General features: G+C 31.8%; 75 protein-coding genes, 3 long non-coding RNA genes and 1 other non-coding gene across 190 annotated transcripts; 40 read left to right on the plus strand and 39 right to left on the minus strand.

The window, feature by feature from the left end:
• The first annotated feature begins 2,466 nt into the window (after nucleotides 1–2,466).
• On the plus strand, nucleotides 2,467–16,179 carry LOC124430757 (nonribosomal peptide synthetase 30-like). The gene is made up of 17 exons (XM_046977755.1): nucleotides 2,467–2,776; nucleotides 2,996–3,124; nucleotides 3,515–3,722; nucleotides 3,781–4,256; nucleotides 4,614–4,791; nucleotides 4,884–5,105; nucleotides 5,204–5,433; nucleotides 5,502–5,654; nucleotides 10,943–11,011; nucleotides 11,182–11,310; nucleotides 12,896–13,024; nucleotides 13,964–14,171; nucleotides 14,237–14,712; nucleotides 15,053–15,230; nucleotides 15,306–15,527; nucleotides 15,600–15,829; nucleotides 15,911–16,179. Exons 1-17 carry the CDS (start codon nucleotides 2,753–2,755, stop codon nucleotides 16,067–16,069), a joined length of 3,420 nt encoding a protein of 1,139 aa, XP_046833711.1. The 5' UTR covers nucleotides 2,467–2,752; the 3' UTR covers nucleotides 16,070–16,179.
• On the minus strand, nucleotides 6,472–9,403 carry LOC124430919. 3 transcript variants are annotated; one of them, XR_006943878.1, is made up of 3 exons: nucleotides 9,102–9,403; nucleotides 7,294–8,822; nucleotides 6,472–7,020 (listed from the first exon to the last, which is right to left on the minus strand). It is a non-coding gene; the product is annotated as an uncharacterized LOC124430919 (long non-coding RNA). The 3 variants fall into 3 exon arrangements; XR_006943877.1 differs by having other exon boundaries at nucleotides 9,060–9,403; XR_006943876.1 differs by lacking the exon at nucleotides 9,102–9,403 and having other exon boundaries at nucleotides 7,294–8,374; nucleotides 8,560–9,049.
• A 136-nt stretch (nucleotides 16,180–16,315) lies between the features above and the next one.
• LOC124430758 lies at nucleotides 16,316–27,426 on the plus strand. Its single transcript, XM_046977756.1, has 16 exons — nucleotides 16,316–18,059; nucleotides 18,229–18,357; nucleotides 18,874–19,081; nucleotides 19,147–19,622; nucleotides 19,864–20,041; nucleotides 20,140–20,358; nucleotides 20,431–20,660; nucleotides 20,741–20,896; nucleotides 24,062–24,142; nucleotides 24,315–24,443; nucleotides 25,118–25,325; nucleotides 25,393–25,868; nucleotides 26,167–26,344; nucleotides 26,423–26,644; nucleotides 26,743–26,972; nucleotides 27,049–27,426. The coding sequence occupies exons 1-16, from the start codon at nucleotides 18,039–18,041 to the stop codon at nucleotides 27,208–27,210; spliced, it is 3,303 nt and encodes a 1,100-aa protein (XP_046833712.1). The 5' UTR covers nucleotides 16,316–18,038; the 3' UTR covers nucleotides 27,211–27,426.
• Nucleotides 27,427–29,613: 2,187 nt separating this feature from the next.
• On the plus strand, nucleotides 29,614–33,881 carry LOC124430553 (4-coumarate--CoA ligase 1-like). Its single transcript, XM_046977323.1, has 8 exons — nucleotides 29,614–29,836; nucleotides 30,006–30,134; nucleotides 30,975–31,182; nucleotides 31,274–31,749; nucleotides 32,070–32,247; nucleotides 32,818–33,039; nucleotides 33,126–33,355; nucleotides 33,427–33,881. The coding sequence occupies exons 1-8, from the start codon at nucleotides 29,813–29,815 to the stop codon at nucleotides 33,586–33,588; spliced, it is 1,629 nt and encodes a 542-aa protein (XP_046833279.1). The 5' UTR covers nucleotides 29,614–29,812; the 3' UTR covers nucleotides 33,589–33,881.
• LOC124430558 (zinc carboxypeptidase-like) lies at nucleotides 33,665–36,172 on the minus strand. Its single transcript, XM_046977329.1, has 7 exons — nucleotides 36,023–36,172; nucleotides 35,735–35,886; nucleotides 35,116–35,640; nucleotides 34,927–35,014; nucleotides 34,647–34,849; nucleotides 34,374–34,458; nucleotides 33,665–34,275 (listed from the first exon to the last, which is right to left on the minus strand). Exons 2-7 carry the CDS (start codon nucleotides 35,873–35,875, stop codon nucleotides 34,082–34,084), a joined length of 1,236 nt encoding a protein of 411 aa, XP_046833285.1. The 5' UTR covers nucleotides 35,876–35,886; nucleotides 36,023–36,172; the 3' UTR covers nucleotides 33,665–34,081.
• A 260-nt stretch (nucleotides 36,173–36,432) lies between these two features.
• LOC124430557 (zinc carboxypeptidase-like) lies at nucleotides 36,433–43,453 on the minus strand. 2 transcript variants are annotated; one of them, XM_046977327.1, is made up of 5 exons: nucleotides 42,942–43,453; nucleotides 39,991–40,709; nucleotides 38,361–38,448; nucleotides 37,982–38,269; nucleotides 36,433–37,385 (listed from the first exon to the last, which is right to left on the minus strand). In XM_046977327.1, the coding sequence occupies exons 2-5, from the start codon at nucleotides 40,363–40,365 to the stop codon at nucleotides 37,183–37,185; spliced, it is 954 nt and encodes a 317-aa protein (XP_046833283.1). In that variant the 5' UTR covers nucleotides 40,366–40,709; nucleotides 42,942–43,453; the 3' UTR covers nucleotides 36,433–37,182. The 2 variants fall into 2 exon arrangements, with proteins under 2 accessions (XP_046833283.1, XP_046833282.1); XM_046977326.1 differs by lacking the exon at nucleotides 42,942–43,453 and adding an exon at nucleotides 39,126–39,434 and having other exon boundaries at nucleotides 39,991–40,898.
• A 131-nt stretch (nucleotides 43,454–43,584) lies between these two features.
• Nucleotides 43,585–53,850, plus strand: LOC124430552 (acetyl-coenzyme A synthetase). The gene is made up of 11 exons (XM_046977322.1): nucleotides 43,585–44,091; nucleotides 44,925–45,140; nucleotides 47,109–47,304; nucleotides 47,405–47,636; nucleotides 47,775–47,892; nucleotides 47,976–48,168; nucleotides 48,244–48,399; nucleotides 48,559–48,726; nucleotides 48,834–49,023; nucleotides 50,832–51,077; nucleotides 51,280–53,850. The coding sequence occupies exons 1-11, from the start codon at nucleotides 44,003–44,005 to the stop codon at nucleotides 51,474–51,476; spliced, it is 2,001 nt and encodes a 666-aa protein (XP_046833278.1). The 5' UTR covers nucleotides 43,585–44,002; the 3' UTR covers nucleotides 51,477–53,850.
• LOC124430556 (enolase-like) lies at nucleotides 49,030–50,824 on the minus strand. Its single transcript, XM_046977325.1, has 3 exons — nucleotides 50,127–50,824; nucleotides 49,702–50,072; nucleotides 49,030–49,624 (listed from the first exon to the last, which is right to left on the minus strand). Exons 1-3 carry the CDS (start codon nucleotides 50,519–50,521, stop codon nucleotides 49,080–49,082), a joined length of 1,311 nt encoding a protein of 436 aa, XP_046833281.1. The 5' UTR covers nucleotides 50,522–50,824; the 3' UTR covers nucleotides 49,030–49,079.
• A 480-nt stretch (nucleotides 53,851–54,330) lies between the features above and the next one.
• Nucleotides 54,331–56,681, plus strand: LOC124430559 (inositol monophosphatase 1). Its single transcript, XM_046977330.1, has 6 exons — nucleotides 54,331–54,653; nucleotides 55,088–55,221; nucleotides 55,532–55,791; nucleotides 55,932–56,037; nucleotides 56,117–56,268; nucleotides 56,342–56,681. Exons 1-6 carry the CDS (start codon nucleotides 54,594–54,596, stop codon nucleotides 56,446–56,448), a joined length of 819 nt encoding a protein of 272 aa, XP_046833286.1. The 5' UTR covers nucleotides 54,331–54,593; the 3' UTR covers nucleotides 56,449–56,681.
• LOC124430551 (serine/threonine-protein kinase PRP4 homolog) lies at nucleotides 56,500–67,454 on the minus strand. Of its 12 annotated transcripts, none has more exons than XR_006943798.1 (14): nucleotides 66,488–67,454; nucleotides 65,851–66,021; nucleotides 65,524–65,773; nucleotides 64,923–65,443; nucleotides 64,146–64,845; nucleotides 63,650–64,000; nucleotides 63,485–63,570; nucleotides 62,273–62,419; nucleotides 62,032–62,185; nucleotides 61,659–61,911; nucleotides 59,940–60,178; nucleotides 59,547–59,747; nucleotides 57,835–57,909; nucleotides 56,500–57,406 (listed from the first exon to the last, which is right to left on the minus strand). XR_006943798.1 is itself a non-coding variant. In XM_046977321.1 (13 exons), exons 1-12 carry the CDS (start codon nucleotides 66,490–66,492, stop codon nucleotides 59,547–59,549), a joined length of 3,078 nt encoding a protein of 1,025 aa, XP_046833277.1. In that variant the 5' UTR covers nucleotides 66,493–67,454; the 3' UTR covers nucleotides 57,457–57,909. The 12 variants fall into 12 exon arrangements, 4 of the variants coding, with proteins under 4 accessions (XP_046833277.1, XP_046833276.1, XP_046833275.1 ...); XR_006943794.1 differs by having other exon boundaries at nucleotides 58,819–59,747; XR_006943799.1 differs by lacking the exon at nucleotides 56,500–57,406 and adding an exon at nucleotides 58,819–58,892 and having other exon boundaries at nucleotides 57,457–57,909.
• A 145-nt stretch (nucleotides 67,455–67,599) lies between these two features.
• Nucleotides 67,600–155,013, minus strand: LOC124430547 (titin). 14 transcript variants are annotated; one of them, XM_046977291.1, is made up of 80 exons: nucleotides 154,631–155,013; nucleotides 154,306–154,502; nucleotides 144,553–144,595; nucleotides 144,203–144,477; nucleotides 143,914–144,122; nucleotides 143,591–143,812; nucleotides 143,155–143,501; nucleotides 142,728–143,076; nucleotides 142,428–142,666; nucleotides 142,001–142,230; nucleotides 141,741–141,884; nucleotides 141,400–141,660; nucleotides 141,183–141,326; nucleotides 140,816–141,088; nucleotides 140,191–140,736; nucleotides 139,636–140,113; nucleotides 138,953–139,533; nucleotides 138,309–138,851; nucleotides 137,977–138,231; nucleotides 137,748–137,891; nucleotides 136,938–137,339; nucleotides 136,105–136,506; nucleotides 135,652–135,874; nucleotides 135,402–135,574; nucleotides 134,749–134,888; nucleotides 134,100–134,616; nucleotides 133,879–134,022; nucleotides 133,551–133,805; nucleotides 130,756–133,457; nucleotides 129,660–130,662; nucleotides 129,185–129,583; nucleotides 128,561–129,080; nucleotides 128,308–128,479; nucleotides 128,001–128,187; nucleotides 125,935–126,274; nucleotides 125,097–125,844; nucleotides 124,666–125,004; nucleotides 124,432–124,588; nucleotides 124,172–124,338; nucleotides 123,931–124,060; nucleotides 112,406–119,158; nucleotides 111,260–112,032; nucleotides 110,712–111,171; nucleotides 110,527–110,627; nucleotides 110,329–110,426; nucleotides 110,025–110,245; nucleotides 109,467–109,541; nucleotides 107,630–107,734; nucleotides 107,360–107,548; nucleotides 107,082–107,289; nucleotides 106,880–106,949; nucleotides 105,927–106,793; nucleotides 105,734–105,800; nucleotides 105,262–105,315; nucleotides 94,647–103,592; nucleotides 84,153–93,914; nucleotides 83,680–83,705; nucleotides 77,174–83,576; nucleotides 76,793–76,840; nucleotides 76,594–76,704; nucleotides 76,358–76,510; nucleotides 75,432–75,795; nucleotides 75,034–75,349; nucleotides 74,663–74,951; nucleotides 74,189–74,321; nucleotides 73,628–74,064; nucleotides 73,237–73,509; nucleotides 72,750–73,131; nucleotides 72,211–72,656; nucleotides 71,955–72,096; nucleotides 71,558–71,827; nucleotides 71,027–71,472; nucleotides 70,644–70,946; nucleotides 70,400–70,554; nucleotides 70,170–70,320; nucleotides 69,934–70,011; nucleotides 69,674–69,778; nucleotides 69,390–69,587; nucleotides 68,984–69,289; nucleotides 67,600–68,911 (listed from the first exon to the last, which is right to left on the minus strand). In XM_046977291.1, exons 2-80 carry the CDS (start codon nucleotides 154,382–154,384, stop codon nucleotides 68,709–68,711), a joined length of 54,969 nt encoding a protein of 18,322 aa, XP_046833247.1. In that variant the 5' UTR covers nucleotides 154,385–154,502; nucleotides 154,631–155,013; the 3' UTR covers nucleotides 67,600–68,708. The 14 variants fall into 14 exon arrangements, with proteins under 14 accessions (XP_046833247.1, XP_046833252.1, XP_046833253.1 ...); XM_046977296.1 differs by lacking the exons at nucleotides 154,306–154,502; nucleotides 154,631–155,013 and adding an exon at nucleotides 149,351–149,902 and having other exon boundaries at nucleotides 84,153–89,205; nucleotides 90,478–93,914; XM_046977297.1 differs by lacking the exons at nucleotides 154,306–154,502; nucleotides 154,631–155,013 and adding an exon at nucleotides 149,351–149,902 and having other exon boundaries at nucleotides 84,153–89,196; nucleotides 90,469–93,914.
• Nucleotides 151,480–152,454, minus strand: LOC124430563. Its single transcript, XR_006943803.1, has 2 exons — nucleotides 152,342–152,454; nucleotides 151,480–152,189 (listed from the first exon to the last, which is right to left on the minus strand). It is a non-coding gene; the product is annotated as an uncharacterized LOC124430563 (long non-coding RNA).
• A 1,435-nt stretch (nucleotides 155,014–156,448) lies between the features above and the next one.
• LOC124430549 (titin) lies at nucleotides 156,449–194,466 on the minus strand. 10 transcript variants are annotated; one of them, XM_046977314.1, is made up of 49 exons: nucleotides 193,842–194,461; nucleotides 193,117–193,303; nucleotides 192,042–192,234; nucleotides 191,569–191,682; nucleotides 191,274–191,448; nucleotides 191,088–191,188; nucleotides 190,803–191,012; nucleotides 190,537–190,722; nucleotides 190,324–190,438; nucleotides 190,001–190,242; nucleotides 189,813–189,935; nucleotides 189,491–189,682; nucleotides 189,184–189,392; nucleotides 187,077–187,614; nucleotides 186,816–187,003; nucleotides 186,577–186,727; nucleotides 186,268–186,496; nucleotides 185,951–186,189; nucleotides 177,008–177,130; nucleotides 176,740–176,918; nucleotides 176,420–176,667; nucleotides 176,082–176,338; nucleotides 175,799–175,990; nucleotides 175,470–175,652; nucleotides 174,769–175,377; nucleotides 174,511–174,687; nucleotides 174,241–174,424; nucleotides 173,591–174,168; nucleotides 172,602–173,429; nucleotides 172,147–172,531; nucleotides 171,738–172,040; nucleotides 171,486–171,652; nucleotides 170,846–171,130; nucleotides 170,596–170,776; nucleotides 170,283–170,500; nucleotides 169,895–170,179; nucleotides 169,155–169,329; nucleotides 167,048–167,388; nucleotides 166,758–166,986; nucleotides 166,299–166,496; nucleotides 166,015–166,218; nucleotides 165,765–165,928; nucleotides 161,902–162,124; nucleotides 160,270–161,097; nucleotides 159,615–159,800; nucleotides 158,934–159,461; nucleotides 158,323–158,420; nucleotides 158,066–158,246; nucleotides 156,449–157,986 (listed from the first exon to the last, which is right to left on the minus strand). In XM_046977314.1, the coding sequence occupies exons 2-49, from the start codon at nucleotides 193,299–193,301 to the stop codon at nucleotides 157,877–157,879; spliced, it is 12,237 nt and encodes a 4,078-aa protein (XP_046833270.1). In that variant the 5' UTR covers nucleotides 193,302–193,303; nucleotides 193,842–194,461; the 3' UTR covers nucleotides 156,449–157,876. The 10 variants fall into 10 exon arrangements, 9 of the variants coding, with proteins under 9 accessions (XP_046833270.1, XP_046833261.1, XP_046833263.1 ...); XM_046977305.1 differs by lacking the exon at nucleotides 193,842–194,461 and adding an exon at nucleotides 162,521–165,625 and having other exon boundaries at nucleotides 193,117–193,316; XM_046977307.1 differs by lacking the exon at nucleotides 193,842–194,461 and adding an exon at nucleotides 162,521–165,625 and having other exon boundaries at nucleotides 170,283–170,479.
• Nucleotides 194,467–195,866: 1,400 nt separating this feature from the next.
• LOC124430555 (mitochondrial import inner membrane translocase subunit TIM44) lies at nucleotides 195,867–199,156 on the minus strand. Its single transcript, XM_046977324.1, has 7 exons — nucleotides 199,020–199,156; nucleotides 198,409–198,567; nucleotides 198,094–198,339; nucleotides 197,795–197,999; nucleotides 197,571–197,722; nucleotides 197,062–197,425; nucleotides 195,867–196,984 (listed from the first exon to the last, which is right to left on the minus strand). The coding sequence occupies exons 1-7, from the start codon at nucleotides 199,020–199,022 to the stop codon at nucleotides 196,737–196,739; spliced, it is 1,377 nt and encodes a 458-aa protein (XP_046833280.1). The 5' UTR covers nucleotides 199,023–199,156; the 3' UTR covers nucleotides 195,867–196,736.
• LOC124430560 (exocyst complex component 4) lies at nucleotides 199,155–201,127 on the plus strand. Of its 3 annotated transcripts, none has more exons than XM_046977332.1 (5): nucleotides 199,155–199,246; nucleotides 199,449–199,506; nucleotides 199,577–199,738; nucleotides 199,834–200,003; nucleotides 200,958–201,127. In XM_046977332.1, exons 2-5 carry the CDS (start codon nucleotides 199,450–199,452, stop codon nucleotides 201,007–201,009), a joined length of 441 nt encoding a protein of 146 aa, XP_046833288.1. In that variant the 5' UTR covers nucleotides 199,155–199,246; nucleotide 199,449; the 3' UTR covers nucleotides 201,010–201,127. The 3 variants fall into 3 exon arrangements, with proteins under 3 accessions (XP_046833288.1, XP_046833287.1, XP_046833289.1); XM_046977331.1 differs by having other exon boundaries at nucleotides 199,183–199,246; nucleotides 199,430–199,506; XM_046977333.1 differs by adding an exon at nucleotides 200,088–200,188 and having other exon boundaries at nucleotides 199,186–199,506.
• A 275-nt stretch (nucleotides 201,128–201,402) lies between these two features.
• LOC124430562 lies at nucleotides 201,403–202,777 on the plus strand. Its single transcript, XR_006943802.1, has 2 exons — nucleotides 201,403–202,348; nucleotides 202,409–202,777. It is a non-coding gene; the product is annotated as an uncharacterized LOC124430562 (long non-coding RNA).
• LOC124430550 (guanine nucleotide exchange factor subunit Rich) lies at nucleotides 202,511–209,990 on the minus strand. 2 transcript variants are annotated; one of them, XM_046977316.1, is made up of 17 exons: nucleotides 209,751–209,990; nucleotides 209,504–209,643; nucleotides 209,254–209,361; nucleotides 209,024–209,179; nucleotides 208,640–208,954; nucleotides 208,461–208,552; nucleotides 208,107–208,380; nucleotides 207,853–208,005; nucleotides 207,583–207,783; nucleotides 207,159–207,522; nucleotides 206,876–207,081; nucleotides 206,474–206,815; nucleotides 205,891–206,380; nucleotides 205,517–205,805; nucleotides 204,933–205,405; nucleotides 204,460–204,820; nucleotides 202,511–204,381 (listed from the first exon to the last, which is right to left on the minus strand). In XM_046977316.1, exons 2-17 carry the CDS (start codon nucleotides 209,636–209,638, stop codon nucleotides 204,054–204,056), a joined length of 4,287 nt encoding a protein of 1,428 aa, XP_046833272.1. In that variant the 5' UTR covers nucleotides 209,639–209,643; nucleotides 209,751–209,990; the 3' UTR covers nucleotides 202,511–204,053. The 2 variants fall into 2 exon arrangements, with proteins under 2 accessions (XP_046833272.1, XP_046833271.1); XM_046977315.1 differs by having other exon boundaries at nucleotides 209,504–209,990.
• Nucleotides 209,991–210,469: 479 nt separating this feature from the next.
• LOC124430783 (la-related protein 6) lies at nucleotides 210,470–216,194 on the minus strand. Of its 2 annotated transcripts, XM_046977814.1 has the most exons (7): nucleotides 215,976–216,194; nucleotides 214,804–215,912; nucleotides 213,780–214,676; nucleotides 211,874–213,444; nucleotides 211,461–211,782; nucleotides 211,103–211,372; nucleotides 210,470–210,970 (listed from the first exon to the last, which is right to left on the minus strand). In XM_046977814.1, the coding sequence occupies exons 4-7, from the start codon at nucleotides 212,642–212,644 to the stop codon at nucleotides 210,810–210,812; spliced, it is 1,524 nt and encodes a 507-aa protein (XP_046833770.1). In that variant the 5' UTR covers nucleotides 212,645–213,444; nucleotides 213,780–214,676; nucleotides 214,804–215,912; nucleotides 215,976–216,194; the 3' UTR covers nucleotides 210,470–210,809. The 2 variants fall into 2 exon arrangements, with proteins under 2 accessions (XP_046833770.1, XP_046833769.1); XM_046977813.1 differs by having other exon boundaries at nucleotides 210,470–211,372.
• Nucleotides 216,195–217,343: 1,149 nt separating this feature from the next.
• Nucleotides 217,344–226,054, plus strand: LOC124430780. 6 transcript variants are annotated; one of them, XM_046977802.1, is made up of 11 exons: nucleotides 217,354–217,857; nucleotides 217,964–218,240; nucleotides 218,323–218,465; nucleotides 218,576–218,599; nucleotides 219,165–222,328; nucleotides 222,403–222,928; nucleotides 223,109–223,312; nucleotides 223,414–223,422; nucleotides 223,617–223,743; nucleotides 223,863–223,934; nucleotides 224,008–226,054. In XM_046977802.1, the coding sequence occupies exons 2-11, from the start codon at nucleotides 218,153–218,155 to the stop codon at nucleotides 224,538–224,540; spliced, it is 4,890 nt and encodes a 1,629-aa protein (XP_046833758.1). In that variant the 5' UTR covers nucleotides 217,354–217,857; nucleotides 217,964–218,152; the 3' UTR covers nucleotides 224,541–226,054. The 6 variants fall into 6 exon arrangements, 5 of the variants coding, with proteins under 5 accessions (XP_046833761.1, XP_046833758.1, XP_046833756.1 ...); XM_046977800.1 differs by having other exon boundaries at nucleotides 217,354–218,240; XM_046977804.1 differs by lacking the exon at nucleotides 218,576–218,599 and having other exon boundaries at nucleotides 217,354–218,240.
• Nucleotides 225,773–228,293, minus strand: LOC124430784 (WD repeat-containing protein 13-like). 2 transcript variants are annotated; one of them, XM_046977816.1, is made up of 4 exons: nucleotides 227,706–228,293; nucleotides 226,957–227,605; nucleotides 226,598–226,890; nucleotides 225,773–226,527 (listed from the first exon to the last, which is right to left on the minus strand). In XM_046977816.1, the coding sequence occupies exons 2-4, from the start codon at nucleotides 227,482–227,484 to the stop codon at nucleotides 226,281–226,283; spliced, it is 1,068 nt and encodes a 355-aa protein (XP_046833772.1). In that variant the 5' UTR covers nucleotides 227,485–227,605; nucleotides 227,706–228,293; the 3' UTR covers nucleotides 225,773–226,280. The 2 variants fall into 2 exon arrangements, with proteins under 2 accessions (XP_046833772.1, XP_046833771.1); XM_046977815.1 differs by having other exon boundaries at nucleotides 226,957–227,624.
• Nucleotides 228,294–229,034: 741 nt separating this feature from the next.
• On the minus strand, nucleotides 229,035–240,018 carry LOC124430781 (protein lingerer). Of its 5 annotated transcripts, none has more exons than XM_046977807.1 (15): nucleotides 239,898–240,018; nucleotides 238,071–238,273; nucleotides 237,410–237,773; nucleotides 236,992–237,255; nucleotides 236,729–236,922; nucleotides 236,402–236,644; nucleotides 235,998–236,315; nucleotides 235,448–235,876; nucleotides 235,144–235,368; nucleotides 234,847–235,054; nucleotides 234,566–234,765; nucleotides 233,313–233,522; nucleotides 233,055–233,177; nucleotides 232,709–232,984; nucleotides 229,035–232,560 (listed from the first exon to the last, which is right to left on the minus strand). In XM_046977807.1, the coding sequence occupies exons 2-15, from the start codon at nucleotides 238,203–238,205 to the stop codon at nucleotides 232,312–232,314; spliced, it is 3,438 nt and encodes a 1,145-aa protein (XP_046833763.1). In that variant the 5' UTR covers nucleotides 238,206–238,273; nucleotides 239,898–240,018; the 3' UTR covers nucleotides 229,035–232,311. The 5 variants fall into 5 exon arrangements, with proteins under 5 accessions (XP_046833763.1, XP_046833764.1, XP_046833766.1 ...); XM_046977808.1 differs by having other exon boundaries at nucleotides 239,767–239,905; XM_046977810.1 differs by lacking the exon at nucleotides 239,898–240,018 and adding an exon at nucleotides 239,434–239,891 and having other exon boundaries at nucleotides 233,313–233,483.
• A 398-nt stretch (nucleotides 240,019–240,416) lies between these two features.
• Nucleotides 240,417–243,927, plus strand: LOC124430782 (exocyst complex component 7). Its single transcript, XM_046977812.1, has 6 exons — nucleotides 240,417–241,020; nucleotides 241,104–241,642; nucleotides 241,734–242,288; nucleotides 242,366–242,606; nucleotides 242,679–242,948; nucleotides 243,028–243,927. The coding sequence occupies exons 1-6, from the start codon at nucleotides 240,792–240,794 to the stop codon at nucleotides 243,297–243,299; spliced, it is 2,106 nt and encodes a 701-aa protein (XP_046833768.1). The 5' UTR covers nucleotides 240,417–240,791; the 3' UTR covers nucleotides 243,300–243,927.
• On the minus strand, nucleotides 243,344–247,175 carry LOC124430785 (ras-related protein Rac1). Its single transcript, XM_046977817.1, has 3 exons — nucleotides 246,218–247,175; nucleotides 245,283–245,670; nucleotides 243,344–245,177 (listed from the first exon to the last, which is right to left on the minus strand). Exons 1-3 carry the CDS (start codon nucleotides 246,250–246,252, stop codon nucleotides 245,022–245,024), a joined length of 579 nt encoding a protein of 192 aa, XP_046833773.1. The 5' UTR covers nucleotides 246,253–247,175; the 3' UTR covers nucleotides 243,344–245,021.
• A 3,871-nt stretch (nucleotides 247,176–251,046) lies between these two features.
• Nucleotides 251,047–263,011, minus strand: LOC124430759 (E3 ubiquitin-protein ligase TRIM71-like). The gene is made up of 8 exons (XM_046977757.1): nucleotides 261,787–263,011; nucleotides 259,008–259,238; nucleotides 258,768–258,953; nucleotides 258,263–258,583; nucleotides 257,370–257,684; nucleotides 256,958–257,248; nucleotides 255,823–256,389; nucleotides 251,047–255,695 (listed from the first exon to the last, which is right to left on the minus strand). The coding sequence occupies exons 2-8, from the start codon at nucleotides 259,182–259,184 to the stop codon at nucleotides 255,114–255,116; spliced, it is 2,439 nt and encodes an 812-aa protein (XP_046833713.1). The 5' UTR covers nucleotides 259,185–259,238; nucleotides 261,787–263,011; the 3' UTR covers nucleotides 251,047–255,113.
• A 4,040-nt stretch (nucleotides 263,012–267,051) lies between these two features.
• Nucleotides 267,052–270,400, minus strand: LOC124430639 (DNA replication licensing factor MCM4). The gene is made up of 6 exons (XM_046977515.1): nucleotides 270,164–270,400; nucleotides 269,663–269,982; nucleotides 268,061–269,557; nucleotides 267,588–267,988; nucleotides 267,288–267,498; nucleotides 267,052–267,207 (listed from the first exon to the last, which is right to left on the minus strand). Exons 1-6 carry the CDS (start codon nucleotides 270,228–270,230, stop codon nucleotides 267,112–267,114), a joined length of 2,592 nt encoding a protein of 863 aa, XP_046833471.1. The 5' UTR covers nucleotides 270,231–270,400; the 3' UTR covers nucleotides 267,052–267,111.
• A 625-nt stretch (nucleotides 270,401–271,025) lies between these two features.
• On the plus strand, nucleotides 271,026–277,966 carry LOC124430858 (retinoblastoma-like protein 2). 4 transcript variants are annotated; one of them, XM_046978003.1, is made up of 10 exons: nucleotides 271,153–271,289; nucleotides 271,594–271,672; nucleotides 271,744–272,125; nucleotides 272,199–272,495; nucleotides 272,994–273,095; nucleotides 273,422–273,519; nucleotides 273,600–273,986; nucleotides 274,064–274,500; nucleotides 274,580–275,510; nucleotides 275,669–277,966. In XM_046978003.1, the coding sequence occupies exons 2-10, from the start codon at nucleotides 271,628–271,630 to the stop codon at nucleotides 275,852–275,854; spliced, it is 2,865 nt and encodes a 954-aa protein (XP_046833959.1). In that variant the 5' UTR covers nucleotides 271,153–271,289; nucleotides 271,594–271,627; the 3' UTR covers nucleotides 275,855–277,966. The 4 variants fall into 4 exon arrangements, with proteins under 4 accessions (XP_046833956.1, XP_046833957.1, XP_046833958.1 ...); XM_046978000.1 differs by having other exon boundaries at nucleotides 271,026–271,289; nucleotides 271,594–272,125; XM_046978001.1 differs by having other exon boundaries at nucleotides 271,026–271,289; nucleotides 271,594–272,125; nucleotides 272,997–273,095.
• Nucleotides 277,967–278,195: 229 nt separating this feature from the next.
• LOC124430861 lies at nucleotides 278,196–279,560 on the plus strand. The gene is made up of 3 exons (XM_046978011.1): nucleotides 278,196–278,455; nucleotides 278,547–279,126; nucleotides 279,192–279,560. Exons 1-3 carry the CDS (start codon nucleotides 278,316–278,318, stop codon nucleotides 279,546–279,548), a joined length of 1,077 nt encoding a protein of 358 aa, XP_046833967.1. The 5' UTR covers nucleotides 278,196–278,315; the 3' UTR covers nucleotides 279,549–279,560.
• An 8-nt stretch (nucleotides 279,561–279,568) lies between these two features.
• Nucleotides 279,569–284,123, minus strand: LOC124430860 ((Lyso)-N-acylphosphatidylethanolamine lipase). 4 transcript variants are annotated; one of them, XM_046978007.1, is made up of 7 exons: nucleotides 283,933–284,067; nucleotides 282,529–282,703; nucleotides 281,773–281,849; nucleotides 281,499–281,705; nucleotides 281,018–281,347; nucleotides 280,837–280,954; nucleotides 279,569–280,752 (listed from the first exon to the last, which is right to left on the minus strand). In XM_046978007.1, exons 2-7 carry the CDS (start codon nucleotides 282,630–282,632, stop codon nucleotides 280,326–280,328), a joined length of 1,263 nt encoding a protein of 420 aa, XP_046833963.1. In that variant the 5' UTR covers nucleotides 282,633–282,703; nucleotides 283,933–284,067; the 3' UTR covers nucleotides 279,569–280,325. The 4 variants fall into 4 exon arrangements, with proteins under 4 accessions (XP_046833963.1, XP_046833965.1, XP_046833962.1 ...); XM_046978009.1 differs by having other exon boundaries at nucleotides 282,529–282,700; nucleotides 283,933–284,043; XM_046978006.1 differs by lacking the exon at nucleotides 282,529–282,703 and having other exon boundaries at nucleotides 283,933–284,123.
• Nucleotides 284,124–285,199: 1,076 nt separating this feature from the next.
• LOC124430859 (synaptic vesicle membrane protein VAT-1 homolog-like) lies at nucleotides 285,200–300,493 on the plus strand. 3 transcript variants are annotated; one of them, XM_046978004.1, is made up of 8 exons: nucleotides 285,200–285,358; nucleotides 285,623–285,965; nucleotides 293,353–293,482; nucleotides 293,591–293,806; nucleotides 295,171–295,319; nucleotides 295,399–295,558; nucleotides 295,649–296,075; nucleotides 296,152–300,493. In XM_046978004.1, the coding sequence occupies exons 2-8, from the start codon at nucleotides 285,661–285,663 to the stop codon at nucleotides 296,175–296,177; spliced, it is 1,413 nt and encodes a 470-aa protein (XP_046833960.1). In that variant the 5' UTR covers nucleotides 285,200–285,358; nucleotides 285,623–285,660; the 3' UTR covers nucleotides 296,178–300,493. The 3 variants fall into 3 exon arrangements, 2 of the variants coding, with proteins under 2 accessions (XP_046833960.1, XP_046833961.1); XM_046978005.1 differs by having other exon boundaries at nucleotides 285,205–285,358; nucleotides 285,620–285,965; XR_006943871.1 differs by having other exon boundaries at nucleotides 285,278–285,965; nucleotides 296,152–296,554; nucleotides 296,723–300,493.
• LOC124430857 (CD109 antigen) lies at nucleotides 299,033–307,109 on the minus strand. 2 transcript variants are annotated; one of them, XM_046977997.1, is made up of 5 exons: nucleotides 306,902–307,109; nucleotides 306,687–306,809; nucleotides 302,584–306,619; nucleotides 302,305–302,498; nucleotides 299,033–302,197 (listed from the first exon to the last, which is right to left on the minus strand). In XM_046977997.1, exons 2-5 carry the CDS (start codon nucleotides 306,803–306,805, stop codon nucleotides 301,714–301,716), a joined length of 4,833 nt encoding a protein of 1,610 aa, XP_046833953.1. In that variant the 5' UTR covers nucleotides 306,806–306,809; nucleotides 306,902–307,109; the 3' UTR covers nucleotides 299,033–301,713. The 2 variants fall into 2 exon arrangements, with proteins under 2 accessions (XP_046833953.1, XP_046833954.1); XM_046977998.1 differs by having other exon boundaries at nucleotides 306,885–307,109.
• Nucleotides 307,110–307,327: 218 nt separating this feature from the next.
• Nucleotides 307,328–308,384, plus strand: LOC124430903 (ubiquitin-conjugating enzyme E2 T-like). Of its 6 annotated transcripts, none has more exons than XM_046978128.1 (2): nucleotides 307,328–307,633; nucleotides 307,831–308,384. In XM_046978128.1, the coding sequence occupies exon 2, from the start codon at nucleotides 307,847–307,849 to the stop codon at nucleotides 308,333–308,335; it is 489 nt and encodes a 162-aa protein (XP_046834084.1). In that variant the 5' UTR covers nucleotides 307,328–307,633; nucleotides 307,831–307,846; the 3' UTR covers nucleotides 308,336–308,384. The 6 variants fall into 6 exon arrangements, with proteins under 6 accessions (XP_046834084.1, XP_046834086.1, XP_046834082.1 ...); XM_046978130.1 differs by having other exon boundaries at nucleotides 307,328–307,536; XM_046978126.1 differs by having other exon boundaries at nucleotides 307,329–307,759.
• A 106-nt stretch (nucleotides 308,385–308,490) lies between these two features.
• On the minus strand, nucleotides 308,491–311,982 carry LOC124430902. 5 transcript variants are annotated; one of them, XM_046978122.1, is made up of 4 exons: nucleotides 311,874–311,982; nucleotides 310,764–311,254; nucleotides 309,887–310,679; nucleotides 308,491–309,801 (listed from the first exon to the last, which is right to left on the minus strand). In XM_046978122.1, the coding sequence occupies exons 2-4, from the start codon at nucleotides 311,230–311,232 to the stop codon at nucleotides 309,585–309,587; spliced, it is 1,479 nt and encodes a 492-aa protein (XP_046834078.1). In that variant the 5' UTR covers nucleotides 311,233–311,254; nucleotides 311,874–311,982; the 3' UTR covers nucleotides 308,491–309,584. The 5 variants fall into 5 exon arrangements, with proteins under 5 accessions (XP_046834078.1, XP_046834079.1, XP_046834076.1 ...); XM_046978123.1 differs by having other exon boundaries at nucleotides 309,887–310,259; nucleotides 310,347–310,679; nucleotides 310,764–311,884; XM_046978120.1 differs by having other exon boundaries at nucleotides 311,558–311,879.
• A 34-nt stretch (nucleotides 311,983–312,016) lies between these two features.
• Nucleotides 312,017–316,069, plus strand: LOC124430901. Its single transcript, XM_046978118.1, has 11 exons — nucleotides 312,017–312,153; nucleotides 313,561–313,675; nucleotides 313,744–313,847; nucleotides 313,920–313,991; nucleotides 314,062–314,162; nucleotides 314,248–314,351; nucleotides 314,442–314,683; nucleotides 314,776–314,951; nucleotides 315,298–315,442; nucleotides 315,515–315,714; nucleotides 315,798–316,069. The coding sequence occupies exons 1-11, from the start codon at nucleotides 312,049–312,051 to the stop codon at nucleotides 316,042–316,044; spliced, it is 1,611 nt and encodes a 536-aa protein (XP_046834074.1). The 5' UTR covers nucleotides 312,017–312,048; the 3' UTR covers nucleotides 316,045–316,069.
• A 69-nt stretch (nucleotides 316,070–316,138) lies between these two features.
• Nucleotides 316,139–317,505, minus strand: LOC124430905 (60S ribosomal protein L18). The gene is made up of 4 exons (XM_046978132.1): nucleotides 317,414–317,505; nucleotides 317,188–317,274; nucleotides 316,547–316,753; nucleotides 316,139–316,458 (listed from the first exon to the last, which is right to left on the minus strand). The coding sequence occupies exons 1-4, from the start codon at nucleotides 317,414–317,416 to the stop codon at nucleotides 316,189–316,191; spliced, it is 567 nt and encodes a 188-aa protein (XP_046834088.1). The 5' UTR covers nucleotides 317,417–317,505; the 3' UTR covers nucleotides 316,139–316,188.
• Nucleotides 317,506–318,654: 1,149 nt separating this feature from the next.
• LOC124430904 (60S ribosomal protein L18-like) lies at nucleotides 318,655–319,883 on the minus strand. Its single transcript, XM_046978131.1, has 3 exons — nucleotides 319,691–319,883; nucleotides 319,050–319,256; nucleotides 318,655–318,944 (listed from the first exon to the last, which is right to left on the minus strand). The coding sequence occupies exons 2-3, from the start codon at nucleotides 319,188–319,190 to the stop codon at nucleotides 318,675–318,677; spliced, it is 411 nt and encodes a 136-aa protein (XP_046834087.1). The 5' UTR covers nucleotides 319,191–319,256; nucleotides 319,691–319,883; the 3' UTR covers nucleotides 318,655–318,674.
• Nucleotides 319,884–320,547: 664 nt separating this feature from the next.
• On the plus strand, nucleotides 320,548–330,116 carry LOC124430906 (sphingosine kinase 2-like). 2 transcript variants are annotated; one of them, XM_046978135.1, is made up of 7 exons: nucleotides 320,548–321,980; nucleotides 326,328–326,679; nucleotides 327,464–327,835; nucleotides 328,025–328,188; nucleotides 328,269–328,367; nucleotides 328,459–328,598; nucleotides 328,669–330,116. In XM_046978135.1, the coding sequence occupies exons 1-7, from the start codon at nucleotides 321,443–321,445 to the stop codon at nucleotides 328,855–328,857; spliced, it is 1,854 nt and encodes a 617-aa protein (XP_046834091.1). In that variant the 5' UTR covers nucleotides 320,548–321,442; the 3' UTR covers nucleotides 328,858–330,116. The 2 variants fall into 2 exon arrangements, with proteins under 2 accessions (XP_046834091.1, XP_046834090.1); XM_046978134.1 differs by having other exon boundaries at nucleotides 320,549–321,980; nucleotides 327,938–328,188.
• Nucleotides 330,117–331,347: 1,231 nt separating this feature from the next.
• LOC124430907 (ankyrin repeat domain-containing protein 54) lies at nucleotides 331,348–333,380 on the minus strand. Of its 2 annotated transcripts, XM_046978137.1 has the most exons (4): nucleotides 333,234–333,380; nucleotides 332,823–333,141; nucleotides 332,449–332,717; nucleotides 331,348–332,382 (listed from the first exon to the last, which is right to left on the minus strand). In XM_046978137.1, exons 2-4 carry the CDS (start codon nucleotides 333,132–333,134, stop codon nucleotides 331,941–331,943), a joined length of 1,023 nt encoding a protein of 340 aa, XP_046834093.1. In that variant the 5' UTR covers nucleotides 333,135–333,141; nucleotides 333,234–333,380; the 3' UTR covers nucleotides 331,348–331,940. The 2 variants fall into 2 exon arrangements, with proteins under 2 accessions (XP_046834093.1, XP_046834092.1); XM_046978136.1 differs by having other exon boundaries at nucleotides 332,823–333,372.
• A 242-nt stretch (nucleotides 333,381–333,622) lies between these two features.
• Nucleotides 333,623–342,228, plus strand: LOC124430604 (cell division cycle and apoptosis regulator protein 1-like). Of its 2 annotated transcripts, none has more exons than XM_046977438.1 (15): nucleotides 333,623–333,851; nucleotides 334,404–334,531; nucleotides 334,598–334,869; nucleotides 334,938–335,177; nucleotides 335,299–335,562; nucleotides 335,657–335,882; nucleotides 335,950–336,227; nucleotides 337,033–337,288; nucleotides 338,231–338,296; nucleotides 338,389–338,595; nucleotides 338,776–338,955; nucleotides 339,052–339,402; nucleotides 339,494–339,851; nucleotides 339,935–340,278; nucleotides 340,355–342,228. In XM_046977438.1, the coding sequence occupies exons 1-15, from the start codon at nucleotides 333,794–333,796 to the stop codon at nucleotides 340,631–340,633; spliced, it is 3,507 nt and encodes a 1,168-aa protein (XP_046833394.1). In that variant the 5' UTR covers nucleotides 333,623–333,793; the 3' UTR covers nucleotides 340,634–342,228. The 2 variants fall into 2 exon arrangements, with proteins under 2 accessions (XP_046833394.1, XP_046833395.1); XM_046977439.1 differs by having other exon boundaries at nucleotides 338,389–338,589.
• Nucleotides 342,128–347,265, minus strand: LOC124430605 (transcription elongation factor SPT5-like). The gene is made up of 11 exons (XM_046977440.1): nucleotides 346,696–347,265; nucleotides 346,522–346,610; nucleotides 346,195–346,450; nucleotides 345,875–346,107; nucleotides 345,297–345,795; nucleotides 344,856–345,207; nucleotides 344,196–344,782; nucleotides 343,731–344,089; nucleotides 343,249–343,650; nucleotides 342,982–343,157; nucleotides 342,128–342,907 (listed from the first exon to the last, which is right to left on the minus strand). The coding sequence occupies exons 1-11, from the start codon at nucleotides 346,863–346,865 to the stop codon at nucleotides 342,671–342,673; spliced, it is 3,360 nt and encodes a 1,119-aa protein (XP_046833396.1). The 5' UTR covers nucleotides 346,866–347,265; the 3' UTR covers nucleotides 342,128–342,670.
• Nucleotides 347,266–347,692: 427 nt separating this feature from the next.
• LOC124430606 (arfaptin-2) lies at nucleotides 347,693–350,593 on the plus strand. The gene is made up of 6 exons (XM_046977442.1): nucleotides 347,693–347,913; nucleotides 348,194–348,399; nucleotides 348,535–348,702; nucleotides 348,918–349,239; nucleotides 349,340–349,517; nucleotides 349,591–350,593. Exons 2-6 carry the CDS (start codon nucleotides 348,198–348,200, stop codon nucleotides 349,741–349,743), a joined length of 1,023 nt encoding a protein of 340 aa, XP_046833398.1. The 5' UTR covers nucleotides 347,693–347,913; nucleotides 348,194–348,197; the 3' UTR covers nucleotides 349,744–350,593.
• Nucleotides 350,594–351,896: 1,303 nt separating this feature from the next.
• Nucleotides 351,897–353,549, minus strand: LOC124430571 (mitochondrial import inner membrane translocase subunit Tim10 B-like). 2 transcript variants are annotated; one of them, XM_046977349.1, is made up of 4 exons: nucleotides 353,283–353,549; nucleotides 352,956–352,998; nucleotides 352,781–352,876; nucleotides 351,897–352,689 (listed from the first exon to the last, which is right to left on the minus strand). In XM_046977349.1, the coding sequence occupies exons 2-4, from the start codon at nucleotides 352,977–352,979 to the stop codon at nucleotides 352,510–352,512; spliced, it is 300 nt and encodes a 99-aa protein (XP_046833305.1). In that variant the 5' UTR covers nucleotides 352,980–352,998; nucleotides 353,283–353,549; the 3' UTR covers nucleotides 351,897–352,509. The 2 variants fall into 2 exon arrangements, with proteins under 2 accessions (XP_046833305.1, XP_046833306.1); XM_046977350.1 differs by lacking the exon at nucleotides 353,283–353,549 and adding an exon at nucleotides 353,107–353,275.
• Nucleotides 353,550–354,488: 939 nt separating this feature from the next.
• Nucleotides 354,489–355,534, plus strand: LOC124430917 (60S ribosomal protein L36-like). Of its 3 annotated transcripts, none has more exons than XM_046978158.1 (4): nucleotides 354,489–354,595; nucleotides 354,935–355,061; nucleotides 355,137–355,271; nucleotides 355,381–355,534. In XM_046978158.1, exons 2-4 carry the CDS (start codon nucleotides 354,936–354,938, stop codon nucleotides 355,459–355,461), a joined length of 342 nt encoding a protein of 113 aa, XP_046834114.1. In that variant the 5' UTR covers nucleotides 354,489–354,595; nucleotide 354,935; the 3' UTR covers nucleotides 355,462–355,534. The 3 variants fall into 3 exon arrangements, with proteins under 3 accessions (XP_046834114.1, XP_046834115.1, XP_046834113.1); XM_046978159.1 differs by having other exon boundaries at nucleotides 354,592–354,681; XM_046978157.1 differs by lacking the exon at nucleotides 354,489–354,595 and adding an exon at nucleotides 354,609–354,749.
• A 528-nt stretch (nucleotides 355,535–356,062) lies between these two features.
• Nucleotides 356,063–359,624, plus strand: LOC124430915 (folliculin). Of its 3 annotated transcripts, none has more exons than XM_046978153.1 (8): nucleotides 356,063–356,530; nucleotides 356,750–357,153; nucleotides 357,225–357,330; nucleotides 358,176–358,450; nucleotides 358,509–358,621; nucleotides 358,699–359,025; nucleotides 359,115–359,349; nucleotides 359,433–359,624. In XM_046978153.1, exons 2-8 carry the CDS (start codon nucleotides 356,849–356,851, stop codon nucleotides 359,572–359,574), a joined length of 1,503 nt encoding a protein of 500 aa, XP_046834109.1. In that variant the 5' UTR covers nucleotides 356,063–356,530; nucleotides 356,750–356,848; the 3' UTR covers nucleotides 359,575–359,624. The 3 variants fall into 3 exon arrangements, with proteins under 3 accessions (XP_046834109.1, XP_046834110.1, XP_046834111.1); XM_046978154.1 differs by having other exon boundaries at nucleotides 356,799–357,153; XM_046978155.1 differs by lacking the exon at nucleotides 356,063–356,530 and adding an exon at nucleotides 356,575–356,683 and having other exon boundaries at nucleotides 356,799–357,153.
• Nucleotides 359,625–360,557: 933 nt separating this feature from the next.
• On the plus strand, nucleotides 360,558–365,166 carry LOC124430912 (eukaryotic translation initiation factor 3 subunit C-like). The gene is made up of 15 exons (XM_046978146.1): nucleotides 360,558–360,702; nucleotides 360,925–361,027; nucleotides 361,094–361,226; nucleotides 361,347–361,631; nucleotides 361,710–361,807; nucleotides 361,900–362,027; nucleotides 362,096–362,506; nucleotides 362,580–362,789; nucleotides 362,865–363,018; nucleotides 363,270–363,485; nucleotides 363,560–363,839; nucleotides 363,920–364,113; nucleotides 364,216–364,419; nucleotides 364,499–364,637; nucleotides 364,752–365,166. The coding sequence occupies exons 2-15, from the start codon at nucleotides 360,935–360,937 to the stop codon at nucleotides 364,883–364,885; spliced, it is 2,679 nt and encodes an 892-aa protein (XP_046834102.1). The 5' UTR covers nucleotides 360,558–360,702; nucleotides 360,925–360,934; the 3' UTR covers nucleotides 364,886–365,166.
• Nucleotides 365,167–365,317: 151 nt separating this feature from the next.
• On the plus strand, nucleotides 365,318–369,975 carry LOC124430913 (eukaryotic translation initiation factor 3 subunit C-like). 2 transcript variants are annotated; one of them, XM_046978147.1, is made up of 15 exons: nucleotides 365,318–365,465; nucleotides 365,872–365,974; nucleotides 366,041–366,173; nucleotides 366,294–366,578; nucleotides 366,657–366,754; nucleotides 366,847–366,974; nucleotides 367,042–367,452; nucleotides 367,526–367,735; nucleotides 367,811–367,964; nucleotides 368,216–368,431; nucleotides 368,506–368,785; nucleotides 368,866–369,059; nucleotides 369,162–369,365; nucleotides 369,447–369,585; nucleotides 369,700–369,975. In XM_046978147.1, the coding sequence occupies exons 2-15, from the start codon at nucleotides 365,882–365,884 to the stop codon at nucleotides 369,831–369,833; spliced, it is 2,679 nt and encodes an 892-aa protein (XP_046834103.1). In that variant the 5' UTR covers nucleotides 365,318–365,465; nucleotides 365,872–365,881; the 3' UTR covers nucleotides 369,834–369,975. The 2 variants fall into 2 exon arrangements, with proteins under 2 accessions (XP_046834103.1, XP_046834104.1); XM_046978148.1 differs by having other exon boundaries at nucleotides 365,359–365,451.
• On the minus strand, nucleotides 369,883–373,220 carry LOC124430914 (vacuolar protein sorting-associated protein 33B). Of its 3 annotated transcripts, none has more exons than XM_046978152.1 (7): nucleotides 373,205–373,220; nucleotides 371,969–372,280; nucleotides 371,669–371,889; nucleotides 371,094–371,600; nucleotides 370,777–371,007; nucleotides 370,390–370,715; nucleotides 369,883–370,308 (listed from the first exon to the last, which is right to left on the minus strand). In XM_046978152.1, exons 2-7 carry the CDS (start codon nucleotides 372,124–372,126, stop codon nucleotides 370,045–370,047), a joined length of 1,707 nt encoding a protein of 568 aa, XP_046834108.1. In that variant the 5' UTR covers nucleotides 372,127–372,280; nucleotides 373,205–373,220; the 3' UTR covers nucleotides 369,883–370,044. The 3 variants fall into 3 exon arrangements, with proteins under 3 accessions (XP_046834108.1, XP_046834105.1, XP_046834106.1); XM_046978149.1 differs by lacking the exon at nucleotides 373,205–373,220 and adding an exon at nucleotides 372,376–372,516; XM_046978150.1 differs by lacking the exon at nucleotides 373,205–373,220 and adding an exon at nucleotides 372,376–372,512 and having other exon boundaries at nucleotides 371,969–372,229.
• Nucleotides 372,873–378,460, plus strand: LOC124430911. Of its 2 annotated transcripts, XM_046978145.1 has the most exons (11): nucleotides 372,873–373,002; nucleotides 373,209–373,462; nucleotides 373,757–373,875; nucleotides 373,949–374,194; nucleotides 374,295–374,416; nucleotides 374,481–375,881; nucleotides 375,961–376,167; nucleotides 376,229–376,338; nucleotides 376,414–376,628; nucleotides 376,701–376,960; nucleotides 377,043–378,460. In XM_046978145.1, the coding sequence occupies exons 2-11, from the start codon at nucleotides 373,301–373,303 to the stop codon at nucleotides 377,126–377,128; spliced, it is 2,928 nt and encodes a 975-aa protein (XP_046834101.1). In that variant the 5' UTR covers nucleotides 372,873–373,002; nucleotides 373,209–373,300; the 3' UTR covers nucleotides 377,129–378,460. The 2 variants fall into 2 exon arrangements, 1 of the variants encoding a protein (XP_046834101.1); XR_006943875.1 differs by lacking the exons at nucleotides 372,873–373,002; nucleotides 377,043–378,460 and having other exon boundaries at nucleotides 373,285–373,462; nucleotides 376,481–376,628; nucleotides 376,701–376,842.
• Nucleotides 378,461–378,735: 275 nt separating this feature from the next.
• On the minus strand, nucleotides 378,736–381,194 carry LOC124430916 (sorting nexin-30-like). Its single transcript, XM_046978156.1, has 7 exons — nucleotides 380,824–381,194; nucleotides 380,424–380,579; nucleotides 380,180–380,290; nucleotides 379,924–380,088; nucleotides 379,644–379,839; nucleotides 379,270–379,544; nucleotides 378,736–379,155 (listed from the first exon to the last, which is right to left on the minus strand). Exons 1-7 carry the CDS (start codon nucleotides 380,986–380,988, stop codon nucleotides 378,796–378,798), a joined length of 1,428 nt encoding a protein of 475 aa, XP_046834112.1. The 5' UTR covers nucleotides 380,989–381,194; the 3' UTR covers nucleotides 378,736–378,795.
• Nucleotides 381,195–382,354: 1,160 nt separating this feature from the next.
• On the plus strand, nucleotides 382,355–390,988 carry LOC124430664 (DNA-binding protein RFX2). Of its 6 annotated transcripts, none has more exons than XM_046977576.1 (17): nucleotides 382,355–382,377; nucleotides 382,558–382,786; nucleotides 384,544–384,834; nucleotides 385,127–385,319; nucleotides 385,650–385,694; nucleotides 386,037–386,142; nucleotides 386,214–386,313; nucleotides 386,395–386,556; nucleotides 388,259–388,390; nucleotides 388,671–388,852; nucleotides 388,940–389,410; nucleotides 389,571–389,692; nucleotides 389,778–389,875; nucleotides 389,991–390,146; nucleotides 390,239–390,595; nucleotides 390,689–390,740; nucleotides 390,824–390,988. In XM_046977576.1, the coding sequence occupies exons 1-17, from the start codon at nucleotides 382,370–382,372 to the stop codon at nucleotides 390,865–390,867; spliced, it is 2,748 nt and encodes a 915-aa protein (XP_046833532.1). In that variant the 5' UTR covers nucleotides 382,355–382,369; the 3' UTR covers nucleotides 390,868–390,988. The 6 variants fall into 6 exon arrangements, with proteins under 6 accessions (XP_046833532.1, XP_046833533.1, XP_046833534.1 ...); XM_046977577.1 differs by having other exon boundaries at nucleotides 385,139–385,319; XM_046977578.1 differs by lacking the exon at nucleotides 385,650–385,694.
• A 4,384-nt stretch (nucleotides 390,989–395,372) lies between these two features.
• Nucleotides 395,373–398,638, plus strand: LOC124430665 (traB domain-containing protein). Its single transcript, XM_046977583.1, has 8 exons — nucleotides 395,373–395,509; nucleotides 396,172–396,517; nucleotides 396,967–397,172; nucleotides 397,249–397,363; nucleotides 397,443–397,579; nucleotides 397,663–398,072; nucleotides 398,168–398,303; nucleotides 398,445–398,638. The coding sequence occupies exons 2-8, from the start codon at nucleotides 396,202–396,204 to the stop codon at nucleotides 398,490–398,492; spliced, it is 1,368 nt and encodes a 455-aa protein (XP_046833539.1). The 5' UTR covers nucleotides 395,373–395,509; nucleotides 396,172–396,201; the 3' UTR covers nucleotides 398,493–398,638.
• On the plus strand, nucleotides 398,495–399,253 carry LOC124430771 (histone-lysine N-methyltransferase SETMAR). The gene has a single exon (XM_046977778.1). It carries the CDS (start codon nucleotides 398,495–398,497, stop codon nucleotides 399,251–399,253), a length of 759 nt encoding a protein of 252 aa, XP_046833734.1.
• A 1,262-nt stretch (nucleotides 399,254–400,515) lies between these two features.
• LOC124430682 (holocytochrome c-type synthase) lies at nucleotides 400,516–402,539 on the minus strand. Its single transcript, XM_046977611.1, has 4 exons — nucleotides 402,174–402,539; nucleotides 401,589–401,871; nucleotides 401,101–401,456; nucleotides 400,516–401,016 (listed from the first exon to the last, which is right to left on the minus strand). The coding sequence occupies exons 2-4, from the start codon at nucleotides 401,817–401,819 to the stop codon at nucleotides 400,776–400,778; spliced, it is 828 nt and encodes a 275-aa protein (XP_046833567.1). The 5' UTR covers nucleotides 401,820–401,871; nucleotides 402,174–402,539; the 3' UTR covers nucleotides 400,516–400,775.
• Nucleotides 402,540–402,614: 75 nt separating this feature from the next.
• LOC124430683 (leucine-rich repeat-containing protein 34-like) lies at nucleotides 402,615–404,790 on the plus strand. Its single transcript, XM_046977612.1, has 8 exons — nucleotides 402,615–402,949; nucleotides 403,069–403,187; nucleotides 403,275–403,407; nucleotides 403,467–403,601; nucleotides 403,681–403,914; nucleotides 403,988–404,217; nucleotides 404,332–404,497; nucleotides 404,558–404,790. Exons 1-8 carry the CDS (start codon nucleotides 402,947–402,949, stop codon nucleotides 404,780–404,782), a joined length of 1,245 nt encoding a protein of 414 aa, XP_046833568.1. The 5' UTR covers nucleotides 402,615–402,946; the 3' UTR covers nucleotides 404,783–404,790.
• On the minus strand, nucleotides 404,790–409,514 carry LOC124430680 (MATH and LRR domain-containing protein PFE0570w). 2 transcript variants are annotated; one of them, XM_046977609.1, is made up of 11 exons: nucleotides 409,178–409,514; nucleotides 408,807–409,092; nucleotides 408,235–408,700; nucleotides 407,402–407,445; nucleotides 406,761–407,325; nucleotides 406,337–406,649; nucleotides 406,087–406,260; nucleotides 405,758–406,025; nucleotides 405,490–405,642; nucleotides 405,250–405,392; nucleotides 404,790–405,157 (listed from the first exon to the last, which is right to left on the minus strand). In XM_046977609.1, exons 1-11 carry the CDS (start codon nucleotides 409,393–409,395, stop codon nucleotides 404,938–404,940), a joined length of 2,850 nt encoding a protein of 949 aa, XP_046833565.1. In that variant the 5' UTR covers nucleotides 409,396–409,514; the 3' UTR covers nucleotides 404,790–404,937. The 2 variants fall into 2 exon arrangements, with proteins under 2 accessions (XP_046833565.1, XP_046833564.1); XM_046977608.1 differs by having other exon boundaries at nucleotides 407,402–408,700.
• A 210-nt stretch (nucleotides 409,515–409,724) lies between these two features.
• LOC124430681 (PCI domain-containing protein 2) lies at nucleotides 409,725–411,439 on the plus strand. The gene is made up of 5 exons (XM_046977610.1): nucleotides 409,725–409,885; nucleotides 409,970–410,011; nucleotides 410,087–410,208; nucleotides 410,298–410,779; nucleotides 410,858–411,439. The coding sequence occupies exons 1-5, from the start codon at nucleotides 409,865–409,867 to the stop codon at nucleotides 411,370–411,372; spliced, it is 1,182 nt and encodes a 393-aa protein (XP_046833566.1). The 5' UTR covers nucleotides 409,725–409,864; the 3' UTR covers nucleotides 411,373–411,439.
• A 310-nt stretch (nucleotides 411,440–411,749) lies between these two features.
• On the plus strand, nucleotides 411,750–423,502 carry LOC124430615 (epidermal growth factor receptor substrate 15-like 1). 5 transcript variants are annotated; one of them, XM_046977451.1, is made up of 14 exons: nucleotides 411,750–412,031; nucleotides 412,511–412,555; nucleotides 412,664–412,897; nucleotides 412,976–413,248; nucleotides 413,550–413,765; nucleotides 413,848–414,008; nucleotides 414,075–414,234; nucleotides 416,568–416,813; nucleotides 417,180–417,242; nucleotides 418,004–418,347; nucleotides 418,466–418,661; nucleotides 418,774–418,896; nucleotides 418,966–419,292; nucleotides 420,111–423,502. In XM_046977451.1, exons 1-14 carry the CDS (start codon nucleotides 412,005–412,007, stop codon nucleotides 420,762–420,764), a joined length of 3,069 nt encoding a protein of 1,022 aa, XP_046833407.1. In that variant the 5' UTR covers nucleotides 411,750–412,004; the 3' UTR covers nucleotides 420,765–423,502. The 5 variants fall into 5 exon arrangements, with proteins under 5 accessions (XP_046833407.1, XP_046833409.1, XP_046833408.1 ...); XM_046977453.1 differs by lacking the exon at nucleotides 420,111–423,502 and adding an exon at nucleotides 419,731–419,872; XM_046977452.1 differs by lacking the exon at nucleotides 417,180–417,242 and having other exon boundaries at nucleotides 411,751–412,031.
• LOC124430617 (Ig-like V-type domain-containing protein FAM187A) lies at nucleotides 414,241–416,560 on the minus strand. Its single transcript, XM_046977459.1, has 6 exons — nucleotides 415,753–416,560; nucleotides 415,363–415,651; nucleotides 415,070–415,230; nucleotides 414,820–415,001; nucleotides 414,587–414,736; nucleotides 414,241–414,515 (listed from the first exon to the last, which is right to left on the minus strand). The coding sequence occupies exons 1-6, from the start codon at nucleotides 415,765–415,767 to the stop codon at nucleotides 414,344–414,346; spliced, it is 969 nt and encodes a 322-aa protein (XP_046833415.1). The 5' UTR covers nucleotides 415,768–416,560; the 3' UTR covers nucleotides 414,241–414,343.
• Nucleotides 423,503–424,417: 915 nt separating the features above from the next.
• LOC124430616 (DNA polymerase subunit gamma-2, mitochondrial) lies at nucleotides 424,418–425,648 on the plus strand. Of its 2 annotated transcripts, XM_046977458.1 has the most exons (3): nucleotides 424,418–424,634; nucleotides 424,722–425,101; nucleotides 425,180–425,648. In XM_046977458.1, the coding sequence occupies exons 1-3, from the start codon at nucleotides 424,553–424,555 to the stop codon at nucleotides 425,621–425,623; spliced, it is 906 nt and encodes a 301-aa protein (XP_046833414.1). In that variant the 5' UTR covers nucleotides 424,418–424,552; the 3' UTR covers nucleotides 425,624–425,648. The 2 variants fall into 2 exon arrangements, with proteins under 2 accessions (XP_046833414.1, XP_046833413.1); XM_046977457.1 differs by having other exon boundaries at nucleotides 424,418–425,101.
• Nucleotides 425,649–425,778: 130 nt separating this feature from the next.
• Nucleotides 425,779–427,470, minus strand: LOC124430618 (ER lumen protein-retaining receptor). Its single transcript, XM_046977460.1, has 3 exons — nucleotides 427,263–427,470; nucleotides 426,929–427,118; nucleotides 425,779–426,788 (listed from the first exon to the last, which is right to left on the minus strand). Exons 1-3 carry the CDS (start codon nucleotides 427,351–427,353, stop codon nucleotides 426,431–426,433), a joined length of 639 nt encoding a protein of 212 aa, XP_046833416.1. The 5' UTR covers nucleotides 427,354–427,470; the 3' UTR covers nucleotides 425,779–426,430.
• A 492-nt stretch (nucleotides 427,471–427,962) lies between these two features.
• On the plus strand, nucleotides 427,963–429,431 carry LOC124430613. The gene is made up of 5 exons (XM_046977450.1): nucleotides 427,963–428,208; nucleotides 428,321–428,516; nucleotides 428,602–428,731; nucleotides 428,802–429,035; nucleotides 429,113–429,431. The coding sequence occupies exons 1-5, from the start codon at nucleotides 428,090–428,092 to the stop codon at nucleotides 429,244–429,246; spliced, it is 813 nt and encodes a 270-aa protein (XP_046833406.1). The 5' UTR covers nucleotides 427,963–428,089; the 3' UTR covers nucleotides 429,247–429,431.
• A 1,175-nt stretch (nucleotides 429,432–430,606) lies between these two features.
• Trnai-uau lies at nucleotides 430,607–430,700 on the plus strand. The gene is made up of 2 exons: nucleotides 430,607–430,644; nucleotides 430,665–430,700. It is a non-coding gene; the product is annotated as a tRNA-Ile (tRNA).
• A 343-nt stretch (nucleotides 430,701–431,043) lies between these two features.
• On the minus strand, nucleotides 431,044–432,308 carry LOC124430585 (probable 28S ribosomal protein S16, mitochondrial). 2 transcript variants are annotated; one of them, XM_046977381.1, is made up of 3 exons: nucleotides 432,041–432,308; nucleotides 431,598–431,729; nucleotides 431,044–431,391 (listed from the first exon to the last, which is right to left on the minus strand). In XM_046977381.1, the coding sequence occupies exons 2-3, from the start codon at nucleotides 431,718–431,720 to the stop codon at nucleotides 431,116–431,118; spliced, it is 399 nt and encodes a 132-aa protein (XP_046833337.1). In that variant the 5' UTR covers nucleotides 431,721–431,729; nucleotides 432,041–432,308; the 3' UTR covers nucleotides 431,044–431,115. The 2 variants fall into 2 exon arrangements, with proteins under 2 accessions (XP_046833337.1, XP_046833336.1); XM_046977380.1 differs by lacking the exon at nucleotides 432,041–432,308 and having other exon boundaries at nucleotides 431,598–432,034.
• A 386-nt stretch (nucleotides 432,309–432,694) lies between these two features.
• On the plus strand, nucleotides 432,695–438,155 carry LOC124430580 (tetratricopeptide repeat protein 37). Its single transcript, XM_046977372.1, has 13 exons — nucleotides 432,695–433,135; nucleotides 433,221–433,591; nucleotides 433,705–434,114; nucleotides 434,305–434,772; nucleotides 434,865–435,019; nucleotides 435,097–435,232; nucleotides 435,447–435,814; nucleotides 435,978–436,297; nucleotides 436,406–436,705; nucleotides 436,810–437,067; nucleotides 437,133–437,516; nucleotides 437,596–437,866; nucleotides 437,947–438,155. The coding sequence occupies exons 1-13, from the start codon at nucleotides 432,807–432,809 to the stop codon at nucleotides 438,086–438,088; spliced, it is 3,912 nt and encodes a 1,303-aa protein (XP_046833328.1). The 5' UTR covers nucleotides 432,695–432,806; the 3' UTR covers nucleotides 438,089–438,155.
• Nucleotides 438,156–438,234: 79 nt separating this feature from the next.
• LOC124430581 (tyrosine-protein kinase hopscotch) lies at nucleotides 438,235–443,954 on the plus strand. 3 transcript variants are annotated; one of them, XM_046977373.1, is made up of 13 exons: nucleotides 438,235–439,198; nucleotides 439,283–439,581; nucleotides 439,748–440,107; nucleotides 440,235–440,438; nucleotides 440,541–440,818; nucleotides 440,963–441,290; nucleotides 441,361–441,520; nucleotides 441,605–441,726; nucleotides 441,829–441,982; nucleotides 442,065–442,392; nucleotides 442,462–442,916; nucleotides 443,018–443,355; nucleotides 443,480–443,954. In XM_046977373.1, exons 1-13 carry the CDS (start codon nucleotides 439,097–439,099, stop codon nucleotides 443,835–443,837), a joined length of 3,486 nt encoding a protein of 1,161 aa, XP_046833329.1. In that variant the 5' UTR covers nucleotides 438,235–439,096; the 3' UTR covers nucleotides 443,838–443,954. The 3 variants fall into 3 exon arrangements, with proteins under 3 accessions (XP_046833329.1, XP_046833330.1, XP_046833331.1); XM_046977374.1 differs by having other exon boundaries at nucleotides 439,184–439,198; nucleotides 439,283–439,394; XM_046977375.1 differs by lacking the exon at nucleotides 438,235–439,198 and having other exon boundaries at nucleotides 439,425–439,564.
• Nucleotides 443,955–444,234: 280 nt separating this feature from the next.
• LOC124430583 (peptide-N(4)-(N-acetyl-beta-glucosaminyl)asparagine amidase) lies at nucleotides 444,235–446,950 on the minus strand. Its single transcript, XM_046977376.1, has 7 exons — nucleotides 446,759–446,950; nucleotides 446,404–446,671; nucleotides 446,027–446,334; nucleotides 445,707–445,934; nucleotides 445,456–445,630; nucleotides 444,933–445,352; nucleotides 444,235–444,850 (listed from the first exon to the last, which is right to left on the minus strand). The coding sequence occupies exons 2-7, from the start codon at nucleotides 446,623–446,625 to the stop codon at nucleotides 444,269–444,271; spliced, it is 1,935 nt and encodes a 644-aa protein (XP_046833332.1). The 5' UTR covers nucleotides 446,626–446,671; nucleotides 446,759–446,950; the 3' UTR covers nucleotides 444,235–444,268.
• Nucleotides 446,951–447,168: 218 nt separating this feature from the next.
• On the plus strand, nucleotides 447,169–447,996 carry LOC124430584 (nuclear nucleic acid-binding protein C1D-like). 2 transcript variants are annotated; one of them, XM_046977377.1, is made up of 3 exons: nucleotides 447,169–447,286; nucleotides 447,345–447,583; nucleotides 447,666–447,996. In XM_046977377.1, the coding sequence occupies exons 2-3, from the start codon at nucleotides 447,370–447,372 to the stop codon at nucleotides 447,884–447,886; spliced, it is 435 nt and encodes a 144-aa protein (XP_046833333.1). In that variant the 5' UTR covers nucleotides 447,169–447,286; nucleotides 447,345–447,369; the 3' UTR covers nucleotides 447,887–447,996. The 2 variants fall into 2 exon arrangements, with proteins under 2 accessions (XP_046833333.1, XP_046833334.1); XM_046977378.1 differs by having other exon boundaries at nucleotides 447,202–447,291.
• A 965-nt stretch (nucleotides 447,997–448,961) lies between these two features.
• Nucleotides 448,962–451,261, plus strand: LOC124430575 (probable actin-related protein 2/3 complex subunit 2). Its single transcript, XM_046977356.1, has 7 exons — nucleotides 448,962–449,166; nucleotides 449,612–449,705; nucleotides 449,860–449,959; nucleotides 450,102–450,303; nucleotides 450,389–450,609; nucleotides 450,692–450,893; nucleotides 450,973–451,261. The coding sequence occupies exons 1-7, from the start codon at nucleotides 449,093–449,095 to the stop codon at nucleotides 450,998–451,000; spliced, it is 921 nt and encodes a 306-aa protein (XP_046833312.1). The 5' UTR covers nucleotides 448,962–449,092; the 3' UTR covers nucleotides 451,001–451,261.
• A 566-nt stretch (nucleotides 451,262–451,827) lies between these two features.
• On the plus strand, nucleotides 451,828–455,081 carry LOC124430527 (transmembrane inner ear expressed protein). 2 transcript variants are annotated; one of them, XM_046977231.1, is made up of 3 exons: nucleotides 451,828–452,199; nucleotides 452,270–452,645; nucleotides 452,772–455,081. In XM_046977231.1, exons 2-3 carry the CDS (start codon nucleotides 452,288–452,290, stop codon nucleotides 452,918–452,920), a joined length of 507 nt encoding a protein of 168 aa, XP_046833187.1. In that variant the 5' UTR covers nucleotides 451,828–452,199; nucleotides 452,270–452,287; the 3' UTR covers nucleotides 452,921–455,081. The 2 variants fall into 2 exon arrangements, with proteins under 2 accessions (XP_046833187.1, XP_046833186.1); XM_046977230.1 differs by having other exon boundaries at nucleotides 452,300–452,645.
• Nucleotides 453,135–456,758, minus strand: LOC124430523. The gene has a single exon (XM_046977226.1). The coding sequence runs from the start codon at nucleotides 456,756–456,758 to the stop codon at nucleotides 455,811–455,813; it is 948 nt and encodes a 315-aa protein (XP_046833182.1). The 3' UTR covers nucleotides 453,135–455,810.
• Nucleotides 456,759–456,764: 6 nt separating this feature from the next.
• Nucleotides 456,765–466,688, minus strand: LOC124430522 (S-adenosylmethionine decarboxylase proenzyme). Its single transcript, XM_046977224.1, has 6 exons — nucleotides 466,342–466,688; nucleotides 461,445–461,531; nucleotides 458,230–458,356; nucleotides 457,506–457,608; nucleotides 457,143–457,426; nucleotides 456,765–457,067 (listed from the first exon to the last, which is right to left on the minus strand). The coding sequence occupies exons 1-6, from the start codon at nucleotides 466,470–466,472 to the stop codon at nucleotides 456,765–456,767; spliced, it is 1,035 nt and encodes a 344-aa protein (XP_046833180.1). The 5' UTR covers nucleotides 466,473–466,688.
• Nucleotides 466,689–468,814: 2,126 nt separating this feature from the next.
• Nucleotides 468,815–470,386, minus strand: LOC124430521 (DNA/RNA-binding protein KIN17). Its single transcript, XM_046977223.1, has 2 exons — nucleotides 469,766–470,386; nucleotides 468,815–469,672 (listed from the first exon to the last, which is right to left on the minus strand). Exons 1-2 carry the CDS (start codon nucleotides 470,169–470,171, stop codon nucleotides 468,912–468,914), a joined length of 1,167 nt encoding a protein of 388 aa, XP_046833179.1. The 5' UTR covers nucleotides 470,172–470,386; the 3' UTR covers nucleotides 468,815–468,911.
• A 129-nt stretch (nucleotides 470,387–470,515) lies between these two features.
• LOC124430526 lies at nucleotides 470,516–472,182 on the minus strand. The gene is made up of 5 exons (XM_046977229.1): nucleotides 471,532–472,182; nucleotides 471,333–471,436; nucleotides 471,059–471,157; nucleotides 470,874–470,993; nucleotides 470,516–470,808 (listed from the first exon to the last, which is right to left on the minus strand). The coding sequence occupies exons 1-5, from the start codon at nucleotides 471,814–471,816 to the stop codon at nucleotides 470,694–470,696; spliced, it is 723 nt and encodes a 240-aa protein (XP_046833185.1). The 5' UTR covers nucleotides 471,817–472,182; the 3' UTR covers nucleotides 470,516–470,693.
• Nucleotides 472,183–472,192: 10 nt separating this feature from the next.
• On the minus strand, nucleotides 472,193–473,557 carry LOC124430525 (spermatogenesis-associated protein 17-like). 3 transcript variants are annotated; one of them, XM_046977228.1, is made up of 4 exons: nucleotides 472,934–473,557; nucleotides 472,795–472,876; nucleotides 472,435–472,693; nucleotides 472,193–472,364 (listed from the first exon to the last, which is right to left on the minus strand). In XM_046977228.1, exons 1-4 carry the CDS (start codon nucleotides 473,182–473,184, stop codon nucleotides 472,225–472,227), a joined length of 732 nt encoding a protein of 243 aa, XP_046833184.1. In that variant the 5' UTR covers nucleotides 473,185–473,557; the 3' UTR covers nucleotides 472,193–472,224. The 3 variants fall into 3 exon arrangements, 1 of the variants encoding a protein (XP_046833184.1); XR_006943787.1 differs by lacking the exon at nucleotides 472,435–472,693 and having other exon boundaries at nucleotides 473,414–473,553; XR_006943788.1 differs by lacking the exon at nucleotides 472,435–472,693 and having other exon boundaries at nucleotides 473,355–473,553.
• A 39-nt stretch (nucleotides 473,558–473,596) lies between these two features.
• On the plus strand, nucleotides 473,597–474,396 carry LOC124430528 (chromosome transmission fidelity protein 8 homolog). Its single transcript, XM_046977232.1, has 2 exons — nucleotides 473,597–473,777; nucleotides 473,863–474,396. The coding sequence occupies exons 1-2, from the start codon at nucleotides 473,758–473,760 to the stop codon at nucleotides 474,188–474,190; spliced, it is 348 nt and encodes a 115-aa protein (XP_046833188.1). The 5' UTR covers nucleotides 473,597–473,757; the 3' UTR covers nucleotides 474,191–474,396.
• Nucleotides 474,227–475,001, minus strand: LOC124430529 (small nuclear ribonucleoprotein F). The gene is made up of 2 exons (XM_046977233.1): nucleotides 474,876–475,001; nucleotides 474,227–474,683 (listed from the first exon to the last, which is right to left on the minus strand). Exon 2 carries the CDS (start codon nucleotides 474,662–474,664, stop codon nucleotides 474,398–474,400), a length of 267 nt encoding a protein of 88 aa, XP_046833189.1. The 5' UTR covers nucleotides 474,665–474,683; nucleotides 474,876–475,001; the 3' UTR covers nucleotides 474,227–474,397.
• A 114-nt stretch (nucleotides 475,002–475,115) lies between these two features.
• On the plus strand, nucleotides 475,116–476,433 carry LOC124430524 (leukocyte receptor cluster member 1 homolog). Its single transcript, XM_046977227.1, has 3 exons — nucleotides 475,116–475,287; nucleotides 475,380–475,479; nucleotides 475,563–476,433. The coding sequence occupies exons 1-3, from the start codon at nucleotides 475,265–475,267 to the stop codon at nucleotides 476,361–476,363; spliced, it is 924 nt and encodes a 307-aa protein (XP_046833183.1). The 5' UTR covers nucleotides 475,116–475,264; the 3' UTR covers nucleotides 476,364–476,433.
• Nucleotides 476,434–476,661: 228 nt separating this feature from the next.
• Nucleotides 476,662–487,131, plus strand: LOC124430620 (zinc finger protein 852-like). 7 transcript variants are annotated; one of them, XM_046977471.1, is made up of 13 exons: nucleotides 476,662–476,851; nucleotides 477,379–477,535; nucleotides 477,623–477,993; nucleotides 478,105–478,212; nucleotides 478,281–478,486; nucleotides 478,594–478,769; nucleotides 478,842–479,294; nucleotides 479,390–479,596; nucleotides 479,671–481,226; nucleotides 481,352–481,456; nucleotides 481,550–481,603; nucleotides 486,435–486,530; nucleotides 486,790–487,131. In XM_046977471.1, the coding sequence occupies exons 2-9, from the start codon at nucleotides 477,424–477,426 to the stop codon at nucleotides 480,027–480,029; spliced, it is 1,992 nt and encodes a 663-aa protein (XP_046833427.1). In that variant the 5' UTR covers nucleotides 476,662–476,851; nucleotides 477,379–477,423; the 3' UTR covers nucleotides 480,030–481,226; nucleotides 481,352–481,456; nucleotides 481,550–481,603; nucleotides 486,435–486,530; nucleotides 486,790–487,131. The 7 variants fall into 7 exon arrangements, with proteins under 7 accessions (XP_046833427.1, XP_046833423.1, XP_046833422.1 ...); XM_046977467.1 differs by adding an exon at nucleotides 476,935–477,106 and having other exon boundaries at nucleotides 476,663–476,851; nucleotides 477,379–477,993; XM_046977466.1 differs by adding an exon at nucleotides 476,938–477,106 and having other exon boundaries at nucleotides 476,663–476,851; nucleotides 477,379–477,993.
• On the minus strand, nucleotides 481,883–487,101 carry LOC124430619 (trimethylguanosine synthase). 3 transcript variants are annotated; one of them, XM_046977462.1, is made up of 8 exons: nucleotides 486,970–487,101; nucleotides 486,389–486,524; nucleotides 484,352–486,195; nucleotides 484,030–484,276; nucleotides 483,310–483,880; nucleotides 483,066–483,197; nucleotides 482,702–483,000; nucleotides 481,883–482,624 (listed from the first exon to the last, which is right to left on the minus strand). In XM_046977462.1, the coding sequence occupies exons 1-8, from the start codon at nucleotides 487,077–487,079 to the stop codon at nucleotides 482,514–482,516; spliced, it is 3,450 nt and encodes a 1,149-aa protein (XP_046833418.1). In that variant the 5' UTR covers nucleotides 487,080–487,101; the 3' UTR covers nucleotides 481,883–482,513. The 3 variants fall into 3 exon arrangements, with proteins under 3 accessions (XP_046833418.1, XP_046833419.1, XP_046833417.1); XM_046977463.1 differs by having other exon boundaries at nucleotides 482,702–482,889; nucleotides 483,310–483,916; XM_046977461.1 differs by having other exon boundaries at nucleotides 483,310–483,916.
• A 1,498-nt stretch (nucleotides 487,132–488,629) lies between the features above and the next one.
• On the plus strand, nucleotides 488,630–497,712 carry LOC124430621 (zygotic gap protein knirps-like). 6 transcript variants are annotated; one of them, XM_046977473.1, is made up of 4 exons: nucleotides 488,630–489,502; nucleotides 492,385–492,819; nucleotides 495,271–495,348; nucleotides 495,566–497,712. In XM_046977473.1, the coding sequence occupies exons 2-4, from the start codon at nucleotides 492,655–492,657 to the stop codon at nucleotides 496,829–496,831; spliced, it is 1,509 nt and encodes a 502-aa protein (XP_046833429.1). In that variant the 5' UTR covers nucleotides 488,630–489,502; nucleotides 492,385–492,654; the 3' UTR covers nucleotides 496,832–497,712. The 6 variants fall into 6 exon arrangements, with proteins under 6 accessions (XP_046833429.1, XP_046833428.1, XP_046833431.1 ...); XM_046977472.1 differs by lacking the exon at nucleotides 488,630–489,502 and adding an exon at nucleotides 489,511–490,675; XM_046977475.1 differs by lacking the exon at nucleotides 488,630–489,502 and adding an exon at nucleotides 490,745–491,312.
• Nucleotides 497,713–497,856: the final 144 nt, after the last annotated feature.

A 497,856-nucleotide genomic window follows, 5' to 3' on the forward strand; every position in this document is an offset into this window, starting at 1 on the left:
GAGTAATTATTTCAGAGCATGGATCAATTACATATCTGCTTGTGAAAGCATGACTTAGCTACATATCTGAAAGTAATTATATTGTAGCGTTCTCTCAAATAAAAACAAAAGGCAGCTGTTCATTCGATAATAAAACTATTGCTAGTTGCTCTCGAGAGTATTTTTTGCTAATTAGACAGTAGTCACAGTAATTGTGATTACTCATTGTGAGTAATTATCTCATGATTCAGCTACATATCTGAGAACGTTTGTGTTGTAATATTTTTTCAAATCGAAACAAAAGAATGTTACTATCAAAGAGTTTCTCTTGATGATTACGAATTAGTTTCGTGAGAAAACTACAAAATAGAAATGTCCGCTGGAATAGAACGGACGGAATATGATATATATGACATATAGGCATGAATACATTGGCAAGTAACTTGGGAAATTTCTTGCAAGGGCAACTTTTATGTAAATATTTATGGAAACCATTCTTTATAATAATTCGTGAGAGTGATTTACGTTTGGCAACATCGAAAAGAAAGTACATACTTTCTGTGAATATCGATCAGAATTATTATGACGTACATTCGTTGAAATGGTACAGCATTATATTCAATTGCTATTTTATATTAATTGATAGGATTAATTCGTCGAATCGTGGAAAAAAGAAAAAAGAAATAGCGTACACGTTGCACTTGCAACATTATGAAGAATACTATTTTGTCGATTTTCAATTACAATCATTTGTAACTTACAATTTCACGTATAGAGTCTCTGATCACATCGCCATTACGTGCGATTTGTTTACATCTTCTGATTCATGCGGTTGAACGGACTAGAATAGTTTAATCGTTTTAAGGTCGATTAACACAGTTCAGTTCAATCTCCGTTACGTCCTCATTCCAATCGAAATTTGGGTCACAGTGATTTTAATACTCACTTACTTACGCGTTCACAGATTTCTATTAAGTTTCAGTTCGATCAGCAATCAGAAAAATATTTTCTCTACGAGATCGTCGTCAACGATGATTTTTGACGGAATTGTAATAAAGTTTTTTCTTTTTTTTTTTTTTTTTATGAACAACGGAGATCTTCTATTTTTACGCTCATCCCCACTTTAAATGCTCTCCAGATTATACAAGATATGATCTTTAAATAATATCAATACACGTAAATATTATCTTTCATTTAAACGTATAACATTTAAATTGTTATTTTTAATAAAATTTAATTGTAATCAGTCAACCCTAACGTTTTTTTTCTTCTTTTTCTTTTTCTTTGTGAAACGCATCTTGGACATCCAAATTTCTCCCTTTAAATAAATCTCCGAAAATACTTTATGCAAACACAAATTTTCACAAACGTTTCTTTCACGAGAACGTTCTTTATTTTCTGACATGATTATAATTTCACAAAAAATGATAGGGTTAACTAATCATAAAAATCTTATTAAAATGATTCCTTGAAACAAATAATATCTATATGCATGAAGCTGATAGTGGTAAGGTAAAGCGATTTTTCGTTAACAAGCAAGATAAATGAAACATTGTTATCATGATCTAATAATACAATATTTACTCTTCTCTGTCTTTCCTTTATATTGCACCATAAACAAAAAGTTACAAAAATTTCATTAGTCATTTAAGAGCAATTTTTTTGACGGCTATCCATTTTGAAAGATCTGGGACATAGAGAAAATATGATCGGTGATTGAATTTATATTGAACGAAAATATGTAAATAGGTAAGAAGATTTTAATTAGATAAAATAATATTAAAGTTATTGTACCCGAACCATCGAAATGGAAACTGAATTGGAATATACTAATTGATCTTTTTTTAACTTATAATTTTTGGTCTATGGACAGAGAAGATTTTCGATAGAATCGGATCTGCATAATCTGATTGACAGTAGATATGTGTGAATATAAAAAGTAAACCTGTAAAAACTGTAACTATGACTGTGAACTGACGGTATTGATTCGAGATTGAACCACAATGTGTGAATCGACCTTTAACGTAGATATTGTCTCGTCTAGTAGATGTCTCGTCTAATAAAGTCAATAGAATTTAATTTTATCTTCTCCTGAACTACGACACGATGAAAGTATCATAAAAAAAAGAAATAATAATATATATATATATATATATATATATATTATGAAAAAGATACTGAACTCATTAAGACATGTGTTTCTTTAAATCAAATCATTGGTCATCGTAAAGAAGAATTGAACAAAACATCTTCTTGAAAAGCAAAATTTCCTAGAAGATGATTTGCAAATTTATATAAAAATTCCTGATTGTTAAACTCTATTAAATTATCATAGATATTACGTTATCAAAGAAAAATATAGCCTGGATAGATATTAATTAATAATTACGTCGGCAGATAATTTATATTTTTATTATTTTTTAGAAACTTCAAGATCTAGTGAATGTTATTTTTATAAAAGCATACAGCTGTTTTTATAATTCTTATGATTTCGATACGAAAGTAGTAACTATCTATTAGAATGAATGAAAAGTCATAGTTAATTTCCACATGACGTAAAGTTTACTTGTAAACGAAATAAATGGAAGGGGATAGAAAATAGGAGAATAGTCCAGTCACTCTTATACTTACTATAAGAATAAAGACAACGTGTTCCTCTCTGCAGTCGTTATTCACATCACGTAGAATATTGTTCTAATATCAAACGTTGAGATCGTTTAATGGAACGGTAGTATAGTATAAAAAATTTATCATTGGTAAAAAGTATATAATCATGGTCGCCGATAAATCAATAACCGTAAGCCTCCAACCGTTCTTTTTTTGTTGGTGCATTTAAACAACTTTTAGTTTCTAAATGATCTTAAATTTTGAATAAGATCGTTGATCGTTAATAAATTTGTTCTGTTAAAGTGCGAATGAATGATGTTTAACGAGCTAAGTGAAATAATCGGTTAAGATAAAATTTGTAAGTAAACCATAGTGTCAACATATCAATCATTTACATTGATTATTTTAGAATGCTTCCAATTTCATTATAAAGGATAATATATTGAAAGGCAAAGATGAACCTTTATCCACGGAATATACGAACGTCGGAAAATTACTCTTGGATAAAATGAAGGCTAGACCCGACTTTGTTGGTCAAGTAAGAATTTTAATGATGCGTCATTATATAATTTTTTATTACCGGATTATCGGTTACATAATGTATAATGTAACATTTATCGTTGTATCCATGATTTGATAATTTGAATAATTTATAAAAAGTAGATAGAAATCTCAGATATTATAACAAGTATCCAAAGGATAAAAAATATGATTTACATAGGTGCCTTCTAAAGAAACTACATATATGTATATATATGTATATATGGAATTACATATGTACTTGTTAAAGGTTTAGATAATATTTCTTCCGTTCTTCCGTTTTTCGTCGTCTAGACACGCTATATACGATCTAATTTTTTCTACATAACTTTGTTAACGATATTTATTGATGAAAATATTGATAGATCGTTAATATCAATCCAAACAGTTGGACATTATCACCGAAAAGACGTATACCTTTGCGGAAATGTTTGATCGAACTGTAAAATGTGCGCTTTGGTTGCGTCAGCAAAGAATCAAAGCTAATGACGTGATCGCCGTATGCGCTCCCAATATTATGGACAGTTTTGCACCATTCTTCGCTACCTTCTGCGTGGGAGCAATCTTTACTCCCTGGAACCCCGCAATGGATATACGTGAGCCTTCTTTTATTTTCAATTCAAGCATATTTCGTCTTAACATGATCATTTTCAGGTGAGGCACGTTACTTTATAAAATTGTCCGGTGCAAAAATTGTTTTCGCGGACGAAAATTCGGTAAGGACGATATTAGAAGCGGCAAAACTCGATAATAACAATATCAAGGTCGTCGTCTTTGGTAAAGCCTCGAATGTCTTGTCTTTCTCGAAAGTACTCGAAGAACATACCAAGTCCGAAGTGGAGAATTTTGAATGTGCACAAATCGATAATATTCACGATACAGCGGCACTTCTTTATTCATCCGGCACAACTGGTCTTCCTAAAGGAGTTACAATCTCGCATTTCGCTCTTTTGTGTAATTTAATCATGAGTAATAATTTCGGTACAGATGGAATTCCATTTTGGGTATCGTCATACTTTTGGATCAGTGGAGTTTTATTAACCATGAGTTGTATAGTTAATTATTGTCAGAGATTACTTTATTCTAAATTCGAAGAGGAAATGACGTGTAAAATTATAGAAAAATATAAGGTAACATCATATAAATATATAATTTAATGTTATGTAAAATTATTAATAGAAATAATTAATATCGTGTTTGAAGATAGATGACGTTTCATACATTGCTAATGGTATCTTAGGTTCTTCTAGAAACATCGTCTAATTAAATAACATTTTGTGCTCTTTACGAAATGCAATCCATTTGTAGGGAACTGTAATACAGAGAAATTTGTATTATAGGCGTTTGTAAGTAAACTTCCTTATTGGTACGAGTAATAATAATAATAATAATAATATGTTATCTATTTTCATAAGCACACAAAGACCCTATTAATTCAATATTTATAGAAGAATCTTAAATGAAGAGACGAATCTTTGTTTTTACAGGTTACATGGCTGTTTTTGTCACCTAGCATGATAAATAGATTATTGAAAACGGAATATTTTAAAAAGTACGATGTGTCCAGTATTAGAAAAGTATGCGTTGGTGGAGCTATATTTACCGCAGAAAGTCAAATTAAGCTCCAGGAATGCTTGTCAAATGGCGATGTCATACAAATGTATGGTAAGCCGAAGAATATATATGTCCGATATTTTGATACGTCTGTTAGAACTTGTAAACGAAATCTGTTAATAGAACCGTTCAAACATTCTTAGGAATGACCGAACTTTGTGGCATTGTAACGAGTCAAAGGCCGAATCACAAAGCAGGTAGCATTGGAATGGTAACAGATAACGCACAAATCAAGATTATCGACATAGCGACAGGAAATGCATTAGGACCAAACAAGACGGGTGAACTTTTGACAAAATCAATAAAGATGACGAAGGGTTATTACAATAATCCACAGGCAACCAAGGATACGATCGATGCTGATGGTAAAAGAATAGAAAAAAAAAAAAGAAAAAAGTGATAAAGATGGTCTATTAGAGTAACTCGTTTAATCGTTTAATCAAATTATTAATCTTAACAACAGGATGGTTGCATACCGGTGATCTCGCGTATTACGACGAGAACGGCGAACTTTTCATTATCGACAGACTGAAGGAGACAATGAAGTACAGAGGTTTTCAAATCTCACCATCCGAAATTGAGAATCTTTTGCAATCTCATCCCGATGTTGTTGAGGTTGCTGTTGTTGGTGTTCCTCATCTTCAGGACGATGAGCATCCCGTCGCTTTTATTGCCAAAGTTCCTGGTTCGAAGGTACGATTTTATAGAAAAAATTGAATGATTGAAAACCTCACGAGAGTTATTTATTACATTCTGTCCAGGTATCCGAACAAGAGTTTCAAAAATTTGTGGCAAATAATATGACGGAATCCTATCATTTACGAGGAGGTGTGAAATTTTTAGAAAAAATGCCGCACACACCTTCTGGAAAAATAGCCAGGAAAGATCTTAAAGTAATGGCTAAAAGTTACCAGGCCAAATGAATGTTGAAATATTTTCTATTTTATAAGTGATAATGATAATGATAATGATAAATGAGTTCTTGTAAGATATTAATTATTATAAGGTATTATTATGTTATTTGTAGAGAATAGTATTTGTATAGAAAGTATTTATTATATATATATATATATATATATATATATATATATATATATATATATATATACAAATAACGGTGTCTCATTGAAAACGGAATATTTTAATAGTTTCCGCGTTTGTCAAGTCCGAGTGACAAGACATAGATGTAGATACTTGTTTTATAATTAGATCAAATATTTTTCATTATCAATCGATTACCGGGGGACATAGTAGAAATAGACCATTCGAATAGAAGGATTGGAAATGGTTGTAATATGGGGAATTGCGGTATTTTATTTTCAAGTCTAGAGTTTGACTTTGACTTAAATGCGTTTCATGTAGTCACTGGGTATGTGTAATTTGTTTCAGATATGATAAAGACTGTTACGTATGTGATTTATGTTCAATGTAAAACCTACAAGTCATTCCTTTCATTGTTGATTAGATTTACATGTAAATCTAATTACATGTAAATCGTTTAATCATCGTCGTGTACACAGAACAGTACATTCAAAGTTATAATTATCTTAATATTTTCTTTTTTTTGTATTTTTCTTTGTACATTATTTGTTTTCATCATTTATGTACTAAATATTCTTGTAGAACATATTTAATTGCATTTTCATTTTTTTCAAACCTTAATTTTCGAATATTTTTAATTTTTTATATTTTACATTTTGTTAATATTTTACAATTTGTTTAATTTTTCAGTTTGTTATTTTGGAAACATAAAGACAAAAAAATGCAATTTGTTGTTACGTAACCTCTTATCTTATCACCGTTCTATATCGATACGGACAGTTAAAGAACAAATACTAATTTATAAGGATATGCACTCAACGATAATTCGTAATAATAATAAGCAACGATACGAGGATATGCAACAATTACTAGTAGCATTTAATGACTAGTAACATTATATAAGTTATTACTACTGTAGACATCTACTTATTAGTAATATTGTATTATGTGGCACCTAAACAACAGGTGAAAACAAAGTTTCGAAAAGATGAATCATGATATTTTGGGCAGGTGTTCATTCGTTAGCCAGCCTTATCTGTGTTTGGTAACATAATCATCGGATGTTCCTCGCTTTCATTCACTAGACCGCAAAAGAGAATTTCTTGCCAATTCATCTTTATTTCAACGTCATGGTTAATAAGAGAGAATATATATGTGTTTTTATATCTGGCTCCATGCCGTTTAGGATAGAGTCTGCTCGTTAGGTTTACGAGCATGATGACGAATTCTCGAGGAGACCTGGAACGAGACGTACTCTTTAGTCATAGAGGTGCCATCTGACATGAAAACTCTGAATCATCATAATTTGCTTGATTTAATCGATAAAAATAAAAATAAAGCGTATGTTAACTTCAGCGACAAAATATGAACTACAAGCGCAACCAAGAAACCATGCGTCTATCGTATCTGATGTATAACCTTGTGTTGTTTATACAATAAATGGTTTAGTGTAGATAACTTAGTAGGTTATGAACTTTTCAGTCCCTCATATCTTTTATTGTGATAACATACGTTTGGATTGCGTCTGGTTGCAGTGATGATCCGTGCTACATACGGAATCGGTCCTGTTGCTCCTGAAAATATTATAAATTGGTGCTCTTATGCGATTAGATCTTTCTTTTATTTTTCATCAAACAGTTCTATAGCAAGCAATTTCGACCTTTTCTTCTTCATTTTTACTTTAAATAACTATAAATCTCCTTGTTGACGCACACGTGCGTCTCTCCATTGTTCCCAGTACTTTCTCTTAAGGATCATATAACACCATTGGAAACAGTTATCCTTGGGAACCTATCGACTATTAGCTAAACAAAACGCATAGATAAAAAACACATGGCCACCTTTGCCTAGGCATTCTTAGTAAAGTATTTGGGTTTCGATAATATGTCAACCCGGCCAATAAATAAACAGTAAAAGTAGAAGCCTAGGCTCGATGAGTTAAGGATTGTCACTGGCCTAGCCTTGAAATATCCATTGACATCCTATAATCTTCAACTACGTCATTAGCCTTGATTCTTTGTTGACGTAACCAAAGCGCACATTTTACAGTCAGATCAAACAAAAAGTATATGTCTCTTTGGTGATAACGTCTATCTGTTATTATGAATGACTTATTCATTTCATTAATAAACGATGTAGAAAAAATTATTGTTAATAAGACCTTTTCGATCTTATCGATATGGCGATAAAAAAGAATTATTAAGAAGTATATTCTACGTCTTTGTAAACGACACGTGCAAAAATGTGAATTGCTGCGCTTCACTCCAGTAAAATTTTTCAAGAACGAAAATATATTGAATATACACAATTTTGTCACGAGTTTTCTCATTCATTATAAATTATTTATTGTCCTTCGTTATATTTCGTAAAACTAATTGCACATTACTGAAATAGTGTGCGTGCGTGCATGTATCTTCGTACATGTGTCTGTGTACATGCGATGTTATGACACTTTATTCGATTTTAGCTCTTTAAGATTCTTACATACCTGACCAACAAAGTCGGGTCTGGTCTTCATTTTATCCAAGAGTAATTTTCCGACGTTCGTATATTCACTGGATAAAGTTTCATCTTTGCCTTTCAATATATTATCCTTTATAACAAAATCGATATCACTTTGAAATAATTGATTCAATAATTGAAATGATAATGTCTTTTAGCTTACTAAACGGTGTTCTTTTCTTTTAACTGGACATATTTAATGATCAAAGATTTTTCTTAAAGTTAGGATCGCATAGAAAATGAAACGTAATTGAAAAATTTTTCATGAACGCTTACGTTTATCAATTTATTGATCTCCATGATTAGCGATTGTATACTTTCCACCGGACATATCTTCACTCAGCTATGTTGTAATATTTTTAAACTGTTCACAAAATCGGGCGTTTTTTCTTTTTTTCTTAAGAATACACTACTGAATTTATATTTTTGTCACTAATCACTGCTATCTACCATTCGTAAAGATCTATATATACCTTTTAATTGTTATTTTTTTAAAAACGCTGTATCTTCCCACGACAAGGCTATTTTTTTTTCGACATCTGTAAATACAAAAATGAAAATTACGTGACATGAATCATTAATTAATCTAATTATACTACTAATGAAAGAATGAGTTATATCTTTAAAGACATATTTTGTTATGTCTAAATGTCAGCGAGCCAAATTTATGATAAAAAAAATCTAAATTATATAAATAATTTAAGATGTAACGAAAATATGTCGTGAACATTTTATTTCATAACATGAAACTATTCTAATCTGTAAATTTGAGATACTCGTCAAGTTGTAAATGTTGAAATGCAAATAAATATTTTTACTCCAAAGATCGCTTTTATCGTCTTTAACTCGAAGTGATTTCAGCAACATATACGGACAAAATATGAATTGCAAGCGTGAACGGGAACATCATACGCTTATCGTATCGATGTATAAGCTTGTATAAATTATATCATTCTCACAAGTAACATAAAAATCGTGTTCGTGAAACACGTTATACTACTTGAGTAATTTAATGGACTGTGAACTCAATCTCTTATATTTACATGTTTCTTTGAATGAATGATGGAGTCTTTGATGAATTATACATGTTAGACACGATCGTTAGCACCGATACTAAGTGCACTAGGTGAATAAAGAATTAAACTATTACAGAGTATATAATAAGAAAAATTTAACTCCTGTCCATTTCTAATGCTTTATATATGCATATATATATATATATATATTTTTTTTTTTTTTGGTAATATATTTTTTCTATTCAGTGATATCCAAAAAGAATGTTTCGATATAAAGCAGCATCGTTTGAATGGAGAAATAAAATGATGTAGAAGTTTTATTGTTCAAAATCTCATCATTTTTAGATACGAAAGAGTCTTTTGAAATATATATGATTCAAATTACTTTCATTATCAACGGGATGAACTTTCGTGTGAACTAATAGACGCAAGAAACAGTGATACGCCATCAGACACTAGAATAATTTATTCATTCATCAGTTATCTTTTATACACACGTGTATAGTTCCATTATTTTACATATAAGTCAATTAGAAGAAAAAACAAATAAGTTATTCACGAAATTAATAATCCATCAAACCGAATTCCAAAAATTCAATAATTATGCGAGTTTCGTTTCGCTTTCATTAGTTATCGAGAAAAATATCGAATAGAATATATTTTTGTACGATGAACCGATAATTATATTTAACATATTTTCTTTTGAATGTAAAAGAAAATATATTTTTTATATTTATATATACGTATATATGTATACATATTTTAGACGATGCTTTGCGCGTGAAATGCTTTGAGCGAGTCGGTCTATCCGCTCCTCGTATCGGTCCACTTAAGAATTTTCCAAGGTTTCTTTTTAATGGATACGAATATGCGTGAGCATATGCGTGTGCACGCGAGTGAAGCCTGGTTATCGAAGAAAAGGACAAAGTGGAAGGCGAATATGACGATCGACATAGAACAGTTTCAAATCAGATACGAAGCAACTAAGACGCGAGTTAAGACTATCTTTATATTTCTGTATAGCTTTTCTTAACTTTTTCTTCGATAAATCTGTTATTTTATTAAAATCACGGATATCGTATATACATATTCGCATTTACAACTTGTGTAGTTTGAATTTATATTTTTCATTACTATTTTATGTTACTACTTATTCTGCAATTTTTCTTTATATATATATATATATATATATATATATATATATCAAGTTCATCGACATATATGCTAATAGACGAAAATATGAGGGAAATGTCTAAAAGTTGACGATTTCTTTTTCCTTTTCGTCAGAATTTATCAATCATTAACTTAAAATTATTGATATTATGATTATTAATAGCCTTGATTAGATTAACATTTATAACACTTTTCTTTCTGTATTTACACGTGTTTTGAAAAAGAATAACTTTATCCTGATATATGTTATATCATTTGGAAGAAATATCTTATTTGAATTTACGCACTATGTAAACGTGAATATGGTAGTGGTAGAAGATAATTCAGTTACTTTAATGGATTATCTAGGAAAAACAAAGCAGTTAGAATTTCTTTAACAGTTACAAATCATATTTCGTGGAATAAAGTATTAATCTCAAAAGCATACGTTCTTTTCTTTTCTTCTAGATTGCCAAAGGACATTATAGTAGACCAGGGTAAAGGTATATCCGATGGAAAGTCTACAATCGATAATCATGACGGTCGATGAATTGATAAACGTAAGCATTCAAGAAAATTTTTCAATTAAGTTTCATTTTTTATGCGATTTTAATTTGATAAATATATCCAGTTAAAATGAAGAAATAACTTTTAGCAAGCTGAGAGACATAATCGATTAGAGTACGTTTGTTAAGTGGACGTAATCAATCATTTTAATTGAATATTTTAGAACGATTCCGATTTCATTATGGAAGATAACATATTGAAAGGCAAAGAAGAATCTTTATCTACGGAATATACAAATATCGGAAAATTACTGTTAGACAGAATGGAGGCAAAAGCCGATTTTGTTGGTCAGGTATGTAAAAATATCAAAAATATAAAGATATCCAGCTAATAGCTGGAATCAAATAAAGTTATTGTATAATGATAAAAATTTCACGACTTGATCGTATATCGTTTATTAATCAAATGTATCAATTAAAGCATTAACAGTTAATATCAATTGAAACAGATAAACTGAACTATGAGTTTAATTTATTTCATGACTGCACGTATATTGCATATTGAACCCGTAACTAACAGGTCAGTTTAGAGAGAAGTTTAACCCTAAATTGTCCTTGTATTTCAACTTATCTTTTTTTTCTTTTTCTTTTGTATATTATTAAAAAAAAAAAAGATGTTTAATAATGTTTATTAATGTTTAATGAAAAAGGTAACGGTAGTTTTAGGATCATTTAGGATCATTTAGTAATAGCGTTATTAGATTATTTAATTAAAAGTTGTTATTAATCTGTATTTAATTTTTGTTAGAATTACAAAATATAAGAGAAATTTAATTATCAACTTATAATTAATTGTGTAACTAATTATAAGTAATAATTATTTAACTATTTAAATAATCTTGATATAGAAAAATTATCATAATATTTCGCAATACTTTTTCACAATATTACACTATTTCATTTTGATTTTTTGTGCCTCCTGCTAGTACAAATTAAGTGAAAAATAAATATTAAATGTACTTTTATTTTGTAAATTGCTTCGTTCAAATATTCGATCCGCGATTGGTACAGTTCCTACAATTAATACGATGTTTCATTCTAAATCAACGAGAGAAAAGTTTTCCCATCAAAGTATGATATACACTATAGTGAATTAAAATTTATATTCATATCTATTCGTTTCGATAATATTTTTAAGCTTTACAGTAGAATAATAATCAATAATAAATTTTTTAATTCTACGCTATTTATTTTGCAGTTCTTAACATATATTTGCCCAATTGACGTTTATATAGATAGTTGAAAATATGAAAAAGATGATATTCTTTGTCAGCAATTATCAATTATTAATTCATTTTTAAGTATTATTAGGCCGATTAGAAGAATATTCATGTCGTGTGTTTTGGAGAATTTTAAAATGTTTTAGAAAAGAATTTATTTATCATGAAAGATATTACATTGTCGTTAAAGAGAAATAAACGGGCGAACATTCTTGTGGGTTTCTATGCTATATAAACGTGGGAATGATAGTAGTAGGAGATAATTCATTTATCGTGAAAACGACACTTAGTAATGTCGGGAAAAAGTAACAGTTGCAATTCATATCTCGTGAAATGCAGTACTAATCGTAAAAGCGCACTTTAACCATCCTTATCAATTCTAAGATCTACATAAATCACGGTGTATATTTGAGTCTATCTCCAGTCGAAAGTGTATAATCGGATCATCATGGCCAGTAAATTAATAAATGTATGTGTCCAAGAAATTTTTCAATAAATTTTATTTTCTATGCGATCCAAATTAGATCGTGTACGGTTAAATATAATAATCAATAAAAATAATCTAATAATGCATAGCAAGCAATGAGAGACATAAACGATTGTGATAGATTTATAAGTGGATGTATCTTAAATAAATCATTTCAATCGATTATTTCAGAGTGACACCGATTTCATTAAGGAAAGTAAAGTATTGAAAGGCAAAGAAGAACCTTTATCTACGGAATACACTAACATCGGAAAGTTACTTTTGGACCGAATGAAAGCTAAACCCGACTTTGTTGGTCAAGTAAGTAATGATCATAACGAGCTAATAACTCGTATCAAATAATATGTAACTATCTATAAATAATGTCGGCATTGTAATTCTAGTTGTGCAAATTGTACCGATGAAAAACCTTGAAAATAGAGATAACTTGAGATCACAGTGAATCATTTCTTGAACAAGAATAATGCTATTGAAACGATAAGAAGCCACATTTTTCCGTTCGTCAATTTACATTTTTATTCGTGTTATTTTAACAGATCGCAAAAAGAAAATTGTGGAAGATAGGAAATCGAAATTCCACAAAATGCAAGAACAATTAAAAAAACTTATTAGGTACTCCTTAACGGTATTCCTTAACTTGTGAAATTTTTTTAACATGAAGGATATCGTGGCTATATTCAATTTCTAACTATGTCCGACATATCAGGTTGACGACGTAGCCCTACAAGAAGAAATATTACGACGTGCATATCCGGCTTTTTTCACATCGGATGACCATACACTCTTCGGTAATTTCTTTGTAGTTTAATGGGCGATTTCGTATCAAAATGGCACATTATTACTTTACATGTCTTATATAATCATGTCTTATATAAATATATTCAGATTGCAGTGTGATTTTGTCTATGGAGACATTGTGGAACTTATCCTCTTTATTCTAAATCAGTAAAGGAGAGAAGCTTTGAAGATTTACGAGTAGTATAGTTTGGTCGAATGTCGAAATATATCTCTTCCGTGGGTTTTTCGAAAATGTCTATAGGAAATCGTAGTGAGAGATAAAATTAGAAAATTAGGGAGAAAATTAGAAGCGCTCGGCGGTTCGAAATCTTGAATAGACTCTTGATTCTATTATATGGGTGTAAATTCATAATGTTCAGTTCCATTTACCTGCTCTAATTCTTTTTACATCGTTTATTACAAAATATATAATTAATCGATAGTTAATATCAATCGTAACAGATAGACGTTATCACCGAGGAGACATATACTTTTGCCGAAATGTTTGATCGAACTGTAAAATGTGCACTATGGTTGCGTCAACAAGGAATCAAAGCTAACGATGTGGTCGCCGTATGCGCTCCCAATATTATGGACAGTTTTGCACCATTCTTCGCTACCTTTTGCGTGGGAGCAATCTTTACTGCATGGAACGTCGCAATGGATATACGTAAGTACCTTTTAATTTTCCAAGTACTTTCAGAAGCAATTTCATCCTTATTTAATAATCCTTAGGAGAGGCAAGATATCTTATGAAATTATCAGGTGCAAAAATTGTTTTTGCGGACGAAAGTGCGGTAGACATAATGCTGGAAGCGGCGAAACTGGAGAATTACGATATCAAGGTCGTCGTCTTTGGTAAGGCTTCCAATGCTTTGCCCTTCTCGAAAGTACTTGAAGGTCATAGCAAGTCCGACTTGGAGAATTTTGAATGTACGAGCATCGATAACGTTCAGAATACTGCGGGACTTCTCTATTCTTCTGGTACAACCGGTCTACCCAAAGGAGTTGAAATTTCACATTTTGCTCTTTTAAGTAATGTACTCTTACCGGGCGATTTCAATACGGAAGGAATTCCACTCTGGCTGTCACCATACTTTTGGATGACCGGAGTATTGTTAACGTTGAGTTCTGTGGTTAATTATTGCAGAAGACTCCTTTATCCTACATTCGAAGAGGAGATGACGTGTAAAATCATAGAAAAGTATAAGGTAAGCCAAGAAATTGCAATGTAATGTAAATTTATTAACACGGGAATAGTTAATATCCCGTATGAAGTATGAAGATGGGTCTATAGTTTTGATATATTGCCAATGGTATTGGCTACAAAATCGACAAGTTCAACAAACAAGATTTGAATTCTTTAAGATATACAATTAATGTGTACGCAACTGTTATGCTGAAAAACTCCTTCAAAAAGTGTTTGAAAGTTTTTTCTTTTTTTTTTTACCATTAACAAAGTCAAAATTTAAGATGTATAGCCTGTTTTCAGGAATTCTACTAATATCTATATACCTATCCTATATGAAAATGTAAAAGGTTGGTTTGTAGGTAACATGGATGTTCTTGTCACCTAGCATGGCGAACAGAATAATAAAATCAGGGTTTTTTGAGAAGTACAACGTGTCTAGTATTTCCAAATTGAATCTTAGTGGTGCTGTATTTACAGCAAAAAGTCAAATTAAACTTAAAGAATGCTTTCCAAGTGCCGACGTCATACAAATTTTTGGTAAGATTTCAGAAAATTTCTTGGCAAGTTTTATCGTAAACGATGTTGTTAGCAGAATCATTAAAATTTGTTTAGGAATGACCGAATTTTGTGGCATTATAACGACTCAAGAGCCACATCACAAAGCAGGTAGCATTGGAACGGTACGAAGGAATGCTCAAATCAAAATCATCGATTTAAAAAGTAAATGCGCATTGGGCCCAAACCAGACAGGTGAACTTTTGGGAAAATCGTTAACTATGATGAAGGGTTATTACAACAATCCTCAGGCAACGAAAGATGCGATCGATGACGACGGTAAAGAGATAAATATTATTTATTAGAGAAACTCGTTTAATCGTCTATTCTAATCATACGTCTAAACGATAGGATGGTTGCATACCGGTGATCTTGCGTATTACGAGGAGAACGGTGAAGTATTCATCGTCGATAGACTGAAGGAGACAATGAAGTACAGAGGAATTCAAATCTCTCCAACCGAAATTGAGAATCTTTTGCAAACTCATCCCGATGTAATCGAAGTTGCGGTCGTGGCCATTCCCCATATTCTAGATGATGAGCATCCTATCGCTTTTGTTACCAAAGTTCCCGGTTCGAAGGTACGATCCCATAGAAAAAAAAAAAAATATAAAAATCCTGATGAGAGTTTAGTTATTTATTAAATTCTACCGAACATTCAGGTGTCTGAACGTGACCTTGAAGGATTGGTAGCGAAAAATATGACAGATCCCTATCATTTACGAGGTGGTGTGAAATTTTTAGAAAAAATGCCTTATACGGGCTCTAGGAAAATATCCAGGAAAAATCTTAAAGCAATGGCTAAAAGCTATCAGTCCTAATGATCATTTTCGGGAAATGTTCTAATGGATAATTTAGAATTTCTAATAAATAGAGTCTTATAAAATATAATATTGTTATACGAAATGTAATATAATATCTATGGAAATTATTTATTCATTATTTTTTATATAAATATCAATGTCCCATTAAAATGTCGAATATCTTAATACTTTCCTTGCGCGTAACGTTCACATGACATAGAAATGGGTTTGGATATTTGTTTTAAAGTAATTATTTATCTCTGCTGATAAATATTTAACAGTATTCTCATATTGTCAGTCAATTTTCTTAAACCTATATTTTCCAAAAGTTTTAAACCTTTTTATTATATTTTTTTTGCCTTTTAATTTTCGTTGGTAGCATAAGGAAAGAATGTTACATAGAAATTAGTCACCTTAGGAAAGTTATTACCAATAAATAACTTCATTTAGAGGACGATAAGAAAAAGAGGCTTTATCACTAATTTTTTTAGATGTTTAAGCATTTTAAAAATTCAAAGAATATATCAGATTTATGCACGTTACATATACAAATATATAAGAAATTTAAATACGAATAATACTTAATATTATTTATTACTAAACTTTTTACAATTAATCTTATCGATTATTGTTTGAACAGTAATAAATTGCAAGCCTTTTCTTTAAATAATTGATAATATTTGATTCATGCAATTTTTTTGTGAAAATAATTTTATGTGTCAAGAACGATTGCTCATCTCAAACGATATAATAGGTGTGTAATAGCATTTTTATGGTATAAATAAATGTTTCGATATAAAGGAGCACCGTTTAAATGGAAGAAATACAATTAATGAAAAATTTCTCATCGTTTATAATGATCAATATTTTCAGATACAAAAGAATCCGCTGAATGCAGACCATTTTTATAAGTTAATAGCTCATTCATTACATACACTTATTGCAATCTAATTTTTTTTGACTTCACATAGGCAAACACGCGTAAGAAATAATGCTGTACTATGAGTCACTGAAATAATGGAAACAATTTGCGTTCATTTTAAATCATCATTTAACTGTTACCCGTGTATCATTCCTACTCATCATGAGCCGAATAAGAGAGAAAACAAAATAATCAAAACAAATGCGAAGATATTAAAGTCTTTTTTTTTTTTTTTATATATATAAGAAAGAAAAGATAATGAATGTGGTCAATGGTTCATCATGTAGAGAGATATACTTAAAAGATATAAATTTTTTGTATGTTTATTGGATCCTAGTGGATGACTAGTGGAGGCAAAAACTTTCGTTATTCTCTATTTATAATTGATGGATTCATTTTTTTTTTTTTTTTTTTTTTTTTTTTATATGAATACTGTTAATGATGTTCGTAAGCCCATGATTTTAAAGTAAATACTTCTTTATGTTTCCCCATTTACATATTTGACGCTTACTTTAAATCTAATCATTTCGACAGATTTTTAAGCTTTAAGATAGAATTCTTATAATTGGTCCCATAATACGTTTTTTGATATTCATTTGTCAGTTGTTATTGTATATTGGTTTCGTCGACCCAATATAATATAATATATAATAGAACAATAGATAAAAATACGGAAAAGATATGTTTTTTATCAGCAATTATTAAATCATTAACTTATGTTTGTTCGTAATGCCGATTAGGTCAACATTCATAACATGCGTTATGTAAAGAACTTCACTTATCATGAAAGATATTCTATCGCCTTTAAATAATAATAACAGGCGAACTGTTTTTTTCTTTCCTACGCTATATAAAATTTTAAATTAAAGTGATAGGGGATAATTCAATTACTGGAATGTATTTTTGAAGAAAAAAGGAAACCAGTTGTCACTTCAACCATTTCAACTTCTATCTAGCGGAACTAAGTACTAATCGAGAAGGCGCGTTTGATTGTTCTTGTCGTTTATGCGATCAACAAGAGTATAATTGAGTGCATCTTTAGTAAAAAGTATATAAACAACAATTATGGCCTGTGAATTGATAAATGTAAGTGTCCAAGAAATTTTTCAATAAATTTTATTTTCCATGTGCGATCCAAATTTTGAGTAAGATTTTTGATCGTGTGCAGTTAAATATGTGCAATTAAAATAATTTAATAACGCGTAGCAAACAGAAAGTCGCATCTTAAATCAATCATTTCAATCGATTATTTCAGAGTAACAATGATTTCATTATAAAAGATAATATATTGAAAGGCAAAGAGGAACCTTTATCTACGGAATACACGAACATTGGACAATTACTTTTGGACAGAATGAAGGCTAAACCTGACTTGATTGGTCAAGTAAGTAAAGATCTCAACGAACTCATAGCTGGAATCAAATGAAATATCATTATCACACACAATTTCGGTATTCTCATATTAGTTGCACAAATTAGTTGGAAAATTAGAAAATTAGAGAGAAAATTAGAAGTGCTTGGCGGTTCGAAAGCTTGAATAGACTCTTGATCCTATTACATGGGTGTTAATATAAATTAAGTATTATTTCTTGGGTAATCATAATATTAATAATAATAATAATAATAATAATAATAATAATAATAACAACAACAATAATAATAATAGTAAGGACGATGATGAAAAAGATAATATTATAATGATAATGTTAATAACAATAATAAACGTAATAACATAGTAATACATGTCAAGAAGTGGAATGAAACATAACACTCCGCAAATTTTGTTACCGTATTATGGATGAAACTCATAATGTTTAGTTCCATTTACCTGCTCTAATTCTTTTTACATCGTTTATTACAAAATATATAATTAATCGATAGTTAATATCAATCGTAACAGATAGACGTTATCACCGAGGAGACATATACTTTTGCCGAAATGTTTGATCGAACTGTAAAATGTGCACTATGGTTGCGTCAACAAGGAATCAAAGCTAACGATGTGGTCGCCGTATGCGCTCCCAATATTATGGACAGTTTTGCACCATTCTTCGCTACCTTCTGCGTGGGAGCAATCTTTACTGCATGGAACGTCGCAATGGATATACGTAAGTACCTTTTAATTTTCCAAGTACTTTCAGAAGAAATTTCATCCTTATTTAATAATCCTTAGGAGAGGCAAGACATTTTATGAAATTATCAGGTGCAAAAATTGCTTTTACTGACGAAAGTGCGGTAGACATAATGCTGGAAGCGGCGAAACTCGAGAATTACGATATCAAGATTGTCGTACTCGATAAGGCTTTAAATGCTTTGTCCTTTTCGAAAGTACTTGAAGGTCATAGCAAGTTCGATGTGGAGAATTTTGAATGTGCGCAAATCGATAACTTCCATAATACAGCTGCACTTCTTTTTTCGTCTGGTACTACTGGGAATCCTAAAGGAGTTAGAATCTCGCATTTCTTTCTATTGAATTATCTACTCTTGCCGAACGATTTCAATGTCATAGGAGTTCCATTCTGGCTGTCGCAATACTTTTGGATTAGTGGAATTTTGTTAACATTCAATTCTGTGGTGAATTATAACAGAAGACTACTTTATCCTGCATTCGAAGAGGAGATGATATGTAAAATCATAGAAAAATATAAGGTAAGACCAATAGCCGTAATGTGATAATTAATGATGTAAAATTATTAACCGGAATTATAAATATCCCATCTGGAGATGGACGACAGTTCATACATTGTTTATGGTATTGGCTACAAATACCGAATAAGTAACATTTGAAAATCTTCATGATGTGTTATAAGTAATACGATGTGTTGCAGGGATACGGCAATTAATGTTTATATATGTATCTTAAATGATAATATAAATTATTGTTTTACAGGTAACATGGATTTTCTTGTCTCCCAGCATGGCAAATAGAATATTGAAATCAGGCTATCTTAAGAAATACGACGTCTCCAGTATTAGAAAAGTATGCGTTGGTGGAGCTATATTTACCGCAGAAAGTCAAATTAAGCTCCAGGAATGCTTGTCAAATGGCGATGTCATACAAATGTACGGTAAGCCGAACAATATATATATATGTTCGATATTTTGATACGTCTGTTAGAACTTGCAAACGAAATTTCTTTAAAAGACATCATTTAAATTTTCTTAGGATTGACTGAAGTTGGCCTTATAACAGTTCAAAAGCCACATCACAAAGCAGGTAGCGTTGGAACGGTACGAAGGAATGCTCAAATCAAAATCGTCGATTTAAAAAGTAAATGCGCATTGGGCCCAAACCAGACAGGTGAACTTTTTGGAAAATCGTTAACTATGATGAAGGGTTATTACAACAATCCTCAGGCAACGAAAGATGCGATCGATGACGACGGTAAAGAGATAAATATTATTTATTAGAGAAACCCGTTTAATCGTCTATTCTAATCATACGTCTAAACGATAGGATGGTTTCATACCGGTGATCTTGCGTATTACGACGAGAACGGTGAAGTTTTCATCGTCGATAGACTGAAGGAGACAATGAAGTACAGAGGAATTCAAATCTCTCCAACCGAAATTGAGAATCTTTTGCAATCTCATCCCGATGTTGTTGAGGTTGCTGTTGTTGGTGTTCCTCATCTTCAGGACGATGAGCATCCTATCGCTTTTGTTACCAAAGTTCCCGGTTCGAAGGTACGATCCCATAGAACAAAAAGAAATATAAAAATCCTGATGAGAGTTTAGTTATTTATTAAATTCTGTCCAACATTCAGGTGTCTGAACGTGAGCTTCAAGAATTGGTAGCGAAAAATATGACAGATCCCTATCATTTACGAGGTGGTGTGAAATTTTTAGAAAAAATGCCTTATACGGGTTCTAGGAAAATATCCAGGAAAAATCTTAAAGCAATGGCTAAAAGCTATGAGTCCTAATGATTATTTTCAACGAATGTTCTAATGGATAATGCAGAATGTGCAATAAATGGAGTCTTCTAAAATATAATATTGCTTTATGACATTTAAAATAATATGTAATGAAAGTATTTATTGGTACACAAATATCAATGTCTGATTAAAATGTCGAACATTTTAAAACTTTCATCGTACGTAACATTCCGGTGATGTTGATGTGGACATGGATATTCGTTTAAGACTAAGGATTTAAAAATAATTTTAAAATTGTCTAAAGGATTAGTAAAATATTATTACTGATTTTTTGTTCACTTTTTTGAAAGAATCTCGAAAGGTGAAAGAAAGGTCATTATTGTGACTTAAGTGACCATGTGTAAACAATGTCATGTGAAAAGAAAGAATTATCATTTGAATAATTATATTCAGTACTAATTTTATATAAAATTATACTATTTCGTTTTAATCCTCTTTTTGTCGCTCCTACGAATTCATTAAACAATGAAATATTGAAATTGCTTTTATTTGGTTAATTGTTTAGTCCAAATATTTGATTAGCGACTGGTAAATACAATGTTTTTTATTTCTTTTAAATCATCGACAGGAATGGTTTGCAGAAAAAATATGATATACAGGATAATGCATTAAAATTTATGTTCATTTTAATATTTTTTCATGTTATTCTAGGTATTTATATTTCATTTATTTAACTTATTTATATATTATTTAATAGCTTATAAATATTATTTTTTCATTTCTTTTCTTTTTCTTTTTCTTTTTGAATTGCTTGCTTTGCCAGTTTGTAATTTGGCTATATAAGGAAAGAATATAAAAGAGACTAATTAGATAATTTATTATCGCCTATTCTCTTGATAAGAAAGAACCTTCCAATATTATCTCCTTTATTTCTAAAACTAAGAAATATGAAAACGTCAGCAATGTTTACCTTATCTAAACAAGAAACTGCTTAGCTCACAACGCATAACGTATTCTTAATTTCATAAATATGAAAAATCAAATATAGGACAAATGCAAATAGAAAAATACGAGGAATTATTAACGTCCACGTCAACGATAGAATGATCACTATGGTATAGTAAAAATCTAAGGGAACGGTTAAAACCTTAAGAACAAAGAAAAAACCAGATAGAACCAATGATATTTAGTTATTAATGATACAAATCTTTTTTCAGGATACTGTTCTTTTCATGCTTTTCGAGATTTTACTACGCATTCACTTAATATTTTATCGTCCTGTCTTTTCTTTAAAATTACTTGCCATCACTTGGCTGCACTTTGATGACACATAAGTTTCACACTTCACTTTGCACTTTGTAATCATTTATTATTTACCTCACTCATTTAATCGCACAAATTCGTCATACTTCGTGTTATACTGACAATTGCGATATTTCGAGCTCATTTGTCCTCACTTTCGCATTCACTTTGATCGTTCGCTCGCTTAGACGACCCAGAGTTTAATGTGATCGGCTAAAGCCGCCTGAAAGTATTCATAGAACCTTCTGGCTGGCCTATTTCACACGTTGCGTTTCGATCTTCTCCCAGAACACGGGTCACTCTCTATAGAAACCTACATACGGAGTTGCTAACTTAAAAACTGTACCTACCTCCGGTCTTCTTATGGGCACCAAAACGAAGTCTGCGGACTTTCGAATTTTCGTATAAACACGTTATTGGTTCCGAACGATATCTTAAATGGAGCAGAACCGATACTACGGTGTTGCATAATACTCAAATATTGTTGCACTTAACCTACATGACGATGCCACTTTTTCCTATTCGAACGCGAAGCTTTGTTAATAACGATATAAGCGTCCGATTCGACCTATTCGTTCTTTCTTGGAGTTCCTGTCGCGATCAGCAATTTAAAAAATTACCCATAATCGTGCGACATAAATAAAGTTCTTCGGTTCGATACTATTCCTTGCGGGTTTTCCGAAAAGTGTTGTCTGTCTATTAAGACGTGCATCGATTCCGCTCATCGAAGTCGTTCTCGTCGGGTATAAAGCCACGCGAACTTCGACAAGCTATCTACACTACACTACTAAGATATAGATGTAACTCATTGACGGGAGTGATCTGAGTGAGATCATGATCTAAGTGAGTCCGCCCTGATTAATTAATCTGGCTTATCCTGGATATCCAATATTCTTTTTCCAGGAATATCTCAGACTTGCTCGCACGAACTAATCTCGCGGCATTTCCTAATAATTTCCTTGGTTACCACCATGAGTCCCACATCATCCCCTATTTTACGCTAAACAATACGCTTTTGCGAATTATACATCCGTCGTCTTTTCCTGAGTTTAGGAATCTTTTTCAAAGATCGTGAACCGATACTGGTGTGCTGGCTCTAACTCACGACAGTGATAACTCACTGGCTGCATCCACTACGATTGATATGATATGATCTTCGGATACTGAAGTATTTCTATATTTTTAGATCTCCCGCTATTACCGCCTTTGCTGCTACAAATCACGTGATTTTTAATCTTTTTTTAAAACAGGAACGCGTAATCCCCAGGTACATTTCAGCGAAAATATTTCGATCCTTCCACTTTCACGTTGGCCTCTTAGTGCCAACGTGATTCGCCCCACCACAATTATAGTATTGTCACTTTATCCTTCCTTTCTCCGCGATTACAACGGTTTCACCCAACGTATCCTTCTCGACGCTCACTCGTTATAACTCTTTGCGAGGTTGGAGCAATGGTTCTCTCTGAATTTCTTCATCGTACCGCCGCTGTCATTTCTTCTTAAAACCTCATACGCTCCTAAATGGCACGAAGAAGATCTTCTGTCCGTGGTCCTTAAGATCATGCAAGATATCTGAGTCGCTTATCGGATATTCGTTGGGAATATCGTCGTATATCGGATATGAGCTTGTTCTTCTCATTTTATTAAAGTTGGTTTCCCAAGGTAACATCCGCGCGCCGCGAATATGTCCTCGGAGTGATGAAACATTTTGTTTAGGTGGCGCAATAGATCGTCCGTCGATAATAATACAAATATCACTATTGAATGTTTATCGTTAATCGTGAAACAATCGATAATTGTTGGGTGATAAATCAGCGTGATCTCATCAATATTTATACCTCATAATTCGTGGAGTGGGATTCTAATTTCAAAAAGGAACTTCGATCTTTGTGATCGTTTATGAGATAGGCTATAGATATTAAAGTAAGACTGAATATACCTCTAGTTGAAAATATACAATCGACAAACATGGATCGTAAATTGATAAACGTAAGTGACAAAATAATTTCATTATATTTTATTTTCTCCGCGATCCAAAATTTGAGAAAGATTTGATCCTTACACGTGATGTTAAAATAAATTAATAACCAGCTGAGAGACACGAATGATTAAGATACATTTACAATTAGACTAAATAAATCATTTCAATCGATTATTTCAGAGTAAGACCGATTTCATTAAGGAAGGTAATGTATTCAAAGGCAAAGAAGTACCTTTTTCTACGGAATACACGAACATTGGACAATTACTTTTGGACAGAATGAAAGATAAACCGGACTTTGTCGGTCAGGTAAGTAAATGATCATAACGAGCTAAATAACTCGTAAATCAAATAAAGTGCCACTATGCATAAACAATATTGGTATTATTATACTAGTTACAAAAATTGTACCGATGAACCTTGAAAGTTTGTATGAAGATGAGAATAGATCGAGACAATAACGTATCACAAGTAATGCTATTGAAACGATAAAAAGCTACATTTTTCTCTTTATCAATCTGCATTGTGAATCATGTCATTCACCGAGATGTAGAATGTACACACAGGTTGCCCCTTTCTAACGTCTCTGATATTTTGACAGATTACAAAAAGAGAATTGCGAAAGGTAGGAAAACGATATTACAAGACCCTTGGCCCTACTCAGAGTAACAATCTACTTACATGGATAGTCATAATAATAATAATAATAATAATAATAATAGTAATAATAACAATGGCGTCGTTGATGATGAAGATAATAGTATAATAATGCTAATGTTAATAGGGAAAATAAAAAAAAATAATAGTAAATATCGGGAGATATTTGTGATGCAACAAACGTAACATTTTGCGAATTATTGTGTAGTCCTATCGATAAGCAATGTTAAACTCGTACTGGTTTCATTTCATGGTCTAATTCTTTTTACGTCGTTCATTACAAAATATATAATTAATATCAAGTTAGTTAATATCAATCGTAACAGATAGACGTTATCACCGAGGAGACATATACTTTTGGCGAAATGTTTGATCGAACTGTAAAATGTGCACTATGGTTGCGTCAACAAGGAATCAAAGCTAACGATGTGGTCGCCGTATGCACTCCTTACATTATGGACAGTTTTACACCAATTTTCGCTAGTTTCTGCGTGGCAGCAATTTTTACATCCTGGAATTACTCAACGGACATAGGTAAATATTTTTCTATTATCGAAGTAATTTCTAAACGAATCTTGTCTTTATCTAATCTTTCTTTTAGGAGAGGCAAGATATCTTATGAAATTATCAGGTGCAAAAATTGTTTTTGCGGACGAAAGTTCGGTAGGCATAATGCTGGAAGCGGCGAAACTCGAAAATCACGATATCAAGGTAGTCGTTTTCGGTAAGGCTTCGAATGCTTTGCCCTTTGCAAAAGTACTCGAAGGTCATAACAAATCCGACGTGGAGAAATTTGAATGTACGCAAGTCGGCAACATTCAAGATACAGCAGCTATTCTCTATACATCTGGTACAACTGGCCTTCCTAAAGGAGTTAAGATTTCACATTCCGCTCTTTTATGTAATGCACTCTTACCAAGTTATATCAAAGGCGATATAGTTCCACTTTGGATGACGCCATACTTTTGGATTAGTGGAGTTTTATTAACCTTGAGTTCTGTAGTGAACCATACCAGAAGACTCCTTTATCCTTCATTCGATGAGGAAATGACGTGTAAAATTATAGAAAAGTATAAGGTGAGATTAGAAGGCGTTATTTATTATTAAATTATTAATAGCAATAGTTATCGCGTATGAAGTAATACGAAAAAGGTTTAACCCTTTCTTGGGTCCGACTATCAAGAGCATCTAAATTCCTCCTCATATGCAGGCTAAACGCGTTTGTACAGAACTTTCATTTATTTACAGAAATCCGTTTACATGGGTTTCAAAATTTCTTTCCTAATACCTAAACGATATACGTTTATTTAACGGAGCAATATAATTAATATACATATATGTATTTTATATGATAATAAAAATCAGTGGTTTATAGGTTACATGGGTCTTCATGTCTCCTAGCATGGCGAATAGATTAATAAAATCAGGTTATTATAACAAATACGACGTATCCAGTGCTATGTATCTATGTGTTAGTGGTTGTATATTTAGCGCAAGAAGTCAAGCTCATCTTCAAGAATGCTTTCCAAATGGCCACGTTATACAAATATACGGTAAGGCGAGGAAAATACGGGCGATATTTCGATAGATGTAAACTAAGTCTTTCAATAGTATCATTAAAATTATTTTAGGAATAACCGAGCTTGGCGGCACTGTAACGTCTCAAAAGCTACATCACAAAGCAGGTAGCGTTGGAGAGATAGCAAAAAACGTTCAAATCAAGATCGTCGACACAGAAACTAAAAGTACATTAGGTCCAAATAAGATAGGTGAAATCTTTATAAAATCGTTAAATATGATGAAGGGTTATTATAATAATCCCCAGGCAACGAAAGATGCGATCGATAAAGATGGTAAACAAAAAAAAAAAAAAAGAGAGAGAGATAAATATTATTTATTAAAGAAACTCATTTAGTTATCTATCCTGATCATTCGTCTATAATAACGATAGGATGGTTCCATACTGGTGATCTTGCGTATTACGACGAGGACGGTGAATTTTTCATCGTCGATAGACTAAAGGAGACAATGAAGTACAGAGGAATTCATATCTCTCCATCCCAAATTGAGAAACTTTTGCAAACTCATCCTGATGTAATCGAGGTTGCAGTTGTGGGTGTGCCCCATCTTCTAGACAATGAGCATCCCATCGCTTTTGTTACCAAAGTTCCCGGTTCGAAGGTACGATTCTATAGAAAAAATATCAATATCCTGATGAGAATTTAGTTATTCGTTGAACTCTCTATCCAACATTTAGTTATCCGAACGAGACCTTCAAGAAATGGTGGAAAAAAATATGGCAGATTTCAATCATTTACGAGGCGGTGTGAAATTTTTAGAAAAAATGCCTTATACGGGCTCTAGGAAAATTTCCAGGAAGGACCTTAAAGCAATGGCTAAAAGTTATCAGGTCGAATGATTATTTTTAACGAATTTTGTGATCACTTATTTAGAATGTGAAATAAATTGTTTCTTCTAAAATATGATATTACTATGGGAAATGTGGTATAATATGTATGGAAAATATTCATTCGTTATTGATATATAAATGTCCAATGCTTCCCCATTAAAATGCCGAAAATCTTCATATTTTCCTCTACGTAAAGTTCCGATGAAATATATGCGGATGTGTATATTTGTTTTAGACTATTTATTTATTTCCGAACATATATGCGTTAAATTTACATAATCCTTGACATTGCAAATAAAATGACTTGTTAATGATAACGGACAAACTTTCTTTTTTACTCTAAATCATTGCCGAAGAATGTTCGTCATATTTAATATATAAGATAGTACATTGAAATTTACGTTTTTAATATTTTTTCATGCTTTTCTAGGTATTTATATCTTTTATTTAACTTATTTATACATTACTTTTAAATGTATTTAATAGTTTATCAATATGATCAATATTAAATAGCTCGTCTCAACAGCTTATCTATATTATTTTTTTTTCCGTTTTCTTTTGACATGTTCACCTTATCAGTTTATAATTTTAGCAGTATAAGAAAAGAATTTCAAGTAGGGACTACTGAGATTAGATAATTTATTATCGCCTACTCTTTTGATAAGAAGCAACCTTCCAATATTATCTTCTTTATTTCTAAAACTACGGAATATGAAAACATCGCTTATGTTCGCCTTATCTAAATAAGAAACTACTTAGCTCACAACGCATAACGTATTCTTTCAGTTATGCATAAATATGAAAAATCAAGCATAGGACAAATGTAAATAGAAAAATACGAGGAATTATTAACATCTACGCCAACGATAGAATGATCACTATGGTATAGTAAAAGTCTAAGGGAACTGTTAAAAACTTGAGAATAGGGGAAAAAAATATATCGACTGGATAATTTGGTAACTTTGAGAGGAACTTAAGGCTGTTCACTATCAAAGCGTATATGTGACACATCAGCGACAGGTATAGACAAAAATTATCAACTACGAAACCAAGAATGATTGATGTTTTCGTCTAATTGCCAATGGCTCTTTTTCTATTTCCCATCTGGTATTATTATTTCCCTTCAAACAGAGATATCTAATGGATTTTATTAATTTTATGCAAAAAGTGCGCAGCCCCCTTTTACAAACTTTCCCGAACATTGAAATATTTTTTGACGCTGCAGTTTTCCATTCGAAAGAATTTACTTGTTCCCGAGTTTCGAGCTCGATTTTGAAAGGGTCCTTCTTTCAACGACTCTACAAATAGATTTTTGGCATGCATTAAATCCTCATCACATAAATTGGATGCCTGAGAAGAAACCGCGTCATAATCACCATTGTTTTCAATATGAAATTTCTTCGCGGAATGCTGAGGGTTTTTTACTTTTCATGAATCACGAATACGACGTTTTCTATTATCGTTCTAATACCATTGTTTTTAGATACGAAGGAATCTTTGAAATATATGATTCAGATCACTTTTGTAATCAATGACTCATTTATTACATACACTTAATACGATCTGATTTTTTTCCCCTTCAGGTAGACGAGCACGCTTAAAGAATAATGCTATCCTATCAGTTACAAGAATAATTGAATCAATATTACGTTCTCTCTATATTATCTTTTAACTGATACATGTGTATTGTTTCACTGATTTACTCATAACCTGAATAAGAAATAAGAGGGAAGAGAGTAATAAAGTTTCTTTCAGAAAAATGAATAGTCGATCAATTATCGAGAATTACTCTAGTTACGTTTCACTTTTATCGAGACGCTTATTGAATAAACGCAAAATATATTGTTATTTACTGAGTATGTGTATCTTCGTACGATAAATCGACTATATTTACTATCTTTTCTTTTTAAGATAAAAGAAAATCTATATTATTTAACCTTAGATAAATATATATTGTTTAAACATTCTTGAAAACTTATCTTTAATACGTCCAGATTTATTTTTATGTGATTAAGGACATATGTATGTACACGATCATCTAAGTCGACAAATTTACAACTGGGCATGAACAGATCATTAAGTTGTAAAATAAAATCTTTACAATTGACTTTCACATATTACGCTGTTTATTTTGCTTGTCTTCTTATCGTACATTCGTTTCGTTGATACATATATACATATATACATATATACATATATATATATATATATATATATATATATATATATATATATATATATATATAGGTAGACCTAAATGCGATAAAAATTCATATTTTTCTTACCATGAATAATAGCTTTATTGTGAAGGATGTTGACATCTTTAATGGATAAAGTTGAAAAATTTAAATTACTATGTGACGTAGACGTGAACATAGTGGTAGTAGGAGATAAGGGAATAATCCCCAATCATTTGTCTTAGATATTTTCTAGAAGAAGAAAGTTACCTTGATTTTGTCAACAGTCGAAACTTTGAATTCGTAGGATACGGTTCTAATATCAAAAGACCACTTAAATCCTTTTTTTTTCTCTTTCAGATCGCTTGGAGAGATTATAGTGCAACTAATATAGTATTATAGTAGTAGAAAAATTTATATTATAATCGATAATCATGGTGGTCGATAAATTAATAAACGTAAGTCGAATTTCATTTTTTAAGTAATCTAAATTTTGAAGATCATCAATCATTAAGTGTGATTAAGTTAAAATGTACATATATATATATAACGGAGTTAAGAGACACGATCGTCTCAGATTAATTTTCAAATAAATCTTTCCTTTATAATGCTAAAAGATTATTTCAGGATACGTCCAATTTTATTACAAAAGATAATATATTGAAAGGCATAGAAAAACCTGTATCCTTGGAATATACAAACATCGGAAAGTTGTTGTTGGATCGAATGAAGGCTAAACCCGACTTTGTCGGTCAGGTACATAAGAATCTCAAATAGCTAATAGTTTGGATAAAGTAAAATGTCATCGTACTAACATCACGCGTACGCATACAATGTTTTTTAATGTTTATTAAATTAATCGCATGAAATATTATAAAGGGTGATCCATTTAAATAAAACCATCTAAATATCTCGTCAAATTGCGATCATGTAAAAAATATTTTTTACGTAATATGAATGGTATCAAAGACTCAATAAGAATATTTTTTCTTGAAGATCATTTTCTCAAAGTTATCAATGTTTTTTTGTATACAACTATATATATATATATATATATATATATATATATATATATTTTTTTTTTGCATATATCAGTTGATTAAAAAATACGTTAGGACATATATAATAACTAAAGTTTTATGTAAAATGTATATCTAGCGAGATCGCAAAAAAACATCGATAACCTTGAAAACATAAAAAAAATGAACTTTGAAAAAAGATATTCTTATCGATCCTTCGATAAACATTATTGACATTATGTTAAAGAGATTTTTTGCATCCTCACAATTCGATGAGATATTTAGATACTTACTTACTTACTTAAATAGATCACTCTCTATAGCATTGGAAATTTTATAAAAATGAGATAACTCAGGATAAAAGCGTATCATTCATTGAACTTGAATAATGTTACTGATACAAAAAGTAATAATCTAGATTTCCGTCGTTTACAAAGACATAGAATATATTTTTTAACAATATTCTTTTGTTATATATTGATAAAGGAAAATTCCATTTACATTAATTTTTTGTACATTTATTTGTTACTTATTTTTGTTAACGAAATTGATAAGTCATTAATATCAAACGGAACAGATTGATGTGATTACCGAGGAGACGTATACTTTTGCTGAAATGTTTGATCGTACTGTAAAATGTGCTCTATGGTTGCGTCAACAAGGAATCAAAGCTAACGATGTGATCGCCGTATGCGCTCCCAATATTATGGACAGTTTTGCTCCAATTTTTGCTAGTTTCAGTCTGGCAGCAATTTCTACTTCTTGGAACACTGAAATGGATATAAGTACACGCGCTGCTCCTCTTCAATTTTCTCAATCATTAAAAAAAAAAAAAAAAAAGAAAAAATAATCGAAATTACCAAATATCATTTTCAGGAGAGGCACGTTTTTTCATGAAATTATCCAATCCAAAGGTCGTTTTTACGGAAGAAAATTTGGTTGAAACATTAATCGAGGCAGCGAAACTCGAGAATCACGATATCAAAATTGTTGTCTTTGGTAAGACTTCGAATGCTATTCCTTTTTCGAAGGTACTTGAGGATCATAAGAAATCCGACGTGGATAATTTTGAATGTAGTCCAGTCGATAACGTTTACGATACAGCGATAATCGCTTACTCATCCGGTACGACTGGACTTCCTAAAGGAGTACAAATTTCCCATTACGCTTGTTTGTATCAAGCTGTCTTTACCGAAGATACGAAAATTTGTAATATTCGATTATGGATGACACCGTATTTTTGGATCACTGGAATATTGTTAACGTTGAAATCCACGATTAATTATTACAAAAGGTTCCTTTATCCTAAATTCGAAGAGGAGATGATGTGTAAAATCATAGAAAAGTATAAGGTAAGATCATAAAATATAATGTAATGTAAAATAATTAATGTGAATAATTAATATCGTGTCAGAAGATATTCGACGCTTTACATTTTCATGATCGTATCTATTGCAAAGGCCATCGAAGCTCCTTGTGATATGCAAACCTTTAGCACAGAACTTTAATACAGAGAAATCTGTTTATAGTTTCTTTACTAATAGCAAAGAAATATTATGCATTGACTATTTTTAGGCGTCCTATAATTAATACTTACGTATATATATATATATATATATGTATATATATGTATGTATCTTGAACGAAAAAATAAATAATTGAATTGACACAGGTGGCATGGCTGTTTCTATCACCTAGCATGGCGAATAGAATAATGAAATCAGGATATCTTAAAAAGTACGACTTGTCTACCATTGAAAATATCTTTATAACTGGTGGTATATTTAACGCGGAAAGTCAAAGAACGCTTAAGGAATACTTGATTAATGCAACGATAACGCAACTGTACGGTAAGAGGAAAATAATAAATTCGACCTGTTTTGGCCTGTCTACAAAATGATCGTTTTAAAAGAATCTGTTACATTCACGATACGACGTTTATTGATCGAAATGCTTAACTTAATTACATACATTATAATGGTCAAAGTTCTATAATTGAATACCGCAAGGTGTTGCTATTTAAATGTGTGACCATAAAAAATATTGATATATCATGAAATGAGTTAATTTACTCTAATGTAAAATTCAATATAACATACTGTACAGATTTGTTGAAAATAATAATTTTACGCTCTATCTAATAATAACTTGCAATATAAAACATATTATTATAAAGCATATTATTATAAAACACAATAAACAATAAAATTTACTAAAATTAAACGATATTGACGAAACATTTATTTTTACATGGTGGAATTTTAAAAAAAGATCTGCAGATAAGATAATAGTATCCCTACGTTTCTCATTTTTTGCAGACACACACAAAAGTAGAACTACGTTACTTACGGTATTTAACCCAAGATTTTGAAATGAAGTACGTCTCGAAAATGTCGATAAAATTATTTAAATTTTCTTAGGATCGACAGAAATGTGTAGTTCTATGATGATTCAAAAGCCATATCACAAACTTGAGTCAATTGGTACGGTATCTAAGAACGTTCAAGTCAAGATCATCGATGTAGAAACCGGAAATACATTGGGTCCAAATAAGACTGGTGAACTTTTAGGAAAATCGCTAATAATGACCAAGGGTTATTATAATAATCCACAGGCGACCAAAGAGGCGATCGATGCTGATGGTAAGAGAAAAAAAGAAACACGATCAATTAGAGAAACATGGCTGCTCGTTCTATCGTTTAATCTAATTATTCGTTGTAAACGACAGGATGGTTTCACACCGGTGATCTCGCCTATTACGATGAGGAAGGCCAATTTTTCTTTGTTGATAGACTGAAAGAAATGATAAAGTACAGAGGTTATCAAGTTTCGCCTTGCGAGATTGAGAATCTCTTGCAAACTCATCCCGACGTTGTCGAGACTGCGGTTGTGGGTGTTCCTAATCTGCAGGACGATGAGCATCCCGTCGCTTTTGTCATCAAAGTTCCCGGTTCGAAGGTATGATTGTATTTGAAGCTATTCGATAGAAAATTAAACGAGCCATTTGACAAATTCTAATTAACATATAGGTAACCGAACGAGAACTTCAAGAATTGGTGGCGAAAAATATGACTGAACGTAATCATTTACGCGCGGGTGTGATATTTTTAGAAAAAATGCCTTATACACCTTCTGAAAAAATATCTAGAAGAGAGCTCAAAGCCATCGCTAAAAGGCATTTCTGCAAATGATTGTTATCGCTGAAATTGTCGGTGGTGGAAATTTCTATGGGATTAGAGAGTGCATACAAAAATTTATGACGATATATTGTATTATTGTGTTATTACACGTAGACTTTTCTTCATTTATTTATTATCTATACAATAATATCGTTATAATGTTTAACGTGAGATTGAATTTGGCGAAAATGACCTTAATTTGGAAGGGCAGCAAAAAGGATAACTATATCAAAATGCGTTCGTGTTCTCTCTTTTTTTTTTTGTTTGTTTTTTTTTTTGTTTTTTGTTGTTGTTTTTTTCTCAAGTACAAAGAACGTAAGAGAAACGAAATAAGGGAGAAAAAAGAAATAAAAAATAAAGGAAGCGTTCATCGATATCTTACAGTCAAATCTATACTAATTTTCAGACGAATTACGCTACGTCATATTAACATAATGTAGTTTGTACTGGAATATTTACACTAACGATATTTATGCATTACATCAAGTTTTTTTTCTTCATTGGCTCATTTATAACCTCGTGCAGCCACTTCTTTGAACATAGTTACCAAAGAGTCCATAATTTCTTCTCCCGTGGGAATGATTTGATTTGCCGGAAGTAAAAATCCGTATCTTCCGGTATCACGCAATTCATAGGTGTAGGCGATTTGTTTGTGCAGAGTTCCTTTGATCCAATCTACGCTACTTCCGGTAGCGATGTCTATAAATGACAAGAATAATGTTAAGAGAAATACAGAATGAAATAGAAGAAAATTGAAATAGAATGAAAAATTGAAAAAAATTTCTTCTTGCACTTACATATAGTTTCGGCAACATTTCCAGTTTGATAAGAGGTTCCATACCTTTTAGCAAGCGCATTTATCGACTTTTTACCGATCGCCAACTGTCATACAGAAAATAAGAAAATGAGAAAATCGAAAAAAAGAGAAGAAAACAAATAAACAATCGGAAGTCAATTAAACAATCGTCGGTTTATAATATCTCTCTTTCTAATAATTGTGCTCAACAGAGAAAAAAGAAGAAGGGGAAAAAAAAGAAAAAGAAAGAAAAAGAAAGAAAAAGTTTCCTTACCAAGTCGTCGTAATTTTCAAGATGTTCCCTCGTGTGACCGTAAGGGAAGAGTAATAATTGCGAGTAACTATGAAAAGAGATGAACGCGAAGAACTTGTCAGATATCGATCGTAAGTATTGGGACAGAGTCTTTGTTTCGATTTCCGAGAATGCGGAACTTCCAGCGTATGTCTCCGAGCAAGCATTCGAACTTGAGCCACCGGCTAAAAAAATGATAAGCTAAATGATTAAATATTCCTTCGTTTTCCTTCTTAGAAATTAAATTTCTTTTTATATTAACTGTTCCATTTGTATCCCCAGTTTCTATTTGGATCGGAACCGTAGCAGAAGAACGAGTAAGGTTTGCGCGTTTTTCTCCACAAACGATTCTGCAAAACAAATTTAAAATGTATTAATAATTCAATCTATCATCTAAATTCATTGCAATATCTTATATTACAAAAATAAATAGCATATGTAAATAACGTACTTTGGTATGCGTGTAGGCATAACCATCGGGATTGACGCTCGGGAAGATATACCAGTCATGTGCTTCGGCAAGTGAACTAATTTCTGGATCAGCACTGTTCAACAAACGATCGATAATATACAAAACGGTGGCAGGTGATATCCACTCTCTCGCGTGAATTCCACCCTCAATTACTATGCCAGATTTGTTTTGGCCGAAACTCAATTTCACTCCTTTGATTTGACGACCCTCATAACTTGATCCACCTATAATGACCTTGACGTTGTCAGGATAATCTTTAGCGAGATTGTCCAAATGTGCGTAAATTTCATCGATCGTGTGATACGTGTTAAGGCTAAAGCCATCTAAACTGGCTAACTGTCCCTTCGGCATCTCGGAATCGATCAAGTCTTGAACGTTGTCGATGAATTTCTTGTAGGGTGTACCAAGAACATTCATCAGATCGAAGAAATCTGCTAACTTGTTTGGTGCTACCATGATGTCCACAGTCATGTTCACCGCAGATAATGTTTTCCAAAGTGAGAACTATAGAGAGAAAAAAGAAAAGATATTATTTTAAAATATTGAAATCAAACTATAATTTTTAGCGATCTATTTTAACGATCTAGAATTAACTTACGCCATCGTAATCCTCGATCTGACTAAGAATTTCCAATTGTGATTCCGTTGATGGAAGAACACTGAAGACTTGGTAATTTTCGTAGGACGCCTTTTGGGCTGCCACCAAGGCGACCAACGACAGAATAAGGAGTTTATACATGATTGAAAGCTCTGTGAAAAGAAAGAAAGAAAGAAAGAAAGAAAGAAAAAAAGTAAAGAAATAATAAGATTAATAACGTTGTCCGTGCATTTATACAAATTAATAGTTTTAAAGGAAGGATCATGAAACAATTCGTTTTTGTCTTACCCACTTTGAGAACTAATCAAGTCTGTGTCTGTTCGATAATCTGACCTGCTATTTAAACCAAGAGTAACACCTGCACACGGCACCAAGATATATATCGGTGATCATTCTTTTATACTTCATTTAAAAAATGACATCGATCGATTTGTGAATCTTCTCTTATCATTCGCGGGGTTTCTAGAACGAATTATTTATCTAGTCGATCGGAACAATCGAGGAAGAATTATCCAATTGATGAGGATTGTGATTTTTAAGGTCAACATAATAAAATTTCTTTCAATATCGATCAATACCATCAATTTAAGACTACGAAAACATAAGATTTTTCTTCCTTTTTATTTACTTTTCTTTTTTCTTTTTTTATCTCTTTTGTTACGAGAATAAAAAGACGAGAATAAAGAATAAAAAGAAAATGGAGATTAGCCGAGTATGTATTTTCCGTCGTTAATATTGTTATCGGTCATTTTTACAAAAAACTCGTCGCATTGATGATCGATCGGCTTTTTTTGTTTACAATGTCGTTAGTTAATTACTTTCTAATCTATTGAAAAGATTTCTATTTATTTTAAACGTGATTACTTATCACACACACACACACAGATTAACGATTCTTCACGTGATTCTTCGGTTGGAGAGAATCTTAATTGGTAATGAAAATTTACCGAATAAAATAATTTCTTTGGAAGAATCAAATAAAACGGATTAATTAGAAATATTCAGGTCATGTTACTCTTGATAACGCATTTCGTGGATATATAACGACCGATATAAATCTATAAGATTATTAGGAATAATTCGGAGCGGATGATATGATATATTAGAATGTAATCTATTTATTATTAGATATACTAAGTATTTTAGTTCATTTTTTAATTAAATCCATTTCTTAATTAAGGACACTTATCTTACCACTCGATTTTATAATCAAAACAGCTCGATAATATTTTAACAGTCGACGATCGATGATGCCATTATTTACATTTGGCTTTTATACACATAATATTATTGTTGATATTCACATAATGTTTTGTTACTTATAATATATCATTGATAATATTAAAAGACAAAAGTGATTTAATAAATGCGATATTAAATGTAAAAGAAAGAAATTTATAAATAAAATTTCTTTTCAATTGTATGGCAAGAACGTTAAAGTGAATTAATTATGGTCGTGATCCATATCCAAGATCCAATGCTTTTTGAAACATGCCGATCAAGGAATCCATCGTTTCCTCTCCCGTAGGAATGATTTGATTAGCTGGTAACAAAAAACCGTATCGGCCTTTATCACGAAGCTCGTACGTGTAAGTTATACGAGGACCAATCGCGGCACGAACCCAATCCATCGAACTACCAGCTGCTGGATCTATGAATAAATCAATAAAAGCAAATGAATAAATCAATGAGCAAATTTTTTATATACTGCGATAGTATATGATTTTTGTTTTGTTTTGTTTTTCAGATTCGTTCGCGGACGAACATACATTGTTTCGCCTTGAGTCTCTTTCTACACGGTGCTTTTTTTCTTTTTTTTTTCGTTTTCCTTTTTATTAACACGGCTCATTATTAACACGGCTTTTTTATTCTTATTTTGTTTTCTTCCTTTTTTTTCCTTAATCATATATCACTTGCGATCTTACACGATCGCAAATAATTAACTAATATACATACACGCTAATAATTAACTTTTTTGAAAAAATATTTTTTCTTTCGTGTTTTTGTTAAATAAAATGTTATAAGTTAACACATTTCCATATTTTAAATTGCCATTTATATAGCTTGCACAAGTGTGTTAATTTAACCTAAATTTTATACTCTTTTTAAGTTAATTAGGAATTTCAACACGGATATATACGATCTTTTTTCTCTTTGTCTTTCGTTCTTTATTTTTTTTTCTTTTTTCTTTCCTTTACACAGTACGGATCAATCGTGCAAAATAAAGATCCAATTGTGAGTACTTACAAATAACATCGACTACGTTTCCAACGGTGTAATCGATACCGTATCTCTTGGATAGAGCCTTGACGGAGAACTTTCCTATTTCCATAAGATCGTCGTAATTGTCGATTCTTTCGTTGCTATGACCGAACGGTATAAGCAACAATTGGCTGAAACTATGGAAGGCTAGATAAGCCGTCAATTTTTCCGGTATACTTTTCAGAAACCTTGACATCGACTTCGATTCGATTTCAGAGAATGCTTTGGGTCCTGGATATGTTTCAGCGCAGGGATTAGAACTTGTTCCTATTTCTACGCGATCAATTGGAAATAAAATAATATAAAGAAATAGTATACGATTTTCTCTATGAATTTATTCGACGATTTATTATTTAAGATATACCTGCCCAATGAGATTCCCAATTTCGATTGAGATCAACGCCTTTACATCTCAGCCCGTATCGTTTCAAATTCTTCCTCCACAATCGATTCTAAAAAAGAAAAAAAAAAAAAAAAAAAAGAAATATCTGTGTCGTTTGTACTTCGCTCTTGGATTATTTTTTCTCTTTCTTTTTAGCCTTTTCAAATTCGAAATCTTATCGCGCTCATCGTGGTCATTTGATTAAACATTACATCTTGATTTAGAATTTCATCGATTGTAAATATTTAATTGTAAATATTTGACATAGTAGGCGTAAGAAAGAGAGAAAAAAAGGAGAAATTAATTTCCTTCAAAGTCTACTTCGAATCGATTGACCTTTGAATTTTAATTAAATCTCGATTAAGAAATGCTTATCATTAAAACGATTACGTACGATCAAAGGAAAGAAAAGGCTTATTTGGTTATCGATCGATCGATCAATCATTGCATACGATCGTACATAAGCGACAATCAATAGAGACTTTATCCAATGTCTCTCAACGGGTTTTCTATTTTTTCTTTTCTTTCATACTTTCTTTTCTTCTTATTCTTTTAAGTCGAACGATTGCACTCATATCCTTTCGTTGATAAAAATGTGTACGTTTGTTTACGACTATTAATAAGGTTAAAAAAAAGATAATTGATTGATGAAATCGATAAAGATCCTGATACCGATTTACAATACGTTTATCTTTATCCGATCTTTTTGTTCGTTTAATCGATAACAAGACCGAGATTTATTCTTACCGTAGTATGTGAATATTCGTAACCATCTGGATTGAAAATTGGGAATATATACCAAACATAGGACTCCGCCAAAGTCCTAATAGCAGGATCTTCGTTGAATATCAATTCGTTTGCCACGTATGTAGTTGTGGCTACCGATATCCATTCCCTCGCGTGAATTCCACTTTCCAAGAAGATCGACGTATTTTGATTAGGATTAAAACGAAGCATTAAACCTTTTATAGGCCTTCCAAGGGTACTGACTCCACCGTTCACAATTTTAACGATTTTAGAATGTTCCTGAGCGAGACTTTCCATCCATTGATATATCTATGTTGAGGCAAATACAGATTTTCACAAAAAAAAAAAAAAAAAAAAAAAAGAAAAAAACCAAAAAATTTCCCAATTTTTATAAGATTTTAGTTGAATCAATCTAGCAAGGTTTTCAAGTTTAATGGATCTATCACGTTTTATTACTATACAACGGATTAGTGAGAATTCAAAAAGCAGCTCCAGCTTAGAAGAATATTTAATAAATTATCTTTCTGTTTTAATATAAATATTCTATCGAAACTTGAAATTTATATAAAAGTTGTAAAACAATATAACATAGCATAATCTGAAATTAAATAGACAATTTTATGATTACAAGGAACACGAATTATTTCAAATTTATCTCAATTCGTCATTTTATTATTAGAATAATTCCCAAGTAAACGACGTCTTATTTCATAAGGTAATAATTAATGTTCTTTGAAAAGAAAAAATAAATTTTTTATATACATTTGCGACCGTGTTATAAACAATTAAACATTAAAGTAAATTTGAAAAAAAATCTCCCTAGTGGTAATTAAGAAAGATACTAGAAAGAAAATAATTTTCATACCACGTCGAGCCTATAATAAGCTGTCCAATCAAAAGTGCGTCTCCCATCGACGTTCGGATTCTCTTCGTCGATATAACGTTGAAGATCGTCCATCATTAACGTGGCTGACATTTTGTTACTGTTAACGATCTTTTCAAACTCATCGATTCTTTTTGGAGCAACGACGATTAACGAGGAATCATTCATCCTCGTTAAATTCCAAAAATTATAACCCTCGTCTTCTTGCATATTCGTTAAGGCATTCAAACTATCGTAATTATCAACATGGACCTTGTAGAGTTTATGACCGTCGTAACGTATCTTTTCCGATGCAGAGATACTCGCGAGAAAAAGGAAAACGTATAACCGGTTCATCGTCGTTATCCTCATCGTCATAAATAGTTTTCCAAATGATTAAATCGTTTCTTTGAAAATCCTTCGATCTCAGTCAAATTCATTGATTGCCTGTATTACCGTTTGACTTCTTACATTTTAAATCTATCACTGTTCTCGTCTACAAAATCTACGAAAAACCGGAAATTATATTTTCTCTCTCAAAGTGCGTTCTGGCGCGATTCAACGTGGAATGGAAAATCTTTCGTCGATTCCTCGAGTGGCTTTATATGTACTCCAGGACGACTCCTCTTCTCATAACCACGATAGAAAAAAAGAAAGAAAAAAAAAAAAGAAAGAAAAAAAAAAGCAAGAAGAAGAGAAGAGCTATCGCATACGTGAGATACCTGTTAATTAAAAAGGAAGAGAAAAAAAGTTATATAGCGGCAGTCGACAATACTTTATATGCAGAATGTGTTATGAGAACAACGAGCTTGCGAGGCAAACGACGAAACGCGAATAGTCAAAGACCTGCTCGGATGCACTGCTCGAATATTATACCAAAGAAGTCGTCCGAGGTCATTTTTCGTATTTATATTTATCTTGTTTATACCTCGTTAATGCGTAATCCCTGTGTCAAATTTTACGATGATACATATTGGTCTATTCGACTTTGACATTTTTCCTTTTTTAGTTTATTTCTTCGTATCCTTTAAAATCATATTTATTTCATCATAATAAATATTTTCCTTTAATTATAAAAATATTTTATACTGTATAAAAGTACTTTATATAGTGAAATTGACTGGTCGATTAGAAATGTGAATGTTTGTTTTTTGAAATGATCAGTAATTTGCAAGTTAATTAACAAAGAATTCTTTAGAACGTCCTTCCTCATACTGTTGTTGAATATATTCCCTTCTTAAGTCATTCTTATTTCCGATTATTGCATCTAAGTGTTTTGCTTGGAAGCCAATCGATATTGATGAAATTAAACGTTAAGTATACCTCTTACGCTTTTATGGAATATTCATTGTCTTCGTTATTTTACGCGATTACTGCCATACGCATATTTCTTTTTTCTTTTTTTTTTCTTTCTTTTTTTTTTTTAAGCTTAGCGCGAAAAATATTTTAACGGAAACATTGAAATTAAATATAAAATTATAAAAATATATAAAATTTATTTAAAGAAAAATATCAGCTTGTTTATGATTGTGTTAAAAGATTATAAAAAATATTGTGTGTTAAATATTTGAATTACGGTATTTATGTGAAAAGAAATAATATTTCACGTTTAAACCCCTTGAGTATGATTACTTGTTGTACATAATACGTCGATAATATGTGTGCTTTGATATAACACTGATCGATTATAAAGATTCGACTTATCGATCGAATAATTTCTTTCATTAGCGACCGTAGATAACATTACCGACTTTATTGATAGGATCGGCAAGATATCTTTAATTAATACTTCAGTGCACGCTAATTGTACTTAATAATGAACTGGACGTACGTATGCTTTGACGTTGACAAAACTTTTGATACTTAGCTCGCGAGTTGTGTCGAGCTAAATATAGGAAAGAAATATAAATAAATGCACATGTTGGAATAATGAAAATAAAAAATATTGTTTAACGATATAATTATATTTGAAAAATTTGGAAACAAGAATATAAACGTAACGATGCTTACGTCACAAATTTTTTATAAATTTTAATGAGTGACTAAAGTCATCAATAAGAAACGACTTATGCGATGATTAATGTTAAGGCTGTTTGTTCTTTTTTTTTTCTTCTTTTTTTTTTCTTTTTTTTTCTCCTCTTTTTTACTATACAACTATTTTGTCGTTTCATTTAGCTTTCAAGTATGTATTAAATAACATTCGTGCTTTGTTAAAAAAGCAAAAAAGAAAAGGAAAAAAAAGAGAAAGTCAGAACTTCTACCTTTTGGGTATTTTTATTAATCCAAGCTACTTTATCTTAATCGTAGATCAAGGTCTTTTAATCGATATCGTGATCATTAATAAAACAAAAGAACTACACTAGAATGTATACGTATACGAGGTACGTTTCAGGAGTAACAGAGTCCTTGATTTGTCACTGAATTACAATCGTATAAGTTAATGCAAAATCATATCGATATACCATAGAAGGATAGTATATTTATTTGTAACTTTTTATCCGAATGATAAAAATTTATATTATTTACAAACATAAATATGAAAGTGATATTTTAATATTGATTAAAATAGTATGCTGATTCGTGATATAGTATAATAAAATAGATGAATGAATGGAGCGATAAAAAGGATGAAAGAAAAGCAAAAGAAAGAATATTCAAAATAGAATTAGAAAGTATGCGCGTTTATCGATCCTCTTTATGTTCAAGGGTGCATCAAAAGACAAAGGGGCCACGGGATGGTTCGGTGTAATTCACAAATTGACTCTTTTATTCGTCCTCTTAATACCGGATTATCGTTCTATTTTACTTTATTTATGCTCTTTTTTATTTTAATAATATCGTAGTAATTCTTTTTTTTTCCTTCTTCTTTATTTTTTTCTTTTTCTGTTTCTGTTTTTTTCTTTTTCTCTCTTTTTTCCTTTTTTCTTTTTACTTTAACTATAATCGTTACTTACGTAAAATTAGATACGAATGAATATTTCTTCTAATCTTTGTCCGTTTGTAGGTGGAATATGTTATCGTATAATTTAAATAACTTATTACACAATATATTTATCTTTCTTGTTGCGAAATAATACCACGATCCTATGATAAATGTCATTTGAATATGAGTTTTCACGTTTGCAAATAAATTTATAGAGTTCCCCATGAAAACGCAAATAAGATTGTATAAATCTTCTTTGAAAAAAATGTCACGAAGAAAAGTGCAGTAAAATGGAGGCATGCGCATTTATTCGAAAGATATTAATTTTTGTCATGACGTAAAAATACGCATTGACATCTAATTAGATGGGCGATTTTTAATAAAAACAAAAAAAAAAGCGTAAAGATTTAGCGTAAAAAAATATGTTACGATATTATACGATATTATTAAGGAGAAAATAGTAAAAAAGAAAAAAATAGCTCGTGAAAGAAATAATTAGACAGATAAAAAGGTAATCGTTCGTAGGTTGGAATATCCGAGAGGACAATTTTTGCACGCTCCTGACATTTTCGCTGATCCCTTCCTCGAGCTCCCCCACTTTGCTTCGCGATGCGGCCTTCAACAACGACGAGTTCTCTCTCTCTCCTGTTTAGCGTGACGGAATCAGTCGTGGTTTATCAACCGAGCCGGTTAAGTCTGAGAAAGTCTGAGAATTGTAGATGGTTAAAAGCCGTGCGCATTCTTCTCCTTTTCGTTCGTAATTTCGATCTTATCCTTATTATATCTGTCCTAAATCTTATTCGATCATAACTAAACTACGACTCAATTGAGATCTTTTCAAATTCGACACGACTATCTTTTCTTTCATCTATTATCATATTGATCGGCAGATGAATTTTCATTAAGTATTTCGGCGTTTAACATTTATTAATTATTTATAACTCGATTAAGAACGAACGAAAAAGAAAATAAAGAAAGAATCGAAGATATTCCTATGAAGATAATCTTTTAATCAAGAAATATCAAAGAAGGTACAGGTCTAAGACAGGGAAAAAGATCGCGTTACGTTGGAAGATAGGAATTATTTCAAAAATGGCAGACAGGATATACCATCCGAATCGTGACCTGGCGCGAAATGCTTACTGTTCGAGTATGGAACAATACAGGCAGATGTATAACAAGTGAGTGAGAACAGCTTTATTATATTCAACATTTCGTTTCTATAACGAAGGATCCCCCAATGGGTGGTGAATATGAGGTAGGGTCAAGGATGAGAGAGAATAAGGGATGCCAGAGGAACTCGATCGAACTCGATGGCTCTTATGGATTTTAAAGGCGCATGCGCAATTCGATTCTAGGCCACGTCTCTTTGTTTCAAATTTTATAAATATGATTTATTATCGATGTTTTTTTCCATTTTCCATTCCTATCTATTTTTCTTTTATTTATTTCTATTTGTGCATAATTTTTCTTCTTTTTTTTTTTTTTTTTTTTCTCTAAAGAGGAAAAATAATAAGAGTATTAAGTCATTTGTATATAATGTTTAGTTTCAAATTCAGATAAAATAGCATTATCAAAAAGAAAGATAGCCATAGAAAGATCTCTTAGATAAATTTTTGTTTTATATTCTATTAGATTACTTATGGAAACAATCAAATGTAAAGTTTGATCTTAGATAAAATAAGGGTTAATTATTGTTTCATCGTTACAATTTTTTGTGAAAATTATATGTAAAGGATAAGGTGTGTATCGTAGGAAAATAATTTGTATAATTCTTTTCTATTTAATGTCCATATCTCCCAAATAAGGAATCTATGAAAATAGAAATTTGTTATCGATCCGATAGATGCGACACTGTGAAGAAGAGAGTATCTGTTCCAAGTATCATAGATATACTGATTTATTTACATAGGTTTATTATCGATAGATCGATCTACCGTCATAAAGTTTCGAATAATTTCATTATGTTGGATTATATTTCAAATAAATGTATTTATTAAAGATATTTTTTTAGCTCTGTGAAAAATCCGGTCAAGTTCTGGAGCGAGATCGCGAACAAATTTTATTGGGAAACACCGGCGACTGATGACAAATTCTATTCATATAACTTCGATACATCCAAAGGCGAAATATTTATTAAATGGATGGAAGGCGCCAAAACCAATATCAGTTTCAACCTACTCGACAAGAACGTGAACGATGGCAAGGGCGATGAAATAGCATTTCATTGGTAAGATCATTGTCTCACGACATTTTCAAAGCCTATTCTCGATTCTTTGTAAATAGAAAAATCGGCAAAAAGTTCATTGACCTCCTTCGTTATCTCTTGATAAATCGAATAAAAGAACTTCGAAATGTAAAGAAAAAAGGAAAAGAATTTGTTGCTAGAAAAAATAATCGAAAGACGTTAAGCCCGTTTACGGAAGCAAGAAGATAAGTAACGTGATGTCCAATATATTATAAATACCAAATGGTTAGACACGAACTTTATGGAAAACAAAAAGGTTCCCAATTATTATAACCGAGGTAAGATACATATCATATGTATATACCGATCGAATGTTCGAACGATGTCAAATGTGTGAATCCTTGTTTGTACCTATCTTCGTGCTTTATTGTCATGTAAAATATATTCGCTGTTGTTAGATGCAAGTCACTCGAATATTCTACGAAAAGAAAATTCTTCTTTTTTTTTTTTTTTTTTTTTTTTTTTCTTTTCTCGCTAATATATTCCAAATATTAAAACTTCGAATATTTCAACGTAATGTAAATTAAAACGAAGATTAGATCGATAGTATGTAATTAAGAAAATATATGTTTCGCGCGTTCGCGTTGGTAAGTTTGAAAGAAAACAAAAACAGAAATAAAAAGGAAAAAACAATTCGACTCGAATATTATCAGTTTGTTCGTTCTAACTTAAAAAATTTCATAAAGCTAATTGGTTCCAAGAGTATGGTACGATTATATAACATTGTATGATTATTATACAATCCGTTGATTTCACAACGTTGAAATCTTGTATCCTGTATCATAACTTTTTTTTTCGAGACCCTATCTATTATTTTGTTCTCCCGAAGATTACCATACATCGAAAAGGATCATAAAAAATTCATGATCTCGACTTTAAATAAACTGATTAAATCTTACGAACGTGACCTATTTTATTTTTTCAAATAATAAAATAATACTCATATTATGACAATAAGATATATATTTCTATTTCTCATGATGTCTTCATTGTTTTCAAGCACGTTTAACGATAGATAAAGGTAAAAAAAAAAAAAGAAATAATGAAAAATCATCCGTACAACATGGTTATTGTCGCTAGTTACAAAAATATATTTCAATGTAATTCATAATAGATTAACGATATGTGATATAACAACGTTCATTAAAAATACAACATCACGAAAGCTTCTGATAGTAGTAAGGACGAATATTACAAAAAAAAAAAAAAAGAAAAAAAAAAAAAGTAATAATACAATTTTAATTGGATTTGTTTAAATTTTAAGAAGATATCCACGCTTTCTCATTTATTTCCTCTTTCTTAAATAAAAGATAAAAGATAATAACGTTCTCTAACAATAAATTTACCTAATATATCTTATATGATATATCAATAGATAATTGCAATTCAAATTCGTGAAGTTTGATAATTTGTCATTTAAGATTTTCATCTAAACTTTTTGATCGACGATGGTCAATGTCAAATTCATTGTTTTTTTACAGTCTTTAGTCAGAATATATATATTATTTTGACGATACTACTTATATGCTTGCGTAATTTGTGACGTCGTCGATGTATTACAACAATCGAACGAACTACTTCGACGATGAATAAGTAAAAATGACCAAATGACATAAATTTATATATGTTCGATAGATAGAAATAATGTTTACCGTTAAAGTCTTACAGTGAAAAATAAAGTTCGTACGATCCTATTACTGAGTCGATTTTTAAATATGTTTATAATGAGCCAACTTGATCTTTGACTCTATTACATCAATATGACGAAACTGAATTCATTAGAGCAGAACTATCGATAAATATTAATGCAAATATTGATTAGATTAATAATAAATTAATAATTATTTATTTATTTTTCTTCTTCTTTTTTTTGGTATTTTTGCGTTCTTTTTGTTTTTTTCTTTTTTACTTATATATGTATATATATATATATATGATATATTATCGCAGGGAAGGTAACGATCCGAACGACCATTCGAAGATATCCTATAGAAAGTTGCTAGCAAAGGTATGCAAATTTGCAAACGTTCTAAGGTCGAAGGGAGTGACAAAGGGAGACAGAGTGGTCATTTATATGCCAATGATTCTCGAGCTTCCTATCGCGATGTTGGCTTGCACAAGAATCGGTGCGGTTCACTGCGTAGTCGTGAGTAACTCGATCGATCTTAAATAAATAATAGGAATTTATCCATAGTCTCAAGTTGATCCTTAAGTTTTCCCTTGAACGAACTCATTAAGATAATTAGTTCGCAGGATACTCGTCCGATGCCTTGGCAGAACGTATATTAGATGCCAAAGCGAAGATTCTCATAACTGTTAATCTAGCCAAGAGGGGAGAAAAATTATTGTTTCCTAAATATATTTGCGACAGTGCTATGGAAAAAGTTGCATCGCATGGCCACAATGTCGAGACATGCATAGTAGTTTCTCATTCGACCAGATTGACCAACAAACGTCCTAGTTTGGACGAAAATGGCAGTAAGCAGTAATTCTTTCATTTTCTTTCGAATGAATATATATTCATTTATCGATTGCTTAAAACCAAAAAAAAAAGAAAAATAAAAAAATAAAAAAAGAAGCATAACGAAAGAAATTAATTTTTCGTTTAATTGAAAGCTGGATCCTGGAATTCCGAACGTGACTGTTGTTGGCACGTAGAAATGGAGAAAGTGGAAAGTAAATGCGAGCCAGTGTGGATGGACGCGGAAGATCCACTTTTCATTCTCTATACCAGGTAGTAAATAAATAAATGTTTACTTTTATTATCGGATCATACCGATGAAGATAACTCATTTAACGTTTATGATCATTATATAGCGGTTCTACTGGTAAACCAAAAGGAGTCCTTCATACAATAGCAGGTTACATGATTTACGCGGCAACGACGTTCAAATATGTCTTTGATTATCATCCTGGAGATATCTATTGGTGTACCGCAGATATCGGTTGGATTACTGGTCACACTTACGTCGTTTATGGCCCACTGGCTAATAGTGCGACCTCGGTCCTAGTGAGTAAAACCATAAAACTGTTAACGTTTCGAGCGATTAAGAATCTTATTTAAGTTGTAACGTTTAACGAACAGTTCGAAGGTACACCGTTCTATCCCGAAAACGATCGATACTGGATGATCGTAGACAAGTACAAGGTCACTCAATTTTATACGTCTCCAACCGCGATCAGATCGCTCATAAAGTTTGGGGACGAGTTCGTAAAGAAGCATAATTTGTCCAGTTTGAAGGTAAACTATAATATACCTATATAATCTAACGTTTTCTGATACACTTAACGGTATCAACATGTATCAACGTTTTTAATCCTGACGTATTAGATAACATCGATAAAGTTTAAAATATCTATCCAGTTGCGAGAGAGATAAAAGCGAAAAGCTTTTTTGCAGGTTCTCGGCTCGGTCGGCGAGCCGATTAATTCCGAAGCTTGGTTGTGGTTATACAACTTGGTTGGTCATGGCAAGTGTAGTATCGTCGATACATTCTGGCAAACGGAAACTGGTGGTCACGTCATCACACCATTACCAGGTGCGACCCCAATGAAGCCAGGATCAGCGGTACGAAATTGAGAATGTTCATTGATTTTAATTAAAACACTTGAAAATGCTAAATTGAAAAATAGACAGAGATCATTTTTAAAATTGCACAATCGCGTTCGCGACAGACCTTTCCCTTCTTTGGAGTACTACCGGAATTATTGGATGAAGATGGTCATGTGATCGAGGGCGAAGGAGAAGGATATCTCGTTTTTCGACAACCTTGGCCAGGCATGATGAGAAGTCTCTTTGGGAATCATCAACGTTTTCAAAACACCTACTTCGATAGATTTCACGGATATTATTGCACGGGCGATGGTAAGTCAATACGGTCGGTTATTTCAAAATGAATATCAATCAATATTATCAAATGGTTATTTGGCTAGGGGATTTCTGAAATTGGACCCGGCGTATTTTGCATCCTTTCCAAGTTCTTCCTCGATTCTAATGATCTGATTGTATTTGGCTGTTCTTTCGCTTCTACACGGTGCTCCTCCCTTAAATTGACCAGCGGACAAGCCTACGGCCAGATCAGCTACGAAATTGTCCTCCGTTTCGCATTGTTCAGCCGTGATGACATATCCCCAACCATTGATTTTTGCCATTCTGGCACAATTGATTACCTCGGTGACTGTACCGATTTGTGACATTCTTAGAACAAGACAATTAGCCATCTGTCGTTCTACCGCTTCCTCGATTCTTTCTATATTCATGGCTGTTAAATCGTCCGATACCACTTGGATTTCTTGATCGGCTAAAGTCAACCAGCCCTCCCAATCTTCCTGATCGAAGGGATCTTCGATCGAGACGATCGATGGATACTCGGTGAGATAATCTACATATTGTTCCTTCAATGCTTCGGCTTCCATATAATCCTCGGGATCAGATTCTTCAGTTTTGAAGGCTAAATCGTAACCTCCTACGAAGAGAATGAAATAAAAGAGTAAAGAAAATTATAGAAATAAATTTGAAGTAAATACGTTCATCGAAATTAACCTTCTTTATAAAATGCACTAGCCGCCATATCTAATGCGATCTTTATCCTTCCTTCGTATCCAGCGTCCTTTATCGATTCGTCTATAAGAGTCAGAGCATCCTTGTCGTCTTCGAGAAGTGGCGCGAAAGCACCATCGTCGCTAACAGAAAGTGGTAATTGTACTTCTTGGCTCTCAGCAATTTTCCTCTCCAAAACGCGATAGACCTCGTTGCCCATCTTCATAGCGTCGACAAAACTTCCAGCTCCTACCGGTAGGATCATAAATTTTTCACAGGGTATACTATTACCGGCGAGTCTACCACCACTGATCATGTTGAAACATGGTACTGGCAAATAGAGATCACTATTCTCTGCTAATTCAGCTATGTACCTATAAAATCATTTTGATTATATAAAATCAAATATTGATAAGAAAAATTCTTACCTATAAATCGGAAGACCTTTCTTTGCTGCACCAGCTTTGCAGCATGACAAAGAGACACCCAAGGTTGAATTAGAACCCAATTTTGATTTATTCTCAGTACCATCTAATCTGTTTAAAAAACTATCAATCTCCATTTGTTGACAAACTTCTAATTTCGATTTTAATAATTGCGGTGCTATCACGTTGTTGATTATGTCGACGGCCTTAAAGACCGAGCGACCATGATAAGCAGCCTCATTTCCATCTCTGATTTCTTGTGCTTGGTTAGGATTTATTACCAATGTACTAGGTACAGACGATCTGAACAGACCAATGTCCGTAATCAGATCTACCTCTAAAGTAGGATCTCCTCTTGAGTCGAATATCTGACGAGCCTTCAACTTCTGAATCGGCATCTTATTTTTATTCTTAACCTTCGAATCCTCACGTCTTTAAATAATAATCGATCGTTATGGTACGAGCACAGTGTATCAGACACTTTTGATAATTTTCGTAATTGATCTGAATGAAATGTGAATTTTTTGGAATGATCACATGTTATCAATTAAAAACATCTTTTTTTTTTCTTGTAATTTAAAGAGAAAACGCGTTGGATCGAATGGCAGATTCCGTTAACAATTGACTGTCAAAATGAGTTTGTTTTAATTGCTTAGAAAAGTTTATAGCAATTCGAATTCTATTGAGTATTTTGATTTTTTCTTATAGGTGCCAGACGAGACGCAGATGGTTATCTATGGGTAATTGGCCGTATTGATGACATGTTGAATGTTTCTGGGCATCTCATGTCTACGGCAGAAGTAGAAAGTGTTTTAACAAGTCATTCGTCGATTGCCGAAGCCGCCGTAGTTAGCAAAAATCATCCTGTGAAAGGTCAATGTCTTTATTGTTTCATTACACCTAATGAAGGTATCAAATTTGAAAAGAAATTACAGGACGAAATTAAGCAAAGAGGTGAGTTACTCGTAATATTCTTATTGTCTTCCTTTTTCTTCTCTTTCATTTCTTTTTTCCTTTTTCCATCATTAAAACGATAAAAATTATTCTCCATATTATTTACTATGTATATACATTCAAGTTATCATTTGATTTTTTTCATGCCATATTTCTATATATACATATGTAAGTAATAATAGAACGCACATTCTTTAAACAGTGCGAGAAAAGATTGGACCTTTCGCCCAACCGGATGTTATTCAACATGCACCTGGCTTGCCAAAAACGAGATCAGGTAAAATTATGAGGCGTATATTAAGGAAGATCGCGGCTGGTGACAGAAACGTCGGTGACATATCAACTCTCGCCGACGAGGCCATCGTTGATCTTCTTTTCCAACTTAGACCACAAGTCTAAACGAACCAAAAATTATATATATATATATATATATATATATATAATTATTATTATATATATGTATATAATAAGCTTTTCTGTTTATCTGCTGTTTTTCAGTCGTGGCAACGAATATATATATATAATATGTGTGTGTATATATATGATATATTATATAGTCTTTAGTAAGCTTTTTCTTGTCTGCTGTTTTTCAATCGTGGCAACGAAGACTATATAATATATATATATATATATATATATATTAATTATATATTCGTTGCCACAATTGAAAAACAGCAGAAAAACAAATAAAGCTTACTAAAAATATTTATGAAAGCTTATACAACAAATATTGTTGAAGCTTATAGAACATTTTTACAATTCTTCGTTTATCCTTTTTTTTTGTTACTAATAGTTGAACTATTATTATTGTATTATATTATTATTGTTGTTATTATTATTATTATTATTATCGGACTTCAGGTATAGATATATATATATATATTGTACTATCTCGACGATTGGAATTTATTCTCAAAAAATAATGTTTTGTTCTCTCTTTTAATTTAAAAAAAAAGTAAAAACGATCATTGTTATTTTCGGATGGTATTTTTTCTACTATTATTATTATATCCTAAACATATAGATATTTTTATTGAACATCGTTATTATTATTATTATTATTATTATCATCATTGTCGTTATTATCATTGATTTTCGTTATTAATATTCTAATTTATTAAGAAGATTTAAAAGAATCTCCACGTAGTATTCTTTTCACATCTTATATTAAAATGTTGTGCTCTTTAAAAAAAAAGTCTTCTTTCGCACATTTAATAAAGCAGTCCGTTAAAAGTTCAACTTTTTATTACTTACTGAAACCAAATAGAAATACGGTTGTCATAGATATGATTCTTTCTGCAGCAATAAAAATACACTAGAGAAAAAAGAAACAACGACAACAATAACATATATAAAATGTCGTAAAAAAGTATTTAAACGTCGTTTTAACAGAATTTATCGAAGTATCGATAAAGTCGATCCGCTTCTCTTTTGTGCTTTACGATTGAGAAAGAAAATAAATGAAGAAAATTTTATAGCGAGCCAGCGATTATATTGAATCGGTAGAATGCCTATCTACTCGATTGAAAGAACGGAAATGTACAACGATGAGATATAGTAATCGATCGACAATTCATTCGACGCTTATTACTTTTATGAAGAACGCAAATAGAAAGAAAACAAATTATTTATATATATGTGTGTATATATATATATATATAATATAAGTATATATATATATAATATATGTGTATATATATAATATATAGACCTCGTAATGATAACCATAATTTTTAAGCCTCTTACAATAATTTACCAACAAACAAAAGTCATAATAAGAAAGAATAAAAATTTATTAGTTTTTAATCGGTAATAAATTATAATAATAGTAATAATTGCCAAACATTTCTTTTTCGGTAAAAAAAGCAAGATGATCTTGACTTTTTGAAATGGAACCATTATATTTCTCCTTTTTTTTTTTTACAATAGAATATAGTACAATAAAACAAATTCAATGAATACACACAATGTTATTTTAAGTTTACATTACTATTCAAAATAAACAATTTTTAATTTAATGACACATAATTCTCCGTTATTGAATGAATTCATTAGAATCTTAAATAATAAGCAAACGTAACAATATACTAGCTAAAGTAGATATTCAGATTATATTTCAACTTTGCAACTCTTTTTATAAATTATTATGTGTAACATCAATTATATTGCAATGTTTTACATCCGTAGAACGTTAGATTGTTCTCGTAAATATACGGAATAATTAAATAATCAATTAAAATATCATTTGTAACACCAAGCGTTAATATTTACATTTAGTCAATTGTTATTGTAATTTATTGGCAGTTAGAAGCTATTAAATTTCTATTTTTGTTTTTTTGTCAGATTATTGTTAATCATAGTTACCGTTGCGAGGAATATTTTGTATATATGTATATATGTGTGTATATATATATATATATATATATATATATGCACATTTGCATATACACACTTGTGCGAATATTGCGCGCTATTGCAAATTAAGAGAGAAAAAGCATTCAAATGTTTATCGTAATATAAGCGTCCGTGATACGTGATGCCTGTACTTATGTACGTTAGAAAACAAAGTAAAAGCGATCTTAGGCTAAAGAAAAATAATAATGCCTCGTGTTCCTTCGAGGCGTGTCCGATACATATCATTTTTTGCGGAACAAAATCAACTTTAGGTGTGATAATTAAAATACATGTATTAATGTATATATCGTAATGATCGAAGAGAGAACATAAAAGAAAGAGAGAGAGAGAGAGAGAGAGAGAGAGAGAGAGAGAGAGAGAATGAGTATCTCCTTTTCGAAAGAAAATATATTTAGAAAGTCTGAAGTGTTACTTTAGTTAATAATGTAATAAATTACTTCCTCAAATTTCACGTATTACACTTCGGCCGTGGCAATACGTACACGTATATAAACATATATATACATAAAAGAAGAAACAAAAAAGAATATATATTATTCTATATGTATATAGAATATATATATATATAGACTATATTAAAAATTGCAAAGCTATGTATATGTATATGTGTTAAAAGTGATAATAATATTGTTCTGTTAAACAAACGACGTTTTCTTCCGTTAATCCTTTGATACATTCCCTCTCTTATCATTAGTTAAACTTTCATGAGATAGTATATACTACGTAATAGAAATTGTGTCATTCCGTTAAAGAATATTTTAAACAGATAAATATATATTTAGTCGATGAATATGTATCAGAAATAAAAAAAATCGTTTGAAACATCGGGTCAATCGCGCAAGTGCGATTATTGGAATATCATTGGCGCCACAGTCGCTATAGATGCGACTTCAGGAGTGGGTGAAACAACAAAATGAGGATCGTTCTTCGGCAACAGCTGACGAAAATTATGTCAGTTGATAGCTATTACTAGTAGTGGTTGTGTTGGAGGACCTTTTTTCTTCTTTCATGTTCTTAATACGATGACAAACTAAGAAAAGTGTCAAAGCGATTCTATCAGGAATATTTCGAGATTCTTATTTGCTCTATCGATTTATTAAAATGTCTGACATCGAGGAATATTATGTGGAAATTCTTCGACTGGTTAAAGAAGCCGGTTCGGTAAGAAATTAAAGCCAGTTAAAGGATATCCTTAATTAAAAATTCAATTATCTTGGTTACTCAAGATCCAATGTATACATAGATCTTAACTTGATCATTTAAAAATCTCTCATGAATGGAATATCCAAGTGACGATTATTATCTGTTTATTATCCAATCGATAGATAGCCTTCAATTTAATTTTAGCGACTTAGCTATATAGAACACTTGTTTAGCTTCTCCGAAGGAAGATTTGTTCATGGTCAGAATAAATTCTTTTTTAATCCTTTTTTTTCTTTTTATTAATTTTGCAAAATATTATCGTTAAATCGTAATAAGATTTGACAATTGTCGAAAGTTTATGGAGAAAAGAAAGAAAAAAAAAAAAAAAAAAAAAAATATAAATAAAAAAGAAAAGCCACATAAAGAAATGTAAATGAAATCATATACCTTAGATCGTGAGAGAGAAGATATATCAATGCAAAGATGCAATGACAAAATCATGCGATGTGGATCTCGTTACTGAGTGGGATCAAAAGGTCGAGAAACTTCTCATGGATGGCATATCTTCAAAGTTTCCAGATCACAAGTACGTACGATACTTATTTCATTTTGATCAACTTGTTTTTCTTCTTTAAAACGATCTCACGGTAATCGTGATTCAGCTGATCTTTCTTTAATGCCCATCGACATGCATTTCTCCTCCTTAAAATGATAAATAGATTTAACGATCAATTAAATCAAAGGGTAACTTACGATTTCAATAAAAATTCATTTATGGTAATCGATAGAGCTTTCCGTTATAAACTCTACGATGATTTTTTACGGACAATCTAGTTAAACAATATTTGTTCATTTAAACGTTAAATTAAAATGCATATACGTATACTTGTTTTCAGATTCATTGGCGAGGAATCTACGTCTTTGGGTAAAAAAGCAGAATTAACGGACGCGCCAACATGGATCATAGATCCGATTGACGGAACTATGAATTTCGTTCATGGTTTACCGCACACATGCATATCGGTTGGCTTGCATATAGGAAAGGTTGCGGAAATCGGTGTTGTTTATAATCCTATTTTAGAACAGTTATTCACAGCTCGCAGAGGCAAAGGTGCTTTTTTGAATGGTGCCCCGATACGAGTTTCTGGCCAGAAAGGTGATCTATTTATGATTGAATCTAAAAAAAACAGTTCTCATGGTGTACAACATAGCTTGCATATATATAGTAAAATCATCATTAGAATTTTTCATACCTTTCTTTTATTTTCACTCATTAAAGACGTTACAATTTTTTAGAGTTACGTAAAGCCTTGATCATGGTAGAGATGGGTACAAGTAGAGATCCCAAGAAAATGAAAGTCGTCTTTCAAAATATTAATATTCTGATACCACAGATCCACGGGTAAAATGAAAAAGAACATTTCCCTCTTGAGAAACATTTAATAGTATTTAAACAATTAATTGACGAATTTCTTCTTTAGAATGAGAGCGTTAGGATCGGCGGCTTTGAATATGTGTATGGTGGCACTTGGTGGTGCCGATGTTTGCTTTGAATATGGAATTCATGCTTGGGACATTGCGGCTGGTGATCTTATCGTCAGAGAAGCAGGAGGCGTTTGTATAGATCCAGCAGGTGTATGATTGTTTAATAATTTTCTTAAACATCATGCCCACGAGAATTCTCTACATAAATGTTTTTCCATCAGGAGGACCATTTGATGTTATGAGCAGAAGAGTATTATGTGCATCATCCATGGAATTAGCTCAAGAATTGTGTAAACAACTTGTACAGTATTATCCGGAACGAGATTGAAAATTCATATAACATAGTGATTATTCCTTTCGTCTTGTATTTACTTGTTCGGTTGTACTTATACCAAAGACTCCAATCGTGTGTGTGTGTGTGTGTGTGCGTGCGTATGTTTGTATAGTATATATATATATATATACATATATGTACTATACATATCTCTTACAAATTATGTTTTATAATGCGGCATTGATAGAAATGAAAATAAAGAAAGATTGTTCTAAATATTATACCAAGCTCCGTTTTCTTCCTTTAGTTTATTTTATCGATTGGTCCTTCGTGATTACTTATCTATGACGATATTAAGATAATGAAAGAACAATTTTTAAATCGTATAATATATAAACTATATTTTTGCGTTATTACATTTCTTACACAAAATTAATAGATAATATTTCATTATACCAAAATTTCAACATCTCGCTGTGATTGTATTATACTAATATATTTATTGTATATTATAAGTTTTATTAAAAGTACATACGTATGTTAACACATAATATCTTTCATTGTATGTTTCTTCAGTATTATATGTATTGTTATACTCTTTTGAGATCTTTAATTAATTATCTGAAAACTCAAAGTCATAATGATTAGAATATATATTAAAATCTTCATTATTGCTTATCATATTATAAAAATAATGAATTGTAAAAACGCTATATCTCTATAATTTTTTATTTTTAACATTTTTACGATATATACTTTACCTGCATACATACTTACAGTTTTGCTCTTCTTGATAAGTCTTTAAGACAAACCTTGTATATTGGCTCATAATTAGTTCAATCTTTGATGATCCATTCTTTGATGACTCGACGATGATATCTTGTTTAAGCAGGTTTGATGAGACGGAGCAGAGAGTATCTATGCGTTGTTTTTACCATTCCTTTGGGACACCTTTCATCATTCCTTCTCAGCATCTGATCTCTTCCGTTGCCTCCCCTCCTCACAGGGAGGGCTATAAGTGAAACATCACCAAATTGTCAATTAGAAAAGCATATGCTAAAGTTGATATTGAATATATTCTTTTATTTCTGTATATATGTATATTGAAATGTGCTTAAAATTTCTACTTGTCCTCCTCATACACAAATTTCATGTTTTTGATTACATTTAATACGCGAGGGCTTTTATTATTGTTATTAATATTATCATTATTATTATTTTTATTATTATTGTTATTGTTATTAATATTATTATTATCATTATTATTATTATTATTATTATTATTATTATGATAATGTTTATCGTCGTTAGAAAAATTATGAAGAAAACTCTTTGTGTAAAGTACACACAACACTGTTTATAATTGTCAATAAACTATATACGATATGTTACAAGAATCGGATATACTAAATATCCCATAAGGCAGTCCCCTATGAATACCTTGCAACGGGATCAGCACTAAAGGCCCTTGAAAGGTCCGCTTGCACATAAAGATGATTCGAATTGAAGATTCATCTGAAACATAAGCATCCTCGTACAGTTTTCTCTTATTAAAAATTATTCCATGAACCATTTAAACAGCACTGAAAGTCTGCCCTATTTTACATTAAGTAATAACTTTAAATAAAGTATTGGCTAAAGAATTTTAATTCTTAGAACTATAATGTTATTATACAGAGATGTGTATATCCTGTGATATAATTATGTTTCTAAAGTATCCTACAGTATGAAATATATATACATATATATTATATATATATATATATACGTGTGTGCGTGTGTGTTTGATTAACTTTTATAACTGTTTACTGAGCTCAAATGAAAAATATTTTTTCGATTCGCGTCTTATATGCATGCGAGCGATATCGTTTACAATCATATATTCATCTACATTTATCTTATGCGAGTTATTAAAGATCGGCTAACATAATATGATAAATCTATTACGTCGTTCCGTTAAAATAAAATTTGTATGCTTATAGTTCATTAATACGATAGGACACACGTAAATCATTTGTAGCTAACGCTTGAAACGCAATAAACTCGTACGTGATAGTGACTGAAAATATAAAATGCAGGGCTCTCTCCACTTTCTGTTAAGCATTTGTATTTTTATTTCAATAGTTGACCTACTTATTATACAATTTTTTTTCTCTTCAGATTATACACAAAGTTTCTTTGTCGCTAAGTTTCTAATAGCGAATGCCATTTTTGTGCATCGCTGACGTAAAAGAACAAAAAAGACCGTTCCTGAACTGTGTGATAAAATTTTGGAGTCTTACAATCTCTTGTTATGAAATAACAAATATTCAGTACTAAATATTTAATGTTAATGTATTTTATAATAATTTATAAGAGATACTATCCGTAAGGAAGTCGCGCTTTAAATCGAAAAAGTGAAAAAAAAAGAAAATTACCACATACCACCATAATGCTAAGTATCGATGGCCAGTTCATGCTGAAAGAGGCGGTCACTTTTTCCAGTCTGACTCATTCACCTAAGAACAACGTTACTTTTAGGTACCAAGTATTTATAAGATTGATAAGAATATATCATTTTTTTCTTTTTTCCCTTTTCTTTTTCTTTTTAACGTGAGCTCATTACTTTTGAATTCACAATGATTATTACTTGAAGACAAAAATAAAAAGGCATATAACCTAATTACGTATTTAAGTAATACGTCATGAAATTCTGTGAATACGTTTAAATAGTAAAATTCTATGTTCCCGCTAAAATTGCTTATACAACAGATATTAGGAAGTAATTTACTTCCTTACGAAAATTGATTATGTCTTATAAAAAATATTGCACTCTATTGACCTGTAATAGTTCTTAACAACCTAATTAATACGTTATTTCAGATTGATAGAGTACAACGTTGCAATACGATGATACATGCATTATAAATATTTACTGCTTTATGCTCTTCGTTGTCTTGATTGAGTTACACTTGAAACTATGCGCCGCCTCTTTCTGCTAAAACCAATACAGACAGTTCATGTAAGACAGACACCATTTTGGCTAGCAATATCCGTATTTAATATTTGATAATATTCGGTGAATGCGGATTATCGTTAGCGGTGTCTCATTTCAAATTCACAAATTTACGTTAATAATTTTTCTGTTGTACAAGGACCCTAGGCAGGGTTACCTAAATTTTTTCTTGTATAAAAGGGTGTGCCAGAGCATGGTTCACAGTGATTCTTTTCCCTGCATCCAACATCAACGTGCGTTCTAGCAGATCTTTCAGCTGACCAACTTTCCGACTTTGTTCGGGTGGTAATGAATTCCCACCAAGTTCTGCATTAAGATCACGAGTTGCCGGAAGAGTGGACATTACGACGATTTTTTCCTAAAAATAAATACGTTGAACTATCTCATATATTGTAGAAACACTACAAGACATAATGGAAGAAACTTCTTTGGGAGCTACTTTGTGCAGATGCAGATTAGAAAAATATTATTTTACGAATAAAAATAGAGCTTACCACCCACATGAGAAAACGTAAACGTAATCGTAGAGAAAAATTGTACAGCGACTTACCCGCTCAGTAACTTTATCAACCTCATGATAAAGAAAATTGCAGTTAGAGTCAAAATGTTGATCCTTGAAGGTTCCTTTCCTTATTAGTTTATTAGGCATCTTGCCCTTTAGATCCATGAAAAACTTTAACATCTGATTGTTTGTTTTTCCCGAAAACATTATTTTTCCAGTGTATAATTCATATATTGTGCATCCAACGGACCACATGTCAATGCCAAAATCATATGGTATACCAAGAACTAAAAAAAAGCAATATTATTTCTGATACATAACAAAAATTCTATAGCACCAAACATTTTTCTAATATAAAGATCTATAGTCCGTTTAACGCACAGTGTTTCGCACATATATGGCCGTTTGGGACAACAATCATAACTTTGTACAAAGTTTTTTGTTTTTTTCTTTTTCGCCCCTCCCCCCCCACCCACCCACCCACCCTTTAACATGAAAAACATTACATTTATTTGTTATATTTAATCGAATTCAAAACAATGATCTGACAATGATCTCATACTAAACTAAGTTCATATATGTTTATAGTTTCTCTTTGTTAAATTTAATGTTTTTTGTCCTGTATTTTAATATGGATTTATGGATCATAAATATATTTAACAAATTTCGAGATTAATTAAGAAACTTCATTTTAAATTGTTAAAATGTATAATTAAAATCCTTGATCTAAGTCTATACGGCGGTCGTAGTGGGTCCTCGAGAGTGAACATGTCAATAAAGATTTCGATTATCTTTTTTATCTTGAATAAAGAAATTTGACATTAAAGTTCAGTGTATTCAAGATTAGTATACAAAAACTCATGGAGATATTTTTTTTAAAAGTCACCTCAAAACTTATAGAAATTCTATATAAAAAATTAAGAAAATTTGTTATTATTCTATTAAAATTACTCATGAATTTTAAAGGAACACTACAGTATTAACTACAGTTTATAAAAATCAAACCAAAGAGACAAATATTACTGTCTCAGATATGAAAAAAAAAAAAAAAATGTCCCTTTCTTTTTACATTAAACTTCACTCTTCAATTTTAACGAATAGATTAATATATTCTGTAAAAGTTATTATATTACGTTACTAATATTTTACGATCTAAGATTTTTTCAGATTTTACATTTGAAATCTTTGATTTTGGTGCATTGAGTGAAACACTGTGCAACAAACCGAGTCAGTAAAAGTACACAAAATATTCGCGTGCCAAATACATGATAGATGCAAGTGATTTCAGCTATTAGCTGGTGGATGATAATTAATTATTAAATTCAGGAGTAAATTTACTTACATATAATAGGTCATTGTTAGGTTTGCTTCAACTTTCTATCCGAAAAGTGTTACGGTATTTAAAAAGGATTTGTAAATATACTCCTGTCCCAATTAGCTATGGTTGTTTGCCTCTACTGACTCGATTCTTTGAGTGAACTATAATTTTGATGTTTTTTTTTCTAATATTACTGTATCAAAGTTTTATTCTTATTTCATTATTTGGAAAGTTAGAAATTTTTATGAAAAAGAAAATAACTATATGACACTATAATAATCTACCTTCTCTCACAAATTATAACAATATTTTCTCCATTGTCACTCTGTCTTAAGATGATCACGCATTATAAGGTTACCTGTCTATCCAGATAATTTTATTCGTACACTGACTTTTATAATTTATTTTCATTCATATAAAAATAAGAAATAATCAACTAATATACTTACTAATTTCAGGAGCACGATAAAATCTTGATACAAGATATGGTGTTATCTCATTTTCATGAGCGTGAGAGGCAGAACCAAAATCACAAAGTTTCAATACCAGTTTACTTTCACTGACTAGAATATTATCTGGTTTAATGTCAGCGTGTAAAATATTTGCTCGTTTTAATAATTTTAATGCAAGGAAAAGCTGTTGTGTATACGACCTGACTGCTTTGACATGCAGACCAACATCTTTACCATATTTTTTCAATACCTATGTAATAAAAAAGAAAAAACAATATATATATATATACACATATATGTACACACACGCATATACAAATTATCTACATACAATAATTATATTTGTACAGTGCTTTTTTCATATACATACCTCTCTTAAATTCATAGCTAATGGTTCAAATACCATACATAAATGATTTTTATGAAAGAAATGCCTAAATAATCTCAAACAATGAAATCGGTCCTCTGGATCTGCATCGTTAAGTTTCCGAAGTATTTCTAGTTCTTTGAGACCAGTACGATGCCTGTGAAAACCACAAAAATAGTCTGACAAAGTTGTCTTTATGATTATATAAAATTTATGTATATTATAAAGTAAATAAATTTCTTACATAATTTCATTGTTCCGGATTATTTTCACCGCAACATCTAAATTGCCTCGAGCACTGTCTCTAGCCCTTACGACATTGCTAAAAACCCCTTGTCCTGTATAACCATAAACAACATATCGCGAATCTAAAGTCTCACCAACCCGAACGCTAAAATTGATATTATGTTATTCGTTTAATTTAAACATGATTAATATTAACATAAGAAATTGATATGTGACAGATTGAAAATCATAGTGGTGTGAGTTGCACATAAAACAGTGTTTTAAAAAATTCCATATACACACACACACACACACATATATATATATATATATATATATGTTGATGTAGAAATATATTCATTAGTTCAGAAAAATATTGAAAAATGTCCGCATATGAAAATAGAAGTACAAGCAAATTTTATCTTTAAATATATTATTATTTATTCTAAAAGATAATAATCTGAATAATCATTTATGGTCACAAAGAATATATGGTGGTGGACTTACATTAATATGATCCTAAACAATTTGTTCTTTTTGTTTAGTAACAAAAAAAAAAAAACTGTTATTCTTGGTAAAGAATAAAGTCACATATTAATTAACTGTTAACAGATGATGCTTTTGACACTAAACCTACCAACAATTTATATATATATATATATATCTATTTCTACTGTTTTCTACATTTCTTCTTATTTTTACAATTATATTTTTTTTCGATTAGATGCAGTTTATAGTCAATTTAGTACGGAAAATAAACAAAAGTAATTTTTAGATTAATAATAACAACAAAAAGATTTATTTCTTTTAGTTAAACTTAGACAAGAAGAGAAATGATTAATACAGAACAGTTCTATAGTTTCTTTCGCGTAAAAATAAATAATAAGTATCCCACTTTTGTCCATCACATTTTTTATAAATTATAGATCGTTCCATTACACATTGTCCACAAACGTATTTCTTATATTTGAAACAGATTTGTGTCACTTTACTTTCGTTATAATATCTTATTTGATATGAGATATATTTATCTCAGAAAAATTATAAAAAAAAAAGTTGTAAAATTAAATGACAAAGTCGATAACATCGAATGCAAAATATTTAATCATTTAACGCTATGGTAGGTTTAATGTTCAGATTTGAAAATTTAGTATTATCTCAAAGTTTTAAAATTTGTACTTACAAGACTATGATTCTCAACCCGCGATATTATAAGTAATAAATGTCTTACCGATAATATCCTTCCGCATCATCCCAATTATCTGTTAAACTAGGGTTGTCAGGACCACCTAAACGTTTTCCTTCAACGGTAGGACTCTAGAAAGGTTTAAAAATAAAGATAATTGTAGGGTGATTATAATATAATAAATAAAATATTTCTATAAAGCATACACACATTAAAATCACCGATATTATCCGCTTCAGCAAACATATCCCATTCATTCGTTTTCTTTGTACTTTGTTTTTCATCTTGCTTAACTTTCTCTGCATTTTGTATGTTTTCAGGCTTCTCAGATTCTTCAGGTAATGCATCCTCAAATCTAGACTTTCTTTTCTTAACTGGCTGTGGTGACTTTGGTTTTTCAGGCAGTGGCGGAGTATGGCTTTCAGAAGTAGATTCATTATTGTTTGAAGGTATCTCTGGTGATTTTTGAGATGTATTCGAATGACTTTCAGACGGAGGAGTTCCAGTGACAGCTGTTACATCAGCAGACATATTTGAATCTTCATATGGTCCACTTAATCGCTAAATAGAAAAAAGAGAAAAAAAAGGGGGGAAAAAAAAAAAAAAAAAAAAACAAAAAGAAACACACACAAATAAGATATTGCGCAAAATAAGTAAAGAACGTTTTATAAAACTTAAAAATGAATACATAATGAATTAATAATACCTTGAGTAACTCTCCTCTCTGTTTTCTCCTACGTTCAATAATAGCTTCCTCATCTTCCTCTTCCTCAATGTCAATATCCTTGATATCTTCTTCGCTAGAACTGTCAAAACGTTCGACTTTTAGGCCTTCCGACAAAGAGTCTTTGTACTTATCACTTCTTTCCTTTTTACCATTCTTCTCTCTATCCCTTTCATGATCTCGTATGTGTTTTTCCCTACCCCTTCGACTTCGAGATAAAGAACGCGATCTTTTATAACGATCGTTGCGATCTCTGTCCATTCTATTTCTAATGGGACTACGAGATCTTCTCGTACTTCTAGATCGTTCTCTAATCTTCTCATGATTCCGACTATCGCGGCGATCCCTTGTGTCCATACGATCACGACTGGCTTGCCTATCCCTGTTGGCATGACGATCTCGACTAGTATGTCGTTCTCTGCTATCTCTTTTATCACGACTGGAATGACGATCTTTACTTAATGGTCTGTCTCGATTATAACGATCGCGACTAGTATGTCGATCTCGGCTTGATTGTCGATCTCGACTACTTTGACGGTCCCGATTGTCTCCTCTATCACGACTATCACGCCTCGATGAAATATGTTTAATATCCACTTTAGCATCTTGACACTTAGAATCGTTATGAGATCTAGATAAATGTCGACTCAAATCTCGTTTTCTGTCCACTCGTTCCTCCTCCCTGCGATAAAAATAATAACGATGAGAGTAATAATAATAATAATAACAAGAATGTTTAAATCAAACGATATAGCTCACCTTCGATCGTGCTCTCTTTTGCGCGATTCATCCCTTCTACTACTAGTAGTATCTTTACGTTTCTCTTCTTCTATCCTTTTTCTAGAATCCTCTTTTCTCGAATCTTCCTTATGCCTTTCATTAGCTTTTCGTTTCTCATCCCTTCTCACATCATCCCTTTTTATTTCTTCTCTTGGCCGAGTCTTATCCTCTCTTCTTCTGTCAGAATCTCTTCTCTTATCTTTGTGGTCCTCTCTGGTTCTTCGATCTCTACTCATATCAACTACAACGCGTCTTTCAGGTTTCGATATTTTTTTACGTTCCCTACTTCCTGACTTACTTCTAGGTCGTTTTTTATGGAGTATATTGTCATCTTCACTATCATCTTCTACGAGTATTACATCTGGAGTTTCTGCCTTTGTTTCTTCATCCTCCTCTCCTCCTTCTTCTTCTTCTTCCTCCTCCTCCTCCTCTTCCGGTTCCTTATCTTCCTTTTCCGACTCATCTGACAAATATTGAACTAAACATGCTTGTAATCGCTCCTATGAATAAATTGTAATATTTTAAAGAAAGATCTATCTAACTCCATTATTTCAACTATTTCAAATCGTTGTGTACATACCTTCTGTTTCATTAATTCTTCCAAATCAATATCATCTTCAATAATAGTACAATCTACCTCATCAGAATCAAGATCTATTAATTTCTCATCTTCGCTTTCTTCTGTAGAAACTATTTCTAATAATGAATTTTTGACCTTGCCATTAAGACCAATTTCTTTCTGATTAATACGAGATGGTGCTTTCTCATCCAATGAACCATTTTCAATTTCTTTCTCTTTACGCGGTCTTTTATGTTTCTTGTGCTTTTTCCTATAAATTCATTTAATGCAATATTTTACTTTTAATATCCATTAAAAAGAAACTATTCATATTTATCATTTAAATACCTTTCTTGCCTATCTATCCTTCCATCTTCTTTCTCTATCACTCTATCCTTTTTATGTTTGTGGTGCTTGTGTTTTCTTTTCTTCTTTTTCCTTTGATCACCAAGCATATCTGATTCTGAGTCTATGCCAACGATTTCTCTTTTTGAATCTAAACCTTCTATATCTGATGAGCTAAAATATATTGTTTACATATTATAAGCTTTGATATAAAATGAATCTTCAATATTACGATTAAATTCATTATCGATAAAAAGTTGCATATGCTAAAATACAATGGACATTAAAATAAGATTTAAAATATCTATCAATGGAATTTAGCTTTATTAGTTTCGAATTGTACAAGTGAAGGATATGAAGGTTACAAACAATGAATTCTAGGTTATTATCGAATAAATATTCAGGAAAAATTTCTTCTGAAATTATTTCTTCATACAATAAAAATATTATATAATTGATATGTGTAATTTAAATATATGAAATTTTTAATGATGGCTAATTCGTAAAAATCTAAAAACAAACATTTCTCACACGACAGTGATGTAAACAGAATGGCTGATATTCATCATTCTATGTTGTACAAATTAATTGTTTGAAAAATTTACGAAAATTCTATATAACGTAAAGAAAGCGCACTTACCCCATGTTGATATTATATAAATTATAAATAATGAAAATATTATGGAATCACTGCACTTGATAATACGCATACGTTCATTCTTTAACAAGAAGCCATTTTGTATTATCGATTCTTCTGTTTGCTGTATCTCGAATGAGATTTTGATTATCGATATAATTTTATTTCGATTATTGCAATAGAGATTCCATATATGTAATAAGAAGACTACATTACCAATTAAATCGGGAAAAGGCTGAAAATATCACGGTATAAATGATATTATTTTCTCTGTTGGCAAAAAACTTTGTTCGTTATGCGTATGCGCGACAATTCCCTAAATGAAATAAAGTGGGGATGGTAACTCATGTCCTAACACACGCTATGTAGAGGTTAAAGCAATCAAAAATTGATTAATTTAATATATTCTTAAAAATTTTTAACAATTTTTCTCTTCCATTGTTAGAATATATTGTAGTATTATTAAAAGATGAAAAAATTCTGCTATCCTACTCTTTTATGTATGTCTAAAATAGTTATATAATTCAGTTTCATATTTAACCGCCTCTAGACAATACTTTGCGCACAATTCCATTTCCACTTTATGAGACTACAATATAAGTTTATTATGTGTATGTAGGATATTCAGATTTCTAAGGTAAAAACTTTAACACTAGAATTACCAATCAATACAAAAAATGACTGGTTTCAATCGTTTTTATAAAAATTTTTTTTGTCCTCTCTTATTTTTTAAATACATTACATATTTCTGTATACATTGAGATAATTTGAGGCAATTGATAAATCGAGATCTTCATCATTCTATTTTTAACCCTACAATAACATTTTAAATGTTTCTTAATTCGCGTTGATAATATATTCAAAAAAAAAAAAAAAAGGGTAATTTTACAAAATCCTTTAATACGTAATGGTTTTATATCTTTTGGATGTTTCACTGATTTTATATAATTTTGTTCAAATCTCACGTAGCAAAAGAAGTAGTTTTTCTACTTGTGAAATAATGTCTATAAATATTTTTTTTTATTCTTAATTAATCGAACAAGAAGGAAGGTTCTGGGATTATCGATAATAATAATAATAATAATAATAATAAAAAAAGAAAAAAAGAATTGAGATATATTTATAATTTGTCATAATTTAATTCGTAAAATATTTTACAATGTAATTACGAGCAATGCGACACGTCGCTGGTATATCAGTGATATTGTTTTGCACCTATATTTATTACGTCTCACGATAATACCAACGAGGCATGACATTTCTCTCGTTTAATTCGACTGTTACGATCAGTCCTTTAAAATGTCGATTCGATAATCGACGATAATCAATAATTATTTAATAAACCTATCGGCAATGATAACAAATAATATTATAAATATAGATTATAGATTAATAATAAATACTTAAAGTAATCCTCCCAAAAACTTTAAATAAGTGAGTGAACATTGCCTACCGCTTGCAACATTCTTGGCCGGAGACATAGAGGGAGGAGTGGGTAGGAAAGGTAAGGAAAAAGGGAAAAAGGATAGTTCGATATTCAACCGTTCAACTATCGTATCATTCGTATCACATCTTTCTATAAGAGGAGTTCTTTTTAAAGGTTAATTCCATGCTATCGTCTAATCGCCTAGTCATTCTCCTTTTAAAATATTATTTCGTCGTTCTTTTTCTTTTTTTCTCATTTTGATAAACGTTTTCTCCTTTCTTGTCAGACTCGTGAATGTGACTATTTTTCGTTCAACCTGACGATCTTTCGGAAAAAGATTATTTACAAAATTCTGATAATTGCATTTCTTTCGAAAAATCTTACTTCGTTAGAAAATAACGATGTAATCCCTATATTCTGACTAGTTTCTACATTCGTCCAGTCTCCTGTTTTAATTCACAAAACAACAAAGAAAAGAAAGTTAACCTATCATGCTTTTATGGAAGATCTATAAGTGACATTGTTGGTTAGCTTTTAAGAAAGCCCATAGATTCTCCTTCGTTTTTATCTCTTTCTTTTCATTCATTTCTATGATCAAAAAAAGATATATCCCCTCTCCTTTCTAACCTTGACATATTAGGTTTTTTCTCTCTTTTTTTTTTTTTTTTTTTCTTTTTTTCTTTTTTTCTTTTTTTTCTTCCTTGCATTTGATGAGAAAATAAGCATCAGATGCGGTCTTGATAAGCGATAAATTCTCGTAGAAATAATAGGATAACCGTTTAGAAATTGTAGAAATGCTTATTCGAATAGTTTCTTAGCATAATGCCAAATGCGGAAAAAGTATTCATCTCTTCTAAGAAGTCTTCCTCTCGCGTAAGAATGAATATCAGCATCCATGTTATGCTCTCGGAGCCAGGAACTTGTATTTTCCGTGCTAAAACTCACAGACGCAGTTTCACCTTTGTCTGTGACTTCTGCAATAGGCTCCACCACTGATAATTCTAAGATAAAGAAGATTACGTATATGAGCTTATGAAAAGTAAATATTAAAATGCTTTATATACATGTCATACCTGAAGTTGGTAGTATCTTGAAAGGTTCATCTGATTCCAATGGTTCACTTAGACCAACCTCGTTTCTAGCATAGATTCTCACAAGATACTCGTGATTTTCTTGAAGGTCTTTTATATTTATCTTTTGTATATCAGCCTTGACTCGTCCTACCTCAATCCACATAGTCTTTTTAGCATCCCTCATAACAATTCTATACCCTTCTAAAGGTGCACCACCGTCAGATTCTGGTCTACCCCATTCTATAACCACTGTATTTGCAGCTATTTGTCTGATTTCTAATGGGGCGGTAGGTGCTGATGGTACAGCTAATAGGAGTAGAAATATAGTTAGAATGGTGTTTAAATCTGTCTCATTAAATTAATTGTATAGTTATATAATCATCATTAATATCATAGATATACATACTAGCGTGTGTCTTAAGAGTAACTGGCTCTGAATTCGTAGGTATACTGAGACCCATACAATTTTCAGCAAATACTCTAAATAAAAATTCACTTTCCTTCAAATTTTCAATGCAATATTGGTGAGTTGTAGCATCTAAAGTAACGACCTTTATCCATCGTGCACCTTTGCCAATTAATGGTCGTTTTTCGATAATGTAGCCTGTTTGTTATTTGAAAACGAAGTATATATTATATGCATATAATATTATTTTTTAATAAACTAGAGAGTTAACCGATTAGTTTTACCTGTAAGTTCAGTTCCTCCATTATTAGCTGGCGGAAACCATGTAAGTGTTACACTCTTACTTGTAAAGTTTATTACTCGAACATTGAGCGGACTAGATGGTGGAGCTAAAAATACAGAATATATATATTTATTGAATTGTTCTGTAAATTTATTTCTTATTACTAATTATCATTAAAATTTGCAGTTAGGATTGTATTGAACAAATTATTAATATCAAGCTTATTATGCACATATTAGAACAATCTCGATCTCTACTTACTTTTACTTATAACAATTTTTGATGGTGGAAATATGCCTAGTAAAGCATATAAGCTGCTATCTGTAAGCTTTGTTATTTCTAAGCAAAAGCATAAGCATTAAAATAGCAAAATTTTAAGAAATAATAATAAGTAGTATTTTTTTTTTTTTTTTTTTTTTTTTTTTTTTATAAGCATAGCAATGATTTTTTAAATTCTTTTTTATTAATTCGTTTATTTTGTACATATTAATACTTACTTGCTCGCTTTCCAGCTATAATTGGTTCCTCTGAAATATATGGTTCACCCATTCCAATTTTATTTTTTGCTGTTATTCTAAAATCGTATGACATATCGGTTTTTAGGTTTGATACATTTATGTTTGTTACATCAGCCTTCGTGTTGCCCACCTATAATTCAATTATTATTTTTCATTTTATTCAATATTTTGGAGATAAATATTTGGCATTCTTTAATTCATGTATATACCTTCTGCCATGCTTTCTTTGTTGACTCTGTTATTTCAATGATATAATCTGTAATTGGCGAGCCACCATCATTTTCTGGAACTTGCCATTTTATTGTGAAAGATGTTTTGGTCATGCCAGAAGTCTCTAAAGGCCCTCTCGGTGGTCCAGGTGGACCTATAATGATAAAACAGAATATAGAAAAGTTGAATATAATAATATAGATATACATTAAGTATTATCTAATATAAAATAAGAGTATGTACCATAAGACATTCTTGTCTTTACTGGCTCAGATTCCAATGGTTCCGATGCGCCTACAATATTCTTTGCAATTACTCTGAACATGTATTCTACTTCTAATTGTAATTTTTGTACACAGAAACTTTCTATGTCTTTATCAACATCAGCTACTTTTATCCAATTCATCTTAGCTGTTTCACATTTCTCAATAGTATATTTTTCTATTTCAATACCACCATCATCAATTGGTGCTTTCCATTCAATTGTAATACGATCTTGCCTGATTTCTTTTGTTATTATTGGCCCTTGAGGTTTATCTGGTTTATCTGGAAAGGAAATAATTTTATGTATATGTAAAACATGATTGATTTGAAAGAGATTTAAGTCATTTATCATTTTAACTTACCTATAACCTTGAGCTGAATATCTATAGAAGAACTACCAGCTTCATTAGTTGCTTCTGCTGTGTAAGTACCAGTATCTTCTCTCATGATAGAGCTGATAGAAATAGTTGAAATTTTCTCTACAGTATGAGTTGATACTCGCTTATCGATTATCTTTTGACTATTCTTCGACCATGTTATATCCGGTGTGGGGAAACCACTGGTTTCAACATCAATTTTCCATTCAGAACTTACAGGTAATTTCTGATTTATCAATGTTTCATCAACGATCAATTTTGGTGACTCTTGTATTTTCAATTGACATGTGGTTTCTGCTGTACCAGCTTCATTTTCTGCTTTTACAGTGAATGTTGCTGAAGATGTCTCTGTTGTTTCCAAGATTATATATTTTGCTACACGATTTTCATAAGTTATATTAGTATCAGCAAATAGTTGATTATTCTTGAACCTAATCGAACAATTCAAATAATAAATAAGTATAAATATATTATGAATATTTCTATGTAACATATAATATAAATGAAATTATATACCATGTGATTTCTGGTGTTGGTGATCCTCCAATGATACAAGAAAGTGTTACAGTTTCTTTTAAACCTACATTTATACTTTTTAGTGGCTCCAATATAATCGGTGGCTCTAATCTTGATGGCTTTGAAATTTTTATATATTGTGTTTCTGAAGATGGTTCACTAAGGCCTACTTTATTAACAGCTGTTACACGGAAAGTATATTCTTTATTAGTTGTTAATTTTGTTACCGTATGACTCGTTTCAATGATTTTTTCTGTGACTTTGGTCCATCTAAAAATAAGCAATATGTTTTTGTAAAAATTAAAACAAAAAATTATGGATTATATAAACATTAATATACAGAATAATCTATTTTTTTCTTTTTTTTTTTTTTTTTCTTTTTTCTTTTAAGACTTACGAAGTTTCAGTCTTTTCGTGGTATTCTAATATGTATTCTGTGATTGGCAAGTTTCCATCTGATTCTGGCTTTTTCCAATGCAATGTAATGCTTTCATTTGTTAATTCTAAAGGCTCTGGAGTACCTGGCTTGCTAGGTGGTTCTGAATAAAAAAATGTTATTTTTAATAACATATAGATAATCAATATCTATGATAATCTCAAATTTATAGCAATATGAAAGTCCATTATTATTTGTATTAAAGCTTTTTACTTACGTGCAATTGCAACAGTTATTACTATAGAAGCATCACCATGTGGATTGAAGAGTCTCAAGTTGTAATCACCAATGTCTTCTTCCTGCACTTTTGTAATAGTTAAGACAGCAGATTCCTCATCTATCGAAGGAGTGATTCTCTTAGATTTTGTAACAATGCGACCATCAACAGTCCATTCATCTGTTGGCATTGGTGTTGCTGTGAATTTGACGATAATTTCGATGTCATCATCTTTGTTCACTGTGTATTTTGTCTGAGTATCTGGGTTAATTTTCGGAGGTGTTTCTATGACTTCAACTTTTAATCTTGATGATGTTTTTACATTCGTTACAACAGCTGTATATTCTGCAATATCTTCTGTTGTACATTTCTTCACAATGAGTTTCTTTATATTACCCTCATCAATAATAATATATTTTTCTGATTCTCTAATGATTTCTCCTTTTCTATAAATACAATTTATATATCATTTTATTATAATTACAAAATATGTAAAATTTATGTATAATATATGAAGAGGAAATATTTGTTATATATACCTTAACCATGTGACTGGAATATTTGATTGAGATATTTCGATTAAGAAGGAAGCGTCTTCATTCACTGGTACCAATGTAACATCTGGTAATTTGGCAATAAAATCTACACCAGGTTCTTCAACAGTTAATTTAGCTGAAGATGTTTGTTCTCCAACTTGACAAGAGTAGACACCTGCATCTTCAGGTTCTGAATCGTAAATCTTCAATTTTTGCCTCTTGCCATCGATAGAAAGTTGCACATGTTCAGAAAACTGTAATTCCTGATTATCCTTAAACCAACGCACTAATGCATCACCTTTGGTTAATTCGATGTCGAAAATTGCTTTCTCTCCTCTAGCTATTGTCACATCGTGCATCTTAGTAATGATTTCTGGTGGTAATTCTGAAATATATCAAGTGAAGAATGTCTTATTATACTGCTCTTTATAAGTATTTATAAAATAATAATTACTAAATTTTTTTAAAGAAATATGCAAATAATACGTACCAACAACAGTAACTTCAGCTGTACATTGTTGATTAAGCAATGTACATGTATATTCTCCTTCATCATGCACTGATGTACTTCTGATAAGTAATTTTCTTATGGTGCCTTCTTTTACAAATTCTAATTTTTCATTGGTACTTGGTTTCAGTGGTACTCCATCTTTATACCATTCAACATCTACAGTCTCAGATGTTATTTCAACTTCTAATATTGCTATTTCACGTTCCTTGACCTCGAAGTCTTGTAACTTTCTTGTAAATTCAGGTTTAGCAGCTGGAAGAAAGGATTGTTTCAATTAGATTGAAGATATTCAATTAGATTGAAGATATTCAATTCAATGAATATTCAATTGCAAATATAATATAATGATAATATAATTAAGTAAACTTACGTTTCACAGTAACAGTGCTAGACGTTGTCTGATTTTTGACAGTACACTTGTATGTACCTTCATCTATTGCATTTGTCTTTTTGATGACTAACTTATGTACTCGCCCTTCCTGAATAATTTCACGATGATCCATACCACTGATTTCTTTTTCATTATGCCACCACGTAGTGGATACTGTATGAGAGGTTTCACATATAAGTTCCAACATTTTATATTCGTCAACAGTGACTTTTTCTTTTAATTTCTTTGTAAATGTGACTTTATCGACGTCCACCGTAACTTTAGCTCCATGTGAAGCCTTTCCAATCGAATTACTAGCAACACATTTATAATCACCAGCATCTGTCTCTGAGTCAGCATTTCTAATCTCAAGAACAATGTTTTCTCCGTCGTAGCTTCTTATTATGTTTGGTGATTTTTCTAATGGCTCATTATTTCTATGATAAAAGTTAAGTAGTAAAATTTATATATATATATATATATATATATATATATATATACACACACAATGTTATATATGAAAGATAATAAAAAGTAATATAAAATTAGCAATATAGTTACCTTAACCAAGTTATTTCTGGAATAGGATTTCCAGTAACTTTTGCAACGAGTTTGAACGTACCCTTTTCAGGTACTGTAAGTTCTTGGAATCTTTCAGTGAATAATGGTGGCTCAGGAGCACCACTTGGTATTTCTATAAATTGTGCAGATCTTTTAGGTACAATTTTAATACTTTCTTAATAAATAACAGAATTAAAAGGTGAATAAAAATATCAGCAGAAATAAATACATTTCATACCCTTAGAAGATAAGATAGAGAACTCTTCTTTTTGCTGTTCAATGTTAATAAGCAAGAAAGGCTTGAGATGTGGAATCACTGAAATACATATTAGTAAAGCATTTGGTAGTGTTAGTGCAAAGTGCTCATCATCAGTGTAATCAAATGGTTAACAAATTTTTATTGTTAAAAATTGTAAAATAAGAAGCATAAAGAGTCATAGAAAGTTTATGAATAGTAACAAAGTGTTATCTTACTTTCAACCACCAATGTTGATTGAGTCTCAGCTTTGCCAAAATTATTAGTAGCTACAACAGAATATTCTCCCGTATCTTCTAATTGTGGCTGGATTATAGTCAATGTATTTATATGACCATCTTGCTGTGGTGTTAGATCTTTAAGTGGCTTTCCATTTTTATACCATACTACTTTTGGTGCTGGATTACCAACAATTTGAGTAGATAACATAACAGTTTCTCCTTCTCGTACAACATACGATTGTAATGGTTCTAATATTTCTGGTGGTTCCTGATTGCTAGTTTTCACCTGTAGTTACAGTATGTGTAGTGATGTTTCATGTATTCCAGCATTTTAATTGCTATAAAAGATTTAATAACTTGTTACTTACTTTTAAAGGTATTTCGATGGTAGCTTCACCCTCTCTATTCTTAGCAACGATTTTATAATTTCCTTCCTGTTTCTTCTGAACTTTGGAAATTTTAACTACACTACAATACATGTGCATATCACTTTCGCTTGCAATGATGATATTTTCCTTGGTAGTAAGTTGTGTGTCCTTATAATACCATATGATTTCAGGTTCTGGTACGGCTACCAGACGACTTTCAAGTATCACATCATCACCTTCATCAACATATTTTGCTTTAGGTTTTCGAGAGAAAGTTGGTGGAATTCCTTCGAGAATGTCAACCAGAGAAGATTCTCTATATAGAAAATGAGATAATCAATTAGTATTTCATTTACTTATTATCATTATTATTAAAAATTATTAATAAATCTTAATACCTTGACAAACTTTTTCTGGATGGTCCAGTTAAATCTGATCCATGGTCAGATAAAGGAGCTTCTACTACTAATTCCGTTGTGCTAGATGCAAATCCTGCAGTATTCTTGGCAACGCAAGTAAAGGTACCTGCATCTTCAGGGAACACTTCTCTGATAATCAAAGTTGCTACATTATCATCATCATAATAAATTTGGAAGTCTGGCGATGGTTTAATAATGGCTGTTTGACGGAACCAAGTTATTTGAGGTCTTGGCACACCTTCTACTTGACATTCGAATTGTACTGTATATCCATCTGGTGTATGAATTGGTTGTAATTTCTCAATAAATCTTGGAGCAGATGCCTTCTCTCCCGGTGCTGGTTCTAAACAAATATTATAAATCATATGTATTTTTTATGCATTATGTTGTCTGATACGGCTATAATTTCTTCTTGCATAATGACTTTGAATTTGTTAATGTTTATATAGATAAAAACTTGAAAGTTTTTATGCAAAATTCTTGCTATTACAAGATAAATTAAGGGCTGCAACATGTTTCCTCGTTGAACCTATTCATTGGCTTATCATGTTAGATGGGGTTCTCACGCTTTGCTGCAGAGATCTTGGTAGTTTCTTTTTTGCTGCAGAAACAGTTGATCGAAAGTTCTTTATTCACAATTTGATCTGTTTCGATTGAGAATGGCATTATGACGAGGAATGTTAAAATGTCGATCGAATAATCTTTAAGAATTACTATTCTTAAAAAAATATTTTTACTATAAACGCACAGTATACTGCGGTTCATTGCTCCATTATTAGCTAAATAGTGTCAAGTTATTCAAACCCGCAATAAATGTAATTTTTGTTTACATGTCAGTATTATCTATCTATCGTAATTTAAAAATTGTCAGGTTGTTTTGGCCCAGTTTATATAATAAAACTTACTTTCAAATACAGGCAATTTGTCGATCTTTTCATGTAATTTACGTTGTAAATATAACGTATAATGTACTTCATCTAACAGATATTGCGCTGGCACCCATCCTTTTTCTTCCGTTAAGTTTTTCTTTACGAACCACCAGTCTTGATTTGTATGATCTAAAAAAGACAATAAACAAATTTATGACAGGCGCGTATGACTTTTATTATATATTAATCAGTAATAAATATATAATACTTACCGATTATATATACTTTTTCACCCTCAACAAGATTAATTGCTTCATCTGTTTCAGCTACGTATGAACAAATTGAGTACATCGTATCGCCATCACGAACAACATATTCCACTTCTATAAAAATTATATAATATTTTATAAAAAGAAAAAAAAAAACGAAATAATTATCTGTATGAGTATATTAATACATGCTTATAGTTACCTTCTTCGAAAATATCTTCTTCTCTGGTGATGCTAAGTGTTGCTTCTTCTGTAATTTACATTTAATGTGAAATATTTAAAAAGATTAATGAATTGATATTAAATGTAGTTAACCAACTGTTAATTATTATAATGATGATGATAGCAATGTTCTTATTGTTTTTTTTACTTTTCAAACCGATATGCTTTTCATCGCAGGTTTTTAGTATAAGGATCGAATGAAATTTTGGATACCTAAAGAAGGAATGATGTACTCGCTGTTAACTGGAAATGAAATATGCTAAAAATAACAAATATATGTATAATGAAATTGAAAGTATATTATATGAAAATTAGAATGTTAACTGCAGAAGCAAATAATATAAGTAGATTATTATCAAACCTTCTTCGTAAGTAGATGGTCGTCTTTTAGCTTTTAATTTCAAAGCCAAGGTTTCATCTGTTTCCTCATAAGAATATTTTCGTTCACGTTTCAATTTCATTTTAACATCCGCTTCTTCGAATTCTTCTACAGAGTATGGACGAGGTTGTTTCTTTACTTTCCTCCTCAAAGGAAGTTTCAGTTCATCGGTTTCAAGTTCTTCGATACTATATTGTTCTCTATCTTCTTCATCAGATTCATCAATGATTTCTTCTATGATAGGACCAGAGTCATCTTCAACTTCTTGAATAAGTCGTATTGTTTCTTCTCCAGTTTCTTCTGAATATGTCATTTCACGTTTTTTCGGTTTTAGGCGAACTTTACCGGACATCGAAATATCTTCTTCTTCATACGTGTTCAATGAGATTTTAAACTCTTGCTCAACATCTTCTTTAGTTTTCGTTCGACGTGGTCTGAATGTCACATTTTCTATTTCAGTAACTTCTTTAATGTCGGTTCTCGGTTTCCTTTTTGGACGTAATTTACGTAATGTAACATCTTCATACAATTCTTCAATTGGTTTAGGTGCTTGTTTCGGCGGTTTACGTTTGAACGTGAATTCTCCGATCAATTCTTCTTCCTCTGGTACTTCGATTTCTTCCGTTCGTTGGATCGTTAATTCATCTGCTCCAACTTCTTCTACTTTAGGTTTAACTTCTTTCTTTTTCTTTAACGTTATATCAGTACGTACTTCATCCTTTTCTATTGGTTTCTCAACTTTCTTTATAATAACCTCAGTTTCTTCAACATCTTCGCTTACAGGCAATTTTTTCTTTGGTTTTCTCTTCAAAGTAATCTCCTCTACAGTTTCATCATCTTTTTCTTTTTCTACAACAATAGGCTTCTTGATTGTAATCTCATCCGCTGCTTCTTCAGTTACTGGTTTCTTCTTTGGTTTTTTCTTTATGGCCACTTCTTCGGTTACCTCTTCAGGAACCTTTTCTTCTTTTTTAGGTTCTGGTTTTTTCAAGACAACTTCATCAGTTACTTCTTCAGGCACAGGCTCCTTCTTTGGTTTCTTCTTTAACGTAATTTCTTCTACTACTTCTTCCTTTTCCTCTTCCACAACAACAGGCTTCTTGATTGTAACCTCATCCGCTGCTTCTTCAGTTACTGGTTTCTTCTTTGGTTTTTTCTTTATGGCCACTTCTTCGGTTACCTCTTCAGGAGCCTTTTCTTCTTTTTTAGGTTCTGGTTTTTTCAAGACAACTTCCTCAGTTACTTCTTCAGGCACAGGTTCCTTCTTTGGTTTCTTCTTTAACGTAATTTCTTCTACTACTTCTTCCTTTTCCTCTTCCACAACAACAGGCTTCTTGATTGTAACCTCATCCGCTGCTTCTTCAGTTACTGGTTTCTTCTTTGGTTTTTTCTTTATGGCCACTTCTTCGGTTACCTCTTCCGGAACCTTTTCTTCTTTTTTAGGTTCTGGTTTTTTCAAGACAACTTCATCAGTTACTTCTTCAGGCACAGGCTCCTTCTTTGGTTTCTTCTTTAACGTAATTTCTTCTACTACTTCTTCCTTTTCTTCTTCCACAACAACAGGCTTCTTGATTGTAACCTCATCCGCCGCTTCTTCAGTTACTGGTTTCTTCTTTGGTTTTTTCTTTATGGCCACTTCTTCAGTTACCTCTTCAGGAGCCTTTTCTTCTTTTTTAGGTTCTGGTTTTTTCAAGACAACTTCCTCAGTTACTTCTTCAGGCACAGGTTCCTTCTTTGGTTTCTTCTTTAACGTAATTTCTTCTACTACTTCTTCCTTTTCCTCTTCCACAACAACAGGCTTCTTGATTGTAACCTCATCCGCCGCTTCTTCAGTTACTGGTTTCTTCTTTGGTTTTTTCTTTATGGCCACTTCTTCGGTTACCTCTTCAGGACCCTTTTCTTCTTTTTTAGGTTCTAGTTTTTTCAAGACAACTTCTTCAGTTACTTCTTCAGGCACAGGCTCTTTCTTTGGTTTTTTCTTTAATGTAATTTCTTCTACCACTTCTTCCTTTTCCTCTTCCACAACAACAGGCTTTTTGATTGTAACCTCATCCGCTGCTTCTTCAGTTACTGGTTTCTTCTTTGGTTTTTTCTTTATGGCCACTTCTTCAGTTACCTCTTCAGGAGCCTTTTCTTCTTTTTTAGGTTCTGGTTTTTTCAAGACAACTTCCTCAGTTACTTCTTCAGGCACAGGCTCTTTCTTTGGTTTCTTCTTTAACTTAATTTCCTCTACGACTTCTTCCTTTTCCTCTTCCACAACAACAGGTTTCTTGATTATGACCTCATCAGCAGCTTCTTCAGTTACAGGTTTCTTCTTTGGTTTTTTCTTTATGGCCACTTCCTCAGTTACCTCTTCAGGAGCCTTTTCTTCTTTTTTAGGTTCTGGTTTTTTCAAGACAACTTCCTCAGTTACTTCTTCAGGCACAGGCTCTTTCTTTGGTTTCTTCTTTAACTTAATTTCCTCTACGACTTCTTCCTTTTCCTCTTCCACAACAACAGGTTTCTTGATTATGACCTCATCAGCAGCTTCTTCAGTCACAGGTTTCTTCTTTGGTTTTTTCTTTATGGCCACTTCTTCAGTTACCTCTTCAGGAGCCTTTTCTTCTTTTTTAGGTTCTGGTTTTTTCAAGACAACTTCCTCAGTTACTTCTTCAGGCACAGGCTCTTTCTTTGGTTTCTTCTTTAACTTAATTTCCTCTACGACTTCTTCCTTTTCCTCTTCCACAACAATAGGTTTTTTGATTATGACCTCATCCGCAGCTTCTTCAGTTACAGGTTTCTTCTTTGGTTTTTTCTTTATTGCTACCTCTTCAGATATTACTTCTGGAGTTTTTTCTTCTTCTTTAGGTTTTTTCAAAACTATTTCTTCAGCCATTTCTTCCAGAGCCGGCTTTTCTTTTGGTTTCTTCTTCAATGTAACTTCCTCTGTTATCTCTTCTTTTTCCTCTTCGACAACAACAGGTTTTTTAATCGTTACTTCTTCCTGTAAATCTTCTTCTGCGGGCTTCTTTTTAGGTTTCTTTAGCTTGGCTTTAGGCTTTACAATAATCTCTTCTGTTTCGTCCTCAGGAAGTTTAGGGCCAATTTCCTTTTCTTTACTGGGGAATTGCTCTGTACCTTCATCTTCTGGCTTTTCTTTCTTCCAACCTTTTAATTTTATAGTTTCTGGTTTTTCTTCTGGTTTTTCTTTTTGTGGTATTCGGAACTTTACTTCCGGTTCTTCTTCTGGCTCTGGAGATTTCGGTTTTCCTGGGATTAATGGGATTTGTTCGATTTCTTGATCAGGTTTCTTTCGTTCCTCTTTAACATAAGGCTTTGGTGTAGGTTCTGGTTGAGGTTCTTCCGGTTTTTCAACTTCTTCAGGTACATACTTTTCGAGCTCTGGCCTGTCAAATTCAGTAGGTTTAAATTCTTCGGGCTCAAGTTTCATTTTAGGCTTTCGTTTCTTTTCTTTAGGTTCTTTTGTCTCTGTATCTTCTTTTACTGGTTTCTTTGGAGTCTCTTCGATTTCTTCTATTTCTTTAACGGGTATTTTCTTTAATTTAATCTCTTCTGGTTGTGGTTCTTCCTGTGCAGGAACCTTACCTTTTTGTATAACCAATTTTTGTGGTTTCTCTGGTTCCTCCGTCTTTTTCTTAGGCTTACGTTCATATACTGACTTATCTTCTATTTCCTCTAAAGGAATCTCCTTTAATTTCTCAAATTCCTTATCCAGTTTTTCTAATTCCGTAATTTCTTTTTCTGGTAATTTCGGTTTTTTATATTTTATCTTTAATATCTTTAATGCTTCTTCTGTATTTCTCGATAGAATACCAACTTGAACAGGATTTTCCTCAAGAAGCGTAAGCTTTGGTTTTTGCAATTCTGGTGGATAGTCACCAATAAATGTGATCCAACTGCGTAATAAAACTTTTGGAATTTTTGCTACTGTACTATCCTTTTTCTTTGGCACTGCTACTTTTTTCAATTTTATTGAGCCGAATTGTACGACATCTTGTGGCTCCATGTATTTCAATTTTGTTGGTTTTATTTCCTTTCTTTCTATTTTTTGTGGTACTAATTTTTGAAGCTCTGGAGGTAGCGGTTTTTTCTCTTTCTTCTTCTTCGTCGGTTCCCATTGTATCTTTTCTGGCATGGGTTCTAATACAGGTCTTTCATATTCTGGTTCTACCCACTCTTCTATTTCATCTTTCTTAGGAATTTTCTTTTTCTTCTTTTTAGCAACAGATTTCTCCTTTACTTCCTCCTTTACAATCTTTTCTTCTTCTTTCTCTATTTCTTTTGGTTTTTCTGGTTGGACTGTTATAACTTGTTTATCGACTGATTTAGGGAGATCTTCTTTTATAGGAATAACATCCGGTTTTTCTTCTTTCTCGGGTAGTGAAATTTTCTTTTTAGGTGCCTCCTTTACAGAAACTTCTGTTACTTCAGGCCTTTCCTCTGGTTTTTCTTCAATCGGAAGTCCTTTTTCTCTCTTTGGTTTCTCCTCTGTTGGTATTTCACTTGTCCTTGTATCCGGAAACACTTCTGTCGTTTGTATACTTTCTTGCATTATGATTGTTGACTTCGGTTTTTCTTCGATTCGTTTATCCAGTTTAAGCTCTTCTACAGTATCCTCTTGTTGTTCTTCCTTCTGCTTCTTGGGAAACTTCTGAACATGTGTTTTTGTTACTTTAACTTTTTCCTCTTTCTTCAATATTGGATGAGCTTGATCTGTTTGCGCATGTTCTTCAGGTAATTCTTGTGAAGTTATTTCTGTCGTTATTTCTGTTATCTCAATGCCTTCTATAGGAATAACTTCAGGCGTTGCTTTTTCTGGTTTTGCTTTTTTCAATTCTATTTCTTGAATTGTTTCTTCCGGTTTCTCCTCTTCTTTTTCCACAGCTTTCTTTTCATCTAATGGAGTAGGGAGTATTTTTTTAGCTTTTTTCTTGGCAACTTTTTCAGAAGAAATGTCTTCTATTGCCTTCTCCGGTTGTTCTTTGACTTCTTTAACTTTCGATTTCTTGGGTGCTGTTTCAGTAGAAACCTTTGTAGTCTTTGCAATTTCTTTTGCTTCTCCTTCTTCAATAACAGAAACCTGCTCTTCCTTTGATTTTTCTATTTGGAGTGGAACTTCACTAATTTCTAATACATCTTCTTGCGTTTCCTTTGGAACCTTCATTACTAAAATCTTATCCACTTTAATTTTTTCTTCAATAATTTCTTCTGTTTTTGCAACATCTTTCTTAACTTTTAATTCTGGAATTTGTTGGGTCGTATCTTCTGATATTGTTTCGGTTACTTGTATGCTGTCTTCTGTTGTAATGGTAGGAGAAATTTTTTCCTTTTCTGGTTTTTTCGAAACTATTTCTTCAACCCGTTCCTCTACTATTTGTTCTTGTATATCATCTGCTTTCTTCTTTTTCTTTGGTGCTCTTTTAATAGTAATATCGGTTACCTTGACTTTTTCTTCCTTAAGCTCAGTTTGTGTTGCTTCCTCTGGGGAAATTGTTTCTTCCTGTGGTAGCTCTTCTATATAAGATCCTGTTATTATTTCTATTATTTGTATACCTTCCTTTGACACAATTTCCTCCAATGCTTTTGCAGTGATAGGTTTTTGCATAACGATTTCTTCAATTCGTTCTTCAGGTATTCCAGATTCTGTAATCGTGCTCTTTTTCTTTTTTATTACTTTTTTCGATGGTGTTTCAGTGATCTCTATTATCTGTTGCTCCTCCATAATTTTGGCTTCATCAGCTGTTTTTTCTATTACTTCCTGGGTAACAATGATGGACTCATCTTTCTTTGCTGGTTTTTGCTTTTTAATTACTTTCTTCGTTGGAGTTTCAATAACTTCAACTATTTGTTCCATAGCTTTCTTTTCTTCTTCTACGATGGGCTTAGCCTTTTCCTCCTTTGGTTTTTCTATAACAAACTCTTCTATCACTTCCTCTGGAATACCATCGTCTTTTATAACAGTTGTTTTCTTCCTAATGATTTTCTTCGAAGGTGTTTCTACAATTTCTACAATACCTTTCTTTTCTATGGTCGATATTTTTTCTAATGGTTTTTCCAAAATCTCTTCAATAACCTGTTCTTCTTTCTCTTTTGATTTTGGTTTAACTTTCTTTCTTATAATTTTACGCGTTGGAGATTCTATTATTTCCTCCTCTTCTATGATAAGAGTTTCTTCTTTCGTTTGAGGAGCTTCTATTTTAATTTCTGTAATTTGAGCACTTTCCGTTACATCCGTGACAGGTTGAACTTTTTCTTTCTTTGGTTTTTCTATTATTAATTCTTCAACGATTTCCTCCGTGACTTCATCGATTACTTTCTGTGGCTTTTTCTTCTTTTTAACAACTTTTTTAGTAGGAGTTTCTTCGATAATTTCTTCCTGAATTTCCTGTTATTTTACAAATATAATATAACATTAATATTGTTTAAAAATTTTTTATATATATATATATATATATATACAATTATGTTTTTATGTCAGTTTATCTCACCTCTTCTGTTGTCTTCTCTACAATATCTGTAAAATAAAAGTAATTATATTAATGCATGTAATAAATATTAAATAATTAGCTCAGTAATTTTATTCTGTGAAAATTTTAATGTCACTATTTTTAAGGTGTAAGTAAATATATCGTTACGTTCTTTCATTTTTCACTGCTAATATAATAAATAGAAATAAATATTTTAATCGTAAATATATATGAATTTAATTTAATGTTAATTTTAAATACTATTTTAGTATGATATTTCCGTTTAAATTACTGATACAACCAATCCCAGGTAAATCTCAGCCTATATTGTCTGCATGAATGAATAAGATAGTAAATGTTGTTATATGCGTATGCTTGTGTTGTATTTTTTTTTAAATATTTTACGAACAGATGCGTAATATATATATATATATATATTACATATATATATATAGCTTTTTAGGATTGACAATATTATGTAAAAATGGGCTTACCTCCTGATACGATTTCATCAGTTTTAGGTTTTAACGGTCTTGTGTATTTTGGTCTATCGTGTGTTTCTGGTGTAGTGTCTTCTATATCATCAGTTAAAGCTGTTAAGAGTGGTACAGTTTTGTCTTTATTTAACGTGTCTTTATGTTCCACTAAAGTGATAATATCTGCAACTTCCATTATTTCATCCTTACCTAACGGGATGCCATTTACTTTTTCCTCTTTTTCTGATAAATCATCAACCTTTTTCTTTTTCTTCCTTACCACTACCTTTTCTACAATTTCTTCTGTAATTGTATCTTCCACTTGTTCAGTTTCTTTGGGTTTTTCTTCTTCAGTAGGAACTTTCTCTACCATAACGACAGTCTGTTCTTTTTCTACTGGAGATAAATCCGGTTTTGTCTCATCATCAACCATTTTTTCCGGGACAGCTTTCTTCTTAGGTTTTTTCTGCTTCGTTTTACGTATTGTTATATCTTCATCTATTTCATCTTTCGGATGTTCAGGAAGAGCTTCGGCTTTTATACTCGGGAATTTTTCCGGGACTTCATCTTCTGGCTTTTCTTTCTTCCAACCTTTTAATTTTATAGTTTCTGGTTCTTCTTCTGGTTTTTCTTTTTGTGGTATTCGGAACTTTACTTCCGGTTCTTCTTCTGGCTCTGGAGGTTTCGGTTTTCCTGGGATTAATGGGATTTGTTCGATTTCTTGATCAGGTTTCTTTCGTTCCTCTTTAACATAAGGCTTTGGTGTAGGTTCTGGTTGAGGCTCTTCTGGTTTTTCAACTTCTTCAGGTACATACTTTTCGAGCTCTGGCCTATCAAATTCAGTAGGTTTAAATTCTTCATGTTCAAGTTTCATTTTGGGCTTTCGTTTCTTTTCTTTAGGTTCTTTTGTCTCTGTAGTTTCTTTTACTGGTTTCTTTGGAGTCTCTTCGATTTCTTCTATTTCTTTAACGGGTATTTTCTTTAATTTGATCTCTTCAGGTTGTGGTTCGTCCTGTGCAGGAACCTTACCTTTTTGTATAACCAATTTTTGTGGTTTCTCAGGTTCCTCCGTCTTTTTCTTAGGCTTACGCTCATATACTGACTTATCTTCTATTTCCTCTAAAGGAATCTCCTTTAATTTCTCAAATTCCTTATCCAGTTTTTCTAATTCCGTTATTTCTTTTTCTGGTAATTTCGGTTTTTTAATCTTTTTCTTTAATACTTTAAGTGCTTCTTCCGCATTCCTTGAAAGAATACCAACTTGAACAGGATTTTCTTCAAGAAGCGTAAGCTTTGGTTTTTGCAATTCTGGTGGATAGTCACCAATAAATGTGATCCAACTGCGTAATAAAACTTTTGGAATTTTTGCTACTGTACTATCCTTTTTCTTTGGCACTGCTACTTTTTTCAATTTTATTGAGCCGAATTGTACGACATCTTGTGGCTCCATGTATTTCAATTTTGTTGGTTTTATTTCCTTTCTTTCTATTTTTTGTGGTACTAATTTTTGAAGCTCTGGAGGTAGCGGTTTTTTCTCTTTCTTCTTCTTCGTCGGTTCCCATTGTATCTTTTCTGGCATGGGTTCTAACACAGGTCTTTCATATTCTGGTTCTACCCACTCTTCTATTTCATCTTTCTTAGGAATTTTCTTTTTCTTCTTTTTAGCAACAGGTTTCTCCTTTACTTCCTCTGGTACACTTAATTCTTCTTCTTTCTTAATGTCTTCAGATTTATCTAAGATTACTGTAATATCTTTTGGACTTTCCTCTCGGGTAGGAATCTGTTCTATCAAATGCTTATCAGGTGATTCATCTGGAGGAGCTTTTTTCTTAGGTTTTTTCAACTTCGTTTTACGTATTGTTATATCTTCATCTACTTCATCTTTTGGATGTTCAGGAAGAGCTTCGGCTTTTATACTCGGGAATTTTTCCGAGACTTCATCTTCTGGCTTTTCTTTCTTCCAACCTTTTAATTTTATAGTTTCTGGTTCTTCTTCTGGTTTTTCTTTTTGTGGTATTCGGAACTTTACTTCCGGTTCTTCTTCTGGCTCTGGAGGTTTCGGTTTTCCTGGGATTAATGGGATTTGTTCGATTTCTTGATCAGGTTTCTTTCGTTCCTCTTTAACATAAGGCTTTGGTGTAGGTTCTGGTTGAGGCTCTTCTGGTTTTTCAACTTCTTCAGGTACATACTTTTCGAGCTCTGGCCTATCAAATTCAGTAGGTTTAAATTCTTCATGTTCAAGTTTCATTTTGGGCTTTCGTTTCTTTTCTTTAGGTTCTTTTGTCTCTGTAGTTTCTTTTACTGGTTTCTTTGGAGTCTCTTCGATTTCTTCTATTTCTTTAACGGGTATTTTCTTTAATTTAATCTCTTCTGGTTGTGGTTCTTCCTGTGCAGGAACCTTACCTTTTTGTATAACCAATTTTTGTGGTTTCTCAGGTTCCTCCGTCTTTTTCTTAGGCTTACGCTCATATACTGACTTATCTTCTATTTCCTCTAAAGGAATCTCCTTCAATTTCTCAAATTCCTTATCCAGTTTTTCTAATTCCGTTATTTCTTTTTCTGGTAATTTCGGTTTTTTAATCTTTTTCTTTAATACTTTAAGTGCTTCTTCCGCATTCCTTGAAAGAATACCAACTTGAACAGGATTTTCTTCAAGAAGCGTAAGCTTTGGTTTTTGCAATTCTGGTGGATAGTCACCAATAAACGTAATTCTGCTACGCAATAAAACCTTTGGTATTTTTGCTACTTTAGGTTCTTTCTTCTTTGGTACTGTAACTTTCCGCAATTTTATTGTACCAATTTGAACAACTTCTTCAGGTTTCGAATATTGCAGTTTTGTCGGTTTTATTTCTTTTCTTTCTATTTTTTGTGGTATCAATTTCTGTAACTCTGGAGAAAGTGGCTTCTTTTCTTTCTTCTTTTTTGGAACCCTCTCTATTTTCTCCGGTAATGGCTCTAAAATCGGTTTTTCATATTCCGGTTCTACCCACTCCTCTATATCATCCTTCTTAGGAACTTTCTTCTTCTTCTTCTTTAAACGAGGAACTTCATCTACGTCCTTTTGTATAGACACCTCCGCATTTACATCAACGGCTTCTGTAATATGAACTTCCGAAATTTTTACAGATTCGTCTACATCGGTAATAGGTATAAGCCGTTCTTCTTTTGGCTTTTCTATTACGATCTCTTCCACTACTTCCTCAGGTACACCAGCTTCAGTGATTCTTGTCTTTTTCTTTTTGATTACTTTCTTCAATGGCGTCTCAGTAATTTCTACGATCTGCTGTTCCTCCATGATCTTTGTTTCATCTCCAGTTTTCTCTATAATCTCTTCTGTTATCACAGTTGGTTCACCTTTCTTTGTTGGCTTCTTTTTCCTCTTTATTATTTTCTTTGTTGGTGTTTCCGTCACTTCGATTACTTCTGGCTTTTCTTCTTTAGCTTCCTCTAACTCTTCCAAAAGTGGTTTTGCCTGTTCTTCCTTTGGTTTCTCTATGACGATCTCTTCCACTACTTCCTCAGGCACACCAGCTTCAGTGATTCTTGTCTTTTTCTTTTTGATTACTTTCTTCAATGGCGTCTCAGTAATTTCCACAATTTGTTGTTCTTCCATGATCTTTGTTTCATCTCCAGTTTTCTCTATAATCTCTTCTGTTATCACAGTTGGTTCACCTTTCTTTGTTGGCTTCTTTTTCCTCTTTATTATTTTCTTTGTTGGTGTTTCCGTCACTTCGATTACTTCTGGCTTTTCTTCTTTAGCTTCCTCTAACTCTTCCAAAAGTGGTTTTGCCTGTTCTTCCTTTGGTTTCTCTATGACGATCTCTTCCACTACTTCCTCAGGCACACCAGCTTCAGTGATTCTTGTCTTTTTCTTTTTGATTACTTTCTTCAATGGCGTCTCAGTAATTTCCACAATTTGTTGTTCTTCCATGATCTTTGTTTCATCTCCAGTTTTCTCTATAATCTCTTCTGTTATCACAGTTGCATCCCCTTTCTTTGTTGGCTTCTTTTTCCTCTTTATTATTTTCTTTGTTGGCGTTTCTGTCACTTCTATTATTTCTGGCTTTTCTTCTTTAGCTTCCTCTAATTCTTCCAAAAGTGGTTTTGCCTGTTCTTCCTTTGGTTTCTCTATGACGATCTCTTCCACTACCTCCTCAGGTACACCAGCTTTAGTGATTCTTGACTTTTTCTTTTTGATTATCTTCTTCAATGGCGTCTCAGTAATTTCCACAATTTGTTGTTCTTCCATGATCTTTGTTTCATCTCCAGTTTTCTCTATAATCTCTTCTGTTATCACAGTTGGTTCACCTTTCTTTGTTGGCTTCTTTTTCCTCTTTATTATTTTCTTTGTTGGCGTTTCTGTCACTTCTATTATTTCTGGCTTTTCTTCTTTAGCTTCCTCTAACTCTTCCAAAAGTGGTTTTGCCTGTTCTTCCTTTGGTTTCTCTATGACGATCTCTTCCACTACCTCCTCAGGTACTCCAGCTTTAGTGATTCTTGTCTTTTTCTTTTTGATTATCTTCTTCAATGGCGTCTCAGTAACTTCCACAATTTGTTGTTCTTCCATGATCTTTGTTTCATCTCCAGTTTTCTCTATAATCTCTTCTGTTATCACAGTTGGTTCACCTTTCTTTGTTGGCTTCTTTTTCCTCTTTATTATTTTCTTTGTTGGCGTTTCTGTTACTTCGATTACTTCTGGCTTTTCTTCTTTAGCTTCCACTAACTCTTCCAAAAGTGGTTTTGCCTGTTCTTCCTTTGGTTTTTCTATGACCAATTCTTCTATCACTTCCTCAGGTACACCAGCTTCAGTGATTCTTGTCTTTTTCTTTTTGATTACTTTCTTCAATGGCGTCTCAGTAATTTCCACAATTTGTCGCTCTTCCATGATTTTAGTTTCATCTCCAGTTTTCTCTATAATCTCTTCTGTTATCACAGTTGGTTCACCTTTCTTTGTTGGCTTCTTTTTCCTCTTTATTATTTTCTTTGTTGGCGTTTCTGTTACTTCGATTACTTCTGGCTTTTCTTCTTTAGCTTCCACTAACTCTTCCAAAAGTGGTTTTGCCTGTTCTTCCTTTGGTTTCTCTATGACGATCTCTTCCACTACTTCCTCAGGCACACCAGCTTCAGTGATTCTTGTCTTTTTCTTTTTGATTACTTTCTTCAATGGCGTCTCAGTAATTTCCACAATTTGTTGCTCTTCCATGATTTTAGTTTCATCTCCAGTTTTCTCTATAATCTCTTGTGTTATCACAGTTGCCTCCCCTTTCTTTGTTGGCTTCTTCTTCCTTTTAATTATTTTCTTTGTTGGCGTTTCTGTCACTTCGATTACTTCTGGCTTTTCTTCTTTAGCTTCCTCTAACTCTTCCAAAAGTGGTTTTGCCTGTTCTTCCTTTGGTTTTTCTATGACCAATTCTTCTATCACTTCCTCAGGTACACCAGCTTCAGTGATTCTTGTCTTTTTCTTTTTGATTACTTTCTTCAATGGCGTCTCAGTAATTTCCACAATTTGTTGTTCTTCCATGATCTTAGTTTCATCTCCAGTTTTCTCTATAATCTCTTCTGTTATCACAGTTGCATCCCCTTTCTTTGTTGGCTTCTTTTTCCTCTTTATTATTTTCTTTGTTGGCGTTTCTGTTACTTCAATTACTTCTGGCTTTTCTTCTTTAGCTTCTTCTAACTCTTCCAAAAGTGGTTTTGCCTGTTCTTCCTTTGGTTTCTCTATGACGATCTCTTCCACTACTTCCTCAGGCACACCAGCTTCAGTGATTCTTGTCTTTTTCTTTTTGATTACTTTCTTCAATGGCGTCTCAGTAATTTCCACAATTTGTTGTTCCTCCATGATCTTAGTTTCATCTCCAGTTTTCTCTATAATCTCTTCTGTTATCACAGTTGCCTCCCCTTTCTTTGTTGGCTTCTTCTTCCTTTTAATTATTTTCTTTGTTGGCGTTTCTGTCACTTCGATTACTTCTGGCTTTTCTTCTTTAGCTTCCTCTAACTCTTCCAAAAGTGGTTTTGCCTGTTCTTCATTTGGTTTTTCTATGACCAATTCTTCTATCACTTCCTCAGGTACACCAGCTTCAGTGATTCTTGTCTTCTTCTTTTTGATTACTTTCTTCAATGGCGTCTCAGTAATTTCCACAATTTGTTGCTCTTCCATGATTTTAGTTTCATCTCCAGTTTTCTCTATAATCTCTTGTGTTATCACAGTTGCCTCCCCTTTCTTTGTTGGCTTCTTTTTCCTTTTTATTATTTTCTTTGTTGGCGTTTCTGTTACTTCAATTACTTCTGCCTTTTCTTCTTTAGCTTCCTCTAACACTTCCAAAAGTGGTTTTGCCTGTTCTTCCTTTGGTTTTTCTATGACCAATTCTTCTATCACTTCCTCAGGTACACCAGCTTCAGTGATTCTTGTCTTCTTCTTTTTGATTACTTTCTTCAATGGCGTCTCAGTAATTTCCACAATTTGTTGCTCTTCCATGATTTTAGTTTCATCTCCAGTTTTCTCTATAATCTCTTGTGTTATCACAGTTGCCTCCCCTTTCTTTGTTGGTTTCTTTTTCCTTTTTATTATTTTCTTTGTTGGCGTTTCTGTTACTTCAATTACTTCTGGCTTTTCTTCTTTAGCTTCCTCTAACACTTCCAAAAGTGGTTTTGCCTGTTCTTCCTTTGGTTTCTCTATGACGATCTCTTCCAGTACTTCCTCAGGCACACCAGCTTCAGTGATTCTTGTCTTCTTCTTTTTGATTACTTTCTTCAATGGCGTCTCAGTAATTTCCACAATTTGTTGCTCTTCCATGATTTTAGTTTCATCTCCAGTTTTCTCTATAATCTCTTGTGTTATCACAGTTGCCTCCCCTTTCTTTGTTGGTTTCTTTTTCCTTTTTATTATTTTCTTTGTTGGCGTTTCTGTTACTTCAATTACTTCTGGCTTTTCTTCTTTAGCTTCTTCTAACTCTTCCAAAAGTGGTTTTGCCTGTTCTTCCTTTGGTTTCTCTATGACGATCTCTTCCACTACTTCCTCAGGCACACCAGCTTCAGTGATTCTTGTCTTTTTCTTTTTGATTACTTTCTTCAATGGCGTCTCAGTAATTTCCACAATTTGTTGTTCCTCCATGATCTTAGTTTCATCTCCAGTTTTCTCTATAATCTCTTCTGTTATCACAGTTGCCTCCCCTTTCTTTGTTGGCTTCTTTTTCTTCTTTATTATTTTCTTTGTTGGTGTTTCCGTCACTTCGATTACTTCTGGCTTTTCTTCTTTAGCTTCCTCTAACTCTTCCAAAAGTGGTTTTGCCTGTTCTCCCTTTGGTTTCTCTATGACGATCTCTTCCACTACCTCCTCAGGTACACCAGCTTTAGTGATTCTTGTCTTTTTCTTTTTGATTATCTTCTTCAATGGCGTCTCAGTAATTTCCACAATTTGTTGTTCCTCCATGATCTTTGTTTCATCTCCAGTTTTCTCTATGATCTCTTCTGTTATCACAGTTGCCTCCCCTTTCTTTGTTGGCTTCTTTTTCCTTTTTATTATTTTCTTTGTTGGCGTTTCTGTTACTTCAATTACTTCTGGCTTTTCTTCTTTAGCTTCCTCTAACTCTTCAAAAAGTGGTTTTGCCTGTTCTTCCTTTGGTTTCTCTATGACGATCTCTTCCACTACCTCCTCAGGCACACCAGCTTCAGTGATTCTTGTCTTTTTCTTTTTGATTACTTTCTTCAATGGCGTCTCAGTAATTTCCACAATTTGTTGTTCTTCCATGATCTTAGTTTCATCTCCAGTTTTCTCTATAATCTCTTCTGTTATCACAGTTGGTTCACCTTTCTTTGTTGGCTTCATTTTCCTCTTTATTATTTTCTTTGTTGGCGTTTCTGTCACTTCTATTATTTCTGGCTTTTCTTCTTTAGCTTCCTCTAACTCTTCCAAAAGTGGTTTTGCCTGTTCTTCCTTTGGTTTCTCTATGACGATCTCTTCCACTACCTCCTCAGGTACACCAGCTTTAGTGATTCTTGTCTTTTTCTTTTTGATAATCTTCTTCAATGGCGTCTCAGTAATTTCCACAATTTGTTGTTCTTCCATGATCTTTGTCTCATCTCCAGTTTTCTCTATAATCTCTTCTGTTATCACAGTTGGTTCACCTTTCTTTGTTGGCTTCTTTTTCCTCTTTATTATTTTCTTTGTTGGCGTTTCTGTCACTTCTATTATTTCTGGCTTTTCTTCTTTAGCTTCCTCTAACTCTTCCAAAAGTGGTTTTGCCTGTTCTTCCTTTGGTTTCTCTATGACGATCTCTTCCACTACCTCCTCAGGTACACCAGCTTTAGTGATTCTTGTCTTTTTCTTTTTGATTATCTTCTTCAATGGCGTCTCAGTAATTTCCACAATTTGTTGTTCTTCCATGATCTTTGTCTCATCTCCAGTTTTCTCTATAATCTCTTCTGTTATCACAGTTGGTTCACCTTTCTTTGTTGGCTTCTTTTTCCTCTTTATTATTTTCTTTGTTGGCGTTTCTGTTACTTCAATTACTTCTGGCTTTTCTTCTTTAGCTTCCTCTAACTCTTCCAAAAGTGGTTTTGCCTGTTCTTCCTTTGGTTTCTCTATGACGATCTCTTCCACTACCTCCTCAGGTACACCAGCTTCAGTGATTCTTGTCTTTTTCTTTTTGATTAACTTCTTCAATGGCGTCTCAGTAATTTCCACAATTTGTTGTTCCTCCATGATCTTTGTTTCATCTCCAGTTTTCTCTATGATCTCTTCTGTTATCACAGTTGGCTCCCCTTTCTTTGTTGGCTTCTTTTTCCTTTTTATGATTTTCTTAGTTGGCGTTTCCGTCACTTCGATTACTTCCGGCTTTTCTTCTATCGGCCACTCTAATTCTTCAAGGATTTGTTGGGCACGTTCTTTCTTCGGTTTTTTTATGACTATTTCTTCTACCACCTCTTCTGGTACCCCAGCTTCAGTGATTCTTGTCTTTTTCTTTTTGATTACTTTCTTCAACGGTGTCTCAGTTATTTCAATTATCTTTTGATCTTCCATAATCTTTTTCTCCTCTGTCGTTTTCTTTACGGTTTCTTTTGTTATAGTCGTAGGTTGATCTTTCTTAGTTATCTTCTTTGTTATTACTCTTGTTGTAGGAGTGTCTAGAATTTCTATTATTTCTTCAGGAATTTCTTTTACTTGTTCTACTGTTATTGCCTGTGTTACTTGTACGCTTTCTTTAGTTCCAATGGTCTCAGTAACTCTTTTCTTTTTTGGTTTGATTGGAATTGTTTCCTTTATTGTCTCTTCTTCTTGGTTTATCTCAGTAGCTGTCCTAAATGGTTTCTCTATTAGCTCTTCTGTCGTTATTTCTTCTACGAAGCGTTCTTTCTTTTCTTTTCTTTTAGGTACTTTCCTTTGCTTATCCGGTTGTTTATCTTCTTCAAGTGGAGTTTCCTCTATTTCCTCTATTTTTGTTGGTACTATTTCTTCCTGATCTACAATGTCTGTTATTTCTTCTATTGACATAAATTGTTTTTTCGGTATCTGTGGTAAGGTCGATTTAATGTTGTCCAATTCTTCTTCGATAACGACAACATTTTCTTCTTCTTTTCCCAATGGTTTCTTCTTTCGTATAATTGTTTTCTTTGTTTTAATAGCTGCAGTATCTTCGTCCTTGCTGCCTCGCCTAAATTTCGTTGTGTATTCTTCTGTCACCTCAGTATCAGATTCGTACGATGGTTGTTGTGTTAAATCGTGTTTTGTTTTGTGTGGTAATGTGATTGTGGTGTCATGTTGCACTGGTGCTTCTGTTGTTTCTGAAATGTATACAGAACAGGTGTGATATGATAAAAATGTAGTAGTGAGTTGACAATTTGTTGATTACTTTATTTGGTTTGACTTCTATGCTCCATCGACACATTGCTGGATATTGACTGGATTAATTTTAAAGGTACTTTATATTTTAATATTATTCTCCAGTATAATATATAATGATTTAATTGGAAATAAATATCTATTGATGACATTATATGTGTATCTGTATTACATTGTTGAACAGACAATGTATACAGATATAAATGAGCTGGTTTAATGGAGTATGATATCGGTTACTTTTGTAATGAAATATATTTGTGATTAGTGGTACATTTGTATACTTGTGTTGTATAGTGTTTGTTCTCAGACCGATTATCAGAATGTATTATCTGTTTGTGAATTTTCACCCCGTTTCTTGACCTCCATTTGACTTTATGTAAAATCGATTTTCTACTTACCTATTTATCACGATTGCTTGCTACTTAGATACCTACGCATTATTTTCATTTTTTATTTGACGTTATAATTTTACACAGTTATAGTTTTTTTTTTTTTTTTTTTTTTTTTTTTTTTTTTTTTATTCATCAATGTAATTTATTAACATTCTAAATAGTTTGAGGGTAAAAATCTTTTTCCGGTTCATTTGTTAGATATAGTTTCAATTGGTCATTTCTGAATGTTGTCACGTCCATTGGTCAGCAGTTGTCATATAGATTTACTATGATAATACTCACCTATTATATTTTTCAGATGATCAGCTTCAATTGAGACATTTGCTACCTTTGTAAATGGCATTACGGATTCAAGCAAGACTGATTCACATTCTCCGACATTTTCCAATTCTGTGACAATGATACTTTTCTTTGGTTCTTCAAGCTCATGTGCTTTTTTACTTTCCGGCTTTGTAATTTTAAACTCCGTAGCTGTATCTTCAACATGAATTTCAGTTTTTAGAGCAACTTCTGTTTTCACAACGTCAGGTAATGCACTAACTTCCTTTATCATTTCTTTAACTTCTTGTTTACTTTCTTTTTCAGTTGTCAAAATTTGTGTTACTTCAAAACTTTCGGACGTACGGAAAGTAACCTCAGCTGTCGCCAGTGATATCGTTTTGTCGATAACAAGATTACGTTCACTTTCCTGTGGGACCATTTGCATTTCTTCGAAACTTTCATAAGGTATCTGTTCAGGTATTATAGTTTTAGCCTCCGGTATGGTACTTTCAGCAAGACTTTCTGTCGTTGATGATGTTATGACTTGAGATTTTTGAGCAACTTGTATGCCAAATAAACTAGGTTGAGCAGTTTGCTTCATTGGTTCTTCTGGAGTTGGAAGACCTTTCTCTATTTCACTGGTCGCAACTTCTGAAATTGATAGTGAACTTAATTCTTCTAATTGCGGTTTACCCTTTTGTTCTTCTGGTAGTTTTGCCTTTTCTAATTGATCTACATTTGTTACTGTCAATACTTCAGATATTTCTGCGGCCTCGACACTTAACATATTTGGAAATGCCTTACGTTCCGTGGGTACATCTGGACTTGGCAAAGTTTTTTCTGCTTCACTGAAAATAACTTCAGAGACTACGAGCGAACTTAATTCATCTACTTCTGGTTTTCTTCTCTGGCTTTCAGGTTTCTCCAGTTTCGGCATTTCTTCTACATTGGAGACCGTCAAGATTTCAGTTTTTTCGGCTACTTCTCTGGTAAGTAACTTTGTTTTTGCTATCTTTTCATCAGGTTTTTCTGGACTTATTAAAGTTTCCTCTGATTCATTTGACACTATTTGACATACGGATACTGATGTTAATTCTTCGAAATGAGGTTTACCTTTTTGCTCTTTTGGCATTTCAGGTTTTCCCATTTCTTCGACATTACTCACGGATAGAACTTGACTGGTTTCGGCAACTTCTCTGCCGGAGAGTAAAGATGTTGCCATAAACTTGTTCGGTACTTCTGGACTTGGTAAGACATCTTCAGTTTCATGAGAAACTACTTGGGAAACTAATAGAGAGGACAATTCCTCTAACTGAGGCTTTCCTTTTTGTTCTTCCGGTTTAATTAATTTAGAAAGTTCTTCTGCAGTTGTCATGGTTAATACCTGACTTGTCTCTGCCACATCTCTGCCAAATAAACTTGGCTGTGCTGTTTTCTCCGCAGGCTTTTCTATTACCGCCAATACGTCTTCCATTTCGTTAGACAATATTTGCGAGATAGTTAGAGGTGACAATTCTTCAAAACTTGGACTACCTTTTTGTTCATCGGGTATTTTGGATTCAACCAATTGTTCTGCACTGGACACAGTCATCACTTGCATCGTTTGGGCTACATCTCGGCCAAAAATATTTGCTTGCGCCTCTCTTTCAGTAGGAACTTCTGGACTAGGCATCGTTTCTTCTATTTCCTGAGATATTATTTGGGATATCGTTAATGAAGATAACTCTTCTAAACCTGGTTTACCTTTGTGCTTTTCGGGCTCTTTGGATGATATTAATTCCTCGGTGCTTGCCATAGTAAATACTTGACTAATTTGAGCGATATCTCTACCAAGCAAACTAGGTTGGGCGACTTTTTCCAAAGGCATTTCTGCAGTAGGCAAAGTTTTTTCAGCTTCGTTCAAAACTATTTGTGATACAGTTAAAGGCGTTAATTCCTCCAAGCCCGCTTTACCTTTTTCTTCTTTCGGTACTTGTGTACTTAGATCTTGGGTTTCGGTGCTAATCATTACTTCGGTTGTTTCGGCTGCCTCCCTACCTGAAATATTTAAGTGAGCCGTTTGGTCCTTTGGAACTTCTTTCTGTAATAATGCATCTTCTGTTTCATTTAAGATTATCTCAGAAACAGATACGCTTGACAATTCTTCAACTTCTACTTTTGTTTGTTTTTCTTCGAATTTAATATGTTCTGTTATGTCTTCAGCACTTCCTACAGTTAAAACTTGTAAGGTTTCAATAGCCTCTTTACTCAACAAGTTCGCAAGTGCCTGTTGTTCCTTTGGAACGGTTGATACAGGCAAGATCTCTTCGGTCTCATTTGATATAATCTCAGTAACTGTAACCGTACTTAAACCTTCCAAATGAGGTTTTCCTTTTTGTTCAGTTGGTTTAAAATCTTTCCCTTCGAATGTATCCTCTCGTTCACCTAATGTTGTTTCCGTTTCAATAACGGCCTCGATAGGAATTTGTGATAAAGTTGCTTGAGAGGAAATCGTTTGCTCTTTGGGAATCTCTTCTACGCTTTGCATACCCTCTATCAAAGATTTTTCTACCGTCTCAAACAGTCCAATTTCAGTTGTAGCTTTCACTTCTTGTCGCTTAGGAATGACATTAAACACGCCTTCCTTATCTTCGGTAATAATTTCGGAAATCTGCAAAGGTTTGTTCTGTTGGAAATCAATGTCTGCCTTTTGCATCGATGGTTTGAAAATACCCTCAAAAGTTTTCTCACTTTCTTCGATCAAATTCTGTTCTACGATAATACTTTCAAATGTATCACGATGTGCTGTTGCCTTTTGCGGTGTCACACCACGATGATCAGTGCCTTTTTCAGGGATATTAACTTGCGATTCTACGAGAGTTGTTTCAATCGTACCATGTTCTGTAATGATCGTGGAAGAAGCTGTTTGCGAAGAGGCAAGTTCTTTTGTTTCTAAAGATGTTTCAAGCTCGGCCGAAGTAACCTCGGTAATCGAAATACTGTGGCCCTCCTCAAATACGGTATCGGCAATACTAGAAATTGTTTTAGGATATTTATCGAAGATACCTTCACTTTCCGCACTAGGAATATCTTCAATGATTAGTGGCTCTAATGCATCTTGTTTTGAATGGGCTTTCATTTCAGTTTTCTCAAATGGTTTTACAGAACCAGTACTCTGTTCTATTAACAATTCCGATGTTTCAGCAACATCCATTCCAATTTTCGTTAATTTTATTTGTGCAGTACTATGCGTATATTCTGGTATTGTCATGATGTCTTCCTTATCTTGTGTTAACACAGTGCCAATTATTATACTTTTTTCTTCGACGAAACCAATTTCCGCGCTGCGCTGTTTATCAAATTCTAATTTATCCGAAAGTACAGCGCTTTGTTCTTGGGGAATCGTTTCGTTAATATTTATAGATTCCAAAATAGATTGGGTAGGATGTGCTTCCGATAAAGCTGGTTTAATTGCTTCGGGTAATGTACCAAGGCCTTCGCGTAAATTGACTTCAAGGTGTTCCGCAACTTCTTTAGCATCTAACGTAGGTACTGCCGTTTTCTCCGAAGGCTTCTTCTCTAGAAGAAGTTCTGATTCCACATCCTGTGCAATAGTAGCTTCTGTGATCGCTATGAATCTATTATCATCTAGAGCAACGCGTGCCTTAGTCGATGTTAATGGCACTTTCTCTACCGTGTCTATTTCTTTCTCAGCTAAAATCTCTTCGGTCAATTGAATCGTTTCGTAAGGCTTTTGTCCAATTTGAGCGGTAGCCGACGACGGCTTGACTATGTCCAATTTACCTGTGCTCAAATCAGTTACAATTTCAGTCTTTTCAGCGACCTCGTGTCCTGTAATAATAACTGGTACGGCTTCTTGACTTCTATCTTGAAAAGTGGTAAGAGTATCTTCTTTGTCCGATATATTGACTTCCGTGACAGTTGTAACACGTTTACCTTCTTCTATAGACATATGAATTTCGTGAGGTGTTGGTTTGAATTTTCCTTCGAAGGGTGCTTCTTGATCTTGAGGGATATCCTGAGTTATTAATAAACTCTGTTGCACTTCTTGCGTAGCGATTGCAGTTTTTGCGTCTGGTTTCTTTATATCGACTTCACCAACGGAATCCTCAGTAGTTATCGTAGTTGTTTCTGCGATTCCATGAATCGAATCTATTCCAGGAAGAGCTGAATGCCTCGATGGTTGTCCTTCGGGTACATAAATAGATTCTTTTTCAACGGTCGTCATTTGAGATATGGTGACACTTGTTCTATCATATTCCAAACCTATGCTTGCAGTTTTATTTTCTGGCATTAATATTGGTAGAAATTGATCTTCACTTTCTTGAACAATTGGTTGTGATTCGATTAGCGGTATCAAAGGTATGTGTTCCGATTTCACCGTTGATGTAGATAATATTTCTTTAGTTAATTCTGCCGTGGTATAGTCCAAAATTTGCATCATCGTTTCAGCTACCGTATGACCCTCCACGTAAGATTTTCCTGCTTTTCTAACTTCAGGAATTTCTCCTGGCTTGTATTCACTTTCTTTATCTTCGGTAACAACCGTAGATATTTGTATACTTTTTTCCTCTACCAGAGCCAAATCTGCTGTTGCTTGCATAGGCAATTTATCCCTGGAGAATGGTGCTTCAGATTCAGTCGCTTGTATCTCCGATGTTACTATTGTTTCTAAAGGAACATTCGAAGGCGTTGCAATAACTGATAATACTTTCGAATCTTCTACTTTTCCCACACTCAGATCTACAGTAATTTCTTCTTTTTCGGCGATTGGGTGACCAAATATTTGAAATTCAGCCTTCTTTTCGGCCGGTTTCTCAGAAATTTCAAGAATAGCTTCTTTGTGCGCCGCGATTTCTGTACTTTCTGTTACAGAAATTAATTCATTTATTCCCACTACTGCCTTATTACCTATAATAGGCTTTTCTTGAAATTCTTTTTCAGTCTCTGAGATAATTGTTTCCGTTTGGATAATACTTTCAAACGGTAAACGTTCTTCTTTGGCGGCTGCCGTAGTAAGAGCTGAGATATCGAAAGTTCCTGGATGAGTGGTTGGCGTAATTTCTTCCTGTTGGGCAACTTTATGAGCATCGAAAGTAGCTATTGCCTTCTCACCTTCAATAGGTGCTGCCGGTATATAATCCTTTTCTTTATCAGACGTTATAGTTTCTAATATAGTGACGCCGTAATCTTCGTCAAAGGTAACATTGATCATTTTATCCTCTGGTTTGACGAACGTAGGAAGAGGTTGTTCTAAATCACCGGTTGATATTTCCGACGTGATTAAACTACGAAAAGTAACGTGATCTGTGGTAGCTGTAGCAGATAATATTTCTGCTCTTTTGAAATCACCAATGTTATCTGTAGCAGTTGTTTCGCTTGTTTCAGCTACCATGTGCGTGGGTATATCGAACATTACAGATTTCGATTCTGGCTTTTCTTCTTTGGGTAATGTGCTTTCCTTATCTCCAGGAATTACCGAAGAAACAATTACACCCTCGCCCATTATAAATTCCAGATTAGCTTTTCTATCGAATGGTTGACTTTCAGACAACGGAGCTTCTTTTTCTGTGGTCTCAACTTGTTCAGAAATGGTAGTTTCAAACGGTAAAAAGGTTGTCTGTGATTGTGCGATTTTTGCAGGTTCAATCGGTAATTGAGATAAATCAGTATCGCTTATTATTTCGAATTTAGATGCCACAATTTGTGTTATAATATCTACGTTTGCTTCCACGCCTTTTGGTTTAGAATCTTTAGTAAATTCTCCTTCTTTTTCTTCAGGATGTGTCATGACAATTTCAAGACCCTCTCCCTCTTCGAAAGTCACTCCCACTTTTTTGCTTTCTGGTTTCAGGTCCACTTGCAATGGTGATTCTTTTTCCGACACTGATACTTCAGTTTGTTCTACAATATTTAAACCACTTTGTTGCTGAGTTGCACTTTCTTCTTTCGGTTTTTCTTCCTTAAGAATGTTAACGTTACTAGCGACAATGGTTTCTTGCATTTCTGCTACTTCGTGTGTAACGCTAATGTTCATAGATACTTTACGCTCTTTTGGTACTTCTTCGATCGATAACTTTTCTTCATTTAACATGGCCGTAATTTCACTAACCATTAACGTATCCGGCCTTGTACAAAATTCTACATCTGCGCTTTGTTCGATAGGACGTACGTCCATTTCTCTTGGCTTCCCTGTTTCTGCTATGTTGGTTTCTGTTACAATCAGTTCTTCTAAAGCCTCCTGTTGCTGAATTGCTTTTCCTGTTTTCGGTGTCTCGTCAATTATAGAACCAGTAGATTGTTGTATTAAAGTTTCTGATTGTGATGCTATGGTATGACCTGTTATGGATGTTTGAACGGTATAATCCTTGGGCTTTTCCATAGGAGCATATGCCATCTCTTTATCGTGCGTAACGATTTCAAGAATGCTTAATCCGCTTTTCGCTTCGGTGTAATCTACATTTGCAATTTTCTGTTCTGGTTTTACATCGACATTATAAATATCCTCTTTCTCCGCAGTTTCTTGTATCGCTACGTAAATACTTTCAAGAGGAATTCGAGATTCCTCGGCTGTTCTTGAAGCGGGTCTCTCGTGTGGAACAAATTCATTTGTAGGAGATTCAGTTCTTACTTCCTCTGATACAGGGGCGTTATGTGTTATAAAATCTGTTGTAGCAAATGCTCCTTTGACATTAGATACTGCAGTGTATTCGGCTTCTTTTTCACTAGCTATGACCATGGTAGTATGAACGCTTTCTATTTCATCGATTGCTACTTCAGCCTTTTTCATATCAACAGCTTTGTCTTCTTTAACAGGAGCCAATCCTTCAGCCGGGACTGTTTCTTTTACTATTGTTTCTTGCAAGCTTACCGCGCCAATTGCAGCCACTGCTGACGATGGAACTTCTTTGATAACTTCACCTACGTTATCTTCAGGATGAGTTTCCTCGATTTGTAGAGATATTACTGGATGAGTTGGCACGGTTTTACCACGATGAGACTCTGGTAATTCGAATACCTTTAATTCAGCTTCCTTCTCTATCGAAGTGGTTTGGAACACTTCTACGCCCCGTATTGCGTCGTACGAGGTTGAAATTGTACGCTCCTCAGGTTTTACAACTTCTTCCAACTTTGATTCCTTATCGTGCGTAAGAGTCTCGTGTACCATTTTAGCTTCTGTTAACTCGACAGATACGCTGCCACTTTCCGATACGTACTTTAACTCATCTTTAAAATCTGATGGATAATCGGCTGTTTGAACTTGAGATACCTGTAAATATTCTTCCGGTCTAACTGAAGTTTCTGCTAAAAATGCTGTTGGTTTGTGATCGCTAGTGTATGGCCCCTCTGATTCTTGCACCATCGTGCTTGTGACAGAACCTATTTCTAATGTAGAGATTGATGTTTCAGCAAGCTTAGTAGCTGGCTTCTCATCTGGTTGATAATCTTGTTCTTTTTCCGAAGTAATTGTTTCGACTGTCGTAGCTGATGTAATCTCGATAACGCTCAGATCCGCTTTTACAGTTTTACTTTCTTCTACTTTTAGATCCGTTTCTCTCTGTTGCGTATCAACGGTAGATACTGTGACTCCTTCCAACAAAGTGATTTTATCCGTTGCTTCGAAAGTGTCCGCTTTACGATCGGGAACAAAAATACCCTCGCTTTCCTGAATTAGATTTTGTTGAACGATAGCGGTCTCATTGTCATAAGAAATACCGATCTGAGCTTTTTGACTAGGTGGCAATTTACCTGGCACATACTCGCCCTCCTTTTCAGGAGCATGTAATTCCTCTGTGACTCTTTGCTTCTGTGCAATGACCGATTGTATTGCGACTTCTGTAGGTACTATTAATTCTGGATAATATTTTCCAGGCTTATCTTCGGCACATACTTCCTCTATGATCAATGGTTCGGTAGCGGTAACGTTCACCCTAGGTTTCGTAGGAACAGTTTTAATAGGTTCGAGTTTGTCTTCTGCCAAACCTTCTTGAACCTCGTAGACGGAAAGTCCTACTTGAGGCAAGAAATTATCCTCGGCTTTCACCGCGAGTGGCGAAACAAAATCTTCCGTAGGTACTTCGTTCTGACTGACCATTGTTTCAGAAATCGTTGTAGCTTCTTGTAACGTCAAACTAGTATCGGCTCTTCTCGAAACTTCTGGTTTACTCAACGTAAGATCCAACAAATCGGCATCGTTAGTTAATATTTCACTTACTAATAAACTTTCGGATGGCGTAACGCCTGGAGTAGCCGCATAAATATTTGGTTTAAACGTATCTAAAAATTCGCTAGCCGTAGCCTGAATATTAGTTTCCGTGATAGAGTAAGGTTCCACGGTTGAAACTGAAACTGATGCTTTTTGTCCAACTGGTTTTCTCACATCAACGCTATCAATTTCTTTTTCTTGTACAGGTTGGAGGTGTTCTGTTAGCGCACTAACCGTATCTACAGCTAATTGAGCTTTCTCGACTTTGGGTTTACCAGGAGCCTGTTCAACGGTACGATTGAAAGGAATTACTTCGTAAAGTTGACCAGGTACGTTTAATACGACAGAAGGCATGGATTTATCTCGTTTTATTTCGAATTCTTCTACTTCTTCCAATTGAATTTCGTCCTCCCCGATAGCCGGTCTCTTTGCTTTTAATTGTTTGCGCTTGCGAATTATTTCTTCCTCTATCACTTCTTCTTCTATCTCTTTTTTCTCCTCCTCTTTTTTCTCTTTCACTTTTTTCACAATATCTATTTCTTCTTTTGGAATCAGTCTGCCCTTTGAATCCCTTTCAATGACAATAATTTCTTCTTCTATGTCCTCTTTCTTCTTCTCCTTTTCAATCTCTTGGATTTCCTCGATTTCTAATACCTGAACCCCCTCATCCCTATCCTGCGGTTTATCTTCAATGCGATCCTTCGGTTTTCTATCTTTTCGCTTGCGTAGTGTTGTGTGTGCCTGCCGTGTGTCCTCGTATTCTGCGGAAAGTATGTGAGATTTTTTGTGTAAGACGCGATGTGTTGCAAGTGTTACCGCTACTTCTGCTATTTTTTTTTTCTTTCTTTTTTTCTTTTTTTTTTTTTCTTTTTTTTCGTTTTTTACTAGCTTTAGTAACTCCTTCCTTCCGCCTACTTTTACCTATATATACACTCTTGCAGATTTCATGCGACGAATCAGATAGTTATGCTAAAAACTCTTTCGATCCATTTTACATGAGTCATGCCTCTGCTTTCTCGGAAATATTACTAGTCTTTATCTATAAGTACAAATAATATAAATTGATGTGTTTGCAAAGAGTAGTGTATCGTGGACATGGTTCATGTAAAATAAATCTTTTTCATACAAGATCGTGCTTCAACGAAACGGGATACAACCTACACGAGCTAAAAAAAAAAAAAAACCAACGAACAGTAAAAACGAACAAAAACGTGTAATTTGTGTTTTATGCTGTTTAATCGTCTTCCAACGATGTCGTATTTTTTGTTTCGAAATATGTCTTTATGTGTTTAACGATATTGTGATGATTTATTCGAATTTAATGAAATTTCTGAGTTTGGTTTTTAGTAATATTACGACATTTTTGGAATATTGTGCTGTGTCATTCATTGTCAGGCATGTGTCATGCGTTGCTTGAGAAACATGTAGTGTAAGTGTAGAAATAGAAGATTGTGTAGAAAGAAAAGATGAAAGTTCTTAAAGAAGTCAAACCAACATAGACACCAACGGAATAATATCAATGTTATATATTACACAGTTATTTGCAAATTACCCTTGCTATTAACGCTCGCTAATTATTTATTTGATTTAATCAATACTATCATAGAAAAAAAACACACCAAATGCTGTGAATATATAACTTAATAAGTAATATTTTCGGAGTAATTATCACTTTGGAATGATATTTCTTTTTTTTTTTCTCTTTTATAAGAACAGTTGCGTGTAATAAAATATTATGTTACGTTGCAAGTTAATTTTAGGATTAAAGAAATTCATGAAAAAGATCACTAGAAAGCAATGATAATTATCGACAATTGCATTTACTACTTACATCGATTTATGTCTCAGCATGGCGAAGCTCTGATTTTAAAGCTGCAATACTCGAGGCGTGATTGGGGTTATAGTTTTGGGAGATAATTAAAATGTGGATATGGGAAGTTACTGCGCGTGGAAAGCATAGCGGCTTAAGCAGAAATCAATTGCACTGCTTTTTTTGATTCGATCAAGTAAAGCTTCATGCATCTGAAAGAATAAAAAGATCAAACGTAGAAAGCGTATCGTAGAATGATGGCAATTTTCTGTTTAACTGGTTAATAATAAATGATTCATGAATGTTACTATTTTTATTTCATAAAAAATAAATCCATCTTTTCTCTTTTCTCTTTCTCTCTTTTTTTTTTCTTTTTTTTTTTTTTTTTTTTTTAAAGAGATACGATGGATAAAATATGGATATATCGATAGCGAAATTAATACCATCGTCCAAACTTCATTAATCATAATTGTTCATCGATTATTCGTAATAATAGACGTGATATCAATTACACAAAAAAAATGAGAAATGACGGCGTAACTAATGAATAATTTATCTATTCTTTCATCAAATGTAGATATTATTAATTAACCCATGCATCGTAACTCGTTCTATCAAACCTTTAATTTCTTGAATATCCTGCACGTGAATGGCTTTCCTCTCGTCTCTTCTTTCTGTAATCAAAAATGTTCGTCGTTGCTGTTGCATTTTGGGAAGAGAAAAAGAACAAACAAATGAAATGCAGGCAAGTTATGGCACATATATGAAAAATAATATTTATTCAGCGATGATAAATATTGTACAATGTATTAAAAAAAAAAAAAAAATCAACAACAATATCAAGTATTTGTTTTCACGTTAGGAAGCATCACTCTATAATATCAAAATTGTTAATGCTTAATTTAATTTAATACACCCAGCTCTGGCTTATTATTATAATAATAATCGAACGAAATTCATAAATAATAAACGCTTATGCTAAGCCACCACTCAAATAAATTGGAAAAATCAGATCGTTGACAGCCATTTACAGTTCGGTGTAATTTTGAATTATTTGTTAAAAATGTCACACACCACGCAATCTCGACTTACCCATGATATGGACTTCTGTTTTATGGACGGCATCGATTCTTTCCATAACGCGTTGCTCGGTTTCAACCTGAAGGCATTTCATTATAATGATCGAAAAAGGGATCTAAATGTTAGGATAGGGACGTTAAAAAAAAAAAGAAAAGAAAAAAAGAATGAAAAAGAGGGAGATCACTACTGGCTTTCTAAGCCGTACCTCAGCCACTTCTGTGACCTCCCAAGCACGTGGACGGAAGTCTTCGGGTACAAAGTGCGTAATGACCTCTTCCACCGTGGCATGTTGTAATTCGATCATTCTCATAAAAGCCCTGAAGCCAATAGTTGCGGCTACGATGCTCTCGTCGGTAGTCGTTTCCTCGGTTAATACTTGACTGATAAGAGGCCCATGACCTTCGCGTTCAACTAATTGGACTAGAGCGTTTTGAGCGTCCGGTGTTCTCAAGGCTGGGAACTTGTCGGTTGTGTAGAGACTCTCATTTATTTCCGTAACCGAAACACCCTGTCGTACAAGATAACCGATGGTAGCCAATTCGCGTAAAGGACTTTCACCGGGTCCAAATTCCTTAGCCTGAAGCACCTCAAGGATCTCCTCGACTTCTCGCGCGATGTGCTCTCTTTCTTTTTCAAGGATCTCTTCCACAGTTATCTCTTCACGAATTCTTATCTTCTGTTCACCTTTCTTCTTTTTCTTTGGCTTCTCTTCGATGATCTCTTCGGTTTTCACCAGCGTTACCTCAACTTGTCCATGGCCGATCACCTTCTTTGCTTTCTTTTGCTTCGTTTCCGTACGAACTTCCGATACAGAAAATGTCTCCAATGCCTCTGATGTTACCTCGCTCGCACGATCGACTGTTTTCTCTACTTTGAAATCAGTAGCAACGTCTTCTGGTCTTATTTCCGAAACGACAATCATACTCTCACGTTCCTCGATTACCGGCTTTGCTTTTTCTTTAGTCGACGATACCATTTCTCGTGATTTTCGGTCATCGATCTTCTTCAACGAAGGCGTAGCTTCGGTTATCACGGGTTCCTGAATAGGAACGATCTTCTTAGCCCGAGAAACCTACAAGAGCGAAAATAATATTTCACGTTTAATGAATATTCCTCTTATCTCTAACGAGTTTTCTTTTAACGATGTATTTTTGTTACCTCTTTTGTCTTCTCTTCAAAGGTCGTTGCACTTTCGAGTATTTGGGTTTCTTCGATATCGGCAATTTTTCTAAAGGAATAACAACACGAAGAAGTGAATGAAATCAAGGGTTCAATGGTTTCAGACAATTTTTCTTTTTTTTTTTTTTTTTTTTTTTTTTTTTTTTTTTTTTTTTTTTTTTCATTTGAACACCATACTTACTTATCTTCAGGCTGTTCTTTGCTTATCGGCTCCTCTTTAACGATCTCTTTCTTATCGACTTTTACACGCTCTGTCTTGATTTTTTCTTTCAGTTCTTTTGCCTTCTTCAATTCCGGTTTCTTCTTTTTGTGTACTTCTTTCTTCTGTTTAACCTCTACCACCTCTTCAGCTTCATCCTCCGACATCGGCTTCCAGTCGGTTCCAGTGCCTGTACACAACTCGTTATTAACTTTCCACGATTATTCTTATTATAGATTTTTCAGATCAACAAATCTTACCAGTTACGCGTAATTTGGCCTTTGTTACCGTCAGACCAATCTCACTTGTAGCTTTACAAACATAAACAGCTTCGTCTTCTCGAGTAGCTTTCAAAATATTAAGCGAAGTTTTCTTCTCATTGTCGAGGATACGGATTTTGATATTATCCGTATTCATTATCAATTTATCATTTTTGTACCAAACAACGTCTGCGTATCAAAATAATTCGTATTGTTAATAAATATAAGAATTTTTCGTTAATCATTATTTGTTGATTATAAAGTTATTACCTGGAACAGGATTACCGGAATATATGCATTCGAACACGACCTTTTCTCCTTCATTTACATAAGCGTCTGTTATTTCTTGAATAAATCGTGGTATGGATTGCGTGGCTGTAATAAAAGTATGTAATTTATATGCGAATATCCAAGATCATATCGAATGCTAATCAACGTTCATTCTTTACCTGATTGTAATTGTGATGATCGCGTGATTGGCATGATCCCAATGTCAGTAATCTGATTAGATGAAAAACACAAACGTACACACAAAAAATCGTGCAAAAAGTAATTAGATAGATATTAATATTTCTTTGTGTTAGTGATGAGAAGAATATACCTGACATTGTCCCTCTTTCATCCTCACTATGATGTTCGTATGATACTTCGGATGTGGAGACGTTACTGGCTAAACCAAGATTTCCACTGCACTGACTTTCGAGAAGCAAAAATTCTTGTAATTCCTCTTGACTATCCGCGGTATGTAATTGCTGAAATGCTTCTAATTCAATTTCTCTGGGTTCTAAAGGATACATTCTTGAATCCATAGTTAAATTTCCAAAATGACGTTCTTTGGACCATCTTGGTACTGGTATTCTAGATTTCGGATAAGTATGGTATTTTCTTGAATGTTCGTACTTCACATCGTTATCTGTTATTTCCTTCCTCGTACTTGCTTCTTGTATACCAGTTTTGAAAAATCGAGCATCTGATTTACTTTGACCGCTAGTCGACGATGCTTCGCTGTTTTCTTCGATGGGCGATAAATAAAACGTTGCTTCTGGTACGTTTAAAAATGTACGCTCGGAGTTTAAACCGAGTTGACCTTGAATTTTTCTTTCTGATTTCGTCGGAGGGAATTCATCGAAGTCTAATGTGATTTTTAGTTTACCTCTTTTCATATCCTTTGTTTCGTTAAGATTTTTATCCATGACAACTTCATCGACGTGAACTTCGCCTCTTTTTGTTTTATCGCTATGTTGTTTTATTACTTGTGTAAACGATTTCTCATTATACATTTGTTTAGGTGAGAAAGATAATCTAGTCGGCGATGAAGAGTGTGACTTGGACGTAACTCTGTTGGATCTTTGCTTGTTAACCTCTTTATCGCACCTACTCGATGAATCTATAATGCTGGAATGTTTGCCTCTCAATGGTGATAATACTCGCGTTTTTATGTTTATATCAGATAAATCATGGGTCTTTGTGGTGGATCTATCTGGTGAATGTCTCAATTTTTCAGGAATGTCGCTTTTGGTTACGTTAACGTTAGATCTCTGTGGACTACAAACTTTGCTTGATATTTTTTCTAAACTATCGTGTTCAACTTTCGTCGAAATTTTTAACGAATTAGACTTTCCTTTCTTTCCTTCTTTTGTCGTTGCGTTAAATGACTTATTACTCGTTTCTTTTCTATCACGTTTGGTATCAGATTTGAAGTTTTTAACTTGAGTTTCGGATTCATCGCTGAACCCAGAAATTTCTGTATCAGTTTTTGATAACTTTCTTTTCCATTCTTCCTTATTATTCCGTGGGACAGTTTTTACATTCATAGAACATTCAGAACTTTCCAAATAGGTGTTATCTAGATCAATGCTTTCAATTTCAATGGATTCCGTATATTTGTTGGAAAAGTAAAATTTCTTCGAAATTTCAATCGTGTTTTTATGATTGTTGACGGTTTTCATCAAGGTACTTTCATTAATCCTTATTGAATTATCTTTTTCTCCAAGATTTGTGTTTTTCGTACTATGATCGTTCAGGCTATCGATCGAGAAACTATACTCGGCTTCACTCAGCATGCAATTAGACATGTCCAGTTGATGCATTTTTTCTCGATTCTTACCTTTAAGAGCTTCTTGCATCTCCTCCATTTGGGTCACCCATTCTGGTTTCCTATATTCTTTTGTCCCGAGGATACCTAACAATGAATATACAATTATATCAAATGTAATCCCTTTGGTCCCTTTCAGTCCCAGATATTTAAAGCAATGCCGGTTGAAAATTATTTAATCTAATATTTTAAGCAGGAACACACGCATTATGGCTACGCATTAATTCGTTATAGAGCAAAATATTCTACAATAAATAAATAAATAAATAAATAAATAAATAAATAATTAACGACCCTTGCTTAAAAACCTTTTTTGGGACTCAAAGGGTTTGATAGTTTGTATGAATTTATCTAAGAATGAAATATCAAAATAATGTGCATAGAGGATGTGAATAGTGTTCAGTGTGATCGAATTATTGTGATGATTCAGATAGGATTTTTAGGATAATTAAAAGTCGATAAATATTCCACCTCAAGCGCAGAGCTGAAAAGAACTAGGATATAAATTAGCAAATTTTGAAAAATCTTTCAAAAGGTTAATGATCTCTTTGATTCGACTACAATAATTACCTTCTACGGACAAATACGTCATTGTGGTAGATACTCCAAGAGGATTATGCGCTTCAAATACAATTTCACCGGTGTCATCTGGATAAGTTTCTGCGATTGTTAGTACCGAAGTTCCATCTTCAAAATCTTCAATTTGAAATTCTTGAGACGATACGATTTCCACTCCTTGTTTGTACCACTTTCCTTCTGGCTTCGGCTTCCCTTTGACCTTTACTTCCAATCTATGAAAAAGCGAATGAATCAAATCAAAGTTGTTTTCATCGTTTTTTCATTTTTTTTTTTTTTGTTCGTTTATCTTCATTACCTGGTTAATTCTCCATCTTTGGTAGGAATTAACTGAGGAAGTTTCTTTATTATTTCTGGAGCAGACTCCTCTGTATCAGTATCGAAGAGAGGCGTCTCCTGAAAATAATTTTTATACATTAAAATATATATATATATATATATATATATATATTTTTTTTTTCTTTTTTATTATCATTATTATCACTATTATTACTACCTTTGGCGATAATAGGTCTTCTTCCGAACCACTTTGTCCTGTGGTAAGAGACGTTGCAACGATCGACGATGCAATCTCTGAATCTGGTACGTACTCATATGCTGTAAATATATTAAATAAATTTTATTTCGAGATCTGATTTTTAATGATTGATCGATGAAATAATTAAATATAAATTAATTAACCTTCGACGACAAGCGACGATGTACAGACAGCCTCACCAATAGGATTTACAGCACGACACGTATATTGACCTGCATCCTCGGGGAATACCTCCGTAATTGCAAGACTACATACACCTTCGGTGTCTTGCAAAATAGTTATTTCTTTGCCTTCTTTGATCAGTTTGTCATCGTGATACCATTCGACTTTTGGCGTTGGTTTACCTTCTACGACACACGTTAGATTTACGCTCTCACCATCCATCACTCTAACAGGTGATAATCTTTTCACGAATGTTGGTGATATTAATTCAGTAGCTTCCTCCCACGTTGTGTCGAGAAGATTAACGGTAGCCGTGCACGTAACTGATCCACCTACGTTCTCAGCACGACAGGTGTACGTACCTGCGAATTCTGGTTTGATCTCTTTCACCAGTAATACCGATCTATTTTCCTTCGTAACTATTCTCATCTGTGCCGTAGACTGTTAAACGAAACAAATTAAACATTATACCATTTAGTGTTTTATTATTTTTATTAATGTCATATAAAAAGAAATTTGATTTAATTACTTCGAGGGGACGACTTTCGTAGAACCACTGAAAGGAGGCTGTTGGATAAGAATCTACTCGTGCTTCCATGATCACAACTTCTCCTTCTGTGACTATTTGCGGTTGTATAGGTTCAATAAATCGTGGAGCTTTCACCTCGTCTAATTTGTCTTCGCGTTCTTTTACGGTAACCGAACCGGAACTTCGAGCTTCTCCAGCAGGATTTTGTACTCTTATCTCATATTTTCCGCCGTCTGTTTTAACGGGTGAAGGTATCAACAGTTCTGCACTATTTTCATAAATCTTTATCACACGGTTTTCGCCAGGTGTAATTTCGATTCCGTTGCGATACCATTTTACTTCTGGTCTCGGCTTGCTTTCGAAGTCAGCCGTTAACTTTAGAGGTTTACCCCGTTCTGCCACCAATGCTGGCAAAGGCTTTATTATTGTAGGAGCTTGCATTACCTCTGGTTTGGAAATTTTAACGATATTGCTTATAACCAGATTGGCTCTGCATTCTGCCCGACCGAATTTGTTTACGGCACGTACGCGATAAGTTATTTCATCTTGTGGCGTAGGTTCAAGGATAGTTAATTTAGCTTCTCCTGTTTCCGGATTAAACGTTATTTCCGTTCCTTTTTTTGGTATAATTTCGTTGTCACCACTATACCATTTTACTTCGGGGACCGGCGTACCAGTAACAACGCATTCGAGCGTTGCTGGTTTATGTTCTTCGACCATAAGTGGCTTGATTGGAGTAGAGAAGTGAGGAGCAACACCTTCCTCTTCTTTTTCTATTAAAAATATTTTTTAGCTAATTAATAATCCTGTTATAACATTAGCATGCATAGGAAACACGATAAAATTCGTTTAATAAAAAACTTATAACATGCAGGTATTTTATATTTTTTACATCTAATTTCATAGATCAGGATTATTAGAAAAATGAGGATATATTATTTATAAATATATATGTTTTGTTTTAAAAATATATGTAAAAATATAAATACATAAGGAGAAAACAGTTTATTTTTATAAAAAAAAAGAAAAAAAAAAAAATATGTAAACCTATTCCAATATTAGCGAGTGGAAGTGTTAATATTAACGCAGGTATTTGAGGCGAGCAAAAAAATACACAAATCACACCATCTTTGATAATATTACTACCAAAGATAACGAGATTCACTGTAGACGTTGCAACTCCTGCCGGATTCGATGCTCTGCAAGAATACATTCCTGCATCTTCTTCTTTCACCTTGGTAATTTCCAAAGTAGCCGTTGTTTCAAATATCGTCATAATATATTTTTCACTTGCATGAAGTTCTTGCTCATTTCTATACCAAGAAATTTCGGGGACTGGATTACCAACAACGGTGCACGTAAATTTAGCGGGTTGTTCAAGTTCCGCAACAATTGGTTGTAGCTTCTGGATGAACCTTGGCGCAATTGTTTTATCTTTATCTATAATTGGTATATCGACTTGTGTATGTTGTCTACGTCTTCGCTTAGTTTCTTCTGTAACACGTTCCTGAATTACTTTTTCGACTTTGTAATCATCTTGGACAATTTCTTCCGGTTTCTTATCGGTTTTGATTATCTTTTCTTTACGAGTTATTTGGAAATCTTGAACAGAAGTAACAATGTCTTCTGCAATTACTTGCTTCTCCTCGACAATTACAGGAGTAATATCTTCTTTAGGTTTATCTTTCTTCTTAGGCTTCTTCAATACCAAATCGGTGCTAATTTCTTCCGTTTCTTCGGGTTTCTCAGGAGCTACTTCTAATTTTATTGGTTCTGTTTTAGATTTCTCTTTCTTTTCTGGTTTCATCTTTATCGTCTCAACAGTTACTTCCTCTACCACATCTTCTCTTTCTACGGCTTTCATAATTGGTTTTTGTTCTTCAGGTTTCAATTTCTTCGTTACATCTTCTACACTTTCGATGACCTTTTCAATAATATCCAACGATTTTTCATCTTTTTTTGTTTCCTCTGGTTTCCGTTTTATTTTTCTCCAGGAAATTTCAGTCTTTTCAACAACGTCTACATCTTCCTTTTTCTCCTCTCGTATTTGTTCGACCTGTAGAATCTCTTCGGTTTTCTTCTCAGGTTTCCTAGCTTTTCGCCATGGCATTACCTTTTTCTCAGTAACTTCTATTTTCTTTTCTTCTGATACTTCCGTAACCTTTTCAGGAAGTGGTTTAGGCATTATGACTTCTCTTTCTTCAATTACAGTTGCTTCTTTCAATTCAGATATTTCTTTTTCTTCGTGTATTTCTGTTATCATCTGTTCTTGATCAATTGGTACTACAGTAACCTCTTCTTTAAAATCAACCACTTTCTTCGCTTTACGAGTCCGTCGCCAGGGTAAAATACTAATTTCATCTGGTTTCTCTTCATCAGGTTTTTCAACAACAGCGACAGGAATAATCTCGTCAGGCTTGGCTACTTCGGATTTCTTTTCTTTTATGAGAGGTTTCAACTTTACCTCTTCTGGTACTTCTACTTTAGCTTCCTTCTTCTCTATAGGCTTCAATGTTATCTCTTCCTTCGTTTCTTCATCTTTAGGAATTCGTTTAACAGGTTTCAGTTTAACTTCCTCTGGTTTAACTTCCTCTGGAACCTTTTCCTTCCTCACAGGTTTAAGTTTAACTTCTTCTGGTACTTTTTCTTCTGCTTTTTTCCTGTCTATTGGTTTTAAAGTTATCTCTTCTTTTGTTTCTTCCTCTTTGGGAATTCGTTTAACAGGTTTCAATGTCACTTCCTCTGGTTTCACCTCTTCAGGGACCTTTTCCTTTCTCACAGGTTTAAGTTTAACTTCTTCTGGAGCCTCTATTTCTGGTTTTTTCCTGTCTATAGGTTTTAAAGTTATCTCTTCTTTTGTTTCTTCCTCTTTGGGAATTCGTTTAACAGGTTTCAATTTAACTTCCTCTGGTTCCACCTCTTCTGGGACCTTTTCTTTTCTGACCGGTTTCAATTTAACTTCCTCTGGTTTAATCTCCTCTGGAACCATTTCTTTTCTTACAGGTTTAAGTTTAACTTCTTCTGGTGCTTTTTCTTCTGGTTTTTTCCTGTCTATTGGTTTTAAAGTTATCTCTTCTTTTGTTTCTTCCTCTTTGGGAATTCGTTTAACAGGTTTCAATGTCACTTCCTCTGGTTTCACCTCTTCAGGGACCTTTTCCTTTCTCACAGGTTTAAGTTTAACTTCTTCTGGAGCCTCTATTTCTGGTTTTTTCCTGTCTATAGGTTTTAAAGTTATCTCTTCTTTTGTTTCTTCCTCTTTGGGAATTCGTTTAACAGGTTTCAATTTAACTTCCTCTGGTTTCACCTCTTCTGGGACCTTTTCTTTTCTGACCGGTTTCAATTTAACTTCCTCTGGTTTAATCTCCTCTGGAACCATTTCTTTTCTTACAGGTTTAAGTTTAACTTCTTCTGGTGCTTTTTCTTCTGGTTTTTTCCTGTCTATTGGTTTTAAAGTTATCTCTTCTTTTGTTTCTTCCTCTTTGGGAATTCGTTTAACAGGTTTCAATGTCACTTCCTCTGGTTTCACCTCTTCAGGGACCTTTTCCTTTCTCACAGGTTTAAGTTTAACTTCTTCTGGAGCCTCTATTTCTGGTTTTTTCCTGTCTATAGGTTTTAAAGTTATCTCTTCTTTTGTTTCTTCCTCTTTGGGAATTCGTTTAACAGGTTTCAATTTAACTTCCTCTGGTTTCATCTCTTCTGGGACCTTTTCTTTTCTGACCGGTTTCAATTTAACTTCCTCTGGTTTAATCTCCTCTGGAACCATTTCTTTTCTCACAGGTTTAAGTTTAACTTCTTCTGGTGCTTTTTCTTCTGGTTTTTTCCTGTCTATAGGCTTCAAAGTTATTTCCTCTTTTGTTTCTTCTTCTTTGGGAATTCGTTTAACAGGTTTCAATGTCACTTCCTCTGGTTTCACCTCTTCTGGGACCTTTTCCTTTCTCACAGGTTTAAGTTTAACTTCTTCTGGAGCCTCTATTTCTGGTTTTTTCCTGTCTATAGGTTTTAAAGTTATCTCTTCTTTTGTTTCTTCCTCTTTGGGAATTCGTTTAACAGGTTTCAATTTAACTTCCTCTGGTTTCATCTCTTCTGGGACCTTTTCTTTTCTCACCGGTTTCAATTTAACTTCCTCTGGTTTAATCTCCTCTGGAACTATTTCTTTTCTCACAGGTTTAAGTTTAACTTCTTCTGGTGCTTTTTCTTCTGGTTTTTTCCTGTCTATAGGCTTCAAAGTTATTTCCTCTTTTGTTTCTTCTTCTTTGGGAATTCGTTTAACAGGTTTCAATGTCACTTCCTCTGGTTTCACCTCTTCTGAGACCTTTTCCTTCCTCACAGGTTTAAGTTTAACTTCTTCTGGTGCTTTTTCTTCTGGTTTTTTCCTGTCTATAGGCTTCAAAGTTATTTCCTCTTTTGTTTCTTCCTCTTTGGGAATTCGTTTAACAGGTTTCAATGTCACTTCCTCTGGTTTCACCTCTTCTGGGACCTTTTCCTTCCTCACAGGTTTAAGTTTAACTTCTTCTGGTGCTTTTTCTTCTGGTTTTTTCCTGTCTATAGGCTTCAAAGTTATTTCCTCTTTTGTTTCTTCTTCTTTGGGAATTCGTTTAACAGGTTTCAATGTCACTTCCTCTGGTTTCACCTCTTCTGGGACCTTTTCCTTTCTCACAGGTTTAAGTTTAACTTCTTCTGGAGCCTCTACTTCTGGTTTTTTCCTGTCTATAGGTTTTAAAGTTATCTCTTCTTTTGTTTCTTCCTCTTTGGGAATTCGTTTAACAGGTTTCAATTTAACTTCCTCTGGTTTCACCTCTTCTGGGACCTTTTCTTTTCTGACCGGTTTCAATTTAACTTTCTCTGGTTTAATCTCCTCTGGAACCATTTCCTTTCTCACAGGTTTAAGTTTAACTTCTTCTGGAGCCTCTACTTCTGGTTTTTTCCTGTCTATAGGTTTTAAAGTTATCTCTTCTTTTGTTTCTTCTTCTTTGGGAATTCGTTTAACAGGTTTCAATGTCACTTCCTCTGGTTTCACCTCTTCAGGGACCTTTTCCTTTCTCACAGGTTTAAGTTTAACTTCTTCTGGTGCTTTTTCTTCTGGTTTTTTCCTGCCTATAGGCTTCAAAGTTATTTCCTCTTTTGTTTCTTCTTCTTTGGGAATTCTTTTAACAGGTTTCAATGTCGCTTCCTCTGGTTTAACCTCTTCTGGGACCTTTCGTTTCGTGACCAACGTAATCTTTGTCTTATCTGGAATTTCTTCAATTTGCTTCCTCGTTTCAGTTTTTAATGTTTCTTTGTCTTGCTCTTTAGGAATGTGTTCAACTGGAATTTCAATTTCAGGTTTACTGTCTGGTATTATTTTTGTCGAAAGTTTTCTTCCACGCCTCCAAGGAAGCTCGGTCTTTTCTTCGATCTTTTCTCCATTTACAAGCTGTTCCGATCTTTCTGGTTTCAATTGTTCTTGCGAAATTGGAGCGACGGGCTTAAGCGTTGGTTTCTCCATTTCCTCTTGTTCAAGTGGTCGGCTACTACGTCTAGTAGGTTTTAAGCTTAACGTTCTAAAGTCTTCGATTACCTGTTCGTCTTTTCTAATTATTTGTTTCGTTTCTTCTACTTTTGAAGGAATCTGTTCAGTTTCCGGTAATTCCGGTACAAGAGGTTTTGTTTTTACTGTACGACGCCAAGGCGCACTAGAAGAATCCAGAGGTGCTTCCTCGAGAGTTTCCTGAGGTCTAATTGGCATGGTAATTTCTGTTTTCTTTTTTGGCTGTTTCTTTTCTTCTTCTTTTTCTTCTGGCTTTTGTCGTATAACAGGTTTCAATATTACTTCCTCCTGTACTTTTTCTTCCTCCACTTCTTTTTTCTTTGCAATTGTACGACTCAATTTTTTATCACGGAGCCAAGGAACTTGAGATATTTCCTCGCTAGGACTTTCCTGCTCTTTAGGTACATCTTCCTTCTTTGGCTTTTTACCTCGAATCCATGGAACAGCCGTCTCTTTTTGAGTGACTTGTTCAGTCTCTTCTATCTTATCAGTTGTTATTTTAGTATGATCTTCTTCTTCAACGTAAGGTGCTTTGTCTAATGGTTTCTTTCCTCTTATCCATGGTACTGGCGTTTCTTCCTTAACTTCCTTCTTTACACTTTCTATGTCTCTGTCAATTTGAAGAGTAGTTATATCTTCTTTTTCCTCGAATGGCATCTTTTCTTTTGATTTTTTAATACCCCTTGACCACGGTACAGCTTTTTCAGTTTTATATTGTTCTACCGTAGTATCTTTTTGAATATTTAAAAATTTGCTGTCTTCCCGCTCTTCGACATATTCTGTAGTTTTGTCTTCTATCGTTTTCGTGATTTTCTCTGTCGTTTCCTTCTTTTCTGGCTTTATTGATTTTAATGGAACTTCTTCGAGGGTTTCTTTTATTACTTCCTTTTTGTCTACCTTTGTCTTCTTTAATGTTACCCTTTCTTCCGTCCAAGGCTTCGTTTCGGCTACCTGAGGTATTTTATCTGTCTTTTTAATTTTAGATTCAGTTTGAACACTGATTTTCGTATCAGAAGTGACAGTCAATCTTGTTGCATCCTCTTCCTCGGTATATGGACCAGTTTCTTCTGTTGTTAATTTCTTTTCGATTGTTTTATCTTTTATGCTTGGTTTCTTGATATCAATCGTTTCCTTTTTCGGAGACTTCAAATCGACCTTTTCGACTTCCTCTTTAGGAATGTCTTTTTTATCTGGTCTTGCTTTTTTCAACGTGATTTTTTCTTCGGTCCAAGGTTTACCTTCAACTTCTTCCTTATCTATTTTTTTTGTTTCTTTTACGTCAGTAGATACGCGAAGTAATTTGATACTCTCTTCATCACGATATTCATCCTTTCGAATGTCTTCCTTAGTAGTTATTTCTGTAGTCGTTTTAGTGACTGGCTTGAGATCAACTTCTTCGAGTATTGATTTCTGCACTTCCGTTTTAACAGGTTTAGTCGGTTTAAGTTCAACAGTTTCTGGTGTTTCTTTGATTAATGCTTTTCTTTCGACCTTAGCTTTCTTTAAAGTAACTTTTTCTTCCGTCCAAGGTTTAGCTTCTTCTACTTTTTCAGCAACAATTTTTTCTTTCGTAATTCTCTTCTCTTCGGATATCTTAGATACATCTAAAAGTGTGGTGTCTTCTTGTTCCACGTATTCGACTTTATCATCTTTCTTCATAACTGTCTTTTCCGTTTTAGCTGGCTTTAATTCGATTTCAATCGTTTCCTTCGAAACTGGCTTTTTAACAGGTTCGCTTTTCTTAAGAGTAATTTTTTCTTCGGTCCATGGCTTAGGTTTTTCTTCGTCTTTCCTGAGAACCGATTCATCCACCCTGCGTGATAGTTTTAAACGTTTAGCATCTTCTTCCTCAACGTACACATCTTTTGAAACTTCATCGGCATATGAAGTGTCAGAGATCTCTTTTCTAATTAACGTTACATCTTTGGTTACTGGTTTCAATGTTATCGTTTCCTGACTAGGTCGTCTTATCTCTATTTTATCAATCTTCGTAGGCTTGAGTTCGACTTGTTCCAATTTTTCTTTCGGAATGTCACGCGTTGTTTGTGGGGTCTTTTTCAAGACGATTTGTTCTTCCGTCCAAGGTTTCTTTTTACTCTCAACCGATTCTAATTTGTCCAATGATACATCTCTAGATTTTGGTTTTTCCCTCCTCCAGGGAGTAACATTCGTAGGTCGAGGTCGATGACTTACTCGACCTCTTCGCCAAGGTAATGATTCATCTCCGGGTTGAAGAGGTAAACCCTCTTCATCCAGAAGCAATGGTTTCAATATTACATCCTTCCCTTTTTCTAGACCATCAAAAATTTTCTCCCCAGCTTTTAAACCTGGGCCCGATTCGGCAGGGACCTCGTAATAAGTCCCTTTCCGTTCTGAAAGGTCAGAGTCAATTCATGATTGTGTTTCGAGTAAACGATTGAAGATTCAACACTCTTAGCACACTGATGCATTTTCAACAAAAAATTTGCAATGCTAATCATAGCTTTAAATAATAATATTTATATTATGCGTCAAAGTTTTATTTAACAACACAAAGCATATAAAAACGGAATATAAATGAAAAATTTTGGCTAACGATGAAATCATTCCTCTGCAGTATAATATTTTGTAACTTTATGTGTTCTCAAATTAACACGCAGATAAAAGAACGAATACGTTCGAAAAGTCATGCATTGTAATTTTGGACACCAGGAGCAAGGTATTGAGCCAAATTAAGTACGCAAGAGAGAGAGAGAGAGAGAGAGAGAGAGAGAGAGAGAGAGAGAGAGAAAGAAAGAGAGATCAAGGCAAATCGCCAAAATGTCGACCTTCGACCACCAGATTTTAATTAAAATACTTCAAACAAGTATCGTACACCATTGATCTAAAGGTGAAAACGATAAAGTAAGATGATGCAGCGTTTTAAAGCGAAGGTAAGAACGAATAGGAGTAGGGAAAATAAGGAACGAATAGATTATGTTTCTTCGGCTACAACAAAGAAATAAAAGTGACAGAAGTGAAAGTGGTGGGAGGTAGTCATGATGCATAAGCGATGTTTGCAAGATCCGAAGGTTGGACAAATCTGAGAAATAGTAGTGGGGAGATCCGACGTACGATGACGTCTTACGCACACCTCTGCCTCCAACATTAGGCTACCCTTAATAGTCATCTACTGGAAGGCGAAGATGAAGAAGCGTAAGAACACTCGCAAGGATAAGAAGAAAAAGAATAACGATTTTTAATGCCTATTCTTTTTACGCTCGCTTTATACACTCTTTTAAATTTCTTTTTGATACTTTTTTAAGGTGTTCTCTGTGTGTGTATGTGTTTAAAATTGTGCTTCGTTAATAATATCAACGAGTGTATTGTGTTTAAGTGTGAATGAAAAACAATTGTGACAGTTTTGACAGCTTTGGCCGTCTTCGATCAAACCGCACGTCATTTATTTCTTCTTTTTTTTTTTTTTTCGTACTCGGTTTGATCGAAGTACGGCCGTAATTGAACTGGACACGTCTGTTCTTGTTTTGTGAGAAACCGTTGCGAAGATAGTGCATCGATTTTGAGACGAATTTCGTGCTCTTATACAACGTGGTGCTATACGGAATAATATATAAAAGTGATCGCAATTTCTCTGATTGTCAGAGTTTGTTAACAGAAAGTTGACGAATCGTTTGGTTATCCAAAAAATTGTAATATACGTGGTCAGTGCTTATCATTTCATACTTCTTTTATTTTTCTTTCAAAAAACATTGTTTGATATATTGTCGTTAAAGCGATTAAACGATGAAGCGCCTCTAACGCGTCTCGTTTCGCGAATTCCGTGAACGGGGGCAGTGATCTACTATATTCTACCGTGTGACACATGATATTTATTGGATGAATCATTTACGATTGGAGTGGTCATGTATAAAAATAAAAATAAAGTCAGCAGTCAACGTCTAGCAGTGCGTCGTTGCCCCTGACCCTGTTATCCTTGTCTCAACACCCACTTGAAACTTTCTGTTTTATGATATCATCGTATTTTTCTATTTTATTCTATTAATTACTAAATAATCAATTTAATAATCATGTTTTATTCGAATTATCGAATTATGTTTATAACGAATTTGTCGATTTATAATATTAGAGAAGTAATATACGCTTTAGATTGAATTGATTTCTCGTTATTTCCTCGTTAAGAGGTTCTCGAAAATACGAATCATAATATCATCATCTAAGGACCTCCTCGAGGTAGGCAAAGAGAGATTCCTCGAATGCGTACTAATGTCTAACCAGAAATAATTTGCTCCCGCAGAGTACGCTGACACGCGCTCTCCCGTATTATTTCTGGCTACGTTGAATCACTGACAGCTGGTAGAGCCGAAATAGTCTGCTTCGTCGGCCTGCTCCCTCCCATAGCGCGTCCGTTGCCGATGGTGCTTGGAGATCGAAGACACGAAGACACGAAGATGAAGAAAATAAGGTCCTCGATGAGATGATTCATCATCGAGTTGTTATTACTTTTCTTTACGTTGACGAATACAAAATCTTGGCACATATTTTGTTTTTCAGGTGGTTGCCGTTTCAAGGTCGTCGATAGAAAAATTTCGACTTTCTTCTTTCGAATTCTGGCCCGCATTAGTTTGAAAATATTTAGAGCTTCGCAGCTTTCTCTTGCGATATATTAGAAATTTGTCAATGAAATTGATCGTTCCTTTTGAGAATATTCTCTTTGGATGTTTCTTTCCTTATCTTTTTTTTTCTGTTTTTTTTTTTTTTTTTTTTTATTTAGAATAAGAAATAGAACGTTGCATGAAGGAATGCGAAAGAGAACGATGTCGTTCCATTCACGGTACATGGCAATGCGTTATATCCGGCTAATATTCCAAGCATTGAAACGCAAGACGAACGGATTACATATCCAACTGAAATACTTGCATACCATTAGATCCGTAACATTGCCTTCGCAAGAAGATATCTTTTTGTAAAGATCGGCGATTCGTAGCTGATAGAAGATAGAAATATGATTTGGCTAGACGTAGCCAAAGTCAGATATATAATCCGTTATAGATATGTTAGAGAGAAAAAGCAGGCGAGTGCTAGAGCAGGAGAGCTCTCATGAATTTACAGAGTCTTCGTAGAGTTTCGTATCGGTGGCCAAATATAGTTAGGTAATGTAATACACGTCACGTGGTCAGAAATAGCCGAAGAAGAGGGCCTAGGAGGGTGTGCACACGGCACTGACGTGTCCGCTTGCCTCTCCTTTTGAAACGACCGAAAGAGTAGAAACTACTGAGGAAAATACGTTTTATCTTAAGGCGAGCTCTCTTCACGCTCGTTAAACTAGCTACCGGGGGAAAGCCGATACTTAGAATGTTAAAATTCTCTTCTAACGAACGTTCCAATATGGCCGTACATTTTCACGATTCGAATAATCCTGAAAATCTTAAGAACAATTTTACAAGCTGTTCTCTGAAATAAACTAATCACTTTTCTTTCTCTGTCATAAGCTATGATAAACTGGAATTACCTATTGGAACTAAATTATGTTGTTTCTATTCTATTTTCTCCCCTTTTTATTTTTCTTACGGTCCGCGTACCACGCCTGCTTTTTTCTCCTCCCCCCCCCCCCACCCACCCACCCCCGCTTACGTTATATTTCGTGTATATACACGACGAAAAAAACGCGCTGTGTAACTTTATCTTTTTTTCCTTTCTCTGATTAAAATGCGCTTTATCGCTCTCTTAATCGCGTTAATTTCCTTAATTAATTTATACATTGGTCTAGCGGCAACGTCCGCCGAATCGATAACAAACCAGACGTGGACGTATTTTCAATTCGTTTTTATTAGACTTTTCCATTGTACAATAATAAATAATCGATTAGTAAAATGTTAGCTAATAACTTGACAACGGAGTGCATAGAGAAACGCTTTCAATTCTTTTTTTTTTTTTTTCTTTTTTTTTTTTTTTCTTTTGTTCTTTTTTTGAGGGAGGGCGGGGTTTTCATCATTAGCGCGATTGTAGTTATTCTTGCTTAGTGATGTTTATCGCACGAACGAAAAAACGATTTACACATTTCTATGTCTATATACGTATAATTATCTTCTAACATTATATGTATCTAAGTTGAGAAACATTGACAAGATGCTACATCGAACGAGTAAACGAGTTTATTATAATTCAACGTTGTTTTCATCGACGTTATTTTCGACGTTACTTAACATATATTTTCCTTCCCATTCTTCTGATCCTTCCAATTCCTTCCATCTTTCTCTGTATATTTATCATTTTTCATATTTACAAAGTATAGTATTTAGATTCTATCGATCTATCGACAGTTCGAAGCACCACCTATACAAGTCATCTTTCTTTTCATTTTTTTGTTTCGTTTACTTTCCTTTTTATTTTTTTAACATAGGACACGAAGACGTACGTAGGGTGAGTCTCGCTCGTTAATTAACACCTTTTTTCACCCTACGTTCGTCCTGTCAAAGAAAAAAATCAAAATATTTGGAATTCTTTGCTACAATCCTTTGCACGTTTCGTCTCATCCTTTTTCTAAGCACCATCTTCGCGATACCTTCTCCGTTTGAAAACAATTCTCCGTTTTTTTTTTTTCCTTTTCTTTCTTTTGTTTCTAATTGGTCAGACTTGAGAAAGAAAATAGAAAAAAAAAAATAAAAAATAAAAAAAAAAAAGATAAACAATTCATCGTAACCTCCATTTTAATCATTTGCCACTTAGCTCGTTTCACTCGCTCGTCTACTTTCAAACACGACGAGTTAGTATGAACTCCCCGGATTGTGCGAGAATTTTAATTAAATGGATAAGGGATGAGAAGAGTATTTACGGACTCGTGTGGAGGGTTCAAAAGGAGAATGGGTTATATGGTTTTAGAATAACGCAGTAAAAAGCGAAAAAAGAAATATACGCACGATACCATTTCATGGATCGTGACGCACATAGAAATCCATATTGCATTTAAGACAATAGCACGATCAACCGAGAGAATAAGGAGAATCCTACATGAGTATATTTTATCAAAGATTAATCACGCAAGACTACGATTCTATCATCTCACTTGTCATATGGATTTCTTTGGCAGTTCTCTAGAGGTACGTTTTCGTCAATCCAATCGCGTTTCGTGTTAGCAATTGAATTTGTACTTTTTTTCAGTTCTTACTTTTGACGATGAGTTTCGCAGAGGTTTCTACGGTACCGGCTGAGGTCGTAGCTCTGCAGCTGAAAGTGCCAGTGTCCTCTTCGTAAGTTGTTGCAATTAACAGTACAGCATTGTTGCCCTCGTGAATCATCTGGAAACGTAACAACGTTTTTTCGTTAGCCTACTGATTTGATATTGTTGATAATCTCGTAAATAAAAAATCGACAAATAAAAGGTGAATAGAGATCTCAATAGATCTTACCTGAAAATCGGGCGACTGTGGTATAAGGGCACCTTCCCTGTACCATTGAATCGTTGGCTTTGGTTTCGCTGGAGTAACCTGAGTTTTAAATTGTGCTGGTTGTCCCTCCGAAACTATTTGATCTTTCAGCGGCGATAATTTTGGCAAAACATCAGCCGCATCTGGGGCTAAACGAAAGTATATGTATTTAAAATTTTCTGTATCTTCCATATTTTCTATATTGATGTAAACTTAATTCATTTCTTCTTCAATGATCTTACCAAGAACTCTCAAATTTGCTGAAGTAGTAACATCGCCGGCAGGATTTTTGGCAATACATTTATAAACACCTTCGTCCTCGGGAAAGGCCTCTGTGATTTTCAAAGTACAAAGATCACCATCTTTTTGCATTTGGAAATACTTTGATGGCTTGATAACCTATAAATGTCAAAATATACATTCGAATGTCCTTAAAAAATTCTTAAAAAAATTACATTTATTTTACTTGAATTTACCTTATCGCCTTTCTTCCATTGAACAGTAGGTACAGGCTTTCCTGTTATTTTGCAAGCGAACGCTACGGACGTTCCTTCTTTAATCGTTTGATCTTTAAGAGGTTCCAGAACAGAAGGTGCCTTCTCTACACCAGGCGTTGTTGGTTTTGCGGTCTTTGTTGGGGACTGAGGTCCACGAACCGTGCATTCGGCGTCGCAACGTGCCTCGCCGGCACTGTTGATAGCAACGCATTCGTATTTACCTGAATCATCTGGTATAGTTTCCAAAATAAGAAGAGTGTAAATGTTATCCTCTTCCAAAGTTTTGTAACGGATATCAGCCGTCACTTTTTTGCCGTTCTAAGAAAAAAAAAAAAAAACAAATAAAATTATCAAATAATTGTTTCTTCCTTCATATAAAAAACAATTAAAATTAAATTGCCGATAATAACCTTCAACCAGTAAACGTCCAAAGGTTTGGTGCCAGTGACTTTGGCATCAAAACGGGCCAATTGTCCAGTTGTTACCGAAGTATTTTGTATGGTAGATAGAAAACTAGGTGGTACGACTCCACCTCTTCCAGGTTGTCTTCTACGTTCCTCGACAACGAGATTGGCACTGCATTTAGCTTTGCCTCCACGATTTTCAGCGATAACGGAAAACACTGCAGAATCTTCCATGAAGACCTGACGAATAATTAAAACCGACTTGGTGCTGAACGTGTAGATTTGAAGATCCGGTGAGTTCTGGATCGGGAAGTCTTCTCTGTACCATTTTATGGTTGGTAATGGATCTCCATCGAATTCGACCTCGAATCTCGCTTGTTCTTGTTCAAAGGCTCTGCATGGTTGAATCTTCTTCGTGAAAACTGGCGGTTTCGCCGGTTTCATTTGTCCTTGGACCACGCGTTCTTGTGTCTTGGCCTTGTGCTCGACTTCCGTCGTTTCAGTAGCTGTTATTTTCCTTGTTATTTCTAAGTCACCCTTTACCTCTTTCTGGGTCTGTTTTTGTTTTGCCACGTGAACCTCCCGTCCATGAACCAAAGATTCAGAAGGTTCCGGGGGAGGTCTTCCTGTGCCCTTTAAACGCTCAGTGTCGATATCTACCTCAGTTACATGCGGCTTTTTCGCGAATTTAGGTTGTGGTGGTGGTGGTGGTGTCACTTGAGTTGTTTCTTGTATTTTCGTGTCTTGCGTTTCTCTGGAGTAATCAAAAAATTTGTTTCATTGTTAGAAACATTCAGAAAAGAGAGGTCGAAGAATTTGACGAAAAACTTTCGATTATACTTACAGACTTTCCTGATATTTCTGAGCCATTCCTTTAGCCACGGAATGAGATACCACTTTGTCACCAGGAATGGCGAACTGATGGGAAGTTTCTCTCAATCTAGATTCCTTCAACACTTGCTCCTCTTCCAAGCTCATCAACTTTTGATAATAGTCCTCGTTCTTTTTGTTCTTTACCGATTTCTGCCATTCGGCTTCAGGTTCTTTAAAGACCTTTTGCCCAAGATGTTCGGTCGCAATCTCAATGCCTTGAGAAACGGTTTGGTGACGTTCCTCGAACACACGCTCGAGTTCTGTGTTCTGTCTCTCCGACTGGTATTGGGTTAGCCCATAATCGTACCAAGCTAGGGAAGAAATAGGTTAGACCTTCGTTCTTACGTTGTCGCAAAAACGACAACGTATGCCGATTAAATAATTGTAGCTTCGTCTCGTTGATGGTACCGATAACTCTCGCAGATACAACGCATTCTTTGCTTTAAATTCGGATAGCGATGATCTATTTAGTTTTTTTCCGTTGAAGATTTATAAACATAATTAACGCCTTTTTGTTTGTTTTTTTTTTTTTTTTTTCATCAAATAACGTTGTATCTCTACGAGTGATTCATCGGGTTTATCGAGAAAATCAGAATAAATACGACACAGTACTTCATTGGCGATGCAACACATTTCTATGTTTCCAATGTAGGTAGGAAACAAATATTTCAAATTCGAAATAATCGGAGACATAGGTGGACATTCAAAAGTTCATTCAAGTTAGAATACATGGTTAACACAATTTGAGCAAAATCTTTCTTTCTTTCTTTCTTTTTTTTCTTTTCTTTCTTTTTTTCTTTTCTTTCTTTTTTGCATTTTTAATAACGTCAATAACATCGTACACTTAAATCGATCATTCTGTATCCTTCGTCTTGAGTGAAGGTTTCGTGACCTCGATTTCCCAAAGGCGTATCATGGAAAGTGAAAGTGCAATTTTCGTTAATTAAATATATACGTAATTCGTACCACCATTCATTGAACACATTATTGAGACACGTAATAAGAACATGTAGAGAAAGAAAAATGGATTTGAATTTAACGTTATTAGATAGTTTTTTAGGAGATGGACCAACGAGGAATCAATTTTAGCAAAGTAAAAATAAAACACATGTGAGCATAGAACTAAATCTAAAATAATAAAAATGAAATTAGAGAGAACACGATAATTGGACACACTGAGGAATACGGAGCTCTGCTTGAACATGATTAGAAAAAAATATTTTGCCAAAATACGCGAATTTATAAATAAAACGTAAATAAATTTACGTAATGATCGAAAAAGGGATGATTTGATTAGAGCTAAAAAAAACCGTCTTCTCCAGTGTAACGTAGATTGGTGGAAAACGCGGAGAAAAATACGGCTGACATACTTTTCTCCGTGTTATATTTTCTGTAACATCACGCACATTCGTGAAACATAATCTGTGTAGTGGTAATAAATAAATAATACGAATGCTCTATCCATGACTTATCATACCTGAATTGCGTTTATCCTTCGCGTTATGCGTAATTCGAAGGTGTCATTGCTCGAAATTCTCGTCCGATTTCCAAAGCCCAAAGAAATAGAAGAAGCTGGTAGCGTGAAGGTGGCGAGGTTTGTCATACAGATTAGGAAATATGATGAATCGGAATGGGAATAGGAGAGAGCTAGGCTTGACTGTGTTCCAATTGTCTCAAGTGTCTTTTGTGCTCGATTGAGAGAAAAATGTATGTGTCGTATCGATATATTTATGTACTGTGTTGCGATTGTACGCATTGTACCTTTCTGTTGCGATCATTTTTTATTGATCGCGTGCAAGGTTTGCATCTATTGCATTTGCGTGTTGTATTATTGTTCGATATGCTAAGTATTGTTCAGTTTGCTACATGCATTCTTTGTCGAAAGCTTCCTCGGACAAACGACATAACGAATAATAATAATCGTAGAGAAAAACAAAATATCAAAATATAGTTTTCATATAAAAATACTGATAAGACAAAGAATGCAATATTGCATATTTGTAAGAGTGTTTCCACTGTAAGAGTGTGACAACTTACGTCTAGGTGAATTCTTCAATACCCCACGATAGTCGTCGCTTCGCTGCTTAACCGTTAAGAAAGTTTCTGTACGTGATTCCCCAACGGAACTTCTTGCGATTACTTCGACCTTTCCATGATCGTACTGTCTAGTCTTTGGTATATCAAGATGATACATGCCGTCGTAGGTTAATTTGTAACGCGATCCCTGCAACACGATATTAACACTCCGTATGACTAGAATATCATAATATCGCAATCTAACCAATTGACAAAAATAATAAAAAAAAAAAAAAAAAAGAGAAAAAAAAAAAGAAAAAATGCATACATTAACGACAGTGTGTCCATTGAGTATCCACATAACTCGTGGTCTTGGGTGGCCTGTAACGCGACAGCAAAATCTGGACCAATCGCCTTCTTCAACGGTAACTGGTTCTGGTTTGCTCACAAACACTGGTGGTGCACGTACTTTTTCTTCTTCGCCCTCCTCTTCGGGAACACTATGAAAAGAAATCAATCGATATTAAATACAAACGAATATTATTGAAGTAAACAGTACATCTATTCTCATGAGAACTTACATCTGCCATGCGGCTTCCATTTCTCGTATTTTTTCAATACTCTTCATGCCCTTTGGTAATTGAGACTCGTAAATGATACCAGGTTTTCCTGCGGTTCGAATTATCGCTCTAGTTTCATCCATTCCATACAAGTTAGTCGCTCTGCAGAGATACTCTCCGCTATCTTCCGGATACACCCAACCAAAGTTCATAGCAACGTAACCGAAGTCGTATATCGGTGTAAATCTGTTCTTTTGTGGAAGTGGTTTGCCATTGAAGAACCATTCAACCTTCATATTTGGATCACCTACTGGTGCCAATTGACATTCGAATTTAGTGCTGTTCATTTCGACAAGTTCCGTTTGATCCTGAATTTGTGTAACGAAACGCGGTGGTTGTTTCTTATCGGCATCATAGAGATCATCTTCGGTCAGATGAACTTCGGATGTATATTTTTTAATAGTCGCTTCCATTTGCATCAAAGCTTCCGATTTCTTCATGCCTTTTGGTACCTGGTTCTGGAGGATGATACTTGGAAGTTCTGAAGAAAGATTTTATACAGGTAATTATATTTTGACGATTATTAATAAATATGAACTGAAAAAAAAAGAAAAGAAAAAAAAAAAAAAAAAGAAGATTTCATACTTTTGCAAGATACAGATGCCTTAGTGGTATCTTCTCCAAGATCATTGATGGCCTTACATACGTATTCACCAGAATCTTCAGGATATACATATAAAATGTCCATGGATACGAAGCCCATATCATATACAGTTCTATATCTATGCCCTGCAGGAATAATTTTTCCATTCCTATACCATTCGATGCGTAAATTAGGGTCATCTTTTGGTTCCACTCGGCACTCGAACCTAACTGGTTCTGATTCGTCGACTGTAGCCGACTGAATTTGAGTAATAAAACGAGGAGGTTCCCGTGGTGCTTCTTCGACAGGTGGTTCGCTGATAGGTCCACGTTCTAACTCCTTTAATTTTTCACCGCTCATACCTGATGGTAGTTGTGAATCGAAATCTATTGTCTTTTTAGCTGTAAATAGAAAATAGACGGTATGAAGTTTAAATCTTGTGTCTTTTAAATATAAAAATATGTATTTTTTACGTACATTTACACGTTATGGTTGCTTTTGTAGTCGCAGTACCCCATTTATTCGTAGCTCTGCACACGTATTCGCCGCTGTCTCTCGCATACGTATAAGACATGTCCAGTGAAATAAATCCAAAGTCATTAATTTGATGTACGCGAGAACCAGTTGCGAAAGGTCGACCATTGTGGTACCATTCAACGCGCATCGTCGGATCACCGACCGGTTCGACTCTACAATCGAAGTGACTTGGGCCAGATTCCTCGACCTCGATATCTTTTAATTCAACTATGAATCTCGGTGGATTAGGAGTTTCCTCTTCCGCAAGGATTTCATCTTTCTTGTAGAGGGATTCTTCTAGTTTTTGAATACTTTCGGTACCGGTCTTGAAATTGCTAGGCAATTGTGGTTCTAAAATAATACCTTGACGACCACGAACTTGCAACTTACAGGACACCGTAGCTTCTCCGTGACGATTGGTTGCCTTACACGTGTAAAGGCCAGAATCTCGTTGATAGCAATTGGCCACTTCCAAAATGACAAAACCAAAATCATGAATGGTTTTTACTCTGGTACCAGCTAGAAGAGGCTTTCCATTATGGAACCATTCAACTCTCATGCTAGAATCGTTGATAGGTACGAGTCTGCATTCGAAATGAGCTAAGGAATTCTCTGCAAGCGTTAAATCCGATGGAGTAGTGATGAATTCTGGTGGTTTTCCTGTATCATCATCGGGACTTGGTTGCCCAGGTTCGTTTCCAAGACCTTCGAGTTCAGCTATCTTATCTATTGTACTCTCCATGCCTTTTGGCAATTGTGATTCAAGAATTATACTGCGTTTTCCCGTGCACTTCATAGTACAAGTGGTTACTGCTTCACCGTAATCGTTAATTGCTCGACAACTATATTCTCCGGAATCTTCAGGGTAAATTGGTGAGATCTCCAAAATAACGAAACCGAAATCACAGAATGTTCGAAAGCGTGAACCTGTTCGAAGCGGTTTACCGTTCCAGAACCATTCGACCTATAAACACAGTTTTTATTTATTATAAAAGTTAAATAATAAAAAGTATATTTATATCTTATATTTGAAATTATATTTGAAAATATATTTTACCTTTAATCTTGGATCATCCGTAGGTGTAAGTCTGGCTTCAAAGTGAGCACTTTCTCCTTCCCGAAGACCATCGATGTTGCTTAAAGGTACAGTAAAAACTGGAGCTTTTCCACGTTCTTCAACTGTTTTCTCGTCTCTAGTACGAATCATAGAGTCCTCGAGGGTTTGGATTTTCTCTAAACCACCTTCCATTCCTTTTGGTAATTGGGATTCCAGAATAAGGCTGGATTTTGAAAAACATTTCAATGTCGCTTTAGTCGTATCTTCGCCGTACTTGTTGAAGGCTCTGCATTCGTATACACCGGAATTTTCTTCGTAACAATAAAGTATGTCGAGAATGACGATACCGAAGTCATGGAAAGTTCTATAACGATGACCGTGAGGTAGCTTTTTACCATTGTAATACCATTCAACTTTCAAGTCTGGATCATTAACAGGAGTCAGTCTGGCTTCGAAATGAGCAGATTGTCCTTCCACGAGTTTTGTTATGTCTGCAATTTGCGTGATGAACTTGGGTGGTTCGGCAACAGGAGTAGTTGGAGTAGTCGGTTGTTCACCGCCGTAGCTTTCAAGCTCGCGAATTCTAGCGAGAGAATCAGGTTGAAGAGAATCTAGGTATACTCCACTTTTTCCGAAACATTTAATGGTCGCTTTCGTATAATCTTCGCCATATTTGTTGCTAGCTTTGCACACGTATTCTCCGGTGTCATGCGACATAACCCCAGCGATGTCCATAACGACGAATCCAAAATCGGAAACCATTTTGAAACGAGAAGAGTGTCTAAGGGGCTGTCCATTGTGGAACCATTCGACCTTCATATGTGGATCGCCCACAGGAATAAGAGTACACTCGAAATGTACCGATTGTCCATCTTTAAGACCTTCCAAGGACTGTATATGAGTGGTGAATTTTGGTTTTTGTCCCTTCGACTTGTCTACGCATTCGAGTTGAACGCTTATCTCTGCTTTACCCCATTTGTTCGTTGCTCTACAAGAATAGGTGCCCGAATCTTCAATTTTAGTACCAAGGACTTCCAATACGACCATACCAAAGGCGTAAACGGTTCTAGTACGATGACTAGCTTCTAATGATTTTCCATTATAGAACCATTCAACCACCATAGTCTGATCGCCGGTTGGTGTAAGCGATGCCTCGAAATGAGCTATCTCACCTTCCGATAGATTGGTCAGGTTCTCGAATTGTGAGGTGAAAACGGGAGGATGTCCCTCTTCGCTTTCAGGCAAAGCACCATCCTGCCGTTTCAGAGATTCCTCGAGGTCTTGAATAGCTTCCAGACCTTCCTTGCCCTTTGGATGTTGAGATTTTTCGATAATACTTTCTTTAGTCGAACAATATACGGTCGTAGATGTAAACGCTTCTCCAGCTTTGTTATATGCTTTACAAGTGTAAATACCAGAATCTCTATCGTAAACATCCGTAAGATCCAAGGTAACAAATCCAAAGTCGCTGGTCATTTTAAAACGAGCTCCATGCTCCAAAGCTTTACCATTGAAATACCATTCGATTTTCAAATCAGGATCATCCTTAGGTTCGACCTGTCCTTCCAAATGAAGAGGTTCAGATTCTCCTAACTTGAATTCCGGTTGAAGAGGTACGGTCCAAATTGGTTTCGGATATTCATGTTCCGGTTTATCATCCGGTCTTCTATATTTCGATAGATAAGCGTCCTCGGCTTCTTTAACTTTTTCCAATCCAGCTTCACCTTGCGGATGTTGAGTCTGCAGGTAAATACTTTGTTTGCTGATGCATTTCAGGGTACCTGATGTCTGTGCTGTTCCCTTGGAATTCGTTGCCTTAACCGTCACGATGCCTGAATCCTCTTCGTAGCTATGCGTAATATCGAGTGCAACATATCCAAAATCGTAAGTCGACTTGAATCGTGCACCGGTTGGTAGTGGCTTCCCATTCATGAACCATTCAATTTTCATAGTTGGATCCTTTGATGGTTCCACGTTACACTCGAAGTGAACGTTATCACCTTCAACACATTCTACATTGTTCAAGTGAGTTATGAAAACTGGCTCTTCGTACACGGGTTCTGGTTGCTCGGTAGTACCGATTTGTGGTTGTTCAAGAGCATCAATTTTGGGTAATGCGTCCGGATGAAGAGTATCACCAAGAAGCCAGTGGCGATCCACAATTTTCAAGCTACACGTAGACACTGCTTCTCCAAGTAGATTTGTAGCTTTGCAGGTGTAAATGGCTGAATCGTCTGGTCTTAGACCGTTGATGGACAGTGTGACTAAGCCAAAATCAAAGGTACTACGTAACCTTGTACCAGTTTGTAGGGATATACCATTTTTGAACCATTCTACTCGCAAATTAGGATCAGCTCTTGGCTCTACTTGAGCTTCAAGATAAACATGTTGTCCTTCGACCAACTTATCATAACTTTCCAGATGTTTCGTGAATACCGGTGCTTGTTGAGGTGTTGTATCAACGAACATCTCTGGTACTTTATTCATTTCCGCTTCCTTCAGTTGAATCTTTTGCCATGCATCCGGTTGTATACTTTGAGCATCGATCGCAGACCGTGCTTTAACTTTGAGAGAAATCGATGAAACGGCTTCTCCGCTTTTATTAATAGCTTTACAAGTGTACACTCCAGAATCTTCTGGTATGACTTTCAATATGTCCAATGTTACATAACCAAAATCATGATTGACATGGAAGCGAGATCCTGTAATTTATAACAAAAATTACGGGTTTAAATTAATCGAAGCTCAACCATGGAAATAATCTAATGTATCTTGATTGAGGATTTAAAACCTACCCATTTTCAACTCGATCCCGTTCATATACCATTCAAATCTCAAACTAGCATCACCCACGGGAACGACTCTACATTCGTATCTGGCAAGCTGACCCTCCCAGAGTTCCGTAGGTCCAGTTAATAACTGAGTAAAGATAGGTTTGTCGAAAACCTTATCTGGTTCCTCCGCTCGGCTAGGTCCTTTATCGGCTTCTAATTGAGCAATTCTACGCTGTGCTTCAGGATGTTGGGTATCCAATTGAATACTGGCTTTAGCTAAATACATATTAATAATTAAATATCCGATTTATATTCGTAAGATAGGATAAAATTTGGAAAAAGAACTAACTCTTAATTTTCATCGATGCTGTAGTAACTGCTTCTCCAAGCGGATTGGAAGCACGGCACATGTAGACACCTTCGTCTTCATCGCGAACATGCGTAATATCCAAAGCCACGTATCCAAAATCATGAACCTTCGTTATACGGGAGCCTGTAATAGATCGAAAAATTATTCGTAGTATCAAGGATTAAAGTAATAGTCCGAAGTTAAGAAAATTACTCTCGTACTTGTTTCCAAAGGTACTTCATTTCTGAACCATTCCACTTTTAGAGTAGGATCGCCAACAGGTATGAGTCTACATTCGAAGTGAGCTGTATGGCCTTCGGGTATAGCATCGATATTTTGCAAGGGCTGCGTGAAAACGGGTCGTTGTCTCGTTTGTGGTTCTGGTATGTCTGGCCTTTTCCATGGTTGTTGAGCTTCGAGTTCGCGAATCTTGTCCATTCCTTCTGGTCGTTGAGAATCCAAAATGATATTGTCACGCGGTATCACCTTAAGTTCGATGGAAGATACGCATTGTCCAAGGGCATTTATAGCTTTCACAGAATATTGTCCTGCATCTTCGGGTACTGTGTGACTGATGTCCAATGCCACATATCCAAAATCAAAGGTCATGTGGAAACGAGATGCCGATGGTAATGGCTTGCCATTGTGGAAGAATTCGATTCGAAGATTGGCATCGTGAAGTGGTTCCACTTGGCATTCAAAGTGAGCTGTCTGACCTTCGTAAACTTCAGTAGTGCCCTAAAAAAATAATCATCCATTTGCATTTAGACGATTTGTGCTATTGTTCTTTTCTTTTTTTTTTTTTTTTCTTTTTTTTTCTTCTTTTTTTTTGTCATTGTCGTAATTCTTTGTAATAATGAGTTTTTGTACCCTGAGCTCAGAAACAAATCTCGGTGGTGTTAATGGAGGTTCCTCTACTTCTAATCGAGCAGGATGACCTTGAGCTTCAAGTTCACGAATCTTCTCGAGACCATCCGGATGTTGTGTGTCCAAAAGTATACTGCGACGAGCTAAAAGAATACAAAAATTCAAAATAATTTATTAAGTTATTAAATGTTTCGTCTTAATAGGAATTAAAATGTTAAAAATTTTTTAAATTCTTGATTTTTTACGAGGGGCTACTAACTTGAAGAAATTTTGTTCCTGTTATCATCGAAATCTAGTATGCCGCATATGAGAATGTTTGTTAGAATCATGCAATGTCATTCTAGTTTGAGGAGAACATATTTTCGTACCAAATGATTTTTTACAATTACATGTGCTTGGTTCGATGAATTTGCAAGGTACTAAGTAACAATTCTTTCGTGTATTTTGATTAGTACCAATGGATTTTTTAAAGCTTTCATGAAACTTGTATCGAGATGAGGAAAAACGTGGAAACTCATTTTTGTGAGTTGAGTGGAATGGTTTTTTCTGGAGGTGGAATTCAGGAGGACGATGTTTATTTGATTTTGCTAATGCACAAAAATAGATAAGAGATTAAGCTCTTCGAAAAAATGCATTCACTGAAATAAAATACTTACAGCCAACTTTAATCGTGCACGTATTCACTGCTTCTCCAGCCAAATTCGTTGCTTTGCACATATAAGTTCCTGAATCTTCTGGATAAGTATACAAAATATCGAGAGCGACATAACCAAAATCGTGTGTGGTACGGAAGCGATGACCAGTCCTTACGGCAACTCCGTTTACGAACCTAGAATAGAATATTATTTAGATTTATTATATTATAATAAAATAAATCGCAGTGTAAAAAATATTTTTAAAAAATACCATTCGATCTTCAAATTCGGATCGTTGATCGGTTCGACGCGACATTCCAAATGAGCGTGTTCACCTTCCTTCAAATGATCCAGGTTGTTTAATGGCGTTAAAAATACGGGTTTTTGATGAACCACTTCCTTTTCGACTTCTTCTTTAATTTCAACGGTTTCCAATTCTCGTATCTTTTGTAAACGTTGAGCATCTAGGGTATCCAGGAAGAGACCTTGCTTAGCTGTAAATAAGAAAATTTCAACTTTAAGAATAATATCTTCGATATTTCATTTTAATTTCAATTTTGGTAGACGTCTATGATTATGTACTTGTCAATTTCTCTGACAGTTCCTTTGACATATGTTTTTCGTTTGTTTTGAAATACATTCATACCATTAGGTATTATGTGACATGTACTGTATATTAATAAAATAATGTAAAATAGAATAATTCTCTTCTCTTTTGACTTACAGTCTACGCTGATGACGCACGTGGTGACAGCTTCACCAACAGCATTTCTGGCTTTACACATATACGTGCCAGAATCTTCAGGATAAGCGTAAAGAATATCCAGAGCGACGTATCCAAAGTCGTAAGTGGTCTTAAATTTGTGTCCTTGAGGTACGGGCCTTCCATCTCTGAACCATTCAACGATCATCGTGGGATCATTAACTGGCGTCAATGTTGCTTCGAGATGAGCGTTCTTCCCTTCAGGTAAGTGTTCAATATTCTTCAATGGTCTTCCAAATTTAGGCTTCTCAGCGATTATGAAATCTTCTTCCTCGGTACGTTTGTAACGAGAATCATCTTCGAGATATTGTATCTTCTTAAGAGCACTTTCGTGTTGGGTTTCGCGGATTATAGAGGAGCGTGCTGAAAAGTAGCGCATCGTGTTACATTGGAGGATATGAAAAAGACCTCCTCTATATACATTTGTAGAAAGTCATTCGCGTATGTGGAATGATGCTTGCAAGCAATGAACAAAAAGAAGACATATATGCACAACAAGACAAGGAAAGATCATCACTTAATGACTAAACCGAAAAAAAGAAAGGGAATCTATACAAGAGAAATCCACCTACTGTCCCCGCATACAGTCTCAACAAGAAATCTTCGCTGCATCGGCACAAATCTATTGATAACTCATATCCAATTATAATTTGTAACAATGAGTCGAAGATCGATGTTGGAAAAGGAAAATACATATCGGAAAGAGACAGAAGCATAAGCTAGTACCTATCGATGCAAAGTACATTATCGTGTATCATTGATATTCGATCGTACGTTTCGATTATTTTACTCACATTTTACATCAAGATTTATCGAGCTCTTGGCCGTTCCCAGTTTATTGGTGGCCTGGCAGGTGTATGTGCCCGAATCCTCAGCATAAACTGTCAGAACGTCCAAAGATGCGAAGCCAAAGTCACAAGCTGTTCTATACCTGTGACCGGTGGATAGTGGTTTACCATTGTGGAACCACTCCACCTTCATGTTCGGATCAGGATAGGGTTCTATGCGGCATTCATAATGTGCACTTTGTCCTTCGACTAACTTCGAAGGCCCATTCAATTGAACCGTAAATGAAGGCTTCTCTTTCACCACTATCTCTTCTTCCTCGCGACGTTGATATTTGCTGGTATCTTCCAGGGCTTGGAGTTTGGATAAGGCACTTTCGTGTTGCGACTCGAATTGCAGGGCTGCTTTTGCTGTGTCGTGGAAGAGTTTGTCAGTGTAATAGTGCCATGAAGTAACATCATGTTTTACTTTTTTATATGAAAATTATTGTTCCGAGAGAGTGTGTCAGTGTTCGATTCGACAAAATTGCTAAACTAGTATTGTATTGATAGATCAAAGTGATAAGTAAAAAATGATATGTGAATGGTATCACATATTTACGAGGATTTCACCCAAAAAAAAAGAAAGAAAAAAAAAGAAAGAAAAAAAAAGAAAAAAAAAAAATAGCAGCAATATTTGTACTACGTTGAAAATAGAAAATTACTTTTGCAAGGTAAGCGTTCCTTTAAACAGCAAAAGCTTAGCAAACATCGAGCTGTAATAATTACTTTACTAATAAAGCTATTAAAGTTTCTGTTTTTACCCAGTTCTTTACTTACATTGAACGAAAAGTGTCGCTGAAGTTACGGCTTCTCCTAGATCGTTTGTTGCACGGCAAGTGTAAGTACCTGAATCTTCAGGATTGACATACTTCATGTTCAAAGCGACATATCCAAAATCATGCATTGTCGTTACGCGATTTGCTATAAAAATGAGATTTTTATGTAATACACGATTGAACATGAAAGGAAGTAATGATCTTTTGTATCTGGAGTATCTTTAACTTACAAGCAGCAATAGGTACACCATTACGAAGCCATTCTACTTTGAGCTTGGAATCACCAACTGGAATAACACGTGCTTCAAAATGAGCCGCTTGATTCTCAGCCACACGCAAATCTTTGATCGGCATTGTGAAAACTGGTGCTTGCGTAACCGTTTCTTCTTGTACAGTTTTACGTTGATAACGAGAGGTATCTTCGAGGTAACGAAGTCTCTCTAAAGCTTCTTCGTTATGTGACTCCATGTAAATTGATTTTTTCGCTAGCAAATATTATGACTTAAATGATAGATTCTCAGGAAAAGAAAAAACTATTTGAAAATAAACGATATAAACTTACAATGTACTACAGCAGTTGCTGAAGTAATAGCCTCTCCGATGATGTTCTTGGCACGGCAAGTGTATGTACCAGAATCATCTGGATATGCATACATGATATCGAGTGCAACGAAACCAAAACTGTTGGTTTCTACGAATCTTGAACCAGCCTTGACAGGCGTATTATTATGGAACCATTCAACTTTCATCGTTGTATCCGACACAGGAATGAGTCTGCACTCGAAATGAGCTCTTTGTCCCTCTTTGATTTCCACATTGTTTAAGGAAGTGGTAAAGATTGGTGCCTGCGTTGTTGTTTCCTCGATCACTTCCTGCCGATGATATTTGGAACGATCTTCAAGATAATGAATCTGCTCGAGGCCACTTTCGTTTCGTGTATCTGTTAGAATTTGTGCCGTGGAGCGGCAAGATAATGTGCAAGAAACTTCGTCGCTACCAACGAGATTGACGGCTCGGCAAGTATACGTTCCAGAATCTTCGGCAATTAAATCGATTACATCCAATGCAACGTAACCAAAATCGTGAATTGGACGGAATCGGTGTCCTATAAATAGAAAAATACAAAATAAATCAATTGTACATATTTAAACAATAGTCTAATTGTAAAGTATTCCTTTAATTAAAAAAAGAAAAGTGATATTTTACCTATTGTAACTGGACGACCGTTCTTATACCATTCAACTTTCAAGTTAGAGTCCGTTACAGGTTCAAGCTTACATTCGAAATGAGCGTGTTGTCCTTCCCTAAGATTTTCTTGATTCTTTGGACTAGTAATGAATTTGGGCTTTACGGTTACAACTTCGTCAACCAACTCGTGTCTTTTGTATCTTGAAGCATCTTCCAAGTACTGTATTCTTTCTAAGCCTTCTGGATGTTGAGACTCCAGTAAGAGATCCTTCTTCGCATGTACTCGTACCGAACACGAAGTGACAGCTTCGCCTAATTGATTAGTTGCTTGGCAAGTATAAACCCCAGAGTCTTCGGGATAAACACCAAGTATATCCAAAGCCACATAATCGAATTCATAAGATGGCCTAAATCGGTGTCCAGTTTTGACTGGTCTTCCATTAACAAACCATTCTACTCTCATGGTTGCATCACCGACTGGTTGAAGGCGACACTCGAGATGGACATTCGTTAATTCTACAGTTTCGATGTTATGAAGTGCTCGAGTAAATTGAGGTGCCTGCATTACTGTAACTTCTTCTTGCTGAGTCTTACGATATCTAATAAAAAAAAGAAAAAGAAAAAAAAAAGAAAAAGAAAAAAACAGATTTAATCATTATGTTTGATTTAATCATTATACGCTTGATCACAGTTTTACTAACTTTGAAGAATCCTCCAGCATTTGAATTTGCTCAAGCGACTGTTCGTTTTGCGTTTCTGTTACAACATCGGATCTACCGATGACTCTGACACAAGCAGAAGTATGTGCAGTACCAAGATGATTGGTAGCCCTAACAGTATATTCTCCTGAATCATAAATCGTTGAATGTACAATATCCAGGGCGACGAATCCAAAGTCGTAATATGTTCTGAATCTTGAACCAACTGTTACAGGTCGTCCATTTTGGAACCATTCGACTCTCATAGTTGGATCTCCCATTGGTTCTAGGCGGCACTCCAAATGAATATTTTTCCCTTCGCTAACTGGCTTTGGATCGCTCAATGGTTGTACGAAAATAGGTTTAGATTTAGATATTTCTTCGATGTGATATTGTGGCTCGACGAATTTAGATTCTTCGAGACGTTGAGTTTTTTCAAAGGTACCGCGATGCATACTGCTGGTATCTACGCTTGACCGTGCTAAAGAAAGAATAAAAATGCATGTAAATAGTTAATTGAAATAAAATTTAAGATCGATAAAAGGAAATGATACTCACTCTCGACGATCATAGTCGCTGAAAGTTGAGCTTCGCCAAGAGCGTTTCTCGCAACCACGGTATATGTACCAGCATCTTCAGGTCGAACTTGAAGAATATCGATCGCTACGTATCCAAAATCGTGATAGGTTTGAATTCTATTAGCAGCAGTAATGGATTTGCCATTATGATACCATTCGATTTTCATAGTCAGATCACTTTGAGGTTCGACTCGGGCTTCAAAGTGCGCGCGCTGACCTTCGACGATCTTATTGGTCCCTTTCAAAGTACCTAAGAAACGTGGTGCTTGCTTCACCTGTACTTCCTCTTGCACTTGACGCATATATTTGCTCGAATCCTCAAGCGTTTGAATTCTCTGTAAGCCGGTAGGATGTTGACTGTCATAGATGACATCGTTCTTGCTAATAACACTTAATTGAGCGGTGGTATGGGCCTCGCCAACTCTGTTATAAGCACGGCATGTATAAACGCCAACGTCGTGAATCGTGACGTATTTAATGGTAAGTGCAACGTAGCCGAAATTAAAGAATGTTGTAATTCGTGAACCTAATTGAAAGAAAAGTAACAATATGTTAAAGTATTTTTACAAATTTAATATGAAAAAAATATGGAAAGAAATGCTTACTGGCTTCTACAGGGCGTCCATCTTTGAGCCATTCAACGCGTAAATCAGCGTCACCAACTGGCTCTAAACGGGCTTCGAAATGAGCAAAGCCGCCTTCTCGTATTCCATTTTGATCCTTAATAGGCGATTTAAATTCCGGTGGGCTAGTCGGTTCAGGCTGTTCTTGCACATATTTTTGGTGAATAGCCTGTTGGTAAGCTTCCAACTCCTCGGCAGCTTCAATATATCTCTGTTGCTCAGGAATACCTAAATCTGTCGTAACACTTGTTCTTGCTGTAATGTTCAAATGAAAATAGTTGAAAATAATTCCTGTTACCTTAAACTATTTTACATTATTCTTATTTAATTATCAATCCCGATAACTTACCAAAGACACGGAGAGTCGCGGAGCTGATAGCCTCTCCCAAACGATTCACAGCTTTAACTGTATAAGAACCTGCATCTTCAGCCCGTAGGTGCAATATGTTAAGTGAGACGTATCCGAAGTTGAAGATGGTTGTGATTCTTGAACCTAAAACGAATAAATATAACAAATTTAAATTTGATACATAAATATTATTAAAATTCTTTTCTTCTTTACTCACTAGCTGTGATTGGTCTACCATCCTTGTACCACTCCACTTTCATGGTAGGATCGCTAACAGGTGTCAACTGCGCCTCAAAATGAGCGTTACGACCTTCCTGTAGCTCACCAAGATCCTGGAGTGGTCGGATGAAGACCGGTCGTTGTGAAGATGATATCTCCTCCACGCTCTCCTGCCTTTGATATTTGCTATAATCTTCGAGCTGTTGGATATATTGAAGACTGTCGGGGTGTTGGCTGGCTTGCTCGATCGTAGCGCGTGCTAAAACGAATCAATTGTCAACATTAATTCAAAGTTCGTAAGGTGCAATTTATTTTAAATAATCGAAGATATATACTCACGTGTCACGCTAAGAGTGGCACGAGATTCAGCAACTCCGGTAGAGCTAACGACGCGACATAGATATTCACCGCTATCTTGAAGAACTATACTGATAAGATCGAGAGAAATAAAGCCGAATCGAAAGATGGATGTAGCGCGTGAGCCTATGGATATAATTCGAATATATGATATTTTTGATCGATGGCACAGATTTACCATAGCATAAAGTTATATATATATATATATATATATATATATATATATATATATATATACTTACTTGCGTCGAGAGCTCTTCCGTTAACATACCACTCAACCCTCATAGTGGGGTCGCCCACCGGTTCGATTCTGGCCTCGAAGTGAATACGTCCACCTTCAATTTGATGCACATCTCTTAATGGTATAATAAAACGTGGTGGTGGATAAATTTTATCTTCTTCAGGAGGAGGCAAATATGGTTTGGCTCGTTCTACGTGTCTTAGGTAGATCACTTCGGGGCCAGGTGTTGGTCTGAAAGTTTTATTAACGTTTTTAGTTTTAATAAACTGCCCAATTATTGAAATTTATACGTGAAAGATTTTTTATCAAAGATATACCTTTCTCTCCTTTATATATCTTTAGTCGGCATTAGGAAAGACATTTTGTAAGAGGAAAGCTTAAAATGATTAAGAGGGATTACTCTAAGATTAGTCTAATTAATAACTTACTCTGGTTCGATGATTTTTGTCGGTCGGGGTAAATTCAAGCGTCTTGGTTCTGGTGCGGCTCCCTTCGGTGTTTCAACGAAAAGCCGTGCTCGGGTTGCAGTGGAGCCAGCCACATTTTGTGCGGTACATTGATACCATGCGGCATCAGAGAATTTAGCGCAAGGTATATCCAAAGTCGATGCTCCACTGCCATCCATCGATATGCGCACGTCTGGACCCGGTGCAATTGGTACACCATCCTATGCGAATTGTACGAAACATTAAAACTCTCTTCATCGGTTCAAGATAATGTTATTTTACCTTCTGCCAGGTGATTCGTGGAACAGGAGTACCAACCGCACGTGCCGTAAATACTACAGGTTCACCCTCTTTAACATTAGTAGCCGTAAAACGTTCGACAAATTTTGGTGCAACAACTTGTTCCTTCTCGATGACGTTGAGATTACATTGAAAAGACGTTTCACCAGCTTTGTTTCTAGCAATGCAAGTAACGACACCGGCGTCAGACCGACTCACGTTGGTGATCATCAGCGAATTATTGCCCGATTCGTTAACAAGAATTTTATGAGTTAAATCGTTGGCTACTTGTTGTCCATTGATGTACCATGTTACTTCTGGATATGGTCGACCCGTTACACGACAATCAAACCTAAACGTTGATATATTTTAACGATTGAATATTTATTTTATCGAAACCATGAGAAATCTTAACGCAGCTCCTTCTTACCTTGTCATCTTTCCTTCGGTAGCTTCTCGGTCAGCGCAAGTACGAACGAAATTAGGCGGAAGTACTTTACCAGTTTCGGATTCTGATGACGAAGAATCTATTTGTTGGCTTTTCGCAATCTCTCTTTGTTGCATCTGATGAACCGCTTGATCGACTTGATCACTAGATTCAACAGCTAGATATGCCGAGCTTACTGTGCAACCTTGTTGATTTTCAGATAATAAAGTATAGTGGCCACTATCTTCCGGTAGTGCGACCCTGATTTTCAAAGTCGCTTGCTGATTCGAATAACTCATTTCCACGCGTTGTGAGTCGCGGATCCTCTGGCCATTTTTGAACCAAGTCAACTAGAAAGATCGAAAACAATATACTTTATAGTTTTGTTTTTTTACTTTTATCATAGCCTTATGCTATAGTAAAATTCTTTCAAGATTACCCTTGGTTTTGGATTTCCGGTTATTTTAGCAGTAAAAACGGCATTAGATCCTTCAATGAGCTTCGAATTTCTTGGTTTTTGAACGATTTGCGCTGGTGCGACCGGACCCAGACTGCGATCAATTACCGTAGAAATCTGCGAGTCTGATTCGCCTACAAAACGACGCGTAATCGATTCTCGGAATTCCGTCTCGCGCAACAATCTATATTCGAAAGTATCCACCTGCAATTATGAGACGGATATTTAATTAACGATTCGATTATCCTATCATATTGTTAAATATATTAGAAAAAGAGAAAAAAGGCAAACGTATGACTAATTACCTTAAAGTCCTCAATGCTAGACGTTCCATTGACATAACTTCGCTTGTCGTACATTTGCTGATAACTACGTTGCTGATAAGTCTGGCTACCAGTTTTTTGTTCGGTCGTTTGGAAGGTTTGAGCAAATTCCTTTTTATAACTACCTAATTGTTGTTGAGGCGGAGGTCCGAATCCTTCCGGTTGAATATACACCGAGCAGATCGCTTCTCCTAAAATTTTCATCGAACGTTCCGATTGAAATAATGATTTGGCAAATGTCACAAATGTTTTCCAAATTTTTTCAACCTACCGTATTGATTTTTGGCACTACATGTATATTCACCCTCATCTCCTGGACCTATCTGATTGATTTGTAACGTAACCATACCGGTCTTATCGTCGTAAGACATCCGAATTTTTCGTGATTCCAATAAAGGAGCACCCTTGTGTGTCCAAGAAACGTTCGGTTTTGGATTTCCACGTACGCATCCTTCGAAAATGGCATTTCCACCTTGGGCGAATCTTGCATTTTTAAAGATCTGCTCGAAAACCGGAGGCGACGGATCGCCTGGTCTGCCGGTGAATCTACAAATGTAGATAATAAAACAAATTTATTTCATAAAAATCTTTCTAGCTAACTTTAATGATGATCAAACTTACGTTGGTATCGTTGGCGTCGTTTGCATCACTATTTCCCCTTGGACTGGAAAAACAAAAACGATATAATTGGTTAATTTTATAACGTGCAAAATCTTGCCCATTGAAATCGGCCTTCAATATGTTTCGCTTATTTGCACTAGTCTAGAACAAAATGTAATCTTATTCCATCCAACTAGGGTAGAACGAATCGAGGAAACGAAGCGTTTACGCCGTTTTTCCTGTTATCGTCACGCACCAAGGCGACCATACGTTTTGATGGGAATGCTTGACGCCACGCAATTAAGCCAATTTGCTCATTAGATTTGAAAGCACACATCGTGAAACAAATTGGACTACCCTGGCCACAAGTACCATAACAAGACAAATTAAAATCGGTTAAAAGTATCGTCAATTTATCTGCATCAACATCTTTGAAATAAATCCAGTTATTATTAACGCACGTTTAATAAGTTTCTTAATTGCCTTTTGAAAACAATAACGATTAGAAAGACAATATTATTATTCATAAAACTATTTTGAGGTGCAATAAAATTACTTAATCTCTCTGTAATTGATATCCTTTTCTATATCTCATATCTAAATGATGAACGATCATCACTTTAAGAAATAAAAAACCATTTAATGCCAATTGTGTACTGAATCCAAATCACTAATTCTATTTCAAGAATTTGTTCTCGTGATTCACAGAAAATCATTATAATCTGTTCAATGACCTTCGTAATCTTGAATGATCGATACGAAACGAATGTGCAATAAGACACACGTTTCACGTTTCATTTCCCTATCATTTTCGAAGGTCAAGTATGTATGTCTCTTGCAAGAAAAAATAAGGACAAGTAGGGTGCTAAAGTGCTCTAATAAAAAAAAAAAAAATGTCGTCTTCAAGAGAATGAGCGAGAGATAGAGAAGAGAGAGAGAGAGGGGGGGGAGGGAGGGAGGGAGGGAGGGAGAGAAAGAGAGAGGAATGTATCACAGTTGAACAAGCGCGGTATCCTATTTTTGTATCCAGATGGGGATCGCGTTACCCTGGGCCATTTTAGGAGCAACCATCTTTGCGCTGCGCGGCACCCAGCGCCGAGACGCGATGCGACGCTACGTGTCTATGCCGGATGGTTGCGTACCTCGACCAATCATGTTCTCCGTTACGCAAAGCCAGTCACTGACCAAAATAAAATAGCTCATAGCGTTGATCTCTCTTCCATCCCTACTTTGCATACGTATTTTCTTATGTACTTGCAATAACTCTTTTAGTATATCATCGATGATGCAAAATTCAATACTAATATTTTCTCTTATTCTTCTAGTTATATGAATCTCTTCAGAATAATAAACATGCATATATATCTTTTACCTATATACATAAACATATATCTTTAACCCAGCACGCCTAAAATGATTTTTATTTCATTTCTGGGTCGAATACATTTCTTTTCTAAAAAAACCATTGTATCAGAAGTCATTTTTCACGTTTCTTAAAATATCAGTAATAACAGATGTGAGTGTTATTCACAATCTTGGTAACGACGTCGGCTACAATACAGTCAAATTTTATTTCTGCATATGAATCATAGATATGGCAGCGAAGTATGTACTTTTCCTGGAATATGGTGAAGGTTTTGGCAATGATTATATTTGCATCGCACCATACAACGGAATCAGTAAACATAATTGGGTACTTTGTAGTCTTATTTTTTGGAACACAGCCAATGTTTCAACCAATGCGAATTCTCAAAAAGTTATACTTTCATTATACTATGACTACAAACTGGCTGGTATACGAATTCTTTGGAAAGGTCCTCAATCGGGTATACAAAAAGGTCGAATGCATCAATTATCCCTAACTAAGAGAAACAGATAATTTAGTTATCAACAATCGTCCGAGTATATTATCCTTCAATGAAAGATCTTTTGCGTTTGCTTCGTTCCCTTTTTATTTTTTCCATAGCGTTGAAAAAAACTTCAAAGGGAAGGTGACTTGGTGGGACAAGAATTTTTGGAAGACCAGGATAAAAATAGCGCATAGTTATAATTAAACTTTGCAGTAGTAACTCCTTAGATCTAAAATAGATTATCTCTTAGAGCAATATCGTTAGAAAGAGATCAAACGAAAAAATGAAACTAGGAAGAAAATATAATGAAATTCGTGACAGTAAACTAAGATGGAAATTCTTCGAAGGATATCCTGGATGATATAATGTATCAACAAGTTGCACACACAAGTTGCTTCTGAAACATTTGACGAACTTGTAGACGGAAATCAATCCATGCTAAAAAAGCATTAATCTCTCATCTTTTTAATCAAAATTGCGAGAAAATAAAAGAGAGAGAGCGAGAGAGCGAGAGAGCGAGAGAGCGAGAGAGAGAGAGAGAGAAGGACGTATCACGGTTGAATAAGTTTGGTATCCTATTTTTGTATCCAGATGGGGATCGCGTTACCCTGTGCCATTTTAGGAGCAATTATCTCCTCAATGTGCAGCGCCCAGTGACGCGACGAGATGCAACTCTACGTGTCTATGCGAAAAGGTACCTACACTTTGACCAATCGTCTAGCGTGTCGTGCAAAATTTATGGCTAAGCAAAATCAAATAATCTCTACCTCTTATTATTTCTTTCTTTTATCGATAGTTTGTAGGTGCAATCTTTACTTCAATTTTTTTTTCGCTTTATATTAGACTACGATACTTCTTGTCAATGTTTGGATTGCTTATCGTTTATGACATGCTGACGATGACAGGTTGTATTCTGTTCGATCAGCTGTTTCAGATTACTACGGTATAAAATTCTTCTTTAGTTATGTATCATGAATTTTCGCTGATCAATCGTTTTTATATATTCCTGACGATTTTTTTGATGCATAACATTCACAAAATAAATGTCAGGTATAATTTTGAGATAACATGAGGTATAAATACTTGAAAAAAAAAAATTAAAAAAAAAAAAGAAAAAAGAAAGAACGATAGGGAATTATTATAAATTAGAATTAGAATTGACAGATGCTGTGAAAGATCTTTCAACATAATACGTTAAACGCTTCAATAAATATATAGATTGATGTTACTTTTGAGAATCAATGCCAAATTGAAGACAAGTTCGCTTATTCAGCCAAGTAAAAATTCCGATGTTGGCACCATACAAGCAAATGTCGGATGCAATTTTTTTTAGATACAGCAACGTATTATCGTACGTTGACATTTTATTAAACAATTGAAAGATTAATTGTCTCGCAGGCGCGATCATTTCATTTAGTCTGTTACGAATAAGAATTAGTCGCGGCAATTAGCTAAACCACTTTAAGTAGACTTTCTTGAGAATAAATTACAAATGCTGTGATCTGCAGTTTAGCCAAAATTTTCCAAGGAATATTAATTGTCATTCCTAGTGAGCTTAAAAAGATATGCGTCATTAGTGCAAAAAGTGCAAGTGACGAACGATTGTCTTGCAATTAATCATAATTATTAAAATCTATTTCAAGTATATCTTGAAAAATGATTTTAACATCGTTTATAGACCGAATGAATTTTTCTTACGAAACCATAAATGATTTTTCTTAGCGAATCATAAATGATTTACATGTTTCTTAAAATATCTGTATGAAACTTAACATCTGTAGTAGGTGTTATTCTCAATTCTAGTAACAACTCTTTCCCCCCCCCCTCTCTCTCTCTCTCTCTTTCTAACTACAATACGGTCGAATTTTATTTCGGCACATGATTCACGGACACCGCAAGGAAAGACACATTTTTTCCGGGTAATGGTGAAAATTTTGGCATCGATTTCACTTGCATCGAATAATGCAACAAGATTGGTAAATGTAAATATAATGATACCTGAGGACATTTTGATTCGAGCTTTGTAATTTCGTTTTTTGGAGTATCGCCAATATCTTCTGTCAGTACGAATTTCCCCAGAAGTTTTAATATCTCTATATAACTATAATTTCGGTATATAACTATAAATTATGCTGTCGTATGTATGAAATGGATTTTTGGAAAATTCCTCGATCAAATATTTGAATACGTTGAACGGTATTAAACTTAGAAACAAATGATGTCGAATGAGATGCGCAATTGCAAATTGCTATTAAAAATCCTATTTTTATAAATTTTTCGATATATTCACATACAGGTATGATGTCGATGTCATCGAGTTGTCTTATTTTAATAAAAATGACATCTTCATTCGAATGACAGATACAGATGTCAAATGCAAAGCAATAACTCATAGTTCAAACTTCTTTTTTCTGGATCTTTTAAGAATGCATTCCAGCGCAATTTTTTTTCTTTTTTCCTTTTTTTTTTGTTTTTTTTTTTCTTTTTTTTTTTTTTTTGAGAAACATCAAACCCTCTAAGGAGGGCGACTTAGTAAGTTAGAGGGCAACGCGTGCAGGAATTTTCAAAAGACGTGCGTCGAAAGTGCGGTTAGCTATCTTTAGATCTCGCAGAGGCGGTGCTCTCGCTCGAAAATAGAATATCTTTCAGGGGGATATTTCTACAAAGAAATTGAGAATTAAAATGCTAGAAGGATTAAAAAAAAAAAAAAGAAAAGAAAGCGGAAAGATGTAGTTACATATCTATTTCCTATAACAAATCGATAGGTTAAAAAACATGATCAATTTTCGAGACAGGGAGCTATAAAGTTTGTCATGTAACAGTAACAGAAATACAACGCACATTATGCAATAAAATTCTAATTGATTGAACTCTCAATTTTAAACTACGCACTTATCCTTTTGGCTAAATTTTTAACTATTTCGTCTCGTATTTTCAAATAATGATGAAATTCCAAAAAAACAACTGACCTCTCTGCTGACTGGTGATCTGTTGCCGAGTGACCTGTCGTTCGGTTCTTTGTTGAGTGTATTGTTGCTGTTGTTGCTGCTGCTGTTGCTGTTGCTGTTGCTGTTGCTGTTGCTGTTGCTGTTGCTGTTGTCGCTTCATTTTGAATTGAACGTTCGATATTGGCCTTTGACGATTATAAAATCGTTACAAGAGGGGTTCAGTATTCTGACCCCTGAGCTGTTGTTGATCGATAGGTTCGAAAACTTCTTCAAATTCGTATCTCCGAGAATGAGGAATTAAGGGCGTAAAACACTCAACAACAAAAATTCTATATCACTCGCGTGTACGATCTCTTGGATCGAATTCTTCGTTGTAATATATATATATAAATATAAATATATATATATATATATATATATATATATCGAAATATCGAAATATCGAAGCGCTTCCTTTATTTTTTTTCGCTAAAATATCTGTCTCTTCTATTTGCGGCTCACTCCAGTCGGCAGAAGTCAAGTCATCTTCAAAACTCTATCCCCGAGACTCTTTAAACCAAGACGTCGGTCGAATGCGAATTGCCGGCGGAGACGACTTCGAAAAACGAAGGCAGTCTTCTCGAAAAGTGGGGGTAGCGAAGGCGACTCCGAGGGTGGGGACGTCTCGCGTCCCGACGCTTCTTCAGACGCGGAAAATGATGACGAGAGATGAGTGACGAAGTTTCGGCCGCGTCGTTGAGATCATTCTCTTACATCCATGTTTCAATTTTCCCATTTGAAATTACTTTCTTTTATAATGTAAAACTCTCTGTAGAGGAATGTAACATTCGACAGTGATCATTCAATGGCGTTATATGAATAAAGGGCAGCTTCAAAGTTAAAACATTCGAATATTTTCTATATATTTATTTTGTCGTGAAATTAATCGAGATGGTAAATCGAATGTGGATTATACACATTAATCATTTTCGAAAGAATCATCGAAAGAACGCATACAAATTGACAAACGGTGCAAAGTATGGCAGATATTTCTATCGTAGTTCGTTAAAGCCACTAACGTATAGAAGTCATTTTTAATCCTACATTGTTTATTCAACTAACTCGTATTCAATAATTATGAATTAATGGGATTAATCAATCGAGAGCTAACTCGAGAGCAAAGTACCGGATAAATAATAGATGATCTTAAATGAAGAATATCGTGGAATAAAAATAACCGATCTTCGCGTGTCTGATTAGAGTTATAAAAAATGTGCCTTGGCTCTTCGTAACTAGACGTAGGAGGGCTACAAGCGTGTTTCAACCTTCGAAGAAATTCGGGCTTGTTTCTATGTGTAAAATCGTTGTAATAATAAACGAATGACATTGACTTTTTTTCTCGAAAGTTGCATGAGCTCTTTCGTATATCGATTCAACTAAGCCGTTTCATTTCTTTGCGTAAGAAAGAACAAACGGATGCTTTGTTATCTTTTTTTTTTTTTTCTTTTCGATCGAATTGTTTTGATAAGATTTGATTATATTACAGCATCGTTTCGCCTTACCTATCCACATATGTTTCGTGAGAAATCTCTACGTTGCACTTGTAATTTTCTTTGCTTTATTTATCCGATATAAACGACGATAAGGATTAACTATAGTAGGAAAAAGAAAGAAAACAATTAAATTGATTAATACATTAATAAATGCATTTTCATGAATTTCAAATTATTCATAGAAAGATCCTGATTTCTTTTCACTAATTCTTATGTTTTCGATGTAAAAGTAATTGGAGTGTATCGCGTGTATACCTCCTTACTCGAATTATAAACATACGTTTTGTTAAATTCGGCAAAGGAGATATCTATGAGCCAACATGACACGATACGATAAAACGACGCGCGGCTCACGCAGTTCTCGTACTCACTGACAGCCACCCACGCGTCTACGCATTTTCTCCCCCTCCCCTCCCCTCCCCTCCCCTCCTCCTTCACCTCCTCCTCCTCCTCTTCCTCCTTCTTCTTACTCCTTTTCCCGCTTCTCTAAACTTACTCTCGCTCTCGCTTTCTTTTTTTAACAATATGTTACATTTATTCATTTTTATTATTTCATTATTTACTAATTTATATCAAATGTTCATCATTCTTAATATCATTTAATTTAATTGAACGATATTTTCTCAAACATCTTTATTCAAGTTAAAAAGCTTCAATTTACAGAACAAATTTATAATGCACTTCTTTCTAAATTTTCTCTCTCCTACATTTGTTTTTCTTCGAAAATGCCCCATTTCCTTCTATCTTTATACACGTTAGACTAGTACAATATTTACACACACGCACTCACAACCTTCTATAGACTGTATTTATATCTTTTCCCCGGCTTCTACTTCTCTCCCTTCTTCTTATTCTCAACTCTCTCCTTATCTTTTGAGACACATTTTACATATAACATGGACACGAACATATCGTCGGCAAGAACTTGTCTGGTATCACACCTGTCCGCAATCGTAACCATCCTTTCTCGTAATATCGATTACAATCATTATTTCATCTACAGTTGACATTTATATTTATTTCTAATAAATGTGAAAAAAAAAAATAAGAAAGAAGAAGAGGAAGAAGAAAAAGTCATTGGAATTTAATGATACGAATTTATTGACCTTCGGACAACCTTGAACGAGAAGAATTTGAATAAAATTTAGGTCTACTAGATTTCAAATTTCGGCTCATAATTATTTCTACTTTTATAGACGAATTTAAGCGCGTCAATCTGAAAAAAGTCAAATCCTTGACATAGTTTCTACCGATTTTGTTGTATAAAACTGGAACATCAACGTGAGATTTGTTAACAGATGACCTGATTGTACGGCACATCGGCATCGCTAGGTAAGCAGAAACAAATTAAAGGAAAAAATAATAAAAAGGCAGAAAGAGAAAATAATAAAATGAAACAAAGAAAAAATAAGAAAGAAAAAAATGCAAGAAATATTGAAAATAATATAAATCAATTAAGTTCAACTCGTATATATCGTACGTAGGCTTGGTTGGCCAAGTTTAGCCATGAACAACCCCTGATGAAAGAGTTTCGAGAGCTCGCCGACGCATTTTGCGGCGACATGTCGCTGACTCGGTCTGCTCTAAACTCGTTCGACGACAACGACGACGACAAGAAGGAGGGAAGCGAGTAATAATACTCGTAAGTGAGTACGAACTTGTTGGACGATGCGACGAAGTATCCTTTTAATTCGTTACGAATCACCAGTCGAGTGCGTTTCCTTCTTTTTTTCTTTACATCTAACGTCGTGTTACTCTTAATGTCCTTCCTTTCGAGTACTATCCGAATATCGAGCATTGATTTTTAAAATCAAAGCGCGCACGTCGCTTCGTAGCACATTTAATCAATACGAGTTCGACATTGTTTCTCTCTTCTTTTTTTTATTTGTATTCTTCTTTACTTTTTCATCTTGTAATATGATAAATATTCGTTCTCACAAAAAGTGTTACACTTTACGTTCTTTCGAATTACGTTTCGGAAATTTTATCGTTTCGTTCAATCAATTTTTGATATTTCCTCAAATTGATAGGACATTTTAGATAAAAAAAAAAAGTCAGAATAATTAAGCCAGTTGACAGATCGTTCCTGTATCATGTGAGACTTATGTAGGTATAGGAACGATCTTATCCAACCGTTAGCATTCCGCATCCCGACGAATCGGAGCGAGACACGCGCTGGTCCTCGCAAACTCGCACGGTAAGCGTAACTTACATATGTATGGTGCCAACGATACTGCTCCATGCTTTATGTATACTTTCTCACACGTATATGTATATATATATATATATGTGTGTGTGTATATACATATATTTATTTATTCATTTAGTTATTTATTTATATATACAGAATGAACCATTTAATCCTAGTAACCTCAAATATTATTACACATCATCTCTCCGATAAAATAATTACTCGATCGTAAAAATAATCGATGACATTCTTTAGGATATCAAAATTCAATCGTTAAGCGAGTTCACATCGGAAAAAAAATTATTATTTCTTCGCACTTCAGAAAAAAATTATATATATATATATATATATATATATATATATATATATATATATATATATATATATTCTTCGTTCGATATGATTTAAGAAGAAGAAGAAAAGTTGTTAAGGAAAAACAATCATCGAACGATATTCCAATAAAGTAACTCAGAAATTTGAAATGATTATATCGTGCAAGTAAACATATGGTACAGCCTAACCGCGGTTTAAACTGCACTCGTACGAAACCTCGCTCGTGAGTTGTAGGTCAGATCCAGTCGCGCGAGCGTGTAATTCAGACATTATGCTGGACGGAATCGTTGTACAATACCTTCGGTTTCGTGTTACGAGGTAAAAGAAGGAGAGAGAGAGAGAGAGAGAGAGAGAGAAAAGTCCACCTTACGCTATACCTGTTAGATGTTTCGCAATACATACGACAAAATCCAAGTGGTGGGTAAATAAAATGATTGGTATTAGATTTTCATGGTTATTTCGAGCAATCATCGTAAAATGCAAACTTAAAAGAGCGTCCTCGTTGAAAGCTCTCTACCGAAGAAAATTTCAGTAGGATCAACGAAAGGTGGGTCGAGTATGAATCATCGTTTCACGAAGGTAGAGCAAAGCGCTACCAACGAGCTTCTATTTCGAGATTCGTGAAATATTCGTCGGCATTACTAATCGTGCTTCATCGTGTCTATGATTCAACTCTCCTCTTAAAATCATCGGGCAAGGCTTGAACGCTCATATTGTCCACCTGCTGGTAGACCAATCGACGAGAGCGTGGAATTCTATTTTCGCGGTTCACGGACAACGACGAGTAATCACTGCTAAAACCCTGAATGTGTCCAACCAATCTTTCTTCTTTTTAGATATTTACAATGATATGTATATATACGTGAATCTACATACGTAGATACTTATAATACGTAATATTATACAAAAATGTACTTTACCGTTTGACTCGATCCTGCGAAATAACTGCGTATGCAAATCATCCTCATTCTCGTCGTCCTGATTGAGGTCGCAATACATCCCGTTTCTCTCGATATCAGAAAAGTCAAGACGTTTTGGCTTAGCGTACGGTTCTCCTGTCCTCTCCTCGTACTCGTATTCACCGGCACGATTTTCAAGATAACTGCCGTCCTCGCAGCTGCAAAAGCAATTCCGCTTGGTAAACGCACGCCCAAACCTATCGATCGCATTAAAAAAAAAGAAGAAAAAAAAAAAAAGAAAAAACAGAACATAACGATATTTGACTCTAGCTATATTTCCATCTACCTGTAACTAGGTGCCAGTGCAAATTCGTAAATCGATGCGTGTCGATGATTAGTTAGGCTGAGCTTGATTTCTTCTTGAGGTAGAAAGAGATCCTTCAATGCTACGTACCTCGGTGAACATTCCAATAATTCTTCATCGACGGATCGTTCTCGATTGCTCGTGTCATATTGCAAGGATACACCTGAAATCGCGTTTAACGTGGAATAAGGGAAGATTTCTATTTTATTTTCCTTTTTTCCTCTCTTTTTTTCTTTTCCCTTTTATCTTTTTTTTCTTCTTTTGTCTTTTTTTCCTTCCATGCGAATTTGTTCGTTGTTTTTTTTTTTGCCTCGGTAGAAGGCACCAACGAAAAGTAAACAAGCGAATCGTTAAGCGCGTTCCTCTCTCTCTCTCTCTCTCTTTATCTGTCTTCCTCCTCTACTCGTGTTTAAATCGTTACTCGCTTAAGTAAATAATTTCTTTCGAGGTAGACGACGAGAGGAAGGATGACGTCATCGATGCCGAAACATCGTATTATTCGTTTCCGATCAAAAATCTTTCGTGCAGAACGAATAACAACGCGCTCGAGGTAAGTTGAGCAGAGAAACGTCCAAGTCGACTCGCTCAAGTCGCAATAAACTTACGACGCTTCTAAAGTTCCTCCCGCGAAAATCTCCTCGATCGACATTGCTATTTCTGGCTGTTCCCCGCGTACCAAACCCCCCGGAGATCCTCTATCGTTTCTTTCATTGCGACTCTTTGCTCAAAAATTAAAATTATTTAGAATGTGATAACACGCTCATCGAGACAGTCGGTGATTCTTAAACTCGACTCTTTCGCAAAATTTTAACGATTTATATACGTAATTGCCTGCGATCAAATAAATACGAAATTCGTTTGAACAACAGAACAAATAAACGAAAAATTTTATTTGCAATTTTCTCCTTTCCTTCAAATTTTTTCGTATGTTTGACGCAATGGATTTCACGAAGAATCCATTTTTTCCTTCTTAATTCTCGAAAAAAAAATGAGAAAAAAAAGAAATAAATAAGATAAACATCTTTGAACAATCGTTATATAGCTTGTTTTCCTTCGTTTATTCTTAGATCGGCAAGTCAACATTTCCCTCCGCACTTCCGATTTACCTTGCCGTCTATTTTCATACCTTCCGTTCAGAATTCGTCTACTCCTCGGAAAAAATTTATATCCAAAATAATCCGACTACTTTTTTTCGCCTTTATATCATATAAATTACATTTGCCATGCAACAAAAATGACACGACTGTTATTTTAATAATGTTTCTTTTAATAATGTTGTTTTATCGCATAAAAAATATACTATGTCACTTTTGTTGCAATCGAACGAATAGTTAAATTAAATAATACCTAGTGCAAGTATGTAAGTACGTGCAATAGGTTACCCATTACCATTAATGATAAGTTAGTAATCTCCAAGTGTTAGTAATGATTCACAGTCTCGATTTTGATGGTGCTCAATGATTATCATTTATTATACGTATGATCGTGCATATTTAATTAAAACTATTTTCTCTACAGAAAATTATTCTACATATTCCCAGAACATTCAACTTAATTTGCTATTTTTGACTTTCGATAAATCGTACCTTATCGCTTCTTTCGATTGTGTACATGCAAGACATATGAATATCCATCGCAGACATAACTACATGTAAGTACATGGTTCGTGATTTTTTTTCTTTTTTTTCTTTTTTTCTTTTTTTTCTTTTTTTTTTTTTTTTTTCCTTTTTTTTTTGATACGGAAAGAGCGACAGCAGGGCGGGAAAGAGAAAAATAAATGGTTACACCATAAAACCCAGCTTTTATATTGCAGAGGAAGCACACGTTTATTTACACAGTATATCAATAGCGTTGACGATGATAAGAACATTAACAATGATCTGTTTATGTTTTCGCGAATGCGTTATGACAATCTTGTGTTTCGCCTTCGCTATAAATTCATTTATGTATTTAATCGGAAGAAATTAATGAATATATCGTGGAAACACCAAAAAATTAAAAACATGAGGAACGCAACATATGTCGATCCTCGATAAACCGATTCATTCTTATTTATGCAAGAAAATAACAAATAGTAGTAGTCTTATCGTTCGTCTAGATTTTAAGTAACAAAATGTGACTAGCATTTTTATTCTCGAACAAAAGACTTACTTAGATAAATAAATAGATTTGCTTAATGATTTAAGAAATGTAAATGAACGCTTTTTCAAAATCTTCTCTCTTTTTCTTTTTCTTTTTTTTTTCTTTTTTATTTTATTATTTATTTATTTATTTTTTGTTTTTTTTTTTTTTTTTTTTTGTGAATCTCTGATCGTTTTCTTCTTCTTCTCGTTTCATCTTACAAATATAGAAATATACTCGTAGAATTTCTTTAGCTGCATCTTTTTTATACATACGTGTTACTGTGTAAGTTTGTCGATCTCACGAGAATATAAGATAATTTTTCAAGAAAAATAGAAACAAAGAAAACTATAATTCTAATCTATGACAGGGTGGATGAAAAAAAAAGTTAGGAAAACGATCATGTGCTAAAGAGAAAGTAATAAAGAACTGAGAAAAGAGATAGGGAGAGGGAGAGGGAGAGGAAGAGAGATTGAGATAGGTAGAGAGAAAGAAAGAAAGAAAGAAAGAGAGCAAGAAAGAAAAAGTGCGAGAGAAATACGCAAGAGAAAAGAAGATAGCCTATCGAAGCGATTTTTTTTTTTTTCGAAAGTCTTTAGTGTCAGCAACGACAAAAATGCATTGAAAAGAGTTCATGACGCGACTACAAAAAAAATTCACCACCACTTTTCGAAATCACTCGGATTTTTCTCGTCCTCTCACTGATGATTGACTAGAACTCCTCGTCCATATTGCGAAATATTAATAAAATATACAAAACAATCATACTTTTTGAAGTTAAACGAATTGAATGATTTTTGGATTTGACGTTAATTTCGTTTTCTTTACAATCTTTCGAAATGAATAAAATATCATATAATATGACATTGAAACTATTTTTTTGGATTTTCATTTTTTTGGAGTTTCATGAAAGATTTAAATAAATGACGATTCGAAGTCCATAGACGACAGAAAGTTAGACATTTTCCACCACCCTCATGATATAAGCTGTACCATTTTTTGCTGTATCTTCGTGTTCTGTTTATTTTTTTTTTTTGTTTTTTTATTTTGATTTTTCCCTTTTTTTTTTGTTTTTTTTTTTAATATACTACCACCTTTTCATCATCATTAAATAGGTGCGTATATTGATCGTCTGTTACCTGGAACCTGCAAGGTAGCGGAAGTTACAGTGGATCCTAAACCATTTGTGGCAGTACAAGCGTAAGTCCCGGCATCGTCTGAAAAATGTAATATTATAAAAAAAAAAAGTAATGCACAAGATTCGTTCAAGAAAAAAAGTTCCAATTAATAACGCACCAGGAAAAGCATGAGCGATAGTTAGACGACAAACACCATTTCTGTAATGTATCTCAAAATTGGAAGAATTTTCAATAATTCTACCATCCTTCGACCACAAGATATTTGGTTGTGGTTCTGCCTGGACAATGCACTCGAATCTCGCGGTTTGTCCACTCACAACAGCGATATCTCTCAGAGGCTAAAATCAATTATACCAAATTTCACCTTCAAACGATCTCGTTTCAATGAAGCAACAAGTCCAAAGGATAATTTACCGTGATAAAGAGAGGAGCCTTCTTTGGTAATATTTCAAGATAAGGCTGGATCACTTCTTTAGTAGATGCGACTCCGTTACTCGTTGGCCATGGCGAACCTGTTAAATTAAACATGACTAAAATAAAAGAAAAAATAAATGAGTATAACTTAACAACGATACCACTTTCTAGATGGACAGCCTCAGAAGTTAACGGATAAAGCAATGATAGATAAATTGCTTAAAGAAAAACCGACTTTTCATGGGAAATCACAAATTCCATGCCTAAATAATAATGCATAAAGTTAGTCAATATTGAGTTTCTCTCTTCGTAAAGCCACTAAGCAAATTTTCTGATGTTCTTGCAAATGCAAGATGCCCTGCTAAACCAATGACCAATTCTCATGCAAAGAGAAATTAGTTTTGTAACGTTTTAACGCTATGAAACGTTCCAGTGGTATTTCGAAATATTCGAAATATATGCGTGTATAGTGCAATGCCTCAAGCGAATTCCAGTGAACAAAATCAGCAAAAGTGCAAATGCATGAAATCAAGCAGAAAATGTCTCTGAAATGGCAATAGATATGATCGAACATAACAGTACAAGGCAAGGTGTCGAAGGCAGGTATATACCTGCAGAATCCACGTTGCTAGGTGGTCCAGTGGCGCTACTGTATCGGGGAGAGAGACTCGGCAAGCTTGGACTGAGGGAAAGCGGACTAGGCGTGGTGTAATCCCATCTGGACGGTGACGGTGAACAAGGTATAACGAGACTCGGTGGTGGTGGCATAGTGTCTCCACCAACGCCAGGATATCTTCTTCTAGCGTTCTTCGTATCCTCGGCTTCAGAAAATTCGCTCTCGGACGTTGGTTCCCATTTTACTGTTTTCGAAGGGCCAAACTTAGTCGTAGCAGATTTAGTCGAACGAGTCGAGGACGACGACGTAGTCGTCCCCTTTTTCGCATAACCGTTTTCCTTCTTGGTGGTAAATTCATGAACGATAGGCACCTCGATGTCGCTAGCTCGTCTTTGACCCTGAATCGTTTTATTGGTACTAGTGATGGTCTTCTTACCCTCGCCAGGTAAAACGATTCCAAATTCATAGCCGAAGTCATACTTGAAATATATTAGTCCAGTATCCGGATCGATTTGCTTCATCCCTGTAGTCGTTGAGTGACGATAAACTTATATATAGTTGTACTAATTCGTCTTTGAAATTTATTACAATACTTCGTAACATTAACAATTAACATTAACTCTAGAGTGAAATATATTTTATGTCTTTTATGTAAAAGTCATATGTCTGTGTTTACCGTGTTCAGCAACTCGAGATTCTTCTCTATACGTCCGCGGCTCGTCACTGTCGCTAACGCGACTCTCAGCAGGATGTTTTAGGATTGGTTTACCTTGCTTCAGATCCGACTGGATGTCACTTACGAACTTTTCGGTCTTGGATTTGAAGGTACTCGTCATATCGCTCATGTGACGTGACGCCACGTCTACGGATGTTTCAGATTTTTCGTGTTACGGGATATGAGCTTGTCAGCAAATTTTTAAAAAGACAAAAAACAAGGAACGTGTAAATGGAGAAAAAAGAAAGATAAAAAGAAACAGAAGAAATAAGAAGATGAGGATAGAAAAAATAGAAAATAAGCTGAAGTGAATAATGACATAATGCAATAATAAAAGAAATTTAAAAAATTAAAAGACAATAAGGTGTAACGTGTTGTTGTTGTTGATGATGATGATGATGAAAAATGTGTAAGAAAATAAAAGAACACGCAATTATTTTTACATAAAAGCGACATCACTATCTACGAGTGTAGTAATTACAATTTTTGTATCCGTCCTCCAATCAACGTCATATTTTACAGTACTGTACAAACTGAAATAATTTGGCTATTGAGAAAAATGATTTTTGCACCGAATATAAAAGTGAAGTAAAAAAATCTTATGAAATGCCCTTACGATTGGCAGCTTTTTTGACGTCGTTCCTGGATACGAAACCGAATTCAGGAGGTGAGCCAGGCTGCAAAACTTGTTCGTCTTGCCTCGAAAATGGCGGCTGTTGAAACTTCTGTGCCTCGAACTTGCTTGTTTTGATCTCATCGCGTAGCTGAGTCATCGACGTTTGTCTTTTCATCGGTGGTGGACCGGTATCAAATTCCAATGGTGAAACCACGTGTTCTTGTCTAACCGGAAGGCTGCTCGATCTAATACTTTTCCCAGATGGAGGTTGAACTCTTCTGTATCTTGGATCCTCCGAGTCGCTATCTGCAGGTGCCCACTTTGGTCTAATTCTGCTGGAATCAACGTCACTCTCGTAATCGGACTCTCTGAATTGGCCCTGTACAAACTTCTTAGGAGTCGGTACGCGATAATAGGATTTCTGTTGTTTTTGCGTTTTCGTTGAATCGACAGGACCAAGATCGCTTGTCGTTTTCTGTCCATCACCGAACTTGATGACCCGACTAGTCTGTTCAACTGTGACGATTCTTCTGCTATTTTCCGTTGATTCATCCATTCGAACTGTTTTCCTAGTTTCCGTACCAATTGCGTTATGATAAGGCATTCCCGCGCGTGCTTCGTAATACGTTTCTTGACCATGAGGTGGAGCGTAAGCGATTTCAGGTGGAGAACCAGGTAATAAAACTTGCTTTATCTTGGTCGGTGTAACGATCGATCTATCTTCTATCCGACTTTCTTGCTCGACCTCTTTCATCGATGTTCTTTGATCAAAGCCCGATGACGTTTCTTCGATTCTTTTTTCTGATGGCGTTGCCACGATCGGTTTTCCTACGTAGAAAATATTTCCCGGGTGACCTCGATCAAAAGAGGATTCGATAAAAGAAAGAAGGTCATACTTTTGGACATTATTTGGACCATTTTCACGTCTGCTCTTCTATTGGTTTTGCACCCTTAACAGCATCGTACAGCCATTGCGTATGATTTCAAGTTATACGATATAATTCTTTTGGGAGAATTAAATCCCGCAACGATGAAGTTAATTATTGACAGAAGAGAACACGAAGAGAAGAAAGCAGGAAAAGAGCGATGAAATTGGATATACATGTTTGAAGCCTTAGAAAGAAAAGCTGGGGGTTAACTAACGTACGTACTTAGAGTAGCCAAGAAGTAAAGATAGAGAGACAAGCGAAGCAGGAAGATAGGAGAACTTGTCTCGCGAGGTTTACAACGAGAGGAGAAGAAAGCTTGCCGGGAGGTCTACTTGTTGTAAGCTGGAAAAAAGTTGCAAAGTAAGACTCCTATTAGGGTCAACTTCTAATTATTTTTCACCTGTACGATCGATTCACTTTATATCCTGATTGAACAACCTACCCGATTATATTTTAAAAGGATTATCCCATCACCATCCTTAGTATTATAATTTACGGAATAAAGAAGTCAAAGGAAGTAGAAAATATCAAATCTAGTGCATAGAGTGCTACTTCTATGTCAAGAAATATCTACATCAGAGCAATTATAGACACGTATGTATAGGTACATTCAGAATGGTACTATCGTAAAGTTATATATATATATATATATATATCTTTATCGTATTGGACAAGTAAATTATTATTTGAATTTAAAAAATACCTGAACCAGTTAAGGTAGATTTCACTGGTTTGAAAGAACGATCATCGGTCTCGGTACCGCGGGGTTTCCAGACAGACGAGATTCTACCATCGTAATCGCTTTCGTAATCACTCTCACGAAATTCGCCCTTGACAAATTTGGAAGGGCTTGGAGAGGGTGCCTGAACTTTCCGCGTTGTATCCATTTTCCGATGCGAAGAGAGATCCGTAGTATAAACTGTCTCCTGTAGAAAAATAATATATTTGAGGTAAGAAATAAATCCCCGAAAATAAATCCACGATCATTCTCTAATTAGCAAAATCTTAACTCTCATTTCATCTATGCAAAGCTCAAGACGATCGACCAAAAAGAAAAAAAAAAACGAAAAAGAAATGATCTAAACACAGGTTAACATTAGCTTTCTATTTGTGTGCACTAAGAATACTCTTGAGGTAAAGCATATCTTTCATGCACAAAAACATCACTCCAAAACAGTAATACTGTAAATATTTCTTTTAATGTTAATCAATTGATATCTTGGGATTTAATTGTTAATTGCTTATTGAGGAGATACAAAATATACATCTACATATTTGGACAAGGAACACGCAAAACAAAAAGACGCAGAAACACGTCGAACCTTCGCAGTTTTTAACTTAGTGGGCTCGGTTCCACTCGATGAAGAATATGTCTTCTCGATAAATGACGTTCGCTGTTCGACGGCAGGTTTTTGGCTTGATAAGGAACTAGGAGATGGAGAAGTAATAGTTGGAACGAAAGACGATACTTCCTTCTTATGTTGTTCGTGACTGTGATAACTTTTACTTTCAAAGTATTCAGATTTGCTCTCGGAATAGGACGTACGAGATTCTATGTGCGAGCTTGCCGAACTGGTAGAACCATCGTGCTTTCCAAAACTTTTTTGAATGGTAATATTTGAAGCTTTTTGTTGTAACGGCTCATCCGTATCCGCCATATAACCACTCTCTTGTTGGAAGGTTTTCACCTTAAACTTTGGAGACTCTGGTTTCTTCGTTGGTGGAGACTTAGGTGCTTGAGATTTGCTGGTTGGTTGAACGTAAATTGGTGGAGAACCTGGCTTTAGAACGACTTGAGGAGGAGAGGCTTGAGTTTGACTAGGCTGATAATTTGGCTGCTGTTTCGTTTCCTTTTCGTGTCGTTTGAAAATTGTTTTCTTATACATTTTCTGTTGAGTTTCTTCGGTTAATATGGATTTGGACGGACCTGAGAATTCTACCGGAGGAATATCAAATTTGGAAGGAGGTAATGGTTCCGGTTCCGTTGATCTTGGTCTAGTGGTTTGTTTAGGAACCGGAGCTTGTACTCTACGATAACGTGGCTCCTCGCTGTCGCTTTCGTAAGGTCGCCATTTTGGCTTCACATGAATTTCTATGTCCGACTCGTAATCACTTCCGAAAGTTCCCTTAACAAATTTAGTTGGCGTTACAGGTGGCAAAAGTTTCGTGGTTGGTTTAGTTACCGCCGGCGATGGAGATGGTTTGAACGGGAAAGGTTCTAAATTATCCAAAAGAGATTGTTTCGCAGGAATAGGCGGCGGAGTGATTCGTACATCTTTAGGTGGTAGAACCGGTGGTGGTGGTGGTGGTGGTTCTTCCTTTTTTTGCGAAACTGGTGGTGGTATAGTTCTAATAGCACCCGGTGGAATTTTAGCTGGCTTAGTCTCTAATGACATTTCTAGCGTTTTCTCGATCTTCTCTATTTTTTTCTCCTTTATCGTCGGTGGTGGCACATAGCCAATTTCCGGCGGTGGGCCAGGTTCCAAAATAACCGAATCATACGAATGAGATTCGGTTGTCATGGAAGAAGATTCCTGCGGTAGGACAAATATTTTCTTCGGTGGTTCGACACTTTTTACTAATCCAGGTGCTTTTAAATCCGTTTCCACTGGCCAAGGACTTTTTAATGAAAACTCTTCGATTGTTTTTTCGGAACTTGCCTGTTTCTGCACGTCGTATTCCGATGTATACTTCTCATGCATCGATTTTTCTTGAATCGTATTAATGGCATGATCGACTTTAATAGTTTCAGCCTTATAAATAATCGGTTTTACCTTGGGCGGCGAAGGTGCCCTTTCTATAACTTTCTCCATCGATTCCTGTTTCGTACTCCAAGAACGTTTTTCTAAGGTACTCGAAGACTCCATACTTGTCTTTTTAAAACCTCCGTCTGACGTGTGTTCAGTTTCCTGTTTAAATTCTTTCGTCGAGCTCTTATAATCTTCTCCAGGGAATTGTTTAGGCATAGTCGTAGTAGAATCACTCGGTGGTGGCCAAGATTTTCGTGTGGCGTCTGTACATTTTTTTGCCCATGACTTTTCCATCGCTAAACCGTCGGCAGAAGGTCGCGGTGAGGTTGATCGTAATATCTCTTGATGACTGGATGCGGCAGAGTGACATCTGTACTCGGAAATATCCGTAGATACATGTGATCTAGTTTCTATATCCGATGACGACGACCAGGGTCTTGGAGGTGATGGTGGTCTAACACTCGGTGCTGGAACGAACTTTGGTGCTTCGATTTTTTCTTCCTTCAAGGTCTTACTGTCCTTTTTCTCATGAACATCTTTCTTAATGCATATCTCTTCAATGACTTCCTTTTTTTCAAGCTCAAATGGTGGGGGTGGCATTGTAGAGGGCTTCCTCGTAATCTTAGGACTCTCTAAAACTTTTTGAGGAGTTATAGGAAATATTTTCACACCACCAACCGGTGCGTCTATAGGAGATAAAGTTTTTTCAAAAGATTCTTGAAGTTGCTTCGCCTTGAGTGGTACCTCAGGGCTCTTTTTTTTAATCTCTTCGGGCTTAGGCATGTATCCTATTTCCGGTGGTGGTTCCGGTACCAGATTGAATCCTTCCGTCATTGTTTCAGTACTTTCAGATTGAGTTTTTAATCTTGAAATCGTTTCGATTATCGGTGCTCCCGATACAGCGATATCTTCCAAAAGTGTCTTTTTCGTCTCTAACGGTGGTAATTTGTATTCCTCGTATGGAAAATCAAATAATTTATTATCTACTCCGCGCGACGAGGATCCGTATTCCAACTTGGTAAAAATATCTTGGACAGATTTCTTAGTCGTTTGAAAGTCCGTCGGCTTCGGTTCAGGCTTTTTTATCTCCTGAAAAGCGGTGGATCGTTCGTAATTTTGCGTTAGCTTTCCAACCTTTACTTCGTGACCCTTTCCATCGGCATCATCTATCAACTTAATCATTTCTTTTGGCCTCTTCGGTACACTCTCACTTTCCTTCGTAATAGATTCAAAGAAACTTAATGCATCTTTTCTCGCGATAGTCGAAGTTTCTATATTCTCGTTTTCGATTTTCGTCGCTTCTTCCACGGTCACAGACTTTGGCTCGATAAATTTAGAACTGATTTCTTCTTGGGTAACTTGCTTTACCGTGGTCGTTAGCTCGGGACGAGCTCTCGGTTCGATTATCGGCGGAGTTTTATGTTCTAACTTCATGTGGAACTTTTGCTCCGATTTAGTCTCGGTTTGATGAGTTTCAAACGTTGACGAGATCGTTTCCGATCGACAACTTTTCATCTCTGGCTCTTCGATTACTTGGGTCGTACGGATTGTGGATAAGGTAGATGCTGGAGCTGGACTTGGAATAGTTTTTAAAATAGAACTTGGCTGGATCGTTGTCGCTGCTACTTGCTCTGTCTTCAAAGTTGCTGACGGTACATCGAACTTTTTTACGTCAGGCTACGTACAAGTATATACATTTTTTTTATATAATTAACTCTTATACTTATGTAAACAATTTTCATTCAGGATTTTAATATATTGTCCCTAATATATATACATATATATCGCATAATCCTGTGAGAAAAGCAACACTTACTTGGATAATCTTTTTATCTTGAACATTCTCATAAATAACCGTCTTGTGAACTTCCGTCATAGTGTCGGGTGTAGGTTCGAACACAGCAAAATCTGCTATACTTTGAGCTTCACCGCCAGCATTAGTCGCACGTACCATATATTTTCCAGCATGTACTTTCTCAGCTGAAAATATAGATAATACGTATAATATTTGACAAAATGAATTTGGCTAGCACAACAATTTGAGAATTATAATTATCACAATTTACCTTTATCGATCTGCAATATGTAACAGTTGCCTTGTTGTCTTATTCTCAATGCGGGTGGTTGTTCTTTGACAGGAACGTCATCTTTGTACCAAATAACTGTAGGCTCTGGAGTACCAGTGATTTCAACTTCCATAAGAACACGATCGCCACGTTTCACAACTTGTGCTTGTAATCGTCTACCGAATACAGGTGGGAAGATTGTTTCTGAAATATCATTATACTCGTTATTCTTCATACGTCGACGATGATTTTTAATGAAGTATCATTATTATCGGATTACCCACTTTTGACCACCAGATCAGCAGTACTGCTCGCTGATCCACATTCATTGCTGGCAGTGCAAGTGTAACGTCCGGCATTTTTCACGTTGACATTTTTCAACTCTAAGCGTACGTGATTATGAGCATAACTCGTCTTGGCACCGTCCTTAGGCTGTAACTCCTGTCCGTTCTTTGACCAAGAAATATTCGGTTGCGGATAGCCTATATAAATCAATGACCGAACATAGTTATTAATAACCCGATGATCATTGAACGACGAAAAGAAATGAAAATGAATTCCTTTTATAAAATCTTTCACGACTTGTTATAATTTGAGGCCGCATTTCATAATAAGTGATTACAAATTTCGAGCAAAGTGCAATGGCCACGAGATTTGCCAAAGAAAAAGAGAGAAAAAAAAAAAATAATAATAATAATAACATGCAATTCACAACAAGTTAGCATCAAATGTATTCTTCTTACCATCAACTATTCCTTCGACGACAACATCAGCGCCTTGATCCACGATCATTCCTGTTAACGGCGAAACGAATCTCGGTGCTGTTGATTTCCTAGTTGGCTTTTGAACTTGCATAGTCTTCCCATCACGTTTTATACCTTCCTCGCCTTGAGATACCACAACAGTCTTCTCCTGTCGAATTTCACCTGGCTGATCTTGAACAATCTTTTCGAACTCCTCGACTTTCTGTGACTGATGAACAATACATTCTTCATATAGACATTGCGAAAGATTTCTGAAGAAGATATATTACCTGAACAACGGGAGGAGCACCATTTTCAGAAGTTGACTGTTCGGTACTGTGAACAGTACTTTTCACGGTAACGCTGGTAGGTTCCTGTCCGGGTGTTGCCGTTGACGAGGACATCATCGATGATATAAACTCCTTCTTCGTGGACGTATGAGTTGTCGTAGATTCCGTAATGGTTTGTGACATTTTAGTTAGAATTTGACTGCCTAATCCTCCTTCGTCCGACATCTTTTCAGCCGAGAAATGTTTGTCGCTACTACTTGCCGCGTGCATGTCTTCGACAGGTTTTACTTCGACTAACTCAAGTACTCTTTCTACACCTTCCTCCTTTTTCGGCTCGATATCTAACAAGGATGATTAATCGAGTTGTCTATCATTAGACACTTCGTGTTTTTTTTATTAGTAATCGGCCTTCGTATAGACATCGCCCACATTTCGATTGAAAAATTACTCGTAATATCACGTGACGATACGTGCATAAACAACAATCAAAATTTCTCAAGATATTTATATATTATCTGAATTCTACATTGATCGATCTGTAATATATCAATCGTTATTTGTTATTTGACAGGGAATCTATTATATATGGATCGATTCTTTTAAATCATGAATGTATTAATAGTTGGCACGATTAAACGTGTGCTCAAACTCAAATGTGGAATTTGTCGAGGTTGCGCAATTCAAATATCACCGATATACGGAAAAGTATTTCATAATTGAGAAAGATAACTTTGAAAATTGTTACAAACAATGAGCAAATGCGAATAGTTTAAGAGCTTGCTACATAATCCTTCCGATCTTCTCTGATTTCTGGTTTATTGCTATTTGAGTGAAACCAAATGCCTTGGCCAGTTACCAAAATGCATGCGGTTAAACTCTTAAAGATCAGGGAATGCATTTCGATGTATCTAGATCACAAATGCAAACCTGACCTGTCCTGGATAAGCTAAATTAATCATGGACATCCTGTAGGCGTTGATTTATATTACTGATTTTTTATTGGAATGCCTAAAATATATTTGATAAATCCTAAACAAAGAATTTACCGATTCTTTTTGTCTTGATATTCTTTATCAAGGTTCAATGTAGTGTCGTTCGTAAAGTGTCTTAATAGAAGCTTGACTCCCAGAAGAAGGAGCAGTTAAATTCTCGGCGTTAGCGACTCTAGACTAAGCTACGTACTGGGTATTCGTGCCGACAAAAATAACACGGTTTCTACATGTATAATATACGTGTACGTGTACGAAAGAGAAAGAAAGAGAGACGAAGAGACGCTCGAAAAGCGTGGACTGACTTAACTTGCAAACGTACATACATATACATATATATATATATATATATATATATATATATATATATATATATATATATATATAAAAGAAAAAAAATACGGAACTGTCTTACGTTATAAGAAGATAAATCAATTGGTATATATTGTTCCGGCGTTATAATAATTAAATTTGAAATAGCTACATAGTGAGCGACAAAATTTGTAACAGTTTTGGAATTATAAGAAATCTACTTATAGTCATGACTCAAAGTAATGTCTCATAGCGGCGATGGAAAAGATACGGAAAAGAAGAATTTCTTCAACTGCACCCACGGTTAAAAATAAATTCGTCGTTTGAAGAGCGCATGCGCTATGCTCGCTCACCCACAATATTGGAATCATCCAATATTGTTGAGCAATAAAAATTGACCGGGTTCTTATTCCATCAAACGGACAAGTAAACGTAATTATTCGTACGAGGCAATCGATCGTACGCAAAAAATCGAATCGTACGGCGAATCAAAAATAGTGCGAACCTATCAAATTTCAAAAGGGTAGGCAGCTGTGTCACGATGTCATATAGTTCTCGGGCGTTAAATCGGACTTTTGCCTCGCCGATACTCGTGAATGAAATTTTCAGTAAGAAGCTGTTGCTCAGAAATAAGAGTATTAATAACTCGTGGCACCATTGCCCATATCGTTGTTATTTTGGCATCGCCATTCGATGAGGGTGCAATAGACTCGATAATAAAATAGAAATAAAATAGGGAAAAAAAAAGAAAAGAAAAAATAGGATAGATTGGATATATAAAAGAAACGATTTAAGATGAAACTCACCGATTTCTAATTTGGCGTTACAGGTCGCTTTACCGGCGGTGTTCTCCGCCACGCAAGATATTGTCCCAGCATGCGAACTTCCGGTTTCTGGTATCGTCAGTACCTGCCGATCGCCACTAACGGAGACCAAGAAATCTTTTCCATGGACCGGTCGATCGTTGAACAACCACTGAATCTAAATGTCGAGTAGAAATTTATTCTTTTTTGCCTTGTTTTCTCTTTCTTATTCGTTTTTCCTATTATTTTCTTATCTTTTTTCTTTTTTCTCCTTATGTTCTCAATCAACGAATCATCTTCCCGATGATTCGCACGACGACGCGTCGTACGAACTTCTGCCGAGTTTTTCCGCTCGCGAACGCGCTCGCAGATTTTCAAACGTGATACATTGTACGAGGTTTAAATATAACCCGGTAGCACGAAATTACTCTTTGGTCGGTTACCTCTTAACAGGCTGGCCAACTTTTGAAGGCTAGTCGATTCGAGATATCGAAGAAAAGATTTCATTGCGAACAAGTTCGGTTTCTTTGGAGGATCCGCGCGCTAGCTTGACCTTCGACCATCGATTAGTATCGCTTATAACGTTGGTCATAAGTGATCGTCTGTTATCGTTAATTCTTAATCGTTAATTGAACGAACGAGAGACTAGAAATTATTCGACGTTCAATGATCATCCTACATTTTCATCCGAATCATTTATTATTATCTATTAACTGATAAAAATGATAATATATAAAGTCTACCTTAGGAGCAGGTTTTCCAATAGCAATGCATTCAAATTTTGTAGATACTCCTTCTGGTACGAGCCTACTGGTAAATCGTTCTTTGAAACTCGGTGGTATCAATTTCTCTTCCATTTTGACAAATTCTTCTTTTTTCCTGAAGTCACTCAACGATCGTACGACCAATCTGGCAAAAGCCTTAGCCTCTCCGCAAATATTCGTAGCCTTGACCACATAATTACCTTTATCTTCTGGAATGGCTGATAAAATCTTCATCATAATCGTACCATCCTCCTTTTGTTTTATCTATCAAAATAAAACAATAATATTAATCAGCAAATTGAGATAAAAGAATTAAATGGAATAAAAAAAAAAAAAAAATATATATATATATATATTAAGAACTGACCAAGATTCTCTTGTCTGCTATGATTTCATTGTTGTCAAAGTACCATTTGACTTCTGGCTTCGGTTCACCAGTCACTGCACATTCGAAACTCACATCCTCACCTTCGGCCACCAAAGAATCAGTCGGCAATTTCACAAATTTTGGTGGTGAATTAGGTATTGCTGATTCGGAAGCTTGTTTGTCCTTTGAATCCACGTCTTCTGAATGACGAGAAATTGCTAATTCAATAATTCAGGCCTTTGATTAAATCAGATCCCACCCAAATTAAATTAGATCCTACCATATTTCATGACACTTTGCAAGCTCAACTTACGTATAACTTTTAATGTACACTGACTAGACGTTTCACCGCCAGAATTAATGGCGACCACCCTGTATACTCCGGCATCATCTACGAAAGCTTCATGGATAATCAAGGAGCACTTGTCGCCTTGAAATAGTAATTGAAAATCTGCCGATTCCTTCACGGGCTTATCATTGTGATACCAGATTACCTAGAGCAATCAAGTTTCGTTAAGTATCAAAAGAGTATCAAAATCAATAGACAGGGACAGACAATTCACCTCGGGTTCAGGTTGCCCAACTATAACACAATCCAACCTGACCGTATGCCCTTCGAGAACTTCATGATCCTTCAGACGAAGTTGAATTTTCGGTTCTGTGGGCTCCATGTCACTGCAGGCGAATTCGGAATCGCTGGTTTCACGAGGAAGACGTCCTTTCACTGATACATTGCACGATACACTAGCTTCGCCTACATCATTTTTAGCTATCACCGTATAACATCCAGCATCTTTCGGAAAAGCTTCCGAAATTATCAAACTTGTTCGACCACTCTCTGTTTGAATCTGAAAGGATTATTTCGAAATGTCATTGCTTCGAATGATTTAGAAAAGCGTTTCTCAACTTAGAATATTGTTAAATCTTTTAATGGACCACGAAATGATAACTACTATCTTAGGTAAAAGCGGGGATATATTATCGCATATATCATTAAAATAATATAATAGAATGACTCCAATCTATCAGGTTCTTCAAAATGTTATATTATAAATATTTGAGCCGCGGTACCATTACAAACAAATGTATTGGGCCGCGGTATCATTACAGACAAATGTATTGGGCCGCATGGTAAAAAGAAATGCTGATATAGATAACAAGTAACAGAAGGAAAGTAAACTTTATTGATGAAGAAATAATTACTTTCGTGTGAATGGTCTCGTCTATCGGCTTTCCATCGTGGGTCCAAGATAATCGTGGTATTGGATTACCGGTAGCTTCACATTCTAGTTTTACTCTCTGTCCTGCTCTCGCCATTGCGTTCGATAATGGTGTCAAGAAATAAGGTTTCTCCGTAGACGTTTCCATTGCTATAACAACGTCAATATATTTATATTTGAATGTGGCAGGCGAAATCGTATTATAAAAATAGTATGATTGTAAATTATTGCTTACATTCTACGTCAAGGACAGCAGAAGTAGACACTTGTCCAAGCCGATTGGTGGCTTTGCAGGTATAGATAGCTCTATCGTCTAAGAAAACTTCTTCGAAACTCAGACAAGCTTCACCATTGTTATATGTTATAATGTAATCAGGCGAATTATCAATATTAGTTTCGTTTTTGTACCACTGAACTGTTGGTAATGGATTTCCTTCTACCGTACATTCCAATCGATGAGAAGAACTTTCAATTGCCACCGATGGTTGTAATTCTTTAACGAAGACTGGAGGACTGGGTTGCTCCTCTGGTGCTGTTTCTATAGAAACGCGAAGAGATAAAAATGCAAAAGAGAACACTTGTATATTTTCCTTCGACTCATAGATTGAATTCAATAATCGAATATTAATAATTAATTTTATTACCCTTGACCGTTAGCGTTGCTGATGTTTCAGCAGATCCAAGATTATTGAACGCCTTGCAAGTAAACCTTGCTGAATCCTCGGCAAATGTTTCTTCGATTGTAAGGGTAGAAATTCCTTGATGGAAGGTGGTGAGATAATCAGGATTATTTAAAATGGATATTCCATCCTTGTACCAAACCACTTCTGGTATGGGATATCCGATCAAGCGGCATTCGAAAGTAAACCTTTCGCCCTCTTGAACAGTTGCATCATTCAAAGGAATAGTAAATTCAGGAGATACCTTTTGCTCAACCTCATGTACGATCGATTTATGGGATTCTTCGGTTATTTGCTTTGGTGGGCTTGGCTCTTTTTGCACAATGGGTACGATCTTCTCTACTTCCATCTAAAATCCAATTAAACAATCAAATTCATAATAAAATAATTCGTCCGTAAAAATCAACAGGATACTTTACCTTTTGTAAAATATGAATCTCCTTTTTCGTTACGGCCGAAGTATGACTCTCGTGGATATATCTCTCATCGGTACTCTCAAATTTATCCGTCTGAGCGGATACAGAAAATGATGGCGGCTGTGTTATGATCTTCTGAGCTTCGAGTTTAGCAAGCTTTTCCTCTTTCAATCTCTTTGCTTCCATCTCGGCACGTTCCAATGTCTCTGCAGCAATTTTCTCTGCCATCTTCCTTGCATTTTCAGCCTCATTTCTGGCTGCCTCGGCGGCTGCCATTTCTCTCTTAACAGCATGCAATTTCTCATCAGCTTCCAACTTTTCCATTCTTAGCTTTTCCCTCAGGTCTTCGGCATTTTGTAAATTCTGCACTAAGGTACGCAATTCCGATGAAATAACGGCGAACGAATCTAACATCTGCCGATTCTCAACTATAACTTCATTAAACTGTGGCAACCTATCGGTACCAAAAATAATCGTAGACAATTCCTTCAATCTTTCGATTCTATTTTCTTGATTCTGTTCACCTGGTTTCAAATAATTATCGATCTCTTGTAACAAATCAGTAGCATCTTTTGGAACTTTCACGCTAGTGGCTTTCCTAGCAATAACTATCAAGAGTTTACCACCCTCTCTATACCATTCTTTGGCCTCTTCTAAAAGTTCGAAATACTGAATACACAAGACCATTCGCTTTTTGGAATTTTCCATACGCGACTTCAGATCCCTCCATTTTTCCTTCAAAGATGTCAAATCATTTCTCACATGTGGTGCTGAACTCACTATGGTATCCTCTGTCGTTCTTACAAAGACGTCTATTCTTTGTTCCAAAATCTATAAAATTATAAATAAATGTCTAAAAACGTTGATTATCTCTTGGATATTATTGTCTTACCCTTAATTTAAAATTCCCATCGTCAATCATAGCAGCAGCAAAGAGATCACTTGTCATAATTAACTATGAAATTATTCCTTATCAATTTAATCCAACTTACCGTCATAGTTGCCTCGAACTGACTAAAAGCAGCGGCCGCTGCTTTGGCAGCTTGTAAATTCTCATTGGATCTCCCGTCGACAATTTGCAATTGATCGTTCAAATCACGTAAATCCGAGTCGATACGCGAGAGATCCTCGCCAAAGATACAGATCCGACGATGCTCCTCGATGCGCGTTAATGTTTCAACCGTGAATATTTGGAATGGCGAGGCAACGTTATCCAAGGCCTGCCTCAGTTTCTCGATATCCTGTGAAGCAGCGTCCGGTGGTTCTAATTGTTTTATTGTAACGACGACTGCTTCAATCTCTGTTTGAATATGCTTCAAGGACTCCGTAATCGTTCGTTTCATCATTTCAAGATCGTTCACAGCTCCGTCGACGTCGTACGACTTGGAGAATGACGTTATATAATCGACTTTTGTTTTAGCCTCGTCCATCTTGTGTTCCACCTCGTGAAGGCATTCAAATATTGAAATCAGAGACATCAACAGATCTTTGTAATTTTTAGCCGTAGAATGTAGTTTCTCGTACATCTGCGATAATCTTTCCGACATTTCTTGATCGATTTGCATCTGACCTAGCAAGGTAATAACGCGAAATATGAACAAAAGGGATGAAAAATGAATCAAGTATTACAAGATCGGTATACCTTTTTCAACCAGATTATCGATACTTTTGATTCTTGCATCTAATTCGTCGACAGCTTTGTTTAGTTCGGGTAGTATACGTCGTCTCGATCCTTCCAAATCACGAAGTATTGAATCAACTCGTATCGACTGACAAGTTATAACCGGATACAACTGTTCGCCGAACTTGGAAACCCACTCTAACGTCTGAAATTTTGTTAAAAAAAAAAAAAAGCCTTTTAGCTAAGTATCGAACAAAATGAATAAGACCAAAAAACAAGGGATCAACCAACCCTAGTACTTTCTTCGATTTTTCGTTCATGCTCGATTCGTCGTTCCCTCAATATTTTAATAGTCGTCTGCCATTTCTCCCAAGATTCGGTAATAGTCAATTGTCTGTTCGCAAATTTCTCCAACAACGTCTCCACACACAAGCATGCCCTTGGTATATCCAAATAGGGATCATTGGTCTAAAAAAAAATATGACATTTTATCGATATATTGATAAAATTGAACTAGATCATTCATTATTTTTTTAACGTAAAAATTACCTTGGCAGCTTCGTCTAGAAAAACTTTACCACTATTAGAAAGTCTCAAATAGACTGGCTGAAGAGCTTTCCATTTAGATTTCAAATCCTCGATTTTCGTTTCGTTCAGAACATCAGCGTTGCTCTTCAGATCGTTCTCCAATGATTCTATTTTGTTCCTAAGTTCGTCGACGATCTCATGGAACTGTACATAAAGAAAGCCAAGATCTATTCTATGAGCAACTATATTCTTCGTTTTTGCCCAAGAATTTTGCAGCTCGATGATTTTCGTTTGAAATTCTCGCCTTTGCGCTTCATCCAATCGCTCACGTATCGGAATTACTTCAAATTCCAAATGTTCCACCTCGTTCGTTCGTTTCTCCAAATCGTCCAAAAGCTGACTATGAAGCCGATAGAAATCCTTAGCCATTGGCAGATCGCTACCCATATCCTGATGACCTTGAAGAAATGCTTCGGCAATGTTGGTCAACCAAATGTGCAATTCCTCGTGTTTCTCCAAGAAAACATTTATCATTCTGGATATCTCGAGATTCTCTTCTTCGTGAGCCGTGCATCGTTCTAACAAACGTATCTTTCGACTCTCCAGCTCCTCGACCGTACGTTTCACGCCCTGAAGTAACAAATACGAAGGCACGAATGAGATAGATCCATTAAATAGACGATATATAATTAGCCATTTAGAGAATAATCGCGTGACTTAACCTCAGCTCCGGGCGCTCCTCTTCCCGTGATATCTAGCAAGGCGTATCCTTCCATCAAAGGTTTCGAGGTAACGTCCTCGATCGTGCTAACCGTCTGAGCATGAAAGCGTGCTAATCGTGTTGAAAACGGTGGATGTTCCGTTGTCACCAGTTGAATCTCCAATTGATCCAATTTCGTGATAGCCTGAGATATAGAGATCAAAATGATCATTTTCGTTCTGTTACTATTAATACGTGCTAGATATAATAAAGAATGGGTTAAGGGGTCATAGAATTGGTAAACTAAGTCAACAGGATGATATCGTTTTAAAGAACAATTTAGGTACACACCGATCGTGCGGCCTCGAAAAAGGCCACAGCTCTGTTCAACAGTGTCTCGTACTGATCCAAATCGTTGACATAATCGGCTGCTGCGCCGAGTATAGCGTATGCTTGCTCGGTCGCCTGCTCGCCGGCAAAGTGTCCCGATGACACCAATCGTTCGGTCGATTTCGTAATCTTGATCGATCGGTCTTGAAACTCCTATGAAAAGATAAATAAATCATTTGCTAGCTTTTAACGCTTTTAACGAACAATTTTCATCGAGATTTATCTTTATTCGCTGAACATTTACTTTCGCCTCGGCCTGCAATTTCTTCAATTCGAAAAGAAGCAATTCTGCGCTAGACGAGGAATCACCGAGTTGATCACAGGTGCTTGACAATGCAGCTATTCTATCGTTAAGAATTTCTTCGAGATCCCGAAGATCGGTCGCCAACAGAGCAAGCGCAAGGCACTGCTCCAATTGGGTTTTTCTACTACGAAAGGAAGCTTCGATCAATCGTCTTTTGTCATGAAGATCCTCCAACCATCTTTCGACCTTCAACACGGCTGAAATTAAACAATCATATTTTCCACTCCTCTTTGCCCTTTCGAGTTAATCAACATTGTTTTTTTTTATCATTTATCTACCATGATCAGCCTCGATCTTAATTTTATCGGGTCTGGAATCCAAAGTACCCTCGTTCGCAATCTCCTTCAATTTATCCAACAATATTTTCCCTTCTTGCAACGCGCCCATCAATGCTTCGAGCATAGTCTTTCGGAGATCGTGTATCTTCGACAGGAAGTTTTTCACCGCTTCGATCTCGATCGGTAATAGAGTATCGTTACATGCCATTTCAAGAGCCCTCATGCTTTCTCCGCATTCTTCGGCACGGCTGTAACATAGAAGGTAACAAATTACCTTGTTCTCCCAAGGATTTTGATTAATCGATATTCGTTTTACCAACCATTGAAAGAGCACGTTGGAATCAAGAATCTGTTTTCGTCGTTCCAACAAATCATTCACATCACGCCATGCTTGGCCCAACGTTTCGGCCATAGCGGCATAAACTTCCGCCCTTGGTCTTTGTGTCGAAATCAATTGATCGGCTTGACGCAATAATTCTTCCACCGGACTTTGTTTGCTCTTCAAATAGACACAAAAAAAGAATAAACGATAACACGATTTTTCAAACTCGACATTTTGTATGTCTATTTCTCTTTTGTCTATCTTACCTGCAATCGCAAAAGAACTTCATTGTGAGCGTTCGACAATTCCGTGGCTTCTTTCACCGATGAACCAAGTTTCGTTAATTCTGGTTGTACCTCCAAGACTTTCAATCGTAGCCATTCTCCACTCTAAATAAATTAAGGAAAAAAAGAAAAGAAAATGAAAATTATTTTACGCAAATTGCTGACGGAATTTCACTTTTGTTTTTTACGTATCGCTTTACATGACATGTTTACGTAACGATCGTGTCGTCAACATCTCTAAGAAGAAAACAAAATTAAATGTCAATACCGATCATCGAAAATACCTTGTAAAGTATAATCATCCTAGTCTCGAGAGAGTAATATAAATAAATTATATATATTCTTATACATATATATATACGCATATATATATACGCATATATATATACGCATGTACCTCTGTGTATACAAAATTATTATACTCGTTCTTCCGGAAATCTCTGTTCGTAAAAAGTTTTCATTGAAATAACAACAGCATGGCGATGAAATCCTTCATGAAATAATCGTAAATGAATAGTTTTGAACAAAATCTGACTAGATCTATTTTGATTGCCCCGAACAGACAACGTTAAGACAAGCCGGTTGTTTGATTATTCAACAACCGAAATACCACTCGTCCTAGTTTTTTTTCTCTCCCCCATTCAACGATGCTCAATAACGAGCCAGAAGCATGAATAAATCTTTAACTTTCTATTCTTCCGCGATGTTAGATCTGAATGATAAACGAATGAAACGTTGGCATAGATAGAAATAAAACCTTTCCGAGACGAAGGCTTCCTTTAATGCAACAAGATTTACGATTTACGATTTATGCGTGCGTAGCATGATATAATCACCGGTTCGTTGCGAACGAACGAACACCAAAAAGAAAGTGGCACTATTTAAATTGAAGGGTACGGGTTCGCGAACGGCAAGTGCCATTTATGTAAATTTTCCTGTCGATTATGAAAAAGGCTCCTTGTCGTTGAGGTGACGAATAATACCTTTGACAATCGCTTTGTATGTTTTACAAACATTTGCATATATATATATATATATATATATATATATATATATATATATATATATATATATATATATATATATATATATATATATAGTGACTCGCAAAGAATTGATCATTTGTTCTCTTGTGATTATTGTAGATGCATACATTTTTCTTAATAATTATATGATACTCATTTTCCACAATTTATTTATAGTTTCTCTGTGGTTACTCTTTTTATTATAAAAAGAAAAAAGAAAAACAGTTCGTATAATTATAAACATCACATAATCGATTTTCTGAGTCAGTCTATATATCCATACGTACGCTTACGCACTGTGTCTCGTGCGAAATTTTATTATACACGTACGACATTGGTACTCCTTTGGTGATGACATCACGTCCCTCCTTATATTTCTAAGTTTATTTGTAGCGAGTCGTCGTCGCGCCATTCTAAATCCTTCCTTTATATTCACGTACGCTAATACTTACACTTCCACCTTCTCTCCCTGTCTCTCTCTCTCTCTCTCTCTCTCTCTCTCTCAATTTATAAAACCAACAATTGTTTGACGATGTTCCATCATCTTCTCTATTAGATTTTTCATCTCGATTCTTATAAGAATATTATTAAATTGTTATTGTTATTTTGTTTTATGAATTATTATCATTATTATTATTATTATTATTAGAGAGGAAAGCAATGATAACCAATTTACTTGGACAGAGTATAAAAATAAATCAGCATCGTTTATCTGTCCTGTATGTTCCATTAATTTCATTTCCGACAGTAGCCGCTAATCAAGTAGCAATTAATTAAGATATCTAATGTCCTATGATATGTTCTATAAATAACGAAAATACGATGTTCTTCTCTGACCATACCTGCGTGTTCACGTAAGAAAAAAGATTAAAGAAGAAAAGGGAAAAGAGAGACGTGAAAAGAGGCGGCCCCGCACGAAAATGGAGATTGAGGAGATAGAGCCGGTAAATTTACGCTCGTAAATTTTTTTCCTAGCCTCGCTGATTCAACGGGATAGATTCTAATCACTTACACATCATGTCTACATAATTACGAAATGATTCTATACCATTTCTAAAACGCGAGAAGGCGATTATTGATGATCTCGATTATACAAATCTTACGAATCTACATGCTAGGTGCTTATATAGGGTGTTCGTGTTATTCATCATCTAACATTTTCTTCATGGTCTACGTATAGTGCGAAACATAAATAAAATGTAATCAAAAAAGAAAAAGATATTTTAACATTTTTAATCCTAACAAGTTTTCAATTGATCTTCTTTGTAGAAGAAAAATTTCTCAAGAAATTTATTAGACTCTAAAGAAGAAATTGTAAATCTCCTATCATGGAAACAACGATCCTCTGTATTATGCAATAACTAGGATCCATTAATTACGAGTTTGTCTTATCGGTCAAGTCACCGACCGGTTTGTTAGCTCGACGAGGAAGATAACTTCTTACTTTTCCCTCTTTTATTGATTAAACAGGACTAAGATTTCGAAACGACAAATTTTTTTTCATCGATTAATTGCATGCTTTCGATTATTTTTCGAAAAATATTAGATTGCAATAATTAATAAATAAAAAAAAGAAAAAAGAAACATTCAGTATTTCTTATATGTAGACATGCGTATAATATTCGTCAGAAGATTACTTAGTCCGATGAAACTGAAACGAAGGAAAGGAACGTCAATCGAATCGGTGAATTTCCGGAGCACCCAGCGACGAATCTAAATGCGACGTCGGCAGCAAAATCGGGAAGAGTTAAACGAGAGCGAGAGAGAGAGAGAGAGAGAGAGAGAGAGAGAGAGAGAGAGACTCGCGGGCAACCCTCCATACTCAAAGGCAGAAAGAGAAAGACGTAAAGTACGAAACGAGGGAGATCGGCTGCGAGAGTTCATCGACCTCATCCGGAGGTTCTACCGTAGAAAAGCGAGATATGCTTTCCATTTTCATCTTTGGCGATAGGCCAAAGCTTCGCTCTTGGTGCCGATCTCGTCTCTCCCCGTCCTGTCATTCGTCAACGGTACACCCTTTCTCTTTACGAATTACAAACACATGAAAAAGCATCGATCGGATTACGATCAATCATCGAACCAAATCATTCGTCCGAACGATTCAGGATTTATACAGAAGAAATATTATCAATAATATGTCGAGATGCGATTAAATAAAACAAAATTTGAACGAAATATTCCCAAATGATAGATCATTTTTCTTTTCTATTTCATTTGGAATAGGATTTGGAAAGAATTCTCGCATGTCCGATCCAACCGTGACGGTCGCGAGATCGCGTGACACGTTTCGACGAGTGTTATTTCGTTTTTTCTCATTTTGCTCACGTACCGAAGAAATTACAGTAATTTCTCTTTAAACATAAGCGTGGGCGACGAAAAGAAAGTCGACAATTTTCTATAAAAGTTTTATATAAATATAAATATTAATGAGAAAAAGAGAGTTAACGAACAAACAAATAATTGAATTCGTTCGATTAATCTCGGATGACGAAGATATCGAAGGTAACCCATATACAATCCAGGAACACTTCGATATAACAATGACAATGAAAAGGGATTCCATGCGAACGGAGTGAAAGTGACTTTTGCAGTCGAGTTAAATTGCATGCGCCTGCCTAAAGTCACGCTTACGTGTATCTACACAAACATACAAACACATAAACACACACATACGTATGTAGGTGCACATATGTATATGCACATATACACATGAATGCAGAGAGAAAGAGACACGGGCGTGTTACAAATGTAGGAATGCACGCGAGATTCTTAAAGAACGACAACCTCCTGCGAACGATGGAAGAACGGACAGCGTGTACACGAAGTCGTGACCATATTCGGAACGTAGAAATTAGGCCAACGTGCATTGATTGTGAGAGGAGTCTCATACGAGACTCCAAGGATTTTATGAAAAGACTCCGCAAGCGTTAAAATCTCCGGACTCTATCATTCGTCGCATATGCCGTCGCATAAAAAATCACCTGAAATATATAGATATGCGAAGATATCAATTTCTTAAAAGATCTAGATTGGATTTAGGTATTATATTCGTTACATAACGGCTATCACTGTTTCTAATTCGTTCATCAGACTGAATATAACAAAAAGACTGAATATTAAAACAAATCTTGTCCTGTTTTATTTCATAAGACATCTCCTTATCTTATCTTCTTTAACAATCGAGTAAATTCGTCGATACGATACCAAGATCTTATCGCGTGATGTTAAAAAAGAAAAAGATAAAATAATAAACGTAATAAAGAAATCAAAAAGTAAAATCGATCGGTAGGAGGATCCTTTGAAAGTGGCTGTACCACTTTCGCGTAGTCCCGTCTTTGGACAAACCCTCTCTTTTATTCTTTTTCATTTCTTTTTTTTTTTTTTTTCTTTTTTTTTTTATTCTTTTCTTTTTCCTATTCCATTCCCTCTTCTTGGGTAGGCGGGAGTCAGTGTCGTAAGGTCGTAGATACGATAGACATTGGCGTTGTGTAGAAGGATCACGCCCGGCGCAGCTCGTATAATACCGGTTTGTTAGATTACACGAGAACGTGCAGGAGATCTCCCTGGCAGAAGAGTAAGAAAGAAAGAGGGAAGAGAGGGAGAACCTCTCTTCTCTTTCGACCTGTTACACGTGAACCGTTCTGTCGTTCTCTCTGGTCTGTCTTTCACGGAACGTGGCCCCGTGAGCGTGCGTCCGAGCGCTCGCGCACCTACTCCATGTACGTCCCTCATTCTCTCGTTCCTCACTCATTTACGTATACGTAGGTATATAGATGTAGGGTTATGTACAAGATCAGAAAGAGTAGGTAATCGAGAATATGAGATACAAAAGTGTATCGTTTTACGAGAAATTTATACCAAGGTTGATTCTGTAAGAGGATAGAGAGAAAGAGGGACTAATACATTGAGTACATGTTCACTTAACGCAAAACGAATACTCTCCTTGATATTAGAAGATTTTCAAGACCACATTTTTATATGTATATTAGATCCTCGTGAAGATCGAAGTCTTAGGCGGGTGAGACTGCGGTAAGTGTCAGGCCACTTATTTTTTATGGAAAACCCGATGGGGGCTCATTAATCGTTTGCGCCGGTCGACCAACCGCAAACTGATCCTTTGAAGAAAAAAACAAAAAAAAAAAAAAAACAAAGAAAAAACAAAAAAAAAACGAGAAAAAAAGAAAAATAGCCGCATAACGCGTCTTCTGCTACGTGGCACTGACGATGAGAAACTTTCGAAGAGGAACCCGCGCGTACGAAGCGGTTAAATTTATCCTTCGTAGAGTTTCGGCGAATTCGTTTTGCTCGGTGGATACCTAAAACGCTTACAGTTTCGAGAGGACTCGGAAATAGCTATAGACTCTCGTGGAGCAACTCGGCTCCCGAAATATCTAACACTATGAACTTCGTATAACGTTCTCGTATGTACGTACATAATGTATGTCTCTACATGATGCACCGGTACACGTCAAACGCCTTTCATGTTCCTCAACGGGCATAGAATATATTTTCGACGCAAGCTCCCTTTGCACTTTTTTACCATGCAATACGGTAGTCGTTGGCTTTGTCGTTTCAAATAGCGCCATTCGAGTGATCGATCTAACGATCGATCTCGATTATTTCCTTTTGAATCAGTTCCATTGATCGGCTAACGATTAACTGAACGACGATCGGAACGATCGATTTATTAATAATTGTTACTTAATTTAATTGACCATTTGTTTGATATCGATATCAATTTCCTGCTAAATCAAAGATATGACGTTTCATCGATCCTTACCTGAAGCAACGCGATCACCAGACGCGTTTCTCCACTTTGCACAGCTATCGTACTTATGGTCGTTGTAGGTGTACTCCCGTTGGTAGTCTGCTGCTGCGTATTTTCTTTATTCTCTGCAATAGTTTGCGAATCCTCGCCAGACCCTTCTGGACTCTTGTCCATCTCCATCGAATTGTGTCCGTCCACCATTTTCGCTAATCTCGTCTTTTTCGCGTGATAAATAGAAATATATGAATCGTGCATCGATTTAGGTTAATCGTCTTTGACGCAGTTAATTGGAAGACATTGAAAGTTGCCGGTTAAGGTTAAGGACGAACGATAACTATCAGGCGATATGCCAGAAAAACTACACTGAGAGTCCTCGAACTCTCGTGGATATATCTCTTTCACGCTTCGTATCTTACGCACGTGATCTTACCACTTTATATACTACTTTACTACTATTCTACCTAGATAAATTCGTTTGTGTTATTTTTAATGAACGTACGAAAATGTAGTAATCTAATTAGAAAAAAAAAGAAAAAGAAAGAAAAAAAAGAAAACCTATTGAACGTGTACGTAAGTGTGGTGTCCTGTAATGGTGTGTTATCGGAGACTTTAATGCCCGCACCATTTAAATCTCATGATCGAGAATAGTTAAAGCTTACGAACGAATCTAATCGTCTATGAATTCGCTCTATATTTTCTTTGAGGAGATTCAATATGACGTCCTCGACTCGGTTCCAGAACGATTAACATTAATTTTGGCGGTCAGCCAAGTCGCGTTCGCGCGAATTCCGGGGATACACAGGCACGTCTTATGTACGCACGTCCTCCTCGCCTACAAAAGAATGTTCTTCGTGTAGAATATATAATGCGGTATCCCTTAATCATAGCGTTTAAAATAGATAGACACCAAATCCTTGCCGACTTTTTAAATCTCACGATCTTTCTCATTTTTCAATTTAGAATTATCATCTTTTTCGTGAATGACGAAACGAAGGCGTTACTTCTTCCTCTTCTTCTTGTTCTTCTTCTTCTTCTTCTCGTGATGTAATCGATGTGTCAGTAATGAGATTAATGAAAAAACTCGATAAAAGCTCGCTACCCGACAGACTCGCTATGTTTATACATTATGGGTATCTTTATAGAGTGACGTCACCGACACGGACGAACGAATGGGAGGATAAAACCGGACTGACTGGTGGCGTTCTCCGAACGAGAAGTACACCACATCGAAAGCAGTGTGATCGGACGACGGCGATCGCTTGAAAAAATCATGCTTCCTGTACTCGATCGTTCTATTGATATTTTGACAATAAAAAAAAAAAAAGAAAAAGAAAAAAGGAAAATAAATGGATACATATAAAGGAACTCTGACGAGGTCGTATGCCGACTTATCGTTATACGTTAACGAACGCTTTTCTGTTTAACGACCGGAACGTTACATCGGATGCATACAAGTAATTGCACGTAATCTAATAATTAATATTCATGGGGCGTCACTGATTAATTAAAACCGTTGTCTCATTATGCTCGGCACATGTAAGAAGTTCTTCAACCGATCAGGAACTGTCGGTTTAACAATAATGCTTCTTTTCGATCTTTTTTGCTTCTTTATCGCATTAATATATTTATTATAGAAAAATTATATATATATATATATATATATATATATATATATATATAAAATTTATCGAATAATGAATCCCATTGAACGCGAGCTCAATTGTTGAGATTTAACATCAAACGATTTGACGTTATGTAATTTGTTAAACAATGCTAACAATATGTTACTCATTTCTCAGAAAATGTAAATAGTTATTTGTTTCTCTGGCAAAGGAAGACGAGTCCTTGAATAAAAATGACGAGATGTAACACGTGATCGTTTTAGCGTGACATTGGTTAGACCTGATATAAAAATTCAGTGATAATTCATACGTGCTTCATCGTTAATTTTTTAAAAACGATGAAAGAAATATTGCGAATAATGATAAGATCAATGTCACGATGTCGTTTTTAATGTTTCCTATATAAAAAAGAAAAAAAAAAAAAAAAAGAACAATATTTTTGAAAAGATGGTCTATGTCTTTTGAAAACAAAATAAAAATATGTATGACAGCACGGTATATTTATATTATAATAATGATATTTATAAATATTCGATAATCCCTAAAAATTCAAGTCGTAAAAACGTAATCAGTTGCTTCGATATGAATGAATGTGATTAATAATTTTCGAAAGATAAAAAAAATCTCTTCCAATCGAGTCGACGATTTTCGTTTTTCTAAATTATTGAAATCAATTCAATGTCAGAAAGAGGCGGACAATCACCTAAATCGATCCACGTTCAAGCAACAACGTCGACACTCGTGTGACACATGTCACGAACATATCACGTCACCAACAGGTCTAGCACGGACGCCGAGCTGAACCGAGACTAAAGATTCTAAACTTTTCGAACGACTTCAAGCCCCTATTGTCGTGAGCCGAGCGCTCTCGATCGTAGCCGATTATCATCGAAGGTTACCTATCACGGCCGAAGAAATACGACGGCTTAATGGCGGCGATTTTAAATTTACATGCGCCTTTAGCGCTTTCCTTTCGATCATAGAGTGATGCACTTACCTTCGATCAACATGCAATAAATCTCAAATATCGTGCAATAATCAATGAAAATCTTGATTTATTCGACACGTGATACTTTATTTACAGAAAAAAAAAGAAAAAAAAAAAAAACCATGCAATGCATACCATACGTGGAACCTTATTTTGAGAATAAAATTCTGATTGATTCTTTAACGAGGAGTTAAATAATAAAAACATTCGATATGTTTATATATTAATAATGTATATTTTACTTCGATTCTATTTGTCGATATCTTATCTGTGATGTTAAAATTGTGAACAAGAAGAAACATAAAATGCGTCACACATCAGTCAGCTTGGATTAGCTAGAGGCAGGCGATGTCGATTCTCATTTGCCAAAGCTACGGCAGTTATTTCAGCGAACTTTGATAAACCGGAGGCTGTGTCGTAACGAGCGAAACAAGCAGCTTCGTGAGTGCAACTGCAGTTGCAGCAGCCGACCGACGAACTTCTCTCGTCATTTTGCGTGATATCGTCGATCGAACGACTCACCTTCCTTGCGTTTTCCAAAAACTCCTCTCCCTCGATCTCATTTTTATCGCGTTTTGTCGGTGACATCTCGATACCACTGTCTTCGTGATGTCTCGTATAAGTTTTCGTTATCGAACAAACGTTTTTCGTTTCCTTACTAATCCTATGCGATTTTTCTTCGTCCGTTGTAATCTTCTTGATCATCTTAGTATAAATCGGTGTTCTCTTCGAAGATTCGTCTTTCGAAGATTCAGACAAATCTATAAAAGATTATAATAATATAAAATGAAAAATTAAGAGAGTTTATAAAATAAATCGACACACGAAATCAAACGTACCTTTCATAGAAATGGGATCAATTTCAGGATCGATACCATTCAATGTTTTATTCGGATCTTCAATTATTACATGATGAGAATCGTGCATCTCTTTAACATCCACGTTTTGCATATGATCTTCCAACGTATTTGAGGTAACTTTATAAGACGCCAAGCCCAAGTGAGTGTCGTGTGAGACACGTAAAGTAGTCGTTTCCGTGACTTCCTTTACGATCTTTCCAGATCTCTCCTGCGATAAATCGAGAGATATTTTTCTTTAAAATTATTCCCGAAGCTAGTGAAGTAAAAATAGAAAGGCCTAAGATTTACCTCCGTGGTCTTCTCAATGGAAACGACTTTCCCTAACGGTACCAACTCATTTTTTTCTTCGACTTTGGTATTTTGCATCAATACGTCAGACTTTTCAACTTTCACAGGAATTATTATTTCCGGCTCTTTCGTCGGCTCTTCCGGCTTCCACCTAAATGAAACATCATCAAAATATATACACCAAGATATATATTAATATCTTATGAATAAATGAGAAAAATCATAATGTTCATTTTTACCAAGCTAAAGTAGAAGAAGCAGTTGGTATTATTGATGAAACTACAATGTCTTCGCATTCCGGAGATGTCACGAAAGATTCGCTTCGCGATCTCGCCGTAGGCGTGATCGAACATTCCGTAGCTGTCACGTAACCATCTACATTGACATCCTCGTTCGTGCTCTCTTCGTGTAACTTTTCAACATCCTCCTAAGAAAAAGATAATATTTAAATTAATTGAAAGCTAATTATTACATAATTCTTTAATTTACATTACACTTACAATGTCTTGCTTTTCTTCGGCAGCATCGGTCATCGATGAGCTGTTTGAAACAACCTCGCTCGAAGCCATCATCGATGGGAAGCTACCAGAAGGAATTGATGAAACTGCTGACGAAGTTTTAGTATCTTCAACATGCGAAACGATCGGTCCAGGCAATAATCCAAAATTAGAAGAAGAAGTTAAAGTGGACACATCGGTAGCACCGATCGACGATGAAGCAGAATCGTTCGAATAAACAAATGTAGGAGTTATTTCGCTAATTGATGCAGTAATCGAAGAAATTGTCGTTGTCGTTATGGGTTTAGGTAAAACAACAGGAGACGTAGTGCATGCTAAAGTCGTCGTTGTCGGTGTTAGGGTAGAAGAGATCGATAAAGCCGAGCTAGGGATCGGTACCGGCTGAGTCCTCGCTCCAGCTTCGCACAATTTTGCATCCAGCTTCTCGGCTAACCGGGTTACTTCTGCCAATTTCGCAGATATCGCTTCGACCGCTGTTAGATTAGCGGCTTTGCCCGAAGCATCCTCGGCTTCGGACATTCTAGAAAGTGATAAATATGATGTTTAATACTTAGCCTGGTATAAAAAGATTTTACTACGTCTCGTACCTTACTTCGTAACGTTTAGAAAAAGAGAAAAATAATAGGGAAGAAAAAGAGAGAGAAATATTTTCGAGTTATTTTTCAATCAGCCGATAAGCATATAAACCAAGGAAATATTAATTATTACCTATGGTTAATGGTTTATAGTTTGTAAAAGTTATAAAACGAATTGAGCACTGAAGAAATAAATTCGAATAAAATTCGACACCGATTGATCTGTTTTCATTGACAAAATTAGATACGCGAGTACCTTCTAAGATAAAACGTCAAATTTTAGTGATTGCGTAAGAACGACGACAGTGACAGCGCGCCGTGATGGCGCGTCGTCGGCCAGATGGTCTTTCAATGTGGGACGAAGTTCTAATTTCGGGGATAGCAGATACACCGTCTGTAGCATCGAGTACCAGGATCATGCGCCATTTTTAATCTATACGCCATAAGTTTCTTCTATTCGAATATAAAAAAAAAAAAATATTTAAAAATGATTTTAATACTCTAACGCCGACATAGTTTTGATCAATAGAGTTTCTTCGATTCGTGGAAAAGTGCCAATCGGATTTTCCAAACACGAAACGTGGGTGAGAGAATGATGATATAATCTATCCACGTTGAACAATTTATATCAGAGATCTGGAATTAATGTCAGTACATATTTTGGTATGATTGAAATCATACAGGCGGTAAATATATTCGTACAAGACATTTGATCAACAATTGGTAAACAATATGATATATCTTAGAAACGGCAAGCTAGGACAAAGTCTAACAATAAGCAACACTTTGCGGAGTTATTTTTTGACCATGACCGTCTATGAAATAAGACTTTTACTTCTATGAATACTGTTCTTGAAATGTGTTAAAGACACACGACCGTCCCATATTCGTCGCGCCAAGAACACATATGAGAGAAGCATCAAAGACGAGTACACGTGTTTGATCTGATTCGCTTTCACATTTCTACGAATTCGAATATAATCGGACGATTAAATAATATTATTCAACAAGTTTATAATCATTTTCTATAGATCATATCGATAAGACATTCAAAGGATAAAAAAGAAATGAGAAGAACAAAGAAATGCCTTTCGTTAGGTCTGATATAACTCACATGAACCGCTCATAAGATGTTGCTATCCCTTCGACGAACAACCATGAACTGACACGCCGCCTCTATTAAAAACGGAGCTAACCGCCAACTTAGCCCCCCCCCCCTTTCTTGCCCCTTACAATTTATATTCAACTTTATCTCCCCTGGCACTTTAGTTTACGGAAAGCCACGTACCACGACGAGTGAAATATACCTTATGTTTATTGAGTTAACCCAATTGCACGATCTCCTCTCTCGGGCTTTCATTTTTTTTTTTTTTTTTTTTTTTTTTTTTTTTCTTTTTTTTCCATACAACACCAAAATACCGATCGCTGTAATGTTTTCACCTTGATGAATTATTTTCTTTAAATAATAACTTAACGATTAATTTTATTAATCGTCGATCCGTCGTCGTACTTGCCGTTGATGGTATACGGGTTCCTTTAATCTGGTCCTCAAAAGACGTCCTAGTCTCACCATGCGGCCAACGTCCAACAATAGTTTTTCTCGATCACCCAAGATATCCCTTATCTCAGCTCTAGCACGACACTCGCTAGCGAAATCTTCATTTTTTCTCGCTCGTTTTAAGGACCCAACGATTTCAATCAAATCCCGCAATTTTGAACAATGCTAAAATTTTGTAAAATTGTATATAAGAAAAACATTCGTGATAACTCAAATTTTTGCCTTGTCATGGATTACTCCATCAGCAAAACATATTTACGTACATCCTCAACGCTTCTATGAAAAACGGCACATACTCGTAGCCTAGTTAGTTGCTCTTGACCAGCTGAACGTAACTGTTTCCATGTTTGACGTAATCTTGAAAACAAGTGAACGTTGTTGTCCAATGATAATCTGCAAGACAATCTTAACACTCGTGCTCCGTTTACCAATTGACAACCGTACTCATAAGTTCCCTGTAAAAAAAAAAAAAAAAAAAAAGGAATAAAATAAAAAAGAAATCAAAAGATAAGATAAAATCATTTAGCATACGCTTATTTTTCTTATTTCGTTTTCTTTTTTGTTATACCTATAGAGTAAACTTGCCTTCGCAGTTTCCTGAAAGGACTGATGTTTTTCTTTTTGCAATTGTATTTCGCTAGTACTACATCCAACCTCCATAAGATTGTGAAAGAGAACGTTGAACAAATCGTTCAACCATTTAACAGCCTAATAAGTAACAATCCAAAAAAATTTAGAAATAGGATTTTCGTTCGAATTAATTTTTTTTTTACCTGTTCGGCGTCGTTCTCATAAGTATATATTAAGGAGATTTGTTTCAAAGTCAGCTTCTGCAATTCTACGCTATCATTAAAGATATTCTTCCTAGCGATCGTAGCATCCAAAATATCGCGTACATTGACAATGTCCTCGCCATAATCAACATGAATATCTCTTCCCAGGGCATCTTTAACAGGCATCGATAAGATGTCTGAAAGTTTCTCGCCCTCTTTCACAAGTTCCTGTTCTAACACTTCTACAAAATACACCGAGTAATATAGTTGAAATTCCATACATTGCATCGAACCATTATTGTATCATATAATATCATACTTACCCAAGGCTAATTGATTATTTTCCAGCATGAGTAGTTTCAAGCTAGCTTGAGAAAAATCATGAGTCGTATTTGTCATCACCAATCTGTCAAAAACTTCGCTCGTCTTATCGAAGTACTAAAAATGACAAAGAGTCTTTTCTTTCTTTTTCAATGTATTTTCTTTGTTTTTTTTTTTTTTTTTTTTTTTTTTTTTTTTTCTTTTTCTACACTTACCTCAGATACAAGCCTAAAGAATCTCTGACAGGTAATGAGAACGTTCCTTCGTCTTTCCAATCTAGATGCAAAGCTTCGACAAACAAAATCCATGAAATCCTTTTGAGACTTCAAATCCTCCGGTAAATGACCTGTCGGCAAACAGTCAATCTTATGAAGCAACTCAGCGTAACGACCATACGTCTCCTAAAAAAATATCAAAGGAACATTATCATGAAAAATGTTTTTACATAACTATAATAGAATCATTTTCATGGCTATCTTACTCGACATTTTAATTCTAATTGCTCGTGTTGCCGTCTAAGCTCGTCCGAAGATATCACGTCAAAGCCAACTTGATAGGAACAGTTCAACATGGCATCAGCCGGTCCCAAAATCCACTCTGTTACTTGTGAAACACCTTTTTCGAGGTCGTCTATTACCTTCACAGTGTCCAAACTTCTTTCCATTTGAGTCCAACAATTTTCAATGTCTACCTGTATAAATAATGAATGTAATAGAAATTTAAAATCTAGATTTACATATATCTATATATGTCGCAAACGAGTTACCTGTTTTAATTCAATGGAATCAAGAAGTCCATGTATCCGTTTAACCGTGTCCAAAGAATCTCTTGACGAATCTCTACTCATAGTGTTGACTAAACTCCTACCTATGAATATAAAAAGAGAAAATTTTCTGTCTAGATCTCCTTATATAATACGTAACTCCGATGATTTATTTAATGTTTAATAAACCTGAGTTAAGGATACGAGAAGCAACAGACGTAAGTTCCATTCCGATTTCCCAATAAGATTCTAAATCATCATCCGATTGCCTCATGCGAATCCCATCGAGGCTACTCAATCGTTCATGCAAATTCGACATTTTCGATAATAATTCTAAGCCATCCTTCGTGTATTCTTCGACTTTCTATAAAGTAATCGATAAATTAAATTAAGCAATAATGTAATAAGAGTTTATTTAAAAACAAAAAAATATTCGATAACTCTTATCGAAAACTTTCTATATGTACAATAAAATAGATCGTACCAAACGTTTTCGAATCCATTCCGTGTGATCGTAAAACTTGTTGCCGCACAATTCATATGGTAATTGAGAAAATTCAATAAACGCGTGAAGTCTTTCGACGGTAACATACATCGGCTGAAAAAAATAGCAAAAGAATTATTTTAAAAATTCCCAAGAGCAGCAAGTACTCGAATTAATCGAAATCGATGAAAAAACAAAAATATCGTAAAACAAAAAAAAAAACAAAGCATAAATCAGATCTCGTTCCTTGTCAAGATTAATCGAAAGTGTATCGAATTATTCTGTCAGTTCGAAAGCCCTTTCTAGCTCATAGAATGAACTGACAAATTATAATTTTCGATGTTTATAACGATCAAATAGGTTGAACAACCTTAAAGCGAGGAAATAATTACTTGTACGGATAAACATGGAGTTAACTATTAGTAGGAGGTTGATTAGTAAAAAAGTTGTTCTTTCAGAGAAAATATACAGACCTCGCTGTCCTTATAGGACTTGGTACAACTGTCGACACGCTTGTCCCAGAACCCATCTGGACGTATAACGAACACGGAAGTTGCACGACTTCCTAGAAGCATCACCGATAACCTGATGCAGGATCTTGCAACTCGCCATGCTCGATAGCGTGCGTCTATGATCAATACCAGACCACCTTTCTTCGTCCCTTCGCTGTATATAATTGGAAAATTACAGTGCGTCAAAAGTAGATACACATCCGATGACAGAGAAATTATTTTAATAATTACATAGAAATATGTCACCGATATCTCTAACTTTTGAGTATAATGTAGAAATGTAAGTATTGGTTTTACAATGAATATTTAACTTTTTCCTATACATATCTATGTATAATTACCTCTCGGTCCTAATTTCCGAAGTATTGACATTTTAACTTTTATATACATTGGATGTCGCTCAGGTTTGACTTAGGCTTATCTACGGACGACGTGATTATATTATATATAATCGTGTCGCAATGTGTTTATATCTCGCGTTTCATTTTCTGATTCACATAGGGAGATGAGAAAAGAATGCAACTTAGCTATTCTCAACTGATCAAAAATGTAACAAATGTAACAATCAATTGAAAAATTGGTTTGGGATTGATTTTTAGTTAAGATTTATTACTGCAATTAATTGCTAACCTGGCGCAATCCAAATCAATTGAAATCATGCTTCAAATTAAACATAAACTAATTGAAATTAAATAAAAACTCGTTTAATTGTGATTTTAGTTTTGGATTAAATGTAATTTTGGATTGTTTCGATTAGATTTGATTTAAAATTGAGTTGCGTCAGGCTAGTAATTAACTGAGGCAATAAAGTTTAATTACAAACGAAAACAAAAGATATTTTCATGTATATCTTGAAAATTAAGACCAAGTGGCAGTTACATGTACAGAAAAAAAAATTGTTCAGAATCATCGCTCCGACAACATATTCAAAAATCGAAGTGTACGTATTTCTATATGCAATAATAGTCGTCATTATTTGTCTTTTTTTCTTTTTTTTTTTTTTTTTAACAAATGATCGATATTATTTATCGATTACCTGAAAATCGACAAGAAGTATAAGATGATCGATTCCAAGCGTGGTTTCGTTGTCGGCTGAAGTTCAGATGGGACGTTGACCACTATCAAAGGTCGTCCCTCGCGATCACGTCCACCAGGAAGATAAGCGAGCTTTGACTCGAGGGCCACAAGGACATCTGCCGCCTCCAGACCCTTCGTTGGCATTTCTTCAATAATAATGAAATTCTCGATTCAAGAAGAAAAAAAAAGGAAAGAAGAAAAAATCACAAGAAATCCACACATATTGAAAACGCAGAAGGAGAAATGTTACTCTAAAAAATAATCGATTTCGCATGGAATGATACCGCTGAAAGGCAGTCGAATGGTCTCTTTCTGTAGCAGCACGTTGACATACTTCAAATACACTCACTCGCGACCACAAGAAGAAAGTATCGGAAAGTATGTTAGGAGGTACCTATCTATATCAGTGAACCGTCTGCAAATTGATCGTCAAGCATGTATAAAGCTTGTAACGCGATTCACGATCTGTGTAAACGCTCGGCTATGTCACGCTCGGCAAACTTGATGCTCGATCAACGATCGAGTTCAACCAAAGTAAAAAATGAACTCTACATAGCACCGTAGTCGAATTAAAAATGATGAACGTACCTGTGAAGTTTTCGCGAAGAGATAACCAATACATTTCCTTCCATTTTCGTTTTTGTTTAAAATATGAAGAAAAAATGAATATAAAATCTAACGTACCTGATAGCTCGTCGACGTAAAAAACGTTCGATCCAAAATACCCACACCAGAATGATACATTTCACTATCCCTGAACGGATATTTCAAAGAAAATTCGTTGGTTAAAAGGTTCGAAAGGATCACCGGCAGCTGTTAACGCCTACGTGCACCTGCAGGTGCACGTGGTTCATGAATGCTCGAATGCTCCCGCGCTCACACACTTTAACCGCTCTTTTCTAATGCACTTTGAGATAGGGTAATTAAGTGGAAAAAAAAAAAAAGAAAAAAGGAGAGAAACTCGATCAAGGAAACGAACATCGAATGTTTTTTTTTTTTTCCTTCGAAGGAGAAATCCGTCCTATCGAGGATGGTTTCGCGGTAGTTAGCTCGGCAAGTCACGAGCGTGAAATAATGCGTTGCGCGAGGTAACAGCGAGAGAAAAGTGGAAGGGGTTAAAGGAGAGCCCCAGCTGCGACACACAACTTTGAAGGTGCAGCAACGACCGAGAACGGATGCTGTGTAGGGAAACCGAAAGCTATCTCTCTCTCAAGCTCCATTCAGATCCAACGGTACTCTGGCACCGATTGACCGTCTACACCTTTCCTACCTTCTTTTCCTTGTTCTCCTCCTCCTCCTCCTCCTCCTCCTCCTCCTCATCTTCGTTCTCCTCCTCCTCCTCCACCTCCTCGTCATCCTTTCTTCTTCCTTTGAACAGGGTGCGCTGAAATTGTATGCAAATAAAAGGAGAATGATACACAACGGTATATCGATACGCAGGTATATACAAGACGAACCATGTTCTTCGCTTATTTTTTTTCCTTTCTTTCACATTCTTTTGAATGAAAATCTTCTTATTTAAAATTCGATCCTATGTATGTTTTTTATGTCCTTTTTTATGTCGATCATTATCGCGTTTCCATCCAACGTGTATGTATTCATTTGACGATCAAATTGATTTATTTAAGAAAATACAAAAAGATACATGATCTTGCAAGATTAAGGAAAATTTTAATTTTAATTAAAATTTTAATTATCCATGCTGGTACCAATTAAATATCGTAAGATCGTTAAATACGATAAAAAGGATGGAAATGAAGTTTTAATACATCGAAAACAATATTTGAAATACGCTATCGCTATTACAAAAGACCTTTCATTCAGAAATAACTCTTGAAAGTTACAATGAACTTTGATGCCGGATAACGATTTGTACGTGAAAGTTTCTCCGAGCTAATGTCCTGGATCAGATCAACTTGATATCTCGAATGGAGAATGTGTTATTACGCTGTTAAATTCTATACTATTGTGATTCTTTCTTTTTCTGTTTTTTTCTTTTTTCTTTTTTCTACAGAAAATCACGTCAGAACTTGATGAAATAAAATTTTGTTCTTTTTATTTTTCTTTTTTCGTTCATACATAGCTGTAAAATCGGCACGTGATTTTGATCGGAAGCATCCATACATGACCATTAAGAACTATCGAAACAGGTTCCCACGATATCTACGAAACCTCCAAATTCTGACGTAATATACGCGCATACCTTAACGCCATTTCGAATCCTATAAGACTTCTTTTAACGAATCGATCTAAGAAAAAATCTCTAAGACTATGTCTTTTTACAGATAACGTTCCGATAGTAACAAATTTACGATACATTTCAATCTCTGTATGATAAGAATTTATTTTTATATCCTAGATTTTTCATTTCTATTTCAATATTTGCAGATAGAAATCTCAAGGTCGCTGATATAATCGCCAAATGAGATCCAACGTAGATGTTAAAGAATCGACAAGGAAGAACAAAAAAAAAAAATAGAAAAATGATCAACGAATTAATTTATAAGTTTAAAAAAAAAAAAAAAAAGAAAAGAAAATTCACGTATATACTATGAATTTACAGAATTATAATAAGATAATGTAATTTTAAGTTCCATACAGATTGTGTATACGTGTATTCTGTAACAATGGAAATTTTATATTTGTAATTATATCGAATGTTGGGATATGTATTTGTGATATTAATATTTATCAAATAATGACATTTTATTTCAGCTTGTGATAATAGATAATTTTAATCTGTTTCCCATGGTTTTTCAAAATAAATTAACACTGTTGCAAAGAAGTTAGATACTGTACATCGTGGAATATAAATAATATCTTGTAAATATGTACACACTTAAATAGCAAATAGTTCATATCTAATTACATGTTTAACTAAATTTAATACAATCGTCTTACTATTTCATATTATCGCAATATACAAAATTAAATGTTGAACTTGTTCAACGTGTCTATCTATAGCTGTTAGTATAACAAAGGTTAAAAAACATCATGGATCTAACAAAGTAGTCTATTGTTTATTATAGATATTCTTAATGAAAGCAATCGCATATATACAGAGATCATACAACTAAAATTTGTAAGGTATGTATACAAAATTATGTTACATGAATGTATACACATCTCTACCATGTTATATGGTATAGTTTTAAAATAATAGGCATACATCGGTGCTCAATTATTCATTTTTCATGTTAATGTCCATGTTAACTTTCGATCGATTCTTTCAATTATTTTCAAATGATAGAATTATATTCTTCACGTAAAAATTACACGTACCGTGTAAGAGATACCTCTCTCTCTTGATCTTCTTTTTTTTTTTTAAGAAGCAAGAAAAGAATTTTTGTTTTAAATGATGTCTTTTTATATGACGGTACTTTTTTAATCCGACATTATATGAAGAAATATTTGATAATTGTAACTATAACAGTCAGCTTATTTAGGAGAAAATGATTCCAACCATTATGTGCTGTTCCATTGTAGAAAAAAAACAAAGAAACGTCTAAAACAACTTTTAATCGCTTTTGACATCAATTATCCGGAAATAAAATATGAATTTAATCTAGAACCAGTGCACTATACAAATTGCTTGACGCTCGAACAGCTAATTTCAAGTAAACGCCAAGCAGCTTTTGGATTGAGTTCCGTTGGATCGCGACATAATACCCAAATGTAATTGAAACGCATCACTCTTTCAGGATCTCCTTCAATTATGTTATTATCTTTATCTCTTATACATAGTATCTGTTGGCTGAGAAACGTTATCAATAAAACTGGACCTTGTTCCATCATCTTACCCATTAAAAGATCTACATTTTCAATGTCTGAAAATAAATAATATTTAAATTTGAAAACTACTCGTCTTGTATTGAAATATACTTTATAATAATAATGATCATACCTAAGATTTTATTGTCTAAATGATATCCCAATTTTTGTACTTGCATAATAGGTTGCGATATTACATTAAACGCGGCCTCGTGACACCAATCTTTTAAAATTTCAAGATCCCCTCTAACCATAGCTTCAAGTATATTTGGTATAATATCTACCTCGCAATCTCTTAAAAATTGATTTTTATCAAAGCTTGGATCCAGCTTACAAATTTCCGTTAATGTCTCCGACAAATCTGTCTTTTGGAACATACCACCAACCATATAGCTAACTTTTTCGGTAAAAAATCTGGAAGCACGAATTACAGGATTGTCCGATTCTTCATACTTGATTTTCCAATCCAATACTTTATTCATATATGGATTGTTATCCTTGTAGAAAAATAAAATGCAAAAAAAAGTTAATTAAATATGAAATTGATGTGATTAATTAAAAACAAAAGAAAAAAGAAAAAGAAAAAAAAAAGAAAGAAAAAGGGAAATAAATAAAAAATTATTAAGTTAAATGAGAAGGTACCTTAAAATTTTGCCAAGACTGAAAAAATTTAGAATCTTTATGCAATTCAACTCCTCGTGCATCCATATTAGGTTGAAACTGCTTTTCATCTAAAGATATATCTACTATTTCTTTTCTTTTTCTTAATTTAGTAAGTGGTACGTAAACTCTTCCTGTATCGAACAATAAAACGATAAATGCCTGTATATCTAAATACATGTATTAATATATAATCAATATAAAACCTTGCATTCCTTGATGATCTAACTCTTTTCTTACAACCTCTGCTGTCTGTGAGATAGTTTGGAAAGCTCCTGTTTTTCCAAGTGCTTGACTTTTTTCCGAAATCGTTTCTGCTGCCCCTTTCGCCGATTTAGTTATTTCCTCACCCAATTGTCCTGCCTTTTTGCCTAATTCAGATTTACTTGCTTCCTCAATAACTTCTTGTACCTATAATAAGAGAATATCAACGTCGATACGATAAAATTACAAAATAATACATTGATACTGTTATCAGGGGTTCATTAATTGTATATATACATACTTTTTCTTTTAGACTGTCCAATTTTTCTTTTATGGCTTCGGATCCTTTGGAGGCTTCAGATTCAACTGCTTGAAATTTTTGTCTCGCTGAACGCAACGCCTCTGACTGTTCTAATTTCTCTGCTTCTTCACGAAATTTCTTTAATGATTCTTTCATCTCTTTATTTTTCTGCATTTCTTGTTTAATATTTTCAACAAATTGAGTAAAGAAACTGGGTCTTCGTGCTGGATTTGAATATGAACGAATCTAAATAAACATAATATATTGTTAGTTATATAGGAAAATGGCTTTGGTAATAGAGAAGAAAAAACTCACTGATAAACTTTGTATATCTGGTAAATGAAAACAGGTTGTTCGTAACAATGGATGGCGCGATGAAGAATGTTCTCTCGAGCCATTTCTAAATCTCCTCTGTGATTGTGTGGACCGAGCAATACCTATTAAATTAATCCTGCATGTCACGAAATTCTGAAACTATTAATGAAAAATTCTTACTACAAATTTCTTATAAACTATAATTATTTATAGATAATTCATTTGTATCATATACATGCATATACATAAATATTTCCCAATTCTTACTAAGAAGCATAACACAGGGATATACGTGTGTATGTATATATATATATATATATATGTATATGTATATATATGTATATCCATGTAATTAAAAAATTATCAGCAATATTTAGAAAGCATGAAAAACTATGTTTTTTTAATGGAATATAATATGACGCAATAAAATAAGTGAGTGCCACGAGAGGCATTCGACAAATTTAACCTCACTTTCATTATAAAAAGCCGATCTTTTCCATCTATAAACTCATGAATATAATTAATTCGTAGAAAAATACATTGAATACACGGGTATTATCATGCTCTTATTTTATGAAATAAACGTTCAGTTAGAAATAAAAATTATTTACCATTTTACAAACGATTTATCAATTTTAGCTTAAGCAAAAGTCTTAATCATAATCACGAAGCGAGACTGTAGAGATTTCCTCGAATCTACCGCTAGGCGTAGTTCTGTAATATTATAGCCATTTGTCCGTCTTGGTTACTTTTGGTTATTCCCGATTCTTTTAAAGTTTACGAAAAAGCAAGTGAAAACAAGTGTGACATTTGATAGACGTCTTTTCAAAAATGATAGGTGTTCATTTGAATGTTAAAACTAACTGCATATAAGTATAAGATACTAATATATGAATAGATAATTTTTATACTATTAACAAATATTATGTTATTTCCAATGAAATATAACCAAAATGAGTATAACCTTTTAGTTTCATGATAAACACGAGGGTTTATACAATTTATTTCTTGTTACAATCAGATTTTGTTTGATATCACAGAATGAATGCAAGTGCACCCATTAAACCTCCACGTGGAATTAAACCCACTAAAGAAACGGTAAATTTAATAATTATAACAAAAAAAAACATTCATAAAAATGAAGCAAATATATCTACATATTTTATAGAGCGGTTTACTAATCTCAGTAATACGAGCACTTTCTGCTTCTGAAACAAATGAACAAAGAGAGATTGAGAAAGCTAAATTAGAAAAAGAATATAAGCGAAGTGATCAAAGATTAGACGAATTAGTTTCATTGCATGAGCAAGATCTTATGGAGGTTATGCAAGTAAGTCGTATTAGTTAATTATAAATTGGCATAATTCATTATTTCTTCATTAATTCATCATGTATTCATTGATTATTTATTACTTATTTATTTAGATATTTAGTACTCTATCTGAAAGAGTTACTGCAGCAAGAGAGAAAATTCATGCTGTAAAAGAAAATTTAAATGCTTGTAAACAATTATTAAGCTGTAAACGTGAGGAATTACTTAATTTATGGCTAGAAGGAATAGAACATAAACATGTATTACAACTTTTAGAAGAAGCGTAAGTATCTGTAATTATTTCATGTATATATAAAACATATAATAATATACTTCAATAATATTATAATGAATCATTTTTCGACAGATCCACTTCACCAGAAAAATACAATTTAGAATAAAACAGTATAAAATACTATTTTTAGATATTAAAGAATTCAACGAGGGAAATAATTGTACAGTTAAAATGTAAATGTATAATTATATTAGTACATAATAAATTATTAATATATAATTATATTAACAATTATATATTATCAATATATAGTTTGTGTGTGTGTGTGATACATCATCTCTAAAATGAATAATGCTCTTTCACTGTATTTTATACTGTGTTTTATATCAACAACTACATGACATATAAAAGAACTTACTTACACAATATTTTTCTATAGTGCTGCATATTTTATTTATCTCTTCATTTTTTTTCTTTTTTTTTTTTTCTCATGTGTATTAAACTATATATATATTATTAGATTTCAAAAGTTATCAAAAAGGAGAATAAATTTACAAACAGATTTATAAAAGTACTTTATAAAAAATTTCCTTTCATTTATTTATTTGTTCAACTTATATGACATTTCCAAACTAAAACTTGAAGCTTTAAGTAAATGAAAGAAAATTAGATTAATTTTTATTTTCTTATCATATATCATTCCTATCATATATAATAATAAAATATTGACAAAAAAATGTTTCTATATAAAAAAGAATTATATATATATATATAGGTGAAAGTTCAGACTTTTCGTATACGTAATGCCAAACATATTACTAAACCTAATCCAGCAAACAATGCAGAGAAATATATGAAACGTTTTGTCTTCTTCGGTTTATCATCCTACAATAATACAATAATTTTTATCATTACTTTTGAAACTTAAATATTGTCACACAAAAAATATCTCTTTTATTTTAATACATACTTTTGGAACTAAAGCGTATAATTCTTTTATAGCTTTCTCCATATCATCTACTTCAATAAGAGTTTCCGTTATACCTATGGATAAAACTGAAGTAACAGTTAGTAGTTCATCTACTTCAATGTAAAAATTCTTCGTTGACGTCATAAGTTTTAATCGAATGTAATTAATATACATATTAATAAAATTCAATTGTTTGTTATTATTTTCAATCATTTTAATGACATCTTCAAATCTGTAAAATATAATTAATATTGGTTATTATTAGAAAAGAAGCGATGATTTAAAAAATTAAAATACTTGTTTTGCATCACTAATTTTATGTGGAGATTATTTTTTGATGCAATTTTTAGTCGATTTAACAATTCTTCTGCCAGATTTTCATCAGCACCTATTATTTAAACATACAAATATTTATAGGTTCATATATTTATCTATACATCTGTGACATTAGTAATGAATAAAACATCAAATACCTAAATGTATAAAATCTTGTTTAGTTAGCATATGCAGTTCATTACTCGATATATTTCGTTTTTGACATTCCTTTAATAAATTACCAGCCCCTACATTACGTAAAATTAATTCTGTCTGTTTTGTATACGATGGATTAACACGAAATGGGTCTATGTTATAAAACTGTAATGTCATTTTTATAACAAATTTTAATTAGGTTAATGATTATTTATAACGTTATTTAATAACGAAGTTTATTTAATATGTACACATGAATATATGTATGTATATATGTCTTCTTTTTTAACCGGTATGCTGCTACTTATGCGAACATTCGCATATTTATATACAAACGCCAAGGTTATTCACTACCTGTTGTTCAAAACGTGTGTGACTTCAGCGACAGGTATGGACAAAATATGAACTACGAAGAATAAGAGAAGCGAAGAATGGTATTCCCATCATGCATCTATTGTATCGATGTATAAGCTTGTTCGGTTATGTTCATGTGTTTAGAGTAGATTGTGAGCTCACTCTTTTTAGTCTCTCATATGTATATAATAATATGAAGTGAATTCCTACAGAGAAAACCATGACAAAATAGCGCTGGGAAAAAGATCTCTGGGAGATAATGAACTCGTGTTTTGATCTTTATTAAAAATAATATATAATAATTATTAATTTTGAACAAAATAATCGACAAATGTATATACCTTATATATATATATATATATATATATATTTATTATTTATATATATATATATGCTGCTGTGCCCTATTCTAACAAAGATTACCGCGAAATTCACATCAGCCATCAGTTAAGGAAATAAATATAAGAGATCGGATAGTTATACCTTACCAAATTATCAAATAAAAAAAGAATAATTTAGTCCATTATTTTCGTTTACATCGATACAATAAAAAAAAAAAAAAAAAAACCATAATCATTTTTAGCGCCGAGAATCTAAGGTAGATTTTTCCTAAATTATGAATTTAGATGCTTCCCAATGTACTACACATTGGTTGTAGAATCTTTATCTTTTTAGTAAATGATTAAAAAACCAGGGATTAATAAAGCAGCCTTAAATGGAAGTACCAATTGTTTATAAACAAAGTATAGATTGCAATAAATGTTGTGAAAATATAACGTGTATTTATGGATATCTATATTACAGCATGTATAAATAACTTATTAATATTTTACATTATTTTATATTCATTGATATTATTGCAATATTAGCTCATGTAAAATGCTGATAAAAATTCCATTTATATTTAGTTATAATAATAATTAGACAAGTGTTTTACACTTTGCATCTTTCTCATTTACCGTACAACAGACATATCAATGTAATAGTCTTTTTTTCTTTTGTTACAAAAAAAAAAAAAAAATTAATATCACATTTTACAACATATTACAAAATAATGATCATTGACACAGTATTGATAGATCTTCTCCTGTAATTATTCTTGAAAAGAAGATTATTTATTGATGTTATTTTCAATTGTACTAATTTAATCATTATAGCATGGTATAGCATAGTAATTATAGTAATAATCCATATAAACTGCATACATTACAATTCCTGTAAACAAATACATTAATTTCTTTCTAAAATTGTAAGTATTATATTTTTTTTTTCTTTTTCATGTTAAGCAAACCCTTTTTCATACGTATATATCATGCATATCTTTTGTCAAATTAAAAAGTTTGAATAACATAAATATTTCCTATGTGAGGATATATATTAATGAGGTACTCCTGTTATTATATATTCTCAAAATATCAATGGTAAATTTATATAGTCAATAGTTTTAATTTTATAAAGAAAATCTATGAATTTGAATAGTTCAATTCATAAAAATGAGTTTTAAAAGTTTGTATATAAGAAATGTCCAAAACAAAAAATTGTATAATACAGGTACAATGTGACAAATCTATAGAGATCATCATATGTATCTTTTGCTTCATAATTATATCAAGGTCAACGTAGTATTGCTACATTCTTAACTAAATATGAAATATTAAAAGAAAAATTTCAATTGAAATTGATTTCTTTTTAAATATAAATGTTTGCAATCTCTAAATGATTATACGATTGTTATACTAAATATGTTTGCACTCCTATTTCCCAGTCTTTAATGTAACAATATTTAATATACCAATTCTGAGAAATGAAATTGCTTCCTTATATTAAATACTGAATGAAAGCTATATCTAATTTCCTTCTATAAAACAAACGTACAACTTATTGTATTTATCTATCTTACTAATGTCTTCTATGATAAATTTCATGTTGCGTACAATGAAAATATGTATTGTAAAAGTGATTATTTTTGAGGTATTTAAGATTTACATTGATTTGTATTAAAATCTATATTTGAAATAATAGTTTCGCCAATTTCTTTTTCAACAGATTCATGACAATTATATATGTAAGAAATTAGTTTAGATGCAAAAAAATTCAAATTATATATTCAGAGATCCTATTTCAAAAAGATTTTTAATTACTTCAGTAATTAATTAACACCTAGATTTTTCTTTTTTCTTCTTCAATAGAACTTGTTTAATTCAAACATTATTAAAGACATATCCCCATAATTTCAGAATAGAATTTCTGAGTTTCAATTATAATAAACTATGGAGATCTATGAACATTCTAATGGTATTAGTTTAACAGATTATACAAGTAGATTGTTCAGAGGAACGCTCTATAGTATTGAGATTATTATAATTTTCTCGAAATCCAGTTTCCTCTACGCATACAGATGATTCACGCGATCGTTCTTCCTCCAATGGAGTACTAGCAGATGCATGACTAATAGAAGAGTGTCGAGAACGAGATGGATTACCGCGTTGATTATTGTTGACAGTCGGAACTGGCCCGGGTGAAGGATTTTCTGGTATTTGCTCTTGTTCCTGCTGTTGTTTATTCAATACTAATCTACACAAAAGTGATATTTGTCCTTGTATACTTGATATAAATGGTCTATACCCCAAACTGTAAAAATAATAAAGAAATTTCTTCTATCTCCTTTTTTGTTCATATAATATAATAATTAATTACAGACCGACGTACCATTCTGATTGAGACCATCTAGTAAGAGTCAAAAGTCCATCTCTCAAATTCGTTATAGATTCAAGGGTTTGCATTGGTGCGTGTGCTGCTCTTACAGTTCTTGACATAGCTGGTGCATCTCTTAAAACCACAGCCAATATCGCTGCCCATCCTAAACAACCACCTTCAAGGAACAATTGTAAGAGATACCTAAGTTGTACTTCTGCTCTGCTAACTGGGGCACAATGCGAAGCTAAATGAATTTCTGTTGGTTCTATTGGTTCCGAAGATACCCAACACACTGTACCCACACCAGTTCCCACAATGGATTCGGCATCATCACGCCAGATTGTACTAGCGTCACTAATTACGCTACTCGTATCTAAAATAATAAATTATTCAAATAAATATTACTACTTATTAGTTATATAATCTTTTTACACACACACACACACAGAGACATCTTTTTATTTGCATGAAAAACTTAATATTACCATGCAACATATTTGGAGTTAATTTCGCTTCAGTGGCAGGAAATTGTGTTTCTAAGCTAGCAACAGGAGACACCAAGCTAGTGTAAGGAGGTCTGCCACTAGGTAAACTTGTATATCCACTATCTGGTAAATCAATAGCAAAATTTGGGGTCACTGTTTCATCTTCAGGACTTTCAAGATTTATAGATCTTATTGATCGTAACGATGTCAAGCTGGATCTTCTAAATCTTTGTAAATTAGGAAGCGACAAAATTGGATACGGATATGCAAAATCTTCATGTACTGCTTTCAAAGCAGCAATAAAGTCATCAATCTTAGCTGCTCTATCGCGTTCTCTACCAAGCCATGTTACCAGATGAAAATCTAAATGGGCAGCAAATCTTCCCAAATCTAGTAATCTGCGAGCTGAAAGTAATCGACGAGCATGACGCTGTAAGATAACATCAATGAAGAATTCTTCGGCTGAACTTTCTCTGTAAATTAAAATAAAAAATAGTACGTTTCAATCAATACCGGTATTACGGTTAAAAAAGAAAAAAAAAAAAAAAAAGAAATAGATCTTAATTAACTCATTTCAGACTTACTTGGTATCAGACTTTTCGATTTTAACAGTTGGTACAGATTTTTTTCGTCTCATCACAACATTCCTAGTCTTTTCTAACATAGACGATGGTGCAATATCTTTAGCCATTGATTCAGATTGTACTTTTGGTGTTGCTGTAGTACTGTAGCTACGACTCCTAGATACTTGCATGGTTCCTAATACGAGAGACAAGTCGTCTTCATGAGGTGATAAAGGAGGAGTTTGTGTATGCCCTCCTAACTTAGTTGTACCACCCCAAGATGTACGAGGCGACTCCACATCATTTGGGTCTTTAAGATAATTATGATAGATATTAGATAAATATGTAATATTTAATATATAATTTTTTAATAAAATTTCTCATTTATTTATTACCAATGGCTCTTAAAAAACGAACAAGATCTTTTGAGAGTTCCCATCTTCCTTGTTCTAAAGCAGCATCCAATAATAAAGTAGCATGTTGCCTACTAACGGCTGATGGCTCGAGATTTTGTAATATGATTAAATAGCTCGCAGCAGTGTCAAGTTGTTGTCTTTGTAAACAATCTTGTAATAGTTTCTTAGGTGGTCCAGCGACAGAAAATAAATATGGCCAAAGTGCGATTTCAGTTTTTCTTGCACATTGCACAACTGCTCTTGCCCATACTCCCGGAAATTCTCGGATGAATTCTACTACGGATGGTAGTTGAGCATCTGGAATTGGTTCTTTGCTCGTTGCTTCCTCTTCAAGTACTTCATGAAGTAATAATTCTAAGGAATGTGGGAAATATGGCAGTGCAGAACAAGAACGTGCTATTTCCCATGCATGATATCCTAAATTTCTATGAATGAGTTGTCGCAATATTTGGTGAAGATAAACTTGACTCTAAAATATGAAAATGATGTTAGATAAAATAGTTCAAAATCGTAAAAGTATATACGTGTGTGCGTGTGTGCGTGTGTATGCGTATATATATACCGTTAATTCCAATAAACTAAAAGGCAGTGAGAAGGGAGAATTAGTATCAGATGTAAACAGCACAGTGTCATTTTCAGCTCCTAATAAGATTGCATCCTCGAATAATATAGCCAGTGGATAAATACACAAGTGAAAAGGCAGCATTATTCGTTTACTCATAAATGTATGTGTTTTTTCTTGGTGATTTCTTGGAAATAACGGAAGCCAGACACGCATGCCATGAGCACCACAAAACAACCATAATGCTTCAGTTAAATGAGGCTTGTCCCTTCTTGACCGCCATGGAACCCATACATTTTCGACGCACGAAGCTAACACCGTTGGAGGACTACACGTGAAAAGCTGTAAAAGAAATTAAGTTAATTATCAATTTTCCAATAATCGCCAATGATAAATACTCACAACATCTGGATTATCGGTGCAATGTTCCCGCTGAACCATCAAAAGTCGTCCAGAAACATTGAGTAAGAGACTTTCAGGATGTGGATGACTCCCAGCTGTTTCTGCACGAATTGTTGTTAATGTTGCACTTACAACACAAGCAGGATGCACACAAAGTCCACTAATATCCACGGTTTGTATTCTAGTTAATTCTATATCTTCCATTTCTTTAACAATAATTACATTTCGTTGATATTCATTCCTTACATAAACTTTACGATATAGATTTTTTACCTCAACTTACCTCCATTTCCATCCAATATTATATCATAAATACTAATCTGTGCATTAGCACAAAATGTCAGAAGCCTTTCTTTAAGTGTATTGAGTAATAATACTTGAGATGGCATTCTAATACTCTTTACATAATTGTTATCGAGACGAGTATCACGTGGATACATCCTAATCTCATCTCTATCATCCAAAAGGGAATAACTACTTGCTATCAAAAAACCACGATGCCATAATAATCCACCAGTTACTATGAAATCCCTTTCTTGGCTTTCATTACCAAAAAGTTTCCATTTACGAGATGGTAAAGAATAATGAGCTAAGCCTGTTCTACCAGCTACAGCAATACTTAAACCTTCGTTGTCAATTGCAGTATACTATAGAATATAATATATTAGCAGCTTATTATAATATTTATTAATTAATTATGGACTTACTCTTATTGGCCAATTAGAACCAGTATAAGCACTTGGAATTGGAACGACTAACCACTGTTTGCATCCAGCAAGGGTCTGAGTTACAATGTCACCAGGACATTCATTTGAAATATGAAAATTGGATGTGGTGGCGGATATACCACCACCAAGATTTAAATAAAGTCTGTCTTCACCTTGTAAGTATAAATGTCCATGGTGACCCTTCCAAAAAGAAAGAATTATCATAAAGAAGTAACTTTTTTATAATTACATTTATAAATTTGACATTACCATACATGGATTAACCGTGAGAGGACTTTTTACAAAATCTAATTGTATAAGCGAACGCCATGAGTGCGTCGGTTCATTGCCATTTTCTTCCATTAATAATGGTCCTGGTGATTCTCTTAACATCCACAATTGGTAGCCTTCTGCTGACCATTCCTAAGAAAAAAAAAAAAAAAAAAAGAAAAATTAAAGAATGATACGCAACCAAACTTTGGTATTACATTACTATTAGCATATTGTTATCTATTTTCATTTACCATTGTATGAATATGTAAAGGATTATCACGCGTTAAATCTACCCGCAAACCATAATCCCATTTCAAACTGCATAATAAAAGAGCACCAAAAGTACTCCAGATTGCTAAGCCACCACCTTCCCAGGCTAGAGCTATAGCACAACTATCAGGAGTCCATCTTAGACATCTAACGCAACCCGGTCTCCCAGGATAATCTTTTGAAGAGAGACTTAGCGTATGCGATACTTCCAATGCTCCTGTTGTTTCATCAATATAATAAACGATACCCTCCGAGCTGTTAAAAATATAATACAAAAGTTATATTTTTGTGGACATATACAGTATATCTGATGTTGAAGTATAAGAGATGCTTACTTTCCTCTTCCAAATGCAATTAAACGATACTTATGATTCACAGCTGCACAAGTGGCATCATCTACATCCTTGGCCCAAATTCCTTGAACTTGCTAAAATATATTTGCATGAAATATTACAAGATATTACTGTTGAATGTAAGTTTAATAATACATTAATTATCGAACATATTAACTGACATTTGGGTCAAATTTTAACGAATGAGCTGTTAAGAATGCTGCTTTTCCAGTGCTAAGAACAATAGCGAATCCACCAACTAAAGGAGAATATTCAATATCCATAACATAAGCATTGTTTTCAGTAAGGGGTACAGCTGTAGTGGATATTTGTTGATCTACGCTAAATGGTATTCTACGTAAATCAAGTGTATAATCCCGATTTACTGTCCCATCCCATTTATGCCGTATTACATGACTTGTTTTTGTGGCAACCATGAGTTCATCACGTATACATACTAAAGAACTAATTCCACCATCTATCCAGGCAGACTTTTCCTGAAAATAAAAATTGTCCGTTTTTTAATCATTGCGAATATTATATTTAATTATAATCAATATACTTACAAATGATAAAACTAAAGATGGGATCACTTCTTTAATGAAAAGTTCAGCGCTATCACGTTTTAGGCTTGTAACGGGAGAATCTCTTTGCTCGTAAAGACTTTTTCCTTCTGGACCTTTGTCTGACAATCGATAAAACAGCAGGTAACTGTCTGAGGTCTATAGAAATAATCACAAATGATTAACACTTTTACCTCAATTTACATCAATACTTTTAACCTGATTTTACTTACTGCAATGACTAACATACTGGAATCTGGTCTCCATTGTACCAAGATATTTTCTCCGTGTTTTTTTAATGAATCTGCAGTTCGCCTTATAAATACAATAGGTATACAAGGCTACAAAAGAGCGTTTAATTACTTTGTTAAAGAAAAAGTAAAATAAAGTAAAATATCAAATGACATAATGAGTTTCTATTGTTGGGATAATTTTCATAATATAATTACATATATATGATTTGTATTAAATGTCAAATCGTACCTTGCAGTACCAGATGGTAAGAAAGTCTGTCGTTAATATGGCAAAAAGTATTTTGTCTCTATTACAAACAATGGCCTTTATTTTATCTGGTTCCGTACAATTTAGGACTCGTGGCCATCCAATAGGAAAAAACATGTTTTCTAAAAGAGAATTTATTCCGTTACCTTCACATTTCTTTTTCTTATTCTTCCTTTTTATGACTTCGTTCGTTAATCCTTACTAATTTAACAAGTAAACATATCCTAACCTTAATATCACGAGCATAGATGCGACAGAAACGGGTCATGCTAGGTTCGTATACATGCACGAATGCGCAAGAATTTCACTACACAATTTTATTCGCAGAAGACTTCTACCTCGTATTAATACGTATTTACGTACATAGATTCGAAAGTACATAATCCTATTTCCCTTACAATCATATATTCTTATTACTTATATATTTATCATATTTATATGGTATATAAAATAAATATTATTATGTGTATTATATATAACGTAAAATTTCAATGTACATACATTATATATTTATTGTTTCTTTTTATACATATTATTAATAATATTGTATTTCGTTATCTTTCATATAAAATATATATCTTTATATATCTTTTATAAAAAAAAAAAGATACGTAAAGGAGCTTTATTTTTTATTTAACTTTCATATAAATATAAATTGAATCGATCTGGAAATATTATAAAGATATATATATATATATATATATATATATATATAAATGTACAAAATGGATTAATAAAAATAAAAAATTAATATTTACTATAATGGTATAGAGAATAATTTGATTGAATAATTACATGTTTAGTTTTAATATGTCAAATAAAATAAATTAAAAGATTGTAATAACAATATAATGAAAAGATCAATGATCTAACAATATGAATGGTTCAGTGAATATATTTAACAAGTGCATCATTTTACGTCATATTTAATAAATTAATTCTGTAATATATCGTATTTGAAACTTTGTTTTTTTTTTTTTTTTCTTTAATTGTCAAATTTTTGTACTTATTTCATTGGGGATTTTTCATATCATACATTCAATATACATATACATAAAATATAGACAAACTTTTATCATTTGAATTCAAATATATAGCTGATATAACAAATTTTACAATTGAAATGTTTTCCAATTTTCTTATATCGTACAAGAGAAAAAGTGGGAAAATATAACGATATCAGATTTTCTAAACGCATAATAATTTTCATTTCTAGTAGAATATCCTGTTTAAGGATGATTGGAGATCACTATAACGCGGAAAAAATCACGTCGTAAAAAGGAAATATTTAACATGCTGGTTCCATAGTCGGTGCGATAGGATTCATTCTAGGAGGTCGGCCAAAGCCACGCGTTCCATCAGGACCAGAAGGCATCCTCGTTACATTTTCAGGCAAGTGTGTCATGGCCAAGCCATTGTTATTCCTTGATCGGCAAAAGTTATTTTGCTCTGAAATCGAAGAACATAAAGATAGTCTTCTCACCCCCGGATCGAAACCCGAATCTCGACTACAAGTGGATAGTCTACGGAAAAATGGGCCACAGTCCACTGAACCTCGGCGACTAGGATTGTAACAAGTACCGTTGCACTCGTTGCTAGAAGCTGAACCGCCGGAGCAACAGGAGAAACGTCGGTTTTGTTGATAATAATAACCTGGAGGATAAATTATGGGACAACAACCAGTCTCGGAGGCGGATGAGCAGGAAGAATATCGTCTACCGTAGTTGCTAGCATCTGAACAATTTGAACCAGAACTAGAAGATAAACGGCGAAAAACAAAGCCGTTTTCTGATCCTGAAATTGAACAGGAAGACAATCTGCGCGATAACCATGCATCTGGTGACGGTGGACCTGAAATGTAAAGATTTATTTTATATTTTGGGATAAATTATTAGATCGATGATCATCGATATCAATGTACGAATCAATAATAACTTACCTTGGAAAGGATGGCCAGGATAAACGTGATATATAGGATATCCATGAACAGCCCTTTTGTATTTTGCTTTTCCATCTTCAGCCTCGGATCCACTAGCGCAACTCGATGAATTATAAGTATCTTCTTTAGTCAATTTCGTGACGATTGTCTTCTTCGTTAGCTGTTGTTTTCTTTTCTTGTCGGACTGTTGTAATTCGAATATTTTCGCATCTCCTAAATTCATTTCTAATGCCAATCTGGCCGATGCCGAATCCGTAAATTCAATCATGGCACATTCCTCGGTTGGCTTCAGTTCTTGTCTCTTTGAGATTGCCTGTCGGACCTAAACGTATATCGAATTTCTTTATGGTGTATTTGATTCGAGAGAAAAAAAAAAAATTACTTTTCATTTCAATTAAACATAAATACAATACCTCGGCAGGTGCAGGATGTCCAGGCTTGAGTACTCTGATGAGTGCGATCTCACCACATGGTTTAAAGATTTCGGCTACCGATTCGACAGAAAGTCTTTCAAGGGGAAGTCTAGCTGCTAAAATCGTTCTAGAGGGTGTCGTTTGATCGAACGCTGGTAAAGGATTTAGCCTACGTAATTTCGTACCCTGAGGATTAACTTGCAATTTGGTAGACTTTGCCAAAGCAGCACCAACAACCCTCCAATCTTTAGTAAGATGTTTTACTCTTTTAAAGCTCGAGACGAGTTTCAACGAGACGTAACCCTCCTTATTTCTCTTTACGTGCTTCAAAAGAAAAGCATCCTTGACAATGTTTTCATCAGCGAAATAAGATTCTACCTGAGTGCAGATCTTCTCGCTTAACTCGTCGCTAGGCAAGACAAAATTATCAAGCTGATCTTGAACAGTAGACTCCTTATTGCTCGATGTTACGATTTTCTGTTTGCCTAATTCTTTCTGAGCGACGTCGTCCAAAGAATCTATGCCCGAGTCTTGTTCACCGTTTTGTTGCTTCACGATAGCCTCGGTCGATTTTCCTTCGCTATCAGATGTCATGCTGTCTGATTGATCGGCTTCCTCATCCTTCGAACCTCTTCTATCGAAAGAAAGACTAACATCGCTGTCAACGGAAGAGATACTGTCCCTTGTATCGGACTTTTTCATCGGCGGTGGCGAGAACGTCAAGTTACCGACTATATCTCTGGATTCCTGTTGAACTTCTAGCTCGTCCATCTTTCCAATTAGCAAAATGCTTATATATTTGTTTGTTGTATATCGTAAGACTTAGCCGAGCAATGGTTTCTCATCGAGTTATCGGGCGAAGCCCTTCAAGACGAGTAAAACTTTACGAGATTTTTGTTCTTTTTTCTTTCCTCTTTAAATGACGTTCAACCTTTATCTTCTACGTAACTTTAACGTTTAACATTATTCCTTATACTATCGTGGAGATCGTTATCAATGAAATTCGTCTAATATCGATCATCGACAGATGATCCACTTGATAAGATGGAGATGATGTAAAGGAATGAACGTCGATGCGACAAGATTTCTTAAAGGAATCTGTGCTCTCTTATGAGCAGTAGCGCGACTTTAAAGGGAGGACCACTGAGAGGCGACAAGGACAACCTGAGAAGGGGGATGGGTGGAAATTAAGGGAAAAAGAACGAGGAACGAATCTTCCCCTCCTTGTTCGCAGGCGAATGCGTGTGCTCCTTTTTAGACTGTAGGGAGGGAGGAAAGTAAGGGGAACGTTGCGCGATCCGTGACAGTTCGAGCGACAGTGGCCTTCCATAAGACATCTCCACTTGTTTAAATACTTTCGCTTGTTCCCGCGCATGCTCGCACGCGCACAATGTGGCAATCGTAGTCTACGCGATGGTAAAGCTACCCTGAGGTCATGACCTTCCTAAATGACGCCGAAGAACGGAAGACTCGGTAGCAGTCGAAAGCGTCCAACCGGACCTCGATAGACACCTGGATACGTCATACCGATCAAGATTTATCGATATCTAGTTTAATAATTTTCTTATGTCCTGAAAAAAAAAAAAACAAAAGAGTGATTTCAAAATTTCACGTTTGTCCTTATAATCACACAATGTATGATTCGTCTATAGGCAAAGATTTTTTATACACATTGCAGAGAGAGAGAGAGAGAGAGAGAGAGAGAGAGAGAGAGAGAGAGAGAGAGAGAGAGATACGTTTTGCATAGAAATCATGAAAAACGATATAAATAGAAATAGTTTTCTGTCCGATATATATGTATGAAAATTGTAAAATCGTATATTGACTTCTTGTCGTATCTTGCGGAAGCAAGAGGAAAGAGAACACGACAGCAGGAAGGAAAGATGTTTTTATGGTGGTGGTGAACCTTGATAATCTCGAAGAGGGGCCCCCCGGGCTTATTCACAAACACTTCGTGCATTGCATTCGGACACTACCAGCATAATAAGATATAGGTCAAGTGCGGCCGGTACGATGTATGCCCATACGTGCGGTAAGAAAGGACAGAGATACACAAGATTCATCGTATCACTATCGAAAGGGTTCTTTCTTTCCTTCTCTTCTTTTTTTCTTTTCCACTCTACCATCCAGATACGTATAACTTTCTGTACATTATAATATAACATATTATATTCAATAAAACGTAATAACATGAATTCCTTAATAAAATTTATTCTGTTATATATTATATTATAATTAAATCAAACGGCTTTTCTTTATTGGATACTTGTTTATATTAACGCACGAGTAAAATCACTCGTTGTTGTTGTTGTGTTGTGACGTTCGTATTATTTTAATAATACCATATTTAATGTCGTAATCTCTATAACGATGCCCACAAAATCTTTTTACTTTTTCATACTTATAATCTTTATGTTTTATGTCTATAATCAATAAGTCACTTTGTTACTTAATGAGTCATATCTTTGGAAAGCAAGCAATAAGGTTAAATTGAGTCACGGGTTATGACCTGTTACGTTGAAATTATTTTAATAAGCAAAAAGAATACTCGTGAAATAAGAGCAGTATCCTACAAAAATTGGCTTTAACATTTACGTAAAAGCATTTGACTCATCGATATGTGTTCTCCCTCTTATGTGTATGGCTTCGTATATTACGTAAGAGTTATTCCGAAGGATCGAAGCACTAAAATGTGAATTCTTTATTTCGTTTGAAATTTATTCCTTATTTCGATAATATTATTTCAGATCTATATCGTTTTGTCCTCGTGCGTATTTTTGTCGAAATTATCCTTTATAAGGACCTGTTTAAAAAGAAGAAAAAAGAAAAGTAATCACGATGGAATTAATAATCGTGAGGGAATTGATGTTACTGAAAATTAAAATATACGAAAATCGTCTTGCAAATTTAATAGAAATTCTCGGAAGTACCATTTACGTGTAGAATTAATTTTCTCTCTCTCTCTCTCTCTCTCGTACGTATGTCCTTGCGTATCTTTTCTCAGTCCTTTTTATTCAACAAGGTCTGCATTTATAGCAGACAAGTGCACGAGTTGAATCGTTGAAGGAGAGTCCGTGGAGATGACCTCGCACTTCACCATCTCGCATCATTGGCTACGCAACCTCCTCTGTCTCGTCGTAACATAATACAATATCCGCCATCGCGATAGATCAGGTAGAAATAGATGCAGTCTTGCTGTTCAGTGATCAGAGTCATTGACCATCTCTACTGAAATTATTTAAATCATGAACGTTCGATCTCGATCCTTATTAATTCTACATACTGATTACAAAATAATACTTTCTTATATTCTTTATTAAATATTAATTATTAATATTTAAACTTTTCTTTTGTGCGATTATTTATTTATAAAAATATGCGAACGTTTGATTAATTTTCAAATTAGCTTCTCCATTTTTTCTTTTCTTTTTTTTCTTTTTTCTTTTTTTTTTTTGTAATCATCCATCAAAGATGCGCAAACTTTATAGATATAGTGCAAAAGTTGATAAACGCCAGTCAAGACAACGTAATTCGTTACGCATTCTCTCTCTCTCTTTCTCTTTTATTGTTAATACGCATGTGGCTCTCGGAGGGCGGCAATTCCCTGCGGCAATTTTCACTACTTCAGGACACCATCTCTTATTCTCTTTGCCGGAGATAGGAGTTACGATCGGAACTAGGTCAGGGCAGCCTGCTAAATGACCGAATCAATTTTATTATAAAACTTATCAAATATGGCTCATATCATGCACAAATTTATTTTGATTGTTAAAATGTGTTTTAACGTTCACATTTATTAATACTTATTCAGATTATACTTCATTGACAGTAATGTTTTAAAATCTTCTTATTCCTTTTCTTATCTTTTGCTTCTTGTTTTCATTTCCTTTTCTTTTTTTCTTCTTCTTTTTCTTCTTACATGGCTAATACATAATTGTTAATCGTTTTACTTATATATGATAAAACTGTTAATTTTGTAAATTTACTTGCGTATCATTTAAAGCGCATTTAGCATATAGAAATCTTGATAATTTTTATCCTAAAATTTTCAAATTAATTTTACCGAATGTATAATATATTATATTTTATTTATAAAAATTACCTTCAGACGTATGCTCATTAATAGAGAACCACTGAAGCTGTGTGAGTCAAGCTAAGTCAGGTACAGAATAAGGCCCTGGGGTGATTCGCCTGGATGACCATGACCATATTACCGGGCAGAGACCTCCAATACCATCGAACGTCTTTAATTCCAGCAATTATCTTTGAAACGATTAGTGGTATTTACGTTCGTAACGTTCACTATAACTTTGTTAACTTTTTTAAAGAGTCTTAAAAATAAAAGATCGTATAAAATTACAATAATTAAAAATTCATAAATTGTACTACATACGCATATTTCATATAAGGCGGGATAGTTTTCTATTGGACAAAATATTATTGTTAAACGTTAAAGTTACGTAAAGAAGTTAAAGTAAGTAATTGCATGAGAATATTTAATGTAATTCTGAAAACAAATATAAAAATCTTGCAAAATTACTTACAAATCTTATTAATAATCCGAAATATTAACATACAGTTGTATGTATGTCGCGTTACTTCGTATAACGGATATGCATAAGTATTACCTATGTGACCTCTTCAATGAAAAGAGGAACTACGTTGAAACGACGATGATGATAATTGTCGATAAAATAGAAATCATACATACGAAGAGTCCATTCTCTTGAAGTATTCTTAAAATTATCAGTATCAATAAAATTACCGACCGTTCTACATGTCGATAAGTTATCGATAAGAATAAATACTTTTATACGTTTCGCGAGAGGGTACATAAAATACTCAGTTTGATTTTCGCGCCATTATTTTTCGCTCCCTCTCCACTGCTCAATTCTTTTATCAAAACAATTTAATAATCCGTTAAAAGGTTCATCTAATCACAAAACGAATATATCAATGGAAACAACAATCCCGCGATATTTAAGATAACTATTTTCATTAATTTTGAGATAAGACGATGAATTTATAAAAGCTTTGTTTTTCTTTCAAAATATGAAGCTTTCTAATTACAACGTTATACATGAGCAAAGAAGAATTAAATGTCACGTGACACACAGGTCCGTACTCTTAAATTTGGATCACAATACATACATATTGGACAATGATGCTAAATTTGTTCGAAAGAAATTATTTTACGGCATATATATTTGATAGTTGAAATAGAAGAAACCCATAAAGAATTTTACAAGGATGCTTTGATTGACTAAATATACAAGAAAAAGGTGTGCAGCAGATATATATATATGTGTGTGTGTGTGTGTGTGTGTATATATATATAGAGAGAGAGAGAAAAGAGCGCGTTTTTCAACATCATACAAGAAAAAGAAAAGTGAGTGAAAAAAAAGTCTTTATATCAGCGAAGAAAAGAAGAAGACAAAAAGATTGCTTATATAAATTATCTTGTAGATAAAGAAAGACGTATAGAAAGGAAAAAAGGAGAGATCGTAGAAAGAAATTTGATTTGGAGAAGAAAGAAGGAAGACAGATGGAGAGAGTGTTCATTCGTGTGTATCGCATATATTAAAGTTAAGTGTAATGTTATATGTATGTATCAACGTGTATCATACATACGCAAGTATGGTAGTGTAGTGTCAAGGGTCAGGGAAAGAGATACGAGTAAGAAACAGTATCAAGGGACGACGGACGAGTGAGAGGTAGTGAGTTAGAGATAGAGGGTGAAGGAGAGGAGAGAGAGAGAGAGAGAGAGAGAGAGAGAGGAGAGATAGGGACGGAGAAGGGAGGATGGTGGGGCGGAAATTGGAGTGGGTTTTATAAGTGCGGTGATTTCATACGCCTACCTTTCCAAGTAACCCATTTTATCGCTGTCTCGCTCTTCCATCTCAGTTTTCCGTGACTCTCTCGTTTAGTGGTATCCGCTACGCGGATACATGTCATATCCATGAGCCAAGTTGCCTTCTTGAAAGGTGCATGTCTACATTCCATGTGTCGACACGCTGCATTTCCGCGGCTAAAATCGCAAGCGCATACAACGATAGATCGTACTATACATTAAGGGAGACTCGTTTACAGCGCAGGTACTACCAGCGGATACGACGATTTTAGAATCGGTCGCGAGAAGTAGAGGAAGAAGACGCGATATGTGTGTCATGTAATTGGAACGTAATAGCTTCCAAAAGCTTTTCGATTGAATGGACGTAGAAGTAGAACGTTCAATATGACCTAGGTGACTTAGAACGACTTAAAAAGCCTCGGTGCGCAATGCGACATTTACGTAAAATATATTGGCTATTTTGGGTGGGTCTACCGACTCTCACAGCATATCCCGTGTCAACGCCGTATTTAACAGGTGAAATATTCTAGATTTCGAACCTAGAGACAGATCCGCATAGAAATCTAACGACTTTATACCATTCCTATACCTTTTATAGATTTTCACAACGATCAAGGATCATTACAATGGGAACGTTATTGGATAAGATATACAATTACTCTCTTAAGTTTAACCGTCGCTGCATTTACTCTGGCTGGATGTCTATGCTGCAGGAGACCACGTCGTACTATAGGATTTCAGGTAATGCAACTTTTTCCCTTTCAATACTACAATATCTATGACAAAGTAAAGAAAATCTCTACGATCTATTATAGTCTTAACAAAATGTTTTGAATTTCTTTTTCTTATAGGACAAAGCAGGAAAATGTAAACAGGTAACTTTAAAAATGCAGGTTTCACATATCATAGTTTGTGTATGTCCTCTTTTAGAAGCTATTATTATAGGTACTCCCGTAAACTGCTTCGTTTGGATTCCATTCCTAAGAAATCAGATTAGAATTGAAAAGAGAGTAATATACTATAAAAAAAAAAAAAAAAAAAGACCATATGATTTACGCGTATTTAATAAATGTTTAGGATGGCTAACTATATTTTTGGTAGTACTTTGGAGCGATAAATTATCAAGCTGCATTGATACCTAATATATTTTAACATGACAATCTTGCTGAATTATTTTTATAGGATGCATAAGTAGGAAGATGATATGCTTATAATTGCATTAAAATTCTTTCCCTCCTATTCAAGCATTGTGTATGTTAAATACTAGATTAAATGTAATATAAATTACAGTTCATTAAAAAACATTAAATCAATCATACGCGTAATAATTTACATTGCATATTACCGTGTAAGCACAATGTCTTCTTACATTGTTATTTGACAAAGTTTTTTTTTTTTTTGTATAAAATGTAATAGTGAAGAGTAATATTCTTATTTCAGGAATTCAAGAATGGAAGTAGCACCGGTCCAGAGTTACCGTTTGAACAATCAATAGAAGGTTTAGCCATTGATGTTCCACGAATGATAGCATTAACCGACAGAGTACAATTTGAACCTCTACCCGTAGATCGAATTATATCAGGACCAAAGGTTCCTTCTCCAACAAAACCATCTTCCATTTCACATTTGTCTTTTACGGGAGAATACAATGAAGATAATGCTACATTACAAGAGCCTTGTAGAGATTGGTTTGAAGCGGAGGACCTTTATGTACCTAGGGAAAAATTAAAATATTTGAGAGAACTAGGACGTGGCTGGTTTGGCAAAGTTGTGGAAGGCCGAGCAGATTTAGATAAATCAAAAGGAGCTCTAAAAAGTGGAGGAGTTGTTGTAAGAATTCTGGCAGAAGAAGCTACAATGAAAGAGAAAGCTTGGTTCCTAGGAGAGGCTACACCGTATCTTAAATTACACCATCAAAATGTTTTAGCATTACTTGGCTTTTGTTTAGAAACTGATCCATACTTGTTACTCTTTGAATCTTGTCCTGCTGGTGATCTTAAAGGCTTTTTATTATCGAATCATGATAAAAAGTCTCAAGAGGCACTAATAAAAGAAAATATTCCTACTAGAATGGCACTGGAAATAGCTGCTGGCTTACAACATATGCATAATCATGGTTTTGCACATACTGACTTGTCTGCAAGAAATTGTTTGGTTGCTTCTGATTTATCTGCAAAATTAGGAGATTATGGGACTGGCGTTGAAAAATATCCTGAAGATTATTACATAGTTGGAGATCGTGCTTTGCCCATTAGATGGTCTGCACCTGAAAGTTTAGACTGTACAGATACTACTATCGAAACTCGACAAATTACATTGCAAGCGAATATATGGAGTTACGCTGTCCTGTTATGGGAAATTATTAATTGGGGTAATAGGCCTTATGATAATATGTGTGACGAGGAAGTTATACAGATGCTTTTATCTCTTAAAACTGATTTTTCACTAAATAATGTACAGCCATTGCATAACTGTCCTGAAAATAGTCCCTCCAATATATTACACGTAATACGCACGTGTCTGAATACAGATGCTAAAAAGAGGCCTTCTTTACGTGACATAAGACAAAGCTTACTTACTGAACATATAGAAGATTTTGAGCAATGGGAAAATTTACAAACGAATACAACAATCAATCATACACGTAGTGCCAGTTTACAAAATCTTCGTGGCAGTATTGATTCTGATCATTGGACAAGCATGATGGAGGAGAAACCATTAGAAACATTACAATCTTCTTTTCGACTTGGACCAGATGAACCAGTTAAAAGTGTCATTGATATGGAAAGTTTATTTAATACAGCACAAGAATCAGGATCTGAAACTGAAGAAGAAAGTTGGAAGGGAAGAATCGAACGAGGAGTTTATACGGAAAAAGTAAAACAAAAATCTAAATCTGTAACTGATCTTATGGTACTTGTACATATTGATCCTGAATCAGATGGAGAATTTTCTATGGGCACACAGATGACAGAGAAAACTCTTAAGAAAAGATTATCCACCACTGGCAGCGACAGTGATATAACGCGTACCATGATTGTGGATGAATTTGACGAAGTATTAAGAAAATTACGAAATCCTATACAAAGTGATGTTTCTAATAAAACTAAATCAATGAACAATTCAGAAAAACCAAAACTTTTGACGTTAACTATGGATCAGGAACAAACACCAATCTTAAGGTTGTCTCTGGATTCTAAAGAAGGTTCTGTCCTTAATAAAAATTCTTCCGTTTTAAATGCAAGTCCAGATAATGTACGTAGCGAGGAACATATATTAAGACTATTATCGAAAGGTGATCCAGATCTTCCCCTTCTTCGTTATGTTCCTGATAGCAAGTTTTCTTGTGAAATTTTGGAGAGTACCAATGAAACTCAATCTGATAACACTTCCATTAATATGAATCTTGAAAATAATGAATCTTGCTTTTCTAACAATTTCTCGTTTCAAAACCTTGATACTAATCAGAATAACTTGGTAGATGTTCTTCTTTGGAATCATGCACTTGACTCTGCTTTGGAACATAAGATACCAGGATTTTCAGATGAAGCTGAATTTAAAGAATTTATAGAACCTTCTATAAATCAAGAGAATAATACTACTTTGGAACTTTCTACGTCTGCCAATGTTACAGATAATAGTGAACAATTTGATAAAGAAACTTCTGTCTACAGTCTTAATGATTTCTCAAATACTGAGGATATAGGAATCGTTCGAAAAGTTTTGATAAACGAATATGAAGAAAGAAAACATTTATCTACTCCTGACGATGAGCAAAGTTCAGATTCTGGCTTTAGAGACAAAGAATCCTGTGAAGAAGAAGAAAGTATGTGTCCACCTTGTGATCAAACGAGCTCTCGTGACACGTCTGTTATACATGTGCCTACGTGCACCGAAGATGAACAGTTGCAGGTTTTATTAGAACTTGATACTATTTTAGATGCTGAATATTACTCGATACTTCCTGAATCTGATAACTCTCTAGTGACGAATAATACAAATGGTAAAGCAGAATATGACAATCCAAATATACAAGATATCAAGGTTCAAAATACCAGCAGTATTTTATCAAACGAAATTACTACAAATACATGTCTAGAACAAGATGAAGAAGTTGAGGGTCAATATTTAAATAAGAATGATCGAATGGAAGATGAAAATATAAAACTGACAAGTAATATGCAAAATGGAGATTTTGTGGCGTCATCTAGTAATTACTGTGATGATACTAATACTTATATAACAGAAAATTCCAAAGAGAGCAAGATTTCTTCCTTCGATGGAAAAATAACGCATGCAGATACAGAAAATTATATGCAAGATGATAATGGGCATGAAAATGAAGAGGAAGATAGTTCTACAATGAGCTTATGCAGTGATAACTCTTATGTATCTTTTGGTATGGAGGAAGAATTTGTTACAGCTATTAGAAACGAGCTTAGAGAAAAACTTCCACGTGCACAGATGCCCGTCGTGGAACCGTCCGAACCTCGCGATGAAGAGATCTCCCCTATATCTAGCGATATTGAGAACAAACGTTGGGACGACGATGAGAATGAAGAATCACCAGATCGAAACACTAGTAGTGTAGATATTTCTATCAGGTAAATAGAATATATTTATATTGATTATTATTAATAAATATAAGATTTATACGTTTACAATATATTCTATGTAGGTATAATCTTTATGGAACACCACTCAGTCCCATTTTAGAAGAACGAGAAAGCACTGTTACTTCTGAGTCTTTGCTATCAAATTCTAGAGACGCATCCATTGTATCTAAAGAATCAGTACCATCTGAAGATGTATTATTAGTCGATACTAGAACAAATAAAATGATATTATTGGAGGGATCAAGAGAAAGGCAACTGCAAGATGACGATCGGGATACAACAAATGGAGATATTTCTGAAGAAGAAAATGTTGAATATAGTTCATCATCGATATACACATCAGAGGACAAACCTCATGGTATGATCGCTACTGGAGGAGCACCGTTACCAAGTCCTGAAGAAGAAACGAAATGGCAACAATTACCTTCCTCTTTTCCATTACCTTTACCATTACCTTTACAAGATGATTTAATGTCTACAAGTTTTGCTACAGAACGTGATTGGGATAGTCAAGACGACGATGAAGTAGGAGATGAAGAGGGGGAAGATGAAGATAACAGTTCTAGTTCGGGTGAATTTGTTTGGAAAGTTTGTACCTTTTTTCCAATATATGTGTGTGTATATATATATATATATATATATATATATATATACATATATATATATATATATGTATATATGTATATATGTATATATATCTTAATGTAAAAATTATATAGTCTAGTTAAGAACGTATAACTTACGTCAATACGATTTGAATTGTTATAGCGATACAGTGAGCCTCATGCGGAACAAATACAAATCAAAAGTACTTTGAGCAATGACAAAGTAGAAGTAGAACAGGCTGACTTAAGAGAAGAAGTTGACGCAGAAGATGAAGAAGAAGAAGAATTCACACCATCGGCTTGGAATGCAACATTAGCACCACATAGGTCTGCGTTAAGGTCTCCAGATAAAACATTAAAGAGCGGAGTAAGTTTCACACATTGTCAAAATTAATTGCGTAAATAAACGCTAGTCATAGATATTATTTTACACGAAATATTATTCTTCTTTCTTACATCTGCTGCTAGGACGAATTGGTAGGTGTGTCAATCATTTAAACACAGAACAAAGCATGTCTTTTAATCTCCTTCTCGTGACCCTTTCTCTTGCAGATTTAATTTGAGGTATTTAGCGCATATACTTATTTGCTACACATGCTAGACTTATACTAAATGTAGATGTAATTTAATAACTTTTTTCTACAACTTTACCAATAATATAAATTATTTAGGATCAAAAGAAGAGTGTATGGTTCAAGAAGCAACGCTATCATTGTGTGTATGAGTATCCAAAAGAAACATTAGCTAATGACATCCAAGGTCAAGCTACCACTACATGGGAACCAACTTCGTATACAGGTAAATTTTTTTTTTTTTTTTTTATTTTATATTACAAGATAAAATCAATGTAAATAAAATTTAAGATTAAGATATATAAATATTTTCCAATCCATCGAAACAATGTAATTATTGTACAGATTGGGAGGAACTAATGAATGAGCCAAGATTAGATATGTATCCCTTGGATTACGAGGATATAAATCGAGCTGGTATGCATGAAATGAATTATTACATTGGTTGTGTAGAAAAATTTTATGGATTTATAAATTTCTCCCTTTATAGGAAATGAAGAATTTTATGTGAGTAGTTCAAATCGTCCGTTTCAATTTCCAACCAGCGACAGTAAATATGTTAGTCAATTCTTTCCTGGCGCTTGTTCCGCATCAGTAAATGAAGAAGAACAAGACGAAGTAGACTGCAATCAGGAAGAAGAAAGTACTAATGGCCAGACAAATGAGCATGAACATATTAAACAATATCAACTAGGAGAATTAAGGCATACCAGAGACCGCCTAAAATTAAATTTATTAGCAGGAAATAATGCAGTAGATACGACTTTTGTTCCTCTAAAACAAGTATATGAAGATAAGGAAGATCTATTAAGAACTGAAAAAGAGCATACGTTAGATTTGCTGGAAAATATGAAAGTAACGGAAGACCAATGTAATTTGTCAAATTTGGTAGATGACAATACTTCGCCAAAGGTGCCTCAGGAGGATTTTCAATGTGAGATAGATAATGATCCAATTTCGCCAAAAATTTATCAAAATGACAATGAAAAGAAAATTGAGTCTGCTAATAATGTAGCGTTCTAACGCTTGACTGAAGCAATTTATAGTGCACAATGATATTTTGAGGAAATCAGTTTAATTGAAGTCCGTCCGAAACAATTCATTGTGGAAGTGCAGTGGTGCAATTGGTGCCGACGAGATTGATATTGTCGCAATATCGATATTTTATGACTGTATATATAAAAATTAGTATTAAAATGTAAATGTAACAAAAGCAATGTACAGTATACACCGATGGGCTTTTGGATTGATTCGGATATAGGATACTTGAGAAAAAAAAGAAAGAAACGAAATGTAGTTGCAGGTAATCGATACTGTGACTATAAACTCTGCCAAATGATACAGTAAAATTCCAAAGTACTGTAACATTTGACCAGTGGACAGCTCTTTAGCCTTTCATTCATCGAGCAATTTTGTGCCTATTTTATAAGTATCATTTCTATTTGTTTCAGTCTTGACATTACAGGCTTTAAATTTCAATAGGAAAAATTATAATATTATCGAGTAACAATGATAGTCAAAAAAGGGCTATTCAGTGCTTATGTACAGTATACATAAATCATTTGCATACTTAAGCGAGTGTTATATAATGGAATTAACATTTAAATTCAAGATTTTGTGCAATAATGATCATGTGTAGTTAAAAAATTGCTGAACATAGTTTGTTATTAGAAAGAAATATAAAATTTTGTTAGAATTTATCAACATATGTAGTTGCATGATTGCATACATATAATGTACAAAGAGAAAATGTGTTATAATATGTTTATAAGGTGCTGTAGCATAATATCAAATGTGTTGCGCGAATTAATATTACTGGCTTTATATCCACAGTATTTCATATCAGCGACAGATTTGTTTATGTTATGACAGAATTATCATAAGTAACTTTGTAATACATGTAAATATTTATATATTTAGATGATAGTCTAATAGTTGATTAATTGATGTGATATAAATCTTGTGTTGTCAATATTTTGCTAATACATGATTTAATATCAATCATCTTTAAATAATATAAATGATAAAAATTATGTTTGAACGTACAATTAATCAACTAATGGACGATAGTCTTTACCAACAATAGCAGCCTAATGAAAATTTCACTACACTTTACCCAGTCAATCACAATCAATGCTCATTTATCTATTTATCGCCACTCTTATGTTTTTCTTGATATTATTATTTTTAGGGTAAAGTATTTCTTTTAACCATCACAGCATTGCAAAAAGAATTATACCATGACTTAACGCTTATTTTTAGCAACGGCAAAATATTATTATATTTGACAAATCAGTTTATACAAAACCACGTGATAGTGTTAATCTCTATGTATTATTAATAGATCTGTGATGAGAACGAGATATATAGTTGTATTTCGATCAATTTTGTAACGAATCTCAGAAAAGTATTGCATAAAGTGTAAATTAATAGTAAACTATTTTAGGTGAAAAACATTTTGAAGGATCCTGTCATCCTTGCTTATTTTCTTTTGTATATAATTACAATGTTTAAAAATAAATTATCTACTACTCTAAGTTTTTCACTGTTTGAGTTAGTTGTACTTTTAATCAAATACTGTACATATTTTGAGACATATATATATATATATACATATATCCGTAGTACTATATATATATATATATATACATACAATTATTAATACTTATTTAGCAAGCAATAAATTGCTCTTTCTCCCATCAGTTTTATATTGCAATGTATTAATAATTAAACAGAAATCAAAATTAATTAAGTGAATAATGACTACAAATGGCGTTGGTGATTGCGCCATAAAATAACAAGTCCTTGATGATCTCCAGAAGCGAGAAATGATTCGTCATAATTAAACGAAAGAGCAAGTACAGGTCTTGCATGACCATGAAGTAGATTTACTCTTGCAGCTTTACCATCTTTGGAAGAATCAAAAAGATGAATTGCACCATCTTCTGAACCAGTTGCTATTAAACAAGCTCCCATTTGGGGACAAAATGTAGATCTTATACAATGAAGTCTGCAATAATTAATATGGAATAATTAATATTGTAATATTGACAAAAGAAAAAATTACTTGAGTAGAATACCTGTGTTTAATAGGATACTTTTTCAATAATTTCAGAGAACCCTGATTATCAGCAACGCGATACAATAATACTGCATTGCAAGCGGTACTTGCTAAAAAGACTGGCCATGGTATTTCTTTCGAATGCCAAGAACGCCAAGAGAGACTGGTTACCATGCTATTTAATTTCTGAACTCTTTGCAATTTTGAAAGCCTTCCTGTCCTAGCCTCTAATTGTAATGAAGTAATAGTACCTCTATCGCTTCCTGCCCATATCAATGAGCCACCACTTTCTTCACAAGTTAATGATAAAATCTTAAATAAAAATAATTAATATGTTAACGTTCTAATAATCAAAAATAAAAGATTATAATAATATACCTTCTCCCCAAGTTTGCATGAACCACCACGTGTATAGATTCCTGTTGATACATTTAAAATTTGTATCAACCCGTGTGAATTACCAGTAACTACTAAATTATTATTAGCTGGTATAAATGCACAACAAAAAATTTCGGCGTTTTGTGGATCTTTAACCACTCGTAAACACTTAGGTTCTGCATGTACTTTCCAAAGACGAATAGTAGCATCCAGAGAGGATGATACTATCAGATCATTGCTGATACTCCAATCAAAAGCTGTAACTCCTTTCTGATGACCTTCAAGCACAGCAAATACTTGTGGTGGTGTGTTAACAACTTCGCATATCGATAGAGTTCCATCTAAAGATGCACATCCTAATTTGGATCTATCATTATTGGCAAATTTAAGCATTATTACAGCTGCAGTATGTTGATCGAAAGCATGATGAACTCCAGCAAAAGCAAAATTCTCTGCTGTTGATTTCTTTTGAACAAAATGAGATTTTGGTACATTCTCTGAAGTTTCTTCTTGTAAAGAATTGTTCATAATGTTATTTTGATCAATATTCTCTCCATATCGTTTATATAATAAATCTGAACGTAACTTCAAGTACTGTGTACGAATATCGTCCTCTTTAAATGGTTTTTCTCTCAATAATTGATTTCGTCTACGAATATAAAGCATGCCTATAATTGTGAAAAAAAAAAATAACATTATGATGTATACAATTAAATAATTTATTCAAAGCACTTAGGAATATTACCTACCTAATGTAGGCAATTTATTTGCACGTTGTGCATTGTATTTGGCATCTAGGGCAAACACTTGTTGATACCACGTACTAGACATTTTGTTTGTTGAAATAGAATGTTTATAAACTGTTTGTATTTCGGCGCATATTACTGACGAAGAAGACTGAAGAATAATGACGCTCCTCAAGGATGTTTAATTACGCACTTACTTAGCCAGAAACCTCGCCATTGAGGTTATATATTATATCATTGATATTGTATTTGTATTCGATTTTCTTACAATTATAATTAAAACACAAACATTTATAAAAGGCCATAAAAACGGCTATGGAAAGCAATCTTTCCAAGAATTTTAATTAAAAACAGTATAAAAGTTTTTCGAATATAATAGTATCTTTTAACAAATTAGAATGACATTTATCATTCGTTTTCGACCATCTTCAATTACGTTTACCAACTCAATTGACAACGGTACTGTCGTCTGTAATTATTATGCAATTTTTAAAAGTGATTAAAAAGCCATGTATAAAATTCGTAATAAAAACATTTTGATCCTCTATAGAACGATCCCGTTTGTTTCTATAATCGGATAGAATTAGGGAAAAAAAAAACAAAACAAAAAAAAACAAAACAAACAAAAAGAAAAACAAAACAAAAAAGAAAAGAATGGAATTGGTTTTAAAAAATGTTAACGTCTGTTGGGGATCTTATAAAAAAAACAAACGTTAGAGACAGTATTGCAACAGTCCGTTATAGCTTTTATTCTCGACTGCTGCGAAACATGGTCATTTATATATCCTTTTAATTGCATGATCGAATAATAACAGGAATAATTGTTTACACAGAGGTGTACTGCTCAATTACTATTATTAAAGGATAAATATATTAATATGCTCACAGAATTTTACAAGTTCTCCATTAGTGAGGCTATTAATAATCCGATGCCGTTAGGGTGTGTTCCTTAATATGTATATGTATTTATAAATCGTAAAGAATGCACAAAATACTACGTACTTAGTACTGATAAAATTATAAAGTTCAAAATGTCTTCCAAGCACAGCAGGTACTTGAATTACAAGATTTCTTTAATACATTTATTCTTATATATTCATATTTATACACAGTAGTAGCTATTATTATTTTTAATAATTATATAATAGTTAGCAGTAGTGGCGTAATGCATTTTGCATTCTCGGTCGATCGGTTAATATTTGACAAAAATACAAAAATTATGAATTGTATAATAATTATTACGAGAACAAACGTGCTTACTCTGAAGTTTATCCTTGTTTTTTTTTTTTTCCTTTTTCATTTTTCCCTTTAATCATTTTGTTTAGTGGCTTCTTTTCAATCTTTACCATAACAATATCCATCTTCTTTTTTTTTTTTTTTCATTTTTCATTATAATCACATTTATCGTATTTCTTCCTAAGTATATCCATGTGTACAGAAAAAAAGTTTGAAATAACTAAAGCCTATGCTAAGATAAAACAAGAACATAAACATTTTCCCGCTTTTTTTTTTTCTCTCATTACTGCAAATGCTTTCTTTGTAGTGTCCGCTGAACAATATACAAAGAACAACGAACACGTGATCAACGTCCCCCTTTTCTTAACGTTCTTAATGTGTACCTATAACCAGTGGCGTTGTTTATCATTTCTCGGAGGATTCTTGTGAAATTGAATCGTCTACATTTTTTTTTTTTCTCAAAATTTCTCAGTACAAATGGTATATTTTTGAGAGCAAGGAAGCTAGCCTACATTTGGTCTTCCAATATTCTCAAATATATCCTATTCATACCGCTTATGTATATTACCGCTTGTGACGGCTAACGAGAGAGGAAAAGATAGAAAATGAGAGAGACAGAGAGAGAGAGAGAGAGAGAGAGAGAGAGAGAGAGAGAGAGAGAGAGAGAGAGAGATAGAGAGAGAGATAGAGAGAGAGAGATAGAGAGAAAGTTTACTTACAACTATTTGTTTCTCGTTTATGTCAGCGGTACTTAATAAAGCTTTGACAACCGTTTTTTTATCTTTCATCTTTTTTCTTTGTTAATAGTAAAAGAGAATTTATATCCCACTTATGGTACATGATAACCACGCACAAATCGTAAAAATTCTCACAGCACCACATGTGGAACGTTCTACATGCATAAATAGCATCGTTCATTTTCATGGGAAGAATATTGGCAATGATTTTCTATTTCATAATGCAAAGATGTAAACTATAACTTCTAAAGCGTGCATTGGTCACCAAATAATCTCTCTTTCAAATTTCCCTCCTTTTAAAGATCGTTCACGTGATCTCTCTCCAACTCGCGTAATTTGAAATATGATCGATACTCTTGGAACAAACAGATGATCGGTTCTCTTTCTTCGTATCAAATAGATAGACTGGCAGACTGGTTATATGACTAAAAATACATTGAAGTATCTACTTTCCTTTGTCAGTGAAAGACGACAAATTATCATAGATTTGTTCTAGTCAATTACTTCAGCACGTAATATCGGGTGAATCTAAGTATATCGTATACTAAATAACTATAATTGCGTGACGTGCTTCCTTCTTATCAATTGAAATGCAAAAATTGCCTTTTATTCTGTTTATCCGATAATATTATCAGACCTACAATTCCAAATAAAATGTGCGAACGAGATATAAACAATAGATTTTTCAATTAACGATCTTTCACAATCGTTCACAACGTGCTAAATTGAAAATTTAGAGAATGGCTTGCAATATAAATATGTATAATAAGAAATCGTATAAATTTTCTTCCTTATAATTAAAGAGCTCTATTAAATAATGATTTAATGATATAATGCATTTTAAAGTTGTTTTAACTTTTTACGAGTTAAAATTTCTATAATATGTTTACAAAACGAATCATATTTTTTTGTTCTTTTTAATTTTTTTTTTTTTACCTTTTTATATGCTTTTTTATTTTTTTATATGCTTATAAAATAATTCGCAAAATCTTGCCAAATATAATAGTAATATGTAAATAAAGAGTTATTTGTGCTGAATATTAAATCTTCTTCATTATTACTTTGTGGATGATAAATCAATGAAGAAACATAACGATCATCGAATTTCATGTAACGATCACGTTTAAAGGATATAAGTAATATTATTATGAATAATTATCGTTTTAACTCTCTAGAAAGAAATCTTAATAGAGTCTCTACGATCAGAAGGAAACAGGGCTGCATTTCGATTTGATTAAAGATACAATAAGAAATTTGTTGATATCTCCTAATATCCCTTGATACTTGTACAGGCATATCTAAAATTTCTTAATTTGATTTTTTATAAATATAAAATAATTTTATACAATTATTTCAGATAATATAATCATAAGAGATTACCTTTTTGGTTCGGGAACTTTTGTTCTATACCTTATAACAAAAAGTAATGTTCACCTACTTTAATCACTCGAATTAGCGATCCAAGTGAACAGAACACTCTGTATAGGTACAAATAATTGCTCTGATATAATCCCTGCTTATATTTCATGTACCAAAAAGTGAAAATATTATAATCATAAATGTTTATGTACTTAAAATTTTCTCGATACATACAAACACTGCAATTTACAGAAACACATCTTTACATTATTTCATGAAAGGGTGCTTTGTGTTTTTTTCTTTTTTTTTTTCTCGTTTTTTTTTTTTCCTTTTTCTTTTTCTTCGTGTAAAGGAGCACGTTAGATGTTAGCCAAAATGCCTACATTTTACAAAAAACTATCACTTTTTGCAGTCGATGCGGTATATTCGCAATTGCACTGTAGTGTACTGAAGCATATACAGGAGCTGATACAGCAGCCGTTAGCTTTTATGGTTTTTCTTTTTCTTTCACACAAGCGCTACGCTATTCACACACTCAATAGTAGGTTTACTAGTGGTACAAACCACACGAAGCCTGCTCGCGCTTTTATCCTGCGTTCGTGATAAAGACAAGTAACCAGACAAGTTCTCGAAATTATCACTCACGCTACCAGTCTATTTGGCACGAGTGCAACTTCCGTTAGGAAGAATTATACAATTCATTTGCTTTTATAATAAACATTGTTTAACTTCAAAAACATCATATAACATATCAATATATGCTTTTCAAGCATAAGATGTACTAGTAGTAGACGAAACAAAAACTTCCCTCTTACACATTTCATTATATGAAACACAAAATCAAGATAATATAACAAAATAATCATTGTTAATATTTGGAACGTCACGATTTTGAAATAAAAAACTGAAATTAATATTCAGTATGAGAATCACTTTTAAGGGAAGTTGACTTTGATAGAATAATCTTAAAAGACATTTAAGATTCTTTTCTCAGTGTAAGAGAAACAACAAATATTGTTTAATCCTTCCAACGATTAAGACCCACTCTTTAGTCCATACTGATTTATAGCCAAAATGTATAACCTGATGGGGAAAAAAAAAAAAAAAATAAAAAAAAAAAAAAAAAAGAGATCTTTTGTCCTTATTCTCATGTATCGCGTAAACCCTTTATATCAACGTCCATGTTTTACACCACCATATCTCACAATGGCGAATGTTTATTTTTCTAAAACGGTTGTTACATTGCTCCTTTCTTCTTTATCCCGTTCAAAGATATTTTAATTGCTTCCAGCCCAATAGCTAGGACTGTAACCAGGCTTAGCTTGAGCTTTGTTCTGTGAACTTGTATTGGACCTTTGACCTGTGCTATTGGTACCATCCTGATGAAGTGGTTGATGTAATTGATGAGGCATCGTTGGTATAAATAAGTGCGGCGTGCCGTATCCTCCAGGCAATCCTGCATTTTGGCTACCAGTAATACCAAATGGCGGTGGAGTCGCAGAATGGAAAGCTTGTTTTTCATATGACTGTAATTTGTTTGTTGTTATTATACAAAATATTATTTTTATACTATCAGATCAATATTACACGTACACACGCACGTACACAGAAAAAGGATTAACTCCTGAATATTATTTATTTATATCAGAATTAAGAGTTAACATTGTTACTTACATTTACTTTGCTAAGTGCTACGTGACTCTTTGCATACATCGTTGCACTAATATCAGTCGCAGATGATCCACCAGTATTGGTATTTCCTGTAGAAGTACCAGTTTTGCCCGCCTGTGTACCAGTATAATTACTCCCAGCAGCTTTATACTCTCCGGATGGCCCTGCGGATGCTAAAGCATCGTAACTTGCACCACCGCCATAACCAGACCCATAACTTCCTGGTTTAGCGCTGTACGCTCCGCTATTTGTACCAGCATTTCCAGCAGTTGCTATCTGCTATGGTAAATTATATTAATAATATTTTAAATAAAATCAATTATAATATACATCATTCAAAGAATCTTACGGGATAAATAGCAGGAGTTCCATATTGAAAACCTCCTGGCATTATGCCTCCGCTATATGTGAAATATGCGTAACCTGGAGGAAGTGTTGGATTCATCATAGGTTGTTGATGCTGTGTAGCAGTCTGCAAATATTGTAAGTACAGAAATACCGCCTTGTTGTCCGAAGATGCAAGTTCATTAATAAAAGTATCACAATTAAATCAAGCTGTTGCAAAAGTACTATTAAATACACTATTAAATAGGTATTTAAATCTTACCTGTTGCGACATAGTGGAAGGAACCGGTGACGCATTACTATCATTTCTGGCAAACCTAGCGTCGCTAATACTGGTATAAGCTCCTTGGACACCTTGCACTCCTTGAACACCTTGTACACCAGACAACGCATCACCTCGTGCCCCACCAAGACTGGTTGCTGGTCCAGTCGTCTGATAGCCCAGAGCCGCGTCATAGTAACCAGTAGTTGGCTGCAGGTTAGTCAGGGAGGCCAAACACAAAACTACATGCATACACTGTGTACTTCAAATACAAGGACGCTAACTAAGTTCTAAGATCTACATGTACTGGAAAAGGATGGATAATGTACGGTAAATTGTGACCATGTTTCATAGTTAAACTTACTTCAAGTAAGTATTTCTTATTATAATTTAAATTAAGTGCCTGATCATAACTATGAAACAAAGTACAATGCCCACTTGCTGGAATTATGATGTCTATTTTCATACAGTTCGAAATACATGACATCAGATACTGAGCAAATGAAATTAGTTAGAAGTGAACAAAAAAAAAAAAAAAAAAAACAAAAAAAAAAAAAAAAAAAAGGAAGATAATTAAGCTATGCCATGTCTGCGATCAAGATCACTTTTCTTTTTTCTCTTTTTAGCATAACTAACTATGCTCTCAATAATATAATTTTGCACTTTTTATTATACCTTTTATACCTTTTTCAATTGATCGTAGACGATTTTCTTAAGTATGCTACCGAATAAAAATTTAAAGGAGTAGAGGTGATCTCAATAAAGTACTGCTTGTCTTATATGCGAGATGATGCTCTTCCAGAATAGGATATTAAATTTAAAAATTTAAAAATTCAACACTAAGAATTTCATCAACATAGTGATTGAATTGCGAGCAACTACCAAGCATTTAAAAAATGATTGAGTTGGCATTCTGTAAATAAAGTAAAGAGTGATAACATGATATAGAATGTGATTAAGAGCACCCTAACTGAAAATTGTCATAATGCATGTGTCAATATTGTCTTCTTTCAAAAATGATTCATAACTCATGTTGGTGAAGATAAAAACTGATAAAAGGAACGTGTGCTGCATCAATGTACATTACTCTAAAAAAGCAATTCAATTCATTCAAGTAAAGACGCTAGCTTTATATAGGATATATATATATAAATATACATATACATATATATATATATATATATACACACACACTTGAATGAACTGTACGGATGTTCATGTAAGGCAAGTTAATAAATCAGGCAACAACTGACCATATGTGGTATTCTTTGTTGCATAAGTTGTAAGTCTTCGTAGCTGTACATTGGTTGCTGAAATGTATATGGCACTCCCTGACCCATAATGTACTGGTGACTAAGCATCGGTGCCATACTGCCTGCTGCTCCTCCGCCTGTTATATTGCCAGTGCCACTACTACCCGTTACGACGCCACTCGATGTACTTTTTGGTACAGCTGATAAAAGAAGAATATTCATGTATAAACAATTATTAAAATTGTAAAATTTATAGTTATACAAAGCATATTATAACTTACCATTCGAACTAGTCACTTTCGTTTGAGAACTATTCACTGAAGCTGAGCTAAGCCCTAATGTAGTTGTCGTCGTCGTAGCAAGAGAATTGTTAGAAGTCGTTGTACTACTTTCATATTGAGAATCTTTTGTTGTATTACTATTCAGCTTATGGTTGTGAGATGCAGTTTGTGGTTGACTTGTGTAATTTCCATACGCACTCGCATAAACCTGCATAATGTGAATTTTAAAAGTTTTATTCATTTATAACTTTAACTTTTAAGCTTGGCCTGTAAACTCGACAGAAGGATAAAACTTACAGATTGTGCTGCACTTTGATAAGGTCCAGTTGTCTGAGTAATAGGTGAACTAAATGTAGTAGCAGATGGTTGATAAGCTTGAGGAGTAGATTGAAATGAAGAAGATCCTTGGTAACCACTTGTTTGGTATCCAGCATTACTATTTGATACTGTATTTGTAGCTACAGAAGATGGTTGATATTGAGAGGTTGTTGTGGATGCATAACCACTCGTTGATTGATATACCTGATATAATAAATATATAAAATTAGTATATAATATGTAAAAATATGTTATATATATATATATATTATATTGAAGTTACCTGATTGGTAGTAGTTGGCTGATTGTAAACAGAAGCTGCAGATGTTGATGCAGAAGGAGATGCTTGACTAAAGTTTGAAGAATTTGATTGTGGGAATGATGATGAAGAATTATAACTTGTTTGTGAAACTGTCGCCGTTGCAGAATACGTATTGGCGTTTGTGACTGAAACAGTCTGGAAAGACTGTCCTGATTGCGTATTTGTAGAATATGTGTTATAACTGCTTTGTGTGGCACTAGACGGTTGAAATGATGTCTTTTGTGATTGATACGTCGCTGCGCCGTACGTAGCTGCATTTCCTGGAGAAACTTGCGATGTGAAATCCTGTTTGGTTATATCCAAAGTTTGACCAGTAGTTCCACGTCCCGCAAAAGTTTGAGAATTTATTGAATGATCATTTGATACTGGTAAACTGTCACTGCTCGATAACTAAAAAAAAAAAATAAGCCATGTAATTAAAGAGTTAAATAATTATGCATATATGTAAATGTAAATTTAAATCATTATGCAATGATTAAAGAAATAATTAAATACAAATATATTAATTTACCATTTGAGAAGTGGCATTAAATGGTGTTGTGGAAGTCTGTGTGGTTTCAATATCAATGGAACTATTTGTCCCAGCTGTGTTTACAGTATTTGTGGTAGATGGAACGTCAACATTAGAGATGGTATTATTACTTGAATTATATTTTTCATTAGCTGAACCATCAAGCGAGCTTGAATCACTTCCAAATTCAAGTGCGCCAAACTGAACATCGAGAAATCCGATGCCACTGTTGACTGCATCGCCCGGCATTTCTACCGCACTAGATGGTATTTTAGACGGAGGTGGTACTCTTGGACGTTGTTTCGATTGTCTTTGGGGCTATAATGTTAAATATTATAGATTTGTTAATATTTATTTAATTTATGCTTCAAAAATAATTGATTATTAATTTACCAGTCAAGTACCTGATTTGTTATTGAAGATGGAAATGAAGACTGTCCTGCTGTTTTTAGATTTTCACTAGTTTGTTGAGTTAGCTGTGTCAAATATTGAGTTTGTGCAGCAGTTAATACACCACCACTAATAGCATTTGGTTGTTGTGAAAGTTGCATTGTTGGTAAGCTCAGCACCGTTTGTTGCTGTTGAGCTTGTTGTGGAATTAATGCTTGTTGTTGTATCGTTGGTATTTCGGATAATTTTGATATTTCCTTACGAATAATAAATTAGATAGCATTATTATCAAATAATATTGAAAGCATTGCATGTCATATTCCCATCATAATTTTACTCACTTCTTGTTGCAATAGTCCCAGGTTAACAGTCTGATTTGACTGTATCGTTTGTAAATCTGAAGTCTTTGGTTCATCATGTACAGGAGCTTGTTCAGTTAAAGACGTACTTGGTGTAAAAACTTTTGTATCTGCTAATGATCCTGTATATTCCTCATTGTCCCAATCTTCTGTTGATTCATAATTGTTCCAAGCTTCTGCATTAAGATTTTTAATAATGATTAAATTGAATTTTCATTATAGACAAATATGTTAGAAATACTTACCCATTTTTGGTTCCTGAATGCTTTGTTGCTGTTCTTCGCTACCTGCCCAAGTGTCAATTGGTCGACTGAAACTATGAGTCGAAGAAGTTGAAGCAGGATCATTACGATTCGCAAATGTTCGTGGTCCAAGACCTCTTCCACCTCCACGACCTCCACGTCCTGATCTACCAGGACCTCCTCGTCCTCTTCTACTGCCACTGTAGCTGCCATCTCGAGCGCTCTCTTCCATGTTTCTTTCATTTTCTTTATTTTCACGACCACGCCCTAATCATAATTTAGAAATCTTTAATAAATTTTCTATTCCTGTTTGAAGAATTGGTCGATTTATTGTCCAACACAAAAAAGAAAAAGAAAAGAAGAAGAAAAAAAAAAAAGAAGAGATAAGTGGTCCCAATTATCGTGCTTGTTTTAAACTCACATTCACGGTTGTCATGATTCGCACGACCTCGCATTCGTGGTGGTCCACCACTTCGTTGATTACGTCTTTCTTCCCAATCACCGCCATCATTTTGACCACCCGGTTGATCAGCAGTTTGCTTTGAGCCACTTGGTTGACGAGGCTTCTTTTTTTTGACTTCCCATTCTGTTTTAACACCTTCCAAGAGATCAATGGCTGCACGATTCAAATCTCCATCGCTATCGTGCAAAGCCATAATGACTTCATCTTCGGAACGACACGTTAAATCCATAACTTCTTTGATCCGTTCTTTAAATACTGGATCTTCAACCCCTCCCATGCGAGTGTCAATGATCTGTGCATGCCGGACCTGAACAGTGTTTGGCTGAAAAAAGAATAAAAATGCCATAGTATTTAAAACAAAATACTTATTAAATCTAAGAAGTTTTTGTTTTAATAAAAGTTTTGTTATTAATAATTTAATACAATTTTTTAATTATCATTATCATCCTACATTATATTTAATTTACATATAATTTTCTAAGTAGTAAATTTAATTTTGTTCCTTTTTTTGTTTTATTATTTGTTTTCTATATACACAATACTTTTATACATGTAAATAAAAACACTGATATAAGCCAATTACTTTCAGCATCAAAATAACAATATATTTATTACTAACCTGCACTTTATCATGTTTTGTTGAATCTGATGATTTAGTTTGGTGATGGTCTGACTTTCCATGTTGCTGTGATAATTTGTTTTTATTAGTGCCTCTCCCACTGGAGGACACTGATGTTTTATTACTTGAACTCATTGCCAAATATAGCTCCACACACTATCTCTCACTCACCTATCACTCTATATACACTCTCTATTTACAATCTGTAACAAAAAAGAACAATATACAGAATACCCATATGAGGAAAGATATTATACAGCCATATTGTATATGTTCTAAATAATTATTCAGAAGAAACATCCCTCAACGTTATCAAATTAATAATAATAGATTGTCGTTATTTGAATAGAACAATTGCTTGAAATAACAACAATATCATTTTAATTTATCTAATAAATAATGCATCATAATAATCAGAAATAAATAAATGGATATGTAGCATAATAAGTATATATATAGATATAAATAGATATTAAATAATATTATTTAAATACATCTATGTGTGTGTGTGTGTGTGTGTGTGTGTATGTATAAGATGTAGAGAATAGATACTTTTTTAAACCATTATTAAATATGCCAAAAATTAATAAATAAATATATTTAACAAATTATAATTCTGTGATAGGATACAATGCGTAGTAATTTTCTATAATAATGAACTACATTCATCATAACTATACAAATGTAATGTATACATGAATAAAATAAGAGTTATAAGTCTATGTTATAAACGACAAATAAAAATAATATCTAATGTAACACTTAAACAAAGATGAACAAATATATATATATATATATATATATATATATATATATATATACATATATATATATAAATATATATATATACACACTGCAATAGAAAAATGTTTCAAAACAAAACTGGCTTCGCATGCTATAATTTAGAAAAATATAAACTGATAAGTCGCTGAGACAAGTTCTATACTTAAAGTTTCAATCATGGATTGAAATATATCCGAAAAAGAAAAAACTCGAATGATAGTCTTGATTAAAACAATTTCGCAAGGTAATATTAGAGGTATTGGGATAATAAAGATTTGCAATAAATTCATTCGTTAAATGCTTAAACCATAGAAGGTTAGGACAGCCAAATAATATTCATCTTGGAACAAATCTCAAAGAGTAAAATATTATATAATCAAGGAATAAAATTTGAAGGAACAATGGAACGATCAACATGTGCGTTCAAATGGCCAGTAACACGATCATATTGTAGAAATATCCTTAAGATTCTTCTCTAAGATGATGGGGCATCCTGTAGAGAAGTCGAATGGTACTAAGAGTATGAAAATTTGAAAGAATATTACGAAACACTGATTTATCACGATTAACGGAAGAATACCAGAAGAAAAAGATTTTGACATAAGTGGCGATTATGCGAGAACGATTACGAGGAATAGCACAAAAGACATTCCGTCTGGTACATCCTCGACTTGGGGGCAGCAGCTTGTGGAAGAACTCTCACTCAAGACTGTAGTAGAGACGGGCACAAACGTTTTCATTAAGACCGTAAATTCCGCAACGGCGACAACGAAGTCATACGCTTTTAGTAGACCATGTGCACGGGAGACGCCATTTCTGGATCTGCGAGGAAGGCTTGTCAACCATCGTCGCATCGAAGCATCGATGGATTGCCCGTAAGAAGGTTCAGTCTAAATATTTGCGTGTAACTCACGGTTATTACGAAGGTCGTTCGCGTCCTTGGGGGCGCGTGCAAAGGCAGAAATAAGCGGAATTCACGACGCCTCGGCTTTTTCGGCCGCGGCGCGCGAAAAAACACGAAAAAAACAACGAATTCACTCGTACCTGGTTAGTGCGCTCAAAACGCAGCTCGGTCACGTGACCGCGGTTCCCCCCCCTCTTTCGTCGAGCAGCACCACCTTTGCCTAGGAGGTTTCGTATGACAGAGCATGCCTGACCAATTTCGACTAGTATGATTATGTTTGCTAACTTACGTTATCGAAATGTTCCTATATCATTTGGCTCTTGATATTTTCAATGTCCAATCGAAACTTCGTACTGTCCCATGGAAAGGTTCAACGTCGAGGAAGACATTAAAATTGTTCTTTCCATTGAGAGATCGTATTTAGAAAAATACCTAATGAAAAATTCATTCATTTATCAACAATGCCTTTTCCTTTCTCCTTTCTTTTCTCGAGCTTTGTCGAGTTCCTCTAGTATCTTTCAATCGATCTTATATGTTACTTGCACTGAAAAAATTAACCAATCAACAGGTGTCTTGTAAATTTATCCAATCATATTAATTTTATATAAATCTCTTTTTCTGATTCGTCAAAATGTTTGTTAAACGAGGTATAAGGTCAATCACCTTGTCACTGCTATCTTAAAATTGATTCAATATTTCTTTGATTTTGGTTGGAAGAAAATCGAAAGAGGAGAGCATGTTTCATTTGAAACATGCCTGAAAGTGCATTCCGTTTAATAAAACTTGGCGCATTAACGCATTGGCGCTGACAGTAACGTTTAGTTTCGTGAATGCAGTATGACGTGTTTTATATACCGTCTGAAAACAGAGGAGATCTGATGCAAACGGTAATATGAATCTGATATGGGAGGTCTCATTTATATCTTTTAATCAGGAAGAATGCTTATAAATAATAACAACGACGACGACGACAACAACAGCAACAACAACGATATAATCTGTCAACATAATCTTAGAAAAACAACAATATCAAAATGCATACCACTTTAAATGATACTTCTGAACGAAGATTTGAAATACAATGTAAATTGGAATCAGAGATTGCAGCTTTAGAAGCATTAAAAGAAGCAGAAGAACGAAGTCGAAAACTGACAAGTGGTGTTCTTGGAATACTTTCCTCTTTGGAACAACGTTTGGCTACTTTACGGCGTACCATACTTCCTGTTTATAATGAAACTGGAAATTTACAGTCTCAACAACATAGTACGTATGCCCTTTGAAATTCAATAAATATTTTTATTCTTTATTGTCCATATCTGTAATGTTTCTATTTGTATTTATTATAGATATCGAAAAAACACTTAGTATATTGGATCATGCTATTGGATATTATGGCGTATGTCAAGAAGTTGAAAAGTCAATACGTAATGGACCTAGCAGTTCAGCAGGTTTAAGCAATTTTCTTGATGCTATGAATCGTTTGTACAATGCTCAACGATATTTTCAAAAGAATAATCCAAGTTCTGTGGAATTGGAGAATGTTACATGTTTATTTGCCATTGGATCAGAAGCTTTGTACACAGAATTTCATGACATCTTGACCAGACAAAGTAAACCCATATTACCAATTGTTCTTTTGGATCTCATTGGTTCTGACGAGGATACGAGCGGAGAAGATGCCCCACAGTCATTATGTCAATTGCCAGAAGCTGTCATGGATGACTTACTTAAAATTGCTGGTTGGTTAGAAGAAAGAGGTCAACATAAACATGCAAAAATTTATGCTTCTGTACGTTCTAGTATTGTCCTTCGATCTTTACAGTTACTTAAAGAACATCAAAGAAGTGCAAGCGGAGGAAGCACACATGCAGGCAGTCCAATGCCGGTAAATTCTTTAATATATAAAGTTATTATGTCTTTAAAATCTACTGACTACTGTATAAAATAATTATCAATTATCTTTAAATGCTTTTCAGAAAGCCAAATTTGCCAATCGTCATTCGAGTGGTACTCAAGAAACAACAGGAAGGTGGGCATCGCGAAAATTACAACATGCACTTGAAAAGAAAGCAAGTAAAATGTTATTTAGAGCATCACAAACTACTGGATTTGGTCTATCTTTAACTGCATCAAGGAAACCACAGCCACAACTATTATCTGGATATTCAATAGAGGATGTAGCACCGGATGAGCAGGAAATGGAAAATTATCTTCTATTAACCGCAGGTCTTCATAAACTTATGCAAGCAGAACGCTCGTTGGTTAGTAGAATTCTGCCACCTTCTTTACAACTTCAAGTACTCGAAGCTACGGTACGCAATGCTATGGATCTTGTGGCTCATGATGGAGAAAGTATCGCAACAAGGGCTAAACGTTGTATCGCAAGACGTGATTTTTCTGCAGTTCTGGTGGTTTTTCCAATTTTGAAACATCTTGGAGAACTTAAGCCAGACTTGGAGAGGGCAGTAGAAGGATGTGATTATGCACTTAGATCTAAATTTGCCTCTGTACTCAATGCATTGAACGGAACAGTATGTTGAAATATCTTAAAAGTATCCTTAATATGCTATCAAGAGCTCTTGTACTAATGAATGAGAATATTTTTCAGGGAGCTAAAGCTTTAGAAGATTTTGCAGAAAGTGTTAGAAATGAATCTAGTGCGATTTTACCTAAAGATGGTACCGTGGCGGAGGGTACAAGCAACGTCTTAGTTTTTCTAGAACAATTAGCTGAATATGCGGACACTGCAGGAACAGTCCTTCGACGTAACGCAGATGTGGAATCTGTTGTTCCATCTTCTGCGAAACAAACAGAGAATGCACATAAAATTGTACTTGGCATTTACATTAGTCAGTATTATTCTAATTTTAATTGCAACAACTAAACGATTAAACATAATTAATGACTTTACATTATTACAGAAAAGGTTTTAGCACAATTGAACTTAGCATTAGTCAGCAAAAGTGATGCGTCGTATTCTGATCCTTCATTGCGAGCGCTTTTTCGTTTAAACAATCATAATTATGTTGTAAATGCTTTACGCCGCAGTTCTCTAATGGAACTTTTGCTATTAGCAGAACCAACCATCGAACAAACTTACGTTGATTTACTTGTCAAAGATAAGGCCAATTATGTCTCTACAACGCTTGTTAAGGCTCGAGGTTTTCTTGAACATTCATTCGATGAGCCAGGTTCATTATAATTTAACATATAAATTAATAACTCTGATTTCATAGATCTGATTAAATTACAATTTGTTTCTCTTTACAGAACCTGGTTCTAAAATACTCAAAGAGAAGTTTTTAGGATTTACAAGGGAATTGGAAGAACTTGCCAAGTGTCAACGCTCTTATTCTGTACCTGATGGACGTTTACGCGAAGAAATACGCAAAGAACTTGAACAAGCTATCGTTCCCTTGTACAATGCTTTCTATAACAAGTATCGTGGAGTATCTTTTTCAAAAAATCCAGGAAAATACATCAAGTATACACCAGAACAAGTTAAATCTCTAATAAATACTTTCTTTGATGTATCGGCATAAAATAGGATTACAAAGATCATAGTTTAACAAGAAAAATAGAAAGATGCTTAATAAACACCCATTTAATAAAGCATATTTAGTTACAGTATTTATGGTTTTTTTCTTTTACTTTTTCCTTCCATGGACCGAATCCTAATTCTCCACCTGACAGAGATTGCACAGGTTGGTGGACTTTTCACGACGTTCGAATAGATAGATCTTGATCCAGCCGTTTTATATATATTTATAATATATATATAAAAAAACAAGTAACGTTCGATTTAGATTCGATCAGTGACTTATACACATAAGTGATAATAATAGGAATACATTTGAACTTCAGCATTTATGTACAATTATTATTTGCTATAGATTTGTTTTTTGTTTTTTTTTTTTCTTTTTTTTTTTTTTTGTTTTCTTTTTCTATGCTTACACATTCGTGCTCCCTTTTTATCACACAACTAACATACCTGCCATACACTCAATCATTTATACTGCATTTTATTTTGCATACACTTGTCCTCTGCTTCTTTCATTTAATTGTATGTATCTCTAATGTTTGGCTGGTATGCAAAACAGCCCACATCAAGACAATGTACTGTGCGTACTAATAACGGATTCTACAGTAAAACTGTAAAAAAAAAAAAAAGAAAAAAGAAAAAAAAAGAACAGCACAAGGAAGCAGAGAATGTAATAAATCGATTTTACATACATACTCATATCATATACACCAAAAACTTACACAATTGTCTGTTTTAAACTCTGGTATGTATAGAGAAATGTTGATCAGTTTAATTAAAAAGGTGTGGCATCTTCCATGGTTTGCAATTGCATATGGTATCACGATTACATAGCAATTCAAGCTCATATATATATATATATGGGATATATATACATATATATATATATATAGAGAGAGAGAGTTCTGACTTTATATATATATACAAAACCTTCATGAATTTAAGATATCATTTTAAAAATATTTTCTTACGGCTAATTATTTTTCAATGCAATAATATTCAAAATTTGACTAAAACAACGTATAAAGTGAGAAACCAATCTAGCTAAATTTATGTAGCAGTAACACATATCTATGATCCATGGATCATGCTAACGTATCTCCTCTTATAAAGATAAAATTCTAAATTTTTTTCTTTTATGTGTATATACAGCTGCAAACTATACATGGATCACTCTCCCGTTTGATTAAGCTGATTAGTATTCGATTTCTGGGCTCTTGTACAATTACATAGCAATGTTTGTATTTTACCCTTTATATATAATTATTAATCATAATATTAATAACACACTTTAGCATACTGTACAGAATCAGTTCTTCTTTCGGCATCTTTTATTATACTTTGTTTATCTAGAATAGCCAGCCTACTTATTCTTCTCTTTGTTATGAGATTAAAGCTTAGACTGGAAATTTATGTGTGATCGGCACAAGTGCTTTGATCTGTTCAATTTCAGTACCAGAGATAACAGCATAAGTTTGCATTTCCAATTAATGTAAATTTTGTCCACAATGGTAGTTTAATCTTTTAATGTAAGAATCACCAAATTGATATTTGTGCGTTTTCATGGCAGTTGTTGTCAGTCTATGAGAGCTGGACACAAACTGCACTATGGGGTCGAAGATCGGTAACTTGTAGTGATTCAATTAAAATTGACAGGCTGGAGATGAAATGGTAATATGCTCGATTGAACTCCAGACCATTAGGCAAAGGATAACAATTAATATTATAGAAGGAAACATCTGCGTTTTGGTTTAACCTGAAGAACAGGACATAAAACAGCACGAATTGCTTCATCAAAAACAGTCTTCAAACCCTTCTGCGTTAAAGCAGAACACTCTAAATATTTAACAGCGCCTATCTCTTTCGCCATTGCCAAACCCTAAAAATAATGATATCAACGTGATAATAATAATAATACATGCCAACTGATCAAGCATTCAAAATATTTTAAACTCATGCTAGAAGTTCAATAAATGTTACAAACCTGAGGATAAGTAATAGGTGCCAATTTCTTATCTTTAAGACGCTCGATAGTTTCTTTGTCCTCACGTAGATCCAATTTAGTGCCTACCAAAATAATTGGAGTGGCAGGACAGTGATGACGTACCTCTGGATACCATTTAGCACGAACATTCTCAAAACTTGCAGGATTTACCAACGAGAAACAAATCAAAAATACATCTGTCTGTGGATAGGATAATGGTCTTAATCTGTCATAATCTTCCTGACCAGCAGTATCCCATAGACCTAGGTTAATGGGCTTTCCATCCACCATCACGTTTGCAGAATAGTTGTCAAATACCGTTGGGATATATTCTCCCGGGAATGCATTGGTGGTATAACTTATCAAGAGGCACGTTTTACCCACAGCTCTGTAGTTGTACAAGTACAATGATTATTATTTGTTTCATTGATTTCAAAATAAAATGTATATTAAATGATAATATGGGTCCCATGATATTTCAAGAAATCAAATATTCTAATGTTTTTCCAATAATTCTCTTTTTGAAAGGAATAACGCTTAAATGACAAATTTGAAGAAATCATAATTGTATTAAACACTACATTGTCTCGAGCGAAATGCCAAATAAGCGATTTGTCCTCGATACGTAATCTATAGGCGTGATACACATTTCGCTTAGAAATTTTTTCATTCGATGGAATAGGAATCCGACCGAACAATTTTATTTATAAAACGTAAAAGACGTCTTCAACGAGCTCACGGGCGTGGTGAACTCATGAAACACATTGAAAAATGGGCTTTTAGAATTTCGAGGTGAACAAGCTGGAGAGAGGCTGAGCCACTGAGGTAACAACTCATCGTCATCGTTTATGGGTTTGACCTGTTTGTTATTACCCTTTGTAATAACGACCTTACGACCCATTTTTTTGATTCCGTTTGAAAAGATATATACGTACCCGTCACCGACAACCACGCACTTGATAGCCTGCATCCTGGAGCCTGGAAACGTCCGTAATGTGCGCGAGAATACGTAAAGTCGCGCGACGATTATTCTTTACCCGGTACCTCCGTATACGTATACGTGCATAAATGTGTGCGTGCGTGTGTGTGTGTCGTGCGTACGCGTACGTACGTACGGAAGGATAGAGATAGATAGATATATATATATATATGTTGTATATATATATATGTGTGTATATATATATGTGTATATATATATATATATAGAGAGAGAGAGAGAGAGAGAGAGAGAACCTTGTTGAGAACGAGATATAGGAAGAAAAGGGAAAAGAGAAGGAGAACGATGAGTTATAACATTACGGAAAAAAGTACGAACAAAGCAAGACGATATATAAAACGTATGATGAAATAGAAGTAACGCAACTAGCCAAAATTGAAACGTTCTGAAAATATAGTCTAGTTGAGGTTCGAAACGTTAGTGAATACGATGAAGCTTCTCCGAAGGAGGGGTAGCGATCCAGGAGAACGGAGGGGGAAGCAGAGAGTGAGAAAGAGAAGTAGTAACGCACACGAGGTTATAAGAAGATTGGACAGAGAGATAGAGAGGGGGAAAGAGGGAGCGAGAGAGAGAGAGAGTAGTATGATGAGCTAAGACTATGGAGAGGAAAACTATCCAACCTGACGAGGATCGCAGCGGGAGATATCGTGATCACAAATCTCTTTCTTGACTTATCACCAATACAGATACAGCTTTCTATTTCAAATCTTATTTTTCTTTTTCTTTCTCTCTCTTTTATGAGTTCAAAAACGACACGACCGGAAATTTGTCAATGAGTAATCGCAGCTTTTTTTTTTATAATCGTCATGGCGGAAATTACTGAGAAACGATGACATTCATGAACATTGTTCTTTCGATAGAAAACATTGCTGACTCACGTCACTGAATATCATGATATACCTTAAATTATTTCACTTTTGCGTGTTTACGAAACTATTATATTTCAAAACTGTTGAAGATTTGGTTTCAATGATATTCTATTTTTAACTTTTACCAAGGTTTTTTTGCGATAATAATTGTTTATAATCTATGGACTTGTAATTGCCGAGTATCATTTGTTATTTCACTTTCCCGCGCTTTCTCAGTAGCATTCTGTAGCAACAACCTTGCGGAAGTTTATGGCGGCAAATTCAAATCGTATCTTACGTAGTGACTTGAATTTTTAACTTATTTTTTTTTTTTGTTAAATGTCTTGTTTCTTGTTTCATCTTACCAATTAAGTTACGCTTTTAAATCATAGAAAAAATTATATATATATTTTTTTGTACACATTTATATATATATATATATATATTTTTTTTTTGTTATGAAAACACTGATGAAAAGTAGGATATTAAAGTACATCGTGCATATATATCAGAAAATTTTTTCGCGCATCTTTATTATTCTCTGAATATTATTACAATATTGTTAAAGGCATGCCACTCATTTGTTTTGTGCATGTGTTTTTTTTTTTTTATGTAATGCATATTTCGATACGCATCAATTAGATAATAAATATGATTGAAACCACAAGCTTGGAATGATTATAAATGATAAGCCAATAATAACGATAACAATGATAACAATGAAAAAGAATTAGAAGGAAAACTAATGGAAAATCATTAGAAGGAAAAGAAGTAATAGAATAGTAATAGAAGCGATAAAAGTAACGATAATATATAATAATTATTGTGCATTCGCACAGGTATACATATAATATATATTCATTTTATTTTTATAAATAATGGATATGGCCGCAAATCAAATACTAGGAACTTTCTTCGAAATTTTTTAATGTCGTCTTACTTCCTGTAATTAAATCGTCAGAATCATTCGCAGGTACTCTTAATATCTATGACGATAAGCAAGTAATATTCTATTTCTTTTTAACGATTGTTCATTCGAATAAATATAAATGACCAAATAAATACGAATTATAAAGTAATCACAGTACTAATATGAAAAATTTCGTAGAATATAAAAAATATCAATAAAATTCCAGCGTATATATCGTAACGTTCATTAAAGCATTTTTTTTTTTTTTAGAGCAAAAAGAATTTTATTAATATTTTTCTATATAGGAAATTTTTATTGCTTTAATTACATTGAAAAAGCACCAATTGTATAATTTTACAATTCAACAAATTGTGATCAGTGAAGTTGTGAAAAAGTAATGATATTAATTGCAATTAGGATTGTATTAATATAATCGTCCTAAAACAAGATTGAAAGAAATATCGAATATAAGAAATCTGATATATAATCGCGCGCATGTTAGAATATATATTAACAATAATAATAACGGAGTAACGCTGTTGACTTTCTTGAGAATAAGTTTGAAAAAAAAGCATGAAGTGCTATGACGACAGTCTGAAAATCTTTATGATTTTCATTTATTTTTTAAAAGTAACATCGTATGAGCAGAATTTTTTCTTTTTTTTTTATCTTTTTTTTTTTTTTTTTTTTTTTTTACTTAAAAATATCTTTTTGTGTAAGCCTTTTAAAAAAGGCGCAAACACTTTTGCTATATTAACATCAAGTCGTTTACTTTTTCTTCGTGATCTATCAAATTTTAAATTAACTTCCTTTAAATAGAAGTTAACTTTCTCCTTTTCGTAACATTTCATTTTCTTTATGTCTTTACTCGATCGTGCGAATAGAGTCTCAATAAAATTAAAAGACAACGATTTTTTTCATAAAAATCGCCGTCTACATAACGCTTGATACAACACTTGAATTTTTTTTTTTCTATTATATAGAAATAAATATTATAGATATCGATTCATTAAATTTTGCTTGCAGACATTTCTAAAATACATTTACAGGAACTTATTTCATTAAAGTATTCATGATTCAGCAGCACTAAAACGCTGTTGTTCCTTATTAAATTATTTTCATTCATTTTGGAAAAGTTCCCAAAATATTCGTTGAAATCATCGTACTTTTTTTATACTGTTTAACGATCTCCAATATACACGTTTAGAGAAAGACATTTACAAGAGAGTATTTAGATGCATATTTATAAGAAAAATATAAGATAAGCATGCCTCGGCAGTCAAATCAATAACATTTTCATTCATTCGCTTTCATTTTTTCTTCGTTTCTACGTGTAAAATATTTTTCTTATGATTCTAACGTCACATACGTTTCTCGTTTTTATTCAAAATTTTCTTTTACATAAAATCTTTTAACCATCCATCGATTAAAATATATGGCGCGCATTTCGACTTTCATTCGGCAGGTTATAACTCATTCGCATCCTACCCATCTGTGATGAGTCTCATATATTAAATGAAATAATAAATAAAAAAATATTATTCGAACAATTATAAATATTTGCTTGAATTGAGAAAAAAGAAAAAGTACAGGTTGCCTTTGCACTTGCTATGTAAAGTGTATAATTTTTTTTTAATTTCATTTAATATCTAATACTTTATATATATATATATATATATATATATATATATATATAAAGTATTATATATATATATATAAATATATATTATATTATTAATATATATTATTTATATATATATATATAAAGTATTTTATATATATATATATATATATATAAAATTTCTATGTATATATATATATATATAGAAATATAGAAAGATATATATATATATATATATATATATAGAGAGAGAGAGAAATTTGGCAAGAAACATCCTTTTTTTGGCCTTAATCAAACGTGCTAATCGAATTAAGATCTAATCGATATAAATAACTTGATTAGCCCCTTCGATACTATAGTCAACTTTAAAAGTCGAAGCTATAAAATATATATGTATATATACAGCCGATCGAAGTAGAAGAATTATATTATTGAAAAACATTTCCCGGTTTTATAACAATGACAAAACCAAGAGGAAAGAAATGCAGAGCAATTATTTGTGACAAAAACGTATAAAGACATTATATTATGCGAGCTACTATAAATAATATTTAATCTAATATAATTAAGTATTATTAAGTATCATTTAATTATATTAGATGAAGTATTATCTAAGAAAGTATTTTTTTACATGCTATGTTTGCTCTCGAGCTGTCATATAAATACTTTACGGCGAACAACAGCAGTATCGAAGAGGTTAATAGTAATCTTTCCTTTCATATTTTTTTTTCTATTTCTGTTTTTTCTTTTTTGTGTTCTATTTCTTAATCAACAATGTAAATACTGATCATCGGTTTTACATACATTCATTCCTTGGTTTTCGCGGCAATTTATTTCAATTTCAACGCAACTTGAAAATCTTTATCTTATTTATATACATGCATTGGATATATTATATATCAGTAAACCACAAATTCTTATTCGATTGTATTAATCACATCATTTTGATCATTTTTTTGTTCTACTTGGAAAGCGTATTAAATTCGTTCGAAAGAATGAGATAAAAAAATGTATACATCGGCATTTTTGTTCAAGTATATTATATTTGACATTTGCTTATACGCTCACCGCAAGTAAAGCAAAAAATGATTAAAATGGGAAAACCTAATAAATATTTGCTCATGGTTGATATATAACATAGATCAATAAATAAGACATAAGGGATTTTCAAGAAAAATATATTTTTTTGAGTGCGTAAAGTAAATACGCGCGCGCACGAGGGATAAATATATTTCTAATAAAATTATTGAAAACTATATATCAGTCAAAACTTAATTTTAGAAATATTCTTTTGTTATACTCGCTTTGTTAAACTCCAATTGTATACCTTGATTTGATTATTGGGCACTCTTGCAGAGTGGATTAAGCGAGATCAAAATCGAAAAACATTAATATAGACGTGTTTTTATTTCTCTATGTAACAACCAATCTAACTTGAGAATACATCTATAGAAACTGATATATATGTTTAAAAGCGATAGTACAAAGAGAAATAAAAAGCGCTTAATAAGTGCCCCGTGTTATCGGATTTATCTTATTTATTCTTTAGAGTCTCCTAAGTGACTTTTGATCACATGTCTTTTATATTTATTACTGGATTTCGAAAAATTCGTACAATGAGATTTCTTATTTTATTATGAATAATCGTCAGGCGCAAGTAATAAAATCGTAAAAATGAAACTGTGTCGGGTCGTGCATGGAAGTATTATTTTTCTGTCTCACTTTCGGAATAAACGTTCAAACAGAAATTTCATTTTAATGCATTCCTCGCACACTGAATCTCATTTTCATATAAAGTATTATTTTTCTCTGCGACAGGGAAAGTGCAAGGAAACAATCGTTGGTATCACTAATGCATGCTTTATGATAATGTTTACAACACTTTAAGCCGTATACCGATAATGATACTTGTACGGCATAATGAGGAGGAGTCAGGATTGCACAATTCAGCTTTCTTTAATTGCACAAATTTATTTTGCAATTGGGTGGTTAAATGTAGGCATTATCGTGAAAAATAATAAAGAGAAAAGCAACATATAAGCAAAAAGGAAAATTATAATGATCATACAGATAATTTATTAAAAAAAAAGATAATTAATACACAAAGATACATTTGATACAAAAATTAATTGTAAAGAATACATGTTTAGTAAGGGAAATTATTATGGAGTTAATGAAAATAATGATCGCAATAAAATGAAAATAAACCGAAATCTTGAAAAATTATCATTTTTTCTTTATTCCTGCCTTTGTTTTTCAATGCGGAATAAACTTATTTTTTTTTGTTATATTGCACGTTTTATAGAAAAAATAGAAAATTTGTATACATTTGTTAAACTCTAAATATTCACACGTTTCGGGTTTTTTGACCGTATCGGCATCGATCGAGGACACTGCATCTGTTGATAAAAAAAATGCGAATCGGTCGCAAATAAAAATACGATTCCATTGTTTTATCAGCAGATTTAGCATCCTCGGTTGACGCTGATACGGACAAAAGTCTGAACCGCGTAAATTTACTGTAACGTGCACCGTTTTCGGTACTTGAATTTAAAAGTGACATTTCAAAAATTAATTAAAAATGAAAGTATTAAACAAAACTTTTAAAATTTCGTGTCACCAATTAAAAATTTTTTTTCACTTGATTTTAGAAATATCACATAGTTCAAAGTAAATTTTAAAGTCTTTCTTTGTTCTTAAGACCTGCAAAAATTTTTTGTGCAAAAAATCGTTTCTTTATATAACAAAAGAAAAAGAAAATATTTTTATAAATAATATATCACAAATTGTCAATAAATTAAAAAGGAATATAAACATTACATATAACGATCACGAGTAAAGAAATATTAAAATCAATGATAAGATACATACACAACATTTTTTTTTTTTAATACTGTAGCGGTTTTAGTATAGCGCATAAATATAATTTTTATTATAACCAAAAAAAAAAAAAAAATAACGAAACATGCACTAGAACAGATTATGATTGCTTGAAAAGATTATGATTTTGCTCAAATGTAATATGATTGGTTAAATGTTTTTTTTTTTTTTTTTTTTTTTTTTTTTTTTACAAAAAGTAATAAGAAACTCGTCTATGCATAACGGGTCAACTTAGTTGAGCGTCCTTAATTTATGAAGTCCGTTGTGTATTTAAGAATATAATGCAAATGGATTAAACATAAAACAATTACACAAATAATATGATTACCCATATACATAATGCTAATTAAAAAAAAAAGAAATATCGAAATAATATATAAGCAAACGAGATAATGTGATAACCTTTTTTTCCACCCTCTTTTTTCTTTTTTTTTTCTAATTTCATCTTGCTTTTTATCTTTTTTTTTTTTCGTTCTATGTTATTCCTAATTTCACACAACGTATGTTATACAACATATCAACAGAAGAATACCGGACTTTTCTTTCTCATTTTTTACTTTTTTTTTTTTTTATTATTTTCTTTTATTTTTTTTTATTTTATTTTTCTTTTTTTTTTATTTTTTATTTTTTTTTTTTTCTTAAATCAGTCTTACTTCAGTCTTATGCTGGTGTGAAATATAATCGATGACTTGACCTTTGATGATTACAAATTAAAGCAAATGTTAATTCTATTTCAGAGGCCTCTTGTCATATTTTGTTCTTTTTTCATTTCTTTCTAGGTTCTTTTTTTTTCAACGAAGATTATTAATTATATACTTACGACAGACGCAGTTTCGTTTCTTTTTCTCATTGTCCGGTATGATATTAATAATCAATAAAAAATTTCGACTCTAAGAGTTTCGATCTTTAAAAGATCGTGCATGCATAAGTGAAATTAACACAAATTGTTGACAAATCGCATGAAGTACAGCAAAATGTGCTTGATATGTAGGAGATTAATTTTTGTTAATCGTGTCACTACTATAAATTTTACGAAATGAATGTAGCAAGAAATTGTGAACGATCGAAATAAAATCTTCTATTTTCTAAATATTTGGGATAAGAGTAATAAGTAGATATACAATCTCTCGATCTTATTTCATCACAATTTCCTATTTAAATTATTTTTCATAGTTTACAATGCGCATCATTGATTTAAGCAAATAATTAAAAATATTTTTGCAAATATATAACTTACGATATGCGGAATGAAAAGAAGTCATTTAATTCGGAGATATCGATAAAATAAGATCGAGAGATCGTACATTTACTTATTACTCTTATCCCAAATATTTAGAAAATATCAATAAAAAAATGTTATTTCAATTATGAAGTAACATACATAAATATTTAAATGAAACTTTCTTCCTTGAAGGTCGTCATTAAACATATATTGCACAACGCATTATTTCAAATGCATTGTATGTTCGTTATTGTTCTATAAATAAAGGACGTCTCATCGTTATACGACTACATTGAAAACAAACAATAATCATTATCTCATGTAAAATTTTTGTTATCCTTCTCTTGCATCTAAATATCTATTCTCCAACCTTCTCTTATGATAATCTTTATGATGTAAAAGAAGAACAAAATATTCAAAACAATAAAAGTTTCCTTAACTCTTTTTATGATAATATAAAAAGATAAGCAACATATCGTTTATGTGTCGTTTTCCAGTTAAAATGTGCTCTTTTTGCTATAAAAGTAGGCAAATAAAAATTTGATTCCTATTACTTACGATTACGTAAAAATTTAATTTGTTTGAAATACGAATTAAAAAATAACGAAAATATCCGAAACATATGAAACAATCAGCTTTCTTCAATAAGTAAATAATTGGAATCGAATGACTTTTATAGTAAAATATGTAAAAAAAAAAAAAAAAAAAAGAAGAGAACAAAAAGAAAATACGCAAAATAATAACGATTATTTCTTTATGTTATTCTCTTTTTTATCATAAGAAGGTTTGAGAAGAACTTATTGTTTTGAATATTTTATCACTCTTTGACATATTTTGTGATATTTTCATATCTTTTTAATATATTTGATCGGAGTTCTAAGACCCGATTGTGCACGCTTTAAAACAATATATATATATATATATATATATATCTGTTTGTGTTTGTGTGTGTGTGTGTGTGTTTGTGTTTGTGTGTGTGTATATATATATATATATATGTATATAGGAAGCATAATAAACCGGCTAATAGCATATTTTTCGAACACTCTGAAACCGAAGATTAGTTTTCTTTTCTCTCTATTTTTTTTGTACTCGTATCTTGGCACCGAAAGTGAGGAAGGAACATCCATGTATTCCCGTATCATATTATATACAATTAGTACGAAAATATTGCTTCTAATGTCTCGCGAATGAACAAAAACGCGGTCCTTTTGTATCCTCTTTTGGATATTTATGATATATATATCTAATATATGTATATGTGTGTATATATATATATATAGAGAAAGAGAGAAATATACGTAAGAATATCTACACTTTGTGTTTGATACTCGTGTTTCATCAAAATTCATTTTAATACAACATGGCCCGATTGTTACCGAAATCTACGACTGCGATTCTACCATCTGGACATAACGCAACACCAGATGGTCTGTCTACTTCACCTAATCCTGTACCGAAATTGCCAATTGTAAATTTATAGGCTCCAGAAGAATTAAATACCTGTATTCTGTTATTTCTTGAATCAGAAATAATGATGTTACCGTCATCATCTATGGCCATGCCTTGTGGTCTGAGGAATGGTTTTTGACCTCTGATGTTTTCACAATTGAGAATGCGAGAGTTCATGAAGTCAATATCGATGATAAGAATACGATGATTGTTGAAATCCGTACAGACAACGTTGCCTTCCGGATTGAAAGCTATTCCACGAGGCGAGTCGAAGTATTTCCACATGCTAGGATTCGTTTCGTGTCCAAATTTACGAAGAAAAACACCTTCCGGACTGAACATTTGCAGACGATGATTTCTTGAATCGGAAATAACTATTAGACAATCGGAATTTACTGCCACACCCCATGGGTAGTTAAATTGACCGCATAGACTTCCTCTCTCGCCAAAGCTCGTTATATAGTGACCTTCCATCGTTACGATCTAGAATAGTGAAGTGAGCATGCGAGCGTGCATATGTGTTTGAGTTTTAGAGATCTTCTCTATATGTAAATACAGTATAGTTAACATACTGTACTTTGATATTATTGTACGATAAAATTTATGGTACCTGGACACGATGATTATCTTTATCAGTAACAACGATACGTCGACGTGCATCGACTGCTACACCAGCAGGTCGATCAAATTGTCCAGGACCAGTACCGTATGTACCAAATCTTCTGACTAAGGTACCGTCCAATCGATAAATTTGTATACGATTATTAGATCTATCAGCTAGGATTATGTTTCCCTCCTTGTCGCATGTAACACCCCAAGGTCTGCAGAGACTATCTCTAGGATCGCCATTATTTGCAATTATTTGCGGTGGGCGGTTAGGAGTATTTGATCCAAACCAAACCGTCACAGGATAATCATTCATTGGTATTGGCCTTCCTCGTGCTATAGGAACTATAGTGTTTGAAGGCGATCGAGGAAACGGTGATGACGGTGGTAACATTTGTGAATTTCCACGGCCTTTCAAAGATCGGCGATCACCTATGTGACCTGGATTGTTCACTACTATCGAGCCCAGGTTTATAAGGCTCTGAATCGTGTTAGTTGATGATCCAGTAAATGTTATCCAGGGTTCTTGTGCCGGGGGTAAATTGTGCCGAATCTGACGAACTTTATGCATCTGAAGGAACGATAAAATCTATGATTAATAATATGCTACAATATTATCTCTGTTGTGCCGCAAATCATCAAATTGAACAAAGATATCAGAAACATAAGGTGTATCGCATGTGCATTTCTGACGAACAACATTTTAAATATTACTTTGACTTCGAATTTTAACCAACACGTGTCGCTATATAAACATCGTTCAACTCCAACTTGTAACATCACGCAAAGAATTTCCAAGTGGATGATGAGAGAGAGAGAGAGAGAGAGAGAGAGAGAGAGAGAAACTCGTCGGAAAAAGCTGTTTTCAGTTACCAATGGAATTTCAAACGGTCTAAAGAAAAATCACGAGCATTATGTAGTTTTTATACAAATATTAATAAATCTATCTATAAAACTTTTCTATTTCCGAATTGGAGTATCTCATAATCGTTGCTAAGATCCTCACAACCTATCCTCGAAACTTACGTTCCTACGTAATGATTTTCATGGGCACAACATCTTTATATTATTTTATACATTATAATATCAGTTTTTAATTATTATATATATTTGTTATTTCCTAAATTATTTTTTAATACCTCTGATGCCGCCATATCCTTGCTGATTATCAATTCTCTTGGATTATTGCCCATTGTATAGGTTTCAACCGCTGTGCTAAGTTTCTTCATGGTTTTAGTCAATTGAACTATCCCAACTCTCAGTCCATCGTCTCTCGCTTTCAATGCCGAGAATTTTAATAATTTTGCCTCTTCGATTCTCTGTAACAATTCCCTTTCACGTGCCTCTAAAGCACTTGTTATTTTTTTTACGCATTGTATCACGTCAGCTGTTGCCTGTCTCGCTTTTCTTTCTAGCAGCTCAGCAGCCATCTATTACAATGAAAATAATAAAGTTCTAATCAAATTCGATTCGAGTACTTTTTCATTAATAATTCAATGTTAGGAATTAAAACAATTTATAACTATAATTTTTATTATAGATTGTACATACCTGACATGAGTTCAAATCTTGTCTCATAGTATTAATTCCACCTCGGGCTTCGTTCATTATTCGATTAACTTCCGCTGTGGCACTTTCCATCGCTTCCGCCACATTTATCGTCACGTGTCCATTGTGATAGACGCCACATTCTCCGCAATAGGATTGACTACAAGTTTGACAGTAAAATTTGTGTGCTGCATGAATTTCGCAATGGACTACTGGCCTTCTTTGAAAATGTGGCACGGGCATCAGCGCTAAATTCGAAGTTTCTTGTACATTTTGGATTGTGTTTCGCTCTGGTATCGAATTAAAGTCCAAGTGATCCTGCACAAAAAATCGTTATTCGTTATTTCATTATGAATATGCTAACAATAAGTAATGCAGGCATATAGTATAATTTGATAATTTTCTTTCAAAGAATCATTATTCACATCTATTCGATATACGAACACGTATATTCAAGTATTATCTTGTTTAATACATGTCATTCATTATATTACTTTTTTCTTAAAGATTTTAATTGCTTCTACAAATTTCTATGATCTTCATTGAGCAAAGTCAATGATCGATCAGAGACTTCAAGATATCATCTAGTTATGAAATGCCTTAACTACCAATTTCAGAACCGCCCCTAGCGATAGGCTATCTTTCTTAAACTCATGCATATCGGCATGCCATCTATCGGCGATATTTTCCAATCGACTTTGTAAACGCACTACTCTGATGATATGTTACATGCCACACATACAAGTATGGAAGACAGACTGTATATAAAAATTTGAATCATCAATTGATTTGTAAATAATTCTTTGCAAAAGAATTCATGAACTATTCCGTATAATTGGTATTTTTTGATAAGGAAAATTTAAAAAAAAAAAGAAAAAAAAATTGTTCCAACGCACCACTTCCACCAAAATGTTGCTAAGCGAAAGACATAGTTCTAAGTAAGAGGAGTTTCCCCTTACCGATTGACGTCCTATCAAGCATGATTCGCAGGACCCATCTGGGCAGTCTCTACATCTATTTGTGAGGTCTCTTGATACAGGAAAACTAACGTTGTTAGAGATAGGACTGACGTTATAATTATCACCATTTACAACCTGTAAAAGGCTACTAATCAACGAGTCGACGTTTAAATCATCCGGTGACTGGCTGTTGTACCCTTGAGAAGTTGAACTACTTCCTGATGATGTACCTGCTGGACTTTCCGAACCGGACTGAAACTAACATAAATAGTTTGTATTATAAAAAGGAAAAAGAAATGTTATGTTTAAAAATGTTAAAAAATCGTTTGTTTGGCAATTTTAAAATAATAATGAGCTATCATTTGTTGTCTTTTCTTTCTTCAAAAAGTTAGCTAAAAGATTAATTAACTTTTTCTTAATGCGTTTAAAGTTTCTTATATACCAGACATAATGCATTCATGTCGACGTTGCGTTCCTGCGACTGTTGTTGTATTTGTTGTGCTTGCTGCTGCTGTAGTTGTTGCTGTGGTAGTAGTTGTTGCTGTGGTAGTAGTTGCTGTTGCTGTGGTAGTGGTTGTTGCTGTGGTAGTGGTTGTTGCTGTTGCTGTGGTAGTGGTTGTTGCTGTTGCTGTGGTAGTGGTTGTTGCTGTTGCTGCTGCTGCTGCTGCTGTTGCTGCTGCTGTTGCTGTAGTTGCTGTTGTCGTTGTTGTGGTTGCTGTTGTCGTTGGTGTTGCTGTTGTCGTTGATGTTGCTGTTGTCGTTGATGTTGCTGTTGTTGTCGTCGTCGTTGTTGTTGTTGATCCCGTTGATATCTTCCAAAAAAGTTCATGCCACGATTGTAATTCTGACTACGTTTCATCTTGATAGATTAATAAATCTGCAATAATTTTTTTTCTCGTTGCTTTCCTCAGATCTGAAACATTAGAGGGACAGTATTGTGATTTTTTATTTCCATTTTCCTTTTAACGCATTCAAAGAAAAGAATTCATTATTGTTTCCTCAGGACCATATGACAAATGCATTAATTCATTGTTTATCCGATAAGAAAATAAGTAAACAAAAGAATACTCGATTAAAACGTAAAATATAGAAACGTCAACATTTGAAAAGATATATCTTGATATCACATGGATACTGTTTGTTCCAGTTTTGAAATCGGGACAGCTATACGCAGCTGGTTCAAGGCCACTGTCTGTGTATCTACTCGTGCAACAAGGAAGCAGAATACCCTTCTGCTCTTGGGATCGAGAAATAGGGTCCCGCTTCCACTCATGGGACCCCACGGAAATCAATAACCACGGGAAATCGGCGTAGATACATATATATCCCTTTCGCGAACGAAAGACTCCGTGGTCCCTTTCTCGTCCCTCAGCTGCTGCTCGAATCTATCCAGAGATTGGTATATATCCGGAAACGATGTTTTGTCTTTTACACGAATAAAATAATAATTACATCAATTTTCAACGATCCAATTTGTTTGAAAATTTTACTTCTGATTTCCTTACTATAATAACAATCTATATAAACTGATAGGATTTAGAACGAAACGAAATTTTCCCTTTCCCCCCTCATTGAATGAAAATAAAACAAGCCGATATGAATGATACAAATAGAAATAAATCTTTCTGGACCTTGATCTTGTAGATCTTACCAATTAGACCGATCGCTGCAAAACATCAATTGTCGAATTGGTCGACTTATCGAAGATTCTTTATCAAAGAATATTTTCCTTCTACTTTTAATTAGATCGAATCGGCGAATTATTATATTTATCATTTATTATTAATCGATTTAAAATCGAACGAGGATTATAAAATATTAATTAATTACTTTACATGTGATCCGTTATAGACAATAATAAATTTCACTTTTCATGATTCATCCAAGTAATTTCTCTCTCTCTCTCTCTCTCTCTCTCTCTCTCTCTCTCTCTCTCTCTCTCTCTCTCTCGTTTTAATAATTCCGATAAAAGCGACCGAAATAAAAAGTAAGAAGAAGTAAGAAAAAGAAATAGCAATGCGATTTTTCATGAAAAATTAAGAAAAAAAAGATAGAAGAGCAGCGAAGAGGAGTATAAGTTGGAAGAAACAAGAAGAAAAAAGAATTATTCATTTTCCGGATACTTCGTGGCACTTCGAGGGTGGTATCCTTGAAATCGCCATGGCGACCAAGGTCAGACCTGCTTTTCCTCTCGAGGGTCAGAAAGGAGGAGAAAGTAAAAGGTCCGATACCTACGCAGAGGGTCGGTGGTGGCGGTGGGTGGTTTTGAAGGCATGCGAGCGCGCATGAACCACTTGGTTCCTCGCATTTACGCGCAAAAAGAGAGAGAGAGAGAGGAAGGAAGAGAGAGGGAAGGAGAGAGGGAGAGAACGCCCACGCGCGCGAACCTTGTGGCGCACGTGCGCCTATGTACCACTACCACCATTGAAAGTAACCATCGTCGACCCGTTCGTACAAAGGTACATTTTCTATGTGAATTCGTGAAAAGAAAACCCGAAGGAAAAAAGAAGGGGAGAGGGAGAGAGGAAGAGGGAGAGGGAGAGGGAGAGAGAGATAAAAAGATAAAAACTCTAACGGAATTTTACGATACCGAGTAGCCAAAACTTCTTTTTGCAGAAAGATTTTTATATCGTAAATGATATAAAAAAAATTATTATACTTGTACATTTTGAAAATTTACACATTAATCCTTTAATTTTGTATCATCTATATATCCATTTCCTTTAATCTACTCGGCAAGTTCGTTTGAATGATTTTGGAACGTTTCCAACTCCAAAGAACTTTCCAAGAAAAAGTTCGAATTTTGTTTGAAGAAACAATTGGTTAACATGAAAACCTATTCGTTGTTCGACAAGATCAAATATCAAAATATTAAGATAGTGTCCTTTAAAGGTATAAAGAAAACAAATTCAAATTTCAACGAGAAAGGATCGTTTCGATATCGAATAATTTAAAGATCGCATTTTAACGTCTTATCTGTACGTAAAACATATGTATGTACTTGACTCTATTCATTTTCGATTTTTGTTTTTTTAAGCGAACATAATGTTACAGAAACAACAATGATAAAGTTGGTAATTTTCGTGAATTAGTTGATGTAACATCGCACGTTGACGAATGGCTTTTAAATTTCTTACAGTTATTCGAATTTCAATATAATTCGATAAATATACCTTAGGACACAAAAAACTACGTTTGCAATAAAAGCTGAAAATTATTTTCTCACTCACTCACTCTCTCTCTCTCTCTCTCTCTCTCTTTATTAAATTTCTATCGAATCAGTTGCCATACGTTTGACAAGGACTTTCATAAAATTATCGTATATCATTGTATAGCTTCGAAATAAATTTGTAAAACAATGAACATTTTTAAATGATATTATATCGATAGAAGAATTGATATTTCTATATTTACTGATATGATATATTTTTTTTCTATTTTTTTTTTTTTTATATAAATACCTTATAGATTTATAGAAGACTTCATAACACACTAACCGTTTCGTCCTGATGTCGAGCACCGTCTAACTTCAGCAGCATAAACATTTGATGTTGACGACACCGATGATCTTGTATATATGTTATCGTACTTATAAACAGATATTTACATATATACATATAGTGCGAACGCGTTTCTCTTAACACAATCTTAGATAGCAATTGTGGAGAAAAAAAAAGAGGCCTTGCGTTTTTGACGGCAACAAAAATACTGATCTTTTTCTCAATTTTGCTACTTGTTTCCTTTCCTCCACGTGTATTTCACAAAATACAAGAAGATCTTGCACCTCTCGAGCTTTCCGTCCGCACTAAAGTCGAATTCGTCTACTACAGTAGTTTTAACCGAGCTTGAAGACCCGCGTCCCCCACTACTCAATTCCCGTTCAACCAATCGGAGCCGCGCAAGCGCATCCCCTTCTTTCTCGCCCTCTTTGTCTCTCTCCCTTCTCTATATATGCGTATACCTAATCCACACCCCCATTGTGCTATGTTCGCCACTGTCAGGCCACCGAATTCCTCGAAATCTCTTTGACTCTTTCTTTCTATACTTCTTTTACTCTTTCTTTTTCTCTTTTTATTTATCATCACATTGACAATGTTAAATGAGTCCAACAATTTGCATTATGTACGTAACATTCCTCAATTGACCTGCCACGAGATTTCTTATTTAATATATATGGTTATATTCAATTGACTTTTCTTTTGCAATTCGGACTGAGGATATCTTTTCCATGTACGAGCTGTTTTATTTATATCCCATGGACGCATCGCTTGCTCGCTAACCCTTATGTATTGACCTTGAGAAGGATTCCACGAACTGATATTTTTTTCTGATCTCATCCCATGAACCCTTCGTCGTATTTCGATAAAATCACACTTGCCGTTCTTTCTCCATCCTAATAAATACGATCAAATTGATATCCAATGATAGATATATAAACATATAATGTATCGGTCAGAATATCAAAAAATCTCTTTTCTATGAAATTTTATGAAAAGCGTCAATACTTATTCTTCTATCTGCCGAATCTTCGCTCATTAAGCACAAATATATTTTTGTTTTATTTTTTAATCGTTCCCCAATACTTATCAATCCTCGTCCTTGATCCTTTGATTTGTTTCAAGATCTGTAAAATTTTATAAAGACATTGAAATGTATCGTTTTACGTGGACGCTCGAGAGTAGGAATTTAATTTACAATTCTCTCGATTACGTCGGAGATGCAAGTCACCCCTCTAACCCCTTTCACATCGCCATTCGCCATGCGGCTTTACGATAGAGCGCTTGCGTCAGGATATCATGAATGGAAGCGTCGCTCAATGCAGCCTCGGACGTTATACTTTTATTTGCTTCTCGTGGAATGCTGCGGTTTTTCTTTAAAACGGCCGAACTTCGTCCAAAGTCAATTCGATAAATCACATTTCTTCATTTTTACAAGTCTACTCATTCGAATATATACATCAAGTAAATTTTATTAAATATTGGCTTTGATATATATATATAGTCAATATACATACATATATATATATATATATACATATATGTACGTTATATATATATATATATATAATGTAAAAATTCTTAAAATTCCTTTTTATCATCAATTTCGAACATTATAGTACGACTCGTATCTGTATTAGAACTTCTTTCCTTTCTACGATCTCTTATTGAACTTAATCGACGAATCGACGTTAGAAAAAATGATTCTAATAGTAAGACGTATAATTTTATGAATGGACTTGTACATGTGTCACGGCCACGTGGTGGGGTGGTACTGTGTACCGCTTTAACGATCGAGCCGTGTGAAACACATTCTTTCCCTGCTTTCTATCTATCGCGTCAGTCCTTCTCCATATTCCTCTCCACCCCTTATTACTTGCTACCAACCACTAGGTGCGCGTGGGTGAGCACGCGCGCGCACGCGACATCAGATACAGGTGGTGAACTTCCGTACGCCGACGATATAAACCTATGTGTATGTACATGTATGTGTATGTATTCTCATCTCTATGCACAGAAACGCAGAGAGCTCTCACGAAGCTGCATCAATAAACGTAATCAGACGTACACTCACTTCTCTCTCTCTCTCTCTCTCTCTCTCTCTCTAGCTCTCTCTCCCTCTCTCTCTCTCCCTCCCTCCCTCCTTCTCTCTCTCTCTCTCTCACTCTCCCACCCTCTTATTCTCTCGATAGGGAGATAAAAATTTTTCCAAAAGAGAATATTCATTCTAAATCCTGTGACTCTTTTCTGACAAATATTCTTATATAATTGCTCTTAAGTTTCAACATCTTCAGAAGAAAAATTTTTATAAAAATTCTTATAAAATTCTTACTTCCGATACATCTTATCGAAAAAATTAACTGGTGAAAGTATCTGTAAAAGATAAGATAACGTTTTAATAATTTTGTTTAAGCGAGATAACATAGTACTACTCTAACAAGATATATTTTTTCTTTGTATATATCGTTTGTAACAATCAAGAAAAATATTATATATATATATACGTGTGTGTGTGTGTGTGTATGTATAAATAAAAGTTGAAAAAGAAATATTATCAGATAAGAAAATCTTGTTTTTGTTCTTTGACAATTGAACGAGCATTTTCATATTGTACGATAATTATGTTTCTAAGGAATAAAGGGAGATTGGTAATGTTGTAACCAAATGCTATTAAAAATCATCGTAAAAGATTCATCTACTCAATATCATCAAAATACCAATTAACGTATAGATATATTTATATATTATATCGAACACAGTAATATCTTGTAAAGTAAAAAGAGAAAAGAAAGAAAGAAAGAAAGAAAGTGTATGTGTGTGTGTGTTAGGTACGTGCGTTGTACGTCGTCGCGTATCTCAATGATAGGGTAAAGGAGGGGCAAAAGGGAATGGGAACGTCGATGAACGAATATCCTTACCCCCTCTTTCTCTCCCTGATACGTGGGTGCTCCCAAGGTCACCGCAAGTGCAAAACTACGTAGTACGACGCCTCCGTCGCGACGCCCGCGCATGAAACGTGGGCGCCGCGTGTATACATATAGATCTCTCTACAGGTCGTTTCGTTTCAACAGCACCACTTTTACGTTTAAGCCCTAAGAGTTAAGAACGTATATCAATTTTATTGTTTGTTTTTCGCAAAACAATTATTTTTTATTTTTTTTTTTTTTTTTTTTTTTTTTTTAAACATGATCTTGCTAAATTCTCAATTCGGGTGATTTAGAAAGAGTAATTCTCTTGACAAAAATCTAACTGAAATTTCTTAAAGGGAAAAGTCTTAAAGAAAATCTGTAAGTACACGAGTGTAAAAATAAATAAGTATTAAGAATATGTATATGTGAGAAAATGATAAATTTATAATATACATACATAAATACATCGTAACGTTGGAACGTTGACTTCCCAAGATAAAAACAAAAGTAAATTGGAACGAGCGGTAGATCGGTCGGATAATAAAATGATAAGATGATCCCACTTTTCCAACAGATTCCATATCTCGCAAGACGGGGGTTGGAATTCCTTAACACATTTAGCTCATTGTAAGTCTGCGTTACAAAAGATCTACGATTAAAATGTCTACTTTAAGCTTGGTGTCAACTTTCGTAAGAACAAAAATATTTGAATCATCGACTAGATTAAAGATTTTCATTAATTATTATACCATTTAAATTTAACAATATAGAATTTACCTTTTCGTAGATAAAAAAAAATATTAAAATCTTCTCTTGTTATTTTCTATAAGGGAACGAGAATTATGTTTCGTTAGTTTTCTAAATAATACTTGAAACGGATTTACAGAATTTTGAAAAATCCCTGTTGCTAGGCCGTTTCACCGTATTATCGATGTACCTCATTGTTCCTATTGACATAGCACGAGTGCTGAAAAAAGGGAAGGGATTTTCGATAAACGTTGTAAATTCTGCAACGACCAGTTCTTTTTTCTTTCTTTTTCAATTTTGCACGTGTTGAATTTTTGAAAAAACACGAATACAAGACTTTTACATGAAACTACGAAATCTTTCATAATATTTGTATCCATTGATAATAATTTTTCTGTTAATCCGTAACAATAATAATAATAATGTGTATGGTAAATAAAATTTTGGCACGTTCAAAGTTTCTAATTCATTAATATTTTTATCAGGATTTTTAGAAAAATAAAAAACGCTTCTCGCGTACATACATTTTATTTTCTTCGTACATTGTACGGTCTCCAAAAATACGAACAATGATCCTTTACTGGAAATTGCCTGCGCCACGGGGTGCTTTACCTATTTTTCCTTTGTTCCTAGATTTTCGAGATATTATTGTACACCTGGCATACCCTCAGTGTACAAACTTTCTTTTTTTACTTCGTTGAATATACGCATAAATGTTATTTCGTAACTACATACTTTTTCTAACGTATTGACTTGTCAACCAACGACTTGTTAATATAATACGTGCACTTAAAAGAATATATGATTTTTTTCAGACTCCTCATTTATAAATAAAATAACAAAAACGTAGTTTTTAAATTTCATTTTCTGCTATCTTAAATAGCAGAAAAATTTCTAAATTACACACAAAGGCGTGTATTCTATGAGTGAAAAGTCCACGGAGAAATGTACGGGTTGTCCTTGAAAAAGAAAATGATTAGTTTTAAGAAAAATTTTACCTGACAAGTTGATTTACAATCTTTCAAAAACCTTTCAAGAGGATTAAAATTTCTCTAACTGACAAACGTTTCCCTTAAACTTTCACAAATTTAAATGTACCTTTAACGTGACAAGTAAAACACCAAAAAGACTATTCTGAAATAATTTTGTAAAATTTAATACAAAGTTCGTTCAAATTGTTGCTAACTTTCGAATTACAATTGTTAAATAAAACGATTAAATTTTTTAATAATCATTAAATGATATTAATATTTAATAAATATTCTTCTATATTGTTAGTTTCACGGGGGGAAAAAAAAAAACTATACCTAGAATGATAATTTTTCCCATAATGTTTTCAGGTACTGTACAAGTTTCAGATAAATGTAAATCCGTACAATATCCAAAAATTTTTCAAAACTGCATATCTGAATAGAAAAGTAAAGCTTTAATTTAAAATGTTCTGCTTCTTTCCATTCTTACTTGTAACGTTTATTTTAGATTTATAATCTAAAGCCTAAGGTCTAAAATAAACGAGAGTTTAACTGCATGTTAGAAAAAAGAAAAAGAAAATGAAAAAGAAAAGGCGAAAAAAATTAGAAAAAAAAGTTTATTAGAAGAATATATCATATTATAAAGGAATCTTAGAAAAATGTTAACATATACGAATTGCATTTTTGCCAACAACAATTAAAACCCCGTCATCCTGTAAATCTTTCAAAGCATCTTCAAACATCTCACGTGTCACCAACTAAAAATTGATAAGTAACACATATGTCATATAAAATGTCGTATAAATATGATAAAAAGAAATCTATAAAATATACTTACCACGTCTGATGCCCCTCTCAGTTCAGTAAAAATTTTCTGATAATTAAGCATAGATGTTTTACTTTTCGATTGAATTAATTTTTTCAAAGCCTCGATTAATTCGAATTTTCGTTTTCTGGCTGCTGAAGAAATTCCAGTAGTTAATATACCGATGTCAATTTTACCGCTTAAAGGATCGATAGCTGATTGTTTTAAAGCTTCCCGATGTAATCTATTTTAAATATAAATGTTTATTTAATAATCATTATTAGTATAATCCATATTTCGAACATAATGAATTTATTAATCCTTAATTCTAACCTCCAGGCTTCTTCTACATCTTCTATTTCTACAACATTGCTAAATCGCATTTTCGCATGAGCTTCGGATAATCGTATTAAAGATTCTAATTGTCTCGGATACGCAGTAATTTGTCCACGACCACTACCTACTCTCCTCATATCAACATAAGCTTGAATCAATCTCTGTTGGCTCTCCTCGTTGAGAGTTGGATGAATGTGTTCCTTAGCAAATGCTATGTAATCACGAAGTATGCTCATATCTATGATTTCATCTTCATCCTCTAATTCTGTTTTATAATAAAGAGATACCAAATGGCGTGCCAATTTCCTATCGAAAATTTCACTTTGAGGATCTAACATAAGAAAGATCAAATCGAAACGAGACATTAACGTATGAGGTAACATCACATTCTCTATGACCTGAAAGTAAAAACTCCATTAATTATTATACTATACGGTAACTATAATATATAGATATATAAATATATTCACAGTTTTATTTTTATTCCATTGTGATCCACAGGGATTTGCAGCAGCTAAAATACTTGTTCTTGCATTTAATTGACAAATAATGCCTGCTTTGGCAATGCTTAAGGTTTGCTGTTCCATAACTTCGTGCAAAATAGAACGAGTACTATCGTTCATTTTATCAAATTCATCTATGCAACATATCCCATTATCTGCCAATACCAGAGCTCCAGTTTGTAATACTAACTGTCTAGTTTCTGGATCTTTAGTTACATAAGCTGTTAAACCAACGGCACTAGAACCTTTACCGCTGCTGTATTGTGAACGTGGGACCAAGTTGAAAACAAATTGTAATAACTGTGATTTGCTGGTACCAGGATCACCGCAGAGTAATATATTTATTTCCGAACGAAAATGTTTCCTTCTGATGATACCTTCACCTTTCTTCGTGCCCCCAAAAAGTTGAAGTAATATACCTTTCTTCACATCTTCATTTTCATAAATACTTGGCGCTATATGCCTGGCTAATCTCTCATAAACATCTTCCTTCTGCGACAATAATTCTAAAAGTTCTACTCTCTCAGGCGGAAATGCGTGATCTTTACCTTCTTGCTGATCGTACAATCTTTTTGAATCATGTTTCCTAAAATGAACAACATCAATGTGTGTCTTATAAACGGCACGGACATTAGACTGTCTTGGATTAACGCGTAATGGCTGTGCACGATATATTCCTGTAACATATACTCTATCGCCAGGAGAAACGGCATCAACTAAATCATTATGTGCAAAAATGATAACAGTATGAGGAGTATGTCCAGCAGGCATATCATCAGGCGATTCTTGTAACTTAATCATTTGCTTGTCAGAGAAGTGGCTGCGATTGTGTATCAATGTAAAACAATAATTATTGTTACATTTTGTACAAGCTGTAGGCTCGACTATACGACCTCTGTCCATTTCTACTAAAGTTGAGAATCCACATATGATACATTCAAAGAATGCTTCTCTCATCTCTGGCATGATATTAGATGTTCTAATTACCATACCGGAAACAGTAATTAATTGATCTATATCTTCTGGATTGAGCAAGCGCATACTTTTAGTTCTACTAACGTTAAACGGCCGTACTTGTATCTGATGTTCTAAAACCGCTGCTGGATATCTCTCGAAGAACATTTCATTGGCTGCCATATCCATAGTAGGTATGACTTCTTGTGGATAGCATATTAATTGCCGATATAATTGTTCATCAAAAATCTCCAGGTGCGCACAATTTATATTCAAATATGGTTCCTCTAACGTATGAATTTCTTCGAGCTTTTGTAAATATAATGGCTCTGTTAAGTTCATGTTTTCTGGTAACTCATCATTTTCAGCCTCTGGATCGATAAAGCGAAGCACGAAACGTTTGAATTGCTCTTTACAACGATTTACCACCACATTTGTACCCCATATTACTAATTGTGGACCTGCATTTTCACTTTCTGATGTACCTGGAATATTTGGTTCCTCAGGTATCTAAATAAAAAACATATTGTTTCAAAAAAACAAAAAAAAAAAAAAGATATTGTTTCATTGTTAATATTTAAATAATAATTGCAAAGTAAATATTTATTAATTTACCGGTTCAGATAAATTAACTTGGCGCATATGCTTGTCTGTTCTGATATCTGTTCTTTGCCGAATAGGCGTTCCTCTTACGCTACTTCGTGGAGTACGAATAGATCCTAAAGAACTAGGTGTACCATAATTCAATGGAGATGATAAATCTATTTCACTCATCCCTGGAGCAAGTGGACTCGTTTGTTGTGCTGCATTTGGAGAAGATGCAGGTATTTGAGAGCCACCTTCTGATGATCCAGCGATCGTCTCTTGAATACGACGACTTCCCCATCGTAGTGGAGTTTCTACTGTATTGTTGCTAGGTCTTTTTTGTGGAGTTCCTGTTTAATGGAATTTTTATTATGAATTGTTTTCTTTCGAAAGAGAGGATATACAGTAAAATAGAAAATCTAACTAAAATTCAAATTAATATTTTAAACCTTTTCAGAAACAACAAATGTGCGATTAAAAAAATATATTTTATAAAATAATAATATATAATAATTGTATTCGTTACAAAACCTCTAACAGAACCGCTATCATTGCTTGCTGATCGGTTGGAACGAGGTGGGCCTAAAGGGCTTGACATTATGTAATTCCTGTCTTCGAATTATAAGTAGCTATTAAACAACGAAGAAATCTTTAATTAGAGTAATATTAAAATATAAATACTTGAAATAGGTTATAAACACTAGATTCAATCTACGTATATAGCTCAATCTTTTCCCGGCAAAAATTTCCGTCCGTTAGAGCCAGAAAACAGTAGGTTATTGCAAAATAACCTATCATATAAAACAGGCACGCTGATTGGTCGAACAGGAAGACTGATAAAGTAAAATTATTTTAAAGTTTTACCGCGTTATAGCACAGAGATATCTATCAGACATTTTGATTAGCTCTCTTAGCATTTGCAATTAATCCAAATGATAGTTAATAAAAAAATTCGTAAAATACTAATGATGATTCTAATAAAGTTAATTTTACAATAAATATTATTCTTCTGTTTTATATATTGAACTATATTTGTTCTCAAGATAGAAGAAGTACATATGAGGAAGCGCATGCGTTAATAATATTACACACATAAATATATTAATCTTCTAATTCGTTGTTTCCATCTTACAACTTACGCATACACGCAAACGAAGAGATAAATGTGTTCTGTTTGTGAACTTAAGGAAAATCTTTCTTTCTCATTCGATCAATAATCGATGTTATGGAAGGAAAAAGAAAGTGAAAATGGATTAATATTAGATTCTAGTTATTTTTTGTATCTTGAGATTATTTAGTATAAGCTACGTAAGTGTATAGACCCATCCTTGAGAATTTTTTTCTCCTAATTGCCTCTCTACGTTTCCCGCCAACATGGCAAATATGGCGGCGCTCGTGTAGTTTCCCGCCAAGGAACAGCTTTAGTAGAGCCATTCTCGTATGGCGCAGATAACCGATACTTGTGTTTAATTTGTCCATATTATTTTAAAGTAATTGTTCATAATATTCTCCGTGCAAAATGGGAGAGTCGGAAGATATGGAGGATTCAACTTATAGTAGACATCAAGATTTATGTCAGAAATTAAATATGGATGCAACTGCTGCTTCGGAAGCTTGGAGATCTTACGAAACTATTCGACAAAATTATACGTTAGAGGTGATTTTAACATTGATCTAATTAAAGAAGAGATTTATTCTTAATAAAAACTAAACAAAATATATTTCTTCTATCTTCCAAGCATATGACCAAATAAATCTTCTTTTATTTAAATTTCAAATTGTTTCAAAGCTGATAATAATCTGTTTCTCATCATATATGTTATTTTATTTCTATTAAATATTTTTACACGAATATCAAGAATTTACACAACAAAATCAATATTATTTAAGCTATCTATGTCATGTAAGTAAATTTAAAATAAATGGTAACTATATATATTTAATAATTGTCACATTTTCAGGGTGATCAGCTTCATTGGATAGGATGTGCTTTATATGTGGCATGCAGAAAATCTTCTACACCTATGGTTGGAAGAACAGGTAGTAGCGTAGAAGGAAATTGTGTATCTTTAACTCGGCTTCTACAATTATGCAATCTACCATTAATACAGTTCTTTACAAAAAGCAAATCTTGGGCAGACATGGCTAACATGCCTCAAGATTTCCGAGAAAAAATTGAGAAACTTGAGGGGAACTTTTCAGTTTCTATGGTGATTTTTAAAAAGTATCAACCAATTTTTACGGATATATTTAAAGACCCATCTGATGACATTTCAAGACCATCCAGATCAAGAAGAAATAAAACATATCCTTGTACACCATCTAGAGTTTTTGAATTTTGTTGGACATTATTTATTTGTATAAAAGGAGCATTCCCCGATATTTCTGATGATTTAGTTAATTCCTATCATTTACTTTTGGCTTGTTGCGATCTTATATATGCCAATGCTTTAATGGCAAATAGAAAAGATCTTTTAAATCCTAATTTTCCTGGTAAGATAAAGTCTTATTTTTAATATTTCAAAGTAAAGTCGATGAATATCTTAATACATGCATCTTGTTACAGGTTTGCCATCAAATTTCAATGATGAAAATTATGTGCCACCGCAAAATCCAAATTGCATTATTAACTTGTTATGTGAGCGTCATGAAGCTGTTTCTGTTGAAGCTAAATGTATCAAAGAATATCACTTGAAGAATCATGTTAATAAATTATTTAATGAGAGAATTCTTCGTGGAGATCAATCAAATTTTTCTGGCATTTTAGAAGCTTTGAATTTTGATGGCAATAGTAAAGCTGTCAATAAAGCATATGAGCAACATGTGTTGAGTGTTGGAGACTTTGATGAAAGAATATTTCTAGGTAAAATTTCTTCAATTTTATTGAATGCTTATTAAATATTTCATTTTAACACATATATTTATATATGGCATAAATAATGAAGCTTTTGCATGTACTTACTGTTCTCTTTTGTTGTTATTAGTTTTTGTTTTTTTTTTTTTCTTTTTCTTTTCTTTTCTTTCTTTCTTTTTTTTTTTTTCCTTTTTTCTTTTCAATTACAATGCTTTTGCAGCTCATACTGTAGTATTTAAAGCATGCTGACACGTTTCACATTTTCTATTTAAACTTATAGTAGATGTTATTTTGTTAAACAACGCGCATACACATCTATATTACTTAATTCATCTTTTTTTGTTTCATTGAATATCATTTAAAATCTATACATTTCTTTGTTTTTTACTATTACATTCAATCCAAAGAGATTGTCATTAGCTCTCTGTTTTTATCTTATCTTTCAATAATTTTCATTTCTTGCTGTTAACCAATTTGTGTCTGCTTTGCCTTGGCTGTGGTTTGCAGCAGAGTGGAGGCGAGTGAGGCTAGGCGGAATATCAAGCTTGGAAATAGTTGGAGGAGATATTATTTGTCGTACTAAATTTGCAAAACCTATGCCTGTAAAAGGTAGGTTTATAACTTTTTTTTTATTATTTCTGACGTTCAATTGGAAACAAATTATGGTATGTTACTAATACTATATTTTTGATTACATATACATGCATATATATATATATATATATATATATATATGTATATAGAGAATATATAGGGTAGTTAATCGCATAGTTGTAGACTTACCTTTTTAAATTAGACACTTTATTATAATCGCTTTATCATTGTTTTCTTAAATTATGAAAATGGCCAAGCAAATTAATTTACACATACCATTACCTATATTTTATAAATATGTTAAGATACAGAAATATTTAAACAAAGGAATCTATTTACAGGTCAAGATGCTGGTGATAATATTGGTTCACCTGCACAGAGTAGTAGTAATAGCGATGTTCATGATCAATTTCAATCAAAACGAGATCATTATGCAGGGGTAAGTTAATGGTAATTTCATTAAAATTATATTTAAGTATTATACGCTATAATTGTATGAATATATTTTTATCCTTACAGCAAATACAACATCTAGCTCCTCCAACTCCATTAACAGGTCGCAAATATCTGAAACCAAAGGATGTATCAAATGTAACTCCAGTCTTTACTGCTACTCAAAGTGTAATCCGTCTTCAGGCCATGTTAGCTGGTCAATCTTCACCAAGCACGAATTTATTACAAATATTCAATAATTGCACCCAAGATGTCAGAACATTTGTAACAACGAAAGTAAAAGAGATAGGTGAATTATTTTGTGCCAATTACACCAAAAGTTCAGATACTAGTGAAAGTTCGACTCTAGATTTTGGAAGGAAACGTCTTTATTTAGGACAAACTCTCTTCTATAAATTTTTAGAGATGATTCTTAATGATGAAAAACGTAAAAAGCCTAATTATGATATTACGGTAAGTCTAAAATATATTCCTAGAGAGATATAAACCATGATTGTATGTATGAAAAATATTTTACATATTTATTTCAGAATTTACTTATGAACGAAAGATTTATACGATGTTTATTTGCTTGCTGCTTAGAAATAGTTATTTACTCATACAAAAGTAACGATAAGGTCTTTCCATGGATATTGAAGGCCTTGGACTTAGAAGCTTATTATTTCTATAAAGTTATAGAAATCATAGTACGAGCAGAAGAACAATTACCACGCGATGTTGTAAAGCATTTAAGTCAAATAGAAGAAAGAATATTAGAAGCCCTAGCTTGGCAAAAAAATAGTCCGTTATGGCAGGCCATTGAATCTACCATTGGTGAAGTACCTAGTTGTGAAGATGTTTCTCTACCTGGTACGTTAGAAACAGTTGATCCAAATACTGCGGGGCAACCAGTGCTAAGAAGAATTGCTTTGGATCGTGGACACCACCATGATATACAACAAAGTCCAATTTCTTCCGCATCTGAGAGGTTTTTAATTATATTCTTGTTGTTATTGCCCACTTGATATGCCAAATACTTGTATTTCAAATAATTCTAAATATTTCAGATTTCAATCGCCAATAACGGCATCTGGCATAGCTAAAAAACGTTTATTTCCTGATACCAGAACTAGTGGGCAAAGTGTTTTACGTGTTTCTTCTAAAGTCGTATTTGATGGTAATTCTCGAATACTTCTAGCATTACCCGATCAACTTACGGTACCAAGGACATCTACTTCACAGACAACAACTAATTTATCACAAATCACACCAGCTACTAGGGAAATTGGAAAACCAAAAAAAACCGGCTCCGTTGCGTTATTCTTTAGAAAATTCTATAATCTCGCATGTGTACGTATGCAGGATCTCTGTAATTCCTTAGATATTACAGATGTAGACTTACAGAAAAAAATATGGACAATCTTTGAATATTCGATAAAGGAGCGCACAGAGTTAATGAGAGATCGACACCTCGATCAAATTCTTATGTGTGCAGTTTATGTGATATGTAAATTAGTTAAAATGGAGAAAAATTCTTTCACCGAAATTATGCGATGTTATCGTTTACAACCGCAAGCAGAGTCTCACATATATAGGTCAGTACTTATTTGTAAGGGACCCCAAGAAATAAGATCAAATATTGAAGCATCAGGAAGTAATGAAGTTCCAACCGATGAGGAAGCTAATGTGGCACCTCCGACGCCAACAAATATGGCAGGAACATCGCAAGATTTTGGAACAGAAAGACGTGGAGATCTAATTAAATTCTATAATACAGTATATGTGCCGCAAGTTAAGGAAGTTGCAAATAAATTAGGATTGGCACGTGGAAGTACTCAAACTCTTACTCTAAGCCCATTACCTAAAAGTAAAGTTCGTGCTAATTCTCCAGTAAGACGTGTTACAGACAGTATTTCGACACGTACGCTTGATCCAAAAGCAATCAGTGCATCACCCGCGCCACAATTAAGCTATTGTTTTAGTCGCAGTCCGGCTAAGGTATGTTTTTAATATACCATCATAAGTATAATCTTCATAAGTATGAAATAATTTATAATGTCTTGTATTTCTTTTTTTTTTTTTTCTTTCTTTCTTTCTTTCCTCCTTTTTCTTTTTTTTTTTTCTCTTTTTTTTTCTTCCCCCATTTTTTCTTTTAGGACTTAGAAGCTATTAATAAAATGATGATTTCTGTGAGTGCAAAAAAAAGCGTCGGGAAACGACTTTTATCAGACGATACTACTGATGTAGAAATGGTAGAGGGACCCTCTCCGATAAAAAAGTCGACGACTGTTGTCAGAAAACTAGAAAACATTATGGACGAGCGTCGTACAAAAAACCAATAATTCGTTTAGTTCGAAATAATCTTTACGATTTAAGTGAGAGTATACAAAGTGAAAATTCGAAGAGAAGTTTTTTTGTAAAATTTTATTTTTATAGATTAAGTTAAAATATCGGAGATATTACGATTAACAGATCTATTGTCTTTTCTTTTTCTTTCTTTCTTTTCTTTTCTTTTTTTTTTTTTTTTTTTTTTTTTGGATCTGATATTGTGACTTCTGTTAATCAATCTTGAAAAATCTATGAACAAAGAAAAAAAGAATGAACGTCAGATATATGCATCAGCAACGTAACACATATGTCATATATTGGTTTTAAGAGAGATAAGTGTCATTTGTCACTGTCAAATTAAAGCTATTAAAGAAGGTGCAATAGTAGTTACTGCTATACCAATACAGAGAAGATCGAAATGCAATATCTGTTTTTGGCTATGTAGCATGAAATAAATTCTAATTATTCTTTTGTCAGATAGTATCATCAGGAATAAAAACAAAAGTTTTTCAATCTAACGTATGGAATCGTTTTTTTTTTTTTTTTTTTTTCTCTCTTCAACTTTAACAAACTTTTCAATTTTGCATGTTACGCAAAGTACAGTTCGTACATTCATCATATATAAAATTCTTTTATATAGAACTATTGCTATTAATTTTGAATGTGCATAGTTCATTAAACGATTGTGTTAATTACACAATTATGATTTTTAAGATGTTTTCTATTTCACAAAATATTGTAATTGCGCCCTTAGCATTTTATAATAATTTTAGGAAAATATCATCTTCATCTCTGTATTGATATCAAAAAAGATGCATGCTATCATTCATAGTAATAGAAAAACTAATAACTCTTGCTTGTTAAAAATCAAGTAAGAATGAAAATATTTTTCTACAGAAATTACGATATATTATTATTCGACAAATTATGTTGTTATGTGACTTCTCATCGATATCAAAAATTAGTATAAATAGGGCTTTGTCATTTACATCTCATAATAGTCATTACTTGTTATTGTCAATATTATTGACTAATTATACTTTGACTGAACAATTTGTTATCTTTACTTAGATAAACGTCGTACATCTAAATTTATATAACTGTTACTTGCTTTAGCTATGTAAAATTGTAATATTAATTTTACCAAAATATTTGAGCATATCAAGAGTAAGACAAATCAAGTTATATATATATATATATATATGTACAATACACGTGTATGTATGTGTGTATCTGCTACGTACGTATGACATCTGTATCTTTGCTGCTCTGGTATGTATGTGTGTATGTGTGTGTGTGTGTGTGTGTGTGTGTGTGTGTGTGTGTGTGTGTGTGTGTGTGTGTGTGTGTGTGTGTTGATATATATATATATATATATAATTTGACTAATTACATTTATTTTCTTTTAGGCGTAAGTATCAATTTAAATTGATTATTTCAGAATTAAAGAATTATAATTTCTACTACCAATGTACTTTCAGTTTGGAGTGTCGTAAGTTAGATAATTATTATGTGTACTATGAAATTTAGTCTATTTTGTCGATTAAACTCCAAGCGGTTTTTCATTATTTTTTTTTTTTTTTTTATTTTTTTTAATTTTATTTAGTTCTAAGCAATTTCAAATTTGACAACTTGATCTCATGAGCCTGTCATTTAATATTAAATATAAGGTATATAGAACGCAAGTTGTAAGATACAAAAGATCAACTAAAATTGTAAAAAATCATTTCTTCACCTACGAAAAAAATTTGTAATTTAAGTTAGAAATGAAATACCTTCATTTGAGAATAATGTTTAATTTTTAGTAAAACAAATTTTTAATATGCGCAATGACTATTCAATGTATGTAATCTTAGGAGAGTGAAAGTACTATCTGGAAACAAATATTAACGTGCGAGTTACTTTCTGTCATTTCTGGTATAGTTTCTATTTACAAGCTTTGAGAATGAAAAAAAAAGTAATATAATATATTTGATTTATAAATATAATGCACGCTACCTGCGATTTTGTTACAGCGATTATGACAGTTCCTCTAACCATTTTTTAAGTTCTGTAAAAATTCAACATTCTATTAATCACAACTTTTAATATATATGTACATATATAATATTCTATCAAGTAAATTAGTTGAAAAAGATCGAAGCTCTGTTTCAGTTTTATATATATATATATATGTATATAAAAAATTTTTTGTTTATCCTTCGCCATTTAAATCATATCTCGTTCCTAAATACATCGATTTATATCGATATATCGATCCTAACAGATCGATTTCAATCTTGAATATCCTCTGACGACAAAACAGACGAACTACTTTTAAAAATGCTCCTCTGATAATAGTCTTCACGCGCATGTATACGCGTATATATATATATATATATATATATATATATATAAAAAGCTTCTCTACATAGTTCAAAATAGTTGAAATATTTATCGTTCTTTAATCGTATGTAGAATATAATTTAGTAAAAAATGTCAAGAAACATACGAATTAGTATAACTCCTCATACAGTGTGTAGATCCATTTGTTCTAGTGATACAATTTACAAAAGTTATGTAGCAAGAGAAAGTAAATTAATATCAAAGTTACTCAATAGAAGTGAACCTAAAAGGTAGAAATTAAGTGTACATGTCGGTGGAACTATTTACATAAGTAAAAATATTTATTAATTAATTTCTAAGAATCTTCGTTTGATCTCGCAGAAAGTGGTATAATAATAATACACCTGCTTCTTTGAATCCTTACACAAGCTCTCAGAAGAAACAACAATCCTCGATATACGTAAAGAGAAGGATAGACGTACTTAACAAATTGTTTATGAAACATATAACTGAGTTAATGTCAACTAGTGAACTTGCATCTGAATTGTACGACCGTGGTGTTGAAGTAACATATGTGAGTATGACTTCAGATTATAAAATTCTTAACGTGTTTTGGACATTTGAGAAGGAGGATGATAAGAATTGGCCAAGAACAATCGAAGAAGTATTGGATAAATATTCATTTATTTTACGTCATGAACTATCACAACTCCGTGTGATCAATTATGTACCCATTATAAAATTCGTTAAAGATATAATGGTTTCTAGAATAAGAAACGTTGAAAAAAGATTTGCAATGTTTGATTTTGATAAAGATCATATAGAAACTGATGATACAATTATACAATCAGACATTACTAATGATAATAAAACTGATAATTGTACTGATAAAATTCAAATTATATTACCACAAATGAAGCATGATGTTCTAGGATTGGATCACCATGGAATCATGTTAAAGGTATGATCAATTAGATATGATCAAATAGACAATTAAATTCATATTATTGATTTATTCATTTGTAGATTAAAAACTCTATTTATAAATTAAAAAATCAGACAAGTAAAGAAAAGATATTAAATAGAGAATCAGAACAAATGATGGATCCTTTGTCTACTTCTCTTGATAACAAAGATACTCTTAGTTACAAAAATCAACAAGAATTATTTATTGAATTCTTGAAGAAGAGAAAAATAGAGGAGAGACGAAAATATAGCTTTAAAAACCCTAAAAAAGTGGTAAAAAATCCATTTTTAACACATGATGATGATCATGATGATGATGATGATGATGATAAAAATACAGAAACATACTTTGACGACAACTTTGAAAGTACCTACAATAAATTTGATGAATATGATTTTGAAAAAGAAAAATTTTAATAGAATAATCAATCAATGAATTAATTGATACATTCTTTTATTATTTTATATAAATATAATACTTAAGTGGAACATTTTAATTATTTATACATAATAATTTAATTACATTATATAAATCTGTTAATCAACTATTATACAATCAAAGAATACGAAAATCTTATTATCTAATAATCTTAGAATATTTTTATTGATTTAATTGTACTTTGATTAATATTGTTAAAATTATGTTCCACATAGCATATAATGTAGTTGTACATGTACAAAGTATTATTCCTTTGGTAATTCTTTTCTGTTGGAAAATTTCAATTGTTAAAAATTGCTATACAGTAGATAAAACAAAAAATATTTAATGCAATAAATGTTATCGATATATTACACATGGATAGAAAGAAACTATCTTGTTCGGAGAACTTTTAATTTCTCCTGAATGTATAATTTTTGACGAGAGCAAAATCAATTAAATTACAATTCCTTTTTTTATCATATTGTCAAAATAGAAAAATAAACATCAAAATACGTATAGATTAACAGTGCTTTAATACAGAAATATAATTAGAGGAATTTTTGAAAAATGGTATTATATATATATATATATATATATATATATATATATAACTGTTTAATAACATTCAAATGCTAAATATACTATATATCTGTGCATATTGTTTCTTTTTTTTTTTTAAATATTACATGTTAATACATGCAGTTCATGTACAATTCATATATGCATGTGTACATAATTATAAAATTCTATTTTATAAAATAATAAAATATACATTAACTAGACCTTGGACGTTGTGCATCTAATTCTTGTTCTTCATCTATTCTTTGAGGTTCAGACGTATTACTTTCAATTTTCGATAAATCATTATTTTCTATTGCATATTTTAAACTTGCATGTATATGCGAATTTAATAAGGACTGAGTTGAATCGCTTAAAGTACATGCTTCCAATACGTATTTATTAAAAATGTCACTCTTATCGGCATAAACATGATGTCCTGCTCCTGTTATAACTTGTACATTAACGTACGATGACAAACGAGATTGTTTGATAGCCTCACCAGCCGAATTATCTACCCAAGAACGGCTACCGTATAATAATGTTATCGGAATTTCTGGATTTAATTTATCCATTCGTTTCACAATAGGATTCTTTGCCCAACCAAAACCTTGCATCATGGCATGAAAAGCACTTTCGCCACTAGAGAGTTTGAAAAATGATAATTATTTAATAATTATTACAATAGTAAATATGGATTTTTATAAAAAAAAAAAAACAACTTACGATGGAGTTTGGGCATTGCATTGATGTATATATTGTGAAATTACTCCTGTATCATCTTTCAAAAATGAAGAGAATTTCTTAACTATGTCTGGCCTAGTTTTTTCAATAAGCCATTGTCCTGAAGTGCAATAAGTGATTATTAGGTTAAAATTTGTATATTTTATAAGTAAATGATACTAACCAAATGGACCTGCGACTCTTACTGCCCAAAGAGGATTTAAGGGCTGTACTACAAAAGCTATGGCTTTAACCCAAAGAGGAACATTTGCTTTTATTGCTACTTCCGAAGGTCTCTCTGGGAATCCCCAAGGATCCGCAAGAATCAAGTGTTTTACTCTTTCTGGATGTTGCATAGTATAGGATGCAGCTAGGAAACCACCCATTGAATGTCCTAACAATACAAATTTTTCTAATTGCATTTCTCTCCTCCATTCTTCAATAGAACGAACTAACTGTTCCTCTGCTTCTTTTGCTTCTGAACTAAAAACTGGCCTACTACTCCTACCAAAACCTATGGAAATTATTATACTTGCTTTATTTATATTACAACATTATTTGATTATCATAAAATTAAGATAAAAATGAATGATGTTCAAATTCTATGCGTTAATTTTAAATGATTTAGCATATGTAATATACATTATTATAATATCTATAATTACCTAAAAGATCTATAGCATATACTGGTCTTTGCGATGCAAGTGCATCAAAATTTAAGCACCAAAGAGCTACACCTGCACCCAAACCATGTAAGAGAACAATAGGGGTTTTGGCCGATTCTTCGTTCAAAGATATAGTCCATATTTTATCGGCTGTACCAACTACGGGACCAATATCTACATACCATCCTCGGTATGCTGTTTTTAAACCTATTAAACATAAAATACTTCTTCGAATAAATTATTTTATTCTAATTGTAAATTTTATCGTTCTTACAAGAAAGTATCTTTTTCTCTGCAGCACGTAACATGGTTGAGGATGATCCTGACCAGCTAAACCATCCCCAAAACCAACTAATAAAGAAAACAAAATTAAATTATATAATTTGTTGGCAAAAGAACTTTTTGGGCATATGTATATGAGAGGAAGTGGCATATCTATGTATAAATTTAAATTTCGATATTTAACTTATAACCCAATAACAAATATTTAAAAAATTTTTAAGTTAAATATATTACAAAGATCTAACCTAAAAACATATCAATTGTTACTAATGTCTTTCTTATTGAACGTCGATTATATACACTTCAACAATATTAATAAAAAGTCGACAGAACACGTGCGTGTAAAAAGTTCTCACCTTTATCTTCATATTTTGAAAATATAACGTAAGTAAGAATTATTGATATAATTCTTACTTTATAATCTTATAATATACGTAAATTATTTGATATTAAGATTATCTCTAATCGTCGATCATATTTTAATCGTATTTTATTAATGGGGAAATCGATATTTTGCCATACTTATTCTGAAATTTTTGATATCTAATAGGTAGATTGAAAATTATAATTAAATGATGCGAGGTGTACTGATTGATGATGTAATATAAAATTTATTGCGTGATTTTGTGCAAACGTGTGTCGTATATATCAACATAGTATACAACTAAACGTGATAAGGTCGTATACAAAGAAACATTCAGATTTTGACAGATCATAGAAAACAAAACAGCATGATTGTTTCGCTCACCTTTTAGACTTGACAACTTCATGATCAGCCATAAGGTTATTAGTTGTATAATAATCGTTTGTCTCTATTCCTATAGATGATACTTTATCAATAAAAGCGTGCATAAACCTAACGCGTGTATATTTGACTCTATTATCTAGTAGCTGAACACACTATACAAATCGTACGTCGTCTGCTGAAAAACAAATAAGTGGGAGAATCAGCTGATCGCTCATTGGTAGGATCAGAAAGACATATATATCATTACACGAAAAAAATTCGCCTTTACTCTTTAGAAAATAAACTGAAAATATTTTTATCTTTGTAACAGTCATTTTCTTTATACGAAATGGATAATGCTTTTTCACGGAAGAGAACATAACCTTGATATTTTGTAAGGATAGGAAAAACTTTGCTTAGGTTTTAAATTTTTGTCAAATAACTAATGTTATTTGACAAAATGTTATTAACAATGTACATATATATATATATATATATACATATACATATGTAAGTAATTATTTTTTGAAAAGAAATATAAATGTGATTTTAACACGTAATAAATTTACGCGATAATTGCAACGCCATTGCGAATGGTTACCTTCACCGTGACACACATTCACATTTTCAATGTTATTACTAGGTAATACCGCCAATTCACCAATTGTTATTTTTTTATATTTTTTTTTTTTTTTTTTTACTAAATGATCTGCATTTACACGTACACAAAAGCATTGAACGAACTCGATCGAAAAACTTACTCGATTTTACAAATGACCGTATACGAACAAAAGTTAATTTCGAGGAAATTCTTATCAATTGATCTTAGAATGATAATATTGTCCGATTGTAATTATTATATTTGTGTGAAAATGATATCCGCATGTACAAGTTAAATTATGACACAACCTTTGCTTTTAATCATTGATAAGAAAGTCTAAGCTCAAAGGTCATATCTTCGTACAATCGACTCTTGAAATAAAATAAGAGGAATTTGATATCATCGTGTACGTTTTATCGGTATCATATTGAAAATCGTTTCTTGGTATTATTCAAAAAAATCTAGATTCGTAAGCGCGCCTTCAATATTTACCGTACATCATCGAACATGCCCGAAATCTACCGAGTACAACTTTGAAGAAATTTCATGATTTACATATATTTATAATACATCTCATAATAATAATTATTGTAATTATTGTTATTATTATGCATAAATTTTTTGTATATCCATCGAGATCTCTATTTAGTTTTACCTATTCCATTAGTCCTTCAATGCATATTATATTATCTTGATATTATTCCCAAAATAGATATACTTTTTGAAATAAAATTTTTTATTATAAATTATGTTTTTTTATGTTACTTTTTTTATATTGTTGATATATAAATGTATATGTATATAAAAGAAAAGGAAGAGCTTACCCACACTCTGATCCCACTAATTTGAGCTCTGGCAGTATACTTTTTGCTCTTGCACGACGCGAGCTATTCGTTTCAATCACCACATCCTCATTGTAGACATGCACGATTCTCATTATTTCGCTCAATCGTTTTGCGGTTTCAAAAATGTTCATACATTTATCGGTATTACAAAGTCTAACAGGTATCGTACGTGATACGAAATATATATATGTATATAAATATATATTTATATATATATTGGTTATTTGGATACATATATATATATATATATGTATCCGAATTTTATCGTTTTGTCTAAAGAAAGTAATATTACAAATACACTTATATTTCGTAATAAAATTCGAAAACAAAGAATTGCTAGCTTTGTTCAGTTATGGCGTTTATGTTTGTAACATATACGATATATAACCTATAAAAAAGAAAAATAACGTTTAGAATTATGACGCATTCCTAACATAAGAATAAATTTATCTACTGACATTATCTGTTCTTTGTTAGGACGTACAAAAGTTAGCTCGACTAAAAATTGAATATTTCTTTTTCTATAAATGCAATTTTGGTAACGAATATTTAATTCAACAAAAATTACATATACATGTATGTATATATATATATATATACTTCATGAATTATAAAGTATTAATATTGAGTTTTCATACGCATGCTCAGTAAGGAGAATGTTCTATCGACAAAACAACGATCGAAGTAAACTTGACATGGTCATATGATTCTTGTCTAGCCAATTGATTTATCATCTGAATGAACATTTAAAAAATTTACATCGACAATTGTGTCACGTATTTGACAAATAGTTGTAATCGAGGAGGTTTTCATTAAATGTTTAATATCAATGAATAAACATTTATAAGAAAAGCGACAATATTAATTAAAATTGTCTAGAAAATCATATACAGAAAAAGATTTTAATATGAACAACGACTGAAAAATAAGATGCATAGCATTGACAAAGGGTAATTATTATCAATCGACTGTGAACTACTTTTCCGTGGTTCTCACTTCAATTTTCTTTCGTTACGTTGTAGCGTTTAAGGTTATCAAACGATATGACGATAGAGACGTAACTCGAAGAACCAATAAAGAAACAGAGAAAGGCGTTAGCCGTAACAGGAGGAACCAATTAGGAAGCAGGAAAAGGCATCAGGCGCAATGTAACTGGTCAATAACGTGGGACGATCGTTGTAGCGAAGGGATTCGATAGGACGAAGGAGATTCTTCGTTCGGATTGGTTGATGCGTTGCTAGGCAACAGAAACGTCGTCGCGTCACCGGGCGGCTAAGCAGGACAGCCGGCCGGCCGGCCGGCGTACCCGGCGGCCGAACTCGCACGAAGCGTTTCTTTCGGAGTAGCAGAAACCGCGCAGAACGTCGTTGGCTCTCGTTGAGTGCGAACGCGCGCTTGTTAATTGGTGCGTAATATAGGTCTTTTTTTTAATACACCTACAACGCCGTCAGGATAATAGTATTCTTTTCGCGTAGATATATATCTTACTCTTTATCACTCTTTCTCTCTTTCTCTTTTTCTCTCTTTCTCTCTCTCTCTCTCTCTCTCTCTTTTTCTCTTTCTCTCTTTCTCTCATAAAGAAGAATATATATCGAGACACGCTTCTTTCGAAAAAGAAAAGAAAGATTTAACAAATAAGGAGGAACATCCGAGTCTTCTTTCTCAGTAGGGTAGTAAATTGGAAGAGAGAAAGTAACAAGGAGAAAAATGGCAGAGGACAAGAACGAGACAAGCCCGAACGCTGAGGGTGAAAACCCGCCACAGGAAGCAACACCGCCCGCAAAACAGGAAAAAGAGGAGCCTAAGGAAACGAAGGAGGAAGAGAAAAAGGCCGAGGAGAATGGCGAGGGTGAAAAGGCGAGAGAGAATGGCGAGGAAAAGCCGACGCCAGAGCCTAAGGATATGCGAGCCATCGTGCTCAACGGTTTCGGCGGACTCAAAAGTGTGAAAGCTCTGAGAAAGCCCGAACCCACCCTTAGCGAAGGAGAAGTTCTTATACGCGTCAAGGCATGGTAAGTTATTGTTCATTTTCTTTATATACTATCTTTTTTACTATATCTTTATGCACGTATTCCTCTGTATTGTATTATGAAAGATATCCACAATCGTTCGTTCGTAGAAACCTTTGTTCATACATAGGTTTAAGAATTTTACGTTTTCAAAATTAATCGAACGGAATAATAGTGAATTTTGTTCAAGGACATTGACGTGATTACGTCGTTGCAGGATTTCAGGTTACGTTCGGTAATTTATAAATAACGATCTCAATTTTCTTACACGACGAATTTCATCTGGATAATTTTTCATAGTTTTGTAAGAAACTAGACGAGGATCGCATTACTTTTGAAATGCATTGAATCGTGCAACGAATCGCGATTTGAATTTTGGTAGGATCTCTAAGAATTGTCTAACGTATTTGATAGAAAAACGATGAAAGATAATCGAACGCGTTTGTAGCCACCGTCGTGTGACTATGTACGAGGTTTCTTTGACCTTGGCCATGGAGCCGGCTTCTATCTCTCGAAAGCTTATACGCTCTTGGGAGCGTGGCACACCCACTCTCTCTCTCTCTCTCTCTCCCTCTCTCTCTCTCTCTCTCTCTCTCTCTCTCTCTCTCTCTCTCTCTCTCTCTCTCTCTTCGTCGATGGTGTTGTACGCGCTGCCGCGGCCGGGGAGATCGTCAACGCCGTATTCAAAGGCGTGCGAGAGAGGACCTTTTCACGCGTGAGTCACGTTTCATAAAGGCGATTGGCATTGATGAGAAAATAGCCCCTCTATAGAAAGACATAATGCCGTTGCTGCCGATGCTGGCTCGAATAAATTCGTGTGTATGGCGATGCCCTTCCGGACACGCCACGCCATGCCACCGGCAGCCGCCTTTCGACGATTCCAAACGTATGATGGACGCTCCTCGAATAAAATAAAGTATAAATTCTCTCTACCATATCGACGAACGTCCTTTCATCCTAGTCTTTTCTTCTTTCCTCAAACTCCCCTTAAGATTTCCATTGAAATTTCGAGTCATATATATTTTTTTAATTTTTTTTTTTTTTAATTAACTAGCTACTTTAATATTTAATAAATATCACGGCTGCAATTTCAGTTAAAATTCAACGTTGAAGAGAAATCTTCGAAAAGAGGGATGATTTATTTTTATATCGTCGTATATGTATCGTCGACCGTCGAGGATGTTTTTTTCTTTTCCTTCTTTTTTCTGTCTTAAATAAACTTGGTTAGTCGTTTGAAAGGAAATGAAAGGAGCAGAAAGGGAGAGAGAGAGAGAGAGAGAGAGAGAAAACGTTATGAAAGGCAGAGTGAAAATCCTAACGACAAGTACTCGCTCATATTAAACCGGAGGGAGCAGTACAACTCTTGGATACTGAATGGCATCCGTTCAGTTTCCTATAATGCGATATTAAAGCCTCATTAACTTGATAAGCCGAAGTAAGTCGAAGACATAATACTGCCTTTCATCTTTCTAATTCGTAAAGATTAAAATAAACAATCTGAGGTTTCAAATATATTTTCAGATATATGTTTTTCTTCTTCTTTTTTTAGAACATCTTGCTTACAATCATAACTCAATGATCATCGCAATTGTTTTAATAATTATAATTAATATGCTTGTAAGCACGTATGCGATGACAGAATATATTTAGATCGATCGATACCATATACGAGGGATAAGATCGAGTTTTTCCTATAAAAAGATAAACTTTCATTTGGTATTATCCCGTAAAAAAAAGGGCAGACAAATTTTCGGTCATCCTATGGGTGACAGAGGCTCTCCGTATCTTTCTAAATGTGTGTGGGGTCTGTCTGTGTGTATTGTGCGCTCGTGTACCGATAGATCTATGGGATGTCCGTATTGATCGAACCACACCCGTGCTTCCTGCACCCCCTTCTCACGCACGCGGTATATACACGCACACGCGTGCGCAAGAGAAATCTTCCAACGAAACGCCATGACAGTTTCACGAAAGAGAACACGAATTTTACTACCCGCATATTAGATTTTCCTCTCCATCGTTCTTCATATTAGCTATGAGACAAACGGTTCTTTTTTTTTTTTCTTTTCTTTTTTCTTCTTTTTCCCCATTATATTATCTTTTTTATCGGTGTTTACAAAGAAAAAAAAAAATATATATATGAAAGAAGAGAGAAAAGATACATATATAGATAAGAAAAGTACGAGATGAATAAATATTTCTTCGAAAATAGGCCCCCGACAAGATCGCGTTTTCTGATCGTTTTTATATCTTTTTTTTCTTAATTAAATCGAAAAGGCGTCATCGTATATTCAGTCTTATTTCGTGATCCGATAGAGTACTTTGAAAGGATTCTTATACTTATATAAATAACATTGCGAGAGTAAATACGCGATCGAAGCGTATTTATTGCGACGAATGTTCATTACAGGGGTAAACGACGAGGTCAAGCAATTTTTCCGTTAAATCCCCTTCGTCTTCGATTTATCTCGAGTAATATCCAACGACGACGATATTACTCTCTCGCCACACCCAGTGCCGAGGGAACTAAAAGTGAGGGATGATCAATGTATTTCTAAATAATTATATATTGAAAGGAATACTTTATATAATAAATAGAGGAGGAGAGGATTAATAATTTTGGTCAGAAAAAGAAAAAAAAGTTTTTCGAATACTGTAAATAGAATTGGATCTACGTATATGGGGTATTTCATTTTTATCGATTCATTGTAAATGGAATTGAAAAATAATATCGAGACTAATGTGAAACAAGATCATTGGCATTAATGATTCGAAATCATGAACGTGAGAGAACAATTAAATTTGAAAAAAAATCTTGGAAATATTTCTTGTATTATCATAAATAATTTCTGTTTCTATAGATCGAATAAAATGAGCCATTCTATATATGTATGTATGTATCTTATATTCTCCGATATTCCGTTTCTGCATGCATGAGTCAATTAATTGTTCTTCTATTCGAGGTTATCGTGCAGGTTACGGAACGCTTGCTCTCTTTCTCTCTCTCACACACACACACACACACACACACACACACACACACTCTCTCTCTCTCTCTCTCTTCGTTATTGTACTCCTCTTTTTTATCTCTTTCCTTTTTTTTCCTTGCTAATAATAAATGATATTAGCCACTCTTACGCATCGTATATACTCGATACAGCCAAGTGACTCAGATCTTATCAATTACATTATCTCTTAGAAAATGATTAATCCAAAAAGAAGGAAGTATATTTTACGCATGCAATTTAATACGAGCGTGGTGTTGTTTAATGAAGAGGAAAAGAATACGTTAAAAACTTATCAAGAATCCTTCGAACTGATATACCGAAACACGTAATTTTTTTGTCTTATACATAGATTATGACTAATCGATAGTATTAATTATTATCAAATGAAATGACTCGTTATTTATTATTTGTTTGATTCAATATTGAAATGATTTTATACACGAAATTCGTTCGATCTAAAATGGACGAGGACATATGTATTATATATATGCATGTATTTGAAAAAGAATTCATTCGAAATGGTCTAGTAGATTGTTACTGACTCATCCTGTGTATATTTTCTCTCTTTCTCTCTTTCTCGTTGCTTCCACTCTCGGAAGTTGGAAACAAACTACATACATATATATACAATATATATATATATATATACCTACACTCGCGACATATGAGTCAGAAAAAGAACATCGTGCGTGTTCAGCCGCGCAGCTGCTGTCTTACCGTTTCGATTCTTTGTTTTCCGCGTAACGGCGTCGCCTCGTCGCGCCATCCTGTGTATTATGTTGTGTTCGATATTTTGCAGCTCGTTATAATTTTTTTTATTTATCTTTCTTTTAATTCTTCTTTATTTTTTTTTACAAAATCTCGCTCAACTATAATAGCAATTGTTTTATTGTATACGCTTCCATAGAATTATAATTATTCATTAATAACCCCTTCTTACCTTTCGCCTTCTTTAATTTCACCGTCTCCGTTTTCTTTTCAATCTCTTCGACACACATGCACACGATAAATGCATAACGAGAGAATAAAATGCAGAGATCGCTTATAGAGCGATAAAAATTAACAAAGAACTATTCCTCTCTCTCTCTCTCTCTCTCTCTCTCTCTCTCTCTATTTCTCTCTATTTCTCTCTTTCTCGATCTCTCGTATCGTTTGAAAACAATTGATAACTCTCCGAGATGCTGTCGACGAGGTCATTTATCGTACGCTCGCGAATTATTATTACTGAGGCCAAGAACTTTTTATGTACGCATATTTATGTAAGTAGTTGACGCATGAAAAAAAGATTTGCGCCTTTGAGAAAGTTTCTTTTTTTGTCACAACATTTTCCTTTGTTCCAATCGAATTTGTTAACCTTTCAACGTTTCTCACAGTCAAATACTGCAAAAATAAAATAATGATATTTTTACTAAATATCTAGTATAAATAATTTTAATTGTAGTCTCTGGTAGGATAATTGCTGACAATAGAAAAGCCGCTTATATATAAGTACTTTCGTAATGTCAGTGAAAATACATTGTATATGCATGTAAACAGTACGTACATGTATATATATGTACATACATACATAATATAAATGACAAAGTGATTAATCCTTATTGTCATCTTTTCTGCTCGGTTAATCCGTAATATCGAGCGATAATTCTTATCGCGAGGCTTTTTTACGTCCAACCTCTTTTGTATTTTCGCTTTTATTTTTATTACTTTCAATACATTTGCGCTATCGTCGATATTTATGTTAGACGACGAATCGCATAACATTCGTATTCTTTCGATCTTTCTGTTGTTCTTTTTTTCTTTCTGTAAATTCGTACATCAAAAAAGAGGAGAATGTTAAAATATTCTTATTTCAAAGTCAGTATATCTTGTTTATATACTCTGTGTGAATGTATGTGTATATTTATATATATATATATATATATTACGTAAAATAAATAAGAAAGTTGGAACAACAGACGGTTGGTTGGTATTTAAAAGTTCGACAACAAAGTTCTAATGCGGTCGATTATATACTTAAGATATATGACATCTCCGAGATGAACGTAACTGTTCGTTAAATGTTATCAAGCGAACAAATGTTTTCAATCATGTCGTTTTTGTCTTTAGAAATATTCAATAATTCAGTTTTTCAATAATTTAAATAAAAGTTAATTGTAAACCTTAAAAACCGATACTTTTTTAATCATTTCGATATCTGTACAAAAGCACCACGAGTTTATGATCCCTGTATACTAAGAAATAATAATAACAGAATGTCGATCTTTCTGAGAATTGTTGTAGATAACGATAAAGAGATAAAAGAGAATTGATCTTGTCTGGTAAAAAATGAAAATGATCCAATGAACTATTCGTTCTTCAACGAATAATAATCTATTTACTCCTCGTAAAAACTTTTCGGAGGGATGCAATATGGCTTGGTCGATTAAATAATTGTTTTTTTTTTCCGCTGATAATCCCGACGGAATCGTACGTAATAATAGTGGCCACGCGTATACACGGACATTTTTGCTGGGGGCCTAATTGTTGGGGTCTCTCTCTCTCTCTCTCTGTCTCTCTCTTACTCTCTCATCGAGTCACGCGAGATTCGCGCTTTTGATTTCGCTTTATGACTTCGCTGGCGCCCGAGTGTCTTCTTCGTTGATCGATCGATATAAATAAGATGGTTTCGTATTTCTATACACGTGGACGAGAAATGTTATATCTGTCAACGTTAACATCTGACATGGAGTAAAAAAACCGAAGATATTTTCATTTTAATCAAAAGAAAAAGAAAGAAAGGAAAAAATTTTCTATTCGTATTATAAAAGTTAAAGTTCAAGGAAATTATTTAACCCGTTTATGACGTTTCATTCGAGGGTTGGTAGAGAATATATATCGAAAGGAACGAAGATATGTTTAATTATGACCCTCCAATGCGGTGCATGCGTCATCATCAATGTCGTCGTTTTCGCGTCGTCGTCGTCATCGTCGTCGTCATCGTCATCGTCGTCGTCATATCTTTATAATACGATCGTTTTCCCATCAAGAACGAAGAAAATCCTTTCCGAAGCTTCAAATAGTTTCTACAATATTTATTTTTTTAAAACATTTTGCAATAATATATTTACACATATCGGCCGTCAAACGATCCACGAGAAATTCGTGTCATGAAAGCAGCTTTGAAATTTAGCGCGATTATCTGTTCGCGAACGATAATGGCAATTGGGTCGAAGCGTTGGATGGAATTTCATTATGTTAAATCGTCTTCGTATTATCTTATTAGGCCGAGGAATGCTTCCGTTCTTTTGTAACCATCTACTGACTCTTTTAAGTATGAATTACGAAAGGATCATCCATTGTTTTTCTAAAGAGGACATCCATGGCGGATAAATCATTTTAAAGACCTCCTTGATAAACTAACAATAAGAGATGAAATTTAGAAAAAAAAAAGTTAAAAAAGAATTTCATGTACTTTCATAAACGTAAATATTTTATTTGTTGTCCACCAAATTGTGTGTTTGTAATTCACAACTTCCTTTGCGCCACAAGAATCATGTAGGCAAAATAACAAGGACGTTTGGACTTACTCCGCTTTTTTGTTTCCCTATCAAAGAAGAATATCCTATTAAAATGACAAGAGTTAAAAGAGATTCTTTTTATCGTAAGCAAGTAAAACCTTTATCCATATACATATGTAGATTGTATGGAAAAAAAAAAAAATCATAATTTAATTCCGAGTAGATAGAGAGGTGGAAGCGGTCAGAAGTGTCGCATTATTTATTTAGTTCCCTGGCAATGCGTATCTTTCCGTTAAGCATATAGTCGTTCAATAGTCGCGTCGACATAGGGAGCGAGCGTCCAAGTTGCGTGAGACGCCAGGCGTCGGTCTAGGCATCCTGGCGCCTTCGGTGTATACCCTTCGTTCTTTGTCGAAACTACATAGCGTGGTGTGTTTCACGTGGCGAAACGATCATGGTACCCCTACTACTATTACAACTACTACTACTATTACCGCTATGAACGGTACCACGTTTATGAGACAGTACCAGCCTTAAGCGCTTTCTATTTCAAGTATCTTATCCGCTCATCTTTATTCTCTTCCTCTCTTCCTCTCTCTTTCTCTCTCTCTCTCTCTCTCTCTCTCTCTCTCTCTATCTATCTATCTATCTATCTATCTATCTATCTATCTCTATCTCTATCTCTATCTCTATCTTCCTTTCCCCACCCCCTGCAAATCTTTCTTTTTTTTTCTTTACATGTTTACTAATAAACTACAACAAATAAATATTTAATATAAATTTACGAAATATTGAAAATCACAAATGTATCATTGAGACATCAATGAAAAGGGACAATTATATATCTTTATTCTGATCTCAATAAGTAATTATACTTGGTTACAGCGGTCTAAACTTTCAAGATTTAATGGCACGACAAGGTGCGATCGATTCACCCCCAAAAACACCCTTCATTATGGGATCAGAGTGTGCTGGAGATATCGAACAAGTTGGCGAGGGAGTCGAGAATTTTAAAGTAAGCATTTCCAAGTATTTAATAATACAAGCGCATGCACACGCGCGCGCGCACGTGATTATCGTGCTATTATATTCAGAACTGTTTTCATTTCTTTCTCTCTTTCAGGTTGGTGACAGAGTCGTTGCATTACCTGATCATAAAGCGTGGGCCGAATTAGTAGCTGTTCCAGCGACATCCGTTTTTGCATTGCCAACTGGCATGAGTTATTTGGATGCGGCTGCTACTACTATGAATTACACCGTAGCGTACATCTTACTCTTCGAATTGGCCAATCTAACGCCTGGAAAGTCGCTTTTGTTACACAGTGCCGGTGGTGGCGTTGTAAGTATTTCTCATTATCGTAATCAACTGTATTTAAATATGCTCTCGGTCAAATTTCGGAGAAAACCAATTAGTCCGGTACAATGACAATAAGTTTCTGACTGATGAACTAGTAGGAAAAAGTACAATTATATTGAATTTTTCTTTTGAATTTGGATTACAAATCATTAGAAACTGGAAGACAAAAACCAATATTTAAAAGGAAAGAAAAACAGAAAATATATATAACTAAATCTAATTCTTGCAATCGGAATAGTTCCTCTCTTACCCTTTGTCTATTTAGCCCTCTTTTTCTCTCTCTCTCTCGCTCTCTCTCTCTCTCTCTCTCTCTCTCTCTCCCTCTCTAGCTCTCTCTCTAGCTCTTCTAGCCCTAGACATTAGGGAAGGAGAGGATAGAAACGTCGGGATCAATACGACTCAACAGGTTATACCCGAGGCCAACTATGGAGGCAACGTAGTAGTAGTAGTCGCATACTGCTAGAAGTCGAGAAGATGAAATCTATGGGGGATGCTGGCCGAGATCGTACGGGGTGTGAGGGTTGCCAGGCAACCCTTCGCTCTCTCATCGACCACTGTCGTGGGCCGCGCCCGTCTGAGACCGCACCACCACTATCGCACCACGTGTTACTTTTAAGTCTCCTTCACAACGCTTTTATCGTCCACGTGTACATGTCTTCTTCATTTCAGCTACATAAAACATTGAAAATCATTTATTAGTTGTTTAATAGATTCCATTTATAAGAATTGTCGAATTAATTGAATACAAAATTATATATTGTTCATAAAAATATTTATATTTTCTTTTTTTTCTTCTTTTTTGTCACAGTATAATTTGCATTTACAGCAACAACGTTAAAATCAATAATTTTATCATTGCTAATGAATCTTTTTATAATCCGAGACTTTTTCAAAATATTCTTAAGTGCATTATCCCTTTCTTTTAATGAGCGTTTCTATGGGGTTGACCAGTGATGCGCAATTGAGAGCAGGCTACTTAAAATTCTGGGTTGCGGGTTCTTCCTTTCCTTTCCTTTCCTTCCCGCCCCTCTCTCTCTCTCTCTCTCTTCGTTTTTTTTCTGTCTCATTCTTCCTCAAGTCCCTTGGCCTCGGTTTAGCTCCTCGCATCGGTTGTCGGCGGGTATCGAATTCTCGAGAAGGGCGGGAGCAACAGAAAGCGAAGAGCTCCTCGATTCTTGGAAATAATGAATGCTTGTTCTGTTGAGAAAACCTGAAACAGCTTCACTAAATATTTTATTGTCCGTTGTTTTTTCACCGATTTATATCGAGTTCCATGAGCTGAGTACAGAACTTTTTTATCTATTAAAAAGTTTCCTATCTAATGGATTACGATGATTAAATTTTAGGGTCAAGCTGTGATCCAACTTGCTAAGACTGTGAAAGATGTAACCATTTTTGGTGTCTGCAGCAAGTCAAAGCACGAGGCTCTTAAATCATCCGGCACTATAGATTATTTGCTAGAAAGAGGCACAGATTATAGTAACGAAGTCAGAAAGTAAGAAGATCTATACAAGATGAATTATCATGAATTATCATATTAGAGGTGAAAAAAATGTATTACTTGTTTTCTTCAGAATTTCATCCGAAGGCGTAGATATTGTCTTGGATTGTTTATGCGGCGAGGAATGTAACAAGGGATATGCCCTCTTGAAACCTATGGGAAAATATATTCTTTATGGTTCTAGTAACGTCGTAACCGGCGAAACAAAAAGCTTTTTCTCGGCGGCACGATCGGTTTGTAATATTTTCTTTTGAAATAGATTTAGAATTTAGAGGTAGTAGACAGATAGAATTTTCAATTAATATATTGTATTATTTTTATAGTGGTGGCAGGTAGACAAAGTTTCTCCCATAAAGTTATTCGACGAGAATAAAACGTTGTCCGGCTTGAATCTTCGTCATTTAATGTATCAACACGGTGGCCACGCATATGTCCGTCGGGCTGTTAATCAAGTATTCTCATTGTGGACTGAGGGTAAAATAAAGCCCGTGATGGATTCAACATGGGCTCTTGAGGACGTGCCCGAAGCAATGCAGAAGATGCACGATCGAAAGAATATAGGAAAAATCGTACTCGATCCGAGCTTGGAGCCCAAACCAAAACCAGCTACGCCAGCGAAAGGAAAAGCAAAAGACAAGAAGACTACCAATCAAGAAGAAAAGAAAGCATCGAGCGTGGAATCCGAGGAAGGCGAAAAGAAGAAAGAGCCTGAATTGACAAACGGAACATCTGAGGATAAGTCTGATAGTGGTGAGTAATCGTAAATTCTTTTTAAAAACAAATCGGGAACAATCAAATGAACGCAAACGTATCCTTACTTTTTCAGACTCGAAGGAAAAAGAATCAAGCTGAATTGTCGGCGCTAGCTAATCATAATAATAAAAAAGAAAAAAAAAAAAAGAAAAAAAAAAGAAAAAAAAAAAAGAAAAAAATTGTCATTTATGAGAAGCAAGAACTTTCACCGATGTATCAAGAAACCCATATTGTTACTGTCTGACGAAAAAAAAAAAAAAGAAAAAAAAAAAGAAAAAAAAATAATTTAATTCGACTTCTATATTACTTGCATGCAGTTTGATGAAACGATATAACGTAATCGGAGATTATGATTCTTGAGCCCAAGACTTAGAAACAAAAAGAGTAAGTTTTCTCAATTAAAGAAAAGGATTGATAGTAGATGTAAGTTGTTAACGAATCGTCGGACATTATCAATTTTCATTATAATAGTTTAGGTAAGTCATTTTTTATAAGTTATGTTCGAACTGACAGATATGAAATTATTTACATTATTTCTTTTTTATATATATATATATTCTTTTTTATATTTTTTTTTATTTTTATTTTCTTTTTTTTTTTTTTTTTTTTTTTTTTTTTTTTTTTTTTTTTTTTTTTTATTAAAGAAAAAGGACTCTGCTTAATATATCTGCTCTATTAAACATTGAAAGTTCACAAGGCTAATAACTGATACAGAAACATCAACCAACAATCACCTAATTATATCGGAAAAAAAGTATAAAATGGGAACAACAAAAATAGAAATATCATTTTGACGCGGTCCACTAGTAGTTTACAATTGCTAGATATATTATCTTTATCCTTTAACACTGGCCGAACAGTTTAGTTCGTACAGCACAACGTAGCCATTAGTTATTCGTGAAAAGAAGAGGTCATTTGATAACCTGAATCATCTCTGTGATTATTTTAGTATGTTCGTGTAATGTATGTTATGCGTACTTACCAAAATACTCCAGGTCTCTCATAGTTATAAAAATGGAATTCATTAGGAACATAAATATTCTAATCTTATGTCTATTATCGACTGTCCAGAAATGAAATAATATAGTAGTCAGTCTTAGTATTTTATATCGTTTTTATATTCTGATACAATTTCTACGTGATTTTTTATGTATAATTTTAATTTAATGGGATATGTTTATTTATTCTGATTTGTTGAGAGACCCATATGAAGTTACATTGAAGGAAAAATAATAACACTGAGTTAGTTACATTATATATTCATGCCAATTTTTTCGCTCTAATATTATTATATTGACCATGGTATTGTAAACAAGGAAACAAACAAAAAGAAAAACTTATTTATCTTTTATTATGTCTTATTATCTATTTTATTATTTATTGATAAACGAAAATGCACGATTGTCTGAATATTTGTAAAAAAAAGATTATTAAATTTTGATAATGTCTCGAAATCTTTAAAATATATCCGCTGGTGCAACCGTATATCAAATTGACTGCTACTGGAGAGTTGAAAAAAGGAAAAGAAAAAACACGAGAAGTCACATAAATCATTTTTCAAATAAATTGTGGTAACTTTTGCAACGATTTTTCAACGACCTATTTTTGATAATAATTTTTAAATGCCTGCGTTTTTTGAACGAAATACAGATCAATAAATCCGAGCTCAGACGCTCATAAAGTATTGAAACGGAAGTCTTAGAGTTGCCTTTCATCAATTTCATTCGTATCAGTCAGGATATGTAGTTTTTGTACCAATACAAGTATTGTATCATCAATACTAATTTAGATTTACTATTCAGAATGTTACTTGCTAGCTAGAAATTTCTCGATCTATTTAATAAGATGAAAAAAAAAATGAAAAGAAATACTGCTTTATAATATGCAATAATAATAATAATAATAATAATAATAATAATAATAATAATAATAATAATAATACACGATAATACGAAAAAAAATTAATTGAAAATACTTCATTATTTTATGCAAATCTTTCAATTTCAAATAAATTTCTCATTACTTGACGAATAATTAGGAAACTTGTAGATTTTCGAAATAGATATTTAGTGACAAATTTGTTGCCGTTAAGCGCGCAAGGGACGACGTATTCGTCAAAATGAGAGAAAGAGAGAGCGAGAGAGAGAGAGAGAGAGAGACATTTCTTCGAACGAGAAAAAGAAAAAAAATCTGTGTACAGCGAGAATGTTCATGAAATTGTATGATTTGTCGATCCTTTAAAGCTTTTCCGAAAAGCTTTAAATTATAGCCAGCTTGCTTTTATTTAACGAAACGTACGGCCTTTAATGTTTACGTAAGGATACTTGCTATTGTAAGATCTATTACGAATGAAAAAATCCTCGTAATGATATTAAAAAATAGAAAAGAAAAGAAAAAGAAAAAATTAAAAAAAAAGAAAAGAAAAAAGTTAAAAAAAAATAAACCAAGAAAGGGAAAGATTTAGGTTCGTCGAAGAGTTTCTCGAACGAAGTGTTACTCTAATTGAAAAAAAGGAACACGTTTGATGGAAAAAAAAAAAAAAAAAGAAACAAAACAAAAAAATGCATATCTTTCCGAAGCGTTTCGAACCATTTCATTCGATTGGTTCCGCTCTAGGATTTGATACTAATCACTGTATACCAAGATAATCTGTATTATACTAATCGCTATCGGAAAATTACGAGTTTATATACCGAGGATATTGTTCCCACTTTCATCGCTAGAAATAGGGAAACGTAATAGTGACTAAAGAAAAGAAAAAAAAAAAAAATGTTTTCTAGTATCAATACTGCCGTATCAAAAAATCTCTTGGTCCAAAATTACATCGTATATTATATATTATCAATTACCATTACTCGTGAGAAAAAGTGTGTATCGAGATTAGGGATGAAAAAGAGGAGAAGAAAACAAAAGAGCTAAGAAACTTTAAATATGGGTGCATATTTTGAGAAGTCTTTAAAAAAAAAAAAAAAAAAAAAAAAAAAAAAAGAAAAAAAGAAAAAAAAAATAAGAGAAGAATACATCCGTTTCGACGTGACGCAACGATGTTACGCGATATATTCATACGAAAAAGAAAATACCAACAACAACATGATGTAATATTATCGCATAAACAAAACGTATGAAAAATACACACATCACATTGTATATTTTACGTAAGGCTTTAAATGTTTAATCAAATAACTATTATATTATAATATATCTATATATTTGTATCGATGGTTTTTCCCGCCCTATTTGATTTTAGAGTTTAGGTCTGTATGTCACGAGAGAACGTCAAAATGCGAGTGTTTAGTGGCACACTGAGGAACCCCCCCTCCCCGAATAAAAAGAAAAACTTTTTTCGATGAATAACAATGAATTGTAATATTGTAATTACAATGTTTGTTGTGAGCGATTTGGTGATGAACGGTAATTAGGACAAAACTTAATGAACTTCGCGCGTTATGAATCCTCAGACTGGGCTAAGCAAAGCAGTAGTAACGTTTTGGAAGCTTTAGAAGCTTCTCGCTAGATGTCGTTCATAATTCTCATTGAAAATACGCGCGAATTATGAACAAGATCTATCCTCTTCGACTTGCGCTCGATTATTTCGTCGACCGAAGGACGATCAAAATTTCCTTTCTCATCTTTCTTGCTTTTTTCCCCCTTTTTTTTTTTTTTGTTTCTAAACTTCTTCGGAATTATAATCGAGCGCAAGTTAATTAGAATCAACAATAGAAAGTAGTTGGATAATTGATTAAAAATACAGATACGCATTTGAAAACAGATAACCGAACTGGATTATTGGTAATCTGCTTTCATTTTCATCGTAGAATCACTTGTAAAGACTTTTTTAGACATTCTTCAAAAATTTCATCATTTCATTTATCTAGATATTATTTTTAATATGATTGATATGTCGGAACGTATATATGTTGTCGAGCATAGTCCTTCTAGGAAAATCCGTACCAAGGACATAGAAATTTGCTATGCTCCAGTAATGATTTGTCCTTTAAACCATTCAATATAAACAATAAGGGGTTCATCAGCGATAGGTCTTGTATTATTTAAGAAAATTTCGTTGAATAGGGCGCGATGCGTATATTTTATCTCAAGAGAAAAAGAGAAAGAGATAGCAACATCGAAGAGAGAGTATAGGACCTACGATTTCGCAAACGTGATACATTATAATTATGTGTAAAATTGTAAAATTCGTCGCGATAGTACGGGCAGAATTAACGTGCATTCTTTTTCCCTGAATGATTATTATCCTTCTTTATCCGCCATAATAATTTCTCCAAACGATAGAAACGCACTCAGCAAGGGAAACGCGTTTATCGCCCGTTCGTCGCAAGCTTGATATATAGATTGTATTTTTGGCTTATTATTGTAAGACTGACTATGTTGCTATATTAAAGATTGCTTCAAAAATATTTACGGCCTTTTCCCTCCATCAAATTCACCTCGTCGCTATTCTTCCTATCAAAAGACAAAATCAACAATGTTGGAAAGACATATGGAAGATGAATTCTTTAATATACGTGAAGACAGATTTCGAATTCGATTTTAATTTATTTTTATAAATGTTATAAAACATAAAAATATTTTTAATGTGTATTAAATGCTACTTCTTTTTATTAAGTTCTATCGCCTCGACAATGGAAATTATACATATAGTTCAGGACGGTTCCTTTTTTTCATTAAGATTTAAACTATCTTTGTACCTCTGATTACCATTATATATGCGTGTATATATATATATATATACACACATATATACACGCATATATATATATATATATATATATGTAATATAAAAAGAACTGATGTCCTGTTGAACACATATATATAGCACAAATTATTTAAAATATAAGCTATATTATAACAGACTTGCATGGACGGCATTTGAAAGATTATGCAGATCGAGAATCTGCTTTAAAGACTTGCAATGAGTCTACATTTCATACGACATTAAGACCTGCAACTTATATTTGTGATGTGCATCAATAAATATCTCTATCCCTGTATGCATACATCTTATTGGATAATAAGCCTTAATATTGTATATCAGTAGACCATCGCAATTTAATATAAGAGAAGTATGCCATATATGATAATTATTATAATATAATATAATACTTAAAATATAAATCTAATTATTAAAATATATCTCTTATGCTTATCTAAAACAATGAAATATGTTAATACGTATGTCTTGTTCTTTTGCCCAAATATTTCCTTGGATATGAACGAACATACATATAACAGGACGGTATCGTTTTCTTTTATCTCTTTGTGCTTTGGAACAGCATCTTTTTATGCTCCAATATACTATATACAGATCTTTGAGAAATATTATTTTTACACAAACTAAAACTATGTGCAAAAAGTGTGTTTAAATATGTGTTTAAATTACATATGTTAAATCAATGGGAATACTTTTACATAAAACATGAGTTAATAATCAAGTAATAAAAAATTGTAAATGATAACATGATAACATGTGACAAATGATAATTTGTCATGTTATCACTTGTAATTCTGTAATTGCAAGAAAAAATAAATAATACTTGCGTTTATATTATTTGTATCATCGAAATATTTTGTAAATTTTTCTATCGTGGTATGGTTATTTGAAAATTATAGAAGAAAACTATCCTACGTTGAATTCTTGTGTTCGATAGTATCTCATTATAGTTATTAAAATAGTTGTAATAAAGATAAGATTTGTTGAAGACACCAAAATAGTAGCAGTATTGTAAATGGGACAATACGGACATTGCGAACTACCACACACCTCACAGATGTTTAGAGTGTAAGTTGGTAAAGCATCAAATATAGATTCATTGAACCGTTCTGGAGCATAATAATCATAGACTCTGATGGGAAGATATCGTGACATGTTTGCAACTGGATACCATCTTTCTATTGTAAAATTAATACAAGTTTCTTCCTGATCTAAATAATCAAAATAGAATAAGACTTTTCTGCCTTGAAACCGTGCTCTTTGTAAGTTCCTTACTTTCCTTGATAATACATATTTATCAAGATTTTGTTGTTGAATTATGTAACCAGTTGGAATGGCTACGTCCAAAACTGCCATTCCAGAGCGGGATGATTCATCAATGTTTGTCCACCTATATATGGAAATTATATATTTATCAAGAATGATTTTCAATAATATAAAATATATACATTTTTCTTTAATTAATTATAATACGTAGAAAATCCATTTCTAAATTACCTCTGACAACTGAGATATGAAATGTGAGATTGATTTCTACCATGGAAATTAGCTCTGGTTATTAAATCAAATGCCTGCACAGGTGGCTGAGTCTGAAATCTTTTAATGTCAACATTATATTGCACTGACATTTGCAATATTGCATATCCAGCACCCTTCGCTTGCACTTTTACGGTTCCCCATGCTTCAGGTATCTACAAAAAAAAAAAAAAAAAAAAATACATTAAATATAAAAATTAATTATTGTGCGATGTATGTTACTGTCCAAAATATACATGCCTCGATAGATTGAAGTCTTGCAAGATTGCTTGGATTTACAGATAATATTTGTGTCTTCCCAGGTAAAGCTGTAGCTTCTATTGTTACATTTAATGAACTAACATCCCTAATTCTAGATCGGACGGTATAATCCATTAAAGCTTTCATAGCCCACGCGGTATCTTGCGTGGAAGCCCATCCACCATCTGTCAATCTCTGTGCATTTAGCCATTTTACTATTGGTTCTATCATTACCTCTTGTCTTGCGACATAGACAAGAAGTGCATATGCTGTTGTTTCTATATTTTCTGCATCATACTTGTAAGGTAAACGTGGGAGGAGGAATGGTTTTTGATTTTCCAATTTTTGTGGCGGAGGTGGAACAGGTTCTCTGCCCCAATAAGTTAAACCACCTTCTCTACGTGCGTGCCTAGTCAAAATATTAAATGCTTGTTCTGCTGTAGAAGCTTTCGCCATTAATAATGCATATGATACGATAGCAACGTCGTATGGTTTGCCCTTTTCTTCTAAAAGTTTCATATTTCTCTCTAACCATTTAATGGCATTTGCAGAAGCTAAAGCTACTTGAGAACCCAAACCACCTGTCAAATCTCTTACAGTTTCCAATGTAATAAGCACATGAGCAGTAAGACTAATATTTCTGAACCTTATTATATCACTATTATAATTGAGAGAGCTATTCATTTTTCGATCTGGTAACCATGTCACTTCGTAAAATGATCCTTCTGGAGTTTGATGCTTTAATACCCAAGAAACAGCTTGTGTGATTACATCGGGATCTATGTATAGATAGTTTTCCCATTCATAAAAACTTGCTTCTTGAAAGATGCGCGCACAATAAGCAGTGAGCCATACACTAGATGCAGATTGGTTCCAATCACTGCGAAAAAGGCTAAAAGATCCGTCAGGATTCATAAACGAAAGCTGGCGTTGATATCCAATGTTCATATAATAAAAGCTTTCCTTCTCTTGCGTTCTATTGCGTTGATTGACTAGACGCATATACAATGTCGTATACATATTAGCGGCAAAACTGAACATATTCTGTTCAGCACAATCCATTGGAAGATCTATAAGACTTGTAGCATTGACAGGCATTGTTGGAAATATAGGTCCAACCACATCCCCAACTACACTTATGGTTGCCTTGTTTGATCCAAACACGTAATAACGATTTTCATCATAAGATATAATTGGTGTTTCTGTAATGTTAACGTGCATGTATTGGAATACATACGCTCTGTTACTTAAATCAAGGAGAATAGATTGATGTCTATGTTGAGGTAGGCCATCAGCTTCTACATGTAAGGTGCGTGTAACCGAATCACGTCCTATTAATGTCGTTGCATAAATATGTATTTTAATGTCACCCAGTCTTACTGGAACAATTGGTAGATATACAACGGTTGCATCTTGAGCATGTATCCATAAAAAGAATTGATGTTCTCCAAAAGAAGTGCGTGGTTTATATGACTGAACAATCCCATTATCTTCAACGTGAACAAATTTGTAATCTTTAGATCCTGTTAAAACAACTGTTGCCTCGATATCGCCACGCATATAATTAAAAACGGACACTCTTATGCCAATCTGTTCGCCTTGTTTACTGTGCGTTGGCATCTCTACATTAATATAAAATGGCAGAATTCCTGTATATTCCAATGCTTTAGGTAACATTCCAAAACCTTTGCTCGGAGACATGCCAAAAACTGTGACCATCCAATGAACCGGTCTGCGTGGCACATCTATGTTGAAAATTTGTCTACCATGTGGTCCTATGTTTATATCTTTCCAAAGCCAAACATTTTCATATTGTCTTTGAATCCTATTAAAACGCCACTTTCTAAACTCTAAAATATCAGTTGCATTGCCATGCTGACAGCGTGCTTCATCTGTACCATCTTCACAATCAAACATCCCATCGCACTTTTTTTCTAATTTATAACAACGGCCCGAGAGGCACTCTCCATATCCTTGGGTTCTATTGCAATGATCTGGACGTCTATAGATCAGTGCATCTGTAAAAACAACTAATCCAATATATTCGAAAGTGCGATTTACATCTATCCCAAATGTAGAGGATGGAAAATAAACCATTTCATCAGGATCTCCGCCATGAAGCAACCAAGTATGAGAGTATGTTCCATTCGTATCTTCGTCAAAGTGTGCCATCTTCGATATAACATTTGCATAAGTTAATTCATTACCAGCTTGCATAGTGTAAAAGGATCGATCGATACCCGAAAGCGCAACATATGCTCCTGGCTCTCCATAAATGGCAACTTCCACATTTTCACCTGTACGTGCTTTTTTGTTATTAATAAATACTGTAAAATTATTACGAGAGATGCCATTTACAGGGAAAGTTAAAGAATCTGCAACAACATCCCCATAATGGCCAACATAATATACAACTGCAGTTGCAACAGGAGCCATTTCAGGGCTTAATGGAATTGCAAAAGTTTTTATATTATGCTGCATGTATTCTTGCCCACTTAGAAGTATTGTTCCTTTAGCCATGATAATATAATTAAAATAATCTATATGAAAGTTTGTCTGTACATGAAATATTATGTATTCTCCAACTTTAGCTTTTTCAGTTGACGTTATTATTTTTATATGTTTCTGATTTGGAGATTCATGTGCGAATAATAATAATTCCGATTGAGCTCTAAATCCTTCGCCATCGGTAAAATAAGCAGATATTTTCATAGAAGTGATATCATTGAGCATTTGTTGAGTTTGTTCCGCATTTTGTGGATATCCAATTTGTTCTCTGAGATCTATTTTTGTAGACCAAATACCCTCGTACTCTGAAGAAGGTTTCAGATATTGTGAATCCATAGATCTTCGTCCACCAGACTTTATCTCAACTTCTCCGCGTATTTCCATTGTTGCTCCTTTAAGTTGAGTAACTCGTAATGCTGAATTGTCGTGAAAAGATGCAACTAAATGCACGGTAAAAGGCATAGCTGGCTTGAATACCTGTGGAGTGCCACCTAGAAAATATACTTTTATGGTTGAATTAAATATCCTAGCCATAGAATAACCAACAACAATTTCATCTAAAAATCTTTCTCCAACTGTCGCAACAATGCTCACTTCCATTCCATCCAAAGATGGAGCAAAATTAAGTAATTCTGCCATTGGATATTGAAAATGATATGTTCCATTAAAAAATCTCATTACAGGCACTTTCTCCTCATAAATGTTTGGTTGTTTAAACCATGCGGGATAATATTCATTAAAATTAAAATATCTTTCAATAGGCTCTATTTGCGTTGATGAACTTCCAGTTCTATCTATAGGTTTGAAAGAGGCCTTTAGCGTTAAATTTCCTTTTACAGGTGCTCCAGATGTATAATTTGCTTGAACAATGCCATGAATGTATGGATCATTTTCGAAAAAAAATGCTGGCATCGTGACATTAACTTCGAAGCGTGTTTGATAATATTCTTCTACCAAAAATCTTTTCTCTTCTACTTGTCCTTGAGCTATAACTTGTATGATCCATTCTCCAAAAACTGGTTGATCTGACAACTGGTACGATAAAGAGACAGTTCCTAAATTACTTTGTCTGCTCAGCCAACGTCTCATAATACGTCTATGTGGATCTAGCATATAGACATCGATAGGACTATTAAATGCTTTTAATTCGGTGTCAATAGGTACGGCTCTAAACCGTATTGTTTCTCCCTGCATATATACTGGCTTATCTAGCTGGATGAAAATTGTCATAGATCTTTGGGAAAAAATAAGTTTAGTTTCATTTAAAAAGGCTTGACCTCCGGTCAAACTATTATATAATCCTTCGATGCGTAAGTTATAATCCCCTTGTACGGAAGTAAGTGGCATACGCATTAATAATGTTTCTGGTATACCCTCTTTAACTTCTTGATGATCAGCTGCAATTTCTACTCCATTACGTTGTATAGAAGAACGTATGACCATTGGTAGTGAACTATGTAAAACACTTACAGCTATTCGATAAATCTGCCCTGGGCGTACCATACGCGATGCCACCACAAAATATGTGCTGAAAACAAACAATATAAATATCTTGATGATACTATAATATTTTATAACAATTGTACAATACTCACGCATCTTTTATTATTATATTTTCATTTTTGTTTCCACTAAGCCATGGAGACCGAGTTGTTTCTAAAGTTTCTTGACAATTACCACCGAGCACAGTTAATAATAGAATCAAAAGCCACATATTTCTAAAATGAACAAATAATGTATATAAATTTATGAATTCCTTTGGTATAGTTTATTGTTCTATAAAAATAATTTACGTTCATAATCATATAACCTTTGAAAAGTAATTCATGAAATAATTTTTATATATATTATTTTATATCCCGTGTGCAACAAATCACAGAAATAATACAATAGGTAGATAATAGGTTTAACAAAGTTATTGTAATAAAGTAACAGCGAAACTTAACCGTTCATTAGATAAAACAAAAGTAAGATAGTTTATGGTCAACGCCCAAAGTTCTTACTAATCCAATTAATACTTCGTAAACAGATGTCGTTATAATGTCTCTAGTGTGGCGGACACACCATTGTCGATAAAGCAGGAAACTTTATGCCAAGAAAAAGATTATTTAAGTTTAAAATTTCGCGCCAACTACAGTAGCACCAAAAAAACGATGTCGCGATAAAGTACGAATTAGGTCTGTAGCTCTTTTGTTCTGATTAATTATAAATTTTCCTCTATATCTGATCTAAAAAAAAAAAAAAAAAAAAAAAAGAAAAAACAAACAAAATGAAAGGCATTATTAATGCAATTTAATTGCCGCAGCCGTGCTAGCGATCAAGCTTATTCACGCAATAAGCGACAGTTACAGTTCTCATAGAAACCTTTACGATACGGTCCTGAGCATTTATATACATCAACCGAAATATGAAATTTTATCGTTAGAAAGTTTGTTGTCGAAGAAGGTAACGTTTGTGTTACACTATACATAAATATTAACAAGACAAGAGATAGTTATAAAGTTACGCATTATAATTAAGAATTGTACAATCAAGTACAAGAGTGAGTAAAATAATCAACATAAACACGAAATATCAAATAATTTATTATAAGTTTTATCTTCATTAGAAGGCATAAAAAGCAATTTAAATCATTAGCATAGAAATAAATAAATTGTGGATGAATTAGGTAAATTATTTAATTATTTAAAAATATATATATATATATATTTATTTTTTTTTTTTTTTAATTGTTAGTAGGAGGTATATAGAAAAAATGCAGAAAGCACACAGAGTAAGAAGAGAAATAGCTCGTTTAATGGTGAAGCCACCAGAAGGGGTGTCTTGTTATATAAAAGAAGATTCAACAGAATATATATTAGTTACTATCATTGGTCCTGCTGGATGTGCATATGAAGCTGGTGTTTTTGAATTAGATGTCGAATTACCAGAACGATATCCCTTTGAACCACCACATGTGAAATTTCGCACACCCATTTATCATCCAAATATTGATAATAATGGACGTATATGCTTAGATCTATTAAGAATGCCACCTAAAGGTGGTTGGAAACCAACTATAAGTTTAGAAAATCTTTTAACTGCTATTCGATCGTTACTTGTACATCCAAATATTAATGATCCACTTATGACAGAAATTGCAGACGAATATCGTTATAATAGATTTGAATTTGAGTATAAAGCTCGTAACTTTCAAGGTGAATCCAAAAGGAAAAGAGATATAAATTCAATAAATGTCTGCTAATCCATTAATGGAATTAATAAAGTATTATGGATTTATTTTTATATTTTTATATGTATGTAAAATTGCAGATTCCTTGTCCCTTTCTAATGAAATATTCAAGTTAGAAATATTTTCTTTTACAATATATTATATTTTTCTTATTAAATGTATTACAATTTTTAAAAAGTTTGTATATGTATATGTATTTTTATAAAACATTTTCACATTGTATGTCAATAAATTTGTTAATTAACAATACATCTGTCAAGATACAATAAGCTTTTTTTTTTTTTTATAATTTAAACCTTTTACGATTAGGCACACGACGAAGGCAATTTTTTATGATCAAATATCTTACGCTCCATTATTACATATAAATTTATAGCTGCAACAATGATTTATACAACCAGTAAGAAATAATGGATAACACAGATTTGTTCGTCTTCGACAAATATTACGTCGAAACGATTAACTGTTATTAATGTATGTTATAAACGAAGAATTTCTCCTTTTTTCTTTTTTTCCTTTTTTTTTTCTTTTTTTTTTCTTTTTTTTTTTTCCCCTTTTTTTTACCAAAATCTTATTGTTTCGTTTGGAATTGTCACGAATTTATGATGAATTCGTATCAAACATAGAAACATATATGTGAACTTAAAGTAGACTATGATTATTATTAAATTATTGATTTACTGATTGATAATACTATAAATTAGAAGATATTTACAGAAAAAAATGTAGTAAGAAAAGGCATTATATCAATGACTATCTAGTAAGATTTGTAATATTTTTGCACAAATAATTATTTACCAAAATATATAAACCTTCGACATAAACATTTTATATGTTATATAAAGAGATCACAATTTCATTTCCCTTAATATAAGTAAAGGCAACATACACTCAAAATAATAATGAAGTAAATTATTAACCTAAATTATATATAATTCCAAGCTAATAATTAAAAATGACTTATAATAGAAATGTATATAGATAAAATTTAACGCATAGACGATTATATCCTTCAAACATATAAATGAAAATATTCACACTTTAATTACCCTGCTTCCAATTAGAAAATATATGAACTTTCACATGAGAATATTATGCATTATACGCCAGATAGATACAAAGTTCAAGCTATTTTTGGAAAGCTAACATATTCGTAAGAAATGTTTAGAACATATTTATGAAATATCATTTTCTAACACTCATATTGAGTGATTTGAAGCATAACTTGATGCATAAGTAAATTTTATGTGTATTTGTGCTATTATTGCATGACCATGTAAATTTCCTCTTGGGAAGAATTTTCTACTTCAAGATGATAAGAAGTGATGAGTTTTGGTCTAGGTGACATTGGAACATACTCAGAATGATCTATTATTGGTTGCTGTGAATGGATTATTTTATCTTCCGAAAGTGGTGTGATATCATTCGGAGTAACAGATCTAGTATCTCCTTCAGAATCTAAACCATCTTCACTAATGCTACAAAAAATTTTTATACCATAAATTTCACTGAAAATAATGGAAATATTCCAGACGGAATACAATACTGTTTAATAAAACGAACCTGCCATTTCTTGTAGACGCAGATCCGCACCGCTGACGAGGTGGCAACGGTGGCGGTTGCAATTGAAGATTGTGAGAGCTAAAAATAAGTTCTTCCGGATCTTCATAAAAATTTGAAGTTACCGATACAATTCTGGAACAATTGGTATTATCAATAATTTCTTCATAAACACCAGAAGCCACAGAAACATTGGAAATTCTTCTATGCGATGAAGTATCTAAGTCTTTTATACTTGATACAATATCAGGGATACTAGTTGGTTTTTGTTGATAAACATTATCTACAACTCTAGTGACTATAGGTTGTTTCTCATTCATAACTTTATCAAGGTTATGACCATTTGTCATATCGTTTAAAGATTTAACATCATTTCCTGAACGAGAAGATAAAAGTAATCCTAGGCCTGCATTAATGAGACTAAATGCAATTTTACTCTTTAATGCTGGAAAAGTTGTTGTACCTTCTTCACAATGTCCTGATATTCTAAGATCACCTTCGCTTAAACTTAATGGTCTTTTATCGATATGTTTGTGCTTTGGACCACGGCCCTGAGTCACTAAATCCTGTAACAATTTGCTAGCCTTCAAACAAAATACATGAAGTTCTCCAACTCCAGCATTGAACTCTTTAGTGGTATGAATGACACATATACGTTTTACATCTTCCGGACGACCAGCTGTAGTTAAATGAAATTGCTTCATTTCTTTCCACTTCAGATTTTGTATTATTTCACCTGAATGAATATCTTTGATAAATACCCCCATTTGACTGGCTACTAAGTCTCCATATAAGCCTATGGAAAATTGAAATATTTAAATATAATATAATATAATATAATATAAATACAAATAATAAAAATAAGAATTATTAAAATCACCAGTTAAACCTGCCAATCTGGAATGTGCATTATCTACTATAGATATATTATAGAATCCATCCATTAATCTGTGTTTCCTTGGTTTTAATAATTGACGAATATTTGACATCCAACGCTGTGTCTCTGTTTCAGAGTTCCCAGATAAATACAATAATGGTTTTCTCTCTTTATTTAAGAATATGCCAAATGCAAACTGTTTGGATTTCGAGTGAGTACGATATACAATGGCATCATAAGGTATTACAATTGAGTTGTCCTTTTCATTCTGCGAAATCCCACCACTACTTATACCATAATCTAATTGTATTTCTATTCCTAAACCTGGTCCCAATTTTTTGACAGTACACCAATGTCTTTTCCAAACTTTCCATGGCGCTAAAGATCTTTTCCTCACTTTTTGTGTTACACATCTTGTTCCTGATAACTTAGCATCCAAAAAGCCACCACATATCTCGGTATCTTCTGCCATATATTATAAGTAATAATGTTCCCTAATAATTTAGATAATAAAAATAACTTAATGACCGCTTATTGATTGACAAGATCATTAAAATAGTGATAGTCTTTCATTCAAATTTTAACATCTCTTCTATTTTTCAAACGAACAGAAAATATTTACAAACTGTGAAAATGAAAGTATTTCAAACGAACAGAGAAAAATAAGAAACTTTTAACGATAAACAGTCATTAAATGATCTACAGATAGAGAAAGAGAAAGAGAAAACAAAAAACGAGAGAAGGAGAGAAGAAATAGAGGAAACTTTCACAAATCTTTTAATTACGTTACACCTCACAATTCTTATTAATTTCTATATGATCAAAATTGAAATAAATCATCGTCGTCGATTAAAGAATTATAAAATTGGCATTCGTTGAAGTCTCTTCGATATATCACAAAATACGATCACTTTGAACTAGGAATGCCGATTTTAAATCGATCTCTCCAAAATCGATCTTTTGCGTCACGATTTTCGATATTTTCAATCGATTCCGAAAACTAAAATCGATTTAAATATTGTATAAATCGATTTTCTATTTAAAGAAAAACAATTTTGGTATTGACAATATAAGCGTATAGTGTAAATTGAAAATTTCAGAACACACCCATACTTTTTTTCTTATCTTATGAATCGTAATGTTGGCCTCCCTGTCGCAAAAGGTTCATTGCCTAGTTGATATATCGACTTCCTTCCGGTGAAAAAAATTACTTGATTTCTTTTTTCTTGCCGATGTTACATTATATCTATATTATTATTCGTTTTAAATTCAACAAATTTCAGATCTGATGTCAGCTAGTACATTTGATACAATTTTGATGAAAAACTACTGGAAAAAAGTACCTAGAAGAACAAGAAGGAAACCAGAATGCTATATATATATATATATATATGTATGTATATATATGTATATATCGATTTTAAAAAGTATGTGGAGATTAGAAAACTATATGAAAAAGATTGGAAAAATTGTAATCCTTTGAAACAGAGAGATGGGCAACTCATTTGTTGCCGCGGACCACACAGTACACGACTACGCATAACAAAAAAGAAAAGAAAAAAGGATCGATTTATTACAAATTTATTTGAACGTACTCCGAGCGTACTATGTGACAAACTTCGTAGAAATGAGTAAATGAGGGAAATGCTTTAATTTCTATCCTATGCGATAATATCATTAAAAATTTCCATAAATGTTGTACCATGTAATTTAAATCAAATTGCAATAATATTACTTTATAGGTGGACCATCAATATTGTAAAATTCTCGGAATTATTTATGAGTTATTATTACATTTTGTTTGTGATAAATTCATAAATCGTGCAAATATATCATGAATGATGTTTTTATTCATTCGATTGGCCATATAAGTATTCTTCCGTCATCAACATTAATATTAATCAAGGAAAGGCGCAAATGTTTTATCCTTTTTTAGAGATTGAATAAATTAAAGGTATAGCAAAGTCGATGACGTTGCAGGAAAAACATTCGCTATTATTACACATGTAACCCATATAATTTGTTACTCCTGGCAACCGATTGGACAACGAACACTTAAAATACTCACGTTAATGTTCGATTTTGTTAATACGCAAGTATTTCTTATCAGAACCGATATCTTCATCTCTAATTATCATTAATAGATAAATTATTTATATTATGCATGTCATAATAATTTCTTTACTTTAATCCTTGAACTTAATAATTATTGGGAATTATTTATCGTAAAATTAGAATACTCTCGTCGTTGTTTGCTTCGTTCACGAAGAAGACAAATATAATATCTATGTACGTGACTTTAAAAAAGAAAAATAATATCGTTGCTCTTTCACGCTGTAATTATATACACGCCACGCAAATATTTGACTCGCAATAGTATAATTTATTCGAAATAGTTTGCGTGTCCTCACTGTCACCGACATCTCCAGTCCCGTCATACTAATAGCCTTAGAGTTCCCCCGATATAATGATCGTAAAATTCCTAATAAATAAACCTTAGAGTTCTGTCTTGTATTTGCCGTTGAATAGCATTAAGTTATTCTCGCTCGTAGCTTACTACAGGACTGTATTCCTCGTGGAAACCTTTTATAAATAATTACAACAGCTGAAAGTTTACAATTATAGTTGAATAATAAAAAAGAGACCTAATCTAAAGTCACGAAATTGTTACGTTCATCAATATTTTCATTTCTTTTTCCAAAATGTTGCGCCGTAAAAGGGTATACGTTTGATTTGATTTTTATTTCCCTTCTATTCTCTTCATTTTAATTAATATCCCTTTATATAATTTATACCATAGGGTTCCAGAAAGGTGATTAGAAAAATGGCAAAAAAAACAATACCGACGGCACTTCAGACTGACGTTACTAATGACGATGAGTGGGCTAAAATCTTAACTAAAAAGGGCTTGTTAGGAAAGTACAATTATTATGGAAAATTTTTATCATCGTTATTATTCAACTGAATTTTCTTTTTCTTACAGTAGTCGATATCTATGCCGCCTGGAGCGGACCATGCACAGGTATGGTGAGCACATTAAAAAAAATAAAAATGGAAATTGGCGGCGATGCTTTAAATTATGCTACGGTAATTTCACCAACTATCATCTATTATCGAAGTTTCTAATAACGATTAATAAAATAATAAATAACGTTATAGGCAAGATGCGATGATATAACGGATCTTCAGCGTTTTAAAGAAAAAAGCGAACCCATTTGGATGTTTATTCGTGTAAACAAATGCGTCTACCTAATTTCATTGAAGAAAAAAAAATAATAAATATTTATTGTTATATTTTCAGGATGGCATGATGATTAATTTAATGTTTGGCGCACATTGTCCACAACTGGTGAAAATGTTGACCACCGAATTTCAACGAATTCAAAATAGAGAGGAATCGGAGTAAGTTTGCATTATGTTCTATATTAATATTTACAGTTCTAGATTAATTATCTACCTATGTATTCATTTATTTCCAAATATATAGATTCTCTATATCTGTGAATGAATGTAGCCCAGAAGAAAATATACGAATGCGCATCGCTGAAGAAGTCCGAATAGCCAAGGAAACAGAGAAGAAAGCTCAAAAAGGTTTTAAAAGCATTGCTATATTTTGCGACAGATTAATTTTTATTATTATCTAATATTTACGCAAACATTTGAATAATGGATCTTTTATAGAAGCAGAAGCCAAAGAGAAATATGAAGCAGAAATGGATCATTTAACTAATTCGTTAATCGATGAAACTTGTCTCTTATTGTATCCGTGGATATTTAAGGATGAAGAAGGACATAAAAGGGATAAAAAATGTAGCCCACCGTATCTGGAATTAATTGAAGAAATTTTACCAGGAAATTATACTGTAGAACAGGAGATACGAAAGAGATTGAATGAAGATATCCTTGATAAAATGTTTCACGAGGTTTCTTCATTGAGCTTTTTCTTTTCAATTTCGGCAATATGTTTTCCTTTTTTCAACGAGTAATACTTAATTAAATACTTTATTCTTTTTAGTCCGATTATGTACTTACGGATCACGAAAGACAATTAATTTTAGACGGTAAATGTATGCTTATGCGTTTGAGAAGAAATGAATCTACGAATGAATTGGACGTTCATCAGCATTTGCTTACATTACTCTTCGGAGAAGCAGTATTAATTTCGGCGGATCAGTGCTTCACGGATGAGACGTACATAAATCACTCTTAACGAGAGACAACTATATTTGAACTCTTTCCCGTCCTAATGGTTATAGGCATAGATATCCCGTTGGTCGGAATTCTTTTCTAGAATTTCTAATTGTTGAAACCTTAATACCAGGTGGTCTAAAGTTCTTTTTTCTTTTTAATATTTCATGTGTATAACATATAAAAATGTACAGACCATAACGATAAAAGGGTCTTGCATAGATTTATTCAGATATAGGCTCGTAAAGATAAAGGTGCCTTATTAAAACTATTTTAGATCTCGAGAGGAAAGAGTACACTTTACAAATGACTTTATATGTTTTTGACAATAAAATTATTTCTTTAATAGCTATTGTGGACGACATCGACCAGCATTAATATCGTCTGAAATGGAAAATGAATCGTTTCCCGTTGCATGGACTCCACCAAATGCCAGAAACAAGGCAACTGTATTTCGTTTGATCTTCAGCAAATACACAAATACTAGATACCCAGTAAGTAAACGTTCAATTTCGAATATACTACTGCAAAAGAAATTAAAATATGTATCATGAAAAATTCCATAGTACGAGGATAAGATAAAAAGAGAACCGATAATCATTTTCAAATACGACAGTACGAGGAAAAACGAGTTGAAAATGGTTTTGGAAATGTATACTGACGATATCATAGATTTTGGAGTTTTTGACTGTGATAAACCTTCAAATATAAAGATGATAGCTAAATCTATCAAGGAATTTGAATTTAGTACTTTAGAAAGAACTGGGTAAATTTACAGATATTGTACATTATACATTAGATCTATATCAAATATATACAAACTTAGAAATTCTATCTTATTCTCAACAGTTACGAAGTATTTATATGTACTGTCAAGAAAATAGGACGTGAAGCATTTTTGGCATTTGCCGGTATTGGTCCTTTCTATGTTAGTGATAATCACGAAAGTGCAATAGAAGAATCAAAATTATATTTTCCAATCGTTAGTGCGTTAGAAGAAATACAGTCTGACGACGAGGATAAACTAGAAGATGCAATAAATAATGCAGTTACGGCAGAAAGTACTGATTTAGATTGTAGTGTGAAAAAGGAATAAACAGAAAAAATACATGAAAACAAAAGTTTAACTCCCTATGTTTCATTCCATTTTATAAAAAAAAATTTTTTAATTCCAAATAAGCCATTTAAGATATTTTCCATGAATTTAATGGTAAAATAAATGATGACATACATTAAGAATTTATTTCTTATAACCGCAGCTACGTCTACGGCCTCTAGCTCTCTCGAACTTCCTTCCTTTTGAAAGTACCAAAGGTTTGGTATGCGAGTGTGGAACACCTGGTGCTGGACCAAAGTGTTTCACAGCTTCGCGTGCATTACGTCGACCTTGCATCAAAACTGTTTTCTTTCCAGTGGGGGAACGAAGAGCCAGTTGATCAAAAGTAATTATTTCACCACCAGCCTTCAAGATACGGCCTCTAGCCTTTTCAGTAATACGTAATGCACAAACCTGAGATGTACAAGTAATATATGTCATTAATTAAATATAATAACTACTAGCTGTGTATAGAAAAAGTTACAAGGGTTACGTGACATACCGTTAATTTTGGAACTTCAAAAATTCTAGCATCATCAGTAACAGTTCCAACGACTACTGCAATGGAGTTTTCACGGCCAGTCTTCTTCATAAATCGGACTATACGGGCTAAGGAAATTGGAGGGCGATGAATCTTGCTCATAAATAGACGTTTCAGAATTATTTGGTTGAATTTTGCATTGGTTCTACGTGCCAAAAATCGATATAGCTAGAAAACAATAGAAAAGCACATTTATAAAAAAATCTGGATAATTAAACATTCCTTTGATTTTATATAAACATATCGTATGATCATATATTATGTATCTATGTATCAACTAATATAATTGTCTTTTTGTTTATGCCAAAAGACAGAATAGGAAAGTTGACTAATTTTTATAGCGAACTTACAAAATTGAATTAGTCTGTATTTGCAAAGACTAACACAGAGTGCTGCTCGCAATATTAGATGATATATTGGAGAAGAAAAAAGAAACATCTTGTCAGATAAATGACATGCTCTGGATTAACCTCAAAATGAAACGTAATCTAACTAATAAAAGGGCAATGTAAGATTTTCACACGAAATATTTTTCGTTCGGAAATTTAATGAAAGAAACGGAAAAAATCATGCGTCAAAAAGTAGTAAATAAAGTAACTTACTTTTACAAGAAGTCGTAAATAAACATCTTGCGACTTCGGTTCCGTTCGTCGGACCTTTCTATCGTGCTTGTGGTTAATGTCGATACCCTAAAATAAAAATAATTCTCGTAAAATCATGCTCACTCATTCTTCATCTATGGAAGAATTATATTTTTTATCGACTCTTTTACAAATGGGGCATTTCATTTGATTTTACGAGCAAAAGAAAATTCCCACAATATCTCACCATTATGACAAACCGGAAGAGAAACCATCTAGTCCAGATGCAACCCAAAGGAACGTGAAAAAAACGGAAAATATAGAGGACGCTGTTGATCAATCACTATTTTAAAATCACTATTTACCTGTAAATAATAATGAAGTGGATTCAATCTTTTAAATAATATAACCAAATATTTAGAACAGAAATTTTCGTACATTATTTTAAGATAAACTAATCACAACATATAAGGAAGCATGATTTTATAGAATATTAAAAATTTCAAAAAGATATCAAATACAAAGTATTATATTATCGGCCGCAAATAAAGTCAAATCAATACTCTACACTCTATAGTAAAGATATTAAATAAGATTTACATTATAAAATATATTATTTGCTAAAAAATTAATAAGAATTAAGAATTATTAGGAAGAAGCATAATTCATAATTTATTTTTCTTTAGAAAAACAAGTCGAGAAGTATAGAAGAAGTAAAAAGAAAACAGGAGCCAGAAAATTATAACAAGCCATAACTATCGTCTTAGATAAGTATAAACAGGGTTTTAATTTATACTGTAAGATGGAGCTGCAACTGACCATAAAGTGAGATATAATTACACTGATAATCTGACCCATATATGGAGGACAAGATAACTATGCTACTTGCAATGAAGAAAGTTTACTCGTGACTAATGCACTGCATATGGTAAATTGTATTTTTCTTGTCTTTCAAATGTTATCATTTATCATAAATCATACATCTGTGTTACTTTTCATATACTGTAACTTCAGAGAATTCATCTGCTCAACATCGAGCCAGAGTATGCTTTTAATTCCTAATAGTTAATCAATTTGAAGGAATGATATATTGAAATGCTCTAATAATTTTTGCAAAGATTCATATATAGAGTACTTATTTTTTTCTGAAAGAGACTTGTCACAAGATGATTATAGATTTTTTTTGAAAAAATGAAAATTAAAAAGGACATTCAATTTTTAACGAAAAAAAATTCATTTTTTCACATTGCATAATTACTTTTCTTCATAATATCAGAATTAGAAATGCATTTTCAAATCTACTGATTATTATATTAGAGACTTCCAAGAATATAAGGGACTTTCTTTAAGTAAAAATTACCCATTCTGCATAAGCGACTGCTGTTCTAAATATCTAGGGTATAGTGCATCCCGAGTGCACACCTTGAAATTATTTTAAGATGTACAATAGGGTTAGCATATGTTCCATGAATTTAATGGTACAATAAATGATGACATATATTAAAAATTTATTTCTTATAACCACAGCTACGTCTACGGCCTCTAGCTCTCTCAAATTTCCTTCCTTTTGAAAGTACCAAAGGTTTGGTATGCGAGTGTGGAACACCTGGTGCTGGACCAAAGTGTTTCACAGCTTCGCGTGCATTACGTCGACCTTGCATCAAAACTGTTTTCTTTCCAGTGGGGGAACGAAGAGCCAGTTGATCAAAAGTAATTATTTCACCACCAGCCTTCAAGATACGGCCTCTAGCCTTTTCAGTAATACGTAGTGCACAAACCTGAGACGTACAATTAATATATGTCATTAATATATGTATGTTATTAATTAAATGTAATAAATACTAGCTGAGTATAGAAAAAGTTACAAGGGTTAAGTGACATACCGTTAATTTTGGAACTTCAAAAATTCTAGCATCATCAGTAACAGTTCCAACGACTACTGCAATGGAGTTTTCACGGCCAGTCTTCTTCATAAATCGGACTATACGGGCTAAGGAAATTGGAGGGCGATGAATCTTGCTCATAAATAGACGTTTCAGAATTATTTGGTTGAATTTTGCATTGGTTCTACGTGCCAAAAATCGATATAGCTAGAAAACAACAGAAAAGCACATTTATAAAAAAATCTGGATAATTAAACATTCCTTTGATTTTATATAAACATATCGTATGATCATATATTATGTATCTATGTATCAACTAATATAATTGTCTTTTTGTTTATGCCAAAAGACAGAATAGGAAAGTTGACTAATTTTTATAGCGAACTTACAAAATTGAATTAGTCTGTATTTGCAAAGACTAACACAGAGTGCTGCTCGCAATATTAGATGATATATTGGAGAAGAAAAAAGAAACATCTTGTCAGATAAATGACATGCTCCGGATTAACCTCAAAATGAAACGTAATCTAACTAATAAAAGGGCAATGTAAGCTTTTCACACGAAATATTTTTCGTTCGGAAATTTAATGAAAGAAACGGAAAAAATCATGCGTCAAAAAGTAGTAAATAAAGTAACTTACTTTTACAAGAAGTCGTAAATAAACATCTTGCGACTTCGGTTCCGTTCGTCGGACCTTTCTATCGTGCTTGTGGTTAATGTCGATACCCTAAAATAAAAATAATTCTCGTAAAATCATGCTCACTCATTCTTCATCTATGGAAGAATTATATTTTTTATCGACTCTTTTACAAATGGGGCATTTCATTTGATTTTACGAGCAAAAGAAAATTCCCACGTTAACTCACCATTATGAAAACCGGAAGAGAAACCACCTAGCCCGGAAGCGCCGTACGGACATGAAAAAACAAAACATATAGAGGGTGCTGTTGATCAATGTTTTTGAAATCTCTATTTATCGATAAATTTTGATCTACCTTAAAATCACTATTTACCTGTAAATTTTAATTTACCTTAAATTTAAATTTAAGTGAATTTAATCTTTTAAGTAACATAAGCGAACATTCAGAATAGAAATTTTCGTACATTGTTTTACTATAAATTAATCAAAAGGAATAATGAAACATAATCACTTACAAAAATTTAGGAGATACGAAATATAGTAAACTACATTATCAAAAGCAAATAAAGTCAAATCCATTCAATAGCGCACTCTACAGTAAAGATACTAAGTTATAAGACTTGAATTATAAAAACGATTATCTTTTGAATACATAACAAGTATTAAGAAAAATTAGAAAGATTCATCATCCATTTAAGTTTTTTCGAAAAACGAAGTCAGTATATAAAGAAAAAAACATAAGACAGAGAAAAATATGTCAAACCATTGCTATCTTCTTAGATAAGGATAAAGAGGCTTTTGATAGATACCATAAGGTGGCGCTGCAAGTGACCCTAAAGTGATATTATCCCAATTACGGGAATAGTCTGGGCTGAGCTCAGTTAGTGGTTGGATGTTCGAATGTTTATGTCTGAAACTAGATACCAAAACGAAGGGGTGCATTGCTCATTCGAATAACTTAATGCAAACTACTTTGAAGTAAACTTGACACGAAAGGAAAGTGATAGTGAATTTACCGCGGAAAAAATATTTTACGTATCGATCACTACCGACAAATAAACAAAGATTTGATCATGTTAAAACGTCAGCAATTAAATCCAGTTTCGCGGTACGATGACAAAGTGGCTGTTTTTCGCGAAAGAGGACGGTACTTGCTCACGTTCTTCTCTTGCAATTAACAGAAAATGGAACAGATGTTTGAAAAAGAATAAAAGGAGAACTAACATATAGATTCTTTTTCGCATGCACGTGCTCCAACACTTAACAACTCTATCGCTTAATTCGCGCTTCCATCTCCATATCCTCTTCTCCCACTTCTCCAACTCTCATACGGAGTACGATTGTCGCGTTCAACTCGTCCAATATCGTAATCCGCAGCAGCAGTTGCAGTAACAGCAGCAACACGGGTGACGTTCTTTGGCGTTCAAAGAAAATCAAGAATGATTCTGCTCGTAATTTTAAGCTAATAATTTCGATCTATGCATGTGTTACCTAAAGGGAAAGAAGAAAAATTAAGGATAGAAGGATAATGAAATGAAGGGTATAAGTTTCTCAAGGAAAACTTTATTTGCTTAATCTATTTCGCGATCTGTACAAAGAAAATCATTGCCAAAGAAGGAAGAATAACATGAGTGGAACGTGTCTTTCGGTTACCCTTCAAATTCGTTGAAGAAAAGAAGAAGAAAAAAGATATTATTTCAGTGCACACACACACATAGACACATTTATAGACACATATGTTGTGCTCTCGAGATGGAGGAAGAAAATCAGGTAACTTCGAGTGCCGTTCTCGAGGAGACCTTCTACGTGACATCGAAGAAAAACACCTATTACAAAGTGAAGCTTAGTGAAAAAGGCTTGAGCTTGCAAAAAGACAGTAATGGCTCGACGAAGATCGAAACGATTCCGTTAAATGATATCATCGGGTGCAGGTGCATGAGATCTAAGCGAAGGAGCGCAGCTGGAAGTTGCGCTTGTCGTCCGGGTGCTTCGAGAATGCAGCTCAAACTGGTCGAGTCTATGGATGCTTTCCAATCATCCTATGACGAGTATGATACCTCTGCTTATCTCTATATATACGCGTATACTCTGAAAAAGGTACGAATGAAAGGAATCCGTAGACGCGAGAGAACAACGATTACCCTCAGATTTCGTAGTTTTGACAAGTATGAAGATAATCTAAGGGAGGCAAGTAGATGGCGATTGGCGATTAAGTGTTTAGTCACGAAGCTACCAGTCCCAAAAAATCTCATGAGTCCAAGTCATGGAAATCTCGAAGCTTTACTCGGCGGTAAGTATTTTTTATTTCTTTCCTCCTTCATTTCCTTCCTTCTATCCTTCCACCCTATCTACATTACTTTTCTTTCCTAGGTTTATATATCTTTCGCACATTTTTTAACTATAAAATTTAGACAATATTTTTTATGATTTTGTTAATGAAGGAAAAGCGAAACTTGAGAATTGAAAGATAGATTATGTAATAAGCCAATCGTCATCTTTATCTTCTTTACGTCTTTTTTTTTTTAAATAATTTCATATTCGCGGTGGTTTTCTGATTGGTGGATTCAACATTTCAAAACAAGAAATAAAACATTGCTTATCTTCCTGATATCCAATAGAAATCTTATATTTCATTTTATTATCTTATATTAATTTCTATTTATTTTGACGTGTTAACGACGAGATCAAGCAATTAATTGATCGAAAATGTTCTGCTGTACGAGATCTTAGGCATGTGTGATTGAATACAGCCAGTGACGGATTTAATCTTTAAGGAGCCTAAGGTATTACAAATTTTTGGCCTCCCGTTAACATAAATTAGTTATGCACAATATACATTTTTTCGCTGTAATTGTTCATGCGAACGATGAAATGAAAAAATACACTGCTCAAATTTGATTATAATCGCGTATATAGAAATAAGAATTATATACCGGACATCAGATATTAAATTAAATTAATTATAATTAATATAAATTTATATTGTCACGCTGGGTTCCTCCGTTTTACGAGTCCCGAAGCAACCTCGTCTATTGCTTCTGCATAAATCCGCCACTGAATATAGTTGCAACTGTGAAGTCTCAATGGACGGATATCTATTATAGTTTGATATTATATAGTATAAGAAAATGTTTTTATTACGATATTCTGTATGAAATATAATAAGTCAAATGTCCGTTGAAATTTCATAACAAATAACATGGATTACGAATAAACACAACAGTTTCTTACATTTCGCAAGTAATATGACTCATGTTCCTTTTTTTTTTTCCCCACATCTTTATTTTCCTTATTCTATAATTTTTCTCTCTCATAGTGAATAATTTTGTTTATCCATTTTCTCATCAGTATCATTTAATGGACTTTCGTTATATAACAACCGTTTATAATGGTTATCATGTATTTACAAGTATTCTTTTTTGTTAATCCAGCAATATTGATAGATGATGAAAAAAAATGATAATGTTTAAACAATTTTCTATCAAAGATATCGACGATGTAGTTGATATGAATATTTAAATATCATTAATTATAAATCTTTTCTGATAATAATCTCGAATGCATAGCAGGATAAAGTAGAGAGAAAGAGAGAGAGAGGGAGAGAGAGAGAAAAAAGAATCTAAATTTTAAATTAAATACAAATTTAATATTCCACAAATAATCGTTGATCTATTGTTGAATATTGATACGAAAAAAATTGTGAAAAAAATTGTGAATTGAAGAAAAAGGTTTTTCATGTTCATCGCAGAGTAGTATTTAATAAACACATTAATGTAAATATATCGAGGAATTTTGTCGTTATAACTTGGCGATAAAATATTTCCTGGCATCGTGGTAGTCTTCGTATAAAGCGGACTGCCAAGTTCATTGTTTTTCGACGCTCTCGAATGTTTACGGCTTTATTGTTGGCATGCTCTTTCTCTCGTAGTATTTTTCATATAGTCAAGCTCGACGATTAATGATCCTGTTGATATTGAATTGACGTAAGAGCCAAATTAAAAGATCAATTAATTAAAAAAGTTGAAAGGGAAGAAAGAGTAAGTGTGTGTATTTGTGTATGAGAGAAAGAGAGAGAGAGAGAGAGAGACAAATCGTGGAACAATTAGCCAGTACACATTTTGGATTTTTTTTCATTGATTCCATTATTACTTTTTGAAGTTCTGATAATTTATTGACAAACGTTTATACGTATGTAATTTTTAATTTATAAAAACCAAATATAATCTATTACTTCAATTCGTCCATTATTTTATACTATTCTTTATATTCATGACGTTACATTCATATTCGAATTCATTGATTACAGCATATATATGTATATAAATATATGTACACACTTGATGATATGTATGTTTGGTATAAAATTTCTGCAACTCATCCACTTCCACATATTTCGTAATTTTATAAAAACATGTCAGAAAAAAAACAAATGATACAAGTTATACTCTGAGTATACATATTAAATACTTAAATAAAAAAAAAGTCCTTTCTTTCTTTCTGTTTTTGCGAGAAAACATTAAGAATTTAATGATTGATAAATTTGCATAAAACAACTTTTTCTACTTAATATATTCGGTTTAAATACATATTTTATTTCACTGTGGCTTCATTTTTATTACTTTTCTCTCTCTCTCTCTCTCTCTCTCTCTCAATCTTTTTTCGTTTATATATGTTTTCATTAGAGCAGCGATAAACATGCATTATACCTTCCGATCGACAATTTTTAACGAGCATACATTAACAGTGTAATCGAGATTATGTAATGTAAGCGTTTATACCTTTTACGTAGGCAACTCAATAAGAATTAACATTCGGTACACTACGCAGTAAAGTATTTTGTACATACTAATATTTTTTTTTTTTTATAAATACACAAATGTATTTTTTTGTTTCATGTTCATTAATACGGATCATTGGCGTCGAATAGCATACGACTATTTTAAAGTAATAGCATTTTAGTAAATAAAGTAATATCGATCAAATTTCTGAGAATTTTTGTTGCAACATTCAATCTAGAAAGATTATGTCTTATATATATACATATGTACACAAACATCTCCTTCTTTCCTTTGTCCTATATCTGATTTCATACGTTAAATAACTATATAAGATCATTTCTGGAAAGGAAATTGCTTCGTGATATCATATAAAAGCGCCTTTTTTCGTTACAAATGATGTCTTATGAAATATCAGGAAAACAATATAATGATTATTGTTAAAAATTAGTATAATGGCATTAAATTCTCTTCCTTTCTCTCTCTCTCTCTATCTTTCGCATCAATGACGGTATTGGCTCAGTATTAATTCTAGATCCTACGTCCTTACACAAATCTTTGTTTTTAAATAAAATTATTCCCATAACAATTGTTTCGTGAATTTGATAAATATCAAAAGAATACATCATATCTATTTTTTTTTATTCTTTTGTTTGTTTGTTTTTTTATTTTTAACCATAGACTGGTTTTTAAGTGCATACATAACGTTATAATAATGTAATCTATAAATTTAATCGTATAATTTATAAATATAATTTTATATTCGTACAATTTAATATTATATTATTGAAAAAAATTGCAAGAAACTATCGATAATTATTTTCCATTAATCAGAACAAATATAACTGGAGATTTGATCGAGCACGAGGTCTTATCGTTACATCGTGAATACTCCTTGTGTATTTACAATGGCATTGATCACTATTAATTTTTTAGATTAATCGAAAAAAATATTCCTACAGATGTGAGATAAAGATTCAAGAAACCGATTTGATAGGATCCGTTTTGATTTTTATTATTTATATGTGATATAGTAGATGTCGATCTTCGACAGCAAGATTATCATGATTAAAATCTTTTTGAACAGGTGTTTGTTCTTTTCTTTTTGAAAATATTTCAAAGAAAAAATAACTATAATGAGAACATTCGAACTATAAATAAGTTGTTTTTTATCATTCTGGACTTTTGACTATATAATATACATAAGTAGGTAACTAAGGAAAATGTTGAATTTTTAGAATAAACTTGTTTGGCTACTTTATTTTTCATGCTTATTGCTTAACGTTCTATCAAGTTATTGTCTTAAAACGAATAGTTAAAACTATAATTATTTATGTCTTCCACTTCCTTCCTTCTCTTCCTCTCCGTCCCTCTTTCTCTTTCTCTCTCTTCTCTGCTCTGCTTATACTTATTTCAATATTTCGATGAATATTCGTTCATTCTTTCATGGACGCAACGACACGTGCGAAATTGGAATTTATAATGTGCGCATATTCATAATTGATCTTTTACTAATGATAATGGCCTCTCGCCATTTACTTGAAATAAAATGTATCTAATTACATTACAATATTTATTAATATATCCGACATATATATATATATATATATATAATAATAATAATAATATTTCCAGGTAAAAAACAAAACATTTTATCTTAACAAAGAAAAAGATGAAAAGAGCAAAGTCCTTAGTTTCGTAATGCGAGTATAGAATACCCAGCATATTTGCCGATTTATTCATCGATCTCTTGTTCAGTAACAAGATCGTTAAGATAGATAGCGGCTAGATTAAATTAATTAACATGTGCGCAATAGGAACTCGAATAAACAAAAGAATATGTGCAATTCTTTGTGTTGCAGCATGCCCAGGCGAGAATCGAAAGCTATTAGTTCTAATAAATCCAAAGTCTGGTCCTGGAAGAGGCAGGGAAGTTTTTCAAAAAAGAATTCATCCTGTACTTTCCGAAGCTGAAAGACCGTACGACATCCACATCACAAAATGTTCGAATTATGCGCGTGAATTCGTCCGTTCGAAGGACATATATCAATGGAACGGTTTGCTAACAGTTGGCGGCGATGGAATTGTCTTTGAGGTTGTCAATGGTCTCTTCCAAAGGCCCGATTGGGAGAAGGCACTCAATGAACTACCCCTCGGTGTTATACCCTGTGGTTCCGGTAATGGTCTGGCGAAATCTATTGCATATTCTAAACAGTAGGTTCTTATCCTCTTCTTTCATCAAAAACACTATCTATTTATCTGTCTCTTTCATTCATCTCATTTCACTTTATATTATCTTAATACGAATTATAATACATTGAACTTGTTCCTTATTTTTCTTTACTTCGCCTTCACAATTATAAATTATTTTGCTTTAACGATTGATAAGGGCAATTTACCGAACTCGTTTTCTTTTTTAAATAAAAAACATAACAATACGACGATTACTATTGTTCTGGAAAATGTTAAATGAAGAAAAAGATAAATATGTAATATTGCGCGCGGTTTTTTTTTCAACTTATACTGCTCTTAATGCATAAGTCGAATTCTTGAACATACATATATTTCTGCACTAGAGTGGCTTATCTTGGACCTTGAATTTGATATTCTAGTAATAGATAACAATCCTAATTGTAATACCATTGTTTTTTTCTCATTGGTAGTAAGACCTATTATATAACACATCATATTTCTCTTTGAGTGCCATCTATGTAAACATTATAAACGGTAGTTGTGTTATATTCTTTTATTGTAAAAAAAACTATTACTTCAAAATCAGCTTTTATATATATACATGTGTGTGTGTATGTGTGTGTGTGTGAAATTCTCTATTTAAACTTACATACAACTACAATATATTTAGAAATTTATTTTATAAATCACATTCAGAAATTAATTTATAAATCATATTTATTACTGCATTCTATGATACTTCCACTTCTACATTATATATATATATGTATAAATAATATATACGTATGTTTTCTTGTATTTTCAGGGAACCATATGATTACAATCCTTTATTAGTTAGCGCCTTGTCCGTAGTAAAATGTAAGAAGGCTCCTATGGATATAGTACGTATTGAAACACGAAGCAAAATATTGTTTTCATTCTTGTCAGTCGGATGGGGCTTGCTCTCAGATATTGATATTGAAAGTGAGCGACTTCGTGCTATAGGTGGACAAAGATTCACTATTTGGAGTGTAGCACGTTTAATAGGACTAAGAACATATAAGGGAAAAATATCATATTTGCCTTGTGACAAAGTACTGCCTGTGGAAGTTGTTGGCAATGGTAAAGTTTGCCATACAGATTGTACAAGCGATGGAAAGATAACTCATTCTAGAAGTTATGGAGATGAATTAGATCGGTACTTTCTAATTTTCTATGTATTATAAATTATTGGAAACATACAATTTCCTATTCAATTTCAAAATATGAAGTTATATTTTTTAATAAAAATATTCTACAGGTATGGTAATATAGTTGAATCAAAAAGTTTCCACGATGCCTGTGACGATAGTAGTAATGAATTAGATTTACCTCTTAATGGTTATAGAGATGATGAAGTTATAACAGAAAATATAACTCTTGAAACTGAAATTGAAGGAAGACAAAGGTTGGACAGTTTCTATTCTGCGACCTCGGCAAAATCTACATACTTTAGTACTGGTTCTATATCAAGTTATCATAGTATAGATGATGGTGATACAAGGGGGCCTGGTATATCATTTTTTATGTTATATTATTATTTTATGTAGCGTTTTAACTTATGAATAAAGTTGTAAAAACCACATCCATAGACACAGAGAATATAACGACAAGTCAAGTTATGTACGGTCCATCGTCGACGCTTCCAGCTCTAACAGCGGAACTACCTGATTCTTGGGTTCAAGATCAAGGTAAAAATATCTTATATATTTTTATATCTTTTTAAATCTAATAAGAACTTTATATGAATAAATAATTAAATCTTCGTTTAATATGTTACAGGAGAATTTATAATGGTACATGCAGCTTATCAATCTCATTTAGGTCAAGATTATTTTTTTGCACCACGTGCAAAATTAGCAGATGGTATTATATGGCTTTTGATAGTTAAAGCTGGTATTACTAGAACAAACTTGTTACAGGTAAGCTTATAAATATGTATTTATCATTTGCAATAAATTTTGTTATAAAATAAAATTTTTTATTTGTCAGTTCTTGTTAGGTTTAAGTACTGGGACTCATGTAAACTGTTCTGGTGTTGACATGATACCTGTTAAGGCTTTTCGAATAGAACCAGCAGAAGGAGTAAGTGGCCATTTAACAGTGGATGGTGAAGAAGTTGATTATGGTCCATTACAAGCTGAGATATTTCCTTCATTAGCAACAGTAATGACACCTTGACAAGGGTAATTATATTAGCAGAAGCAATCAAATAGTACAATCTTAAAATCATAGACTCAAAGTTTTAGAAAAAAAATTTGTTATAAATCGCACACTATCATATCATTAATCAATAAGTATTTTCAAGTTTGCATATGGAAAGTCTAGGATATAATTTCCTATTCCTAGTATTTTAAAATGTAATCTATAATAATTTATTACTGTTAATATAATTTAAAAACTATATATTCCAGTAATTTTACTGTTATGGATTATGTGGATTTTCTATATATTTCTCTTTATTTTATAAATGTTCTTTCAAGTTCGTCTGATTTTCAATATGGATTTCCTATATAATATATTATATATACCGAGATTGACTTATATTTTACACTAAAACACATAGTATTTAAATAATAGCTTTAACAGATGGAATATTTTACGAAATGTTTTTCTTTAAAAACTATGAAAGAATATAAATATGTTATAATGATAGTATACAAAAAGATTTTTTAATTGATATCATCAAAATTATTTGCTTATTTACAGCTTATTATAATGTATTCGATTATTCTAGCATATTGTACAATCTGTTATTAACAATTTTAAGGGTGGAAGTATTAGGAAGTTTGACATTGCTAGCATGCAAAATTTATTATGTATTATAGAAGGGAATTCTCTCAAGACCTGAAATACATAAAATATTATATAAGGTGCTCTTCCGACATTCTACATATGCTAAAATTTGTCAAATTAAGTGATAGTAGTTTAAAAATTTGTACAGTAAAATATAGTTACTAATGGCACAGAATTTTTTATATTTGTTGAAACCAATTATGTTATTTTCATATATATATATGTTCTATAAATTCATCTTAAAACACTTTATTAATTAATTTTTTTATCAAACATATCAGAAGTTGATGTTTATCCTATTTCTTTTCAGATAGGGATATACTTTTGCCAAATTATAATTGTTATTTTATTTATTTTTCTATTGCTCTCTATAGTAGAGTCAACAATTGTCATATATACATATATATAAAATCTAAAATTTTTTCTAAAGACCATAGAGTATAAGAAGACTATAAGAACAATGATAGTGCTTAACTATCGTCTTTTTTTTATCCTATTATGCTATTTACTCATCTTGCCTATTTAGGATGATGTGATTTCGTAAAATAAATAATGGTGCCAATAAAATTGTTGACAAATAATTAATAATTAAAATGCAAAAATTGCTTGTTGCCTTTAATTAATAATTAAAACCTTTACAAAAATTGCTTGTTGCCTTTATTTGTTGTAATAAGGTATTTTTAGATTTTTACAAGAGCTACAAGTTTTACACATTTACATGTTAAAACTACATACTATATGAACATATTATATCACTGTACATGCATTTGAAAATATAGAATCTTATGATATGTTAATAATTTAAGAAACAGATTATGAATTACGAGTTCTAATGAAAATTTGTTTAAAATACTATGAAATAGTGATTTTAAATAATCTTCTTGTTGATGTAATATATACAATATGAAAAGAATATAATGTTGTGCTAATTATTTCTACTTCGTTATTAAAGATTAGAAGTAATAAGATAATCAAATATATCGACAAAAATTAATGACATGCGATTAATTAAATAGCTAGGCAATTTTAAACTAAATAAATTCCAGCAATTTAATGTTTCATAAATATTTAAAACATATTATATTTTAATTCAACTCTTTGAAAACTAACGCGTTTTAAATGAAAGAAATATATTTCTCTATATTATATTCCTATATCATTTATTTTATATACGACTTTTTTTTATATCTCTACACAATAAAATCCATAATATTAATAATTATTTTGATTAAGGTTACACTGCAATATGAAAATATAATGTGCATTTTTAGGCAATTATCTCTATAGTTTATATTCTTTCTATAAATTGAAAAATTGTTTGTTATTAAGTTGTTTCTAATTTGTTTCCATTTTTACATTGGAAACATAAAATAAAAACAGCAGTATAACCTCAATAGTTTTATTTTCCCATATAATTATATATGTTTTGTTAATATATATATATATATATATATATATATATATATATATATATATATATATATATATATATATATATATAAACAAACACTATATGTACACACTTATTTTCATAAAAAAAAAAAAAAATAAAAAAAAATAAAAAAAATAAAAAATATATGTATATTTTTTATTATATATTATAAGTTATAATAGAGATGCTCTATGTTAATACAATCAGTATGTACAGAAGATGTAAAGATATTACATCAGTTATTTACACACTTATATGTAAGTAGAAAATATTGAAGTATGTATCTTTGAAAAATGAAAATTACAATCTTGAGTTTTAATATTCAATAGCAAAACGGTATAATGTATATAACAAATTTTTCTTCACAAGCATATATTTTATAAATGTTCTTCTAAAACATTATGAATAATGTTGTATAGCTGAAAGATAATTTATCTTTTACCTTCGATTATTAAAAATTTTTATTTAGAAAAAAATGTTAATTATGATATACATTGTGTTTAAGTACCTGGTCTTGTCAAATTGATTAAAAGATTAATAATTACGACCTCATAACATTATAATAAGTGTAATATAGTTTTTAATACAAAATGAAATAAAGTAATTGAAAATTATAAATGACAAAAGATATGACATTTTTAAATCCTCTACTTTTCGTTTCTATATCAATGAAGCAAGTTATATTTAACGTTGAATACTAAATTTTTAAGTATATAGATTTCATAAGTAGTACATTTTTAATTAAATTTATACAAGTGTTGAAAATGCAATAAGTTATTTATAACCAAAATTTAGTAATTGACTAGACCAGGACTGTAGGATCACAAGGATTAAAATAAATTACAACATACGTGTATATGATCGATTATAATAAACAACAAAAAAGTTAATGAGTTCTTTGAGATATTAAACATAACACTATAGTTATTATTAATTCTCATAACTGTCTTTTTTATAAAATGTATAGCATTCCTATTGCATTAATATACTATGTATAATTTGATCGGTAATATTCACAGTATATTAATGCGAATAGTTAATTTGTAATACTAAGAGAATTTATGTTAGCCAATAAATCTTTGACATCATCCTGTACTTGATCAGATGTATTAGATAGCGAAAGACGAGAACAAAAGCTACTAAGCGTTTCGACCTGTTCAGACATGTCTTTTTGTTTTTGTACATACACCATTAGCATACCAATTATATTGTGTACTTCTTCTTTAATTTTTAACATATCTTCTTGAAGAGGTTTTCCATATTCTTGCAACATTCTTAATTTCTTCTGTGCTATTCGTAATGGACTACAACCATATTTATCCAAAGAGTGTACATTTGTTCCAGCCTTTAAAAGCAATGTCACTACTGATATTTTACTTGTGACTGCTGCTAGGTGAAGTGGAGTATTACCTATGATATCACGTTTATTAGGATCTGCACCATGTTCCAAAAGCAGATGAACTATTGCTTCGAAGCCTCTGTAAATGAAAATATTCAGAAATCATTTTTACATATCATCTTGTTTAGGGGCAGATATAATTTACCTGCAAGAGGCTAAATGAAGAGGTGTGCGTCCTTGTTCGTCGCGACTATCGGGTGAAACACCAGTATTTAACAGTCTTCTCATTAATTCAATATTATTTGTATAAGCTGCGAGTCGCATTTTACGTTCCAAAAAAGTTTCTCGGAATTCTTTCCAACCAGAATAATACTGATCAGTACGAAAATGTAACGATCTCATCTTTCTTGGAATAACTTTGATACCTCTTAATTCTTTAGCAGAAACACATCTACTTGTAGGAGGTCTAAATCCCTAAAATAGTTATATTGCACATTGAGTATAAAGTGAACAATCATAATGGTGTCATTTCACATTACCTAACTTCATTGTTCTCAATAATAAAAAAGGAACCCTTACCTGAGATGGATATACAACGAGTTCTCCTGATGTACTGGCACCCGAATTTTGACTTAAATCATAGTCATAATTCCCAAATCCTGTACACAATGAAGAAATCGGTAAACTCAAATCCATTGACCAGGTTGGACTTAATCCTATCCGAGAAGTATTCTGTCCGTTTTCTTGTCCTTGATTTTGGCTGCTATTCATACTAGCAACGGTTGTAGAAGTATTACAACTTATTTGGCCACTTGTAAGATTTTCGTGTTGAACAATTAAACTGTCGTTTGAATCATTACCAGTCTCAACACCAGAATCTACCGACGTCATATTGCATCTAAATGTTTTACAACTTGAATTGCGTTTCACAAGAGAGAGAGAAAGATGGATACACGATGTTTATCAAACTCGATCTATATACATATATACCTGAGTATTTGGATGTCTATACCAAAATAATAACAGATACGAAAAGACTCTCACATCAGCTGGTGTGTACTATACTTGATCGTATTGTTACCTACGGATCACAGAGAGCCTCACAGTTGCTTATAGTAATACGCATCAAATAAGCATGGTGTAGATACTTGCGCACGCAACGCAGTATGGCTATTGAAACGATGTGGCGCCATCTTCTTTTATGGGTATAGAACTACGCTTTATATTTTTTATCATTGGTGCTTTCTTTGAATTGAATATCAAAGAACGATTTTATTGGTCCTTATACATCTACACGATCGACTAAGCTTAACATTCGTGTATTCAGAAATCAATGAATAGACAGACCCTAGAACTTTACACAACTTTAACCAAACAGAAATAATATCTGTGAAAGATTACATAAGTATACAGTGTGATTTGAAATCTTGTAAAATTTATATTCAATGATTGTAATATCCAAAAATATGGCGCCCGAGTGAAGGACGCTCAATTGAGAATACGAAGTATTAAAAAATTTATAGAAATAAAGTGATAAACTTTCGAGAGAAATGAGTAATCTTTCACCATTCGGTGGTGGAAAGAATCCACCTTGGGTTCGTAATACAGGTAAGATATTATTATATACTAATATAAAGTAGAGGAAATTGCATGTCGTTCGTATGAAGAACACGATGTTGCCAAATTTTTGTTAAAATTTATACAAATTAAGAAAACTAGTTAAAATATCTTTTTCAATATATTGTCATGAAATAATCATTTATACTCATATGTAGAGAACATCATTTTATTTAAAGACTGTACATTTTATTAATATTTTGAAATAATTATTTTGAGTTTGAGATGATATTAAAATCTATCAAAATGGATGGCTCCATTATTTTGTTATAGTGATATGAATAGTATAGTATAGTATTCTAAAAGCTTCTTTTTGATATCTCTTGCATGAATTAAATTAGAAATATATCAATTTCAATTGTAATAATGTGAAAGATCTTATTAATAATCAATCCATATTGAATTTATAATGAATTATATACTTCGTAATTTGTTCCATTAAATAAAATTTATTTTAGTACTTTGATTATATAACGAATATCAAGTACTATTTTACATTCATATTATATTATATTATATTTTATATTGGATTTGCGTTCATAGGACAAGGTATTCAAAATATTCAACAGCAAATGTTAGGTCAGGCAATGGGTACTATCGGTGGACAACCTATGGTTCAATACCAGCAACAAACACAGCAAGTGTATCAACAAAGCTTGGGTTTACAACAGGTCAATACAACATTTTATATTGTTAGTGATTAACAATATTGAATTTATAAATGTTTTGTTCTATAGCCCAATATAACGATGGCTTCAATGGCTACTCTTGGTTCTAATTTACCATCTGGAATAGCTGGACAATTATATCCACAAGTTGCTACTGTTTCTTATCCAACGCCAAGAGCTTTAAATACGAATGCATTTCAGCCATCAGTAGCTGGTGTGCCCCAGCAAGTGCAACAAAATGTACCTTCGTCGTCGCCAAAACAAAGAGTCTTTACAGGAATAGTTACTAAAGTACACGATAATTTTGGTTTTGTCGATGAAGATGTATTCTTTCAAACAAGGTGATTAAAGAAAATAATCAATTTGTATTGATATCATTCAAATTCATTTTTAATGATTTGTGTTTCAGTGCTTGCGTAAAAGGTTCCAATCCAATAGTAGGAGATCGTGTACTTGTAGAAGCATCTTACAATTCTTCTATGCCATTCAAATGGAACGCAACTAGAATACAAGTATTACCAATGGGAAATAATAATAATAATACTAATACACAGCAGACAAATCAAGCTAATCGACAACAACAACAAGTAAATCGGCCATCGGGAACTTATAATGCAGTGCCTCCTCCTACAGAAAATGCAAATAATAGGTAAATTTAAACTATAGCATAAAGGCAAATTCAAAATGATATCTATTTTTAAAGAAGTATGAATATATTTTATTGTAAATTACTTTATTTATATTTTGAAAAATAATTTCGTGATTGAAAGGTTTACAACTACTACAACAAATACAAATACGACTAGTAATCGTAACAAAGTTGGGAGAGTTAGGGAGAGATCACCCCGTGAACGTAGGAATGAAGAGGAAGAGATTGAAAGAAAACGACGTCGAGAGGAAAGAATAAGAGAACGTGAGAAAAAAGAAGAACGTAGTCCGTCAAGAACTAGAAGAAGTAAATCTCCTAGACCTCGTAGACGTACCAGAGTAGTGCCACGGTACATGGTGCAAATACCAAAAATCGCGCTCGATTTGTTAGTAACCTTTATGTTATCATTTCTTATCTCCACGTATTCACAATTACGATTTATCTTAAACGATATTATTGTTTATTATTTATTATTACAGACCTGAAGCAGATGTCCTTGAAATAAGAAGACGTTATCAAAACATGTATATTCCCAGTGATTTCTTTTCTACTAACTTTAGATGGGTTGATGCTTTCCCACCACATATGCCATTCACTCTTAACAAACCTTGCTCTTTTCATGTTATGCATAAGGATGTAGATTCATGTATAGAAAATACTGCAGTACTAGAGCCTTCAGATGCTGATTATCTTTTTTCTGCAAAGGTTCGTTCAATTATATGAATTAATTACTTAACGATTCATTTGTCTTATATTATATTTTATCCCACAGGTGATGCTTATATCAATGCCTGCCATGGAAGAAATTTATAAAAGATGTTGCGGAGTCTCGGAGGATAGAGACCCAGATCGTGATTATATACATCCTACTCGCCTTATAAATTTTTTAGTAGGATTACGAGGTAAAAATGAAACAATGGCCATTGGTGGGCCATGGAGTCCTTCCTTGGATGGACCAAATCCCGAAAAGGATCCTTCTGTTTTGATCAGGACGGCTGTCAGAACCTGTAAAGCACTTACAGGCATAGATTTGTCCAGCTGCACTCAGTGGTACGATTTTGTAAATATTGGTATTCTTTTATGTAACGTACGTTTGAATTACAGTTATAGATCTTTTTTCTTTTCTTTTTTTTTTCTCTCTCTCTCTTTCTCTCTCTCTCTCTCTCTCTCTCTTTTTAAAAGCTCTCTCATTATCAAAGAGCAATGTGATGTTAACAAATTTTTCTGCCCGTTAAAATGCACTATTGAAATGTTCGGTTATTGAATTTCTATAAGCCATTATTATAGTAAATTTCGATTTAAATTTCTTTTGATAATCAGTGTCATGTTGCCTTTTTATGACCTCGGACTTTTATAGTTCGCAAAATTACATTGTACATAGTTTTCTTGAGTGAGAAGCTGCTAAAATTTAATTAGCACGGAGTAACGTTAAGATGCGTCTACGACAAGGATATACCATTCGTGATCGAAAAAAAAAAAAAAGAAAAAGAAATATAGATTTTAATGAGTTTCTCACTTGATAAACTAAGATTGTAGCTAAATCTCTACATAGGAGGTACGTATTTATTTTATGCACGACCGGCCAACGAAGATTGCTGTGCACTGGATCCTGTTTCAAGCACCCCAACGATGATATACGAGCAGTCGCGGCAGACAAATCATCACTATTGTTCTATTACTGTTGTGATCTACTCAGTTGTGCTTTCTCAAAATGGTCTACGTTGTACGCTGTGCGTGGCTTTGTATGCAGTGCGTGGGCTTAACGAACAAGCGAACGATCACTTAGCATATAAGGCAAGGCTAAGCAGCATTAATCTGAGTTGACGTTTGGGTATTGTTTTTCCTTGCGGCACAGGTACCGCTTCCTGGAACTCTACTACAGACGTGCAGAAACGACCCACAAGTCAGGGCGAGTGGTGCCCTCGCGCGTTGAAACCGTGATACTATTTCTCCCAGATGTATGGAGCTGTGTGCCTACCAGATTGGAGTGGGATGGGCTACAACTCAACTATAAGAAACAACTGGAGCGAAAATTGCTGCGTGCTGCCTCTAACCCCGACGATTCGGATGCTGCCAATGACACTGATGAGGCTGCCGTCGCTGATCAAAAGGCACTGCCAACATCATCCCATATTACTTTTACCTTTTTATTACCTTATTATGTATACATGCAGCTGTTTCCTACTACTAAACTGAATTTTCAGTAGGTGATACTTGTCCATCGATCCAATTTATCTTTCAACTTCTATCAAGATTCTACATTCCCTAACAATTAATTTTACTGCTTAGAAATTGAAACATTCGTTATTTAGCAAAAGACTTATCATAGATAACTTCTATACTTTAAAGAAAGGTACTGTGTTGAGAAGTTAGTAATTTTATGTTATAATATTTTTCTGTTTAGTTCCTTAATATTCGATGTAAATAGGAATATTTGACATTATTTTCAGTAAAATATATTCATAAAAAAAAAATATTATTTAACTTTACCATAAGTATAAGAAATCAAATTCTATTTAGAAATAGTAGCGTAGCATAGTTTCTGGCAGTCTTCTTCAAGTCTTTATGTTATCAAATATTTTTATTAGGTCAGGTACAAAAATGATCGATGGGTAATGTATTGCAAATTCTCCCTTAGCCATTGGCAGTTTCATTGCATTAACAAGAGACGCAAGCAAGCCTAGCTCGGAGAAGAGCACAGCTGAGCCATTCCTATCCCTGATACCTTCACCTCTGTCATTGATAAATTATTCATTCATTTCATTTGCTCATCGTTATATACTACTACATTTTTGGTATTATCCATAACCTATCAACGACACAGACACCAGAGCCAGGACACTATGAGAATCTAGCAGTTATTTAAGTCATACTTGAGGAACATCGTGAATGAAGAAAGGTGTATCATTACTATGTGAGAAAGTGATTAAACGAAGAATGGCGAAAGAATGAAGAGGGAGTGGTTTCGTTTCGTTATAGGGGCTGCTTCTGTTCTGTAGATTCCTATCAAGCTTTTTTACTTCTGTAAGCTAATATAGTTTTTCTGTTTTCAGGATGATATGGCAACAGAAAAGAAAGATCCAACCCACTATTCTCAATTGGATCCAAAATCTATGAATGTATGGTATTATTTTATAAAATCATTTCTATATCTAGTATTTATTCATTAATATATGTATATACATGTTTATGTATTTTTTTATTTACAAAGGTGAACGATTTACGTCAAGAATTGGTTGCACGAAATTTAAATTCTAAAGGTCTAAAGTCACAATTGCTTGCACGTCTTCTAAAGGCTATGAAGTTGGAACAGGCTAAAGAGGAAGGACGTCAAGATGATGTAGAAGATAATGAAGATACATCACCACCTCCAAAAGAAGATGATGAAAAGAAATTCAAGGAAAATAAAGATGTAAAGGTTGAACATAAAGTGAACATAAATATATTACATATAACAACATATATATATAATATATATATATATTTGAATGTGTGTGTGTGTGTGTGTGTGTGTGTTATAAGTATTTACAAAAGATTAAGTAGCCATTTTTATTATCATTGAAGTATGTTGAGGTGTTAGTATATATGTAATTTACAGCATGATGAAGATAAAAGAAAACTATACGAACGCGAACGAATTATACTTGAAAAAAGGTATACACTACCAGAGTCTTCTCACATTATTGTGCATCCGTCTAGATCAGCGAAAAATGGAAAATTCGATTGTACTGTAATGTCATTGAGTGTTTTACTTGATTACAGACCAGAGGACACGAAGGTATTATATTTTTCTTGTGTTATTTATGTTTACTGTTGTTCGATCATACATTAATCATATACGAATTTGATTAATTTCTTCCTGGCATTTTTACAGGAACATTCGTTCGAGGTGTCTTTATTTGCCGAGTTATTTAATGAAATGTTAATGCGAGATTTTGGTTTTCGCATATATCGATCATTATGTAATTTGCCTGAAAGACCTAAGGAAAAAGACGAGGATAAAAAGAAAGATAAAAAAGAAGATAAGAGGGACGAGAAGAAAGATGATAGAAGACGTGAAGATGATCGAAAATGTAATAAGAAAGAGGAAAGGAGAGACGAAAAAAAGAGAGAAGGGAGTAAAGATAAAAAAGATGATAAAGAAGCAAAGAACAAAACTGATGACAAGGATCGGGAGAAGGAAAAAAATGACGACGACGACGACGATGATTACGAGGAATCTGAGGTATTTAAAGAAAAAAGCCGTTAATTAATTTATGACTAATTAATTTGTTGACTTAACGTTTACTTGAAATAAAATAACAACTATTTCGTAGGATGACGATTCAATTAAGGACGGTAAGAAAGATAGAGACAAAGACGGGAAAAAAAGAAAAACAAAACTTTACACATATGATCCTTATTTACTTTTATCCTTTGTATATTTTGATCAAACACATTGTGGATATATATTTGATAAGGATATAGAAGAGCTTATTTATACTTTGGGATTGAATCTGTCTCGAGCACAGGTTCGTAAATTAGTACAGAAAGTGGTTACTAGAGATTCTTTGCATTATCGCAAATTAACGGATAGAGCAAAGGATGACAACGGAAAGGATGAGAAGGATGTAGATAAAAGTGACAATGGAAAGGCTCAGAACGAAGAAGAATTATTGCGTTCGTTAGCTCTTGGTAAGTTTGATAATATTCCAAAGAATATTTCTAAGAATATCTTGCAGTTTTTAAATAACAAAAAGTTCTTCTATCGTTTTTAGGAAACAAAAAATTATTACCTGTATTCGTGTCAAGTGGGCCACCTTCTAAAAGAGCTAGAAGAGATGATAAATCTACAGGAATAACTGAAGAAGAATCGATACCAGAAGGATTTGTTATATATAAAGGTTCTTTATTAGACGTTGAGAAATTAGTTGGTCAATTGAAAAGATCAGAAAAAGCTCGTTTAGATACAGAAAATCGTATGATAGAATTGCAAACTGAATTAGGGATTGTTAATGAAAAGTCATTAAAACAAGCAAACAATTTGAAAGGTTTGTCCGAAGATTTAAAGATTTACAAAGATAAATTAAGATGTACGGATGAAAAACTTAAGAAAGTTTCGGTAAGTTCTATTAAAATTTGATAAGTTAAAACGAATAGAAATATAGTATTAAATAATATTTAAAATATCTTTACAGACTGAATGCCATAATTATTTAACTGCAGTAAAAAATATGTATCATATAGCTTCAAAAATGGTGCAGGGTGATAGCAAGAAAGTGGAAATTGTAGAAATACAAGATGAAAAAATTGTAGCGGAAGTTAATGGCTCTGAGATAGAAAATAAATGCAAAACTGATACACGATGGGGTGATAGTAAAGTTATAATAAAGGATGAAACTGATAAAGATAGAAAATGTGACAACAAAATTTCTATTAAAAAAGAAATAATGGAAACCGACAAAGAAAAGAAATAAATGGATGTTGATATTCATAGTGGTATACACAAATAAATACATTGGGACATTTTCATAATAAAATATGATCGTGTTCAGCATTGTTAGAAAGCAACTGTAATATTAGTTTTTTCACATGTGAAAGTCAGTGAACAAAAATTCGATTTTTATAACATTTTGCACCAAGTGGGAAAACAGAAAAACTCGTTATGCTGGTAGATTAATATAATGAGTCAAATGTTTGTTGATGAAAATGATAACAGACGATATATACCATACCTATGCGTTATTGTTTTAAATAAATCTTATCGATATATATGTAAGAAATAAATTCTTGGGAATATTAATATAAATTGGATCCACCATAAAATGTGGTAACAAAGGATTAATTTGCAAAAGTGTATTTACATGTAATCTCATAATTTATCAGCTATATATATAATACGAAAATATTAAGTTACCGATCAATTGTAAAAATTAACTAAAATTTCACATGAAATAGAAACTTTTAATGTTTTATGTTAAATATTACTTTTTTATACTGTTTTTCTCACACACAGCATATTTTTCTAATGCAGTGGAGAAATAACCTGATATATTTTCCATAAAATTTCTTTCTTGGTATGTACTTTTCAAAGTGATTACTGATTGTTGTTACTGTAATATATTAACATTGCTTTCTAAGCATGATATTATATATATCAATTATGTGGTGTATATATATAACAAAATATAAAAATGATTAACCGGTTTTTACAATATCAATGAAACTACATATTATGGTTATATACGATTAGTAAATATAATTTTAACATTATGCATCGTCAAACATATGGATTGTATATAAGAAATCTGTCACCTAAATTTTTATAAATCAGCTGTATGCATGAATAATCTTGAATTCGTAAGTGGACATGAGAATTAAACTAAATACGTTACAGGAAACATATTCAATAACTAATATTTCATCTTTGGACGCGTCCTTTTACCATTTAAATGGACAAATCTTTTCGTGTAGCTTAAATTTTGTTAGTCCCGCAAATACAATAACTATATCGTAATATAAACAGATAATATGTGAGTTATGTCATATAATATATGCAATATTGTATTTCACTTATTGAATATCTCTTCGAACGATATTATACATCATAGAAATATTTCTTTCCCCAAAGCACATAACGTACAGCACATACTGTAGTATTTTGTACATACCTGTGTTACTTGGAAAAACTCTAATGCAAGTAGCAGATATTACCATAAGTTGAAATCATATTACATACGAAGAAAATAAACTTATACTTAAGCAATGATATGAAGTCTATAAAAATTACTCACGCGTAAGTATACTATTAAATAAACGGTAATAAAAAAATTAAATAAGTAAATAATTATACCTATGTTATACTATCTTTCTGTATTTATTATACTTTTTTTTCCCGAAGGAAGACAATTTTCTTATACTATTAAGCTACCTTAGATATCAAGTTGGAACAGAGATTGAAAACATACAAATAAAAGAACATTTGTTTTATTAGCATGTTATATTTAAGACTATGAATGTAAACGTATTTACAAATGTACAAATTTAGAGTAAATTGATTAATATTATTGAAGTACGTATTCATCATCTCCTGCTTATAATATATATTTCTATATTATTCTTTTACTGAATTATAGATGCCAAGTGATTCTATTAGCAAATTATACCGTTGGATTAAAACAAAAATAATTGCTTTTAGTAATAACAATTAAAATGTTAAGTATTTAAAAGATAAAACTACCTGAAATATTTACATCAATTATATAATTTCTTTTAATTTTATTTAATTTTTTTTGAAAAAGTACATGTATTTATCTACATGTATAGAATATTACATGATTGGTGAACTTATATTACATGATTGGTCAATTATTACAAACTACAGTATATACCAACAATTAAATATCAGAAATTATAAATATACTTTTAATGATTCAATAATATCTTCAATCTTTATAACAAGAAATATTTTTAAGTATGTATAATTTACAAACGTATAGAGACAAATGAAAGAATTACGAGGATTTCATTTTACACAAGAATCGTAAATGCAACATCTTTACCTCGTCAGTATTCAATTTCACGACACCTTCTTGATTGTCGATCGAAAGTAAGGTACCTATGGCTTCTCGCTCTTCGCCTATAATAACTTTCACTCGGTCGCCTCTCGAAGGTACTACTGGTTCCAATTGATCGCAGACCAAATTTACGACTCTGTCTTCCACAGGTAGAAACACAGCACACATACCGGCCTGGTTGATAAGAAATTATTTGAATAATTCAACTTTTATTAAATATTACGAATGAAAATGTTTTATATACTCACAGAAATTCCTCGTATAACACCTTGCTGTCCTGCTAGTGCAGGATCTGGATGAGAACCCCGAATACGTACTTCTATGTCTGTTGTGTGCCATTCGGTGTGATTGATGATTCCCGACGTAACTCCAGTATCTAAACCTGCACCAGGAGTTTGAGGATTATACGGACTTCCAGGGACTCCTGTAACGGACAAAAAAATGTATAATTTAATGGAACAGGAAATTTGTGACATCTAGGACGTATTAAATAAAATATATATTGTATATTTTACCTGGTGTCATGGGACTATAACCCATTGGCGATGGAGTAGCAAATGCTCCATGAGGACTTGTAGTATATCCAGTCCCATTTGGAGACGGTGTAGCGACATAGCCTGCAGGACTTGGACTCGCAGTCGTACTTCCCGCAGGACTTGGACTAGGTTGATATGAGCTGAAACTTTGTTCGGATCCATACATAGTACCAGGTGTTTGAGGTGTGAATGGACCACCGGTAGGAGGATAGCCAGGTCCATATCCAGGTGAACCGGCTTCTTCCATATTGTAACCATCGAAGTCGTTTGTTCTTGCTGGTGTATTAGTGACTGTAGGATCCCAAGCACCTGACTGACCAGGTGTCCGTGATCCATCATGAGATGGCGTCATAGAACCATAATGAGGAGTACGTGATCCATCTGTAATAGAAATATAATCAATCATTTCTAAATATTAGATGTCTGAAAAAATTTCAAACGTAATTATGAACGAGACTCACTTTCGTACATAGGCGTCTGAGATCCATGCATAGGAGTTTTGGATCCATCTCTCGCGTACATTGGTGTTTGTCCACCAGCCGTGTACGCTGGTGTACGACTGTAACTGCTGAAACCACCGTCTTTTGTTGGTACTCCAACGTTTGCAATGTGAGACCTGTCCACGGATATCGTTTGACACGTCGAATGTAGTTCTACACGCGCAGTAGTTTCTGTAGCATCTTTAACTATGCCTACGTTTCCTTTATACGGTCCGCCAGTTATTTTTATAGTCGTTCCTATTAACTCTCTGTCTCTCCTTATACCTCCACCGCGACCTCTACCTCTACCACCGCCACCTCCTCCTCGTCCCATACCTCCTCTATAAAAAAAAAAAAAAAAAAAAAAAAAAAAAAAATTGTACATTTATCGTGTATTGAAAATATATTAAATAAATAGAAAGGAGACAACAAAAATATGATACTAACCCGCTCGGATGCATTGGTGAAGCAATTCTTGGTGACATGAAACCTGAGATTGGAGATATAGATGTAATAGCTGATTTGTTCCCACCAGAAAGTTGTAGATGCCTCGTTTTACAAACGAATATGCCTCCATTATCAACAAACATTCTTGAATGTAAAAATGCAAAACTTCTATAAAGATGTTTTATTTCACCACCTCTTCCTGCGTGTGGCCCATCAACTACTTTGACAATATCTTTTTTTTGTATAGGATTTTGTTGAGAGTCCAAAGCTACCGCATTTCTATTCTCTCGACGCTTCGTAAGTCCTTGTGGTCTAGCTTCAATCACTTTGCCATGCATAGAAAGAATATGAAAATTTTCACGCTCAAGACGAACTATAACACCGACCGTTTGAGCATCAAGTTGAACTAAATCACCCCATTGAAACTGGCCTAAACTATCGACACCAGTTGCCATATCCGAACATAATTGTAAATCTCTTGGAAGAACTTCCAGTTCATGCATCGATAAATCAGAGAACAAAACTATTCTATTTTGTTCGACTCTAACGATTAAACCTGTGTCACCTTCGTATCGTCCCGCTACTACCTGTAAATTGAAACATACTGATTATATTTTACTGATATTTCACTGATACAAAAGATACAAAAGATTTTCTTACTTTCACATGATCACCCATTGTAAAGTGTTTTCTTAATTCTGTTGATTGAAATTCTAGAGCCTCCTTTAGCTCTTCGTGTTTTGGCATGACCATTATCATGTTTCCATCTATCGAAACGATCTTGCCTTGCAAGTTTATCAATTCACCTTCGCATACTTCTACATTATCACCATTACTGAAGGAATGTACCACTCCTTGATCCTCTTTTCCAGCGGGTACTCCTGTTGTTGGAGTTCCACTTAAATCTATCTCGATGCCTTCGGGTGCTTCCTCAAATCTCTCTAACTCGGAAAGAGTTGGCTTTACACCTTCTGCTATAATAGCACTTGTAGTGAAATTTTTATAAAGAAATCTGGAAAAAAAAAAAAAAAAATCATTATTTTAAAGAAGAGGTAATGTAATATTGGAGGTGATAGTAACTAGAAAAATGTATGTACTTACCCCTTTCTACTATATCTATTGCCTTCAAAAATTAAAAAATCTCCATCGCTAGTAACTTCTCCTCCGATAGCTCGAATAGCTTCGGGATCGAATGGTTTAGCAGGTGGTCTTCTCTTCTTTTTTCTCTTCAAAGCTTCAGATTCGCTTTGTGCCGTTCTTAAAGCACCACGGGGCCGGGTATAATCTATTCTTGGCAGTAACTTTAAGTGCACTTGATTTTGTGCTAAGTCAACATAATCTACCTGTGCTATATCATCTTTATAAATTCCTCTTTTCAATCTGACCCATTGTTTAGCCTTTAATCCTGTTTGTTCTTTCACAACTCTTAATACATCAGTCATTTCTTTAATTGGTACCATCTGCTGTTTCCATATACCCATTCTTAAATTTCCTACATTTTCAATAGCAGCTTTTATGTGTGGTTGTTTGTAAGCTTCTATATAAATATAACCTTTTACACCTTCAGGTACAACAACTGACTTGATTTGAAGTGGTTCTCCTACAAGAAAAATATGAACAAAATTCATTGAGAAATACAGTTAATTATATTAAAATAGAAAATGAAGAATATATAGTACCAGAGAACTGATATGTAATAAATTTTCGCATTAATAAAAGTACAGTTGCTCTTTCTTCTCCAATACGGCATTTTATCATCCAGAGATTTGGATCTTTAACTCCAGGAAGTAAAGTTTGTTGAGTAATTTCATCGCTCATCTCTTCACCTCCATCACCAAAGTGTCGAGCAGCTGCAGATTCATCTGCATACTTTTTCCTCAAATATTCTTCTATTTCATCTTCTTTTTGAGAACTGATATAAATTAGTTTTAATGAGGAATGAGTATTATTTATAAAATATATATTATCATTTTCTAATATATTAAATATTAAAACTTACTCCCATAGATTAGTACCTCTACGTCTTCCTTCAATTTCCCTTGCAGTAGGTCCTAATTCATCTACTTCATTCCCTACAATACCAATTTCTTGAGCTCCTTCTTCCCACTCTTCGTCATCTTCAACTTCATCATCTACTTCAGCTTCATCAATGATAAATCCACCAAATCTATCTTTCTTTTTTTTCTTCCTAGGTCTATCATCGTCTTCTTCCTCTTCCTCTTCATCATACTCGCTACTGCCATCCAGATCTTCACCTATAATCATAGAATATTATTATTAATTTCATTTGTTATACAATATATTGCAAGTATTCAAAGTATTTTACCTTCTGGTTCTTCTTCTGGTTCCACTGCTTCTTCGTCACCAGATTTAACCTCCTCAGCTTCATCAGCTTTTGCATCTTCATCTTCTGACCTAAATATTCATACATGATAAATAGAAAAGAAATTAAAACAAAACATATGAATTTCCCATAAGAAAGAAGTAAAACACTGTTTACCCTGATCCTGATTTAGACCGTGATCGAGACCTAGAGGGACTTCTCGAAGGTGATCTGGAAGGGCTTCTACTGCATGAAATACTACGATTTTCATCTTGATCGCTTTCACTACCTCCACCCCCACGATCACTTTCATTATCGGAAAAATTACTTCCCTCTGACTCGGACATATTTTGTTTTTATTAAGAAAACGTAATTTTCACCTTAGGTTAATCTCTTGTTTGTATTTCATATGCGCAGCATAAAAGAACCTCGACGAGAAAAGGAAACAACTTTGGACCGGGTGTCCACAATAGAAAAAAAATGGAAAAAAATTGCCTGATAACATGTATAAAATCTTATCGATAAACAATACTGTACTCTCTTGAACATTAAATAATACGTATGATAACTACAACAAACGATCTCGAATAAGTTGCTGGATACTTGACGGACACCGTCTATTGCAAGCACTTCCGTATCACGTGGCAAAAGACTGCCAGAATAAGGGAAAAGAAAGAAAAAAACGCGTATCACATGTTCTTAAGAATCCTTTCATAACGTGAACGTTTACTTGCATCAACTGCAAGTTGTTATAAGCGGCGGCACATCATTGGCGGGACCAAGTGATCCCATCAAAAATTCGTGTGAATGCGACACAAAAATAACTGGGTAAAATTCATTTTTAAAAACTTTTTAATTAAACTATTATATCATAATGAGATTATATCATTAATAGATAAAGAAAGATGTAATTAATATTTTAGATAATTTTATATAACAATTGTCTTTTAATCGATTCTTTATTAAGTTCAATAAAATAGAAAATTATACTAAAATCATATGTGGAGGAAAGTCCAAATCGATTGAGATCGATATAACTGGCAGGCTTACCAACTTTTATAATTGATATAATCTTACTATTATAAAATATAATATTTTATATTTCAATATTAAATATGAATAATTCTTTAATTTACAATAGTCTATAATTTTTAATCTGTTAATGAAATAGTACTTTTATTCTAGTTGTCCATTAGCAAGATGCGTTTTTACTTCGTGGCGTCTCCGCTATGAATGGTTCAGTATTTACATTTATTTCGTTCATGTTTCGCTCTTAATTCGTTGCCAATCGCTTGAAATAGTTTAATGGTGGAAATGTGTACGTAGATTGTCAGTAAAGAATTAAAAATTTTTTATAATTCTGAAAATAATCACAAATAACAAAAAAAAAATTTCGTAAGTATTCCATTATGCATTATGTGAACTAATTTTCCATCTAAATAACATAAATTATTAATTCAAAATTACAATTCAAAATAATCAAATATAATTTTAAACAAATGTTAAAAATGTTTTTTAAAAACTCTTTGTGATTATCATTTTACTCGATAAATTTTGTTTCTTTTAGAATAGAATTTACATATAGAATGATAGAATTAATAGCATAGTGAAAAATTGATTATTTGATTATGACATGGATAATTCTATAAATTAACTATTTATATATTTTTTTAAGTGAGATGTCACAGATTACTGTAACATCAAGTGTAATGGAAAGAAGCATTCATGAAATGTTAAAAGATGCTCCTTCTTTGAATGAAAGCGATAGTGCTGTTCATTCTGGAACACCTCCACCACATGTTCCAAATAATTGTAGTGGAGACAATTTACCGAGACCAGCTACCATAAATTTAACTGTAGGTAGCTCCGTACCACAGACATGTATGTATATATTATCTATTATAATATTTTTATAACACTAATTATTTAAATGTATTATAGTAAATGATTATTAATTACATGAAGATAGTCTTAATATTTTATTTAGAAATAAATTTGAAACTAATACTTTAACAGCAGTGAATGTATCTCCAAATACACCTATCCAAAACGGAGATACACAAACAATGCGTACGGCTCAAAGCAAAATTGAAAGTATTAAAAATTGGAGTATTTCTACATATAAATGTACTAAACAACTTATGTATGAAAAACTTGGGAAAACATCACGTACCGTTGATTCTGGTAAGTTTTTCTCAATTAATTAAATTAATACAATTTGTACAAATTTTTAAATATTGTTTTAAATAATTTCTTTTGAAGTATTTCTTTTTTACATGTAAGTTATTTACAAATTATTTTAATATAATACAATTTGTGTGTTATTTACAATAACATTAAACTGTAAGATGTATTAAAATGTATTATAAAATATAATTTTATCGATTGAATATTTCTAGAACTTGAGAGTCAAATTGAATTATTGCGAGACACTCAAAGGAAATATTGCAATATTTTAAGATTATCTCGGGCTTTAGCCTCTCACTTCCATCATGTGGTACAAACTCAACATGCTTTAGGAGAAGCATTTTCTGAATTAGCACAAAAATCACCTGAATTACAAGAAGAATTTTTGTATAATTCAGAAACACAAAGAAATTTGACTAAAAATGGGGAAACGCTACTGGGGGCTTTGAATTTCTTTGTATCTTCTGTAAATACTCTTTGCAATAAGACTATTGAAGATACTTTACTGACAGTACGTCAGTATGAAATAGCACGGTAAGGGAGATGACATTTTAAAACAAATATTATTACATTAAAATAAAACTGCAAAATAATATGTATCTGTATATAGTTAATGTGCTTTATTATGCAACAGGATTGAGTATGATGCATACAGAACAGATCTTGAAACACTAGCACAGGCTATAAAGTCAGATGGAAATAATGCAGCAAGATTAGAAGAAGCACAGTTAAATTATGAAGAACACAAACAAAATTTTGAAAAATTACGTTCTGATGTTTCAATTAAATTAAAATTTTTAGATGAAAATAGAGTATGTACGAATTTATTAAATATTTAATCATATATTTATTATACATTATTATATAAATCTTTTTTTCTTTCAGATTAAAGTAATGCATAAACAGTTACTCTTATTTCATAATGCAGTATCTGCTTATTTCTCTGGGAATCAAACTGCATTGGAAGCAACACTTAAACAATTTAATATTAAAGTTAAATCTCCAAATTCATCTTTACCATCATGGTTAGAACAGTAGTCTTTGATAATGTGTATTTGAAGAATCATGAAGAATATAAGAGAATGCATTCGTCCATACGAATCTCCTTTAACACAACATACAGTAAAGGTAGGATTCCTAAATATCAGGATAGTTACTCGTACATATTGAGCTGCCGAATACTTTATCAGTTTAAATCATTTATAAATCAGGAAAATGTATTATATGATGTAAAAATGACAGACTGAATTGTATTGATTATAGTTTCTCTCTACTAAGTCATAAAAAAAATCACATTTAGTGTCTATCTTTTTGAAAATAAGTATCCCGCCTATTTTTCTTATTAATGGAGATATCAAAACTGATATTTACAATCACGTATATTCTCCTTAATGAAAGAAGTTGCTGGATATTTGTCTTCAAAAAGGCATTAAGTACTACTAGTATTAATCCTAAAAACTCCAGGAATTTTTCTATTATTAACTTATTTATTTATTTAATATATTTTTTATTTATCTGATGTGTATTACACATACAATTATATAATGACATAATAAAAAATGATATATTTAACCAAAACTTTTCCATATTAATTTAAAATTAATATTTTATTACGTTTTTGGAGTTTGTAGGGTTAATTATAGAATTGCTTGGGCAGTGCTTAAAATAATAAGAAAAAGATCTGTTAAAGGATCATGACAAATATTTAATGCTTTTAACTTTTTTAAGTCAATATATGTTTAATTTTGTATGTCTTCAACTTCTTAATGAAATTTTCATGTATATAAAAATTATTCTGATAAATTAATATATATAAAATTTATAAAATGTGTTAGAAGTAATATTAAATAGCTTGTTAACATTTTATTTTTTCAGTTCGTATAATAGAAAGAAATTATATAAGAAGTAATATATATATATATATATATATATATATATATATATATATATATATATATATATATATATATATATTACTATTTACAGGGGAATAACTATCAATTAGTTAATAACATTATCATAAATATTATGTGATTCAATCTAAATAATTTGATTTTCATTAAAAAAAATACACTCCAAGTTGTTATAAAATGACAATCTCAATCAATAAATTCCAATATACTTTGAATAATAATAAAATACAAACATTTTTTTCTAACATATTTATTATTTATGAAATTCATAGAATTATTATCGATTAAAATGTTGAAAAAGTAACTTTGATAAATTTTTTGAAGTACAACATGAATATCTTCCTAAGTATCTCTATCATAAAAAAGTAATTGTATGTAAATAAATATTGAATAATTAATTTCTTTTTTACATGTTGAAAGGAGATCTAATAAATAATTTATTTTACAAGCTAGTCAAATTTAGTTTTATTTTAATACTAAAGCGATATACTTACATTAACGTATTTAATTTTATTTTTTACAATTTTGCATAATTATTTATAATATGAGTAACTCAAAATATAATACAATTTTATCATTATATTTTAAGAAAATCATTCTGGTAATATAACATTAAATTGTTATGCTTCGTGTTATATTCCTGTATGTTTGATTATTTGCACATGCTTTAATGTAGATATTGACATAGAAAAGTAAAATTTGTTTTATTAGAGAAGATTATCTTATGATCATTAATGCAATATTAAAAATTTCTCAAGTTGAATCTTCTGAAGCAAATATGATATATAATGACTACATCAAGTATGTAAAATGTATGTAAGCCAATGTTATACAAAATGTGTAAAAGACGTACACAGTGTTTGATAATTGATTATGAAAGATCTTAATTATAAGTAGTCTATAATTCTGCTTTAGTATATTATATTATAGATATTTTATTTAATATGTTTTATGCTTATTCAATGTGGAAAATGTGAAAAAAGAACGTTTTAATATTAATAATAATTTAATTATTGTTAAAACCATTCCAGGTATAAATTTTTAAATTATCTATAGTTTAGGAGATATGTAAAAGTTGCTATATATAAATGCATATGAAACCAGTTACTAGCTAATAAATTACTAGCTAACTGTATGAAATAATTTACATGAAAACAATATACGGCTTAATAATTTTTTTATGTCTAAGAAGAAATGTAGTTTGTGTAAAGCGTGTTTCAGATTCAGTAATTGCCTCTTTTTTTGCTTCAAATTACACATTGTGAAATAAAATTGTTGTTTATAGCCTCTATTTTAGTTTATTAAATTTTCATAAAACAAATGCAATTATATTTTATTGACAATTATATATAAGAAGCATGTTCTATTTTACGATATCATATCAGTTCAACTTGTGTTTTTCATGTCTGAACTACAGTTATATAATATAATTATTTGCATATAAACAAAACTATATTTTAATAGTTTTCTCAAAATTTGAAGTACCAAAAGAGATAATTATCAAATTTGAAACTTTCTATCTAGTATGTTCCTAATTATAATGTTATTGTGTGTGTATATTATGTGTATACAAATTCTTAATAAATCAATGCTTATATAATCTGTAATTTTTTTGAAATATTACAGTCATAATAATCTGATAAGTTTGTTATTATACTATAATTGTTACTGATGTATATGATGATTAATCTTAAATTTAATTTTAATTAGAATGCATATTACTATATAAGTACGGTGATGTATTTTAAATTCCATAGATATTTTTCCTATTCAAAGTAATGAAATTTTTGTTTTATTTAAATTTGATATTAAAGATGTAAGTAAAGATGTGGATACATATGATAGATAAAGAAAGTACAATTTTTTATACAAATAAATATATTATTATAATTTATCTTATAGTTGTTCCTACTTTCTGTTCATCTTCTGATTGTGCCATTATTGTTGCTTGATTGTTATTCATTTCTTCTATTCTTTTACGAACTAGAATAGGTTGGATTTCCATATATAATTCCATAATTTTGTGATTTGCATGTATATGCTTCTCTGTACAAGTTTTTATACATAAATCCTGTAAATAAAGAATGTTTTCAACATATTTTTGAAGATTTTACATATTACAACATGATTAAATTTTTAGAATAAACTACTGTTAATTGTACCTCGTTAGAAGTTATTTCTCTAGTAAGGAATGTATCAGCACATCTCTTGAAGCAAGTCTCTGATATTTGATTATATACAAGAAGAAAGTCTCGAAACTATGGAAAAAAAGAAAATATAAGAAAATTTTTGTATACTTCCTTTTATTCTATAAAGTATAATTAAAAAACAAGTTACATTTCTCAATTGAAGAAGATCCATTTTAAAGTTTGATGATAAACTAAATTATTAAATTATTATATTAGTGAAAGATATTCAAATTTAAATGTCTCAATTCATATATATATATATATAAATAAGTGCTTTTATAATAGACATATAAACCTACAGGGATTATACATAATAATTTCTTTTGTTTAAAGACGCGAATAATATGATTTTTTATAGCGAACTTAAATTAATATATTTACAAGACAAATGAATTGGTCAAAGATATAATGCAGAATAAACGAAGAAATAACAAAATATTTATAAAAACGAAAAACAATTACAAATAAAACCTACAATTATTTAATCTTAGACGCGACACTAAATATACGATCTTCTTTTTTATACAATATTCGTAATGGTTGATTCTCAGCACGGTTATCAGAAGACGTTCACTGGTTCTAATGTCATTAATGTCTCTCCAGGAACTAAATTGGAAGATTAAAATTCCATAAGGATGTAAAATGTAAGCATAAAGAAATCGACTAATCTCAATCGAGTATTACACTTTCCGTAACCCTTCCACTTTCGTCCATAAAATTTGAAACGCAATGCCGAAAAATTCCGTAATAAAAGTTTTACGGTAGGCGCTTTCTGGACAGCCAATTATAAATCATCATAAAATACGCGCTTTAATTTGAAATTTAACACCAGAAGTTAATGAGGTTATATGTCAACAGTATTTATTTAGAGAAATGAGCGATCATAATCAATATTGTAATATGTTTGATAATTTTGAAAATGAAGTACTTGAAAATGAAACTGTTAAAGAAAATGATGAACTACTCATTGATCATCGGTGAAAGCATATAATAGTCACTGAAGTTTAACTGGTCTTCCCAACCATTTTTCGGATAATCCTCCTCGTCCTCATGAATCTGATGGATCAACGAGAAGTTCGACGCTGGAAAATTTTTGCTGAAGTTAATTGTCAATCAATTAGAAAGATTACCACAGCTTGAAAAACAAAAAAGGCAGCAAGCAATTATACAAATTTTATATGAATCTTATAACTCTTGAGTAAGTGAAAATGACGCCAAAGCTATGAACCATTTTGATATTTTAGATAGCACACTATTGTATGTTGTACCGTTGCATTTTATATTTTACATTTTATATTCAAGATTTAATCGTAACAAATCTTTTTTCTAATTCTTATTACAGATTTTGTTCAGGCCGATATTCAATTAAGAAAAAAAATATAACTATAATACCTTAATTAAACATGATACGTTTACGACATGAGATATTTCTTCTTATTAAATATAAATGATTCTAATATTCATACATCTAAATAAATTTCATATTAACGTAAAATTTGTAATTTAATACAAGATTGTTAATAAATTATAAAATAGAAGCGTATTGATTATTTAATTGAATGACAAAATACATTAACATTTCTAGGACAAATAAGTTTGTAAATGGGAGGGAAATTTTTCGTGTTCACTATTGGTTAAATTTTACGTACAACTGTGTCATGAACTATATCTTTTAGTGTATGATAACCTTACGTTGCCATCGTAACGCTGTGTTACGAAACGTACAAAATGTTACGTTACTGTTACAGTTAGTGTAGTGGAAGGTGTATGTGGCCAGCATAAAAGGAAGTAAGTTCCACTTCGACCAACTTCGATTAACTTTGATCAATTATTAACTCAATTAGCAATGTAGTCAATAGAAAAAACTTTTAATTGTATGTCTTTCTTAGCTTATATTTTCGTGATATCAATAACTATTCAAAAATTGTATATATATGGAAATGTACATATGTATTCTCTAAGTTTATTTTAATTAATATTTTTTTGTTCTATAAAACTATTCTATATTCGTTATAAAAGTTTTTATTTGTTGTTAATTAACATCAATTAAAAATAGAGACATATTGATTAGTTTTATTGTTTATATTACATTATTGATTATCACGTAACCTATATATTATTGGATAGGATGGCTCCAAGATATGAATTAGCTGTTGGCCTCAACAGAGGCCACAAAACTACTACCATCAGAGTGGCAAAAAGCAAAACAGAGAAAGAAAAAACTGTTATACTTCGACCATCTAGATTAAAGGGGGTATGAAATATAAAAATAAATATTGATACATTAATTAATAAACTTATATAACTAATAATTAATATATAATTTCAGAGGCAAACAAAGCACAGCAAATTTGTAAGAGACTTAATACGTGAAGTAACCGGACATGCTCCATATGAAAAGCGCGCAATGGAATTGTTGAAAGTATCGAAAGATAAACGTGCTTTAAAGTTTCTGAAAAGAAGAGTAAGAAATGATACTATTATATTTGTCCAGAAAATATACTATATTCCTTATGTGAAATATATATTAATCTATAAAGTATATGTTTCTCTACTTTCATTTTCTATTTCAGTTGGGTACACATATCCGAGCAAAAAGGAAGCGTGAAGAACTTGGAAATATTCTTGTACAAATGAGAAAAGCACATCATTAATTTTCTTAAATTAATGTATCTCGTATGAATATTATTAAAATGTATTCATTAAAAAGAAATCCTTAATTTAAAATTTTATCTTATTACCGTTGTAAACGAACATTCTTTAATTTTAATTTAAAATAAGTGATTTTACAATTTTTTATGTTTATTTAATTTATTATGATAAATTATGATACGCATGATATCAAAAGTTTAAACAATTTATGTAATTATTGAATATTTACGCAAACAGTCAGATAATTTGGGTTATCTGTAATGACGCTATATATTTTCTCTCAAATAATCGAATATTCTAATAAACTATTATGAAATATTTAATATTTTATTTCTATGAATATCAAGATCAAACAAGAAAACAATAAAAGTAGAGGATGAATCAAGCAGATTAGGAATGTCTTGCTCTAAGACAATAATTTTTGATGGTATTTTAATTCTTTTTTTAAATTGACAAAAATTTTATAAAATATGTATATTAATTACATCAAAAATTCTATATATTCAATGATATGTATGTGTTTTCTACAGGCACAGAGTCAAATACAGATAGATCAAAAGATTATAAAACACGTAGAACGATGCTGCCATCTAAAATTTTACTAATATTAAATTAAGAAATTTATAGCATATACACACATTTCTTATATTTTCACAAATCAGACCTCCAAACTATTATTTGTGGGTATAATCTGCTACGACTAAGTCAATTTATACATTATTACGTTTTATCTACGGAATTTGATAGATTATGTATTTATATTTTAATAATCGTAAGGAATTAGACGAATTTAATACTTCGCTTAAAAAATTTTGGAATGTTTCAAAACTTGAATTTGTTGACTTCAACTTTCATTGTTATGTAAAATAGTGATATTAAAATTAAAAAACACGTTAAATTTACTCGGAATTTGACAATAACAATAAAAAAGTTTCAATTAAAAAGTTACGAGTGTAGTTGTGTTTAATATAATCACGTGTTCTACTTCGGTATCAGTTTCGTTGTATCACGTGAAAGAGGTCAAAAAATAAATTTCATTTTAATCTTCTCTTATCAATGACAAAGAAATAGGTATGTATGTTTATCAATATATTTTTCTCACTTCCAGTATCCCTGAGATGAGATTTTACTCTAAATAAATTTAAAAAAAGCATTATGAATGATTGTTTATGAATGATTTGTTTAATAAAATATTATATTTCAATAATTTATCAAGTGTCTCAGGTAACTTTAAGACTTTTTGAATTATTATCACATTTATGCGCCTAAATATTTGAATATAATTTACAGGTAATGTTAAATATTATAAAGTATCATAAAAAAAGTATTTATAACCTAGGTATAACTAAGGTGAATCGTAAAATCTAAAATTTAGATTTTAATAAAGCGATGAATGCCGCTATTGCCTTATGTACATTTTGTGAAATACATGGACCTAAAGTAATATTTACCACTCAAACATATCGCAATTATGACAATCAAACTACAGAGAAGTTAAAGTTTTATGGACCAAAAGAAATATTAAAACAAGCGCAAACAACAATAGATGAAGGACAACAAGAATGCGAAGGCTGTCAGAGTATTAACAATTTAAAATACTTGAGTAATGAGCATGATACCAGAACATCCTTTTTATCTGCTCAACAACCATTGACTCAAGATATTGAAATTTTATTAAAACATGCATGCATCAGGTAGTTTGTATTCACTGTATTTTTATTATCATTTAAAGTATATTTGTATTATAAATATTATATTTTACTAGGAGTCTTAGTTGTGAGGTACATCCAGGGAAAGAAGGTGTTTGCTATTTTGGAGATGAATACAGAGGGCATGTTTTAAGTCGTACTTTTACATTAAAAGATGCCCAGGTGAATTATACAACGAAAAAGCATGTTTGGTAGCTATTACAACAAATTATTCAAATCATTTTAATATTAGAGTTTTTTATATTATAATCTGTTAAAAGTTAAATTATATATACAAGATATAACAAAACTATGTGGCAAAACATCAGGAATAGATTTTTTTTTATATGTAGAAAAGAAGAATGAATTCTATCAGCATGAGTCTAAAAATGCTTACTTTTTGAGTTATAATACTTCCAATTATGATCTCAGTGTATTGTTATTCGTCAAATTATGAACTAAATGCATTGCATGTAAACGCGAATGTGTTTATTTGAGTACTTACATTATCTCATCAATACATTAGAATGAATAATACACATTCAATACATAAAACTCCAACAACACTTAGCAAACTTCAAAGCCAGGAATTCAATGAGATGATTCAAGCTGATGTCTGCATTCAAGCATGAGCTGGACATATAAAATATTTGATGTAAAAAAATGTTATTAGAGTATATCATAATTCCAGTAAATAAACATAATTGGAGTATACTAAGATCATATTTGAAAGTCTTATAATTCAGAAATCAAGAATTCCTAAACCCATATTAATAAAACCTATTTTTCTTCTTTATACCTGAAGGAATCTATACCTGAAATTTTGCTAGTTTGGTTACACTCTGTATATTAAAAATAATATTTTATTTGAAGATTTTATTTCATTTTTCTTAATCATCAATAGAAACATTTACTAACTCTGATAAAGCTTAGATACGTTAATAGTAAAGTGTAATAAATAGAATAAATATGAATATATTGATATATAAAATTTTCTCTAATATATCCAGATTTAATTACTTTTACAGGCAAGAGGCTTTCGCAGATGGTGCAGCTTTATTGTTTTCATGAGGGACAAGCAATTTTTATTGAACATGTGGCCATTTTTAATTGATAATCTAAGAGAGGTCATTAGAGAATTACAGGACTGTGCAGAAAGAAAATACAATATTGAAGAAGCTGAATGTCCACAAAGGACGATGCGTTTGACTACAACGAATAGCAGCTCAGGCTCCTGTCATAATTCAACAAAACAAGTTAGAGCACTTAGCAGTATAACAAATGAGAAGCATGTTTATGTCAGGTATAAGAAATACTTTATATTGCACAGAGTACAGATATATATTTTTAGATTTTTGTAGAATCCACATGTGGCTTGTATGGATCCTTAGTGCAGGCGCTAGACATTTTATAGAAATTTTACCAATGAGTTTACTAGATAAAGAACTTAATTACAATTTAGAACATCGTATAGGTTAGTATAACAGATGAAAAAAATGTAGTTAAAACATATATGTACATTATTCAATTAAATTATATCATATTTTTTAGAAACTGAAGAAGGATTCACTTTGGTTAATACAAAATTACCTGTAAATTTGAACTTAAGTACAGAAGAATCTCAAACATCAGAATATTCTGAGATTTCAGATAATGCTGCTATTCTTATTTTAAGAAATTTAAAAAAAATACTTAGCAAAGATCAATTCAGACAATTATTATACTCCAGTTTAACTGGCATTCAAATTTTGGTGAGAGGTCCAAAAACTCCAAGAATTGAATTGTTACATGGATTAAGTTCGCTGGTACCAAGAGCATGTAGAAGAGTACATGCACAAGCAGTAGAATATCTGGATCTAAATAAATATAATTTTATTGGTACATAAAATTTGTAATTATTGTAATTTAAGATATTGCAAATTTCTTGATACATAGAGGAATTAGGTACATAAAAAATAATTCTTCAGGAGTGGACACATCGGTAGCTGTACCTTTACCATCTCCAAACGTATGTAGATTGGATATTATAGCTGATGAACATAAAGTTGAAAATACACCATCGCATATAGTTAAATGGACTGGTTTACTCCCATTAAAACTTCCTACATTATTAGTAAAACTTGAAAAGTCGTTGGAAGATGAAAAACTTGGAAATTCTGTTCTTAAGGCACACTTTATTGCTTTACAGAAAGAATGGGCAAAGTAAGAAAACACAAATTATTAAGTATATATAAACTAAATATAAACTTTTCTCTCTTTTATATATAAATTTGAATTTATTACAGTATAGCCAGGGTTGTTCATGCGATGCGAGGCAGAGGTCATCGTGGAGATCTTTCTGGTCTCATGCTTAGTTTAGGAGCTGGTCCTCATGATAAACAACTGTTAGATGCATGGTCTATGGGTTTACCATCAAATCCTGCATAATTTATTTTTTGAAATTGTATGGGTTGTAGTATACCATTGGGGTACAAACACATTGTGTTGTTTCTTACACAAATCCTTTCCTAATTTTCGTGTTCTTACAGTAAATTATTATATATCAACTTCTTTTTATCTTATATGATCTTAAAATATTGATTAAGTAAAGATTTATTATCTTGCAAATTATAAGGTTAAGAACAATATTTATTATAAAAAAAAAAAAATGAAATTGAAAACAAAAAGAGGAAGCCATTAAAATAACTATGCTGGTTAATTTAAATATGGTAATAACAAAAATAAACTTAAGAAATAAAATCATTTTTTAATAAAAAGTCGAGATTAAAATATTTTAATAAACTACAAATATAAACTATATACATTAATGATCCTTATCTTTAGAAATTAAAAATGATTTTTGAGTCTTTTTTGGTTTTACCTCTCTAAATTGTGATATTTCAGGAGAAAATGATATATATAAAGTTTGAGCAACAGGAACTTATGCCACATTTGAGTTAGTTTTGATATTTTAGTGATATCTTGTTAGGTTTAAACATAATCGTATTCCGCTATTTGAAAAGTATTATTGAATATTTTTGAAGTAAAGACAATGCCTTAGACGTATAATTATAATATTTGTGCATTACTGCCAAAAGTATACAACAAAAATACTACTTATGTAACATTATATGACCTTGAAACCATTCAACTTTTTTTCCAACATTTTTCGTATTATCAATATTCAAAGGAGTTTATTAAATTGAATCACTTTGTATTTACATGTATATGAGTATGTAAAAAATGAAAATAAAAGATAATATCGTTTCATGTCATACATATTTTTATTATAAAAATTTTATTGTATAGTCGCACAGAGGCATATTTATTTTATATTGTTATGTTATTATGGTGTTTTCGCATTTTCTCTTTTTGTAAATAGCTATTATAACACCAAACACAAAAAATATTTAAATTTTGCGGTTTTGTGGTTCACTTTGAAACACTTGATGGCGCTGGAAATCATACCTGTAAAAATAGATTTTATTTCTCTTATGTTCCTTGTGGTGCATATGTGTTACGGAAAAGTGTGATTACTCTTTTATAATTTTTATGAACGTTAGTACGTAACTACAGGTAAATTTAACAATTTATCAATATATTGATAATATACTGATATTTTAACTGTTTTTTTCTATTCTTTTTCTTTTTTTTTTTCATAGAAAATATTGATGCGAATATTGAAAATATATTATGAATATATATAGTGTCATTATCAGTAAATAATAAAAGGAATATAACTTTAAAGACTAAAGAAATATTAGCATATATAATTAAAACATATTGTATTGATTATAGATCTACAAAAATGAGTCGATTTTTCGCAAATGGTTCAGATTCTGAATCTGATAGCACATCTGAAGAAGAGCAGGTTCAAAGAGTACCAACTACAGCATTTACTGTAAGTATAAGTTTTTGTTTGATATTTTATTTTATAGTAGTTATTTTCTAATACATTTTACCTCAGTTTAGCGATGAAGAAGAAGAAACAAAGCGTGTTGTACGTTCAACTAAGGAAAAAAGATATGAAGAAATTGCTAATCTTATTAAACTCATAAGAAACTATAAAAAGATCAAAGATATGAGTAGTATGCTTTCTAGTAAGTACTTTTTATTCTATAAATATAGAAATCTAAGTTATTAAAGATATTATAATTATTCTATAAAAGAAGAATTATAATTCATATCATACTCATATAATTGTGTTATTTTTTCTTAAGGTTTCGAAGATTTGATGCGAGCTTATCAAAAAGCTTTGCCTGTAATAGCAAAAGAAGAAAGTGGTCAGACACCACGTTTTTATATTAGATGTTTAGTAGAGATGGAAGATTTCATCAATGAAGTATGGGAAGATCGTGAAGGACGTAGAAATATGTCTAAAAACAATTCTAAATCGTTAACTTCTCTACGTCAAAAGCTTCGTAAATACAATAAAGACTTTGAAGAAGACATTGGAAAATTTAGAGAAAATCCAGATCAAGATGATGACGAAGATGATGATAAAGGTTCATTTCATAAGACTTTTCTAAGTTTATTATATTTAATTAAATTTAATCAAATATAATTATTACAAAAAATTATAGGTGAAGAAGCTGTGGAATCGGAAGAAGAAGAAGACAGTGCTCTAGTATTCAAAAAGGGTAGTTCAGAAGTTAGTGAACCTGACATATCTAAATTTAAGGTAATTTATTTTTAACAATATACGGAGCTAAGATATAAAATTACATATTTAAGAATGTGATCAAAATACAATTTTTGTTTACAATAATATAGAAGAGTATGGCTGATGGTGAGGATGGTAGTGAGAGTGAAACTGATTGGGGCAGTGATTCAGAGAGTGAGAGTACAAGTAGCGACGATGAGGGTCAATATCAAAATTACCGAGAACGATTTATTAAGAAGTAAGCAATGATTATCATATTCTCTTTAATTGATAGTTACAATGCAATATTATATTTTAATGTTTTAGAGCTGCAGATAAAGAAGATGATGAAGATAAAGTAAAACGAAAAGAACAGAGAAAAGAGCGTAAAGAAAAAGAACGAAAGAAGAAGAAAGATGAAGATGATGGAGAAGGAGAATGGGAGACAGTCAAGGGTGGTGTTGCCATTCCTTCAGAAAAGCCAAAAATGTTTGCAAAAGATGCCGAAATAAATATATCTGCTGTTTTAAAGAAACTTTCCGAAGTAATTGCAGCACGTGGGAAAAAACGTACAGATCGACGTGAACAAATAGAATTATTACATGAGTTACAGTCTATTGCTGATGCCCATAACCTTGGACCAGCTGTAGCAGTTAAAATTAAATTTTCCATTGTTTCATCTATTTTTGATTATAATCCTAAAGTATCTGATGCAATGAAGCCGGAATATTGGTCTAAGTGAGTACATTTCTTATTAGGAAATCTTTCAAGATGCATTGATTTATTAATATTCAAATTATTCTACATATAGAATATTAGAGCGTATTACAGAAATGCTTGACATGTTATTGAGTACATCAGATATGATGATCTCAGAAACTGTCTCAGAAGATGCAGAAGAATATGAAAATGCTCCATATAAATTACATGGTTGTGTTTTAACATTGGTAGAAAGACTTGATGAAGAATTTACCAAACTATTGAAAGAATGTGATCCACACAGCAATGAATATGTAGAAAGGTAATTGTGATGAGCTTAATGCAATAATAAATACTCATTTTCAAATATGAATGTTTTTAAGATGTATCATTATAGATTGAAGGACGAAAAACAAGTTGCATCAATTATAGACAAAGTTCAGGAATATCTTGAAAGACAAGGAACTGTGTCAGAACTTTGTCGAGTTTATTTACGTAAAATTGAACACTTGTATTATAAATTTGATCCGAATGTTCTTAAGCAAAAGGAGGTATGTTATGGACATTATTAATTTAAATGTTACAACGTTATATTATGATGTATCATAAGTAGGACTGGTATCTGCAATACTTTGAATCCCTTTAAATCTGTATCATAGATATGGTAAAAATTTCGTTATTAAAATCATTATTAATGTAATAATCCAAGTGATTAAAGTTAGATGTTCTACCTTGTATATAGATATAAAGTATTTCAGGTCCTATCATTAATCATAAATTTTTAATGAATCAATTCTCTTAGGGAGAACTTGGATCGGAGGTAATGACATCAGTACAAGTGATGGAGAAACTTTGCAGATATATTTATGCTCATGATAATACTGATAGGCTGAGGACACGAGCCATTCTTTCACATATTTATCATCATGCACATCACGATAATTGGTTTCGTGCTAGAGATCTTATGTTAATGTCACATTTACAAGAAACGATTCAACATTCCGATCCAGCTACTCAGGTGATTATAAGTATTAATATAAAATCTATTAATTAAAAATTATTCTTACAATAGTAGACAACTTTTATTTCCAGATATTACATAATCGTACAATGGCACATCTGGGATTGTGTGCTTTTCGTCATGCAAATATTAAAGATGCACATAATTGTCTCGTTGATCTTATGGTGACTGGAAAAGTGAAGGAACTTTTAGCACAAGGTTTGCTTCCACAGCGACAGCATGAACGAAGCAAGGAACAAGAAAAAATAGAAAAGCAAAGACAAATGCCATTTCATATGCATATTAATTTAGAACTTTTAGAATGTGTTTATCTTGTCTCTGCAATGCTTATCGAAATTCCTTATATGGCTGGTACGTTTATATATTCTACATTAATGTTTTTTCTTCTTATAAAAAATTATTATTTAATTTGATAACTCATTTATATTTAGCACATGAGTTTGATGCAAGAAGAAGAATGATATCAAAAACTTTTTATCAACAATTGAGATCAAGCGAACGCCAATCATTGGTTGGACCACCAGAATCTATGAGAGAACATGTTGTTGCAGCAGCAAAAGCAATGCGTAATGGAAATTGGTCTGCCTGCAATAATTTCATCATTAATGAGAAAATGAATGCAAAGGTAATTTCATCGTTATGATTTGACTATTATGAATTATATGTTATCTTTCTCTCTCTCCCTCTCTTTGCTTGTTTATTTATTTATTTATTTTTTTTTTTATAGGTTTGGGATTTATTTTATCAGGCTGATAAAGTACGCACAATGCTTACTAGATTAATAAAAGAAGAATCATTGAGAACTTATTTATTTACATATTCACATGTTTATGATTCTATTTCAATGCCTAAACTCGCAGAAATGTTCGAATTAAAACGATCAGTTGCTCATTCCATTATTAGTAAGATGATTATTAACGAAGAGTTAATGGTATAATAAAAATATTCATTTTTTATATTTCATAAAATAATATAAAATATATATTAAATTATAATTCATACTTTTGTAGGCTTCTTTGGATGATCCAACAGAAACTGTTGTAATGCATCGAAGTGAACCTAGTCGTTTACAATCACTTGCATTACAACTTAGTGACAAAGTAAATAATTTCGTAGATTCTAATGAACGTATTTTTGAAATGAAACAAGGTAATGTAACTAAAGATAGCAAATATATTGTCTACATATTCTAGCATCTATATACATATATAATTGTATATTAATTAAGAATGCAGAAGTTAATGTAAATACGTATTATTTCAGGCAACTTCTTTTCGAGAGGAAATCAAGGAAACTTTCGTGATCGTCAAAATTATAATCGGCAAGGACAAGATTGGGGAAGACAGAGACGCGATCGTGATCGTGATCGTAATCGAGAAGAAAACCGAAATTATTGAAATGATTATAAAATTATGTACTTTCTTTTCTTTTATATGTACCCGCTTATAGATTATTAAGGGTTGTTAATGTAGCGAGCTGTGACATACTCTTGAGAGAGATCATTATGTATAAATACTATTTATCTGATATTATATAATCTTGAAACTATTCAACTTTTTCCGAACATTTTTTGTATTATCAATATTCAAAGGAATTTATCAAATTGAAACACTTTGTATTTACATGTACATGAGTATGTAAAAAATGAAAATATAAGATAATATCGTTTCATATCATACATATTTTTATTATAAAAATATTATTGTATTGTTTCACAGCGGTATATTTATTTTATATTGTTATGTTATTATGATGTTTTCGCATTTTTTCTTTTTTTAAATAGCTATTATAACACCAAACACAAAAAATATTTAAATTTTGCGGTTTTGTAGTTCACTTTGAAGCACTTGATGGCGCTGGAAATCATACCTGTGAAAACAGATTTTATTTCCCTTATGTTGCTTGTTGCACATATGTGTTGCGGAAAAGTGTGGTTACTCTTTTATAATTTTTAACAACGTTAGTACGTATCCATAGGTAAATTTGACTATTAATATATTGATAAATTATAAATATACATATATTATGTTTATATTTATATTACAAATATGTTTTATATTTATTTTTACAAGAAATTATACATTTTTATATAACCTACTATAACTAAATCATGATACCATGCTTTTGTATTACATTTACGATTTGTACTATAATTTTGACTGTTGTACCATATGTGTTTTAAATGATATTTTAACTGGTTTTTTCTTTTCTTTTCTTTTCTTTTTTTTTTTTTTTTTTTTTTTATAGAAAATATTGATGCGAATATTGAAAATAAATTATGGATATATATAGTGTCATTATCAGTAAATAATAAAAGGAATATAACTTTAAAGACTAAAGAAATATTAGCATATATAATTAAAACATATTGTATTGATTATAGATCTACAAAAATGAGTCGATTTTTTGCTAATGGTTCAGATTCTGAATCTGATAGCACATCTGAAGAAGAGCAGGTTCAAAGAGTACCAACTACAGCATTTACTGTAAGTATAAGTTTTTGTTTGATATTTTATTTTATAGTAGTTATTATCTAATACATTTTACCTCAGTTTAGCGATGAAGAAGAAGAAACAAAGCGTGTTGTACGTTCAACTAAGGAAAAAAGATATGAAGAAATTGCTAATCTTATTAAACTCATAAGGAACTATAAAAAGATCAAAGATATGAGTAGTATGCTTTCTAGTAAGTACTTTTTATTCTATAAATATAGAAATCTAAGTTATTAAAGATATTATAATTATTTTATAAAAGAAGAATTATAATTCATATCATACTCATATAATTGTGTTATTTTTTCTTAAGGTTTCGAAGATTTGATGCGAGCTTATCAAAAAGCTTTGCCTGTAATAGCAAAAGAAGAAAGTGGTCAGACACCACGTTTTTATATTAGATGTTTAGTAGAGATGGAAGATTTCATCAATGAAGTATGGGAAGATCGTGAAGGACGTAGAAATATGTCTAAAAACAATTCTAAATCGTTAACTTCTCTACGTCAAAAGCTTCGTAAATACAATAAAGACTTTGAAGAAGATATTGGAAAATTTAGAGAAAATCCAGATCAAGATGATGATGAAGATGATGATAAAGGTTCATTTCATAAGACTTTTCTAAGTTTATTATATTTAATTAAATTTAATCAAATATAATTATTACAAAAAATTATAGGTGAAGAAGCTGTGGAATCGGAAGAAGAAGAAGACAGTGCTCTAGTATTCAAAAAGGGTAGTTCAGAAGTTAGTGAACCTGACATATCTAAATTTAAGGTAATTTATTTTTAACAATATACAGAGCTAAGATATAAAATTACATATTTAAGAATGTGATCAAAATACAATTTTTGTTTACAATAATATAGAAGAGTATGGCTGATGGTGAGGATGGTAGTGAGAGTGAAACTGATTGGGGCAGTGATTCAGAGAGTGAAAGTACAAGTAGCGACGATGAGGGACAATATCAAAATTACCGAGAACGATTTATTAAGAAGTAATCAATGATTATCATATTCTTTTAATTGATAGTTACAATGCAATCTTATATTTTAATGTTTTAGAGCTGCAGATAAAGAAGATGATGAAGATAAAGTAAAACGAAAAGAACAGAGAAAAGAACGTAAAGAAAAAGAACGAAAGAAGAAGAAAGATGAAGATGATGGAGAAGGAGAATGGGAGACAGTCAAGGGTGGTGTTGCCATTCCTTCAGAAAAGCCAAAAATGTTTGCAAAAGATGCCGAAATAAATATATCTGCTGTTTTAAAGAAACTTTCCGAAGTAATTGCAGCTCGTGGGAAAAAACGTACAGATCGACGTGAACAAATAGAATTATTACATGAGTTACAGTCTATTGCTGATGCCCATAACCTTGGACCAGCTGTAGCAGTTAAAATTAAATTTTCCATTGTTTCATCTATTTTTGATTATAATCCTAAAGTATCTGATGCAATGAAGCCGGAATATTGGTCTAAGTGAGTACATTTCTTATTAGAAAATCTTTCAAGATGCATTGATTTATTAATATTCAAATTATTCTACATGTAGAATATTAGAGCGTATTACAGAAATGCTTGACATGTTATTGAGTACATCAGATATGATGATCTCAGAAACTGTCTCAGAAGATGCAGAAGAATATGAAAATGCTCCATATAAATTACATGGTTGTGTTTTAACATTGGTAGAAAGACTTGATGAAGAATTTACCAAACTATTGAAAGAATGTGATCCACATAGCAATGAATATGTAGAAAGGTAATTGTGATGAGCTTAATGTAATAATAAATACTCATTTTCAAATATGAATGTTTTTAAGATGTATCATTATAGATTGAAGGACGAAAAACAAGTTGCATCAATTATAGACAAAGTTCAGGAATATCTTGAAAGACAAGGAACTGTGTCAGAACTTTGTCGAGTTTATTTACGTAAAATTGAACACTTGTATTATAAATTTGATCCGAATGTTCTTAAGCAAAAGGAGGTATGTTATGGACATTATTAATTTAAATGTTACAACGTTATATTATGATGTATCATAAGTAGGACTGGTATCTGCAATACTTTGAATCCCTTTAAATCTGTATCATAGATATGGTAAAAATTTCGTTATTAAAATCATTATTAATGTAATAATCCAAGTGATTAAAGTTAGATGTTCTACCTTGTATATAGATATAAAGTATTTCAGGTCCTATCATTAATCATAAATTTTTAATGAATCAATTCTCTTAGGGAGAACTTGGATCGGAGGTAATGACATCAGTACAAGTGATGGAGAAACTTTGCAGATATATTTATGCTCATGATAATACTGATAGGCTGAGGACACGAGCCATTCTTTCACATATTTATCATCATGCACATCACGATAATTGGTTTCGTGCTAGAGATCTTATGTTAATGTCACATTTACAAGAAACGATTCAACATTCCGATCCAGCTACTCAGGTGATTATAAGTATTAATATAAAATCTATTAATTAAAAATTATTCTTACAATAGTAGACAACTTTTATTTCCAGATATTACATAATCGTACAATGGCACATCTGGGATTGTGTGCTTTTCGTCATGCAAATATTAAAGATGCACATAATTGTCTCGTTGATCTTATGGTGACTGGAAAAGTGAAGGAACTTTTAGCACAAGGTTTGCTTCCACAGCGACAGCATGAACGAAGCAAGGAACAAGAAAAAATAGAAAAGCAAAGACAAATGCCATTTCATATGCATATTAATTTAGAACTTTTAGAATGTGTTTATCTTGTCTCTGCAATGCTTATCGAAATTCCTTATATGGCTGGTACGTTTATATATTCTACATTAATGTTTTTTCTTCTTATAAAAAATTATTATTTAATTTGATAACTCATTTATATTTAGCACATGAGTTTGATGCAAGAAGAAGAATGATATCAAAAACTTTTTATCAACAATTGAGATCAAGCGAACGCCAATCATTGGTTGGACCACCAGAATCTATGAGAGAACATGTTGTTGCAGCAGCAAAAGCAATGCGTAATGGAAATTGGTCTGCCTGCAATAATTTCATCATTAATGAGAAAATGAATGCAAAGGTAATTTCATCGTTACTATTTGACTATTATAAATTATATGTTATCTTTCTCTCTCTCCCTCTCTTTGCTTGTTTATTTATTTATTTATTTTTTTTTTTATAGGTTTGGGATTTATTTTATCAGGCTGATAAAGTACGCACAATGCTTACGAGATTAATAAAAGAAGAATCATTGAGAACTTATTTATTTACATATTCGCATGTTTATGATTCTATTTCAATGCCTAAACTCGCAGAAATGTTCGAATTAAAACGATCAGTTGCTCATTCCATTATTAGTAAGATGATTATTAACGAAGAGTTAATGGTATATTAAAAATATTCATTTTTTATATTTCATAAAATAATATAAAATATATATTAAATTATAATTCATTCACTTTTGTAGGCTTCTTTGGATGATCCAACAGAAACTGTTGTAATGCATCGAAGTGAACCTAGTCGTTTACAATCACTTGCATTACAACTTAGTGACAAAGTAAATAATTTCGTAGATTCTAATGAACGTATTTTTGAAATGAAACAAGGTAATGTAACTAAAGATAGCAAATATATTGTCTACATATTCTAGCATCTATATACATATATAATTGTGTATTAATTAAGAATGCAGAAGTTAATGTAAATACGTATTATTTCAGGCAACTTCTTTTCGAGAGGAAATCAAGGAAACTTTCGTGATCGTCAAAATTATAATCGACAAGGACAAGATTGGGGAAGACAGAGACGCGATCGTGATCGTGATCGTAATCGAGAAGAAAACCGAAATTATTGAAATGATAAATAGTTCCAAAAAAAAAAAAAAAAATAAAAATAAACAAATGTTTAACATGTAATGTTATTATTATATTGCTACATTCGCTTATAATATGACATTACTTATACATAAGATAAATAAAGCAAATCACGTCACATTACTTTCCAGAAATTCTTTATATAAAACTAATAAAAAATATTCAAACTAAATATAATTTTACATGATCATTTTATATTTCTTGTATCTTTTCTATAAGTTTATTACCAGTTATTATACTATCACTTACGAGAACAAGTTTAATACCCATCGATTTTTCTATAAGTCTGCATGCAGCTATTTCTGCATTAGAGATACCTCCAATAATACAAATTACAATTATTTTTGGTGACAGTATACCACGCTGACCATTCATAACAGAATCTGGTAACTTCAATATTTCATCAAAATTTTTGCTTTCTTTTTCTTGATTAACGACAATATTTAAAATTTGTGCCTAAAGAGGAGAAATTAATTACTATAATTTTTTAAGGCCTATTACTAATTGAAATATTTAAACAACAAACATAATACTAACTATAAGTGGTATGTAAGCATTATGAAAAACATAGCTGGGACATGTAGAACCTTTTGATTCAATATGTTTTGTATTATTTGGTAAAAGTTTCAAACGTTGTACATTACTAGTCCATTCATTACTTTGATCTGTTAATCTATTAATACCACTTTCTGTTTTAATTTTCAATAAACCAACATTCTGCAATTTATAAAATAATGGAATATTTTTGTAACCATGGGCATGAAGGTGTAATTTCTGAATGGATTGTAAATCTGAAGAAGCAATGCCATCATTACAAATGGATAAGAGACACAAAAGACGTAAACATTTCAATGGATTTTCATCTAGAAAAGAAAAAATACTTTTAATTTTGTTATACAGGATTAAAGCTTTTATACTTATTACCTATATTTCTCTCAATATAGTTCAAACACTCTTTCCTTCCTTTACGTTCAAGTATCAATTTTTCAATGCTTTGTAACGTTTGAAACTCAGATCCTAATGTGTCTACAATTGTTCGACAAGCTGATATATGAAAAACTAATTGTTGTGTCATATCTCTTGATTTTTGTAATTTTGTTGTTATATATTGTCCCATTTCAGCAAGTTTCATTGTTTCTATTGCCTCCTGTTCAGCTATTATCAAACAGATAGTAGATATCATTATTGACGTGAAAATAATAGAATTCATAAGATCAATAGATGTTAAATAGAAAAAGTACATTTGAGTGATTTGGTTTTTTCATGTAATATTGGGAAGACATTACTACAGGGTATATCACGAACTTCTCCATATATTTGGTCTTTATCAGGATCTAACTTTCTTTGTGTTTTACCAGTATATATCACACCCACATTTATGTCAAAAACTTCATTTAATAAACTTGAGTATGTTACTGGTGTCAACAGTGTAGTAACTTTATCGTAACTTCTATCCATTAAAATAAAAGCACCAATTTCATTTTCCGTTTTACAAGATTTTACAGACTGTTTTATGGATTCAATAAATCTTAAAATTTGTTGACTATATTTTCCAAAAGACAATATAAGTTTGGGTGAACCAAGCACAAGATATAATGACCACAAATTACGTGCCATTGCAGGTAGAAGAGTCCCATCTTTATAATAATATAAGTCCGTAAATAATGAATTTTCAAATGATAAAATATTTCCATCTAATCGTATTAACTCATAACTTAATGGATATATTGTAATTAATCCACTGAGTCCTAAACAAATATCAAATAAATAATGTAGACAGTAAGTTTTAAACTATAATATATAATAAAAAACTGACCTTCTTCTTCTATTAATGTATGCAATACAGTAGGAATAAATGGTACAACTAATAAATGATGACAGACCTGTACATGGGATGTAATATGAGATATTTCTGATTGAATTTGATCCAGTACTCTTTTACAAGAAGTTAAATTACTAGACACTAGAAATATACGTTGACTATTTGACAGTTTTAATCCTTGCTCCAACTTATATATTTTGTCAACTTCATATCGTCTATATATATATATAAAATAACATAAGAATAATTTATTATTAATAAATAAATATAATAAAATCAATGTGTGTAACTCACTTGAGTGTGGTGACTCCTATAAAGCTATCAAGTATTTTTATAAGTTTCTGTTCTATTATTAAATCTTTTGTACCAGGAATTATATCTAATATTTCAATAAATTTTCGTTGACTAATTTGTTGCAAAGCATTAAGTCTATCGTGTATTGTTATATCCATGATTATAAATATTTGTTTTTAAATATTAATTATTTATTCATATCATAAGTAATAATCTTAATATATCTCATCTCTATGGTTTTTTTTTATTATGTTTGTATATCTGCATGCAAATGCAGAATAGATAAATATTTATGGATTATTATATTGTAATCTACAAATCATAACAAATATATATAGATATATATATATATATGTTCTGATAAATATATTATTCGTATAAAAATTAAAATGACATTATGTACCAACCATATATATTATACATATACATATATATACATCTTAGCAAATTCCAGCAAGTACCATGTATGTTAGGTATATGCACACATGAATTTTAATCATGCAAACTGATATTAAAAGTATCATGTCCACTAGTATAAATCTATAGAAACTATTGGTAATACTGTAATTAATATGTACTAGTGTTGTGCTATATTTCATTCAATTTATAACTAAGAATTAAAATTGAGATATCCAATTATCAATTGATGCGAAATGAGAGTAATTTTATTAGATTAGTTCGTCAATGATTCATGAAGTGCTATGGAGTAATTCGTCAATGGTAAAATTAATCATTGACGAATCTCTTCGTAGATACCCTGTGAATCATTGACGAACTACTCTACAGACACTTTGTAACCATTGAATCGTTTTATTTTATGTATAATTACAAAGTAGAATCATTGATTATCCATTTTGTAGAATTATTTTCATTTCGCTTATCGTTTTGCTCAATTTTTGAATGGTGATAAGAAAACGACAAAAATATATATGAAAAAACAATAATTTTACAACGATTAAAACTTCAATTGTTAATCATTAATCGAACTAATGGTTAAATTATTAATTTAATCGTATCATATGATTAACATTGGTGTAAGTAAAACTTTAATCGTTAATGGCAATTGATAATTGAATATTTCATTTGTAAACTTTAATTGTAAATTGGATTAAACATTCTCCAACGCTGATATGCACTCTCTGGTGTAAAATATAAATCAAAAAAGTTAAATAATTCCATTAGTTATGCAATAAATGATAAACTTAAGTAATAATTATAAAAGAAGTATTCTCTTACTTAGGGCACAAAAAATACAAGTATTCAGATGTGCATTGATACAAGAAAACTTATCTTTCGAAACTTGCGCACAACGTTGATAAAGGTTATTTAAAAATGGCGGACGCATGGTCTTCCGACACTACCTCAGATTGTTGTATTGAATGTTTCTCTGATATTATGTCCGAAAAATCAGAATACGTTATCGTCGGTCAAAAACCTTGTTCATCTCATCGTCGAAGTAAAAGACATTTCTTGCAAAAATTATTTGTAAGAGAAGTAGGTATCTTAACCTTTAAATTTTTAGTACATTACTATGATTGACAGATATGAAAATCTTGTCATGACTCTTTACTTGAAAAATCTAACTTCAAATTATCAAATATTCTTTAATTAAAATGTAAATGAAATATAAATTAATTTTAATTTGTACATTTTTTTGAATGACATTGAACTTTGTATGTTTGTATTTGAAGTTTGTTTTTTCAAACTATAAAGTATATATATGATATGTGCGATATTTCCTTCTCAGGAATACATAAAAGACAAATATCTCAATATATTTTCTTATAGATCAGAGGTTGTTTGTCATTGCATAGCTATGCTTCTGAAGAAAGACTGTTCGCAACTGTACCCTCTTGGAGACACTTGCCTCTTTTGCATGTCATCCCAAAATCAGCTCTCGAAGCAGGGTATATATTTAATTTAATATAATTTTGATGTATAATTATAAAATATAAGTAATAAAGATTCACTTTATTTAAGGCATATTGTTATGGGATTGACACAGTGCGGTCAATTTTTGTTAACATATACATATATGTTGGATGTTAGTGATAATACTTCTTTGTATAAATATTTGTTACATTGGTGGGCATTTACGCCAAATCGTGTAGCTCGTAAAGTGGCAGAAGTTACACTTTTTGGAAATTATACTATTTATAGAGAGCTTAGTATAGTAATATCGCAATGGCCAATGGAACGAAATAAACTAGTAATACATGGTCTTTGGTAAGTGTTAATTTATATTTCTTTGTATACTGTTTTTATATATATATATATATATATATATATATATATATACAATATATAGAGATTAATATATTTGTAGCCAACATTGGTTACATCTACAACCTACGGATAGAGCATACTTAACAATAACTACAGTACCTTCTCTTGACAACTGTAGAGATTGTTTAAAAGTTGCTGCGTCATATGAAGAAGAAGGAGAAGGTAAGAAATTGCCTTTCATATTGTTTTAGATATATATTATAAATATGCTTTTATATGTTTATAGACTTAGCTGAAAATTGGGATGGATGTGTACGCTGTAACTGTTTGCAACATGGACTCACTGTTCACACAACTTACGAAGTTATGTCACCATACCCAAGATTTCGAGCTTCTGTGTGTTTAAATTATTGGAATTATGTAGTGGTTAATACAGGAAATTTTTTACATGTGCTTAGGGTAGATTTGGACATTCCAAAGCACAAAAATCAGAAGACATTTGATAAACAAGACACTGTAGTTCCAGATACTGTGCCACTAGAGATGAGTGATATTGAAGAGATAGATTTTTCAAAGACAGAATCTTATGGAAATTCCCATGACAAAGTAGGTACTTTAGAGTGTTCAATCAATAAGTCTCCTCGACTGGAGCCTGCTATTGATCATGAGTTTATAGATGAGTTGAGTAAGTTAGATGATAGATTAGGGCGTGAATTACCATTAAATACCTCAAGCAGTAATCAAAGCAACTGTGTCTGTGATATAAGTAAATCTACTGATGCTTTAAGTATTAAATTATGTGAGTGTTCAGATACCATTGAATGTAAGTGTCAAAATCAAAGTCCTGTTTCTCGCATTGAACAACAAGCTATATCGGTTAGGGATAAAATCTTGCAGGACTTTTGTGAAGACATGTCTCAAGAACTTAATATTGGTAGTGACCTAATTACTTTAGTGAAGCATCCATCGTGTTCTCCAAGATCAACACCCCAAAGGCTTCCTCCTGATCTCAGAGCTATGGCGTGGTCATCGCCTATTTTTACACCACCTTCGGATATTCTAAGAACGCGTAATTCGGAATCTAGTCATAAAAGTACAGGAGTATCAAAGAATATACGTAATCAACGAGCTAATTCTCCACAACCTGGTGCTTCACAAGATAACAATGTAACTTCTATAAATTCTCCGCTTCATTCCATTTCTATAAGTCCATCTTCATCACATTCTTCCCGTTTGATGTCACCTCCCACAACAAGATTTCTTCATCATCCCACTTCGCGTAAACAAACAAACATGCACTCTCCTCCTCCAATTATTAATTCAACACAATCCAGGACAAGAGCTACGCACAAACTTATTCTTGAAGCAGAAAAAGCATATGAATTTACTGATGAAGCACAAGAAACTTGTGAAAAGTTAAGTTCATTCAGAAAGCGCAGACTCGCAGATAAAAAATATGAGTTTTGTGATGAGATAGAAGATGCAGAAAATATAGTTCCTTTTAAACACATACGTGACCAATTCAAGCATCGTGCCTGTTCCATACATCAAATATCTTCCTCTCCAACAATGTCCCCTGTATTGTCTAATGGTAAACGGCATTGGGTAGATTCTGATCAAAGTGAGACTGATGAATTCAATACACCTCAAGATATTTTATGCAATGATTTATCACCTGTTGAAACAAGTAAATTGATGTATTATTACTTTATCATTTTTAATTATTAATGTGATGTATTAATTAATTCGTATATTGTATATAACAGATGAGAAAAATGTATTACGTCCACTGAATCAAAATCAATTAACAAATGGAAGTGTACAGAGGGACCGATTTGGGAAATTCTGTTCAAATTCACCATTGGTTCCTAAAATTAATTTACAATATCCTTCTATAAAGTGTACTGCACATTTTAGAAGAAGTTATATAGAACTGGATGATGAAATGATATCTGTTATTACTGATGTTGAAGGTATATCAAAATGAGCGATTTTATAGTATAAAATAATTGTTTAAATATTTAATTTTCGTAGATGAAGAAACTGGAGGATATGTCAGTTATCAATGTGTACTTCCAATGCATGTTCATGGCTCTGGATATGTACAAATGCAAATGATCAGCAACAGTAAAGCAGAAAAATTGGTAAAATTATATTTAGATAAAAAGTATTAAAACATTACACAACTGTCTACAATTATGAAAATAATACATTTTCAGGCAGTACCTTACGTGTCTATAAACCAGTTAAGTTTTGATATTGAGACATTTTCTCATCACATTGCAGATTGGATTTGTGCACGATTCAATAAGAAATACTGGCATTGTAGTGATTATGACATTGAAATAATTGATATCTGTGCCCTTAGTGGTGATATAATTTGTTTACTTATCATGAAAATCCAAGCTAGTGAATTATGTAATCAAACACAATGGTAGGTCCATTTATTATTTTCTATGCTGATTTCTTCGTTTCGATTATTTTGCTAATATATAAACATTTTCAGCACTCAAGAAAGAAAACAATATGAAGTTGGATGTAAATTTACATGGAATATAGATTCAAGTGAATATAGAATAACGGATGTATTACCAATGGAAGAGGTAAGATTGGATTCCTTAAAAAACAATCCTATTCAAACACCAAATTTTCGTTCTGGTTCATTATGGAATCCGACGAGACGATTAGCACCACAATTAAGAGAAAAGATTCAGCAGCCATATGCTCATACTGTTCGCTTCCTTCATAATGAAATGGCTTTAGCTGGTTAGTAATTTTATAGACATTAATGATTCATGATAATAATGACTCATGAAAAAAAAAAAAAATTTTATTAAATAAATTGCAGGTGAATCTATAACAAGGCTCAATGATTTAGATAATCTGGTCGAATTTTACATTACTCCAATACCGAATTATCCATTAATAGAATGAAAAAATATCAAGTAACAACATGCTGCAAACAATAATTTATTTATTAATGTAAACTTGTGATTTCTATATTTACTAAGGTAACGTACATAATATTATAACTGTATGGAAACTTACTACATATAAATTACTATAAATATTCTCTCAAAAGAGGAATTATTTGTTATATAAGCATAATTAACAGTAAGTGTAATATTATAAATTGTATAGATATCATCTATTTACTTTGTGAGACTAGTATATAAATTTATGCTGTTGTGTGATTTATCCACAACTTAATTAGTATAAAATAAGAATTTATGTAATAAGACAACGAAGTTTACGAACATTTGCACCAATTTGTAAATTGTATTTAAAGTCCATACTATAAATTACCTATGTTTCAGATATATAACTTCGATAACTAAATAATTAATTTGACTATTAATAAATATATTGTATGTTGTTTAAATTAAGAGAAAAATGAAAAAGTAATCTTTAGATAATATTTGGTCCCAAAGTAATATTGCAATCAGAATTACCAGAATTGTATATTTTTATTACTAATAGTACGCAAACATTTGTCTTTCAGAATATTTTACATTTTTATTGTTTGTAAGTTTACCTATTACAAAGTTATTTCAAGTTTATAACTTAGTTTTGATAGGTATAGCTTGCTTATCTGCAGCTTTTATTTTTTCTTATTTACTTCTTTTTCTTTCTCTTTCATTTGTTTGTATATTTTTATTGAAATGGACTACATATATGTACAAAAAAGATGTGTACTAGCAATAAATATAATTATCACAATTAATCAACAAGGAAACATATTCGAAATGACTAACAAGATTTTTTGTAACTTAAATATATTAAGTATGTATTTTTTGGAAATATTTAAGAGGTGAAAATATATAATGTATGCTTCTTTTTACTTTTTTAATTAAAAAATAGTTAAAAAGAAGTGAAGTCCGCCATTAAAGATTATTTATTATTATGTAAAAATAATGTGATATATTTCATTTTACTTATATAATTTAATAAGATATCTAATATTACAAAAAAATAATTTCGAATAATTCTCGAGATTTGACTAATAACCGATAAATATTTAAACAAATGAATGAATGAATACTGTGCCGTCTTTCGATTGTTATAATTTATTATAAATAAAATTTTATTTCCGCAAAACGTATAATGAAATATATACTTGACCCTTTTCGATTGTGACACATAAAATGATAGCAGTAATAATATATTGAAAATTGCATCTGCAGTAAAGTCTAATCAAATATAAAATATTACGATCAAGCCGATATAAAAATGCTATTATAAAAAAATTATTTTTTCAGAATTTTATTTGAATCATTAAGTTATATTTATAAGTAATACTCGGATCGATAATCTTTAAAGGCGGATTTCAGTTTTTTAAATTCTTTTGAAACAAATATATAAACAAATATATGCTTCATATCTATACTTTCTTTATAATATACTTAAATTTAGTAAAGTATAATTTAAATTGCTATATTGGACAATAAATTATTCCAGAGCAATAATACTGGAACTAATAAATATAGAAATATAACTACAGTGAGATTATCTCTTTTTTTATAAATTATGATAAATTCTCATTTTAATATTTGTAGACATTTTTTAATACTTGAAATGACAATATATGATTTATCGTGAATTTATACAGGTATTTTAATAGGTACTCCTACAGTGATATCAGAACCTACTCCATCAAGTTTAAGAGCAACAAGGACTTCCTCCCATGCATTCATGCACTGTTGATAATGCTGTATTTGATGATCTGCCATTGTGATTAACATACTTTTTAAATCTGCTTGTTTTTCAGTATTCCACCTTTGAATATCACTACGTAAATTTTCATTAGCACAACCAACACGATCTTGAAGCAACTCTACTTGTTTTTCTAAACGTGGAATCACTTGTCCTAATTTTTCCAATTTCTCATCACGGGTTTCTGCTTTCCAAAGTGATCCACTCCAACTTTGTGTTGAGGATATGCCACTTGCAATATTCAGTAACTACATTAATAAATAGCAATAATGAGATTATTATAACACTAGAGTTCGTATGATATACATACGATGTACATATTATTAATTATGTAAGTAAATATTTATAGCATTGACAAATACCTGATCTTTCTCAACTCTTCTTTTTGCTATTTCATCAATAATCATTTCATATTCAATTTGCATAGAATCTCTTCTGCTTAAAGCATTTTTAACCGCATCTATATATGTTATATATTCACGTTCTGCATTAGGTACATTCTCTACAAGCTTTCTTTGAGCCATGGCAATGGATTCTATTGCTTTAGCAATTGCCAACAAAATAGGAGCTAGCTCTGGTTCTGAAGTAGCCCATAAAGTAAATATTGGATGTAATTGACGCAATTCAAGCAGATAATCTAGTATATTAATAACAATAGAAAATCAATGTTATTAATGAAATAATAATTTATAATCTTTACAATTACAATATTACTAATCTACATTTTAGCCCATACCTTGTCTTTCCTTGTGTATACGATGATGAATTCTATCTATAGTAGATAATTTCTGGCTTAGTGATGTACAATAATCACGAACTTGTTCAAACTCGGGTAAATGCTGTTTCATAATATTTACACTAGTAATGTTCTGCAAAGAATCTGTCATTTTAACAAGCATATTTCCTCGATTTTTACGATGAATAAGAAATTCCTGTATAAATATAGATAACGTATGAAGCACTAATATGATATTAAAAATTCTTAATATATTTATATCATATTTATGTTTACATACTGCGGGTTTAGTTGTCAAAAAAATTTGTAAGTTTTTGTCATAACTGAGAATAGGATGATTAATAACCCTATTCAGGAATATTTGTAATAATTTCATACGTGCTATAATAAATTCTTTGGAATAACGATCTAATTGAGCTAATAATGTATGTTTTCCTGGTAATGGCTATAACAAATAATATAAGAATTTAGTTCTTTCTATAATAAGATACAATAATTGACAATGTATTAATGTTATTTGTATTATAAAAGCTTACAGGTATAATATGTGTAGGATAAGAATCCACTAATTTTTGACGTAACCAAATGAAGTCATTGTAACGTCTGCAGACTATATATTCATTATTTTCATATTCTGGGCGTGTAACCTATGATACATTATAATATGATCTTATAATTTTATTTTACCTATAGTATTATTTTACTTTTTACAGAATTATAGAAAGTTAAAATTATATTTTTTAAAATAAAAAACATTTTGTAAAATACTATTTAACTTACTCTAGTAGTTATACGAAATGTAATATAAGTTTCCAACGTTTCAAGATGCTTTTGCGGATTATCTACTTTTACTTTTAAATCTTTTAAGTCCATTTGAAAATCGGATACATCTTGTTCTGGTATCGTAGAAAAGCTATCAACCGATGGAGATGCAATCTGAAAGATCAGTTATAAATGAATTTTTACATTTTTTAAAGATTTTATACAATTATTTTACACAATTCAAGAGATTGTATTCACCAATATTATTATATTTATATTATCAAGTACATATATTATTCATATTAAGTTGTATCTTAAATTGCTTATACTTTTAAAAGAAAATCAATGAGAAACATATTAACTCTTTTTTTAAATAGTCAATATAATGTTTTTCAATATTTTTAAAGTTACAATTTACCACAGAGTCTTCCATCGAAGTGCTACAATTAGAAAAAAAATCGCCATCGCGACTTTCTTGCTTCACAACTCCACCCATTTCCACTGTACTTATTTCTAAAATAGCTGTATCTTCCTTAATTTTCTCCTCTAACAAATTTTCCACTTTTTCTTCGGATGTCATCATTTTGAATAATTGGAAAAAACAATATTCGATACCAGGTATTGTCAAGCTAGATCACAAACAGCCAACTCACATCAATAGCTTATACTATTGGAGAGTTCTTTGAATGTATATATGTATATTTTTACACATATACATACATGCACATGTACACATATACATATATACACATTCAAGCCAAAGGTTATAAAAGATCGAGAAAGAGAGAGAGAGAGAGAGAGAAGAAAAGTTATTTTTTTTTTTTCAAGATTCTCTTACTCTATATCTTTATCTTTTTACCGCTTCTCATTATTAGAAGGATAATGCCATCTGCAAAGTTTTCGTTATCGACATTTTATTATATATTATTATATATACACAATACGCCAATATATTTATTATTGATACTCAAATACTATATTTATATACATATGTATATATGTATATATGCATATATGTTTATATGCATATATGTCTATATGCACATAATGCACATGCCATATATATATATATATTGTGAAAAAATCTTTTCTTTTATTGATTTCCCCTAGATTGAAAGTTTTCTTCATATATTCGACGGAACACCTGAAAGTATGCAATATTACATACACTTAGATACAAAATAGAATAACTAGTTGCTGTTCAGACGTTCGGCGCCCCTAGATAGCGCTCCAAGTCTCGATAATGATCGATTACATCGAGTATTCAGAATCGTACGTATGAAGATCTACAATATAATCAAAGCAGTCTTATAATTTAATCAAATTCATAAATAAATATTTAAAATTAAACTAATTATAATATTATATTGTGTTATTATACTTTTTAGTAAATTGTAAAAATTATTTTTTGTAGTACATTTTTTGCTATACTGTAATAATTTTGGAAATAAACTGACATTAATTTCATTGTCAAAAGGAGTATTTCATATTTTTGTAATTTTTCTATAGGATAAATCAATTATTATTAAATATATATATATATATATATATATATATATATATATATATATATCTGTTGCATACAGAAAAGAGATTATTTTTGCAACTTGTAAGCATATATGAACATGTAGTTCGAAGGATTAAAAATTCTCTTCATAGAAATTATCTTAATATCATATTTCGTTAATGGAGATAACAATATGTGTTATATGCAAAAATAAAAAGAAACAAAACTAGATTTTAGGTTGTAGGTTTGACGGGTTCAAGTAAAATCGAGCAACTCCTCGATCGACTAGCGCGATAAGAACTGAGCATGCGTGCAGTTATCTCACTATCGGCTTAAGAGATACTAAGAACCCTATTTAAATGTTATCAAACGAAGATTAAATATATAGAGAGTAAAGTAATCACTTATCTTCAAAAATGGATATTATTATAATTATAATAGAAATTAAAGAAAACATATGATAAGGTAAGCTGCATATTTGTCAAGGAATTTATACATTAATTACTAATTTACTTGCTAACGTAATTATTTAATATAATATTATATATAATGAAAAGTTTTAAGATAAATCTATATTATATAATATAACAAGATTAATTGACAGAAAAATGCAAACTTCCTTAATTATAATTTCTTTCTGAAAAGATGGTGTTTAAAAAATATCAAAAAGAAAAAGGCGAAGGAGAAAGAAAACGCCAGTTACACTCCTGGTCATGACGCGGTCAGTGATGCCGTAGCCAAGGCGACCACAGCAGCAGACAACCGACACTCCAACCATCAGACAACAAATATACAAATTTTGTCGGAGTGTGTTACTCCGATTTTTTCTCCTCTTTGGTGCCTTCACCGTCTGTGCAGTTCTGTGGAACGACAGGTACGGTTTTCCTTCCTCGCAAAAAAACCATTTCGAATACGCAATAGGATACGTTCGGTCGCGCAAGTGCGTCCGGGCGTTGTGGTTGAAAGTTCACGCCATTCATGAAGACAGGTGAGCAAAATGAAAGATAAAGTCGGTGCTCTATGCTTCCTGTTCTTCTAAACACAATATTTTCAAATCGTCATATAATATTTCGCAGTTTCTGTAAATGCCGACAAAACATGCTTTTGCGGATTTACGTTTGTACTCGTCTTGTCGATTACAAGACTTAAATCTTAATATTTCTGAAATTTTATTTATTATCTAATATAAATTTATTTATGTATAACAGTATAAATATTAAAAAGACTTAATATAAATAATTTTTTTTAATGAATTGTATATGTAAAATTAAAATGTAATACATTACCATATTACATTATGACCTTTTTTTAATATAAGATTAAAGAAAATCTATCTTCTTTTTTGCTATTAATCCTAGAAATTATTATATTGGTATAGATAAATTCAAAGAAAAATTGTTTTATTACATTCTCTTACAACTTATGCATTAGTAAATTTATTATATACTTTTGTAGATAAAAAATTTGAAGATGTTCTAATTAAAAAGGGATCACTAATCATACCATTAAATTCATTGGAATATAAAATATAGTTATATTATTTGAGAACTCTTAATAATACTTTTTCACAATAGAATGCAATACATGAATGATATAGGTTTCATTAATCTATAGTTAATAAAGTAATTTTACTTTTAATAAAACATTGATTAACAAAAAAAATATGTTATTATATTATTTAACTAATAGAAAAGTTTATAATGTTTCATTGAAAAACTTTTTTGCATATAAGATGTATTTAATATCTATTACTTTTAATCTATGTTGGAATAAGCGAAGAATGAAATCTATCAGGATAATGCTCCCTAATTATTTCCATGATGTAAATTTTTCCTCTGATAGATTCAATACCTTTCACATAGATCGTCTGTTCAGTCACGCGTACAGTGCATTTTATTTCCACTCCCTCTATTTTCTTCCCCTTGATACTTTGTGTTTGGTACCTGCTCCCCCAACAGGTACGCGTTACCGATACATTTTACCGTGTGCACGTTATAATAGAAATGACGTGTCCTGTTCATATTGCAAGCTTTTCAAGGCTTCCCTTTGATCTTAGGATTATCGGGGATACACACATAAAAAAACGAAAGATATTGCGAATGATTGTTATATCGCATAGGTTAGAATGATGAATTCGTGTATGGTTGTCTCTATTAAACATTCTCCCTATATAAAAGGTATCTTTCATTACATATACACATGCGTATTTATTTATGATATTAATGATGAAGGAGCATAAGTTTATATTTACATTTAATATATTGTTTATCGTGTTGTTGTCATATTTTCAACATTTCTGGACTTTTAACGAACAGTTAAATTATAAACTCTTTCAAATCATATGAACAAGTTTTTAAATGCCAACAATATGCCTAATATCTTTTAAATTATTTATTAATTTTTTTAATGTGCATTATTCTTTAGAAAATTTATATTACACTATGAATGACTCAAATGGAATATTACAAGTATAAAGTTAAATACTGTTTTTTGTATATTGTTACCATATAATTAGAATTGATATGAAAGAGTGGTAGATCATTTTAAACGTTTTTGTATCAAGTAAATTAGATATTATTGACATTTAAAAGGGAACATATGTATGTTGATATCATAGATTCATCTCTTCAGAAGCAGGGAGGTGGTGGTGATACGGTGGGTGCAGAGGGAAGTCTAGCATCAATTGCCATGACTACAACAGGAGCCCAGTATGCCCTCACAGCATCCACCGGAGCTAATGGCAGTGGGGGTAGCTCTACTACAGTGGGGGTGGAGCCTAAATCAAGCGTTGTTGTTGTGACTACTTCCAGTTCCAGTGGTGGTGCTAATGTAGCTCAAACTCAATCTACCAGAGGCCAACAGCTTATCACTGTAGTTACCAGTCCTGATCCTTCAAGTCCAAGTAATTTACAGCCCATACAGGTATATAATATATCTTTATTATTCTATATTACCACAAATCATAAGTATTAATTATAACTTCCTACTTTTAAAAAATGAAAAATCATTATGTTTGATAGAAAACATGTTTACAAAGTAAAATATTAGTAATAATTATTTTAACATTGGATAATAATACTTCATATACTTGAATTGTATCAATTGTTAATGATAATGTGTCGTTTTCAAAACATTTTGATTCCTATATCCAAATAAATCTAATAAATAAAACCAGGTGGTCTTGAGAACATGCATACTATAAATAATACTTTAGTTGTTGGTTCAGGATCCACTTGAAACAGCTGCAGATTCTTCCAATGGCTCAACAGGTACCTCAGCACATGTTACAGCACAAGTAGTGGTCAATACTACTCATTCTGGTCAGCATACATTTGTTGATAGTGACACTGCATCTACATCTGCTGGCACTATTGTCAGTGGTTCTCCTCATTATATAACAGTTACAGGTACTTATAGGATACAATACCTTTCATTTAGCATGTGTTATAATTTAAGAGCAGATTGACATTCCTTTTTTATATTTTTGATATATAATCTTATAAATTGATTTGGTATTGCTACTATTTGGTACCATCAGAGAAAAATCTACAATATGGATATAATTTAATTATGTCATAGAGATTTAATGAATTTAAATGTATAACAAAGGATTGGTCATAATAATGCATGCTAAAAAGTAGATGGATTAATTTGAAAAGATATAGAATTTGAGTAGACATTTGGCCCTTTCCATGCTGCTGAAAAACATGCCTTCTGTTCTACTCTGACCACATTAGACACCAGTGATTCACCATCCTACGCATCCCTCACAACGACAGTAGGTGAGGGCAGATATAATCACCATGCCTTTTACCCTGGTTTACAATATTTTTATACTAATAAATAATATATTGTTTTGAAGTTTTTGATTCATTTGTTTATTTTTGCAAATAGGTTTCACTTAATATTATATATAGTAAGAATTACATGGTGCTATAATGATTATTTTATATATATATAAATATATATATATATATATATATATATATATATATATATAATGTATATATGTATATATTTAATATATACATATATTCTACAAATCTATACAGAAACGCTATACTTAGTAGTAATAGGAAACTAACTAGATTGTTCTTACAATGTAAAAATGGTATTTGTTTCAGTATCTGGGGAAGCAGAAGCAGTGGGGTCCGAATCAGTGTCCCATCCAACCTATGTTCAATATGTTGAGGGGGATGGTTCTACGTATATACCGGCGAATAGTCAGATGTAATAATTGAAATATATTTTCATAGTTGCTTTACGCTTGCGTGATATTTTATTTTGTTATATTTTTATAGGACATATCCAGTATATGCCGTAGGAGAGGCTGGTGCAATGTATACACCTGCCTCAAGTCAATATTATACTCCAGCCTCAACACCAGTAACATATGCACAGGTTAATATTTTATTATATTTCCTTTTTTAGAAATTTATTTATTAAGTATTAAGAATATTTAAAAAAAAATTATATATTTAGGTCACAGCACAAGGATCAAATACTACTACTGGACAATTATTATCTCAAGGCAATGGCACTTACTTAATCCAGCAAAGTGTTGTAGATGGTGATCCAACAACACATACACTCATATCTGCTGCAGCTGCTGCTGCTCGAGCTAGTCCACAAACTGAAAATGCGGTAAGATTTTTATTATTGCATGTCAATATTTATCTTTTTGAATTGCTTTTATTTTTTCTTGTTAACTAAGTAAATTTTACGAAATTCTGAATGATTATTGCTACTTAAAAAATGTCTGTATCATATTTTTAGAAGCATGTGGATCTATACTCTGCATGATTGCAGGGTCCAAATAATATTTTATAAAAATCAACAAGTACTCATTGATTAGACATTTGATACAAAATATATCTTTTTATAATTGATTTTATCATAAATATATACCTATTGCACAAGTATTGTTAATAATTTTAAAAATAAACATATAGTAAGATGAGTCATTTTTAAATATTTGTTATCAAAAAAATGTTATCTAACATTGTAGTATAAATATTATACCTTTAAATATGTTCACATATTTGATTTATGAAAAGTATAGAATTTTAGATAAAATTAATACAGTTCAGGATAAAATGATAGCCTACTCAATATTTTTGTCAATTTCTAAATACATATGCATACATATGTTCATTTTGTATTGTATATCATTATGTATTATATATCTCATTATACGTAAACATACCAAAGGTCACTTTTATGAAAAGAAATGTAAACAAAAGCTAAAATCGATGGGACAATATGATAGCACATTTGAGACATTTTCTATTATGTTCAGATCTGGAAACCTATAAAGCCAATCTTGTTGGAAAATCCAATTCTTTTTCGCAATTCGAGCAGCATATTTTGTAATTGTCTATCCATTAGATTTATGTATTTCTGACTGTTCATCTGACCCGAAATGAAGACTTTCCGTGGTATTCAATTTCAGCCTATACTGTTACACTCCGTTTTCACATTTCCCAACGATTTAAAATGCATTGATCTTTCCTTAGATCATAATAATATGAGTGCCAACTCATTTGGCCAAATTGAACTTTTTTCATCATTGAAGATTACTTTTCTCCAATGTTTCTTCCAGTGGATATGCATGTTTGCAAATTCCAAATACTTCTCTCTATGCTGGGATATTAAAGGAAGGCGATTTTTCAATTTTCTATACTTCAAATGGTTGCACTATTGTAAAGCACGTTACACGTTCTTTTTCGTAGTCACAAAACCTGATTTTCTAGCAATTTTCATTGCTGTTCTCTTGCAATTAGAAGTTACTCGCAAAATGACTCACCTTTCACGTATTATTAACGCTCGTGGTCGACAAGTTGACTTCTTCTTTCTATAATTTTCTGAATTTTTCAATAAGTCGTATATTTTACGATTTCTATTAAGAAGTTGTGCAATTTTAGATATAAAATATTTGTATTAGATTAAAATAATGTAATAATTCTGTCTCTTCTTCTCACTTTTATGTAATGCTTTTCTTCTACCCATTTTTTATTAAATTAAAGTAAACACTACTTAGGAATCTTTTACTATCTTAGACAGCTCAGGAACAATTGAAGAAGAATTTGAAATTCACAAATGTCTCAAATGTGTTATCATATTGTCCCATCGATTTTAGCTTTTGTTTACATTTCTTTCCATAGAAGTGACCTTTGGTATGTTTACGTACAATGAGATATATAATATATAATATATGCAAAATATACATATGTATACATGTGTATTCAGGAATCAACAAAAATATTAAGCTATAATTTTATCCTGGACTATATATCTATTAATTTGGGCATTTATCAAGCAATCAGAATGTTGGGTTGTTTGATAGGAGGCTGTGGTTAGCGGGGGTGGCGGGGCATACTTGATCACTGGTAATTCAGGAAGTGCTGCTGTTACCGTGGAAGAAGCAGCAGCTGCAGCAGCAAATATGACGCATGCCACTAGGGTCTCCCAAGCCACAGTAAGCTCTATTGATCCCTAATTCTTAGCTTTCTTATGTATAATGATGTTATGTCAAGCATGTATTTGCTATTGCTGTATAAAGGGTGCTTTTGCTTCATACTAATAATTTTACATTTTTTATTGTACTATTAAAAAGTCAAATAAACTTTAGATTATTTGCATTTTTATATAATGTATCGTTGTTTTCTATTGTCATAGATTTGAATATTTTTGTAGCTTTCAAATGTACTGTACATGTATTCTTTATATTTTATATATTAAATATTTACAAATAACAGGTACATTGGTTGTTGGAGAATTATGAAACTGCAGATGGTGTCTCTCTTCCAAGGTCTACACTTTATAATCATTACTTACGCCATTGTTCTGAAAACAAACTAGATCCAGTAAATGCTGCAAGTTTTGGAAAACTGATAAGATCTGTGTTCTTGGGCTTAAGAACAAGACGGTTAGGTACACGGTGAGGAATATTTGAAAAATATCTTTGTTTTATGAATAACATAAATATATGTATTGTAATATAACATTTTTTTATGAATATTCTTAGAGGGAACTCTAAATATCACTACTACGGAATTCGTGTTAAACCTAGCTCTCCTTTGGTCATGCTGAATGAAGATGGTACATCCCGTCAACAACAAACTACAAATTCTCAAACTAAACGATTTAAATTTGTAAATCAGAAGCCAGATCAAGCATATGAAAGCAATACACATTCAAATACAAACATTTCTTCTAATACCTCTCCACCACAATATCATCAGTATCTTGGTGAAGCAAGTGGTGCAATACCTGAATTTCCAGAAATACTTGTTGGACATGGTTCCTCTTTACCTGAAGACTGTACATTGGAAGATATAGATACTTTTCGTAGCATATACAGAGAACATTGTGAGGCATTTTTAGATGCTGTTCTAAATTTTGAATTTGCAACTGTTGAAAGTCTTTGGAGAGAATTTTGGCGTAGTCAGGATAATAATAATGGTGATGAATGTGAAGAAGAAAAATATTTATCAAAGTAAGTAAACATAATTTTAAAGAAAACATCAAATGAAATATAATAAAAAAATTATATAATATAATAAAAAAAAATATAATATAATAAAAAAAATAATTCATAATATATCTATACAATTCATCGAAATATCTGTACAATAACAAACTCTCTTACTTTACAGGACCAAATTATATCAAATATGTAAATGCTCTGAAGTCCAAGATTTTATCAGGAAAGTAGATTATACATTTTATCAAAACTTAGTGGAAGTACTAATGCCAAATGTACTAAGACCAATACCAAGTATGTTACATAAAACGTTTTTTTTCCTATTATATTTATGATTATGTTTATTATTTCATATTAACAATTATTTTATTTTATGAAGGTTCACTAACGCAGTCTATTCGAAATTTTGCAAAAGGATTAGAATCATGGTTAATTTCTGCCATGGCTGATTGTCCTGAAGAAATGACCCAAATTAAGGTATTACAAAAGATACTAATATTTATTATTATTTTCTTCTTAATTTTTTTAAAAATTATCCAATGAACACAATTAATATATAACTTATAAATCATTAAAATAAGTAATTTTTCAGTTAACAGCTGTCTCTGCTTTTGCTCAAACATTAAGGCGATATACATCATTGAACCATCTTGCTCAAGCTGCACGAGCAGTACTCCAAAATTCTAGTCAAATAAATCAAATGTTGGCTGATCTTAATCGAGTTGATTTTCATAATGTACAGGAACAGGTAAATATTGTGTATTATGTAATATTTTTTATTTTATAATACTTTCTATATCTTTATTATTTTAAGAATATTAAATATTTTTTTTTAATCAGGCATCTTGGGTATGTCAATGTGATTATGGTATGGTGCAACGTTTGGAGGCAGATTTTAAAGTGACACTACAACAGCAAAATTCATTAGAAGATTGGGCTATTTGGCTAAAAAGTGTTGTAACGCAAGTACTCAAACCTTTTGAAGAAAAACCTACTTTTGCTAAAGCTGCACGTCAGTTTTTACTCAAATGGTCTTTCTATAGCTCAATGGTTATTCGTGATCTCACTCTTAGAAGCGCTGCCAGCTTTGGTTCTTTTCATCTTATTAGGTTGTTATATGATGAATATATGTTTTATTTAATTGAACATCAAGTTGCTATAGCTACTGGAACAACACCTATTGCAGTAATGGGAGATGTAAGTGTAAAGAATAACAAAAAGGAAAGCTAATAGATTTATAAATACTCAATATTATTTCTCTTGAAATAAATGGGATTAAATTTATTGCAGAAAAGTCAGAATTGTCCAATAATTAATAATTTTGGAGCAACATCTAATGGCGGTAAGTTTTAATATATTTGATTATTTTTTGAAATTTTATGAGTATAATTATATAAACTTTTGGATAATTATAATTTCTTTCAGATACATCTAATACAAGTCAACCTAAACGTATTAAGTTGAGCTAACTGCGTGCCTACGCTCTTAAGTTCGTGAGTAAAAAGATAGAAGATAAAAAGAGATTATATTTGAAATCATGGCGTGCAATTTTAGTTAAAATAAACGTCATAATCTTATAATCTCATAAAAGATAAAGATTTTGAAGTATTTAGCACGAAAGCATGCAGGCCTATTAAGACACACTAGTCCCGCGAATTATTTTATATAAGAATAAATCATAATTTAACAGAATGTCAGACAACTAAGATTTTTGCATAATATTCATATTGTATACTATTTAAGTAAATTTATTAACAATAAGTGATATAGGAATACACATAATGTAAAGAAATAATGAGAAACAAAATCTTGTCTTATATAATTATAATGACAAGTTTAATTTATTATTAAAGGAAAATGTTTAGTTTGTTAATTTACAAAATCTAGTCGAAACACTAAATGAATGGGACCATGAATTTATCATGTCCTTTTAGCATACGCAAAACTTGTTCGATCCAGTTTTCTTTAAAAAATATGAACATACAATGTGTGAAGTAAAAAAATAGCTTATGATAGAAGAAGCTATATATGTTTTATGAAAATATATATAAGAAGCTATATATATTTTCATATTCATTCATATTCATGAATATTTTGAGGCAAAGAATAAGTCTGGCTTATGAATAATATATCAGATCTTGAAAATCAATAATTTTTGAATAACTGACATGATCTGTTATATTGAAAAATGTTTAATCATTGAGTACGCGATCGCGCTCTTCGCATTTTTAGTATAACAGCAGAGAAACGTTGTCAGCACTCAAATGATTGGTTAAAACAAGTTGCTTTTAATTTATTTTTATTCAAAGAAAACTGAATCAATCAAGTTCAATTAGGTAAACTTCAAGCTATGAAAGGAAAGTGCATGGAAATAAAAGATGGTGGAAAAGTAGATTGTTACATGAATGAAGTTCTCTGTGCACAGTTTTTTGAATAATCTTCTATGATTCACGAAATCCGCCCTGTCGATGGTGTTGTCAAAATATTCCTACAGGAAGAGAAGTAAATTAGATAATTAAGATAGTATAAACATACATACATGTTTTAGATATGTCCTAATATGCATATTTTTTAATGCGATTTATTAATTGTACATCGAGCATCACGATTTTGTTGAAAGATATCTATTAAAACCCATTCACATTCTCTTGGTATATTTAAACGAATAGTACAAAATGCTGATAAGTGTAGATGAAACAGAGCAACGCGATCGTTTTAATTTACTAAAAGAATAGAATGTGGTATCAAATCTATATGTATATATATTTTATATATATATAGATTTGGGTCCTATCCAATATATATATATACATATATATATATCAATAACTTGGCTTGTAAGAAGTACATGTCTGTTGAACTATGGATAACTACAAAGTGTAATGAATAGGCACTATTGGTGTCTTCAAGCATTCTATGCATTTAAATTATTTGAAATTATAATTAAGATAAATGTCAGTAAATATATGTTTTGTATTTGTCGACACACAAGTGTCTTTTTGCTGTATAATAGAATAATAGGTATAAGTGAGTATTTTGAAATTGATGTTATATTTTGCTTGTTTACGTATTATTTTGAAGAGATAAATTAAGATAAATGAACAATTCCAAATATTTTATGTATGTAGTATGATTTTTATTTTCATCAAATAAGAAGTATAGATACTGCTTTCATATACTGCTTTTCAAGATCGTGTTTGTTATTATAAATGACATATTGACTTAGCATATACATACAAGAGGGTATATAAGTACAAAAATAATGCTTACTATTTATTAAGTAATCAACATTATTATTCGTAAAGTGCTTGAAAATTTTAAATATGATTGGTTTTTAAATTAATAGATCTTTGTTTTTATACAGCTTTGCATTAATAATATTTTATCCTTTTTTAAGTAAATTTAATTCTATTTCAATTATTATAATATAACAAGAAATTACACAATTTCTTCAGTACTATGTTAATTTTTTTTTTTTTTTAATTTCGAAACTCAATATATCTTATTTTAGTTAGCAACATTGCCTTAATTTACAATAAATTTTTGCATATGTATCTTTTCCAAATTATTTAATGAGTATCGAAAATTATATAAAAGAAAAAATAATCAGTATATAAATATAATTGGTATTATTCATGTTTATAACAAAAGTTAAAAAGCTATTATTTTAATGATTTGTTTTATTACATTCCTTTTTATTACGATATTTTTTTATTTGGCCTTATACTCAAAGTTCATAAATATTTTAAATAAATTAAGTGAAAATTATTGTCTGCAATATGTTATGTGACATAACTAATGATAAAACTTTATATCCATCCATCTTTAGTATTATTCAATATATATATAGCTGGATGAGATAGACAATAATATTTCTATTAATTTAATTAATAATTCTTATAAAATTTCCATTAGTTGAATTTTCTTACTTACGTTACATGTATTTCGCTTTGCAAATTATAGGTCAAGTTTTAATTCTATAAATAAAAATATTCAGTTACAAGTTTTTAAAAATTAATTTATATAAATTACCTCATTTTTCATTGATTATTTTTCATCTTTTGAAGAAAAAAGAAAAAACAAAATAATTGAATTTCCGGGATGTTTATTTTCAGCTAATATATTTTTTTTTTACTACTTCACGAATATTAGGAAGTGCTGAAATTTTGAAAGATATTCTCTTACTGCAACATTCATGAAGAACATTACTATACACACTAAGTGCATTATAATGTATCCTGTATAATATTATGTATAAAATAATGATGTTAATACTTGCCAAGTTTTATGGACATTTTCTTATAAGTATTGGTAGTTACTATTTTATATGTAAAGCGAATTTTTTCACCTATAATCAAATAATATGATTTTATGCGTGGCTTATCATGCAATGAATGAATACTTAGAAATTTCAGTTCAGTATGAGAAAAAACAAACTTTATTTTAATCGACTTTCAAACATACGAAGATACATACTTTTAAAAACAAACTAGATGTTTGGCTGAACATGGTGCCTTTATTTTATAAAAGAAGAAACATAATTAAGAATTTTTTTACCATATCATAATTATATAAATAATTCTGCAATTTTTAAAAACGATTGACCAACAAATATAAAAATATTTCCTTTTAAATTTTGTAGATTGCATGATAATCTCATCGTTTATTATAACTTTAATTAGAGAAAAATATTAAGCTTCTTTTCTAATAATTATTGGAAAAAAATTGTTTCAAGGAAAGCAGAAAATTACATTACTACAATGAAATAATATTATAAATGATTGCAAGCTTTTCATACAAATATATCTTCCAATTTCTAATTTATCCTACTTATGTTCATAACTAAAAGGTACTAAATATGGATTTTAATATTATATTGCGATATTTGGATAGTAGTATGAATAAAAATAAGGTATATCTATTTATTGTATAGAATCAATGCATAACTAGTCAAACTTCTTAGACATAAGCTATGAAACAGGGATTGAGTATTACATGCAGTACATCGATGATAGATTGTGCATACAATATTTATGCGACTGAAAAGAACAAATATTTCTATGATTATGAGCTTATAAATATAAAACTTATAGATACTTATACCATAGATACTTATGTGTAACTATTATAAGAACTGCTTTATCAAAAATTTCAATTTCCATTATTATAAACATAAAATATGTAACATGTCTATGGAGATATAAAAAAGTGCATCAGTATAATCTTATTCAAAATGGAAAGATATATATCAATACTGTGAAATTCCATTTCACAGTATTTTGTTTGAAATATATCAAAGTATAAAATACAACTACTAACATCTTATGCACTATCCTATATCTCTCTTAGGCTGTTTCAATACTGAAATAATTTTGCATTTTTATGTTTGAAGTTTAAAAATATTATCAAATATAGCTTCTTTGCGATTAAGCTAATACATGATCAAAATCAATACTGTTTCCTCCGTTGCGAAATAAGTGAAATGGCCTTAAACTTTTCCAATTTAAAACGTAAAAGAATTTGCTGCGTTGTTAAAGTGGGCTTTGAAAAGAAAGAGAAAATTATGGAATAAACTGAAAACAAGAAAAACAATGGAACCGTTTTTCTCTTATGACATATAGAAAATATTTTGATACCTTCAAAGTTGCACAAAACAAGAATCATTCATTACTGCTTAAATAAGATTATTTTTACTGAATGTTGCTTGAAATGACAACTTATTATGTATGAGATATAAAGAACTCTAAGAATTGTGTGAATGTGTGGATCACAAAAACTAAATAATAAATATATGTTTAAAACTTATATACAAATTAAATCTTGTTAAAGAATCAAATCCCTGTAGCTAATTTCATATTTACGCCTGTTTGTCTAAAATATAATTAATTTCATTATATTAATTTGATATATATCCTATACATTATATTTTTTTTTAATTAGGTATAATTAATTGTTTAAAAATCATTCATTCAAATTATTTTATTTAATAAAGTAACATGTACTTTTATAGATATTACAGGCACATTAGAAGTATTGAGACATTGGTTTTCTCTTTTTATTGAATGGTTGAGGTTATATGTCGATCTTACATTTGTAGTGTACATTGAACAGGTATTAGCTTTTGTACAATTTGTCTAAGACAATATAGAATAAATAATTTACTATTTAGAATTATTAAATGTATATATTTATACGAGTATGTTTAATTATACATTTTATAATTTTTAAATAAAGAATACGTTCTTTCGTTTATGAAAAATAATTAAACAGATGTCAGTAGAATTTTAGGTTAACGTATATTATACTAGTGTTTCAATATTAGCATAGATATTTTATATGGTATCTTTAATAATTTTTTAATCTAAGAGTTCTTTAAGAAAATTTTTTATCATTATTTGAATATTTCAATTTACTTTTAAATTGTTTTATAAAGGAAAAGTGTTAACATACGCATAACAAAATATTGTGTCACATCACATATTTAAGACTCACTAAATATTTTACACAATGTAAAATATTTTTCCATTAATAGATGATTTAATAAATTATACATATATGTTTTAATCATTTTATGTAATATATGATTACTAGTTGCTTGACAAATATTTTGTACAATTATATTTTCCTTTATCTTTTATATACATATATATAATTTTTTAGTTATTAATACATATATATATATATATATATATATATATATATATATATATATATATATTATTTTTATTAAATCTTGTCAATAATAAGATTGAATAATTAGAACTATTTTTTAGTTATTATATACTTCAATTATCAAGTACGAGATGACATCAGAAATTGGTAAGTTTGTTGAAACTTTGGTAAAAGATGAACAAAAAGATTTAGTATCATCTGTAGAAGATAAACATGTTGGTGTAATAAATAAAAGAGAAGATATTGGAGTTCAGCCTTTGTCTAATGTTAAAAATATTACCAAGGACTTACTTCTAATTGAATCAGAAAAAGATGGTATAACAGCCCAAGAATCTGTGATGAAATTTCCTACTTTAACAAATACAACTGAACCATTGAATATTAATTCTATTGATAACAATAATAGAAAAAATATTGAATGTTCAGATAGTAATATAATTGTTAATGGTTAGTATGACTATTTTAATTTAAACTATATTGTAATATTACATGAATAAGTTGTAAAATAACAATAATAAAACATCTTCGCGCTTAAAATTTGATTATCTTATTTGTATGCATTGGATTTAATAAAATATATTTAATGGTTATGTTGGCAAATTCTATAAACAGTGATTTGAGATAAGTAGTACTTTAAGGTTTCAAAGAAATAATATAAGACTTCTTTAATTCAATTAATCAATCATATACAAAGCATTACTACTTGAGTTGATGGATGAAACTGTAATCATTAATATAGTAATAAGTTAGTGAATTCAAAATGCCATCATATTGTAGAAATAAACGAAAAATTAAAAAATATAAAGGTAGTTTTATTAGTATATAGTGATTTTTTGTCTTTGGAAAAATTAAGAAATGTCAGTGTATGTATTGTTTTTTAAATTTTCTGTATTCAGAATATAATATGATCGACATAGATCGAGCTATTGAGAATAGCGATACTCAAACAGGATCTGTTAATTCATCTGTACAAGAATATAATGCTGATATTGATAATCAATTACCAGAAACTGTTACACTACTTAGAACACCAAATGGTGGAAAACTATATTTGGTAGGAACAGCACATTTTAGTATTGAAAGTCAAAATGATGTATCAAAGGTATGGAAAGTAAATATATTTTGTTTTCATTTTGCTCATTCTATAGATCTGTGCATATAGAACTTTATAATTGCAGATAATACAAGCTGTACAGCCTCATATAGTTGTTGTTGAACTATGTAGAGCTAGGATTGGTATATTACAGCTCGATGAACAAGTAATGTATCATTATGCAAAACATCTGAATCTTCGTAAGTTTTCTGTATGCTATTACCCAAATGGGATTTTTCACATCTTTATATAAAATCAATTAATTATATATATTTTTAGAAAGCATTCAGGGTACTTTTAAGGAGTATGGCTTATATAATGGATTACTAAATATTCTCTTACTAAAGATGGTTGCTCATATCACTAAAGAACTTGGAATGGCACCTGGGGGAGAGTTCCGCAGAGCTTTCGAGGAGGTATGTTGTCAGACACGTGTATATTAATATAGATAAAATTTTTAAGATCCTTAGACAAATATAAAAACAAATATTAATCTTAGGCAAAAAAAGTTCCATATTGTATGTTTTACATGGGAGATCGTCCAATAGATATAACCATTCAACGTACAGTACGATTTTTATCTTGGTGGCAAACAATAAAATTAGTATGGCATTTAATAAAGATAAAAGATCCAATTAGTAAAAAGGACGTAGAATTATGTAAACAAAAAGCTTATTTAGATGAAATGGTTGCTAAAATGAGTGGAGAGTTTCCTGTATTAGGGGAAGTTTTTATTAAAGAACGAGATATCTATTTAACACATTCTCTTCAATTGGCTTGTTTACCTGAATATACGTCTAAGGGTTTGGAGCCAACAAGAGTTGTTGGCGTTGTTGGCTTGGGTCATATACCAGGCATTGTTGATAATTGGGGTAAAGTTCAACCTTCTGATATACCACCTATCATGAGGTATATAATGGTCATGTAATAATTTAAAAACTTAAGTTTATTTTTTTTAATATAAACCTCTAAATATGATTTATTTAAAAATTTTTATTTTTCAGTATACCACCATTATCATTATCAAGTAAAATATTAAAATTTACATTTAAAGCATCTTTAATAGGTGCTGTAATTTATGTAGGATATAAAATTATACCACTAGATTCTATCAAGTCATCGGTACAGGGACTTTTAAAGGTTAGTGCAGAAAATTAAAATAATATTTCATTTCCATATTTCTATACCGTGAAAAAAGGAGGATTTTCATTCAAAGATAATTTTCTTTTTTTTATGCTGCTTCTCTTTCTTTTTCTCTCACTTTTTTTCTTACTCTTGAAGAATCTATCATCTTTCTTTGGATTTTATATTGATATAAACATATGGTAAGCATGAACTTCGATCTTTGTGTAGATGAATATACTCATGATATACCTGGTGTCATGTATGTAACTAATAACATACCTGGTCCAGGTATAAATGTGGATGATTTTGAATCTGTATTTACATCAGGTTGTTCATGTACACTTGAATGCTCAAAGTGTACTTGCACTCGTGGTTCTGCTAATTATATAAATGATTGTATTGTCGAAGAAAAATTATCAGTACCAATTTTAGAATGTAATCCTTATTGTATGTGCAATCAGAATTGTGGTAACAGATTGGTACAACGTGGTCCATTAAATAGTCTTCAAGTAATAAATACTGCTAAAAAAGGTTTAGGTCTTATAACAACGACATTAATAAGGAAAGGGCAATTCATTTGTGAATATGCTGGTGAAATAATAAGCATAGATGAAGCACGACGCAGGGTTGAAGCTAATAAAAATGATAATAGTATGAATTATGTTCTTGTAGTCTCTGAACATATAGGAGAGAAGATAATTGTAACTTGTGTAGATCCAAAGTATTTTGGCAATATTGGAAGGTATAGTAATCATAGCTGCCAGCCAAATGCTAATCTTGTACCTGTCAGAGTTGAAAGTGTTGCACCACGATTATGCTTATTTGCATCTCAAGATATAGAAAGTGGAGAAGAAATTACTTTTAATTATGCCAGTGGAGTGATTTCTGACCGTCATTTAAGTGACACACCCTGTTATTGTGGTTTCAGTAATTGTTTAGGTTATTTACCACATAACCCTATTTAAAGTATGCAAAATAGTCTTTTAATAGAACATTATAAATATCATTAAAAATAATTGTCACAGATTCAATTGTACTTTGTAAATCAATCATAATTAAACGGACATATAAAATATGTGAATTATTTTCGTGAAACTTTTAACATTTTTATTAAAAGTTTAATATTTAAGCAAATATTGTGAAAATCTTTTTTTCTATACAATTTGAAAGATTTCTTATTTAAATGAAAACTTATTATCAATTTAAATAGAATTAGTTTCAGTTTTATAGTATATAAATTAACAACAAATATTTTTTTCTTATTAAACAAAAGTACCGTTTCAACAATGTTAATCTATAAAAACTTTATTTTTTATTTTTGTATTTTGTTTTTAATTATGTAATAATGAAACTGTTGATAATTCATACATGGTTTTTCTGTTAATATATGTTTTGTTAATCTGTAGTAATTATTTTTATTATAATTTATTTAAATATAGTTATTATATATCAGAAATAAATTCTTTCTAAAATTTATTGTTATATAAAACTTTATATGTAACTTAAGTCAGTATATAAGATAATTTGTATAAATAATTGTTATCAAAATATATTTTAATAGCAATGAGATAAATTTTACAAAAATGCTATATTACCGAAATTTATGTCTTAAAAATATATTCTTTTACTTTATTTTTAACGTGGTAAAATTAATCTCTTTATAAAATAATATAACTATTTATCAAATAAAATTGTTATTAATTAATGAATATTCCTTAATAGTTACATTATTCAGAAATGATAACAAATTAATTATTTGTTTGCAGGTAAATGTTTATTTTAATCTTATTAATATCTTATATTAATTTTTATTAATATTAATTAAAATTTAATATATAATTACAAAACAAATAATTCTGTATCATTTGCAGTGTTATATTGTAACATTTTTTTAATATAATTTTAATTAAGTCGATTATACATATTATTGTAAAATCTTTAAAGGACTAAATACTTGGTTTTGCATATATGTTCCTAACTTATAATATTACTTTACATTTAATATTTTAATAAATATTTCCTTATTTCTTTTACATTTTTTAAATATAGTATATGCGTGCACATGCATCTCATAAATCCTACTTGCTGGCAAGTTAATGTATAAGTTGTGACAGTGTGTATAATATCTGATAATGAATTTTGAAACATAAATAAAAGGATTATATATATTTTTCAAAAATATCTTATATTCATTAATTTTTTATGGTATCAATAAATAAAGATAAAATTAAAAATACTACTATTTTCATTTTATATTGTAATGTTAACGCAATACATATTCATTGTGAATTATGTCTTATGTATAATCAGAAAGTGTAATTCTTCTTTAGTAATTTTCATACAATCAATAAAATAAACTTCCATGATATAACTGCATTTTTGTTTAACAACTGTTGAAATGGAAAAATGCATTACAATATTCTTTATACTTATTTCTATAATGTAATTCATTTAAAATATCTATCTAATTTCTATAAATACTATATTTTAATATATTTGGACTGTAGATGTTTGTTCTTGCACTTCATTGCTATATTTCCATCTCCACCAAGCAACTTTCATGCGATCCCAAATATTTTCCCAAGAGTCCATAGCTGGTCTTACATCAAGAAGAGCAAATTTATATCTTTCATCTACTTCTCCACCATCATAATAATCAATAACATATCGTACATCTTTACCACATCTATCTACTATCCAATCATGACGATCAAATGGTAATTCATATCTAAAATAGATATAAAAAGTAGATCTGTATAAGTAACATTATAATTTCTATATTTCTGTGAATTCAAATAAATTGCAATCATACCCTAACCAATACCGAATTCGTGCACGTGGTGAATACTGTGTAGCCTTTCCACCAAAACTACGTAATTTAGGACAATTGCATTCGCGTGCATGAAGTGCTTCCCATTTAAGAACTTCCTGCCATGCTTGTTCATTATTAGTATTATGAATTTTTATTATATCATCCATATCTTTTGGCAATATATCATCATTTTTCCAACGCCATCCTTTTCTTAACATAGCATTCCAAAACATTTGTTGTGATGGATAAACCCAAAATTCGCCATCTCCTGTTGCTTTTGGTATTGATGAGACTTGTCTGTCAGTTGGTAAAGGAAAAGGTTGATCAGGTGCTGGTTGTTGATTGGCAGGTGGCATCTGTAATATTCATTTCTTTTAATAATAATATAAGAAAATCTTAATGAATTTCTTTTTATTATGATTTATATTAAATTTTATTATATATACCATGCAATATACATATTACATATATTATTGCATTATACATACCATGTTAAGAGGATTTATTTCATTCTCAGTCATATGATCTATTGGACATTCTGACATAGATGTTTTAGATGACTGTTGACTTGTTTTCATATGCATGGGACATTCTGGTGGAGGTACATTTTGAAATTTTTCTGATTCGTGTATTACAGATTTAGATAGTTGTTGATTATTCTGTATTGGCATAATTACATCAGCGGCTGACACAGATGCAGAAGTCAATGTATTGCCCATTATTTCAATTATATTAGTACCGTAATATATATATATATATATATATATGTTGCTATAATCAGTAAAAAAATGAAAGTAATATTCAGATCAAGAAATAAAATAATATCTATATCTAGAATATATAATTATAATAATACAAAATAATTGAATTGAAATTAGTACAAATAAAATTTATTCATTTTTATAGTAATCTCAATTTTTGTAAAATAATTACGCAATTCTAACCCTAAACGATATTATAGTCGTATTTTAAAAATTTACTGTATAATAATATTTTAAATATATTACATATATTATTTTATATATACATATATCTCAAAATTTATAAATTGTAACTCGTAATTTCGTATTTACCTGTAAAATTATTTTTTATATGAAAACTCTTAACTTAGCCTGTTCAGATAACTTGAAATATCTCAAGTGTTGAGCTTGTTACGACGAATGATGATAATCAAAAGATGAATGAAAATTAATTAAATATATAGAAGCATTTATAACAACATTTGAACACTTTCAAGCTTTATATCTAAAACTTTACAAACGTTCGAACACATTTATGTCAGATCTAATGAATAGATATTATATGTAGTATAAACTTTACGTAATCACACATTACCAATATTTTAGTAATTTTTTAGTTAAACTTTTAATTTACTGAACAATATCATATTTTTAATTGGTAAAAGTAATATTGTTATAGTTTTTGTACTCAAATTTCAAATAAACATTTTAATATACAATGTGAAATATTTTGATAAGTTATTATAAGGTAGAAAAATACAGTGAGTAACCCGCATGATTTAAATTTGTACTTTATAAAATTATTTTTGCTGCAGTAATTTCATATATATTATATACTATATAAAAATTCTGTTATAGCGTTTTTATATATATATAAATTTTTCTTTAATTCCACTAATTGAAAAAGCACTAGAAATTACGTATGTATATTAATGAACTTAGCAACTAAAAAAGCATCAAAATATGTATTATAGAAATAGAAAAGTACGAATAATTTAAAAATTTTGATTTAATTGAAAATATTACATTGTTTTTTCTAAAACAATTATAATTAACATAATTTAATTAAACAAAAATCGCCAAAAATTGTTATCCAAAGTAACAACATGGTAATATTATTCCACCAATTTCTTACTTACATATATAATTTACAATTAACATACTTGCAATAAAATAATTTCTTAAGTATGATAAATGTTATATATCAACGATTTTTATAATTTTTCAGTCTAAAACAAAGCAAAACTTAATGAACAATGAACAATATTTTACGTGTTTTTGTAAAAAATATACGGATAACACAAGAAATTTGGTGTTAAAAGGAAGGGATTTAATTATCATGAAAGGGTGATTGTATTTGAAAATAAGTATTTGTTAATATTTTTTAGAGATAATGTTTGATCATTTATAAATTTTATATATTTTTAATGTTAGCAAACAACTAGAAGATTCGGATATAAAGTTTTTATTAATATTTCTTAAACAAAATCAAGATATTGTATCCCTTAACTTAGCATACAACCAAATTACATGTATTGGTTTCAAAAATTTGATTACTTACTTACTTGTAAGATAGATTAAAATCAAAGTATAATAATTTGCAATATTATAAGAATATTATTTTAGATATATAAAAATATATACAAGTTGAATGTTCAAAATAATAACATAATGGAAGCAGGAATTGATTATATGTGTGAAATAGGACAAAATTTACACATCAAGAGTCTTCAATTAAGTGGGAATAAGTTTGGCGTTGAAGTAATTATTATTGTTTTTGTTATTTCTTTAAAAGCTTATTAAATAATTCTTAAATATAAGATAATCATAATTGTTATAGTCTTCCAAAAAAATAGCATTACTATTATTGAAAAATCCATACTTAGAATATTTGGATATAGCAGAAGTAGATCAAACTATTTCAAGTTTAATATATTTTACAACAGTTATGAGACTAGATCAACCTATATACAATAAAACTTTAAAAATTTTGGACATCAGTCGTCCAAATCCAGGATGTATGTATTTTTTTAATGCAGAACAATTTGCAACTCTAATCGGACATATGTTAAGAGTAACTTTATATTTTATAATATTAATTTATTTAAACATTTTTCACGATTTACTAGGCTTAAATTTTTTTACAGAATAATACTTGTTTGCTTGGATTGCACTTACAAAAATGTGGTTTTGATTGCCATGACATTGAATGTATGATGATGAATGCACAATATAATTACACATTACATTTCCTTGATCTTGCTTGTAACAATATAGGAGATCATGGAATGCATCATCTTGCTAATTGGCTTATAAAATCTTCTGCTTTATGTGGCCTTATTTTAAGCAAAAATATTATAACTGATCATGGTGCAAGGTAGTAGAATGATTTGCAAAAGTTTATAAGACTATATGTTAATTCTATTATTTATTATTAATATTCATTATTGTATAAAATTGTATTATATATAAAATTATTTCTTTCTATAAGGATATTAAGTCATACTATACCATTTTCCAAGCTCAAGTTTTTAGATATTTCATTTAATAAAATAACTGACGATGGTATGGTAAATATTTTAAATTCTTTAAAAAAGATTTCACTCATAAAAAGCTTGCGAATATTCGGAAACTTTCTTAGTCATATAACTGCTAAGGTGTGTAATTAATTTCTCTCCTTCTTTTATTATTATACTATATATTTATTGAATTTGTAGACTATAAAGAGAATATTATTATCAAAAGTTTTATATCAAACAAATCTTGATGTCAAGCCTTATAGAGTAGAAGATAAATGGTACTGTGCTCAATATCCAATGGACTACTCTAAAGAACATTTTTATGATATGATTGAATCTTCCACAAAGTATAATAACAAAGCAGAAACTTTTTCTAACATATACAATTTCAATGAAACAAGTAAAATGAAAAAAAGATTATAGAATTAGAGATTCACTATTAACTTTCTTTAGAAAGCACGCATTAACACATTTTTATGGACTTCTGTTATAAAACCTTCGCTTTTTTGCAATAAGCATGATAGTGTAGTTCATACTAATTTGCTAATACTATTTTAATTATTCGTACATATTTTTTATCATTTTATTAATAAATTTGAGATTTGTTGACAATTATTCACGAAGTCAAATGCACTTTGATAGGATAATATTACATGTTTTAGATTGTAAAGCTGAATTAAAGCATTTTTATGTTTTTTTAAATTTTTCTTTTTATATCTAACCATTGTTAACATTTTATCCAGGACATAATGCAACCATAAAATATTTGTGTATGGTTCAAATTCTTGCCAATTATTTCTAGAAATAATAACATTATTGTTATTATCATCATCATTATTATTACTGTTGTACTATTACATTAGCTTTGAATTTATGTAATATATACTTACTGTACTTTATCTTTCATAAGACGATAAATCTCGAATTGATATTCGCCTTGAGCAGTAAATAATGCAGGATCTAAGGCTAAATCATTGAATATGCAGCATCCTTGATATGACATTCTTGAAAGAGTGAAATCTATGATACATACCTTTAAGAAAATAAATATAACATTTTGTGTATTTAATACAAATAATTATAAAAATTATTATAAATATATGATTAATATTATAAACATAAAAACATACTTTTATACCATTACTTGAAACTGAAATATCTTTATTATCAAGTTTATAGTATATATATTGTTCATCTGTATGAGAAATCAAGATATTCCCCCAATGCAAGTCTCTATGTTCAAACTTAAGTGATCTTTCAGCGACTGCTAATGCTAATGTAGCCTATGAAAAAAGAATTGATAATTAAGATTAAGGTATTATTAGTTATTATATATATTTCATATAAAATATTATTATAATTTGTTTCCTCTTATTTCTTTAAAATTACTGATATTACCTGTATAAACAATGCATATGCTTCTACAGCTGTGTGAAATTCAAAAGATTCAAGATCCTGACCACCATGACCAAGTTCAAGAGAAATATAAAGTTGCTTTTCATCAAAAATTGATGGGCAATCATTATCAGATGTTTTTTCTTCATCATACTTCTTCCACAAATTTATCATTTTTTCAGGATACTTTCCTTCAATGCATTTAATACTTTTTACTTCAACAAATCCACTTGTGTTATGATTTTTGTTAAATCTTAAATTATGTAACTCTCTGAAAATTATGAAATTAAGATTAAACTGTATGTGTAAACTTATAACGAAGTAGCACATACTTAGCAATAACAATTTCTGAGAGTATTTCATCAAATTTCTTTTGTGATTCTCCATTAACTAATTGAACACCTTCTATAGGTATAATCTTTAGAACAGATTTTTGTGTGTCCTTTTCATAAAGAAATACCTCTCCATATACACCTTCTCCTATTTTTCGACAAAATTTCAAATACCTATTATAAAAATGAAAAATATTTCAATTTTTTGAAAATATTAATTTAAGTTATACATAATTTTTAATTTACTCACTTTGTTGAAAACAAATCTCTGAATGGTAAATAATGTTTTTGGGAACATTTTTGTAAAATAACATCTTTCGCAGTTCCTGATGAACAAATTTCGGCACAATTATTTTCCATATCATTATGCTGAGTACTATATTCAGTGTTACAACTAGTTTCCGGTAATATATGTTCATTGTTGACAGTAGTTTTAATTCCATATACTTCAAGAAATGAAGTATCACTAGCATTTTTGATAATTCTATTATCGCATACAACACGAATAGAAGTTCTTCTAACAAATCTTTTTAAATTGATAAACTGATTTGTATCACATTCATCTATAACAATGTTATTATAAGATTTGATTTGTGTCTTATTACACATAATGTTTCAATTATTGATATTTTTTAAATAATTATATATATGCATATATTTTTAGCTAAAGTTACCTTTTTTCTGCATATCTAATATATCCTTAACACTATGTCTCCATCTTTTACCTTTCTCAGTAGATGTTCTATTTAGATTTAATCCATTCTGAAAGTTATGTAGAATGGATAAAGAACGTGTCCAAGACTTGCCTGGCTTTAGAAATATAAACTTTCCTGATAAAGAAGGCATTTGCTCATTGATTAATAAATTTGGCTCATCACACTGTGTAATAATATTTACAGAAGTATCAGTTACATTCTTCGTAGGATCTTGATTCAAAATATGCTCATTCACTTTCTCATTGTATTGTGACATTTCACATGTTGAATATTGCATAATATCATTTTCATTTTCACAAATATTACTTAAGTAAAAGTTCCTTTTCCTATCTGGTTGTTTCCTTTCAGTAACTTTTACTGAATGTTTCAATCGAGTGAAAAAATTAATTGTTTCATTCATATTGAGTTGACATTGATTTTCATCCATTGATTTGCCATGACTTCTTTCTTCAATGGTATCTTCATTTTCAATATGTTCCTCATTAGATTTTTCCTTTGTAATTGTTATAAGTGGTTCTTCTTTCTAAAATTAGAATATATAAAAACAAATAAGCTGTGTAATATTTATTATCAAAAATTAAATTATTTTTTTTTGCTACCTTTAATATTTCTGATTTTATAATTTTTTCTGTATTATATATATCTGAAATAATAGGTTTCAACTTTAGTTCAGTATTATCATTATTTTCATGCACATTCATATTTGTAAATGATTTTTCTTTTATTGCACTCATGCTGTTATCATTTTCCAAAACATATAATTTACTTCCATGATCATCAAACAAGGAACACGATCTATTTGTCTCTATAGAAAAGTTTATACTATTTAACAATGGATTATCTTCCAGATGTGTTTTGTTATACTTTTGTTTCAATGCTATATCAATGCTATCATCCATAAATATTGTAGCATATGTTTTCCTGTTATTGATAAAATTTGAATTTTGTTTAGAAATGCTTAAATGTAATATTTCTGGTTCTTGTATATCAAGCTTAATACCTTCACTACTTGACAAATTATCTACTGATGTTGAGTTTCGTATTTTTCTATCTCTTATATATAAAATCTTATCCTTCATATCTGATTCAACATTAATGGAAGCGTTTATACTTGTCTCATCTAATATATGCAAATTGTTTGACTGTAATTGATCAAGCAATGCGGGAATGTCGCTTATAGCATGAGATTTTGTAATATCAATTGGTGAATAGCAAGGAGAATATGCTGATCTTCTTTTACATTTAATGATAGGTGTGCTACTCACTGGATTTTTTTCAGAATTTAAATCCTTACTTATACTGTTTGAATTTTTGCAGATCAAGTCATTTATAGGTGATTTGTATTTGCTATTTATAGAATTACTTGATATCTTATGTAAAACTAAGTGACATTCTTTTAATATATATTTGGATTCATTAACCATAAACTTACACTTTTCTATATTATTTTTGTAGAGTACTACAGAACAAGGTTTAATTTTAAACTTGTTGTCCATTGAATCAGGAATGTTATGTGATACTGATGATGTTAAAGAGAAATTTTCATTATTTTCATTGTTAATCTTTTGTGTTTTTTTAATAGACGTCAATCGGCATATTTTCTTTTTATCATTAATTTTTGAAATGTTAGTAGTTTTCCTTAAAGGGCTATATAATTCACATTTATTGCAGTGTAATAAATCAGTATTTTTTTTATGAATATTCTTATAAGGGACAGTACTATTATTAATATTCTCATTATTAGTCATTCTATTAATATTAGCATTAACAATATCTGACTCATATAATTGGTCATTAGAATTTTTAAACACAGAATATAAAATCTCTCCATTATTTGATTTACATTGTTTTTTATTTTTTGTTTTTTGAATTTTCTTTATTCTTTTACTTTTGCAAGCCTAAAAAGAAATAAAAATACAGTTAAAAATAAATATTCTTATTTAATTCTTTAAAATGATATAATTTTGCAAATTATGTTTTTTCAAAATAATTGTTTCAAAGTACCTTAGTTTGATTTTTTTTCTTAACATTTCTTATTTCTTTCGTATGCTGTGAATTATATAAAGCTCCTGTTATAGACGTTTTTTTATTTTTAGGTTTTACATTTTTTTTATATGGTAGCATTTTTAAAGATTTTGTATACTTCATATTTGGGCTAACACTAACATTAGAATTACAAAAAGAAATATGAAATAAAGATTCATTTATATTTTCCTCTTCGCTATTTATATCAGAACTACTACCGCTCCATGAGTTATTGTCAATACAATCAGGCGGTATTGCTGGTACTCTATATTAAGAAACAAAACATACTTATTATTTAAAAAAATAAAAAAATAAAAAAATAAAAAAAAACAAGTAAACTAAGAACTTACACTGCATCTTTAGCAATTCTATCAAATGTTGTTTCAAAAGGATCGTAATCTAATGAATCTTCACTTATTTTATTTTCATTAACGTTATCAATTCCATATTGTTCTTTGAGAATATCGTCAGTTTTTAATGTTAAATCCACTTTAGCAAAGTCACTAATTTTTATCAACGGATTTGGAATATTTCTTCTTTGATATGTACGTATAGGTTTTCGTAGCATTGTAATTTATATTTAATAAATATTATATGAACTATTACTTCCCTATCAAATCAGAAAGTATATATACATTACAAATTGTTAATATAACATTTATTAAAAAAACATACGAATACTTTTCTTTCTTTTAAATATACTTAAAATTTAAAACGTACATCCATAGAATATATTATAGATAGATTTATAAATCACTATAAAAAATCTGTTGAAATAAGAAGTCTATCATTGGTTAATGTAAGTGCGCCTTTAACCACGTTTGACCACTAGTTTTAAATCAAGAAATTTTCCCGCCTTTATTAATATCGTATAATTTGTTTCTTCTATAGCACACTTAACAGCTCAATCAACAGTTCAATGACAAATAACAAATATCGTTTGACTGATAATCTAAAGATGTATAGTAATTTATTGTATTTATATATATATTGATTATAAACATAGATATATTAGTAATTATATCATAAAATTTACAATGGATTCATATATAATGCAGGTAATTTAACATACAAATATTTAGAAAATTTAAACATAAAAAGGTCGTAACGCTTTAAGGTTATATTTATATTATTTTAAATAGTTACGGCGTATGTGGCTCAATCAAGATGGAGATGTATTAGCAGTGAGTAATATGTCTCATTTATTTAAAAAAACAATTTAATTATATATCCTGTAATTAATAATAATTTTTTTAAAGGATTTACTTTCCCTTAAACACAATCATATTTTGATACCTAATATTGGGTCAGAAGCAGCCATGACAAAGGCAATGGAGCATTTGTCTGCTCCTTTCGATGATCTAGTACTTTACCACTTAAAGTATTAACAGATTTTTTTCAATAATGATTACTATGTATTTTTTTTAATAGTAAAATAAAATAACACATAATGTACATTTATATTAATAGGACTATAGCAGCAATGAATAAAGATGACCAATTTACAATGTACAATTACCAAAGTTCAGCAGTTCAATCTTTAACTAAAATTCTTCAAATGCAGAAAGAAGAGAATTGGATGCTGCGAGTTATGAACGTTATGTGTTTAGAATTGAGATTATTAGCAGTTCGTACAGAAAGTTCAAAAACAAATAGAAATATGAAACCAGGAGAAGTTCTTGAAAAATGTGCGGAATGTTTAATGGGTTGTTTTCGAGTATGTGCTGCTGACAATCGCAGTTCAGAATATGATACAAAAAGATGGGGAATGTTGGCATTAGTTAATCAGTTGCTAAAAGTTTACTTTAGAATTAATAAGTTACATTTATGTAGACCTCTAATAAGAGCAATAGAATCATCTCCATATAAGGACCATTTTGCATTAGCTCAACAAATTACATATAAATTTTTTGTTGGTCGTAAAGCTATGTTCGATAGTGATTACAAAACTGGTAAGTTAAATTTTATTATAATCAATTTATCATAACTATTATTGTATTAATTCAATACCATTATTTATTTTATTTTAGCTGATGCATATTTAACATATGCATTTGAACATTGCCATAAGCATTCTCACAAAAATAAAAAATTAATTTTAACGTATCTTGTCCCAGTTAAAATGTTGCTTGGATATATGCCAAAGAAAACTCTTTTAGAAAAATATAACCTGATGGAATTCTGGGAATTAGTAGAATCTGTAAAGAAAGGAGATTTACGTAGTTTAGAAAGAGTGATGGCAAAACATGAAACATTTTTTATCGATGCTGGAATATACTTGATTGTTGAAAAGTTAAAATTAATTGCCTATAGAAATCTATTTAAGAAAGTGTATCTTGTATTAAATACACATCAGATACCAGTGCAAAGTTTACTTTCAGCTTTGGAAATGCATGGTATTGAAGATGTAGACATGGATGAAACGGAATGTCTTGTTTCAAACTTAATATATGAAGGAAAAATAAAGGGATACATATCCCATCAACATAAAAAATTAGTTATTTCAAAACAAAATCCATTTCCTATATTATCTACGATACTGTAAAAATGATCAATATTATTATTTATTATATATATATACTAACATAATAAAGATTTATAAAACACATCTATATATGGATATTTTTAATAACCTATTAAGATTCCTTTACAACAAAATACTTATAATGAATAATATTCAGATAATATTTAATTTTATTTAACATTTAATATTCATATATTGCATTTAATTAGAGTAATTATTGTAATAAGAAGGTTCGTTATTTTTAAATAAACATTTATATCCATAATTATTTTGGAAAATCGAGCATTTTCAAATACTTTTATCTATTGTGCCAATGTTGGCTAATATTGATATACATAGAAATTGGAACATTATATGTCTCAAGGTATGTTTTTATGTGTAAATCGCTTCTGAAGTAGAGGAGGGGATCGCGAATATCAGTGAAGTTTGCTACGAGTTAGAAACTCTGCGTTCCTTTAAAACGGGTAGACGTTGTGTAGTTTCATTTTTCTTGCACGCGTGCGTTATTTTGTTTGTAGGAAAGGAAGTGTGATTACGACGTTTGTCGACATATCCGGCGATAAAAATTCGTTTACAAAATGCCAATTAAAGTAGTGAAAACGACATGCTATCGATTGAAAGCCTGATTGGTTAAGCCAGTGTTCGATGCAAGTATGGCCGCCCTGCCATCACCCACGCAGGTACATCTTCATTTTTATATGTCTACCATGGTATAATATTACGTTTACTATGTTTATAATATAAAAAATGGCTTAAAAAAAAATCTTTTTTATTAGCAAAATATATCATTTAATAATTCAGGATATCTTACAATATTAGACGCTTTCGATTGATTTCCTTGGCCTGTTTGACAGCACCGATGATACTTTAACGTATCAAGAATAAATTTATCAGATTCTTTACATTAGCCCTTCTTTTTAATTATTTTAATAAATGGAAAAAAGAATCGTTAATAAAAAATTTAATTAATCAAATCCTTACAAGAGATACAATTTCGATCGATTGTAAAACTTTCTTTTACAAATTCTTAATGCTTTCGGCAAATAATGTTTATTATGTTCATAATTATTCACAAATACTTGTTTTTATTAGCAAATGAAGTGTTTTTCCTGATGAAATCTATTGTAGCTTATCATTATAAAATATTTCATTTTTATAGGTGGCTGGAAGCCATACTGCCATATATGAAGCATATTATAATCAGGTATATTTAGATAAGTTAAAATGATCAACATTTTTAAATATATAAATATCAATCTACTAGATTATTAATCTAATAATATTAAAAATATATAATAATATATATATAAAGGTTGATCCCAATGGATATGGAAGAATTGGTGCAATGGAAGCAGCAAGATTTTTGAAAAAATCTCAACTGAGTGATGGTATTCTCAGTAAGATATGGGATATGGCAGATCCACAATCTCGAGGATCATTAGATAAGTCTGGTCTTTTTGTGGCCCTTAAACTTTGTGCACTAGCACAAGCTGGACATGATCTAAGCATGAATAATTTAAATTTAGAGTTACCTCCTCCAAAGATGGTAAGATCTAATTTAATATTTAATTCGAATAAAATGCTTAATTTTATCATTTTTTTTATTTACTCTTCTATATTTTAGGGAGATATTCCTATTGTACAACAAAAAAATGTTTCAAATACATTACCAATAATAACATCCATTAACAACGGAGATTGGTCTATAAAACCTAATGAAAGAGCAAAATATGATCAGTTATTTGACAGTCTCCAACCTTCAAATGGCTATATACCTGGAAATAAAGTTAAAGGTGTACTTATGGACAGTAAACTTCCTTTAGATACACTTGGAAAAATTTGGGATTTAGCGGACATGGATAAAGATGGTATGCTGGATAGACATGAATTTATAGTTGTGAGTATGCTCAATTCTAATAAAAAATATTGTTTTGTCAAGTACAAATTTTTATTAAATGTGTGTATGTGTATATTCTTGATATTAACATCTTAATATATAAGTAAACATAATTGATATGCATATGTAAATTAAATTATTTATCAGTGATAATTTCTTCTATACAATGAGAAATGTAATTTAAAAGAACAAAAATATGTTTTTTAATTATAATTTTTTCATGATCCTTATAGTTCTATTGAAGATTAATAATCATATTTCAAGAGGATCATCCTATGTAATTTTAGTTATTGTTACACAGGCTATGCATCTTGTGTATAAAGCATTAGAAAAATATGCTATACCAAGTGTACTACCTCCTGAATTAATGCCACCTGGTAAAAGAAAGGACATTTCTATGCTGGTATCTAAATCACCTGTACCTATGACTGTACCAACAATGACACCACCACCAATTCCACCTTTACCGAACATATCATCAGGAAAAAATTTATCTGGTCCAATTGATACAATAAAGGTATTTACCAATTATTTCTGATATACTAATTTTATAAAACTTACATTCTTCATAGTATGATATAATATATTTTTATCTACAGTCTAGTGCACAGCCTTGGGTAGTTTCAGCTGAAGATCAAATAGCAGCTGATAAACTGTTTTTACAAGCAGATTTGGATATGGATGGATTTGTCTCAGGCTTAGAAATTAAAGATGTCTTCCTTCAAAGTGGACTTCCACAAGCTGTATTAGCTCATATATGGTATGTAAGATAATCTTATACATTAATCAAATTAATCTTATGACATTAATCAAAATATAATTTCAGGGGCTTATGTGATACATGTCAAAGTGGAAAACTAAATAAAGAACAATTTGCTTTGGCAATGTGGTTGATAAAACAAAAGCTTAGAGATATTGATCCACCAACGACTCTAAAACCTGAAATGGTACCTCCGTCTTTACGAAAAGGTGGAGATCTTATCATGGTAAGTACTTCAAAATTACTTCTTTATTTGAAAAAACATTTCTTTACTATTTTAATGTAATACTGAAATATTTACAGTAACTTGATGATTTGAATTTTTGTAATGTCATCTAATGTTTCGTAAATCGTCTTTTGCCTTTTAACACTCTCCAAATTACTATAGTAAATACAGAAATAATAGCAATAGTACCAAACATCATATAATGATAGTTTAATTTTAATTCTGTTTCATCGGTCACTATTAATTTTACTGTTCCTGCAAGTTGATTATTTTGCCAGCAACTAAAAAATTACATAAGCATATAAGTATAAACATTTTCGATATTGACATTATCTATTATGAGAGCAAATACCTATATATGTTACTATCTGTAAATTTTAATTTTTTAAAAACTATACGCATCCGTGAATCAATAAATATTGTTGAATTTGAATGATATTTAATAAATGGTAATATTTTAATTCCAATTTTCCAAATTATTGGTGTTTCTATATTTAGATTTCTGAAATATTACAATTATCTTATTTAAGTTTTCTTATTTAGAATATAACTTAAGTAATAAGATTAAAAGGAATGTTATTTTACCCTGGACATTTGATTTGTATTTTCTTATTAATTATTCCATAAATTATTGTTCTTGTAATTTCTGGCGCTAAAGAAGGTATTTTTTGGATCATAGAATATATATTAGCACTATTATTTGCACTTTCAATTATTTTGCCAGCTTTATTATGTACTTCAAATACTACATCACTTGAACAGTTTTTCTATAATAATGGAATATTATTATTTCATTAAATGTTTTAGAAAATAATACAATCATAAAAGACAATACCTTGCAATATTTAACCATCATTTCAATTTTCCTTTGTTTAATAATTATATGTTTTCGGATATGATATGGGATATATCTAAATTTACATGGCAATTTATTTTGGAATACATAAAATAGTATTTCCATTATATATTGTATATTTTCACTTAAGTTGTCTTCATCTTAATGTTATATTATCATCCAATAAATGAAATTTTATATATAAAAGATATTATTTATATAATATATATTATTTTATATATATATATATATATATATATATATATATATATATATATCACAAATTTACATACCAATGCCAGCATGATATACAGGATTTTCTAATAGAGAAAGAGTACAATAACCATAACGAATTTTTATACCAACATTATCACATTTGGAACATGGAGACCAATTCATCCATGTAGTATATATTTTTAAGTTGTATTCTGTTATTATTTCTGATGATGCAGCATGTCGTACGTTTGGTACTGCATTAGGATGAACAATATCTATGCCCTCATAACCATTATCAACATGCAAATAATAAAGTGTTCCTTTTGTATCTTTCATTTGACACCAATACTGGCCATCTTGTTCTAACTAAATAAATTGATATTAACTAAAGTTACATTATATATATAATTAATTTCTGAAAACATGAATTTAATTTTACTTTAGTCTGTTGTTCTCATAATATATACCTGAATGTTATACATTTTTAAATATTTATTATTTTGAGAAACTAATATGTGTGAGGCAGATTGAATTAATTCATTAGTAACATTATTATTGCTGCTACTATTAAAATACCATTCAATGGTATTAACTTCATATACTACTAATGGAGAGATACATATCTCACACTTCAAACTATAAATTATATATAAGTAAGATTTTATTAAGATTCGAGTTTAATTAAGATTCAGTATTATTTTTTATTCATACATTACTGATGTTCCTTCCAGTACTATAAGGGCAACAGGATGTAGTATTTTCTGTGATTTAATTTGGGTATATTGCTTATTTAAACATGCATAATATTTTAACCATTGCTCTTTGTATACTTGTCTAAGATTATTATTACTTCTTGGATATTCAAAATTTGTATCTATAATTCTGGTTGTACCTAAATAAGCATGTTTTTATAAAATCCAAAGTAAAAACTTACATATATCGATACTCTTACTGTATTTACTATCATATATGTCTCCTAACTTTGGAATTCTAAGATCATAACTTAAATTTATTGTAATTAATAATACATAAACCGCAAATACATTACACATTGTCATTATATTATAGTTATATATATCAGCATATGTTATTATTCTTTTAGCAATTGTTTCTATAACATATTGTAGTAATTTTTTATGGTTGTGTTGACATATATATTTCAAATATTATTTTAAATAATATTAGTTATAGGCATTATAAAAAACATAATATGAATTATTATTAGTTTAAGAAATATGCAGTAATATATAATTAATCATCCTTTATTACTCTTCTATTGCAGGAAAATAATAATATTTCGGGATATTCTAATCCAGAATTAGATATGATAAATAAGGATATAGCAGAGCTTACACGAGAAAGACATAGCATGGAACAAGACATAGCTCAAAAAGAAGCTGATATCAAGATTAAAAATGGAGAAATTAAAAGTCTTCAAAGTGAGTTGGACACACTAGCTGCTACCTTAAAACAATTAGAAAACCAGAAGGGTGAGGCACAGAAGAGATTAAATGACTTAAAGGCACAGGTAAGTGGACAAGCAAGACAATTTTTGGCTTGGCTGCTAAATGTTTAGCTTCGCTTGTTAGAAATTATGACCTTTATAAAAAACTAAATTATACTGATTTAAAATTTCATGGTACTTTATGATTATATTATAACTGTACTATATTTTAGTTATATTATTTTTCTAATTATTAAAAATTACACACAATGGGTTATTAGGAATAAACGATACGAAAGATAATCGACTCGTATTGTCACTCATTTGATATTAATTTGTATAGTGATCATAATTTATATTTTATTACTTTTTTTCTATTTTTTTTTTTTTTTTCTTTTTTTTTTCATCTCATCATGATTTGTTTTTGTCATATTTTTGTTTGGCTTGTAGACAGCTGATGTAGATAGAGATTTGAGTGAAGTGGAGAGCAAGATTTGCAAGGAACAGAAGAAGGTACATCAAAAATTTTCGTTTCTGATCAGGGACAGGTACTAATTCGATCAGTTTTGACATGACAGTGTTTGAAAAATAGACTTTGTTCTTGTTTTTAATAAATTATAAGCATTAGCAGTTCTAATTATGTTACAGTACGAGTTTTTCATCTTATTATTTCTTAGATTTCTCTTCTTCTAATCATTAATAAAAAAGTAAAAATATTTTTCTTATATTAATATTCTAATTAATTTTATAACATAATTTATAACATTCATAACATATGCGCAATAACCAAAAATATTTCAGATTTGTAATATTGATTTTAGGTCACAATTTTATCTCAATCATCTATTGCTTCTTTCTCTCTTTTTAAGACTGTATAACTAAAATATGAACGAAATGCATTAATGTTGGTGTTTTTTGCTGCCTATTGTCTCTTCACTCACAGTTAATAAATTAATAAAAAATATAAGTGTATTATATTACTTTATATATTTTTAAGTAATATAGCTGAAATATTATAGAATAGGTACATATAAATAAAACTAACTTTTAAAAAGAGTCTACTAGAATTTAGATGTTAATTGATACAAAATTATTTTCAATTAAATTAAATACTAAATAGAGTAGTGAAGAATCAAGATTGCAATAATAATTTTATATTCCACGTATATATACATATAGTACAATAGTACTATCGAGACAAAAATACAGATCGAGATAAAAATAAAAATAAAAAAGAAAAAAAAAAATTCATTTTCGTTTATTACGAACTTTAGGTTGACAAATTACGACAGCAAGCTGAAGAACAAGAGTCAGTCTTACGTGCTCAGGAAGAAGAACTCAATTCCAAACGCCAGGAACTTGAGGGATTGAGACAAGAAGAACAACAGTTAGAACAACAGCAGCATAAAAGCAGGGACCAATTAAATGAGCTTACGAAAAATTTGCAAGATACACAATTACAAATTAGTCAAGCGAAAGCTAAAATTACACATTTACAAGAACAGCAACGGCAAATGAGTGATGCTATTGCACTTTATGATTCTGCACTTGCTACAGCAGATGCCTCTCTTGTACCTGATACTAGTCTACAATTTAATCCTGAGATTGAAGATATAGAGTATGTATAATATATATTATATATTATTTCATAATATTTTTTATTAAGTCTCATAAAAAAAAAAGAAGAAATTAAAATTATACAAAATTAATACATCTATAATTTCTAAATAATCTAGGTATGATGAAAAAGAAACCACAAGTGTGAATGAAGACAATAAAGCAATAGTTGATACTTTCACAAATGCAAATGGACCTGGTGTTTTTGATGGCTTTGATAGCCAAGATACTTTTTCATCAAAGAAGGCTCAAGAAGCTTTTTCTACATCTACACCCGATCCATTTGGAAATACATTCCCATCACAATCGGCAACGGTAATCTTTCTTATTAATTTGCCTTAATTGATTTTGTATATATATATATAATGTATTAATTTTGTGGATAAATATTTCTTTATTATTTTTTATAATTAAAATTTCTTTTCAGAGTGATTTTACCAATGATCCATTTACTGCATTCGAAAACACTAACACAGTAAAACAAGATCCATTTGATCCATTTGGAGATAGTAAAAGAAATGATCAAAAAATTGGTATAGCTGCATCAACGGTAAATCAAAATATTAATGTATTATTGTATAAAAAAAATTCTTATCATCATTTAATATTTTTCATATAGGTAACAAAAGATCCATTTGGAGATGATCCATTTGCAAATCTTCATGCTCCACCACGACCAGAAAGCCCTAGCCCAGCTCTTCCACCTAAGAAAGCTAAACAACCACCGCCACGGCCTGCACCACCGCGACCATCACAAGGTCCAACAGGATCTTTGAGAGCAGCTCCAGTTCCAGCTCCTCCTACTCCATCTCCTACTCCTGATCCATTTGCGAATGCAAATTCAGATCCTTTTGCCGTGCAACAACCAATTGGAGACAACAATAATATCAGTAATTTCACAGGATCATCTACAGGATTCGCAGATTTTGCAAATTTTGATTCAAAGGTATGCATTATAATAATTTTCAATCACAACATACAAATTTTATTTATTACATATCATAATTGTATTACTTTTTAATATCATATTTATCATATTTATCAAACTTTCCAACATTTTTTTAAGTATTCTCCTGTGTCTTTTTGTTCATATTTAAAAGCATGATCTATCCCTTATCTAAATCAATAGTTCTTAGTATGTTGTATAATGATTTTATTTGTATGGAAAGCTTGTTTTGTAGAATAAGATCGTTACGAACATTGGAATAATTTTTACGATCATTGTTTATTACATATTCATTTTTAAAAAATCAACATTTAATACCATTTATTGAGTTATAAAATATGGTTGAACTTATTATTCCAGTATTTTAAACGATATTTTTTTTATAAGAAATGTATCATTATTAAGAAGAATTAATTATTTAATTTGTTTTACATTTAGGTAGAGGCTGCACAATTTTCAGTTTATCCACCGACTTGCCTTGTGAGGCATATTATCAACAAATTTATTTGTTTACAATATGTTTTCTTACACGTAAAATTTGTTTTCTTATGATTTGCTTATAATAAATTTTGCTTTCATATCTTTCATTTAAAATGTTTGAGTTATATCAAGGAATAATATTAATTTAATGCAATATTTGATATAGAATTTAAAGAAATTGTAACTCAAACATTTTAAGGTCATTGTTTTAAAAAATTTTTTAATCCCTATAATAGCAGAACCTTGGACCAGCAGATTAATGATAACTAGCGGTATTTGCGTTATTTCTTCTAACTTTCCAGTAAAACAAAACTGACCAGTGACAAAACCTGCTTTAGCCGGAATCTTCGCTCAATCGAACAGCGCCACCCAGACCAGTGAGTCGACCACATGCTGCAGTAACACTAATATCGAAGCTGCCAGACTTCACAGAAGATCCCTTCCGAAATTATCGATATGAAGATCCATTTAATATAACAGACCCTTTCTCCGATGAAGTAGAGGATTATAACGCAAACAAAAATACCACAATGAGCATGGTGGATCCATTTGGATTTGAATCTACATCAGTATCAAATACTAAGAACTCCTTAGTAAAAGGATTTGATGCTGATTTTGGTAAAGCCTTTTCTGATCGAAATAGGAATATAAAATCATCTGAAGCGGATGCTTTCTCTATTGACAAAACCAAAACAATCGATATCGATGAAGCATTTTCTAACAAATGTGACAAAAGTGGAAGATGGCAGGCACAGGAAATAGCGCATAATTTAAGTGTTAAACTAAATCTTAATGATAAAAAAACGAAAAATGATGTTGATAACATTTGGAATGGTACGGCACCTCTTGCATTAACAGAAGATGAACAGCTTGCTTGGGCAGCTAAGCAAAGTCTAAAAACTGAAGAAGAAAGACGTAGGCTCAAGGAACAAGAAGAAGCTGAATTAGCTCTTGTTCTTGAACTAAGTAAACGAGACAAATCTGGAAAATAAAATTTTTTTCTTCATTGCGATAATTTATACTATGATTTACCAAGTAGTATATTTTTTAATCCAATGACTTACTGACTTTTTAAAGAAGTAACAGATAAAAAATATATATGATTTCAAAATTACCATCAGTGTTTTTAGATAAATTAGTGAAGAATTTTATTTTTAAGATTACGTATAAACATATGTATAATTAATATTTAATTTACCATTATTATTATAACTATTATTATTATTGTCATTATTTTATTATTTTTATTATTATTATTATTATTATTATTATTATTATTATTATTATTATTATTATTATTATTATTGTTGTTGTTGTTATTATGGGATCACACATTTTCGTAAATATGATTTATACTGTAACCAACTTTAAAAAGAAGAAAATTCTCGTGATTTCTGTTGAAACCAAAGGCTTGTATAATAATGCTTTTTCACTGAATTTTTAAATCATGATGAATGTTTGAGAACGTTTCTCCTCTTTCTTCCTATTCATTGTATTTTATCAGCTTATCTAATACATTAAAATCTTATGAAATTAATTGCAATTTTGCAATGATAAATTCTAAAATAATATTGATAATATTGTCCTAATAAATCATAAGCTACATGTATACACATGACTCAACAAGGCAGTTAAATTTAAATATATAAAAAGGATAGAATGGCATATTATTGGATCGACAATAAGATGATGTATGAATATTGAGAGAATTCATATACGTATCAGTATAGAAGCCAATGCAGATTTAAGCCTGTTGAAAATTCTCTTTATGTATACTGTTAATATAAATTTATGAATAACGTCAAGATAATACTTGAAATCTTTCTGATAGCAGTCATTTGTAATATGTACTGTATACATTGTTTACCTTTAAACAATAACTTGAAAAGTTCTTATATTGTTGTAATCTTTCCTGTTATTAAGAAATGAAAATTACATATAAGGAAAAAGTTAACAAGCAATTCTTTAGTAAAAAAAAAAACAGCACTGAAATGTTGATACAGTTTTTGCTATTTTAAAAATTATACTAGCATTAGGTTAAACTGATGTTGTAAATCTATGATCGTTTAAAACTTCTATCCAATTAAGGAGTTTTGTAATTAGCTTTAAACACACTGTTAATGAGTCAATATCTTGTAGATTGCTCAAGATACATTTGATAAATAAATGCAATTATATTAGTTGCATGTAAACTCTTAGGACAACGATGATATGAGAATGCCATTTAACTAAATTTTTGGTCTCTTAATATATCCCAAAGAATAAGGTGTTCAGATTGTATTTTTGTGTTTGATTTAAGATATTAACCATTTAAAATACAGGAACGTGTTTATCCTGATCACATCATTAGTTGTTAATTTCGCAGTAACGATGAATTATATCTAATGTATATATATATAATTGTTGTCTATATCATTTCATGATATTAATATAGTATCGAAGTTATGATTGTATGGATAAACTACTGTTGCTATAATACTTATGATAAAGGATGTCTCCTGCAAACGTTAATCAAGATAAAGTAAAATAATAATACTGTAAATTTCATAATACTCGTGATTTTGCAACAAGTAGAGATAAATAATCATAATTTTAATTTGCGTATTAATGCAAGTTTATTGCGTCTATTCAGGTACACCTATATGCTCATGTGCAATCATTGAGTACTGAAGCCACAATTGCTATATTTTAAGTTAAAAACACTTTGTAATGCTCACTATAAAAACATAGAAAACAATTTCAGTTTTAATTAATAGTTTTAATGAAAATCGATATATTGTAAACAAGTTTAAGGAAGAACTGAAATTGACTGACAAATAATGAATATAAATTATTTATGTTGTGAAATGAACAAAAGATAGATGTGTTATAGAATTAATGTAGCAATCGTATATTTCTGAATGAAGCTTCTAATAATCATTGACATATACGTATCGATGCGATGAAATATGTCTCTTTTTTACGCACACATGGATTCATGTGCCGCACGCGGAGAAAAAAAAGACGAATGAGTGAATGAGACGAATAAATGCGTGAGAAAGAAAGAAAGAATTCGGAGAAAAATAAAATCGTGCTAGAGAATTCGATATTGTTATAGATATATAAAAGTGCATAGTGTGTGAGAACCCAGTATTTATCTTAATGTATACTGCTTTGTGCCATGCAAAAGTATAAAATTCTACTGAAAATTTCACGCTCGGCAATATTGCTATTATTAGGGAACTCAATCATGAATTATTTTGTTATTGCTTTCATAGCGATATTATGATTTGAAACATTGATATATTTCATAAATGCAACGTTATCGATATTTTATACCATAATACAAAAGTTAATCCTTGGATAATTATTTATATGTGAATATATGAAAAGTATATGATATACGATAATGTAGACAGATTTAATGAACAATAATTAATTGCCGCATAATCATACATACAAAAAAAAAAAAAAAAAGAGAAAGAAAAATAGAAACGCTTGTAATATTAACAGTAAATTATTAACGATCCGAATGAAATGCACTAAAATGATGTGCGTTGCTTGCCTAATATACAAGCATTTTGTTGAATATATCAAATAAGAAAATTTACATTATATTCCCAAAGCGTTTTCATTTTTAGTTAAAGAGAAATGTCCATCACGTATAAATGTCATAAATCTTCCAGAAGTCTACAAAAAAGAACCAAATAAACTTGGAAATCATGTAATAACAAATCCTAAAGAAAATCTATATATTTTTAATTTAATTATGCCATCCTATCTATCTCAATTCAGGATTGAACTACCCATTGCATGCATTTGCAATAAAGAAACAATTATTTATTGCACATACATAGATGATTACGCATTTTTTTCTAAATTTGTTTAAACAAATTATTTGATATATAGGATAAACGAATAATAATGTCAATGTGAAATGTTATAAATATAAATGTACGTTAAAATCGAAAATTTTTATATTACTTTCAAATACTATGAACACAAATTCAAATTTGATTTCTGGTCGATGAAGAAAACGACGTTAGAAATGTTAATTTTTCGAAACTTGTCCAAATATTGGAAAGGAAGTAGAATTAAAAGTTAATAAGTTAATTGATAAATAAGAAAATATTTCTTATCGTATTAACACGTAAAATTTTCTAATTATTTGGGATATCATATTCAGATTAAATATACATGTATTTAGAAAGATTCAAGGTTACATGATTCAATGATAGATGGCACAATAGATACATACGATACCTATAACAATGCGTGTCCAGTCTTCCGAAGTTGGGTTGCTTGCATTATTGAAATAAGTGCCGATGGATTAGTACGTTTGAATTTTTTCTTTGATGTTAATAATAAGTGATTAAATGGATATTTTATTGCAACTTCATCGATGCAGATGTAATTCATTTTTAAGATTAAAAATAGCATCTTACCGACATGTAAGTACTTGCGAAAGTACAGTGCTCAAGAAATTAGATCAAGCAAAGATTAACGAGTCTATTATAAATAAAGAAACGATAAATAAACTTGAAAAATTATCCTTAATTGGATATGATAATGATCGTGGTATTGCGATCTTAAAAGCAGCTGTGAATTTTTCCGAACGTTTACGAAATTTTGAAATACCCGAAGAAGTTCAACCACTGTACAATCCTTTAGAAGAGAATAATTTATATTTACGAGAGGACAAGGTGCTGGACATTAATAATCGTCGGGAAATTTTAAAAAATGCAGCAGTTTTAGAAGAAGAATATTTTATAGTACCTTTGCAAAGTCTTAAGAATAAATCATGAGTATAGAACATGTTCTAAAAACTATAGGTACAACGTTCATAAACTTCTCTAAGAATGGATTCACTTATGGATTGCAAGGTAATATGCTTCTTAGAAATCTGGAGGCACATTGGTTTTTACATTGTGTCACTATGTCACCGTACAATGTTTTTGTAACTACAACAGATAGGATGAAACATACTGTACAAGTATTAAATAATATGAATATAAATGAAATACCTTATGGACTTGCTATGATAGAAGATTCCAAAACTTCTTGGAATCAATTAATTTGGCCATTAGAATGTAAAGTGACCTCTCATAAAATTGCAAAGGCTATTACATTTGCACATAACTCTCAATCAAAAGATTTATTTTATAAAAAACAAAGAGAAAGGAAAATGTGGTGGCGCAAGCTTAGTCAAAACCCTTCAAGAGTTCTACTTACTGAATCGAGAAAACTAAAAAATCGTGAAATAATTGACATTGAAGTATTATTTCCTTTTGGTAATATTATTGTAGAGTCCATTATTTATCAACACGATGTACACAAACTATTTGTAGAGGTATTATCTTATTCATATAACAAATATGTAAAATCCATATAACTTAGAAAAATAGTTACCTAATTAATCTATTTGCAGGCTACAAATTCTAAATATGATATTACCGATGTGCATATAATTGAACATGTTGCTTCCTTAGATTGGGGTTGTTTGGCATTACTTTCTGACAGTTATGAAGATGGTAAATCTAATCAAATATTGTTACATCCAAAGATTTCACCATATAAAGTTGCTTTTTGCATTGAAAAAGAAAGTAATGAAACAGATTCAGATACAGAGAAGTTAAGTCGTTTTATAATATATTTAAATAATATACTTAGAACGAAAGGTTTTGAAACTATATTAGTGAATACAAAAGAAGTAATTGAAATGTGCCTAGTTCCTTTTGTTGTCATTGTAGGTCAGACTAGTCTCAAAAATGGCATAATACACATTACGAGTAGATCCACGACTCTTGCAGAAGCAATTCATTTTACAGATTTGGTAAAATATATTGCTTTGCGATGTAGTCATTCAGCTTAACAATAAATCAATATTTGTAAATCAAGTCTTCTTTCTTTTTTATCTTTCTAATAATATTATACTACTAATCTATATGTATTTCTTCATAGTTTCTCGTTCAATAAGACACTTGTACAATAATTTTCATAAATGATGTTGGATAATAAAAAAAATTATAGAATTATTTTGAACTTTATTCTATTTTAGTTTCTGCTTATTTAAATAATACGTTTTACCAATTTAATAATTTTACAATGCAAAGTATAACCATTTTGCACTTCACTTTTCAAGAAATACTTCTCTGGTGGAAATTACAAAATACCTGTATATCACCTATAGTTTATTTAAATTAATAAACTAAACTATTCTATATTATGATAGTCATATTTAATTAATAAAAGTTATAACAATTTAAATGTTACAGACAATAGTTACACTTCTATTTTCCTGACTGGTCTATCCAATATCCAACTTCACTTCTTTTATATCTTATATGGACCTATACATTGTCACATAAGTATCTCTTCTTTATAATACAAAGGTGCCAAATGCAGTTTTGATGCGCGAGAATACATTTTTATGCAGGATTTCATGTCTTATAAAATTTAGTAACAATGTAGAAAACATGAATACTACAAAAAATGATTATAAATCATGCGTGATAATGAATAATGAATAACTCGGAATTTCAGGAAATTTGGAGGCATACTCGTGTGCGTGTGCATACTTCTGTCAAATATAATCAACTCTTAATAAAATTCAAATGATGATTATGTTGTGACTGACAGGCAGTTTGATGTACTTTCAAAGAAGTATGTTAGGATCCGGTTAAGCAGGTAGCTGTAGCTTTTTGCCTTTCAGTACTTTGGTAATATAGAGGTAGAAAAAATCACAATAAAGAACTGTTTGAACCAAGCCAGCGACAATTGCGATCAAATCATAATGATCTTCTGCATAATAACGGTAAACCCAATTTAATAAATATAAGCCTCTATAGGTACCTAAAGCAAAGAGATAATGACTGGTAATGCTCTCTGCTTCGCCTGTTTTGGAGACAAGAAATAATTGTGGTAATATTGCGAAAGACTCCAAATAAATGCTAAAGGTCCATAAAACTTCTACAACCGATGGTTCATGATTGATCAATAAAGCTAGTACAAAGGTAGGTAGAACTAAAAATTCAATTCTGAAACATACAAGACACACATTATTTGTTAATAAAACATGAAACACACAAAGTGTAGTTTATAATCATAAACTGTTAAAGATTATATATATATATATATATATGTGTATATATATATATATATATGTATATATATATACCTGAAAGTATCATGATTATGATCATATGTAGCCTTAAATTTCATATACATTAGATAAATCGTTGTATATGATGCTGAGAGAAATATAATCTTCATAAAAGTGTTGTAGGCTGAAATGTATGTGTTTACCAGATCTAGATATCGTGTCGTGTAAACTAGTGCAAATAATATTTGCGATTTTCCGCTGATACCTATATATCATTTGTATTAAATAAATTATAGATAAATATTGAATATTGAAGAATAATCAATAAAAACGTGTTAAAAGTAACAAAATATTAGATAGAGAAATCATTAATATATCATGGTTAGTATTGAAAGACGACAATACAAACCGGCACAACTTCGTGTTTTCCATATTTTTAATAGCAATATAATAATGGCTAAAAGGTGCGATAAGTCACCTAAGAGGCGAAAAATGTTCATATCTTCGTTTACTAATCACTAATTCCTTCACACAAAGGATAAAACCACACAGTGCACCAATCTCTTAACGCATCTAAATATGACGTGGCTTTAGACGCTGCATTGGCAGATGGCCGAACGATTAGTACTATTTCAGCCGGAAGTGTATACGTATTTATGTGAATGAAACGTCCTCCTTTGTTCTTCTTAAATACTATTTACAAATGCATTTAAATATAAGAAACACCTTTATCTTTGAGAATATTTATAAATATTTTCATCTTCTACATGATAATCTTAATAATTTATTTAAAAAAAATTATATAAAGAAGAAAAAAATTCCTTGTAGTTTGATTCGCCCGCGCATTGTTTCCACAAAATGTTTACCAATAATATTTTTACACCGCGTTGGGCGTATTAATTTTTATGCCAATTTTTCGTAATCCTTATTTAAATAATATATTTTTTGTTAATAAAATCTTCTTAACCACGCCGAATTTTTTTCAAAATATTATCTGTTGATACATCTAAAAATAGTATATATAAGATATATTTTGATTGTTAATTATTGATACAATTTTCCATCCAGAGATTTTAATTTTCAAAAGTTTGCAAAAATTAATCTATATGATTACTAATCTTGCCAATAGATGGTTACTGTATGGTTACTTTGCAAAGTAAACAATTTGAATAGGTTGCAAGTAAAATCTGAAATTATTTTTATTGTTTATTAGTTTATTAGAAGTTGTGATGAAAAATGGAAAATGCCGAATTAGAACGAATAAAAATAAAACTCCTTAAAGAAACATCTGCTTTGGAAAAAGAACTCAAAGAGCAAGAAAGCATTGGACATCAACAATTATCTTCTTTGGCCGAGTACTATATATATATATATATATACACACATATATATATATTTTTTTTATTTATAGATAAATATATAATAATTTTTAATAATGTTAATATTATACAATTATTATTTTTACAGAAATGCAAAAGAAGACTATATGAATAAATCTTCATTGGAAGAAAATAATAAATTGTGTGATTTTTCACATCACCTAACTGGAATAATGTTTAAAGATGCGAAAAAAGATTGGATTGATGATAAAATTTATAAGTATACAGCTAATGTAGTAACCAAAGCTATTAGCTTTTATTTAGAATTAACCATGGATTTGAAAGTATTGATATGGCAAATTCCTAAAATCTTATTTATATGGTAGGGTATAAATTTAGTTAATTTATTACTATATATTATTTATTTAGGATGATCCTGATTTCGAAGTAATTGATATAACTTGTCACTTTATGGATGTTCCACCTTGTTTTATGTTAGAAATGACACCGTGGGTTCAATTTCTTGCTAAGTTAAAAAATTTCTCCTTTTTTATGTCTGGTAATTCAAATATTAAATTACTTAATAAGTTATGTAAAATAAGAATTTAAAATACTGTTATGTATTTCAGCAATCTCTGATTATAGTCAATATAATGTTTTGCGCAACAAAATTGTAAATTCTTTACATACTAATAATTATATAAATTTTTATAATCATGAAGAAGGAAATGGTGGAATTTTATTAGATCTAAAATCACCGAAAAACCCAGACCAGATATATCTAAAATATCAATGGTCATTGAAATTTTTTGAAAAAACCTGTCATATAGAGCATTATTTTACAATAAATGCTACGGAATTTGGTACTGATACAATAGTTCCTTAATTTTGTTATATTGTTAATACCATATATTTTTTTCTTTATTTGTAATTATTTTAGGCATGGAATTTGTTGAAGCAAATACTTCATTACTTAAGCAATTTTGCAAGTTGAATCTCAAGAAGAAAGATCTAATTGAACTATGGGCACAATTATGTACTGCTATTGACATTTATGAAGATAAAAATATATGAAATATTCAATGTTTAAATATATATATATGTATATACACACAATTCACCATTTATACGATAAATTTGTTCCTGAAAAATCCATATGAATGAAAACCGTAAAAAGAATACAATGCATATAGAAAAATAGAAGAATAATTCCAGTGTGAAAACCCTATGCAAATAATAAATTATTTTCAAACAAAAAATATGAAAATCTGAATAAAACTCTATTTAATTTTATTAATTTTATACTACATGTATAAAACTTCAAAAATTAGTATGTATCAACTCTATCACAACTTTCATGAACAATTCAATTGTGAACGAATCACATTAAGGCCTAAAGTCTAAAAAAAATGATGCTTTATTCTAATGTTTTCTCTTTACAAACAGTACGATGACTGCCTATATGTATCATTCTTTCGCTTTTTAGCTTGACTCTTACACTACACACAAAAAGACGCAACCCAGACAAAAGGTTAAAAAATTGAGAGGGTTCTCTAAAATTAAAGTTTAAGTACATATGTACCGTTGTAGGAAATTATATTTATAATGGAAATGTGCTTTTAACAGAATTGAATTTAAACTAAAATATTTAAAATAAACATTATTTAAACTGTATTAAATTAAAATATATAGTAAAAAAGTAGAGTTGTTTTTGTTTTTTAAATTATATTATTTTAAAGTCGTGTAAAAAAAAAATTGTGTAAAAATAGAATTAAGAAATTAAGAATTAATAGAATTAATAAATAATAAGAATTGTATCAATACATATTTTATAAATTGTTGTAAACTTTTATAATACAATGATCAATAATTGTGTTTTTATTGCCCTCCAACATCCTTTAACCATATTAATTCATTGTATAGTCTTATATACTAAAAATTTTCGTACAATAAAAACGCGTTAAAAAAATTAGTTTTATGTAATAATATACACAAAAATTTTCACTTTATAAAAATGCAAAAATATTGAAGTAATTCTAATAAAATATTTTACGATTAATTGTCAATTATAGTGTTCTTACAATTATATATCATTAATTTATATGAGGATAAAATGACTTATAAAATTTAATATGATAATATTATATCGAAATTTGTAATAATTTTGATACTTTATTAACAATATTATGTAAATTAATTCAAGATTATTATTATCGTTACAAATGAATTTGACGATGGAAAATATGCATTATCAAATGTACATTTTATTTTAGATTCTTAAAATGATTAGTTCTACAGCATTTGTCATTTTTTACCTAATATCTATTAATAAGGATAGTAATATAAATTATCATGAAAGTTTATAATTATGAATTAACAATAATTTTAATATATAGTGCAATATAAGATATAATAAGAAAACTCAAACCACACGTCCCCAGTGGCGCAATCGGTTAGCGCACGGTACTTATAAGACAGTTACTCTGTGAGCAATGCCGGGGTTGTGAGTTCGAGCCTCACCTGGGGAAGATTTTTTTTTCTTCTTATTTTATCCTTAGAAGAACTTACACAGATAATAAGAATCATTAAATTACATTAATTTATTAGTTTTATATAATATTTTATTTTATTATTAATTATTCTTAAGTCTTAAACGTAAATGAATTTTGAATTTTATTGAATTTCATATATACCCGTATATTTAATGAGAGAGAGAAAACATTCATTAACATTAAAGATTTTAATTATTTTCTTTAAATTATTAATTATTTTCATTTTCATTAATAAGTTTATTACATTATATATAATATAGTTATATTCTAAATATGATTTTGTTGTAAGTGTGTGATCTTTATCTAATTTTTAAAAATATTTACAATTTTTAATTGCTTATTTTTATTCATATTACTTATTATTTACAATACATATAAAAAAAGAAACAATTTAATTGGTAACTGCTTGTTTTTCTTCTTCATTTACTTTAGAGTTTTCTCTAGCTTTTCGATTTCTCCATGCTTTCATATAAGTCCTTGGATGAATGGGGAAGAAACCAGCTAGTCCTAATAACTCAGCAACTGGTTTAGAGACAGATACTTGTTGTCCAAGCCAATATTGTATTCTTTCAAAATTAAATGAAACTAATTTTTCATTGTACTTATTTGGAATTGGGTCATAAGAACCTAGTTGTTCAATAGGAGCCATACGTTGTCCCAGTTTTGTCTGGAAATAATATAATTTATTGTATTTGAAGATGACAGAAGTATACGTAAAATAATTATGTGTATAATTCTTATAAAACAGTATCTTTAATAAAAATAATTAAGAACTCATGTGAATATTTGTATTATATTTTAAAAATAACTGAAATATAAATCATTACTTTGATTTTCAACTAAAATAAAAATACTAAATGATTGTTAACTTACATCTATAACAACAATATGATAAAAGGGTCTGTTTGTACAACCATATCGAACAAATCTAATAGATTTTTTAAAGTTAGTTACTATTCCTGTACCCGAGGAAGGATGTAATGGTAAACGAGGCATTTTGCAAATCTAAAATATTTGAATTAAGGTTATGTTGTTCTGCTCTTAATATTTTCATAAATATCTCTTTTTCTTCTCTTTCTAGATAGATATATATAAAGATAGATATATATACAGGGTGTTAATATACTCGAATTAAATAACCAGACTTAAAATAATGAGTTTAGAATCTCAAAACAAGAAAAATTTTCCTTTAGAGATATGTATGCTGAAAACGCTTCGATCAAGAGGTATTGACTATATGAAAGAATAACATCGAAATGTCTCTGTTTTGTTTTAAAGAAGGCTTGTACTGTAAAGAAAGCTCCGTCCATTCATACCAAATAATTGTTAGTTCTTCATTGAATGCTTTCGTGGCATAAACTAGAAAATCATGCTTTCATTTGTCTAGTGAATATGCTGATATACGATGGTCGATAATCTTATCGATAAGTACAATGCGTCTTCAGGCTAGAGATTATGTATCACTTTAAATAAAATATTGTGTAATTAAATTTTAATTATTGTAAAGGATTAAAGAAAATAAACCTAAATTATTTTAAAATTATTCATTCCTAATAATAAACTTTATGGAAGTTAATATCTCTTGAACGAAACGTTTGCAAGTATACTTCTAAGCAAAAATGTTTGTTTTGACATCATATTTTAAACTTAGCCATTTAATAGGGGGACACCCTGTATAACTATCACACATTATTAGAAAACCAAAGGAATTATAAATCTCTACGTTGCTTTAAGTTTTATTTTAGGATATATTGAAGTGAGAATATTTCTGTTTCTAACGATTATACTAATAAATATTAATTAATATATTAAATAAAATGTGTAATTATAATTTCAATTAAATTTATACAATACAATTATCAATCATATTATAAAGTTGATAATGGTTGGCAGCATTGGCTACCGTGGAAATTGCTCTAAGTTATATATATATGTATATATATATATATATATATACATATATATATGTGTGTAATTTTTATTATTTATTTTATAATCAGTTATTTTTTTATACAGTTAAACAATGTCCTTTCAGTAATATTTTTCATAAAAGAATGTAATTATTATTCGATCTATATAAAAATGTCAGCTGAAAATAAAGCAGTATTACAAGAAGTAAAAAACTTATATAAACAAAATGAATATTCAGAAGCAATAAAGAAATGCAAGAAAATATTAAAAAAGGATAAGAACAATTATCTAGCACTCATTTTATTAGGTGCTTCTATGCTTGAAGTAGAAGAATGCAAATCTTACACTCCAGCAGCCTTCCAGAAAGCAATTGATATACAACCAAATAATCCGTTGGCTTGGCAAGGATTAGTAACGTATTATGAAAAGGAATCAAAGAATAATTGTAATGTGTTAAATCAGCTGATTGAAAGTTATTGTAAACTTTTAGAATTAGACAGGTATAAGTAGTTCATTAACATAACTTATATAATGATTGTATTTGTTGATTTTAGTTTTATATAAATATTATAAATCTACTTTCAGTGACATGTCCAATGCTTTATCCGTTCTAGAAAAAATAGCTAATCTTCTTTTATTTAAGAAAGACAGTTTAAACTTAAATCAAGGCATTGAAACATTAAATTGTTTACGTAAAAAAGTCAATGAAGAAAAGCAAAGTTTAATCAACAAAACTTTGGCATATGTTTTAACAGAACAATATGATAATATACTCCAATTTAAAGACATATTAGAAAATGTTCTAGCAAATGTGATAAAAGATACTAATGTGGTTAACAGACAAGATTATTATAGAAAATATTTAAAACTTTTATATACATCTAATAAAATAATTACATTATTACATGAAGCTACACAAATGCACGAGGAATTTGTACAAGATATTTGCCCTCTTGGTATGTTATTAATTGAAAAATCATAGTTATAGAGATACTTATACATTTATTATGCTTATTTTACTAATAATTATATATATTAAATTCAATTATCTTTCACTTTATTATTTCAGAATGGATATGTAAAGTTTATTATGAGGAAAACATATATAATAAGAGAAATGTAGATATTGATATTGTTCCGTTCTATGAATCACTTAGAAAACTTGATAATGAATCTGAAGCTGGTATTCTAGCTGAAGCAATACATTTAGACTCATGTGATAATTTAATCAAATCACGTGAAATTTTAAATCAATTAGTTTTAATAAAACCACAATCATTTCATGGGTATGTTATGCTGAGCAAAATAAATAAGAAATTATATTGTTGGGAAGATGTGGAAAGTGCCTCAACAGAAGCATTAAATCTTATAACTCGTAGATCTATTATGTGGTGTAGTATTCAAGTATTATTAATTGAGTCACTTAGTAGAAGCAACGATATAGAAAAGTGGAAATTGGCTGAAAAATTATGCAAAGAAGTAAGATTTATTTTTAGTGTTAATTTGCATGAGTAAATACTTTTGTTTACACACGTTATGGTATAAATATTTTCATATTTATTTGATTAGTTTTTATTTATAAATCAGGTATATTGAATATATTGAATCTATAACGTTTTTTTTATCTCTTTACCTATAATATATATCAACATATATTAATCAAAAATAGATGTTAGCAGAGAAATCTTCAGAGCAACTACATCTTTTTCTTGCACGGATCAATGTGTTATTAGATAATGATAATATTCTTGATGAATTGAGTAACTTGGAATCAAAGTCTGACACAAGAGTTGAAGCTGTCATTTTACGAGCATTATTTTTAAAAAATCATAAAAACTTAGAGGAGGCCGCAGATGTTCTTGGATCTGCTCTAGAAACTTCAGAAAGTTGGTCGCTGCTTGGTAAAATATATTGGGAGATGGCAGATTATAATCATAGTTTGATGGCTTTCTTAAATAGTGTACAAGCAGATCGTTATAATTGGGAATCTTTAGTTTATCTTGGACATTATTATCACGAACATTGTAAAGATATAGAACGATCAAGAAAGTGCTACCAAACAGCATTACAGATTAATCCCAATTCAGAACAAGCTGGCATTGGTTTAAGTACAACATTGAGATTACTTAAAAATAGTGTATGTATAATATTTATGTTGAATATGAAAGAAGCTATATTGATTATAATATATAACGGCAATTTATTAATGAAAATATTTCTTATTTGTAGGAAGCTAATATACAATTGTTGCGAAAATTAACAGCCTACAGCAGTGGTCCTAAATGGGCATGGTTACAATTAGGTTTATATTATTTAGATAGAGGAGAAGCAACTGAAGCTATTAAAGCATTGCAACATGTCATTAGAGCTGATCCCGGTGATAAGTATAGTATAAACAACTAAATAATATATGTTCTTTTACTTTTATTAAACACTTAATTTCAATTTCTACTTTATTTAGTCACGGTTGGGAATCTTTAGCAGACGCGTATTGGTCACGAGGTGCTTATAAGTCAGCTTTAAAATCTTATCAACGAGCATTAGATTTATGCCCCGGGTCTTTATATTCTATGATACAAGTTGCAAATATTAAATTGGTTAGTATGACTTTGTAATTTTAAAGAGTATTAATGTGTTAATGTTTAATACATGTTAATGATTAAAAATGTTTATGTTCTATTATTAAGTTTTGGACAATTTGTCCTTGTATAGACAATTATAATAACATGCATTTTTCTTACTGTGAATGCATTATTATTATATAAATATATTGTATTACATAATTATTTATAAGAAATTTTCTTACTATAGATCATAGGTGAATTTGAAGAGGCTAAAGAAGATTTTAAAAAAATATTGAGCAATGAATCACATTATATACCTGCTCTAAAGGGTCTTGCAGAGACATGTTTAAGTTTAGCAACAAAGAATATTTCTCACCAATTTCTAGGACGTGCTAGAGATAATCTTCAACAAGCAATAGAATGTTTAACAGATGCGGTTTTGAATAACTCTAAATTATCTTGCATTTGGAAGTTACTTGGCGATGTATGTTATAGGAGTGCAGTAATGTCAGAAAAATATAGTTACCTTCAAGTTATGCCTTTTTTGATAAACCGTAAAAGTACCGAAAAATATATTATTATTAAAAGAGTAGATTTATTTCTATTATCAACAAGGTATGAAATATTTTTATCTTTTGGTTAAATATTCGAATTTTAATTTAATACTAATCTAAAATATTTACTATATATTAAGCAGTATATAATTTAAGAATAGCACATAATATACATATATATAATATCCGCTAATCTAATATATTTATGGAATTTTTAATTTCAGATCTTATTGTCGTGCACTATCCCTTTCTAAAGATTCTGCATTATTATGGCATGATCTAGCTTGCTGTTACTACGCTCAATTGCTCTTAAATCCTTCCATCGATCGTAAAGATATTGCAATTAAAAGTCTTTCAGCTGCTAAATATGCTGTAAAGTTATGTCCAACATCATGGTTACATTGGAATATTTTAGCAATTATTTGTATGGCTTCGGAAATAAAAAATTATGCCTTAGCACAGCATTCTTATGTTATGTCAATTAGCAGAGAATCTAACAATGCTCTAGTATGGTCCAATTTAGGAATTTTATATTTATATATTGGTAATAATAAATAAATATATAGACACACATACATACACATGAATATATAAAATTATTAAATATTTATATTAGAAATTATTTTATAAAATAATTATTTGTTCATTATAGGAGATATATACAAAGCCAATGAAGCATTTTGTCGTGCCCAACGAGCAGATCCAACAAATATGAATAGTTGGGTTGGACAAGCCATAATTGCAGAAAAAATAAAGTATCGCGAAGCAGTAGATTTGTTTAGACATTCGGCACAATTAGGATATCATAATGAAGCATGTTTAGGATATTCTCATGGGGTACTAACATTATTGTTAGATGTTGATACTAATAAATCAGACCCTTTGTATACTTATACCATAGAAAATATGCATGCTGTATCAGTAGCAACAGATTTGCTTACTTGGTACATAGGTTGGTAATTATTAAATTTATAATCATTAGAATTCAATTATAAAATTATGAATCATTAATTTTGTTTAATGCAAAAGACTTTTTAATATTTTAATAATTTACAGAGCATAATCCGAATAATGCATATGCGCTCAACACTTATGGATTATTGTTGGAAAGACAAAAATTATATCTATCAGCAGCAGAACAATTTACTAAAGCATTACATGAATGTAACGAAAAGGAGAAAGATTTTATTTGCATAAATCTTTCACGCATTTTTATACGTCTTAACAAATATGAAGAAGCTATACAGTTATGTAAAAGTGTAAATAATAGTACTTTCAATTCACAATGTCATTTAGCTTTATGTCTTTTTAAAGGTAAGTATAATTTTCCTCTCTTTTTAAGATATATAATCACAATTTATTTATTTGTAAAATTACAGCAAAACGATATGAGGAATCATATACTACTTATGAAGCAGCTCTTCATTGGTTTGCCAAAGAAGAATCAGATAAAGCAAATACATTATGTGCTATGGCAGCTATGGCTCATATTTTTCAAGGAGTAGATGATGTTAAAACTTTACTCTTCCAATGTATATTGATTAAGCCACCTATGATAGCTGGTTTTTTAGCAGCTGCCTCATTGGGTATATTACATGGAGACCTGAATTTAACTGCTCTAGTGCTGAATGAATTAGAATCATATAAAAATGATGTAGAGTACAGGCATCACATTACTGCTTTGTCTGCTTATTCAAGCCTTGTCCAGAATAACGTAGCCAATGCTATTAATGTTCTATCAAAGATAACTTTTAGATACCCAAGTAAATATTAATTTAATATATTTCAATATTTAAAAAGTCAAATAAAAGATAATATATATAGTAATGTGTAAAATTTTAGATGATGTGAATTGCTGGATAAATCTTGCTAGAGTTTTATTTGAAATAGATTTAACGACTTTCCATAAATGCGCAGAAAAAGCATTATATTTAAGTGGAAGATCATCTTCCAATAATATTGTATATGTGGTCTGTGCATCTGCATTAAGTGCTTTAACTACTGAAAATGTCACTAATGCATTGAGAAATGTTCAGAAGGCAGTATTTCAATTTCCTAATGAAGTTGAAAGTTGGGCAAGTTTTATCGCTGTACTTATAACACGATATATAAAGTAAATAATATATAAATAAAAGTTATATTTTGATATGTTATAATTGTATATAGATAATTGTAGTATTGATATTTTTTCAGATATATTGACACAGAGACTAATCCAGGTGTTAAATGGGTAATTGGATTGATAACTATAGTACAACAGCAATTTTCTACGAAACAGCAGATATCTTATTGGTTAGAAAAAAGTAAAAAGAAATTATTAAATATATCCAAGTAATAAGTCTTTATTTATACATTATATTAAATATGTATGAAAAGACAATAAAATATACTTGTATACATAAGTTTCTATATTTAAAACAAATATTTATGATATTAATTATTAATATTTAATATTTAATAAAAATATTTGAAATATTAATTATTAATTAGTATATTATAATGGATAATAATTAAATATGTCAATAATTTTACATTAACTGAATAAACTATCATATTTGATCATCACTACATTTACATTCATGTAAGATATATAGTCTATCTTTAAGGGCGCATTCAAAATATTTACTTACTAGCTTCACCGCTAGATGATGTTCAAAGAATTTCGAGCACTTGAAATTATATCTACGGGAATTTGTGTTTGCAGTAATATAAATCTTCGTTTTTTATAGAGATAAAATTTAAATAAAATTAGTGAAATTGCTATAAGTGATATAACGATTCCAATAATTTTTAAGTGCGCATTATCTTAATAAATATTTAAAGTATTCTAATTATGGTTATACTTATTTAATATAATATCATTGATACAATTCTTGATAGATATGACAATAAAGAAGAAAACTTATCAACGTCAATCACGGCGTCTACTTCGATCAAAAATTGTTCCAATATTTTCAATAAATTACGTTTTGAATTTTAAATTAATCATAGACATGAAAATAAGAAATATATATTGAATACACTAGTGTATAATAAGATATAAAAAAAAGTGCAGTCAAGTGCATAAAGTAAACAAAGTGCAAACAGTGGATTATAAACATCAGTTTTCAATTGAGTGTTCTGTAAAGAATAATAATGTTTCTTGAAAATAATAATGCTTTCTTTTTGTATATCAAAGGTTACTCTCATTTAATGAAGTTTATAAAATAATTTTTAATCTATTTACTTATCTCATTATTGAGGCTTAATTTGTGTAAGAAATAATTATAAATGAAAGTATATAAAAATGACTTCTTTCAAAATGATATAATTATAAAATAAAATTGTAAATATAAAAAACATAATGGACATCAATAGGTTAGTAATAATCAGTGTGGTAACGGATGAGAAAGAACTAAATATATCGTATACAGTAGGATGGTCAATTGAAGATCTTTGTATAAAGGTATAGTTCATTAAAAAATAATTTATATAACAATCTTAATAATTTAATGTTGATTTCATACTACCTTTATATGTAAACTTTTAGATATGCAAAATATTTGGGATAGGTCCTGTGGCAAGGCATCTTTTTGCTTTACGGAATCATGCTACCAAACTTTGGTATCCTGCAAATTACAAATTAGAAAATAAGGAAAAAAGTAAATTTGATTTTCGTTTAAGATTCAAACCAGCCAGTTTACAAACATTAAAACGCATAGACGAAAGAGCTTATGATTATTATTTTCAACAAGCTCGTTCTGATGTAATGGAAAATAAAGTACCAGATATCGTTTATGAAAGGCATAAACGTGAATTGATTGGATTAGGTGTTAGTGATATGTATAGGTATATATATATATATATATATATATATGTACATATATATCTAAGTTTTAAGTGTGTGTGTGTATGTGTGTGTGTAAATTTATATATATATATATATTTATATAATAATGAACATATTAATGCATAAATAAATAAAGTGTGCATTATTAAATATAACTTATTGCAGAGTGATGCTTGAAAAACGTATACCAAGAGAAATTGTAGAATCAGAGTACAAGAAATATATTCCAAAGGAATGTATTAAACGTCATGCTTTTTTTATAAAAAAACCTATACATAATGCACTTGGACGTATTTCTGGACATGATGCTTCTTATGTAAAAGAACAGTACCTGAAACAATTTGAATGCATGGCACCGAATTATCCATATGAGGAATATAAAGCTTTAATGGATAAAGGTATTCCAAATCCTCCATCTAAAGTAGTACTTAGGGTAAATGTTGATGAAGTAAAATATTGTGAAACGGAATCTGGTGCTTGGAATCAACTTTGTGCAATAGAAGATCTTTGTTTTATTTCCATAAGGTAAAAATCATATATTTTATTAGCAAAAATAATCATTATATCAATAGTATTATTTTTATATTGTATTATTGATCTATACGAGAACACATCTGTATTATATGTAATGTAATATATTATTTTATTACAGACAAGACAATACTGTAGAAGTATCAAGAAAAAATGGAATACCTTCGTATTTAAAATTTCCAACCAGTAATCTTCTTATGTCATTTGTTTCTGCTTTGGATGGCTACTATCGTTTGGCTATTAAATGGACTTTTAATTTGTGTAGAGATGTCACTACACCAAGTTTAGAAAAGCTACATAAGCTGAAATGTCATGGACCAGTTGGGTAAGGTCATTATTATCAGAATTACCTTTACAAATCATATCTTTTCTTGAAATAGATTATAATTTTGAAGAAAAGGAAAAAGTAGTAAAATTATTCTGGCAGAAGGGAATTTGCATATGGAAAACTTGAAGAAAAACGTGCCAATCGTCCCGGATCTTACATACTCCGTGAAAGTGAGACAGAATACAATGTTTATTATTTCGACTCTTGTGGCAAAGATGGAAATCTAATGTCACAAAGAATAGAAGAACTTGCTGTTAACGAATTTGTTATACAAAATAATATAGAAAGATATAAATCTTTAGGACATTTTATTTCTTCATTTCAAGATCCCGAAAGTCAACCATATCTTTTAGAATGCTTACCACCTTCAGAATATGGTATGTTTAATGATCTCTCTCTCTTTCTCTCTCTCTCTCTCTCTCTCTCTCTCTCTCTCTCTCTCTCTCTCTCTCTCTCTCTCTCTCTCTCGTTTTTATGTTGACTATTACCAGAATTTAAGATTTTTCATTTTTTTTTTGCAGATAAATCACCATTATTAATTTGTGCACCAGAAAATGTGGGAAATGAGGTTGCTGCCGATGAAGAAATCATTGCATCTCTTTTGGAAAGTGGACCTCGTTGTGTTCCTCGTGACCAATTGCAAATTTATAAAGTGTTCTCAAAAAATAGCGAATCTTTGAACGTACAACCACCGGCCACGAGATTGCATAGGGCAATGTGGCGTGTTACGAAAGGAAAAAAGTTGGAAGTTGCTATAAAAATACTCAAAGAAGAAGAATGGTGTTCCACTAAAGAATTTTTAGAATTAGCTGGAAAATGGGGTCAATTGAGATCAGGTGCTTTAGTAAGGTAGCTACACAAATTTTTATTTCAAGTTATTTTTATATTTGATGAAATCAGTAATCATTTTGATTCACAGACTGTATGGTTTAACTGTAACACCAGCGATTGGAATGTTATTAGAATTAGTAAGACTTGGACCATTAGATGCATACTTACGTAGCACTTCTCCACAAACTATAAAAACAGTTGATATGGTTGAAGCAGCTGCATGTTTAGCCAATGCACTATGGCATTTGGTACTTATATTTCATCTGCTCTTTTAATTATAATCTTAGTTTGTGTTTTTTATTCTTTACTAAATTTTTGAGATACACTTGCAGGAGGAAAATGGTGTTATTCATGGAAACATTAGATGTAAAAAACTTCTTGTTCATGCACACACAGATAATAGTTTCATAGTTAAATTAGCTGATCCTGGTCTTTTTATTTATACAGATAAGGAGTAAGTTTTCTATACGAATTTATGTTATACTTTTTCAATATAGTTTCGTGACCAATTTTTGAATATATTATAATTATGATATTTCTGTTATATGGTACATAGTGTACATTGGTTGCCACCTGAATTTTATTCAAATCCGGAAATTGCAAAATGTAATTTCCAAACAGATATATGGGCTGTAAGCACTACAGTTTGGCAAATTTTTTCAAGGGGAGCAGAACCTCCCACATACCATGACCTGAATATTGTGAAAAAGGTTTATGATAACAAACTAAATCTTAAAATTAAGAGTAAAAATATGTCCTATATTAATACTTAATCATCCAACAAATTTTCAGTATTATGAAAGTGGTAAACGATTGCCTATACCAAGTAGCTGTCCAGTAGAAGTTTATAAATTAATGTTGGAATGTTGGGGTGAATCTAATGGTATAAGAAAACAGCCTCAAGCAATAATGCGTGATATCAATCAAATTCTCTATCAAGTATACAATTCAAGACGAACGCACGCATATGCGACTGCATTTCCTAAATTATTTAGTGATTCTGATCATATACATGAAGATGATTCTGATACAATAGACGATAAATCCATAAATTCTGAATCACATGCAAGTAGTCTTATTACTGATAGAACTAGTTTACCTTGGGATGACATCGATGACAGTGAGTACGAAAGATCATATTTTTTATTATATGCAAAGTAAATCACTCATTTATCTTTTCTTTTTTTAGACACAAAAGAATTAATTAACATTAATGAAAGTTACACCGGTAGTGCTGAAGAACTTTCAAATTATTTAAGTTGGTTAAAAAGTACAGCTAGAGATATAGAAAGTTGTAACGATCGATCAATGGCGGGTGTTATTAACTGTTCAGATCGTACAACACATGCTCTTCGTATTACTCATGATGGTAGTATCGGCGACGTTAGCATAGTCAATAATAATTGTAGTAGTGTAAGCGACGATGGCACTCGAATGCAAAATATTTTTGAGTTGAATGCGGATTGTTATATTATTCTACAAGGTCGAATAGGTCAAGGATTTTATGGTGAAGTTTATAAAGGTATACTGGAAAGGGATGGCGGAAAAGATATAGAACCACAACAAGTGGCTGTAAAAAAGTTGAAAACTCGTGCTTTAGAAGCCGATTTACGTGATTTTGAAAGAGAAATATCTATTATGAAGGTAAATCAGATGGTATCGATTTTTTATTTTTCTTTTAATTTTGTTTTTATTCACAGCTTATTTATTCTCTTTATTTTTATATTTTAATTTTTATTGTGCAGACTCTAAAACATCCAAATGTCGTAGAAATTTTGGGTGTCATATCAGAACCTGAAGTATGTTTAGTAATGGAATTTGTAAAACATGGATCACTTCAAAGTTACTTAGCTTTACATCGACAAACACTTACTCATAAAAAATTACTTGGTTTTGCCTTAGATATTGCCACTGGTATGGATTATCTAGGACATAAAAGTATTGTTCACAGAGATCTTGCTGCAAGAAATATCTTGGTTGCAGATGAGAGTAAGGTGAAAATTAGCGACTTTGGTCTGGCTCAAGTAACTGGAAAAAATGATTACTACATACTTCAAACTAATCGAGATCTCCCAATAAAATGGTTAATATATATTGTATTTGTATATTTCGTTTTTATTCTATCTATAGTCTATTATTAAAAGTTTTTTTTTTTTCCATTAATAATATTTCTTGTAAATGAAACAATTATTTTTATTATATTATAGGTATGCACCAGAAAGTTTAAGAGATGGAAAATTTTCACCACGTTCAGATGTTTGGTCGTTTGGTGTAACAATGTATGAAACCTTTGGCTTAGGTAAAGATCCAAAGTTACCGGGTATCGTTTCAGATGTTAGAGATAAAAGTGCAAATGAAATCAGTGATTCTGAGATAGGTATAGAAGAAGGAAGTGCTGAATTATTAGCAGCTCTTGAAAGAGGTAGTAGGCTTCCTTGTCCACCAACTTGTCCGCAGCAAATTTACGTCAAACTTATGTACCCATGTTGGCACTTGCATAGTCATAAGAGACCAGATTTTGCATCTCTCTGTAGAGATATTAGAGAACTGCTTAACCATTATTAAAATATTAATAGGAATAGTTTTAAATAATCGTGTTCCTTAAGGAATAAATGTCTAGTCGACGATTTTATTCGCGACGTGTTATGTATTAAAAATATACTAAATATTTTGTTTTAAAAATGTTTTTCTATTTCCTCATTTAATCCTTGTTTAAATTCCTGTATATCATAAGTATACATAAGTATTAATTATATTAATTTCTTTTGGCGTTAAATACCAAAAAGAGAAACAAATTAATTTTAATCGTTTATAAGTCGAGATAAATTTCTATGTAATTTTATTCATATATAATTAATTTATTAATGAGCTTAAAGGAATGTAGAATTATCTCTATCAATAAAATCAAATTCTCGAATGCACAACATAATACATAGGAACTTTTACCTATCATATGCAGGTATATTGTTAATATTTTTATTGACTTTAAACAAACATTAGTTTTTATGATTATTGAGTTTAATAGTAACGATCATAGATGGTTCTTCAGTATTCTTTAAACTTTCTCTAAATAATTGAGCATGTTGCCAAGCAAGATCACCTTCCCCACCAGAAAGTTTTACTGTAATATTTAATTTTGTTGTTCCTTTTAATTTTTCTGTAGCAAAATCATTGCATGTACAAATAGGAATAATTATGGAAGCATTTTTTTTCTTTATAGAAGGAAAAAAGCCTTCCACTTCCCAAGAAATATTTGCACCATGAAAAACTTTAGTTTTTGCCTGTAATTTAAATGTCTCTATACATAAATCTGGGTTTCGAACTTCAAACGACCATTTTACGTATCCGTATTCAGCATTTACTGAACGAGATAAATATGCCACCTTCCAATCATTTTCTACTTTATGAAAAATGCCACCTTCAACACTATTTACTCCCTCTTGCCAATCAGATTTCTGTTCCAAGATATAGCCATCAGAATGTATAACTTTATATACATTTCTAACAATAAAATATTGAAGAATGAATGATTTGCCACCTTTGGAAATATCCCATATATAATTTTTTTTTACATTGCGCTTAAAAAGAAATTGAAAAAAGGGTAAATAATAATTAATTGAAAAATTATGGATGCAAATGTGATAAAATATTTCTTTATACCTGGTCAATTTCTCCTCGTGCCATTCTCCATGCATAAGAACCTGTTGTTCTTCCGTGATAATTATTATCGTCATCATTGTTTGAAATGTTTGGAAAATTAAGCATTCCTACAAGCTCCTGGAGACGTCGTTTGATAACATATTTTTTACGTGCCATGCTGTAACTTACAGAGTTTTGACGTTCCTCATTTAATGTTTGAAGTAAATTTAATAAATTTTCTTCTGAACATTTTTTTCTCCTTGCCATTACATCAATCTGATTTCGCGTATAACGCCAAGTAACATCCTGAACTTCGTCTCGTGAATAAGCTAATATATAGCTTAATTTTTTATGCCAGCCACGTTCATACATCAATGGCTGATCTATTATATTTTCACATGGATCTACATGAATCCATCTATTTTCAGTAACAGACCATATCTATGAAAGAATGAGAAATTATTGACAATTATAATAGTAATGTGTAACTTTACATACATACGTACATACGTACATACATACGTACATACTATTTCGTACATACTTCTGTCCACAGATGATCTGTTACATCATATATAAGTCTTGCATCATAATTTAGTGAGCGACAAAAAAGTGTGAATAAATTTGCCCATTCCCCACAACGTCCACATCTAGAAGTTAACAATACTTCTGGATCTGTATACCGTGGAAATTCCGCTATTGCATTGCAAGAATTACATCTAAGAATAATAAATGCCATTTCATAGATAACAGGATATATTTTCAAACGTATGTACTAATCACTTAAATGAATACCTATGAACTTCTATACGGGAACACCTTGGATCTGAAGAAGGTTTTACACTTTCATATGAACATTCCATAGAACAGCTAGTACATAATGGACTATCAATCCATTGAAAGAAATCATACTTAAACCAGTGCAGAAGTTCCAGTAAAAATAAATCTAGTGAACCTACTAAATCTTCTTTTAAAGCTGAGTCTGACTTCATTTCTTTATTAAGTGCAGCAAGTTTCATATTCCTGTGAAAATATATATATATATATATATCTATATGAACATATTTATATAAATAATTATGAAAACGGAAAAAAGAGAACATTAATATCTCTACTTTTGAAATTTTCTTAATCTTTCCATTGTCTTGATTTCCAATTGCACAACTGGTATTACTTTTCTAGCTTTCTCTTGTAAGTCATGATCTTCATATCGCATAACACTATAAAACTGCTTAATAATTCTATTAAAAAATTTGTTTTCTGTTGATAATTCTATTGATGATTTTGTTGCTTCTACAACAGCTTGGCTCTGATCCAAATTTGTAGTGTTTAATTTCGATTCAACAATTGAAGATAGTAACTTCTGTAAAGTCTCCAATCTTGTGAGTAATGCAGTCTTTGGAAGACAAAGACGATCACCATCCTGTTTATTCAATTTATAACAAAATATATAAATTAGTTTAAAGTTATGTTTTATTATGTCTTTCTGTACCTCTATAAAACCTATTTCAAATAAACATTCCATGGCACCACTTGCTGGGAGTAACTTTTCTACGACATCAGGATCATTGAGATAAATTATACGATAAATTTTTTCTTCTGGAAAATGTAAAATCTTTTCACAAAGTTTTGACAACACACATCCAGCATTATTCCGAATAGAAATCTCATTTTCATTCAACATATCTACATAATGACGTAAACGTTCATCCATGATATCAATAAATTAATATACAACTTTAAAAAATTTTCTGGAAAAGCTAAATAAATGATATAAATTGTTTACACAAATTTCTTGGACTTAAAATAAAATTTTTCCATGAAAAAAAAATATTAAGCAATCATACCATTTCACTTATCTCTCTCAATATGTTTATTTATGAAAAAGATTTTTGTGTGCTTTATCAATTATCAAAATTAATAATTAACACCAAGTTTTATTGATGATTTTTCAAAGTACATTTGAAATTACAGACATTGATCGTCTAATAACTTAATGACTAAGTAAAAAGGCAAATATTATAAAAATACTTAGCAAACATGACAATTTATTTATCTGTTAGGTTATTTGAGCATAGATTAAATATTATCATAGTGATCCTCTGATGTAAAATATGTCGCTTAGTTTTTACATTGTTAATTTATTATGAGATTCTTTTAAATATTTTATATAAAGGAATAGACATAACACTAAACATTTTTCTATCGAATGGAGTTGTGAACAAATTAACAAATTTTTCTATTCATAGAAATAAAGTTTTATGTTTACAAATTTACTTATTCAACATGGCGCTATTAAAAAAGCGCATAATAGTGGTTTAATTTGTTACGATTACATATTGCTATAAGAAATCATATTTTAAATTCGGATAAACGTAAAGTAAATATTCTTTGTATTTTTGTTATACGATTTATGTGAATTATTATTTTTAGAATTCAATAATATTTAAAAACAAATATGGATGCCGATTTTGAGGATCTGTCACACGACATGGAGCTCATTTCGAGGTTAAAACAACTTCACCAAACAACCTTAAGATTCGAAAATAGAATTAATCTTGCTAATGATCCTGCTATATATGACAAACTTTCTAATAGCGACAAAATAAAATATAACTTGCTAATGTCTTATAGTCTTAATAGCATGTTCTGGATGTATTTACGTGCTGAAGGTAAATATTCATATACAAATTTTTAAAAGAACAATATGATTTAAAGTTTTACTTCTATTTTATATTTCTTTCTTGTATATAGGTATTGACCCTACAAAACATCAAATAAAAAATGAAAATGATAGATTAAAAAAGTCAATGGAACGTGCTAAACAAATCAATGATAAAAATACACTTATGCCACGTGTAGATAAAAATGCAGCACAAAGATTTATAAGAAATAGTTTATGGGAACCAAAAGTACATGAGAAAGATAATAAAGAAAGTAAAGGAATAAATGAGAAAGATACAATCTCAAAATAGTCTATTGCGAAAAAATCTATGCTTGTTCAATATGCTTATTTTAATATTACAGTTTACAATTTATCTGTATAAATCAATTATGAGTTAATATAATTTGCTATTGTTTCATACCTTTTTTTATTTAATATTTGTAAATAATAATAAAGTTATTTAGAATTTATTTATATTTATAAATATAACAATGATTGTCAAATTGACATTTTATGTAGGATAGACTAGCTAAATGGAATCATTCAAATATCTGCCTTATTTATTCTTATATGAAAAAACTTCTCAGGACAGAAAATTGGACTATTTCAACGGACATATGTAACGGGATGGAAATAATTTTTTTTGCAATCATTGTTTTACGAAATTTTAAAATCATTAGTACTTTTTTTTGAATAGAACTCTATATTTATTTTTCGACATTCTTGTAAAATAACTTGTAGAAAAAAGAAAGACATTCAACAACCTTAGTAATCATACTATTTCTATCAATTTAATCTTAAGATATTTGTATCTGAAGATAACAAAAACTCACACTGATTCACGTATTTATTTTACTTAAAGAAATACATGACTCTGCTAAAGAAATACGTAAAATAAGATGACCCTGAAATTTGATAAAAAAAAAAAAAAAAAAAAAAAAAAAAAAAAAAAAATGACAGAAGAAAATATTTCCACAATAACAATAAACATTTAGATGATTTCATTCAACTAGTTCATCCTGTATATACTCATACCTAAAAATATATAACTTTTGTGTACTTTTCCGAAGAAAAAAGAGTTACTATCTATCTAGAGGTAAAACTTAACGTAAAATTGATAAAGAAACACTAGCGCTACTAGTGCTAGATTTGCATTGAAGGAGGAACCTACATTTTAATTGCTATATATTAAGGTATTATATTGACATTGTATTTGAAAGTATACAATTACTAAATAACAAAAAATTAAAGTTGATGGTTTTAAAAATTTTCTAAAAATTTTATCAAAATTTCAAAATGGTGTTAAACATGAAATCCGATTTCCAATGTAGCAATAATCGTTTACTCACTATATAACAGAGACATACCAATCTATTATGTATAATCTGTGGCCAAAGTGGAGATTAGAATTAGGCAGAGCCGTATATATGAATCGGTATACATGGTTAAATCAGTCAGTAGATAATTGTTAATTATTGTACTATAATATTGTAATTATTTAGAATTAAATACTATAATGATTTTGCTTGAGATACATAACAGGATACTAGAAGAAACATTAACGAATAAAATAAAAAATGCCTTATCAGGGTAAGTACAATGTTTTGTTCATTTAAATTTAAGTATTTTATAGTATAATTGTAAGAGGTTTGTGAAAGATTATGAATTAGGGCGGTGTCCACGTTAGTGTTCAACAAATTCATTTGATTATTACGAAGAAATATATATATATAATAAAATATTTATTAAATATGTGATTAGATTGAATTAATTCCTTTTGAAATAAAAGTAAAAGTAATATAACATTTTGTATTGACATTTATTGGTTTATCGCATATTAGTTTGCGTAAATGTGTATGAATATTAATCAATAACATTCAGATATCTAATAAAAAAAAGATTATGATTTTATAAAAAATATAAAAAACTATATATTTTTTTCAATTATAAGCCAGTTATTTCATTGTTGCATTTAGTATATAATAAATTAAATTTAGAATAATTTATAACATAGTATATTATTCTTTTATTGCAGACATAAACCGGAGTCAACGGACGTGGTTATAGCAGATTTTGATGGTGTTTTATTCCATATTTCAAATTTAAGTGGTGACAAGTCAAAAATTAGAGTAAGTTAATATAATAGATGTGATTTGTAAGACAAAATCTTATTTATATAGACAGATATTTCTTACGTAAATTACATATATGTATATGTATATGAATATACATATGTTTATGATAAATCCAACATTAATTAATTTATGAAAAATCTTTTTACAGATTAGTATTTTACTTAAATTTTATAAACAACTGCAAGAACATGGAGCAGATGAATTACTGAAACGAGAATATGGTCCTCATCTTATTGCTCCAGAAAGCGGTAACATTTTTTATATTATATCTTTCGATAAGTATGTGTGTGAGAGAGAAAGAGAGAGAAACTAGAATTAGAGAGAACATATATATAACAATCAATGGTTTCAGTTGTATTTTAACTCTTTATGTTTTTCTTATGTTTTTAGGTTATAATGTGTCAGTTTTGATAGATTTGGAAAATTTACCAGAGGATTGGGAAGCTTTAGTGAAGAAAGTTGGTTTATTAAAAAGGCATTGCTTTGCAAGTGTGTTTGAAAAATACTTTGATTTTCAGGAAGAATATTATGATTCTCCTGGTACACAAGTTCAAAAGAGAGCAGTTATTCAATATAGAGATCAGGAAACTATGTGAGCATATAAATGTCATATGAATCATCATAAACAAAGCAAGATAAATTTAACTTTTTCTCTGCAATATCTTCTTTAATTTAAGGTACGTGGAAGCTAAAAGTGACAGAGTGACTGTAGTATTCAGTACTATATTTAAAGATGAGGATGATATGGTTATTGGAAAATTATTTCTACAAGAATTAAAAGAAGGTAGACGTGCTAGCCATACAGCACCACAAGTTCTATTTAATCATCGAGAACCCCCATTAGAACTGCAGGATTCTGAAGCAGCAGTAGGAGATTGCATTGGATATATTACATTTGGTAAAGATATTTTTTAATTGCAACATGATTTAGAATCATTAGAATTATTTCATTTTACATTTTATAATTTATTTGTTTTCAGTATTATTTCCACGGCATACGAACAGAGAAGCACGTAATAATACTATTGATTTAATACACATGTTCAGAAATTACTTACATTATCACATTAAGTGTAGTAAAGTTTATATTCATTCACGTATGCGTACTAAAACTACAGATTTTCTAAAAGTACTCAATCGCGCAAGATCTCAAACAAAAAGTACTGAAAAGAAAACAATTACGTGAGTATTTCATTATGTTTATATTATTATATAATATATTTTCAAAATTATAAAATATTTAGATCTTACATTTTTACAGCGGTCGGACATTCATAAGGAAAGAATGAGTTCATATAAAAGTTAACAGTACTGAAACAGTTTTAAATGCGGGATAAATGAAATGTTTCATTTATCTTATAATTTTGCTGACAATTCTTAATTTTTGGTATACAGTATATGGTTTATTAACAAAGGCTTGATTACTGTCTTATGAAATTAGTAAACCACAAGTTCTCCATGTATAAGATCAAATGTAATTTTTTTAAAACAATGAAAGATTTTAAGCATATGTTTACGATCCTGAAAATATATTGATAAATTATTTCAAACTTTTTATTAAATTACTTTAATTATAATTTTTTAAACAAATTTTTATAAATATTTTTATTAAGTTGGAAAATCTATAAAAAGTATACTAATTATGTAATGCTATTTATTACAATATATTTTGATTTTTGATAATATATTTCACAGAATATCATTAGTCATGAAATTAATCAAAGAAATTCAGAATGATTTGTTAAAAGCAGGTTTATACGATTTTCTAATATGTCGTCTTATTAAAAATTCATTTATAATATTGGCTTAAAGCACATAATTCTGGGCTTTGAATAATTTAAATGATTTATCCAATAATTCGACTGTACTTTACAAAAAATAATGAAGAAAATCGATTGGAATAAGATTACTTTACTTAATAGATATTGTTGAATGACATGAGCCCATGCCATTATTTTTTTAATTACAATATTGTTTTTTAATAAATAATTATTTTTATTGTCTAGTTTTAGTTATTATATAACAGATTATTATATAATAATAAAAAGGTGTTTTGTATATATATATATATTTTTTTTTGTATATATATATATATATATATATATATATTAATTCTAAATATAATTTTGAATGAATTTTTATGGAACCTTCATGTTTCTATTAAAATATTTCTATAAATTGATTTTTTCTCTAGTATTGATTTCTGAAAAAGCATAGAATCAAAAGAAAACCATAGGGGGTGTAAAATAGGGAGTGCCAAATGAAGGTATTCATTAATAACCACACCCATTCATCTAACACTAATATAATATAAAATTGTATTGCTCTTAATGCTTCAGTCATAAGAATTCTTTCAGAGTGAATACCTATAGCATGTGTACAAAAGTATTCTATGGAATACAATAATAATTGTTTATAAATGACATGCATTTCCATTCATAACATATATTTTGATAATATTCTATTAAAGATTTTAGTTTCGTTAAAGGTATGTAAAATAATTGAAATATGTAGTTTTAATACTTTTAAATATTAAAATTTGTATGATTTATTTTAAGTATATACTTATATAATTTATGAAAATGGAGATGAACCAGACCACTGTCGGATCAGTTTTATTATCATCATCCAGTATTTCGCCATGTTCTGCAAATGAAATTGCTATAAGTCCAGGTGACTGTGTCGAAAGTGGTGTTGAAGAATGGCTTGAGGATGAAACTTTAGCAGGATTTCGCGTTTGGCAATTGGCAGGAATAATTTTATCTATTTTACTTAGCATAATAATTGGATTATGCTGTTGTATTCGATTCAGGATACCAAGAACAAAACAAGAGATAGAAGCAGATTATATTCGAAAGAAAATAACAAAAAATTTTAGAAAGGAATTATCTAAAATAAATAATTCAGATATGGATGAGATGAATTTACAAAAAGGTAAACAAGATTTTTATTTTATAGAAGATGTTTTCATAAAAAAATAAAAAAGAAGGAAATATTTGAATTGTGACCTACTTCTTTCTCGATCAAGTTTAATATAGTACATTTTTTTTGTGTTATTAGCATTAGAAAAAATACGTAATGAATTTGATGCACAAGCATATCAATTGCAAAAAGAGCATGAAAAAATTGCAAATAACAGACCTCAACAAATTGCACAAAAACGGATTAATACTATATTTACTGGTATGCGTGACCATCTTAATAAATGAAAGTGCATCAATAGTGATAACATAATTTAAAATTTCTAATATAAGTGACATTATAATGTATATTTTACGATACCTTTTTCGATTATTTGTTTATTTTACTGAAGAAAAATAAGCTTATTTTTATGAGAAAAATATCAATTTTAATATAAAATAAATACTCAGAAAGTGCAATATATTATTTCAGAGTGAACAAGCTAACTCCAATAAAAATAAGTTGACTAAATATAAGCTTTATTTTATAGATATAGTACAGAAATTATATTACTTCGCATGCAACAGTAATTTGTAGTCACGAATTATGTAGTTCAGACCACTCAATGATACTATGATGTATATTATCTACAATAATATGTGTATATATTTAACATTATTATATTATTAATTGGCTGCTTTCATTACAAAAGTAAATCTATTTAAATTTTTAAAAGTAAAATCATTTTATATGCGCTATATATATAGCCATAAATAAATTTTATTTAAAAGGCGAAGTGATCACAGTAAGTATTATAAGTCATATATATATTTCCATTATGATTGTTAATACATTTATTTTGTCCAATTCTGCAAGTAATGTTCAAATGTATTTATAATCTCTATTTCACTATCTCATAACTAATTGAATATTTTTCGTGCATTGAGAGAAAGATTTGAAAAAAGATTAGAATTTTATACAGGATAATTTTATAGGGATATCTAAAAATTCACAAGCATATATTATGCATCACAATTAAAAGAAAAGTTCTAGATTTATAATAACTGCGGGAATACATAGAACACGTATGTTCTAATAGATTTAGAAATTAGTAATTAGTAATTAATTATACGGTATATTCATTTTGAACTCTTGACTTTTCATTAGGACTTTTGTCTTAGTTTTGATGTGTAAAATATACCAATAAATTTGTTAACATTCCTTTAGAATTATTCTATATAATTTTATTAAGAATATCCAGATTTTATCATAATTATTATTAGCTGTATTTTTTATAAAGCTTCCTTGTGAAAAAATACATAAAAATAGATGCTAATATTTCATTAAAATAAAAAATACAACAAAATACAAACTCATAAATTATTTATTAATTACAAGTTATAAAACAAACAGTTTAAAAAACGAATTGGGTCGAAATATCTTTTGTATCTGCATTTATATTAACTGCAATAATATTGTAGAACTAGGTGAAAAGAAAACTAACACATTAACTGATATTGTACTCTATTAAGTAGATAGTACTTTCAAATTATATCAAAATAATAAGCAGATCACGATTTTACATTTTTTTTCCCTTTACATGCATTTAATATATTTTTCGAAATAAAGAATCATGATTTATTAAATGTTTCATCATTTTTCGCAGGGTTATGAACATACTATAAATAGGGCAAAAGAATTATAATCATATACACAGGAATGACTGTCGTAAAATTTGAACTATTTTTAACTAGCTAAATTTAATAACGAATTCAGTTTTATTTCTTAAATCAGTAGAACATACGCCAGGAATGACCATATTTTGCGAAGACAATATTGCAATAGTTGCTCACGTGTGTTAATTAAGTGAGCACACACATTTTCTGTTTGAATACATTACAATTAAATTATTACAATAAAAAATGGAACCGTTAAATTATTCATTAAAAATTTTATAAATAACTATTTACAAAAATATATACTTAAAGAAAATTTATAAAATAAATCACGTGACTTATTATAATTATCACAAATCGAGCATTCCTGGTATATCAGAATCGGCGTAAAGCATATCAGAGATATATCGATGTAATTCTTAAATTTGTACACTATTATATACTGTTTATTTTCTTTTTTATTTTTGCTAATATGATATCTTACTTTGATATCATCTCTTAGACATATTTGTTTAGAAATATAACTATCGTAATATTTTTATTAAAAAATTGATTGCGAACAATGAATGGAAAGTAAGATGATCTTTTGATTACAACGCGAGTCTGTGAAAGAAAAAAAAAATTATGCCAAGATTCTACTTACGGTATCATTCGTACTTTTGATTAACACAACGAGAAGGGAGGGAAAGAGTTTCACAAAGATCATTGTAACAAATCTTTTTCTTTCTCTCTCCGTACGTTGTGAATTTTTCTTTTTCTTTTTTTTTTTTTTTTTTTTTTTATTTTTTTTTATGAACAACAAACAAAATAAGCTAATTGCGCGTTGTACGAGAAAAAATTTTGTTCGCATTATTTTCTTGGTAAAAAAGATAATGGAGATCATTGCCTATAAAGTGAATGCAGTCTAAGAAAAGAATACTTCATGGACTAGAGGATCCAGCATCGTAGTTAACGTAACGTAGCACAATCATGCAAAATACAGACTCTAATCGGCAAAAAACCGAAAATATATGCATCGTGAACAATCTCTCTCTCTCTCTCTCTCTCTCTCTCTCTCTCTCTCTCTCTCTCTCTCTCTCGCTCTCTCTCTCTCTCTCTCAACACACACAACACGCGCGCGCAGCAAGCAAGCAAACAAACAACAACAAACACACAAAATTTTTTCTCGCATTCACTCACTTTCTGCTCCTCCTTTTCTTGTTTATTCTTCTTTTTCATTCTCTTTCTCTCTTTTTACGGCATAATTAAATAACTACTTATGCTCGTTAATTTCTAGCTGCATGCGCTTTCCTCTACGACCCTATATCATCATGTTAAACGGGTTAAGGGCGATAGATTTTGTGACGTGCGAGTGTAACGTTAACAGGATTCCTCTAATTGATGAAAAAGAGTAGGGAACTCGCTACGAGGTAAAAGAGGTTCTTTTGTAGTCGTACTGCTATTTCGACCGATCGGCATCGAGTCGTCGTTGCCGCGCTACTTTCAAGCGGACATCGCGCCAAACGGTCGTTTAAGCGTGCCTTCACGATATCTTGTTACGCCACCAAGAGAACTTCATTTTTGGGCTCAAATACTGAAAGCCGATAACTGTTTGAGGAATTAACGAGAGGATTGGTAAGAAACTTCCACAACTACGACTCTTTGGTTCCTCGTCTTGCGATTCTGTTACCGTTCCACTCGCTGTCTTCTGACAAGGCGTCGAATATGGATACGGCGTTGATAATGGATTACATGTTATATGAACGTCTTCGATATTCCACTTGTTTTTTGAATTTGCAATACCGATGTCGTTTTCCTTGGCCTTTCTGCATGTGTCGCTTTGGATGGGACATTGTTCGGGTGTCTTTCTGTACTTATTTGCTTTTGATAAGATACATTTGCTGTTATTAGCAGTATTCATTGCTTTTACATTAGAAACAGCATTGAAGTTGTCTATTGTAAAGTTAGAGAGATCAGACTGTAAACTTGATTTATTTGTAGAAGATTTTAGTGACGCTTTCCGATAGACCTTAGAACGTGTTAGCGGTTTAATAGTCAACTGCGGTGATGATATAGAACGAAAACACTGAACATTATTAGTTTTTTTAGTACTGATACAATAACCATCGTTCGATCTTGTACCTGATTGCGTAACGATAGATGTCTGGGATTTCTGTTTTTCTATATCAATTGACATAGAGTGACAAGCAAATGTGGAAGAGGATATGGTATTTTTCTGAGTAATCTCACAATTTTTTATGGTGCTCTCACTATTCTTTCTTTCATTATTCTCTGTCATATATGAAACTGATACAGCAATGCCTTTTGAGTTGAAATTTGATAATTTTGGTACTAAGTTAATAGATTCACTAGTGGTTTCCAAATTATTTAAAGGATGTGATAAAGGTGAAGAATCGATAGGTGAAAGAATATAGGAAAGAGTCCGCGCTTCATTTGTACCTGTCATAGCAGGGACTAATGAAGCGTCCATGAACCCTCAGCTCGGGAATCTTGAATAAAATGCACAGGTCAAATCATAATTTTTGAAACGACAATACTGCGCGTCGGTACGTAGCCAAGCTTCAGAAGAATTCAAATAATCATTCTGCTCCAGCTCGCGTGGACAGCTAGCAGCAATAGATTCCTTGTTGGCAAAGATAGTTACAACGAATTTGCCAGGTTTAAATGTGTTAAGTACACGCCGTATTATCTCTTCATAAGAAGCTTCAGGAATGTTACTTTCAAATGAAACATAAGAAAATTCTGGTTCTGGTGTAATATGAATAGTCATATAGCTTCCCTAGAAAAAAAAATCAATCATTATAATGAAATAATATATGTAGTAGAGGATATATTCTATATTATAGATCCTTACGCTTTTGGAAATACCATTCATGGAATAACCACAGGGTTCAAATAAAAAATCATCTATGATCATATTGGGAATGAGTTTATCGATTCCTGATTTTTGAGTAGCTTCGGCAGCAGAAGAACACATATCTCGTGTAAAAATTGCCATTACATCAGGGTCTAAATGAGTCATGAGAATCTCTAAAGTTTGATCTGGTTCTGCCTTTTCTTGTAAGGATTTTTCTCTATTTAGAGTGTATAAATACCAACAATCTGTGTTGATAGATCCCAAACAGTAGGCTTCTCCATCTAAAATAATTGATTCCTTTTTTAATATCACAGATAGATATTCAATATGTTATATTTAATTAAAGTTATATCTTATTACCAGGAAAATACGTATCGAGTAAGGCAACCTCTTCTTCGAATGCATGATGCGGTGAAATTTGTAACTCTGGCCGTTTATAATTCTTGCGTGAATAGAAGAGATCCTGAAACAAATAAAATAGGAAAAACTAATGCAGTTATAATGAATGCGTGCTTGAGAATAATTCTATTAGATTTTTTTTTAATTATTGCATTGTTAGTAGCAATTATATATCAATGCAAATTAATTTTACGCATAGTATATCATGGCTTAGAGAGATCAATAAACTAGGAGGTGAAGATATATTTTGTATGTCAGAGCTTTTCTATATACAGAGATATCACTTAACTATGCACTAGGTCAAGTTATATAGTCAAGTACTTTCATCTTATACATTCTTGCAGAAAATTATGTATTTTTTTGAAAATAGTATATATTATACATATTTGTTTGAAAACATCAATCAAATGTGCTTCATTCGTGTCTATTACGGCAGGGACTAATGAAGCGTCCGTAAACCTTCCGCTCGGGAATCTTGACTAAAAGGTACGGATCTAATCATAATTTTTTAATTAACAATCCTGTATGTCAAATTTCTTCTTAATATATAATCTTTGAACTTATCTGTGCAAACCATTTTCAGGACAGGAGACCATTTTTTAGTCCAATGACCATTGGTTCATGACCATTCAGGTAATTAAACCATTTATAAAGACGGACGATATTTGTATAAATCCAAACATACCTCTACTTCGTCAAATCCGGTGTATTGTTCGACAAGCTTAAGGAGAGGCTCCAAACATTGTAAAGGTGTTGTAGTACCACATGTTTTCAAGATAAGTCTACGCTTTGATAGGAACATACTACTTTCACTGCAAATATAAAATTTATTTTATTTTAGATATATATTTAATGAAATATATTGCATATTAAATATTTTAAATATCCTCATTTATTTGGTATAATATACATATAATCAAACAAATGAGAATCTCTTGATGCATTGCAATCACGTTATTTGTGATACTAATAACAATCGAAATGTGCTAATTCATGAAGCAATTTGCATAACGCTTTTTAAAAAGATATATATATATATAAAATTATCTTTCTAGGAAAACGATGAAATCATGCCAATAATTAGTAAATAACAAAATTTTGAGATATGTAGCTTACATAAACAAAATTTACGAAAAGATAATGACGGCATGCAGTCGATTAGGTTAGATTATTTATAATTATTGAAACAGAGTTCTTAAAAGAATTAATGAAATAAGAAAATAAATTTATATTTTCTTTTACACAATCATTCATGCAATATGCATTGTACATAATCTACATAGAACTTATGAATATATCAATTTCAATATACGAAAAAAGAACTACTGGTTGCAAAATAATTTGAATTTAAACGCAAACGGATACCTTTTAATAGAAGGAAAAAAAATAAAAGAAATCGGAAGAGTTCGATGAATGGTTAAATGAATATATCAAGGGTTAATTGATAAACGTCAATTTATCGCAACCAGTAGAAAATATTTCTCGAAATATTTCTTAAAAGGAGAATCATTTTCATCGCCATTTAAATACTAAGCGCAGGAATGACAAGAAGGTCATCGAAGAATGAAAGTTATTAAAAGATATTTAGTTGGCGTCTACTGGTCAGTTATATTTTTAGTTTTAAGTTAAACTGCTTTTAGCTAGACACGGATAAAGGTATTTCGTGATAAAATATCTTTTTTTTTCGAATGAATTTCGAATTATTGTGCATTTGAGCGACGTAGTCTTAACAGATATTAAGCTATGATACAAAACTGCCTTATAAATATATATATATATATATATATATATATATATATATATATATATATATATATATATATATATATATATATATATATATATATATATATATATATATATCATTTGGATCGAAAGAAAGAGAACAACTCTAAGAATTCAAAAGATCATTCCGTCTTGGACATTCCATTTGTATCCTTCTTCTACGAGAAAAATGATATCTCTATCGAAAAATAATGAACTCTTTGCCTAAAATTAAAAATAACGTTATTAAAGGTTATCGACGATTATCGACATTTCACGAAAGAGGAGACGTTGACCCGAGATTTTCAGTGACAAGAGAAAACGATAAGATTGACTACTAAGTAATAATATAAAAATGTTATCTCTAATGTAGATTGCTAAAAATAAATATGATAAACAAGAAAATTATAGCGCTACGTTATGTATCAGTATTACGTATTAATCATTGTTAATTGGTTATTAACGATTTTATCAAATATAAAACGAATCTTTACTCTCCTACCTATATTTGTGACACTCTTACTATTATGTTTCTATACCTGTTTCTTTACTATTATCGCATCGTTTGTAATTGATATGATTCATTTAAACGTCTTTATCTTAATCTTTAGTACCATTGTTGATTCTTTCAAGACAATCTCTTCGACGTATGCATTTATCTCTCATTGCAATTGATAAGGCTCGATTATCATTTATTTTTTTAAATTTGTCCTTATTATAAAAAGAATTGTTAGGATTTAAAACAAATTTGGTCTAATAAACTAATAGGGACTCTGTAAATCAATCTGAAACGATAAACGTTTTGCTATCGTATTTACGAGTTTATCAAGGCGACCTTTGCTTCTTAGGAAATATCGTCCCAACATTTAATTTAGAAGCGTTTATCTCTGTATGCTTTGCAGAAGAAAGAAAAAATAAAAAAGAAGGAAAGAAGAAAAAAGAAAGGATAAAAAAACTCAAAGTGCCTTAGCTGTAACACGTTATCGTTAATAATTAATTGAACATCAATTCGTGCATCGAACATAAAAACGTTGATTTTTGCAGAAAGACATAGCATTGGCATCGTGATAAAGTATTAGCAAATTAATCGCTTCTTCGGCTACTTCAGCGAGGATACTTCTACATTCCTATTAATTATAAGTACGATGATTATCATATAATAATAACTTTGGTTTGTTAACGAAGAAGCGTAAGCGTTAAAAAACAACTGAAGCATTATATATTCTAAACCACTGTATTTTATTAATCAAAAAACAGAACATCTATCTTTGTTATAACATTAATGCTTAATAAATATACAACCTCGCTGTAATAGCCATTTACATTGTGCCATTAAAATAATCGAATTGTTATTAGTTAAATCCATTTTTTTTTCTTATATTAAGTTTAATCACAAAATTAATCATATATATGTCCGCGTTGGAAAGGATGTTGAAGTTCTATGAATGAAGTCGAACTTGGATTTTATCTATAATCGATTAGTTGATTTATTTTAATAAAGTTCTAAAATTAATTGTATGAAATAAGGAAAAATGTATATACATACATACTACGGTACAAATACCAAAAGCAGATAAAAGCTTATCTTTAAAGATTATCACGTTTATCTTAATCAAAGTTCGACTCGAGTATCTCGATTGTATTGTTTACAAATTAAATCATTTACAAATTATCATTTCTATACGAAAGATATATTAATCGTTAGAAAAATATGCAAATGTAGATTAATATTCTATTGAAATCCGAGTTATCTTAGGTTTTTAATTCAACTTGGTGTTAGTTGTTTTTAAATTTTTACATTACATATCTTTTTTTTAAACTTTCATCGTACTCGAAGTGACATAAGATCTAACAGATCGGACAGGATACTTTTATAGGTGCAACTCGATGAGATAACAAAGGTATGTACAGTAATATAAATAAATAAAAGATAAAAAGAGAGTTGATTTAGTTTGTAAAAAAATTAATTTGTAAAACTTTGCGAATTATCAGTTCGACAGAAAGTTTGATCTTACCTCGAACGAACAAATCTTTCGCGAATTCGGTCAAAATGAAACGTAGAACTATTACGATTGTTTTCAATAATTAAATTATACATGCATCATATAATTATTATTAATGCAAACTTTCAATTACCTGAGCACATAGGCATCTACTTGATCATTGCGGCAGAAGCTGATAATTTCGCATCTAACGATCTTCAACAGGGATTCCCATTTTTGCCTGAAAATCAAAATAATCATTCCTTTAATTAACAAAATTAGTTCTTTCTTTTTATCTCTCTCTAATTGCATTTTATTTTTAGGATAATTTATTTTAAAAACAACTTTGAGACGATTAATAAAAACGAACGACATAGAAAACGCTATTATTATTATCATCATCGTCTTAAGCAATTTATGATAGTATTCACTTTTATATATATATATATATATATATATAAGCAAGCTACAACACCAGTATGCTAATCGATGATGCATCATTCATTCTGACTGCAAGGAGAACATAATCGTTGTCTTTTACATCTCCCCCACCTCTTTCTCTCTCGCTCTCCCTCCCCCCCTTGAACTTGAAGTCTCCTTCAAGCCTTTCACGAGTCATTGATACACAAACGGCTCATTAATATTATTTATCGAATTACATAATAGGAGGATAAAACTGTGGCGAACATTTATAAAACTGCATTCTTTAAAAATCGAGTAATGTCAGCTGGTGAATCTTTGCTTTAATGATTGATTCATAAATTATTACCATGATTATCAAATGAAATAATAAATCGTTAAGACACTTCCACGTGGCAATCGGATTTTCTCGTATTTCTGTAAAGAAAAAGAAAAAAAAAAAGGCAGGAAAGTTTTTTTCGAAAACAGGAGGAGATCTGTGAACTTAAAGAATTTTTTACATTACCTCCAAGACTAACGAATAATTATTATCGCCTATAATATTGTATTATTATCTTTCATCAATAGAATATTATAAAAAATTACCTATAATTATCTCGTGACGTATTTCTGAACTATTTTAATGAGTAACAATTATTGTTTAATTTTATCTAGAATTATATTGCATATGAAGAGATTTCCTTTTTTTTTTGTTTACGAAACATTCAAATTTGTGATGTCGATCCACGAATGAAACGACGTGTATCATCCGTGGATCGACACGTTCATTGAGCGTGTAATAAGTTTCCGAGGTTTTTTTAAACATATTTATAATATAAATAGAAGCGAATATCCTCGAGAGTTTTCCAATGGTCTCGAGAACGTTGAAGAGGTATTTCATTTTATTCTTTACAATCGATTAATGCTCATCCCGCGGAGCTTGTGTGTTACACACTTGCCCTTTGACGTAGCCGGTGCATATTTTTAAAAGAATTTTTGAATCGAATGTATGTTAAAGTTACTAAGAATGCTTCAGAAATAAATAACATAAAAATAAAATAAAATGAAAAAGAAAGAATAAAAAAGAAAAAAATTCTTTTGGCATCGTCTCAATCATGTTTTATATATATATATAAAATGCATCATCTTTTTTTCTTATACGAATTTGTAAGATTCAACGTTATTACGTGACACGGGAAGAAGAGTCAAATGAAACAATTTGAAAAGATGAGTAGTATACATACATATATTATATAACCACTTTATATATGCGTGCGTGTGCGTATGAGTGTATATACACAGAATGTCCCAGAATATATAAAGAAATATTTTATCGGTGGCTTCGGTATATTCAAAGCAATAAGAAAAGTTTATATAAACCTATGTCCTATTTTACTTCGTTTTCAAATTACAACTCATTCATCAAGTTCAGCTTCATTCTTCTCTACATGTCCAGATGTTTAGAGAAAACTTTGTAGGAAACTTTGCTCAATTCTTTCACGTAAACACTACCGTTCATATAATTAAAGAATTATTATTACGATATAAAATTCCTTATAATTCAAAAACAAAATCAAATAGGATATATGTTTTTATGAATTTTTTTTTTTTGTTTAGATCAATTCTAAAATATTACAAAATATTTTCTACTTATTTTTGGAATTGGTCAATTGTTAAATAATTCGGTAGATAATGATCATAGAGAAATAATGGCAGAGAAATTTTCGTCTCAAAATTTTTCTCTCATACTCTCTCAGAGAGAAAAAGAGAAAGGGAGAGAGACGTTTTCCATGTACATTTTATTGACAGATAAGGATGAGTTTTCTAACATTGCTCATTAATGTAAACTATAGTCTTAATTATAACTCGTTAAAAGCTGATCCTGCAGGGAATAAATGCTTATAGTCATTTTCTATAGTCAACAGAGTATCGATCTATTCAAATTAAACTTAAAGTATATAGTTTTGTCGAATTTATCAGGGCGATATCGTAATTATATTAAAGGAGACGTATAGGCGATCATCGTAACATGGATATACTTTGTTCTGGATGTCACGTAATATCCTGCAAATAAATGCAATGAATACTATATATTTTGTTTTAGAAGAACTATGACGGGCAACAAACAAAATCTATTTTGCTAAAAGGTTGAACAGGAACGGGGAGCGGGAAAAGTAGCGGGGCGCTGCTGCTGTGTGTTGTGCGATCGATGCAAGTTAAAGGGGTAAGAGAACAGGATTAAATACGCAATTTATTATCTATTTTTCATCTTTTCCTCTAGAATATATTCTATCGATGATAAAGATGATCGGTGAAATATCTTGCATACATTAAAAATAATGTATTTTTTTTTTTGCGCGCGGATAAGAATAATCGATAAAGAAATAAAGCTTATCACTATAAGTATACAATATAAGAACGAAACGGAATAGAATGCGATTATTTGGATTTATTCAAGTTGCATAACACTAATATGATACGATAAAAACATATGTGTTAAGAAAATTGAGGAACGCACACGTACACGAAGAGTTCTCAAATGTGAACGTGAAACAATAATACATATGTACATATGTATGTACGTATAATGAGATCCGTTGAAATACGAAATTAGATGATTCGTTGGAGTTTAGTGCTCATCGAAAATTTCGTAATGATAAAGCACGTGATTCTTTGATATTACGTCAAATGTAATTATTACTTACTCGAGGATGACCATTTCAATGAATTTTAACAAAAGGAAGAGACATTTCAACGAGCAAGTACTTAGTTACGTTATTAATAGGAAGATCTATCTCTTTCTTATTTTTACCGGCGTACGTTTGATGATTGAATAAATGACAATTATCGTATTATGGTATAGAGTGTTCGTTACACAGAGAAATCAATAACGATCGAATTTGAAACATAAGTCACTTCGTAAATAGACCAACCTTAAGTATCTATGTGTGTGTAAAGAAAATATTGAAAGAAACATAGCGAATGTTTTCAATTTAATCTCATGATATCACATTATTTCGAATAAAAGTACGTACACATGAGTGTATTTTTAACTTAAAAAAAAATAAAGAAATAAATAAATAAAAATAAGAAAAAATGAGATTCGGATTAGCAGAAAATGGTTTCACAGAACACAACATATATATATATATATATATATATATATATATATATATATATATATATGTCTATACACATCAGAGAAACGAGTTCTATTCTTCTAGATGTTCATTCGTTTTCTCGGAATCGAATAAACTCTTACTCTACGACGCCAACTTAAATACAAGCCTTTATGACGTACTCAACCGGCGACTAATGTTTTTATTATGTAATGTCATCCGAAATCATTCGATATAGAAGAAAACGATAGGTGTGAGAGATGTAAAAATTGTAAAAATCAGTTAAATACTAAAGATCGATCAGTCATATCATAGTTTCATATATCGAAATTTTGTCGCTAACAATATAACGATTATCGTAATTGGTTGCATGAAAATTTGAATGATTTTTTAAGAAATCAATAACAATTTTATATATGTAAAAATATAAAATATGTTTTGATCGTCATAGCTGAAAATAGTAATTATCTGAAAATGGAAAATTTATCAATACCAGATAGAATTAAATGGCCAGTCAAATGGTCGTACGGTGTTTTTCAGCAGTCGGTATATCACAAGAACGAGAAAGTGGCTGCATCGATCTTTACCGAAAAGTACGGCGTACGTGAGAGAGAAGAAAAACATAAGAGCATGAATTATTTTCTCGATGAAACGAGTTTGATCTTAGCCATTGCAAGGACGAACAATACGTATTAATGTGTAAGTAACAAAAACGTACGACGAAATGTATTTGTAATTATTAGTAAGGATGAAAGAAAGTTCTGTAGTTTTTTTTTGCTTACAACCTACATTTATAAATATAAATCACGAATGAGTAAAGGAGACAATGGATCAAAGATTTTTTTTAAGTATCACTTTAATAACGAGTATGTGCATTCATTAAAGAAATGGAAAAGAATAAACTGGAAAGAGCATCGAACGATCTCGTGGTTTTGTAGCTTGTGAGATTAAAGAGCGATAAGCTGCGGCTGATGTCACGAAATGCCGGTCGTGTTCGTCTCGCGATCATCGTTATGAGAAAGAAAGAAAGAGACAGAGGAGACGAGAGGAGAGGAGAGGAGAGGAGAGGAGAGGAGAGGAGAGGAGAGAGAAAGAGAACAGAGAAGAGAGAGAGAGAGAGAGAGAGAGAGAGAGAAGCCGGTTGTCGTATGAGGAAAAACGATAATGAGATGATTAAATGCTTTGGTTATAAAGTGTGAAAAAGGACGTTTCTTTTCGAACGAAAGCAGCAACCCTCTTCGATTAGGGACGCTTATACCACAATCGCGTTTTCTGTCATCGATTTGTCGTTGAACGCAAAGAAAAGTAGTTAAGTAATCGTTGAGAAATTCTTATTTGAGAAACATTATATTCAGAGAAAGCAGGTAGAGCGGCTGTCTAATCGGATCCGAGGGTAAGTAAATGGGTATATATACCTAGACGAAATAATGAATGTGTGAGTAAAACAAAAGAAAAGGAAGACAATGACGGAAGAAGATACAGAGAAAAGGGGCGAGGCAAGAACGAACAGAACGGATCGAAATGTCTACTTACCGAGAAATTTGTCGAAGATCACCAAGTTGTCTGTTTTTAGCGTTATTACTGGTGAACCATATCTCGAGGAGCTTCTCTACGCCTTCGAAAAATTGCACGCTGTCCGCGTTGTCGTCCTTTGTCGATGCCATCGTTCGTCGGCTCGTTCTTCGACGCGACGAACACCACGATTCTAATGCGTGCACGTTTATTCAAATCGTTGAATATCCCCTTTACTTTATTCAATTTTATCTCCTTTGAAGTGGCGTTTTTTATTGGTCTCTTTTAGCGGTATAGAGATTCGTCGTACGAAACAAGCACTCTCTACCACGTATCTTGCTTCACTGAACGGTCGGAATAGGCCGGAGCAGTCGAGCGACGCGTTTAGAACTGTATTGGTGCTTATCTACTCTCCCTCCTCATCTAACTGTGGATTCGTCTTCTCTCTCTAACCAATAACATGTATATACACATAATGCCTTCTATCTTCGGTATGGAAAACTAAATTGGACCAATGAAAAAGACGCTTTAATACGCATGCGCATTCAAGCAATGGATATGCCTTTAATTGTAACAATCATCTATAAATTGCCTTTTTGACGTTCTCTTTCGTGTTTATTATTTTACGAAAAAGCTACAAATACGTATAATGAAAGTTAACATATCTCTGATAATTCATCTCAAAGGCAATCACTTATTTTCTAGTTATTTGTTATAACTTTTCAAGAAATCTTTTTTGCGAAGAACATTTATTACGATTGTATTATGCAAGTTATCGATTGTCATATTCTCTACTACGTTTTCCTTGATACGTTGTTAAGAAGTTTACAAATTTGCCGCAAAAGAATATTCTTTAAAAAGCGCATGCGTTCATATTCTGGCGCCATTAATTGTAAACCATACGGGCAATATTCATATTTAAGGCTGTTCATCATCTTTCGCTCGTAATGTGTATGACTTCACCAACGAATAAAATAGAAACTACAAACGCAAGCGAGGAATACTGTTCCCACCAATGCGTTTATCGTATATCGTTATCGTATATCGTTAAGCTTATGTTGATTATATTACTCTCATGCGTATATAATAATTGGTTTCGTGTAGATTAAAGTAAGTAGTGTTAATAGGTTACAAACTCACATTTTTTAATCTCCTATATGTATATCTTTTTTTGATAGATTATTTTTCAAAAATAATCGGAAAATGTTTATTCTTTATATGCATTTGTCATCAAATTAAATTGTACTGCTGCTGTGTCACAGATCATCGCGAAAATCGCATCGGCCATCAGTGAAGAAGATAAATATAAAAGATAGGTTAGTAATATCTTACTAAATTATCAAATAAGGAAGAAAAAGAATAAATTAGTTGATTATTTTTGATTACATTGATACAATAAAAAAGAATCACTTTTACGATTCCTTCACATAATATTACAAGAACTTGGGATTCCTGAATTACAAATCTAAATGCTTGCTAATGTTTTACACATTATTGGACACGTATCTCCTTATTTTTGTCATAGAATTATCTGTCCGAAGCTTATTAAAGTAATTGTGTGAGTTATTGTAGCTTTTTTGTACGAATATCGTAAAACGCATTTCTTTGGATTTGGAATGGTCAGAAAATCTGAGCATAAGCTATTTACGTACACAAACAAGCAGGCAATTGCTACTTCACGGAACAAACATATACATTCAAGAAAATCAGTAGTGGAGAACGAGCATCTTTCCTTCGCCGCAAATTTTGAGAGGCGCCACGGTACAAAACTTTTTTTTCGCAAAAAATATCGAAAACACAGCATTTATTCCAATGATGAGAACAGGCGTAATTCTTGACCTATTTTGATAAAGAAGGTCTCTTTTTAAAGACAAAGATTTAATCTACGACCCTAGTTTTACGATTTTTTTGGAAAAGCTTGTTATTTGTGAATAAATTATTCTCCAAAAAAGGCCATTTTTAAGACAATTTTTTTCAAAGAAAATAAAGCTTTTTCAAAAATTAGAAAAAGCGGAGTCCTTGATTCAATCCTTTAAAATCAGGCCCTGTCTCATATAATTACGCCTATTTTCGTTGTTAACTTAAATCATTATAAAACCAGGGATGAACAGCCTTAAGGGCAGTTCCTGTTGCAGAAATATAGAACATATTATCATCTTTTGACAATAGTATTTATTATTTTCACTTTCATATTGATAAAAAAATAAAACAGAATTATTATTATATATGACATTACTAACTACGATTTTCTAAGTAATGATGTCAATATCGTATATTAAAATTTATAAATTATTTCGCTATCACATACGTGTGCACCTTAAAATATTATATACAATTATTTTGTCAAATTTATGATTAAATAAATTAGTAGCAAAATTTTTTTCTGGTAAACAACTGATTTAAGAGAAAAGAAAGATAAGTCCATTAGATTCCATAAATACGAAAATCTGTATAAATGTACAAAAAGGAATATATAGAATATGTACAGGAAATATAAATCATAATTTATATATTTGTTTATCTCTAAACGAATTAATAATGGCAATATTCTTTCAATAAAAAATCACTTTCATTTTTAGCATAGTAGATGGTCAATCAATATATTTACATACTTGTTCATACGGAAGTGTTCTAACAAGTTTTCTTTCTAACTGAACATCAATAGTATATTCTTCTATGTGTAACTTTTTCACTATTCCTTTTTCTCCTTTGTACTTTCCCCAAAGTATTAGAACTTCTTTACCAATAGCAGGTATTACTGTTTCTAAATATTCTTGATCTAATTTTATCAAATGCCCTTCAACTTCTTCCGGTGTAGTAAGTTTAACTTTGGCAACAAATCCAGAGTTTTCCACCGACTTAACAATACCTTTTGCTTTATAATATTTATCACCCAGACTTTTGGTAATTACTTTCACTATCAATTTTTCCCTAAGCCAACCTCCTTCGCTTCTATTGTGTTTCTCTGAATTCGAATTGCTACAATTTTTCTTTAATTCCAACTTAATAAACGGTTGGATCTTTTGTGTTTCTTCTGTGAAAGAGGTACACTCAATAGAAATCTCACTTTGCTTTGAGGTAGATGAACTAATTACAGGAACTGGTTTAGATTTTGGTTTTAATTTTATATCTAAAACCAAAGGTGTAGTATCATCTGGACGTATTAATGGTTCTTTAATTGTTTCTTCTGTTTCTTCCTTGATTGACATTTGTTGCTGACCCTTTTCAATTTGTTTTTCTATAAATTTCATTAATTGTTCTTGATCATCTCTATCCATCTTCTGTTTTTTTACTTTCTTTTCTTGAGCAGCTAATGTTTCTGGATCTCTATCAATATAAGTTATATACCAACCTAAAAATTAAGAAGAATAATGTTATAGCATATAATATTTATTAACCAAAATAAGATATTGATTTTCTATATGATTTATTAAAAATTCTTTACCTTTCTCTGTTTCATCGACAACACACTTGCCTGTACGACCTAACCATTTAACAAATTCTGTTAATGTAAGCCACATAGTTGCATTCATATGTACATGACCTCTATCTGAGATATATTCTTGATAAACCCGATTTGCTGGAACTCGTCTGGTACCAAATTGTCTTTTTAATAAATTTAAATATCCTTCAGAGAATTCACGTGAAAATTGATCCATGTAACGACTTGCATTATCGGCAAAAAGTAACAATTGTCGATGATGCGATTCGGACATTGTATGACATTTAAATCCATTTTCATCTCGACATTGTTTTTGACACATTTGACAATACCATCGTAATTTTTGTAAACCTTTAGCTTTGATTTTATTTGCAATATATTTTGGTGTTCCCACTTCGTGTTTACCCATTTTTATGATCGGTGATCGAAGTTAATTATATACTATTATATACTATCTTTACTTTTCAATATTCTATAAGTTATAAGTAATATTTAATAAAAGTTATAATACTTATACTAAATACACTATCTTTATATGAATTCCTTGCCGCCATATTGTTTTCTCAATGTACTTATTATGACGTGTCCTCAATTGTGACCAATAGGAAAATGTATATAAAAAACGTTCTGATTGGTGCGATGTAAATTGATCACTTTTAATTACAAAAATTATGAATAAAACCAAAAGTTTTTCGTGAAGTAATAAACCTAATTCTTGTAACTTTATTAATTTTAAATATAAAAAAAATATGATAGTTCTATCAATATTAATAATATATTTTCTTTTATATTTAAGTTATACAAACATATATTTATTTATATAAAAGCAAATATAAGAATGTGTATACATGTTGTTTGTGCGTGTGTGTATAAATGTGAATAAATAAAAATTGATATACAGATACGTAAACAATTTATGAGCATTTGTACTTCAACATCCGAATTCTACTTTAATTTTTACATTTGCTTGATAGTTCTTCGAAGGTATTTCATATTTGATCATATCATCCATACTTCTGCAATCACGTAGTTTTCCTGCTTCATTTCTGTAATTATATTACAAATATTATATCTATTATACTTTAATGTATGTAATTAAATCTATAAAAACCTGCAAAGTATTGTAATCAAATTAGGATTTTGACGATCATCGTGACACCATTGTTGCCAATACTGATACAATTCTAATGGGTCTATTTCATTCAAATATTCATGACAATTATCTCTCAAACTAAAAATCATGTAATGAGAATTACTAGATATAAAACTTATATTTATATTCAGAAAAGTATTTACTGTGCCTCCCATAAGCCATCACCCGAAGATGTTACTAATGTAGAACCGGGAACATGATCGCAAATAAATCTTTTGCCATTAATTTCTCGTAAACTGTAGCTACAATACATGTCTGTATGTATGGATATGTATATACATTATAAATTATATTAATATATACATTAAAGTATTAAAAAGAATATCAAAATAATTATGAACTTAATCTGACATATATTCTCTTCTAATTATATAATGTTAAAACAGTAATTCTAATTATATACTGTTAATTACGTACTGTTTAAAACCAAAATTACAAATATTTCTCAAAAGAATAACAGCTTCTGTATCATTTAACCAAGTATCCAAAGATTCATGTATTTCTAATAACGTATCGTTTATCTAGAAACACGAATAAAAATATATCAATTATATATTTATAATAGAAAAATAATAACACATTCAATAAAAATTATAAAATACATATTTGCGCTAACTTGATTTGCTATAGCAATGCACATTCCACATTTCACACAAGCTGAAGAGAAATGAACTGTTAAACTATTTTCAGAAGGAACTTGAATATATGGAATTTTTTGTACTATTCCCACTGTATCGCAATTATAGTAAGGATTTATAAACGTAGCATTAGAATTTAAAAAAAGTTCATGTAATACTTTTTTTTCACAAACATCTTCATCTTTCTTTAATTTTTGCATACGATGTCTGCCAAAACACGTTATGTCAGATATTAATAAAAAGAAAATTATTATTAAAATCATTTTGTTACTTTTAAGCTTTACAATATTGAAATTGTTAAAAGTATGATATGTTATTAGTGTTTATTAATCATGAATAGACATATTCAAGACTCTACAACTCATGTAACAAAAACATGATACAAATAGTTACATCTAGTTATCTGGAATTTTAATTGGTCATTTTCATTTTCTAAGTTATATATATTATTTACAAAAGGCTTATTCTGTAAATTTGTTCTGTAAGTTTAAACATAATTTTAAACAACTGCTTATTTATTATCTCTTTATCTATTTGAAATTATTAATGAAATGATAAAAATAAAATAAAATTATTTATTAAATAGTAATACATGTTATAAATGTAAATTATAAAATATAAGATTCATAAATATAATAATTTACTTTTATATTATATTACAAAACTATTTTTTATTTTATACATGTTTTGTTATTTATACCTATGCTTTTCATTGAAACAGTATGTTTATTATTAGATTTTTGTATAAGTTCATGACCTAGACTTTGTACTGCATTTCTTCTCCTTTTTTCTTCTTCAGTATAAGAATGACCTATGCAAGATAATTTTAAGTAAATATACATGTATAAGTAATCTATTTTAACTTTTCAATGTAATTATACTTCTGTATATTGATATGTTTCCAGTCTTTAATTTGTACTCAAAATTTCTAATTTCTTTTTCACATCTAGCAAGAGAAGTACCATGGAAAATTGATGAAAATTGCTTTTCTAATGTATAATGCTCACAAAAGGTTAATTTCTTTGGTTTGTAAAATTCATATTTTAAACATTTTAACATCTTCTCAATTAAAGTTAAATTATTTTGATCAATTCGTGTGATTACACCTGGTCTAATTTTTGTTCTTAGCAAATGATGTAGCTGTGCAATATTCAAGTAAAGATATTTAATAATTGTAACATAAGCATTGTTTAAATAATAAATTATTTTTTAGTAATATTGAATCTTATATTAAATGATACCTTAAAAAGTATAAATAAAATCCATAGTAATGATTCCCGTTCAAGGACATTTCTGGTATAATTAATTTCATTTTGTTTGAATCTGTGAATACAATTATGAATTAAATACTAATATGATTTATAAAAAATTATTACAAACTTTTGCATGATTTCTATAATCTCTTCATTCTTTGCATATATATTATTTAACCATCTCAATCTTTCATAAAAGTTTATACAAGTTTTTCTAATCCAATAACCTCGCCACAATGCTTGGATTCGTGTTGCCATGCAATTATAATAATCTTCCCACATTCGGTGTACTTTGTTTATTAAAACTTTATCAAAATTATTTCTTACGTAATACCCACGCCAATTAGACTGAATGATTATTGCTTCTTTATGAAGCATAAATAAATGTTTTCTTGTTATAATGCCACGAAACCAAGCCTATTATATGATAAAATATCAACAGGAATTGAAAAAATTATATTACATTTTTTAACATATATTTTGTTCAATAAGTTTTTAGGCAACTTTCTAAGAAATGGAAGTCCTATTTGTTTACAAAAGTAACTTACAAATTATAGTATATATATATATATATCTATATAAATAATTATATTTTATATTCGGCAACCTGAATTTTACGTGCAGCTATAAAATTTTCACGTTTTAACGATTCAGCAAGATCACTTCTTCTACTGATTTCATTTTGAAGCTCGTTAATTTTCATGTGAAATCTCAACCCAGACGCCATTTTATCAACGATGAACAAAATGTAGTGACATCTAGCAAGTATTTTACACAGAGTAAATATTGTGTAAATTGAGAATCATAGTAATAACTTATCCAGACATAGACATAGATTTTAATGTAGTAAATAATGATATTACAAAATTTATAAAAGTAAAGTGAATAAATTGTATATATCATACTTTAAATTTGTATGTATTTTGGCATTTTTAACGGAAAATCATTAAAATGATAATACCTATTAAACGGTAACAATCATTATATTTATATTATGTATACATATATATAGCTATAATAATACAATTGAAAAGTAACAAGCTTAAATTTCATCAGTGATCAAGATGTACAAGAGTGGGCTATAGTGGAATTAAAAGGTGAATTATCGTTTGGTACAAAAGATATTACAAATAGTCATTACATTGGTGATTTTCATTTTACAAAATCTGGAACACCAATGCTTATAATTGGTATTCATGTAATGTATGGAAAAGAGATGGCTCTTACTAAACCTATTGCAGTTTTAAAAAAAAAAGTTGTCTCTTCAACTAATCAGTCAAAAGAAGAAGATTGTAAAACTGAATATACTATTCAAGCAATTGTAAATAAGAAAATTGTTTTTAAATTTAGACCCAAGCCTATTGTAAATAGCATAGAAGTATAAAAGAATGTTTTGAAAATGGTCATGTTTAAAAAAATGTTTAGGACATTAAATTATTGTGTATTTACATATTTTATAAAAATATTGTTTTTACATGGCCTATTAACTCATTATACTTGACATCATTCTATAAGGTTGTACAGACTTATATTTATTTATTTTATAATTTAAACAAGCAATTAAAAATACAAAAATCTTATAAATGTAAATTTAATCTTTCATTTCTCCTTCTTCGTCTTCTTCTTCTACACCACGTATGTACATAACATTGTTGCATCGTATCAATACTTCTCCAAGATTACCAGTACAATTTCCATCTATGTGTTCTTCTGTATTTGCAAGTTGTAAATTCATATAACCATCTACTGATACAAGGTAACCTTTATATTCGTGACCCCACTTTAGTTTTACCATTACAGGTTTTCCAGTTAAACCATTTAAAAATGGTTTTGGATTTATTGGCATTGTTGCGGCCATGATGATGATAGAATATTACCTAAATAAGAAAAATTATATTAATCAATATCTAAGTTATATTAATTAATGTCTAATCTAATTAAATTTGTCTCTCTCATTTTTATTTAAGCAAATACTGAATCGGCTTAGGTTATATTTTGCTAATAAATATAAAATTTTTAAATTATCGATTTTATTAGAATTATATATGTAAACAAATAAACAAACAAACCTTCTAAAAAGTAATATAAAAGAAATATTTAAGCTTCACGGTCGAATACTAGGCATATGAATATAATTTAACGATAGGCTGTTACCAACGCAACTACCAAGATTGCCAACAGAAAAAAAAGAAATTTCATTTGCTAATTTCAGAATACACTGAAAGTATCTGTCACAGACGTTTGTTCTTTTTTATATATTGATAAAGTATATTTATTACGATTATAATATAATACATTTTGTTTAATCATAATTACGGTATTAAAATATCTTTGGTGCTTTGAATAATAATTGTTAATTAGTAAAATAAAGGAAAATACTATTCGAAGTATTTGTGTAATATTATGTTATAGAATTGAATACTGTTTATTTCTTTGAAGAAACAGATTTTCAACAAAAATGAATATTTTACCTAAAAAAAGGTAAGGTTTTATTTTATATGTATTTATGAATGGAAATAGTTTAAATTCTTAACATTTAGCAGAAAATATTAGAGGTTATATTTTTATTTAAGATGGCATGTTCGAACGAAAGAAAATATAGCTCGTGTAAGACGAGATGAAGCAAAAGCTGCAGAAGAAGAACGAGTTAAACAAGAACGTATTCAAAAAGCAGTAAGTAGTAAAGCAGTAAAAGTACATATTTTGGTATAGCTGCATTTTTTTATCATGTATATCATATTATGATCTTTTGCTAGGAAACCGAAGCACGTATTAACTTTCTAAGGCAGCAAGCAAGAACTAAGTATGATGGGCGGGCTGATACATCTAACATTACAGCAGAAATATCTACTGGTTCTTCAGAACATGTTAATTTTTTTTCTGATCTTGAGAAAGGTAAAATTGATTATAATAAACCTAATGTAGATCATGAAAAAGAAAAGAAGGAGGAAAAAGAAAAATATGAGAAACAAATTGGTTATCTTACATATCTTGGACAAGATACGAATGAAGCATTAAGGAAAAAGAACTGGTATGAAGAATTACCTAAAAGATTAACAGATAAAGATAAAGATATTGAAGTAGAAATGAAAAAGAAGGTTTTACATGATCCTATACAAGATATGAAGAAATACTTAAGCATAATGGGCAGTGTTTGTTCAGAAAAACATGTGAAGACTGAAATAACAAGTGTTAAAAGACGACATTATGATTTAGATGATTCTGATAATGAAATGGAGAAAAGGAGTTCTGGAAAGAAAAATAAAAAACATAAGAAGAAATATAAAAAGCAAAAGAGAGAAAAAAATGATACTTCTGATGAATCTTCAGAAAAATCTAAGATTACAACAAATATAGAAAAATTAAGAGCGGAAAGATTATTAAGAGAGCAGAAGGAGAAATTAAGAGCAGAAGTATTGGTTGCTAAGTTGAGGGGAGATCCTTTGCCTATTAGTTTATCTGAGGAAATACCTAAACCTTCTGTTAAACAAAAGTATAACTCACAGTTTTTCCCAGAAATTGCTAGACAAAATGCAGAAAGAACACCTCGTAGCTAAGTTTATATATATTATATATGTATATATTTTTTATATTTATGTTACGTGTATATATATTCTTTATATGTATATATATATTTACATATTTACTTTATATATATATATATATATATATATATGTATATATATTTATTGGTTATTCAATATTTATTCTATATTCTCTATTTATATCGTGATAGAGTAAAAATAGAATAAAAGTAATGCATCTACATATATTTTTTGGGTACAATGTTGTATAATTAAAAACAAATATCATGTAATACTGGAAACTTTATGTAAAATTCTATTAAAATTAAAAAAAATAAAATTTTACTTTAGCATATTGTCAATTTAATTTTGCCTGTGGTAAATTTGGGTAAAGTAGTACACAGTCACGTGATGCATCATGGCGGGCTACCAGGGAACTCATAGATAATGCTCTCGTATTTGACGTTTATGTCATTTTTTCCGTTAATCTTGGATATTATTTATATTGAACTTTATTTTTGGTAAGCAAAATCAATTATTTTATAATATAAATATAAAAATTTTAGGATATTTAATAAGTTTTATTACAATATTAATCTCGAAGCAGACGCTTAGAGTGCGCGGACTATCTGACGAGATGTGGTTTTCGAATTTGAACGTTTGTACGCCAGTTTGTTTTAATCGGATCAAAAATAATGATGTATTCACGTTTATTAAAATAAAATAAATATGATCTTTTTGTTGAATTTTTCTTTAAAGTCTAGTAAACTATACTGGTAATAACTTAATAAGATAACCTCATTCCAATCGAGTGAAATGCTGTTTATTCGAGTTATTTTTTATTTTTTGTCCTGATATTGTATTATAATATATGATATATGCTCTAACTATGCTTTGTACAAATATCATTATTTTGTTTATGACGTGTAAATGTATTTTTATTTGGTGATTAACCAACAATATGATTATATTTATACATATTAATTATACCTTAATACATTACTTATATGTAGGTATCTGATATATTATTTATTTTTGCTTATTATAGCCAAAATGAAGTTACGCCTTTAAATATTGAATTTATATCTTCATTATGAATAAAAATATGAATGCTGAAAACTTATCATATTTAAGCTATGAGATAAATGGTACTCGATTTATTGTACAAACTTTATCTAATTCAATGGATATAACAAAGGTTGAAGGTACTAACGATGAACAAGGTACAGCGAATATAAATGATGAAATGTCATTTGGCAAAGAGGAAGAACCAATTTCTTTGATTTCTGTAGATGGCCAAATTTATGCATTTCAAAATGGAGACTTTCAAGAGCTTAATCTCAGTCATGTTGATGGTCAGATTGAATTATCAGATAAAGCAGTCTTGTTATCAAGAGATATAGAAAATGAAGAAACACAGTTCATTACCAATGGAGCTATAATAATAGAGAATATCGATGATGACAATCAGGAACGTTATGAAATAGTTACCGAACAAAATGATAACAATTTTGTTATGCAGAAGAATGATGTAAATGCAAATGATTTTGTAGAAGTAGTAACAGCATTTAAGTGTAAGATATGTACTTACACAACACAAGATAGAGGAGAATTGATAGAACATTTTCAAAAAACGCACATTAATCCAACAATAGATATAGAGGTGAACCATTTCATTAATTTATATTTAGATATATAAAAAATAAGTTATAAAATATAGTTGATTTTAAAATAAATAAATAAATACTATTACTGTTTTATAATATTTTTACAGGAAAAAGAAGAGTCTGTAAATGTTGATGAAGTAAAACTAGTTTACATGTGTGGAGAGTGCTCCAATTGTTTTCCTTCTTTAGAAGATTGCAAAGAACACATGATAAATGTAAGTATTTAAAATATAATATTTTTTAACAAAGCCCATGTCATGTCTTAAATAATTCATTTTATCAGGATCATCAACTAACTAATACAGCTCCTGAAAAAGCAGTTAGGGAATACATGACGAATGAACTGAGAGATCCTAAACTACATATGGAGCAGATAAAAAATAATTGTAAAAATAATCAATTAAAACAAGAAGTAAAAGATATTAAATCTTTAAATTCCGAGTGCATACTTAACAAAAAAGCAATTGAATTGGCTGAAACAAATGTAAGGTATGTGTTTGATTTTCATTGATATTTAAATTGTATGCATATGCATATTCCCTTATATCCATATACATTGAGGACAATGTTTTTCTTTTCTTTTCTTTTCTTCTTAGATGTACATATCGTGGATGTCCATATAAGTTCGCTACAGAGGAGATAATGCAACAACACGTTGCTTTTCATACAGAATCTCAAAGTGTGTCAGCATTTAAATGTAGTATTTGTAGAGATCTAAAATTTACAAAATGGAGACAGTGTAGTTTGCATCTCTGGAAGAAACATGAAATTGGTTAGTTTACATTAAGAATGTTATTTGTTGTTATTTTCATATCTCACTTCATTTTAATCATTTCTGTTTCAGACGTAGGTCTTTTTACATGTAAAATATGTAAAGCATACAAAAGTGCTACAATGGTGAAATTGTTAACTCATATGAAGGTTCATAGTGAAACTCGAGATTATGAATGTTCAGAATGTGGTAAATGCTTTAAACAAGCAAGTCAACTACGTAATCACCGAGTAATGCATTTAGATCGAAAGACTTTAGAAGTAAAACGTTGGTATACATCAAAAAAATGTGATATGTGTGGAAAAACTTATGCAAATTCCAAATGTCTCAAAAGTCATATACAAGCAGTTCATTCAAAGCTGCGTCCTTATGTGTGCAATGTTTGTGGTCATTCTAGTGCTAGAAAAGCTATGCTGCAGATGCATTTGCGACAGCACACAGGTGATAAACCTTTTAGTTGTGAACTCTGTGAATATAGAACTGGTGATCATAATACATTAAGACGTCACATTATGCAACACACAGGTATCTCTCTTAGAAATTAATATTAAGGCTAACTTAAAACGCATAGTATTTTTTAATATTAACTAATATTATCATATATTGAATATATTTCATAGGCTTTAGACCATACAAGTGTCCTCACTGTTCATATACAGCGATTCAAAGTAGCAGTTATAAAAATCACTTGAAATCAAGACATCCTCTATTATCCGGTTTATTCACATGTGATTCTTGTTCTTTTAAAACAGTTAAAAAAGAAAGTTATATACAACACGTTCATGATCATGAAAAGGGTTTGATTAAAGCAAATATTCAAAAGAAAGGTATTTATTTTTTATATCTATTAGACATATTTTCTTATCAAATATTTATATTAATTCAATTTTTTAATTTATAGACGATGAAAATGTCGAAGTATTTCCTGGTAATATTGCAGCAGCCCAACTGATTTACAGTTGTTTAGGTGCCTTTTCGAAAGTTGGAGATACATTAGAAGCTAATTTAATGTCTTCTTCGACATCTGCTGATGGTACATCACAAACGATCACAATTCAGATACCATCGAAACATCTTGAAAATTCATTGTCATCAAGAGAAAATATTAAAAGTAGCTCTGCGATAGAGCAAGAAGATGAAGAAACGATGCACTGTTTTCTAAAACTACCAAGAGAAGAAGAGGAAAATATTGATACTGGTGGTATAACGATACCAGCAGAGCCTGAAATCTCTACTTCTGCAACAATTGATATTGATTAATAAAAGAGTGTGTATATATATATATATATATATATGTATATATATATATATATATATATATATATATATATATATAGTAATAAGAAAGAATAAAATCTTTGTGTATTATAAGTTATACAGATGCTATAGTAGTGAATGAACGAAGGAATACTAGTCATACGTTACTTAGTAATAATTATATTTGTTTTTATTACATTTATAGAATAGTTTATTAATATAGAAAATAACCTAATGTGATACTATTTTTGGAAACATATTTGTTCCGAATTCATAGCATGCTAGTACTTGTGTTATATACAATTCCATATAAATCATTTATAAAAATTCATTAATTTATCATCACAGTTATAGTTTATTAGATTTGATTTATGAGATTTGACAATTAAATTTTATAATGAAATTCTTGATGAATAATTCTCTCTCTAACATATACAGTAGGATTATTTTTAAATGAAGATTAAATAAGTAAACGTTTTTTAATTGCTATTTTAAGTTTTAAGTTTAAGATCTACGTTTCTTATTTAAAAATAGAAATCGGTATTAAATACTACCAACTATTTATGGATCCTCTAAATTAATTTCTTAATTTAAGTGATAAAATAATTTATGTAAATTTTAATTTAACATTCTTAAATGTATAAGATTTTATTTTTTTAATTGAACAAATGTTTATGTAAATTTAACTTATAAAACTCCAAAATATGTTTATTGGAAAGTATGTAAGAGATTAGTAATAATGTATAAAAGAAATTGTAAAATAATCTGAAAATTGTTATGAGTGGGATTAAAAGCACAGTACATTGCATATATGACCAAAGAAACATATTTTTGCTTTTACTCAATTGTGGATAACTAACATTTTTTGATTATATTAAATTATTAATATAAACTTAATTAAGAGATAAAAACAAAACTACTTTATACGATTGCATAATATAATCGTAATAATCCGATATTGATCAGTCGATAAATTTTTTAAGGCGCAGAGTAAAACAACTTTTAATTTAAATTTGCGCGGCAATTCTTCAAGTTCGATTATACAATATTAAGAGGAATCGATATTTGAAAATATTCGAGTAATCGTCATATAATTTTAATAATAGAATCGTATTAAAGTTGTGATAACATTACGATCTCGTTGACGGGAGTGAATGTAAACAAAACAAAAGATCGCTAGATGTTCGACATTGAGAGGAGGTCGGTTTTCAGTTGTTTTTAATTTCTCTGCGAGAGTATTTCTCAGATCTCCTTAAAATTTCCTTTTAATTTGCTTTTCTTTCTTTTCTTTTTCCATTTATTTTATTTTCATTTAATTTTTATAGATTCAGAAGAAAGTCTCCGTACGCAGCAACCTTTCCTCGTGATGAGACCCGGACAATCGATATTATTTGCGTTATAATAAAATCTCATATATAATTGTAAACAACGTAAGTACTAGCTAATGACTGCTTTTCGATTAATATAATTTGAAAGAATTCTATAAAGATTCATTGTTCTAATTAGTTTAATTTCTACTACAGAGAATCATTTGTTTTAAATCGTTAATCGATAAGGCAGAGCACGATACGAAGAAGGTAAATTTATCCTTTTTTTTTTTTAAATTAGTTTTTATATATAGTTATTGTTTAGCGTTTTTGTGTTATCTACCGTAGAATGTTACATGAAGAGAACATATCATTAATAGCTTTGTAGTTTTCAGCTTTATCGAATTGTATCATTCAACACAAAGGTGTATCTTTTCAGGTAGACAAATATTAAGGTTAATTTGACAAAGAACAGTTTATATATATATATATATCTTGAAAGTATAAGGTTTAGTGGCGCGAGGTAAGAAAATGTTTATGTGTACAAACTTATGTTCTAAATATGTTTATTACTTGATAACAAAATTAGTAGAGTGTACATAAAAATTGTAAAATAATAATCTGGAAATCGTTGTAAATTATACATTACAATGCATTAATGTGTTTATAGCACAAGTTAAAATTATTATATTATACAAAGGAATATCTTTGATTTCATTTAAATTCGAGTAAAAGTAACACATGATTAATACTGTGGAAGAATCAATCGAAAATTGAGTTGAACGTTCACAAACGTTCTTTTCAATCAGACGGAGATGACATCACAAACTAAACTGTTTTTGTATCAATTCGCTTAAATGCAGGTAATATAATAGAGTAATAAGTTTAATTATAAAATATATATATATATATACACACACACACACATATATATATATATATATATCTGTAATCTATAGAGTTTGCATAAAGTTAAAAACATCGATACATTTAATGAAGTTAATTCATGAATAATTCATTGATAATATAATAAAATAGAGAAGATAAATGATATATGATTTAAGCAAATTGATACATACATGTAGATATTTACAACTAATAATTCCAGATAATTGTGACGCTCTTGTTTGTTCAATGTAGTTGACTTAGAGCTTCTTTCATATTCCATGTTATATCACAATTAACAGTCCCTGGGTAATTCACCATAGTAAGCCGTTAAAGCTATTAACTTTCTGTCAAGGAAGTTTTGTTCCACTTCTACGCCAGAACCTGCTCCAGCTAGCATAGCGATCTGTAATTACGATATAATCATATAGACATAATATATTTCAATCATAAATTGTTATTCCTTTATGTATAAACTTTTACCTGCATGGTATCTACATTTCTCGGTAAAAAGTAGGCCACGTGATCCGTGATCTTTCTTGCTACTTTAAATACATGTATTCCACCGATTGGATGCATAATATTATCAAGATCGTAAGTTTCGTTCTTCACATAACTAGGTCCTCCCCAAGGTGGACTTAGAAAGACAACATCGGCTATTAATTTTGGTGCTATATCAAAGAAATTACCAAGAATAAATTCAATTCTGTCCTCAACGCCATAAATACGGGCATTATTTCGGGCAAGTTGTATTTTTATTGGATCAATATCAATGGCCAACACTGTAAAAACAAATTAGATAGGTATATCCGTTTGGTTTATGTTGTTTCTTCGAATTTATACAAACCCCTTTCACATGTAAATGCAAATTGAATAGCATTTCCTCCTGCACCACAGAATGCATCTATAATCGTATCACATTTGCATCTTTCCGCTATATGCTCTGCTATCTTCTCTGGAGTTACAGAAAACCAGCTTTCTATCAAAATGAATGACTCAGATAAAATTAGTAAATTAGAATTTGATCAGATAATAACTTGATTGTAAAACATTAATATTTTCAAATTTAACAATTTTCCAAAAATATTTACCGTGATCTAATTTGATGCCTTGATCAAATTTACTAAAGAGATGATATCTTCTTATCCAGTATTTCATTAAAGTTTTATCATTATTTATTTCTGCAGGAAGACTTATACTTCTTTTTGATTGTTTCCTCCTCTTTTTCTTTAACGTTTTTTTTATACTATCTTCATCCGACAATTTTATATTTAATATCTCTGTGTGATGCTCTTTTTCATCAACATCCATATCAATATTTAAAGTAGATAAATTGTCTTCGTTCGGAGGAAGAAGTCTTTCATTAATCACTGGTTTTACAGAGTCGCTTTCTTCGTCGCATTCACATTGTACGATATCATCAATTACTGTATCGTTAAAAATTTGATCTGATTCATTAGAATCTTTCCAAGTATTAAATAGATTTTCAACTGATTTATCTTGTTTCAATTCTGACGAACTTGTACTTGGTTTATTGAACACTAGTCTTTTTGCTTGCAATTTTGTTTTAGGACTATGATCGCACTCTTCGTCAGAACTTGAAGAAAATTGTGTTTTAGTATAGGAACCTTTGTCGTTAGATTGTATTTCGGTTTCTGCAGGCTGTAATATTGGACAATACGATAAATAACGTTGTACCTATAAAAAAAAAAAAAAAAAGAAAAAAAAAAGAAAAAAGGACACATGAAAAAAATATGTTATTTCATATTATTTTTAAACAATTTCTTATAAATCAATTGAAAAAATCTTACCTTGTCTATGGTATTTGTGATTTCAACTCCATTATCATCAAAATAAATGTGCTTGTTTATAGGTTTAGAGCGACTAACTTTCATTTTTAATTGTCTATTTTGTAATCTGATATTTCTTTTCCTATAAACAACCTCACCTTGTAACTTTGTTTGTTTTTGGCTTTCATTAAAAGTATAACCCATTAATGAAAAAGCTTTCTTCACTGTTTCTAAACCTTCTCCTACGTCGTCGTAATCAGCTTCATGGCTTGAAATTGTATAAATATGTATTTTTAAATGTGTCTTAAATAGTCCTAAATATTTTATTAATATATGAATATACCTTCGTTTTAGCGTAATAGGTCTGTCCTCATTTGGCTTATCTTTGTTATCATCACTTGATATTTTTTGTATAAATCCACCATTATCAATGGTAGATGATAAAACCGCACTGTTTTCATTAGATGTATTCATTATATCTTCCTTTGATGATTTTTCTGTATCGCTTGTTCGATTTATTTGATCTATAACCTCTTCTTCGGATTTCATTGTTAGACTTTGCATGAGCATACCAACTGATTCTATGATCATCCTTTTTTTATTTGATAATTCTTGTTTCACTGGCGTATTTGTTACTGTATTTTTATCATCTATATTAATAATTTTATGCAATTGTTCAATATTACTTTCGGCAGATTTTTCTTCACCCAATCGATTATTATTACCACGCGTACATATATTTTGACCATTAACCTCAAAAACTGAAGTAACATGATCAGTTTTTAGACTTTCTGTTTGTTTATATCTTATTACAAATAATTCGTATTGCTTTTGGTATTCTAATTGAAAATTTTCTTTCCATAAATGTTGCCAATATTTATCATTGTCCTCAGATACATACTCATTTTCTTGATCAGAACTACTAAATGTTATGTTACTTTCAATAGAGCTAGTTACAGAGCTAATAAGACTAGAAGAGTGAATAGAATTGGAATCACAACTAGAACTGGTTAATGTCATTTTAGTGACATTTGTCATAGAATCAGACGTTGCATTTGTCTTTGCTGTGGAACCATTGATAGAATCACATCTGGTTAATAGTCTTTCATCTTCTGCATTAGAATGTTGATTATAACTTTCCTCCGCACTAAATGGACTTAGTGGATTCCAACCATCACCTGCTTCTGGTGACAGTTCATAATTTGTTAATTTTTTCCTATTTTCTTCTGCATCTTTCTCGTTAATACTTTGTTTATTTGGATCTTCGAATGAAAAATTAATATTGTACGATGAACCTTTATTTTTCGATTCATTTTCTTCGTTGATGCTACTTTTACTGAAGATTCCTTCAAAATCTGAACGATCAATTTCACAATTTTTGTGCGCTTGATTAGGGAAACACGTATTTTGTTCCGAAAATTTGTCTATACCAACTTGTTTAATTTCATTGAGTTTTTCCTCTTCTCTTAAATGTAAATTGTCTTGAAGGTATTCAGGATTAATATATTCTGCATACTTTTCAATCCACGATGACCATATCAATTGTTCCCCATGTTTGTACCAGTACTTTTCCCAAGCCATATCCATTTCACTTTTATTACTTTTGAAGTACTTGGAATAGGAATAATCATCAGAAATATTTTTATAATTGTGCATAGAAGGGTCAGTTTCATGTTCATTTTTACTGGAGTTTTGTATATCATCTAATGCCGTAATATTTAAGGATAAAGGTTGTGCTATTGAATCTTTTTCTCCTAAAATAAATGACGAGGATTTGGTATGATACTTGGTTTTTATGCAATTAGAGGGATTACAGCTTAAGGCTGACGTGTCGTCGATACAAGAATTTTCAGAATCAACATTTAATGTTTCAGACTTGAGTTCTAAATCTCTGCTTTCGCGATACCTCATGAATGCTTCCGCATTATCAAAACCACTCTCAACTTCGTTCTCAGATGAATGAAAAGTTTTTCCATAAGAGGCTAAAAGATTTTGTATACTCTTAGCTTCGTGTTGATCATGATATTCTGATAAATCTGCACCAGAATCAGATTGGTGTAGACCTAATTTTTGTGTAAGACTATGTGCTGTGACACGATGGGCTGAGTCACGAACAGAATCATGTTCATCCGTAGAATAATTGTTGTCTGTATGTGATGCACTGCAATAACAACTTACAGGCTCTTCCTAAAAAAAAGAAAGAAAAGGAGAGAAAAAAAAAAAAAAAAAAAAAAAAAAAAGAAAAAAGGGGGAAAAAAAAATAAACAAAAAAGAAAAAAGACAACAAAAATATGACTTGAATAAAGATTGTATAAATGCATTTGCAATTAGAAATATATTGATATAATGCAATGAAAATTGATAATATCGATTATCTTACATCGTGCTTCTCTACAGATTGTATTTCTGTGTTTGTTCTTTTATAGATATCCAACATTTCTCCCACACAATCTCTTTCAACATCCTCATTTTCGCTTGCATCTTCGGCAGTTTGGATGGTATAAACGTCTGGATTTCTGCAAGTAAGGAAGGATAACATCACATTTATAATAGATGTTGGATAATAAAAAACTGCATTATATTTTATTACCATTTTATGTAGAATTCACTTGCTTGTTTCTTTCATAAAAATCATATAAATAACATAGCAGAACAAAAGGAAAATTCATAAAACATTTCATTGTGCTAACTTTAAAAGAATCGCTTCACTTGTTAGTCTTATAATATGTTTTTTTCAATAAAATTCATAAATATTTAAACATAATCTCTGTTATGATTTAGATTATATTATACATAAGTGGATGTCAAGGTTAAGTCATGTGTCACATCACAAATCAATATATAAGTAGACGTGGAGCTATTACTAGTACAAAAGAGGTATATTGAAGCATTTAAATTAAGGCAAAAAAGAAAAGAAAAGAAAAAGGAAAGATAATCTTGTAAAAAGAAGATTACATTTACCTGATAAACACTCTACTGCAAAGACAATAAATGTAACAATCGGGGTCAGGGGACTCCGCCTGTTCTGCTATATAAACTTCAGCTAAAGGTTCCCAAAAATGTTCGCACATACCGAAAATGTATAGTGATCTTTCATACAATAATAATTTATCACAACACCCATATGTCTCGCGCTTAGATCTTCATGACTTCTTCCTTGAAAAAACAATCCGCCATTCGTTCGGCAATGCTTCGTTGCAAACTTCAAGTTAGTGTTGCATTAAGATCGATTATCGATTTGTATTAAATTCAAATTTACTAAAAAGTTACGCATGGAAATACAATAATCAAACGTAAACGTGTAAAATATGTTGTTTCGTTAATTTACACAGTTAACTTTTTTCACGATTTATTAACATCTTTCTGCGATTACATCAATGTTTTATGGATATTAATTTAGATCGTTCTTTTGCGTTTTATTTTATCGAGAACTATTTGACGATATACGAATTTTTTTACAAGTTTTTTTATGAAAACTAATTCAAGTAGATTATTATATTATTTCTATCTCTCCCCCTCTCTATATCTCTCTCTCTCTCTCTCTCTCTCTCTCTCTCTCTCTCCCCTCCCAGTCTCTCTTGCAAACATTTACTTGACAAATAACACGTTTTAGTGTAAATATATGAATTATATTTTTTTGCAATAAAGCACAAGAATCTCTATTCTCATATTTTATGCACGATACATAATATTTAAAAGTATTCTTTAGATGTAATTATATCTATTATATATTTTTAATTTTAAATTTGTAACAATTAAAAATTACTTTGTAGATAATATGAATGTTATCGACGTGTACCAATACCGTAATGTGGCGCACTCTAACGATTGATAAAAAAAGATTCACTGACCCGTCGATAATTTATCGACGACCCGGATAACTTATCGACGATGTAAAAATAATTTTTCTTTATATGTTCTACGAAGGAATTTTTTATATTAAAATGAGAGCAGAAGGTGAGTTATATAAATTCGAATATGCTTTTAAAAGCTTTGTTAATTTAAGTAACTATTACTACAAATATTTCGTGAAAAAAGACGAAAACATTATAAAATGTAATGCTTTTAAATAGCTCCAGATAGAGATGTTTGTATACATTCTTGTATGAATATTGCCTACTATCAGGCATTATATTATTAAAGTTCTATTATCTATTGTGATTTTCCGATAATAATTTGTTAACGCGCGTTATAATATGTATCTCGAATACAAATTTTTATTAGTGAAATAAAATCAATTAACGATTACTTTTTTATTTATTCAGGGATGTTAAGTTAGGAATTTTTAATTTCTCTTTGAACAATGACACGCAGATTAGTATTTGTGCATGATACACTTACTAACATATCGAAAATGATTTCTTTACCCGACAGATGACGCCATCTCGAGGAATTCTAGGGATTCTGCGAAAGACGAAAGGAGCAATGGCGTAGGCGGCGATTCACGTGATAAATTAATTTTTATTGCTTCGTGGGTGGCGGCTCTTTCTATTGGTCGATGATCGGGCACCTCCTACTCCATACGACGAAGTCTTCTTTGCTTTTATTCTCCTCCGTTATGATAGTGACGCATACAAGTTGGTGTCTCTTCTAAAGAAACGAGTAAGGATATAAAAGGAACGCGTACCTATGGATTCTCAAAGTCAAAGAAGAAATTTCTCCTATCCTTTTCAAATCTTCATCATCGTTTTATTTTTTCATTATAGATTTTAATACACAAGCACCTTTGTATTATTTCCTGTGCGTCAAGTTTTTTTTTTTTTTTTTAAATATTGTTCAGCATTCAGAAATTTCCCTGCCTAAAATATAGTTTGAACATTTGGAAAATTGTAAAAAAACATCCTAGCGCTATTATTAATATTACTTAAGACATATACTTTTTACAGTTTAGAGGAAGTATGATTATTCTCGTTCTTTGGCGAATCAACATTTATTTCTCTTTACATAATCGAAATAGAATCGAACGATCAAAGTCTTAAGTAGTCGACGTCAATTCTTTCATGTGAAATCAAATTGTTGTGATTCCGCGTGGGAAATGCCGAGCGCGTAAATTCACGTGGAAGGATTATCGGTAAAAGGAAAGAATAATGAAAAAAAAAAAAAAGAAAGAAATAAAAGAAAAGGAAAGATTTTTAAGAACGGTGATACATCTTTTCCTCTTAGCGAATATACATACACATATACATACCTACATACATATATACATATGGACGTATATGGATATATCGTAGATGCGTTTGTAGGTAGGTAGAAGGTCGAAGTTAGTGAATCCGTGAGGAAAAGGAGGAGGACGAAGGAGGGATATAGGCACATACGTGTGTTGTGTCGTCTCTTTGCTTGACTAGGCTCGGCTCGGCTCGGTTCGGTTTGGTTCGGTTCGCGCTCCTCCCGCGCTTACAGAAAAGAGCAGTTTGTACTCGAGCTGCCAGAGGAAAGAGGGGAGGACAGGAGGAGGAGGAGGAGGAGAAGAAGAAGAAGAAGAAGAAGAAGATAGGTAAGGCTGTTAAGAGCGATAAAGATAGAGACGATTCGTTGGCGGTGAGACTGGTGGTTGATAGAGAAAGAGAGAAAAAGTACCAACGTATGCGAGAAAGAGAGAATCGAAGAGATGCCAGGATTCGCGGCTCCTACGCAGGTGGAGATGGATGCTGTACGGGGATATCCATAGTGTACGTGCGAGAGACCGAGAAAAGGCTAGAGAGAGAGAGAGATGGAGATAGAGACAAAGAGAGAGAGAGAGAGAGAGAGAGAGAGAGAGAGAGAGAGAAGTGCGAGATGAGAGGGGAGACGTGATCTTCGGATCCTCGTTGAGTCTTGTGGAAGGGAGAGAGAATGAAGGAAGAGAGGAGGAAGGAAGAAAGGAAGGGAGAATGAAGGAAGGAAAGAAAGAAAGAAGAGAATGAAGGAAGAAAGAGTGAGAGAGAGAGAGGGAGAGAGAGAGAGAGAGAGAGAGAGAGGGCAGAGGTAGTCTTTCTCGGTCGAGTAGGTAAGATAAGGACGAGGCGGACAAACGGACTGACGAAGAGTATCCAAGGTAGGGATATTCAGTCTCTCGGCCACGTGCTACACGAGCGCACGCCCCGAGCCGGCCGGTGGTCCAGACACGACGTTTCCTTCGTCCTTTCTTCTTCGCCCCTGTTGTATCCAACATTTCTTCTTCCTCTCTCTCTCTCTCTCTCTCTTACACTCCCTCTCTCTCTCTCTCTCTCTCTCTCTCTCTCTCTCTCTCTCTCTCTCTCTCTTGCTCTCCTTTTTTTGTTCGTCTTATCATATCCCCCCTCTCTCTCTATCTATTTATGTATCTTTTCCAACTTTGTTTCCTTTTGCTCTCGTCTATCATCATCTCTTTCATATAAACGATCCGAGATGTATTTCAAATCGAGAAGTACATATATTTCGGTGTCCTTCGATTGAATCACGTATTATTGAGGATATTACAAGGATCTCTGTGAATTACTTAAAGAGAGAGAGAGAGAGAGAGAGAGGGGGAGAACAATTATCAACAAGTGCCAAGAGAAATTATCAAACGTCAAAGTGTCTCTTAGTGACCTTGAAAGATTTGCGAGCGTGTCGATGTATCGTCGACATTGTGTTTAAGGAATTAAGAAGGAAGGAAGAAAGGAAGTTGTCCTGTTAAGAAGTTTGCAAGATATTTCTCCCGTTGACGGTACGTAATCGAGTGATACGTCATTCGATCGAATTTTACGAGAAGGAGGATCGATCGATCGATCGATCGATCGATTAATGAGAAATCAGCGAGAAACGCGAGGGAAAGGTGGGGTATGGGGTTATGAGAGGGGATGGGCGGTGAAGGATAGTGTTGGTCAGTATTATCTGGGAGGATACGTAGGAACGAAAAAGCGTCCTCGGACTAAGCGGCGCAGACGATTAATTTGTCACGTCGGTCCTGGCACATACGATTTAAACTGTCAGTCGGCAGGATGATATCCGAGTGACGTGCCGCTCGCAACCGGTTCATTAAAGTTGCAGTTGACGTACCGATTGGCCGTCACTCATTGGTCCGCCACGGATTGGTAGCGCGAGGGGAAGATCTTGATAAAAAACGAACGCCTTAAAAACACCTACCTACCTATGGGCGACGCTTTTGACGCGAGTGGATTTCACCGATCAGTCATTATCGCCGTCGCGAGGAGCTCACCGTTCGATCTTTACAAGGATAAAAGACGAGAGAGAGAGAGAGAGAGCATCGTTAAGAATCTTCGATCGTTAATAACCGAGTGATTATTTTGCTCTTAGTGGGAGAGAGAGCGAGGGGATTACGGGATAAAGGGAAGAAGTAGTATGTAAGTAGGTACCTACTTACTTACACGCGTACGCGTGATTTCGTTCGTAAAATCAATTCTCGATACGTGATTTCATTCGTTTTTATTCGATATCAAGTTGATTGGAGGATTTACAAGGAATTTCGATGATACTGGTGACGATTTTATTATTAGTTAGATAGTTTATCTGACTCGTAAATAGTGTTGATTTATTTATATGATAAAGTCATTTTGCGAACCTGTTAATAGTCCGACGTCCAATGACGGAAATGATGAAAATGGTACACGTTTTAAAACTTTAAGATATCGTCATTATCGATTCTATTAATTGATAAGAGGAGAATGATTAAAGGAGACTTGGGGGGGGGGGGACAAGATAATTATATAGTAATTTTCTAATGATAATTATCACTTGACGTAGTATGTATCTAATTTTGTAAAAGAAATGTGGAAATTAGGAATGTCTCGCGTTTCGATATACCTCGATATAACTCGTTTCAAAGTGATATAACACGGTGAACGTAAATTGATCATGCAGAAGGAGCGAGTGTTCGATAAAAATCGCGTAAAAGATCGCGCACGAGTATTTCTTGTCTAACGCGTAATATCGTTCCATCGTTGCGATCGTCGATTAAATCGGCACGTTATGTTTGCGACATAGCACGAGCGAATTAATCCGTAGAACTAAGGATTTAGTAGTCCTCTGGCAAGGCGACGGTGTACACCTATCGAACCGGTCTTCCACGGATTGGAAGATACGACTTCTAATTAGTCGTTAGTTAAACGCGCGCCGATGTTAATCGTCGCATTTGTGATCTTCGAAAATTTCGAAATCAATGCAAATTCTTCTCTGCGTCGTGTCTTTTATTTTTTTGTTTCTTTCTCTTTTTCTTTTTTTTTTTGGGTGCGTATCGAATTTCGATCATCGCATAATCAAAAGATAAAATTAGAAGGACGAGAAAATCAAGCTCGAAACATTCGAATGGAATTCGCGTAATCGCGAAATAACGTGTACGATGATCTTCGATATTTTAATGGCATTTGTTGGTCTCCGTCAATTCTAATTTCAACGAAACGTATATTTTCTTTTTAGTTCGGCCCACATGCCAAGCAAGAGACAAAGAGATAAACCACGGGGGGAGATACTAGCAAGCTCAGAGAATTATCGTGGAAAAGAGATAGCGTCGTAAGGAAACAGAAGAAGAACAAGAGAAACAGGAAGAAGAAGAAGAAGAAGAAGAAGAAGAAGAAAAGGAAGAAGGGAGGAAAAAAATGTTGATACGAAATTTCGTAGGAAGAACGGAGGACGAATCTTGCTATCGGCAAGCGGGAGGATTTGCATCGAAGGATTAAAGGACATCGAATGGACGTGGGTGATATATCGAGCTCGATAGGATTATCTGGGAGCGGATCCAATCCCGGAAATACGAGTGTTGGTGTTATCGCGAATACAACATCCAGTAGCAATACCGTAGGGTGGTGGACGCCTACGTCGAGCATCGCTTCGGCACCGGCCACCACCGACGTGGTGAGTCTCTTTTTTTTTATCTTCTAATATTTTTACTCATCAATCATCCCATATTAAATAAGAATTAACACATTGCCTAAAATAAAATATACTATAAATGTGTCTTATTTTGTACGTACCTTAATCGAGATCATTCGACAAGGTTTTAACTATTTATTTAACACTTAACACTTAAATATTTGGCCCGATTAAGATAAGGTCAAATAATATAACGCACTTTTAATAAAATCATTTAATGTAAATTAATTATTTTCTGATTTGTTGAAAATACATCGATAAAAGGATATATATATATAATAGTATTATGATTATTACTGTTAATAATTACTTTATTACACGAACGATGACAATCTATTATTTTGAAGTAAAAATTAAAATGTATGAGGGGAAAATAAAAACGTACTGATGTACGATTACTTTTTAGGTGTAATAAACAAAAGCGCGCATTAACGCGTAAACGGGTATGTAAGTGTTAATATGGTTTCGTAATTTCTCTTATATTTTTATTTGTAAATATTAATATGTATCTGTCTATCCATATATGATCTAATGGAAAGAAACAGAGGTAGAGAGAAAGGTGGAGAGAGAGAGAGAGAGAGAGAGAGAGAGAGAGAGAGAGAGAGAGTAGACGGGAAAGGCCACCAAGGAGACACGAGACACGAGAACATTTATTTAGTTCCGTTGGGTCGTGGCGCGTCAGGCTGCAGGGATTAGATCCGAGGTGACACAGCCGCGTCATCTGTTGGACGTTGAACCTTTTTTACTTTTCTCTTCGCGTCTTCTATGCCTCGCGCTTCACTGTCGTTTCCATCAGGTGTCATCAAGCACCTCCCTTCTTATTCTACAAGTTCGGTGACGTGGTATGTGTGAAAGTGTATATGCACCGTTCGTTCGTTCGAGCATCCGTATACCGATAATAATGAACAGCAACAGTGTGTTCTTATATAAGTTGTACCTTAGGTTATATCCGTTGAACAGGAGTTACAATAGAATCTCAATTTCGTTTGCAAGTTGTTTATATCGTTTGTAACGTACAAACCGTTCTCAGAGTACATTCTCTATTAAGCGTCGAGCATTGGCAACATTTTTATGGTGTTGACAAAAAAGAAGAGAAAAAGAAAAAAAAAAACAAGAAAACAAACTCCTTAAACTTTTTAAAAGAATACCATCCAGTATCTATTTTTTTTTTTTTTTTTTTTTTTTGTAAATATGCGTAACGGTATGGTACCTGGTTTGTCTCATTGCGAGGCATGTATATACTGAACGATGTGGATAATCCGGGTAATCGTAAAACACTCGGTCGCTAAGGATTACTCTCTGACATTCTTCCACTGAGAATGGCCCTTCCTTCGTTTTTACTCACAAGGCAGAGGGAAATTTGTTAGAAAATACAATTAACATTACTACCTTTCACGAATGCGAATTTACGTTGATGGAAGGAGTCCTGTATCCATCGTTCACAGGAGAACACATCTCAGATCGCTCTTTAACTATAATTTCGAAGCAATTGGTTAATCCAATTATTGTTACTTACATTCGTACTTTATATTCACGGTGATCCCGTCTTACGCGTTCTGACTTCGGTGATATTGCATTACAACTCATCGTAATCGGCGTAAAATTTCAAAATAAATTCGATATGTTTATCAATTTTATAATAAACTTCTTCTTTGACAAATGAACACTTACGTGCTTTGTTTGTTTTTTTACAATACTTTTAAGAACTGATACTTCTTAATTACTCGCTTACCAGGTATATCTATCTGCGGAGAGGCAAAGGAACTGACCCTACGAGCGTAGACATCGTTTGGGAAAATGCATTCGTTAAAAAGTGAAGCAACGTTGTCATAGACGTCGATGCGACAAATGCGATCTGTTTTAAAATCATATTCGATCATTTATGCGCTATAAACTTCTCGTTTAAATTACGAAACGATGGAATAGAATGCGTGGAGTGACCTTAAGGTCATTCGGTTTTCGTAGGTGAATTGAGTTCGTTCTAGTCGTATTCTCTCTTTCTTCCTTTCTATCTCTCTGTCTCTCTTTCTTCCTTTCTCTCTCTCTCTCTCTCTCTCTCCTTCTCTTTTTCTTTCAATCATAACGCGTTCATTGCGCGCGAAGCTTTCTCATTTGTTCGTCCTTTCTCGTTTCATCGACGCGATGGTATCCACGAAGAGGCCGCAGTCTCTGGTTCATCGTCGGTAATGACTGGCTAACTAGATTTTAATAGGAACACAGTCTCGCAACCGAACTCTATGCGCTTCTTGCCGCCTTCTTTTTTACTTTCTTTCCATCTTTTTTTCGAGTTCGTACCGAGACTCTTCCGAGAAAGTCTTGAGAACTTTACTATTCCAATCCTTATACAAGATATTTTTGCTATGATACGTAATTATATTTATAACGTTTCTATGTAATTTTTCTTCTTTTTTCTTTTTCTTTTTTTTGTTACAGATGAATCAACTTTGCAGAGTTTGCGGAGAGCCGGCCGCGGGTTTTCATTTTGGAGCCTTCACTTGCGAAGGTTGTAAGGTCAGTTTCGTTTAAAAAAATAGAAGTAACTTACCAGTTTTTTTCGAATATGCTAAATATTTCTCTATCTAGTTGCATTTAAATTTATTTGCATCATTGATTTTTTATCTTTGTTTGTTTGCAAGTATTCCTTTTTTTCTTTTCGTTATAATTTTTTCCTCTTTCGTTGAGAAATACAAAATTGAAGACGTATCCTCATCCGTTTTCTCTCACGCAGTCGTTCTTCGGGCGTACCTACAATAATCTGGGCAGTATATCTGAATGCAAGAACGGTGGTGTCTGTGTGATCAACAAGAAAAATCGAACAGCTTGTAAAGCTTGCCGACTAAGGAAGTGCCTGATGGTCGGTATGTCCAAGTCCGGTTCGAGATACGGCCGCCGTTCGAATTGGTTCAAGATCCACTGTCTGCTTCAAGAGCAGACACATCAGGCGCACACGCGTCTTATCAAGGACCCAAAGTTGGCATATGAAAAAGCATTCGGCTCGTTGGACGCGGCAAACAATAACAATAATAACAATAACGAGAACGCCAGTACGACCAGTGCAAGTGGTATCATTGGAATGATCACAACTGCGACAACGACGGCGAATAGTTACCATCATCATCATCATCATCACCATCATCATCATCAGCAGCAACAGCAGCAACCGCAACAGCAGCCACAGCAGCAGCAGCAGCAGCAACAACAACAGCAACAGCAACACCAGCAGCAACATCATCAAGATAGGATAGGCAAACGCGAAGAGGCGGCGTTGAGGCCGCAGGACATTTCGAGCCAATTGAGATCGCAGGAATTATCTCCACGATCCAGTCAGGATCAAATTGGTATGAGGACAGCGGAATTAGGAAGAGCCCCTCAGGAACTTCTTAGGCCAGAAGTTTCGAGGAGTAGCTTTCCAATGTGGAGAGGACCAGCGTTCTTTCATCCAGCATTAACGCACATGCAACTTTTAAATGCTCCATTCTTTCCCTTTCAACAACGCTTCATCGTTCCGTATGTTAACCAAATCGGAGCACCGCCCATGTTAGCGAGTCTTTCGAGTTCCTCGAGTGAGAGCGTCAGTCCTCGATCAACACCCTCACCAACGAGGACGAGAGACGAAGATAGTCGAGTTTTGAGAGCTCGATCGAGCCTCTGCGGGGAAGCGGATCGATCGAGGCCAAGATCGGCAGACGAGTCGCGAATTTACGACAAGAGTCTTGCATTTCTAAGATCTCTCGGTCCTGAGCAAGAAGAGCCTATCGATCTCAGCGTCAAAGCTGCCGTGGCTGCTGCGGAAGCGGCTGCCGCTGCCGCCGCCGCCGCTGCCGCTGCTGCCGCTGCTGCTGTTGCTGCTGCAACGGCAACCGGAACTGCGACCAAGCTAGAAACGAGAGAGCCGGATATAGCTAGTACGGAAGAGGAGAGATCGACGGATAGCGAGGACAATGAACTCCTTCGTGACACGGGACCACCGTTGGATCTCACTAGGAAAACATGACCTTGGAGTAGATCCGAAGATTCTTGATAGGAACTTCGAGACGTCCTCCTCAAACGCTTTTTCTTCAAAATCTACGTGGAAGAAATAGTGTTACTTTTGATTGTAACGTGATTCTCTATTTAGAAATACGTGAACTTCACTTAATTCAAAAGGAAAGAGGCTATATATTTCCTTTTGGCTTCTTTATTGGTGGATTCTTACCCAAAGTGTGTTATTTACAAGGAATGATCGTGTGCCTTCGATAGTGCCTTTAAGCTCTCTCTCTCTTGGCTATCGGCTTAGCGAAGAGAGTCAAAATGTGCCTGATAGTTTAACATTCATTATGATTACCGTCCGTATAATTATGCACGGCTCGTTGCGTGATAACGCGTGTTACGTTTATGTGCCGACGGAATCCAGGAACGAAGTAATTTTTTTTTATCATTAACGAAGGAATTTTCTTAATTTTATCGCGACACGTGTTTTATTTAACATAATAACGGAGCCTTTCCTTTAGCCTATCCTTACGGTCGATCTTCTAAATAAAATATAACAAAATGTGGAGAGACTCTTTCTTAAGATACGTAAGTAACTATCTTGTTACGTTGTCTTGATGACATAGTCATTTATGTTTTTTGTGCCTTAAAAAATATATGAATAGTATGAAATCGTGTGTACCTACCTATATTTTCTTAGAACGACTCTTCTTTTCTTCCGATCGTCGTGTCTTCGAAAGTGATTTTATTGCGAATGTTACGAGAGCCACCAACGTGGTCACGATCGAATTTTTCATGATGTACGAATTAAAAATAAAGAATATTCTGTATCTGCGTGCAATATATATTTAGAATGAAAGAATATATTCGGAATATTTTGTCTTATCTTGTCACTTCAACGAGAAACGATTCGTGTATATAATTTAACTCCTTCCCAAAGTGTTCTTCGAGACTATTCGAAAGTATTGATTCGTAGGAGAGACCTCGTTGCACCGTAGAGCTCTTTGTTAAGTACGCAACTTCGCGAAATCGTGCGATGTTTGCCCCGTT

The sequence above is a fragment of the Vespa crabro genome, chromosome 19, assembly GCF_910589235.1.
Source record: "Vespa crabro chromosome 19, iyVesCrab1.2, whole genome shotgun sequence".
NCBI classification, from domain to species: Eukaryota; Metazoa; Arthropoda; class Insecta; order Hymenoptera; family Vespidae; genus Vespa; species Vespa crabro.

Coding starts and splice junctions, on each gene's coding strand:
- LOC124430901 (XM_046978118.1), top strand. CDS start 312,049: ATGTCAGCTAGTACATTTGATACAATTTTGATGAAAAACTACTGGAAA. Junction 312,154..313,560: donor ATATATATATATATATATAT/GTATGTATATAT, acceptor TTTATACCATAG/GGTTCCAGAAAGGTGATTAG. Junction 314,352..314,441: donor AGAGAAGAAAGCTCAAAAAG/GTTTTAAAAGCA, acceptor GATCTTTTATAG/AAGCAGAAGCCAAAGAGAAA.
- LOC124430556 (XM_046977325.1), bottom strand. CDS start 50,521: ATGCCGATTCAGAAGTTGAAGGCTCGTCAGATATTCGACTCAAGAGGA. Junction 50,073..50,126: donor AAAGGTCTTCCGATTTATAG/GTAAGAATTTTT, acceptor ATGATTTTATAG/GTACATAGCTGAATTAGCAG. Junction 49,625..49,701: donor TAGTGCATTTTATAAAGAAG/GTTAATTTCGAT, acceptor TTCTCTTCGTAG/GAGGTTACGATTTAGCCTTC.
- LOC124430665 (XM_046977583.1), top strand. CDS start 396,202: ATGACATCAGAAATTGGTAAGTTTGTTGAAACTTTGGTAAAAGATGAA. Junction 397,173..397,248: donor GTCAAAATGATGTATCAAAG/GTATGGAAAGTA, acceptor TTATAATTGCAG/ATAATACAAGCTGTACAGCC. Junction 398,304..398,444: donor CGGTACAGGGACTTTTAAAG/GTTAGTGCAGAA, acceptor TTACTCTTGAAG/AATCTATCATCTTTCTTTGG.
- LOC124430584 (XM_046977377.1), top strand. CDS start 447,370: ATGGATGCCGATTTTGAGGATCTGTCACACGACATGGAGCTCATTTCG. Junction 447,584..447,665: donor GATGTATTTACGTGCTGAAG/GTAAATATTCAT, acceptor TCTTGTATATAG/GTATTGACCCTACAAAACAT.
- LOC124430912 (XM_046978146.1), top strand. CDS start 360,935: ATGAGTCGATTTTTCGCAAATGGTTCAGATTCTGAATCTGATAGCACA. Junction 361,808..361,899: donor CTGACATATCTAAATTTAAG/GTAATTTATTTT, acceptor ACAATAATATAG/AAGAGTATGGCTGATGGTGA. Junction 364,420..364,498: donor TTATTAACGAAGAGTTAATG/GTATAATAAAAA, acceptor ATACTTTTGTAG/GCTTCTTTGGATGATCCAAC.
- LOC124430781 (XM_046977807.1), bottom strand. CDS start 238,205: ATGAGTTCAAGTAATAAAACATCAGTGTCCTCCAGTGGGAGAGGCACT. Junction 236,316..236,401: donor CATCTTCAATAACAAATCAG/GTACTTGACTGG, acceptor TTAACATTATAG/CCCCAAAGACAATCGAAACA. Junction 234,766..234,846: donor GAAAGTGACTAGTTCGAATG/GTAAGTTATAAT, acceptor TTCTTTTATCAG/CTGTACCAAAAAGTACATCG.
- LOC124430560 (XM_046977332.1), top strand. CDS start 199,450: ATGAATGCAAGTGCACCCATTAAACCTCCACGTGGAATTAAACCCACT. Junction 199,507..199,576: donor TTAAACCCACTAAAGAAACG/GTAAATTTAATA, acceptor CATATTTTATAG/AGCGGTTTACTAATCTCAGT. Junction 200,004..200,957: donor TTACAACTTTTAGAAGAAGC/GTAAGTATCTGT, acceptor ATTCTTTTATAG/CTTTCTCCATATCATCTACT.
- LOC124430858 (XM_046978000.1), top strand. CDS start 271,152: ATGGGAGAGTCGGAAGATATGGAGGATTCAACTTATAGTAGACATCAA. Junction 273,987..274,063: donor AGCCTAATTATGATATTACG/GTAAGTCTAAAA, acceptor TATTTATTTCAG/AATTTACTTATGAACGAAAG. Junction 275,511..275,668: donor TTAGTCGCAGTCCGGCTAAG/GTATGTTTTTAA, acceptor TTTTTCTTTTAG/GACTTAGAAGCTATTAATAA.
- LOC124430583 (XM_046977376.1), bottom strand. CDS start 446,625: ATGGATGAACGTTTACGTCATTATGTAGATATGTTGAATGAAAATGAG. Junction 446,335..446,403: donor TTGAAATAGGTTTTATAGAG/GTACAGAAAGAC, acceptor TTGAATAAACAG/GATGGTGATCGTCTTTGTCT. Junction 445,631..445,706: donor TCCCGTATAGAAGTTCATAG/GTATTCATTTAA, acceptor TATTATTCTTAG/ATGTAATTCTTGCAATGCAA.
- LOC124430558 (XM_046977329.1), bottom strand. CDS start 35,875: ATGTATAAACTCCTTATTCTGTCGTTGGTCGCCTTGGTGGCAGCCCAA. Junction 35,015..35,115: donor ATGCCTACACGCATACCAAA/GTACGTTATTTA, acceptor TTTGTTTTGCAG/AATCGTTTGTGGAGAAAAAC. Junction 34,276..34,373: donor AAATGTTGCCGAAACTATAT/GTAAGTGCAAGA, acceptor TGTCATTTATAG/ACATCGCTACCGGAAGTAGC.
- LOC124430916 (XM_046978156.1), bottom strand. CDS start 380,988: ATGATGACATCCGAAGAAAAAGTGGAAAATTTGTTAGAGGAGAAAATT. Junction 380,089..380,179: donor ATCCTACACATATTATACCT/GTAAGCTTTTAT, acceptor TATTTGTTATAG/CCATTACCAGGAAAACATAC. Junction 379,840..379,923: donor TTTTGACAACTAAACCCGCA/GTATGTAAACAT, acceptor ATATTTATACAG/GAATTTCTTATTCATCGTAA.
- LOC124430527 (XM_046977230.1), top strand. CDS start 452,131: ATGACATGCATTTCCATTCATAACATATATTTTGATAATATTCTATTA. Junction 452,200..452,299: donor AGATTTTAGTTTCGTTAAAG/GTATGTAAAATA, acceptor ATGAAAATGGAG/ATGAACCAGACCACTGTCGG. Junction 452,646..452,771: donor TGAGATGAATTTACAAAAAG/GTAAACAAGATT, acceptor TTGTGTTATTAG/CATTAGAAAAAATACGTAAT.
- LOC124430615 (XM_046977451.1), top strand. CDS start 412,005: ATGGCCGCCCTGCCATCACCCACGCAG. Junction 414,009..414,074: donor GCTGTATTAGCTCATATATG/GTATGTAAGATA, acceptor ATATAATTTCAG/GGGCTTATGTGATACATGTC. Junction 417,243..418,003: donor TTTGCAAGGAACAGAAGAAG/GTACATCAAAAA, acceptor TACGAACTTTAG/GTTGACAAATTACGACAGCA.
- LOC124430905 (XM_046978132.1), bottom strand. Junction 316,754..317,187: donor ATTTACGACTTCTTGTAAAA/GTAAGTTACTTT, acceptor ATTGTTTTCTAG/CTATATCGATTTTTGGCACG. Junction 316,459..316,546: donor TTGAAGTTCCAAAATTAACG/GTATGTCACGTA, acceptor TGTACATCTCAG/GTTTGTGCATTACGTATTAC.
- LOC124430581 (XM_046977373.1), top strand. CDS start 439,097: ATGGACATCAATAGGTTAGTAATAATCAGTGTGGTAACGGATGAGAAA. Junction 440,819..440,962: donor CTTACCACCTTCAGAATATG/GTATGTTTAATG, acceptor TTTTTTTTGCAG/ATAAATCACCATTATTAATT. Junction 442,917..443,017: donor GAGAAATATCTATTATGAAG/GTAAATCAGATG, acceptor TTTATTGTGCAG/ACTCTAAAACATCCAAATGT.
- LOC124430618 (XM_046977460.1), bottom strand. CDS start 427,353: ATGAACATTTTTCGCCTCTTAGGTGACTTATCGCACCTTTTAGCCATT. Junction 427,119..427,262: donor GAAAACACGAAGTTGTGCCG/GTTTGTATTGTC, acceptor AATGATATATAG/GTATCAGCGGAAAATCGCAA. Junction 426,789..426,928: donor CATAATCATGATACTTTCAG/GTATATATATAT, acceptor TGTATGTTTCAG/AATTGAATTTTTAGTTCTAC.
- LOC124430613 (XM_046977450.1), top strand. CDS start 428,090: ATGGAAAATGCCGAATTAGAACGAATAAAAATAAAACTCCTTAAAGAA. Junction 428,517..428,601: donor AATTAACCATGGATTTGAAA/GTATTGATATGG, acceptor TTATTTATTTAG/GATGATCCTGATTTCGAAGT. Junction 429,036..429,112: donor AATAAATGCTACGGAATTTG/GTACTGATACAA, acceptor TAATTATTTTAG/GCATGGAATTTGTTGAAGCA.
- LOC124430906 (XM_046978134.1), top strand. CDS start 321,443: ATGGAGGAAGAAAATCAGGTAACTTCGAGTGCCGTTCTCGAGGAGACC. Junction 328,189..328,268: donor TGGTGATACAAGGGGGCCTG/GTATATCATTTT, acceptor CCACATCCATAG/ACACAGAGAATATAACGACA. Junction 328,599..328,668: donor CTAGAACAAACTTGTTACAG/GTAAGCTTATAA, acceptor TTTATTTGTCAG/TTCTTGTTAGGTTTAAGTAC.
- LOC124430550 (XM_046977316.1), bottom strand. CDS start 209,638: ATGTTTTTTCCTATTGGATGGCCACGAGTCCTAAATTGTACGGAACCA. Junction 208,955..209,023: donor CATCTTTAGTTTTATCATTT/GTAAGTATATTG, acceptor TTTTATTTTCAG/GAAAAGTCTGCCTGGATAGA. Junction 208,553..208,639: donor CGTTAAAATTTGACCCAAAT/GTCAGTTAATAT, acceptor AATATATTTTAG/CAAGTTCAAGGAATTTGGGC.
- LOC124430617 (XM_046977459.1), bottom strand. Junction 415,231..415,362: donor TGTATATCATGCTGGCATTG/GTATGTAAATTT, acceptor TATAACATTAAG/ATGAAGACAACTTAAGTGAA. Junction 415,002..415,069: donor TGATGGTTAAATATTGCAAG/GTATTGTCTTTT, acceptor CCATTATTATAG/AAAAACTGTTCAAGTGATGT.
- LOC124430757 (XM_046977755.1), top strand. CDS start 2,753: ATGGTCGCCGATAAATCAATAACC. Junction 11,311..12,895: donor AAGCCGATTTTGTTGGTCAG/GTATGTAAAAAT, acceptor CGATTATTTCAG/AGTGACACCGATTTCATTAA. Junction 15,231..15,305: donor CGACGTCATACAAATTTTTG/GTAAGATTTCAG, acceptor AAATTTGTTTAG/GAATGACCGAATTTTGTGGC.
- LOC124430549 (XM_046977305.1), bottom strand. CDS start 193,301: ATGCCAACGAAGGGTCTGGAGGCGGCAGATGTCCTTGTGGCCCTCGAG. Junction 187,615..189,183: donor GAACCCGTATACCATCAACG/GCAAGTACGACG, acceptor ATCACTTTCTAG/AATGTCCGAAGCCGAGGATG. Junction 167,389..169,154: donor TAACGCCAAATTAGAAATCG/GTGAGTTTCATC, acceptor CATCCTTGTTAG/ATATCGAGCCGAAAAAGGAG.
- LOC124430620 (XM_046977467.1), top strand. CDS start 477,424: ATGAATAAAAATATGAATGCTGAAAACTTATCATATTTAAGCTATGAG. Junction 477,994..478,104: donor ATCCAACAATAGATATAGAG/GTGAACCATTTC, acceptor ATATTTTTACAG/GAAAAAGAAGAGTCTGTAAA. Junction 478,487..478,593: donor TTGGCTGAAACAAATGTAAG/GTATGTGTTTGA, acceptor TTTTCTTCTTAG/ATGTACATATCGTGGATGTC.
- LOC124430619 (XM_046977461.1), bottom strand. CDS start 487,079: ATGTGCGAACATTTTTGGGAACCTTTAGCTGAAGTTTATATAGCAGAA. Junction 483,917..484,029: donor TCACAAATACCATAGACAAG/GTAAGATTTTTT, acceptor TTTTTTTTATAG/GTACAACGTTATTTATCGTA. Junction 483,198..483,309: donor AGGCATCAAATTAGATCACG/GTAAATATTTTT, acceptor TCATTTTGATAG/AAAGCTGGTTTTCTGTAACT.
- LOC124430914 (XM_046978152.1), bottom strand. CDS start 372,126: ATGGATATAACAATACACGATAGACTTAATGCTTTGCAACAAATTAGT. Junction 371,601..371,668: donor TACATTAATAGAAGAAGAAG/GTCAGTTTTTTA, acceptor ATATTTGTTTAG/GACTCAGTGGATTAATTACA. Junction 370,716..370,776: donor CTATATTGAGAGAAATATAG/GTAATAAGTATA, acceptor TTTCTTTTCTAG/ATGAAAATCCATTGAAATGT.
- LOC124430575 (XM_046977356.1), top strand. CDS start 449,093: ATGATTTTGCTTGAGATACATAACAGGATACTAGAAGAAACATTAACG. Junction 450,304..450,388: donor TATAGAGATCAGGAAACTAT/GTGAGCATATAA, acceptor CTTTAATTTAAG/GTACGTGGAAGCTAAAAGTG. Junction 450,610..450,691: donor CATTGGATATATTACATTTG/GTAAAGATATTT, acceptor ATTTGTTTTCAG/TATTATTTCCACGGCATACG.
- LOC124430551 (XM_046977321.1), bottom strand. Junction 64,846..64,922: donor AAAAGAGAGCACGATCGAAG/GTGAGCTATATC, acceptor TTTTTATCGCAG/GGAGGAGGAACGAGTGGACA. Junction 62,186..62,272: donor ATCCGGAACAATGAAATTAT/GTAAGAAATTTA, acceptor TGGTTTTCACAG/GCATCGTACTGGTCTCAAAG.
- LOC124430683 (XM_046977612.1), top strand. Junction 403,602..403,680: donor GGAATAAGTTTGGCGTTGAA/GTAATTATTATT, acceptor TAATTGTTATAG/TCTTCCAAAAAAATAGCATT. Junction 403,915..403,987: donor TAATCGGACATATGTTAAGA/GTAACTTTATAT, acceptor ATTTTTTTACAG/AATAATACTTGTTTGCTTGG.
- LOC124430555 (XM_046977324.1), bottom strand. Junction 198,000..198,093: donor TGGACAGTCTAAAAGAAAAA/GTATGTATATAT, acceptor CTCTTATTATAG/GTACAAGAAGTTATTGAGGA. Junction 196,985..197,061: donor TTTAGACAATAAAATCTTAG/GTATGATCATTA, acceptor ATTTATTTTCAG/ACATTGAAAATGTAGATCTT.
- LOC124430522 (XM_046977224.1), bottom strand. CDS start 466,472: ATGGCATCGACAAAGGACGACAACGCGGACAGCGTGCAATTTTTCGAA. Junction 461,532..466,341: donor GATCTTCGACAAATTTCTCG/GTAAGTAGACAT, acceptor TTTGATTTTCAG/GCAAAAATGGGAATCCCTGT. Junction 458,357..461,444: donor GTAGATGCCTATGTGCTCAG/GTAATTGAAAGT, acceptor TTATATTTGCAG/TGAAAGTAGTATGTTCCTAT.
- LOC124430605 (XM_046977440.1), bottom strand. CDS start 346,865: ATGTCCGAGTCAGAGGGAAGTAATTTTTCCGATAATGAAAGTGATCGT. Junction 346,611..346,695: donor CGGTCTAAATCAGGATCAGG/GTAAACAGTGTT, acceptor ATGAATATTTAG/GTCAGAAGATGAAGATGCAA. Junction 344,090..344,195: donor TCACCAATGCATCCGAGCGG/GTTAGTATCATA, acceptor TTTTTTTTATAG/AGGAGGTATGGGACGAGGAG.
- LOC124430664 (XM_046977576.1), top strand. Junction 389,411..389,570: donor GAAGAAAAATATTTATCAAA/GTAAGTAAACAT, acceptor CTTACTTTACAG/GACCAAATTATATCAAATAT. Junction 390,596..390,688: donor CTATTGCAGTAATGGGAGAT/GTAAGTGTAAAG, acceptor AATTTATTGCAG/AAAAGTCAGAATTGTCCAAT.
- LOC124430529 (XM_046977233.1), bottom strand. CDS start 474,664: ATGGCCGCAACAATGCCAATAAATCCAAAACCATTTTTAAATGGTTTA.
- LOC124430902 (XM_046978122.1), bottom strand. CDS start 311,232: ATGGCAGAAGATACCGAGATATGTGGTGGCTTTTTGGATGCTAAGTTA. Junction 310,680..310,763: donor CAGATTGGCAGGTTTAACTG/GTGATTTTAATA, acceptor AATTTTCCATAG/GCTTATATGGAGACTTAGTA. Junction 309,802..309,886: donor GCGTCTACAAGAAATGGCAG/GTTCGTTTTATT, acceptor AATTTTTTGTAG/CATTAGTGAAGATGGTTTAG.
- LOC124430758 (XM_046977756.1), top strand. CDS start 18,039: ATGGCCTGTGAATTGATAAAT. Junction 20,042..20,139: donor CGATGTCATACAAATGTACG/GTAAGCCGAACA, acceptor AAATTTTCTTAG/GATTGACTGAAGTTGGCCTT. Junction 24,143..24,314: donor TGGATCGTAAATTGATAAAC/GTAAGTGACAAA, acceptor CGATTATTTCAG/AGTAAGACCGATTTCATTAA.
- LOC124430557 (XM_046977326.1), bottom strand. CDS start 40,365: ATGACGATGAGGATAACGACGATGAACCGGTTATACGTTTTCCTTTTT. Junction 38,270..38,360: donor TTGGGAATCTCATTGGGCAG/GTATATCTTAAA, acceptor TTGATCGCGTAG/AAATAGGAACAAGTTCTAAT. Junction 37,386..37,981: donor AAACGTAGTCGATGTTATTT/GTAAGTACTCAC, acceptor ATTTATTCATAG/ATCCAGCAGCTGGTAGTTCG.
- LOC124430621 (XM_046977473.1), top strand. CDS start 492,655: ATGGACGTGGGTGATATATCGAGCTCGATAGGATTATCTGGGAGCGGA. Junction 492,820..495,270: donor CACCGGCCACCACCGACGTG/GTGAGTCTCTTT, acceptor TTTTTGTTACAG/ATGAATCAACTTTGCAGAGT. Junction 495,349..495,565: donor TCACTTGCGAAGGTTGTAAG/GTCAGTTTCGTT, acceptor TCTCTCACGCAG/TCGTTCTTCGGGCGTACCTA.
- LOC124430616 (XM_046977457.1), top strand. CDS start 424,553: ATGAGTATAGAACATGTTCTAAAAACTATAGGTACAACGTTCATAAAC. Junction 425,102..425,179: donor TACACAAACTATTTGTAGAG/GTATTATCTTAT, acceptor ATCTATTTGCAG/GCTACAAATTCTAAATATGA.
- LOC124430639 (XM_046977515.1), bottom strand. CDS start 270,230: ATGTCAAGCCCTTTAGGCCCACCTCGTTCCAACCGATCAGCAAGCAAT. Junction 269,558..269,662: donor AAGTTAATTTATCTGAACCG/GTAAATTAATAA, acceptor TTTTTTATTTAG/ATACCTGAGGAACCAAATAT. Junction 267,499..267,587: donor GATGTAGAAGAAGCCTGGAG/GTTAGAATTAAG, acceptor TATTTAAAATAG/ATTACATCGGGAAGCTTTAA.
- LOC124430528 (XM_046977232.1), top strand. CDS start 473,758: ATGATAATACCTATTAAACG. Junction 473,778..473,862: donor ATGATAATACCTATTAAACG/GTAACAATCATT, acceptor AAATTTCATCAG/TGATCAAGATGTACAAGAGT.
- LOC124430559 (XM_046977330.1), top strand. CDS start 54,594: ATGTCTGACATCGAGGAATATTATGTGGAAATTCTTCGACTGGTTAAA. Junction 54,654..55,087: donor TGGTTAAAGAAGCCGGTTCG/GTAAGAAATTAA, acceptor CATATACCTTAG/ATCGTGAGAGAGAAGATATA. Junction 55,792..55,931: donor ACGAGTTTCTGGCCAGAAAG/GTGATCTATTTA, acceptor ACAATTTTTTAG/AGTTACGTAAAGCCTTGATC.
- LOC124430784 (XM_046977815.1), bottom strand. CDS start 227,787: ATGTCTAGTACGTGGTATCAACAAGTGTTTGCCCTAGATGCCAAATAC. Junction 227,625..227,705: donor AAATAAATTGCCTACATTAG/GTAGGTAATATT, acceptor TCACAATTATAG/GCATGCTTTATATTCGTAGA. Junction 226,891..226,956: donor CATGCAAACTTGGGGAGAAG/GTATATTATTAT, acceptor TTTTTATTTAAG/ATTTTATCATTAACTTGTGA.
- LOC124430913 (XM_046978147.1), top strand. CDS start 365,882: ATGAGTCGATTTTTTGCTAATGGTTCAGATTCTGAATCTGATAGCACA. Junction 365,975..366,040: donor TACCAACTACAGCATTTACT/GTAAGTATAAGT, acceptor ATTTTACCTCAG/TTTAGCGATGAAGAAGAAGA. Junction 369,586..369,699: donor TATTTTTGAAATGAAACAAG/GTAATGTAACTA, acceptor GTATTATTTCAG/GCAACTTCTTTTCGAGAGGA.
- LOC124430585 (XM_046977381.1), bottom strand. CDS start 431,720: ATGCCTCGTTTACCATTACATCCTTCCTCGGGTACAGGAATAGTAACT. Junction 431,392..431,597: donor ATCATATTGTTGTTATAGAT/GTAAGTTAACAA, acceptor TATTATTTCCAG/ACAAAACTGGGACAACGTAT.
- LOC124430682 (XM_046977611.1), bottom strand. CDS start 401,819: ATGGGCAATACATTGACTTCTGCATCTGTGTCAGCCGCTGATGTAATT. Junction 401,457..401,588: donor AAATAAATCCTCTTAACATG/GTATGTATAATG, acceptor TGAATATTACAG/ATGCCACCTGCCAATCAACA. Junction 401,017..401,100: donor CGAATTCGGTATTGGTTAGG/GTATGATTGCAA, acceptor TATCTATTTTAG/ATATGAATTACCATTTGATC.
- LOC124430903 (XM_046978128.1), top strand. CDS start 307,847: ATGCAGAAAGCACACAGAGTAAGAAGAGAAATAGCTCGTTTAATGGTG.
- LOC124430526 (XM_046977229.1), bottom strand. CDS start 471,816: ATGATTTTAATAATAATTTTCTTTTTATTAATATCTGACATAACGTGT. Junction 471,437..471,531: donor GCATTGCTATAGCAAATCAA/GTTAGCGCAAAT, acceptor TCGTGTTTCTAG/ATAAACGATACGTTATTAGA. Junction 470,809..470,873: donor TTGATTACAATACTTTGCAG/GTTTTTATAGAT, acceptor ATATAATTACAG/AAATGAAGCAGGAAAACTAC.
- LOC124430915 (XM_046978153.1), top strand. CDS start 356,849: ATGAATGCCGCTATTGCCTTATGTACATTTTGTGAAATACATGGACCT. Junction 357,331..358,175: donor TTACATTAAAAGATGCCCAG/GTGAATTATACA, acceptor TTACTTTTACAG/GCAAGAGGCTTTCGCAGATG. Junction 359,026..359,114: donor AAATAAATATAATTTTATTG/GTACATAAAATT, acceptor ATAATTCTTCAG/GAGTGGACACATCGGTAGCT.
- LOC124430681 (XM_046977610.1), top strand. CDS start 409,865: ATGGATTCATATATAATGCAG. Junction 409,886..409,969: donor TGGATTCATATATAATGCAG/GTAATTTAACAT, acceptor TATTTTAAATAG/TTACGGCGTATGTGGCTCAA. Junction 410,012..410,086: donor AAGATGGAGATGTATTAGCA/GTGAGTAATATG, acceptor ATTTTTTTAAAG/GATTTACTTTCCCTTAAACA.
- LOC124430917 (XM_046978157.1), top strand. Junction 355,062..355,136: donor GACCATCTAGATTAAAGGGG/GTATGAAATATA, acceptor ATATAATTTCAG/AGGCAAACAAAGCACAGCAA. Junction 355,272..355,380: donor TAAAGTTTCTGAAAAGAAGA/GTAAGAAATGAT, acceptor TTTCTATTTCAG/TTGGGTACACATATCCGAGC.
- LOC124430523 (XM_046977226.1), bottom strand. CDS start 456,758: ATGGACGCTTCATTAGTCCCTGCTATGACAGGTACAAATGAAGCGCGG.
- LOC124430911 (XM_046978145.1), top strand. CDS start 373,301: ATGGCGGACGCATGGTCTTCCGACACTACCTCAGATTGTTGTATTGAA. Junction 374,195..374,294: donor CTAGTAATACATGGTCTTTG/GTAAGTGTTAAT, acceptor ATATATTTGTAG/CCAACATTGGTTACATCTAC. Junction 376,168..376,228: donor TGTTATTACTGATGTTGAAG/GTATATCAAAAT, acceptor TAATTTTCGTAG/ATGAAGAAACTGGAGGATAT.
- LOC124430780 (XM_046977800.1), top strand. CDS start 218,153: ATGCGACATTTACGTAAAATATATTGGCTATTTTGGGTGGGTCTACCG. Junction 218,466..218,575: donor GTCGTACTATAGGATTTCAG/GTAATGCAACTT, acceptor TTTTTCTTATAG/GACAAAGCAGGAAAATGTAA. Junction 223,744..223,862: donor GGAACCAACTTCGTATACAG/GTAAATTTTTTT, acceptor ATTATTGTACAG/ATTGGGAGGAACTAATGAAT.
- LOC124430606 (XM_046977442.1), top strand. CDS start 348,198: ATGTCACAGATTACTGTAACATCAAGTGTAATGGAAAGAAGCATTCAT. Junction 348,400..348,534: donor TAGCTCCGTACCACAGACAT/GTATGTATATAT, acceptor ATACTTTAACAG/CAGTGAATGTATCTCCAAAT. Junction 348,703..348,917: donor ATCACGTACCGTTGATTCTG/GTAAGTTTTTCT, acceptor GAATATTTCTAG/AACTTGAGAGTCAAATTGAA.
- LOC124430771 (XM_046977778.1), top strand. CDS start 398,495: ATGAACTTCGATCTTTGTGTAGATGAATATACTCATGATATACCTGGT.
- LOC124430547 (XM_046977290.1), bottom strand. CDS start 149,489: ATGAAGCGACAACAGCAACAGCAACAGCAACAGCAACAGCAACAGCAA. Junction 139,534..139,635: donor ATGCTGGAGGATTCTTCAAA/GTTAGTAAAACT, acceptor TTTTTTTATTAG/ATATCGTAAGACTCAGCAAG. Junction 107,290..107,359: donor GGCCAAATTACGCGTAACTG/GTAAGATTTGTT, acceptor AGTTGTGTACAG/GCACTGGAACCGACTGGAAG.
- LOC124430521 (XM_046977223.1), bottom strand. CDS start 470,171: ATGGGTAAACACGAAGTGGGAACACCAAAATATATTGCAAATAAAATC. Junction 469,673..469,765: donor TGTCGATGAAACAGAGAAAG/GTAAAGAATTTT, acceptor CTTAATTTTTAG/GTTGGTATATAACTTATATT.
- LOC124430571 (XM_046977349.1), bottom strand. CDS start 352,979: ATGGATCTTCTTCAATTGAGAAAT. Junction 352,877..352,955: donor ATCTTCTTCAATTGAGAAAT/GTAACTTGTTTT, acceptor TTTTTTCCATAG/TTTCGAGACTTTCTTCTTGT. Junction 352,690..352,780: donor GAGAAATAACTTCTAACGAG/GTACAATTAACA, acceptor CTTTATTTACAG/GATTTATGTATAAAAACTTG.
- LOC124430680 (XM_046977608.1), bottom strand. CDS start 409,395: ATGCTACGAAAACCTATACGTACATATCAAAGAAGAAATATTCCAAAT. Junction 406,650..406,760: donor ATTAGATATGCAGAAAAAAG/GTAACTTTAGCT, acceptor ACATTGTTATAG/ATGAATGTGATACAAATCAG. Junction 405,643..405,757: donor CATATGCATTGTTTATACAG/GTAATATCAGTA, acceptor CTTTTTTCATAG/GCTACATTAGCATTAGCAGT.
- LOC124430580 (XM_046977372.1), top strand. CDS start 432,807: ATGTCAGCTGAAAATAAAGCAGTATTACAAGAAGTAAAAAACTTATAT. Junction 433,136..433,220: donor AAACTTTTAGAATTAGACAG/GTATAAGTAGTT, acceptor ATCTACTTTCAG/TGACATGTCCAATGCTTTAT. Junction 437,867..437,946: donor CTTATAACACGATATATAAA/GTAAATAATATA, acceptor ATATTTTTTCAG/ATATATTGACACAGAGACTA.
- LOC124430785 (XM_046977817.1), bottom strand. CDS start 246,252: ATGCAGGCTATCAAGTGCGTGGTTGTCGGTGACGG. Junction 245,671..246,217: donor TGCGTGGTTGTCGGTGACGG/GTACGTATATAT, acceptor GTACAACTACAG/AGCTGTGGGTAAAACGTGCC. Junction 245,178..245,282: donor CACCTATTACTTATCCTCAG/GTTTGTAACATT, acceptor CATTATTTTTAG/GGTTTGGCAATGGCGAAAGA.
- LOC124430783 (XM_046977813.1), bottom strand. CDS start 212,644: ATGGACGAGCTAGAAGTTCAACAGGAATCCAGAGATATAGTCGGTAAC. Junction 211,783..211,873: donor GACATCCTGCACCTGCCGAG/GTATTGTATTTA, acceptor ATATACGTTTAG/GTCCGACAGGCAATCTCAAA. Junction 211,373..211,460: donor TCCTGGCCATCCTTTCCAAG/GTAAGTTATTAT, acceptor TTTACATTTCAG/GTCCACCGTCACCAGATGCA.
- LOC124430904 (XM_046978131.1), bottom strand. CDS start 319,190: ATGAGCAAGATTCATCGCCCTCCAATTTCCTTAGCCCGTATAGTCCGA. Junction 318,945..319,049: donor TTGAAGTTCCAAAATTAACG/GTATGTCACTTA, acceptor TGTACGTCTCAG/GTTTGTGCACTACGTATTAC.
- LOC124430759 (XM_046977757.1), bottom strand. CDS start 259,184: ATGAAACGTAGTCAGAATTACAATCGTGGCATGAACTTTTTTGGAAGA. Junction 258,584..258,767: donor ACATGAATGCATTATGTCTG/GTATATAAGAAA, acceptor TATTTATGTTAG/TTTCAGTCCGGTTCGGAAAG. Junction 257,249..257,369: donor AAGATTTGAACTCATGTCAG/GTATGTACAATC, acceptor TCATTGTAATAG/ATGGCTGCTGAGCTGCTAGA.
- LOC124430524 (XM_046977227.1), top strand. CDS start 475,265: ATGAATATTTTACCTAAAAAAAG. Junction 475,288..475,379: donor AATATTTTACCTAAAAAAAG/GTAAGGTTTTAT, acceptor TTTTTATTTAAG/ATGGCATGTTCGAACGAAAG. Junction 475,480..475,562: donor AAGAACGTATTCAAAAAGCA/GTAAGTAGTAAA, acceptor ATCTTTTGCTAG/GAAACCGAAGCACGTATTAA.
- LOC124430860 (XM_046978006.1), bottom strand. CDS start 284,084: ATGAACATTTTTGAAACCGCAAAACGATTGAGCGAAATAATGAGAATC. Junction 281,348..281,498: donor ATATGCTATAGATCTTTTAG/GTAATTATAGAT, acceptor TAATTTCCATAG/GTTTTGGTAGGAGTAGTAGG. Junction 280,955..281,017: donor AAGAGTCGCAGGTCCATTTG/GTTAGTATCATT, acceptor ATTGCACTTCAG/GACAATGGCTTATTGAAAAA.
- LOC124430604 (XM_046977438.1), top strand. CDS start 333,794: ATGAGTAATCTTTCACCATTCGGTGGTGGAAAGAATCCACCTTGGGTT. Junction 335,563..335,656: donor CCAAAAATCGCGCTCGATTT/GTTAGTAACCTT, acceptor TTATTATTACAG/ACCTGAAGCAGATGTCCTTG. Junction 339,403..339,493: donor ATGATTACGAGGAATCTGAG/GTATTTAAAGAA, acceptor ACTATTTCGTAG/GATGACGATTCAATTAAGGA.
- LOC124430782 (XM_046977812.1), top strand. CDS start 240,792: ATGCATACCACTTTAAATGATACTTCTGAACGAAGATTTGAAATACAA. Junction 242,289..242,365: donor TCAATGCATTGAACGGAACA/GTATGTTGAAAT, acceptor AATATTTTTCAG/GGAGCTAAAGCTTTAGAAGA. Junction 242,949..243,027: donor ACATTCATTCGATGAGCCAG/GTTCATTATAAT, acceptor TTCTCTTTACAG/AACCTGGTTCTAAAATACTC.
- LOC124430553 (XM_046977323.1), top strand. CDS start 29,813: ATGGTGGTCGATAAATTAATAAAC. Junction 30,135..30,974: donor AACCCGACTTTGTCGGTCAG/GTACATAAGAAT, acceptor CAAACGGAACAG/ATTGATGTGATTACCGAGGA. Junction 32,248..32,817: donor AACGATAACGCAACTGTACG/GTAAGAGGAAAA, acceptor AAATTTTCTTAG/GATCGACAGAAATGTGTAGT.
- LOC124430857 (XM_046977997.1), bottom strand. CDS start 306,805: ATGTGGCTTTTGATTCTATTATTAACTGTGCTCGGTGGTAATTGTCAA. Junction 306,620..306,686: donor AATATAATAATAAAAGATGC/GTGAGTATTGTA, acceptor GTTTGTTTTCAG/CACATATTTTGTGGTGGCAT. Junction 302,198..302,304: donor TCATATCTCAGTTGTCAGAG/GTAATTTAGAAA, acceptor TTCCATATATAG/GTGGACAAACATTGATGAAT.
- LOC124430525 (XM_046977228.1), bottom strand. CDS start 473,184: ATGCTTCATAAAGAAGCAATAATCATTCAGTCTAATTGGCGTGGGTAT. Junction 472,877..472,933: donor ATTATAGAAATCATGCAAAA/GTTTGTAATAAT, acceptor TTGTATTCACAG/ATTCAAACAAAATGAAATTA. Junction 472,365..472,434: donor AAACATATCAATATACAGAA/GTATAATTACAT, acceptor TATCTTGCATAG/GTCATTCTTATACTGAAGAA.
- LOC124430859 (XM_046978004.1), top strand. CDS start 285,661: ATGGCAGAGGACAAGAACGAGACAAGCCCGAACGCTGAGGGTGAAAAC. Junction 293,807..295,170: donor ACAGTGCCGGTGGTGGCGTT/GTAAGTATTTCT, acceptor ATTAAATTTTAG/GGTCAAGCTGTGATCCAACT. Junction 295,320..295,398: donor TATAGTAACGAAGTCAGAAA/GTAAGAAGATCT, acceptor TGTTTTCTTCAG/AATTTCATCCGAAGGCGTAG.
- LOC124430861 (XM_046978011.1), top strand. CDS start 278,316: ATGTCAAGAAACATACGAATTAGTATAACTCCTCATACAGTGTGTAGA. Junction 278,456..278,546: donor AATAGAAGTGAACCTAAAAG/GTAGAAATTAAG, acceptor TTGATCTCGCAG/AAAGTGGTATAATAATAATA. Junction 279,127..279,191: donor ACCATGGAATCATGTTAAAG/GTATGATCAATT, acceptor ATTCATTTGTAG/ATTAAAAACTCTATTTATAA.
- LOC124430552 (XM_046977322.1), top strand. CDS start 44,003: ATGGCAGACAGGATATACCATCCGAATCGTGACCTGGCGCGAAATGCT. Junction 47,893..47,975: donor CTTTTCATTCTCTATACCAG/GTAGTAAATAAA, acceptor ATCATTATATAG/CGGTTCTACTGGTAAACCAA. Junction 51,078..51,279: donor GGACGAAATTAAGCAAAGAG/GTGAGTTACTCG, acceptor TTCTTTAAACAG/TGCGAGAAAAGATTGGACCT.
- LOC124430907 (XM_046978137.1), bottom strand. CDS start 333,134: ATGACGTCGGTAGATTCTGGTGTTGAGACTGGTAATGATTCAAACGAC. Junction 332,718..332,822: donor TCGTTGTATATCCATCTCAG/GTAAGGGTTCCT, acceptor TAACTATTTTAG/GGATTTAGACCTCCTACAAG. Junction 332,383..332,448: donor CTTCATTTAGCCTCTTGCAG/GTAAATTATATC, acceptor TTTCATTTACAG/AGGCTTCGAAGCAATAGTTC.